At 41.2% G+C, this 480,654-nt stretch overlaps 5 protein-coding genes and 1 long non-coding RNA gene across 18 annotated transcripts; 2 read left to right on the forward strand and 4 right to left on the reverse strand.

The window, feature by feature from the left end:
- Positions 1–16,374: 16,374 nt before the first annotated feature.
- On the reverse strand, positions 16,375–63,820 carry DENND3 (DENN domain containing 3). The gene is made up of 23 exons (XM_076329026.1): positions 63,689–63,820; positions 58,439–58,712; positions 57,563–57,678; positions 56,925–57,064; positions 50,336–50,447; positions 48,604–48,723; positions 46,906–47,124; positions 45,363–45,484; positions 38,567–38,722; positions 35,695–35,791; positions 31,228–31,331; positions 30,704–30,885; positions 29,554–30,075; positions 28,615–28,877; positions 27,889–28,059; positions 26,827–26,956; positions 26,254–26,361; positions 25,320–25,459; positions 23,912–24,072; positions 22,135–22,268; positions 20,982–21,097; positions 20,714–20,851; positions 16,375–17,922 (listed from the first exon to the last, which is right to left on the reverse strand). Exons 1-23 carry the CDS (start codon positions 63,770–63,772, stop codon positions 17,722–17,724), a joined length of 3,810 nt encoding a protein of 1,269 aa, XP_076185141.1. The 5' UTR covers positions 63,773–63,820; the 3' UTR covers positions 16,375–17,721.
- A 90,851-nt stretch (positions 63,821–154,671) lies between these two features.
- Positions 154,672–381,009, forward strand: PTK2 (protein tyrosine kinase 2). Of its 13 annotated transcripts, XM_076329028.1 has the most exons (37): positions 154,707–154,773; positions 169,164–169,222; positions 195,340–195,366; positions 226,732–226,781; positions 241,887–242,113; positions 256,476–256,642; positions 265,347–265,434; positions 282,537–282,616; positions 284,171–284,233; positions 288,816–288,870; positions 293,294–293,434; positions 294,158–294,235; positions 295,247–295,354; positions 296,615–296,732; positions 304,628–304,658; positions 307,163–307,215; positions 316,224–316,307; positions 317,531–317,548; positions 321,464–321,520; positions 322,939–322,959; positions 324,032–324,129; positions 327,732–327,816; positions 336,077–336,177; positions 337,461–337,576; positions 339,149–339,249; positions 340,522–340,611; positions 341,979–342,183; positions 349,109–349,220; positions 352,095–352,181; positions 353,387–353,524; positions 356,713–356,844; positions 366,038–366,100; positions 373,122–373,161; positions 373,905–374,011; positions 378,073–378,228; positions 378,711–378,791; positions 379,744–381,009. In XM_076329028.1, the coding sequence occupies exons 5-37, from the start codon at positions 241,919–241,921 to the stop codon at positions 379,954–379,956; spliced, it is 3,282 nt and encodes a 1,093-aa protein (XP_076185143.1). In that variant the 5' UTR covers positions 154,707–154,773; positions 169,164–169,222; positions 195,340–195,366; positions 226,732–226,781; positions 241,887–241,918; the 3' UTR covers positions 379,957–381,009. The 13 variants fall into 13 exon arrangements, with proteins under 13 accessions (XP_076185150.1, XP_076185151.1, XP_076185152.1 ...); XM_076329027.1 differs by lacking the exon at positions 226,732–226,781; XM_076329035.1 differs by lacking the exons at positions 169,164–169,222; positions 226,732–226,781 and having other exon boundaries at positions 154,672–154,773.
- A 1,345-nt stretch (positions 381,010–382,354) lies between these two features.
- Positions 382,355–383,899, reverse strand: RPLP1 (ribosomal protein lateral stalk subunit P1). Its single transcript, XM_076329041.1, has 4 exons — positions 383,722–383,899; positions 383,532–383,606; positions 382,989–383,106; positions 382,355–382,475 (listed from the first exon to the last, which is right to left on the reverse strand). The coding sequence occupies exons 1-4, from the start codon at positions 383,791–383,793 to the stop codon at positions 382,396–382,398; spliced, it is 345 nt and encodes a 114-aa protein (XP_076185156.1). The 5' UTR covers positions 383,794–383,899; the 3' UTR covers positions 382,355–382,395.
- Positions 383,900–402,157: 18,258 nt separating this feature from the next.
- Positions 402,158–457,966, forward strand: AGO2 (argonaute RISC catalytic component 2). The gene is made up of 19 exons (XM_076329042.1): positions 402,158–402,267; positions 422,392–422,587; positions 426,546–426,666; positions 432,626–432,807; positions 434,145–434,281; positions 434,417–434,551; positions 437,172–437,259; positions 438,333–438,480; positions 438,682–438,801; positions 439,151–439,273; positions 441,659–441,792; positions 444,685–444,869; positions 446,809–446,968; positions 449,309–449,399; positions 450,585–450,779; positions 451,956–452,090; positions 453,519–453,620; positions 454,448–454,647; positions 454,994–457,966. Exons 1-19 carry the CDS (start codon positions 402,237–402,239, stop codon positions 455,100–455,102), a joined length of 2,592 nt encoding a protein of 863 aa, XP_076185157.1. The 5' UTR covers positions 402,158–402,236; the 3' UTR covers positions 455,103–457,966.
- Positions 415,846–417,838, reverse strand: LOC143157315 (uncharacterized). Its single transcript, XR_012994757.1, has 2 exons — positions 417,680–417,838; positions 415,846–416,321 (listed from the first exon to the last, which is right to left on the reverse strand). It is a non-coding gene; the product is annotated as an uncharacterized LOC143157315 (long non-coding RNA).
- Positions 457,967–473,430: 15,464 nt separating the features above from the next.
- CHRAC1 (chromatin accessibility complex subunit 1) lies at positions 473,431–476,383 on the reverse strand. The gene is made up of 3 exons (XM_076329043.1): positions 476,243–476,383; positions 475,464–475,590; positions 473,431–474,488 (listed from the first exon to the last, which is right to left on the reverse strand). Exons 1-3 carry the CDS (start codon positions 476,375–476,377, stop codon positions 474,349–474,351), a joined length of 402 nt encoding a protein of 133 aa, XP_076185158.1. The 5' UTR covers positions 476,378–476,383; the 3' UTR covers positions 473,431–474,348.
- Positions 476,384–480,654: the final 4,271 nt, after the last annotated feature.

Genomic DNA, 480,654 nt, shown 5'->3' on the forward strand with positions numbered 1-480,654 from the left:
ATAAGCATCGTTTTTTGTTTGTCGGTATTACTGTATAGTCAAATTCATCCCGCGTGCTCCATCTCTTTGGACCTTCACTGCAGTAGGCTTAAGGTTTAGTTTCATTCTGTGTTGCTCTATACTGTAAACAATTTTAAGATACTCTGCTGCAGTCCTTCTGGTGACGTGTAACACCTCGGACATGAGACACCGTTAGCGCTCAGATTCGCGAGTGCTGTAGCTGGTAAGCTGCACATCTAGAAATACTTCACATGAGAGCAGAGAAGCTCAAACTTTAACCGCTCGGAAAGGCGTAGCGTGGATTTTGCACTGTTGGGTTATTGCAAGAGTCCGGTCAGATCTGCACTGTTCATGGATGGCAATTTCAGACTCCAGAAGCAATAATTTCTTAGGAATGTTTCTCTTCCTGCTGGTTAGATGACTTTCATAGAGATTTATTACCTAAATAGCCTTTTAATAACATGAATCTGGTCGTTTGCTAGTGCTGGCAGTAAGCAGTTATGGAAAGATGTGGGTTGTTCATCATCAGAAGGGAGGAAGCCAGTAAATCCAACGGAGGTTAGTGCTCCTTGAAACTCACAATGTCCTTTTCCCCTTTCACTTGGAGCCTTTTTCTGGACTATGAAATATTCCCGGCTCGGTGGGCTGAAAAGGAGGCAGCTGCGAATTTAGCCTCCCGGTTTTCTTGCCAGTGCCGATGCTGGCATGTGGACCCCATGATGAAACAGGCTTGCTTGAGGTTTTCCACGGAGGCATGGAAGCGAGGGCTGAGCCTTTCTCATTTCTCTGCCATCTGATCTGAATCCCCCCCAGCACTTGGAATGACAGCGGCAACAACAGTGATTATTGCCAGGTACCTCATTAAAACCTCAGTTCCATCATTAGAAACGCATCCGCCTGCCCTCGGTTTGTGATGAGCATGGCCTTCCTCCGACGTCCACCATTAAAGGCAGGATTGTCATGGCTACCAGCAGGGTCTTGTGGCCGTGCACGTTGAGGTCACATTTACGAGTAAAGGCGGAGAAAGTCACAGCTTGTTCCTGGGAGAGCTCCCTCCGCGTCTGGGCAGGAGGGGATTTCAGGGGGGCCTTCCTTCCCGGAGGCGCGTCGCAGGGGTCAGCTTTCGTTTTCGGCAGTTGCTCACGTTTTCAGTAATTTTGCGTAGACACGTAGCCGGGTTGCGTGACACTCCGTTGTTCAGTCCCTGCGACGAATTGTAGTTCAGTCACTGAGAGTTGGGGTTTTTTAGGTGCGCGTGCGTGCGTGTGTGTGTGTGTATCTGTGTGTATATACATTTATATACACGCTGCTCGGGCCAAAATATCTTTGGTGGTTGTGTGCTCGTTGTCACTGTACTCAACAATGTTTTCAACTGAGTTCTTCCAGGTTTCCCTCGTCCTAGTCCGATGCGAGACGAGCTCAGCTATAAATATGTATCCTATCTATTTAAATGAATAAGTAAACTCTTGCATGATATTCCAAGCACATGTAGCAGCTTCGGCATCTGAAGTATCTATTGTGAAAGAGAAGTTGGGTTTTTTTGCAGCTGTTTTGTCCTTGTTTCCTTTTAATAGGCCAAATAAATGTAACGAACACCAAATGTTGCACAGAAATGTTATTAATGACTGTGTAGAAGAAATACCAAATTTTATTTTTCTTTGCAGAAACTTTATGGTTACAGCGAGTTCTCTAGCTGTTATTCTTCCTTAAACGACAAAGCTGAACGTTTGTAAAGTGCATCGAAAACGGTCATTTTTAAAAAGCGGAGCTACCCAAAGTTTTCTGTTTCTCATGTTGCATCCAGAACAAGCCATCGGCAAAGGCGAGCTGCAGAAGCTCACAGATCAACTGGTGTTTTGTTTTTGAGGCTCAGCAGCCCATACAATTAGGAAATGGTGTTAGATAATAAGAAAAAGATTCACCTGCCTTTTCATAATGTCACACTAGCATCTGCCAGGGCAGCAAGGTCTGCTCATTAACATGTTCCAGTTTTTCCCTTAATTTAAATTAAGATCACCTCCTGGAAAACCTGTTTTGTTTGGTTGCTCAACCCAAGCAGCCCTGCGGCTCACCTGTCTCTCCACCTCACCTTCCCTCGCCCCGGGGAGTGCTGGGGACGGTGAGGGGTGACCAGGAGGGAACAAATACTTCCCCCGCCCAGAAGAGAGCATCTGCTAAAATTAAAAGGCTTTCGACGCCCTTGTGACCTGCTAAAGCTGCGGTGAAAACCCAGGCCACGGCTCAATTTGACATGCTCTGATGCATTTTTTTTTTTTTTTCCTTAAATTTTGAAGTTGGGGGTGAAGCTGTAGGAGCGTTTAGCCAAACTAGGCATCACCTTCTTTAGTCTGCACCTATTCAGTCCTCGGTGATAGCCAAGTTGTAGTGAATAGCCCCAAAAACCAGACAGACTTTTCTCTCAACAAATTGGCAGTTCCCCATATTAAATTTTTTTTTTTCTGATGTAACATGAACACTAAGCCCTTTTGGTAGCCAAATGACCAGCGTGTTTTAAATGCCTCATATTACTAGAAAGCTGCATATAGGCATCTCATAGCGGAAAAAAAAGAAAAAAGAAAAAAAAAAGAGAATATTTAGTTCCTTTGTGAACTGGCCATATGACAACTACTTTTTTATCAACTTATTAAGTTGGGGCACTATAATAGCTCTTGCTGAGTTTAGCAATGTTTATAAGCATGTGTTAAACACATAATGTTAAGTTTTATGAGGAAAAAGGGATAAAGAAAAGTAATGTCACAGATGAATGTTTGAGTGCATAGATGGCATAATGTATGTATGTTTTTTATTTCTACACTGTTGAGCTAATTTTCTGTTTTAAGGTTAAAAAAAAAAAGAGAGATTTGTTGCATGAGAACTGTTTTATTGTGTTCTGCACTTTCTGTTCTTTTTGTATAATCTTGATTTTTTTTTCATTTATGCATAGAAAAGAAAAATCAGTTTAGAAATCCTCTACTCCACAAGACGTTGTGTTCCAATCTGTTGTTCTGAAGTTCGATCTTAATAAACATTTCAGTAAGAGTTGGTGGCTCGCGTTCCTGTGTCGTTTGTAGGGAACGCAAGTAGAGGCACGCGTCCTTTCTGTGATGCACCACCTGCAGGGCCGGCAGCGATGCAGGCTCCCTGCTCCAGGCCGAACACTGCTGCTGCTTCTCCTTGTCCCTACGCTGTACAAGGCAAATAATATTCACTTATTTCCCAAGGCTTAATTAATATTTCTAAAAAGGCTACTACCAAACATCAGCTGACACAAAAAAAAGTGTTACAGTTGGCAAACACTTGATAAACTCACCTGACGCTTGCAGGGTTCAGGTGTAACAAAGGAGGGAGCACAGATGAAGGCGCAAACCAGTGACGCCTGGGAGGGGTGTATGTCCCTGACTACAGGCTCTACTCTGTCGCATTCCCAGGAGGGGACAAGGGGTGGTGGCTGTCACCTGCTAAGCCAGCAAAATCCGTCATCCCTCATGCCATCACCGAGAGCGCTACCAGGGCTGAGGGGCTGTATGTAGGGTCTTCCCTTCAAGTGGGTAGCAGGCGGCTCTGGCTCTTGCCATCGCAGCAGGGAGGGTCTCGTCCCTCCTTTGCCAGCACATCGGGCTTTTCCCGCTCCTCTGCCTTACCGTGGTGTGGGATCCCTCTGCATGGGAGGGTCTGGGAGTGTTTCAGGAGGAAATAAGCATAACCATAAGCAGCTTCCAAAGACACCAGTTCACATCCAAACTGATTAACCACTTGGGCCATTGTGAGTGACAAGTAGAGGGGAAAGCCGGAGGGACCTCTGTATCACATTACAAATACCAGCTGACAGGGTTAAACTTGCAGTGTGAGGAACTTGGTTGTCCTGCTTTGCTTTCCAGCAGTTTACTTGGTGGGTTTGATCTGTGGCTTCTCCTGAAGGCACTTCTTCAGAAGCAGTATCAGCAGCTCAGAGAAGTCGATGCCCACACAGCCTTTGGTTCATTTTTGACTAAACGCAGCTCAGCTGCGCTCTTTTCTCACTCGACCTGAAGTTAAGGAAGAGATGAAAACATAAAATGCAATAAATCTTGACTTTTGGCCTGGGCTATGAACTTGCTTTTCCACCAGCACCAAGGGGAAAGCATGGACCCTGCCTCGCTTGGGAAGGAGCTGCTCCAAATACCTACAGAAGATCCAGAGGAGGGCTGTGCTGGTTTTGGCTGGGATAGAGTTAATTTTCTTCATAGTAGCTAGTAGAGGGCTACTATGAAGTATGGGGGAGTGAGCAAGTGGCTGTGTGGTACTTAGTTGCCGGCTGGGGTTAAACTATGACAAGGGCAAGAGCCTCCCCTCCTTGCCCCACTTCGCTCAGCAGAGCCCTGGGCGCTCATCCTCACTGTGGGGGACTCCACCTGGCAGAGCCCAAAGTGAAGTGGGGATCAAGTGGCAGGGACTGTCCTACATCCCTGTCCTCTCCTGGCACAATTAAAAGTGAAGAGGCCAAAGGGATGCGAAAGAAGCAAAGAAATAAACCCGAACCTCCCTGGGCTGGGTCTTGCAAGGCAAGACACTGAGCCCCTCTCTGTCCATGCGTCTCCTATCAGCCCTATCCCCTGTGCCAAGAGAGGGGGAGGATGGGGCAGCCCTCTTCATCCTTTCCAGTGCTGTGGCAGGATGAGGCCGGGGGAGAGCGGCAGGAAGCAGAAACCTCTCGGGTGGTATTGTTCCTGCGGGGTGATCCCCAGTGAGGAGGAGAGGCAAGAAAGTGCATTGCTCAGCTCAGGAGACCTGACTCATCCCCTGGCCCTGGGAGTGGGATGCTGGGATCCCCAGCCAGGAACACTGGGTCCCACCTCAGGGTGGGAGCGGGGCATTGGGTCTGGGCTGGCCAGAGCTTGCCAAGGAAGGGGTGAGGACAGAGGAGCTGCGTCACTCCCTGAGCTATTGTTCGACTTAAATGCAGCTGTTACAAAATAGCTCGCAGTGGCCTTGGAGGGGCTGGGAACAGCTCAGAGAGGAGCCTGCTCCAGCCCTGCCCCTGTTTTCCAGTCTGGACCGAGAGTGGAACAGCCAGCAAACCAGTATGTTTCCCCCAGCCCCAGTCTGCCCCAGTGAGGTCAGTCCCTGCATCCTTCAGGCTTTGCAGTAGCTGGGGTGGCATCTCTCCCATCCTGGGGGGGTGGGTGGCATATCGTCCCCATGTCCATCATCAGCCCTCAGCGCTGGAAGGGGAGGTAATGCCGCCTGCTGCCAAGAGCTATCGTTAGGTATTTACAGAGGAAAACCAATGGCTGCTTGTCACCACCTCTGCGTGGCTGCTGCTGCTGGATGCAGGCTCTGCTGAGCAGCCCCAACCCAGCTGTGCCCTGCAGGATCAGGCCCTATTGTGCACGCTGCGTGGTTGTCCCCACACAGGCACCAGGCAGAGCTGAAACCTCATGCACTCCCAGACCCCCCACTACCGCCCACTCCCCAGCAGCGCCAGCCTTGCTGCATGACACACCCGTGAGCACAGAGCTCACTGGGGACATGGGATGTGCCTGTGGGGTGTCACCATCTTCCAGGCGGTGACACTACAGAAATACACACCCTCGAGTTGGGGTTCCATGCGGTGGGCAGCCCTTCCCACCCTGAAAAGGGGCAGGGGGCAGCCACCCACCAAGGAACCAGCCCCAGAGAGCCACAGCGATAAAAAGGGAGTTGCAGCAGGACATTGGCCCAAATCCTGGGGCCAAGGGTGGTGGGCAGCTGTCACTCCAGCTCCCGGCCCCAAGCAGGCAGCGTTTGCCTCCTTTTCTGGGCCTGGGAGGCTGCACTGGTGCCAAGTGGCATTTGTGCAGCATCCTCCCTGTCCTGACACCTGGCGTGGCACAAAGGCCACCCACCCGCTGCCAAGAGCGGGGGACCTGTGCCAAGGCACTGGGGTAAAGCACAATGGAAGGGGAAGCCAGACACCGGGGGGAATCCTGCAGCTTAAATCCTACCTCATCCTTGGCCCCCAAACAGCAGCTGACCCCATTGCAGCTGGGACCCACATCAATGCCATGCAGTGAACAACAGCCCCCGCTATGGGGCGTGCTGCGTCCCTGGGCAGTCATGGGGAGTGGGCTGGGAACGTGGCAGCTGAAATGGGTACAGAAAGCAGAGGTAAGTAATTCATGGCAGAGGGGTGAGGATGGGTTTTTGTGTCATTCGCTCTAAAAGACTGACAGCGAAAGGCAGGATTCAGTCGGTGCTGCTGGAGAAAAGGGCCTAGTCCTACAAATAGACCCACAGCAGGCCATGAATGCAGGCTGGAAGGCAGAGGAAAGGGCTGTTTCCTACCTCACTGCATGGCCCCGTCAAGGAGATCACAGCCAGCACAAGACAGCCTGAATTTCCAAGTGGCTCTCGTCTCTGCAGATGGGTTATTTCTAGAAGCAAACACTGCCATCCCTTGGTTTGAATCAGAGAATCATAGAGTATCTCAAGTTGGAAGGGACCCATAAGGATCATCAAGTCCAACTCCCTACTCCTTGCAGGACTGCCTAAAACTAAACCATGTGACTAAGAGCGTCGCCCGATGCTCCCTGAACTCTGACAGGCTTGGTGCCGTGACCGCTTCCCTGGGGAGCCTGTTCCAGTGACTGATCACCCTCTCGGTGAAGAACTTTTTCCTAATGTCCAGTCTGAACTTCCCCTGACGCAGCTTCATTCCATCTCTTCGTGTCCTATCACTGGTCACCAGAGAGAGGAGATCAGCACCTCCCCCTCCGCTGCCCACCTTGAGGAAGCTGTAGACTGCGATGAGGTCACCCCTCAGCCTTCTCTTCTCCAAGCTGAACAGACCAAGTGACCTCAGCCGCTCCTCCTAAGTCTTGCCCTCGAGACCTTTCACCATCTTGGTCGCCCTCCTCTGGACACACTCTAGCAGTTTGATGTCCTTCTTATATTGAGGTGCCAAAAACTGCACACAGTACTCAAGGTGGGGCCGCACCAGTGCCATGTAGCGTGGGACAATCACCTCCCTCGACCAGCTAGCTACGCTGTGCTTGATGCACCCCAGGACACGGTTGGCCCTTTTGGCTGCCAGGGCGCACTGTTGACTCATATTCAACTCACCATTAACCCAGACCCCCAGATCTCTTTCCACGGGGCTGCTCGCTGTAGTCCTCCCATGTCACCTGTCCTTGCTTTCAATGTCCATACACCTCCCTTTTCCACCTAAGTTCTAGAAGAAGATCCTTGCTCAGTCAAGCCGGCCTTCTGCCCCGCTTGCTTGACTTCCGACACTTTGGAATTGCCTGCTCCTGTACTCTCTAAGAGATGGCTCTTAAAAAGTGACCAGCATTCACGGACCCCAGTACCTTCAAAAGCAGATTCCCAGGAGACCTTACTAACTAGCTCCTTCAGCAGCCTGAAGGCTGCTCTCCCCATATCCAGGGTTGAAGTTTTGCTGGCAGGTTTTTCTCCTGTCACCAGTGATTTGAAACTCATCTACTTTGTGGTCCCTGTGACCGAGACAGCCACCAATCACCACTTCACCCACGAGTCCCTCTCTGTTTACAAACAACAAATCTAGGAGGGCACTTTTCCCAGTCGACTCCCTTAGTACCTGCACCAAGAAGTTATCTTCAATGTGCTTCAGAAATTTCCTGGACCTGTGTCTGCTGTGTGATATTCCCAGTTGACGTCTGGGAAGTTAAAATCACCCATAAGGACAAGGGCAGTTGATCTAGAGATATCCCTTAATTCCTTGTAGAATAATTCATCGGTGTCGTCATCCTGGCTGGCTGGGAGGTCTCACACCTGGCTGAGTAGACTCCCACAACACCATCCCCTTTATTTGTTTTCCCTTCATCCTTACCCAGAGGCTCTCAACCATGTCGTCGCCAACTGCAAGCACCACACAATCCAACCCCTCCCTTACATACAGCGCCACCCCCCTGCCTCGCCTGCCATGCCTATCCCTCCTGAAGAGCCTAGAACCGTCCATCATGGCACGCCAGTCCCAGGACTCATCCCACCTGGTTTTGCTTATGCCAATGATGTCGTAGCTCTGGGACTGGGCCAAAGCTTCTAGCTCCTCTTGTTTATTCCTCATGCTGCACGCATTAGTACAGGGATATTTCAAATGTACTCCAGTGTACTCAGCACATCGTGGAGCAGACTGAAGGACCTCGCTAGCACACCATCCCTCAAACCCCCAGGCTTATCTCTAGCGAGCCTGGTTTTATCCCTTTCCCCCTTCAAATCTAGTTTAAAGCTCTTTCCATGAGCCCTGCTAACTCCTGTGCAAAGATCCTTTTCCCCCTTTGAGACAGGGATACCCCCTCTGTTGCCAGCAGGCCTGGTGTCGTGTAGACCAACCCATGATCAAAAACCCCAAAATTCTGCTGGTGACACCAGTCACGGAGCCAGGTATTGATCTGCTGGGTCTTCCTGTTTCTTCCCTCATCATTCCCTGCAACTGGAAGGATAGAGGGGAACACTAGTTGTGCTCCTGATCCCTTAACCGGTCATCCCAAGGCCCTGAAGTCTCTCTTAATCACCCTTGGACTTCTTGTTGCAACTTCATCACTGCCTACCTGAAAAATCAATAATGGATAATAACCCGAGGGCTGTACCAGGATAGGAAGCTTTCTCTTCCCATCTTTAACCCAGGCCCCAGGGAGGCAGCAGACTTCCCTAAGAAGTGGGTCCGGTCGGCATATTGGGCCTTCTGTTCCCTGCAGAAGAGTCTCTTATGACAATGACCCGACTTTTTTTATGAAGCGGTTTTGATGCAGGGCATGGGCTGACTTAACCTCAGCGACACCTCCAAACTAGATGAACCATCATCCTTGTTATTGTTCAGTTCCACTTGCAGAGCCTCGTACCTACTACACAAGGGCACCTGTGCAGGTGGGGGAGTCACAGAAGAGACGCGCCTGCTGCACCAGGCAGGAACCTGTCACCATTGCCGCCTATCCCTTAAGTCACCACGTTCTGCCAGGTGGGGAGAGGACAGGGAATTCTCCACGTCATGTGCCGTGTCTGCCTGTTGGGCCTGTCCCAGGGAAGGTGGGACAGGTGCACCCAGGGAGAGGAACTCCTCCGCTTAGTGACAGAGCTCTGGGAGGAGGTGAGTAGGTTGAGGAGTATCGGGGGGGGGGGGGGGAGAGAGAGAGAGAGAGAGGAGATGCGCCTGCTGTGCCAGGTCCTATCGCTGGTCACCAGAGAGAGAAGATCAGCACCTCCCCCTCCGCTGCCCACCTTGAGGAAGCTGTAGACTGCGATGAGGTCACCCCTCAGCCTTCTCTTCTCCAAGCTGAACAGACCAAGTGACCTCAGCCGCTCCTCCTAAGTCTTGCCCTCGAGACCTTTCACCATCTTGGTCGCCCTCCTCTGGACACACTCTAGTAGTCTGATGTCCTTCTTATATTGAGGTGCCAAAAACTGCACACAGTACTCAAGGTGGGGCCGCACCAGTGCCATGTAGCATGGGACAATCACCTCCCTCGACCAGCTAGCTACGCTGTGCTTGATGCACCCCAGGACACGGTTGGCCCTTTTGGCTGCCAGGGCGCACTGTTGACTCATATTCAACTCACCATTAACCCAGACCCCCAGATATCTATCTCCCTCTCTCCCCCTCTCTCTCCCCCCCCCCCCCCCCCAATACTCCTCAACCTACTCACCTCCTCCCAGAGCTCTGTTACTAAGCGGAGGAGTTCCTCTCCCTGGGTGCACCTCCCACAGGTGTGCTCACTGCTGCCGTCCGGTACTGGCGTAAACTCTGCGCAAACTGCCGTGCCACGCCCTTGCTGATGTGCCACGCCCTGTTTGCCCACCCTGTTGGCGTGGTTCCTGGTCACTAGCACTCCCTAAGGGCTTCTTTTTTAGGTGCGGGGGCTTGACCGCCGTTGCTTCTGGCTCCGCCCAGGTCTCCTCAGCCGCTGTGGCAGGGCGCTGCGGGCTGCCGGCGGGTCTCTCCGCGCCCCTGAGGTTCCCCCGGTTCGGGAAACCGGGGAAAATCAACAGCAAAAAGAAGTTGAACAAACATTAACGTTGAACTTCAGTTGGCTTCCAAGAAATGGGCAACACTTCAGAGAGGCAGAGGAGAAGGGGATGGTGGCACAGCTGGACTAGGGGAGGACCGGGCCAGAGACTCACGTGGAGGCTGACTAAACCCAACAGCAGCTCAGCGTTAGGGTAAGAGAGGGATCGAGCGTGCTCAGATCGGTCACTTACTGCGTCTCTTCTCCTGCAGGGGACATCTTCGCCACCGAGGCGAAGGGCTCCGGAGCGGAGAGTCGCGCCGGAGGACCCTTCCTAAAGCGGCAAAACCGCGGCAAAAACCGCGAAGGCAAAAGCGCAGGGGGTGAGAGGGTGCCCCAGCCCCGCCCCCCTTCCCCCCGAGCCGGAGGAGGGAGCTCCTGACGAGCGGCAGCTCTGACTCAGCGTGGGCGGGGACAGGAGGGACGGCGGCAGTTTAAAACCCAGTGTACCCACCATTTCAGCGAAGTCACTGAGGTGAAGGGCTCTGGAGCGGAGGGTCGCGCCGGGGGACCCTTCCTAAAGCGGCAAAACTCACGAAGGCAAAAGCGCAGGGAGCGAGAGGGAGCCCCAGCTCCCCCCGCCCGGGCCGGAGGAGGGAGCTCCTGACGAGCGGCAGCTCTGACTCAGCGTGGGCGGGGACAGGAGGGACGGCGGCCAAACCCCCTCACATACAAGAGCAGCCCCCAGTGGAGCGCGAGCGACCCGGAGCGCGGCGCGGCAGTTGGCGCGGCAGCTCGCGCAGGGAAAGCGAGCGGGCGGGCAGGAAGTAGTCCCCCTCCTGGCTCTAGAGGCCAACTCAACTAGTAGTCGCCCTCCCAGAAGAGGACCCAGCTATGGTTTCCACTCGGCCGAAAGCCATTGCCAGAAGGAATGTGGCGACCCAGACAGAGCCCTCACACAAGCATACAGCTGTCCAGGTCTCTGGCTGCAGGGAGTGCCTGAGCCTGTCACTTGTACTGGAGGGCAGCAGAGACAACACCTGTGTGCGGTGTGACCAGGTGGATGATCTGCTCGGCCTGGTGGCAGAGCTGAAGGAGGAAGTGGAAAGGTTAAGGAGTATCAGGGAGTGTGAGAGGCAGATAGATTGGTGGAGCCACACCCTACCATCCCTGAGGCAAAGGCAGCAGATGGAGGCTCCACAAGAAGCAGAGGATCCCCTGCCCTCTTGCCACCAGGCAGAAGGAGGAGACCTAAGTGACAGGGGGGAATGGAAACAGGTCCCTGCTCAGGGTGCCAGACAAACCCCTGTCTGACCTCCCTCACCTTCCCAGTTGCCCTTACACAACAGATATGAGGCCCTGGAACTTGAGGACCAGGCAAATGAGGGTGTAGATGAAGGTCCATCCAGGGGATTGCCTAGGGTGAGGCAGTCAGCCCCACACATTATGACTGCCTCTGCTAAGAAAAAAAAGGAGGGTAATTGTTGTAGGCGATTCCCTTCTGAGCGGAACAGAGGGCCCAATATGCCGACTGGACCCATCCCACAGGGAAGTCTGCTGCCTCCCTGGGGCCCGGGTCAGAGACATTACTAGAAAGCTCCCTGGTCTGGTACAGCCTTCTGATTACTACCCGCTATTGGTTATACAGGCTGGCAGTGATGAGGTTGCAGAGAGAAGTCCTGCAGTGATCAAAAGGGACTTCAGGGCACTGGTGCAATTGGTTGAAGGATCAGGAGCACAGGTAGTGTTTTCTTCAATCCCTACAGTGGCAGGGAAGAATACTGAAAGGAGCAGGAAAACACACCTGACCAACATGCGGCTCAGGGGCTGGTGCCATTGGAGGAATTTTGGCTTTTTTGATCATGGGGAGGTTTACGTGGCTCCGGGCCTGCTAGCGACAGATGGAGTTCAGCTGTCTCACAGGGGGAAAAGGATTCTTGCTCATGAATTAGCGGGGCTCATTGAGAGGGCTTTAAACTAGGTTCGAAGGGGGAAGGGGATAAAACCAGGCTCACTAGAGATGAGCCTAGGGGTGGCATGCCAATGCCAGGGGCGAAATCGATAGCCCAGCTCAAGTGCATCTACACCAGTGCACGCAGCATGGGTGGCAAACAGGAGGAGCTGGAAGCCATTGTACAGCGGGAGAGATATGACTTAGTCACCATCACAGAAACATGGTGGGGTGACTCATGATTGGAGTGCTGCAATGGATGGCTATAAACTCTTCAGAAGGGACAGGAGAGGAAGGAGAGGCGGTGGGGTGGCTCTGTATGTTAGGGAGTGTTTCGATTGTCTAGAGCTCAACGATTGTGATGATGATACGGTTGAGTGTCTATGGGTAAGGATGAGGGGGAAGGCCAACGAGGCAGATATCCTGCTGGGAGTCTGTTATAGACCACCCAACCAGGATGAAGGGGTGGATGAAGCATTCTACAAGTGGCTGGCAGAAGTCTCACAATCGCTAGCCCTTGTTCTCGTGGGGGACTTCAGCTTCCCAGGCGTCTGCTGGAAGTACAACATGGCAGAGAGGAAACAGTCTAGGAGGTTCCTGGAGTGTGTGGAAGACAACTTCCTGACACAGCTGGTAAGTGAGCCTACCAGGGGAGGTGCCTCGCTCGACCTGCTGTTTACAAACAGAGAAGGACTGGTGGGAGATGGGGTGGTCGGAGGCCGTCTTGGGCTTAGCGACCATGAAATGATAGAATTCTCGATTCTTGGTGAAGTAAAGAGGGGGGCCAGCAAAACCACAGCCATGGACTTCCGGAGGGCAGAGTTTGGCCTGTTCAGGACGCTGGTTGAGAGAGTCCCTTAGGAGACAGTCCTGAAGGGCAAAGGGGTCCAGGAAGGCTGGACGTTCTTCAAGAAGGAAGTCTTAAAGGTGTAGGAGCAGGCTGTCCCCATACGCCATAAGAAGAACGGGCGGGGAAGACGACCAGCCTGGCTGAACAGGGAGCTCTTGCTGGGACTCAGGAAAAAAAGGAGAGTTTACCACTTGTGGAAGAAGGGGCAGGCGACTCAAGAAGAGTACAGGGATCTCGTTAGGTCATGCAGAGAGGAAATGAGAAAGGCAAAAGCCCAGCTAGAATGCAATCTGGCCACTGTCATTAGAGACAACAAAAAATGTTTTTACAAATATATTAATGACAAGAAGAGAGCCAAGGAGAATCTCCATCCTTTATTGGATGCGGGGGGGAACATTGCCACCGAGGATGAGGAAAAGGCTGAGGTACTCAATGCCTTCTTTGCCTCAGTCTTTAACAGGCAGACCAGTTATCCCCAGGGTATTCAGCCCCCTGAGCTGGAAGACAGGGACGGCGAGCAGGATGAACCCCCCGTAATCCAAGAGGAAGCAGTCAATGACCTGCTACGCCACCTGGACGCTCACAAGTCTATGGGGCCGGATGGGATCCACCCGAGAGTGCTGAGGGAGCTGGTGGAGGAGCTCGCCAAGCCACTCTCCATCATTTATCAGCAGTCCTGGTTAACGGGGGAGGTCCCAGATGACTGGAGGCTTGCCAATGTGACGTCCATCTACAAGAAGGGCCGGAAGGAGGATCCGGGGAACTACAGGCCTGTCAGCCTGCCCTCGGTGCCGGGGAAGATGATGGAGCGGTTCATCTTGAGGGCGCTCACAAGGCATGTGCGGGACAACCAGGGGATCAGGCCCAGCCAGCACAGGTTCATGAGAGGCAGGTCCTGCTTGACCAACCTGATCTCCTCCTACGACCAGGTGACCCACCTAGTGGATGAGGGAAAGGCTGTGGATGTGGTCTACCTGGACTTCAGTAAAGCCTTTGACACTGTCTCCCACAGCATTCTCCTAGAGAAGCTGGCGGCTCACAGCTTAGACAGGTGTACTCTGCGCTGGGTAAAAAACTGGCTGGATGGCCGGGCCCAGAGAGTTGTGGTGAATGGAGTTACATCCAGTTGGCAGCTGGTCATGAGTGGTGTTCCCCAGGGCTCAGTTTTGGGGCCGGTCTTGTTCAATATCTTTATCAATGATCTGGATGAGGGGATGGAGTGCACCCTCAGTAAATTTGCAGACGACACCAAGTTGGGCGGGAGTGTTGATCTGGATCAGTAGGAAGGCTCTGCAGAGGGACCTGGACAGGCTGGATCAATGGGCTGAGGCCAACTGTATGAGGTTCAACAAGGCCAAGTGCCAGGTCCTGCACTTCGGCCACAACAACCCCATGCAGCGCTACAGGCTTGGGGAAGAGTGGCTGGAAAGCTGCCTGGTGGAAAAGGACCTGGGGGTGTTGGTCGACAGTCGGCTGAACATGAGCCGGCAGTGTGCCCAGGCGGCCAAGAAGGCCAATGGCATCCTGGCCTGTATCAGAAATAGTGTGGCTAGCAGGAGTAGGGAAGTGATCGTGCCCCTGTACTCGGCACTGGTGAGGCCGCACCTCGAATACTGTGTTCAGTTTTGGGCCCCTCACTACAAGAAGGACGTCGAGGTGCTGGAGCGTGTCCAGAGAAGGGCAACAAAGGTGGTGAGGGGTCTGGAGAACAAGTCTTCTGAGGAGCGGCTGAGGGAACTGGGGTTGTTTAGCCTGGAGAAAAGGAGGCTCAGGGGAGACCTCATCGCTCTCTACAACTACCTGAAAGGAGGTTGTAGCGAGGTGGGTGTCAGTCTCTTCTCCCAAGTAACTAGCGATAGGACGAGAGGAAATGGCCTCAAGTTGCGCCAGGGGAGGTTTAGATTGGACGTGAGGAAAAATGTCTTTACTGAAAGAGTGGTTAAACATTGGACCAGGCTGCCCAGGGAAGTGGTTGAGTCACCATCCCTGGAAGTATTTAAAAGACGTGTAGATGAGGGGCTTAGGGACCTGGTTTAGTGGGCATGGTGGTGTTGGGTTGACGGTTGGACTCGATGATCTTAGAGGTCTCTTCCAACCTTAATGATTCTATGATTCTATGATCTTACTGCTTCGAAGGACTTTGACCCTTTTCTGGGAGGCAATTACTTAGAGACAGGCAGAGAGGAGCCAAAATATCTCTGAGCAAGGGAAAAGAGAACAGACTGGCAGAATGTAGGGGCTCTGTCTGGTCGATCATTGAAGTCATAAATATTTATAAAACTTCTCTTTTCTGTTCAACCTCTAAACACTCTTTTGAGCTTGAGACAATTTCAAGTAGAGCATAAAACTTCCCCACTGTTCATCAGCCTGTTTTGAGCCCTGACAATCTGCTTTTTAACCGAAAAGCTCAACAAATAGTTTACAAAATCCAAGCCGTTCAAGTACTAGTATTTATAGTGTCACAATTTGCAGGAGTCCTTGCTATGGGCCAACACAGCATCATGCTAAGCATTACATGAGCACAACCAGAAGAATGGTTTCTGCCTCAAACAGCTTACCCCAGGGTGAAACAACAGCCGGGCAGAGACACAAATACACAGAAGTCACGAGCCAGTATCAGTCAGCAGGATCAGCGTGGGCTGCGCCCTGGCAACTAGACCTGGCAAGCTCTTAGTAGGCACTGTGGCAAAGAGAAGCTCTGAGGACCACTAGGGATCCGTGGATCCCTTCCCACCACCAAGGGTTCACGGAAGTAACTGAAAATCCACTGAAAACTGAACAAAACCCCACAGCGCTGTTCCTGCAGGTTAGTTTCCACAGCTGTAATGCTGGAGCAAAGCTGAAATGGTAAGTGAACACATACCCGAGCTTTCTTGTCACACCGGATGAAGCAAACCAACATGCCATTGTGCTCCTCAAGTCGCTTGAATTGGTATTGCTGGTCCTTCTGCTCTTGGGGATGGGTTAGTTTTCCTGAAGGATCTTTGTATCTCATGGTTTTGTCTGACGTGGTTAAACTCTTCTCCTATACACTGGTGTTCAACAGCTGGTATTAAAGAAAGCACCATTTTTAAAAAGGAGACATAAATTACATTCCTACTCAATAAATTACTTCGGAGTCTTTTTATCAATAAAAGAATTTACAAGCATGAAAATGGACATTTGCTAGTTTTGTCATCTGACATTTTCACAAGCTGGGTATGAACCAGTTGAGAAGGCAAAACCAGGTTTAAAAAGTCTGGCAGGAATGAAAATCAATAAAGGCAATGACAGGCAGGTGGCAGGTTGGTGTAGCTGGGTTCATCTCTGCAGCAAGTGACATTTCTTTAGCAGCACTTGTGTGTCTCTGTACAGAGAAATCTTTTAATTCAGTAAATAATTCATTTCGCTTGCCACCACCAGCCAGACAGCTGCCAGGGGAGGAAATAAGGAACCTGAAAGTTACAGATGAGGGGCTCAAAGGGGGACACGTTATCAGCAGAACCTGGTTTTAGAAAGGAGAATATGGAAAGAGAAATACCCAGGCAATTACTCTCCGTAGAACACAGGTAGGATGCGAGTCACTGCTAAAAACCATCATTCTTGTAGTGTTATTGAGTTACACAGGAGAAAGAACAAGGTACAAAGAGAGGCCAGAGTATCAATATAGTGTTTAATATTCTTAAATTGAAAAAAAAAAACTAAAAAGGTAAAATTTCAGTTACCATCATATGATAAAACCCTTCATCTGCACGTTGAAAGAGTTATAAATATTACATGGAGTATATTTCCAGTAGTTCACACTTCTATTAGGCCTATGCTGTTTTATATTTATTAAAAAAAGTAGCAGCCCATTTTTTCCTTCTATTTACAATATTGTGAATATTGTATTCCACTTTACTCAGCACTGATACAGATAAAACTATTCTGCATAGATTCATTGTTTTCCTTGTAGATAATTGTCAGCAATGGAAAAAACAATGTACATCAGGAAGTGATTAGGGAACGCTGCTCAAGACAATCCCCTAGACTGCAATCCAATGATGCTTGCTTCAGTAATTAAGGAGTAGTTTGATGACTTTGCAGAACTTAAAAATTAAGCAGGTTCTACATAAAATAACAGCAGTTCCTCTGATTACAGAAACGACAACTGAAGGGAGGAGTGGCAGAGGTTTGTTTGCACAGTAACTGGAAGGTTGCTTCCAAAAGCAAGTATTATATATATGGAAATTAAATAAATTAAGTAAGTGCTTCAGAAGGAAAAAAAAAAAAAATCAGTTTCACAAACTGTTACAAATGCCAAGTGCTGTGCATTGTTTTTAAGGGAAAAACAAGTTTAAAAAGTAAAACAGCCATTAAGAATATCCAAGTATCTTGTTTCACCAGCAGGGAGCTTTCAGTGCTATCAGGGAGAGCCTGTCTGTGTCTACATTTTAAACGATGCAGCACCATCAATATACATACAGGGGTAATGGACAGTCTTCCCAGCTAAATCTAGCTGCTAGTTCAGAAAGATACTCAGCGTTTACAGTAACTCCATAAATCCAACAAAGGCACTTAAGTTTTTTCTTTTCAGTGACCATTTCCAGCTATTATAGGCTGTAAAGACGGTATCAAATCCCACTTTTCAGGCAACCCATGCACTGCCCAAAAAGAGCTCCAGTGGAATTACCGAGCTGGCTTCGGCTCTCTCAACGCAATCTGCACCACGCAGTCTGGTCTATAACCTTGACCCTTCACAACAACACATGTCAAGTTTAAAGCCAGTGACCCCTCTATTCACATTTCCGTTTCTTTATCAAATGTGCAGGAGCAGTATGAGGTGCAAGGAGAGATTCACTTCTACTTCGATTTTCTACAACAATGTAGGGACCAAAATAACTCAATAAATACAAAACAGAAACACTGACAGGTGGTTGAAATATATGGAAAATGCAGGAGTAAACACAGCCTGAGGTCTTCACTTTTTTCCAGCACAGGTAGACGTATTTTGAATAGCTTAACTATTCAGCTTTCCAAATGGCAATCTTCCCTTCTTCCTTTCCAGAGCCACTGAGGACGTATCTGTCCTCTGCTGAGCACAGCGCCTTTACTGTATCTGCATGACCAACCAACTCTTTCTCCACAGTCTTCTTCTCGGCGCTGATCACATAGATCTTTCCTTTGCTTTTGCCTTGCGATCTTCCACTGCTGCCAACCCACATCTGGAGGAAAAACAAAACAAAACCAATCCACAATCATTTTCACTACTTTACATTTCACTCTAGGACACAGTCGAGGAATTTTACATGCCACATTGATACAGTGAGGGTTCTCTCTTGCTAGGCTGGAAAAGGGAAACACTGAAAGTTTCATATATATATATATATATATATATATATATATTTGTTGGAGTTCATGTCTATCTCTCTCTCAGACTCCCTGATCCTCCTCAACCTACTCACCTCCTCCCGGAGCTCTGTCACTAAGCAGAGGAGTTCCTCTCCCTGGGCGCACCTCCCACAGTGTGCTCACTGCTGCCGTCTGGTACTGCTGTAAGAGCAGGGCACACCCTGCAGCCTGACACCTGGGTGGCAGCATGTTCCCACCGGAGCTCTGTCTGGGCAGCTGCGTCAGTTGTGGTGGGTGCAGAGCTTGGAGAGGACATGGCCTTCTGCTGGGTGGATACCATCGCTCCCCGGTCAAGCTGGCAGAGCTTCAGCGCCCTTCCTGCGCACCCTGCCGCACGAACTGTTGCTAGCGCTCCCCAGGGGTTTCCTTTATATGTGTGGGAGCTTGGCCACTGTTGCTCCTGGCCCCACCCAGGTCTTCTCAGCCGCTGTGGCACAAGCTGCAGGCTCCTGGCAGGTCTCTCTGCCCCTCTGAGGTTTCCCCGGTTCAGGAAACCCCCCTGTGCACCATGCTAGGGCGCTCTGCTGCCGATCGTGCCGGCACTGGAGCTGTTCACCTCAGCACCTTGACTTGCCTTTGGTTCCACAGACCCAGTGCAGAGAATAAGACAGGAGGTGTCACTTTACCACTGTATAAACCACAGCATGCCTGTATCTTGAGTGCTGTGTGCACTTCTGCTCTCTGCACTGCAAAAGCAGAGAAAATCCAGGGAAGAGCAGCTAAAACTATCAAGAGAAAGGAACAGCTGCCATATGAGCAAAGATGGAAAAAGCCAGGACTCCTTCGGCTGGAGAGAAGGCAGCTGAGGAGGGATCATGTTAAGGTTTACAAAATCACAAAAGTGCAGATAAGCAGAATGTAGAACCAGTGTTCAACACATCCCACAATTAGAGAAGTAAGGGACACGTGGAAACCAGTGAGAGTTCAGTTTCACTTAGAAGAAAGTACTTCTCTATACATGGCTGGCAGTGAACTTCTGGAACCTGCTGCTACAGTAAACTGTGGCACCAGCAAGTTCAAAATGAAATCAGACCCACAGAGATTGGGTCCGAAAATAGATAATAAAAGACTGAGGCAGAGGTGTACACTTTAGTACCCCTTAACAAGAACCATGGACAGTGAGGGAGCTTAAGGGGAATGGACTGCAGATACAGGCCAGGTCCACAGGCTCTCCCTACGTAGCATTGCTATTGCCACCATTAGACGGAGAATATGGGGTCAGCTGCATCTGGTCTGACCCAGCAGAAAACAGCTGTGGTCTTCTTGTGCATAGTTTTATACAGGCTAAGTACTCACCCTTGTGTATTAGTAATGCTTGCCAGGCAGAAAGCATCCTATTTCAGATAGACACATTATGCGATTGCTTTTGTCTTAGGTTTCTTAAAGACAAACAATGGCTTGTTTTTAATCAAAGCACTTAAAAGCAAGCCTGTGGCAGACAACCCTACCAATGTTGTTAGCCTTTACCAGGCTGCAAGTTCATTCTCAGTAACTGTAATGCTGTGTAGAAGAGGAGTGTGGGTGCTCCAGCTACTACAACAGGCTCCAGACTCCCCCTTGGACAACCAAGGCTGCCAAGCCGTTGGCAGGCTGAAAAGATGGTGCACTGAACACCCAGGTTCAGGGGATGGATCATAGAGGGATATTTTCCAGTTGTTCCTTTTGTATCAATGAGTTGGACTACAATGTTAATTAAGGTGGAGCTGAGTAGTAAGTGGAAGAGGAAAGGAACAAAGTTCTTAAGTAGAACAAAAGGGAGCTTAATGCCTTGGGGTTTCCAAACAATCCTCTAACTCCCTTAAAACAGGGGTTAAATACATCCATCTCTACTTTGGGGACGGATCTCTCAGAAGGTTTTTCCATTTTGGTTCACAAATCTAACCAAGGGCTGAATACACAGAAAGCTTCCCTATTTCATGAGGCACTTCATGAAAAAAGTCATTTTTGAGGAAGGAAGGAGAGAAAATCTGAGAAAAAGATTCAGAAAGTTTCTCTCCCAATAGATATATATCAGCTATTTATTTGCAAATTAACCCTAAACCTGTCCATGTGGTATCACAACTACAATCATTTGCACAGCTACTGATACCATGCAGAAAGAGCAGGTACACAGCCTGAGGCCAATAATGACAGGGATGCAAGATGCTAAGGTAGGAAGCCATTGGCTCCTTTGGTCTCTGTTGAGTTCGGAATGTGGTAACTAAACAAGAAAAAGGTCATCTACAAAAACAGGCCAGCTAATTAGCATTTATTGTCTGTCTATTGATCTTTTCCAAGGCTTAGTTTTAGGAGCCCTGAGATTAAATATCAGGGGACCTAAACTTTCAGTTTCTATGGTTCCCTGAAAAAGTCAATGGCTAATGAAAGTCACCACACATTTAATGACTGATGAGGCTTTTGGCTTGACATGCATTTTGGGGTATACCTGTAACAGCCAGTTGTGTTGGGCAGTCATTAGCTTCTCTGATTTCAAAGAGGAATCAACATTTCAAACCAGTACGTATACAAACACCCAGTAAGGAACCAATGACAGCCCATAAGGGCTACAAACAAACAAACAAACCTTTACTAAGGAATTCCACAACAGGTAAAATAGTCTCTCACCTGATTTTTAACTCTTATCATACAAGTAATATCAGAGCAATCTTGAAGATGAATCTTTTGAGGTGTACTTGTAAAGTCTTTGGTGTTCCAAATATACAGATCACTACTCCCTGAATAAGACGCCCACACTTCGTCTCTCTAAAGCACAGAAAGATATGTTTAACATGAGCACTGCTGACAGGAAGTATATTGCAATAAGTAACTATGGCTTGTAATACCACATAGTCATGCTTTGTTTAAACTCTATTAACAGTTTAAATATAAATACCTCAGGAAAGAGCTGGAAGCAGAGAAAATAGGAACACACATCCTTCAGGTGATGCTCAATTTTCATCTGTAGTCGAAATTCGTAAGTAGACACTGCAAGTATGCAACTTCCGGTACCTTCAATATTAAAGATAAAGGGTTAGTAACAGAAGTGCCTACTTCCTCCATCTCTATAAACCATGGAGAAGAAAGGCAAAATAAAATGGATGCATCTAACAACTGTCTTGTTTCTCAGTCAACAGCGAAATCTTTGAGGTACTTCCTGGTTTTCACAGTATCTGTTTTTTAGATCTGTTCTTTCTCCAAACTCTAGTCGCTATTCTGCAGTGCATACACCTGTTAGTTTAGAGTCCAAAAATGGTGAGAAGAGAGGAAACAAACTCCTTAAAATTAGGACATCTCATACTTAGGTTCTCAAGTACACAATTATTTTCATCTACAGAACTGAGACCAAGTGTCTGTGCTACAAAGTTAACAGGGCTGAATCCTTACCCACCACAGCAACGGCAGCATCGCTACTGCCCACAGCAGGACCAGGAATTTCCCAAGGCTTTAGCTGCTGTTCTGTTAAGATATGTTTGGATCCAGGCTCTTGCGAATGGTAGTACTGAGAATCAGTGCAAAATTCTTGAATTGGTCACCATTTATGAAACAACTTCAAGATGATCTTTTACCCTAGCACAAAGCTTTACTTCATGCATCTAAACTCCTACGGAGGGGATGACATTTCTAGAAGTGGCCAAAATGAAGGTCTGGGGATTACCAAGTCAGACCAATACCATAAAGTCTAGCTGAAATACCAAATGCAATTTGCAACCACTATTGCCCCTCTAAACTTTAAAAGGACTTTCTCAAAGTTCTCCTTCCAGTTTACAGGCATCGCCAGGGGAGGTCAGACAAATACAGTGTAGCTGGAAGTCACATCCTGCAGCAGGGGCAGTACCTCCAGGACTGATCCAAGCTAGCCATCTATATAAGTGTTTTGGAGGCCTTACCTACAGAAGGCTGCTTAAACAGACTAAGTGGAGAAGGGGGGAAAAACATCATGTACACATAAGTCTGAGTTTGAGATTAATGTATTGTTCTGTCTAATAAAACAGTGTATTATGTGAAGATGTAATTTTTTTTTTTAATTATTTGAGGAATGAACTTACAGCACCACAGTTGGTCATTGTGAAGCTTGATAGAAGTGAGATTTTGGCAGGGCAACTGAAAGACATGGTTAACTTTCAGAGTGCTGACGTTCCAAGCAATCACTGTTCCATCTAAACTGCTTGAGTACGCTTCACTGTTGGTACAGATTAAAAAAATAGTAACAATTTTATAGTGTACATTCATGTTCAGAACAGAGTGCATACACAGAAGAGACTTAATTGCAAAATAACCAATTTTACAGTAAGCCAAATTAATGTTCTTCATTTCAGAGACTGGAAGAGTAAAGCACAGTTACTATTTCCAACAGAAAATGGACTGAAGTCCAAAAGCCTTCAAGGTCAGATACCATCATTATTTAATAGTGAACAATGAAGACTGGTTCAATTCATTTAAACAAGGTGGCCAGAGTCTTGAGTGGACAGGAACATGTCCATCCTGTGCCCACCAAGATGCCTAGGGAAGGATCTAAACTTTTTTTCTTCCTCCCTCACTATATTCTAGGTAGCTGGCTCTAGACAGCTGAAAGTGCATTTAAGCAGGCAACAGCTCTGGGTTGCAGCCAGGCATCCACCTTTCAAGCTGCTTATGTCTCCTATTGGAACAAAAGTATTCTAGTACAGACATTTTTTTCTTCTTCTTAAGATTATATTTTACAAACTCTGCAACACTGGAAACACTGCAGGCTAAATTCAGAGCTCAAGTGAGCTAGAGCACACATTACATCATGCATGAGGAGTTAAATACAACAAAAACTTTCCCTATAATTCTCCTGAACATTGTTACCCGTTGGATTTTCTCTCTTTTTCTCTCAAGTTAGGACAAAAATATCTGAAAACTGTTTTTCTTTCCTACCGCACCCGAGAAAACAAATTATACTATCCCTTTTTTTTTTTACCTTTAACATTTGTTGTCTTCAGGTGAGAAAAGCTTTTTCAAAAGGTTCCAACAACACCTAAGCAAAATTCTCCCTGAAACCCAGTTACGCCTGCTGCACCACTGGCAGAGCTATGGCTGATGTCTGGTCTGCCCTGGGAGTTGCCACCCCCATGAGAAGACAGCAGGTTAAGACCTCCAGCCAACACTCTCCCCAATGCTACCAAAAGATCAAAAGCATTTTGCCTGCACAAAACAATAAATGTATTATTTCTTTTACAAACAGGCAGAAAAAAAAAATCCAGAAGCATGCTGTAAACATCTAGTCGATGATGTGCTCAAAGCAAAAATGAAGTGGTCTTTAAACTACATCTGTATTGATTCATCGCTGGATGCTGCCAATTCCTGGCTGCTCTCATCCTTGTCCAAACAAGCATTCCTTTATTCTCTTTGTTCCAAAGTACATAATGCTCTTTCTTTAAAAAGGAAATTCTTAGTTTACCCTATACAATATGGGAGCTACAAAAACGGGCTAAATGAAGGCTTATGTTAGCAGGATAAGCCCCCTGTTTAAAACAATAAATTCTTTCCAACATCTAGGAAAATCAGTCACTGGTTTCCTATATGGGCTCCTTTTCCTTGAGCACAAGTTAACTTTTTGCCTTTGTTTCAGTCAAATAATTAAAAGCACAATACTATATCATTTGGTTCTTTAACTAGTCCCCTGCTCACTGCGGGACAAATTCTCTAGGCTGGTGAATACTGTTCTAGCCACATAAAATGGCTTTCTGTTTAGCCACAGAAAGATTCTCCACATGTCCATGACTCTTCCGGTGGTACAGAGGTCCTTCTCATTTGCTTGTATATGTATTTTTAAGAAGACGACATTGTAATTAAATATACCTGGGTATTCCATTCTTCTTCTCCACAATGATGTCTGTAACATCAGAACGATGATCATTTAGTTGCTTATTACAAGACATACTGTGGGTGTTGATTATATAAATAATGGAGTCTTGAGAACCGATCCACACTTGACTCTGTTCTACCATGATCATACAAGTCTGGGGAGAAAAAGCAGGATTAAATAAAACCTAGAAGAAAAATCACTCTTTAATGTAACGTGGAAAAAGGCTATACTAAGATGCTATGGTTTTCTGGTGATTACAGTAAGACATCAAGACTCGGTGCTCCAGTATTCTATCCTTTGGTCTGCTCTATAAATAATGAGAGAGGACAGATCTCTTTGCTGAGTTTATCCTTCAATAAATAGGATTAATAATGTATCTTGGTAACTGACTCAAAGCTGTGTTTCCTGGCCCAAACAAAGTAAAAGTTACAAAGGGCATCAGGGGAAACCACGTAAATTAGTGTATTGCTCTCTTCTGGATTGGAAGCCGTCCTAACCATCCGATATAAACACACTTCCTACTTCAGTTAGAAGTGGTGTCTAAGAAAATACTGTCTTGTCCTCTACTGTCTCTGGGACGTCCTTCCCCCATTCAGAAGCTCTTCACTTCTCTCCCTGCTGAGTCCCATCAGTTCCAAACTTTCCTCCTCTTTACTTTCTCTTCTTTAGAATAGGTCAGTATCCGACTCTACTGGATTTCCATCTTTCCTTCACCCAGCCCTTCACTATCAGCTTTACCTCTCCCTTTTTGACTCTCTCCCACACTCATCCACAGTGATGTTTCTCAGCTTTCACACAAGTGACCTATCCAATCCTTTTTCCTGCGTGTTCTCTCTACTGCGTGTTTTTCACTCAGTCTGCAGCTCTGGTTCAGCTTCCCCTTTCATCGAGAGAGTTATTCTTTTCAGGTAGTCTGTCACAAGCAACTCTCTTTAACCTGCTGGTTGAGTCATCTTCTTTTAGAGCACTCTCTCTCCTTCAATATCATCCGCCTGGTTTCCTTACACCTTTCCCCAGTTTCCAGTTCTTCAGCACAAGTGACTTTTCATCCATTCTTAGGGCTCGTCTCATCTTCTCTTTATATTGATTCTCTCCATTATTCTTTCTCCTCAACTGTTTCAAACCCACCTTCCTGCCCCACGAAGCCATGCTGTCAGGCCAGCAGGCCCTCCAGACATCCAATCCATCACTTCCCACCAGTTGACTTATTTCGTTATGAATCCATTTTCTCTCCTTTCCGTTTTTCTCAAAAATCTCCATTTCTCCAAGTTAACCGAAGCCCAGACAACTCAAGTGTCTTTCTACAACTTTTGAGGAGCGACAGCGATTCAGGGTCATACAGGTTATAGCAACAAAAGCACCAAGCTAAAGCAGCAATTGTGGTATGTGTGTCAGTCTTACCAGTTTAGAGCGGCCCATTTTGAAACAGTGTTGTTGAATAGACCAGGTAGACGCATCAAAGACCACCACTTTCCCCTCATTTAAAGCACACCATAGTTTCGGATGAGCATTGCCAGGTCTTTCTGAAGGGTCAAGATGCCCTAGAAATGATGCAGAAAAGATGAGAGGGGTAAAAGAAAATAAACCACTTTTGGAGACGTGGGAAAACCATTATTAGGCAGAGCAGCTTTCTAACAAAACTCATCTGTGTTCTGGAACTTACATCGCCAGTTAACGAATGACACAGTTTTCACAATGAATTTGTGCTCGTTCCCATCTATTTGTTGAGCTCACCTTATGGTTTAATCTTACACTTCAAAGTTATTCAGTGCCAAGTATCACACAAAAGCTCATAAGGAAATTGATAATGCTTTCTTCAGGGATGGACTTAAATTACATGCGATGAATAGTACATTACATCACATACTACACAGTGGGAGTTATGGGTATATAGGTCTGGCTGCGATTTCAAGAGGTGGTACGCTATTCCCTGCACTGTCATTCAACCAAACACCCCCATATGACTCTACTGAAAAATAAAAAAATAACAATAAATATTGATCAGTGGTGGAGCATCATTCACCCACCCTGCTCAAGAAATGAAGCAGAAATCTTAACGGGAAATCAGCACATTAACACATAATTGAAGTCTATTATAAGGCGTATACACACAGGAAGACAAATTAAGACTGTGAAAGCTATGCCTTGGAGTATCTTAATATGCGATATTACCATTCTTTTTTAATGATTTTCTGTTTTGGTATTCAACACACAACCAAAGCATGTCAGAATGTGAACAAAATCAGGCAGTCATAATACTAGGTGTTACGAGATAACACGCTTTATGGGCTAATTAAAGCTGGGCTAACATAAAGAAAGCAATACATCACCTTACCTGGCGTATAAAGCAAGACATCTATTGCCTGTGGAAATGTCTCACCAGCTGAGGGGTTGATCTTGTGCTTTAATGTCTCTGAAGTTGTTTTGGGGACCATCATAGGCACTAAAATACATTTTTAAAAGGTCATGAAGTGCATACTTAATCCTGAAATAGATCTATAATTCTTATGAAATAATAATTCTGCACCATTTATTCACATTTCTCACTTTTCTTTCCCTCTAGCCTTAGCTGACTAGGAGAGCCCAAACACCATTTGTACGAATTCTGGTAGCAGAAGCATGCATACAACACCCAAGCAGTCTAAACAACCAAAACAAAACCACAGCCGCCAACATGGAGACAGACATGCCAACTAAGGTTCTGATGCACAGAAGCAAAAAAAAAAAAAAACCAACCCTAAGCTTTCTATTAATACTATTTAATAAACTACATCTGTGAAAATGCAATCAGACTAACATCTTTTTATATTTCTACAGATAATCAGTTTGAAAACCGGAATATAAACAGAAAGAGCTGAGACAGATGATGCAACAACAGCAGGCTTTGTAGCATTGCTATGTGACTGACCTTCATTTTTCATCCTGTCAAAATAAGACAGTTTAGAGGCTGCATATATGGTTTTGGGGGACTGCAAGGCACCAACCACAGCATCCATCAGGAGAACGTTTGTCAGTGCTTGCTGAATATACTGAGGATCCTAAAGACAAAAGTCTTACTGTAGTTTATCTATTGCTCATTATTCTTACAAGTCTCCATGTTCAACAATCACAACGCATGTCATGCTTAGCACATGCACTAGCCAGTTGCTGCCCTGCAGCGTAATTCATACTACTTGCAGTCAAACCCCACTCCCACATCACATGTTCCACTCCCAAGCAAGGTCGTGGAGCCAGGAGCCAGCATTAATTCATTACGCTGAAAGAAGTATTTCAGATCTGGCACGATCTTGATATAGGATGTGCAAACGAAACCAAATGAATGGCACTGATGGAAAACATACAGCAGACACAGGATTGATACCCATTTTCAGGCTGGATCTTTCTTCACGGCAGGAAAGTACACATTATGCTTCACCTTGGCTAAAATTATTCAAATTCTTCCTGAAGAACCACCAAGCTACGTTTTCACTATCAAATTCAGCAGTCATGAAGAATAATGTGGTTTAAATGGAAACCCTGCTTGTATGATCCTTTTTCTCAAGGTTTCTGTGGCAGAAGAATATATCTTGCTCTATTCATTGAAAGGATCTATAGCCACCAGGGTTCCAGCATGGCAAAACTCTACGCGCTGTATTTTGAAGCAAGGTAGGGAAAATTTTCTGTTAGTTAGGATCACTGTTCTCATACGTTGTGAACTTAAGAAATTATTTCACAGAACTAGTGAATAAATTAAAAGTTCCATGCCAACGGATGAGAAAAAATATCCTATATTTTTAAAAGTAATCTTTTTTTCTTTTTTGTATTATTCCAGATGTATTATATTTAGAAGTAACAATAAAAATAAAAGTTTATTACTTAGCTATTGTTTGCTGAAACCTAGAAATTCTAAGATTGATGCATGAATTATTTAGAACAGAGACAGAAAGCACATACTTCATACTTATTTGCTTAGAAATTCCCATATTTATACCTTGTGATCATCCGCCATTTTCTTTCCAGCCCACATTTCTTTCACTATCAGGTACCAGAGATCACACTCAGTTTTAAGGTTAGCTTCAAAGACTTCTTTTTTAGATAATGTTTTAATCCTCAGAGTAGGTATTCTCAAAAGAAGGAAAGCTACAGTTGTGCTCTTAACATCCTGGAAATGTAGGGAAACAAAGAAAGCAAGGAAGATACACCATGCAATCACAGATAAGGTGCAGTACTCATTCTACAGGGCAACTTTCTCTATTTGTAACTACAGCTAATGATTTCAATTGTCCATACACACCATTAAGCACAGATGGTTTTACGAAAACGTAAGTTTCAAACAACATCATACAGACTTCACTACACAGTGGATACAAGCTGGCTCCCTGACACCACAGTCAAATAAGCACACTTAATGGTCATGTTATTAAACTTCTCTAGCTCTACATCCCATGTGCTGTGCTTTGCACCCTTCTGTACATCTAGAGGTTATGACCTCTAGATTTTTATTCTATGTCATCCTAGCACCTAGCAAACCGTACTATGTCAGCCCTGAAATTCTTGGTCCAAAGACCCAGAATTTTATCTAATCACTTATAAATTACTGACTTCAGAGGTGTTTCCTACACTCCTTACTGAAACTTTGAGAGACAGATCTCTGCAGAATAGAACATGCCCTATATCTTTAGGCATGCAAGAGAACAAGAAGTTACTTGATGCTCACCTCTATATCCCTGAAAGCAGCAATCTGGACATAGCCAGGACATCCTCCTTCAGTCAAAAGGAACAAGCGCTTTTGGGTCAGAGCTATTTTTCCTACACCATAGTTAGTTTTAACTGAGCAAGATAACTTGTAGACACATTCATTTTTATCTAGATGCTCTATTACTGTTGGTGGCAGATTCACCTCTTGAGCTTCTGCTTCAGTTTCTTTCCAGTAGTTGTAGAAATCTCTGAATGTTTCAGGATCAATTTGTTTCTGATGTCCTAAAAAATTTTTAAAACTTATTTACTGTGAGAAATGATTATACAGATTTGCAAAGAAAGATATGTTTTTAGAAATCGTATTTAGAAATCAATCACAAGATTCAGATCTCATTCAAGAGAGAAGAAAGTTCTCCCAAATATAAAAGTAACCTCTCCTTTTGCTATGATGACCATCCAACAGGAATTTAAGTGTAGCTGCTTGAATTTTGGATTTTCTTAGTTTATTTTTAACAGACTGCCACCTTGCCATGTTACCTAGTGGTTTTACAACACAGAGGTATTTTCCATTAGCAACTAGGACAGTCTCATATTCACTTTACTCATAATCTAAGCCAAAGCAGAACTGTATACCATCAGATCACAAAACTACCTCACCTACACAACCTGAAAAACTGTAAATTGTGTGCCCAAATGTAAGTAGATTCCTTGTCGTTATTGTGGATGCAAGTATAGACTTTCTCGTATACATTAACTCTATTCTCCATAATTATCCTAATTAAATAAAATTGTCCATAAAGCTCACATACCATGAGTTTTTAGAGGCCCAGAAAATGTTGAATAATAATTAAAAAGAAAAACAACTGGAGACAAAGATTTTATTATGGTTCATAAAAGAAACAGTTTGAAATTGTCATTGCACCAATGTAGATGGTCACTAAAAATGTATCATACTCACCTACTGTTAGGGCATCAAATAACCGATGTATAGTGTCTATATCTTTGACAATCCCAGATTCCTGGATTCGCTTCACAAAATCATCCAGTTGCATGTGTGTTTTTGGCAATTCAAAGTTTTTTACATGGTCATCTATTTTCATAACTTCTCTTTGTTTTTCCATCATTCGACTTATCAGCCTCTTCAGCTCAGGTTTGCGGTCTGCTTGAGAACGCTCAGAAGGAGGCATGGTTTCCACTATTTTTCTTACAAGATCAGTAGGGAAAATTCTTAAGTCTGTTTTATCTAAGTTCTGAAAGTCAGAAAGTGCATTTAGCAGTTTCCCTTGCATCAAGCTAATAAGCCCCCGGAGGTAGAAGTACCTTGCCAGCAATGCTGAGTTATCAGGTGGTAAGGTATTTATAGCTTTGCTGAGATGGTTGAAGAAGTCTGTATAGTAGGAATGAACACACTGGAACATCAGAGGAAAGTGAATTTCTGGGATTTTGAATGTACTAACTGATTTGGAGGGCATTTTCACAGCTAAAGACAAAACCAAAAAAAAGTACATTGATTAGCGTAAGCAGTGAGTAAAAGTGCGAGTATCTTCACAACCAGCCATACTACAAACAACAAAAAGAATCCCCATCACAGTAACAAGTAATTACATCGCATGAAATTCAAGTAAGATTACAGTTGTGCTAGGGACACAAATATATTTCTATGTCCATTGTCCTTATTATCAGAGTATTCCCTAATCTGATAATATCAATTCTGGGAAGGGGGAAGAGAGTAAAAAAAACCACCACCCATGCAGCTTTTGTAGGACTTGCTTTGTTAAAACAGTGATAAGCCTAAGCCTATGTTTAAAGGTAGTGGAGAACTGGACATAAGGTGGGCGAGGACTGAACACGGTTACTGACTCAGGAAACAACTGTACAATATCAATCCCACTGTGACCAATCAGTCTTTTGTGGTACAGCAAAACTTACAGCAGGCTACAAACTGATTTAACATGCAAGGAGAAGCACAGACAGGTCTCAGCTCTAAATGACCCAGCTCACCATTTCTTTCCACCATCTGACACTGTTTCTGTGAAAATTATTCAGTGATATCACCCATAAAGACAACAGAAAAGACACTGTATTTGTTCAACACATTCTTCACTTACCAACGCCTGTTTCTAGTCTTCGAAGTGAGGAATTTCTGGTAGGGCACTCTGGCAGCGTGATATCTTGCAGATTAGGCATACTGATTACCATACGCCTACTAATCATGTACTGTGGATTAAATCGTTTAGAAGCCATTTTCTCCATAGTCATTCTTCTTGGGGCATGAAACATCAAGTTCAACCTGAGGGGGGAAAAAAAAAAAAAAAAAAAAAAAAATATATATATATATATGAAAAACCTAGTTTTAAAATTCAGTATACACACACACTGAATTACTACTTGATGCTATTTTTTTCTGTGTAATAGTATTAAATTACAATTATAGTACCAATTTACAATTTCAACAGCCATGGCTGGACATGTTCATATCACCCTTTTACAGTAATCTTAATAAAATGGCCTATCAATTAGTCATAATCTTATTCATAGATGACCTGATCTCCTACCAATAGAGTCAAATGGACTTTTACCACTGATATCAACAAAAGATTTAAAACCAGAATAAGAAATGAGAAAACTTTACCTATCCTCTTCAGACTGGGTACTCAACTCAAGTCGAGCAAAGGCATCCATCTTTCTGTTCAGACGAGCTTTAAGAAAAGAGTGAAACATGTAGGTCTCTAAAACCTGAGAGACACAAACTGGTTAACTGTGGATCATTTACAAATTACATTTTTATTAGCATGTTTTGCTCATTTTTATTACCATTACATATGCAAAGCTGAGCACTTCCAATTTAGCAATCACAAAACCAAAACTATTTGAAAGCTTCAACAACAGAAAACTAACTCCGTTTCCATTCACCTTCTGTACTTTCATGGTATTTGCTTAGTGGCAAACAGTAATCTCAGACCACCCTCCAAAAGATGAAACCAAACAAAAAAAGAAAAATACTGAGCAAAACAGAGTTTTAGCTACTGAAGTTTAAGAGTAACTAAATGCTGATAATATTGTCTATGGTTTGGAATAAGAAGTTTGTGGCACTCTAAATTAACATTATGTCATCAAACTGAAAAGACAAGTGAGTCATCTTTTCTCCTGCTAACCCCCAAAATTGCTCCCTGCTCAGGTAATTATCGTGGTGTGATCCAGAAATAATTTCTAAAAGGTCAAGTTGCTACTTTTAGGATAGAGGACACCATAAAAAATGCTAAGTGTGAATTAAAAGAAGTGGAAAGCTACCATCTCCCACCATTGCAAATTAAAACAAGATGAAAGCTAGGATTTGACGCAATACAACATGTGTACCACATAAATGTTAGTTCTAGCACAGGGCGCTTAGTATTGTTTGAAATAAACAATTCAGAAAACTAATCCGCTCAGAAAATCAAACACAAACTTCATTCAGGAGACAATATTGTTGTAACCAGGAATCCTGTCTTTATGTTTATACAACCTCCACCCTTTACAAACTTACTAACAGAAAGACAGCTGTATCTTTGAATGTAACTATGAAGAATTACTTTGATTAACAATATATCCCAGAGGCTTGCCTAAAGTACCCTTGTTAGCCCTGGACTTTATCACAGGACAAAAAAACACCCCAAAAAACCCCACTGATCAGATATCAGTGTATTTTTATGATGTTTTTAAAAAGCACTTGAGAAAGATTCATAAGTAACCTAGGTACTCTGAAATGAATGGAAACGTTTCACCAACAAATAGGTCATTCTTATTCACGATGCCTCTTATCAATCCATTTGCAACGTATCCTGTAAAATGGCATCTACAAAAGCATTAAGATTTCTGCTTTTAAGTATTTCTCCAGTAGATGGCGTATTTTGTTGGGAATTGTATGTACAGGAGACTACAAGCTGCAAGAACTGAAAAGGTCCTTTCTAATGGTTTTTGGAGTTCTTAATATAATTCTAGATACCGCTAGTAACTACTCCGTATTGTGTTATCTTCTAAGATTTACTTGAAAGCAAATGTGCCACTATGTTATTTTGTATTTAAGTGAGTCAACTGCTCAAAGTTCTTCTTAAATGTGCACTTTAAATTTTAAATGAATTTTAAATTTCAACTCATAAAATTGCCACTATTTCATTTATAGCATTAGAAACTGCTACTGAAAATATTTTAGTTATTTCTATTCATTTGAAATCCTGGTCAGAACGTTTCCGGTTAATTTCTCTCCTGATGACGTATTAATAGGTTCTTTTTAATTTTTTCTTTTTGTTTGTTTGTTTTTAAGAACATTTGCTAGTATTGCAAGCTTTATCCAACAAACATTATTTCCTATTTAAGATTCATCAGTTGGCTATCTTTGAATTGCCAGATATTCTGCCAAGTTTGGCAACTACTGCTTAAGTAAAATGAGATACTTTTCTGATCATTTCCTTCACACACTGACATCTCCTTTAAACGGATGTTCAGAAACTTTTCTTATCGTATCTTTGAAGTAGGAAACAAAACAGGAAGCAAAAAAGGTGTTGATGTTAATGAAGAGATCTTTTTGCCAGGTGTAAAACAGTTACTCCAGAGAGCCTACTGCCAAATTCTAGCAGCAAGGTAAACCTCTGTAACTTTCATATGCACCCATGGAACATAACTAAAAGCAAATGTAAAATGGCAGATGCACTTTCTTATATTCCTTGTTAAACCTTTGCTTTGACCCACAGGTTTGTTAAACAAGCTATAGTATCACCAAAAAACATGAAGACACAACTCAATAATATTTTACTTTTGAGAAGCTTAAATAACAGCACGTCTTACAGTAGGTAAGAGTAAGATGCTACTTAATAAAGTATCTGTTAAAAACTACTATGTAAATTGCATCAAAGGGTGCAAGAAGCTGAGAAAGATGTCTTGCATGACTTCAGAAATCAGGTATTGACCATAGAATCATTTAGGTTAGAAAAGACCCTTAAGAACATAGAGTTATGTAAACATAACACTGCGATAAGGTCTCCCCTGAGCCTCCTTTTCTCCAGGCTAAACAACCCCAGTTCCCTCAGCCGCTCCTCAGAAGACTTGTTCTCCAGACCCTTCACCAGCTTCGTTGCCCTTCTCTGGACACGCTCCAGCACCTCAACATCCTTCTTGTAGTGAGGGGCCCAAAACTGAACACAGTATTTGAGGTGCGGCCTCACCAGTGCCGAGTACGGGGGCACAATCACTTCCCTACTCCTGCTGGCCACACTATTTCTGATACAGGCCAGGATGCCATTGGCCTTCTTGTCCACCTGGGCACACTGCCAGCTCATGTTCAGCCGGCTGTTGACCAACACCCCCAGGTCCTTTTCCGACAGGCAGCTTTCCAGCCACTCTTCCCCAAGCCTGTAGCGCTGCATGGGGTTGTTGTGGCCAAAGTGCAGGACCCGGCACTTGGCCTTGTTGAATCTCATACAATTGGCCTCAGCCCATTGATCCAGCCTGTCCAGATCCCTCCCAGTTCAGGATAACAGTCTTCCAAATAATTATTTTTTCATTTAACAAAGGCAAACTTTTTATTTGGTTAATAATAATGAACTTAAAAAAAAAAAAATCACAAGAGTTTATAACTTTGGATTTTGGCTTGCTCTGTCAAGACCGAATTCTCCTAGAACACTGTACGTGACTAGACAGAAACCCTTAAAACATGTAAATTCTGTTTTTCACATACACAACAGTTTAGCTTAATTATTTGAAGGCAAATATTAATGTAATCAGGTGCAAACAGTTTAATGTAAAATAACAGTCTCAACTGCAAGGATGAAACTCTCAACATTCCTGCTTCTGGGCAAAGTACCCTAACATTGCAAGATACTCTCACAGGAACCTTCATACTTAGTCTCTCTCTCTCTCCCTGCTCCTTTCCTTCTGTTCCCCCTTCCTTTCTCCTTCCTTCACACCCTAAGGATCTCCAACCTTTGATGGTCAGTAACAGTCCTACACCAAGGGCACGGAGAACTGCTCTAAATCCTACAGCCTGGTGACCAAGACACTCTCCTTTTAATGAGGAAATTAAACCCACCCCATTTCCTTAGGATATACAAAGCCATTACATAAAAGGTAGACTCATGCACCAGTACTGTCTATACTCCAGAGGAAAACAGACCTACATCCTTCATAAAAACCTGGTTCACTGTATACACTGCGTGAAAATCGAGTCATTTTGAATCTTCAGCAGACCAAGCTTACGCTAATGGAAGAATCAAGCTGATCAGGGCAGGTGCAAAAGGGACTCAGGGCTTGTATGGAACAGCTTCACACCCCTACAGGGTTTTAAACTCAGATAAGTATCTAATAAACTGAGTTAGCAGAAGGGCTAAGAAAAACTAATTGGGGATTTCAGGTTGTCCTTTAGCCTCCAGCACTATTGGGCCTGGCCCGAGGCTATGCACTATTTGAGTATTACTTCATAGGCTTCACCAGCACATAACAGTAAGCTACGGTTATACTACCTGGTAAAGCACGTCAGCTAAATCAACCTGTGTCCTGTATGCCCTGTCACACTGCAAGGCTCTAAGGACACCAGTGCCACTCATGCTCAGAGTCAGCAGCATGCATTCACTGTGACACACTGTGGGAAACAGGCACATGGCCTGAAGCCAAGCAGGCATCGTCAACTCCCGTGCCCTGTTGCTCAGGCTGCAGAAAAAGCAGGTACTTCAATTTGTGTGATTTGAGCTCCCTTCTGCTGTGCTCACAGTCTTGCTGAAAACTCATGTCTACGTATGGGCTTTGGCCCAAACAGTTTGGACAGGTGCCTGTGCTTAAAATACAGTTTAGATGTAGCTTTACTGACCATCTGCCATAGGTTAATCTCACCCCTGAGGAATTACATTTAATTTGCACTGGAATTAGATAGTACCTTGCTCTCCAAAATGCTGTCTACTATTTTATCTGTTTATAGTAAATAAAATAAATTTGGTAAAGCACTCTGTGGAAGTTGGTGGTTCAACACCACCACACAGACCAAACTGTGACCATTCTACTAATTTTTGGCATTAATCCTAAAATACAGATTAATAACAGAGAATCACAACATATTTAACACTGAATTTACCTTTTTGTAAAACGGCTGGTCTCCGATTGCCCTTGTTTTCAGAAATTCTTCACTGTTAAACACTCTATGTTCGTAATTTAGATGGTCTTTTACCTCCCTGGAGACAAAAATAAATAAATAGATAAATATGCTTGGAGATTTGTAAGCAAGTTGCACTTTTGCAGTAGCAGCAGCCCACTGGTACTACTAGAAATACACTGCAGCATCAGAAGGAAAAATAGAAATATGCTGCAGTATCAGAAGGCAAACTCAGTTTTAATGAACAAGTCTGAGTTACTGAATCATAGAAAAAGAATGCAAACTCATTTATAAGTGAGACAGGCTACCTGCTGACACTACCATTTCAAATCAGCAAACTCACTTAGAGTCTGTGGGATCAATTTTAGTAACACACAGAGCAGAATCTACATATTTAAGTCATGACTTAGGCTCCAATCCTGGAATTACATTTACATTCAGTTCCTGAATCACATACAACCCATCTGGAGCACTGAAAAGACAAGTGTACCTAACCGCATAGGCAATTTGAAAGATGTGATCTGACCTTGCACTGTCCCATTACAGTGCACCTGTAACATGCACGTGAAATAGTACAGATTATGTAATTTTTTGCTGCACTCTCAAACTCTGCTCACAAAGCCAGCAATAACTGGAAATTGTGTTAAACTAAAGAGACAGAACTATTGAAATAAAAGAGAAAGCGAGATAAAGAACCGATGCATATTTTAGTATATACATGGTGACAGCAGACAGCAGAGGCCCTATACTATCCCTGGAAAACCAGGCGTCAGTAGTAACTTCTGTGTCCTAAAGGTGAGCCAGAATAAATTGTTTCAGGAGCAGAAAGTGGGAGTTTTTCAGAAAAAGGCTGTTCTCTGAACTGAAGTCTGAGAGTAAGAAAAGATAGTTATTTAAGCTAGATATGTGCAAGTGGCTAAAGTCAGGGCTCCTTTTATTATTACATCTTATTTCATCTAGTTATGCTGGGTATTGAGGAATAAGAAATTCCCATTAAAACATGTGAACAAAGAAAATTTGGTGAGCTAAAATTTGAATGTAAGCACAAAAGGGGAATCTCATACCCATGCATAGACCTGACAGAAGGCCTATACATCGCTTGTCTTTCATAAATCAGTGATAAAAGCCCATTACCAGTTCATCAAGCCATATGGGTTCAGAAAAAAGATAGTTAGTAAAAGTATATAGTTCTATATAATTCTACATAATTTAGCATTGTTTGCTTTAAACATGGAACCTCCACGCGCACAAAAATACTACAGTGCTTCACTGAAGACAGTAGCAACTGGCAGCACAATTGTATCAGAGATTTACTTTCCTTCACTCCTGGACGTTGGTAGATATATAGCATTAGAAGATAGAAGAAACAAGGCTGAAAAAAAAGAACAAAGAAAGAAAGTTTGAAGGAAAGGAGAAAGAAAACAAGAAAAGAATCAACCCCTCTGCAAAATATATTATCTCTTAGAGAGCAAAGCATCTGTTCATTTTTTCTAGCCAAGCGTTTAGCGTGTTAAAGAGTTCAAGCTGTCAGCAGCAAAATGCATTTCTCCTCATCTTTATCTGGAACATATTGCTGCCAAACACTGAAATCCACCAAATCCCACAGTGGTAGCACATCAGGTTGTAAATGCATTTCATTTTCCTTATCCAGCTGTGCTAGCTGTAAAGTCTGTTCTATCATCCATACCCAGCAGCTATTGTCCCCCTGGAGGGCCCAGCCACTTGTACGCACACTCCCCAAGCTGATCCAACGAAAGAGAGCAGGTTAACAGAGACCTGGTATTGGGACGATATAAATTAACCCAGCACCTTCTGACTGAAAGTGTTAGGGAGCATTCATGTGAGCAATCTGGTAGCTGATCCAAAGGGGAGCACCATCTCCAGCAAGAGGCAGCAAGAAATAGCTGGGGATGCTTATCCGCACAGCTACTTGCAGACCTCTGTCCATATAATCAGATTCTTTAGAAATACCAGGTAGGCGGTTTCATTTTCATGGTCAAGTATGTGAGTACCTATGTAGAAAGAAATGAAGCATATGCAAACCAGCCATCCATTTGCTGCAGTTTTTAGTACAACTCACCTACCACACTTCTATTCCCTCCACAAACACAAGGAAATAATAGCAGGATTTACAACCAGATAAAGCAACTGTGGGTATCAACACATTAGATTAGGTTAAGAAATAAGGAAAATTAGCATAGCTGGACCTTTTTCTAGGGGCGGGGGGGGGGAACAAAAAAACAAACCTACTCCACATCATTATTAAAATGTCACTCCTGAACCACCCCAAATACCCAGAAGTTCTTGTGCCAACTCGGTCCTTAGGCTGAAACAGTTCCTCTTCCTCCTTCATTCTCTTGTGGTTGCAGTCTCCAGATATCTCACCCCTTCTCAGAATTTGTAGTTAGCCAAAACACACCCAAGTGTTCTGAACTCCCGATCCTGCTTTCAGCTCTTCTACCCTGTCCCAGTTGAAATTCATTTTTCCTCTAACAGGAGTGACTAAGAGTGTTTCCAGTTACAAATTAATATCCCTACTGGGCCTTAAGCTTTTCTTAATTATGAAAGGTGAGGACTGCACTTCTCTTCCTGTAATCTTCATACAAGAGACATACAGGTTCAAGATTAGAACAGTTTTATCTAAGAAGTCCTGGCAATGTGTATGTACCTGAATACATTAATTATTGATATTCCAGCAGGCTAGCAGGACCTCCTTCTCACATTCCCTCACAAAACTTAAGAGATTTACAAAATATCTATAAAGTAAGACAAAATAAATAATATTTTCAGTGACAGTGAAGTGTCTTAACCAGTACCATATGCTCTTACAATAAAAAACACTATATCCACTCACCTGAAGATATTAACAATTAACTGCAAAGTTGTTTGCTGAACTTCCATATTCAGTTTCTGTTGCCAAGCCCTTCTACGCATTTGGAGTTCACTAAGATCTGTGCTGGCTCGGAGATGGCAGAGCTCTAGATCATAATGCAGCTGAAGACTCTCCACTCTACACAGAGAAGAAAATTATCAAGTTAAAACCTAACACCAATGATTTTTTTCATACCTTTTAAAGAAAAGGTCATTTAGGCCTCACGCATCTTACAGCTAGAGAAAGTGCAAGATTGATTTGTAAGTGTTGACAAGCTAACAAGATTCCTGGAAATCCTACTAGTACATGTAAATCACAGTGCACTGTCATGGTTTAATCTCAGTCGGCAACTAAGCACCACGCAGCCGCTCGCTCACTCCCCCCCACCTGGTGGGATGGGGGAGAGAATTGGAAGAGCACAAGTGAGAAAAATTCGTGGGTTGAGATAAAAACAGTTTAATAATTGAAATAAAATGATAATAATAATAATAGTAATATGATAATAATAATAATACACAAAGCAAGTGATGGCACAGTACAATTGCTCACCACCCACTGACCGATGCCCAGCCAGTCCCTGAGCAGCGGCCCCCCTGGCCAGCTTTCCCCAGTTTATGTACTGAGCATGACGTCACATGGTATGGAATGTCCCTTTGGTCAGTTTGGCTGTGCCCCCTCCCAGCTTCTTGTGCACCTCCAGCCTTCTCAGTCGGTAGAGCATGGAAAACTAAAAAGTCCTTGGCTAGTGTAAGCATTACCTAGCAACAACTAAACCATCGGTGCGTTATCAACTTTGTTCTCATCCTAAATCCAAAACACTGTACCAGCTACTAGAAAGGAAATTAACTCTATCCCTGCCGAATATCCACCCCTTATTCTATACCATCTGCGTCATGCTCAAGTCTCATATTTTCCAGTACATTTTCATTAATCACCACCCCCCCCTTTTTTTTTTTTAATATATATATATATACACACACACACACAGATATCATTCCCTTCGTCTGTGGGCCATCCCTCTAAAACATTCGGTGAGTTCATTTAGTCCATGACTTCGGGCTCCATCTGTCGTAATAATCTTCCAGGGCAGGAAAAATGGAGATGGTATGTGGTGTTGGATTGTTTCATGTTGAAGTCAGTTCTGGTACCATCATCACTGTGCTTTGCTTGGTTTCACTGAAGTTATTCTTCATTAGTCTGGGTGATTCTTATTGTAATAACATTAGTATGGCATATAATATTATTAGTATGGTTAGTATATCTGTGTATTATTAGTATAACTATTATAACTATAATTAGTACTTAACATCACATAATTCAGATCATTGGCTATTCTCACCCAAAATCAAATCCCCTTGAGGTACACATCGGACTTCCCCATCCTTCCGCATTATCCACCAAGTGCACCCGGGTCCTTGAGCAAAAGCAATCCCACAGATGGGTCTGCCTCTGCCTGAGGCAGGAATAACCCAGACTGTCTTCCCCAGCATATTTTTTATGTGCACTACAGGGACTTTATTCCCATCTACAGTACGTAAAAGTTCTGACTGGGCAGGGCCTGCTCGATTGGCAGATCCCCTCGTGTTGACTAACCAGGTGGCCTTTGCTAAATGTGTATCCCAATGTTTGAACGTCCCACCACCCATTGCTCTCAGTGTAGTCTTTAACAGTCCATTGTATCGTTCAATTTTCCCAGAGGCTGGTGCATGATAGGGGATGTGATACACCCACTCAATGCCGTGCTCTTTGGCCCAGGTGTCTATGAGGTTGTTTCGGAAATGAGTCCCGTTGTCTGACTCAATTCTTTCTGGGGTGCCATGTCGCCATAGGACTTGCTTTTCAAGGCCCAGGATAGTGTTCCGGGCAGTGGCATGGGGCACGGGATATGTTTCCAGCCATCCGGTGGTTGCCTCCACCACTGTAAGCACGTGGCGCTTGCCTTGGTGGGTTTGTGGGAGTGTGATATAATCGATCTGCCAGGCCTCCCCATATTTATATTTCAGCCATCGTCCTCCATACCACAGAGGCTTTAACCGCTTGGCTTGCTTGATTGCAGCACATGTTTTGCATTCATGGACAACTTGTGCAATAGTGTCCATGGTCAAGTCCACCCCTCGATCACGAGCCCGTTGTGTGATCAGTGCGACCCACTTACTCCACGTAGCATCAGTTGCATGATGTGTACAGGGGACCCTCCCTCTGAACATCCAGCCCAGCACCGGCAGTCGGGGTGCCAGGAGGAGCTGTGCTTCACTACCAACCACTTCCAAAGCAGCTTGAACCCCTTCATATGCTGCCTATATCTCTTTTTCAGTTGGAGTATAGCGGGCCTCGGATCCTCTGTATTCCCGACTCCAAAACCCTAGGGGTCAACCTCGAGTCTCCTCAGGTGCTTTCTGCCAGAGGCTCCAGGTAGGGCCATTCTCCCCTGCGGTGTAGAGCACATTTTTTACATCTTGCCCTGCCCAGACTGGCCCCAGGGCTACTGCATGAACTATCTCCTGTTTAAGTTGGTCAAAAGCTTGTCGTTGCTCAGGGCCCCATTTGAAATCGTTCTTCTTCCGGGTCACTTGATAGAGAGGGTTTACAATCAGACTGTAATTTGGAACGTGTATTCTCCAAAAACCCACGACACCTAAGAAAGCTTGTGTTTCCTTTTTGCTAGTTGGTGGAGACATGGCTGTTACTTTGTTGATCACATCCATTGGGATCTGACGACGACCGTCTTGCCATTTTATTCCTAAAAATTGGATCTCCTGTGCAGGTCCCTTGACCTTACTTTGTTTTATGGCAAAACCGGCCTTCAGCAGGATTTGGACTATTTCCTTCCCTTTTTCAAAAACTTCTCCTGCTGTGTTGCCCCACACGATGATATCATCAATGTATTGCAGGTGTTCTGGAGCTCCACCCTGTTCTAGTGCTGTCTGGATCAGTCCATGGCAAATGGTAGGGCTGTGTTTCCACCCCTGGGGCAGTCGGTTCCAGGTGTACTGAACGCCCCTCCAAGTGAAAGCAAATTGTGGCCTGCACTCTGCTGCCAAAGGGACTGAGAAAAACGCATTAGCAATATCAATTGTGGCATACCACTTGGCTGCCTTTGATTCCAATTCGTATTGAAGTTCTAGCATGTCTGGCACAGCAGCACTCAGCGGCGGCGTGACTTCATTTAGGCCACGATAGTCTACTGTTAGTCTCCCCTCTCCATTAGACTTCCGCACTGGCCATATGGGACTGTTAAAGGGTGAGAGAGTCTTGCTGATCACTCCTTGGCTCTCCAGTTGACGAATCAGCTCATGAATGGGAATCAAGGAGTCTCGGTTGGTGCGATATTGCCGCCGGTGCACCGTGGTGGTAGCGATTGGCACTTGTTGGTCTTTGACCTTCAGCAACCCCACAACAGAGGGGTCCTCCGAGAGACCAGGCAAGGTGGACAGCTGTTTAATTTCCTCCATCTCCAAGGCAGCTATACCAAAAGCCCACCGGTACCCTTTTGGGTCCTTGAAATACCCTCTCCTGAGGCAGTCTATGCCAAGGATGCACGGAGCATCTGGGCCAGTCACAATGGGGTGCTTCTGCCACCCATTCCCAGTTAGACTCACTTCGGCTTCCAATACAGTTAGCTGTTGGGATCCCCCCGTCACCCCAGAAATACAGATGGGTTCTGCCCCTATATAGCTTGATGGCATTAGGGTACACTGTGCACCGGTGTCCACTAGAGCCTTATACTCCTGTGGGTCTGATGTGCCAGGCCACCAAATCCACACAGTCCAGTAAACCCGGTTGTCCCTTTCCTCCCCCTGGCTGGAGGCAGGGCCCCTCTAATCCTCATCACAGTACTCATTTCTCATTTCTTGTATGTACGAGTCAGAAGTTTCTTCATTAAGATCAAGAGTAAGATCAGCCCTTCTACTCTCTCTGGGGAACTGCCCGCTGGAAAGTGGAGCAGCAATTTTCCTGGAAGAACCTCTTTCTGTGATTGTTTTCCCTTGCAATCCACGTACCCGTGCCCCTAGGGCTGCAGTAGGTTTCCCATCCCACTTCCTCATGTCCTCTCCATGGTCACGCAGATAAAACCATAGGGTGCCCCATGGTGTGTACCCTTTATATTCTCTCTCTTGAGCAAAAGAACGCTTACTTCTAATAGCCGAGATACTGGTCCGTACAGGTGAGGAGTAGGACCTATCCTCTCTAAGTTGCTGGATCTCCCGGGACAGTTTTTCGGACAGTTTCTCCACAGCCGAGACGAGGGAGGAAGAAAGACTTTCCTCATATTGCCAGAGTTGACCAGCCAATTCATGCACTGTTTGTTCCTCTCCATCTTTCCAGGTCATCACTGCCAATGAATTGGCATATGACAATGGTGAGCTCCTTATAAACTTCTGCCACATGGGTCGTGTGCACTTGACTTCGTCTGGATCTTTGGATAGTTGTTCATTGTTCAGGTCATCATAAATCACCTCCAGCACAGCTAATTCTCTCAGAAACTGGATACCCTTCTCCATGGTGGCCCACTTGCTTGGGCGACATATGACATCTTCCTTAAAGGGATACCTTTCCTTCACGCTTGACAAGAGTCGCCTCCAAAGGCTGAGGATTCGTGTCCCTTTGTCAATGCCCCCTTCCCTAGAAAGGGATCCCAGCTGCTTGGCTTCCCTACCCTCTAATTCCAGGCTACTGGCCCCATTATCCCAGCATCGGAGCAGCCAGGTGACAATATGCTCACCTGGACGACAGCTGAAATCTTTTCGTGTATCTCACAGCTCACTCAGGGATAGAGATTGGGTGGTCACTGCCTCGTTTATGAGTTCTTCCTCTTCCTCCTCCCCGATCAGCGGCCGGCTCTCCTCCTCCCGTTCTCGTGATGGCCCTTCTCTAGTGTCATCTGTCTCGTACACTTCTTCCTCCAGCCCCCTTTTAGAAGAAGCTTCTTCCTCCCTTACTAAACGAGCCGACTTCTGCTTCCAAAATTTCTTCTTGTGTACAGGGGCAACTGATACCGGCACAGGCTGGTTCTTTGGTTCAGCCACAGGGCGTGTCGCTGGGGTCGGAGGGGCCGCAGGGCCTGTCGCCCGGGTCTGAGTAGCTGCAGTGCGTGCCGTTTTACTGTCAGAGCCAGAGACCTTCTCTTCCCTTTGAGGGTACTGAATGGTGTTGAACAGGGCTCGGTAGGCATGGGCCAGGCCCCAGCACGTTGCAATGATCTGCATCTCTCTGGAGTTGCCAGGGTGACAGCACACTTTTTCCAAATATTCTACTAACTCTTCAGGATTCTGCACTTGCTCAGGGGTGAAGTTCCAAAACACTGGGGGTGCCCATTGGCCTAGGTACTTGCCCATCTTGTCCCACACACCCTGCCACTCATAACTATCTAGCCTTGGGGCAGATCTCTGGATGATATTCTTAAATTGCTTACCAACTTTAGACAAAACCAAAACAATATTCCCAAGAAGTATTAATAAAAGTATCTTAACTACCCAAAGATGTTCAAAATACTGAAAAGTTACTGTAATGAAGGAGGAAACATCATAGAAGAAGGTAGTGACACTGCCATTCTGTATTTCCTCCGAAAAAAACCTCTCAGAAAAGTTACTGCAATTGCTAGTTGTCTCCACGAAATGGTCTCCGTGGTACAGTAACGGCTTCATTGCGAAGTTTACATACCACACTAACATCAAGGTCAATGTTCTAAAAACAAACCTCACAAGCGAGACATCACTATTCACTGCAGACCACAGCAAACTGCAAAACCCAACACCAATCTTTAACATGTACAGCAGGAAAAAGAGCACGATGCAGATTATACAAATCAATATCGAGAACAGAGAAACCAACATTGTGACCCTCAACTATTAACAGATATAAGTTCTTTAATACACTCTGGTTAATCTGTTATTATCTCAAACCCTTCGTGCCCCACATTGGGCGCCAAAAAGGACTGTCGTGGTTTAATCTCAGTCGGCAACTAAGCACCACGCAGCCGCTCGCTCACTCCCCCCCACCTGGTGGGATGGGGGAGAGAACTGGAAGAGCACAAGTGAGAAAAATTCGTGGGTTGAGATAAAAACAGTTTAATAATTGAAATAAAATGATAATAATAATAATAGTAATATGATAATAATAATAATAATAATAATACACAAAGCAAGTGATGGCACAGTACAATTGCTCACCACCCACTGACCGATGCCCAGCCAGTCCCTGAGCAGCGGCACCCCTGGCCAGCTTTCCCCAGTTTATGTACTGAGCATGACGTCGCATGGTATGGAATGTCCCTTTGGTCAGTTTGGCTGTGCCCCCTCCCAGCTTCTTGTGCACCTCCAGCCTTCTCAGTCGGTAGAGCATGGAAAACTAAAAAGTCCTTGGCTAGTGTAAGCATTACCTAGCAACAACTAAACCATCGGTGCGTTATCAACTTTGTTCTCATCCTAAATCCAAAACACTGTACCAGCTACTAGAAAGGAAATTAACTCTATCCCTGCCGAAACCAGGACATGCACTCAGTCTTCTGTGTAAAGAACAGTAAAGTTCAGAGAATAATCAGTATCAGTAATAAGAAGGAACAAGCATTCAGGTATTGCAAAATAATATGGTTATGATTACGACTGCTTAAAGTTACTTGTTTATTAATTAATTGAAATTTTCTATTTGCCCTTATCAAATACAGTGTTTTTATATGAATGAAATAATATAATAATTAATAATACAAAATAAAAAACTTAGAAAGAGGATCTAGCATGATTTATGCACTAAGATAAACACAACTTCAAAATCTTTTCACCTTTTTATGAAAGTTTCTGCTGCTTGTGCTGGAACATCTGGAATTTCAGGTTCCTCTTCAGCCATTTTTGAATGTGTAATATCTCCATTATCTATATTAATTAGAATTAAGTCTTCAGTTTCCTTTTAACAAAAGAAAATAGAATGACTGTAAATATACTTATATTGTAAAAAACATTTACTTCTCCTTTATTTACTCCTCAGACAATGAATATTTTCAGCAAAAAGGTAAACCAGAAAAGGACTTTCTTCCCCAACTAGAAGATCATATGTATAACTAAACAATTACTTTCAAGAAAAAAAAAAGTCATTAAATTCATAGATATTAATCTCAGTATATAAACATTTGGTAACCTAATATGTGCTTCATGTAGTATTAAATTAATACTGGATCTCTAAGCCCATCCTTGAAAAGGTATACATTATGAAGATATGTATAAAACCATATATATGTACACAAAGATGCTCCCGGAAAGCTTTCTCTGTTCAGCATTTACTCCTGTACTTACCCTGTGGGATGACAGGGAGAGGGAGGGTTTATGTATTAGTCTCAAACACAGAAACACATGCCAATGCACGAAAAGTCACATGGAGGTAAAGCCCATGCTGATCTCTCAGTTTGCAATTTTAATAACCTTAAAGATGAGACTGCAACACAGCTATATATAAGCAAACATAAAATCTTTCAAATTATATCAGTGTTCTCTAATCCGTACTTATTTCTGATAGTGACACCATCTTACTGCTAACTAAAATAAATATTTATCTGCTTCATTTTAACTTAATTCTTTGTTCATTTTGGACTTGCCTAGATGGACCAGTTTCACTTTGGCTTATAATTAGATGCATTCATCTAATATAAATTTACACAATTTTTCTGTGTTCAGTTTTGAACACTCACAGACACCCTATGTGACACCCTCAAAAAGGTATATTCACATTAGCCCTCCACTATGAAGCTGAGTTTTTCTTAAATCTTTTTGGGTAACCAAGATTAATGTTACCCACTGAAAGAGGCTTAGTCAAATAAGATTCTGAAGAAAGAAGATAAAAAAACCCTCAGAAAAATTGTGAGGTTATATTCTTTACGTTGCTTTTTCTTTCTTATTTTATTAAATACTTAACTCCACTATGGGGAACAGCAGCATCATTAGAGTATTTTCAAGTGCATGCTCAATTCTTAACCCAGATGCCTGGAAAAGGCACCTAATTCATCCCACACAACTCTGAGCGAAAAATAACCTCACTGATCTGAAGGGAAACTTATTTATACTATATAAACAACATGTAAGTACAATTTTTCTCCAAATGAAACTTGAACTCCAAAAATCATATTATCCTGCAAAGAAGAGAAATGTAAGGGATACAACAATAAGTTTTCTCCAATAAGCCAGTGGTCACATCAGTATGGTTCCATTACTTTTAATTTCTTCATTTCTCACACACCTAAATAACAAAAGCCAGTTTCTAGATGCATCTGAAAGAAGTAAGGGGACAAATGCAGTGAAAGTGTACAGCAAGAGTGGTAATTGTCTAAAACATACCGTGCTAACTTCTTCAAAATGATCAATATGACATCCCATAAGAAAAGATGTTGGGGCCATTACGAAATCCAGCATTTGACGAGACAGAATAGGCACAAAAGTGTGTTGCCACTGAAGAGGATGAAGGTACAACATAAAGCATTCAGCAACAAGTGTCAACAGAGCCCAATCAGAAGAGAATAAAACTATTCTCTGCTCAGTCAAAATACAGGTCATAATCTGGAAAAAACAAAAATGCTAAATGTTTACAAAGAGTTATATCTAGAACATACTAGCTAAGCACAAATATTTCATCTGCTTGCAAAACTTGGCCTCACAAGTTCTGTTTTCTAATAGCTACCTTACATATTTATAAATTGAAATAATGTCCACTTAAGGATTCTTACAAAATTAAGAAGAGAGGAAAACAGAAAAGGAAAGAAAATGTAATTGACACTGAAAGTCAATGAGAGTTTTGCCACCAATGTCAGCAAGGCTAGGATTTAGCTGGAATTACTCAGAAGACCTGTTGCCTTTCTCAGTATTAGGCTGTAGAAAGTACCCAGATGAAGAATATAAGCAAACCTGTCTTTGATGATGGACACAAAGACTATCTAGGTTTTAGACATCTCAGCCAAACATCTGTTCAAGACTCTAGCTAGTCGCATTCCTTATAGTGCCACTGGAGAGCAGTGCTTTCACAGAGCAATTCAGGAAGCTATCTGGAGACGTCCACCTTTTTCCACTGATAGAAAGGGACCCAATGGCATCTAAGCACCAAACTCGGATGCCTCAAGTTAAGTGGGATGAATTCAAACCAAGACGACTAATGGCACACATGGGACATCTCGCAGAGGGGCTAACACATAAAACTCCATGTTCAAGATGCACCAGTTGCAGAGGACCATTCAGGATTTAGAATAGAATAGACTATTTCAGTCGGAAGTTTTATTCATAACATGCACATGTGGGCAGAAGCCCACATGGGTGGAAGAATGGGCATATCCAAAAAAAATAAGCCAGTATTGCCTACTTTCAGGACTGAGGAGGTTTACAAGCATCCCTGGAAAGAGGCCTCTAATCTGCTCTTTTTAGAGGAAGTGGCACCAATAATACTGATGACCTTGAGCAACCTAATTTAACTTCACAAGTGGCCTTTGAGCAGGGGGTTGGATCAGGAAACCTACAAAGGATGCTCCAAACCAAAATTATTGTACAATTCTATGAAGAACTGAAAAAATTATTTGCAAATAGCTTTTTGTATTTTCTTGTTTTTCTACACCATTTACACTTTATTTATATGAGTGCCAACTGTTACCAATTCACCCTGCAGGTCCCTTTCTTGGGATTTGTCCCTTTCTTACACATGAAAAAGGTTCTTATGAATCTTGTAGAAATGCATGTAATGAGAATTCAAAATAAAATCTGTCAAATCAGCATTTCTATTTTAAAATATACTCTTAAGAAATTTAGCACCTATTGCTAAACCATAGGAGAAAGAAATCCAATATGACTTAATCTAATCTGGTCTATAAATAACAAAATATTGTAATAAGTATATTTTATTGTGCCATATCTCTAATATGCAGAACTAACACTATTCTGAATTCCTGGCTTTATAATGTTTTTGGGGTAACTAAACATCCTGATTTCTTTTTAAACCACCACTTACCAGTACTGTCAATCTCTAATACATTTTAAAGTATCAGTTAGTTTTACCTGCAGCACCTGTTGTGGCTTGAAACACAGCAACGGAAGATGAAGATCCAAATCAATAATTGGACTGTCCGGATCCTCTTGTGAAGGAATTATTATTTGAAGTGGTTTCATATTAAATACCTGTAATAACAGATGTTTTCCATTTACTTCTTAATGAAAATGTTCCCACAACACATTTAATTTGGGATTTTAGTTCCAACTACAAAATATTAACATTGAGAGCAAGAAGACAGATATTTGCATACTGCAGAAAACTGAAATAGAGAGGGAAATATTAAAAGACATAATAATTAGCTTGAAAGATTAACATGGACTTTGTCTCCTTTCATTCTCATAGGTTGTTTAGCCAATAAAACTTTAAAAAAAATATATACATTCTTTTAACAGAATTAAACTTGCTTTGTTATAAGCATAATGAAATAATGGAATTTATATTTGTAGCCACAACTGGGAAATCAAAAGTATTGATAAAATTCATACAGGAAATAGAAAAAATATGAACAAAAGAACTGAGCATAGGTGCTCACATTAAGAAGACAGAAAAGCCAAAATGAATGAGCTCTATCAGTCTTACAAATACTCCAGCTCAAATCTCTGGGGGCCAAATCCTGCACGTGCTCCATATCTCAGCACTTAGCAGCTGGTTCAGCCAATCATTCAGACAATTTTCCAGCTATGCTATTTTTTCCTCCACTCCTAACCCCTCATCCCAGGGTCAAGGAAAGCAGCTCATGAGAAGTCCATGGCTGAAGCACTGCTTCCCTAGAAGCCATCTCAGTAGACAAAAGAGAGTGTGCTGAAATCACTGACCCAGCTAACTTACAGCTTGACTTGGGAAGGGTTGTAAAGAAGAAAATACAGCCCACACATCTCAGCTTCTACACTGAATGCAAATGTTTACGTGAGTTTCTCTTCTCAGCTAGGTCTTACCCAGGCAGCAGCCAATCCAGAACATTTAATCCACTCACCAGAATATTTAATCCACTACACACGGTTCTGCTTCCCCAGAGTCATTCAGACACAAGAAAAGAACAAGTCCAGAGCTGTACGCGTTGTTCCAGCAACTTATTTCTTTGGCCTCTTTTCTCTCACAGGGACTGCACTACTTCTCAGTCACACCACTGCACGTCCACCCATCACACAATCAAGATGACAGCCATGAGTATCCACATCAGACAGGATGTCTCGATATCAGACACAAGATAGGGAACTCCCACACTTTGGTTGAGTGGCAGTTACATGATTTACTGGAGTTTATACATGTGTATTCAATGAGATGGCAATGGCATACTGTTCAGGCAAAAGGTAAGCTTCCGTTCTTACACAGCAGTTACAGACTGGAGCTTCCAACCACTTCTACTAGAGATTATGTGGGCTGCCCCTCTAGAAAGCAAAAACTAGATTATGCTGTCTCCAGACCTACCCAGGCATCATCTCAGACAGTAAATAGTTGGCATGAGCCAAATCCTTCCCAGAAGAGTATTAAAAATTAAACAGCATGACCAACTGGTATGCCAGCGCTCAGGCCTGCACCCTAGTCACACCATTATTTCATGTACTAATAATGCATAGCCTTATTTTCAAAGCACAGGTGTTGACATCAGCTTCATATCGGCAAGTAAAGTCTCTGACCTGACAGTGAAGAATTTCCCCCAATTTATAGAAAACAACATCTTAGTGCTTTATAAGACATAATGTTAAAGTAATTATGAAATTCAGCATCAGTAATTACCAAGTGGAGTGGTCCTGGTGGCGGGCTGGGTATTAAAAATAATTTTGCTGCAAATTCTTTTATATGCTCCTCAACATCTAAATCCTTGAAAGGTCGCAGTTGCACTAGTAAGCTGAAATTAAATTACAGAAAATTACGTATAAATAGTAACATGCAAACAGAAAAAAAAAAAAAAGCCTTTTTGCTGATAAACTAGAACTAAAAACTAAATAAATATATTAGGAGCAATGAAGCTATTATTCCAGCTAATTAATTTCTAATTTATCAGCTACTTTAGCGGTTCCATTTAATTTTAATGATGCTGCTGTGTCAGAAGCAGGTTTTTACTTCCATGCATAACATAGTACTGCATCATATATATCAGAGGATGCAGATGGCACACTGGGTCTCATGATGACAAAGAAAACCTAGAGGTGAGACACAGCTGAAGGAAGTGTCTTACAGAGATGATTGCTTGAGGAACAAAACACCCACAGCTGCAACATAGTGCCATGGTGTTTCTCCCATCCCAAGCATCAGACATCAGCTCTGGGATGGAAAACAGCAGAGGAAGAGAGAGGTTGTAGATATGGGCTTAACTGCAGAGGAATGTGAAGCAAGAGCCATATTTAGCATAAGGCCTAGGCCTGCATGAACACTGCTCTTTGCTGTTGTTCCTACCCATACAAAGAACAAATACAGTTGTGCAAACCTACTGAATGTTTCTATTTTAGAACTGTATTACCCTAGCTGTGTCAAAGCCACAAAGGTCATGCAGTTTATATTATATGCCAGATCAGTTCATGAACATTTAAACATACATGATATTACGACTGCAAACCGTTAAGTCCAACAACATTTCTGAAATGTAACAATTAAGAAGTTAGGTATTTGTAGTCAGAAAGGGCATTTTGTTCAATATAAGATTCACATGCATGTTTATAGCAAAAAAAAAAAAAAAAGGACCCCAAACCTTTACAAAATCAGAAATTTAAACCTGAAAATCTATATATCCGGAAACTAGGAACTTAATATGGTTATATTCTCCCTTGAGGTTTTATTTCAGTTTGCAGTTTTACCGGTTTCCTGCAGAAGAGTACTTGCTCTTCAGGAAGAAAGTGGTCTAGAAAGCAACTGAATAGGTCGAGAGATATATTAGAATCCAGGACATCATATTTGTGTATGGCATTTAGATTCCTGAATAAAAATATTCTGTCATATATTACTGATCTTTTAATTGGATTAATGAGACATTTAAGTTTACTAAATTCACATTTGGAAACTGCCCTGGGCTGAGTGCTAGGCTGTTACACATACTCCCAAAAAGCCCATCAGCTATTTAGGGGTGCAGAGGAGGCAGGGGGAGGGCAATTTAAGAATTATCAAAGAAAACCAGACGGTAGAGTCATCAATTTAAACAAATATGCTGTCACACTCAGTAACACCTTAGATGTGGCCTAACAGCATAGGTAAACCTGCCTTTTGTTTGTTTGTTTGTTAGGGTTTTTTGAGACAAAAAGCACGTATCAACACATCCAGTAAATGTTACAACAGAAACAACCTGACCCCAATGCTGAAAAAGCAGCAGATGTACAGAAAGGACGGTAAGAGCTCCCTAATCAGTACACTGTGCCCATTAATTCAATGTAACAGCAGCTGACAGCTCTGCACTGCAAACGTCCGCTGAAATAAATGAAGTAATCTCTGAAACATTAAAGCAGAGAGCTAAGGAGTTTATGAACCTTCCATTACCTCTATTAACTGTCCACAGACAGATGTTTCAGAAAGCAAGAACATCTAAGAATAGGTCCTTTGTACTGCCTCAATGCTGTGAGCTATTTGCACACTTCCACCTTTTCTCAAGGCAGCTGAAAGGACTGATACACAGGTTGGAAGATTTACTGTTTGAATGGAGCCTATTCATCCATCCAAGACGGGAGTTCATCCAGATGAAGATTACTGCCAGGAATATTTCACTTTTCATGTAGTGTAACAGATTGAGGTAAAACTACCTGTGCAAAGTGCCAAAACCTCTCCATTTAAAACTGAACCGTTTCAAATAATGATGTAGAATAATCCAACAGCCACAGTGTTGTGAAATGGTCTATATGCACATCTGCTTGCTTTGGAGAGAGGCAGACACACTCCATTCAAATTGTTCTGGATTTGGAAGCACTGTATGCAAGTAATACATGAATTAGTTAAAAAATTTAATTACACAGAATATGAAGACCTTTGTTACTATGATGAAAGTTTGCAAGTTCCCCTTGTAGTTCAAAGCACCTACATGGATTTATAGTTTGACATTGCCTTTGTGTCTCAGTTTTCAGTTGTGATTTCTACTATACTCTGCCATTTGAGAAAGTTTAGGAACCCAGGTTTTATCTGGGAATTCTTATGGCAATAAAATACTTTTGAAGACTCTTCTGAATGAAAACAAGTACCACCCCACCTATAAGCAATCACGTACACTGCAGGTCCTGGAGAAAATAAGCTATGCACAGCAGAATTCCAGAGGAAAAGGAAATCTTTTGCTGCCAAAAGGTCCTGAATGGAAGCAGAAGCCCTTTAGATGCTACTTCAACATCAGGCCTTCATTAGCAATAACAAATAGTATTTTTTTCACCAGTTCCCACGAGGAAAGGGCTACACAGTAGAAATAGGTGGTCTGAGGTCCACCTGCAAGTGTTTTCAAATCCCCAGAGCCGCAGAATGATTAATCAGTTGAAGCATCCTGCAAAACACCACTGAAGCATACCAAGAATACAAGTATGCTGTTGAAGGTGTTATTATTTGTTAAGTGTACCAGGCACTACTATTTGAGTACGTTTGGTCAATGAAAACATTTAATTAGATTCTTAACCCACTGGCCACCTGATTACAGCTAAGGCATCCAAGGTGAAAATAACTCCCTTTCTGGTTTACAGGAAAACAATGTCAATGTTTTGTAATGTTACAAAAAGTTGAAACATCCCTAGCTGTACAGCTGCTCAAAATATATCGAGGTCTTTACTGTAATTGCTTATATTCCATTCAGAACAGCCACACATCCCAGCAGCTCTTTCATGCCATATGGAAAAGTTTCAGTAACACACCAAAATAAGGAAAAACGGTACCTCTCCACCCCTTCCTTTCCTCCCACACAAGTATACTCCGGCACAGTAGAATACTTTTTTAAAAAAAAAAAAACAAAAACGGAAGGGCAGACTTTCTGAAATTAACTGTCAAATAGTATCAAGGAAAATATGTGGTGATTATGAGATTTAGGGAAAAAAAAAATCCAGAAGAAAATATCATGGAAACATAACCAGCTGAGTTTCCAGTACCATGGGAAACGCCAGCACCAAATGCAGCTTTGTCACTTGTATTCCCCCTCTCCTGCCAGTTACACACACTTGAATCTTACATCCAGATGCAGCAGCAAAAAGGAGACAGAAGAGCTGTGCAACTGTATGACAAATTTCCCTGTTAAATGACGAGGACAACACAGAGTACTAACCTGGAAAGCTCTTGTCCTGTTGACAACTCCCCTATAATTATTCACATATTTACAAATCACTTAAAGCTTAGATGGTAGGTGTCATGGTTCAACCCCAGCTGGCAAGTAAGCACCACACCCTCCCTCCTACCTATACCTGCTCACCCTCCCCCCGCAGTGGGATGGGGGAAAGAATTGGAAGAGCGAAAGTAAGAAAACTCGTGGGTTGAGATAAGAACAGTTTAATACTTGAAATAATAACAATAACAACAAATTGTAGGGGGGGGGGGGGGAGAGAGGGGAAGAGAGAGAGGGAGAGGGAAGGAGAGAACAAACCCAGGAAGGGGGGAGCCAAAAAACCAAACAAGAAGTGATGTAACCACTCACCACCCGATGCCCAGCCAGTCCCTGAGCAGCAATCACTGCCCCCCCCGCCAGCTTTCCCCAGTTTATGTACTGAGCATGACGTCACATGGTGACATCCCCATGGCCTCAAGTTGCGCCAGGGGAGGTTTAGATTGGACGTGAGGAAAAATGTCTTTACTGAAAGAGTGGTTAAACATTGGACCAGGCTGCCCAGGGAAGTGGTTGAGTCACCATCCCTGGAAATATTTAAAAGACGTGTAGATGAGGCGCTTAGGGACATGGTTTAGTGGGCATGGTGGTGTTGGGTTGACGGTTGGATTCGATGATCTTAGAGGTCTTTTCCAACCTTAATGATTCTATGATTCTATGGTATAGAATGTTCCTTTGGCCAGTTGGGGTCAGCTGTCCTGGCTGTGCCCCCTCCCAGCTTCTTGTGCACCTCCAGCCTTCTCAGTCGGTAGAGCATGGGAAGCTGAAAAGTCCTTGACTAGTGTAAGCACTGCTTAGCAACAACTAAAACATCCGTGTGTTATCAACATTATTTTCATACTAAATCCAAAACACAGCACTATGTCAGCTACTAGGAAGAAAATTAACTCTATCCCAGCTGAAACCAGGACAGTAGGTTACTGACAAATCTGAACTCTCCTTAGAAACCAGTACAGACTCAGCTTAAAGGGAAAAGCCATCCATAGTAGTTAGCTTGGACGCTAATGCTTTAAATAGGTGCAAAAACCTACTATATATGATCAAGGCAGAGATGTTTAATTATAATGTTGAAAATACCCACTCAGGGGCAGAAGTTTGCTTCTCTAGGGAGTTAACTCCACCTGGTTCCTGCCTGTTCTAAACAACTACGAGACCTAGAAGCATTTTAGTAAACTCTAGAATTTTCCATGGTTTTCCTGAACATTTTTCCCACTTCTCCCTTAGTGGGCTATTTAAAAATCTGTTCGCAAATTGACTGCTTCTCCCAGCTCAGAGATGTCTCACTTCAGAGAAGAGATTACTCATTTATGAATATACTATATAAACCACTGATGAACACCATAACTGTAAAGCTGAATCTATACTATTTCCCACCCAGTGGAAAGCTAGCGTGTAGTGAGCTCTCATACAGGCTGAGTTCACAGTATAAAAGCAGCATGAATCCTATTATAAAGACTGGATATAAACAGTAAAGCACCACAGCTCAGATATATAGCTATTAAGAGTTACCTATGCAGATTAGCATTTACTTGAGATTTGAGACTATAAAAAGGCAGCAATGAATCAGCTCCTGCCATACCAACAGCTGATGTAATTGACTTAAACATAAGGAGCGGAAAAAGTGATCTGGGCAGGAAAGGAGAAAGGGAAACAAACATTTCCTTTTTATTTTACTGATTATCTCGATTTCACACTAACCTGTGAATACCTAGTTTCCACCATGTTGAAGTCACTTGTCCACATTAAACCCCTTTACTAATGCTTTGAAAATGACAGCGCAGAGGTAGCATGAACAGCAGTAGCAGTGTGTTTGCTCATACTTAAGGGCTGCCAGCATGACTCATTTCTGGTATCACAGCTTTTTTGGAGGCAACGTCTGAACTGCCCAAGAGGAAAGCACTGCTTTGTTCCTCCAGGGCTCTCTTCATCTAAATCAGGGAAAGCCAGCCCAGTGCTCCAGCCAGATCCAAGCCCACAGCATTAGGAAGAAGAGGTGCACGGGGTGGGGAAATGAGTGCTCAGGTCTCATCCTGGTATAGAGTCAGGTTAGGGGCTAGTGATGCACCTCAGCTAGCACCCAGGAAGCACACCCTTGCTTGTTCATCTGCTCAGCATACTGACTGCCGGCAGAACAAACTGGAAGATTGAAGCTCTGACCTAAAACCCTAACATCTTTCAACTTACATATAAGAAGCAAATACCTGCAAAAGGAAAACACCTGACTTCATATGTGACTCTAGAAAGCTTGACTGGAATTTAGTGGAAAAAAAAAAAAAACTCTTCTACCTTTGGACTACAGGTCTGCAAGTGAAGATTACCCAGTAATGTCCAATATACAGGGACAGGCTCCCTGATGCAAGGAGTTTTTAATCCACTTCAGAATAGAAGCACACAGATTTTAATAATAAAGCAACACACAACCTCAAAATAAGTTAAATTACTAAACAACAAGACAGACCCATGTTCACTTATACTTTAACTCCTCTACATTGTGGAGTATTTGAGTGTTTCTAACCAGCGAAGTACTTTGTATCCTAAGATTTTCTCTCCTAAGTTCTACAACAGCCAAGTAACCACTATACTCCCTCAAGGGACTTGGATTATTTAGTTAAAGAATAAAGTGTCATTAACTGCTTATCAATACATATATTCATGTTCTTATGACATTTATTTGGTGCATTATAAAGAGGTTTTTGTGCTTTCAAAGTGATTTTCACCGGCGTGGCAAAATTACAGTTAACCCTCTTCCAAAAAAAACAAAATCTTTGAGAAATCTGTTCCCTGCAAATTAGTATTTTCTAGACTTACCAAAATCCTCAAAGAAAATGAAGACAACATCATAACTAATTTCCTTGATATTTAGAACTTGTGCTTACTGTCTGGGTAACATTCACATTACATTTCTTCTTTTCCTCTCCCACACATCTCACACTACCATAACTTAAAACTAACGCCAACTTTAGCGTTATGCAGCTATCCTGACCACATCATGCAAATTCATGTATTAAAACCTGCACAGTTATTTCCAGGAGAAAAACACAGGATAGCAAGTCTTACCAAGAGAGACAATCTTTGAGGGCATTAAAATATGGATATCTGGATATAACACAAATAGCGAACGGTACAAAACAGACAGGCATCTTCCCAGTCTGCGCAGATTCCCAGTGGGCCTGCCCGTTCGAGGAAATACAGCCATCCTGCAAGAAAACTACAGATTAATGTGTTTATGTTAATCATGAATTTATGGCTGATATTTTCTTGAGAACCCTAGAGATATGACACCCAATTCCCTCTGAATTTCAAGGGGATTTGGATGCCTATCTCCCTTAAGCTCTTCAGAAAAATGTCAGCCTACAAGACTTAGACATAGGTATTAAAGAGAATTTCAGTGCAAAAGATATCTAGAAAGAACACAGGGTACAATCTTCACCAAACAAAGATGTCCAAGGGACAAAGTCTGCTCCTAAATATTCAAAACTCCTAAATGAAATCCATAACAGTTTTTCCTAAAGCAATGCTGTTCCAATGTGCTTAATTTACAATGGCAATATGAAGTATGCTTTGTTCTGTATTCCTGCTAACATAAAGACATATCTGCTAACTAATTTCATAAATTAAACCTGACATTATTCTCAAAGTGGTTTTTTTTATATCTTCTATTATGTTTTAATAAAAGCATGAGTTAAATAACATACTTGCATAGGCTGGTAGTACTGTGCAACAACACCATATGTTCTGTTACCACAGACATCTGTGAAGACCAGGAAATGAATGTGGTCCTCTTTTGATTCAGAAGCTATATAAAGTCCTCCTGCAATGAAGGCAGAAACCTTTTTTTTAACTACATATTTAACTACAGCTGCTTGAAAAGCCATTCATGACAAATACTGCACATTTCCACTTGATTTCAAGAGAAGTGTCTCATTTTAAGGGATTAAAATGCACATATGCAATCCATTTGATCTAAGAGTTGTTACAAAGGCTGTAAGCTGCACGTTACTGAAGAAGCAAAAATATTATATAATTATTCTGCATTTTAAGTGGCAAAATACAATAGATGAGTTTTGTTCACTTTTTTTTTTTCCGTTCAAGATATTTATAAGGTCTGCAATAATGACATGCATATTAAAATTTCTGCAATTAAACCTGGAGGAAACAGTCACTAATTCAGGTATATCTTAATACCAAATGAAAAGTGAAAGAGTGCTCAGTCATTTGGAGGGGGGTGGGAGGGAGCGGGGATTTAAAAGTGTGTGCGTGTGCGCACTTCACTCAAACCAAGATTTACCAATAAAGGCTAAAGTGACTTTCAGCTTCCCTCTCTTGCAGCTGTTGCAGCTACTATTGCTAATAGATCTGTTTCACACAACATAGCCATACAGAGTAAGGGCACCCCATTCAGGTAACAGCTGCTTTCATCACTGACATGCTCACAAGCAAACACATTTTTTTATACTGTGAAATACAAAGAGATAGAGAAGATGATCATAAAAAAAAAAAAATGGCTGTACTATGGATCAACAAATATATATTAAAACAGTTCTCATTAAGAAGTGCAAACCCTACCGTACCTGGGAAGCATAGCTGTGGCAAACCAATAAGATCAATGTCCTTTGGAACCGTAATATCTTCAGTGTCAGGTGCTTTCTGCTCCCCATTGAGACTCTTGACATTTTCAATCTTCGGTCTCTCTTTTTTCTTTCGGAAAGACCGGCGTTTACTTTTATTCAAGTTATTACCAGCATTAATCACCTGAATATCGTCTCTGCTGATAAACGGAGGCACAAATACAGAAAGAACTTCTGGATCAAGGGGAGGAAGACTTTTGGGTTTTCTCTGAGTAGCCTATAAAAAAAAACCAAACACAAAACCAAAAAATGCAAACAATGCTAAGTTGACGCTCATCCTGATAGGTTTTTTTTAAACCTATTTTTAGCCCTGTTTTCTCTTTACCCCTAAAATTGTGGGTGTAGAATATATTTTTTCTCCTTCCGAAATAATTAATTTTTCCTTCTAATTTCTTGCTTTCCATATATTAATGCAAGGGGAACACTCTGGGCATTTTCAGTAGGCAAAAAATAATTCTTCATCATTCAAAATGCACCATATCAAAATTATGCCTCTGGCATAAGAAAGCTAACAAATATCAAATACAGTATTTCCTCCTTTGAAGCGCTAGGGTATACTTCAGCTATACTTAAAATAAACACTGGTAGTAAGAGAAACCAGGCAACAAATAAATGAAAACAAAGAAAAACAGCTGAACTCCCTAGATAAGTCTTCTTTCAACTTTAGGAAAAGCTATGTTTTTCCTCTACAGAAAAAAAAATAAACACCCACACAAGCTTTCACAAGACAACTTTTAACTTTATAAGGCAATTAAGAAAGTACAATTAAAACCAACAATCACTGTTACGATAAACACAATTTTAAGACACTGTACAACATGAAGCCATGAAAATTTCTCTGTATACTGATGACTAAGTGGAACAGGCATCCCAAGAGCATGTATGAAACTACAGCATTTTTTAGTAGGCAGCTTTGTAAAGTACTACTGCACTGAAAGTCCTTGCTGCCTCGCTATGAAAAACTTGTGGACGAATTGATCAGGAGATTTCCTTGTACTTGGGAGCACTTTTTGTATTCTTGACCATATAGTAGAGACAAGTAGCTGCTTTTTCAATTACTTCACTGCAATTTTAATTCTTCCTGCAAGGTCAAAACAGCAAGTAAAAGCTTTGTTTAGTCAACGGATATTTGGAAACAGGAAAGGCAAGCCTCACTGTGGCTAAAAAGCTGTTTCATTCTCAACTTTTTGCTAACCGATTCAAAGATAGATGAAGCATACATGCTGCTTTTACCTTCAGACATGATGCATCGGTATTACTTGTATTTAAGATACTCCTTGAGAACCAATGTCGGCCTCTCTCAAGTTTTGGAACAGAAAGTCTCGGCTTATTTGTCTTAGTAGATGAGTCCACCAGTAGTCTTCTTCACATTTGAGCATAGGAGAAATGAGAAGGCATACCTACCTCCATGATATATTAGTTACTGTATCTTAAGCTCCACCGTATTCTATAATAGGATACTTGAAAGAAAGTACTTCAATAAAAATAAGAATTGAAAAAACACTCTTTTAATGAACATACAGAGTCTGAACTACAAAGAAATTAAGAGTGGAAAAGATAAAAGTGCAGATAAGTATCCACTGGGATATTCAAAAGATAGTAATGACTTTAAAAAAGCATGTTACAAATTGGGGTACTGAGTGCCATATCCTGCCATGCTAAAAACTTCAAGTGTCATTCTCCTTAGTTGGCAGCTGACATCCATTTCAAGTGAAGAAACTGGAAAAGCAGATAAATCCAACATGATCACTCTCAAAATAACATGCAGCTAAACATTGCAGACGGAAATTAAGAATTAAGGCTCAGCCCTGAGGCTGTTATGCAAGAAAAACACAGACCTACTCAAACACTAACAATGTCGACTTGGCAGATTTGCCCTGCAGAGGTTTTCATACAAAGTTGCTTTGACAGGGCAATCCCTGACTTACATTGAAGGCATCTCTGTGCTACAAAGTGCTGGATGACAGCCAGCGATTTAATAGCCTCACAGTGTAACAGCTTCTAAAATGGCAGGTCCTTGATGTCTTGAACTACAACAGAGGCATTAAACACCTTTCCCACACACACACAGAACAGCACTGTCAGTGCTGCCGCTGACCCAGTGACTCAGTCGTCAGCATTCAAGTCAGCTCATATTAACGTCTACGGCCAAAGTAGTATTTTCTTACCCTTTCAGTTGAGGGATAGCAAATAGGCAGCAACAGAACAATATTCACTTGTTTCTACTATTCTTTGAACATTTCATATTTTCTGCTTCTACTGTCACTTCTTCATTTTGAAATGCTTCTCTTCTGTCACTTTTTACTATCAAATGTTCTTGCATCATACATAGCTTCTTATAAACACTAATGCCTTTTCTTTCCTGTAATTCTGCAAGATTCCAGAAGTCAGGGATTGTATTCCAACCCCATTTACTGATTATGTTCCTGTAACAACGGTACCATATAGGACAGGGATAAGAGACAGACTTTTTACAATGAACATGCTATTTTAGACACAACTGAGAAGTAGCATGTTGAAACCACAGAGCGGAGTGTGATCTCTGCTATTTGGCGTTTCCTTGATCTCATTCTCCTCTTCCCATCACTGAAGAAGTTAATTTCATTTTGAATGTCATGAAAGAACTGGCTTCTTTAAGGAATAACTGGGCAGGGAAAAGTATGAAGCCTTAGAAAAAGGTTGGAAGGGACCTCTGGAGGTTCTAGTGCAACCCTTTGCTCAAAGCAATGATAACTTTGAAGTCAGATCAGGTTGCTCTGGGTCTCATCCAGTCAAGTTTCAGAAATCCCTTAGGAAGGGGATTCTTCCCCCCCTTGTGCTCCAGCCCTCATATAGCTTAGTGTCTTCTGGTCTCACTCCCATTTGTCAGCAGTTCTCCGATATCAAGGTACCCAAATCTGGGACGGTATTCCAGGTGTGACCTCAAGAGTGTTGAGTAATAACAATAATAGTAATTATCCCTTCCCTTCACCTGCAAGCTACGGTCCTGATGATGCAGTTACTTGTCACTGCCACAAGTGCACACTTCTGACTAATGCTCAACTTGATCACACCTCACTTCTTTCGCACAACTTGACACCCAGGGGGACATTACAGAAGAAGGAAAAAATTGGTTTGGTGGTTATGCCCACATTAGCAGGGCCAGAAAGCATAATGCAGGCATTGTAAGAGACAAGATCTGTATCACTGACTGTGGTAGGTAGACACAGAACCCAACGATGGAGCCGATAGGAAGATCTGAGACATCCTGCAGTCAGCTTGCACATCACACTTGCCATATCAAACCCCAGCTTTATAGCTGAAGATAACTTGGGGGAAAGAAGCCTTATCAAAGATGGCTGTATGATCTTCACTATTGTACTTCTCATTCCTACAAAATACACACTTCCAACACTAAAAAAGTCATCTCTAGCTGAAAATAACGGCCTTTGATCTCTTCAAATGAAACCTTACAGTGATAATTATCTTGGCAATAAGGACAATTGATGGATGACAGCCCAAAAACTTCAGTTTCATGAGCTTCAGTGAAAAACTGTATCTTTGTTCCTGGAATCCCCATCGACGACAGGTCATTCATCTAAGACTTTTCTTACTTTGGGAGTGGGTTATATCATGTTCCCGCTGACTTCATTGACTTTATTACTCTGTACTGCAATAAAGTTAAGAATGCACAAACACACTTTCAAGACCAAGATTTGAAGCACTATCAAGATTTTTACCCTGTTATTTCATCTGTAAATATCATCAGAGGTCCACTACTTTCCATTGAAATGTTCTTATTTTCTGTCAATAAGGTCTCTTCTTTCTACATTCACTGAAATTAGACACAAAACATATTCCACCATTTCCTCATGTAGATAGTGCTACAGAAGGAAAAGCAAGTGGAATAAATCTATAAACTTGCCCTAAGACAGTGACTGAAATCTCTGTGGTGTAACAGCTTGCAGGGACGTTACTATAGTTAATATTGATAAGCGTTGGGACTACTTTCCTTTCTGACTCTCCATTTTATACCTTGAGCAAAGAAACAATTCAAAATCTGTAGTGTGATCAGAATGGCTTCTACTTTTTGTAGCCAATTTCTTATTTGTTGTTCTACAGGTTTTTTGGAAGCAGTGAGATCAAACTAAGCAGATTGAAATGAAAAAGAAATTCCCCTTCTTTTGGGTTTACTTCTCACACAGATGCCAAAACAACACATACACACCAATTTCAAAAGTCTGGTGGTGACATTTATGGCACAACTATTTCCCCAATTTGAATGTATACATGAATGAGATCCTGGAATTTGAACCTCTGCTTAGCTGATATCACTTAAGAAGCTGACATCAGCAAAAGCTGTCTCCTGAGCAAGTGAGCAGCAACAAGTTTAACAAAGACTTCTTTATCTAATGCTATCAGAGCGCGCAATCAAATTCAAGTTCAAGCAAGACAACCGAGATCCCTGGGAGCAGCTTGGCTTTTCAGCACATGCTGGCACCACAGCTACTCTCACAGCAGGGCAGCTCATAGGCTTCTAACAAACCACCAGCACATTTTAACAAAGCAAAAATCAGAAGAGGACTTTAATTGTTAATTCACATGTGAAGTGGCTATAGTCATAAACAAATTATAAACCACATATTCAAAGCAGAAACCAACTCATCAACTTCCACCGTATCGGAATTGCTCAGGTTGTGCCAAATTCAGAGCACTAAGCTCACAGGGATTTAGACCTTGTGTTGTCCTAAGGATACAAGTTACCAGGCTTTATTCCCCCATCTTTAGCTTTTATCTCCAACAGAAGATGGGAAATGGGTATCATCCAGCAAAGGATATGCATTGTTCAAGCATTTCGCTGTTCCTGCTTACATAAAGCTGCACTGCATTCTTCATCTAAGCTTAGACCTTTCAAAAAATGTAATTACTTAACACCACTACCAAACTATCCCTACTTTGTTGATGATCGCCTGTCAAAACAAGTTTTCTTTTAAATATTTCAGCTCTATCCAATGATAACAGCAACAAGGCAACCCAATATTTTACTCAAATCTGTACGGGGAAGAGAGGCCCGGCCAGCGAGGAGCTGACCCGGCTCAGACTCCGGTTAGACCTCCGAGCAGAGAACGGCGCTGACAGAAGCTGCCCCACAGACCAGCCGGGGCCCGAGCCCGCCCGCCCCGCGCTCCCTCACTGCACCGAACCCCCTCTCACCTGGAGAAGCGCCCTCACCCGCTCCCTGGGCACGCCGACCAGCAGGCAGATCTCCAGCAGGCCCGAGGGCAGCACGTCCTCCATAGCACAGCGGGACAGGGGCAGCCGGGACAGCGGACTGCGGCGACTCCTTCCCGCAGGGCCGCTCGGCCCCTCCCCGCGGGCCGGACCGGGCTTGGGCGGGTGTGGGGAGGGGAGAGCGCCCGCTCCCTCATACAGGCAGGCGCGCACACAGCAGCCCTCCCCGCCCCTCACGGTAACGCACGCTTTGATTGGCTGCCTCTCCCGTCGCTCTGAGGATCTACGACCAATCAGAAAGGCAGCACGTGTCTGCGGCGGCCCCGCGGGCCGGGCGGGGGCGGGGCGTCGCCCCTCAACGCCCGTTGGAGGGCGGGGCGCGGGGCGCGTGAGCTGAGGGCTGAGGGCGGAGGGCGGAGGCACCGCCCGCCCCACCGTCGTACGGCGGTTGTCGGTTGCTGTTAGTTCCTCCCTACTCACCTCGCCTCGCTGCCCCGCCGGGAGAGCCCCCGGGGAGGACGCTTCCCGACCCAAGGGGGAGCTCGTTTTTCTCCCGGCCAGCCGCGGGCTGATTTCCCGGTGGGGCTGTCGGCCCAGAGGGGCTGAGGTGCCTCAGGGCTGCCCGTCGCCGGCGCGTCAAAGAGGTGGGTGAAGTCACGGCATGGTGCTTTGATAAGTGGTGCCATTCCCTCCTGGTGGCTCCAGGTGACCCAGCAGGGGTATGTGACTGCCCCTAAATATATTATAGTTGTATTTATAATATATAAATATAACAGTTATAAGACTGAGTCTTATATTTATCATGGGTCATAGTTTCAATGAACTGTAAGCACAGAGCTGATTGCAGACTGTGTGGTGCTTTCACCTCTGGCGCAGCAGGGTTCTCAGTGGAGCTGCCTGCACAGCAGAGAAACAACATAGGGGATTCCGGGATTTCTTTTTGAGCTGTTTAATCTAAATAGACAATGAGTCACTCTGTATGTATTGGCTCTGTGTAGATCTTCACTGAGAGAAATGTGTTTCCTCTGGGACCACTGCATAAAGTACCCGAAACTGTAGAGAGCAGTTTCTCTGAAACTGAAGCTATGAGACGTAGTTTCATCACAGCCACAAACTTTTTTTGTGGACTAGTGTTCACGTCTTTTAAATGCAAAAAATCCCAATATAAGTGGCTCCAGGCTTTCAAGCATTTGTTATCAGTCCAGGGTTCAGAACAGACTTCTTCAAAAAGTACAAAGAATGTCAGGAACACGAGGTGTGGTCTTGATGGGGATTTTATTATCTGAATTTTTGTGGTGTTAAAACTCAGGATTATATGGCCTCTGGTGTTCTCAAATAACTTATTTAGAGGAAGTCACAAATGCGGAATATAGGAAACTATGTTTATATAGCACTGACTAAAAGAAGGAAATTCTTGAAAACCTAGAAGTTCAGGGATCACTTCTTCAAAGTGATAGAAGAAGATCATAGGCTCAAAGATTTATGTTAATGAACTTTAAGGTCATAAGAGATTGTTAAAATCATCTTGTTTAGCTTGTGTAGCCCAGGCCACAGAATCAGAGTGATTCCTGTATTAAATGTGTAGCTTCTGGCTGACGCCGTGAGTTCCTGCAATAGGGATTACTAACAATCACTGTTAAAAGTCAGGCATCTTATTTTTAGTTTCACTGTTTAGCTTAGCTTTTTGCCACGGGATCATGTTACCATTTGCCTGCTGTTTGAACAGATTCTTTACTACGAAAAGATTTCTCCTTGCAGAGTTCAAGATTATTAATCTCAATTTATTTTTAAGAGGTTATATAGCTCATACTTTTAAAATTTCTTTCCTAATCAATTGTGTGCATCTTCCCTCAACCTTTTCAAATTTTTCCAATATTCATTTTGAATTATGAACACCAAAAATAAGCTGAATTATATTGCTGAATATACAGTGGTAGGTCACACTGCTGTTTCTAACTGATATCCCCACAGAGAAGGACTGATATATGAATCATTCAAAAAGGGTGTAATGTTTAATTGGTTATCCACTGTAACCCTGTACAGTTTTCTTAGGGTTATTACTTCCAGTGTGACAGTCCTACATCTTACATTCATTGACCTACAAGTATGACCTAGGATTTGACCACATTAAAAGAAAATTACAAATGAACCGAGGCTGTTAAGCAATCCAGATCACCCTGTGGTTAATTAATCTGTATCATGATTAGTTTCTGATTTCTCTGCTATCTGCAATGTTAAATACTGGATGATTCTTGTTTATAATTAATGTAGCCCTCAAAGCAAGGATACAGTGAAGTTATCAAAACAGAACTACAAGATGAAAGGTACTAATGTGAATCTGATAAAATCTCAAGAACTCTGGAAGTAGGAAACCTGCTATATGGGGCCACTGGTAAGAGACAAAATAATTCACATAGAGAAGAATCCCTCTGTGCTACAAAAAGATTCATGTAGTTAAATCAGTTTTTTCCTAAGAAGAATTGTCAGCTGAGGAAGAAATGCTAGCTTCTATTACATGTTTTCTTTTTGTAAGATCACAAATACAGTAAATGTTTGTTAGCTATCTGATGTGGTACTCGGCTGCTTAGAGCTATATGCAGAAAAAAATGCTAATCTTGATATATCCTCAACATGGGTAAGGCTTTATCAGACCTGAGGGCCATATCTGAATAATTAAAGATTCCCTTGACATAGAAATCTAATTCAGCTTCCAAATACAGTGTTTATGTTTTAGCTAGACTGCCTCTGTTAAGAGGAGAAAATAATTTTACAAGTCATGTTTTTCTTTGATGCAATCTTGCTTATAAAATATAACCTACCCAATTAGATGAGAAGCCTTGAGCTGGCTCTAGCTTTAACAAGGCCACCCTCAAAATCCCATACTCATAGGTGATATAATACAGCCTTCCGTGTTCAGCCTTACATTTGAAATACTTCTACCCTCACCTCTTTCAAATTACTGCTGTAAATTAGGAACTGTGAGTGGGATTTGTCTGGCAATCACGCTGTAGACTGCATGGAAATGATTGAGTTGCTCTCCATCAACCCTGAAGGGAGCTCTGAGTGACTTGTTGAGTTGTAGACACCTATACTGCAAACACCTCAGTCTTGAGAGATATGGGCCAGCTGAAGAGTAGAGTCAGGACCTTGAATTTTAGCAGAGCAAACTTCCAGTTGTTTAAGGAATTAGTGAATGGGACCCCCTGGGAAACTGCTCTCAAGGAGCTGAAAAGAGCTGGCAGCTCTTTAAGGACATTATTCTTAGAGTGCAAGAGCTCTCAGTTCCCATGTGTAAGAAATCAAGCAAGGAAGGCATGGGTCAGTAAGGACCTCCTGGTCCAACTAAAGTGTAAGAAGGAAATGCACAAGCAGTGGAACGAGGGACATGTATCCTGAGAAGAATACAGGGATGCTGCCTGGATGTGTAGGGATGGGATCAGGAAAGCTAAAGGCACAGCTGGAGCCAAATTTGTCAAGGCATCCGAAGAATAATAAGGGCTTCTACAGGTATGTTGGCCAAAACCAGAAGATTAAAGAAAGAGTACACACACCCACACACACCCCCCCAGATAAATAAGACAGGAGAACTGGTGAAAACCAATGTGGAGAAGGCTGAGGTACTCAACAATTTTTTTGCCTCAGTTTTCAATGATAATCTCTCTTCCTACATCTCTCCAGCCCCTGAACCTCAAAGCAGGGACTGGGGGAATGAAGTCCCTCCCATCCTAAGTGAATATCGGGTTCAAGACCACCTGAGGAATCTGAACATACATAAGTCCATGGGACCCAACGAGATGCATCCCAGGGTCCTGAGGGAATGGGCTGATGCAGTTGCCAAGCCACTCTCCATCATATTTGAAAAGTCATGGCAGTTAGGTGATGTCCCCAGTCACTGGAGAAAGGGAAACATCATGCCTGTTCTTAAAAGGGAGGACCCTGGGAACTACCAACCAGTCAGCCTCACCACTGTGCCAGGTAAGATCATGGAGCAGATCCTCCTGGAAAACATGTCGAAACCTGTGGAAGACAGGGAGGTGATTAGAGACAGCCACCATGGCTTCACCAAGGGCAAATTGTGCCTAACGAATCTGGTGACCTTCTACGACGGAGTGGCTGCATCAGTGGACAAGGGAAGAACTACAGATGTCATCTACCTGGACTTCTGTAAGGCCTTTGATGTGGTCCCATACAGCATTCTTGCCTCTGAATTGGAGAGATTTGGGTTTGATGGATAGGCTGTTAGGCAGATAAAGAATTGGTTGGATGGTTGCATCCAAAGAGTTGCAGTCAATAGCTCAATGTCCAAATGGAGATCAGTAACAAGCAGTGTCCCTCAGGGGTCCGTACTGGGACCAGTACTATTTAATACCTTCATCAACAACATAGACAGTGGGATTGAGTGCACCCTCAGCAAGTTTGTGAATGACAGACACCAAGCTGAGTGGTGCAGTTGATTCGCTTGAGGGAAGGGGTGCTAACCAGTGAGACTTTGACAGGCTTGAGCAGTGGGCCCATGTGAACCTCATGAAGTTCAGCAAGGCCAAGTGCAAGGTCCTGCACCTAAGTCGGGGCAATCCCCAGTATCAGTATAGACTGGATGATGAATGGATTGAGAGCAGCACCGTAGAGAAGGACTTGGGGGTACTGGTGGATGACAGACTGGACATGAGCCAGCAATGTGCACTCGCAGCCCAGAAGGCCAACCATAACCCGGGCTGCATCCAAAGCAATGTGGCCAGTGGGTCAAGGGAGGTGATTCTCCCCCTCTACTCTGCTCTGGTGAGATCCCACCTGGAGTGCTGCGTCCAGCTCTGGGGTCCCCAGCACAAGAAAGACATGGACCTGTTAGAGCGGGTCCAGAGGACCATGGAAATGGTCAGAGGGCTGGAACACCTCTGCTGTGAAGAAAGGCTGAGAATTGGGGTTGTTCAGCCTAGAGAAGAGAAGGCTCTGGGGAGACCTTATTGCGGCCTTTCAATACTTAAAGGGGGCTTATAAGAAAGATGGAGAGAGACTTTTTACCAAGGCCTGTAGTGACAGGGCAAGGGGCAACGGTTTTAAACTGAAAGAGGGTAGATTTAGATTGAACATAAGGAAGAATTTTTTTACGATGAGAGTGGTGAGGCACTGGAACAGGTTGTCCAGAGAAGTTGTGGATGCCCCATCCCTGGAAACATTTGAGGTCAGGCTGGTTGGAGCTTTGAGCAGGCTGATCTGGTGAAAGATGTCCCTGCCCATGGCACAGGAATTGGACTAGATGACCTTTAAAGGTCTCTTCCAGCACAAACTATTCTATGATTCTATGATTTCTGTGTCTATGCTAAGCAAGATTGCATAGATAAGAAGTCTTTATTCTGTCTGGTAAGAACTGTGTGCTCTAGCCAAAGAGACGGGAAGTACAACATGAAGTATGCAGCTCTAATATGTATCAGACAACTCTTTGCAGTCTAGAAGTCCATGAAAAAACACCACATCTCACGATTTTAAACCCTTTGTCTCTAAAATCAGTTCTTATTAACAAGGTCATCCATAGGGGGAAGGATTTGTTTTGAACAAAACTTAGGGAATCAGGTTGGCGTATTCTCTCCAACTTCAGTATTTCTCATTTTATATTCCTTCTTCCAGAATAATGAAGCAGGAGAATTCCATGAATCTGCAGAGAAAGATCTTTATTGGCAGATATAACATTTATTTCGTTGCAGGACAATACACTTTCTAAATTTACACTGATATTAGCAACCAAGCAACCACTTAGTAACTGGCTATGCAAATTGAATCATGTTTTTCAAACTAGGGCCCTGCAGAGTCTTAAAATTCCTCTCTCAGTGTCTCAGACGTTTATTCCCATTCTTAATAATGTTACAAAAACCTACTATGAGAATTCTTTATTGTCCCAGGTATTGTCCAACTGAGTGCAATGACTTTGACCCCAGTATTATTCTGTAAAAGGTCACCAGGGTCAGCGTAAATGTATCAGAGGGAAAGGAGGACAGTTCAGGGATCTCTGTGTCTATTAACAGTGCCATTTGCATCTTCTTTCTTTTTTTACTTGGCTTGTTTGGTTTGTGCTGCCACCGTTTATGGTACAACAGAATACAATTTTTTTGCAACATTAACTCTCATTTAGCATGCATCTCTTTAATAATACATAGATACATTTCACTGACGTTACAGAAGAATGCTAGCATGAGATCAGTTTTTACTACATATCGCCAGATGGGATTTGTATTCTTCACAGATTGTACCTGCCTGTGTACTGGAGAAGTCAGCTACTGTCTGCTATTTCCTCAGTTCTCAAGCTGTGGAAAGTTACCCCCAATTCAAACTTCTGTAGGGAAACACACCCCTTAAAGCTCAGATCCTTGTGATTTGTCCAAATATGCTGAAAGGCTTTGTCGTGTTTCTCTGCCACCTCTGAATAAAGTAGTGCGAGTACTAAAAACGGGTAGCAGTGAAGTCTGCCATTTCACCCTGAGAATGCTCTTAAAGTACCTGAGCTAGTACCTCTACCCTGCACTACAGTGTGCAGTATAGACATATCCTAGAACCATCGATAGCAGTCTTTTTAACCTGCAAAAATATCAGATTAATTTAATATGCTGTATGCAGAATACTCTTTGGTTTATATTATGGCTGTAATTAATGACCTTAATGTCTGCCATCTCCTTTTAAACATAAAGATAGATCAAGCCACACTGTGAATGAGGGTAGGGAGAGAAGGGTGCCATAACCACACATGCACCTATGTCGTGTGACCTGGTGTTTGAGCCCCACCAGGGAGGGAGAGAGTGCTAATGAGGAGAATAAAGTCTCCTTAGCCCCACTGCCATCCCATAACCCAATAAAAGCTGCTGCAAAGGACTGTAGGATAACCATATGCAAGACTGGGATAAAGACACTGATAAACTACAACAAATTCAGCGGAGAGCTGCCAGGATGCTCAGGGCTGAAGCACTTGTCCTGTGAGGAGAGTCTGAGGCAACAGGGCTAGAGAAGAGATGGCTTCAAGGGAACTCATAGCAGCCCTGGTACATACAGGGACGTCATCAAGAAGACAGAGCCAGGCTCTTTACCAAGGTGTACAACCAGAGGTGGAGAAACAACGATCATAAACTGAAACAGGGGAAGTACTGACTGCATCTAAGGAAAATAGTTTTCATTCTGAGAGTAGCTGAACACTGGAGCAGAGGCCTAGAGATGTGCCATCTCCATCTTCAGAGGTTTTCAAGAAGAGCCATGAGCAAACTGGTCTGACCTGACAGCTGACCCTGCTTTGAGCAGGAGGTTGGACTAGAGATCTCCTGAGGTCCCTTCCGACCTGGATGATTCTGTCATTATCAGGGATTCGGTGTACAAATACAGCAAGAGGGTTAAAAATTTTTATATGAAGGAAACAAAATGTTAGAATTCCAGTTAACCAAGTAGGGAAAATCCTCAGCCAGTTGCACAGTCAATGACCTCTCAATTTAACACAAGTAATTTTTTTGTGATGGGATAACTGACACCCAAGGAAATAACTTTGAGTGTCAATGCAACACTTATTCCTCATCGACTCTATATTTCTGATAAGGAGGCTGGCTGTAGTTTTGTTTTTCTGAGAAAAATATGTTGAAAGTCCTGGGAGGGGGGGAAGAAAAAAAGCTGAGCTTTATCACAGCTCCTGCATCTAGAGAAATGTGGCAACACTAAGCTGTCAGGTCTTGGCAAAGAACCAGACTAATGTGAGTGCTCTGAATATTAGAAACACTTTGCATTGTAGATATTGTGAGGTATTCCTGAGGCTACAGAAGAGCTTATTCCTGAATCTAATCACTCCAGGGTCAGTTTTAGCAGTGTTTTATTTATGTGGGATGCATAACGTCCCTCAAATCTGACTTGCTTAACATGACATTTATTATACTTCCAGTTCTTTACCATCTGGCACAATCTCAGGCAGCCAAAGAGATTTTGATAGTTTTGCAGCTGCTTTTATAGTAGCATTAAGACTTCATCATAACATTTGTCCTTTTACTGCAGTGCTGTAAAAGAAGTGCAGATTCAGAATTACTGAAGTGGTGGGACAAGAGAGAGGTGAGGTCAATTAGTGCACAAAGATAGAAAGTCAGATACAGAAAATAAAATTTCAGGTAGAACAGTTTTTGTGTAATAGCTTCTTGTATGTATCGATGTAAGAAACCTTAAAATACATAAACAATACATAAAAAGATATGATAATTCATAACTAGGAACTTTTTTTTTTTTTAAGTAAAGTAAACTTGGTTTTGTCCCTGGAATCTGAGAATCTCTTGGGATGCTCCGCTGTGTTCAGAAAAGATCTATCAGCAGTTCGTAGCTTGACAAAAACACGATATAGTAAACTTCACCGGTAATTAATGTTAGCTTAGTAAAATGCATATTAAAAGCCAAACACTTTCCCTCTTGAGCTTTTTGTAGCTGTCCCTACATCATTCTCTTTAGGAAAAAACAGCATGTATAAATAAAATTAACTTTGTTATATATAAACCAATCTTCTCTAAGCTTGGGAACTGTTTAAATATGATAAGGTTGTTCATTTTTAAATATTCACTTTACAAAGTTGTTGAAGAAGATTAATTCAGGTTTGGATCCAACCAGAATACCACACAGTTGTATTTTCCATACAAAATAACTAGCTTCCAAGTGACCTCAGTGATAAACTGAGATAAAAAAATGCATCAAGAAGAACTGCAATAAGGCAGCACACAGCAGGTATCCTTCATAGCAGTCTAATGTAAACACAAAAAGAAGAGAATTCATGGGCATTAGCCAGTATGGTTATGTATAACGTGAGACCATTCTAACTTGACAGCAGTTCACGCTGATGCTCCTTGTTCTCTAGCAGGCAGTGCGCAACATTGAGGAACAAGACCTCATGAAAGCTATTTCTAAGCACAAGAGGGACAGAAGGTGCTTGGAAGTGGTGAGCATGGGTTTACCAAGGGCAATCATGCCTTACCAACCTGTGTGCCTTTCCTTGATGACTGACTCTGTAGAGGAGAGGGGAGAAATGGATGTCGTTTACCTTCTCACAAGGCTTTGACGCAGTCTCCATAGCTTCCTTGTAGCCAAGCTGGGAAGAAATGGACTAGATAGGTGGACCACAAGGTGGTTGAAAACTGTCTGGACCATCAGGTTCAAAGGGTTGTGGTGAACAGTTTGAAATCTGACAGCTGGTTATGAGTAGCATTCCTCAGCGTTTGATACTGGGGCTAATAATACTTAGCATCGTCATCATGAACGTGGACCATGGGATGAAAGGCATCCTCAGCAAGCTTGTGGATGCCACTATGGGGGCAGAGGTTGGTATGCTGAGGGACAGAGCTGCCAGAAGAGAAGGCTAAGGAGAGATCTAATTGCAATCTACCTGAAGAGGAGTTACGAAGAAGAGTGACGCAGATTCTCCTCAGAGGTGCACAGTGGGAGGACAAGAGGCAACAGTTCAAAGTTGCAGCAAGGTATATTCTGATTGAATATAAGGAAAAAGGTTTTCACCATAAGGGTGATTAAGCACTTGAGCAGGTTCCCCAGAGAGGCAGCGTAATCTCCTTCTTTAGAGATTTTTAAACTTGGCTGGATGAGGAGCAGGGCAACCGGATCTAACTTTGAAGTTATTGCTGCTTTGAGCAAAGAGTTGGAGTAGAGACCTCCAAAGGTCCCTTCTAAACGTTTGTCTTTGAGTCTATAATTAATTAAGCCCGTATTGTTTTATTTGCATCCAAAGGTCCTTAGAGATTTAAAAGTGCAGCAGACAGAGAACAAAGTTCAACTATTTGCATAGCAAAACATATCGTATACTTTTAGGTGTACTTCTATATCACTATAAAAGGAGTATATCTAAATATTGCCTGACATGTCAAATATAGCAATTAGGCATATGTTGCTGTATCACGTATGACTGAAACTGGACAGAACGTAACTTCCCGTAAATAATTAACTCCCCTTTACTGCTTCAAAATCCCTGATTTGCATGAGGACATCAAGGGGCAACGTCTACCATGAGAGCAGGCATGCTGTGCTGCCACAAGGATTCTGCATAGCTGACTATATAAAGAAAAATTGCAGTAGTACAAACACCACCCAATAGTCTGTTCTTGTTTTCCATGTTGCACTTCTCCTAATATTCAAAAAAAGAATTGCCAAATTTGGGGTTGGAAAACTTAATTGACAGTGTGTCCCCACTGTCTTGTTTTCTATGGTTCTTGTTTATTCCTCCATAATAGCTATTTCAGTTTTCTGTAGGGTACCCGGTTAGTTGAAGAGCAGAGAGAATCTCTCATCTACAAAGGTGAATTATTCATCAAAGGTATTTTAAGAAATCATTTTTAGAGCAATTTAGGCTTTCTTTTCTGGCACAGCTGAATCTAATGCTGTCTTTTCTTATTTCAATTTATCTTTCTTTGGTGTTGGGAGAATTTTTCAGAGTTGATTTACCTCAAATCTTCAAATCTTTTAGTAGGAGAAAACCACCAAAATATAACATTTCAACTTGGTGAAGTAACATAACCTGACATAAATGGAAATGACTGAAAATTATAAAAGTAGGTTCATATTCCACAAAGATTAACCTTATGTCCAATTTTCACGTGTCAGAAAGAGCAAACCATTTAAGACAACCCTGGCCTTCCTAGCACAAGATGATCCTTCTAAAGGCCGGCTATTAGTTTTCTGTGTTTGTAGAGCACACACAACGTCAGGAGCCCAGTTTGGTCAGCTGCCAAGTACTTTTGTAATATGTTACAGGAGTGCTCATGGTGATTGTCAAGAAGGGGAGTTTTTTATTTTATCAAGAGTTGTTGTGAATGCAAAGGCAATTATTGAATTCTGGAGTGGAAAAAGAGCTTGTCATGTGATTTGGGAAAGCTTCCTCTTAAGAGAAGCAGGGACTCAGAAAACACTTCTCATAGCTTCTGTAATCTTGTCACCAAAGCTGTTCACCTACTGAGGGTAAGTTATGTAATACAAAACTATATAGAATTTTCAGAGCTTGTATTAAGTACCTTTGTATGAAAAACTAAAAATATATATAGCCCAAGCTAGAGTTGAAAACAAATTTATTAGTACTTCCACAGAGGACAGTATTTATTTTTAAGTCCTGGCTAAAAGAGACAGACTTCTTTTGAGTTCTTAGGTTATGGAGACCAAAGGCTTAAACAACTATGTTTTCTTACTAGTTTTGTTCTCATCCACGTGTTATGTATTGGCAAGTTCACTTGCTGCATCTTTTCTAAAATTAAGCCTTCAGCCCTCAGTTTCTTCTTCCGGATCAAGCCCACACAACTCATTATTGCATTGCAACCTTGCACTGTAAATGCCTCAGGGTAGGAGGCGTTTCTCTGAGTGTAGTACAGTTATCCTACAGAGCAGGGCACTGATCCAAGGCATGCGGATAACAGCACAACAACAATAACTAATTGCTTTCTGGTATTTCTTTGTTAAAGTTCTCCCATTGTTTTAAAAGAAAGCTGGTTTACATCTTTCAGCAGATTGCATTTTGGCCCCTTCACCAAACATGGCTGAAAGTGACATTAATATAAATTGTGAAATATATCATTCTGCACTGTCCCATATTGCACCAAAAGAGAGGTAATTTTTAAAGCATGCTAGGAATGTGTAGTTTGGCACAACCATGTGAGGCATTCCCTTTCAGGCCTTTCTTCAGGCAGAGCAAGTTGCTCCTGGGTCAAAAAGTTGATCATACACTGATAGAATCCATGTGTCTTTAATGACCAGAGTACATGCTTCTAGTAAAAGCTGGTTCAACAAATTTTGGTGTGTCTTTCCTGTCCTTCCTTGGCTATAATTAAAAGAAAGCAGCATTGTTTAATTAAGAAAGCACATTAGTGGAGTTCATAAATGAATCTATGAACAGATTTTCCTGCCAAGTCTATTCTTTAATTCGTATTTCCCTGGGTTTTTTCCCGGATTTAACAAGATTTTTCATGGAAGCTTTCTTACAGCTATTTGCTGCCAATATATTGCAGCACCAGTAGAGAGCTGACTGACTTGAACAAGATACGATCACCTCTTCATCATGACATGCATGATTAACCCCGCAAATCATGTAATTATGATAAAGATTTCAAAGGAAAGAAGGTAATTTATGTACGTACTGTCCAGAAACATTCAGTCTCTTGATGTGGAGCAAAACCAATCTCAATATGGAATTCTTTAGAGTTACTGCAACAAGACCAATCTGAGTTAACCAGGAAGGCATCAAAGAGGCTATTGATAAAGCAGTGCCAAGAGAAGTGCTACAGGGCACTGTGCTGTGGTATATATTTACAATATGTTATAAAGGCTGCATTTATTTCAAAATTAACATCTTTAAAAAGCAGCAAATTTTGTTTGGGGGAAAGCAACCCTCAAATTGAGTTTCCAAGTGATCTGGACCTATCTAAATCTTGTGAAATAACAACAGTCAAGCCTTCTGTTTTTCAGCTCAGCCAAAAAGCAAACCTTAAACATAAACAGCACAAAAGCTTTGGCACTAAACAGAATCTGTAATTCAGCACTGAGCCAGCTATTGCATCCCCCATACAATATTTTTGTACTCTGATTTATTTTTCCTAACACCTAGATACCCCAGGGGGGCTTGAAACACCATTGATGCTTGATGCCCTACAGACCTATGGCATAGTCTTTTCTCCGAAGAGCTTACAGAACCAACAGCCAAGCAACACGGGCTTGTTTTGTCTTTATTCTCCGAGTACAGATGGTGTTCAATTCTGCTAAGTTAAAATAAGTATCAGAACTTAAATATAACAGCTACATCCTCCAGACAAGTGATTGCATAAATATGCAGAATTTGCAGCCTTGCTTTTGTATTAATTCTAACCGCATCTCACTTATATCATCAGGCAATGTTTTGCCCTTATTATCGTTCACTACCAGTCTCATTTCAGACAGCAAAGCTAGCTCCAGACACATGCTAACTCTATGATAACAAAACATCCATGGCTACCTTTGTAGTCTATGACAGAGCTCTGAAAAGCTGTGCTTACCCCTCCAGCTGCCAGCAAGGAAAAGGGAGAAGGTGTGTGAGATGAAGATTCAGAGGTTGCTGGTGCGTAAGCAACAGCTACTGACTTCTACTTTCCCATTCTGTTCAAGGCAGAAAGAGCAAGCCCAGCTCTTCATGGTTTTCCTATGAGTTTTCTAGCCCAGGTCCCATCCTTCACCTATTAACCCTGTTTCCCATGCCAGGAAGCGCTTAGTCTCAGCGAGGCATCTGTCCTCACTCCTTAGGATGACAGTATTCAGGTTGCCTGCAATGACGGTAACCCTGAACGATCTCTATCTGAAAAACGGGGTTTATAGGTATCCTCTGGTTTCAGTGCTTAACATTTTTTAATGTTGCTCTCACCCTGTAGCTATAGCGCCACCCAAAAGCATCATGGAAATACCCAATGAATCATTTTTTCCTTTTCTCATGTTACAAGACATTTTCTGATTTGCAGCAGGGGAGCATGCAAGGTTTCTATGAAAGAAAAAGGTCAGGAAGGAGGCTGAGGTCATCAGTTTTTTCAGTTACACATAGTTGTCTCTACAGACTGCATGACCCTTACCTTTGGCAATGGAGCTCAAAATGGTTCCTACAGAAGTCATTAGTTCTTGTACTCCAGTGGTACCTAAAGCCATCAGGATCCAGACTCTGCTAAATGCAGTATAAATGCGGTAGTCTTTGCCCTACGGAACATTCGCTTACCACCTTTCCTCACCCTCATTGCATATTCCACCCCCAAGGCAGAATAGAAGCAGTTAATGGTAGCTGTAATGATGACTGCTGTTATGTGAACACTTTCCACTGCAAACTGTGTGGATGCCAATACTGATTTCTCTTCAAACACAGTACTAATTTCATGGCATTCAGCCTCCCTCAGTAGTGGCTAAGTCTGAATTGCAAACTAGGCTCCAGTCTGCACTCTTGCAATCATCTACCCACCCAGTTTTTCTTCCTTTAATTGACAAAGAAAGGTGGTGAAATTCCCATTCCTGGGCAACGTAATCTAATTTCCATGTTAGTCCTGCTTTGAGCAGGGCGTGCTAGAGACCTCCAGAGATCACTTCAAACTTGATTTTTTCTCTGATTCTACATTTTATAAAAGAAGGTGTATTGGGTGTCCATGTCCAGGGGTGTTCTCAGTGAGAAGAGGCCAGGGGCTGCCCATGCATGAAACAGAGCCAGCTCCAGCCAGCTCCAAAATGGACCCACCACAGGACAGAGCTGAAACAATCAGCTACACTGGTGGCACCTCTGGGAAAACATAGTTAAGAAAGGACAAAAAAGCTGCACAGCAGCAGAGAGGCGTGAGAAAAATGTGAGAGAAGCAATGCTGTAGACACCAAGGTCAGTGAAGGAGCGGGGGGAGGTGCTCCAGGTGCCAGAGCACGGATTCCTCAGCAGCCCATGGAGAAGACCATGGTGACGCCGGATGTCCCCCTGCAGCCCATGGAGGACCCCGCTGGAGCACATGGATGTGCCCTGAAGGAAGCTGCAGCCCGTGGAGAGCCCACACCAGAGCAGGCTCCTGGCAGGAGCTGTGGCCCCTGGAGAGGAGCCCATTCAGGAGCAGGTTTTCTGGCAGGACCTGTGGCCCATGGGGACCCATGTTGGAGCAGTCTGTTCCTGAAGGACTGTACCCCGTGAAAAGGACGCACGTTGGAGCAGTTCTTGAAGAACTACAGCCCATGGGAAGGACCCACCCTGGAGGAGTTCGTGAAGGACTGTATCCTGTGGGAGGGACCCCACGCTGAAGCAGGGGAAGAGCATGAGGAGGAAGGAGCAGCAGAATTGAAGTGTTACGGACCGACCACAACCCCTATTCCCCATCCCCCTGCACTGAATGGGGAGGGGGGAGGTAGGAGAGTTGGGAAGGAAGGAGTGAAGTTGAGCCTGCAAAATAGGGAGGAGTGGGGGAAAGGTGGTTTTAGTTTTATCTTTGTTTCTCACCATCCTGCTCTATTTTTAATTGGCAATAAATAAAATTAGTTTTCTCCAAGTGGAGTCTGTTTTGCCTGTGACAGTAATTGATAGGCGATCTCCCTGTCTTTATCTTGACCTGTGAGCTTGTTCATCTTATTCCTCCTCCCATCCTGCTGAGGAGGGGGAGTGAGAGAGCAGCTGGATGGGGGTCTGGCAGCCAGCCAAGGTCAAACCCACCGCAGCAGGTATTGAACTTTGCAAGCAATTGCAGCCATGCCCTGATCACTTTAAGCACATGAACAACACTATAGAATTCATAGTGGGATTTATTCAAGTGCATAAAGGCATCATGATATGCTCTTTAATGATTGTACTAGATCTCAACCACTACTAAATCCCTTGAGCCTGTGCACAGCAGAGTTCAAAATGCATTGCACTCTGCCACTCACAGTATAAAATGCTAACACATAAAAATACGTCTTACATGCTAAAACTGTAAACCTATACCTCTTTATGAAACCATTGAAATGATGCTAACAGATTTCAATGCCAGTATTTTTTGTATACAATGTTGAGGAAAATATGAGTGAAAGAAAATCGTGCAGCAAGCCTTTTCTATTTACAGTTAGACAGGCTACTTAAATAATTTAGTATCACTCAAACCATTTAATAATTTCCTAATTTAATTAGGAAAAAATAAAACTTTCACTTATCAATTTAAGTTCTTTGCTTTCATTGCTGATCTTTTGGGTGAATAAATACAAGCATGATACATAAATGTAATACAGACTATTTCTCAACAGGGTTAAGAAAAACAAGAAAACCCAGTAGTAAGGCAATAGTAGATGATGGCAAACCAGAGTTACTTACTCCAAACTGAAGGACTGACTGGTTTCACACACAAAGGTGAGCAGGAGTCATTGTTATCTCCCTTCCTCCACTGCAGCTATTTTCTTTGTGAGTTTTAATCCTCTGCTCTCACTAGTGTCCACTTTTTTCCGGAAGAAGGAAAAAACGTGCTTCTGGTAGCACTGAGGATGGAAGGAATAAGGAAAGTACAAGCTTGGGAAAGGGCTGCACACACTTACTAGTGAGTACTGCGTAGTGTTTATCCTGCATGTGTTGATAAAACCTGCTTTGAATGTTTCAAAACTGGGCACTTGCAGCTCAAACAAAAGCAAAGCTCAAAAAACTTAGCAGCTGCAGAACAGAGTTACGAGCCCAGATGACAGTTAAGGAATTAGCAATGCCAAATGAAGTATGTCACATTAGATTCGCAACATCAAATCTAGCCACCCCTGCTTGCAACATATACCGGCACTAGCTCACGTAAAGAATAGGAAAAAACAAGAGGTGAGGTGGTAAAAAAAGCTTAAATAGAAACATGACTTTTCCTGGGGAAGAGCGGGAAAATGCTATATTATTATTGATGTATTTAATATGACAGATATGACAGCTGTTTGTGACGCACTGTAGACATGCAAGGTCCTACTGGAAGGAACCTGTCTTTGTAAGTGTGTGCAAACATTCTGGATGCAGACCATGAAACTGTAAACAAAGGTGGAAAGGTCTGCTTTTGACTAGTAGTGGTGTGGGCAAACATAGTATGAGAAAATAGTTGTAGCTCTGTAACCAGAAGTTCCCTGTCTCCCAAGACTATCCCCAAGTAACCAACTCTGTAAAAGGATGTTCCACAAGCATTTGAATTTCTGAGCATTACTGCCACCAATTTTATGTGTTAGCAGACCAGAGCAAGTCTTTCCCCCTAGCCTGTTGTGCTTCAGGCTTGTAGATACTGCTTATACACAGCAATATATAAAGATGATCAGTTGTTTTTGAAAGTGTACCTCTTGCTCGTAACAACTGTGGAGCAATTTACACCAGGATTCACACTGTCAGTGGGATGAAGACCCCACTGAGAACAGAAAGAGCTTTGCGTGGATTTCAGCTTAGGTACTTCAGTTGGTACCCAAAGACCGATGTGATAAACCTCAGCTTAACTGTTCTAATAAGAGTACAGAGACACAAGAATAATAAATACATATAGGAAGTTGCAAATTTCTCAAGAAGCATTTGCACGTCTGCATCTTTCCAGTTACAGTGGAGGGGAAAAAAATCCCATGCTTGATGTCATCTGTGCATTCAGTGCTTAGACTCTCATTGGAATCATTAAGAAGACGCTAAATTATATAGGGGCTTTTTTCACCTGTTTTTCACTGCTAACAACAAGTTACTAAGACTAGCAAGTGACTCTGCCTGAAAGATTAGTCCAAATTTTATAGTTCAGATGAACAAAAAATAACAAGCTGGATTTCCCTTCCCTGCCAGCCCATTCGGGTTGAATAGTACTGGCAGCATTTTCCATGTGATGCATAGTAATGCTGTTATTTGGTTCCTCTAGTTTATAAAAAAAATACTTGTATCTGCACCTCTTTTCACCATGACTCACCTCTGTAAGATCACATGGGAAAAATCAGCGCACTGCTTTCTTCTCTATCAGGCAGTATTGGCTGCCATCATGCCTTGACATTCAGGACCTGAGCTGTCTGCTTCTTTGTTTCACCTTCTGTGCAGAAAAGCCAGGTATAATACCTCCACAGGATTTATTTTTAACCAGCTTATTTACCTTGCTCCATCTGTTCAAAGCGAACAAACATAGTGAACAGGACAGGTAAGAGGCTGGGCTAGATGTACGGAGGTGGTTACCCCTGTTCTATTTTATGTAACTCCTGATCTTCAAATTTAATAAACAAGGACTTCTTTCAAGCTCTGTGCAAGCATTAACTCATAAACATACCCGTGAAGGAACAGGTAAGAAGCAACCATTTCACAAATAAGACAACTCAAAATATGTCAGTTCTGGGGGGAAAAAAAGTGTATTCTTAACTTGGGCTGGACACTTTGAGCTAAAACTGCCATGAGTATGGCAACTGAGGTTTTTAACCTGGGTTAGTAGTAAATTAATACTTAAAAGGGAAACTCGAGGATAAAACTAATCCCCTTCCCTCTATTAAAACCCCAGCTGACATCTTATCTTGGCACAAATGGAGAGCGTACTTTCTTCTTTCATTCTTTCTTTGGAATGTAAGCACATCCTAAGTGGAGGCAAGGAATTTCAGTAGAATTTCAGTAGAATCATGGAGTCATAGAATAGTTTGGGTTGGAGGGACCTCTAAAGGTCATCTAGTCCAACCCCCCTGCCATGGGCAGGGACATCTTCAACTAGATCAGGTTGCTCAGAGCCCCGTCCAACCTGACCTGGAATGTTTCCAGGGATGGGGCATCCACCACCTCTCTGGGCAACCTGGTCCAGTGTTTCACCACCCTCAGCGTAAACAATTTCTTCCTTATATCTAGTCTGTATCTACTCCCCCTTTAGTTTAAAGCCATTCCCCCTTGTCCTGTCGCAACAGGCCCTGCTAAAAAGTTTGCCCCCATCTTTTTTATAAGCCCCCTTGTAGTACCAATAGGCTGCAATAAGGTCTCCCCGGAGCCTTCTCTTCTCCAGGCTGAACAACCCCAACTCTCTCAGCCTTTTTTCACAGCAGAGGTGTTCCAGCCTTCTGACCATTTCCTTGACCCTCCTTCGGACCCACTCCAACAGGTCCATGTCTTTCTTGTGCTGGGGACCCCAGAGCTGGACGCAGCACTCCAGGTGGGGTCTCACCAGAGCAGAGTAGAGGGGGAGAATCACCTCCCTTGACCCACTGGCCACATTGCTTTGGATGCAGCCCGGGTTACGGTTGGCCTTCTGGGCTGCGAGTGCACATTGCTGGCTCATGTCCAGTCTGTCATCCACCAGTACCCCCAAGTCCTTCTCTACGGTGCTGCTCTCAATCCATTCATCATCCAGTCTATACTGATACTGGGGATTGCCCCAACCCAGGTGCAGGACCTTGCACTTGGCCTTGTTAAACCTCATGAAGTTCACACAGGCCCACTTCTCGAGCTTGTCCAGGTCCCTCTGGATGGCATCCCATCCCTCCAGCATGTCGACCACACCATTCAGCTTGGTGTCATCTGCAAACTTGCTGAGGGTGCACTTGATCCCACTGTCTATGTCATTGATGAAGATATTAAACAGTACCGGTCCCAATACAGACCCCTGCGGGATGCCACTCGTCACCAACCTCCATCTGGACATTGAACTGTTGACCACTACGGTCTGGATGTGACCATCTAACCAATTCCTCACCCACCGGACAGTCCACCCATCAAATCCATACCCTCCAGTTTAGAGAGAAGGATGTGGGGGAGTAGCTACTGATTTTGACTGGGTTTATATGTTGAGTTTGAAGTAGCTTAAGAGAAATTTTCAGAAATGCTGTCTCTCTGACTGCGGTTGTATTCAATATAAATGAGGTGTATGGCCATCACAGCTTTGCAGCCAAAGACATCTCTGAGGAAGCTTAGGGGAAAATTACTTGCCCTTTCTCTGAAAAACAGAAGTCAGATAAAATGCTGATGAACTGTGGACTTCCCTTCCCTAGTACTGCTGATAACAGAGGAGAAAAAGCTGTAATTATTTGTTCCTTGCCAGCATGTGTACAGGCTGAAATCAAAGTCCTGTCTTCTCCGAAGGGCCTACTTGGAGTGAACTGTTTCCTACAACTGAGATCAGGGTTTCCCCCACCACAAAGTACTCCTTTTATCTTCCTTTTTATGTGCAGTATCTTCCAGCTGAGAAAACCCCAGCTCCTTTTGTCCACTGCCACTTAACTCTTGGTAGGCCTAGTTCCAGATTCTCTGGAAAAACTGTCTATTTGATTTTCACTGAGACTTAAGAATCCTGTTTTAGGTTTCACAGAGACTTAAAAAGTTTGGACTTGATAAAATACTCCAACACATGTCCACAGCCACAGAGTGAGCTCATGTCTGAGCTAGCCTGAAACGAGAGCTTGGGACTTGTTAAATTAGTTCCCTATGATGTCTACACAGATCATCTAACCCACCACCTCTCTTCAAGAACAAGGAAATACTTCCCAGGTCATAAACTTCCTTTTTGGTATAGGGCAATCAGACTTACAATTGTCTGAAAGAGGAAGAATGCTGTTCTTCTACGGGGCTCCAACTCTGAAGGTCATGAGGAGAAGGCAGGAGTTATTTCAAGTGGTAATGACAGAAAATATTCATTCAAATACATTCAGCATGTCAAGTGGCATTTTAAAAATCCTTTGAGGGCGAGATGGACACAGCTGCAGGCGACTGCTTTTGTCTAGGCAGGAATAGGGCACAGAGGGGTCACATTTGCTCAGGCCTGAATCATCTTGCACAAATCACACTAGAAAGATCTTTCTAAAGGCTTCTTGAAAAAGATCAGATTTGACAACCTCAAATTCAATTCTTAAAACTAGGACAGACTTCTCACAAGTTTGAAAAATAATAATAAATCTTTGCAGTAATTCAAAAGGATAAAAACCAGAGGATCTGTTTTTCAGGAAATACATTTTAGCTGCTGTTGCATGTCACAAATAACTGTAACTTCATACAAAGTCTTTTTCACAGTGGTCCTCCAAGTTGTCTTCACTGCAGACAGCAGACCAAGAGCGTTCAGGGTCAGTGGGCTGTGTCAGGAATTGACTCTGAGGAGCTTTGTGAGATTAAAAGTTGGAGTCCTTTAAAAGTTATTTTCTGTTCCAAGTAATAGTTTCAAAATCAAATTTTATGTGGCACTGAGACATGCTTAAGAGAAATGTTGGGTTTAGATATGACGCTTCCTTCATTATAGTTACCTCACTTGTGCCGAGATAGGCTAACTGCCTTGACAGTAACGTGCTGGCTGTAAGTCTTGCTGTGTATTTTAGTTCTTTTATGCCAACACACAGGTAAGTAGTTCTCTCACCCCCAGTGAAATGTCTTTTACTTCCTGAAATCAACACACTGTACTGAAGTCAGAGCAGCCACAACCAGTATTTTAGCCACTGCAAATTAAAATAAAACCCAATCTGATATGGCGGAGTCTGCAATTGCTAAAAAATCCCTTTGGCAATTTTCATCTTAATGACCTCCTCTGCTCATATCAGAAGGTTATGGCCTAGCGGCTTCCAATTTCTTCGCTCATCGCCTGTCTAAAATCATGCTGCCTTTCTTTAAAATGATTCTAAGACTTTTCCGTAGAATGATTAATTTAACAATACTCTGCTCTTCAATGGTATTTAAACACACTTAGACATGCTCATGAATTAACCTTCATAACCTCCATTACAAATTCATGGGTATCACACTTACTACACAAATTAGTTACTGTTAGATGTTCAAACAATCAATTTCATGCTTTCTCTTATGCTTTGGGCTTATGAAAATATTTACAGAGCTCTCTCATTAGCTTTTCTCAAATCCGTCATTAAATTTTTTTTGCCACAATACAGAAGCCTTGGCAACAGCTTATACCCTGTGCTGGCTGCCTATCACACTGATCAGTATTGCTTCACTGTTGCCTTAAATTCCCCTCTGTGACTGTATTCATCTGTTGTTTTTGTCTTACACCTCAAAAGCAATTTGGGGCAGGATTACCTTTTCATTTCAGATTTTTATTGCTTCAGTCACAATGGGATCATTTTCTGTGACTGAAATTCCAGCATGCAACATGCACAGTAGTGAACAAATGGGGAGACAGATAGGAAAAGGCAAAATGACTTGCCTAAAATATCCTGTGATGGCTAGGAGTCAGGGCACTATCCATCTTTCTGTGTTTGCATCCTTTTTCTCACAGTTGTCATCCTCCTCATTACAGAGGAAGTCCAAGCATTCTAGCAAGGATGAAAAATCAAATTTAAAAAAGGAAGGAAGATTACAATGGGTAAGTCTAGGGAAAGCGAAGAGTTACTCATCCAATTTTCCAAGAGCTTCAAAACTCTAGCAAAGCTCATATAAAACATGTCATAGGCGCTTTTAACCACTAGGAGCCGTATTCAGACCATCTCCCACCTATAACGGACCTGGCAAATTTTAGCATTTAGGTCAAGGGAATAGTTAAGATCGTCTGTCATCCAGGGCTGCCAGATGCTGCAATCACCTACACCTCATTCATCCTTGTGTTTGGGATTGCCTAGCTCCCAAGATACCTGGGAATGCTCGACATGTCCCAGCCTGAGCTGAGACATAAGCTCCATTATAACACCAACTCATAAAGAGGTACCTACCTCCAGTCTAGATTTCCTCACTGTCCCAGTGCAATTCCATCGCACCCAGCACAGACAGCCAGTATTGACAGAGCTGAAGGGAGGGGAAGTGGTTCTACTGAATCTTACACAAAAACTTTCGGCAAAATTTGCAAAGAGAGGGTTGTAGGCCTTTCTGATTCTGGAGGGGTTTGTAGCTATAACTCCTACTTCTCGGGAAGTCACTTCAGCTAAAGGGCCCATTCTCATTAATGACCCATCCCGTTTTCACAAAGCTCTGGACTCCACAAAGGTCTGGAAAGGGGGCAAACGTGGCTTGGCTAGGATTGTTAATTGCTGTGGGTTAATACACTTTTTTGCCTTCAGTTTGCCTGAAAACCTGATGACATTGGGTGTTTGATTGTTTTAAACATTCATTCTTGCAAAGCTTGAAATGTCTCTTTTGGGGGATTTTGCACTCCTGTGATATTCACAATTTCAAAGCTCAGATGTCACAAATGCCTTTAGAAAAGTGTGCTAGGTCAGCTGCAGAAAGACTGGAATCTCTCTATCCACTGCCTGTTTTACCAAACAGGCTTCAAAATATGAAGAGCTTAATGCAAAAAAATCCAGATCTTTGCCACTTTTCTCAATCAAATTCTGTCCAGTCTAACCAGTTTGCACACACACAAGTTTGCAGGACAAATTCACAAGCTTGTACAGAAGTCAAAAGCTCAGAAAATTATTTAGAAAGCAAACCTTTTATTCACTTTTTCATTATCCAAGGAAGTAAATAATAAAGTAAATAATAAATCTGCATTTAAAAATGCATATGCAATTTTTTAGATATTATGGCCGTGTTTTATTATAGCAACTTCCACAGCCTCACTACATTGGCCACCTCCCTAGAAGCTGAAACACATCATCTTATATTTCCCAGCCTACTACAGATGTGAGCGAGGAGCATTAATTAGTTGACACTCTGAGAGGTATTTAACTTCCGTGTGATGCAACAGGATTGCCGTGCTGTGTGGTTCTCATATAAAGAACAAGCACTTAATAGACACCTAAATAATCTACAGATGAAATTTGGTCCCAAGAGGTTTAGGGTTCAACAGGTGTAAGCCAAATGCTGCTTGCTACAATTGCAGGTGTGAGAAGAAGCAGCACTGAAGGCACCTTTAATGAAGTGTGTGGCATCAAAGTGACCAGTGTGTTACGGTTTGGACATAGGTTTGAATCTTGCTTGGCAAAAAAGTTGAAAGTCAGCTGGCTCAGCTGTCAACTGTATCCATTTATACCTGATCATTCAGACTAAAGACTCATAGTTGGCTGGACATGCTGCTAGCTACGTCTCTCTCTTGTGTGCTAGTGTCTACCCTTAACCCTGCTGCCTTTGGCATACCACCAGCCTTCGTGTATTTTACTGAAGTGTAACAGCTGCATAAAACAAACTGGTTCTACATGATTTAACATCTGCAAAGACTACAGAGCCAGAACTTGAGAACTGTTGTGCTGGGCAACAAAACCATGAGAACTGAATAGGTGGGACCAGGCCACAGTGTGTGGCAGCAATGCGATGGATGCACACTAGCCAAAAAATTCTGCGTCTACTTCATGCTCCTCATGCGTCTTCAGGGCTGGACCCCCTTTCCCAGCCTGTCGTGTAACCCTGAGCAAACCATTCTACCTGCCTGCCACACATTTCTCCCCTGTGAAATGAGAATGAGAAGGCTTCCCTCATTCATGGGGATCACTTCCTAACATATGCAAAGTGCTTTGAGAACCTCTGATTAAAGGGGTAAATTTGGATGTTTTATTAAGTAGTACATGAATGATTTCAAATACCAGACTGCTTTTGTGGCATGTGATGTTGACACACTGACAGCCTTTTCTAAAAGGAAGCAGTGTCATGGCTGTGGACTAGGTTTTTTTAAACTAGCTACACAGAGAAGTCTTTCTAGCAACCTGCAAAACTTGCACAAGTAATTTTTGAGCACCAGCACCAGTGAATCCTGGTTTCCTGGAGACTTGTGCCCTGATTGTCTGACTTCCATATCTAAAGAAGCAAAATCACCAATTGAAGCTTTTTCCCCAATAGCAGCACCTAAAAGGTGTCCATCCTACCTGGATTGTCTAATGATGCATGAGTTTCCAGCCTTTACTTTGGCACGTATGCTTACAGGTGCTTTGTTTTCTATCCATCTGCCTATTTTCACAAAGGTGGCATGAACTTCTGTTCAACATTTTGCCCTTCTGTCATATTTGACTGAAAACAGATTTAAACGTTATTAGCAAGAGAAGGAAGGATGGGAGGAAATCCATCAGGTGCCGTGGTTCTGCAAGTCTCCATAGGAAACCAATCAGAAAATAAGCAATTAAACTCCAGCCAGCATCAGAGAAAGATGGGAAGACACAGCTTTCATCAGACAGAAGGAAAATGCTCTGACAATGAAAAATAACAACTGTTTCACTCTCTGTGAAGGTCTCTTTCCAGGCAGCACAGAACATCCAAACTCAGCCTTTTCCCCTGGAATCCAGCTCTGACTGGATTTTTTGCTCAGCTTGCATATGTTGTTGCTGTACTCAGGAAGCACCTAGGTCTTTGTCTGATCTCCATGACAAAAAGCAAGAATAGATAAGTAAATTTGCAAAATCTGCTTTTTATTTCCCTGCTTAGAGAAAATAAATTCTGTTGAGGGGGCACAGAGAGAAGGGCTGACAACTTTCTGGAGGCAGCACGAAACCTCCTTTGACTACATTCCCGGTAGAAGAACATTCATTGTCGTGATGCTAATTATGTCACACACATCTGTACCTTTTTGTGCTTTTCAAGGAGTTAATAGTTGCTGCTGCAGATCCAGCTCTTGGGGAACTAGCCTCCCTACTCTGTAGGGTTAATGTTTGCAAACAAATGCGCAATCATTTGTTTATGCTCAGCTGCATGGACAATGCAGACACAGTTATGTGCAAACAACACCTCGCCTTGTAGGCAGCAAGTCACATGCCTAACATTAAGTGTAAGTCATGTGCAAACTCATCTCTGGCCCTTGTCCAAATCCCTGCTTACCCTCCCATATACAAATACACAACATTAGATGGCACTGAATACCTAAATCGAAACTCTCCTTAGTTTTATTGAAGTAACAGACTGCAGCTCCTTTTGGTCTTTGCCAGCACACAGGTGGGAACAGCCATCTTGGCCCCAAATTACATGCAGAAGGCAGCACACTTAAGCATCTTACTATATTACTACAGCATGTTAAATGACTTCTAACAACAGTTCAGAGACGTCCTAACCAGGCTTGGCAGAGCCTGGCCCCCATGGCCTAGTAGTCATGGGTAGCAGGTGGCCTGAATTTCTCTCATGAACTCAGTATGCCATGTTACTCCATCTGTCACAGGCACCATAAGGTATGTCCACCCTATATATGAAGCCTGCCATGCAGGGTGAATGGCCCAGCTGAGGCTGCTGTCTGTTTGTGAGTTCCTCCAGCCCTCTCATTTCCCTGTCTCCTGGATCACTGAGCAGAGCTGAGCTCAGGGATCAGCTCAACCAGAGGAAGTAGCAGCTGAACAGCAATTAGGAACAGCTCAGTGCCATCCCAGCCCACCCCACCAAGTTCTGACCCTAGGGTCTCCTAAAGACTTTGACCCTTGGCTAAAGGGCAGTGTGGCCTGGGGATAGAGGTTTTACAGTGTGATCAGCAGGTCCAGGTTTAATACATGATGTGAACACAGCTGTAGTAAGCAGGTGGGTGAAGTCTTCAAAGTTATATGTTATAATAACATATTACAATTAAACATATGTAATTATATATATTTAGAACCATTTTAGGATATAGCCTAAAAAAAAGGATAGGTGTGATTCAGTGTGTTTTCCAAACTGTACATACAATTACCAGCACTCTGGGATTCAGGGAGGGAAAGGCCGCTGCATGCCCCACTGATAAAACTGCTTGCTGAGATCTGGCTTTGAAATGTTTTGTGCTTGATAGTCAAAGCGCTGTTTGTGCACAGCCCAAACAGCGCAAGGGGCCAGCACAGCAAACAGCACTTCACCCAGGAAGAATTGCCTCCAGGCTCCCACGGGAGCAGAGATTGCTTGTACCCATCGCTCAGCAGAGCATGAGGGTCTCTGAGTGCCATCCCCTCACTTGACAGGCTTTGAGACGTGGTTTCAGTGGGTACTCACTAATTTAAATATTCTGGCTAGAGGTTGCAGCACTTCAGATATGCTTTTTAACTTCAAAAAAGGCACACCTGACAGTGCAAATTAGTCACAGCTAAGGAAAACCTAAGAAAATGCATTAAAATTAGAGCAAAGACTTGGCTCCCAGGAGAGACTAGTGTTTTCATTAGCTGCAAAATACAGATAAGATTTTGTGACTGTTTCCTATTTACATTTTGAGAGCCAGAGGTGCTGGATATTCCCTTCAACCAGGAGCTCTTGAGTGCTTCACACCCCAGTTGTTTTCCATGATTTCTGCACTAATCACTTCTCTTCTGGAAAATTCAATTCAAGTCCATGTATACCTCTAATGTAGGGAAGCTTCAAGAATCTGACATACATTCTTTTTGCATCAGTCTATTTTTGTATCACTACAAACGTTTTCCTGCTGTGTGGGTCTGCAGTAAAGTCCTTGCTGCGAAACTCTTACCTTCTTCTGAGGTACCATAGAGAAGGAAACCCAAAGGGAAATGTCCCTTTTGCAGGTTGTGGGGAGGCCTTATGAGCCAAGGCACAGCCAAGCCAAAATGCAGATGAGGTCGAAAGGACGCACACAAGTGCCAGACGTGTCCACCTCTCACCGCTCGTGCTGCACGCTGCAGCTGGAGCAGGATATTTTGCCAGGAAGGAAGTCACCTCCTCACCCCGGGTGGGATTTTCCCTAGTATGCAGATGGCTCTGGTGCGATGCGCAAGTCCCACCGCTTCCTAAGCAATTCCTCATCCCCCTCCTGTACCATCAGCAGCTGCTACCTCGCTGCTGAGGCTGCTCTCAGGCTTTACAGGGAAATAGTCACAGCAAAGGGTGCTGGGCGACTGTATCAGCCTTGCCCAGGCAGCAGCATCCCATGGGATGAGCAAGGATCTGGCTACAATAAGGAGATTGTAGAGCCTTTGGTTTATGGTCCAGCTCTAGTACTCTGCCAAGGAAGGATTTCACCGGGTTATGTTCAGGACCAGTAATTAGACTCTGTTTCCAGACATTGCCCAGAGAGGGACTCTGAAGGAGGAAAGGAGGTGGTGGATTTTTTTTTTTTATAAAAGGTAGAAGTTTGTTTTTTGACAGCTGGACTGCATTTGAACAGCCTGGCAAAACCTTACATCAGTTTTAAAGACGCACTTTACTACAAAGTGATTTCTGCTACAAAAACCACACTGGGGAAGTAGACTGTTTTTTATAAAAATATTTCAAATTATGATTCTAGCAGAGGAAACTAGAGAAAAGGCAAGCTCAAAGTTTCACATTGTCTTCCCCATGGAGAATAATCCACTACTGTCTATCACACATGGTGCAGGTGGACAGGAAAGGACGAGGTGAGCTTCTGCTGGACCAGGACACAGGAGTTCAGACTCAGAAGGAAGATGGCACATTCTTTGATGTTATGGTATACAGAGGCAATACTGAGCCAGCAGTAATGTCCCAAAAGCACAAAATACTACAAGATTTTCATAATAAAGACAGCTGATTAGCCATGAAGAAACAATTAGTTTAAAGGACAGATAAATGAAAGTTTGTCCATTTACCTGAGGCCTCATCAACACATTAATCAGGAGGAGAGCAAGGGACGGATCCTAGAGTGAAGGAAACAGACAGTTCCAAAACCAGTTCTATGAAGATAAATCACCACAGAGGAAGAGCTTGAATATTAATTTGTGTGTGTGTGCTCTTTAGGGGCTTGAGACAAATCCCGATTGGGGTGCAATTACCAGATGCAGTGCTGGGGAATTTGCTCCTGAAATTCAGGGCTGAAATCAGAAACTCTGTGGTCATACATACGAGAACCTACAGCTCTCTATATATATGTTTTACACTTTGGAGAGGAGACAAGCAATGTCTGTAATAGCTTTAAGTTGCTTAACCTTTTTAGTGAAGTAGACTGAAAATACGAGGTGAGGGAAATGGGCTGGAGAAGGATGAATGACTCTGGACCAAAGGGTCTGAGTAGGATGACTGAAAGTAAGGATTTGAGCTAGAGATCCTGAAAAGACACTGGAACAGGACAAGACCTGGGAGATTTCCTTCCTCCAGATACGGCTGAGCATGACTATCCTTTCTACTGCAGGTGAGATGGCAGTCTCCTACCTGAGCTGTTGCTGTAAGCATGGTGGCCCATTCCTATTTTGCAAATGTGTTTCTTTCTGCCCACCATGAACAATTCCCTGCCGGCAGCACCCTGCATCACCTCTCACATGGCTTTCAGCCAGGCCCTGGAAGATGCAGCACTTGATGCTTCTGGTTGTGAACTGATGCACGATGTGTGGAAGCACCCTGTATGGGCTGTGCTGAGCTACCCGCCAGACCACCTGCCCCCGCCTACCATCCTTCTCCAGGCAGCACCAGGCCTCTTGCCTCTTGTGCGGTGGCCCTTTGGCATGCGGCCTCTCCCCACTTCCCGCACTGTGGCGGGGGGCGATTTTTTCCTCTCCTCAGGTCCCTTCCCTTCCTCCCTCTGCATGGGCGTTGCTGCCTGTTCGCTGCAGCAGTACTGGATACCAGCACCGTGAGTAAAAGCTGGGAGCCTACCAGCAGAGGAAATGCTTTGAAAATGAGATCTCTTACTTCTGTGCAGAGGAACAGGCTATTTTAGGACCAGATTGTGTCGGAGATATGGGCTGGGATGGGATTACTGCAGCTGCTGAAGGAAATGCTGTTGTATCCAAAGCTTCCCAATAAGCAAGGTGATAGACATCGTGTAAAGAAACCCTCCAGGCTCATTGGTTCCTCTCCTCCCTCTTTGGCATGGCCTCTGGACTCAGAAGCGGTAGGCAGGAGACTCCCCATCCACAGAGACCACCGCTGGTTTACAGCAATGCAAGGGAGCAACCCCACCATTCCCATCTTCCTAGAAGAATAATGATTTCCACACAGGCACCTAATTACAGCAGAAAGAAAGGGTTGTCCAGCACAAAGGAGTGTGGTAACAGACAAAATTCCAGCAGTCCTGGGCACGTTTAGCAACATTGCTAAGAAAAATTCAGTCCTGAGCAGCTCCCAAGGAAATCACACCCCCTCGTCTGCCTGAGATTCACTGATTCCCCCTCCAGCTGCAGCTCCCCAGCCATTTAAATGACCAGATAATTAAACATACTATGAAAGCAGCTACAGTGTGTGTCAAAGCTCTGTTGGGTTTCACCAGAGATGCTTCAGCTGAAACCTTCAGTTCTTAAATTTTCTCGTAAGCAGTCTGTTGGGACTGGCAGGCCACATACATTTGTCATCACCTGTATCTTCAGTACATAGGTCCCATCTGCTGAGGCAGCATCCTCTGGGATGCAGTACCCAAAAGCAATCCCAGAAGCCTGACTTGGCGTATACTTCCCCAAGCTACATCTCCATGCTACAAGCAGGAGAAGCTGCAAGCCACGCTGCAGAGCCCTGCAGACCTTTGTCCGTCATTGTGCTGAACAGTCGCTCTGAGAATTACCTGCAGATTTATTACCCTTCAACGTAACTTGAGAATAACGTTGCTGTCTCTATTCTTACAGAGATTTACAGCTCATTCTGCCTAGAAATGGGTCTTTTTTCTTTTTTAATTGAGTGATACGTCTTTTGGGGAAATATTTTATTTTGTGCTGTATGTTTCAAGGTCTTTGACCGTGTCACTTCCACTTTATTTAGCTACCCTGTCATACCAGCCTTGTGTACTCCCTGTTCCACTATCCATGGCAACCTGCATGGCTCATACATTTATTTTTCCTTTTATGCATCTCCATGATTCTTCCCAAACTGACTCTCGAGACTGGAATGTGGCCCTAAATTAGGACTTATCTACATGGGAGAATTTTCCAGAGATTTTGGGATAACTCCTCTCTGTGGAAAGACTTGCTGCAGCATACATGTGCACAGCTGGGAGTTATAGCAATGAGCTGTCATAGTTCACTGTGCCTTTGTGCCACAATAAATTAGTACAAGCACTAACTCAGAAGAAGTCCTTGGCTATTACTGGAGAAAGGTCAGTTAAGAACTGCATTCACTGTGTGGCCGCATCCAAAAAGCCAACATATATGAGGCTACATAAAGGATGGGATGAAGGGTTATATAATTCAGTTACACAATGTATGTGATTGCTGTCATCAGCAGACTGTCTTCAGTGCTTGTTGCTCTGTTTCAAATATAAATAACAGGACTGGGGAGTTCAGGGACAAGCAGCACTCTTACAGCAATGAACAAAAAAAAAAACAAAAGAAGGATTTGAGCCATTTATCTGGGAAGGATAAGATGTGATAAATCAAATAGTGAACAGTCTAGGACATGTGGATTAAGAATGCCTGTTTTCCCTTTCATATAATAAAAGAGCAAAGTGTCATTCAAAGAGATGAGAAACAGCAAATTACAATTTTACAGCAGCAGCACTTGCTCGACGTAATTACAAACCACGGAGCTCTGGAATTTACTTCAAACCCAAAAGTGAGAAATCTTGATGTACATATACAGTTGCAACACTGAAAGCTAAAAAAACAGAAGGGAGATAAATGCTTCAGTATCTATGATATATATAGGGGATTGATATTACACCATCAGGGAGAAAGAGATATCAGGGCTTGTTTTCACCCTCTACTGATGTCTCCATTACTAAACCCTCTCAGAAACAAGCTATCCCAGCAAATAGCCATGCATCCAACAGGACAGTGATGTCTGTGTTCCTAAGGAACAATATCGGCACTGAAGGCAAAGGAGCTGCCTCTTATTTCCAGAAATGTGTAACATCTGCCTATTGTGCCCTTGCTGATACTTAGCATGGCTGCACACACTAGAGCCACTGTTCAGAAACAACTTTCAAAGATGTCAGTTCAGCCAGTGAAAAATATTATGTCTGAAAGAGCTCAGATTTGGTGAACTTTCATCAGATCTGAATTCCAGCTCTAGTTGCCCTGGAAACACTGGGATGCTGAATACACCTCATCTCAGGGCAGCTTTGTCTGAGGGGTTTGCTCAGCGTCAGGAGCCTTGGCCACTGCAGCACTTGCCGAGACACCGACAAGAGCATCAATTTCACTCAGCAACTGCAGGGTGGGTCAAATTCCTCCTTCCTGGAATTAGTACTGGTTCACATCCAGCCCAGACCTTTTGAGCTCAGTTTTCTTAGTTCAAATGCACATCTGTGCCATATGGCAGCTGCTCCTAGCTTTGAGTTACTCATTCCTCCAGGTGGGTGCAGACACCGTGTCTCTTATTTGCCCTGACAAAGCGGCAGAGGGAGCTCAGGCAGTTCAAACATATCCTAGAAGAAAGTGAACAGTGAATAGACTTCTGGCCACTGTATCACGGTTTGCTACCAAACACACAGCTGTTCTCCAGTTGCATTGCGAGATGGAGCCAGACCGACTATTCTTCTCGGCTCCATTACCAATTTTCCACTGATCTCGGCTGCCTGGCCTCCGTGCTACATGAAGCTGAGAAACTGCAGCGTTTATAGATTTCATTAGGAGGTACATGTGCTCAGTGCCTCTCGGACTGGGACCCTATTTTATTCTGCTCTAAAGGATGACATTTTGTGGCCAAGTTTCTCCCTCAATTCCAAGGTTTTACAAAACTCTAATATGAAGTTATGCAGCCAGGATCTAAATCCCCAGATTACAGGGCATTCTAGGAGTTAATCATTGAATCATTTAGGTTGGAAAAGACCTTTAAGATCATCAAGTCCAACCATGAACCTAGCACTGCCAAGTCCACCACTAAACCATGTCCCTAAGCACCTCATCTACACGTCTTTTAAATACCTCCAGGGATGGTGACTCAACCACTTCCCTGGGCAGCCTGTTCCAATGCTTGACAACCCTTTTGGTGAAGAAATTTTTCCTAATATCCAAGCTAAACCTCCCCTGGCACAACTTGAGGCTGTTTCCTCTTGTCCTATCGCTTGTTACTTGGGAAAAGAGACCAAGACCCACCTCGCTACAACCTCCTTTCAGGTAGTTGTAGAGAGCGATGAGGTCTCCCCTGAGCCTCCTCTTCTCCAGGCTAAACAACGCCAGTTCCCTCAGCCGCTCCTCATACAACTTGTGCTCTAAACCCTTCACCAGCTTCGTTGTTCTTCTTTGGACACGCTCCAGCACCTCCGTGTCTTTCTTGTAGAAAGCAGTAAGTACCTCAGCCTTTTCCTCAGCCTTTGTCACTATGTTTCCCCCCTGCATCCAATAAAGGATGGAGATTCTCCTTAGCCCTCCTTTTGTTGCTAATGTATTTATAGAAACATTTTTTATTGCCTTTTACTGCAGTAGGCAAATTAAGTTCTAGTTGGGCTTTGGCCCGTCTAATTTTCTCCCTGCATAACCTCACAACATCCTTGTAGTCCTCCTGAGTTGCCTGCCCCTTCTTCCAAAGGTCATAAACTCTCTTTTTTTCCTGAGTTCCATCCAAAGCTCTCTGTTCAGCCAGGCTGGTCTTCCCTGCCATCTTGTCTTTTGGCACATGGGGATGGCCTGCTCCTGCACCTTTCAGATTTCCTTCTTGAAGAATGTCCAGCCTTCCTGGACTCCTTTGCCCTTCAGGACTGCCTCCCAAGGGACTCTGCCAACCAGGCCCCTCAACAGGCCAAAGTCTGCCCTCCGGAAGTCCAGGGTAGCAGTTCTGCTGACCCCCCTCCTTACTTCTCTGAGAATCAAAAATCCTATTGTTTTGTGATCGCTATGCCCAAGATGGTTTTGATGCAGAGTGTGAGCTGACTTAACCTTGGTGACACCTCCAAGCTAGATGAACCATCGTCCTCATTATTGTTCGGTTCCACTTGCAGAGCCTCGTACGTATTACGCAAGGGCATCTGGGAAGGTGGGGCAGTCACAGAGGAGACGCGCCTGCTGCGTCAGGCAGGAACTTGTCACCATTGCCCCCTATTCCTTAAGTCACCACGTTCTGCCAGGTGGGGAGAGGATAGGGAGTCCTCCATGTCATGCATCCTGTCTGCATGCTGGGCCTGTCCCAGGGATGGTAGGGTGCGGTTCCAGTAGTCTCTCTCTCTCTCTCTCTCTCTCCCCCCCCCCCCCCCCCCCCGATACTCCTCAACATACTCGCCTCCTCCCGGAGCTCTGTCACTAAGCAGAGAAGTTCCTCTCCCTGGGCACACCTCCCACAGGTGTGCTCACTGCTGCCGTCTGGTACTGGTGTAAGAGCAGGGCACACCCTGCAGCCTGACACCTGGGTGGCAGCATGTTCCCACTGGAGCTCTGTCTGGGTAGCTGTGTCAGTCGTGGTGGATGCAGAGCTTAGAGAGGCCGTGGCTTTCGGCCGGGTGGATACCATTGCTCCCTGGTCGAGGTGGCAGAGTTACAGCGCCCTGCCGCACCACACCCTGTTTGCCCGCCCTGGTCGCTAGCGCTCCCCAGGGGTTCCTTTTATAGGTGTGGATCGTGCCGGCACTGGAGCTGCTCGCCTCGGCGACTGAGGGCTAGTTTCCATTACACCGCAGTTAAATCTCCCGCCGTTGCTCCTGGCCCCGCCCAGGTCTCCTCAGCCGCTGTGGCGCGAGCTGCGGGTTCCTGGCGGGTCTCTGGGCTCCCCCCGAGGTTCCCCCAGTTCAGGAAACGCCCCTGTGCACCGCACTGGAGCGCTCCGCTGCCGATCGCGCCGGCACCGGAGCTACTCGCCGCGGCGACTGAGTGGGAGTGTCTTCCTTGCAGAGCACTAAATAGCTGTGAGAGTTAGCTGAGGAGCGCATGCGAGAACATCATGACTAGGACCCAACCATAACTGATACGTGCTTCTTTTTTAAAAGAAGCAAGTAGTTAATGACTACCACAATTAATTATGATAATTACTGTTCTCTCTGGAGTGCCTTCCACTTACAAATCTCCACAAGCTTTTTCTGCACTGGTTTAATTGATGGCCCTGTTCTGTGAGGTACGTGATATCTGTGACCATGGGCAAGTCACTTAGCAGCCGTTTAACTTCCCCATTAATAGAATGAGTTTAATAAGAACATCCTGTTTCACTGGCAGGAAGATACTATTCAAGATTATGGACTGTTCAATTTAGGAGAAGCTGGAGACCGTGTAAGTATCTAAGTAGAGAGACCCATGGAGGAAACAGAGGTGGAGGAAAGCACCAGAGCTAGAAGCTTAACTGTCCTCCACACTTGCTGTCAGACCACACCGGTGGCATACCAGCTTGAGGCAACCCAGCATCAAAGTGGATTTGGAGATTGGCTGTGGGCAAGGTTTCCACAGATATGTTTCTGGTAAATGCATTCAAGCTAAGTAGCCATTAGGACTAAACACAAGCTTTGGTTTAGATTTTTTTTCCTCAAGCTATCCAACCCGAAATGGGCTTCCCAGTTGTTTCCTTAGTAACCAGTCCATATGTCAGGAACATATTTAAGATTATTTTGTTTGAGGTAAACAACTCAAGATCAAAACAGGTTCAAACAGTAGCCCATATGTACCTGATTTAGGGAAGAAAGCCACAGAATTTCCTCCATTTCTATTAATTCTTTCACATACATGGGAGGAAGTGTCTGTGGATTAGAAATCATGAAACTATCAGCTCTGCTGTGGATTTATTGTCTGGGTGGAGAAAGAAGCAATTACAGTTAAGGGAACGGTATGAAAAATAACTGCTTCTGAATACTTCTTTCCAATTTTAATCAGTTAGATATAACAGTGGAAAAGTTAGTGTTTATATTTAATGTCTAAGTTCATAACTCTGCAAATTATAATGTTCTTTTCAGGTAAAAGCATTGATAGGGAGCACATTTCACATTCAGAATGAATGGCTAAGAAGAGTTTCATTTGCAGACAAATATTCATGCCTGATCCTTCATGCCCTTGAATATGCAGGGAGTGGAAACAGCATCACATTACTTCTCTGACTAGGTGGAAATAACACAGCCCTAATGTTGAATCAATTCACAGAATAAACCCTGTGAAGAGCTGCTGAGGAAATCAATATAAGGAAATAGTGAACTGAATATCTATTCTGCAAATAGTCAGAAAAAGAAAAAATAGATTCTGGCTGTCCTGGTTTTGGTATCTGTGAAAAGTCTGGGCCTAAAAGCCAGTTGGGTGCCCAATTCCCATCTAGATTATGGAGAACCAGGTGGGGAGGTTGTGGAGAAAGAAACAAAGGAAAGAAATAAAAATAAAAGAAGAAGGGTGAGGGAGGGAAGCTGGGCGGTTACAGATAAGCAGTAGCATGGATAGGTGAGGGGAGAAGAGGAATCAAATGAAGGAACTGTTCAAAAGAGGAAGGAGTAGAAAGAGGAAGTAGGATGGAGTTAAAGGCAGCAGGTAGAGAAAAAGTTCAATGTTTTTCTTTCTGATACAAGATGGGAGTACCAGAAGGAAGTACCCTGTAAGAGAAAAACTGCCAGATGAAGAGGACAAGACCTCTGAGAAGGTGGAGGGAGAAAGATACCAGAAATAGAGCCAGATGTGACCGTTGGATTTGACGTCCTGTATGGCACAGCCCTTAAATGTCATTCTGCTGCCTTCTCCCTTTTTGACAAATGGCAGATTTCCCTGAAGTGATGCAGTCTTAAAGATGCGAAGAGTTGGAAAATGACCTTGGATAGCTGTGATCTTCTCCGTGATAAAGGAAGGATTCCAGGGACAACACGACCAAAAGAGAAGGACAGGAGGAAGATGGTTGCAAGCGGTGAGAGTACACAGAGGTTATGGGAGGGGAGGGTCAGAAGAGAGAGAAATGTTAAAGATGAGGAAGAAAAAAAGAAAACAGAGTGTAAATAAAGCTTTACGCTGGTGAGAGGAGGGGAGGAATGGGGTGGAGAAGGAGAGAAGGAAGAGATGACTGTTCTAATGTGGATTAGGATGACATCAGAAAAACTGTCTGTGCATTGATGCTGACACAGCAACCAGTTTGCCCAGGCTAGAAATAGATAATTGATACCATCCTTTGGGAGCTGCCATTCATCAAAGCCCTTTAGTATAACCCTAGAAACCACCAGTCTCTCCTTGCCCTTAATTTGTTTTAACGCCCTTTTCCTGCCTCTTCCTGTATTTTTTAGCAACTCCTTGCAACCTTTCTTTATCCTCAGCACTTTAAGCAAGTGACAAGCTGCTGGTAACCTTGTTTGCAATTTGCAGTTCATTAGAAGTTCAGTTGGAGGCAAGGGTAGCACTTGTGTGCGGGGTGAATTGTTGAGCAGATGTGTTTGGTCTGAGCCTTGTCTCTGCCAGACACTTATAGGTGCCACCTAATCCTGATCAGTCAGCACTCACTGGGATTTCTTGCTCTGCAGCTTTGGTGTCAGTGGTGGTAACCATCAAAATGGGGAAAACCCCCAAGTATTAGCTGCACAAAAAGCACAAAGTTAAACACGTCACTGAGAAAAACAAGGGGCAGGGTAAGATGAGGCAGGAACAAAACAAGTGAGCATTGAGGATGTACTTACCACACCCATCAGTTGCCACCGAGTTGCAGGTTGCCAGACTGAGTCCCAACTCCCTTGTTTCAGTCACCAAAATGCCACTCAGTGAAGGTGATGATTTTTGGTGCTCACTTCTTCTCTCTGACGTGCAAACTGTTCAATGCCAGGAGGCCTGCAGACCCAGGACTGTGCCCCTCCTGAGATCGTGGACCACAGACCCAATCCTGCAATTGGGCTGGGAAAGAAAAATTGAGGTGGATGAGCAATAAGGTTAAGAGATTTATATTGGGTTCAGAAGAGGACCACGAAAATGATCAGGGGGCTGGAACACCTCTGCTATGAAGAAAGGCTGAGAGAGTTGGGGTTGTTCAGCCTGGAGAAGAGAAGGCTTTGGGGAGACCTTATTGCAGCCTATCAGTACTATAAGGGGGCTTATAAAAAAGATGGGGGCAAACTTTTTAGCAGATCCTGTTGTGACAGGCCAAGGGGGAATGGCTTTAAACCAAAGGGGGGGTAGATACAGACTAGATATAAGGAAGAAATTGTTTACGCTGAGGGTGGTGAAATACTGGACCAGGTTGCCCAGAGAGGTGGTGGATGCCCCATCCCTGGAAACATTCCAGGTCAGGTTGGACGGGGCTCTGAGCAACCTGATGTAGTTGAAGATGTCCCTGCCCACGGCAGGGGGTTTGGACTAGATGACCTTTAGAGGTCCCTTCCAACCCAAACTATTCTATGATTCTATGATTCTATATTTGAAAACACAGGGAGGCCCATCTCCACTGGGTACGGTGCCCTAATTGTATATACAGTGCTCTAATCGTATACACAGTGCAATGCAACTCCAGGCAGACACCTAACCTTCTCAGCCTTTCTAGTTTCCACTGTTGTTCACCAAGCAGCACCTTTAAGCACTGCAAGGAGGCACTGGAGGTGCTGGAGCGTGTCCAGAGAAGGGCAACGAGGCTGGTGAGGGGTCTGGAGAACAAGTCTGATGAGGAGCGGCTGAGGGAACTGGGGTTCTTTAGCCTGGAGAAGAGGAGGCTGAGGGGAGACCTCATCGCTCTCTACAACTCCCTGAAAGGAAGTTGTAGCGAGGTGGGTGTTGGTCTCTTCTCCCAAGTAACTAGCGATAGGACGAGAGGAAATGGCCTCAAGTTGTGCCAGGGGAGGTTTAGATTGGATGTAAGGAAAAATTTCTTTACTGAAAGAGTGGTTAAACATTGGACCAGGCTGCCCAGGGAAGTGGTTGAGTCCCCATCCCTGGAGGTATTTAAAAGATGAGTAGATGAGGCACTTAGGGACATGGTTTAGTGGGTGGTGGTGTTGGGTCGACGGTTGGACTCGATGATCTTAGAGGTCTTTTCCAACCTCAATGATTCTATGCTTCTATGAAAAGGGTGCCAGAAGGAAGAGGGGCAGCTCCCACAAACTCTGAAAGAGATGCAGGATTTGAGCCTGTCACATGGGAAATGTCCTCCAACACAAAACTTCTAGAAAAGCTGTGGCTCAGCAGTACAACTCCTTATCCATAACCTCTGCTCTCACCTGGCAAAGGAGAAAGTTGACCCCCCCAGACCATATAGTCAGAGCCTTTCTGCATTTTGCTTGCCTGTGTCTTCTTCCCCTGTTACAGTATTTCAAGGATCTCCAAGGTGCTTGCCCAGATCTTAGCCAGGATCTCTTCTGATGAACTTTCACAATGTAATTTCTGTTTTACAGTCCAAGACTGGTCCCTTAAGATGGCACTTTCTGAGTGTCCGTGCTCTTGTTCATCTTCGTGCAGGTCCAGAGCTTTATGCTGACACGGGGGCTTCCTGTGCTTATACATAGATCAGTACTGGGGACTGCATCTTTGTACATTGAAATGATAAGATCTGAAATAAAGTTAATAATCTGGGAAGTGACTCTTTTTTCTCCCACTGCTGCTCAGTATGTTCATGCAACAGATGTACCAAACAAACGTAAGCATCTCCTATATTGTCAGCTGTTGAGTGCTTTAGTCTTGTATCTCCACAATTTGCTCTTCTTTTTTCTTTAATCTGCTGGATGGAGGTAATGAAAATTTAAGTACTAGGTGTAAACCCATCTGTCCTGGCAGAGTGGCTGGAGTTGCACAGAGCCGCAGAGCTGATGGGTGGTTCTGCCTGTGGCCAAATGGATTCCATATGTGAGATCATCTGTCATGCAGAGGGCACTGTCATTAGCTCCCTTTCTAAGAAGTCCTTCTGCTGTCCTAGATGAAATACACTGTCACTTACCCCAGCATGTTGACTTGCCATGATGGTGTCAGTATGGAGCGAGCTCTTCTTTGGTAACTTTCAAAATTACAATGCCCCGTTCATTTTTTTGGACTGCAGACAGATAATGTTGCTATTTTATTAATTTTATTATTGACACAACTTTGAGCCTCTGCATGAAGATGATTCCAGTGTCCAGATACCTTTGAGAAACATCACCTTGGATGAGGAGAGTAGTCTGGATTGAAGATATGCCATACCTGTGCTTTTAATTTTAGGCTTACACCATTAACAAAGAGCAACAAGCTGCCACTCTGCGTATCTGTGTAACTGTAACATGCTGGACAATCAATCTATTGCAGCCAACATCTTCATCCTCATTTCTCTTTTTATAAGGAAGGCAGGTTCTCATGCCCAGAGTTCCTCAGAGGATCTTATATGACAGTGGGCAAGGTAGCTGCGGAAAGGGAGAATGTAAACTGCTCTCCATGTCCCCTGGGGGTGGGTCAGGTGTAATGAGTTTAAACTGAAACAGAAGAGTTAACTTAGAGATGACAGAAACCTGTTTGATAGAGGAGAGGACAGTGGATAGGTGCCTAGGAAGACTGTGAAACCTCTAGCACCGGCAGTTTGTCCAATCTGTTTCTCATCTCCCAAGGGCTAGCTCATCTGGATTTTTTTTCAACTCTGCTTTCTGCTGTTATGTAGCAGCAGTTGTTCAGATTCTGAATATTTTTCAAAGCTACCCAATTATTATTAGGTATAATTAACACCAGAATTCTTAGTCCATAAGCCTGCTCTAGATTGGACCCAGTCCTATTCTGTGTTTACAAAATAAAACCTCAATGTGAAGATCATCTCTTTGAAAAGCAAGAAGCAATCCTAGCTCCCAGTCTCTCCCTGTGAAGTAGAGAAATACTTGTAGAATATAGAAAGCGAGGAATATTACTAGAACACATAGCTGTTTGCCGTAACAGTAGCACAACTTAACACTTACAAACTCTCCAAATTCATTAGTGCTGAATTAATTACCTAGCCATATATCTAAACTCAAATATTCAGGAAAGTGATTAATATTACTCAGAAGTACCACTTTATGGATCATTGTCTGTAATCAGGTTGTGGTAGTTCAACGAGATCCACATTTCCTGTGGTTGACAATGGATTATTCACATAGGATGTGCGGCATAATTGAGTTAAGGTTATGGAAGTAAACATACCTTCTGGAATTTGCCCAATCTGAGTCACATAGTTTGGTAAAGGTAAAGTTGCATAATTCAGGGGTATTTTTATGCACTTGCATTAAACAAACACTATGGTCATGCGTTCTGAAGAACAACAACGATGTGATAGGAACAGTCTTGGTTCATACTAGGATCTGGTTAAATAAATTAGAAGTGCAGTGTTTGGGAGGTTTCAGTTATAAAGCTATTTCAAGAAACCCATGAGGATTTCACTAAACTCTGCAGCTGCAATGTGTGCAGGCAAACAGGATGCTGTTCTATCACCAAAGGAATAACAAACAATTCCAAAAGAGGGGGTAATTTAGTTAAATATAGCACTTGAAATAATATACTAAGAATTCACGTCTTTTGTGGTCATTCTACCTTTTTTATGCAGTGGATAGTAGCAAAATCCTCAAACTGCTAATGACTGCAAATGGTGTTCCCGTATGAGAAGAAACGAAAATTTGGCGATAACAGGCCGAAGGACAGCGAGGCAAGCACAGGCTCTAGGAAATAAGATAAAAAGAAAAAAGCACCCGAATGTCTGAGATCATTGCTTTGCCTGCTTCCTAGGCCAGATCCTTAAGGTCTTAAATGCACAGCAATGCTGAGAAAAATGAACAATGCTCTAACCACTGTGAAGGTGTTGATGGTCAGTGCATGAGCTTATTCCCCGATTTAGTGCAGCCCGAGGACCAATCTCTGTTGTCTCTAAGAATCCTTCTCTGACATCAGCCAAAGTAGATGCTTCAGGAAGAGGGTAAGAATTGGACAAAGCAGACTCCCAATCATTTGCAGTTCAGGGACTTCCTGAAAAGGTGGGCTCGGTATATTAATAACCCTCAATCTCTCCCTCTTCCTTGAAAAGGCTGCTGGAAGGGATGCTTTTGAAGCCGCATCAGCTTTTAGTTCCCACAACACACTGTGGCAGGAAGTTCCAAAGTTTAACTACAGGCATGAAGAGTCACTTCCTTCCGTTTGCCTTATGCTTGTCCTCTCCTACTTAAAATTGCTGCTTCCTTATTCTTTTATTGGAAAATGCAATGAAAAATCAATCTCTTCACCTTCTCCATGATGTTCATGGTGTTACAGATTTATCCTGGTCATCTCTTAGATTGAGGAGGTGAACCTATTTAGTTCTTCCTTATGTCGAATAGTTCCATACTCCTATCATCCTTGTTATTCTCATCTGAATCTTTTCAGCTCTATTGTTTCATTCTTAAGTGAGAGGACCAGAGCTGCACACAGGATTCAAGCTAGAAGAGCTTGATTTATACAAGATTTATACAGTTGCGTAACAACATTCTTTGTTTTGTTCTCTGTCCCTTTCCTGATGATTCCTAATATTTGATTTGCTTTATTGACTGCTACTAAATGCTTAGCTGACGTTTTCGTGGAACTAAATTATAGCCCCAAGTTTTCACTCGTGGCTGGTAATGGCCAGCTCAGGGCCACATGTGAGCTGAGGGCTGCTTTTCCCCTTGTGCATCATTTCACTGTCCAGTCACTGAGATTCTCCAATTCTTCACAGTCTATCCTCATCTTTAATACCCAGAGTAGTTTTGTATTGTGACTAAACCTTGTCACTTCACTGTTTACTCCTTTCCAGCTCATGTATGAGTTTGCTGAGCAAACAGCACATATCTCCAGGGGACACCGCCGCTGATCAACTTCTACCACAAGACCTGACCATGAGCTCCCACTCTCTGTTTCCTAGGTTTTTTGTTCATTCCTTTTTTATTCATCCAGGGACCTTCCCATTTACGCCTTGACTTTCCTTAAAAGCCTTTGGTGGGAGATGGTGTCTGCAGCTCTCAGGAAATAAAAGCTGGTTGTATCAACAGGATATCCTTTATCCAAAGGCTTGCTGACACCTTCAGAGAACTCCAGTGGGACCATATAGTGGGACTTCCCTTTAAAAAAGCCATGCTGACTCTTCCACGGCACATCACATTTACCCATGTGTCCACTAATTCAATTTTTTTTTGCTAGTTTCTACAAAGCAGCAGTACAATACCGATCTGCAATGCAGATTGCAGATACAGATCCTGGATTTGTATTTTCCAGACTGCAACTTTCAGGTGCCGGAAGAACAGGAGTTGTGATATTTTTTCCAGAATTTCCTCTTAGTGCTTATTGTTGTTTTCGGTCAGATATACAAGTGAGTGCACGACACTCAGAGAGCAGCATCGTTTCCCATGTCAGGATTCCTCTACCTACCCCAAAATGTTACAAGCAAAATTCCCTGCTGCAGTCAGTCCTCTCCGCGTTGCCAGAACTGCAAGATGAGTACTCGCCTCCCTTCGGTTACATCTCCAGGGGGCAGGAAATGCCTCTTTCTCACCGCGTCCCCTAAAAACCTGAGAGTGGGAGTCCTGCCAAACGAGGGGAGGAAGCACCAGACAAGTTAGTTGCTGCCAGCTGCCAGTTGCAGTCAGTCCCCAAGGGAAAGCGGTTATTTAGCGTGTGCTGAAATGATTCTGTGCGGTGAAACAGGAACACGTTTAGAGCTCCCAGACAGCCAAACCTCCTCCTCCCTTTTAAGAGGGAAGTTCATGCAGGCAACAATCTGGCTTCATCGAATAAGCAAACGTGAATTATTTCCTGATCATTTCAATGATGATTTTTGGTTTTGAGGGTGCAGATTCATCAAGCAATTTATCTGCACTGACTGCCTGGGAAAGCAGAGGACTGGCTAAATCATCTAACCAGTCTCATACCACTGCTCTTCTTGGGGTGGTGGGGTTATGACTTCTTCTTTAAATTTTGGAAAATACTGAAAGCAAAATAAATGATGGAAAAAGAGCAGCTGCTAAACAACTCAAGAAGGGCCTTGTGGTCATTTCCTCAAAAATAAACCACCAAAAGGTAAACAAGCGTGCTTCCCTCTCACGAGGAGTACATTTCATCCCTTTCTAGGTTTTAACAACTTTTGAATGAAGTGAAAAATCAGCACTTTTGAGACTTGCATTGACAGCAGAGATCTTTCTGGAGCCCTGAGCTACCCCAAGGAATGCATTGCTTTGACTCTTCACAGAACCCATTCCCATATATTGCACTGGGCTCACAGCACAAAGCTGACCTCTTGGGAAGCTTTTAGAGGTGTAAAGGTTTTAGCAGACACCGGTAAGAACCAGCTGTCACACTGCAGAATGACTCATGTTACAGAGTGCTGCTGGAAGGAACACAGATGTGCAGGAAGCAAACCTTCGTCAGCCTGAGTAATTCAGGTGAGCACAAGCGCGACACCTGAAGGCACGTACATGCTGGGTGTGATGCATGAGGTTGTGTAACCCAGTGTGTCCTTATATAGATGATCTCAGGGGTCTATATTATGGCTTCCCAGTACTTTGAATGTGAACCACACTGTCCCCTGTCATGAAGAAGAGCTTCCACTTGCCTGCACCAAGGGAAGCATGGCATGCTTGCCTGCCGTGCCTCCTGCCTCTCTCCCAGCAGCCCTGGGATGCTCTCAGATTACCAAGTCAAGAAGTCTCTGGTTTTGTTCAGAAGGTTCCTGTGATCATCCACTGTGAGGGAAGATGGGATCTGTAGGCTGGCAGACCTCAGGATTCACTTTACTTTGCTGCTTATCTCATTCCCTTAGGAAGGGCAGAGGTAGTCTAAATCCCATCTGATTTACCAGGACTTCGGACACCTCATTCCTATTAACTTAAGTAAGGAGTATCCATATCCTGTGGGAAGTTTTGAACACAAATCATGTTTTGATTCAACCCCTTCCCAATACATCAAGTAAAGAAGTGACCATGAAGGGAAAGTAAAGGACTTACTTAGGAAAATCTTAAACAAAACCCCTTATGAAACAAAAAGCCTTATGAATTCAGAAGACTAAGATCCACCTACAACTTCAATTGTAGGTGAATGATGATGAGAATAAGTCATTTCCATGCATTTTTTTGAATAAATGGAAAAGCTATTAAAATAACATGGACCACAGTCTAAGACCAGTACAGGCACAGAATAGCTGCCATGAAAATGCCACAATAAATGGTCATGGAATCTGAAATGTGAGTTGTCAGCAAAATTGCACCTTCATTGAAAACAATGATACAAATCTCCTTTTGCTAATTTATTTGTACTCTACCTCCAGAGAAACAGGAGCAATGCAGTCTTTAGTCTCTTCTAGGCACTCTTCTCAAGCAATTGTCCCAAAGTTAGTATAAAGGTACCAGTTATAAAGTGACACCTAAGAGAAATTTGTGCCTTGCCCATTTGTTCCAGAAGAAGATGCCCATGCAGGACAACTTCCTCCAAAATGTCCTAGAAGACTTTACAGTAGGTGAAAACCTAGGTAGTTTTGATAAGGAGCTTGATAAATGAACGAACTGCTTTTTAAATCATGACTGTCCTACTTAGGAGAATGTTGGATTAATTTGGTTTGCAATTTTAGACTTTTCTACTCCTGTGTTACTCAGTTTATGCTGGACCTGTACAAAGCATACATTGTATGCGCCGGCATATTGACAGCAAAGGAGAAAAGAGAATTTGAAATATAACTGTTATGATGATCTCCTGTGCCCAGCCTGCTCTGTTCTTCCGGATATCTATTGAGATAAATTCCAATATGCAGAACAGTCTCTCCTCTTTGCAGTGCAAAGAGCTGTCCTTGTTCACTCATGCATGGAAATCTACCCTGAAAGCCAGAGGCAGTAAAGGAAGTTCTCATATGGAAAACTCACAGTGTTGTCTTAAGATCCCATCTTCTGTCCAGCTGCAGGGATGATTGCACATCTATGGGAGCAATGCAGAGATGAAAACAAGCAGCCATATGAAAACAAGCAGCAATAGCAGGGGATGGATGGAAAATCCTGGAGCTGCCACTTACATCCCTGTATCATCAAGCTGTGATTCATCTCAGTTACACAGGGTTTGCTGTAGGACAATCTGGAATATACTGAGCTCCACTGACTCTCCTCGCAAACCTTGTGCAGCTCTACACGATGAAGAGTACCTGAACTGCAATCACTCGGTCTTCGTTTGCTTCCAGCTCATGTTTCCTACTTTTTGCCTTTTGCTCAGTTCACAGTGAGGAATGTTCATATAAACACAAATTTGCAGGAAATGCCTAGGGAGTAGCTGCCTGCTATGGAAATGCATGTGGAGGTCGTTTGTGAATATCCACAAAGGAGAGCTAGTTCTGGATTAACTTCTCCAGCCAGAGAAGATAAACTTGACTTGTGATTCATGTGTCCAGTCAAAACTGACAGCACAGTTCAGTTTAACCCATCTGCCATGAGCTGCTAATGGATAATTGATAAGCCATGACTTACTGAAAAAAAATATGTGAGAAATACGAAATAAATGATAATAATAATAACCTGCTCTGTTAGCTCCTGAAGAAGAAAAGCGATTGCATTTGTTGAACAAATTTCAATACATCACTTCTCACACTGGTACTGAAGGGCAGCCATTACAGGATACACAGCTCTGTAGGGGTCTGGGTAACTGTGATTTTATTATACAGTGGAGCCAACCTACCTTTAACCACTGCCAAGAAGGATGTCCGGCTCCCTGAAGCTGTCCCTGACCCCGGAATGCATCCTGCAGCTTCCATTTCACTGCACCGCTATGTCCCTGACCCACACTGTGCCAGTCCAGGGAGCTAAACCAGCACAGAGCCCTCCAGTTTTTATGCCACAGAAGGTTTTTTGCTGATCTAGTTCCCCACACCAGCATGCAGCAGGATCAGCACAATGGACGTAGTGGAAATATGCAGCCTGGTGAGCCTGACCATCCTTTCCAACAAGAGCTACCTATTAATTAGGATCAAAAATATGATAAAATCTCATTCTCAGCCTCCTAATACTACCATGCCATGCAGAGAACAACAGTGGATGCCAGGGAAGAAGCAAAGGGCTGTAAGGGGAAGAAACACGCAGTCATGAATTACCGTGAGAATTAATTTCTGCCATAAAATATGGCTTATAATATGAAACGTCTGAGAACCATCTCATAACCTTGTCCTCTAGCAGTTAATTTTAAAAGTATTAGTTATGGCTTAGCATCACCTGAAAGTATGCGAATGCCTCGCAGCACAGACTGGCAGGCAGGGCTGCAGACCTGGGGAACTTGCAATCTAATTAACGCTTGACAGCACGAGAGCCACCGTTGATAAAAGAGAAGTGGAAGGGCATCAGGTGAAGCTCTTGACTGCAACAAGTACCAGCATGTGGCTTAGTCACGGGCACAATGTAGTGGTTTGCTAGACAGGGAGGAGGGAGAGCCTCCAATGTCTGGCAGTGAAGGGACGAGGTGAATACCTGGCCGATGCTGTTTCAAAGTTTTCTGGAAGTTTTTCCTATTGATTTGCCCCATGGAGATGTGTGGGGAAAGAGCAGTTGTTAGGGAGGAATCTGAAGGAAAAGGGGCTGCAGCGCTCTTCCCACTCTCAGCGTGGCCTTGCACTGCTGCAGGCATTGATGCAGAAAGCAAGCGTACCAAATTAGTGTGCAGAAGTAGGGGGTGACAGGGACACATCTGCTGCCTGAAAAACTGACCTGGAGGAACCGGGAGGGATGTGAGCAGCTAGATACATGAGCATGTATCATATCGATTAGTGAACAGGCTCCTATAACTGTCAGAGTTACACGCGGTGTCAATACAAGTTACAGAGAGGCACTTCAATAAGAGAAAAACAAATTAAAAAAAAGACCTTTCTGTTCTTTAGAAGCATTGGCAGAAGTAGGTTATTTCTAAATCGCTGCCCACACTGAGTCATATTGTTCACATAAATTAGCTTGGCCTGAAACAGAAAGCTCGGAAGCTGCCAACAGCAAAGCCAGCCACGGGTATGAGCTCATGAGAGGTTGCCAGTCCCGCGGAGTTAGGCTGGTCCCATCACGGATGGGAAAGGTCTAAAGAAAAGCCGGGGTGTTGGAAGAAGGTGCGTTGGGTGACCTGCTTCCATCAGACACGGTGCTGAGCCAGGGGCTTTGCATGGTGATAAAGAACAGCTCTGGGGGAGCAACGCGGCCTAAACATATATATAACAGACATCATGCATCCTTTAAATGCTGCATCTCCCTCCATGGCCTGCTGGATCAATGGTGTTAGTCTGCTCCAAGTGGTACAGCAGGAGACCACTCAATGCAAATACACTTTTACATTCAAGTCATCCCACAAAATAGGAGGCTTGCTGTCATTTTCAGAGATGACACTGAAATTCCATTAGACTCCCTAACCCATGCTCAAAGAGAAACTATTCAGGTTTCTCCTGTCTACCATTAGGGATTAGTGTTAGGAATAATCATTGTTTCACACTTGCATCTCTCCGCTCATACAGCATTCCCAAGGTTTATGTGTTTTTCATAGTCACCCCGTCTATGTTCATCCATTTTGGCTCTTAAATAAGCTGTTATGTACTGACATCCTCTAAACTGAACACAGAAGTGTTTACTGGACTGAAAAAGACATCACCAGATGGCTCCAATATCAGCCTAGAAGGATTTCTGTTCTTCAACAGGCACTAAATGTGCCTGAAAAATCAGCAGGCTGTAGAGTGTCTGCATAGTCAAATCACCTCTAAGAGGCTTTGTAATTGCGTTCAGTTCTGCCGTGCTGGAAAATGAGGATAATAAGCTCAATGTATTACACTTAAACTGGGGCAAGACTTCATATATAGTGGTAATAAGAAACACAGGCTGAGGTTTTAAAGGCAGCTAGTAGGGCTCAGCACTTTGCTCAGTGGAAAAGGAGATACCAAGCTACCTTAGTTCACTTGAGAGTCATGGCCATGAGCTCCTGAGTTTCCAGAAGTCCCCAGTGATGGGGGATCACCTATTTCAGATGGTGTGAAAGGGCTCAGTTCTGAGAAGTCAAGTCTTATGCTCTCTCTAAAAATCAGGCTCACGTAGTGATCTTAGGGTGAGAATCTAACAAACTACACATACAAAATCTGTAGGCATTTTTTGGACATTCAGATCAAAAATTGTTATTTTATTAGTCACTATCTTTAAGGCTACAATATTCTTTCTGATACTGAAGCTTTACTAATCATTAAGGTATTTAGTTTTGTCTTGCTTTGCCTCACTTTCATTTCTAGCATTCATTTTCTGGCTCTGTGCACATGAATTACGCTGAGGAGTTTCCTAACAGTTGGCCATACTATCTACTGACAAGTCTTGAACACATTTCCATGAACATCTTCTCTGTGTATCAAGTTCTTTTCAACAAAACCTAAAAAAGACCTGGCCTTCTACTGTCTTTTGTCTTTTTTTACTGCACTGGGGACGGTGCGCTGGGTGGATGAGTCACTAGTTGATAAGTCAGTGAGTAGGTAAGTCACAACCCAAACTCCACTGGGTTTCACTTTAACGGACTACTTTCTCTTTATGCCGTAGGCTGGCAAACACTTTTTCTAGCTACTATGCCAGTTCAAGCAATCCCAACATCTCCTCGTGCTGCCCTCTCAGTTGTGCCACTACAACTTTCCATGGGCTGCCCAATAAATCCTGCAGGGATCGATCTGGATAATAATAACCTGACCAAACATCACTCCCCTTTTTTCTTAAAGCCCTTTTAACCCTTGTTGAGTCTGCTTAGCTCAGCACTACCACTAAAAAATTGCATGCCAGACTGCACCAAAAGCAAAAGGGAATAAATTTGAAAGTTGGTTTCAAGTTACTTTGTGAGTCAACCAGCTGCAACATTGTATGGAAATTCAGCGCAAAGTCTAATGTACACATTTAGCATCAAGCTCAGATCAGAGAATGTGCAGCCCCACAAACTCTCACTCTGTAGCTGTAGCCATGTTCCAGGCACTAAACAACCTATTTTTACGTATCAGAGCAAAGACTCACAAACCTTCAGCAAAATTGGTCCCACCATGGATTCAAAAGCCCAGTGAGGGGTGCTGAAGACCTTCTGCAGTCCCTGGGGAGAGAAAGGCATTTTGTACAGACAACATGATACCACAAACACCGACCGGGGGTTGGATGGAATGAGCCAACAGGAAACACAAAGCACATGGCTGCACCAGAACATCTCTCCTCTGTGCTCATGGGCTGCAAAATGGGCCCCTTCTGTCAGCCTGGCTTTCAAAGCCGCCTTCTGGGGCTCAGCACTGTGGGGAGGAGCGCAGTATGCACTAAACCCATCCTTAGCTGGTTTGTCACCCTAAGTGCCCTCTCTGGTCTTCGGTTAGGGACATTCAGAGGAATTTTGAAGAAGACTTTTCAGGTCAGACAATGACACAATTCACAAAATGTAGGGTTGGGATTCAATTGGCTATCTAGGTACTAGATACCTAGTGCCATATGAGATATTCTGTGTCACCCAAGACCTCTATACAGGGCTGGCAGATGTGACACTGAACATACAGGAGACCCACACATTCTGCAATGGCAGCCAGCATCACTCTTGTCACCTTTGTTAAGGCAACTAAATGTCACCCAAGAAGTCTACATCTGAACTAATGGTCTGGGTACTCATCATGGTTAGAAGTCGTCTAATCATCGGCATTAAGTGTAGGGTGTCATTCACCCAAACAAATGCAGGTGTCTTCTTCAGGAGATTAATTACACCCTGTGTTCAACTGACTGGTGCCTCTTACCCTACTGATTACAAAGGTGACCTGAGTGAGTTCTCAGGATCCACGCTGTAGATCCACCTATAGTCAAATGAATCCCATGCCCAGGAGTTTTCAGGATGTGGTAGCTGCTTAGGCAGGGTTGGCTGGACTGCAGCTGTACCAGGATCATTTCTTTAACCAAGAAGAATTTGTTGGCTTGATCTTTTGGACCTTTCAGGTCACAGACTATCACCAGCTGTGAAGGCAATAAAAATGGATGTTTCTTGTAATGGTTTTCAGAGTACTTGACAAAGATCACTAAAAAGACAGTGCCTTGTTCTAAAATAGTTGATTGAACTGGTTTGCAAGTTACTGCACCCAGTCTAGGACACTCTGAGGACTTTGCTCCTTGGATGTCAATGGAGAGGGTCATCTTGGGCCTTTATGACTGTTGGTGGCTGTTACCTGACTGCTGCCAGCCCAGTCCCCTCAAAAAAACTATGATGTGGGGCACAGGAGGTCAGGGTTCCTTCTCACAACCCTGTCTGTGAGCTTCAACAAAGCCTGCAGAAAAAGAGCCTGTGGTGCAGGAGCGACTTCTGACTCATGTCAGTCAAACTTTGGCAGTGGTTCTCTCTGTGGTTTTCACACCTCCGTATATACTCATTTTCTTATCTGTACCATGTAAAACACTACAGGATCTCCCAACGCTCAGAAACTATCTTTCCATCACAATTACCTGGAGTTGCACTCCCACCACTAGCTCTCACCTGAAAGGTTTCCAGCCACTCAGCTTTCTGTTGCCCAACACTTCCTTGAAGCTAGTTGGACATTTCTGTATAAACCAGACTATAAGTCCCTGCCCAGAACAAGTTGACTGTTATTACACAGCCTGCATCGTTCATTTGCTTAGCTCATTCAAGACAAATCAAATAACTGGGTACTGCCTCATGCTGCCTGCAACTTAAATTAGAAAGAATAGACCACAAGAACAACTGCAGCGGTAGGAGAAGTGACTATAAATAAAGAAAGGAAAAATGTTTCTCTTAGAAACCTTTGTTCCACAGAGGGAAATTGTAAAAGTAGTCCAGGATATTTTTGTTGCTGCTTTTTAATTTGAAATTTCATCTCTGGAAGCATTTACAGACGTAGAGTGTTGTGCAATGTTTTTGCTGCAGCATGGTGATTGCTAAGATTAGCACAGTAACAGATCTTTTCAGAGTAAATTGCATATAATTAATAGGAAGCAGGAGGAAAAAGGAATAATTGTACTTTAATCTAAATGCAAGTTCAGTTCACCCAGAAGGTGGAACCGGCACTAAGGCCATGCTAAAGTGGGGCCCTCTCCGTTCCTTTCAGCTGGGTAATGAACAACAATTATGTGCCCATATTGCAAATTCTCATTTCCAATTTGAGATGAGTTTTACCAAAGTGCAGGGATGTTCAGATCTGGAATTTGTTTCACGTCCGTCCTAGCAACGTTGGAGATCATCGCTTTGTGCTTCTGGTTTGTCTCCCATCCAGTGTCAAAACACGTTACAGACATTAAAACAGTATTTCCTTGTGAAAGAGCTATATAAAACCTATGCAACACAACGTAGTTACATTTTGGCCTCTAAGGCAGGACTTCATAGGTAATCTAAACACGGCTTCAGTTCACCATTTCTGAAGTGAGGCCTCAGTGTCCTGTGGAAGGAAGGAGCAATTCCTCTCCAGGTGGATGCACAGAGATTAAGCACCAGGACAAAAGCTCCTACATTCCAGACAGGGTTTCTATGTGTTACGAACCCTGTGACACCTCAGAAGACGGGATCCCACGTCTCATTCCAACATGAGTAATTACAGCCTTCTCCACAAATACTTTTGGAGCTCATGGTCAATAGGGAACCTGTGCTGAAGCCACATGGCACGTTGCGTGATGAGCTCCCATCTCCCATCCACTGAAGCGACCAAATTTCCCAGCAGGTCATTCTGTGCAGCAATAAGGACAAGTCCACACACCTGCTTCACTCAAATCGTTTCTCAGCTCCTCACTTCCCCACACAGACATTCCTCCCTGAAGACATTAAAGCATCACAATATTGCCAGATGCACAGCTCAGTAAAAGTAGTGAAATAAATCATTGCAGCCAAGGTTTCACTTAGCTGCTGTTATTAATCATTAGCAATAGCTATTGCTAATTAATGTCATTACACATCATGACTATTAATCATAATCTGCTGATGCATGACATATTGTCTCTCATAGATAAGAAAGAGGAAAAAAGCAAGCAAGCAATAACCAAACTTGAAAATTATGATGGGCAGCATCTGCGAATTCACATCACAAACTTCATGCTAAAAGTAAGCCAATGTCCCTGCCTCGGTGGCTGCATCTCAACTGTGTTTAAGCAATGCCACTTGTCACAAAACCACACACCACCAAACTGGGCATACAGCTTTAAAATATTATTTAGTATATGACATCTTTTGATGATACAAGCTCTTAACCATGTGGGAATGAGATTTCAATTAAACTAATTGTCTCTTCCATAGCGCTACACTGCCCCCCCCCCAAAGCAAGAACACCCCCATGCTGCTATCTTTACATCAAAGTCTTTCAAAAAGAGTTAAACTGTTCAGTTCAAATACAAGCTGTTAGGCTGTATGCAAAAATCACCAAGAAAATGCCCATGACCTTTGTTAGGTAGAAGGTGAGATTAGCTGACCCTAAAGATCCTTTGGTCCATGAAGTCTACAAAATGCTACGGTGCAGCAAATTATTTGACATCAGAAGTGCTGGGTCATTAGGATTTGTTTGTCGTTAGGATTGAAACCCTCATTAATCACTTTTATTTTCCTCATAAGGAAGGAAAGGGAGATTTCCTTCATTTTATATTTTAATCTCAAGTGGAAATTTAAATGCAGGTGTCTGAAGGTGCAATGCAAGAGTAGAATCAATTCTGTAGCTCACAAAATTGATTTGCCCCAGACCTGAATTTGTAATATATCCCCTTAAGCAGGCAGTTGGGACCTGCAAGCACTCCAGTACGCCTGCTTTCCCCACGGCACAGGAGAGAGCTCACATACAGCTTTCGGCTACCTGCCTTCATACTGATGAATGTGGACATTGCCTGCTCATAAATGAAATCTCTAAGCAGGAGGTTATTGGCAGTGGTTTAAACAGAAATTCACTGCAATAGTAATCTCACAAAGACACGGTGCAAAGAACAGGACATATCTGCTGGCTTTGGGTCCGCAGACTCAGGGGTAATGGGGTGCCAAGGACACTTGTATGGAGGAGAAGGTGTCAGTCCTCTGAACAAAAGTATTTCTGCCGCGCGTTCAGATGGCCACATCTCCATCTGCTATGGGAGAAGGGGCTGTTGGTCACAGTGGTGAGCTCATTAAAATGAGATCAATAGAGATTTAATCTAATGCTGCGGATTATTCGAAGTGGAATGCTCAATTAAGTGCGGAGAAAAAAAATGTGACACATCAAATGGATTGCCAGCTGATTCCCCTGCTTTATTTGGAATTTAGCCCAATATCAAGGAGGGCTGATAAGCTAAGGCAGAACTGTGAAAAACAGCTGATGCTGGGGGCTAGCGGTCAGCAAACACAAGTTAAATGTGCCACATGATTACTCAAAAATTTTGCAGCAAGCTCCACAGGTACGTAGCGATTGGACAGGATTATATACCTGCCAATTTCCACTTCTATTCACACCAGTGGCTCTAAGAATATTTGAAAGCTGCTAAGGTGAGGATTTGCATAAATAGGATTTACCATGGCTTTTGGAAAATTGGAAGAGTTAAGTGCGATGAGTGCTACAAAACTTGCCTTTTCTTTGCAGTTCTTCTGTAATCCTGGCCATTTCTCCCTCCCTCCTCCTCCACCCCCAAACTCGAAACCGCGGTTGCCTCCCCAGCTCCCTCACCTCTCCAAGCAGCGGCCACACACAGGGACAAAGAGGATTCTGTTTTGAATGAAACATTTTATTCTCGAAGCATGAAAATGCAGTACCAGGCAGTAAGCCAAGAAGCAAGAAAAGAGAAACATATTCATTAATTAAAACAAGCATTGCTTGCTTTGAACTAATAAAATCGTGTTAAAAAAATTGGAGCGATGAGTTCTCAGCCTCTTGAAGAGAAGAACATGCTCCAGCCCTACCAGAGGCAGCAGGACAGCAAGCGCCTGCCTTGCTGCAGGAGAGGAGAGGCAGCGCGAGATGCATTCCCCAAACTTGCTAATTGGCAGGCGCAGGGCCCCGTGCTGCTTGCAGAGAGAAGAATTAATCTTAACATGAACAACTATGTGGCCTGTTGGCACAATATCACAGCGGGTCTTTTTTTCCCAGCAAGTAGCATTTAATCTTTGCCCAGACATTTCAAGGCAGAGCTGCCTTATTTCTCCCATTATGGCAGGACACCTTCCCATGCCATTCCCTAAAGTCAGAATTTTTGGGAGCCCAGCAGGATGATGTCCAGCCAATCACGACCTCCCTCACGTGTCTTCTTCTTCTCTTCCTCTGAGAGCCTCACCATCCCTAAAGCTTACGATTGCCTCTAAGAAGTTTATCAATTTGCCATCCTGAATATTTCACCCGAGCTCCCACACTCTGCCTCCCTCTTCGTGACCAGAGAGGTTAAAAACATCCCGAGGCTGCACATTGTTAACGGTGTATGAAGCAATGCTGCCTCTGAGGCTCTGCGTCCTGGGCTGAGAAAGGCCAAGCACAGAGTTATCTTCTGCTGCCTGTTACCACTTACCCATGTCCCTGTTTCTTTGCTATTTATCACTATCCTTATCGCTATTTATCACTATTATTATCATCTCTATTTATCTGTGGTCCAGGGTACGCAGCAGGAGTCTTCCTCCCGCTCCCTCCGTGCTGTTCAACACGCTAAAGAGGGGGTATGTTTTATACAGTGGTTCAAGATGCGCTGTGGAGGGTGGGAAACCATGAGCCAAAGAAGTTAAAAGACCGAGCGGCACCTATGGCTATAGATTTCTCAAAACAACTGACTTTGGTATGTTTTGTTGCAATTACCCACCAAGTGGGAACAGTGGTTTTGCAGGGCCCCCAGCAGCAATCCCTCTGCTGTCTGTTCTGCTTCTGCAAAGTTTTTCCAAGGCTTTTTGCAAAGCTTTTTGAACTCAGAGGGACAAGAGCCGCACTGTCACTGGGGGGGTTGCATTACCCCATCTGGCCCCAAACTGGGGCAAATGCCTGAAGTATTTATAGCCTCTCCTGTCATTGCCCTCAGGAGCCTCCCAGCTGATTCCACAGACAACAAACTGTATTGTCCTGTGCTTATAATGCAGAAAACTGCTCTGACGGTCATTCCACATCCAGGCCTCCATAGAAAACTGGCAGAACAGCAGAAAAAAAGAGCTGCTCTAGGATGAAACAGCGAGATTTGATGGAAATTTCCTCCAAGGTCTTCTCACATGTTTATACGGAGGGAGAGCATCCTGCAGGACATACTGTGGGATGTGGAGTACAGCATCCTGGCTTGTGCCAGCACTGCCTATGTCTGTGGGACCTGCTGAGCCTCGAAGAGAGCCAGCAGGGACCGTGCATCTACCAGAAGAGCCTCCTGGCTCCCCAACGGAGGCAAAACATCTCCCTGCCAATGCTTCTGGTGTCAGCACATTGTCAATAGCTTGTAAAGTCTGGACTAAAAGCTCCAAAGAAGAGTGTCATTTGAAATGCAAAAAACTCCTACATCGTGGAGTCTAAGCTCCTTGACCCCACGACCAACACGCTCCGGAGGCCAGCAGGTGTGATACTTTCTGTAGCGTGAATAGACGTGCAAAGGGAGTTTGGCAGGAACTACCAGGAGGTGCAAAGCAGAAACATTTGAGGGATTCGCTATTTTAGTGATGGTGAGTACAAAACCCAGAAGTGCTTTAATTTTGTACAAATACAGCAGTTAAATACAAAGCAAACAGCACTCACTGGAGAAAAGGGTAAATGATGAGGAAAAAAACCAAAACATGATTTATATATAGCATAGATCTGTATTCTTGGTGTTTTTACAGTCATAAATTCTACAAGACTTTCTATAATGTTCTGGCAATGTTTTGTCTCGGGGTTATTTTAGGGCTATTAGAAGAGACAGAGCATGCCCAACTTCAGTGAAATCTGAAGCCGAAGATGTAGAGTTGCTGGTGCAATTCCACCCCGACCACGCCGTCACCTTGCGGCGGCCAAAGAGAAACGGCACCAGCCCCAACGCCTGCGTGCAGTCTGTCAAGTGCCAGGATCGATATCTTCATGAAGAAATACTCTTGTGACTGAACACTCCTGTCGAGCAGCTGAGCTGCAGCTAATGCTTCCGCTTGCTGTGTCCTTGCTACAGCCAGCATCAGGAGAAGCTTTAGAAGATGAAGATAAATGCCCAGGCCAGACGTTTTCAAGGAGAAGAGTAAGAAGCAGAATTCAATCCAGAATTGGTGCAGAATCTGGCATGTCTGTGCAGCCCTGAGCACCCTGTGTTGTCCCTAGTCATGCAATTCTTTGAAAACAAGCAACTTTTTGCAGTTGTTTGCTGGCACTCCAAGAAAAACAATGCCCCCTTCAATTCTTTCTTTCTGGACTTTTTATTGAAACCAGGCAGTCAAAAAAATGCAGTTCTATTGGAAACAGGACATGAGGACAGTTTTCGCCTGTGTGGCAATTTTCTCCTTGCGATCCGCTCCCAGCAACAGCCTATTCTTCTCCAGGACTTGAACAATAAAGGTCTCAAACAAAGGCGGGTCACACAGCTGGAGAAAGGATGCTCGAGGTCAGGGCTCCTTCCTTAACCTCTGGTAAGGTCAGTAAGACGGGTTGTGCCGGTCCCGCTTTCCTGGGTGAGGCTCGCCACAGCCTGTGAGAGCTGCTTCGCCAAGCCCAGGAAGTGAAGGAAATACAAGGTCTCCTGCAAGATGGGGTTCACAGTGCTCTTAGACCTTTGGGGTTCAGCCCCTTGTGCTGCAGAGAGGCTGTCTCCACCAAGGTCCATGCCAATCCTGGGCTGAGGGGCTCCCTCCATCGCTCTAATCTGACTCCCTGACTTAAAAGGGTAACTTTGTCAGCTGCAGTCATTTTTAAGCCACAATTTTAGACTTCTGGCTGTGGTTTTTTTTAACAACATTTTCTAAGCTCACTCCATCCATTTAGGAAAACGCACACATACAGAAATACACTAATATGTATTTTGCATGCAGCTCTGTACCACTTAATAACATCCTTTTTTTTTTTTTTCCTCTCCTTTGGACTCCATGCCCGTCTGTAACACAGAAAACCCATTTGTCTACCTCACTGGATACTGAGTGGATAAATACATTAAATACTTTGAAGCACATTGGCCTGGTTTTTTCCTAGCCAGGGCATCAACATATCTGCACCACAGCTAGACTCAGGAAAACCAGTGAACCATGTAAACCGCAACACCGTGGAGAGATTAAACTGAGCTAATGCTCAGTTCATACAAAACACGTGGTTATTCAACATTCAGGATGGAAAAGAAATTGATGACAGAGCCAGGTAAAATTGGCACAATCCAGTGTATTTGTGTAGTTAAACTCCTATTTTCACTGGCAAGGCAAGACACAAATGGCAAGGACTATCTTTGCGCTCTCTGTTTTTATTCCCTCCCTGCCACTCAGTGCCAAAATGCCTTTTTTTATTGGAAATTTTGTCTCGTCTGTCCCAGAGGCAGTGCTTGGTGCTTTCCTGCTGCCTCCTCTAGCTGCTCTGGAGCCTTTCTGCCTCCATTTCACAGGCACAAACATTTTCATAAAATAGTAGCGAGCAAAACCCCAAACGAGCCACCACAAGCAGGGATACCTTCTGCTGTTAACTTGTATGCATGAAGTTTCCCTTCTGCAAACCTTGCCACCCAAGGCCGATTCGCTCTGACCGCAGCTTCCTGTCCTGTGTGCTTTGCGTACGCCGTCAGCAGTGATACGCATTCGCGAAGCCAAGAGAGACGCTTTCCCTTGGACTAAGTTTGAATTAATTATAGAAGATCTTTTCTTTTAATTCCAGCACAGGCCTTACTGTACAATTGACATGGTAGGTCTCTGACTGACTTGCAGATCTAATTTGCTCTGAGCATTAAATCATAGAAATGTTTGGGTTGGAAGGGACCTTCAAAGATCACCCAGTTCAACCCCCCCTGCCACGGGCAGGGACATCTTTCACTAGATCAGGTTGCTCAAAGCCCTGTCCAACTTGACCTTGAACACTATGAAAGTTCAAACACTTCCAAATCAAAAGATATCTCTCTTCCCTGTGAGTGATGTAAACACAGGCTGAAAACTAAGGGATCCAGCTGTTCCTTGTGCTTCTCACATCATCACCAGCAGTAAAACCCCTGAAGTCGATACTCTGCAAACAGCCAGCCTCGTGGCCCAGCCAGCAGCCGAGAGCCTGGCAATATTTGCTTGTAGGGTGAAACACGCTTTTGCTCAGTAAAGCCACCAGACCTAGCACAAGACCAGACACACCGAGCGAGAAGATGCACTCTTAGGTAGCCACTGTTCTGTCTACACCAGCACTTTAAGGCACTAATGGCAGAAACGTGATATAGAAGAAAAGGTGTGAATTTACGAACTTAAACTTTCAGGAGTGTTATTTCAGTCCCTGGAATCTTACGTGGTGGGAGTTTGGCAAGAGCCGAAGGCATTTCTCTTTGCAAAGAGCATTGCAAGGCATTTCTCTTTGCCCCCACATTTACAGTGGAGCTCCCACTTTCTTTTTCTTACCACGTTCTTTTTAACCCCCTTTTGCATGTCTCCAGCCCTTGCAAGAAAAACTGCCCTCGCACTCGCACCACGCAGCGTCTGGCTGTTGACACCCAAACACTATTAGCAGCTTATCCATGGTGCAGCCTTGCTTGAAGGTTTGTCAAGGACGTTTCCAGATCTAAGACCTGTTATTGGTAAAATTGTCATATTGGACTCATGCGGCAACACGCATCTTCCCCAATGGCAACTTATTAATGAATTTGTCTTTTTGCTCTTGAGTTGTTGGGTTTGTTGAGATAAAATACACAGTGTTTTCACTTCCCTGTGCATGTTCTTTTACAACCAATTTGTTGTAACGTAAGAGGGTTTGTTTAGGGGTTGAGAGAGATTTGGCTACTTCGATTCTGTCATTTTGTAAGATCACGTTGTTCAGAAGTGCATTGGAGAAGATTCTTGTGGATTCATTTGGCATCAGCTTACTCTGAAACCTGGATGTTGATGACCTACAGAGGAGTTTTTGGCCAAGGGAATGGCCCTGCATTAGGCATCACTTTAGGCATGGGTCTCTATGCCATTATTTGTAGATAAAACCCTGGTTGCTTTCAGCTTGCGCTCAAAGGGAGTCATGTCAGATAACAGAAGTCCAAAATGGTAGAAAAATTAAGGATTTTAAGACTTTAATATGAGAAGAATTTGTACCCCTGTCTCCATGTGTGCAAGCATGCAGGTATGTTTTTATGTCTAGTGGAAAATCCCCCAGTGATGGTAGTAATAAAGACTCCTTCATGCTGATACACCAAGAAATGTCAGTGCATTTGTCATTAAAAAGAGCATCTCTGGAGCATCATCCTGCAGTTCAGGCTAGGAGGGATATGGAGATGCCCACATCTTTGCCCCTGGCAAAGAGGCAGCTTGGGCTCCTCACCTGCAGCACTATTTGATATATATATCCATTTTGTGGCAGCAGAAGCCACCTACAAGCGCAGGAGTGCCTCCATCCCAGCTTGGGATTCCCTCCTGTCCTCTTACACTTGTATGCAGCTGGAGACCAAATCATATGTATCCCATTCCCAGTGAATTGCTACCACAAAACCATCTTTATTTTTCTTCCACTATGTTTGCAAGTGGGGTGTTTTGGTTCTTTCCTAATTCAGAATATTTAACATATTTTTACTCTGGTGACAGAAAGGAGTTAGTTAGCTATTGCTGTTACGTCAAAGAGAAAGTCAGCACCTGGCGGTTTTAGCCCACGTCAGTACGTACTGGTAACTTGACTGTGTGAGGAATGGAAGAGAAATACCGAGTCATTGAGCAAAAAAATCACCCTTGCCTGCAAGGATGGCTTCCCCAATGCCCCTTTTTGATTGCGATAGCCCCAAAGCAGGTGGCAGCTGAGAGGGCAAGCACAGGGCTTAATTTCTTTTTACAAAAGGGAATGTAAAATCTAGTCACTTATGCTGGTTGGGGGCCGTCTGGTACTGTTAAATTTTTTAATAACCTTCTCGGCTGGAGCCAGCTTCCCCTTTGATGTGGTGCTGGTTTCATTAGTCCTCGTTCAAGGTGAATACCTGATTAGCTATGGGGAGCTGAAGGGTTTTTTCTTTCCCTTTTTCTTTTGACTCTCATAATACCACAGACAAAAAGCACTCGTGCCCTTCCCATGTTAGAAATATAACAAGCCGTGTTAGGCCGGAATAAGTGAGTTTGGGTATGTTTGGCAGTTCAAATGAACTAATTCACACAGCTACAGCCCAGCTTTTTGTGCGAGCTATTTCCATGCTGCACTTCCTGGTGTTTTCCGTCTTTTGGGGCTCTTCTCTCAAATCCAGGGCAGCTGCAGAATGGCTTATAACAAATATTTCACTACCCCTCACTGCAGTGGCTCTTCTGCATGATGACCATGAGGGATTTGTGAGCACATGAGGCTCTTACTGTGGGTCTGATTTCTACACCTGTAGAAATAGAGCTATGCAGATGGATGAGTTTCAGCAAGATCAAGGCTCTTTCTTCCAGTTTTCTGCTGAAATAGACCTATCGACCCACTTGGAAATGGTCCTTCTGAAACGCTAGATAGATCCTAAATGTCTTTTTATCCCTTCTTTCCCTGGGAGAGCCCTGTAATAAGAGACGGGTTATCCAGTATTATATGTGAGATCAAGAAAAGGGCTGCAATTTTGGGGAAAAAAGATAAGAAAACTTTGGTTACCTGAGAACTCCTAAGAAATAAATTCATCTGACCACTTGCAAAAACTTCACAGATTTTTCTTTTTGATTTCCTTCATGATTTCGAAGACAGAAGACACAGTAGTAAGTACTCAGAAGGCTTCCCAGAGATGCTACAATCTGTTGACTGAATTTCAGGCCAGTTTAGACATCACTCCTGCTCCCTTTCCAGAGCCCATCAATGTGTCATTCTTGGATAAGTTCAATTATTGGTGCAAAGGGAAAGAAACTACTTTCTCCCACTTCGGAATAATAATACAATCATAACAGCAAGCACTTAAAAAGCCGTACTCCACAGGAGATGCCAGTGCGCTCTGTAAAAGATTGTTTTACAGTCAGGGCAATGGAGACATGGGAAGGTAGTGACTTGCCTGTTGCCATTCAGTAGAGCTGAGATGAGGATACGGGTCCCCTGAGGGGGGTGTAGTGGCGTAGCTAATGTCAGCTTCGCATAAAACCTCCAGCCTTTTCCACAATATTTCTGATTTTGAACTTACTTTTTTGCATTCTCCTAGCTGTCTCCTCCCATCTTCCTCCCCTGTCACTCAGTCGGTAAGTAGTTTCTTCAACTTACGTCCCCACGAAGAACAAGACATTTATTCCCGCTTCATGCCGTATGTTGGGGTAGATCTAAACGTGCTCCACTTTGTCCTCAGGTGTCTGGGGGACTTTGGCAGAATTGGCCATTTTTTCGCCTCCTGCCAGGATGCTTCTGTGCTTCCCAGGCAGAGCAGGAATGCAAGGACCACACAGCTGCCAGGGCCGGTCAACATGTGGTCCCCATCTATCTAGAAAGCAGCAATCAGGAAACAACAGGAACCAAAGCAATGCTCTCTCTGCCCAACATCCTCATTACATCTTTTCTCTTTCCCTCATAGCATGACAGGAGTCCAGGACTCAAAATTCCCATCTACTGGCTCCAGCCTGGGTTTTGATAGATCATGAGGCTCAGTACAAAAGCAGAGAGCCTTTGAATAATGTTCCCCAAGCGTATCTTGCTGTAACCAGTCTCTCCTGGCACCCCACCGAGTCTGCCGCCTGTGAAAGACAATGCTGCGTCATTCCAGAAAGCTGCATGGAACACTGAATAGACTTTGTATAATAAAATATCACCAGTGTCCTTACCAGCTTCTTGCAGATTCAGAGTTTTTTTAAAGGCAGGAAGAACAACCGTCTCACTTCCCGAGAGCACACAGCACAGTCTCCTCCTCTAGCCCTGTTTTCAGCCCAGGAAAATTCTAATTCACCACGCTGTGCAGAACGGTGCTGCATGTTAATCCAAAGCTATCAAGAGATGAAGAGTCCATCACTATGGCTGTCATCACACTGGCTATCGTGTTCCCGTGTTTAATGAAACTCTTATTTCTCATTTCAATTCGTGCAGCTTTAACCTCCCAGCAGCACTGGCTGCTGTCATGCCTCTCTGCCCAAGATTAAAGAGCCTCCAGTTACCTGGTGCTTCCCCCACAAAGTGCGTAAGCACAGATACCAAGTCATCCCTTGGTCTTCTTTTGGACAAACTAAACAGACGGAGCTCCTAAATCTGGCTATGAAGCATTTTCAGTGGGCCTCAGGCTCTCTCTAGCTTCTCCCTCCTACCAACACCAGCTCAGCCCAGTCTTCAACATTTTCTAAATCTGAACATGCAAACTGGACGCAGCGTTTCAGCCACCAAAGGCAAAAGCTCACCCCTGCACTGCCCTCCAGTATGCCCTGGCAGCGTGGCTGCTGTCATCTCTAACTTTGCACCTGTCCGCTTTAAGGTAGATTTTATTTGTCCCAATCAGCTTATTAAGTCATTTATCTCATACTGTGTGACATTCTCCCTTTTTAGCGGGATGGGTTTTTAATCAAAATTGCCCCCTCACATCACTGTGAAATCAAGGTGGTTGGTCAGCTGGTAAAAGCCTCTTATAGAAAGCCTAACTTTCATTCTTTCATATTCTGCTTCAGTACTGAGAAATTATCCCTTTTGCACTACCCAATATATTCATTACTGCATCGGTCCATCCTCTGCCTCTATTGAAATGGAGTCCCAGCCATATGTTCCTAAGATACCGTCAGCTTCCAACGCACAGACCAATCTGTCAGAATGAAATCTGAAATACTGTTATCTCGTGTTGGGTGTAATATCTTTTGGGCTAGAAAATGATCACACATCATTTGAGAAACTTCAAGGAGATTTATTTCTGGTTATATGAGACTTCCAGCATACATCTTTGTGATTGAAATCTCCCATTACCAGGTATTTCTTTCCATTTATTACAGATAAAAGCTCCAGGAGCAACTCACCTCTTAATGTGAACCCATGGTCTGTAATCCCCTTTACAGGCACATGCACGCTCACCCCTCACTACACTCCCTAACTTCATTTGTTAGAGCTTTAATATTTCTATATTTAACAGCTAAACGGGTCACGGTCTCCTTCCCACTCAGCCTTTTCTCTTGGGCACACACTACTGTTCATACACAGGTTGTAGTCAGCAGTTTTAATGCTCCAGTCATGTCAGTCAGCCTCCTCTCACGCCATTTTGGTAATTATATCAAATTTCTTTTAATTAACAAGCATTTGCAATTACTGTCATTGCCCACATTCCTCAGAAACATGAAGAATGAAGGCGGACAGTGTTTGTACAGCCACCGAATTTCAAGCCCTGATAACAGAAATTAGACAATTTGCTTGGGCACATGGTCTGCCGCGATGGATAAAACAAATCTGCCAGCCACATTTTGGTAGATGCTTTTAGGCAAATAACTGCCCCTGCCCTGCTACGCCGGGCAGCATGATTGAGGAATGCTATTAAGCATTGTCAGTCAGTCATCTGGGGAATAATAAATAAAATTCATAGACTAGGATAAAGGTAGAGAGCTGCAGGGGACTCTATAGCATCTGCAGAAGACGTTCAAAGTCAACCTTACAGCGTCCTGCTGGGAGGAAGGCCCTTTGCCTTTGTTTGGACCTTAGCAGGAAAGGATGTTTATAGGTTGTGTCTTTTAAAGTACACCATGACTGAGTCAGAGGGTGTGTTTACATTTGGTTGTTGGGTGTTTTTAATATCAGCACAAAGTCGAAAGAATAAATTACTATAACGGGAAAATAAGGTGTGGTGGGTTGACCCTGGCTGGATGCCAGGTGCCCACCAAAGCTGCTCTATCACTGCCCTCCTCAGCTAGACAGGGGAGAGAAAATATAACGAAAGGCTCGTGGGCCGAGATAAGGACAGGGAGAGATCACTCACCAATTACCGTCATGGGCAAAACAGGCTCGACTTGGGGAAATTAGTTTAATTTATTACCAATCAAATCAGAGTAGGGCAATGAGAAAGAAAAACTAAATCTTAAAACACCTTCCCCCCACCCCTCCCTTCTTCCCAGGCTCAACTTCACTCCCAAATTCTTTACCTCCTCCCCTCCAACAGGGAATGCGGGTTGTGGTCAGTTCATCACAATTTGTCTCTGCCGCTCCTTCCTCCTCAGGGGAGGACTCCTCACACTCTTCCCCTGCTCCAACGTGGGGTCCCTCCCACGGGAGACAGTCCTCCACGAAATTCTCCAACGTGGGTCCTTCCCACAGGCTGCAGTTCTTCACGAACTGCTCCAGCGCGGGTCCTTTCCACGGGGTGCAGTCCTTCAGGAACAGACTGCTCCAGCGTGGGTCCCCCACGGGGTCACAAGTCCTGCCAGAAAACCTGCTCCAGCGTGGGCTCCTCTCTCCATGGGTCCACAGGTCCTGCCAGGAGCCTGCTCCAGCACGGGCTCTCCACGGGGTCACAGCCTCCTTTGGGCATCCACCTGCTCTGGCGTGGGGTCCTCCATGGGCTGCAGGTGGATATCTGCTCCACCGTGGACCTCCATGGGCTGCAGGGGGACAGCCTGCCTCACCACGGTCTTCACCACGGGCTGCAGGGGAATCTCTGCTCTGGCGCCTGGAGCACCTCCTCCCCCTCCTTCTTCACTAACCTTGGTGTCTGCAGAGTTGTTTCTCTCACATATTCTCACTCCTCTCTCCAGCTGCTGTTCCGCAGCAGTTTTTCCCCCTTCTTAAATATGTTATCCCAGAGGCGCTACCACCATCGCTGACTGGCTCGGCCTTGGCCCGTGGCGGGTCTGTCTTGGAGCCAGCTGGCATTGGCTCTATCGGACATAGGGGAAGCTTCTAGCAGCTTCTCACAGAAGCCACCCCTGTAACCCCTGCACTACCAAAACCTTGCCATGCAAACCCAATACATAAGGTAATGTCACTTTTTACTGATGTGACAAATTTTAGTGCGGCAAAGCTAATGGGTAACAGGGCAAGTCTGTCTCAATATACCTGGTGCAGTGCATCTGCAGTGGTATCTGCTCACAAAGCTGAGCACTGGCAGGTCCACGGGATTTAGAGACAGAAAGACACACATGGTGGTACAAAACACCACCTTACTGACAGCAGCTTTTTGGTCCAGGCATATGTAAACAGGCCAGGGAGGAGGTGTAGCAGTAACTACAGTTAGGAGTAGGAGGCAACCATTCCTGAAATAATCAAACTGTCCTCAAAGTCTCCGAAAACACTCTTCATACCCAGAGCAAGAAGAAAATGGGACCAATTCAAACCAGCACTGCACTGGGTACTGAGATTCCTCTCCCTGGTGGGGAGCGGTTCCCCCTTGGCAGAGCAAAACATCTTAGAGACCCTCAACCAGCCCAGGAAGAGTTAAAATCTCACTGCAGTTATTTAGCCCAGACCTAAAGAAAATAAATTCTTTCATATCAAGCCGTGAAACTCAGCACAATCAGATGCTGACAGGGACACAGAACGCTCTCCAACCATCACAACACGGTGTTATTCTAGAGTAGATGTTTCCAGGACATCCTGGACTGTGGAGACTGACTAACTCCCCAGAGCAAACCTCAATGCAAGCAGGAAGAACATCTCCATTTTTCCCAACCAGCTGCTAAGAGCCTGGGCCCAGCTCAAGAGAAATTGGTCTCAACTCAGCGAAGAGGCCTACACATGTGTGAAACCCAAATGCACGGGCAGCAGAAACAGGTAAAAGCTTTGGAGGTGAGATCTTTAAACAAGCTGTCCCAGTGTTTTCATCGGGAGGGGCTTATGTTCTGTTCAAAATTATTTCCTTCCGTTACATTTGTTTTATTCTGTATTTTTATACACCGCTGATATGGTGGAGACCTGCCAAAATTGGATGTTAAAATGCCAGAAGAAGGAGAGGCTCTGCTGGAGCCTTTCTGAGTCAGTAGGAGCCAGGAAGCAGGGAAGCCACAGGCACTTCTGTTCGTGCACAAGTTCCAGCCCCAAACTGCTGGCTCCGGAAGCTGGATTTTAGCTAATCATCTGAATTAAACCCATAATGGTCCGTCACAGCTTGTAAGCAGGTGCACTTTTACCAAGGATACTAATTGCCCTGGAAATAACGCTGAGAGCACTGCAGCCCAAAAGCCCAAGAGAGTCCAAATCCCTATGATGTGAGGCACTAACACTCAGTATTAATTTCACACAGAAGACCTTTTTTTGTTTGTTTTTAACATGAATACTGTCCTTGGCATCCTGTAAGACATGCTGCATTCCTGTGGGGATAAATGGAGGTTTGTTGCAGCTTTGACTAGTCTCTTGTCAGATACACAACATCTAATTCACTATGGTATTTCTACTTGTCCCACTCTGGTTGGACATACATACTCCCACCATTACACTACTACTTTTAGCTGGGAGGGTTCATATCTTCTTTGATTGCTTTGTCTCCTGTAAAGCAAAGGAAAAAGGGATGGTCTTGGAGACCAGTGTGTGGCTCAACCCCAAGGTCAAGGCAACATATCTCAAGGGACCTTTCCATTTCTACAGAATGATATAGTGGCGTTTGCTCACAAGTAGCACCCAGTCTCTCTCCCTGGGTGCTCCTCTCATCCCAACCTGCAACGGCCAAATTCAACTCACCTGTAAGTGTCTACATCTGGATTCATTTTATGATTTGCTCTTTTGATCAGTGGAGAGAAGGATGCAGGTTCATGAAGGATGCGGTTCATCTCATCTTAAATTCGGTGTCTGAACCAGCTCGGGTGAACTGCCCCCAGGATGACTCTTTGCCCTCATCAGTGAAAAGGGGAGTCCAGATGCCTGGATGGGGCCGTTCTCATTGTAGGGGCCCGCTTTTAGGTTAGGTCTGAGGAAAAATGTAGAGACCTTCTGCCCTCCAACTATCCTTGCTGAGCTGGGAAAGAAAGAATCTCAGACACAGTGTATAAAACATTTCCCTTCCCACAGCCTTTTCCTCTCTTGTCATTGAGAAGATGACATTTATATTTGCATAGCATTTAGCACAAGGGACCCCCACTCTCATTTCATCCTTGGGCGCTGCTATAGTAAAAATAATAAACAGTTGAATGTGGCGATGGGGTTTGGGAATGATGCCAGCTAACATTTAAAGGACGGGCACGGTTATTTCTTGATGAATAACAGCATTTACAGAAGGCCTTTCACCCCGAGGTGCTTCACAAATTATAAACATACATCACCACATCACAGATCGGGCAAAACAGCCAACTTCAAAGTTTCGGCTGGGAAAATCCCGCACACAGCCCACTGCAGGGAGCGATTCACCTGCCAGATACCAAAAGGCAAGGCAGTCCTACGCACAAGGGAGGGTTTGCTGCTAGACTCAAGGCATGTCCAAGCTGCAAAGCAGACCGTAGGATCAGCTTTCTCCTCTCTGGAAATTATTTGGATGGTCTTGGAGTGTCTGCGTTTAAACAATGTTACTCCCCCACTGCCAAAGTTGAAACCATCTATGTTTTATTGTGTTTCAACATGTTTGCAAGGTCCATGTGATTGTTCACCTTTATTTCCTCTCCAAATAAGTGTTCCTCTCCATTTCCTTCACACACGCTCTTGCCAGCCACCCCTTCCTCGCAACCAGCAGTCCTGCAACACCACACCAGTGCAAAGACCCAAGGGAGAAACTAAAAAGATGTATGTCTGTGTGAAAATGACAGCTAAAGAAACCTTAAAGACAATGATTCAGGAGTTTTAGCTGAGAGTGTGTCAGGAAAATTCAGCTGCCGGGATTTGCTTTTACACCTTCTGAAAACCTCGGAGAGTCAAAGAGCCTGAAATTGAGCGTGGAGGCGAGGAGCATGCCCTGAAGGTGGGTCTGGAAGGACTTCCAGCCACCTGCCCTGAGTCTGCAGCCACCTTCCCTCTAACAGCAAATGTGGGACTGAAACAGGACCATGCTGTACGCAAGCTGCATCGTGGACATTTCTCAGCGTCACTGACCACCCGGGCATTTTTCCATCCATCTTCAGGAGCCTAGATAGGGATCGACAAATCGAACCTAGTGCTCCCATTAAGTGACACTTTTGCAGAGGAATCGTAGGATACAAAGCATAAAAACTGTGTAAAAAGCTAATGGTCCAGAGAGAAACTAACTGGCACCCTTTAATTCGCATTCACCAGTTTATACTGGGACTTTCTGCTTTCTACGGTGCTCCCTGCCTGTCCCAGTGAAGATCAAGAGGCTTCGGTGCTGGTGGTGAGCACAGAGGCTTTACAACCCGGATTTTTCTCCTGTGATAGGTAGCGCAATGCAGGTTCATTCATTCTCGGCTGGAGTAGACTGAATCAGCAGATAGACGGGACAGTAGAAGGACACCATTACACTCAGAAGTGAGCAGGGAATAATAAATTGAAGTATTTGGATGTAATTGTCCAAAGGAAAATGCAGATTGTGCAAAAAGAAAAGCTTCTCAACAGTGTAATTTATAAGGCTACAAAATAATGACACAAGCGAAATATGGGAAACCCCAAATTAGAGACATCTGAGCATCTAGAAACCATCTGAACACTTTCTTCCTCTCCCTAATTTCCCCAGTGCTCTGATTGCACAGTTAGTTCTGCAAGGCCAGGTTTGTTTTCAGAGTGATTAACGATTAGTAGCAGCAACAATTTTTTTCAATCCCTTCTGCAGATCAAGGGAGGAAAAAAATGCAGCTCAGACAGAATTTCTGCCTCATGCTTCCTGCTCACGGCAGGGCCAAACTCTCTGAACAGCAAAGGCAGCTACAGGTGGTTGCAGTGAGAGTATTACCAGGAGAGGATTTGCTCCATCCCATAACTGACCCACCCACTCATCCTTTCAGAGCTGAAGTTCCTTTTCTTTTATTTATACTAATGAACTCCACCCCAAATAGTTTGCTGCATGATAAGAACTCAGATAATCTAGTAACTACCTCGCATCAGGTGCCTGCCCCTCTTGTAATGAGATTTGCATGTCGTCGGGCACGCAATCCTGCAATTCAGAGCCTTCCCTAATTGCATTCTCGTGCATATTAGCGTGAATTAAAGCCTGGTTGCAGAGATCTCGCCTTCCTACTTTGTTCCTGCAATGGTTTTTGTTCTGGCTGTTGCTGCTGAATAATCCCTGCTTGGCAATCAAACTGAACCTGAAAGTGTTATTGGACTTCACAGCAAATGAGTCCATTTTAGGCAGCAGATAATGTTTCCAGTGGAACAGCATTGCCCTTGATGAGTTAACCTCCCTCTGCTCCAGTGTTTCCTGTTTTCTCATTGTCCTTTAAGCTTTATACTTAAGTTATTTATAAGCTTTACATCGGAATTTATGTACAGTAAGAAACGTTGAAATTATAAATAATCTAATCCTAATAAATGTATAGACATAAATAGGTATGGAAGACTGAAAAGGTGTCATTACAGTTTGTCCTTTTAAATAGATAGCGTAGAAGACATTATTATGCATTCTTATGCCAAGAAGTGAGACCATATCATGCCTAGACATTATCTCATTAACATCCTGCTCATTCCCAAATCTAAATCCAGATTACAATTGTTTAATTTTGTGTGTATATATAATTTGTGGGTTGTCTACCTTTTGGAGATGTCAAGAGATCCAAGGCCACTGCAGATATGTGAATTTCCATTCCCGCAGAAGACTAGCATATTCCACGGGTCCCTTCTCTGAGTTCAAAAGGTGTCTTTGAAAAGGACAACTCTTTGAATTACCCTCTTTGCATCCAAGGAAATGACTAAATTTGTACCGACCGTACCACTTAAAGGCAACTAAAGATATGTACCATGACCTAAACCCTATTCCATTCATCTCTAGCAGGGCAAATACATTAGGAGCATATCATGTAAGATGCTGCTATAGCTGGAAAAAAGAAAGACAGTCTGATCGACCTTGTTCCCTGATAAAAATCACACCAAACACTCTGGGAGAAGAGGATAAACATCCTGCCTCAAAGTTTCATTCTGCCCATGTTGCCCTCCAAGTGCTTGAGAAACCAGAGAGGTGCTGCACTTTGTTGACAGCCGAACGGAAGGCTGAGGTTACCTCCAACACGCCAGAAATTTTTTTAAACACCTTCAGCTTACAAATCCTTTATGGAATTATAAACAAGAGAGTCTTTGGTTACAAAGGGGTGGCATTAGTCCTGGGAAAACAGTCTCTCCTCCAGGACATCGCTCAGCGGATCGTATAACCGGCTTCCGAAGAGCGAGCCTGAAACACCAGCACCGTCTGCAGCAGCTTTTCACCTTGCCAAGAGCAAGGCTGCAGGGGAGGGCAGGGGGCAAAGACAGCACCGTACTGGTGCGCCCACCTTGCTACTGATACCCAAACAAGCCAGTTTAATGCTGTTCTGAGTCTCCCTGCGCTACACTGCTATGTAGTGGGGCAGGTATCTCCCATTACCCCATTTTTTAATGCAGCTCGGGGAAAGCTTGCATTGGATTACAAGTTTGGCTGATGAGGGAATTGATGTCAGGCTTCTGTAAGAAATGTGCCTTGTAACAGTACAGCATGTTGATGAAGTAACTAAAACAATACAAAACCACTGTAAAACACATTAAATGGATTAAGAATTGGCTAAGTTCAGGTCTCAAATATAATTATAACCAGAGAAATTTTCTTTGAGTGGGTGTGTGTTTGGAGAGATCCCATAGGGACTGGTTCTTGGCTCTATGCTATTGTATTTTATCAACAACTTAGGAAAAAACCCTTTAAATCATTATCAACAAATTTTTCAGATTAAAAAGGCTGGGAAAATGGTAAAAAGAAGGATTACAGGTCACCGATACAAATGAGTAATTGGTAATCTGACGGTAAGCAAGAACAACCAAGTTAAGTCACAAGATCGAAGAAAGAAGATACTTGCCTGGTGGGGGCTGAAGCAGTTCTACACTGGAAAGCCATGACCAAAAAGGGGTTGCAAGTCATAGTGAGTAATCAACTGTCCATGAACCGACCCAATCTGTATATGTGTAAGCAGAGGAAATCCAGGGAGAAGAGGAGGATTATGTTGTCTGAGTATTCCCCATCTCCTGAAACTGCTGCTGACGCATTGTGCCCTGCTCTTGCGTCCACAAAGCAAGCGGGAGGTTGAAAAGCTGGAGACAATTCAAGAAAGAGACACAAGAATGTACACAAGTCTGAGAAAGATGACTTGCAGGGAGAGATTTAAAGAGCTTAGTCTATTTAGCTAGTCAAAAGAAAGCTAAGGGGTGGCTGGACACTGATCCAAGAACCTCCAGAGAGAAAGCCAATACCAGAAGTTGTCTTCAGTCTAGCCAACAGAAATGTCCCATGCCACCAGACTTGGTCCGAGTTCCCATACCACGTGCACGCCTTGGCCATGTCCTGCCACCATAGGTGGGGAACACACCAACCTTTCTCTCAAAGAGAAATCCAGGTGCCTGGTCCAACCAAGAGCTACGGCGTGCTCTGACAGGTCCTCCTATCTAGTCAAACCAGGGACTGGGAGCCTGTTGTGCACCAGATTTTGAGTGCAAATGTGGCCAAAGAATTTGGGTCCGGGATCCTCCAGCTCTGTTTTCATTCTGTGGTTTTTGTCTCTGTTCTGATCCCGGTGCCAAAGAAATGTTGCATTGTTTGAGAGATTTGAATCTGGTGGCATAGCCTGTCTCAGAACAAGCACTTTCAAAGCTCTCATCTAATCTCTGAAGAGAGAAGCTAAACCAAGAGACAAAGATAGCAGGCTCAAGCAAGAAAACTGCTCTGCCTTTTTCCCCCAAATGAAGGAAGGATTATGCATTGACCAGTTTGAGCAAGAGAAAAATGGAAAGGCTGGAGAGCAGCAACACTTTGGAACACTCTACATGAGAAAGACATTAAGAATAACAGTCATTTACTGGGCCCGTATCTCAGCAGCATTTATTTCCATCATCCTACCTGCCCCTTTTGGAGACCTCTTATCCCGTCACTGCAAAGGCCAGTAGCCAAACGTGACAGTCAGTTAAACAAAGGTCAGAAAGGGGTGGCTAACATCAGACTGACTCCATCTGGCTGCAGATACTGCCTTGAGTGCAGTCCCTCCCTTTTCATGTGTGTGGGTTTTCTTCTTCAGCTCTACTGGGAGATGGCTGGAAGCACAAAGAGGGGAAAAATAACCGGTGAATATGTAACAGGAACAATTTGTTCTTGGATTTAGAGCTGTCTATGGACAATATGTAAGCCAGTGTTTTGAGTGAAATATTTGACTAATGATCCCTACAAGGAGCATGGAATAATTAATGCCTGGAAGTGCTATACAGGGATATGGGGAAGTTGGAAGTGGGTGTAACAGAGTCAGATCATGGCAGTATTTGAGAAAAGCCCACACCGTTGGAGGTAGCTTTTCAGGGGGGAACAAGCTGTGAAGAAAGTACGGGATGAAGAACAACCTGGATTCTTTAGCACACTTTTAAAGTACATTGTAAGAATGTGTTAAAAACAATCTTCCTGCATTTTGCAAGCAATCACAATGCTAGCTGCATATTTTTAATTGCAGCAAATTATTGACTTGCACAAGCTTTACAAAACATTGCTGAAACTCAGGCCATTATACTTAAGAATAATTGCATGAACTACTTAAATATTCAAACACTGATGAATAAACAAGTATTGTTCTGTATTAAGTTCTCAACAAATTGTTGCTTCTTCTGGTTGAACCTTGTGTTCATTGTAAAGACTACTTTCTTATGCCACTTCTAAAAGCTTATGTGCAAGTGCAAGTGCAACATATAATTCGAGGTCCTTTTAGTTAATTGCCCACACAGCTGAATTCTACACAACTGCTAAATTCCAAAAAGGCAAAATTGGAGCTGTTTGTTTATTTTCTCTTCAGTGGGAACTAAGCTTTCTCCTAATCAGTGACTGCAGCTGAAATGAATTCATCATCACAATAGTAAAACAAGAAGTGCATTCATTTAACAGCACGTTAAACTGTGCATGCATTTTAGCCCCTTTGCAATGTGGTTGCTATGGCATTTGTGGGTGGTGGTGAAGATGACAGGAGATTCTTAACATAAATGCCAAACCACGCTCTAATATATGTCATACTGACCTGCTATTAATTCAGTGGCTGCTCTCTTATCATAAAAAAAAGATCAGCTCAACTTTCACTTCAAGAATGGATGTGAAATTCAAAACAGCAGTGGCTATAAGAGTGTAAATCACATGACAGAAACTTTAAAGGTTGGGGTTTCTGTGTTGCTGGGGCTTTCTGAAACCATAGAAGGATAATAAGGAAATGGGAATAAGCTGACAGTCGCACTAAAAAGTTGGGCTGTGCACCTGCCCATGGACTTAGTTCTAGCAATTTCATCTTGCCATAAAATGTAATGATTGTCAGGAACATATATTAACTTAAATATGAGGTTTTAATTCCCCCCAAGTTTTTTCTAGGTGGATGTGAAACTTGTAGCAGAGCTGGGTATTTCTTTGGTCCCATGCTCTTTATTTACAAAGATTTTGGAAGTTTGATTTCCTTAATCTTGAGAAGAATCAAATAATGAAAAATCTCTTTCATGGTCCTTTTCCTTGGGACTGTGCTTATCATCTTTGTGCCAGGGTCCGGGGCTTCTTTTTCAGCTGCATGGAAGCCGTTCTCCATCCACGTGTCCTGCACATGCCTTTGGGCAGGGACAGATAACTGTTTTGTGTAATTGCCGCTATTGTTTCAATTATCTGTGTCTTTAACGAAGATTACTGGCTACTTACAGTTATATTAACTCTAACAGGGCTCTAAGACAGTCTTGTGAAATAAAACATAATTATATAGGAAGCAGAAGGTATGGATTTGTGTTTTCTACTCCAGATTAGCAACCCCATGAGCATCCTGTCTGGACCATACCAGTGGCTGGTGGCTTCTTGCTCATAGGAAGGTGACACCCTTCCTGCAGGCACACATTTCTGAAACCGCGCTGGAGGCTGGGTATCAACGAGCATTTAGAGTATGCTGGCGCTGGACTTTTCCCAGGAGAGCAGCCTGCCTTAAACCTGAGCTTCTCTGATGGTTGTGACAGGCTGTCGTATGGTGAGAAAGGTGCCGACTAAGACATTGCCTGCTGCTTGCACTGGCAAGTAAAATACTGCCAGAAATAAAGTTCAGGAGAGGATGCGAAACCAGCTTCTAGGTGCCAAGGCTTGTCCTCTCGTCTTTCCCTGCATTGTTTTCTGCCCTGCAGATCCTGACCAAGGTCACAGCCAGCGATATGCCCATTTCCGTCAGCCCCCAACCATAGAGCAAGCCTGAGCAGTAAATACTAGGACTATTCACGAGAGCATGCAAGCTCTCTGCACAGAGGCAGCCAGCGTTTCTCTTGTTCTCGAGCATTTCAGCTCATCTGGCATTTTTCGTTCAGGAGCATTAACCTACAGTCCAATATAATTATGTACTATATGCTCTTAAATTTTTAATTAGTTACTTGCACTCGAGAGCAAATGGTCTCTTTTTTCCCTTGATATACACACGTAACTCCTCTCAGTGTTAATGGGATTTACATGGGTTTATCAAGTGATAATAAAAGCCTAAACGTCAGCTTCTGCTAACATTTACTATGTAATTTCCTGCTCTCTCAACAGACAGGGAGTATAACTACGCACTATTAAGTGCAACATAACAAGGAGAAAAAACATTTAAGGTTAATGCTCGGCTTTACCCATGTCATTGTTGGAAATCTGTTACATACGCGGTTCTTTTTGAAGTGTTATGACAAATCACACAGAATCATAGAATCATAGAATCATAGAATCATTGAGGTTGGAAAAGACCTCTAAGATCATCGAGTCCAACCGTCAACCCAACACCACCATGCCCACTAAACCATGTCCCTAAGCGCCTCATCTACACGTCTTTTAAATACCTCCAGGGATGGGGACTCCACCACTTCCCTGGGCAGCCTGTTCCAATGTTTCACCACTCTTTCAGTAAAGAAATTTTTCCTTACATCCAATCTAAACCTCCCCTGCCGCAACTTGAGGCCATTTCCTCTCGTCCTATCGCTAGTTATTTGGGAGAAGAGACCGACACCCACCTCGCTACAACCTCCTTTCAGGTAGTTGTAGAGAGCAATGAGGTCTCCCCTCAGCCTCCTTTTTTCCAGGCTGAACAACCCCAGTTCCCTCAGCCGCTCCTCATAAGACTTGTTCTCCAGAATGAAGCAAATCAAAGGGAAAACTTAAGTTAAAAGTCATGAATAGGTCTCTTCTCCCCTGCAAAAGGGCACGCCTGTACTTTGAAACATCTGGGTGAGCAGAAGTCTTTGTAGGAGTCTGCGTGTTGGAGGTTGCAGCAGCAGAAGGGGAGGGTCCGTGCAGCACCTTGCTCTTGCTCTGAGGGCAATATATGAAGAAGATAACACCAGCTGGGCTGATTTAATCTATTCTTATGTGCCTCCAGTCTCCCGTCGGGCAGGCATGAAATAACAAGTCCTTCAATGCTACCTCGGCATTCCTTGGGGCTGGAAACAAGGTTTAGCCCCAAAGGGTGGGACTCATCTCTCCCACCTTCAGCTGTCTGCAGCATAGGTGCCTCCCGTAGCCTTCTTGTCCCTACAGTGCCTACATCTTTCCCCCAAATACTAAGGAATAAAACTAGCACACCTGAAGTTTGGTGACAGCAATTCCACCTGAACTGTGCATGAATGGCCCTGGCTTCTCCATGATTTCTAGCTACAAAGCTGTGGCCTGTTTCTTCCCTTGGAAGTGCCCTGGTCTTTAATGATGAGAAGAAACTGCTACGAACGGGTGTGCGCAAGGCTTGTCTCACCCGGGCTCTGTCCAGGCAGCTTTAGGGTAGAAAGGGCTACATTATAAACTGGATTATTGAGTCACAGCCATTTCTGCAGTTGTTCAAAACAAACCATTTTAAAATCTCTTCATAATGCCAGGTTTTTTTAATGCTTTGAGGGCTGTATTTTGCATTAAGAACTAACTTTCTGTGAAGGCTTCTCATGCAACACACAGAAACACACAGCCTGGATACATTTTATAGGCAGTTTCAGTGTAGGGTCTCACTATTGTTCTTCCAGCCATTTCTTAACGTGCCACAGCAGAGGTGACTTGTAAAGAGGAAGCTGAATGGGAAGGGAATATGGAAACACAAGCAATTTTAGTAACTGCTAATACAAATTCTAGCCACAAGCTTAACCACCTCCCAGAGAAAATCAGATTAGCGTTAGCAATAACACTGTGCAGATCTGTTTATTGGAAAAGTCAAAAAGGAAAACCTCCGTAGAGGGTGACTGCTCCAGGCTGAACTTCTGTTGGACAGATGCTGAAAACTGATCTCCCCTAGCACCCTACAGCCAGAAGGAGTGACACGCACTTACTGTGCCACCGTAACACGGCTTGATGGAATAGCCATGCAGTTCACTGCCTTTTATCTAGTGACTGAAATAAAACCGGAGAGAGGGTTGGGTTTTTTAAACTTTCATATTGGAAAACTTGCCTGTTCTAAGGGGAATGTCTTGCAGGCTCAGCTGCAGGCAAATACGGCCAGAAGCATCCCACACACATACCAACACATACATAGGGAGCCATACACAATATGCAAACACCCTGAAATCCCAAATAAATATCTTGAAAATCAGCTGTGCTCCAGGGGAAGCAAGGGGCCTGCCCACACACAGAATTAAGAAGTTAATTAGTGTTTAAATATTTCGTTGCAAGCTTTGGCACTATTAGTGCTTCAATGAGTATAAAACTAGCAAGAACAAGTGACTATGGGGGGGAAGAATGACTCTGTTTTTCAGTATGCTAAGATAAATGATAAACAAAAGTCATGCAGGTAAACTGTGCATGTTTTTTGTTACAGCTTTAATACGGCATGATTGGGAACTGAGGGAAATACTTTTATTTAAAAGTGTATTCATTTTGATCTAGCAGTGACCTTTTAATATGTTCAGGTCCCTGCAGGGGAGATGAAGCTACTTGTGGTCTTCTGTAAGAAAGGATGAAGAAAAAAGGCACTTCAAGATCACATAAAATCAAGGATCAGCCATGGGGAAATATGTTTTCACTCTCTTAAGTATTTTACCAGACTTGATGATCTATTCATTCTGATACGTTCCCCTGTATGACCTCAAGGTGGGATGGGTTTTGCTGGGTCTGCCAAGAAGACCCATCTGTCACCTATAGTTAGAGAAGAATGGAGTATCTCTACTATAGCTGGCAGTGGACAGATGAAATACCGCTTACCCATTCCTGGAGTCATTTTTATATTTACCCATCTGGGACGGAAGCTATGATTTTGTTTTGTTATCTCTTTTGAGTGCCACCAGCAGGTAGCTAATCTAGTGCTGGGGGAATCAAAGATGTCTAAGACCTTGCTGAAGTTTTTACTCTCCCCTTACTGTTACTGTACAACTGCAATGGGAGAAGATGGATGGTGGAAAAGAGTACAGATTTATACTTTACTCGCCACACCTTGGGCTTTTGGATTCTCCTTTTTTGAGAATAGAATAGAACAGAACAGAATAGAACAGAACAGAATAGAATATTTCAGTTGGAAGGGACCTACAATGATTATCTAGTCCAACTGCCTGACCACTTCAGGGCTGTCCAAAAGTTAAAGCATATACTAAGGGCATTGTCCAAAGTTTTTTAGCTCATTGTTTTTTAATTTACCTATAGGCCAAGTTTGCACATTGCCCCTAATGGCACAGCAATTTCACTGCAGATGTTGAAGCTATAAATTTCTCTTTTCAGGCCTCTAGGGGCTTAGTTATAAGATAGGTGCTTCTGCTTCCAGAAACATGACTAGCATGTCAAAATGGAAAGATCCTTGAATGCTAAATTTAAAAAAAGCACGAGCAGTAAAAGGGTTTTCAGGCTGAAGTATTCCGATCAGAATATGTGCTTACCAAGCTAAGAGTCTAGCAAATAGTTTTACATAGGACCAAAGCTTTATGGAAACATGCATCAAGGATGGAGAGGAAAAACATCACTACTTCAATGCTTACTTATTGCTGCCTGCATTACAATTGTGACAGTCTAACATTTTACAGTTCGCTTCTCTTAACAGCTGATAAATGGTTTGGGTTTTTGTGCGATTCTTTGTCTAGAGAAGTTCACTCGCATCAACAAGAATAAGATCAATGTTCCCCGAGCACAGCTGCAGCAAGGCAGCTGGCTGCCGTCAGTACACATTAAACTCACCTCTCAAAGTTCTCTTCCAGCTTTGCCACCAACTCATTTTTCTGACCTTGAGCAGGATGTTTTATCTGTTGAGGTACCACCTGGCACGCCTGCAGATGGGAATCCTTCTTACCTTTCAGAGACCGCTATCAATTTAGGTAAACCCATATCTATAATGTGCTTTGAGCTCTTCAGATGAAACATCGCAGAAGTGCAGGTATTACTGAAACACACAGGAAGAAGCCGTGGATAAAACAGTCTTTCTGGAAATGACTCTCATGGTCTCGATTGCCTGTATGCAGTATTTGTCCTCGGCTCGTTCTGGACACAGAGGTCTGAATGTGTTTTTTCTTTTAGACATGAAGAGGTGAATCAGCAATATTCCTTTATTTTATTAGAAACTGGTGCTTCTCTTTAACTCTGAGTAAGAGGAAAAGTAAATAAATGGAAGTAAATCTCAAGGTTTTTTTCCTCCCTTCTGGCTTCTACAACTGATACGCATGTTTGTGTGCATTTATCTTACAACTTTTAACTATATTTAAGAAAACTGTATAATGGTTGAGAACCCCAACATGTTTTTTTAAGCCAGACAAGCTCCACAGTCCCGTTCCCAACCCAGCCCCTCAAGCATCTTTACTGATACGGTTGTAGTAGGATGGGGCTGGAGTGAAAAGCAAGGAATGACAATACTTTAATTGAGCATTGCTGTTGAGGACTCAGCATCTTAAAACCCCGGCCCAAAGGACTCTCTTTCATCAGGGAAACTGCAAGCTTGAGAATACTAAGGATGCTAAATATATCTGCCACAGTGAATGATCCCTGGCCCCTATGCAAGGAAGTGCAAAGTAGTGATGTGCTTTGCCCCATCACTGGCAGTGTTCAAGATCAGGCTGGTCAGGGCTTTGAGCAACCTAATCTAGTGGGAGATGTCCCTGCCCATGGCAGGCGGGTTGGACTAGATGAGCTTTAAAGGTCCCTTCCAACCCAAGCCATTCTATGATTCTATGATTCTATGATGTGCATGGTTTTCAGGGCTAAACCCTCTCTAGAGCAGACTGATGCATCTACTTGGGGCTCCTGGGGCTCTTCCCTGTTGCCATAAGCCCTAACTGAATTTTTTTTGAGGGTGTAAAGCCTTTTAGTAGGGTGGTGGAGGACTGTATAGGTCAAAGGGAGATAAATCTATAGAACTGCTTGTACGATCCCCTGGGAGTGGTCTTTTAAGTGAACAAACCCAAACACCACAGCTAGTTTTTATTTCAGAGGGAAGTATCTGAGTGACTCCCAAAGACAGCTGGGACTGAACTGATGTTTTCGCATTGCGGATGCTCAAGGGAGAGGACTCAAAAGGGAACTGGGAACTAAGTTACTTAAGAGGGTGGAGACACAGGGAATTGGCTGCTGCCTGTGGATACAGAACAGGAGAAAAGAAGGGAAGGGAAAGAAAAGAACTGTTTAACCTAAGGTACAACCTGGGGAAAAAGGCAAACACATGACATCACAGACAAATGTATGGTGGAGACTGAAAGAAGGTTTCTCACTCGTGACTAGTTTACTACACACCCTTGAGTAGGACTGGGAAGTTACCTGTTTTGTGGTTGAATGTGACCAACTCAGGATCAGGCTCATGCCATGAGGCGGTTGGTGATAGCAGGGCACCGCACTGCTCATGAGCTTCCTTTCAGTCCCAACCTTGCTCATTGCAGGATGGGCCCAATCTATGTGTTGCCTTACTCTTCTCAGGATAGGTCCCCAGGCCTGAGTATTTCTTTTCATAGAAATAATAATGAATGTTAAATAGTAGCATTTATTTTAAAATAAACAATAAATATGAATAAAAGCATAAGTTAAAGGGCTTGCACCTCAGTTGGGATGAATAGGGGCAGTTCTGCTCACTTCTGTGGCCACATTATGGCAACGAAGGATTTGGTGCAAATAAAATTAATCGCCAAAAAAGGACTTGATCTTCTTTTGGACTAGGAGTATCATCAGCTCCTTCCTTAGTCTGCTTTTCCAAAATACTGCTGAACAAGAGACAAAAAAGGCTGAATGACTGCAAAGCTGCAAGTATTTGGCCAGTTTAACAGTAGTAGAAGCTATTCTCCTATAGTAATCTCTTCCTCTGTGGGCTCACTTCGGTTTATTTTAGCTCATGAATGAATGTATCAAGTATGTCTCTTGACATTCAAGACAAATACTTTAATTTAGAGCGAGAAGGCCAAATAATGAAGGATTGTTGATCTATGTACCTAAAAATAAACATCACCAAGCCCATATTTAAGGACATCAAATATTCCACAGGTGACTTTCGAGTAATTTTAATACTTGACACTGCAGCTGCAGTGTAAGAAAGACAATGGAAGCCTAATGGACTCTAAACCAGCCCTCATTTATTGTGGTCAATAGTCTAGTATTTGTATTATTTTTACTGAGGGGACATTGTTCAGCACAGTAGCTTAAAAATAACACTCCTATTGCTATTGAATTTGTCCTTTTTAATTTTTGCTTCCTGTGGAGTACTTCTCAGGCAGAGACTGACTAAAGTGGTGCAGGGACTGGATCTATCCACGTAAAAACTAGGGCTGCGAACTCTCTCATAATTTCCACTAGATGTAAATAAAACCGCTCCAACTCTTCACCAGCCCTAGAGAAAGGGTGTTCTCTCCACTGCAGAGAAATTACACATAAACTTGGCATTCCAGAAGCTCTATTGCCAAACTTCATGTAATATTTTATCTAAACTTAACATTTCTATCTTTTCCACATGCACAGTGACTCTGCTTTCAAACAGTTCAGTGGTTAAATCTCTCAGGTACCATATTAAAGCAAGCCTCGTAAGATAGTAATTCTGTGCACAAAACATTGGAAGTTAGCTTTTTTGTAATAGGGTATATTCAAAGAAAGTTAAATAATTGATTTGAAACTTTTCAACTCACAGAGAAATCCAACTGTAAGACTGAACACATGCATCTGAGATCAAAATAGCAACAACTGTAAAATGAGTAACTAATTTTATTAAAAGATCAAGTTTTATAAAAGAGGAGTACTAATTTATACCATGATCCAGTGGTACTTAAAAGACACTAGCATGTTGTACTGCATTATGGTTAAAAAAGTTAGCTGCAATTTGCCTTCAACAAAACAAAAACTTTGGAAGTAATTTAAAAAATCTGTAAGGTCGGTCTCAGCTTTATAACATGGCTAAGTAAAACTGTGCATGGCTTGGCAAACTGCAAATGGAACCAGAAGCTAGGTTCTCTGAAGGGATTTTCAGTAAATTATTTCTCTTTTCCTATCTATAAATTTCAGAAATCTTTAGAAATCTATTTAGTGTCTAACTAGCCATCTTAAAACATGCTAAATTCAGAACTTCTCTAAAACCTAGTGTTGTTTTCATTTAGAGCTAATAACAGCACAGTGAAATCTTACTTTCTGCACTAGATACCCTATGCATTTTTCCCCTCCCGGTAGCACGCTATAATCATGTGCACATGCATGTAAGAACATTATAGCGATGTGCACATTATATGCACACACAAACCATATTACATTATGGCAGTTGGTATAATCTGGTCCTTAACAAAGACAATTGCTTTTCAATGTACTAGAAAGCTTCTAATTATTCTGGAATTCTCACTTCTGAAACATTATAAAGATTAACAGAGACTAACACTCTTTAAAGGATACAGATAACCATATAAAACTAAAGCCTACAAGTGGTCTCTTGCTATAGGAAGGGTAGGAGAGGTATACGTGCTAAGGAGCCCAGGTGCTAATATCTGGAAGAAACACTGCAAACAGCATACGGCTCTTCGTTTCCCTACCCAAGAATTTCAACTGGCGGCTCTGCAGCTGCTTCCGAGTTTCTGAGCTAGCCGCTGTAATACCTTGATATCCTCAAGGAGCTTTTTTTCCTTACTAAATCATAACAATGACAAAATATATAACTATTCCCAAAATACCATGTTTCCCAGAATATTTACATAGGATTTCAAGGTGAACTTAAGGAAAACAATATTCTCTGCGGATATTAAGATTTTTCTTGGCACCTGGTTAGAAGCGATGGACTTTATTTCTATTCTTGACATCAACATCTGTGAGTTTCTGTTTTCAGACAAATTGCAGGGCTCCTCTCCTTACAGCAAAGGGAACCAATATGTACTTCTACAGACAGCAATTTGCTTTTTAAGTATGAAATCTCTCAAATGTCTTAATGGTCTTTTTTATTACATATTTTATTACATATTTATTACTTATTTTTATTACATTTTGTTTGCATTAATCCGATTTAAATCATAGTGAAAGACAGCATTGGGATAACTATCAGGAGCTTGAAAAATCTCTACACTTGTTGCACCTGCTTGGTAAATAAACAAAGCAGCTCAGACTGTAACTAGCTTAACATAAAAAGATTTAAAAAAAAAGTCTGATGCAGGAGCTGATCTAGCAACATCAAAACAAAAACAAAACAGTAAGGAAATCTGCTTCTCCGTTACGCACATCTCCAGTCCTTCACTGAAACTGTAGGAGTTTTTTTCCTAAAATACAGATAAGAGGGTTGGGAAAGCAACAACTGTATGAAGAAAGAGAAAAAACCTTGGCTTACACACTTTGTCTTCAATGTTCTTTTCTGAACCTCTCCTAATTGTAACTCCCGTTATCTTCCCATAGCTATCAAATTACTACGCCTATTTTACAGACTAGAACTGGAGGCATCAAAACACTAAACGACATTAAATCCCACGTGAAGTTCGCAGCAGAAAAAAAGACCTAACGCTGCACTGCTTCTTCTAACTTGCAAATTCTTTGACAGTTAAATATCCTGTATATGTATTATGCAGATAAGTAATACTCTTACAAAGTTAATATTGTGATGTGCAAAAAATGCCGGTCTAAATAAATAATAAGGAATAATCCACATCTGATTTACAAGGCTCTTTCCCTTCCTGCATACCAAAGCAGCCAGGTAACTTTCTAGAGAGGCAGACATCCATAAGAAAGAAATGTCTGACTCTTCTAGAAAGAGAAATCCATAATTTGGTACACTCCTCTTTTGCTGTTCCTGAAGCCTTTGTTCAAAGTGATACTTCTGTTATAAAGCTAAATAGTCATACTTTTCAAACTGGTTCAATAAAAAATAAAACTATTAGAGTTTTTTCTTTTTGGGGGGAGAATAACATTTTCAAGAACAAATTCTGATGAAAAGCTGTGTTACAGATGATTCAGCTGCTGTCAATTCACTTTTCTATAGCTAATAGTGACTTTGATGCAAGAACGTTAGATTGCCACAAAGAACAAAAATCTTTGTGCCAACTGAAATGCATCCGGCTGTAATCTTTCTGTTATAGCAATTGTTTTCAGAATAAAGGAACCCAAGAGAAATATTTGCATTTTTCAGTACTTGCTACATGAAACTGAAATGGCAGACAACATGAGGATATATAAGAATATAATTGTTAAGGAATGTGGTCTATTCTTCAGAGGTTATTGTAAAGTATGAACTCACTCCGACATGTGCCGCAATCAACTCATTTAGTCCTGCAAAGCAAAACACACTGATTTAAGTCAAACCACAGGTCTTCTCTCTTACCCTTTTTTTTTGTGTGTGCAATATTCTTCCTGCAAAGTAAATAAACTCATGTGGTACTGAGGTAGTCAGATACAAAGGCACTTCACAGAACACCTCCAGAAGACACAAAGTTGTTATGCATGTACTGAGAAAACCAGTAGGCAGAACTGCATGTGTAACAGAGAAAAGACAACAAAACAAAAAATCTCTCTTTTTCTATACTGCAAATGCATACACACCAATGAATGTCAGCCACTGTACTGAAGGGATGAAGAACAGGATATCCACGAGTTCGACAATCCTGCAAAGAAAGTATTTTCCAGTGCATCACTGCCTTCTAAACATATCTGCTATGATAATTAGCTCCATATTTTATCCATTGCAGAGGCTCTTTTCAAAAACTTTGTGCAAGAGTCCTGTCTCTGCAGAATCCTAACTGAGAATAAATTATCAATTGTTAATTAGGCAACTGAAGAGCAAGGACCTGAACTCAAGAAAATTACAATCCTCTTTTATTCCATTTTTATTCCAGCTTTCAAAGCAGCACAGGATGAACAAATTAGAGGAATGACAGAAACCTTCTACCTCCTGGATGACTTAAATTTATGAGGTCACTCATTCAGTGGTTCCCAAGGAATGACTTCATGGAGGCAGCAGGGACTCTCTATGCAGCCATTGTAAAATGAATTCACAGAGGTCAGCAATATCTTGCCTATAACTTAAAGTAACTCTTTTTAACAAGAGGAAAGTGTAATGCAAGGGGATTGCCTCTGAAACAGGATACAGGATAGGAAGATTCACCCCACCCCAGAAGTAAGTGCTAGAGCATGTCCTTGTCATCATGTCCCACAGTGCAACACAGCTATCAAAGCCAATGACACCTGGTCCAATGGAGCGATTAGAGCCCCTATCCCCAACTCTTTTGTTAGAGAAGAGAAAAAGAGTAAATTTCCAGGGCCACAACTTTAGGAAAGATGAGGAGAACCCTATAACTCAGAGGAAAGCATATGGAACAAGTACTAGTCCTGTATCCCACTCCTAAAATCTAAATCAAAGTAGTATCAAAGTCTTCATGATTCTGGGACAGATCCCAAGATGAATGGTCACATTGTCTCATCAAAACTCCTTCCACCTAGAATTAAAAATTAGGTTGATAACAAATTTGGATACTACAGTTGAATAAACAGAGACTGGAAAATAAAGAAAACATTAGTAGAATCAACATTCACATACATTCAAAATCATTCACTGAATATGAGACTGGTCAGCAATGACCATCAATACCCACAGAAAATAGACTCCCTACTTAATGTGTTTGGTTCTGTGTTTGAAAGTAAATCTACAGAAAATTATTCTCTGATGTCTAAAATGCCATTTAAAGTGGCTGAAAGGATTGCAGAAAGGAGATTTTGTTTGCCATTTGCTCAGATGTTGAAAAAAATGTGGAAGAAAAAAAGACAAGTTTTCCTAAATGTGGTCATTGTAACCTTTTAGACGATAGGCGTTCAGAACATTAGTTAATCTTATCATAAACAGATAAAGCTTAACACAGTCATAAAATAAAAAAGTTAAAATATTCCTCACCAATCATCCCTGCCCTCCTTGCTAGCGGGACTGATGTCCCATGGGCCCAGCGGAGATCAGGAGGATTAGATCTATACATTCACATCTGACTGCTGTAAGTGTGTTGAAATTTGCATTAAGTACAAGAACTCCTTTGATCAAAACATCGCATACATTTTACACATCAAGGGGCTCTACAGAAAAAGTGTACGCTTACCAAAGTGGCTGAAGGGATTTTTGGGAGGGATTTGACGGAGAACAGGGTGATGACACTACTGCCACACTTCCTGCAAAAAGCTGACTTGATCTGATTAATGACAAAGAACCGGAACTGTGTAAGGACAAAATTAAAAAAAAAAAAATTAGTTTTTTCAGTACCAGTTTGACTAAATGAAAATATAAGGATCATGGGTTGGCTCAGAACTGGAAGAGGCAAAAGGCTGTATCTTTACTGGGAAAGCCACCAAGTGCACTCTTGGAACGTAAGCACTGCGGCTCCAACCCCGGCTTGTCCCACAAGCTAGCCCCGCTGATAGCGCGTACCCCTGAATACCCTCCTGCTCTCTCGAGCCTTTCTGAGAAAAGTGTGCAATACAGCTCAAGGCATCAAAACGGTAGAAAACTGCAGAAGATAAGTCAACGAATCCAAGTGTTTCTAAGTGTCCGTAAGAACTCCATCCCTTTATGCTGCTTGGTCTCAACAGAATGCAGTTTTAAAATGTCAGGTTTGGTTTGGCTCAGCTATAAGTTTGGCTGAGGTTTGGTTGGCAAAAAAAAAAAAGAAAAGAAAAGAAAAGAAATAAAAAAGGTTGGTTTCTATCATGGAAGCCAAAATAAAATGAGAAGAAAAGAATCTCTGATGGAAAGAACAGCCCTTTGGGATAGATCGTGAATTTTACTTCCCATGCCATCACACTAGGGCTTCGTTGAGAGTCTCCTGACTCTCTTGTGCTTTCGTACTGACCGGACACAGAATGAGTCTCTCCTCTTTCCTTTTAATTTCCATTTCTTACTTGGAACCAGTCTAACTAAGCCAACGTGGGACCTTTCCTTTCTTTCTAGAAATCAAAGCTACCAGTCAGGACAGAGACTTTGTTTGATTTTCTAGAAAGATAAATAAACTTCTTGATCCCATGCTTCCACCCAGTCACCATGCTGAAAGGCCAGGTAAGGTGGTCTACGTTACCGTTAGGGTAGCAACGCTGCAAACACACATCAGAAAATGAAGAAGCAGTACTGGGAGGGTTCCCTTGCTGCCATGTTTGTTTTTAGCCAGCTATATCCAGGCAAAAATTGTCTTGTTTTTGTTTTCAGGTTTTTTTTTTGTTTCCCACTGGGAAATCTAGGAGGTTATTACCCTGCTTCTAATTAACACATTAACATTTGCTTTGGAAGTTTTAGTTAATAACAGCAACTCATCAAGTGGGTCCCCCAGCTGCTAATTAGTTTTTTCCACACCAAATTTTCTACCTGAAATTTCCTTCCTGATCCTGTGTAATTTTGCCGATTTCCCTTGGAACTTTTCTTAAGAATTTGTGTTTTGGGTTTTTTTTTAATAAATTAGAAAAACCTCCACTGGTGACTTTCTATTCAGCTTCTACTCTAGACGCTGCCCAGAAATGCTAATATAATAGTTTGCCTTCTTTTTTTTTTTTAAATCCAGAGAGAAGCAGATATGTGCACATTAACATTATTAACATTTTGGTGCCTTTAATTGTTCAAGTCTGTACCTTCTAACCATGAGGCTGCACATACCACTGTGCCCCTAATTGCTGTAACACTCATCCTCCATCCGTGTGGCATTATTCACTGTTAAATGTGGGACCTGATCCCTCAAGGTAAACCAGGCCGCTCACCCTACTGATTAAATATGAAAACTCCCACGTGAGAAAACGTTGCAGCATAAGGTTTGCAGCAGATTGTAACTCTGATAAGATGGGCGTTGTCATTTCATTTCTATCTACTTCTAAAATAGGTATTTACTATATACTTCTCTTTCAACAGTGTCAGAGTACATACAGATATGTATATGCATACATATCCTTATGTATGCAGTTGAAGACTTCTTCATCAGGGGTTGATTTAAATGATTTAAAAAAAAAATTCCTCTTACGATGAAGAATGTTACTGTGTATTTTGTGAAACATTTAACATCTTGCCGTCTTCTCCTTTTTTCCAAATCCTCCTGCATTTCATTGTCACAGCTTGAAATAGCCCTGCAGCTCAGAGCTACCTGTCTCTCACAAGCCTGATCACTCTGGTTGCTTTAATGAATATTTACCATCCTGCAGAAAAGCTGAAGATGCCTGACTGCAGCTGTGCTCCAAAACACTGGAAAGAACTCATTCTCTTCAGAGCCATTACCCCCAGCTTCATCACTTAATAAAAGGAAAGACAATACACGCTACACTATAATGAAGTTTCCTACCTTTTTGTTTATACCAATGCAGCGCAGGTTTAATAACCACTGTAAATTAAATGAGATAATGGCATGGACTGGACAAATAATACCATTAGTATTAAACCGGATGTCTTACCTCAATGTTAATCAGTCAATAATAAATTATAGGGGATAGTCTTTTTTCCACCTACCAACAACCTCTATGTAGACAGAGCAGGCAAGAAAATTATTTTACTTTTCTGCGCTAGTTCGCAAGAATCAGAAGAAAACAAGAATCTTAGAAGACAAAGGCGCAAGTCACAACTTATAAAAGTTTAGCTATGTAAAGATTTAGGCTAATTACCTAGGCTCTCCTGTAGTCAATTGAGAAAAATGGGGGTAATCAGAGAGCGATTCATTGTATTCTCAATAGGTAGGATGGATGAGCTTCTGGAAGTGCCTTTCTCATAGGCAATTAGTTTGGATGAGACACTGAAGTTGGAGGGGAAAAAAACCCAACACCTAGAGACAGAGCAGAGATTTGAATCTGGAGGCTTTATAGTCACTACAGGAGCCATGACTATCATCCTACTCGTGTCTCATGAGTTTCTGCTGAAACTATCATTTTGGATAACCATGTAACTTTTCATTGGACGTCAACACAGCTCCCCTCTCCCAGCTGAGAGCTTGAATCACCAGCTTTTATGGAACTTCCTCTACGTTTGACTCAAAATTGCATTCTGTAACGTGAGAAAGATTTCCCAGCAAGTGTTTTATCACAATCAGTATGTTGCTGAAGGCTTCTGTTTTTACAAGCATTTTGCTGATGAAAGAAAGCAACAAGAAACCAACAAAAGAATTCTCACCAGTACCTGAAACAGAGACTTTTCAGGAATTGCTACAAACCATCAATTTGATGTATTATTTTGGGCTTGCCTTCATCCCATTAAAACCAATGGGAAAGCTCCCAAGGACTTCAGACAGCATACTTCTTTTCCATATGAAAAAGTGTAACTATTAAAAGATTGAGCAGAAATACAAGAATCAGATTCACGGTTCTACCATTGCTCCGGCTTTACTCTGTCTCCTCCATAAATCACCCACATATCTCTCAATAGTTTTTCCACCTGTAAAATGGAGAGAATTGGCACACTGATGTTGCCCAGAGAACTTGCAGAGGAGAAAGTTATAAAACCACAGGAAGAGTCATTATTTATTAAAGCAAGGACATTTGAAAAGATATCTAAATGAAGAATGTTTATTAAACGTGTATATAAAATCAATAGGATATACTATGCATGACAGAAGGTAGGTATTGCTACTATCTTGTATGCGTAGGATATAGCCCTGGAGAAGAGCCATTTGCTTTTAGGCCTGTTCATCCAGTGAGTAAGTATTTGAGTTGCCAAATTCACACGTCTCAGCTTTCCAGTGTAAAAAACGGGTATAACTATCTTCTTCACAAGTTTGCTCAGAGGCTAGAACACTTTGACATCTTTGGACAAAGGCTGAGACAAAGGAGAAGTGATTAATAATCAGGATCAAATGCTTGGAAGGGTCATTTAGTGCAATTCCCTGCTATTGCTAACAACCACATCATAAAAATTTATGAAGCTCCATTTTCCCTTTCATTTTCCCTTTCCAGTATTTATACAACCCCTTCCCTGTATATTAATCAGAAAATATACTCCTGTTTTATTCACGCATTTCCTTCCATTTTTACTATCCCAGTCCTCAAGAGCATTCAATTTTTCCCGTGTATTACTGTGAACATCCCCTTTATTGATGTCTCCCAACTTTCTGTCATCAGTCATTTTAATTAGCACATTTCTACCTTTTCTGGCAAGAGCATCAATAGTCATCCCAAGACCAATAATTATAAAATAACTGAAATCATTCTTCCTTCCTTCCTTCCTTCCTTCATTTCTGCATAGTGGTCCAGCTTCAGTAGAAAGGGTAGAGCGTATTTGCTATCCTGTCCAGCCTACAGCCTGCTCGTTAAAGGACTCTCCCAGGAGACTGACAGATTCAGTTATGAATCTCTTGGGCTAAGGAAGTCACTGAGTCTCCCATTTTGTTAGTAACTACTCTAATGGTCAAGCATTTCTATAAAAGATGGCTAGGAATGCTGTACTGCTGTTTAAAAGAGTTTCTAGGACTTATTTTTATATGGTCCTCAATGCATTTGTATCATATTCAGAGCTTACCTGATGGATTGGCTCCTGTAGGCGCTTGGAACATTTTAGGTGGGATTCACATGAAAAACTGTATTTACAATCTAGGTACCTACTTGTTTAGCATGTCTCCCTCGAGTTTCCTTGTACTGCCTGGAAAACTAATAAACGTAGGGGAGTTTTAAGAGTGCGACTTGTCTTACCCTAAAGTAAACTACCCATGTTTGATCAGATAAATCACATCCCACATGCCATTGACTATATTGACTAGTTCTCCATCAGCTATAAAGGCAGCCCAGCGAGCTAGCTTAGCTGCAGATACGCTTAAACCAAAGCAAAATGCGTCCTACTTCCAGTTTCCAGACACACTGGCAACTGCCAGAGGTGGGAGGTTTGGGATCTGCTCAAGCTCAGGCTGCCTGGGGCACGCAGAAGAACAAAAACTGAGTTCGACTGCCACTAGAGGTAAGCGATGGATTAATAGGGACTTTTAAAATTACTATTTCAGACTTAGGTTATTAAATATACTCAATGACTGACAAGCATGCAGACACTGTGGTCATATATAAGTAACCATGCAAGTATTTCCTTGAAAGAGAATATCCCAGTCTTGAAACAAGAGAACAATTGTGCCAACCGCTGCCACCGTGGAAATGAGGCAAGGCCAGAGGTCCCAGAAAAGGCCACAAAGCGAGTTCGTCTGAGGCGTTTTCACGCCTCCAAGCAACCGGGACGCCCGGTCACAGATGAACAGGGCGACACCGAGGACGCAAGCTTGAGCGTCGAGAGCCGCTTCTGAGAAGTGGAGTGAGGACAAGGGGTTAAACTTCCCCTCTTCCCGAGCTAACCTCCCCTTTCCACCGGCCCTTCAGGATCTGCGTTGCCTCGGGGAAGGAGGGCGGGAAGAGCCCCTGAGGCCGGCAAAGGGACGGGATGCGCCCCGCCGCCATCGCCGCGGCCGCCCCGACAGGCTTCGAGGCGGCGGCGGGGACTAACGGGCTCGCGCCACCTGAGGCCCGCGCGCCGCGCCTGCGCAGGCGGGGCGGGGCGGCTCGGCTCCCCCCCCCCCCCCCCCCCGGTTTGAGGGGCGGCAGCCTGACCCCCCCTCCATCCCCCGCAGCCATGTTAGTGTGGGGAGCGAACCGGGCGGGGAGGGAGGGAGAGGGCAGCCGCGCATCCCATGGTGCAGCGCGCCGGGAGGGCGGGGGAGCGGCCTGGAGTGGCCGGGGCGGGTAGGCAGGCAGGCAGGCAGCTGCCCGCGCCGCCGCGGAGACCCACCTAGAGTGGGGCGGCAGGCGGGCGGCCTCAGCAGCCGGCGCCGGCGGGACAACTCCGCCGCTTCTCTTTGCCTCGCCCCAGCTCGCCGCGGCCCCTCCGCCCGCCGGGGGCCGGCCGGCCGGCCGGAGGCGGCTGCCCGCAGCGCGGTGAGTGCTGGCGGCAGGGGCTGCCGGAGGAGGAGGGGACGGAAGGGGAGAGGGGGACAGGCGGGGTGAGGCGCACAGGCGGGGTGAGGCGCAGCGGCCCCAACGGCCCTAACTTACATAAGGGGGAGAGGGGGGCGGTGGAAGGAGGTGGGGGAGCAGCGGCTTCTCCTTCCGTGTGTTGCCCCCCCCCGTACCCAACCCCCCGGCTCGGGGTGCGACGGCGGCCCCGTCTCCGCAGGGGAAGAGCCGCCCGTTTCTTCTGTATCCCTCGGGAGGGGCTGCCATGGACACCGGGGAGGGGGCATAGGAGACACCCCCCACCACCACCACGGGGTATGCGTGCTGTGCATACGTACATGCACACACCAACCGCACGCCGTGGGTGCCCGCGGCCGGGGAAGCCTCCCGCGGCTAAGGGCACCCCGCGGCCGGGGAAGCCTCCCGCGGCTGAGGGCACCCCGCGGTCGGGGTGCGAGCGAAGGGCTCCGGCCGGCCGAGAGGGAAGGCGGGTAGGGGTGGGTGGGCTGGGGGTCCGGGCAGAGCCGCTTCGCTCTCCCGCGGCGCCTGCGAGGGAGCTTCGTTGGGCGGTGTTGGGGGGACGGGCAGGATGGGAAGGGAGCGGGAGAAGAGGAGGCTGCGGGGAGAGGTCATCTGGTGCACCGCCTGCCCTTCCACCCCTTCCCGGGGCGAAGCCGGCCGCCCCCTCCACCCCGCCCGCCCGGGAGGCTCGGCCCGCGGCCGGCCCTCCCTGCTCCCCGGGGCCGGGGCGGCCGCACCGGTCCGGTCCCACCGGATGTGGCGGGAGGCGGCTCGGTGCTGGCGGCTCGGCGGCGGCGGGGCCGCGGCTCGGCGAGGCGGAGCGGAGCGGGACGGTCCGTAAAGTAAACAAAGGGAAAGGAGAGGGAGGAGGAGGTGTCCCCTCGCTGCCCGGAGCCGGGCTGCCTGGCTTGCCCCTGCCTCTCTCTAGGCGTGCTGGTAAATCTGTGGTTGCCTCTTAGGGCCTGGGTAGGAGCGCAGGGGAAGTGGTTGAGGTTTCTTCTTTTTGTGCGTGTTGGGGTTTTTGGGGGTTTGGTTTCGGGTTTTCTTTTTGGGTTTTTTTTTTTTTGGTTTGTTCTGTTACTGTGCTCGCTAGAGAGTGGTGGTGTTTGATCCAAAGAGAAGCAGGGACAGCTCTTTGGTCACATACGCATTTAAACGCGGAGATAGCCCCCTAAATGTGTAGCGGGGAAGGGGGAGCAAGCGTTCTTCAGCGTGGCTTTTGACTGACCCGGCTGGTGCCACAGAAGTTGGATTAGATAGAGGAGCCTTTGCACTTCTTGAAGAAATTTGATATTTTTTTTTTTCGGTTGTAAACCCGATTTTGGAGTATATTAAGAATTGTACTTCTGCAGCTGTAACAGTATCTTTTTCCTTAAATCCCTGGGACTAATTTTGAAGCATATGCTGCATATTGCCAATTTTCACATCCATTCTCTTTCCAAACCTCCTTTACTCAGATGATGCTTTTTTGGAACAAGGGGTAGTCTTTCTCTTTGATTTTCCTTTCTTTTTTTTTTTTCCTGGCTGAAAGACTGTTCACTGTATTGTTTCTGTGTTAAATAAGACCGACTGCGAGTCAACTAAGTGCTCTGAAAGCAGAGCGTATCCTGTAGGCCCTAGCACTCTTGCAGCGTCAGCCTGCAGCTCAGTTTTTGGCAGTTTGACTAGGATAATAGCAGCGCTGTAGTAAATGCGTTGCACAAAAAGTTCACTTGAAAGGAGAAACACTTACATTAAATACTTCAATATGAATCCCTAAATGTTAGCTTAAAAGTGAAGTGGTACTGCAATGTCCCTTAAAAATTCAGATGCCTTTGGTTGTTTAATATCCCCCCCCCCCCCGATTAATTGGAAAAGTCCCACATTCCTCAAAGCTAATCTGCCTTTATCATCTCTGATTCTGTTAAACCTGGGTAAGATCAAGAGCATAACTGGATTGGGGCCAGAAAATATTAAATGTTACATAGTTATTTGGAATAGCTTGTTATCTTACTGATGTTGTCCATGTCCAAAATTCCACCACTTCCTTTCTCCACCCGGCTCCTTTTTTGTTACCTCTGAAATCAGGCTGTGGGATTTGTGGGAACACCTTTGCCTGTATGGTGTGATTTATGGATGGGGGCCACAGCCTTTGGATTTCTTAAAGCGAGGTTTACGGCTGAGATTCTGTAAAGAATGTGGATGTGTGCCTTTGAGATCAGAGCCCATGCAGTAAGTTTAATGGACCTAAAATCTGGGTTACTGTTAACAAAACAGACAAAAAACCCCCCAAAAGAGGGAGGAGACACTAGTTGCTGGGAAACATTTTTCTCTCGCAGGACTGTAAACTCTACAGGCTATTCAGCAAGAGAAAACCAGTTCTGAAATTAATTTGTCTTTTGTGCTATTACATCTTCAATACAATTTTTGTAGAACATGGCTTGGACTGATGTTTGTGTTGGTTGACCTTTTATTTTGTGGGAAGGTTAAAATGTACACATAAAAGGATGATAGCATAGTACTTATTTGTCAAAAGCTCTAAGCTTTATTTGGCCTCAGCCTTAGGTATTATTAAAAGTACTAAGCATGTATAGTTGACATAGCAATCAACTAGTAGCGTATTGGAGTACTTAATCCAGAAATGAATATTTTTAGAATAGCACTTGTCTTGAATATGTAATTTGCTGAAATAGCTTTAGAAATTGTTTCAACTTGTAGATATCTAGTGATGTAACTTTGCTTCAAAGTATGTTACATGTTGTTAAAAGGGCTTTTTTTTTTTTTTTTAATACAATGGTTTACCACATGGTGATTAATAGTTGAATGGGGGAATCTTGGTTTTGTAAATTCCACCAAGCTAATAGATATTTGGGGGGATGATAGGAAGAGAGAAAAGCAGGAGTGCTTTTCGGAGATTAAGCAGTAAACCAGGTGGCTTTGATGGTTTAGAAAATTGTCTTCTATTTTTTAATGCATCTATAAATGTGTGGTGGGTTTTTTTCAGTAAGAGAGTAACTCAAGAAAGAAGTTATTTCTTGCCATTTGTATAACAAAATGATTGGTTTTTTTCTTGCCCTGGTAGGCATTGCTGTGTGTAGCAGTATGGTCTTTCATATGATATAATGTTCATAGTAACAATACAGGCTATTCCCATTCCTTTTATATCTCTTAGGATTTGTGGAAAAGTCTTTTTCACTATGACAGAGAGCTTTCTGTGTTCTCAAAGTACAGTTTTGAAGTACATTGTGTTGCTGGTTGTTCTTAAATATATGTATGTGTATTCATCTACAGGTTTTTGACAGCTGCCTGCATTGGTGTTTAAACAATAGTCATGTTTTGCAGAATATTGGTAACTATAAGTAGGTTGTAGTTCTGCTGTAAAATCTATATATTCAAATCTTGTATGTTTTTAGTCTTGCATAATTTTTTGTCTTAAATTGAACATTTGTAGCTTTCATTTGATGTAGATTATTGCATGAAGTGCCTCTGTACTCTCACGTTCTGGATAAATTTCAATAAATTGGTGGAAGGTATTTAAAAAGGACACTCTTATGCTGGAATTCATACTCCAGATCTTTTTTCTTGTGTTACAACTACCAGTCTGGGATGCTAGCAGTGAAAACATGGGTTTTATTTACTTCTTACCATTAAGCTTTTGAGTCCTTATTTGAGAGAGCTGTCAATGAAAACTCAAGTGTGTGACTGATATTTAGCTCCATCAGATGTGGTTTCCAGACTAAATCTGTTTTTCCTTTCATTTCATGTTAGTGTAAGTCTAAAGGTTCAAGTACATTGCTGAGTAACATGAAAACATGGACATATTGACTTAATTTCTTGAAAAGGTTTTAATTAGAGGCCAGGATTTTAAAAACTGCAACAAACAAATCCTTACTGTATCACTTTGAGCTCTTGTATGGAATGATAGCAGAAATGATTTAGGAACACTCTAAAACTAATTTTGAATGTACTTGTTTAGCACCTGAACTACAGTGATCCTCGTCTCCCTGAATGGTAACTTCTACAGGATAGTTATTTTGTCCTAAAAGCTGTCTTTTAAAATTTTTTTAAGTGTTTGAAAAAACCCTAGAACTTAATGCAGATTAATGCAAGATTCAAGTTTGTAAATTGTTAGCAATTTCAAGCGAGTCTCTTGATTCCTAAGATGGCCACTTAGGAACCTCAGCAGTCTGGTGTGTTCTACCACAGTGTTCAATGAATGTGGTTTATTGTGTTTGTTAGAAAGACACGAAGTTGAAAGAATGGGAAATTAAACGGAAAATGTGATATCCAGATAGATAGCTGGTTTTAAATAGTCTTTTTAGTGTAGGAGAGGAAGAACTTCTGTGGAGATGATCAAGTAGATCTTTTTAAAAGCTCTCGTTTTTCATGTCCTGCTCTTCGTATTCAGGCAGTGGTTGATGGCTAATCAGATGAACTGTTGAAGAAAGTGGCTAATTAGGCACTGAACAACTTAACCTGCAGGTTTTGTGTTGTAGACTTAAATTTTATTTTCCCTATCCCGCTCCTTTGTAACTTTGTGTTCTTTCTACCAAGTAAGCTTCCTGAGGTAGGAGTTTGTTGCTTGCTCAGCATTTAGTGTTCCTGACACTGGGATGCAAGTCTTGCAATTGGGGGGACTTTGCGTGTTAGGTCTTCATGAATAGAAAATGATTAAAAAAAACCCTCAACCACCCCCCCCCACCCCCCCCCAAACAGCCAAAAGCACAGAAAACTTCAGATGGCTTGATCTGATTTTCTCTGTTTGTATTAAAGCAGACACAAGAGAGGCAGTTGTGATTACCCAGGTGTGTTGTGCTGAAAGGTGTATGAACTACTAAAATTTGCAAAGGAATGTTTTGAAAGCTATGTCAGGGGGATGTGTTGTTGGAGGGAGCTGACACAGGGAATCATGTATATGGAAGAAATAGTTTCAGAGATGGCAGGAGAACCACAGAAACTGAATGCTCTCTGGCTCTGACAATACTTGAAATCCGGAGATGCAGATCACTGGTGGTGTCAGTGGTTCGTGGATTAAGAAGAAATTGGAGAATAGTTTCTGAAATCTGGTTTACAAGGTTTGAATGCAATTTCTGTCAAGTAAAAATCAGAATGGAAAAGCTGAAGGCAACAGGCTTTGTTAGAGAACATCTGATGATTTGCTTGCATCAGTGTTAATTATGGGTACATCTGAATTTTCTTCAGATCTGCAGCAATCCATGGCTGAACTGGTGAAACTCTCCTGTATTGGATTTCTTTTGTCCCCTATGACTTGAAGACTTTTCCCCCCCCCCTCTAATTCTCTGCATTGGTCCTCTGCCCTTTTTTTATCATGTTCAGCGCAGAAAGGGCTTATAGAAAAAGTTTAAGTAGTTTTTGTTAGCTTCCTATTGCACTGAAGTATTACTTCTTTTTTTCTCCTGGGAAAGGGGAGCTGACAAGCACTCAACTTGGTTTTATTTTGCTGCAGGGTTCCAACTTCATACAGTGTAATACAGGTCAGTTTAGAGCTTAATCCTTAAGACTAATCTTGACCCTTTCCCTGCCCGTGGAACTGTAATTTAACTCATTTTAAGACCCTGAACTAATTTCCTTCCTTTTGACCAAGAGTGTATAAGCAAAACGCATGCATCAGTTGTCCTGGAGACAGTAATGGGAGATCACGTATTCTTTGCCACTGCTATCATTCTAGGTATGTTGATGAACAATAGATCTAGAAGCATTTAGACAGTGTATATGTTAGAGTCCTTAAATGAGGTACTTCTCATTGCCTTTGCAGAGGTTGTGGTGATAGAGAAGAAGCTGTTCTCACTGTTTGGGACAGTAAGAAAGAGGTCAGAGGGCTCTATTGACTGCTAACTACTGCTGCTTCCTGCTGCCATGCTTGGGGTTTTTCATTGTTTACCCACACATGAAAATGTGCAATTCCTGCTTTTGTTTTATTTCATTTTGGGGGAGGGGAGAGGGAGCAGACCATCTGAGGCTATAAAGTATCTTTGGAAGGCAGAGATAATTTTTCCTTTAGTCCCATTAAAGTTCCTGGGAAGGATACGAAGCAGCAGCTGACTTTTTTTTTTTGAATATGGGAAGGAGGAGCTGCTACTCTTTCCTGTTTTCTTGCTGCTAGGATAGCAAATAATTTGGTTGCAAGGGGGTAGCAGAAGTCTAGTTTAGCAGAAGCTCAAAATGAGCTAAATGATATATTTTGAAGGTCTGACTGCACCTCTTTAACCAGGTACCTAGCTTTTTTCCCAAGCCTTTCTTAAGTTGCAAGGAGTGTTTACTGATATAATCCGTGGGATGTACAATAGCCAGTAGGGTCTCGGGTCCATCTACATTTGATACTTAATTTCCTAGCATTGCCTTCAAGATTACTGCTACTGAAGATGCTAGAAAGAGACTTATAAATCCCAATGGCTGAGTTACACCCAGTGGTGGGGATTTATATCAGTCAATACCTGTTTCATCCTGTCTGTTGTAGGTTTTATGTTCAGTGTGAATGCTGAGGCAAGTTTGTCCTCAGTAATACTCTGTAGTATTGAGATTCAGAAATTCTATCATCTTTAAAAGAGAATTGCCTTTTACTGATTTTTAGGCAATCTTTTAAATTCTTTTTCTATGAAAGATAGTGTAAAAGCATAAAATCTACTGCCATTTTCTTACTTTTACATAGGTATCTGTTCTTGATTTCGTTTTTTGGACTAGGCAGTTGTAATCTTTCTGTCCTTTGAGGGAAAAATTGTCTTATGTTCTGGTTTAGAATATTGGAATTTTTATTGCCCACTTTTCTCAAGTAAAAGTTAATACAGAAAGGAGAAAAATAAAATTAGCGTTTAAAAGAGTACAGTTCCTTTTTATTTTTGGTTAATTAACCAAGCTGTTTCCCAACTTTTTTTTCCCTGCTGTTTCTAATACACTTTTCTTCAAGCAGAAATTCCTTTTGCTGGTGGCTGAATGCTCTTGTGGTTCTTTTATACCTGCTTATACCTCAGGTTTTAGCAGTCTCCTCCTTCATTCCCTTTGCTCCTTTACTGATGCTCTTCTGTAGTGGAAGCTGTTTAAAGGCAGGGTAACTTCTTCATAATTGATTTTACAGTCTAGGCAGTAGCACACAAAAGTAACGTGTAACAGGTACCTTTATAGTTCAGTTGCTTGAACTCACTCTTTGTGAAGAGTTAAACTTCATACTAATTTAATTTTGTATTAGTCCTTGTTGCCCTTTCTTTACGCTTTCCCCCATCAAGTTCCAGAACTTGATGGAAGTGTTCTTGTATTTTTGCCAATGCCTAAGACCTCACGTGCCTGATACCACTTTTTTTGTTAACCACCGGTGGAAAGAGATGGGAAACGTTGCTACAACCACAGTATTGGAAGTCAGGAGGCAAGAATTTTATTTCTACCTCTTTTGTGGCTTATTTTTTTTCCTTTTGATGGCTAAACTAATTTACCTGCGGTGCTGTTGTTTATTCCCCTTTAAAATAAGGACAGTGCTTTGCTTAGGCTTCATCCACTGGCATATAAACACACGGCAATTCTGAAGTCCTTTTCGTAGAGGGGTTTGAAGTACGCCTCACAAGGAAAAGTAGAAACCATGATGTTGGATCAAAGTTGTTCATTTAAAGTGCCATCTTAGTGCTTGGAATGAACCTTGGCATGGCGATTGCAATTAATTCACGTTTCTCAGTGTACTTGTTAACCTTTCATGATGCTTGACTCAGAACTGCATTTGCTAAATAAAATGCACTTGCAATTTATCTTATGAGTAGGAACAAAAGCTGGTTGATAATATGTATATATAAATGCACATCGCTCTGAGATGAGCCACAGGTTGGAGGGTTTTAATCTCTAAACTCCATTTTTAATTGTATTGAAGATTGTTTAATTTTGTTATATTTTTAACTAGTTTTCTATTGCCAGCCTTCACCCAGGAAACCTTGACACACTGCTGACATGTAAGGGTCTCTTCCTTGCAATGAAGCTCCCTGCAAACATTATAAATTACGGTTTCTGTTCTTGCTCTTGCGTTAACAGCACCATTATGAGAGTTCTGTTAATTAACGGCTAAAGAAGTAATTCTGAATTTTTATCAGCTCTCATTTTCTATTTCAGGCTTAAGTACTATATCCTAGAGGCTTCTAGATTCCAGTTGGTTTATTAATTATCTTGTCTTTTTCACTTTAGTTTGTATAACTCAGAAAGCTGGCTGTTTTCTGTACTTGTTCTGGTGCCTCTCAACTCCACAGTTTCTTCCTACTCCGTATTTAGTGCATTTTGAATTTTGTTGTTCAAGTGTCTGCTCAAAACATACTTTTCAAGTTCTACAAGAGCTGAGTAAGCAGTGATGTGCAGGTTATTGATTGATTGGTGCTCAGTTTGTGATTAACCTTTTTCTGCTGGTGCAGAAAAAAAAATGCTCTACTGTGGTGTAGCAAGGGGGTAAATAATTGGGGTAATCATTCCGCTGAATTCGGTACTGGTAGGATTTAGTTAGAATGCTATTTTCAGTTTTGGGCACTGTACATTGAGAAAGGGTTTTGCTCTCTTTTGGGTGCTTTCAGTAGCAGATCAGACAGCTGAAGAATATGACACACAAGAATTGAACAAATTAGGATGTTAACTTTTTGTCTCCCTGTAGTCTTAAGTTATTCACGTGCATTAGGCAACTACAAGGAGGAAGAAGATAAAGATTTATGGGTGCCAAAACAAGGAAGAGTTAACTTAAATAATAGGACTGAAGACTTGGGTTGCCTACTTGTGGAGGAAGACTTCTAATGCTAAGAATAACAAACCATTGGATTAGATTAGGGATCTTGTCACTGACAGCCTCTAAGAACAAATTAGACATTTCAGAAAGGAAATGCTATTTATCCCTACCTGAGGAGTGGCAGATTGACAAGATGACCTCTTGAGTCCCATCCAGCACTGATTTTAGTGATGCTGACAGGTAAAGAATGTGGGGTTATTATTTTCAGGTTTACGCTGATAGTCAAAAGGTAGTTGACAGTAACCCCAGCAACTGATAGTTTTCTCTGAGCTCTTGTAAACAAGTCCTCTCTGTTATCTTGTTAGCTATTGCCTGAGACTGCAGCTTTGATGTAAATCTGTTGCAGGCAAAGCATCTTGTATTTTCTTTGTGGAATGCTGTTCTCAGTTATGGCTGTAAAGGTCATGGAAAGAGGACCCTTTCCATAAATGAAACTGTCATGCTCTTCTATAGATGCAGATGTTACCTAGATGTGGCTTGAAAAACAGAACTGTAAACTGGTTACTGATATTAGAACAATTAGCTCAGTTGCCATTTTGTTGTACACTTATAAATTTAATGGAAGAAAATATGCAAGACTTCTAAACTGTGCAAGCAAGTTAATAAAGTGGCCTTGGAGGATGACTTTTCTTATTCCTTTTGGTATTGCCCTTTAATTAATGACTGCATTTTATTACATATTAATAAACTGAGCTTTGCTTTCAGAATAATAGGAAGTCCTGGTGGATCTGTATTTTCATTTTATGTCTATCTTTCTTTAATATGATAGCTTATATTTTGATGTTGCACCAGTAGGCTTCCTCTTAATTGTAACTCAAATTAATCTACTTTAAAGCAAGTCAAAATGTTTCTCAGCATTTTGGCATGAGACTGGGAAACAGAATTAAGTAAACTTTAGTGAAAATGTGTATGGAGACAAATTAAAACGTGGTCTGTATGCCCTTCTGTACTCAGTACAGCCTCTGCTGGAAACTAGTATTAATGATGCACCCTGCATTTGAGATGTTCCTTACGAAAGAATAAACTCATTGATCAGATAGCTTTTTAAACATTATATTAAAATTTAGAGGCAGAAGCTGCTGGAATTAACGTTTTAGTGCTACATCTGGGCTTTCAGGGAGCCTCTAAACTAAAAGATGGAGCTAAGTGTACATTTGTGCAATGTGTATTAACTCTTGTAAGCTGTTTGCTATGGTCTGGGGAACTAAAAGTAATTTTAAAAGAAATCTGTCGTGTGAAGGCAAGGGGAAGCCTCTTGCTCATCATTTGTATTGAATTCTTTTTAATCAGTTACAAAAGCACCTAGCCAGACTAGATACTAAATCTTCATTATCAGGATAATCTAATAATTTCAGATTTACGTGGATTTCTTGTTTAGCATTACCTTTGTAAATTGCGTGGTTTTGGCTAGGGGGGATCTCCTCCAAGGAGGAGGACAGCATTGTTATTACCTGCCTTAGTGCATATGTACATAAATCGTGTTGGACATTTTAGTTAATCAATGGTTATCAGGAAAAAACAATCAATTTCCGGAAGTGAATAATACTCCTTTTATTTTGCCCTTGTATTTTGATGGTACAGTTTAAGGATTGAAGTTTATAAGAGAAATAGGGGGGGGGGGAAAAGTAGATGGCATGTACTTCTCTTGTAGGAATATTCTGGCTCTGTCTCTTCTTGAATGCTTTGTGAATATTAGGTTGAGTTTATTACTTGTATTTCTCGGGTTGTGGACGGGAACAAAAATAACATAGTCAGAGCCCCTGTAAAACTTAGTCAAGGAACGGAGTCAAAAGAAGGAGCGGGATATAACACCAAATACGCTTCTTTTCCATCTTCTGCCTAGAGTTTGCGTCAATATTTCATTTTTATAAGAAATCAAGCTTTAGTTCTCTGGATTTCATTCCCTTGTTGGTGAAAATTTGTTACCTACATGAAATTAGTAAACAACCAAGTGGATTTCTTTAGGAGATTAGCCACCTTTAGAAGAAGAAGGTGTGCAGCATAGACGATTAATTCTCTGATGGGGATTTAAATTGAAAGTTTAGTTGTGTCGTAGGCTACAAAGCCCCTGCTTATTCAGCCTTAGTAGAAGGGGGAGAATTTCTTTGTGCGATAGCAGTACTGCTTGTCTCATACTGTTTCGGTGCTTTCAACAGCTAGTTTTATGCCTTACTCTATTTTCATCAAAAGAGGAAAGGGAGTTCTTAGACAGGAGCGTGTATCATTGGCTTCATTTTACAACTGAATCAGCTTTTTCTTCTCTTAAAGGCAAACAAAACCTTTAAACTCTTTCATAATCTGAGAAGAGTATTGAACACAGCAGCTTCCCTTCCTAGGAAACAAATTTTGGAGTTCTGTAATGTATTTATCTATGTGGCTTTTGGGAGATAAATCAGGATTGCATTGAAATTCTTTCTTTCAAAAGTCTTTGTTACTTCTGTTGAAACAGGTATTGAACTATAGTATTCTCAAGTGGGAGTAGGAACATTGGTCATGTTATAGCAAGCAAGAGATCGTAGAGTGCAAGTACGGGAAGGGTGGGGACTGCAGCAAGTTGTGAAAATAAATGTACATAAAGCATACTTGCTTTAATACCTTACTCTTGAAGTTGATAGAAGTGGTAAAATAAGGCAAGACCTTGTGCGTTGCTGAGTCAAGATCAGTTTTGGAAAGGCGAAATGGAAGTAGTGAGTCTTGACAAAGGACTTGAAGCATAGTCAAAGTGAAATGGGGACGGGGAAACTGTGGTGCCTGTGTGCATATAATGTAAGTACTTAATGCACAGCTGTCACTTGAAATATGATAGTTTTTTGGACTGAGTCTGCATTACAGCAGTTTTAAGTGTTATGCCGAACTTGTGTTCTATGTTGTTAAATCTTTGTCTTTATAGCTGATTTTGTATGATGGCCCTTATGAATAGGAGGTGATAGTAAGTATGGTCTCCTTTATTTTCTGGTGTTTTTAATATGAGACAGAAGTGAGATCTTACTGAAGTTTGCCCTTCTTCCCCCAGTTCAGTTATAACAATCTGGTTAAAAGTTTCTGTAGAACTACTGGTGGTGAGGCTGATGGTGACCATATGGACATGTTTTGTGGTGACGTGCTTAGGATCTATGTTTGGGTCCAATGAGTCTGTTCCAAATTCTGCTTTATGGACTGCGTTCTTCTGGTGTCCAAGCCACTGAGCAATGTTAAGATCAAGTTAGTGCTTGTACACCAATTGTTCCAAAACGCTAAGGGTTTCAAGACTACTAAATCTTCACAGCATTGTATCCATGCAAATAGTGCCTTTGAGTCAGTCTAGAATTCAGTAACTGCCTTGACTATTCTGGGACTCTTCCTGAAGACCGTAGGTCATTTGTTAGTAGACTGTACTCAGGGCTGTGTTGTACTATTCTTTGCATAGGTTTCTTCTTGGTGCTGCTGCTGAAAGTGCTCCAGGCAGGTCCATTACCCTCATTGCTCAGCGTAGAGAAGCTGTGTATATACAGTTGTTTATGCAAGATATAGGAGAGTATCTAAAAACCTATAGGTACTGTATAACTAGCAGTAACAATAACATCGCAGGTAACTTAGTTATTATTATGTCTTATCTCTGCTAAAGAAAATATTACTTATGTCCAGAAATTGCTGTTACTGTTCTTTCCCTGCACTGGCAGAGCTCTTGAAGTCTTTCCTGCCTACTGTGATCTTTTGTGGAGTTTTCCTGTGACTTACTGTAGTGCCAAAGGGACATCATTAGAGACCAGATCTGATCATGTTAAATGCTTTATAAGGATAAAAATGTTGCATCGTGTCAAATTGTTTATTTGCTTTGCACATTACCTCCCCTGGTGTGACTTGAGGCCATTTCCTCTTGTCCTATTACTTGTTACTTGGGAGAAGAGACCAAGACCCACCTCGCTACAACCTCCTTTCAGGTGGTTGTAGAGAGTGATAAGGTCTCCCCCAGCCTCCTTTTCTCCAGGCTAAACAACCCCTGTTGGGTTAGCGACCTGCTACGCCACTTAGACACACAAGTCTATGGGGCCGGATGGGATCCACCCAAGGGTACGGAGGGAGCTGGCGGAAGTGCTCACCGAGCCGCTTTCCATCCTTTACCAACAGTCCTGGCTAACCGGGGAGGTCCCAGTTGACTGGAGGTTAGCAAACGTGATGCCCATCTACAAGAAGGGCTGGAAGGAGGATCCAGGGAACTACAGGCCTGTCAGCCTGACCTCGGTGCCAAGGTGGGTGTCGGTCTCTTCTCCCAAGTAACGAGCGATAGGACAAGAGGAAATGGCCTCAAGTTGTGCCAGGGGAAGGTTTAGATTGGATATTAGGAAAAATCTCTTCACCGAAAGGGTTGTCAAGTATTGGAACAGTCTGCCCCAGGGAAGTGGTTGAGTTACTGTCCCTGGAGGTATTTAAAAGATGTGTAGATGTGGTGCTTAGGGACATGGTTTAGTGGTGGACTTGGCAGTTCTAGGTTAATGGTTGGACTCAATGATCTTAAAGGTCTTTTCCAACCTAAATGATTCTATGATAAATTTAAGTATTTTGGTTTTCTTAATTTTTCAGTTACTGTAGCTTAGATGAACGCTTAAAATAGGATTTGAGTGTTCTGGTTTTTTATTAAAAAAAAAAAATCTCTGCACTGTTTCTTTTAACTTTTTTGTGTTACTTTATTTTATCTCATCAGATTCTCTTCTCTCGTGGAAATCTTCTGGTGGCCTTTGTGTGTGGGGAAAAGCTTAAGTAGCGAAGGTGAATAACGGTTCAGAAACAGTTCTTAAAAATTGATTCCCAAGTGCTTAATATGTAAGCTTAGGCTTTCTACTGGTACTGCCTTTGTCCCTGTAGTATATATTTGTTCAAGAGGCAAAAGAGCAAAAACAACTAGCAAAATAGCTAAACCAACTCTGTAGATTACTCAACTCTGGAGTTCTTTCGGTTCGATCATTTCCTTTAAGGAAAAAAAATACAGCTCTTTCTGGACAGTGTATTACGTTTGTGTTGAGCTGTATCTGTATGTATTTGTTACTTCAGCTAAAAACTGGCTTGGCTGTCCTATGATGCACATACCCTGAGGAAATAAATGCTTTTCACTAGTTCCTCCCCCACACTTTTTTTTCCAGAGAAGCACTTTTTCTCATTCTAGATCTGGATGCTGCTAATGTTTTGAATCGCTCATCAGGGTTTTCAATACTCACTGAATTGTTGTTTCCATTAAATGTATGTTAGCTATATGAAAGGTTCACTTCAGAAGAATCCTTCTTTAACCCTCCTCCTTCTTCAAAATACCAAAACCACACAACTTGTGAAATTTTTAGTTTACTTTCATGGGACCTACAGGATTTCTGGCAACTTGCTTTGTAAGGTATCTATTTTGATTTCAAATGTAAGCCCCTGCTTCTACTTCTACAAACTTCTTTTGTGGTTTTTTTTTTCTTAAGGACTTCCAGCTAAATAATCTGCACTTGTAAAGCAGGATATATGCTGCAGCTAATTCATTTGGAAGATTATCTTGTCTTCATAATATCAGTTATTTGCTTTTAAGCTTGTTGGATATTTGCCTACTTCAATGTTAGGTCAAGAAAATAACCTGATCAATTCTAAATGTTTATTTCAGATTTCATGTTTCATCCTGTATTGAGCACCTGCTGCTGAGAGCTGGAAAGTCTACTTAAGGTATGTGGAATAGCTAATGATTTCACTTTCACACAGGGTTTTATTCTGGGTAAGATGGTTCAAGTTGAGATTTTTTTTTTTGTTCTTTCGTTGTAATTATTGTTGAAAATCCTGATTTTTAAACAGTGGACGTTAAAACAGAATTTCTTCGTTTGTCTTTTTCCCTGAGCCTCCTAGAACTGGCCTTTCTCTGACATCCCATTTATGGCCCTTCCGTTCAGCCTGAGGGGGTACAGAGGTGGGTAGGCCTGTGCAGCAAGTAATCTATTGTGTATGGGAGGAATTTGTAACGTGTTTTTTTTTTCAGCTACCAAAACTACTTAGCTGGAAATTCTGACCAGACTGATGTGCTGGCTTTGGAGCAAAATATTAATGATTCTCTATTTTCATGTTCTGCTTTTTTGTAAAAATTTGTCTTAAGCAAAGACTGTAGGGGCATTTGGCTTAATCTTAAGTAGTTTTGCTATAAGCAGGAGTAGAGAAGTTGGGTAACCACAGTATTCTTTGTGTTACAGGAATCTTATTTCTGGTTCCTATTTTTTTGATTCATTGTGACACCTCCCCCCACTCCAGTATACTTGGTATTTCTGACTTCTGCTTTTATTGGTGCTGACATACATGGATGTTTGGAATATTCTTACATATGAGTGTGGCTAGAATAACTTGTTGGATATATATTTTTTTTTTCTTTTCTGGTTTGGTGTGTTTATTATTTGTTTTTCTTTCTACAGTCTTCTCTGCGGTTGGTGGTTTGGGAGCCTGTATTACTTTTTTTTCCTAAGGCTTTGGCAGGTACCAAAATTCATCGCCTGCCACTTCAAGAGCACTTTTGCATCGAACTTGCTGATGTGGAGAGCCTTATTTAAAACTTTTATATCACCTGTTTTAGATTACATTAATGTTCTCCTTGCTTGGGCTGTAATGCACTTGAAAACAAAGGAGGTGTGGCTGCTAGCATTTCACATGGACTAGGCCCCTAATGGGATTTCAGACTGTTATCTTGCAGTTCAGCTTCAGAGTATTGCCCCTCCAGGATGTCTCCGTATTTTCACCTTCAGGGAACAGCAGAGGGTCTCTCTGCGCTTCCTGACTATCTACATTTGCAAGGATAGATGTCTTTATTCTTCAGGAGCTTTTTTGCTTAACTTCTGACTTCATGAGTGGTCTGGATATTAGTCAGCCTTTTTTAAACTTCAATTTTCAAGTTTATGGTGACTAATTGCTTCTCCTTTTCAATTTCTCCCTTCCCTTTTCTGGTGTGGGATAATGTTTGTATTATGCAATTAGTTTTTTCCAAGGAATTCCACCTACTTTCACCACTCCAAGGAATAAGTTGAATGGTTTAAGAAATAGTAGTCTTCAGTTTTGTCACCTAAACTGGAAAAAAAAAAGGTACTTCAGTTTGAACAAAAAGCACTAGTACTGGTATCTTTATCAATTAAGACTAAAATTTGTTGTGTTGTGTATCATGTTAAATCTGAATTATGATTCGGATGGAAAAGTAGGCATTTTTAAAATATTTTTTGAACATCTAAAACTAATAGTGTGACAAATCCAGAAAACAAGGGGAGGGGGGCAAACCGGGCCCCCCCTCTTCAGTTTATTATATATAAAGGCCTGCAAATCAGACCTGTGACTTCAGGGGTTTTTTTATGCTTCCTTTCATTTTGTTTGACCTTTTAAAAGGAATGGCTATGACTGTTGTGATGTCATAGGCAAAAAAGCACACTTGTATGTTTTGTGAACTGAAGCCATTTGTTCTTTGGAACACATGGTTTGTAAAAGGCTGAAGTGAGTCATATCCTGCTAAAACCATGACAACTAAGTATTTATTAGTTTGTTAGGTAAATATCTTGCAGTACCTTCCTAGATAAGACTTCATAGAAAACCAGCCCTGTGAATAACAAGACTGTGAAATATAATGGCAAGTAAGAAGAAGAAACAGTGAAAGATCTTAAATGTAAATTGCAGGTACTTCTGACTTGTCAGGTTTACATTGAACTATGTGTATTTTTTCTGGCTGGGGATTTGGTAGGAGGAAGAGCTCAGTGGTACTTACTCTTTGAAATTGGTATTATATATGCAAATACTGGAATGACAGTTCCAGTGGAAAGGACAGAAAAATGTACTGAATCTCTTGCTTACCCAGGTGCTTTATAAACTGTTATTGTAAGTCTTACATTCATATTGCAAAAATTTAAGCTCTTGTGTATCACGGTAGGCCTTTCGTTACACGATCACATACTTCGTTCCACAGAACGACTACCTTCTTTGGTACCAAAAATACACTTGTCTATTCACTGCACTCTTCAAGCCCTTCTCTTACAGGATGGATTTTTTCCTGTTAAGTTTGCCATGGTAGTACTGGCTTTACCCATTCATCTTATGATATTATTAGTATCTGTATTGCTTGGAGTCACAGAATTTAGGATAAAAGGTTTCAATTTTAGGTCCCTGCTCAGACATGCCATTTTTTGTTGTAACACTTAAAATTTGCACTCAAAGCAGATCTCCCACTGATTTGAATAGCACCTGAAAGTACTTGACAATTCTGTATTTAACCCCCCAGGTATCAAGGCATGTGCCCATGAAAGAGAAAAGCATGGTGATTGCGGGAAAACTTGACTAAATGACTCTGCTAACATGATCCAGAAAGCCTGAATGCATAGATGACACTTAATTGCTTCAGCTCATAAAGTATTCTTTGTCTTCTTCCTGATGGTAGTTATTTACTCTGATTATTTATTAGGGAATGCAGAAGACATGTATCAATAGGAAGGGATTATGAGTTTCTGTAAACAGTTAGTTTATAATACAGTTTATAATAAACAGTTCTGTTTAGCTTTATAATTCTGACTTACTCCCCAGGCCAGTCTTTATGCACTGAATTGGTGCAGGGGTTCTGTAGGTAAAAGTACATGTAATTGTATGGGTATTTATTGTGTGTGTGTTGTCAAAGATGTTGGACAGCCATTGACAGTAGGTGGTGCTAGCACTTCCACCTAAGCAGCAGCTTCCAAAAGATGTTCTCCTGATTGTATCCCTACTGCAAGTGACATCAGATGCTTTCCAACTTTATGGTTTTATTTCAGTTGAAATTAAACTAGTATTTGATGAGCAACCTTGTTGTATCCAGCATAGCACTCGTTTAAAAACAGTTTGGCAGATCGATAAATTAATGTTCCTTTTTTATCTCTTACAGCAAGAAATGCTTCCCTAATGAAATCTTAAAGATCCATGTTTTCTGTATATTTTGGATGTTATACGTGTAATCTTGTTTTAATACATTCAGGGCTTTTCCCTTCCTGATACAAAAGTCTGTTTAGAAAGATTTCAGTTTGCACTTAAAACTGTAAAGAATAACCACTCTATTCTCAAGTGTCAAGATAATCAATGTATATTGCTTCTTGCCAATAACACCTATGTGCTTATAGCTCCTCCTGGCTTCTGAAAGTGGAATTTTGCTGGGCTTGCTGCCTGGTTTATTATTCTGGACTTTTGGGGCATTGGAGAAAGATTTACTTTTCCTCCAAGGTTATAGTAAACCAACTTCTTCCACGCACGCTGCGTTCACAAGTGTCTGTGAGTTCACCAGTGGTTCAGTGCAGAACATGCTCTTCTCTCTGGCTGGGTTCTTGCTGTGGAGGGCTCTGTGCTCCATCTGTATTGGCAGGCATCACCAGAGTTTTAAAAGCAATGAACTTGAATGTAATGAATACAAACTGTGCCATGTGGTGCTTAATGCCTTCCTGAACTCTCTGTCCTGGCCTTTGCTCAGCATAGTTGTTGTTCCTCAGCCTGTCCCCAGAGCAACAGTTGTCTTTTACATAAAACTAAGCGGGCTGGGGAAGATAAATTTCAGTGCTCGTGATATTCTCCTTAGTTGTCTCATCCCTCAGTGGAGTTTAATAAAACCTCAGCCTGTCTGGATTATCTCGGAATATGTTACTGAGGTAGAATGAAGTAGGGTTTTAGTCTTCCCTCTGGAGGTGCCAAAGGTCTTCTGTATACCAAAACAAATTATTTGTTTTGGTTGCTAGCCCTTCTGGTAAATGTGAGTAGGGAAATACAAAACAGAAAACAAAGTTTGACTCTGTAAATAGTACTCCTTTATAATACAACTTGGATGGATCTGTAGTAGTACATTCTGATGATGCCAGGCGTAGCCATGTAATGCTACTGCTGCTACCTTCCAGACTGTTTAAATTGCAGGTTTGTGACCATTATTTCAGCTTGGAAACGTTGAGACCTTCTTACAGAGTAGATTCTTCTCCTCATTGTGGGGCAACTAATTTTTTTTTTTCTTCATCGCAGCCCTGCAAACACATACCTGTTCAAATTTGTGTAACCATGTTGACATGTTCAAATCAGTAATAGTAGTTCTTGTATAGGCATGCTTGACTTCAGATATATGGTTTTCTTAACTATTATGGTGGTAGGCTTATTTATAGTTGTAATGAAGGTGGATGCAACCCATTTTATTAGTCTAAAAAGCAAAACTAATTCTGTTTCACTGTGGCTATTCTGCTCCATCCCACTAGTGTATTTATCACTTCTCTAAAAATAGATTTAGAGCTTTTGGGAGGGTTAGAGCTTAGAGCAGGGTTATATTTGCAGTAAAGTTCGCTGTAACTCTTTTCTATGAGAACACTTCACTTGCTCGCTGGTCATGTATAATTGTCCTTTGATCCTGTGTTTTGGTTAATGGGGTAAGGTCCGTACTGCCTGTTATTTGCTGTAGAAAATACACAAGACTGTTTAACACTGGCCTGGGAAAGTTTCTAAAAGCAACCGGTTATTCTGAACCATTCACCAGGACCATTCTTATACAAAATAATCAACGATAATGTGCATCTCACTGCTAGGTGGTAGACTTAAAATTTCCAGTATGTCCAAATTTCAGACACTTAGTGGATCAACTCCATATCAGCCTTGCACCTTAAAGTGTGTTACCTTCCTGCTCGTACAAAGAAAATTTGAAGAGAATTTTCTGAGAGCATCAAAAAGACAAATTCAAACCTAGACCATAACCTTTTCAAGGCTTGAAAAGTTCAGTTCTCACCTGTGAACTGAGTTAGGCTTGCCAGGCTTCCTGTTATCCTTTGTGATAGTGTTTGTTATTGGTGTAGCATCTTGAGTTGTAGTTGTAGACCAGGTTGTAATGAGTGTCCTTATAAGAAAAAGAAAATCGGTGGATACAAAAGTACTGACAAGTCATAAAATACTGTGGAAAAAATATTGGCCAGCTTGATAGGCAGCAGGAGCAGCAAGTGACAACCCAGGGGTTGCCAAGGTTGGTTTGTATGCGCTGTAGTAAAGGAAAGATCTGGGTTATTTCCTGGCAGACATTCATGGAGAACTTCCTCTGAAGAGAAGCAGTCTCGAGTGCATTTCCTGAAACGTGTTTTAATTAGCAGTGCCTGAGACGCAGGGAATTTCACTCCTCAGGAAATTCGGGGCTTATAAATACTCTGCTGTGCTCAAAACGGGACCTGATATTCTAGCTTAACCCTTAACAGCATTGTATAAAGTAAAAAGATTACTTGTTTCCCTTATGTTTGGCACCCCTTGTTCACAAGTCCCAACATAATATTAGTTTTTTATTTATTTTCCCCTTCTCTCGGTAGTCTCAATAGTTCTTGTTCACTTTTGATTCACTAAAACTTCCACATTTTCTGTGGTATTACTGTCTTGCTAGTAATCTCATTTTGTATATGCATGGTTGATTATTCTTACCTAGTTGTAAAGCTGGTGGAAAATCATGCGATAGTGTTAGAAGCCTTTGATGTGATGTCTTTCCTTCTCATGTATTTATAAGACACATTACCAGTTACATGTGAACAGGCAGTATAAATCCTTTCAAATCGGCCTGACTCCCCTTTATGTCTAGATGCTTGCAGATAATTTGGTTTGCTTGTTCTCTTATTTCTTTGGGACCTTGAGTTGCGTAAGTCTTCCTAATGCATCATAATTCTTTAGATGCCAATTTCTTTTGAAACTCATTGCTTTGAATTTGTTTGCTAAGCTTGTAGTTGAGTAGAATATATTTATAAAAAGCTTTCTCCTGTTTAGTGAGCTTGTGCTGCTAACCGTCTCTGTTTAAAATGTTCCAACTCAGCAACAGAGTTTTTAGCCGTGGATTTGTGGACCAAAAGTGTTGACTGTTTTGGAAATAATGCTGTGTTTTCATGTGCTTGAATTTCATTAAGTCCCTTTACAGTAGCAGGAATTGGCAGAAATAGTGGTTTATTTTTGATTATATTGTGTACTGTTCACACATACTGCTATCTTGGGTATAGAGTAGATGGCTATCAGAAGTGATGAGATTTCTTTTGTTTCTTTCTTACTGGTAAGTATGAGTCAGTACTTTTTTTCTGTGGCAAGAAGTAAAGCAGGCAACTTGAATTCCCTGGGCAAGATTCTGGACAAATGCAGCTTGGGCAGTTTTTCCTTATTAAGGAGGATGAAGAGGACGTGAAAAGGCAATGAGAGTCTATAACTGCACTCATAAAGGAATGCATTAAATGAGATATAATGCTCTGTGCCAAGGGTGGGCCTTGATTGCCTAGCAGAAGTTATTAATAGCTGTTCCAGGTACCACTGAAATACTGCCCTTTAACAACATGTGGAAGGTATATTGTAACACAGTCCACTCCCAGCTGTATTGTGGAAGGTGCAGTCTTTAAATTGCTAACCAAGATTCCCATTAAAAAAAGAAAAAGGTCATTTCTTATTTTAGTAAAATAGTATTTAGAGTATGGAAAGGAAAAGGGCGCTTAAAAAGTCATGGTTGTCAACAGGACTCCAAGTTTGGCATTCCAGGTTATATTTGTATGTATTGTTAGCAGGTGGTTGTGTTGTCATTTCCCTCTTTCAGGATCAGTCTACTCGGTTTAACTTTCAGGATAGGACAATAAAAGCTTGGCAGAATCATAGTAGGTGTTAAAGCCCAAAGGAATTGGGGCAGCTATGATCATGGAGTCCTTCCTTTCAGCCCGTTCCTTTACTGTAAATGATCTCTACAAGAGCAATGTCCAAAAGGAATGGTAGGCTTTTTCTAATAGTATAATACTCAATGTATTCTAACTTTCTCCTGTTTCTGGAAGTCTTTTCGTGGTGTTTTGCTAGTAGTAATATTCCTGGGAGTCTGAACCGTATTGTGTCATAGCTATTTTAAGCAGAACAATTCAGGTTGTACTCCTCTGCCTTTCCTGTATGCTAACTCTTACAAATCACCTTACATATAAATTTGAGTCGGACTTTTTTTATGGTGAATAATTTACCTTAGAAGCCTCTGCATAATAATTTTTGTTTTTGAAAAACAAACAGGATGTTAACTTCCACCTCCTTTTTTGCATGGTGTTAGGGGCTTTGATACCTATCCTTTGATGCCTTAAAAAAATATCCTGAGCACAGGATATATTTGTATCCAGCCTGAGTCCTTGTGCTTCTAGCTCTATGCTAAATCCTAAACAGATGTGACCCTATTTGAGGCCCATTTTCTCCAGGAGATCTTGTATGCATGTAAGTAGTCAATGAAGAATAGGACATCTGGTGGTGGTGCTGGTATCTGGGCTTCAGTTCAGAGGTTTCCTCTTCCGAAGGTTTGAAGAGAAGCCAAGCCAAAGCTACCTGGAAGATTTGCTTGGGGTGTGTGTGTATGTGTGTATAAACATATGTATGTGGCCTGAAACTTTCACCAGTTACTCTTCTACTTCTTGAAGGAAAAGGTTATGAGTTAGAGCTCTATACTAAATCCAGAGTTCAAGTGACATAGGAATTCCTGAATCCTGATACTAATAACATAAATGAGACATAACATAAATGCAGCTCTCCCCCTGGAAAAGAGAAAGAATGACATAAGGAAAACAGTATGTTACATTGCTTAATATATTGATGGGCTCTGTATCCATAGTGATGACAGCAGAAAAACCTGCATAGAATGCCGCTACCGTTACCGCAATAACTATATACAAGCAGTATGACTAATATGGGTCAGAAGATGCTGTTTTAGCTTTTCTAACTAAAACTCCCACTTGAAGGTGTCATCATACAAAGAAAATTTGTGATGGCTATATTTGGGGAGCATCACACATTTAAAAATTAGCTGAAATGCACAAATACAGAGTTAATTAGTCTTTTAGCATCTAATGCTTTTCTAATGCAAGATGTGCATCCCCTAATTCTTAGTGGGCAAAGTGTGGAAGTACTAAGGTGGGGAGGGAGGGTTGCAATCAGTCAGAAGGCTCATCTGTTTTTAAGTACAAGACTAAGTAATCCTTCTTCATTCAAGTTCCTCACCTGGTTTGTATTTTTAAAGAGAATACTTAATCCCTAAATTTGCATCTGAACTGTAAAATACTTTTGTCAGGAAAAAATAATTTCTGTGTTATTTGGGTGAGTTGGGTGGAGTTTACTTTAAATTTGTTACTTTTAACATGAACTTCTTTTTTCCGCTTTCTTCAAAATAATTTTTCAAGATAAACTAGTGGGAACCTGTGAACGTTTGAAAAGCAGTTTGTAGGAAAGGCCCAAAGCTTGGTCTCAGGTCTAGAATTTTTGCTCTCATAGAAGTTATAGTTAGTTATAGAAGATTATAGAAACTGAACCAAAGACTTGCTTTTGGGGATGGTAGAACTACTGTTTTTCTCAGTCCTCTTCAGTGGCAGCAATGCAGAATTTCTGCAAATTCGCACGTGTCAGTTAATACTGGTTTTCATCTTTGCAGCATCCATGTTTTCTGTATAGCTGGTCTGATGACTAATTGAGGTCATACGCAGTCTGTTCAGGAAATCCTGGTAACTTTGCATTTCCTTATTTTTACTGTTCTCTCGTATCGTTAAAATTTCCTAAAATGTGTTTTGAAGCAAGGACATGTCTTGATTTGTTTGCGATATCTCGAATTTCTGAAGAATGCAGAAATTTGAAGGAGGGAAGCAGTTAGGGATCTGAGCAGCCCAAGGACAAGAAACCTCTCCAAGCCTACTTAATTCCCTGTGATAGAAAGAGAAATATGCGGAAAAAATTTGGTTTTGGCTTATGCAAATAATGGCACGTGCCATTTGTGGCTTAAATGGGGTGGTTATTCCCAAATTTTTGTTAAAAGCAGGGGATACTAAAAAAATTGTGTTGAAATATTCATAGTATATAATTGCTGAGGCTGTTGGTAGTGCACATTGGTATTTATTTCACTTTATGGTTTATAATATATACACTTTGTAGATAACTTCTGTTACATTTTTAACTCCTAGACTGACTGCAAATTAAATATTGATTTGTGCATTGCTTGTTTTCAAGCTTCAAGGCACTTCTGAGTTGTGGTTAATTGATCTCCAACTCCACATTTTAACACACAGAGGTGGTTCTGAAAGCAAGGCATCTGAATTGCAAATTACTGTTTTACACATGCAGTTCACATATTTAACCGATTTCATGAACTTGAGACTAGCCTGTTTTGCTGTGCAAGTTACTCTTTGAAATGCTGGTAAATATGAAGGGAAAATAAGGATAGAACAAAACAAGAAATAAGCTACTGTTAACAAGTTTTCTAATGTGAAAGTAACATTATTTGCATGTAAAATATTTAGAAATTGTACTCTTATCATTCACACTGTCCATCTCACGGCATTCAGTTTCCCAAAAACCCAAAAGTCAGACCTCAGTTTTCTGGAGCCTTCAGTCACAAATGTCAGTATTTAGCCAGTAATCAGTGCTGTAATCCAGTCCATGAATGTTCCCAACATAGGTTTCTGCTGGCTTATTCTCACAACTTACACATGTGAATTAAGTACATTTCATCATCTGTCATGGTTTTCTTGAATGAGAGAATTTTGTCCCTAAAAATAAATTTTTGTGGCTGTTGTATGAGGCCATATGAGTTATTTTTAATATTTTATGATACTTAAAAGCATTTGGATGTGTGTTCGTTTGGTTCTTAATCAATGTTACAATTGATTGCCTTTCATTTGAATAACATACTCATCTTTAAAGAGTGTTGGGCTGGAGGTCCACCAGGTCTCTAGTCTTGGTCATAATGTAAAATTTAAAAGCCCACCAGGAACTCTGTTTCACAGAGGGCAGCTGTTGAGTTCAGCAGTTGAAAAGAGTTGCTTACTACCAGAAGTCTTGTCTCTGACGGATGGTGATGAGCTGATAAAAGTTAACATAACACAGTGAGATTGTCTTAACTCTTGAGCAGGTAGAGTGAGGTTTCCTTGTTTGTTGTCTTTGAGATGTCATTGAAAAAGCTGATGTCAAGAGGGAGAGCCATGTTGGCCTTAAGACACCAGATGATGTAGGTTGGCTCCATCAACCAGCAGTTTATAAGGAGACAAGGTGTCCGTTAATGATTTGCATGGGAAGGAGTGCAAGTCATTGGAACCATTTTGTGACAAAACTACTGTATTTGCTTACCCCAACTGCAAAAGCAATGTATTACATATTTGCATTTTGAATGGCTTTAGTTTTAGGGTTTGGGATGGAGGCTGAGGAGACAATGGGGAGTTGAGTCCTGCGGAGACTAAATCTTGGAAGCCTAAATAGTGATAAAGTCCTTAGTTTCTCAGTCCAGCTTGGTATTTTTGTACTTTGGGGAAGAAATGGAGGACTTGGAACTTTACATTCTCTTAGTATTAACTTCTTAAAAAGCCAAACAAGATAGTATTTTTCTTCAAACTTTTCAGAAATAGAATATCTGGATGTAGGACAGGTCAGAAAGGTAAAAATTAGGTGTTCTTGCATTCACGTTAGCGCTTTGGAAAGAGGCCTCAGGATGAGTCGTGGCAAGTCACTGCTGTCTGCCCAGCCTCAAAACTGCACTTCGTGATTTTTGGAACAGTGTCTAATCTGTAGACTTTAAATTTTAGAGCTGTATGTAATTGCCAAATCTGTTGACATTGTCTAATGTCTACAGACAGATGTGAAGATGTCTTCATTAGAAAAGTCTATGTGGGAAAAACCTGAAATCTTTCTTTTTCGGTATTGCTTTTTCTGAGGTGATCTAAATAAGTTTAAGTTAGTATATTGTAATTGTACATCATTGGGATAAGCCTTTTTGTATATGTTGTCTGTAAGAGGTAGTTTGGACCAGATGATGCCCTTCTTCACTGCATAGAAACCCCCTTGGACAGGATGAAACCATTGGAAGTCACCATGCTTGACATCACGCTTCCCCTCTCTCTACGGTCATGTTCTTAATGACAGTATTGTCTGTTACCTTGCTTTCCTAAATAATTAGACTTGTACTGCATACCAACTCTGTTATATTCTCTCCCATGCTTTTTGGCCATAAGCTGCTTCCTACCAAATTGAGCACAGAGGCAGAAGCTTCAAAACACAGGCTGCCGACATCAGTGTGCACGCGTGGTGTCCCCCAAACTGGTACACTTGGAACTTCGAACCATCCAGAGCACTATGATGCTTCTTGCCAGCTGGTAGCAAGGAGGTGGGGTTGGGGCTTGAGGGTTAGCCAGAATGGCTGTCAGGAGGCAGGTAATGGCAGGTCGGATAAGTTTCATGAAAGATTTGCTAGTGTACAGGTGCATTGGGATGAAGGGGCCACGCTGATGGCTGTTTTGCTTTCTCCTTGCTCGAGGGTGTTCTGAACACTCTGATGGTGTTGATGATGGGAAGTAATGCTTTACTAATCTATTTAGAAAAGTTTCTTGATTTTTTTTTTTAATTTTTAAATTTGGTATTTCAAAACAATGTATTTAAATATTTCAAGAAGGTAAAATTGTGTTGGAAGTGTGTAGGGCGGTCTTGTGATCTTGGATAGCCTATTAAGCACCATGCTGTGCCATTCATTTGCATCTTGGTCTTGCTTTTTAAATTCGGAAGCTTTCTGGCACTGCTTTCAGTTTTTCTTTGCACTGTAAAAACGAAGTGATCTTTACAGCTGCTGAGGCAAAAATAAGTTTAAAAACTTAAAAAAAACCATCCAATTAGGGTATGGGATTCATATGGTCAAATGGGATAGCAGGAGGAACAGTTGCCCAGTTTGCCCCAAATTCTTCTAGAAGATTTCTGTGGTTTTTCTCTTCTCTATAGAAAGAGACGCACTCCATAGGTTTCCTTCTGGCCTCGTGACTTTTGTCACCGCTCTGCGATTCAGGAGTTGGGAGAAAGGAGATAAATGGACTTACTTAAATTTCATTCATGTGGCAGCAAGGTTAACATCCCTGTCATTAGGCTGAAAATAATTCTGGCGTTCTTTGAGCTTCCTGTGGTTTGCTCTGAGCTTTCAGCATCCTGTTACTAAGAACTTGTGCATTTCTTCTCATGTGGGGCTGCAGCAGACAAATACAAAGTAGAAATTATTTCAGCTCCAATTCTGTGACATGTTGTTAGCATATGCAGCCCGGAATTCCTTTGTACTGTCACAAATGCTTAATTTGCAGAATGGCGAAATAAATATTAACTGTATCAGAGTTGACACTTGGAATAAGTACACACTACAGTTCTTTAATTTGATCTCTTTCTGCATATCAGCAGAAGATGTATATGTTCAGAAGTTCCTGAAATACCGGCATCCTCGTGCAGTAGCTGGATGATTTTGTGCCAGAATTACTTTAATGTTTTCAAGCTAATATCAGTTCACATCCACTCTGAGCCTGTTTAGATCTTGAAACAGCTTGCACTGAAAATGAGTCTCCTTGTAATAATTATTGGAAATTTGAATAAGGTTTTTAATTTGGACCTTAAGCCATTTTCTTTCTCTTTTATAAACTTGAACTCGAATGACTTTTTGAGGGTGAGTTTTAGGATGCCTTCACCAGCAATTCGGAGAGGGAAGATTGGGGAAAAGAGATCTTGATGAACTCAATGTTGTTTCAATATGTGATTAATTTAAATTTTTTAATAAGCATTGCATATGTATTCTGCACATTATGGGAGATGGATGGTATTGTTACAATGTATTCTAAATAACTTAGTGTGCTAGGGGTATCTGACGCTTCATTACATGATAATTTGAAAACTAGATCATAGAGCAATTAAAAAATGTTCATCTTCTTAATGTTACCGAGGTTGAAAGTGCGTGAAACAACTGTCAGTTCTGTTCTTCATAATCATTGTGACCAAGTTTAATTCTTTGTTCTTACTCTTGTGGAATTCGGTGGCATCTGACTTTGTCTAAGTTGGATCAGGAGCAGAGAAAGCTGGATAGTTTTTTTGCTGGTCGGTCTTTATTCCATGTCCAATGAATGACCAGAAAAGGAAAAGCTTTTTAGAGAATAGTCCTCAAATAATTTATCCTTGTTTGAAATAACAAAAGAGGTGAGCTGCCGTTGGTTTTTCAGGCACGCAGAGTGCTGGGGTAATGAATAAACGACAGTATCAGTGAGGAATTGAAAAAGTTTAACACTGTTTTTTCTTGGTTTAGGCTTTATTATTCCTGTTGCCATAATTTCCTACAGGTTACATTGTGGTACAAAATATTTACGTTTTACTGCCTTCCAGCACTCATTGCTGAGGCAAAAGCAGACATTTCTTCTGTACGCTTCTTTGTGGCCTTCAGTTCTTATCTTTATGCAGACAATATTTGTTCGCTGAGTCCAACCTACACAGGGCTGTACCAAATATGCTTATATAATTGGGATCTTTGTGGTCCTTTTTTTAAAATACTTTATTTCTGCCAATGCATGTTACAGCGAACTTGCTTGCTGATAAGGAATCATTATACATCAACAGTGTATGTATTCACCACCAGTATCGCATTTTATATATCAACAAAGCAAGTTCAAGTAAGATATAATTGTATAAGTGTATACATTATATGATCCCTTTGCATAAATGGAAAAAGCTGTTACTGGAATATTTGACTGTATACTTTTGAAGTGAAACAGCACTGTTTTTTAACATCAGCAGAAATAGTAAATTTCAGACTTTTTTTTAATAGTAGATGCATTTTTTATTGGGAACAATTTTTTCCTAGGAAGTCATGTCTAGATACAAAATTATGGTAGACTTAAAATCCATTTAAAATAGACCCGCAGTACTTTGTAGTACTTAAATACTTACCAATATAAGGCAAGTCAGAGTTACTAAGGGACTTAGTGATTTTTAGCTAAGAAAGAAATGAGCATGTTTTGTGAACAGCACTCCCATCAGGATTCCTTTCCCTGCTGCTGCCCTTAGAATTGGTCTGTTAATTATTTGTGAGGAAAATCGGTTTGACAGCCCTGAAGGCAGAAGTGTTCACTTCACAGTACAAATAGTGCTGTCACGCTGTAGCCTTGGTGCTGGGATGACAAGAGCTGCTTCTTGGAGAACCAGCTCCAGTCTCGCCCCAGGATTGTTTGAGTACCTCCAGCTCTGGGGCTGCCAGCAGGGCTGACTAGTAGATGTGTCTCCTGTAACGTGTTAACTTATAGCTTCAAACCATTCTGTGTGGACCTCCAAACATTCTTATACGGCAGCTTTCTATCATTGTCTTTCGATATTTCTATGGATAACCTAATTAGTTTAAATTGAACCTTCATAAATTTTGGGTAGGGTTGTAAGCTGCTTGTTATCTCATCTGAGACAGCAGGGACCTGGACCTAGAACTCATTCTGTTCTGACACGTGCATTTATCCAACCTGGTTTTGGCCAGGAACCTATGCAGCAGATGTAGAGTGTATATAAATCGAGAGTTGCCTTTTCTGTCCTTGTTCTTCCTCCCTAGTGTCTGTGGAGTTTGTCAGTATTGTATGAAATAATATTTTATGAGGTTTTACTTTAAAAATTGCAGTCGTGGCTTGTGTAGGAGGCGCAACTTGGGTTAGCTGCAGGGGAGATAACTGCAGTGTTAACTAAAAAATCAGAGCTCTTAGTCTGTAGACTCAATACTGTGTCTATAGAGTTTACAGCATATCTAATGTTTATCTGCCACCTAAGATGTAATGAATCTTAAATCTTTCTGCAAGTATTTCTGGTGGTCTTAATCTGTTTCATGCCAGAGGCAGAGAGAAATAATGCATTCAATTTTGTCAAATTAAGTTTTTACTGTGCATTAAATTGATTAAATAGAGCAGCAGATTAAGGCGAAAAATACTGTCTTAAATTGCAATTCAGGACTGATAGAATCTTAATGATGCCAAGCTGAAGTTTTTTCAGTGGGTTTGTGGGTATGAGAATCCATTAATCATATGTGCTAGATTTCGTGTGTTGCTGTATTAGAAACAAACTATTTGACTTGCTCACTTTGCTGATTGATATGAGTACTGGCCGTGTTTGGAAGTCGCAGCAAACAGAATATGGAGGTTGCACGCGTGTTGTGTTCTGTCAAGCCAACTGGGTGTCTTGTTTGATCATGTTCTTGCAGAGAACAGGTGTGTTGGGGGTTTTCCTTTTACACGAATGACAGTGTCTTTTGAGAGTTGCTCTCCGACGGCTACACGACAGAACCAATTAGGAGAAGAAAGCCTGTCTCATGTTGTGTACTGAAATTTTTCTGTCTGCAGTCTTGTTCCCCCACTACCCTCTTTTTGTCCTTTGTAATCTAGTTTTCATCAGTCATCTCTTCTGGTTTCTTTGTCCTGGTGTGTCTGTGTTTTCCTTTTGCTGTTTTTTCTGCCTGTGGTTCCTCCCCACCTCACTTGTCGTCTTTTTTGCTGTCTTAATTCATCCTTCATTTCGTATCCATCTGGAAAACTGTATAAAAGGGGACAGAAGCAGAGGAGAAGCTAGGGAAAAGATTTTTCTGTATTTCTGCTGGTGCATCTGCCTTGTGTGGAGGGGGAGGGAGGAGGGAACTGACCTAACACAAATACTGCTATCATGAAACATAGCAAGAAAAATTAATTATGTCAGTTTAGACGAATGCATAATAAATAGCTCTATAATGACTCTTTTGCCCTTTCCTGATTTGTTGTCTTTATTTCTGTTGCCCCTAAATTCCTATTTCGGACCCTGAGGTAGGCTCTGTGTCTTTTTGGCTTAAAAATAATTATGTATGGTTGTGTAACGATAGAAATAATAATGTTTGTTATTATCTCCTTGCTAATTCTCATTGCCCCGTGTCTGCTCTGTTCTTTGACAAATAATTTATTCAGTCTAGATGGTTCTTGAAACAACATTCCTTTGTGACCTAGGTTTTGGAAAGCTTTTCTGACTTCTTCCAAAAAAAAAAACCCAAACCCAAAAAAACAACCAAACAAAACCAACCCACCAGAATTACACTTTGCAGCATGTTGTGCCTCTAAACACAACAGTAGTTGGAAGCGTTTGTAATCTGTGTCCCTAGTAAGAGGCGTAAGACTTGCTGAAACAACAAGATTACATTAAAGGAGTCTTCCCTGTGCCTGCTGGTGGTGTATTTATTGGAAGTGTGTCTGGCACACTGAGCATGCTGTCCTCAGTTCTCTGTTATGTCATACATCGTCAAGATCCAAAACTGTCATGTCTCACTGGAGAACTGATTTCAGACTCTGTAGCTCTTGCTGCAAATGCCCTAAGCCATATGCTTGTGGAAATGCCCGTTTGCTGTAAAGGGATGTTATGCTTCACTTTGAGAACAAACTCTAACTGCAGCAAAATTTTCTCCATCCATAGTATCACTATTAGACTAAGAAAACACCAGTATTCTTGTTAAAAATAGATTTCATCTTGTTTATTGGGGCAGATTTCTGTACAGAACAAAACTTCTGCAGCTGCTGTCAAGCTCGCTTTGAATGCCTTGTAGTAATCCCATTGAGATCAACAAAACGTTTTATTTTTTAGGCACTAAGTAAGTTAGTCTTTTCATGCATGCAAGTGTTAACTAGTAACAGTCCTTTCTTAGGTAAGTACAATGTATGTGCAAAGATGATAATCTTCTGTTAAACTTTTTGTCAAAAACTACTTTGTGTGTGTTCTTTACTGGAAAGCTGTCCTTTAAATTTTTTTCCTTCTCCCTCCCTCCCTCTGTGCTGGTTGCATTGATTACCTTCAGCCTTCTTTCACTTGTCTTGAATGTTCTGTAACTTCAAATGAAAAAACTTAAAACTTTAATTCCAGCTTCTGAAAAACTGCTGTAACAATGGAATCCATGTGTGGTCCATAACCATGGAAACAGCATAATTTTACAGTGGTGGAACATGAAGGGAATGACTCTCCCAACTTTCTAAGAATTGTCTTAAAAAAACAAAAAACAAAAAACAAAAACACAACCCCAAAAACTTGCAAAATACTGTTTTAGTATTCCGAAAAGAAACTGAGTGGTTTTTTGTTGCATTGTTAGTCTGTTACTCTAAATCTAAATCCTTTTGAAAACAAAACCCCCTTAAAAAAACAAAAAACAAACCCACCGAAGAAAGCAGTCTTCTCTTACATTGTGTTCTGGGATCTGTAGCTCCATTTGAGTTATTTCTTAGTATTTTGCCTGAAGTACTTTCTCCTAACTCTCTCCTGTTCTCGGTTGTGTCCTTGGTGTTCATTTCTGTACCTGGAAAAATGTTTCTTTTATATTTTGAAACATCTGCATGCTCTTGCTGAGTTCCTGTCATAACTAGAGTGCAAAACAGCTTTACTGGCATGCAGTGCTAATTTGTATTTGAGTACAGGAACGATAAAAACCTGTCACCTTTTGAAAACGTGGGTGACTTGTGGTGGCACACTGCACGTCATGAGTCTGTCATGGAAGATGACAAGGGAAATTCAATGATAGCAAGCAATGTCAAGACAATGTGGTTTTTTTTGGGGAAAAAAGAATAATCCACTAAACCTATCGCTTTTAAAAACAAGCATTCTGTAGTATCAATGGGGGGGTAGCTAGACGTGTATAGAGTGCATGTCTACAGCTTTCCCTAAGCGTGCCTGAGGGCCTGAATTGTTAGGTTCATAACATGTCACAGTATTTCCATCAGGAAATCCACCATGTGATTACATAGAATCATAGAATCATTAAGGTTGGAAAAGACCTCTAAGATCATCAAGTCCAACCGTCAACCCAACACCACCATGTCCACTAAACCATGTCCCTAAGCAATCACACGATCGCTACATGATCACAGGTCATAGTGCTGGGGATATTCCTGATAGATCTGAACCATTGCTAGCGTACAGGTGTCCCTCCTTAAACATCTTAAGGTGTTTTAAAGTTTCCTGGGCTTGTTCAGTTAAACATGTGTCCTTTTGCTATAAGCCATTAAAGGATAAGAACATTCCTATAATGTAGCTGACGTATTCTTAAAACTGCACTTCTGACTGAGTAGGTATTCTTACAGGTCATGTCTAAAGCTCGTGACTGTCCTACATCTTCACAGAGCCATGACAGGGAGTTTAAGAACACAAGAGATGCTGCTGGATGAAACCAGTGATCCCCCAGCCCAGCAGCGTGCCTCGGTGGCAGCAGAAGGTGTTATTTAAATACAGTTTGCACGCCTGGCCCTGTATTTCCTCAGCATCCCCATTGCGTCAGGGATGCCAGCTGGTACCTCCCTGACTAGGCCTTGTCATCTTTCCTTGTCAACCCGTTGTGAATCTGACAACTGCCTTTGAACTTGCTGATGGTACGTGCCTCCACACCCTTCTCTGGCAGGAACTTCAGGAAGCCCACTGCCAGCTGTGAAGAGAGGCACTTTTGCTGGTTTGAAGCTGATCTCCAGTAGTTTCCTCAAATGCCTCCTACTACTCATACTGGCAGGATCTGGCAAACAGTGGTGCTGCATTGATCTGCTTTTCCTTTTTCTTTTCTCTTCCTCCCCCCCTGGCTTGTAAGCTGTGGTCGTATTCACTGTGAGCCTCATGTCCTCCCAGCTGAGGGATCCCAGATTTTGTAGTCTGGCCTTACGTGGCAGCTGCTCCATCCCTTGATCACTTCAGCTGTCCTGCTCTAGACATTCTCTAACTCTACTATGTATTCCTTCTTGTGCAGAGACCAGAACTGAACACAAAATGTGGGTGCTTTATTATTTTGTACCGTAACGTGTTTAAGTACCATGTTTTCAGTACCCTTCCAAATGATACACAATGTTTTATTGCCTTTTTTTGGTCAGCTACTGCACTTTGAGCTGATGATTTCAGAGAAAACAGTGACTCAGCCTTCCTCCCGCAGTTGGAACTGGAGAAAGTGCAAGTGTTAAGTGGTTAAGGAGGTATTGCTCAGAATACTTTTTTCCCCCCAGATGCATTACATCATGTCTATCTACGTCAAAGTGTATCTGCTGTCTTTTAGCAACTTGCTTCATATTGTGAGATCCTTCTGAATTTTTTTCCCATTGGCATGGCTTTTGTCTACCCATAAGAGCTTAATATCACCTGCAGACTTGAAGATTTCACTTACCCATTTTGTGATGCTGAATAAAACCAATTCTTGGGGACCTTACTCCCAACTCTTCTCTATCCATACCTCTCTTCCCCATAGGCAAAACATTTATATAGAACGTGTAGATATTGAGAATAAATTCTGTATCTGAGTTGCTCAGATACTGCATGTTCTGTAACGCACTGTAATGAGATTGATCCCACCTGCCCTGAGTAATGATTGAGTAATTTCTTTTGCTGCTCTTAACCTCCTTGAATGTAGCTTCCACCAGAACTTTTTCATTTAATATCTTACTGTTCAGTATGCCTGGTCTAAAATTTGGCTACTGGTGGCTGGATAGATAACTTTGTGGACATGCTCAGTGATGCGGTGTAAATGAATTTAAAGTTTCTAGGTGCATGCTCTTTTAGTTCAGGGCAGAGTTCAGCTGAGATGAAGGAAAATACATGTGGATTACTCTCAGCATCTTAATCAGAATTTGGATTTTTTTTTTCAATTTCAAAACCTAGTATTTAAGAACTGTAAGCAGAGTGATTTAGGATTTCCCCTCTCTCAGTGGGAGAGGGGAAATTGTGATTGGAAACTGTTGAAAGACTTCTTGTAGATGCTATAAACGAAGGAGACTAAACATTGCTTTTGTTTTTAAATCACGGTGGGTGGGAAGCAGAAGGCAGGTATAACAAGATTTGGGGCAGTGAGAAGAATGCAATAGTTAATTAGCTACTGATTTGTCAATTTGTTGTCAGTTATGGAAGCAAATATAAACTGAACATGTTCCTGAGGTACAGGACAAGTTAGCTGACCCTTGTATTGCTGTAATAACATTATGCTCATGCATGTTTAAAGCTATTTGAGGTATGTCAGATAAGGTGGTGATCACACTGTAAATGTGCCTAGTACATATTTTGTCAACCAAACATATAATCTGGGGGGGGGGAGTTAGTGTTCTGTGTGGTACTTCAGTTGGTGCTCTAATTTTTCCTTGCCTTAATTTTGTGTTTCTTTTGTGTTTCAGAGGCAGCAGCTTGCATTAAAACTGGTAACTGGTTAAACAAAACTTCTCAAAAATATAACATAGGCTGTGCACGTTTCCTGAGGAGGGCCTCATAGTGGTTCATTCTTGGCTGTTTGCTAGTTAACCTTTTCAACAGACATAAATGAAAGCATTAAATCGTTACTGCTGATATTCGCAGTTCAAGCAAAGATTTAAACAAAGATAATAAAGGACTACAGTGCAACATGGATCTCCTATGAAGTAGGGTTGTAAACAAAAGATGTGTGGCTTTGTACACTGACTTTCTTCTGCTCTGGCCAAAGCACAAAAAAAATGCTGGCCAGTTTTGTGGATGGAGATGTCTGTCCTATAATCGTCCTGCCCCACCTCTCCTTATGGTAACAGATAAAAATTTACAGTAAATGGTGGATATTTGGCTGCTGCTGTGCCTAAGGCAAATGCAATAAATACGTCAATAGGGGAAAAAACTCTAAGTAAGCAAATGGTATTTTTAGTGCTGTTATGATTGACTTACGAATATTGCGTCAGGTATTGGTGTTTGCAAATCGGGGAAGCTACTAAAAGCAAAAATAGTTTGAGCATCCAAAGACTTGTAAGGATGATCAAAGGTTTAGAAAAATGGGCCTTTATAGGAAGCCACTTCTGGCTCTTATTCTACATGGCTAATAAAAGATTTGATTGAGTCACTCTTTAAAATCGCCCTAAGATTACCTTAATGGGAAATGATATAGTAAAGGGCTGTTAACATTCAGCTCTGCAGACTGCTAAATTAGAAATAGGTTAGATTTAGGTTAGAAATAAAAGATGCACCTTTAGTGATGAAGGAAAAAAATACATATATGGAACAATCTAACTGGTGGCTTATGTAATCTTTTAATCATATTGTAAAACTTTTTAACAGCTTTTTCTGTAGCAGATGTGCTGGCAGAATGAATTCATCGTATCTCCGAGGTCTTTGCTCGATAGATTGGATAATCATGGATAAATCCTTGAGTTTCTCAACAAATGTAATTTTACAAAGCAGTTTTTTTGAAAGGTGACTTGTGTTTTCTGCTTAATTATTTGCTCTTTAAAAAAAGGAAAAGTATTTTGACATAGATAATGAGATCTCAATTTCATTAAAGACTAGAGGAACATCCAGCCACCCTTTTAGCCTGCCAGAGAATAATAGGAAGGGAGGCTTCCAGGCTGTTGAATCCAGCCTCTAAGACAACATCCTTCAGCATCAGTCATGCAAAGGCTAAAAGCTGAATACATGCCTGTGTTCCTAAATGATTTTGGTACTGCTAGATAAATAGGAAAATTGCATCTTATGTTGAGTCTGTGATATTCCTCGTTCAGTTGGAAGGATTGTTGTCGAATGACATGTGCTACTCAGCTTCCTGGAGACTGTGGTCTGTGGTTCCTCGTGTGCTCTGCGAGCTTTTACTCTTCACTGGAATGAGAGGATTGGTTCATGAACTGGATATCTGAATTCATTTCAAGGGAATACTGTTAGGTTAGAGGCAGTCCATTCCCGCTACAGGAGAACAGGATTAAATTTCTTGTGGTCTGCTGCTTACCACAGCTCTGGAAAGAGATCAGTGCTGCAGATGGGATGAGAGTCTGAGCCTCTATAGTTGTCCATGGAGCCATATTCTCATTTTACCTTGAGGTAGGAACATGAAGCTCACAAAATATTCCTGTTTTTGATGATTAGATGTTACTCTTGGAAAGAAGATGTTAAAGTTGCGGCTCCATTTCAAAGAAAACATTTGAAGAAAATCTGCAATGCAAAATGCATAGTTTCATAAAAACAAATCTAGTGTTAGAGATATCCAGTAGTCAAGGCATCCATAAATCATAGAAAAAAACTATTTGTGATGGGATCCACAAAGCCTATTTGAGGGACTATACTGCCCAAAACCATCTTGGTGGGTATAGAAGTAATAGTAGTAGTCTTTAAAATATAGTCCTTTTTTTTGTGTGTGTGTTCTTCAGTGAATTCATGTAGGTAATTGATTTACTTGGCAAGTTTTTTTTGGCTAAGGAACTTTCTTATTTTGTAGCACCTCTAATGTCATTACAGCTTCTTTCTTGTTCTGTTATTGTCATCTGTGTATGGTATTACAGAAACCTTGTTGGAAAGGACCTCTTGAGGCCATCTGCTCCATCCTCCCAATATCTATTTAGAATAAAAATAGTTTTCCTGGAGAGCTGGTTAATCTTTACAAAGTATGTAAAAGTTTGTAAAGAATATGGTCCAAAAATTATTTTTCTTTATGCCTATTCAAACTGACAGTTTGTTCCCTACCTAGTAGCATGGTAAGACGTGCAAGAATATAAATGGAGAACATGACTGATTCCTTCAAAGTATCAGCAGGAGTAGAAGCGCGTGAAATCTGATTAATTTTTAATTGCACTTTGAAGAACTACTTTGGAGCGGATAGGAAGTGTAAGGTTGGTTCCTGTTGTACAGCTGTAAATGTGGTTTGTGGGACAGCATTCACATGCATTCAGGAAATGAGTTGTAGGAGAAAAGTCAGTCCAGACCTCCATTGTGTGAGGGAATGCTTACCAACAGGACAGCTCCCCCAGATGCTCTCAAGTCTCTCCTTACAGTCACAAACCAGATTAGGAGCCTAACTCTTCTTTTTTCCCTTCAAATCTCAGCATTGAATGACTTTCTCCTATATAGAGATCTGAATGCTATAGTGTGCTTCAAGAAGGGAAAGCTTTTGCACAGTAAAGAAGGAGAGTTTGTAAATGTGATCTGAAATTAGTAGCTATCTCAATGCATAGTCTCAGTTTACTTCTCAGTGAATGAAGTTTTTAAAATGTTGCCAGAATCCACTAATCTTTTTTCAGTGTTAGATGTTAAATGAAAACCGTATTTGGATAATAAAGCTAAGAAGTTTCAAGCCAGAAAAGATTAGAGAGCACTGGAGAGGCAGGGTAAACCCAAGGGTAAGAAATACCATCAAAGTTCCTGATGTGACTCTGCAGCTAATAAAAATACATGAAGGTAATGAACATTCGCTTACTGTTGTGGTGTCTGAATACACAAACATACACACAAAAAGGTGGAATTGTTACTTTTATCTTTGGAATTGTGACAGCGTTTGCTTAATTTTATGCTATTATGAGTTGATCTTTCTGTAGTGGCTGGTGTTTGCTGGACTGATTAAGATGCATTAGCCTATAGAGGCTTAATGGAAATCTTTGAAAAATATGATACAAGTAACTTGCTAAGTGCATCTGTACAATTTTGAGTAGACTGCTATGACCTTCAGGCTTCAATTTCTTTTGTCCTACTTGTTTTTAAATCTAGTGTGTGTCCATTAATCATAGAAAACAGTCTCTCTTACACTAAATTGTATTAGAAGAACATGTACTTGCAGGAAGCTGTTCAGTATACTTGTCCCAGAGGTGTCGCATCTCCTCACTTAATGCACTTATGGAACTGATTTGCAGTGGAACATGGAAGTAAGAAATCATTACAGTGCTTGACTTAAATATAGTAATGTTGCTCATCTTGTAGGTACCCCATTTGGCTAGGACCTAGTGCAGTAATGGGATCTATGTCAATGCTGGTGCCTGTGCAGGGAGAGATCCCAGTGGAAACAGCAGCTCAGGTGTTAAGGACAAACACTAGAATATGATCAAGACTGTCTTAAGTTAAAAATACGCGTGTGTCTTCGCTGCAGAACTTTCCCTGGAGGTGTTTGAAATTGCATGGCTAGGTTCCTGGAATGTAAATTAACGTTTTCTGCCTATCTGTGTGTGTATGATAACGTATTTTTCTGGTAGTTATGTTTACTGCTATTTTCTTGAAATCTGTTGTGTAGGCACACTTAACCAAATAGTCTGCTTCAAGAGTAATAAATGCTGTGATAAAACTTTTCCAGTACATCAAGTTTTAGAAGAAAATTTTAATGCAGCTTGTAATTTTTTCTAGTAACTTAAAATTAAAGAACATTGAAAAATATTAAGTAGAAATGGAACTTCGATATTAGCTTCCATCACTGTAGAAAAAATAAAATCAAGTGTTGTATTTTCTGCTCTGCAATTTTTTTTTTTTACTCAGGTGACTACAATTGTTTGTATTGTATAGTCTAATGACAAGCAGGAATTTTTTTGCAACTTTATAAAAAAAAGTGCATGGGAACTCTCAAACATCTGTAAACAAACAAAAAGATGCAATATTTCTCTTGATTTATTTGACTTTCCAAGTTAATTGTCACTGCAACTTGTTTTTCTGCTGGAAGAAAGCTCCATTCCACATGCACTGATCTGGATTCTGTGCAGAAGCTGTTGCAGGAGGCAACTTGAGGCTTTTCCTTCCTGCAGTTTATGCAGCTTCTTCCTGTCTGGTTTTCTCCTGTCTCAAGGCATTTCTTATTACGTAAGCTGTTTTTTCTCATAAGCAGACAGCATGATGATCATCTTTTAAATGTACCTTAATAACTTTTTAAACTTTGTATGTTCTGCCAGAACAAAGCATGCAGTGTTTTCTCTGCTGGGGTGTCCTATTGCTATTTTCATTTTGCATTTAAAGCGTGTGTTAAATTTATTCTGCTGTTTCATTGTCTCCTCAGAGTACCACAGTTCAATTTTGAATTTTTTTAGTAGGCTGCCTTTAAATTTCAGGTGTAATTCTCTTTGGTATTCAAGTTTTATCAAGCTTTGAAGCCACAAACATGGATTATAATTGAACGCAAGCATGATGTTAAAAATCTGTTGGTGAGAGCGGGGCTAATATTTATTAAGCCTTGTTATTTCTTCTAATAGGTAGCAAAGCAGTGGCCATCTGCCCTGATCATCTATGAATCTGTTCTGGCTACACCTATGGTTAAAGTTCAGTTTCCATGTGGATTTTGTACCCAAAATGACAATTTTATTACTCAAGACTGCTGTCTCCTCTTAACCAAATAACCGTGCAGACCTTTTTCTTAGGTTCAGTTCAGTTTCTTACTCATTTGTTTTACTAGTTCCCCTTTCTCATCCCCCCCATAGTTGTATTTATTTCAGCTTTTGTTAACCCCTTGATGTGTCTCCCCAGTCCTTGTCCTTACAGACTTTGAGTAATTCTTTCTTTCTAGTTCTTTGTGGGTTCTAGTTTCTGTTCTGTACTCTGATCGGCACCTCAAAGTTCCAGTTACGATCGTGTGTGCTGAGATGACAAGTAGATGTAAGAAAAGCAGGCAGAAGGAATATAGTGAGTTATAGTTTACATAATTACCTATTTAAGAAAATTTAATGTATATGCATTTATACCCATCTTTCTTTAGGGTATAATTTTTAATATGACCTATTTAGACTCTGAGACAGTGGTTCTTGTAAAGTTGATTGCAGCTCAAGACAGCCTTGGCAATTACTATAAAAATATCCAGCAACTGTGTCTCGTGCCTCAGTGACAAAAATCAGTCTCCTTTCTTTTAAAATTACTTCTTGTGTTCCATATGTATCCATTTGTAAGCTTGGCTACCTTTTCTCTAAAGGTTTAAGAATAAAGAAAACATACAATAATGTCCTCTTCATATGCAAACTTACCCTGACATTTTCAGCTCTGAAATTATGTAGGTGATAATGGTGAAATCCTGATGTAACACTTAATTTGTGCGTAGTGACCTGTATTCTGCTGTAGTAATTACACTTATTGCCTAACAGTATAATCTTTGTCCTTTGGTTAGGTGGGCAAAAAGTAATCTTGTTAATGAACAGGGTGAGACAAGGAAAATGCTTTTGATTTGCATGTGGCTTGCCTAGCAGCTAGCAAATTGCTTCAGATAGTGTGCTTTATTAAACAAGTACAGCCTTGCAGAAAAATGATTAGGCCAATGCAATTTTAGAGCTATTTTTCCTTCTGTTTCTAAATGTATTTCTTTATTGTTACAGATATTTCAAGACTTCCCTTGCCAGCAGGTAAGTTCTCTTCTTTCATTTATGTCTTGATGTGACAGCAGGCAGCTTTTAAGGGCGTGCTTGCAATATAGTCATGCTTTTATATAATCAGAATATCGGTTCTTATTGGCACTGTCATGGTACTTAGTCATGTGGGGATCTGAGGTCAAAACAAAACCTGTTGAGGTACAGATTTTTTTTTACATTTGAATAATGTATTTTGACAGGGGGAGGAGGTAACTGAGATATATGCAGTTGTTAAATATGTGTGTGATATAGTTAATGCTTAAAACAACTCAACCCAGTGTTGTGATACAGCTGTCAGAAGAACAGATTAGCGGCAGCCACAAATAGTATTAGTGGTGAATCAGAGGGACAATGTGCAAGGAAACGTGGGTGGGTGGTTTATGGGTGGAAGGAATCTCCCTAGGTGCTACTAGGGAAGGTGACAGACACGTTCACTTGCCTGGGGTCACAGGTGGCTTGTGCCAGCGCTGGAAATATCCCTCTGCTCTGTTGGACCCTGTGTCTCCTATCAGCGGTGTTTAAAAACCGGGGGGGGGGGGGGGGAACAAAACAACAAAAACCAACAAAAAAACCCAACCCACCAAAAAAAACAAACCCCGAAAGACTTGATTTTTAAAAATAGCATTTTTTTGTCTATTGTTTGATACATTTGGCCTTTAACCAAGTAATTAAGTTTTACAAATTCACTTGGGCTGTGGGCTCAAGTTGTGCTGTAGAGCTCAGAATGATGGTGTCTTCTCTTCTCCAGCATTTTGTCCATCTATTCACCGTTTGTAATGTGGATTCTAGAATCATAACTGTAGTGCGCTTTTACGCCTGGTTGAGCAAGTTTGGGATGAGATGTTTGTTATCAGGCCTGCTGCCTTTTGTACTTAGTCTACATTGGTGACTTTGCTTATGTATAAATTTTTTTTCTTATTATTGAGATGTGCTTCATATCTGTCCACAAAATATCTTTTTACAAATGAGTATCTAAAGTATAACAGTACTTGGTCAATATGAAGCTGCTCCGGGGGTAGTTGGTCTTTCCTGTTTGAATCAAATGGCAATTTCAATTAAAAGCTTGATAGCTGATATGTTGTAGTCTTTCCACAAGAACTTTATAGAGTGGCTGTTCTGAGAAAAAATCATGTTTGCTTGAAGCAGTGAAGAGAACTCTAAATGTGGAAAAAGTTGTTTGTTTTTCTTTTAAGGAAGGCATCTTAAAAATGATTTTGAGTGCTGAGAGAGGTTGTCAGGAAGGCAAGTACTTGTGGAGAATATTGGAAAAATAAATGTCTGGTCTTTAGTCAGGCTGACAGGAAGATACGGGGTGTCGTGTTTTTTCTGCAGCTTCTAAAACAAGGATGTCTGATGAAACTTCTTCAGAGTTTCCATTTGGGACTTGAAGAGTTTGTCTGATACTGTGAATCTGAGTCACAATGAGATTATTCTTTTCAATTTGGGTATGTGTGTGTGGGTGTCCTAATTGTACTTTTTAGCTGTGTCATTGAAGTACTGATAGAGGGCAAAAATTTGCCCAGGATTTTGAAATGGTAACCTTTTTCCACGGTAAGGCAAGAGGCCTTGATAGAGGGTAGAAAAGCTATCCACCATGGCTTGCCTATAGCAGGGATTTGACAGTACTCACTGATAAGCGAACTAAGGAAACCTGTTTTAAAAAACATGCTTAAAATATTGTCAAAAGAGAAGGGTGTGTCAAATGGAGTCCCCCAGAGGTCTGACTTGTCCCGTCGGAATTACAGCATTTTCATTAATGACCATGATGACGGACTTCATGTGCCCATGCAACCTACCAGTAACACCAATATAGAAAGAGTTAGGAGCGATTGGATGATGGGATTAAAATTCAGAAGAAACTTGACAAACTGGAGAAATAGCCAGGATAAAAGATATAATGCATTTGAATAAAGATGAGGTTCTACCTTCCGGTGGGAAGCTTTAATCATCAGAACTCGTATTTGCAATAAATAACGGTATTTTCTTATTTCAAGTTTTGAAGAACTTTTTTTTTCTTTCCTGGGTGCCACTTTTAGCAATGAGCAATAGATGCCACTAGAAATGCTCTCACTTTTGCCACCTGGTTTTAGTACTCCAAATTTGCATCATAATACGGTGGGGGTTTTTGCAATGTTTGAACACTCTGCAGTAGGGAGGAGACTACTTAAAATGGTCTTTATTGTAGTGTCTTGTTTAATGAATTTACATGTAATATAACCTCATAGGGGTATACCAAGGTCAGCCAGAACACTGCCTTTTCGCTTTCATTTTGTAGAAAAAATCTTCATGTAAAGGAGGATTGTTTGTGTGCTGCTGAATGCATTAGTTCATTAGGTTGTTAGTTAAATCATTACTCGAGAGTTATCCTACATTAATCTGTATCACTGCTTTGAAGTCTATGGGTAACTCGGTTTTTTACTACCTTGTAATTGAGGCCATGGATATGAGCATAGAGAATTTTTGGAATGTGAACCAGTAGGGGCTTGGAGGGCAACTTGCTAAAATATTATAATTTCAAAGCTGGATAGAGAACACAGTACTACTGTCTATATGTGAAGCTATCTTGGAACATGAGTATGTTCACAGTATGCCTGGAGGAATGAAAGACTAGTTTCCTTTGGTATATGCAGTTAAACTTTGTCTGTTGGTACTGTTGGGATTAAAAACAATCCCTGCTGGATGTTGTTGCCCTCTGAATTTAAAACAGGTATAGCATCTGTGTGATGTAGGTGACTTTTGTTTAGACTTGGTCCTTTGTTCTTGCTCCTGTAGTGCAGGTAAGTATTCATTACCAGAATCAAGAAATAATAAAAAAGCAAAAAGCTATACCAAAGAACTATACCAGATAGGTAGAGGAGAATAAAGAGAAGTGAAAGAAATGAGCATATACTGGGGTTTTGGTTAAAAATGGAACAAAACATTCTCCCAGAATGGAATCTTAGACATTTGTTCCTTTTTTTTGTATCAAAAAATTAATAGGAAAGGAGCATCTTTTGTGTAGCTTAATTCCAGATATGCAGTATATTTGAAGTCTGATGTTTTGGGGTGCATTTTTTGGATGTATAGCATACAAATTAAGTAAGCACCGTCTACACACAGTCATTGTTATCTTGAAATATCAAATTATTTTAGAACTAGCTTTAGTTCCAAGTGCTCATTTAGGACAAAATAAAAAAGTTGTTACACAACTTCAGCTCAACCTAAGGAAGTTGTTCTTTCTGAATTAAAACCATGTCCTCATTCAGTCTTTCGTTAGTGTGTATGGCCTTGCTTCTTACATAAGGCCTGCTAGTTATCCGTTTAATTAAACCAGATTAATCTCCTGGCACCTTCCACAGAAGCGCACTGCCTCAAAACAACCTGCTGCTGCTTTTTTCTCTTATCCACCGGATACAAGGTGGGGTGTTTAATGCTTTGCTATGTAATTAGATCTTCCTTATCCTAAATCTACACCTGCCTGTGTGATGAACTTAAATATAGCAACTTGAAATGCAACATAGCTTTTCAGCCTAGAATTAAAACAAACAAACAACGGCATGGATACTTTCTATAATATTAAGAGATAGAAAATTAAAAATCAGTTGAGGAATTGCCAAAGTTGCAGTAGCAAGAACTGACAGAACTGAGGATATGCAGAATTCTTAAAATAAATGTTCACATGTATTACAGGGGGTAATAAATTATGCAGTGATTAGTCATGCAGCTGAGAACAAACTCAATAACATGAGCAGAGAACTGTTGTTAATGTCTCTGCCCTTCCCCCCTTTAAGGGGGGAAAAAAGTAACCAACTGTGTAATCAAAAGTAAAAAAGGACAAAATAGTGGCTTTTTGATTTGTCACTTCGATTTTAAATAAGAACTACATAGAAGCTGCATTAAGATTGTAAACAGTTCATCTCATGTAAGAACGCCTGACATGGTGCTTAAGGGATTACACAAGGAAACCTGCGCTGTCTTTTTCACTAAAAGTAGTATTTTCAGTAATCCCTCTGAAAATCAGGAATTTTTTTTCCTAGAAATATTTGCAAATTTTATTAAGAATTCTGATTTTATCCAACTGTAAACTTCATGTTCATATGTGTGTAATGGTTTTGGTTGTATTTTCTTTATTTGCACTTAAATTATGAGGTACTCTTACAAATGAATGAGTATGGAACTGAAAACTTCTCAGTTTATGAAATGTTAATGCTATCAAGTTAGAATAGCTGTCTGCATGCCCCTTATGGTTCAGAAGATGTGAGAAGGTTTTTCTTCTTTTGATGCCAATATGCCTTATAGTTTTAATTCTCTTCACTGTCAGTGAGGAATGTACTATTTCTAGACTTCCAAATACCGTATCGCAAAACTTCTGTTACTTCTGGATGAGATTATTGCTGACAAAACTTAAATGTCACTTTGAGGAAGTCTCCCTTGCTATTTGTGTGTTAAATCTTCCTGTTTTAAATTCAGTTGAGTAGTTTTAATACTCTAATTATCTGTACCTCATAACATGCATTTTCCCATTGTTAGATACCTTTGATACTTGGAAGAGCAATGTATTTATGCTTTGTGAGCTATCGCTGTTAGGTATCTGGGTTTTTTTGCATTGAACACTTTGGGGAGGCGGGGAGATGACAATTAAGCAGCAGTTCAGCACATTCCTCTATCGTTTCCTGTCTGTAGTTCTGGCTCCCAAGGTTTTGGGGACATACACTCTGCTGTGAGGATTGTTCTTGCTTACTCCTATGCAGCCACCTTGAAGTGGAAGAATTACAGTAGTCAAGGGTGTATCATATACGAATTGTATCACTTGAATATATAGTATGTAAGATTTTTTTCTTCTTTGTTCTAATTCATTACTGTTTTAGAACAGTTTGGAAATTTTATCTGCTTCCTGAGAAATTAATATTACAAATGATGTCTTTAGAATAGGAATTTTGATGTTTGGAGGGATAAGGATACTCTTCCTAGGGAAGATTGTTCAACGTCTTTCTGCAAGTGACAGAAAAAGGTGTGGGTGAGAACCAGTGCTGCTCCACTCTGGAGAACTTGAAATATCCTGATTCCAGTTATGCAGTTCAGCTTTGAATTAAGTCATCTTCACGCTTTCTGCATTCTTTTAGCTAGTGTTTGGAAAGTTTGTTTTAGAAATGCTAAGATTGTATATATTCTCTCACTGAGGATGATGGACAAGAAACTTGAGCTTCAGTGTCATACGGGCACCTGTTGACACTCCTCACTCAAAGACACACCAGGTTTTCCAGGAGGGGGTTTGTTACTCTTCCATTTGAGAGGAGGGTAATTTATATCTCGCATAGTTCGGGGTGCAGGGAAGGGGGATTGTCCAATGCATTATTTTAAACATACCAAGAGTTGGCATTCTTTAAAAAAAAAAAAAAAAAAAAGAAAAAAAAGCGCAAGCCTTTGACAGAACTTTTGGACAAAATATAAAAGAAGAAAACCCTGAAAATTCTTTGGGTGTGTATTTTTTTTTGGGGGGGGGGGGGACATCTAGGATGGAAGCTATTGAATTTGACCGATTATTGTCAGTAGTAATATCAGAGGAATTGCAGGAGGACTCAGAACTCTGTATTACATGCTGTCAAAAAATAAATCACTTGTGGTAATATTTTGCTTAGAACAGGATGCTTATTTGCTATGAGAAGATGTTTACCTGTTTTGGAGTCGAAGAATTACAGACTGTGAAAATGGGTATTTGTGGGTTCTGTGCCACTAAATTTTGTCTTTCATTGTGTTGAAACAAAATGGGTGTCTAGTAACTGGCAGTTCAAGTTCAGCTGAGGCAGTTCATAAGTGTTCTCCTGTAACCAAAGTGAAGAAAGTTCATTCCACACTGTACACCCATGTGTATGTTTTTGCTGGCAAACTGGCTGGCAATGGTAACGCAGGAAAAGCTGAAGGGGCATCGATGAGGGTTATTCAAGTGGCGTAGTTGATCTAGATCTAAAGTAGAATTTTGTCTGGACTCCACCAAGGTTACAGAAATGTGACATTTCTCATGTTTCTGCAGGAGAAACTGTAATTCTTTGCCTCCGGGAGTAGCTATCTAATGAATGCTGTTGCACTTTTCACAAGTGGGGATTGCTGCTGGCTTGCAGTGGAGCGGTGGAGCTGATGCACTCATTTCAATGGGTACCTTTGTAAAGACCTGACCGAGTGTCCCTGTTCTAGCTCAATATAGCAAACCCTGCTGGAATGAGACATCCTGATAGTAACGGAGTATGCAAAACCTCTTGTCTGTTTTATACTTACTGTGTGCAAACAGTGAACTAATTTCCAGTGCTGTAGTTAAGCATCAGCTGGAGAGAGTTGCTTTTATGTTCCAAGACTGGCTGTACTTGCTTTAAGAAGTGTGCACCTGCTCAGTTACCAAGGGACATTGTGTGGTTGCAAATTTTAGAAGGATTTTTTAAGCTTATTTGGTAAGGGGTTAGGAACTTACAGGATTTTTTTTTTTAGGGTGGGTTTTTTTTAGTTTATAAAAGTTTTTGTGATAGGCAAGGTAGGGGTGGATATCTGCTAAGAAGACTGGAGATTTCATCTATCTTCTTTTACAGGAAGGGGAAAAAAAAAAATCCAAGAGCAGAGCCAGCCTCAGGGCATCAGGATATTGTGAATGAGAGATTCTGTTGCTGCTTTACAATACAAAACCTTCAGTGGCAGCCACTGAAAGGGTCTTGTTCTGGTGCAGAATTACTTAAGGAAAACACAAAACTTTGAAGACATGAATAATTATGGTACATAAGCATGCGTTCTTTACTCTGTCCTGTGAGCAATATCCTGCTTATGCCCATGATGCAGTCACTCTTTTTATAAGACTACTCCACAGAAAGTACAGTTTCTGCTAATTTCTGTAACCCCTTCAACTCTTGCAGTTCTTTCAACTTAGGTGCATAATACACTTAATAGCTTTCTGTGCGAGTTTCTGTTCAATCCACACACCACATTGGTCTCCTATTCAGTTATATTTGCATCCCATATTGTAGTGTCCTACAGTGGAAGCAACCTAAATGGGCAATAACTGACTGAGCCTTGGTAAGTTTTTCAAGATATACCTCTGTTGTTGGGTTGTTTGTTTGTTTGTTTTCTCCCTGTTGATAAAACACAAAGGTATTGGAAAGGAAAGCTTTTACCATTCCTCCATTTTGTCAAGAAGTTAATACTTCTACGATAGGTTTTGATGAGACCTGAAGCTTTCTTGGGTGAGTGTGTTGGAGGTGCTTGCTATAGTATCAGAGTATGTTAGTACCTAAGGTTTTCATAGCAGCAACAATGAAGTAAAGGAAGGGTGGGGATGACAGTGTTACTGAAGGAAAGATTCTGAAAATCACGTGGGATCCTGTGTAGTTGGTTTATATAAAATGTTAGTTGTTAGAGTGTGGTTTTTGTTCTGCAAGACCTGGGTTGGGAGTGGCTTTGGATCTTCTCCCAAAATACACATAATCTTGTTTGAAGTGGAACTTCATGGGCTACAGTGAACCAAGAGGAAAAACATTGCATGGCTGAACTTTTATCAACTACTTTGTTATAAGTTACGCCTAAAATGACCATAAATAAAAAATTATATGAGCTTTCCTTCGGTCTATTGTTACATCCTTGACAGCTTTTCATGTATAGCTCCACTGTTCTGCTTGTGTAGTTAGCTAATAACTTTTTATTTGTGCAGGTGTTTTTTTCTCAGCAGAAGACTGGAAAAAGGAAATTGTAAGAAAAATTGTAGATACTGTACCTATAACTCCTTCCCCCTTTTTTTTTTATTTTCAGAAGGTGAAGAACATATTTAAGAAAATAACAAACAGCTTATGATAGCTGTGATGTTTCCTGCAGGCCTTTCCCCTGTTGGGTGAGAGTTGGGGATCAATAATTTGAATATGAAAAACAGCAGAAGTTATTTTGTCCAGCATAAAGCTGATGTTCTTCAGGTTGTCATATGGAAGGGTCAAACTTTAAAAAAAAAAAAAAAAAAAAAAAAATCTGGTCTTGTAGCAAGCACATTTTTACTCAGGACTTTATTCTGTTGGTGGGATGGAATTACGCTTGAGATAGATGCGAAACTTCTTAAGAAATTCTTAAGAAATTGTTTAACTCTGGCACAAAGATGTTTTCCAGATTATATCTTCATTCACTAATTATCCCTTTAAAAAGATCTTTAAAACTAAAGTTTCTAGTTAGTCTCTGTTCAGATTACTTGCTGGCATAGTTTCACGTGGTTTGATTTTTATATTTATTTTATTTTCACAGCAATGTGTGATAACTCTTTCTGTGAAAGGCTTAATACAGAGGAATATTAGAATCGTATTTCCAGGATTAATAAACTTTATCTTGTGATTCAGATTTACCTGCTTTTTTGATTAAATCTTAAAGGCTGGATAGGCCAGGCTGTAAGCACACATGGTTGTGGTGGTTTTTCTGCTTATTCTGCAGACACTTTACAAAAAGCTCCAGCAAAATGGTTCTGTGCCTTAGTGGAGCAAACTTCCATGGACTCAAAGAGCAGCTGAACTGCTAATGAAAACTTAGAATACAACTAAGGCTTTTAGTCTCCGTAACACATTATTGATTAGCATTGAAATTGCTGCTGACTATTCCCTGGTCAACTATGCATCCTCCAAGAGGAGGAGTAAAAGGTGTTATTGAAACTTGAGGCCTTATGACAGAGAAAGGTGGGGAGCCAAATGATACAGTGAGATGTTAGAGGTAGTTTTGATCGTTGAGGTTCTGGAAACATCAGCAACTGAATTATTGAGATTTTTGTATAGAACTTCTTAAAGAGGGTTTTAAATAGAAATTTGAAGGACAGTGATCAGGCTTTGTTTAATGACCTGCGTCCTTCAAAAGTTGAGGGCGGGGAAAGGAAGTCTGTCCTTCTACCCCAAGGCAGAATTGACTAGACTTAAGTCATTCCTTGAAGATACTTAACGTATTAAGATGGCAGTTTGACAGCTCCTTCTGCAATTTAAAAATTCTTACTATGCTTTGATTTCAGGGTACTTGAACTTCTCTACCACCAGTTTAAGTTTACTACACTTTGTTCTCCATGTCTTGGTGGTAGGGTAAGGCTTATAGTCTTCCCGTTTATGCATTCACTGATTTTTGTCTCAGTCTCTTGTTCTCTCAAAAGCTTTAATACTGTGTCCTCGTCAAAATGCATCAAATGGGATTGTGGAGACCAATACCACAAGTTTTTTGGAAGTGGTGCTCGACAACTCAGTACCACACAAGAGATGAGCTCTTGGCCCTGTCAGATGCTGTTACGTGCCAACAGTGTTGTTCCTGTGATGCTTGGTAATGTAGGTCATTCAGGCTGCTATCAGAAAGGGTTTGTTTTAATGTTCTGTCTACCACTGCACATCATTGGATATTTATTTAATATCTCTTCTCCTGGATTGGAAGAAGGGCTGTGCCCAAAAAGTCAGCTGTATCAGTTGGTCTTGTAGATTTTGGTCTTGCCTAGTTTAATTTTTATAGGAACATTCTTGAATGTGACTTCAGCTTCATCAAAACGCTGCCTTTCGTACTTAAGTTGTCCTCAAGTCAACGGATGAAGTTTAGTACACTTAACATTCAGTTGAATTTGGAGCTACAGAGAAGAGATTGTATTTGTTTGCTCGTAAATTTATGTATCATAAAAGGATGCAGACCGGGGATATTTGCCATCTTTGAAATACTGAGTGTTGTTTCATCTAGTTTCACAGCTGGTTAGCTAAACTGACTTGAGCTTGATTTGTTGGTGAGCTCCTGGAAGCCTATTTAAAACTGAGCAACATGTGCTTGTGTTTTCTGAGCACTTTGATACCACTCTGCAGGCATTTTCGTAGGTAAACATAACTTGTTCAACAGAACTGTGTTGACAACAGGCTGTCTTGTGTAACTGGAGGAACAAATGAGGCTATTTAAGGTGGTGGATTTTGCATCAAATAAAAGGTTTTGTGTTACCTGAAGATGACCTTTGATTCCCCATAGTGGAGCATAAAATGACTGCCTGAGGAACTGCTCCTTGCAAGTTTATTGCTGTTCTCATGAAGCAGTGATATAGGTGAAAGCTCTTGTAAAGTGAATGTCCCTTCTTGGTATAAAATTGGCAGGGGAATTGATCAAAGTGACTAGGAGTTCAATTTTCTGTGGTTTAGAGGCTCAGCTACACCTGGACTCTACTAGAGGTTCTCCTAAACAAAACATCGAACTCTATTTGTTGGCATTTCTCATGCAACAATTTTGAATCAAAATTATGCTAATTGGAGAAGGAAAGGGGGATTTGTCTATTTAACAATATTTTGTTGTTTTTTAAATACACTAGTCTTTGCTTGATAGGTTAGGCACAGAATTTGCTTGTTTAATAGAGCAGCCTTAATGTTTGTATTATAAAACTTTAAAAAGATGTTATGTAAAAATTAATTTTTAATTTTCTCTTTTCTTAGACTTGAAGGGTGTCAACAGTGACTTGTTGATTTGTTCTGTAACACTGGAACTTTAAAGTTAGATAGCTATTTGCCTTAGCCTGTGTGTGTGTGTTTATACATAGGGGATTTATGCTGTGCTCATCCTTCACTAAGAAATACGTTAACTGTTCCACTGGTGTGTTTTTAAATATAAGTAGAATAATGTTTTTATTATTAGAATTACTGTGAGCTCATGGATTATTTTTTATTTATTTTTTAATTGCATTTAATGGTTTGGAAGTCTGAGGAATTGCTAATGTTATATTTGTGTTTTATGTAACACTGGGAGTCTTTGAAAATTACATGCTTTCTTCTGAGGTGCAGTGACACATAAACAAGGTACAACTCTTAGTTGTAAACATCTTTTTAGCACAAAGATTTTTGGTAAGCTCTTGTTCTAACTTTGTGTTTAGCATATGGAGGAGAAGCAGGACAAGGGAGACATGTCCAGACTACACCATTTCTGCTAAATTAATTGGACCCTCTGTGGCTGCACAGCTTTCTTACTTTCTTTGTGTAACTGGTTATTAGATAGATGAGGGAGAAAGCAGCCCAGCTATGAACAGACACGGAAGAGACTTGCTGACCCATAAGCAACTTCATTTTCCTATAGCCCTCTTAGAAGATGTGACTAATTATTTCTAGGTTACCCTTGAATTAATGAAGAGGGGTTTTAAGAAGCATCTGTAAGGTCAACTGATCCACTCATGGATCCCTTCCACAGAACAAAAGTAATCCTCGCAGAATGCGTTTCCTTTAAACAGCATCAAAGGGGTGGGGTCCTCCCCCTTCAGATACCTTCTACTATGTTTATCTCATAAATAGAAGGTTTTCCCCATAAATAGAGGAAGCTTTATAAGGTCAGGAAAGGCTCTGGTGACCATTCTGGGATAGCTTTGTCTCACTCCTCCTCCTGTCACCCCTCCTCTTTCTCCCCATCTGAGAAGGTTGAAGAGAAGCAGTGCAAACTGATGAGCACAGCAAGCCTGTCACAGAGCAAAATTATCAGACTTTATTTTGCAGTAAAACAAGGAGCAGGATGTGTAGGGTTCGCTTTTTCTTCTCTTAGTTTTCCAGGTCTCCATGGAGCAGACTTTTGCTTGAAGGACTGGAATTGTGAAGGAACTTCTCAAAGATGTCTTGAGGATAGCAACAGTTCTGTTGTTTGGTGGCTTTTGTGTGGTGGTTTTGTTGTTTCGTGTTTGTTTTTTTTTTTTTGTAAATAGCCTAGAACATGAAGAGGCAGAAGATTGGAATCAGTGCCCTAAAGAAGGAGTAATTTTAAACCATTCTCAGCTTTCATGGCGCTGACTTACACTTCTCTACCATAAGCCTTCAAAAAGTAAACGGAAGGAAGTGGGAGAATATGAGCTGGTTAGTCCACGCACAAGAAAATCTGCTACAGCTTTCATACCTGAAAATTAATACAACCCGTACGGTTTTAAAAAATGGCTAGTCTTTATTTATGAAATAATAAAAATAAAGTTAACTTAGTGGTCCTTCTAACATCTGTTGTCTTAACAGCATGGGCTAGGAGGCTGCATGCTGTCTTCTCTGCTGCTCAACATCAGAGGAACCTTTGGGAAGGGGAAGTACGGGGAAACTTCATTAACACTATATTCCTCCTGCTCTCTCCCAACATCCTGCTCTGTTTCCCTTCCCCACCTCACTACTACCACTGGGTTGAGAGTTGAAAATAAAAGCAGTGAATTCTGTCAACTACTATTTTAAAATATAGTTCAGAGGATAGTAAAGCTAATTAGGTGACTGTGGCCCAGAAGGTGAGAAAGTGTTGCTTTAAAACTCTGCATGTTTCAGGAATACCCTAGATGTATTCTACTAAAGCTCACCAAATGGAGGAAGATAACAATAAATTCAGTATTGAATTGAATTTATGCTGGAAGAACGCCTTAAGCAGAGATCCAAAGCAGTTTATATTCTAGAATGAGTTTATGTTGGGCTACTGGCATCTTCTTCTGGTCAGTTGAAGCACTGTAGTGTGAATCTTGCAGTGTATTTTCTCTTCTCTTCCTGGCTATCAGCTGCCCCAGGTTGAAGCTAGGAAGTATGAGCTTCAGTCTGTTGTACTCGTTCAAATCTCAAGCATTCTCTGAGCAAGAAATCTCAAGGCAGGTGCCGCTGGAAGTTCAAAATTAAGACTAAATTCACAAATCCAAATTTTTCATTTGTTTGATGGGAACATCACAAAAGAAAAGAGCACTTAGCTTTACAGGCAATGGATGTTACTAGTAGTTTGCTTTGCTTTTTTTTTTAACTGATTCTCTAAGGTTTATTTCCTAAGCCCTTGCTACCTTTTTCCTTCAGGAGAAAAATGGCCTCATCTAATCTAGAGCATGGAATTGGAGTTTTTCCATATTGCAGAGAGTCGAATGAATTCATGGGGACGATGTTGCTTCTCAGTTGTGCTGAATTATTTCTGTCGGAGGACTGGGCTTGGATTTTGACACTCAAAGTAAAATGGCATTTGTCTTTCAGTTTTATCTGTCAGAATGGTCATAGTTAAATAAGAAAGAATATCTCTGGTGGCAGTATAATGATGATTGAACTTCTCAGTCTTCAGAGATCCTTTGAGTTCATGAAACCGGTCATCCTTGTTCTCTTTCGTGCCCTTTGGCAAAGGGTGTTCAGGAGAAGACTGTATGCTAGGGAAGATGTGGGTGGAGGGGCAAGGGGTTACTAGTGGACAAGGATGGTAGATGTAGAGACCAGGTAATCCAGGGTAGATTTCCAAGACAGCCTTCGCAAACTTGAGTTTAGTGTAAGGTAGACTTCAGGAGCCATAACTGCAAATTTGATGTCACGGCAGTGCACCATTTTTCAATAGTTCCTGTGAACAAAGGAGATGATGTTTGTTTGACTCTGGCTAAAGGGGAACTTAGGGCAGATAATCTTTTCCACTCTTTAACTATTATGCGCATGCACACAAAATAATTACAGTAATTAAAAAAAACATAAGGAACAAGCTTGAGAGAACGAAGATTAATGAAGATTACAGTGCAGTTTCAATGTTTGGAGAGCATCTTTGCAGAATTCTGGATACAAACATGGAAAAGCAAATGAATTAGGATGCAGAAGATGTCACATGAGCAATAAACATGTCTTAATTTTTAGAACAGTCATCAGGCACTCCCAGCTTTACAGGCTGTTCTGCAATTGTCTCAGTAAAAAGCATTTGTGGCTTTACAAAAAAAAAAAAAAATCCTTCACTTTTCCTGAGGGCAAACTTGGTTTGGGAGCTCTCATTTTTTATTAGCAAAATGAATGCAATTGAAGAAATGTTCTTCTTCCATCTCTTACATCAATATGCAGATGTTAAAATAAATGCGCTTGTTCTTCAGCATCTAGTAACTACTAGAGGGATAAACAGTAGCCCATGAAGTGGCTAAGACTAGAAATGATCAAGTCCAAAATAATAATAATGATTATGTGATTGCTATGCTCTAGGTTGTAGCTCTTCATTTTTGTCTTAACAAGCAAATAGGCTGTTCTCTCCTCTCTGTTGGAAGGACATCTCTGTTGCTGGTATGTTCATCTGGTAGCTGAGATGTTGCAGAAGAGGAACTGAAAAATCTTTATTCTGCTGTCAAATGCTGCTTTGATACAGATCTGTCTGCTTTCTTCACAAAGTTTCTGAATACTGAGTTTAGTTTGGTTTCTCAGGGCAATGAAACTCAGGCAAGTGTTCTCTGTTTGGCTCTGTCCTGTTCCCCTTCCCAACAGTGCTTGAACTTGCCAGCCAGTTTGATCAAAATTTGATGAATAGAGATATTAACTGATGTGAAAATAATTGGTTGAATAGTGGAGAGATCCTAATGATGCCATTCACTGAGGGAGAAACTGTAGTTAGCTCTCTGCTGATTAGATATCTGAGACACCCCACAGGAGCCCAGTCGCTAGACATAACCCTAGAGAAAGCCAAGCTTTGCCAGTTCATCTGATAGGCATTTTAGATCTTTTTTTTTGTTGCTGTTTGGATAAGCTTGAGTGGAAAAAATTATACAACCTTTTATGTGCCTTCCAGTTGTACAAAACTGTTGTTTAACCCTCTGTTCCACAAGGCTTTGTGATTTTTGCAGTCGACTTCACTAGGAGACAGGATCAGCCCTGCAGGCAAAATTAAAACAAAAACTAAATGCCTTGATATAATTCAAAAGCTTCTGACTCCCTTCCCCCCCCCCCCCCCCCCCGGCTTTCGGAAAGCTGATGCTGATATTCAGTAGTCTTTAAAACCAGGCTGAAATTGAGCAAACAAAGTTATAGTCACAGTAGAAAAGTCTTGACTTGAATTTCCTTGGAGGCAAAATGCCATTTCTTAGCTGAGGACCTTGGCCTGTATGTTGTTATTGGGGTAGTCTGAGCTTTTTCTGGTTAGAATGTGTATTTTGGGAAAATGTCCAGTGCTTCTACATATTCTTAGTATAAACTGATGCATTCATTTTAAAAAAATTTTTTTAGTATTTTCTTTGATAGCTGTTAGCGTCATTGCTTATACGGTGAGTACTATGCAGATACTATCAGTGTATGTCAGCATATGCATCTTACACAACAAGAACGGACGTTCCTGTTCCATGGTCCTAATTTCTGATAGATGTTCCTTACCTCAGTAAATGTTACAATCTGATTGGCATTACTTAAAACACATTATTTTACATAAATGGTACTCAGATACCTACTTGGTGAGCAGTATTTATAAAATGTTGCAAGTACTTGGTATTAAGTATACTGGAATATATTTAACTTTTCCAGGTTGGTTGGTTGGTTTGTTTTTTTACTTTGTGCCTTGTCTTCTGCTCTATCCCTGCTCCCCTTTCTCCCCGCCCCCTCCCCCCAACTGAAAGTTTGGAGTTTCTGACTTTCTCCAGAACACAAATGTTATGCTTTTGGCTTTTTTTGTGTAGAAAAACTGATCATGTTATTTGAAAGAAGAGAATGAGCATATGCCTACTGGTTACTTCTTACAATAACAAATAGAAATTAAGTAATTTAAAAAAAAAAAAATCTTGGCATCAAGGAAGCACTTGGCTTATTTTGAAAAACATGTACTCAGAGTGTAAAATACTGGGTAACTTCTAAAAGTGAATAAAAAAAGTCATGCTATGTAGTACTTTGTTTTCACCTTCATTTTATAGCCTAATATTACAACAAGATGGTATGTCCTTGAGGAGAATGATTGTAATACTCATATCGTGAATAAGGATAGCTGTAACGAGCAGACAGTATCTCTTGACACTTGGATTGATAATCTGTATTAGTCTCATCTGTTAAAAGTATAAAGAAAAATGCGAGTCCACACATTCTGTTTATTAAAATTCTCCTTGGTAATGCACTTACCAGTTGATATTTAAAGGGTTTTGTTTTAATGAATAAACTTAATTCAGGCCCTACCATTGTTACATCTTGAATTTTTTTTTAGTTAGTTTTCTGCAAAACACTTTATGGAAGAAACACAGGCTTTTTATATTTTACACCCTAAAGCACAGACCAAAACAACTTAGGGAAAACTAAAGAAGTATCTGCAGCTTTCTGTTTCGAAACAAAACAAGACTGACTTGCTCAAGGTCATCACGGAAGCCCGTAGCAGAGCTGGATGCGTAAAAGCAGCTTTCCTGTGCCGCGAGCTGAAGCTTGAACCAGAAAGGCACCTATCCTGTGTCTGTGCATCTTCTGTAGACGCACAAATACATTAATTTGTGTTCTAAATATTACTGTAACATGTTTTGCTTTATTATTGAAGGTAAATATAACTGACCTTATTGCTGGAAGTATTTGGCTGTCCGTGTAGCACTTATGGGCTTTGAAAACTTTATGGTGGGGGGGAGGAAGGCGTCCAGGCATGTCTTCAGTTCCCTTTGGCTTTCTTCAGCCCCAGAAAGAGCTTTGTGCCTGAGCAGTGATGCAGAACATCTGATGGGCCTGGTTGTGGCCTAATCTCTCTCTTTTTTTTTTAATGAATATTTTTTCTCCTTTAAATATAGAAGAAAGTAATATTTAAAAAAAGGCAGCAACTGTATTTATCAAGAGTTTTGACATACACCGCTGTAGTTCTGTATAGCCAGTGTATTGAGAAATAAAGATGGCAGTATTACAGTAAAGAATGGTAATTAAACATATGCTGTGGACGAGTGCGTGCTGCTACAAGTAGGCAGATAGGTTAAGTTGAAGGCTGCTAGCTTTAGATTAATTCCCTTTTGGTTATAGTCTCGGATAAGCCTTATGCCTTACTGCTGAGGGCTGTGAGTGAGAAAAGATTACCATGGAATATATAAAGAACTTTAATGATCTGTGTGTGAGTCTTGTTCCTGTTGATTTTTAATACATACTTTAGCTGAATCAGTTGTTTATAATTTTTGTGAAATGTTTTACTAGGAGTAAAATGAGTATTTTTATTTCTGTATACATATGCTGCCTGAATGTGTGTTTATAAACATATGCTTTTACAATGTTTATACTCGCATTTTTAAAAGAAAAAAATTGTTGTAAGTCGTTTTGATGTTATATGCTGCAAAGTTAAGAAGAAACAAATGCCATGCAGCATGTGGTGTGTACGTTTGTGGTGACCTTTGCCTTTTGCCTGGAAGTATATAAAGAAGCCTTGGTTTTAGGGGAGGGCTAGACGTGCTACCGAGTAATTAGTGGCATGGGCTGTGATACTTGCTCTTTATTTAAGGCAAAGGAACACTACCAGGGTCGATGATCTTGTAGTTGCCAAGTCAAGCAGGTGGTGGTGTAGGGTTTATGGAAGTTTTTGTGCGCTTTTAGGGTGTCGGGTTCTTTTTTCAGTACAGCCGTGTGCAAGCATAGGAACAAAATACGTAAAAGCGGTGCCAAAATTTGAGTGCTTGGTGGGAAGGTGTGGTTTGCCGGAGCAGCCGCGGGCCCTCGGCCCCGGCCGGGCATTGTGCGGGGCTCCATTGTGCCGAGCGGGGGCAGGCGCTGGGCGCCCGGGGCCGGGGGAGACGCCGAGGGCGTGAGTCTGAAACAACAGCGACAAAAAATGGTCGGGGGAAGCACATCTCCAGACACGACCCGGGTCAGGCTTGATTTGCAGCTTAGTCGCTTTCAGAAGCGGCTGTCAGTTTGGTAAACAGGAGGCTGCCGGGTGAATTGAATGGAAGGGGGAGATTAGCATATTAATGTGGCGCTTGCTAATCGCCTTCCCTCCTTCCTCCCCGCCTCCCTCCCTCCTGAATGAAGGCAGGAGTGCGGGCACCCACGCTCACTCCGCTGCCTGCTTTCGCCCTCCTCGGCAGCTCACCCCCGGGAAAGGATGGTCCGGGCTTTCAGTCGCCGAGGCGTGAGGCGATGAAGCAGCGGCGCGGCCTCCCGCCCTCGCTGCTGCCGCCGCCGCCGGAGCGCGCTGCCCCGGGCGCGCTGCGGGGCGCCGCTCCCGCCGCTCCCGCCGCCAGGTGAAGTCGGCCGCAGCACGCCCGGGGAAGGTTAGCGGTTCTTCTCCTTGCTTGTGTATCGAGTACGTTCAAGCGGCTCCCAGCTTCCCCCCCCCCCCCCCCCCCCCCCCCCCGCCCCGCAGGACCACATACTGCTGGAGCACTGAATTGGGACATTGTATGCCGAAGCCTGGCTTGAATCTCTGTACGGTCGTGTGTATGTGGTTGCTGGAAGTGGCAGGCCAGCAGGCCCCGCAGCGAGCAGGTGCTATCTATATGGAGAAAAGCGGCTGTAGCCCATTCCCGATATGCTGGGCTAAAGGTACACATACCTTTTTTTTTTTAATATTTATTTCCCTCTCCCCCTGTTAATTTAATGTTTTACCACCTGTGGGGTCTATAGGTTTTTTCCTATCAAAGAAAAAAGCAAAGATAGAAAAATATTCTTATTCTGGTCATGCACTTGTAATGCGAAGCAGTCCACAGGATCTTTTTTCACCTGACAGCTGTAATGCTTTTTTTCCTTTGCTTTTCAGAATTATTTAAAAGAGCACTTGAGCTGCTTGGTTTTTACTTCCACTGCTGTGAGGATGTGAGGGCTTTGTGTTTGATCTTTGTATGTTTGAAACCACTGTGTGTGTAATTCTGCTTTCACTTACCTTTTGGAAGAAGTAGTTTTTAAGTGGCTGATCGTAGGTAGCGTTTACAGTGGAAGACTAACATCTTTTTACTTGATGTCTGAGAAGTTGCCACCCCTATTCACCCCCCCAAAAGAGACAATAACTAGCCACAAAGCATGCATTTATTACAATGAGAGGGTTTGACTTGAAATTGAGGCTTAACAATAATTAGATGGAAATGTGAAACTCATTCACAGGATTATCTTAACTTGCATCCCAAGGCATTTATAACATTATAAATATCCCAAAGAAATTTACCCTATTGTAATCTAGAAGGTATTTGTGTGTTGGTGGTGTGGGTGGGAGTGTGTATATGAAGATACAGTACAGGGATAAAGCTCAAAATTCTGTTAGTAGCCAAAGAATCAAATCTTCCTTAGATGGAAAACAACTGTAAAAGGTTGAGTGTTTCTGACTGTAAGCATAACTTTCCTCGAGTTCACTTTCATTTCAGTGTGCTTTCTTTTTTGGAAGAGAAACTGGCAGTGAAGTATTGCGTCACCATAATCTTGGATCACAGACAGAGGCAGTTACTTCAGAAGTTCAGGGGAAATGTATCTGAACTAAGGAGGTGGTAGGCATAGTTGATGGTGAGTTGTCTTGGAAAAAATAAGAGTAAATGTATTTCGAATTTTTGTTGTCTCGTTATTTGGAGGAGACATGAAGGAGCATTTAACACTGTCTTTGTCTTGCATGCTTTCTGTACCTTGCTGAACTGTTCGGGCTAAAGTAGCATTTGCCACACGTTGACATTATAGTAGCACATATAGTAGAAATAACTTAAAAAGAAGAAATCGCAGAACTTGGGACACCACATCCTGGTAATGTCTCGTGAAGTTCAGAATCTGTCAGCTCACTGGGGAATAATAGTTAATAAAACAGTGAGTAACAGTTGCTGGAGACAAAGCTAAAAAAGCTGTGCTTTGCTTTTAGTAAAACTTGTTTACCAGAAAGGGGTAATAGTGATGCCTACTCCTGTGTCTTAAATGGGATAACAAAAGTATTAGATGAAATTGGGATTCATCTCCTTGGACTATTCTGAGGATCAGAATGAAGGCACTTCCCAGAGAGTAACTTTCAAAAGTAGAGAAGAAAAATCTTTTCAAAGAAAAAGCAAGTTGTTACTCTGTTGTTAAGGCTGGTTAGTATCAGGGATATCAGTTTTATTCCTCCTGCTCCAGCACCAGAGGATGACTACAGCAGGGCTAGCTGCTTCTTGCAGAAGATGGCTGCATTGGGCCATGATAAAAGGTATCGATTCCCCCCCACCCACTCCAGTGACTAAAATGAATGAAAAACGATCCCTCCCTCTTCCCCTGGTTGCCTGTGAAATGTTCTCAGAACATGACTTCAGGAGAGATTGCTTATCCAGCCTCCTCTGCCCTGAAATGGAGAACAGCCATGTAATCTCTTTTTGTTCCTGTTGGGGGGAGAAGGGGGACACCAGGAGTTGCGTAAGAGGACAAAGACACCAGCATCTTCGAGGCTGCCAATTGTGGTGATTTCTAGAAAAAGCTACATCTCAGCCTCCAAAAAAAAAAAATAGGACAGATGAGAAATAGCTTGTGCTATATTTGTCGTTGAATGGTGGCCATTCCTTAGTTGATGAATACTCCGTATACTGTTCACCAGCTTAACCTTAGGGAAATGAAACGGATCTGGCCTACTTTGATAAGAGCTGTGAGATATCTACAGTCAAAGAAAGGTAATATATTAATGTGAGAAACACTTAATTTCGTTAGCTTTATTCTGGCCCTTTGGCTTTTCTGTTAAAGCTTCAGGTTACCTGCAGCAAAAATTGATAAGACTTCAAAAGTATTTTATAATGTCTTAAAATGTGATCTTGATGTATATGTTTTATTATCCATAACTTCTTTCTAAATGGTCCGTTCTCTATTTGAATGCGACAAATTAAGCTTCCAGTGTGTTATGTGTGATCTCATGGCAAATGTTCGTTCTTTGAAAATGCTTTGAAATATTTCAGTGAGTCTGTGTTCATATAGAGTGTGCTTCTACTTTTTCTTTTAGTGTTCTTAAATCTAAAATCTTCAGTCGTCTTAGTGATGCTGTGTGCTGACCTAATTGTAACCAATTCGTGTGCTTCGTCTGTAGGACTGCATCAAAGAATAAGATAATATTTGCCTTTTTTATAAAGTATTCATGTAATCTATATTGCCAGGTTTTGACTTCTCTTTAGGCTGAAGTCAGATCTAAGTATTGTTACTGAATTCAGTAATTTAGTTTGGATCTGTGTACTCCAGATTTGAGATTATTTTGATTGGCAAACAAAGAGAAAGTGTGTGTTTTGTTTACTGGCATATTTCTTCTCAGAAAGCAAGTCTGTATTACTCTACTTTAGCAGTGATAGGAGTAAGATATTTTTGGCTGCCCCCCCTGCCCCTTCGCTTATTAAGTAATTTGAGACTAAAAATCTTTGGTCTTGTGGAACAAATAGCCTCAAGCTCGGTTACAACTTGGGGGGACGCTGAAGTGGGTGTCTTGGTCCCTGAGAAGGCTGTACTTGTTTTCCAGCTAAGTACTGGAAAATACCACTAAGTGCCGGTATCATACAGGGATGTTTTCTTTCTGACTGTAACAGTAGACTAGAAAGTAGTCATGGATCATTAAAAACTTTTCACTAACATCTCTGATCTTTGGTAGGATTATTAATGGTATAATGTATTGTACTTCGGTTTAGATACTTTTGCTAGTGACCTTTTTTCCTGAGTTTCATGTGGCATGCCATTTTAAGCTTACAAAATAACTCAGTGAAATAAATGTAAATGTAACAGTTAAGGATAGTTGGATAGCTCTGCTGTTTAGCTGTAAATTATCCACCCCAAGAAGGAGGAAGTTTCTTGAATATCTTCCATGTGAAGAGCTCTGTTTAATAATTTATGAACAATAAATTGACGTGATGTTGTTAAGTGTATGTCATGTGAGTAGTTACTGAAGGGTGATTACAGTTCTTGAATTCAACTGTTCAGACTAACATGAAAAGGTCTATACTGTCTTAAGATAATCAAGCCCAACTCAGTCAAAAACCTTGTCTTGATTTAAAAAAAAAAAAAAAAATTAAGCTAGCTATGTTCTGAAATGTATTTAATCAACTGGGAAGGAATTTTACTCTATTTATTGCATTCTGTTAATGTTGCAGTATTTTTTTAAAGGGATAAGCAATTCCAAGTTAAATGCTGTTTGGTTTTTTTTTCCTGATGAACCTGGCTGTTTCAGGAGGTGTGTTGGGATGGAACCTGCTGGTGATCTGTTGAGTATAAGCAAGATAGTTGGATACATAAGAGAAAAGTTCAGTGCTGTTTCTCCTTCATCTCCATTTCATAAGTCTCTACTGTTTTGCTAACAGAAAAATATTTGGGTGATAATCTTCAGTCCAACAGACCCTTAGATTTTTAGGTGATAGGTAATCACTAAAAGGTTCCCTTCAGTGTTACAGTACAGCATGCGGTAGCATCGGTATTCTTCAAAATGTATAGGATGTATGCAGCTATGAGAGTACTGATGCATTTCCATTAGGGTGATTTGTTTCTTATTCAAAGACTACTGGAAGAGAAGATGGAGCTTGAGATATTTTTACGAAAAAGGAAAGTGATAGTTTTAAGCGCTGGGGGAGCATTTGGTGTTCCCTGTGTAATGGAGATGTATGATCTTATCAATTGTAGCACCTAGTAATGAACCAGTGAACAACGTGGAATGAAATTCTGAGCTGCCTGGGAAAAATGAAAACTGATGCAAGGAAAATGAAATGTTTTGAATATCCGTTTGAAGACGTATCAGAAAAAGGCTGAAGAGCAAAGTCTGGAAGCCAGCATTTAAGAGAATGGTGCATTGATTGAAACAATGCATTTTTGCTGAAAAGTCAAACAGGATTTTGTGGCCTTAGTAGCTTTCTTATTCAGTTTATATTTGAAATTTTTTATCACAAGTCACATTGTGTGTGTGTGTATTTTCTATAAGGGCACACACATATACACACACGCGCGTGCATGCACACACACTCAGCATCATTTTCCTTACCCAGTTTGGCAACAGTTGCAGTATTTCAAAATTAGCATCCTTAGATACTGAAGATGATCATCTACTTGTCTTTGCATTTTTAGCAAATGCAATTCATTGGGCAACTGATCTTCATGCACAGCTTTGATTGGAAGGACTATTGTAATAAAATAAGCTTTTCTGACTGGTGTTACATTTGTAAGAAATATATCACCTTGTTGCAATCCTTCCACTTGCTGAAGTGTTGATTAAACGGAATAGTTGCAAATTCATGTCTTGTAAAAATTTCAGTGTGTCATGTAGCTTTCCTTAATTAGTAGTCTGAAAAAACCCCTCACTAGTATCCTTAAATTCATGACCTGATATGGATTTGTTCATGGTAATTGTATTAAAAACGGGAGACTTCTTAAATTAATATACACTATAATATTACAGTAGGCAAGCCTGTACAAGCTACTGAGTTCTATAAACTAGCACAGCAAACAAAAGACAGACATAAGGAAATGTCTTTGTAAATGTTACATTAAAACAAGCTTAAGTACAGCACATCATAGATGTATTTGATTATAGCAGATATAAAAATACTGTAGCATTCATAAAGATTTCATCATCTTGCAAAATAAATGACATCACTGCAATATCTGCATGTTGAGAATTAACGATGCCAATTTTTTTCTGACAGGTTGTAAAGGACGGGGATTGCTGAGGTTATGGAGTTAACTGGTGGTTGCTTTAGGTTGCACCTAAAGCACTTAGGTGACGCTTTATTTACTGGCATACAGGAAGAGGGTTGGATTTTCCTCTTCTGATACTGAATGTAGCTTAGCAAAGATGTTACGAAAAGTATTTCTGGGTGGAATTCAATCCTGTTGAGTCATTTCATTGAAAATAATCTTTAAACAAACTCAATTTTTTTCATTTGGTAACTGAGGTTTGTTTCCTTGCCAGAAGAGAGATTGCTTATTACTTCTCCCAGGCACTGTCGCTGCTTTCCGAAATAGCGTTTCCCCTGCCAGTGATTTCAGATCCATAAAACTAAGCACTAGGGGTTTGGTTTGTCTTTTTTTTTTTAATTTAAATTGTACTTGCTCTGCAAATTTAAGTATTGTCCCTTGCTCTGCTGAGGAAACTTCTAAGGAAAACCAGCTCTTTCTGTGGCCTAGGTCTCCTCATCTTGAGTAAGTACAGGAAGAAAATCAGTGTGTGACCTTCAATTCTGCCATTACTTGGTACAACTGCTCACAGCAACTGAAAACACTTCAGTAAAGAGCTGTAGAGGGTATCATCAACAGATAAAGAGCATAATAAACTGCATTTTGAGACTGAAAGCTAAACTTTGACTTCAATTTGACGTGCTGTAGAACTAAAAGTCTCTTTTCGTCAGAGGAAATTGAGTAGTCTTAGCTTTGCCTCTGCATCCAGTGTTTGATGGTTCAGCATATGTTAGCTGAATGGGCCCTCAGGGATGTGACTGTTTCCTTTCAGAATTGGAAGTGGTACGGGTACAGTAATTTTAAACATGTCCAAAACAGTGACGAAAGCTTTTGCTTCTCAACCTTGTAGAAGATGCAGATCATCTTCACTGTCGTGTTCCTTATAGTCTGTGACACCCTGGGGTTGTCTGACTAATGATTAAAGAATGGTAGTGCGTTCCTTTCATTGCATGCTTTTTTCTAATTCCTATAAGCATTTGGCCTAAGCCGATTCTACTTAAAATTTTCACTAAAACCAGACTTTTCTTCATTTAAACGATACTACTTCTTGATGAAGCTAGACTAATTACTTTATTGCCAGTATTTGGTCATGGATTCCCATACTGGTTGAGTTTTCTCCTTTAGTAAGTGTATAAAGGTTATTGTAGCAAAGAACCTTTTTCATCACAAGTAGTTGCAGGGTGAGTAATGGTCTGCAGTCCTGTTAAACCTTTATTTCTAGGGAGGAGGATGGGAAGGAACTGGATGTATTCCTGAAGCTTCTCAGCTGGCTTCTGAAGATAAGGGGCAATAAGATTTAAGCTCTTCTCATAGGCTTTCTGCTACTACATTTGCAACCTAGCAATGATCTGTTGTCCTTGCTGTTGTGGGGAGATACTAGTAGGAATCGTATTCCTGAAATCCTGGTGTGTTCAACTCAAAGGGGGTTTTGTCCAGTCTGTAACGTGATGGTTGGTCAAGATAAACTGAAGAATTGCAACAAAGATACTTTAGAGTAGAGCAGCCTTTTCAATTCGATCATAACGGCTGATTCCCATACAACTTGCGTTGCCAGTCGACTTGGAACAACAGCTTTTTGTTCATTCAGGTGTTTGATTGCAATGGTCTTGAATCATACTGGCAGCATTAAAAGGCTGAATCAAAAGGTCTCTGATTTATAGTTGTATATTGCTATACCTGTCAAAATGGAAGCATACGTGTGCTGTAGATATCCATCCCAACCCTTTACCAGAGGGTAAAGGTACTGCTCAGATGGCAGGGAATTGGGTGAAGAATAGACACAACGGTGTTGGCAGTGCAGTGCTAATTAGTGTGCCGCTTTTATCATGCGAGTGGCAAAGAAATCGATGATTTGCACCCTAACCTGTTCAGCTGTTCTGAGCACAGTGCCCTCAGGCACAGAGGTGGGATGGGCAGATAGCAGTGGTGCCTGTTAGTTCAATATGTTAATGTTTTATCAACTAAGTGTAGGTTTTAGCACAAGGTAGGCTTTTCTGTATGTGTTTCTAAATCTATGCTTTCTAATATTAAGGTTTTTTTGCTCTAGTTACAATGGGAGGACTTAATACCGGGGGTGTTCTTATACAGAGGTAGGAGAATGTCATTGCACTGTTCCTGTTCTGCCCTTGCAATGAGGGATTTACACCTTCGCACTTTTGCTACTAAGTTCCTTCAGCCACGTTGCTTTTACTTTTATTTATATATATATATACACACACTATTTTATAGAGTATATAATATAAAATATGTAATATTTTTTATATATATTACATATAAACTAAATACATGGATACAAGGCATAATCAGTGCTGGGATAGGAATATGTCCATTACTTGTTCTTTTTTCCAAAGTCATTTTGGGAGTTATATAGGTTCTGGTTTGATCTGATATTGAACAAACTTTTTGCTGGTTTTGGGTGCACTGATCTAGTTTTATGAAACAAGCTCTGTGAACTGCATTGGCCGGTAGTGTTGGACGTCATGTTTGAAGTACCACGTTTGCACATCTAAACATAATTTAAATATGTTTTGTCAGTTTGGAGGTGCAGTAAGAATTCATTTGGAATATTGCTCTTAACCTGTCACATCTCACTTCTTTTCAGAACTCTGGATGTGATATGTTTGTGCAGTTTAAGTACGCTATCCCCTAATGATGGAAAACAAGGTATTACAGTAGGAACAGAAGCACGTGCTATGGCTGTGGCTACCTAATAATTTCCGTGGTAAACCCTCCTTCAGGTCGTTTTCTGAACTCGGAATTATCAAAGCTCTTATTGTTTGTGCTGAAATTAAACTCTGGAATCTCTTTGCTCCAAAATCGCTCATTTCTCAAGTTTGAAGGGAGAGTAGTTATGCTGTTTCTGTGTCTGGTCTGTTCTGCAAGGGAGCAGTGACCATTAGAGATATGAGTGGGGATGAGCTGGTGATAAGAATTATCTGAAATTGGGAACAAGCACATCCTGTGATACACCTGGATGCACAAAAAGGTCATGTTCATTATTCCTGTTTCATACTGTAGGGCAAGTTACTTGGTTTGGCCAGAAGTGCAACTGAACTGCACCTTCTGTCTTGTGGGAAGCAGTGGGCCAGACTGCATGTCGGATCAGTGGTGCTGCTGTTCCTTCTTCTGAGCAGTGTTATACTGGGCCCCTTCTAGAAAAAATTTTCTACAAGACAGGAAAGGGGAGAAGTAATGTATATTTTAATGTTTCTGTAAATACAGTGCAGTTAATTAGAATGTTTTACTCTTAATACTACTTTTTTGGTTTTACTGTCTCTGATTTTTTTTTTTTACTCCAAGATTTCATCTAACTACATTTCTGTTGTTGTTCCTCTACTCTAGTTGACAACCACGTTGCTCACTGAAAATAACGTACTGAGAAGGACTACTATATAGGAGAAACTATTTTCTAACTGTTAACATTTCATTTTTATGCTTCCTGGTTAGATGCTAAGTAGAAAATAGTTTTAGTTGCTAAACATTGACTGGAAAGTTAGCAATAGATACTGTGGTGCAGAGCAATGATGAAAATAGCTGTAAGCATCTGCTCAGTACTTCTTGCAGGGCATTAGTTCAACAATTTAAAGAAAAGTGTAACAGGTTCCTTAAAGAAGAGTGAGGAAAGAGAAAAGTATAGTTAAGCGCTTCAGTAATGCTGTCAATAGACACCATTGCTTAAGTAATGACTGTCATATTTTGGCAGAAGCCAGTGAAGATCACAACCTGTACCTCTTCCTTTTCAAGTCATGCACACCCTTACATTGTTCACCTTATCACACTGGTGATACCCACCAGCCCATTTCTACTTAAAAGAAATTACTGAAGTAGAGAAGCGCTTTTCTGAAACATTCATAGTTTAGCAATTAAAGACAAAGCAAAAATGATGAGTTATGTGCCAATCACCGACCCAGTGTGAGGTTCTTTAAAATCAGATGTCTGCTTATTGAGCTGATAGAAATGAATTTGAGGTCTTGTTGCACAGAAAGTTTACAGTAATTCAAATACGTTATTTAAAAAAAAAAAAACCACCACTAATGTTTATCCAGCATAGAAGAGCAATGGCAGACACTCGCTACTGTTTAATCTAGGTTTATCTCCAATTTGTTTTTTTATATTAAAATCACAGTCAAGTCAAAGTAAAATAAACCAGGGTGGGAGGGTTTGGGCTTAAGAATTTCAGGAACAAGTAAAATTCATCAAAAAGGGGGAAAACCCCTCATATTGGAAACTACATATTTGAAACTGGTTATAAGATGGGATCACACTTGGGTACGTATTTATGAGTACAGAGGTGCCCAAAATATTAGCTTCAGGATTTTTACATTCAAGTATCTCAAGTTACTGTACTCACTTGTGTAGCTGTGATGGCTTGTGCATCTTCAGGAAAATGAGAAATTAAGCCAGCTTTGAAACTGGCACTCGCATCTCTTCTGTCTTTCTTCAGTATGATACTAGGCAATTCAGAGAAGTTCAGTATGAGCATACTGTATTTGGAGATATAAAAACAAGAGGGCAGACTGGAGGTAGACAACCAAACCTCAGCTTAAAATAGGTTTACTTGTCTGTTAAGTGTGCTTGCCTGTAGTGCGTGTTTGTGGATCTACACAAGCTGTTGATATGCTGTAATGATTTATTTTAATGCTTTTTTAAAGAATCAGTCACTGATGCCTTAAGCCAGTCAGTACTGCTCAGTGATAGGAACATAAACAAGAAGTTGAGTAAAATTCAGTTCTTTTGAATAACACTATGTTTGGGGGAGTGGGAGCCATTCCCTTTCGCTAGTGTGGATGGTACCTGGACAGAGGATGTGACAATTATCGTGAATTTTAGTTTTGTTTCTGTCTCCGTGGCATATGTGATGCTTCAGCCCAGGAATAATCATATGAAGTAGGAGTTCATCTATAACTTCTTGTAACTTACTGCCATAAAATTCTTGGAGGCAATATTTTTCCTTCTTTTTATTAGACTTCTTGCTCTTTATATCCAGTCTACATTCAGATTATTAATATTGCTCAAGTTCTGTTGGAAATGGAAAAAAAAAAATACTGTCTTGTTCCTTTCCTCCAATGGGAAAAATACTTCTCGGAGCAGGCAGTAGATGAGCTGTAAGCTATTACCCTTCTGTTCTTGCAAGGACAATCAACCTACTGTAATGCAATAAAGTTGCTCATAAAATGTGTCCTTTGTGACCAACTGTGCAGTTTTTTACGGGTTTGTAGGGCCAGGTCCTTTCAGGTGTTGAATGCTTCCTCCTTCCTTATCTGTGTGCACGTCCATATTTCAGTGCTTATCACCTGAACAGGAATATACTTGTTATGTTCAAATCCGCTGTTCTCCTGGAAATCCATAGGTATGGCCATTGATTTGCAAAATTAAGGCCACGCTGAAGAAGGGTGGATGCTGAGCACTTTAGGTTGTTGATTTGTTAATGATGGCATATGTTTTCTTTGACATTGGTGGTACAGTGTAATTTGGCACTGGATTTTCAGATGGACTATTATTTCTGGCTTTGATTACTACCTGCCTTCTCACTCCTTTCAGGCCACAGAGATGCTGTTTGTTCTATCGCTGTGAACTGTTTTGTTTAGCATGTAAGAGTAGATTATATAAATGTTATAACAACTTGATTTATAAGTTCATAGTTTTCTGTCAAAACATGATGTTCTTAGGAATATTTCTAAAGTAATTTGTTATATCTGTCTCTAATCTTAATTTTGTTGCATTAAAACAAACAAGGAATTTAAGCCTCTCCTGCAAGTTGTCCTGGAAGAACTGACAAACTCTTTCCAAAATAATTTCTTTGTAAATACCTTGTATTTGTATATACCTTTGTTAAATGCCTCAAAGCAAAATAAAGCAACGAGGTAAATCTGTAAGTTTAAAATGGAATACATGCTGTGCAGCGACATATAATCTTTTTAAATTAAATTCTAGCAGAACAAATCCAGTTGTAAAAGTATGTCTTGCATCTGGAAAATGAGGAATAAAATATTTGGTCTTTTTTCTGGACACTTATCTGGTTGATAAAAGCCACAACTCTAACTTCAAATTTTTTTTTTATGTGAAGTATTTTGCAGGTGACAGAAAATGAAACAGTTGAAGGCAGACACACCAGTGCAGTAGTTTTTTGTTTTTGGTTTTTGTTCTTGGGGTTTTTTTGTTGTTTGTTTGGGGTTTTTTGTTTTTGTTTTTTTGGGTTTTTGGTTTTGGTTTTTTTTTTTTTTTTAAAAAGGTTTTCTCAAGTCCTCACTTTTAAATACTGTTAAAATAACTGAATTGGTATGTGCAAGGAAAGATGGGTAAGTGATGTTTTTAACAAATAACCTAGTGCATCATAAATGTGAAGTAAAGAGAAACTGAAACTAGTTTTTGTGTAGTTTTGGCATCAGTTGTCTTCGTCTCTGAAATGTTTGATCTGCAAGTTTCTTTTGATTAATTAAAAAAAATGAAGACTCTTCAATTGTCTAGTTTAAAAAATATCGATCTCAGGTTGGGGATGAGGAAAGTCTCCCACAGTTCGAGTTGACCACAGAAACCTCAGTGAAGAAATCTTGAAAGGAATGCAGCTTTCTGATCTTTAGCAAGAGCTTGGTAGGGGATAGTTAAAATAAGTGAGTAAATAGGGGAAGGCTGTGCTGCCACTTTTGCAGTGAAGAAACAGGCCAGTATCTGTTTCTGAAGGGTTTTTTCTTACACCCAACACCCTTCTTGTGTGTATCTCGCTTTTGCTATGAAGTATAGCAGCAAAACAGTCTATGCAGCACAGGTTCTTGCTGTGAAAAATATATTTTTCACAAGAAGAGTGGAACAGGGATCTTTTAAGTCTGTTTATTAACTGACATCTTAAATGAGGAGTTAGTGTTGTACGTTCATGAAACAGAATTTGCTCTTAAAACTTTCTAAATATCTTTCACTTACTGTAAGACTACATGGCTTGGGGGTGTTTTAGGGGTTTGGGTTTTTTGTTGTTGTCTTTTTGGTTGTTGTTTTTTTTTTTTTTTACCTGAAGGGGTAGAGTAAATCACAATGTCTCATCAAGTATGCTGTGCTGTATTCCCAGTTATATTAGCGAAACATTCTTCTATTCACTCTTTAAAATGGGTAAACTAATTTCCTTCTGGAGTGTGAAAATAATCTGCAGCTTATTTCTTTGGAGCAAATCTCATTAACTCTTAATGTCTCAAATTTTATGGTTGCGTAGAAGGAATGTTGGCACTACATCTACCGAAGCCTGGCAGCAGAGCAGTATGTACGCTGTGTCCCACAAGGACAGTTCCTCGTTGTCCAGATGGAACAAAAATGTTCACAAAGCCTGACAAGCTCTGCTGCTTGCTCTTTGCTTCTCTGATCGCCTCTTTTTGGTGTCCATCATTCTTCTGAGTGGCGTTGTCTTTAACAGAAGAATATAGCTGCATTTTAAATTAGTTTTTCGTCTTTGAATGCCTGTTATCTATGAAACTCACTTCATTTGCTCAGTGAAATATTCTGCGGCTGATTGAAATGTAATGGAATTGTGTTTCAGACAAATGCTGAGCATCTTTAAACCATACTTTCCCAATATTTTGTAAATGTCAAATAATTAGAGGTTATGTATGCTTAGGCTGCCATTGGCTGTGCCAGGCATATTTCAAATTAACCTTTTTCCTTTACGCTTCATTGTAGTTTCTTGTTCTATCATGTCTTCAAATGGTCTCTGGCCAAAAACTTGCTTTTAACAGGTAATGTGGTGCTTGTACCACCTCTTTAGGTTCTGATCCCTGGCTGAAGATCTGTAGATGGTGCCATGATAATTAACTATCAGATGCTTTGTTGATTTTGGTGCAAATTACAGGTGCTCATCACAGCCTGCCTTGTATCAGATGCAAACAAGCTTTACTTGTCTGTCCTGTTCCCCAGGAATTTCATCAACTTCTGCTCGTGTCCAAATTATTGGAATTAAGGAATTAAGGGTTTCATTGGTAAGAATGTATCAAGTGATAAAACCTGCTCTAGTACCAGAACTACTGTCTAATCTGTTAGTAAACACTCTGCTCCTAAACAAAGGGAAACTATAATTGTTTTGAGTAAACTAGGTAATTAGACTCTTTTTTTTTTTTTTCCCTTTCAGACTGTGCCTTCAAGGGCTTCAGCTCATGCACTATCTAATCTGAACCCAAGGTCAGGAGATGCCTCAAATGTTAATAATTATAATAGTAAAAGTTTCTAGAGAGATAAAGTTCTCGTACACTTCACAAGTATAACTTCTGTACCTTGTCCTTCCTTTGCATACATCTTGTAGTACCATTAAAGTTGCATGTTGTAAAGCATATAATCAGATTGATTATTTTTATTTTTAGGAAGATAGTTGTATCTCAGAAGAACACTGCATGGTATAGCAGCCATAATTGTTTACAAACATTTAAAACTGGGAAATTGCTACAAGATAAATTGCTTCTGTTGCTCCGCTGTTAGGAAGTATAAGAATAATCTTAAATTAATGATAAGCAATTAATGTATGTCTGATGTCTTATATTAGTCTATTATATACAATCTTTTTACATCTGTTATAGAAGCAAAACTTTTGAGTTCAGCAAAGCCATTAATGTAAAAACTTTATTTTTCATAATTACGATGTAACAAATAAGTCCTCTGCAGTTTCTGTTCTTTTTTTATTTAGTATGCAGGGTAGGGAGCAGGGATTATATATGACTGTCAGTAACTTAAAGAACTGTTCATCTTTATTATTAAGGAGCTGTACATAGGAGCTTTGTAGGTCAGCAAGGTGCCTGTGTGGTGAGGTAGGTGAGGCACTGGAAGGCGAGTGTCATTTCAAAGAGGAAGCTGGACTCCGGTTTTTGAACCTGCTGCTGAACACCATAAAAGTTCAGTCACTCTGCCTTGAAGGTGTTACTTGTTTTTCTCAGCAGCGCCTCCCTACTCTGTCTTGACACCCCCCCACCCCCCCCCCCCCCCCCCTTCTGTCCACTCTGATACTTTCTGGATATTTCTCTGTGCCATTTCAATATCTTACTGTTAAAGATTCTTGGTCTCTTTTTCAAATCTGCCTGTTTAGTTTGTGAAACTTATCTGTGTAGCAGCTAATAGTTGATAAATGGCTTTAAAGGAAGAGGAAAAAAGTAAGGTTGAAGTTGAAAACGACACTCGAATTTTTAATATTGGTATTTTAACCAAATTATCTTTGCCTTCTTCAATCATTACAGTAGAAGAGTTCTTCCTCTCCTCCCAGTGCTCTGTTCCCCCCTTGCCCAGGTATTGAAAATCAGTAAATGCTATTTAATGTTTTAGTGTTGGAGGCTCAGAGCTGTCAGATTTGGACTGCAAATTATTCGTGCAGCTGTACTGGAAGAAGCAATTTCACCAAAACAAAACTCAATCATTTCTCCAACCCTTTTGTGAGTGCAGAGGAAGATGGTTTCTATCTCCCATTGATGTATTTATATTCCCCCCCCCCCCCCCCCCCCCAAGATGTAGTCCAAGAAGAGCAGTGAGCTGACATACCAGTTTGCAGCTGCCAAAAATGGGAAGCCGCCTCCTCCCTACTACTGGCCATGTGCTTTTGCTGTTTACTTTGTGCTGGCTCCAGAGCTTTTTAGAGCTTTTCTGAGCCACTTCACCTCATTTAAATGTCCTCCTCCCAAAAAAAACCCAAACAAAACAAAACCAAACCCCCACCAAAAACAGAAGAAAGAAGCCTGGATTGATTTCTTCTGTCTTAAACAGTTTTTGAGCTGCTTTTACTTATTAAGAAGCAGCAGGAGGCCACAGAAGGGAAGCAAGGGCTGCACAGTCAGGAAGAGTGGATGAGGAAACACTTGGCAGGGAGGGAAGGGGTAGCAAGGTCTGCAGCTTTGGCAGCAGCAAGGACAAATTGGTTATATTAAGTTGGTTCAGCAGCCTGTGGTGGCAACTTACTTCCCTTTGAAAAATTAACTCAAACCTCTGTATAAATAGATTCTTCAGAAATAATCATGTATCAATTCTATAGCTTCTTACAGAGGCAGGTCTGAGAAACCAGACTTAAATTACTTTAATGATATTTGAACATTAAACTATACATGAGAACTTGAACTGTGCAAGAAAATATTTAACACTTCTGAAAAAAACCTCTGAAAATATTGCATGAGTGGTGGGCCATCTTTAATTTTGGTTTTTTTTTTTAGACATACTTATATGAACCCTTATAAGGATCAGAATATACAATGTAGACTTTTCTGATGCATTCACAGATGTGCTTTTTTCTAGGACTGTTTAATTTTCTGATTTGTTCTACACAAGAAAATCGTCAAAATGTTATTTGACATCTCTTAGTTTTCTGACTTGATGTCAGTCTTTTCCAAGCCTGGAAATCATCATCTTGCACTAGCAACTATTGACTTGATAAATGTAGTCTATAAAACATAAGGTATGAGAAAGCTCACAAAGGTGGTATATCTGTATTTTCATCTGAACTTTCTGGAAGCACTAAGGGTCATATTTCAGCTTTAACAGTAGAAGCGAAAGGTTAAGCTTTTATGGATGTTCTTAATGTAAAAAACTGTATCACATCAGTGGTCCACTCTCTTTGACAGCATCTCCTATTTGTGACTTTCAGGAGACCACGTGAGCATGGCTGTTGTCTGCAGTCCATCCTTGTGTTTCTTCAGCATCCACTGCATTAGAGATTTTTAGAGAATCTTTTAATACCCAGTCATGTGCCTGTTTTGTCCATACCTTTCTGAATTTGCTGCTACCATCTGCCTCCACAGTGTGCTGTCTGCTATCTCCTGTTTAGAAAAGATCTTTTGACTGAAATTAATGAGGGGATTAGTTTAGGGTTCAGTTTATCCATCATCATGGATTTTGTAAATATTGATCAAGTTCTCGGCTGGAGTCCCAGCTTTTTTAGGTTCCCCTCGCATGGCTGCTGCTCTGCCCCTTAATCATTTTTGTTGCATTTCTCTGGACTTTCTGGACAGTACTCAAGATGTGGTGGAAATTCCATTGGCTTTTCTGCTCTGCTGCACCTTGGGGTTAAAATAGAATAAACTTAATCCATAGTTTTCTGCTGGCAAGGGATTGTATGATGCTGAAGATACTAGACACCCACCCCTTGCCTTTAGTAAGCACTGACAGAACCTCTTCCAAGTTACAAAGATCCCAAAGACCCAATTTCAGGCTAAAATTAATAATGCGATGAAATACTGTATTCTTCGGTTGGAATACTTAATAATATTTTATCCCTTTGTGTCATTTCTCCTGAAGCTAGCTACTGTACCAGTTTGCATAGGAGGTTTGAGTGACAGTAGGTACCTCTAACCTGTGAAATACTGCTGCATGGAAAAAAATGAATTGTTTGTAGCGTGGAGGATGTATCATCACAACAATATTCTGGTTTTATGCAGAAATGTATGTTTTTCCGTACATATTAAAGCGCACACACTCATTGTTGAAAGAGATTGTTTTCCTATTTTCTCTATAGCCACTATGAACTACTTATTTGAAAATAAATTTAAACATATTAAGAGCACAGATTGCAAATAAAAGCTTTGCTTCCTGAAGCTCATGTACAAAGGCGTTTTAATTACTGGATCCTCTTGTAAGAGATTGTGTTTCAGGCCAAGTACAGCTCAGCATTTAAAAAAACTGCACATGTTTAAGTAGCCCCCCAAACGAATATTTCTGTATGTTCTAATAGGGACTGAAGGAAGTTTGGATTGATAGCTCAGTGTGTATGGTTGGCTTACGGAGGTGTCTTGTTTGTGTAACACCAACTTAATTTATTACCTCCTGCTGTTTCTGCAAATGGTCAGGTTGTTGTACACAAATTGCATATTTCATCACTGTGATGTGGTGGGGAATTGATTTATTGTTTCCAGAGAAATAATTGAATGGAATAAAAATGCACTATAAAGTAACAGTTTCATCTTTGAGTCTTCTTAATGCCTACCCATGATCAAGTATATTATAAAAAGATGCAATAAATTCTTGTGGAGGTAGTGAAACCTGCTTACTTGATTTCTTCAGGCTTTCCCTACCTTCTTGACCATGAAGATGTTACAGCAGTCATCCCATGTGTCCTTTGATACCCTCGCATGATGAGGGACAGCACACGCTGGTCATTTTGGACCTAAGTGAGTGCTGATAGATCTGTCATTATGATTGTGCTCATTAGCTAGCTGATGGGCTGTCAAAGAATGTGTGAAGACTAAATTTTACTACTGATTTTTTTTTTTTCAAAATTTGCAGCAATTTAATTGCCTTATATTTCTGACCCCATTCCAAGTTGTTTGAAATTAGATAACTGTCAGTAACTAATAAATAGCTGGATTTGTTCAGGTGGGATGAGATGGGCTAGATGAAATACCACAATTACTTTAATGGAAGAGGCTGAAGCTTGTTATGGCAAAAACTGTGTTGTATTTATTGCCCGTGCATTGAAAAAAAGCATGATATAGTTTTGACCCAGGATAACCCCTATCATGGGAGGGCGGAGCGGAAAGGAAAACAGTGCCACACATACCATGATTGAGTGTTCTAGAGATGTTCCTGCATGATTTCTTGCATAATTTGAAGTGACAGAAATGATGAAGCTTAATTGTAACAGAACTTGCCTTGCTGTAGGGAATTGAACGCAGCTCTTCCGGGTTCCAATTAATTTTTCTACCACAGACCAATATCTTATCCTTTAAAGGTTTCTCTTTCAGAGAACTTTGAAGGAAGACCTAAGGTAAATGTATTTCAGGTGGTTGATACCTAGTTTAAGAATGGCTTTTTTCCCTTGTTTAAAAACTTAAGGAAATGGTGACTCAGTTGGAAATAGAATGTTCTAATTGCAGCTGTTACGGTTTGACTCTGAAGTCTTAACCGTTTTGATGGCTTGTGTCTCATGCAAAGCTAAATCTTTGCCTGATCTGACATGCATATTGGAGATGGTTATAGAAGAAAAAAACAAATATTTTTTCTAAAATCAGTTGTTTGGTAAGCATTTTTCTGTCTTGTCCCCATTTGCTGAATGTTGAGGGAAAATACCCTTTCTGAACCCACTTTATATCCTTACCAGGTTACCCAAGTGACAGCTTTCCCTTAAAATTGTGAATTCCTTATTTCTCAGTGCGATGCAAATGCTGACCCTCAGAACCTCTAGTATATTAAACATGCTGCTTTTCTCTAATTAATCTAAACTCAAGGAAGGTTCAGTAGCCCTGTGTTAGTAGATTGGAGGTAAAAGGCTGAAAACTGCCTTTGGTGAGGGCCAAGGGTGTTTTCTTGGATGATACCGGTCTTCAGAGCTTTTCAGTGTTGATGGTTCTTTTCAAAGACTTAATGGAGCATTCACTGGAAAAACTCACAAAAGTCAGTAGCATAAACTTCATCAGTATTAAAAAGAACAAAGACAGTGAATGCCCCTCCCGGTAGATGTGCAATGCACAGGACAGAAGTCCCTAGTTTTGTGGGGAGAGCGTGGGGACAGGGACTATGTCCAAGGGAGAATTCCAGCTGCAGTGAGATAGTGAGTGAAAGGGCAGAGGTCCTGGGTTTAGATTCAACCTTACACAGCATGTCAAGAGGATCCACCTAGGATGAAAGCACTGGTAGAGAATCCATAAATCTTATTCTGCCACAAAGCAATATGGAATCATTGGTATTGACTCCAGAAGTCTGGAGAGGGCCCTGATGTACTGTTTTGAGTGGATTGTTTTAAATTGCCTTTTTAAGGCTATATCAAGTTGGGGTTTTTAATAACAAAAATCTTGAATACATATCAAGTAATATATACAAGATAGTGTATATCTGTCTGCTCCTAGCTTGACTTCACCAGAGTACTGAGACTTTTTAGTCACCATAGTAGAGGCTTGGACTTGTGCCTGTTTCATGATCATGTCAGTACATGAATCCTGGAGGCCACCAACTGATTTCTTATCAGGCATTATGCCTTTGACTTGACTGTTAAATCAAATGCCAAATTTGAGAAGTTATTGCCTCTGTTCTTTGACTAATTAAGCTAATTCTGCTTACTCTTCTGTCTTTGGGTGCAGTAGATGGAGGCTTTAGGAGAAACAAATGTCTAGCTAAAGAGTGATGCGGCTGGTGTTCAGGTCCTCAAACACAGCATAGAGTCTTGAGCTCTTGAGGAGCCAAAAGCTTTGATTCCTAGGGGGATCCAAGGGAATATCGCAACTTACACTGCTCTTCAGGATCTTATGTGAGGATGCAGGGAGACACATGTTACATGCCCAGTTCCAACAACCGCAGCTATGAAAATAACTGATTTTTTTGTTTGTTTGTTTTGTATGTGTGTGGAGATACACAGAAGCATCGTCTCAAAAAGCTTGTAATTAGGAGAATTATTATGGTCAGCCTACATTGAACTTCCATTCAGTCACTTGAATAAGAATCACTTTGTTCTTCCTTTCTACCTGTATACCAGAGGCTGTAATTACTGGCTTTGGAAAACACTTGAGCCAGAACAGGCTTAAGTAAAACTTTTTACAGGTCATTGATTTTTGTAATGGGCTGTTGTCATGCAGTCACAACAGTGGCTGTTGTCAAGCTCTGTTCCTCTTGAGCACTTAAGTGTCTTTTCTCTGATGTGTGCTTCTGGTTTTCATGAAAAACAGGGATAACACAAACACAGTTAAAACTGTATTAAAAAGATCAAAATTTAAAAGCCTGTAAAGTTTAACGTTTTGAAATACAGGGCTGGGATGATATAATCATTCAGTAATGTAAAACTAGGAAAGACAGGTTTAAAGTCAAATGGTAGCCAAACCCAAATGTGTTAAGGTATTCTGGCTATGCACTATCACAGCTTACTTTCCGTAACTGCCTCTAGTTCAGACATTTCTAGTTCTTAATTTCTGAGGAGCACACTTGCTATATCACCAATTCTAATTTATTTTTTTTCTTTTTGTATTGTAGAAAGACAGTATACACTCAGTGCTTCTATTTACTTCTAAACCTGTTTAGAAGAAGACCTTGTGCTATGTAGGGCCTCCATAGAGCAATATTTCAGTAAGTGGTATTAAAAAATTACTTGAATTTGTACAGCTTACTTCACCCTCTTGTTTTGATGTTCATAGGTAGGGCTGCTGCCAACCAGTGGTACAACTTCAGAATAGAATTTTAACCTTTTTTTAGAAATACGAAATTTTTACTTGCTCACTTCTGTGGTGACATCTTTAAGAAAACTGCATCACTATAGTTTTCTACAACTTGCTAGAGAAATTCAAAAGATCAGCAACAGAAGATGCAAGGGGAGATTAGTGTTTACTTGGATTTCAGTGGTACCAGGGGACCACAGTGAAGGTTCAGAGTGCTATTGAGAAATGAAGTAAGTATCTAGCTGGATAGCATTTCTAATTAAAGCATATACAGACATTGATTTTCTTGTATTCCCAACACAACTGATGTTTCCTCATTATTGAATTTTTTAATATTAAAAACAGAAATTGGTGCCAACTCCAAAGGGAATTGCCAGTGGCGCAGATTATGCAATGTTACGATAAAATTGGGTTAAACTGAGTGTTTAAGGTATGTCAGGACTTAATGCTGTGGGATTCTTAGTGAGAGGGATGGGTACCATTTTGAATGTCGCAGGATGGACAGAGTGCAAGACATCTTGGTAAATTTGAATTGCTGCTTGACAGTACAAATAGTTCAGCCGGTTGTCAGTATTCTTTGAAACTTTTCCCTATCTTTTCATCCCAAGGTGCAGTGCTACTACAGTAAAAGGCTACTGCTTCTGTAGCACTTAGTGACTTAAAAGTCCTTAAAACAGCCTGCATCAGTAGCAGCTGTACATGGAATATGCTCGTTTCAATTAGTTAGGCGATATGTATATTTATTGATTGTTTTTTTTTTTCTGGGATATGCTTGCTTTCTGTTTAACAGGCCGAAGGTTGTCATAGAATCATAGAATGGTTTGGGTTGGAAGGGACCTTTAAAGGTCATCTAGTCCAACCCCCCTGTGACGAGCAGGGACATCTTCAACTAGATCAGGTTGCTCAGAGCCCCGTATTGCTTTGTGGTTCACGCTCTCTCTGAATTCTTCCTTCACACTCCCCTGAATGTTTAATCTCCTAAAACATGGGTATAATTGAAATAAATTTTCCTGTGTTGGCAACTTGCATTGCTAAACTTGTTTTGACTTTGGTCTCTATTACCTTCTCATGTTGATTTTCTAGTATATTTCTAAAATACTTAATTCTGCAAAGAAAGAAAAGCTATACGTTTCTGCTTTGAACTGTATTGAGACATAAAGTTAGTAACTGTTTAGCCAATATTCTCCAGGGGAAAAAAGGTGTTCAGAGGAATTGCTGGTACCAGACCATTCTTCCATTTCATATCGATACAGTGAAATATTTGGTGTGTCAATTTAGACTAAAATAGATATTAACAACTCATTTTTTAAATTGTTTTAATGTGGCTGGCCAGGCCGCTTTATACTTTGACCTGGGGGCCTTCATAAATGCTTTTGACTGCAATTAATGTACTTAAAAATATATCTATATCTGGAGGAGAGGGGAGAGAGCAGTGACCAGGGAGGGGATCAGAGAGGAGGCAGCAAGAGAAATAAATGCATTCTTGGATGTAGCTGTAGCAAGTATTACCAAGAAGAGTGAGTATAGCTGAAAGTTGTCAAAGGTGGAACAAAGGATTACTGCTTTTTTTTTTTTTGCTTTTGAACATCGGTATTAGCTGAAAGAATGAGAACAAGAAAAATAAACTCGGTAGGAAATAGAGAATTTTCAGTGTGACTTACAGAATTAGCTGAAATTATTGACTGTTTCTGAAGGCAAAAGTGATATTAATAAGAAAAAAATACCCTTTCTCCTCTCTTTCTATGTTTGTCCCTAATTTGAAATCACAAACCTAATGGTTTTCTCCAAGTTTCGTCCTTAAATCTTCATCCTTAAATATGTAACAAGATGTTAACATCATGTAAAAGCAAAAAAAAAAAAAAGTTGTTGCACACCTAGCGTGCTTGCTGCTTCTTTCCTGTGGCATGTATGTGTTCTGGGGCTGCTGCTTTCACCACTTTGCTTTTTCCACCATTCCATTCTGTCTGGTCTTCTGGGAATGGGACTGTTGCTGTAACTGGACACTCCCAAGTGTGCAGCTATGCCACATGATCATCAACATGTAGTTGAATACACTGTGACTGTTTTCTTAGAAGAAACATGTCTTAAGTGCTGCTAAGAAGGATTTTAGCGAGACATGCGCTTTATGTCCAACACCAAGCATTGGGACTGGATTTTATGATAAAGATTGTGTGTGTGTGTGTGTATCAGGAGATGGCATACCAAAAGTCAGCAATGTGCTGACTCTTAACACAGACTCCTGAAAGTACAAGTTTTGTCATGGGGAACATAGCTAAAATTGTACTTAACATCCTTACTTTCTGTGAGGTTGAGATAGACAAATTAATATTTGCAAGGTGAGTTACAGTAGGATTTAATACAAACTGTAAAAATTGATTGAGCTTGACATTCATGAGATGTTTACTGTTTGATGCGAGATGCATTATGGATAATTCTAAGGAATTTAGAATGTGGAAGAAATTATTAATCACCAAATCACAAAATCGCTGAGGTTGGAAGGGACCTGTGGAGATAGTTTTGTCCAACCCCCTTGCTCAGAGCAGAGTCAGCTACAGCAGGTTGGTCAGGGTCATGTCCAATTGTGTTTTGAATATCTCTATGGATGGAGATTCCACAACCTCTATGGGCAACCTGTTGCAGTGTTCGCCCACCCATGTAGTGCAAAAGCTTTCTCTTATATTTAAATGGGAATTCCTGTTTGTCACTTTGTGCCCACTGCCTTGTGTCCTCACAGGGCACCGCTGGGAAGAGTCTGGCTCCATCTTCACTCCTCCCCGACAGATACTTATACACATTTGTAAGATTCCCCTGAGCCTTCCCTTCTGCAGGCCAAACTGTCCCAGCTCTCTCAGCCTCTCCTCATGTGACAGATGCTCAAGTCCCTGAATTTTCTTTGTGGCCCTTTGTTGGACTCTCTCCATTATGTCCATGTCTCTCTTGCATTAGGAAGCCCAGCACTGGGCCCAGCGCTCCCGATGTCCCTCACCAGTGCTGAGTAAAGGGAAGGATCACTTCCCTCGACCTGCTGGCAGTGCTCTGCCTAACACAGCCCAGGAGGCTGGTGGCCTTCTTTTGCTGTAAGGGCACGTTGCTGGCTCATGGTTGGCTTGCTGTCCACCAAGTCCTCCAGGTCCTTCTCTGCAAAGCTGCTTTCTAGCCAGTCACTCTAATAAAGCCGTATTGTTTATTGAGGATGCACGTAACCTGAAAGCTTTTATTTCTTTCAATAACGTCAATATTTTAAAGTATTTTAAGTCTTGTAGAATTTTTACACCAGGACCAGAGAAAGACATGAACTCTGAATTTTTATTGTATTTTTAATAGAGTCTTATATTTTTAAGTAGATTTATATAGAATTTTTTATAGGTTTGAATTGAGATGGACCAAGTTACTTTGTGGAATTGCAACCTAGAAGGGACATTTTTTCATAGATGTCAATGCCTTCAATCCTGAGATAGGGATCAGAATATGGAGGTTAGACAACACTTTAAAACTTCATCATACCTACAAAGTCAGGAAAGTCACAGTGTGAATAATTACAGCTTGGTTCCTTGTCACATGGACTCAGTAACACTGTTGTTGGCCATCTGCCAATGCCAGTATGAGGAACAGTTTTGTGCTTGGTTTTTTTTTAATATATTATCAAATTGCTAATGTTGAAGACATTATTTACATTGAAAAGATTTCCCTTATAAGACTACTTTAACTTTTCTATCAGTTTACTAATCAATTTCTAGTTAATTGATTTATGATTTTTTGACTCATTAGTGGAAGTGATTTAGTTTCTAAGTACTTGGAGCTGGTAGTGAAATATGTCTTTGAACTTTGATTGTTTGTACCACTAAAAGTCATAATACTGACTTTGTTTCTGAGGTAGTTAACAAATATGGGGAATATGCAGTGCTCATAAGATGTGTCAGCAGGAGTCACGTTAAGCAGCAAATGACTTGCAAACAGAATTCTAGAAGGATTCAATTAGTTATCTCATTATTTTGTGTGTTTTTGAGAAAATAAATCAACTTTTATTATATATTCCTAATATACTACTACCTAGTAGTAGTATATTAGTTACCTTAGGTAACTGCTACCTAAGTAATGAAAATGACAGATATTCAAAACCAAATTCTATAAAGACAGAAAGGAGCATGAAAAAGGCCAACAGTGCTTTCTTGTAATTTACTTGAGAAGCTGTGAAGTGCTGTGTTGTTCGATTTTTGGTTTGGGTTTTTTTGAAAAGCTTTCTCTTCTAATCTCATTTAACTGTCTCCCATATATTTTTCTAAACCTCAGGTACTCCTCCACAGGTAGAGCAAATCATCTGAATGATAACACGCGTCATGGTTTGGTAACAACTGTAATATCTTAGCAGAGCCGCTAAATATCAGCAGGCCAGGTTTGGCTTACTCTGCTCCCCAAAGCTTAGAATAAGTCTTTACAGTACTGAGAAATGTGTTTTTTTTGTAAAGTGTGAGCATTTGGAGACCAATAGTCTTTGCTCTCGGAAGCTCAAAGGGATAGCTGGCATGCAACTTCGTGCACAAACAAGTTTGAGTAGACTTGATTTTAGACCATTAGTCTTCAGGGACATCTTTCACTAGATCAGGTTGCTTGAAGTCCTGTCCAACCTGACCTTGAACACTTCTGGTGATGGGCCATCTAAAACTTCTCTGGGCAACCTGTTCCAGTGTCTTGCCATCTTTATCATAAAAAATTTCTTCCTTATATCTAGCCTGAATCTACCCTCTTTTAGTTGGCTGTAGCTTGTTTCTGCTCCATAATAGCATACTACTTGTCTGTTTAATACCAAGAGGACTAAAGCTGCTGTTTTAAACTGAGATCTGTAATGGCAGGATTACAAACCAATCTGTTTTTAATTTAGAAGAACCCAAGTAAGCATCCTAGTGTTGTAATCTTGACTTTCTTTGTATCTTAAAAAAACCAAGCAGATCTTGTGTAAAAAAAAAAAAAAAAAAAAAAAAAAAAAGTTGTCTAACTACCCTTGCATCAAGAGCAGCATGTTTTACAAAGTTTTGTCCTGGGGCAGAGTTTTACAGTCACATTATAAACTCAAACCCAAGGCCTGGTAGTAGTGGGAATGTTAATAGGTCCATAACCAGAGATACAGCATGTGTTTCTATAACTTGAGCTATCAAATTTATTGCTCTTTTGGTACCTTATAAAGTAAACATTGGGATTTTGTAAAGAAGTTGTAACGAACCCAAAGAGGATCAAATTTCGAAGGAAAACTGCTTTTCTAATTTTGCGTAGGAGGTTGTTATACCTTTAGAAACTTCTGACCTGTAAAACCTTGTGAAAACTGACAATAGCCTGTACCTCGTATGGGCAGTCCAATGTTTGATTCCACACGTTCCTTTCAATGTGATGAATATGAAAAATTTGTAATAATGTTTTGCCCGAAATTACGCTGCCTAAGAGCACTCCTGTGTGTAAGAACTGATGTCTTTCATTGCTCTTGTTTGCTGCTCCCAAGAGATGCAGATTGTCTGTATTAAGTCTGTGGTCAGACATCTTCTAAATGCTTGTTTCTACATTTTCCTGTAGCTTTTCTCCCTGCTCTTTTTCTGCCAGATAAAATCTGGTGAATATGTATGTTAAAATTATATGCAAATTAATATTAAAGCATGTTTTCTTTTAGTTCTCCTTTACTAAAAAATTACTCATCTCGCTTTGGTTTGCAGGAAAATTTGCTGCCATTTGTGTGCGTAAGCTTGAAATAAAGCTTAGCGTTTTTAATAATGCCTTTGAGGTAGAGTAGGTTGTTCTGAAAGAGGCAGAACATAATGCAGAAGGATTAAAAGTGGCGCACGTCTGAGCCTGAAAACCGCCATTTCATTCCTAGCAGTTGCACTATTGAAGGGCTTCGTCTATGCAAATTGTCCTAATGAAACTGCCCACCCTGCGGACATTGGGAGTTTCATGATGGCTATTTTAACCTTACAGGAGAGGAGCCCTGCAGTTGGGAGCACGTACGGTCATGTCGTCTTGGTATTAGTCTGCCACAGGGGAGATTTTTATACCTGCTTCAGCTTTCAAGTCAAGGTTTATATGAAAACAGCTCACAAGCTCCTTTGATGAGGATAAGTCGAGTAACGTTGTGGAGGGGTTCCTGGCATTTTTCTGATCTGTATCTGTTAGTGTAGGGTGGATAAGAGGAAAGGTTTTAACGTGGGCATAAGGTTGGCTTAATACATTTGTATTGATTGCCAGACAAGAGAACAATAAAGCAAGGTACAAAAGCTATAATGGTTTCTTGAGTTTTCAGACAGAGGCAACAGGGTTATGAAACTAAGCTAGCGCTTGGCGGGTGGGGGAAGTCCCTCAAGGGTCAGGTACTGGCAGAATGTTTGGGAGAAGTGTCTCCTTGGCCTGCTCTTACCATCTTCCCTGAGGGCAGGACATTAGAGGCCTTTTGTCTGACCCAGTACTGCCAATTTTAAGTTCTTAAAGTTCTGTTAGATGAATGCAATTCGACCATTTATTCAAGAGGCAAAGACATACTGCACAGATGGGCTGTTTGTTTCCTCTTTATCTTGTGGGTCTGAATTAGGTAGATGCTTAAGACCCTTGTGTTAGACTTCAAGTCCTGTTTTAGCCTCTAGCAAATGTTGTTATCTACAGCCTGAAGATTTCAAGCCTTGATATTGCTGGTGCTGGATTCCTGTTAGCTGAGCTCACTGTGTGGTTTGACATTACTGGTGAACTGGTGTAATGGCTAGCTGCTGCTGGAGGGGAGATGGTCTCCCCTCCTGCCCCTGACCACCGCCTGCTTCAGCTTCTCTTCCTCTGTGCTTGTCTAACATCTATGGTGAGCTACTTCAGGCAGCTGTGGTGTAAAACTAAGCCAACCCTAAAAACCAAATCACTCCGCAGCCACCCCCCCCCCCCCCCCCCCAGTTTCCTGAACTGGTTGTCAGGGAGGTCAGCAGAGCACCGTGGCTGGTGACAGGTTGGTGGCTGAAGCTCTCTTGAGGGGCAGCCAGGCGTTACGGGAGCTCAGCTGGAAGCGTGGGTCTCTTCTGCCTTGCAGTGAAGTAAACTAAGGCTGAGGAGTTCAGTAGCAGTACTGAAGCAGTTTCACTCTCTTCCAGCCCCCTTTCGCAGGCCAGCTTTACTACCAGAAAGGCGTTCAGAGTACTATGCCGAAAAGGTCAAGTTTATTTTATTTTTATCATCTTCAGTTTTCCAAAACTGCCTCCCCACTGGCTGCTCGCTGGGAGGAGGAGGTACAGAAATCTCAGTGCACTTGTCTAAGCCCTGGAGCAAAGCCCTGCAGTTCTTTGCCTCTTTCCAGCCAGCAGGCTGGAATGATGCTTGAGACTGTGTCAGGCGAGGGAGGAGGTATTACAGTTTGCTCTTTTTTTCTTGTACTGCATTGATTTCTCAGACACCATCTGCTTGTGGCTGACTAATTTGCAGCAGTAGCCAAGAGGCATTTTTTTTCTTCCTAATTTGAGATGCAGACTCATACCATGGTCCATGCCTTTTGCCACCAGACTTGGAAATCACTTGGAAACCGGGCTAGTCGATGATAAAACTTAGCCACTTATTTAGTAGTTGATGAGAGGAGGGACAGTGGTGTTCTTAATGGTTCCTCAGTGAGTAATGAATTTAGCTCTGGATGGTTTTGAGTCACATTGGTTCCCAAAATAGCACAAAACAAGTGATGTGACAATGCCTTAGCATTAAACAGGAGAGCCTGGTGTTAGTGTGCGGCGGCTTAGTGGAAGGCCTCCAGTTCAGTGACTGGGCTGTCAGGGTTTCCCTATGCTGATCTTTAGGGGCTTATTGTAGGAGCAGACTTGGGAGATTTTAGGAATGGGAACTCCTGTTAAAACTGGAAGGTGCTATTCAGTCTTGAAGGCTTTGGCGGGGGCCTGTTAGTTAAGTCACTGAGAAACTAAAGGAAGAAGTCTTGCCAAAGATACCACTTGTTCAAATTCAGATCGCTTGCTCCAAGGGGCTTGCAGTTACTCTGGTAGTCATCTGGGTAGGTTTTTTATGTTTGTAGATGGTATAACTATCTTAGGAGGGGACTTAAAAAATGGCAACTAAATGTCTGTTAAAAATGAGTCTTTATGTATTTCCAGTAAATGCTTTGTATGAATCAGTGTAAGATTCAGGTATAACTAAAATTAATTTATTTTTTGTTTCCCTTTTCTAGAATATGACAGATACCTAGCATCTAGCAAAACCATGGCAGCAGCTTACCTTGATCCAAACTTGAATCATACACCAAGTTCAAGTACAAAGACGCACCTCAGTACTGGGATGGAGCGTTCCCCAGGGGCCATGGAACGAGTCTTAAAGGTTTTTCACTACTTTGAAAATAGCAGCGAACCTACAACGTGGGCCAGCATTATCCGGCATGGAGATGCTACTGATGTCAGAGTAAGTCTGGTTTTAGCATTCTCATTACATCTTTAGGTTAAGTGTTAACTTCATGCTCAAAAAATGGGAGGTAAAAGTCTGGAAGCAAACGCACGCAGAAGTTTTGCTGTTTATTTTAAAAGAATCTTTACCTGTTGTATATTGTGGGTAACTTCAGAAAAAGCTTTAAGTGGTACCAACTTTCCTTGAGAACAAAAAAAACTGATGTATGATTGTGTCTTATCTTAAAGAAATGAGAACTCTTCCCATTTTTGCAGAATAGAAACTTGAAATTTAGAACAGTGGTTATCAGTCTAGATACCACTACTGAGGTATGTCAGTTGACTTACTCCGCTTTATACTCCCTAACAGCCTGTGTGACATCTCGTGGCAGGATGGCAGGGATGAGAGCTGGGATGAAAGTGACATTAAATGACACTTCATGTTTAAAAAAAAAAAATTTTTTTACATGTTTAAATGTAAGAGTGTATATTTACATGTTTAAAATGTTTAAATGTAATGTGTACATGACTTTTTTAAAAAAAAAAAAAAAAGTCTTGTTTGGAAACTCATTCCCCCACACTGTGGGGAGATTGATCTGAAGAGTCCTTCCTCCCCCCAGTAAGACGCTTTGTTCCCCTTCGCCCTGGTAGGCACCTGCTGCTTGTATTTGTACAGTGTTGTCCTTCAGTTAGTCTATGCAAAAAAACCAAAGGTTGGGATTTTTTTAAGAATAACTTTAAGTATCTGTAATCTTAGAGGTATGTGGAAATGTTATGTTTGCATAAAAAAAGTGTTTATTCTGAAGCATACGTTCTCTCTAATGCTGAGACCTTTACTTACCATTTGCTCTTTCAATTTTTGAGGTGTTGCGATATTTAAACTGAAATGAATCTCAGTTTAACATGTCAAATGCTTTTAAAACTTTGTGGTTTGCTTGTTTTTTAATTATCCTCCAAGAGCAGAATCTTGCGTGGTGGTAGGTGGTGTGCGGGGTTGTTTTATTCTGTGAGGTTCTTACTGTAGAAGCAGGTTCCCATCTGCTCATTGCTTCCAGCATTTGTATTCTTTGCACGATACTTCAAATTCCACTACAAAGACGTGATTCCAATCTGCTGAAGGGAGAGAGTTGTCAGAGTTAAGGAGACCTGTTGTGTCCTTCTGCCCACTGTTAAGTTTCCTTTGTGCAAGAGAAAACTAAGTAAAAAAGACTAAAGAGTTTTGAATGTTTTCTCTTCCTTTCCTACTGTTTATTTTCTAGCAGGGCTGCGTATGAGAAGACCTAACAGCATTCCTAAGTGGAGTAGATCTTGTGACAGTGATCACAGACCTGTGAAATTCAAGGATTTTCATTGGTGATGATCAGAAAGTCTGTCTCTTGTCAATTTAATAAACTCATACCTGTGTTTAGGGATAACTTGGTGAGTCGACAGATTAGAGGTACAACAATGGGAATCATTATCATCAATAGCATACACTTATTTTACATGGAATAGGGTTTTTTGGGTGCCACTTGAAACATCTTTGCTCCCTGGCTTAAGTATAGTGCTTTGATATAGATATATATATATCTATCTAATGTGATTGATTAATTTCATAAAGTGTATTACTTGGTACAAGGGGAAAAAAAAACCCAACCATGTCTCAGTATGTTTTTTACCTTGCAAGCCTCTGTTGTGGACAAATGTCTAGGGTTCTTTATATCGTACTTGAAATCGAGGTTATCTTTCCAAAGAAGTATGTAGAAACTTGAAAAACAAAAGCAGAGATTACATCTCTGGTGTCTCCAGCTCAGAAATACCTGTGGTTATGGGCTTTAAGGATTCAAAATTTACAGTCCCTGTAAGAAATTCAGTGCTGAGTTCAATTTGCAGAGTTACATATCCTTGTTTTAAGCAAAAAATGTGTCATTTTTTGTAAAAGCAGGATCAAAAGAACAGGCAAGTAGCAGTTACTTGAGGCTTGCCTTAATTTTTAGTTTCCTTATATGCACATTTAATTGGATGGTTTTTTGTAAAAGTAATGGGATTTTTATATTGTTCTCCTTTCTTAATAAAGAAGAATATGATGGGTTGCTGTTAAACTTTGTTCTTTTAACAAATGTCGTTCTCTCTCAATTTTGTTACACTAGGACAATGACTGTTGAATGTGCAGGTACTCCGTAGTAAAGATCTAGCACTGATGTATTACCATGTCCTGACATTTATTTTAGAAACAGTAAACTGTTGTTGGAGTACAAGCCTACATTCCATTGGAATGACTGCTGTTTGACCAAGACGAATAATTTAAGATTAAAATAGCTTTTAAGGTTTTTATGCCTTAGTTTAAATGCGTTCCCCCCCCCCCCCCCCCCTTTGTGGAGGAGACAGTCTGCAATAGAACTTCCATTTCTTCTGAATTACAAACTGAGGAGACTGGTGCTGGGTTTGGCCTTTGGCTTGTTTCCAAGGAGCTCTTTAAGAATATTCAGAGGTGGATGTCTTTGAGACAGCTCTGCAATTAAAAGGAAAAGAAAAAAAGGTTTTTCAAGACTACTCTCTGGTTAGCACAGCTTTTGGGATGATAGCCGAGGAACCTTTCCAGTATTCAAAGGAAATCAAACTTGGTCTGAAATCTCCAGAAGAGCCAATTAAACGTATTTCTTCTGGTAAAGTGGAGGACTTTGTGGAATGTACTAATACCAAGGGAAAGTAAGGGTGGAATTTTGTTTTCTGATCCGTGATTTCTAAATCTTGTGTTGCTAACAAAGTCAAGTTTGCCATTGTCAATGGAAAGACAGTCAAAGAAGTGAGGAAAGGCCCTTTTCCCTTTAAAAAAAAGTAAGATTTAGCCTGGAGAAAAGGAGGCTGAGGGGAGACCTCATCGCTCTCTACAACTACCTGAAAGGAGGTTGTAGCGAGGTGGGTGTCGGTCTCTTCTCCCAAGTAACTAGCGATAGGACGAGAGGAAATGGCCTCAAGTTGTGCCAGGGGAGGTTTAGATTGGATGTGAGGAAAAATTTCTTTACTGAAAGAGTGGTGAGACATTGGAACAGGCTGCCCAGGGAAGTGGTTGAGTCACCATCCCTGGAAGTATTTAAAAGACGTGTAGATGAGGCACTTAGGGACATGGTTTAGTGGACATGGTGGTGTTGGGTTGACGGTTGGACTCGATGATCTTAGAGGTCTTTTCCAACCTCAATGATTCTATGATTTTATTCTATGATTCTAAGATCTTTTATGACTTCCTAAGAGTGGAAACAGTGCTTTAGCTGTATACACAAATCCTTGATCATGAGGGGAAACCCTTTTCATGAAAAAACTCATGTTGTTAAGCTCAGATGAGCTTAACTTAGTGTTCTGTGGGAGTCTCTTAAGTGGCTAGACTAAAGGTACAATTTCCTTGCTATTTGACTTGAAATATCTTTAACCATGACAACAGTGTGGCTATACGTAGGCTTTACTTTAAGGAGAACTTATGGCTGTGGACCTCTGTTTATTCTGGATGGATTTAGTCCCTCAGAGACAGCTGTTTCCTTTTGAAGGATGAGTCTGTATTCTGCAAGGGATTCAAGGGCAGCTTTTCAATTCTTGGAAATGCTTTCTTGGATTTCAAAGAACTGGCATGCTCCCTTTACCCCTTTTTTCCTTGGTGTAATACGAAAGACATGCTTCGCTTCCCCCCCCCCCCCCCCCGAAAAAAAAAAAGACTTTTATGAATGTGCAAACAGTGCTCTCCTACTGCGAAATGTGTATATAGCCATGCATTTGCCAGAGAAAGAAAGGTTGTTTATCTTCCCTATTTATCTTGGTATGTCTTCATTTGGATGTGTTGTCTACGTGCATATCCACAGAGAGGGATTTCCAGGGCTTTGGGGTTGGAGAGGATGCAGGGCATGCTCTGCCCTGCGTGGCATGCAAGTAGGTGGGTGTTGCTGAGATGGAATGTCTTTGGTCTGAAGTGCGCCCTGGAAGTAAACACTGCCACTGCACCTTGATCAGCAGTTACAAGTAAATTACCTTTCTGTTTTCAAAAGCTGTGGTTGAAGCAGAATTGTAACAACTATATTTGACGGAGAAATGAATGCACTGCATTTAACAGACTGAGGGGGTAGGGAAGGGTTGAGTTTTTTAGAAAACAGACATTTGGAAACCTTGTGTGAGCCCTTACAGATGGCTTTTGGTGAAGTGTAGTTCTGCTCCATGGTCTACGTTCCCACCCCAGGGTGCCCAGCTTGCATCCACTACACTTCTTTTAAACTTCTAGCCCTTAAAGTTTATCCTTGATTCTTGAATAGTAGTATTGAGAAGTAAAGATGGCATTATTTATGTGTAAATAACAACCAGAAATCTCAAACCAGACTATTGCCAGACATGCATCGCACCTTGATTCTTATACAGGTTTGTTTTATAGAATCATAGAATAGTTTGGATTGGAAGGGACCTCTAAAGGTCACCTAGTCCAACCCCCCTGCCATGGGCAGGGACATCTTCAACTAGATCAGGTTGCTCAGAGCCCCGTCCAACCTGACCTTGAATGTTTCCAGGGATGGGGCATCTACCACCTCTCTGGGCAACCTGGTCCAGTGTTTCACCACCCTCAGCGTAAAAAATTTCTTCCTTCTATCTAGTGTAAATCGACCCCCCTTTAGTTTAAAGCTATTCCCCCTTGTCCTGTCGTAACAGGCCCTGCTAAAAAGTTTCCTGCCATCTTTTTTATAAGCCCCCTTGAAGTACTGATAGGCTGCAATAAGGTCTCCCCAAAGCCTTCTCTCCTCCAGGCTGAACAACCCCAACTCTCTCGGCCTTTCTTCATAGGAGAGGTGTTCCATCCCCCTGATCATTTTCGTGGCCCTCTTCTGGACCTGCTCCAACAGGTCAGTGTCTTTCTTATGCTGAGGGCTCCAGAGCTGGACACAGTACTCCAGGTGGGGTCTCCCCAGAGCAGAGCAGAGGGGCAGAATCCCCTCCCTCGACCTGCTGGCCACGCTTCTTTGGATGCAGCCCAGGTTACGATTGGCTTTCTGGGCTGCGAGCGCACATTGCTGGCTCATGTCCAGCTTTTCATCCACCAGTCCCTCCAAGTCCTTCTCGGCAGGGCTGCTCTCAATCCCTTCATCCCCCAGCCTGTACTGATAGCAGGGGTTGCTCCTACCCAGGTGCAGGACCTTGCACTTGGCCTTGTTAAACCTCATGAGGTTTCTTCCAATTTTGTAAGGCTAGCTGACTAAAACATAAACTGGATAGAGATAGCATTAAAACTTTTAGCTGTCAGCTTTGTCCTTATTTCTGGAGCTAGAGAAGCATGGTTAGAAGTCTTTGACAAATAAAGATACAGTTTCCAGCGCGCTCTTAGCCTGTTCATCGTTCAGGTATCTTTTTCTCCCTTTTTTATGCAGTAACACCCCGAAATGTTGGCTTCTTTAATGTTGACAGAATAAGAACTCAAAAAGCTGAAGAAAAAAAGAACATCATTAGCTAAGGATAAGGATATATCTAACTTAATGGACTCAAAGTTTGAAGTCAAGGGGCATGCCTTGGCTGTGTCCTATCCCTACATCAGGGAAAAAGACCAGAGCAAATTGGTCAGCTTCCCTACCCACCTGCAGAATCTTATTTTTCACAGGTAGAATGCTGGGTGCAGGGTTGGAAGACTGTGTATTCCAGCCAGTTCCCTAATTTGAGATTTTTAGAAGGAGAAGGGCTGAAGCACATTTAGCCAACATCACTAAAGCAGTTTATTAAACTGCATTACTGTGTTAGCATTTGTTGCTTGCTCTGTTCCTGTTCGACTCTCCCATATCCAAATTTTATCTTCCCAAACCATTGGCAATTTGCACGTCTTAGCCCATCCTACAGTGTCTGTATTTCATTCTGTTTTGGCTAGCCGTTCTTGCAGTATTTTCATTCCTTCCAGGTTTGTCTATGTTAGGCTCTTGAGTTTTTGCAGCTATTTCTGTGCTATGGATGGTTGCTGTATTTTACGCAGTATTAGAGGAGACCTGAGTATTTGATTGGAGATCCAGTTTGTGGTAGAGGAATGGAAAGGGTCTCTAGTGCAAAAGTCTACAATTCAAATGATATCCTAGTTAGACAAGTATTTCTTCTGGTAGCAGAGCCAGCTTCCTTCTCACTGTTTGTTTTCTCATGCTGCCACCTTAGTTGTGCTGGCATAGGTGTTGTGACTGTTTGGCAAACTCGGTCCAAGTTAGAATGAATGATTGTTGTAGTGTTGTTTTTAATCCAGATCAGTTCCGCAGTCTTGTTAGCTGCATTGTCTTGCAGACTGACACAATTGAGAAAACTGAAGGAAGAAAGGAAATGCCTGCTTATGCTGGCACTGCTCAGGTCTGCAGTGTTACTGCACCACCAGGGAATAGGCTATTAAAGCCTTATGTATGAGCATCCCTCATCATGCACTGCAGCATTCCTGGTTTCCAAACGCTTCTCAAGGATATTGCCTATCTTGGAAAAGGGCCAAGAGGGTTGTCAGTCTAACACTCAGTCACTGAGAAGACTAGCTCCTAGCCACAATTCCACCCATTCAGCTTCATCTCTGTCCTCTAAGTCCCCCCTTTTTCAAACCTGCCTTATTTTGACCCGACATCTGGACGAAAGGTAGAGGATGCTGGCTAGTCCAGAGCAGAGCTGGTATACACGATATTGATTCTGATAGACTACCAGGTAGCCAGAAGTTGAACACACTGCTTTCCAACTGCTGAATGGGCCAGATATGCTTCATTGCTTCTTGGTTCCTCCTAAACCAAGCAGGTAGCTTGAAGAGTTATAGGGGATTGGGCATGTGGTAGAGCTGTTCTAATGTATCTACTGCTATCTGTAAAGGAGAATGCAAATGTATTTTACAGGAATCTTTTTTATCTGCTGGTTTTCTCTTTTAAAATAGATTCTTATGATAATATAGTACAGGGGTAACAGGTTGGTCACACAAAGTTCCTTCACATTCAGCGGAAGGAGCCTGTGAACACTAGCAGGACTCAAAACAATGCCAGGTGAGTATTTTTGGTGTTATAGAAATCTGCTGTATACAGCAGTGGTTACATATCCAAATCTAATTTCTACATGTATACAGTAATATATGTGCTTTGAAGCAGTGGAACTTCCTGATGTATAGAAGCAGACTGGAGTGCACTAATTTCTAACATCAATTAGGTACGTGTAGAAATGTATAAAATCATTCCTGATCTAATAAAAGAGCTAGAAAATAGGTACCATTTACCTTTTTTCCCCTTCCTTTTCTCCGCTGCATGCCTACATGCATTGTAACAGATGACAAGGCATAGTTGTATTGTTAGTTAACATGTGCCTCCCTTCTGCGAACTTGAAAAAAGCACCAAGAACTCAAAACTACGGACCTGCAAATATAAGCAGTATAAAAAAGAAGGTAGACAGTACTGTGATATTCAGACTAATTATAACAGGCAAAACCACCCTTGGTCTTTAGAATGCCTGTTTTACTTGTGCAAAATACTCATATATACTCATATACTTGGTATCCTTGGGTGAGAGACACATGCAAAATAACATTTTAAGAACAATATAAATAACCCTTCAACATTTTTCTGAAAACACCTAGATCTATAGGTGGCTTCAAGTCATAGAATGATAGAATATCTCAAGTTGGAAGGGACCCATAAGGATCATTGAGTCCAACTCCCTGCTCCTCACAGGACTACCTAAAACTAAAACATATGACTAAGAGCATTGTCCAGACGCTCGCTAAACTCTGACAGGCTTGGTGCCATGACCACTTCCCTGGGGAGCCTGTTTCAGTGACTGACCACCCTCTCGGTGAAGAACCTTTTCCTAATGTCCAGTCTGAACTTCCCCTGACGCAGCTTCATTCCATTTCCTCGTGTTCTATCGCTGGTCACCAGAGAGAGGAGATCAGCACCTCCGCCTCAAGTCAAGAGCACATCCTGCATTAGAGTTTAGCCATACAGGACTGGATCCAAGGAAGCTCCTAAACTTTGCAAGTGCAACTGAGGATAGGGGATAGTGAGTTCTATATGTTAAGCTTCTGGAAAACTAAACTTATTGTCAACATTTAAAGTACTGTTATGTTTATTTAGGAAGCTATACCAGTGTGCAGTAGGATCAGAAGAGTGCCGATTCAGCTGAAGAGACTGGAAAGCACAGCTGTACTGGCTCTGTGCTTGTCAGTGCTGTCGGTGTGTGCTCGGAGGTTCCCTGTGGATGTCGGGAGGCACTTTGGATGACTGATGTGTGTATGGCTTAAGTTTGAGAGATGCTGAGGCACTTATGTGGGCTCTGCATGGTGAAATGGCTTGGTGCATGGCTCGCATGGTGAAAAAATCCTAGGCAGCAGAATAACGTGTTTTCAGGCTATAGTTTCAATATATACTCATTGCTGAGCTTCTACAGCAGAGTTCTTGTTCAGCTGGATCAGTTCCCCAGTCTAGTTTATCAGGTGATGTACAAACGTGTTTGCTGGATCAGTGCAGGAGAGAGAAAGTAGCACAATAATGAGAAAAAGGGATGTGGGCTTTGCTTTTTGAATGTCAAACATAGTGTCATTGGAGGACAACCTGCATTTTGGCATTGTGAGGGCATTCTAGAGTTTTCCTTTATGGACGTTGTAAATTAATTTGCATCAGAGCTTTGTAGTTTACTTTCATCCAGCTTTTTATTTAAGCTCCCCATATAAACCTCTCATCAGGAGTTATAATACTTGATATATGAATAGCATTTGACATATTTGAAGCGCTTCACAAATACTAACACTGTGTCCCTATGTCAGAGGTGCTATTTAAAGACTTCTAGCGCAAGACACTTTCTCCTTCCTACTAAATAGGGAAATTAGGTTTGTAGTCACACTGGGAGTATATTATTCCAACTTCAATTTATTCATAGTAGCACATCAGCTTTGTTAATTTACAAGCAAGCAATTCATTTTCACTCATTTACGAAGCACAAGGTACTGTTGATACATACTGGAGAGCCTAGGGTATCCTGCACCTTTTGGCCTTTCTCTGGTCTGTCTGGATTTTTCAACAGCCTCCTTAAACACTGTATTGTAAATTCTATTTTTGGACACATTCTCCTAATTTAGGACAAATATTAATCTATTTTTCAAATTAGCTGTGTTGAATATCTGTGGGTTCTTTAGACAAATGAGTAAAAATGAGTGCTATCCAGTTTTCTAGCTATTGCAAAAGCTTTTTTTTTTTCTTCCCTCTGGGTTAAAGGGAGGGAAAGGTGACCTATCACTTACCTATTATTGATAGGAAATTCCTCTAAGGGCTTCCCAGTCTCTTTTGCTCAGCTGTACTAGCCTATTTTATGTTTGGGATGTAAATGTTAGCGCTGGAAACCTAATTAAAGTCAATGTGATTACAGTAAACAGCATTCAACTGGCATATGATTGTGTGACTTCCTTACAGTTGTAGGGTGTTTGTGAGAATGACAATAGAGACGTGAAAACTCCTCATAGAAATTTATATTCATGTAAATACCTTGGGTATCACCCAAAGTGAAATCTCGTTCTGGAGTAGGTTTCTGCTGGAGTCAAGCTTTCCTGTGAGTATTTCTAGCTGTATTAATTTGAGGTCATAAGTTTGTAATCAGGGTTGAAACTGGTGTTCCTTACCTGTTTTTTCCACTCAAGAATGCATCTGAGGAGCTTCCTGAGCTAAAAGGCTGGTTGTAGTCAGGTCTGGAGAGATTTCGGATGTCTTTTGGCTGTGCTTTCAGTTGAAAGATTGTCATGACGTATCTCAGCAGGATGTCTTAGTCACTATTATGCAGTGGTTAAGCAGTTAAATCGTTTGTCTGGAAACTTCTGATTAAGCATTCTGATCACTACCACGAAGAACATCAGGCGTGCTTCTGGCAAGGCTCCTCACGTTGCAACCATGAACGACAGAAGCTGTCACCCATCCTGAAGTGATGGCGGTGGCTTTGTTTGACACTCCAAGCGTCTCCACTTGGTCTGTGGAGGCTGTCCAGAACCCAGGGAGACTCTATGCGTTGTTTACTACCCGATCGGAGTTAAATACACTGACCCGATTATGGCTGTGGTGCCAGTGCAAGTCTTGGAGATTAATCTTGTACTGTTTGGAAATAGCAGCCAGATAAAACAAATGCTGTCCTGCTGCATGGGAACTTACTATACTGTTTATATGCTGCGCTTCCTCTGGTGAGAGTTCATGTTGCTGAATGAACCGCACTGTTGTGGTGCTGGTTTATGTTGATTGAAGGTGTGGCTCTAAATGTTTTAAAATTAAATTTCTCTGGTTTATTAATAAAAAAGTAAATAAGCAAATAGATGTATTGCTTGAGAGGCTTCCCCTGCAGACCAGCCATTTTGAGTGTCTTGATGACCACATTTACTTATTTCTCCATTTTTTTTATTCTGGCCATGGTTTTTTAGCATCTGGAATGAGCTCTGTGGCATTCCTAAACAAAAAAGAAGAGAAGCCACTTAATGTGTTTGTTTCGCATAAAGCACCACTTCATCCTTTCTAGGCATACATAAGTTTTTAGAATGTATTTTCAAACGCTTGCACTTGACCTCCTTTGCACCAATGCTGCTATCTCCTTGATGTTTATGTTTAGTTGACTTTATCTTGAGTTGCAGTATGTACTAATTGTTGCTAATTATTTTCTTGGGTGATACCAACTACCTGGCCAGAAGGGATGGGGTACCCTTAGAATCATAGAACCATTAAGGTTGGAAAAGACCTCTAAGATCATTGAGGTCAACCATTGACCCAACACCACCATGCCCACTAAACCATGTCCCTAAGCGCCTCATCTACACGTCTTTTAAATACCTCCAGGGATGGGGACTCAACCAGTTCCCCGGGCAGCCTGTTCCAATGTTTAACCACTCTTTCAGTAAAGAAATTTTTCCTCACGTCCAATCTAAACCTCCCCTGGCACAACTTGAGGCCATTTCCTCTTGTCCTATCGCTAGTTACTTGGGAGAAGAGACCGACCCCCACCTTGCTACAACCTCCTTTCAGGTAGTTGTAGAGAGCGATGAGGTCTCCCCTCAGCCTCCTTTTCTGCAGGCTAAACAACCCCAGTTCCCTCAGCCGCTCCTCAGAAGACTTGTTCTCCAGACCCCTCACCAGCCTCGTTGCCCTTCTCTGGACATGCTCTAACACCTCAATGTCTTTCTTGTAGTGAGGGGCCCAAAACTGAACACAATATTCGAGGTGCGGCCTCACCAGTGCCGAGTACAGGGGCACGATCACTTCCCTACTCCTGCTGGCCACACTAGTTCTGATACAGGCCAGGATGCCATTGGCCTTCTTGGCTGCCTGGGCACACTGCCGGCTCATGTTCAGCCGACTGTCAACCAGCACCCCCAGGTCCTTTTCTGACAGGCAGCTTTCCAGCCACTCTTCCCCAAGCCTGTAGCGCTGCATGGGGATATATATAGTTTACTATACCTTCTTTACTTTTGATACTGTGATAGGTTTAGAATTGATTGATGATATAAAAATGTTAGAGGCTTAAAAATCTCACTTGCTTTTGTTGGGAATGAAGACATCTGACTTCTTCAGTCCTTTTGAAATCGCAACCTGAAAATTAGAGAGGTTCCGAGATGTCTGGCTTGATTCTTTCCTGAGTAAATACTAATGGTTTCAGCTGAGCCTTATGCATCAGTATTCTTGGTGGTTCATCGTCATAGATAATTTTGCTGTAATTTTTTTCCTTTCCAAAGCCATTTCTTATCACAGCAGGCATAACTATTGTTTAAGAACACATACCCCCATTTTCATTATCAACTGACATCGTCGGAGACAGGAGAAGGGGTGGATTTCCAAAAACAAACACTGCATGTTATGTACTCTGTGCAGGGTGCAGAAAGAGATGAAAATGAATGAATCTCTTCTGTTTGCATGCATATAGAAAAGCTGGCAGTGTTCCCTTTAGAGGAGAGCACGCCTGCCAAAATGGTAGGCTTTACTAACTAAGCAGAGATTGTCTTTTGGGTGAAGAAGAGGTTAAATGTGCTTCTGTCACTTCTGAGAGTACTTGGTGGTTGTTATCTGTTTTCCGGGATATAGGCAACTGTTCTCCTTTGCAGTATTTGATGCAAAGACCCTTAAATACAGGCAAGAAACAAACTTAACCAGTTTTTATATGCTGTGCTCAATACATTTAATTCAGCTCTAAAACCGTTCGCTGACCTGGTAATAGATCTTTGGAACTTGCTGGGGAAGGTTGCAAAAAGTTAACTGCTTTAAGAGGAGACAGGATGAGTAACTGGAAGAGTTTCATTGAAGGTTGATGAATGACAGAAACAATGCTTGGCTCAGGAAATCCACTCGGATAAAAATAGTCAGAGGCTGGGAGAGCAGTTAGAGGAAGTGTTGTATGTGCTTGCCTGGTGTCGCCTCTTCCCCCGGCATCCATCTGTGGCCACTGTGGTTCTTCCTTCAGTTGTTTTACCAATGTGCCTGCAGGGAGGTTACTCTCGTTTGCATCAGACGTTTGTCCCAGCAACTTGGGCACCTTCTGGCTGCCAGGACCCAGCTGTTGTTGGTTATTCTGTACGGTGCTGCCTGCTGGTAGTGCCACTTGAAAACTTAGATTTGCCAGTGTGTTTTGAAGTCTCCCTCCCACATGATACAGTCCTCTGTGAGCATCTTGCATGCTTTGCTGTTTGTGTCCACCTTCCTTCAAGTGTAGAGCTTGTCATCCACTTAGTAGTGGATGTCCAGCTCCTGGGTGTGGAAGAAGACAAGGATGTTGGAAGGCCCTACTGGTGCCGAAGCAAATGATGCTTCTGAGGGTGCTCATACTGCTGTTGGAGACAGGGTGCTGGGCTTGATGGAATCTCTTCTGACTCAGACTCCATGAACTTACTAAACACGGCTTGTGTTTCCTTCTTGTAGGCTTGAAAGAATTTTTTTTCTTTTTTACATTTCACTATGCACTGTGTTGCTTCTGGAAGATTATTTAACAGTTGCAGTTCGATAAGATGTGTGAGCTGATCTAACAGCTCACTATCACCTCACCAAAAGCATGATTCCACTCCTACACGTGTCATCTTCCCCCTCTATTCAGATTTAGTGCTTAACTCTGTTTTTGCAGTTAGTTTTCTGCTTGCTTAATTTGCAGAGTCAGGGTCTTAAACAATTTCTTTAGGATACAAAATAATAAATTTTAGGAAACAATGTCATCCTGTAAAAAAAAAAAAACAAAAACTTTTGCCTGACTCACTCCAGTAGCCCACCTCTGGCTCCTGTAGAACTTACTGTTGGCTATGTGCTGATATTTTCTGAAATTCTGGGCAAGAATCAGTGGCTTGTGCATCTGCCTGTGTATCTGCGTGTGTATATACGTGCGTGTGTGTGTGTATGTATGTATATATGTGTGTATACACACACTCACACGCGAGCATTTTTAGTAGCAAATTTTCAAACCATTACAGGGTCAGAAGCAAAGGACTGTGAATTCCTGAAAGAAGTGTCTGGGAGCAGTGATAGCCCATGCTCCTGCTGAGCTCTAAACCCTGTACTGGCAGGGATCTGCCGCCTTGCAGAGAGACAAGCCTTATCTTCTACCGGGTTGTGAGGCAGCAACTCTGATCTCCTGCTGACTTGCTGATCTAGATAAGAGCAGGACAGCCTGGCACGCTGCACCTGAAAGTCTGCTAATCCACTATCTACTAACACATTTGAATTTTGGTTACCGCGTTAGACCTTAGAAAGGTCTAACGTGGAAGGGAAACGGCAATCTGTTACGATTTTTTTGAAAGGTTCATTTCTCAGGCAAAAGATCCTCAAACTATGAAATTCAACTCAGGACAAATGAGTAGGATGTTTGTTTTGTTTGAGAACCTTCCCAAATAATAATCTCTTGCCTCATTTTATAAGGGATCTGTGCTGAATCTCAGGAGAAAATGAGTGGGGGGGAAGAGGGGGAGGGAAACCAAGGGGTTGTGACGTGACCTACCAAATCCTGGCTGTTGGGGCACTAAATAGGCTGAAAGTCTTAAGATGATTTTCCAACTGTAGACGAAGAGTGACTTTTAAAGGCTGGTGGTGGGTTTTTTTGAACAAATGCATCTTGCTTTCATCCACAAATCTGCTTTTTATATTTTGGCTTTTATGTTATTCTGTTTTACATATCAGAATTAAGCCACTATTTCTCTAAGTTGCATGGAAATGTATTTACTGATGTTTTGTGAAGCCATGCTGGTAAAACTTCAGAAATTGTAAATGTTTGTCTGAAACAGCTTACAGTTGAACATATTTAGTATTCTTAATAAAGGCAATATCTGATTTACTGCTTAGTATTTTGTATAGGGTATGACGTTGTTACATTTTAAAGCCTTACTGTAGAATTTTTAGAAAATATATATTGTTTTTTACGGCTTGTAAGGAGTGTATGTTTCTCTGTTTTAGGGCATAATTCAGAAGATTGTGGACAGTCACAAAGTGAAAAATGTGGCCTGCTATGGGTTACGGCTCAGTCATCTGCAGTCTGAGGAGGTTCACTGGCTACACCTGGACATGGGGGTGTCCAATGTGAGAGAGAAATTTGAACTAGCCCACCCTCCAGAAGAATGGAAGTAAGAGTGTAAATCTGTTCAGTGTCAACATCGAGTCATATAAGTCTTTTTGCCTTGTCATTAAAACCAACTCTGTAATTTGCTTTATTAAGGAAGATCCTCTTGTGGTGGAATAGAGGTGATGGAACAGGAAAAAAACCCCACAACTTTTCACATCAGAGAGCTGTAAGCAGTGAAGAACGCTTTTTGTTGTTGTAAGGGGTTTCCTGCAAACTGAGGAGGACAGATAAGTGTAACCTGGGATTTAGAGGAGGCATAATGTAGGAGCAGAAATCTGCTAGTCATTTGTCCTCAAAAACCTGCAAAACTTGTGATATATCTAGTGAACCAGCCCCATCTCAGGTTTTGTCATCCTTAAAAGTTTTAGGACAGGAATCCTATTCCTATTTGTGGTATAAGCACACCACTGAAAATTTAAAAGGATAAATCTTGTTATTTAAATGAAAACAACAAAATACTGTTATTATCTGGTTGTATTTAGATACAGACTAAATAGGAGAAATGTACTTTTGGAAAGAATGAAATGCAGTGAAAAGATCAGTGTATCCCTCTGCAGTTGTAAAACTTTTCAGTTATAAAACTATTTATTGGATAATGAATTGAGGCCCAGAGCAGTGAGTGCCATCTTGCCTTTCTTCTAACTGGGATCTTCAGTTATTCCAGGAGCAATGAACAATAGAAAGGTAACTGCAGAACTTGTTTGTTGTGGGTTTTTTTTTCATAGCCTAGGTACATTTGCTGAGGTATTTTCATGATACCAGTTAGTTGGTCAAAAGAAGTGGTATGACCTATGCTCTGTTGAAGGTTGAGTTTTCTTCAGCTTTTTAGCAGACTAAGCTGATGGTGCATGCTCAGGAGAGGATGTAGGCTGGAGGGGAAGAAGGGAAAGATTGTCCACTTTCCTGGTAGAAAGACGAGGAAACTGAAATTTATCTGCAGAAAGACACAATAATCTACTAGAGAAGATGGGGAGCTCAGAGTTTTAAAATACTATTAGACTAAGTGTAGTACTAATCTCCTGTGGGAACACCAAAAAGTAGATTACTATGGTTACTAGTTCATTGCAGGGGTTTTGTGCAGGTTTTTCTGTGTTTTATGTTCATAACGACAATTTGTACAAAAGTTGCTAGTTATTTTAAAGGCTTACACATATCTTCTGCAGAATTATTGTAAATAGTCTAGACTTAATTTCTTGCAAATGGAGTTATATACTAGCAGATGTCACAGTGGGCAATCTTCAGTTTATAAATTTTCTTTAGGGGCCTGATTTTAACAAATGCAACAAATTCAAACAAATTAGGAATGTTTAAAACTTAGGTTTCAGAAATGTTGCACATTCTCTTCTGTGCATGTTATGTTTTATTGTTTCTGGGATGTGCATCAATATTTTTCCTTTCATACCTTACAAGAAATTTTTCATTGATAATACTGTAAAATCACAGCGTAGGAAGTAAGGGATTCCTGAGTCCTTTCCATGATAATAGTGCTGCGTCTAAGATGTGAATAATTTATGTTTGTTACATAGCGTACAAGTGTCAGTACCAATTTTACTAGGCGGTGCAACTCGCATTGTACACATTGCAGAACAAAGTTAATCACTTTTAAAAGCAAAGTCAGATGATTGTTTTGAAGTCTGTGGAAAGGAATTATATAATATACTCATGAAAGAGCTATGGCAAGATGTAAATTATTCAATACCTTTCCAGAGTGTCATTTAATGTTTTATCGAATACGTGCAGCCTGACATACCTTTTAAATCCATGGAGATTTGCTGTGCGTAATCAAAACGCTGCTGTCATATTTGTAATACCATAACACAGAGTGTTTAAGATTATATGACGGTACTTGTAAAAATAGTTAGATTAGAAAAGGGAGAGAAGTCTTGGAATGGTTCTTGAATTAAAAGCTTCCTGTAGTGTTAATAAACCAGTAACTGACTCTCGTGTGATTTTTTTTTTTATCATTAAATTAAAAGGGCTGTATATTCAGTGTTGAGAAATTAGATCTCAAACGTTCTCCTGGACTAGTCCAGATACTGGAAGTTACAGTGATTGTCAGTAGGTTGTATGCAAAAGTTAACAGAATAAAATCCGTCTCCCATCTGTGCAGCTTTTGTTTGGTGCTCTGCTGTTTATAATCCCGCAGAGGATGGGCTAGTGAAGGGAAGAGACAGAGATATGATTTTGCTTCAGGTGACATAGTTGTAATTAGAGCTTAGGAAGAGTAAATAATAGTGGGCTTTAGGGCAAGAAGGTCACCCAAAATTCTGTCACTTCAAATTTTCTTCCCTCTTCCTATGGCAAACAGTTCAGGTGCAGGAGCACACACAGTGTAGCTTTGCCAAACTGACAGTGGATAACCTCAATTGTGTCGCAAGAGACAAACAGGAAATCACTGCTTACTGGAAGTCTTTTTTTCCCCACCCTCATGTTTGCTTTTATATACTACTTTGACCACCTTCTTGCTGTAAAAAGGGTTTGTATTTTGCATGATAGCAAAGGTTTGAACTCTGTGGTGGGTTTTTTTGTTTGCTTGTTTGTTTTAAATAAAAATCAGTAAAGACCTAATACTTCATTTTTTCCTACAAAGAAGAAAGATTGGCAATAAAAGTCAGACAGAAGCCTTTTATTGACTGTGCCTGCATCTTCACTGTACGTTTACGTTAGGAATGTTTGTGCTAGTTAACTGTATCAAACCAAATATCCTTTCTCCATTTTATTTTATTCTCTGGCAATGAAGATAATTCCATCCAGCATCAGAAAATTCCGAATGCATCTAAGTCATGGTGCCAAAAATGATCAGTTATAATTATTGGAACTGCTTGCTTATTTGTTTGTGGTAGTTTGTTCAGGAAATAAGTATTCTGGAGTTTGCTGTGTTTTATGTCACACTGGGTAATACTGTCTTATTTCTTTGAGTTATGCAAGATTTAGCACTACAGAAGCATTGTGTAATTTGAGTGTAATTCCATGCAATTGCTTTAGAATAACTGTAGTGTTCCAAATGTAGTCTGGGAGTTTTGTTCATTACTGAACTCCAATAACACTGCTGCTGTTAGGTTTATCTTACAGTAGCATAAATTGTTAATTCTTCCTTAAGCATTTGCTTGTATGAAGGCCTGTGTACCTGTGCATGCAGATGATCCCAGATGACAAGTGAAATAAAAACAAACAAAATCCCAGGGCTTTATTATGGGAAGGCAATAAAGACTGGAGTGGATTTGTCTGCTTCAGGTTTCCTCTTAGTGTTTACGCTAGCAAGGCAGACCGGGGCATGCGTTAAACTCACTTTTTAATGAAGAAATTAATCTTCACTTGTAGTAGTATATTTTAATGATAGGGTGTTTCCAGGGGCATGAGAGTGAAAGATTAAAGAGCCTTCCTCTCTTAACCTTTATCTTCACCCTGTACAGCTAGGTGAACTAGGGTTAGCAGGATGTGGGACTCTTAAATCATAGCATCGACCCTGGTCATTTTTGATAATATCGAGCCTTCAACAGCACTCACAGTAGCTATCCTTTCTGTCTCTAAAAATGCTGTGTGTCAAAGCACTGTTCCCTTTGCTGGTCTTTTTTGTCCTGCAAGGGGAGAATCAAGAGGTTTGAGTAACAAATTGTTCCTCACAGGGTAGACATCTTCTAGTTCTATACTTAAGGTTTGTAGGTAAAGTAGGGCCTTGTAACAGGCAACATTCATGCTTTGGCTCTAACAGGTAGAAGATGCCCCAATGCTTAGCAAGTCCTGTACTATAAGTTTTGATAGCTGCAGTACAAATGCCTTGGCACTGACACAAAGGCCAGACCACCTGCAGAATGATGTAATGAGTTGACTAAGTTGATCTAAAAGCTTTTGTACCTCTCCTCTCCACAGTCTGTCTCATCCCCTCTCTTGCTTCCAGTTATCCAGTCCTTTCCCTTTTCTTCTATGCACCTTAATGCTTGTCTAATCCTTCAGCGAGCTGATTCAGTTCATTAAACTCACACAAGGCTCCTCCTTTGTCTGCCCTTTTTGTTCCCCTCTTCTCCTTTCTGGTTACTTTTCCGCTGATGTGAACTGAATTAGAACTTGCTGGAAGCAACCTATGTTCTTGGGACTGGTGAGATTATTTCTTTCAGTGCCACAAAATATTAAGAGTTGGATCATCCTTTCTTTTTTGGCTCCAACTGCCCAGGTAGTGCTTGTTACTCAAAGGGAAGCTCCTAGAACTGCTCAGTAGTGTATGCTGTGCTGTGGACAGGTCACTTCACCATACAACTTGCTAATTCTGTTGATGCCCACCTTTCTGCAGGTCTGAGTGGAGGCCCGTAATGTGTGTCAGTGTGTGCATGGAAGCATCTATACCACAGTATAGTCTTCTGGTTTTATCAAACATAAGGGAAGTGATCATCAGCTGGTGTACTTGCTGAAAAAGCAGACCTCGTTTGTGAGAAAGGGACTTGTCATCCTCATCAGTTGGCTGTGTTTCAAAGACAGTAGATTTAGAGGATATTGAAAATCAAGCCCATCCTTGAGTTGGCCTTTGGAAGTCAGCTTCTTCATTCCCATAGGTGTAGTCAGAGATTAGGTTTATAAGTAGGTAATGAAGGTCACTCTCGGTGACTGTCCCAGCCAAGCTCTTTTGCCTTACTTGATTTTCTCATGAGATCCTGTTGCAAAAAGCAGTACTTCTCGTGGATCCTCAGTTAAGAAGACAAGTTCCTGTAAAGGAGAAAGATTGCTTTTCATATGTTTTTTTTTAATCCCAGAGAGTAAAGGTGTTCTACATCCTGGTCTAGATCAGAGTGACTGAGACAATATGTATGCTGCTGAAGGTTTGAGATCAGTTCCACATACATTTCTTCAGGCCTGAATGGTCTCTGATTGTTGGCTTGTAGGATGACTGGAAAACAGAAAGAGGTGGTGTGGAGCGGCTACCAGTATCTAGGCAATATTTGTTCTTAGTACATTGGGAGGCCAAATAAAGGATTCTTTTCATTTGTATAGTGTGAAAAATCAACCCCATCTTCAGTATCTATTATGAAATAAGATGTCTGAAACACATGCATTGAATCATAACACTTCCCGGATTTAGAAGGTCAGGTGCTTGATACCCCTGTGGTGGGTTGACCTTGGCTGGCTGCCAGATGCCCACCCAGCACCCCTCACTCCCTCACCTCAACAGGACAGAGGGAGAAAATAGGATGAGAAAAATTGCGTGTCAAGAATAAAGACAGATCACTTACCAAGTATGGTCACAGGCAAAACAGACTCAAATTCAGGAAAACTGATTTGATTTACTGCCAATTAAAATAGATTCAGGTAGTGAGAAACAAAGACAAACATTAAAACACCTTCCTAACATCCCCTTTTACCCTGTCCACCTTCACTCCCTAATCCCTCCCCCCGAGGGGCACAGGGGGTGGGGATGGGGGTTGTGGTCAGTCCATCACAGCCCCTCTCAGCTGCTCCTCCCTCCTCACACCTCTCCCTGCTCCAGCGCGGGCCCTTCCCCGGGCTGCAGCCCTTCAGGGACAACCTGCTCCTGCCTGGGCTCTCCATGGCCGCGGCTCCTGCAGGAAATATCCCCCTGCTGCGGCCTGGGGCCCTCCCCGGGCTGCAGGGTGGGTCTCTGCTCCAGCAGGGTCTCTCCAGGGCCGCAGGGGATCCCTGCTCCCGGCCTGCAGCACCTCCCGCCCTCCTCCTCCTCCTCCTCCGGCCTCGGGGTCCCTCTGCTGCTGCTCCCTCCTTGGCTTCCTCCTCCTCTGCCTGTGCCGCCTTTTGCCCTTTCTGGCACCTCTTTTCCCCCAGGCTCCCCCAACTTGGCTGAGGGGCTCAGCCGTGTCCTGCGGTGGGGCCCTTGGAGCCGGCTGGAACGGGCTGTGTCCAGCATGGGGCAGCCCTGGCCTCTCCTCACAGAGGCCACCCTGCAGCCTCCGCTGCCAGTGCGTGGGCACCCTATACAACTCCTTAGGGCAGGTACGCTTACAAACTTATTCTTCTTTGCTTTGAAATAATTGAAAATACCTTGTCCATACCTTGTCCCCCAGAAGCGCTGTGTGCTGGTATTGTGTCTTGTACACAAACCAAGTATGTAGAATTCTGTTCTGGCAAAGCTGTAGCTTTGCCCAAGAAAGTGGCCTGTGTTAGTTTGGAAGATCCTGAATTTTCCTTAGTTGACTTCACTGATTTATAAATTCTCTTTGCCATGCTAATACCCTTGAGTTGCATGTTAGCCTTCACTATGTATTTGCCAGTCCCTCACAAAGATTAATCAGAACAATAATAAAAAGGTGCCATATTTTGTATTAACATTCAGCGATCTGACAAAGTGCAGCTCCAATGGGAAAGGATGAAATTATGTTTTAATTAACCGGGAGATACTGCAATATGAATAACCAGTTACCCAGTCAGTCAGCTATCAGGTCAGTCAACTTTTCTTTGCTCAAAGGTTGGATCTTCACTTTTGAATATTCTTCCTGCTTACTGTTTCATGCAGTGAGGCTTGGAAGGTGATATGGAAACTTGCTGCCATGGAGAGGAATTCGGATCGAAACGGATAAAGGATGAGGAGAGAATAGCAGGAGAAAGTGCACCTGGGAAACGATGAGAAATCAATAAGGACAGTTTTCAGAGAACAGTGTTGGTTTTAATCTTAAAACATAGAAAGACAACTAAAATGCATGGGATTATAGAGCCAAAAAAAATGCAAGCAAGTAGGTTTTTTACACAGATTTGCTTTGTTCCATATCAGTCTCTGCAGTGGTGTTCAACGGTAGATTTGAGGGGATATGGCAGAAGCAGGCAATAGGGGAGGCTTTGCTTTTCTGCTTCTGGACACTGTTCGCGCTGCTTTCTCTCCCTAGCACTTACCAATGCCTGCAGGTACAATTTGGCTTATACCTAAAATTTTAGTGAGTAACTAGATACCTCCTATGTATCATGAAATGTAAACACTGATCAGCAATACAAGGTGATTCTGTGTGCCTTCTCAATTAGAGTAATTTTTGAGAGTTTGTCTTAACTGTGACTTTGAATCTTTTTTTTGTTTATACCTGTCTGTGTCGTCGTATCAGAGAATGGTTTGGGTTGGGAAGGACTTTTAAGGATCATCTAGTCCAAACCCCCTGCCGTGAGCAAGGACATCTTTCACTAGACCAGGTTGCTCGAAGCCCCATCCAGCCTGACCTTGAGCACTTCCAGGGATGTGGCATCCACAACTTCTCTGGGCAACCTGTTTCAGAGTCTCACCACCCTCATCGTAAAAAAATTTCTTCCTTGTGTCCAGTCTAAACCTACACTCTTTCAGGTGTCCTCCGCCTCTCTTCTATATCCTACAGTCTGAAGACTCTTCAGTTTAGGAGCATGTTTTCTTTGCACAAGAAGACTGAGCATGCATTTTCCTTTATGAAATAAACCTGCCATACTATGAAAAAACTTAATTCTAAGTATTCCTAGTTTGTATACAGTGTGTATGCGTGTGTTTACAGTTTCTAAATGTTTTCCTTATTTTAGTGATTTCTAATGGGACAATGATTTCAAAGTAAAGAAGAATACTGGAACTTCTGTTTTCAGTGGAATCATAAGTGGCAGTAACTCCTAGTAACTTTTTATCAATTCACCGTATAAATCTTGATTACAGGCAGCCAAATCACTTGCTGAAAAGAAGTTCTTGTCCTGCTGAAACCAACAGATTGAAATGTTGCAATATTTGCTCTTACCATCATGAGTAGATGGTTAAATATACTTATTTTGGGGAAGGGCTGTGAAGAGTTTTATACTTAGGATATGCTGTATTGGCACACCCAAAGGGATGAGGACATTTATTATCAGAATTTCACTGCAGGAGTGTGTTAGAGGAGGAAGCATGCAGTGTGTGTCAAAAATCATGGGCTGTAACTGCAGGACAAACAATAACGCTACATTTAGGGATTGGAAGAAGTTCAGCATTTGAGAAGGGATACACATTTGGTATATGTCATGGATCAAGGCTAATTCTGAATCTCCTTTGCTCCGTGGTGTACTATTAACTTGAAAAACGTGACTGTCACGTTGAAAACTGGTTCATTCGGCTTTTGCGTGCATCTTGATGATGAAGAAGGAAGTAGGAAACCTTTTTACGGAGAAATCCCTTCAAAACCTTTGGAACAATTCAGAGGTGAATATTGCAGCACTTGATCAGAGAAGGAGCAGAGTCGTGTTCCTTGAGTAAGCCCTTGTTTTGTTTGTAGGATGTGGCTCCCTGGTGGGTAACACTGGTTACCACTCTTACTTGGAACAGTGGGATCTGTGTTTTAAGTACCATGCTTGTGATAACTAAAGATAAAAGCTGTTGCCAGGGGGTCATGTTGGTGGGTATGGCAGCTCATCTGCTGTCCTCACCTACTTGAAGCCTACCTTCCCATGGATCCGGACCTGATAGCTTATCTGCTCCAGGTCCAGCATTGTCTTGATGCTTCAGTCCTCACTGAAGCTTTGAGAAGGCAGCAGGGTTTTATGTTTGCTTCTATTACAAAGGTCCTTTGTAAACATCTTTATGAAATGTCAGGTATTGCATTCCAGTTTAGTTCTCTGAGTAGTCAAAAGAGGAAATTTCCCCTTAGTTTTCTGAGTTTGTTTCGATTTTTATCCTTATTTTTAAGAATGTTTGAAGACGTCTTTTATTTGTGAGGCAATCTCAATTATTATTTTTGTCTCACCAGTTTAATTCTCTTTTTCTTGCTTTTCAGATATGAATTGAGAATTCGATATTTGCCAAAAGGATTTCTAAACCAGTTCACTGAGGACAAACCAACTCTAAATTTTTTCTATCAGCAGGTATGTTCAGTTCTACTACATTTTCTTTTGCTGGCATCAATTTGGAAAATTCTGCCTTTGTTTATGCGGATAACATATTACTGCAGAAACAGAAATTGGTAAAATTTAAGGTTGCGATTATAAAGCAGAAGGGGCACGAAGCCCATGGCATCTTTCTCCTTGAGAAATGATGAGGAATATTTTCCAAAGACAAGGTAATTCTGCAGTTGTCGTCTTAACTCAGATAAAATTTACTGTTGTTCAGCTGGCTTCTTACAGTTATTTCACACTTTATTAGATTGCCGCATTTCTTTACTTTTGCAAGTGCAAATAACTGGGCAATTTCACTACAACCATGGAACGTTTTTTCCACTCATTATTAGGTTATTTTCTTGATTTGAGTATCTCTTACTGATTAGTAAAACTGAATAATAGTGAAAGTTTCTATAAATTAAGCACCTAAATCTTCATTTTGTTCACTTAAATAATTTTAATCTGCTTTTAGACTGGCAAGCTCAAAGTAAAACTTCTTGGGATTATCTTTTAGAGGAGTCTGGACTAGAATGGTTATAGTATTCCCTAACTTCAAAAATCCATGCATCTGTGAAAATTCAAACCTGAAGTTACTTATTTGCTACGTTAGGTGGGTCTTTCCCAGTGTCTGGATGGTATGATGTCTATATTCATATACTGAAATACTGTTAGTGCTTAACAAACAGTTTGTGTTGCTAATGGTGACAAGTTTGTGAACCAGATATGTTTTTATGTCATAGTTTTAAGCAATACTTTACACTGCTATATGGAGGATTAGTTTTAATCTAGATTATTTAAAGGAGTCATTTTATGTAGTGTTGTCATGATAGAGATGGAATGAGGTAGGAAAGAGGGGCAGGGGGAGAGGGCTTGTTAAGTCAGCTGAAACGGCAGAGCTCAAGAGCTACACCATCAAAGCTCTGGAGTTTTGTTTTGAAATAGGAATTTTTTTTTTGTATTTTTACCTGATGCGTTTTGTTCTGTCAAAGGAACAACAATATGAAGTGCTGATAATGTTACTCAAACCACAGGCTCCTATCAAGGAAAACTATTCCCATGGACTACTGTTCTTTTTGTTGTGTCTCTGCCACATTCAAAAATATCCTGATCTTAGGTTGGTTGCTTGGGGCATACCATAATTCTTGAGCAACATCCCCTAAAATTAGGATATAACTGGAGCTGGTCCAAAGCGTGGCACTATTCTGCCCTTGTGAACAGACACGTTTGCAGATGAGGAACCAGGAAACAGTAATTCTGATTAAATTTTCTTTTTATTTTCTAAAAAGATGAAAACATAATCCTCCCCTGTGTCCAGTACTTCAACTGAAAGCAGAATATAGAATTAACATGCTCATACTAATTTCTTAAATGTCTTCTATCCTTTATTGTACACACACACATTCCTGCCTTAGGTAAATGCCTTTTAATTTTTTTTAACGTGTGATGAAATTATTGTATTGATGTATGATGGCGTTGACTTCTGAGAAGACAATTCTAGTGCAGTGCTTATCTGGACTTAGCATTCTGGTTTAACTAATCTGTGTGATATGCTTGTTTCAGCCTAAAAATGTCTGGATTTTGGCAACATTTTAGTACTGCCAGGGGTTCTTCTAGAAACAAGAAAATCGTGTTCCTTTTTACTTTAGCAGCAAGTGACTTTCGTCATACTGGCTTTAAACATAGGAGATTTGTGTTTTCCATGATGCAAAAGTGGGTGATGAGCTCCAAAATAATTTCCTGAACTCCAGCATTTACCTATCCAAGAGCTGGAAAGCCTGCAGTGTCCTCTCATTTGTGCCTCAGAGAACTATTTCTTTCAAGCAAGGAATTTAAAATGCCAGAGGAATATTTTTTAGCATTTTCTGAGAAACACGGTTTTACTAAATTTGTGGAAATCATTAGAAACAGATACAAATGGCTCAGAATAGCAGGAAGGCTTATGAAGGTCAGCAGGAGCTGCAAAGATGACAGCTGCGTGTATCTGACAATGCCCTGAATCCTAGTTCTGTCATAAAATGAAAATCAGAGGTTCTTGTCTCCTTCCTCTGCGCACCATACCATTGTTTTTTCTCTTCCCCTTTCTTGTCCACCTTATCGTAAGGCATTTCTAAATCCAGTTCTTCAAAAGTCACTGTTCTTTGTTCTGGGGTGCTGCAAGGTATTTGGGTCTCCATTGTCATGGAAATCAGGTGCACAACTCTTCAGAGCTGTCATTCTCTGTCCATGATTCTGTTTTACTCCATAAGTCTCATTTGGTCTCTTGAATAAATTGGGACAATTTCTTTTATCTGGTAAAGTGTTAAGGCAACCCCACTGACTTACAAAAAGAAGGCAGGAAAAGAATTTGAGCAATAACGCTCAAAAACGCATCATAAAACTAGACCTAAAACACAGGGGGATGTGTAAAAACAAGGAAAGATGATTTTTCACATTCTGTTCCTCTCTCATTGTCATTCCCACAACATTTTAACCTCCTGTCTTGCTAACCACAGCTCACCCTTCACAATCAGACACATCATGTCATCAGACACATGTTGTATATAGGCAAGAACAACAGAATGTACATAAATCCTACATGCATACATAGATATCTTGAGCTTTCTGCACAGAAATAACTTAGAATGAACGTAGGACCCAATTACAGAATTTTAAAAAATCCAACGGAATAACACTTCTGTAATCAAATTGGCATTTGTTGTTGTAAAAGTCAAATACATTGCTGTCTCATGTGTTATAAATGAGAAAAAAAGATTTTGAGGACCAGATGCTGCCCGTGACTAAATTTTTCTTTTCAAGATGAGGCTGAGAACCTATTACTAACTTGATAACATCTAAACACATGTTGTCTGACTTATTAAAAATGTACAACATCAAATTAAAAAGTTCATGGAGAAGGAAAAGAAATACGGTGACCTCTGTCACCCATGAATTGTCCATGGATTTTAAAAAATGTAGTTGTTTTCTTGAATTTGAGTTACAGAGCAGCAGTATTGTTGAAAAAGAAGCTGAAAGTTTGAGTAAGTGACTGAATCCTCAAGTGACCTTCATCTTCCAGAAAAGCACAGAACATTTGTAAAGATAACGAAATGTTACCTTAATTGCTGTCAACAGACACAGTTTATTCATACAGTTAACCCAAACCACAATTACCAGGCTGTTAAACTGAAAACTGGCACACGTTTGTAACTTCACATGCATGACTACTCCCATTCACTTCAATGAGTGCATTGCCCTGTATAAATTGGTGGAAGCATTTAAGTCTTCTCAGCTTGGACTTAATATGTGAAAAATTCCACACACACACACACACACCCCCGTCTTAATTTTGACTATTTTAAGGATGCTGTGACCTTTCTTTGGTTTGGATATTCTTTATTTTCAAGAAGAAGTCAAGAACCTGTGACCAGAGCTGTTTGTAGCTCGACGTACAGCCGTTTGTAATCAGTGGCGGTCATTCTGCCATCTGCAGTGGGCGTAAGCTGTTCTAATTGGAAGTATAAAAGCAGGGCACTTAACGAGACTTTTCATAAGAGTGCCTCTGGTTTGCAGTCTGTACAGCACAGGATTAAAATTTGTGTGTGTGAGGGAGGGGAACCATGCAACTTGTTTGTAACATCAGAATTAGTCATACTAATATTGATAACCATGCAGTTTGTCGAAGCATCTGTGTTTCAGGCTGTGCTTCAGCTTTGAGACTTGAGATGGGGGAGAGGCTCATGCTTAGGCCGTTCCTCTTGACTGGAGGAGTTCTGTGTTCAAGATGTCATTTTACATCCCAGTTGAGAGCTCTGATCAGCAGCCTAATGCTAGAATTGTGTCTTTTTTTTTTTCTTACTGGCCTGTTTGGAAGGTGTCAAATATAGTGGATGACAGGTCTTCAGAGGTGTCTTCTTTTTTCAGGAAGCAGAACATTTAGGTGGTGATGTTGCACTCACTGTATTATTATTCCTCTGGGCCCAACTGCTTACAATTTCAGCTGAATTAGGCAAATTGGATCCCATCCAGTGTTGTTTGAATTGTGAGGTTAAAGTATTAAACAATCAGGAAACACGAGATTTATGGTTGTCTGCACAGTTGGCAGATGCTCGCTGCATGGGTTTTATGTGCCAGCCTCCAGTTGTGTCTTGTTGTATTGTATACCCAAATCTGAACCAAAGTGAACTCTAACCCCACCCCCAAAACCTTGAACATGAAGTACACAAGATTGCTGAGTAAAAATACCGTGAGTTAATTTTTATCAGTAAGTAACCTTTTTTTTGTTCAGTGGACTGTTTTGTAAATCTCAAAAGAATAAAGATATCTATCTTTCGCATGAATTTTTACCATTTGTCAAGAAAACTTCAGAGGAAACAAGCATAAGGGTACAAAAGGAGAATTAAAAATTGGAGTTTTTTGAGTAACGAAAATTAGATTTCACATTTTTCCTGTACTTTTTGGGAGCATTCCCAGTTGCTTTAAATAAGTGTTGGTGAAATTCACCACAAGTGTCTTCCTTTCCCTCTATTCCAGCGACATGGCTGTTGGGAGGTAGAAATAAAGGGGACAGGCTTCTCTCTCTTCCCTTAATAGCTGAGTGATGAAGGAAAGCCATATCTCACATCAAGATAGAATACAGCTTTTAAAAACATTCATATAATGAGAATCAGACGTAAGCTACTTGAATTGCCTTCCTTTTATTGTGGGACAAGAGCCTGCACACATTTATCCTTGAATAACGTGTTAGCCCCCAGTAATTGGAGATGGTTTATCCCTTGATGAAAAGGGAAAAAGCATCTGTATGAGAGTGGGGGGGGGGAGAACCAGCTCTTAGGCATCAGCTGTTCCATTGTTGCTGTCCTTGTGCTTCAAACAGAAGACTTTTAAAGAAACTTTTGGGGTTTTTTTAGATCCTGAAGAACAAGAAAAGGTCATGTTTATCGGCGTAGAATTTTTCTCTATGCTGCCTCATTTAGCCTGCAGTGTGGAGCTGCCCAGGAGGTGTACATGTATATAATAAAGGAGACCGCAGGACTGGACCACGTTTTGGTTTTGCTTTTTAAAATGAGCCAAAGTTTGTGTAATGCACAAGAGAAGGAATTGCAAGCAGAGAGAGGATGATCTCAAAGTTGGGGCGGGTGAATGATGTTCTGCAAAAATCGAGCTGAATTCTGTGCCACAGGCATTCTGTGTTTCACCAGACAAGTACAATGCAGGTTCATTTTCATACGAGAACTGTTTTTTAAAAAGAAAAGAGGAAAAAAGTAATACTTGTTTTCTTCTAAAAAAAGAAGAAAGAAAATCCTCTAAAGAAAGAGGAGGCAAAGTTTCTTGTGGCAAATGGCACTTTTTTGCTCTGTCTCTGTAGTGTCTGTGAAGACAATATTGACACTTAAAATGTTTTTCCTTAAATGAAAATTCTCTTTTATATTGTGGCAGATAAATGCATCATACAAATTAAATTATTTTTATAACGCTGTCCCCCACCATGTAGGAAATCTCAGGTCCAGGCAATTACTGTAATAACTTAATGATTAAAGTTTTATAAGGCTTAGGTGCATGAGATATAATTTGAAGCGCAGTCTGGGAATTAGACTCTTTAACCTAATTAAATAACAACATCTCTTACAGCCTAATAAAAATAGGAGACCTAAAGCAAATGACTTTGACAGGAGAAGCTTTGAGGAAAATCAAGGACATAGGGAGAAAAGCTGGCATTGTTTGTGATACTGGCAGCCTGTTTAAAACAAAAAATTAAAAAAAAAAAAAGATCTTTTCAGGCAGAGTTAATGGTTGACACATAAACTGTGCCCTGAAGGGAAGTGGTAATAAATGTAAGAATTGCTTTAAAAGATACTTAATTTTTTTTTTTTTTAAATGATAAAAATATAAATCAAACTGAACATCACCTGCCTGCTCCTTACAGCCTGTAAAAGCAATTATAAGTGAGATATCCTTTACAGGGGTCAGTTTCTTGAAATTGCTGAAATGCACAATTCCTCATAAAGTACTCATTTTTTAACTATAAAAGTTGATTTACACTCTCAAAACTATGCTGACATTCTTGTTGTAGATCTTGCTGTTTGTATCGTTGTGTAGCTACTTCGGTATCTCCCAACTGTTCTGTGTCAAATGTCTGCTTTCTGTTAGCAGGGCTGTATGATAGGAATGTAAAACATACTGGTACTCCTAAATACCTCTTAAATAGTCAGCCAAGCTCAGTCCAGAGAAAAATGGCTGCTTTGATTTAAAATTTCCGCCTGTCAACCAGAGTGGTGAAAACAGCGCTTGTGGGCTTTCTTGAAGTCATATGTGAATTACTCTTAATTCAAGATGATAAATTTAAAATGCTCAGGACAGGTTTCCATGTATTGATGTGTGGATATGACTTTGTTAGTAATCTTGAACAAAATATTATTCTGATTACTGTATTAGGTTGTATAGAACATGCATCAGACAAAAAAAAAAAGTTGACTCACGTTGATGCTTGGACTCATTTGTTCTGGAAAAGCAAAATTCTGTGTTGGAGAGAAGTTTAAAATTAGCTGTTAGCAAGGCATGCTTAGTAGGTTGAGTACTATATGGCTCCCAAGAGCATAGTCCTACTTTATCGAGATCTGAGAGGCAGCGGTATATATTGCGGTGACATCTGGAGATCAGCCCACTTGGACAGAAGGGATCATTTTTAGCCATTCTGTCCCTAACAATGCCTCGTCAGAAGTTGATTTCCCCCCCACCCCATCTCTTAATGCCCTTATTATTAACAGAGGAGCTTCCAAAATTAGTTAGAGATGTCAAAGTTCACCTCTAGATAATACAGAGACTATGACCTTGGAAGACGAAGAGGAGGAGCAGCTGAGGGCAGATGGCAAATGAATGTTATCCTGATACTGAATCAGTGCTTTTAACTCCACTAGAAAAGGCCAAAGCCTTAATTTTCCCTAATGTAGACTTATCTTCTATAATAAGTCTAATATTATCAGATGGGTAAATAGGGGTGGAAACACATGTGTTTCCCTCCTGTGCATATTTTTAAAACTACCATTATGATCGTTAAGGTGGCTCCTAAAAATACTGATTGCATTAGAAGCACGCTTTGGGCTTTTGTGCATATGGTACTTCATTCAGAGCAGATGAGGCACAAATCTTTGAGGGTTAATTTTGCATAAGATTTCTGAAGCTGTAGTAATGCGGGTTGGGACCCTACTCTTTCAAGCTGATTATTCTGATTCTGTAGTGAAGAAAAATCAGTGTCCTACAGGAATCTGCTGTTGGTAAATGAGGGTAGACTCCACTGTGAAAAGCTGGAGGAGCCATCTCCTTTTGCAGTTTGATTACAGATATAAGTAGTTTTATAGGGCAACTGTTCCGCATTCAGTTAATGATGTATCTGTCCCAGGGTACGCTACAGCATTTCTGTGATGCATTTAACACTACAAGACAGATTACAGAATATTTGAGATAATTATGTCTGATAGGGTACCACAGAAGAGCTGTGTCATGGATTGTGGTGGACTTGCATGTAGTACCTGCTGCAAGTGTGGAACAGAATGCAGTCTGAACAGGAGTACTCTGAACACGGAGCAACTTTGTTCATTTTGAATGTGAAATTGTGGGGAAAACAAATGTGGTATGTTTCAGTCATTGTCTTGGTCACATAAGTAGTTGTTGAAGATCAGCTTTTATGACAGATACATTCAGGTATTCTGGACTTTGATGTTACAGAAGCTGGAATTTAAGAGTTGGTAAATCACGGGAAAAATTTCACTGGAATTTCATAGGACCAATGTCACCAGAAGTGTTGTGTGTTAGTGTAAAAAAAAGATCCTGATGAGCAGTTTCTGTGGTGGCTGAGAGTGAGCTATTACATATGAAAAACAAACACCAAAATACCTTCAGGTATTAGAAACTTGAATGATTAAAAGCAGGTGCTGGAACACACCTGAGCTGTTAAAAAGGAGAATAAATAAATAATTATTGCAGATACAGGAAGGTTAAGAGGAAGGTTGTGTTTGTTAATATAAATGCCACTAACTAAGCACAAGTACCTAATTTCCGAATATAAAAAACACCAGCTAAAAATACCTGGATAGTACAAATGGATAAGGGGAAAATGGTGTAATGTGAATCTCTGTATTCCATGCTTTGTTAAGCTATTATAATTACGATTCTTATGCTACTTAACTAAATGGAGTACAGAAGACATTTTGTTTCTTTGTTTTCTTATCTAAATATCTTAGGTGTTGTGGTGGTGATTTTTTTTGGTTATGCACTTAACTCTTTAGGGGGTACTTAATCACTGAAGTGCTGTTTAAATGCAGTTTTCAAAGCAATGTCAATTTGAAAAAAAATAAAAAAGGACTAAGTTGTGTAAGTAGGTCATAGACATTGAAAGTAAAGCAAGAGAAATAGATTGCTTATTTTTAAACTGTCCTCCTGAAAAATTAGAGATTATCCCGTGGGAAATTTCTTGGTAACATTAAATGAGCTGGGAAAGCCAGTGTAGTGGCTAATTATTGGTTTCGCCCTTTTTGAGACACCATTTGATAGTACTGTTGCTAAAGAATTTCCACGGTAGTTACGCTTGAAAAGAAAACTCAATAGAAAGTTTGATAATTTTTTAAAATAATTTCTAAGGATATAAACAAAATTAAACCTAAAATATATTTTTAAGACACAGCAAGTAGGTTTTTTTAAATCCCTAAACTCCTGGTAAACATTCGATACGAAGTTCAGAATGATTTTACTCTTGTTCTTAATAAAGAAATTTAAATCCAGCATGGTGTTTTTGTGAACTGCACTGGAAAGATGACTTGTCAGCCTGGGTGAACATTTTTCTGAAATACTGCAGCTGCATAAAAAAATTGTGTGCAGAAAAATGAAGCAGATGGCTTTTGAAAGTAGCAGCTGGTATATAAAATACGAGGCCTGTGATAGATTTCTTCTTAAATCATGTGTGCTAGCATAGGGCTATTCTCTAATTTCTCCATCTTCACAAACATGGGCTTTCCTCTGTCTTCAGTTTTTATTTTAAATTGTACCAGCTGGAATTTGCTAGCCATTTATATAGCTAGGAAAGTGCCCATTATTTCCTAGTAAATTTTGAGAAGTTAGAAGTTACACCATCAGTTATTTGCCCATTCAAGTAAAAAAACCAAATATTTTAAAAGTCTGACATTAGAAATGAAACTGGGCTTTTGTTTACATGCCTGTCTTCCTTGTGGAAAAAGCTTATTAGTTTATGGTTCAGTGTTTACCTCCTTTCTTTTCTTGTGATTTAAGAGCATCTTTGAACTTTTAATGCTTAAAAGACTAGAGACATAAGAGATATTTTTTTTGTTCTGGCTAACCAGTGAAGAATAGTGATGAAAAAAATATTTTAAAATATTGGTGAGAACAGAAGGTAAATAAACAAAAGCTAATTCTTGCTGAATATCAGGACATCAATATGTCAAGAAATACATTGTGGCATGGGATTATGTTGAACTTCAAAATTCTTGTTTATTATAAATACTACTGCCCTTTCTAAGCATGTATTCATTGAACACAGGTGGTCTCTGTTGGGGTGTGTGTGGCAGTTTTGTTTCACTTTTTATTTTATCAGGACATGTAAAAGACTTCTTTTTTCTACCTCCGAGAGGTGCATGTATGCTTGGCATTCATGTTTTCCACATATTGCATCCTTCCTTGTAGCAGACTGTTCGTAGTTGTTGTGACCAAGAAGTTAACTACAAATGTGAAGTGTAGGTCACACTTTGATTCTTATTCGCCAGCCTGTGAACGAGCAAATGCAAGTACAGTTACTTCTTCTAACACTGACATTGTAGTAGTACTCATCCGGAAGCCTGAAGTAGTTTGCATTTCCATTATACCATGTTTAATGGAACTTAAATAGACTAATCCTTTCCCCCTCCAAAGCGTACACCTGCTTGATTGTAAATCTGATTTAAACTTGTTAGAACATTTACAGAAAACAATCCGAGGGAAAAGGTGCTTGAAATCAACACCTCAGTTTGCAGCAAGAAATTATTTTTGTCTCTATCCTCCTTTAAACTGTTTTCCAATAGATTTTTCTCTGCAAGTTCAGATAAGCACATTCTGCTAGAATGCAAAATGGGTAAGTAAGTGGAAGAAAGTGTGTTGCAAGCAACATGAACCTAAGTGATTCACTTAAGACATAATATTTTGGGGGTTTGATTGTTACCAAATAAAAAGTGTGTAGGCTTTTAGCAATATAACACTTGACTTCATAATCCTGGTGTAAATCTAAGTGTTTGCATTGTTAAACTTTATGCATTTTTATTGCTAAAACATTGTGACCGTGAAGTATTTGAGATGATTACAGGCTTCACGTAGTCTTATGACTGCCAGAGCATCTGGTCTCTAGTATGTGGTGTAACTGAAGTAATGCCACACAGGTTTAGCAGGAGTACTTTAAAGGCTTTGTTGGGTTGGTGGAAATCAGTAAGGGTTGCTGCTTTGCTGTTTCTCGTTTGGCCAGTTGTTTTTTTTGGGGTGGCTTTTTCAAAACCAGGTTTCTGTGACAATTCTATAAAATTAGTGTTGTCTTACAAACTAGGTAAAATCAAGTTATATTAAATAGCATCCTACAGTTTTTTCTGATTTAGCCTTTGGAGAGATCCCATTCTGAACAACTAAAATGGGGAGCAGAACAACGGCAGTGGTACTTGATCTGCTTGAAGAGTGTATATATCTTGATGATGTACTCTTCAGCCTTCCTCCAGGCATTGCATAGTGTTAACTGAACTTCCAAGCCATAAGTAAAGGTCTGCGCGTACCACCGAGGAGGGCAGTTCTGCAGGTGTAACATGAGCTCACAGGTAACAGTATCTCCAAAACCCACAGATCAGGAAGAAATTTTTTACGCTGAGGGTGGTGAAACACTGGCACAGGTTGTCCAGAGAGGTGGTGGATGCCCCATCCCTGGAAACGTTCAAGGTCAGGTTGGACGGGGCTCTGAGCAACCTGATCTAGTTGAAGATGTCCCTGCCCACGGCAGGGGGGGTTGGACTAGATGACCTTTAAAGGTCCCTTCCAACCCAAACTATTCCATGATTCTATGAATTCATAGTAAACAGAAAAAACTGGTAGAATTCTTTAAATTTGTCGGTTTCATTTTTGTTTCTTTGTATGTATATAGGCTCTATGCTCTTAAAGATAGGGCCTTTTTTCTCTTAGACAAAAAATATTCTCATTTCTCTCATTTAACTATATTAACAACAATAACAATAAAAGTAATAATTGAGCAAACACAAAAGACTTTCTAGGAAGACTATTCAATTGCCCTGTGGCAGTGCACTTAATTACCATTAAATTATCTTTTGCGTCTCTTCCATTTAATATTTGTTCAGGCTTTTTCCTTAGGAGGTTATGCAGCTCATGCTGAACCTCCTGCAAAATTCTTATCTAATCTTTGCACGAGCATTAGTTCATGCATTGATCTAATGCCATCTCAAAGAGAATAGTCAAGTAAAATTAAAGGTGATAAGAGACGTTCTCATTAGTATTCTGGGAGTAGAAATTGAATCTGCTTTCTTTTTCCCCCCCCCTTAGACTTACTGAAATTTAAAGAAGAATGTGTGCAGACAGGTTTCTGAAAAAAAAGCAAGATAAAATTAATTCCTTCTATCAATTTATTACCTTTGCCATCCATAATAGGACACTGCTCAATCTAATTAGACCACAAGATTATGACCATATGCTTCCTGAAGCTTATAATCTCTTTGTATACCTTCTAAAGTTTAAACACAAAAATAAATAGGTGTATATAACGTATATGCAGTGCTTTATGATAATCAAGTGCAGCTATTAATTTTGATGAGAGGATGTCATGACTGATTTTGTGAACACTGCTATTAGTCACTTGTAGACACTGAAGGAGGGTATTTTTTTCTATGTTTTCATCTCATTTCTTAGGTGGATAAAGGCATTTTTATCCCACTCTTCAGGTTGAATAATGTAGTGAATTTGAAAGACTTGAAACTCCATGTTGCTGTACTGAGGAACTTCAGAAACAACACTCCCACACACGCACACCCCCACACAATAAATCAGCAAGGGAGAGTCTCTGTTGGCTGAAATGTGAGGTGGAAGGAATATATGTAGTTTACTCCACCTTTATGAAATACCTATGTCCATCTCTTCTGGACTGGGATGTGCAAAAAAAAACCCCTTTTTTCTGCTTGTCACACTAACAAAATTATGCACTCAAGTAGGCAACTGTCTGCTTGCAGCATTTTGGTGAAAATGTCTCACTTTTGTCTTACAAATAAGCTGAGAATTTTCACAATACTTTTTTTTTTTTTCCTTCCAAATTGTTGGGATTGGGAGAGTTTTTGAAATTTTCTTAGTCAAGTTCTGGTGCATGTAGTTGCAGAGTAAAACTGGGAAAACATGAGTGGAATTTGTGAAAGCTCACAAGCCGGAGGGCAAGAGGAAAGAAACTCCAAACTTTAAATGTTTGGGTAATGTTGCGTATTTATTTATGGAATAGTAGTTACTTGAGGCTAGCAGCATTTTAAAATATGTTTGCATGAAACTGAAGATGTTCTTAAGCTGTTTAGTTTAACAAATTAAGTACTTCAGTACTGGGATCTACAAGGCAATGAGCTCTGAAAATAAATGAATGCAAATTTGATCATGATATACTAGTAGCCTCAAATTAGCATAGTTTCTGCAATGGAAAGTTTTATATGTCAGGATTGAAAAAACTTTACTACAGTCAGTTCTTGTCGGTGTCTGAACGCCTCAAGGAATAGGTGGATAACAGCTCTGAAATTTCCTGGTGATGTAAAATTATTGAAATGGTTTTAAAAATTGAATGTGTAGTTTAAAAAAAAAATTACTTTAAGTGAACTAGCCAATGGATATTTGATTCGGGTAGACGTAAGGCAGGCTAGCTAATGGATTTCGTGAACAGGTATGTTAGCTTTTTAGGTGAAATAACTTGGCCTACACATGAAGGTGAATTCTCAGAAAAAGGGTAGGAGAATGAAGTGAAAACTTGTAAAGTATGATTCAAGTTCATTAAACCTTCAGTATGGATGATATAAACAAGAAGTAAATTGATTGTAGTTTCTTTTAACTTGATACATTTCTGGAATACGGGCATCTGTATAAGAACTGAACTCACGTAGAATTTGCATTTTCAGTTTGTTTCTTACTTTTCAAATATCCTCATGTAGACTTGGGGACAGAGAGTACTGTTCTGTTGTTTGCCATGATGGGTACTGCAGAGGTCATTTATGGTAGTAACCTGGGAGCCTGAAAATTACATTCCTGATTTAAATGCTCTGAGGTTGGGTCTGACAGTTTTAACGCAGGACAGGTTTCATATCCTTACTGATGAATAGAAGTTCTAATTTAATTTTCTGTTTAACTTATTACGTTGTGCCATTTATGAAGGCATCTAGATGGTAGTTCTGTTTTAAAGTTAAACAAAACCTTGGTTATAGAAGATTTTCTCTTAGAGAAATACTGTACCATTACTAACAGGTGCAGTTCTGCAGTAGAATGAAGAGTAATTGTAAATGGATGCTAGTTGACATAAGATACTACTCAAAATCTCTGCATTTTTTGTCTTGTTTCCAGAAGTGCCCTTTCCAGGGAAACTTCTTCCCATTTTGACATTTGATGATACTGAGCAGTACAGGCTGGTCAGAAATGCCCAAACTTCTGGATTTCCAAATTTCTTGAAAATGCCTCCAGGCGTTGTAATGACTTTGAGTATGTCGTGGTTTCGGCAGGGATAGAGTTAATTTCCTTCCTAGTAGCTGGTACAGTGCTGTGTTTTGGATTTAGGATAAGAACAAAGTTGATAACGCACCGATGGTTTAGTTGTTGCTAGGTAATGCTTACACTAGTCAAGGACTTTTTAGTTTCCCATGCTCTACTGACTGAGAAGGCTGGAGGTGCACAAGAAGCTGGGAGGGGGCACAGCCAAACTGGCCAAAGGAACATTCCACACCATGCGACGTCATGCTCAGTACCTAAACTGGGGGAAAGCTGGCCGGGGGGGCCGCTGCTCGGGGACTGTCTGGGCATCGGTCGGCAGGTGGTGAGCAATTGTACTGTGTATCACTTGCTTTGTGTATTATTATTATTATCGTAGTAGTAGTAGTAGTAGTAGTATCATCATATTATTATTATCATTTTATTTCAATTATTAAACTGTTTTTATCTCAACCCATGAGTTTTTCTCACTTGTGCTCTTCCAATTCTCTCCCCCATCCCACCGGGTGGGGGGAGTGAGCGAGCAGCTGTGTGGTGCTCAGTTGCTGACTGAGGTTAAACCATGACAGAGTACAAGAGAGATCAAGCTTCTGCAGAGAGTCCAGTGAAAGGCCACAAAGATGATGAAAGGTCTGGAGCATCCCTCCTATGAGGAAAGGCTGAGAGAGCTGGGACTGTTCAGCCTAGAGAAGAGAAAGCTTGGGGGGACCTTATCAATGTGTATAAATATCTGAAGGGAGGGAGCAAAGAGGACAGAGCCAGGCTCTTTTCAGTGGTGCCCAGTGACAGGACCAGAGGCAGTGGGCACAAACTGAAACATAGGAGGTTCCCTCTGAACATCAGGAAAAATTTTTTTACTGTGAGGGTGACCAGGCACTGACACGGGTTGCCCAGGGAAGTTGTGGAGTCTCCACCCTTGGAGGTACTCCAAAGCCATCTGGACACGGTCCTGGGCAACCAGCTCTAGGTGGCCCTGCTTGAGCAGAGGGGTTGGCCCAGATGACCTCCAGAGGTTCCTTCTCTGTGTGATTCTGGGTAATTCAGATGGGAAAACTCTTCAGTCACTTCATAACATTAGGCAGTGTTTTATACCTGATGCTGAAGAACAGGACCTTAAATTCCCCCTGCAGAAAATATTTCTGCAATGCCTTCTTTGCCTAGTCTTTCAGATGAACTGAATGTATCTGCCATATCTCATAAATAAATAGATAACATGATATGTACTGTAGATACGCATAATATGTGTGGTCATGTAACTGACAGTTCTCTCTAATTTATACATGGTTGTTTGTAAATGATTTCATAAATTAGAAGATGTTTCATCCATTAGAGCAATGACTGTTTGCTTGGCTAGCACATAGGGACCTTCATGGTTTTGAATGAAAATACAGAATCAAAACATCTTGACTTCCTGGAAGATGCATCTCTCTCTCAGTTTATATCAGTTACAGCCATTGTAATTACCAGATATATAGGGTCTGTGGTTTTGGGGAGCTTTTTTTTAACCTTTAATCAGATAAATCTTTGTCACTGTTACCAGAAAAACTCAAATAGAATGCTGTTTCACATGAGAAGTTTTTTAATTGTAAGCATAATAAAGAAAAAGATAATTGTTAATTCTACATATTTAAATTTGTGTATTACTGCCATGGGAATACAGAATGACTATTTCCATATGTGTATACAAATTGCAAACTACATGATGCTGAAGGACAATTATTTCTTCTCCTGTCTCTCTCCTTAGTATTTGTAGGAGTTGAATTGAGAAGAGTTAAAAGCTTATTGTTTTGTCATGTTGAGTACCTGGATGAGTCCAAATGCAAGAAGCTTCCTCCTGATGTTGCAGCTATTGTCATAATTCACATTCTCACTCTTTCACAGTTTATCGTATTTCTTCTCTCGCATCTTTCAGTAACAAATTAAAATTTTTCATGCACTTCATAACTAGGAAGGTCTCATGTATTTGTTGCTTTGTAGTCTAGGGCTGGATCCAGCTGTCATTGGCGGTGAGGGAATGCTGTGGTACAGGCTTATGTGTTACTGGGAGGATGCTGACTGGAGAGGACCTCCAGCTGTTGAATCTGCTGCTGTACTTCCTTATCTTTTAAATTGTGTATTTCATAGCAGTAGCAGTTTGAAATAGTTTTTTCTTAAAACTTGTCATCACTCAAGAAAACATTTTGTGAAGTGTATTTCTTTCATAATGTGTAATCTTATCTTTGAGTCGTGGAGTTTTGTGATATTTCAGGACTTTCTGCAACTTCAGGATCTTAGGCTTTAGGATCTCAATAGCAAGTTTATGATTTCATAAGATAGAGGATAACATGAGCCATTAAAGAAAAGTTGTACTTTGGTAGAGATACGTTAGTGGTAAAAAACGGCTGTTGCACAGAAGACAGGATTTGCAGAGTTAAGTTCTTCAGCACTAGTTCTGTTCTCCCGTATTGTCTTTTTTTGGTAATAACTGTACAAATTACTTACTCTGATATGGTGAAAGTGTTACCTAAAAAGTAGGCTTGCTGCCTACATCGATGTTAGTAAATAAAACAAGTCCAGGACACGTGATGAAGCTTTGACCCACCGTAGTCCATCTTGTTGAATACTTAGCATGCTCTGCGGTACAGCTTTTGCATATGCCACTTTACCACTCTTCTAGACTGTGCCCAAGCACCGCTGGGGCTTGTTGCATGCCAGCAGTGGTCCAAATACGCTGTTTTGGCCCAACCGTCCTCTTCGGGGGGGATGACCATTTGGCCGTAGCATTTGGCCTCAAGGTCAGAGCACACTCCTTGGCCTGTTTTATTTCCTATTGTAGGTGGTAACCATCTAGTTACACTCTTGTTTCTTCTTCTTGCTACTTCAAACATTATTTTAAGTCAGCGTGTAGTACGATTTTCACATACTATTCTCTTTACTTACTGCTATTTTTATTTTCATAGTAATGCATGGACTTTTGTCTGGTTTATGTGCATGATTAGATGCACCTACAAAATTAAAAACTGTTGACCAAGATGGTTCAAGAATACAGCATACATTCACATATCTTGAATGCAGGTGCGACCATCTGCTCAGCCTCCTGTGAAGATTTTGATTATATTTAATAAAACATAGGTAATATTGATGTAGATAAGGAAATTTTTTTTGCCAAGTTCATTGCAGTTGAAATGGGTTTCTTACAAAAGTGGAGCTCGTTTGTGGAGAATATGAACATACCTTCTTTTCTCTCTTCATACACTGAAAATAGTCATTCCAAAAAACTAAACTTAAGACGTATTTATTCTGTAGTTATTTGGGCAGTATTTTAGTCTGTATCGGCACTGAACTGATCTTTCTGTGATGCGTACCTACTTCTTTTGCTGTAGGTGAAAAATGACTATATGTTAGAAATAGCAGATCAAGTGGACCAGGAAATTGCTTTGAAACTAGGTTGCCTTGAAATCCGGTAAGCTGATAATTTCATTTATTATTCAACATGTTTCTGACAGAATATATACATTAATTTTGAAATTGCTTATAGTTCATTGATTTCTGACCAGTATAGCTGAATAAAACATTGTAAGACTTTTTTGCCATGAAGTAGTTTGAAGAAAAACTGAGTAGACTGTATTGTAACCAATTTCTACTGATTTTTAAATTAACATTAGTTTTAAAGTTTTAATTAATTACATCTTGATACTGCCTTTTGGGTGAATTCTTCGTCTGAATAATTCAAAGGCCTCTAGAGTACAGCGAAGTATACTTAAAAAAACTAATGCATCTGTGGTGTTATTTAGCAAATAGTCTAGTCATTGTGCATATATAAATCCTTCAGCTAAAGAATGTAATTAAAGATAAATGCTACTACCTTCCCTCTCTGCATTTACTCAATTTTTAATGTGCTATTTTCAAATGATTAAATCTTAAGGATTCTTTTGGGTGGTTTTGGTGTTCTTGTCAAATGAATAGACAGCTGGAAAATAAAGATAAATTTATCAGATTAAGAGATCCTTGAGAGAGCTCCCAGCACAGCTTTTGAAATGCATGTTTTGGTTTTTGCTAATTTATGGAGAATTTCCAGCCTGAAACATTTGCTTTAGTTACGCTATTGTCTCGCACAGGGAGATTAGGGAAGAAGTAAAATTGATAAGAAATTAATGGCAAATGTAAACTAGTTAGCAGAGAATAAAAGTGTCCTTTGAACAGTACTTTCCAAAATAAAACAAAATTTAGGCTTATGAAATTGCCTAGGTATCGTAGGAGAACCTGATGTCTTTGCTGCAAGTTTTGCCAGTAGCCCCAGAGAAAAGAATTCTTTGTGTAACTGCAAACTCCTTACACACTTAGGAAATTGTTGGTGCCTTATTTCAAAACATGTAATGAGTGTAATAATCCATGATTATTTTGTCAGTCAGGTCCTGCTTTGCATGGTTCTCATGCTGTGGCTCTTCAGAGCATTTTCATGAGATATTTCTAGTACTAAGACTGTCTTACCGTAAGCATTACTAGTCCACTTTCTCAGTGAAAACAATGATCCCAGCCCTCTCCCAACAACAGCTACTCGTTCGTGATTTATTTATCAATTTATTTTTTTATGTGAACATGTCTGGATTGAAACGTTTTCATCTGCTTCCTCTGGTTCTCCCTGTTGCATGCACAGACACGAGTGCTGTTACAAAGGAGGGAGATACTGTTGGAGGTAGAAAGGAGCTGCTGAAGGGCAGGTTAGATAACTTCTTTGGTAGCAATGTAGTTAAGCTGGTTTAAAGTGGTCCTAAAATGCAGTACTGCTATAGTCCTGTGTAATGCTCCATACATAACGTTCCATACATGAAATTATTTTGTAAAATAAAAATCTGATCTATTGGGGTAGGAGAATAATGTACTAATATTTATATTTGAATTCATTCTGCCATGTTTTCTAATGGTAAGTCTCTGAAAGATTTGACTACATTGATGTTGTAGTTTTAGGCTGGATCATCCAATAATTGTCACTTTCAAATATTTTTCCTGACTTCAGGAGATCCTACGGAGAGATGAGAGGCAATGCATTAGAAAAGAAGTCCAACTATGAAGTGTTAGAGTAAGTATTGTGTTCTAGCTTGAGGTTTGAACTGTTTCTTAATCAGGAACATAAAATTTGGTTCAATAACCGAACGTTTCTGTTGTAATTTTTTATTCCACGAAGTTTGTTGAGATCTTTGAGTGCTTTAATATAAGAAACGGATGATGAAACCTATCAAGGTATAAGAAGTAGGAAGAGCACCTTTAACTCTGGTCCAGGGAAACAGGGATGCAGGTGTTCAGACTTGATCATGAGGCTTATTATGATTTTTTGCAATTTTGCTAATGTTTATGGGTTCATCAAGTCTAGTTCTAAGGTGATTTTGTTTCTAAATGGTTTTCTGTGCATAGTTGCGTTCTTCAGTTGTGACTCATCTGTGGTAAAGTTTGAGTTACTTGAAAATGTTTGCGTTATTGTTTTTTCTTCTGTTTGCTCAGTATGTGGATTTCCTGAATTGTGACCTTGCAATTAGCAAGTTTATTATTTATCTATGTATCACAAATTTTAAGAAGACTGAGAAGCATCATTATACTGAAAGTATTTTGGTTACTTAATCGTGTTGTACAGTAGATGGCTTCAGTCCAAACAATCCAAAGTCCTTTAGAAGCTTCAGGGCTTGAAAGCTGGTTTTATTTGTATTAATTTAGTGAAACAATGTTTCATACATACGTACACCAATGACCTGCTCTTCACTACTGATTATCTTTGTGAAAAGGTGCTGTACAGTTTAACATAAAATTGGGATAAAAGGTTGGCGTAGAGTGAAGTCTGTTTTTTATTTTATTTTTAATAAAACACGTGTGCTAACTTTTAGAGATGTGAAATTAGAGAATTTGGAGGTGGAAGATGAAATTTTTCATCACAATAAGTTCACAAGGATTTTTGAGGAAACTATATGATTTTAATAGGTAAAGATAACTTTAATGAATTGCCTGCTTATTTATATAGTGCCTGCTATTTATATAGTGCTCTTCTATATGTGCAGAATTTGTAAAGCTTTGGTTTTGTCTGAATTACGCTTTTTTTGAAGGACTTTAGTTTTCTGTCAGTAGCCACTAGTAGAAATATCCTGGTTGAGGAAATGCATAACAAAATGAGAAAGGACTAATAAAGATGAACAGGATGAGCAGATAGACAGGGCTAAAAGGTGACACAAAAAAGATTTGAAAGTACTGTGACCTGGAGCAATTCAGATCCCATGTCATCCTCTTTGGGAAAAGGGAGCTTTTGAGTTACAGTGGTTGCAGTTTACATATGTTCCAGCAAGAACTTGAGAAAGGTATTTTTAAGTCAGCAACTCATAAGCTACAAACGTCAGTAATTAGGTTAACAACATTGGAAACAATGAGACAAAGGAAACAAGGGTCAAAACAGATGACACATAGTATTAATTAATAATTGTAACAGGTGAGAGTTCCTGGAGGACTCAGTATGGGGCTGCTTCCAGTTTAACAGTGACTTGTTTCTTTCAGTGCATGTTTTTTCCAAGCAGTAACTGTTTTGGTAGGAAATAACTTAATTGCTGCTGTGAAAGACAAAGTGAAGCAAAACCCTGATACGCAAAATCCAACAGCTTAATGCCATGCAAAATTGGAAATGTAGATTTTTTTTTTTTTTTTTTGAGAAGCAAAATGTGTTTTGTATGGGATTTAGCTGGGAGATATGAAGGATAAAAGCACCTTAAAGTGGCTATAGATAATTATAAGCTAGTAAGAGTCTGCAAGAAGTGCCAGCGATCCCCAAAATGTACTCATTCAATCTTACCACCTTCATAGCCTATAAAGGTTTATCTACACAAGTAATATTTATTTCTTAAGTGAGGCTTTTTGTTTGTTTTGGGGGGGGGGTTGCTAGTTTTAGTACATCATGAGGCACGTAACCAGCTGAGTGCAATTTTTAAATGGCACTTTTTTGCATTTGGTGTGATTGCTTCTTGCCTGTCTTTGTCAGATGTCTATTTGATGTATATTCGTCTTTGATCAGATTTTTCATACAAGAGCAAATCTGGATGGGAAATGGTAGATAGAATCAAACTGTTAAGTAGCCTTTAATAGTTGGGCCTTCATGTAATGAAAGAAGAATTTTTTCATAATAAATGTGAAGCCTGTTAGCATGGAACAGGGATAATTACAAGTACAAAAATGGGAGCTATATGAAGGAACAGCTGCAGCTACAATTTTGTAAAAAGCATGTTAAAGTCTATTATGTTAATCTAACATTACTTTTTTGTTGTAACTTCAATTGAGATGAAAAACAGAAATAAAGATATATGTTGCCTAAAGCTGCTTATCATTATATGACAAGTGGTATCATCTATCTGTAGTTGGTATTTTATTAATCCTGTTGAAGTTTATACATAAAAAAAATAAATTTACATTTAAGCCCACAAGAAGATGGAGTAGATGAGGTTAAATACAAAGCCTAGCAGAACTGTATGAACCAGGATCTCGCTACTAATTATCTCTTACTGGCAATCAGAAAACAGATGTCTGAGTTCTTCATCTGGAGGACTGAGTTGGTGTGTATCCCAAGTTGGCCGTTTTACCCCCCCGCAGTGCAGCTGAGGAGGGAAGGGAAGGAGTTTGTAGGGTTGTGTGTTTAAAACTGTTTGTATGTTCCAATTTCCAATGCTTATTCTCTTATTTATAGGTACCCAGAGTTTGTTATTGACCATGGCATTAAATCTGTATGCTTCTTATGTTAAATTCTCCTCCAGTAAATAAATTTGCTGTCTCAGTTAAACGCAGGATATGCTTTATTAACAAATTTTATTAAGAGTTGTGTTTTGTTGTACTCTGCATAAGAATTTCTTCTGAATTTGTTACATACAGACCTGTACAAAAGGCTACTCTACAACTCTTAATAACAAATTGAATCAGATTGTCGCAGCCACGTGCTGCAGTACTGTTAAAATGAGTATTACTGGAGTGATGTAGGGTGCTTCATTTTTGAAAACACCATTTCTCTCTCAAATGCTTAATGCTAAACTAATATATTCCTTGTCAAAATGTCTTTGCATGTTATTTAGATGGTAATAGTGTGTTAGATTTATTTAACTGTGTGGGATGATAAACTGCATATAATTTGCATTTGAGTAGAAATGTATGAAAGGAATTAACATTTATGAAAGTTTTATAATCTTTCAGCTTACTGTCATTGCACAGATGCCAGTGTTCGCTGCTGCACATGAATGTTCTGCTCCTCTTAGTTGAGGGTCTTTTTAGTATGTTTTGTGAAATTGTATACTGCTTGTCTTTAGAGAGCTTTAAAAATACCCTGTTTTATTATTTTGAGTAAGCTTTTCATATTAACTTTAATGTTGGCTTTCTTCTTGCGCCATTAGGTAGCAGTAAATATGTACTATGTATCTCAGGCTCACTAACAGCTTTTCTTTTCTTTGCCAAATGTAAGAATTCCAGATGTATTTCTGTTTATGTTCAAAGCATGCAGTCATGGAAAGCTTTCTTTCATACTTATTTCAGAAGCAGATAAGGGTGTTCGTTTAAAAGAGATTGTAACCTCTTAAATTTAAAGGAAAAAGATCAGTAGCGCCTTCGAGAGGCAAGGATATAAGTCCTGTTCCTATTTACATTTTTCTTTTAGTTTTTCCTTTTCCATGTAAATTTGCTGCTAATACTATACAACTAGTTCACAGTTGTTCAACATTTGATATACTTGGTTGTATAATGGTCTCCTTCTGCACTAACTTATCTCTGGCAACTTCTCAGGCATCTTTCTTGAAGCTAATGTTTCGTTGTAGTGATACATACACACATCAGACATAAGCTAGGTGCAGCACATCTGAGCCACAAAAATATTTAATCCTTATGGCTCTGGGTTTCAAACTAGGGCTGCAGCCCTATTTCTAAGTGTGAAAGTGAGCTTGATGTAATTCAGTTTGCAAAATCTGAGCTCTGACAGATTTAGGATCTTGATTTACAGATTCAAAAAGTGAGATTGCTCACAATAAAAAGCTGGGAATTTTCATGTTAAATGCTCAATATGGGGGAAAAGTGACCGTAGAAATTAAAAAAAACTTTAATTATAGTGCTGCACAGGGTAAAACAGTAGTGGAACAGCAGTCAACATGCTTACTGAGGTGGTATTATGAGAAGTCCTTTATATTGTATCCCCTGTTCAATTCTATTAGATGTTTATTAGAATTTGCCATTTTCATGTTGTTCCCTTCTCACCTGACTATGTGCTTTAAGAATATTTTTTCAATATTCTTTAAATTATTAAAACATGTACAAAGAACAGTTTTTATTCTCAAAAATTCTCTGTGCCCAAGCCAACATTTCAAATAATACACTTTCCACACCAGGTACCTGTTGTAAATGCGATATCCTTTTGAGTTTAAACTAGAAGATACTGCTATCCCACACTTGCTGTGGAGTGGCTGTGGTTAGCATTTTAATGGTAGTGTGTTTGTTACTCTGAGATTGTCAAGGACCTCACTATGAAAATCATTTACTATATTGCATGTGGTAGTTAGAAAACTAAACAAAACAAAACCAAACCCAAAACACCACCCTGAAAAAGAGCAGTATAATATTGAGCAATGTTTTTTATATTAATGCTGTGTGTATTTTTGTTTCAGGAAAGATGTTGGTTTAAGACGTTTTTTTCCGAAGAGTTTACTAGATTCAGTGAAGGTAATTATAGTTCCAGCCAATTGTATACTCCTTAAAAAAAAAAAAAAAGTCAGAAATCTGAAAATTGCATTATCATTTTCACCGTATAGTTGTAAAGGAATTCCTGTGCAGTTGTTCTGTCTTGGTGAAAAAATATGAAAGCTGTCTTATCAAATTGGTAGGATATAAATCCCCATAGCACAGGTGTGCAACTGGCAGAACTAAGATAGTAGTGATTTACGTGGCCTTGCTGAGCTACTGTGAGAGGTGCACCTCTACTTCTCAAACTTTGTGGCCAAAAGTTCAGAATGAGTCCTCAGATCTTCTAGTATCAAATAACTTTTTTTTTTTCCCCCTTAAAAGAGAAATGAGAAAGAGGAAGGGGACATGTAAGAAAACAGCGTATTTTTAGTGGCAGCTCAATAAACCAAATTCTGCCTTCCTTGCTCAAGACTCTATCAGACTCATTCAAGGAAGATTTCCAGTAATTTCCCCTTACGTTAATCCTAGTTAAGAGTATAAACGTTAGTCGAATCTCGCTTCCATTGAAGTCCATATGTTCTCAGAGTAAAAAAATGCAAATTTTTCTCAACATGTTTTGAAAAGGGGGATTAAGAATGGTAACCAAGTATTTTTACAGCTATAGCCCTCTTGATATGAATGTTTTGGTAAAATATCTCTTACCATTCATATGTGAAAGTATAAATCATAAATTGGTATTTTAGAGCTGGTTTTGGTAAGCAGTGGTGATGGTTTTACAGAAATAATAGAATTCAACTTCAGATTTAGAAAGTTTCTACATTGTGATTTAGGTGGATAAACAGAAAATGTCTGTCATGAAGAGGTTTTGTTTCAAAAGACTTTTGAAAATCAGAAGCTAATGAAGTCAAGTGGATTTAAGTAATCCCTCTGCATTTTAATTTAAGCAATTATCTGAAACTCTATTCTCTGCTAAAGGGAGAAATTGTGGTGAAAGGCTCCAGACGTAAAAGAATGAATAACTATCTCAAAAATGATATTACCGAGCCAGAAAACTGACCAACAAAGAAAACTGCTCTTTAGAAATCATGAAATGGAGAGAATAGCAGAAAGAAGTAGCAAGAATTGCCAGAAGGTGAAGCTGAGTAGAACCTTACAAAGACATGAAAAAAATGTTGGACATACGAAGAGGAAAAACAAGGGAAGGAAAAATGGGTCTGCTTTTTAATGAAAATGAAATCCCTATTAAAAATAATCTAGGAGTGATTCAAATGATTAAATAACTTTCACTTTGTGAAAACCAGTGATTTTGAACTGGCAGGCAAAGGAGGGCACCTGATGGCCATGAAGTATAAAATTAATTATTTCTCTCTGTTAGTGAGGTAGAGCTTAGAGTGTAGTGCAGTGGTAATCAAATTTGTTGATGTTAAACATTTAGGAGATGCCAGCTATACAGAGAATATCGCTCCATATATAGGAAGACCAGAAGGCTGGAAAAATGAAAATAAAAATATTTAATGGTGCAAAGTATGAGGTGATATACAGGGGTTTAAAACCAGAAAGTTCAGCTTTATTTGGGGAGGTCATTAAATAAATTTTTAAACAGTCAGGAGTTTAAAGACATCTATATATTAGCTGATCACAGAGTGTCTGTAAGACACAATGTTGTAAAGGAAAGCAAGTTCTGTCCCAGGGGGTGTCTAGGGAGGTTTCTCCAGGAGGAAACATTAAAGTCATTGGACAATGCACTATATCTCATATATGCTGCAAATAGTTCTGTCTAGCCATGTTCAAGAAAGAATAAGTCAGCCTAATTCAAGTACAGAGGAAAACTTAGTGAGTCAACAGGCCTTCCATTCTCATTACTTCACTAGAGAAGAATAAGAAACCTTCCTATGTTTAGCTTAGTAAATTAGTAAATGGCGCCTCTTAAGATGCCATGACTGCTAAGCCATGCTCTCTGTATGTAGGTATATCAAGTACGCAAACACCACGGGGGGAAAAATCTACTTATACTAAACCAACAGTTGGGGGGCGGGGAGGATGCGGGGAAATGGATGTAAGCCAGATTGTGTTTAGTTTGCAAATTAGGAGTCTTACTCGTCACTCCAGAGCATGTCTTGAGCAAAAGTGGAGAAAAAAAAATGTTCTTAGGAAAACATTTTAAGAGCAAATTTTCAGTGCATTTCCCTTGAAGTTGTCATTTACAGATATTTCTCATAAATGGCTCTCTTCTGTTATGGAAGAGGTGTGTTATTTCTAACTGACTTTCTATGTTTACACCATATTAATGATCTCAAAGTTAAAGTGAAGAGTCAGTCTTCTTTGTAGACTTAGAGCCAGATAACATATGCCATGATGCATGGAAGTCAAGATGTTGCTGAAACAGGCCAGAAGAACAAACCATGGGCAGAACAAAGTATCTTTCAACAACTGAGTGGCTGAAATACTTGGGACAACTTGAGCTAGCAGATTTTTTTCTTTTTGTAGTGTCTTGCTCCTGGTATTTGCCGGGTGTTCAGTTAAGGCTAAGGTTTTCATTTCCCTTAACGTCGATTTTCTCTGTAACAGGGAAGATAACAGAAAAGTCCAGTAAAGTTATGTCTGAGTCCTAACAAAGCCTGAGGCAGCTCTGGGTGCAGTAGGGAGGTCTCCTGACTGCCAGATGCTTTCTTTATCCTACCCAAGTATCTGCAGCCTGTTAGAGTAATGATCCACCTGATAGTTGGCAAAAGGTTCTGCTGAAGTGATGCAGTAATTTGAAATTACAACAAAATGGCAGATTTCTTTGTTAGCTTTGTAACATAAAGTTCAAGTGCTGAGCTGAGGGTTTTTTCAACCCATATATGTGTCGTTGCAAAACTGATCATCAGATGATGATATATGTGAATATGCAACACCCTTGGATCACTGCTATTAGAGTAACTTTTTTCTGAACACGCCTTTTAAAAAATTCTGGCTATTTAGAGTTCTGAATGTTCTTTAAAGGCTTACTAAAAATGAATGCCTAATCTGACTGGAAGTGCTAACGATGAAAGGAAGTTTATATTTGTGTAGGGCCTGGAGCTGTTAACAGGCAACGTGAAAAAATGAAGAGTTTTAATGCTGTTACAATAGGACATTCAGATGTGTTTTGGTAGAGCAACAACGGTAATTCCTGTCTTAACCTTGACATATTGCAAAAATAAGCATGGTTTTGCCTTCTATCTTTGTTGTTAGTTGGAAGATATATTAGAAATGGGTGTTACTAAGGTTTTTTTAAACCCATTCAGTCACTTCAGACACGGGTCAAGCTTTGGCAAAGGGAAAAAGAATAGATGTGTTTGTGGTTTTGACATTTTGGCACTATGTGATGTAAAGGGTGGGTCACCTGGCCCTACACTACTTACAGAGCATACCTGTACTCTTAGGTCTTTTCCAACCTAAATGATTCTATGATTCTTATGATTAAGACAGATGAGGAGAAGGCACTGAACTTTTGTCTAGATGAATTCTCGGGTTTAGAAACATCTGTTTTTATTCAGGATTCTTGATTGCTTGTTTGGTTTTGGGGCATGTTAAAGAGATTGCTTCTCAGATTCTGTTTTTATTTTCATATGAGTGGCAGCTTTCCCAGGGATTATACATTATATACAGGCAGATACTTCACTTTTCATAAGTCTTAGTTTAGTTATCCTTTCTTTTTTTTTTTTTTTTTACATGCAGTTGTTTGAAAGCCTGCTTGTATCCTCTACGTGCTTTCTTTTTCAGGATATGTAATTAGGTGTCTTGCTCTGTCCCACTGTTCCAGATGTTGGGAGGATGATTTGTGCTGTTCTTCCTACGTGGTTATTTCTACCCTGAAAACAGTTAATAAAATGATATGCGATATAGTTAAAATAGTTTAGTTTAAATGTTTGTTTTACTTTTTACATTAATTTTAAATTTACTAGTTAAATTTTATCTTTTTATGTGGAAGTTATTTTGCATATTATCAGACTTTAAGAATCCACTCTATTATGGATAGTCTAAGATATTGTGCGCAGAGATTAAGATGCAGCTACAGCTGGGTTGTTACTACCAGGTAAGAGAATGGAGATTTAAGTTTAAAACCTAGTATGAAGGTGTAGGTTGCTTTGTTTTTGTATTGGTACACAGTGAAGTTGGGAGAAATGAGGAATCTAGAAAAAATAGATCCTGCAAAGGTTAACGTGTTGTCTTTTATTATAATTTATTCAAAACATTATTAATTAGATATTCCCTCTATAATATATAGCAGAAATAATTTTGTTCCCAAGCAGAAGTTAGAAGGCAGAATACTTACATTTTGAATACTTTATATTTTAAAGCTGCTTTTTTTTCTTGAGAATTGTCTGCATCTCATTGATAAAGAAACTGTTAGTGATACTAAGTGACTGAAACTCTTAAAATGCACCGTCACTGATTAGATTTAAAATAATTGATCTTTAAACGTTTTAATACACAGGCAAAAACACTACGAAAATTAATCCAACAAACATTTCGACAATTTGCCAACCTCAATAGAGAAGAAAGTATTTTGAAATTCTTTGAGATCCTCTCTCCAGTGTACAGATTTGACAAGGAATGCTTCAAGTGTGCTCTTGGCGTAAGTAAAGGAATGCGACGGTCACCGGAATACATGCTGTAGTTATGAGTCTAATTGGTTTTGCTTGGTTCTGCAACTAATTGCTTGCTTAGTTCCTGTTTTGATGTAGAGATGATTGGATTTCATTAACAACAAAATATATTTATTGATTTTATTTAGAACTTTCTCAGTTGACTGTTAAAAAAGCACCGTTCATTGGTAGGGTAAGAATCGTACATTATTAAATATTTTTATTGGTACCTCGTTTGTGAAAGGCAAGCAATTTTTAAGCTGGTTTCGTGAGGAAATGAGACTTCTCAGCTTTTTCTGTTTGTAAGTTTTCCTCTAATGCCTTTTAATCCCTACCAATTTCAAACAAATTTTGAGAAAGGGCCTTAAGTCTGCAAGCTTTGTGAGAATAGACACTCAAGTAGAAATCAGAACATGAACATCAATATCCATGAGAAGAGGAAATAGAAGAAACACAGTTCTCGTGTAGATCTGAGATAAAACACATGGAAACGCATTTTGAGTAGCAGGGATCCCCTGCTACTCAACCAGTCATGAGGAGTTTTGCTACTTATAGAATTACTTGATTTTAATATATTTTAAATTGTTTGAAGAGTTTAAAAGCTTCTAGAGATTAATTACTAAAAACTGTAATTGTAACATTGGAGGATAGTGTTCCATAGCAAGGTCTTGTCTTACTATTGAAATTTTGCCCTTTCTCCTTCGATTCTGAAGTCAAGCTGGATTATTTCAGTGGAACTGGCAATTGGCCCAGAAGAAGGAATCAGTTACCTTACAGACAAGGGTGCAAATGTAAGTCTAATTCTGTTTTCTTTTCTCAGTTACTATCTTAACAACCATGACCTGTTGTGAACTGCACTTCACACAAAGGGGAATGACAAGTCTAATCTTTGAGTTAAACACAGAAGAGGTGGGAGATTCAGTATATACAGCTGTTCTTCAGATATTAACTCATGACTTGGGATTGGAGAAAATGCAGTTGGGTTAAGTAGAGAGACAGTGTCAGCCTTAGCACTGAATTTGTTGGCTTTTGAACCCAGTGAAGTGCTCACATGCAGAATTTGAAGCATTTGTAGTGACTTTTTAACAATGAAACATGCAAATAATTCCAAATTAGTCTCCTCTTTCTTAGGAATGTGTAAATGAAGAGCTTGTTTAATCAATGTTTAGCATTTGTGCAGTCATGGCTGGCTTATTTGCTTTACTTCATGCCCTTAATAGCCTTTTCATTACCTGATATTGTGTTACAGTATTTCCTGTACACCTCTGTGGTGCAAGGAAGTTATGTTCAGACAGGTGGTTCCAGCAAAATGTTTGGGACCTTTACAGTCATGACTTGAGATTGAGCCCATGTCCAACTTCTATTGAAATTAATTCAAAGGTAGTGAAAAGGTTTGGAGATCAGGAATAGGTAGCCAGCTAAGAACATACCTTTTACAGCAGCCTGGAGGTATGTTAAGTATGCTGTGAGTGCAGGTTCCATGTGGTTAACGGGTTCAGTTTTCTGTCTTGACCCCCAAGGGGTTGTTTCCCCTATGTACTTTAGTGTGTGCCTGGAGTTACTCAACAGTGACCTCTGTAGGCAAACTTGGTGCTTGGTTTCATTTCGCAAATAATGTGGCTATTTGTATATGTTGTTAGCCAAAGCCTAACAAAACTGTAGAAAAAAACAGGCAAACAGATTTCTAGAAGTGTAATTTGGAGATCAAAGTCTACATGTGCTTTTGCAACAGCAGGAATAGAGGCAAAGAATTTTGCTGTAATTTTGAAATTTTCCCCGCTTTTTCCATTGCCTTTCTGCAGCCAACTCATCTAGCAGACTTTAATCAAGTGCAAACTATTCAGTATTCAAACAGTGAAGACAAGGACAGAAAAGGGATGTTGCAACTGAAGATAGCAGGTGCACCTGAGGTATGATATTGACAGTTGTGATAAACTTACTAGCTTTGGTTTTCCTGGGAAGAGGTTGGAGATTAGTATACTCTTAATGAAGATATTCTGTATATTGTACTTTTGTTCTGGTCTGTAACTTAATTCTGGATTTTTCCACTGTTAGCGTAATTATGATATACTAAAAGTATATTTCACTTTTGTACATGCATGTTTAAGCTGGGGACTGCCTATGTGTGTATGTGTACTGTATCTGTATGAGCAAGAAACTCTCTTGCTCCTCCTGTAGTTACAGCCAGTGCATTATTATTTTAACATTTTGCGTTCCGGGCATTCTGCAGTTGTTTGATTTTTCTTGTTCTTTAAGGGGAAAGGGAAGTTGAGTGTGAACAGTCGTCATTATACTAGTCAGATATTTTTGTTTTTAAAATAGATTTAGAGCTCATTACGTCCTAGGTTTTGCATCTGGTGCTTGTAGACTTTGATATTTGTAAAAGAAGCTTAATTTAAAAATACTAGCCCTTAAGTGCAACTTAATAGTAGCCTGCATATGTATATGATGCTACATCCTAAAGAGCAAACTGAGCAATTTTACTTTTATGAAAAGGGGAAGTATGAAAGAGGGAAAATTTGTTCCCTCATATTACATGGAGGCAGAGCCGGAAGAGAAATCAAATCTTTTCCTTGGTCCAGTGCGCTGGAAAACAGTCACTGTGGTAGAGGAGGATCAAGGGCAAGTTGGCAAATCTACAGAGGATGATGAATGTTGGCCGTATTAAAATTAATAGCTTGTCTGTTTATCTCTCATCTCTTTTTCCACTGTCTGTCTTTTATTTTTTAATCTTTTTTTGAAATTGGGAAGGTTACTTTTTAGGGCAAAGAACAAATTGCTGCAAAAGGGTGGAAAAAAGATACCACCTGTAAGAATTTTAAGGAATAAGCAGCTTCTTCAGAATTGTCATAATTATAGCTGTAAAAGTCATCGCAGTTGTAATGAACAGTGGTTGACTGAAAGTTTAGCTGGCAAGCCACTTAATAAGCCCAGGTTAATATTACATTTGTGTGGAAGGTTTTACCAGCTGTGCTTTCTGAACCTCACATTTTAAATTTGCTACATAAAAGGTAAGGCGAGAATCTGATAGTTCTTTGCTCACCCACATGTTCCTGTTTACTGTTTGCAAGTGTGTGTAAAGTTCTGATGCAATGACACAGCTGTTCTACTCAGTGCTTGCAACTACAATAATACCTCTTTGTTGGTGCCTTGTTTTTTTCCTTCTTTAGCCTTTGACAGTGACAGCACCATCCTTAACCATTGCAGAGAATATGGCTGACTTGATAGACGGATATTGCCGACTGGTGAATGGAGCTACGCAATCTTTTATTATCAGGCCACAGAAAGGTAAGGAGATGTTTCATTCTGGTAGTTGCTATACTCATATCTACTGGTAGGTTGTTTTGCGTTTGAATAGAAGACACAAGGTATCAGCAAAAACCTCACTTGGAGGCTCTTGTCTTTCAGGGAGGAACCATGAGATATTTTTCTTATGAGAAACACTGATAGTAAATGTCAATCCATCAAAAATTACTTAGTAGATGATAATTTAGACTAGTTTTCAGTAATCACTGCTTTACACTATTCTAAACTTCACTAGCAGATGTAAATAAATTGTAATTAAAGGCACTCCTAAGAAGGATGTGTTATTTTGAAATGCGATTCCCTAATATACAAATAGAAATTCAGGGAGGTTGGTTTGAATGCATTTGAGTAAGGTTCTGACTAGTGATGATTTTTTAAAATTTCTGCCTTCCTCCTAGATACTCAAAACATCTCTGTTTAAAAAATAGAAACTTGGAGAGAAGTCTCATGAGCTTTCCTCATAAGGTAGAACTAAAGCAGAGATGCATTTTGTAGTGTTGGTCAGTTGTTTTTGTAGCAGCCCACAAGCTGGAAGCAGCGAGACCAGTGTGCAGGTACACCTACCTTTAAAGAGAGAATTTTAATTAAAACTCATTAGAATTTTTTCTAATTTCAGCCAGCTTTAATTATTGAAAAACATCCAAGCGAAGCTGCTTAAGAATGGAAATTTCTGTCCTCCTGTAATAATCTTTACTTGTGGAAATTCATCCGACTTTTTTGGTTTCTAAAACAATGAATAAACTATTTCTTTTTCCTTATTTGTAATACAAGAAAGTATACAAACTATCCCAGAAGCTCTCCAATCGGAAGCCAAGTCCCTTTTAGCCACATTTTTGCTTTTTTGTGCCACTGGTTTTCCCTGGTTTGTAGCTGTTCAAATGAGGTAACGCTATTAGCACAGTTCAGGTCTTTCCCAGGTCCATATTACACCATCCTGCCTGTGCATGGCAGAAAAAAAGCAACACCTGAAACTTGGTCACTCAGTAAGGAAGAAATGTGATTGTAGGGTGTTAGATGTTTTGACAGCGCTTAGTAATTGTTCAAATTTAAGAATAATTTGCAAGTTTGTTTGTTATTTCTGACCTGTGTGACTAACGTTAGCTCCAACACAAGCAGCTTTGTTAGAATTTGCATTGTCATGCAACCTCATCTCCATACAAAGGAAAATCTTCCCTCAACACAAATTCAGCTCTTCTAGCCAACTTAGTGTGCAACTCAGTGATGATAAACCATTGGCACCAAAATTTGACACCAAAAGGATAAGCTAACATCAGTGATAATGCTAGTTTATTGTTCTAAAAAGAAAACAGGCATCGCAAACCAAGATTTTAATTTCTAGTCTATACCTGTGAGCGATTGTCTTCCATACCTCCTCTTTTCTGAAAAATTGTATTTTGGGGTTTGTTACAATCCTTATTATTCACTCCCAAAACTTTCCTTCTAATACCCAGTGGATTGGCTGTTTTTCAGCCTGAACTACAGTAGCCAAAGTTGAGGTTTAAAACTTTTTCATATCTTAACACATTACCTCTCCCCACCTCTCAGTCATACTAAGTTGATGGATAGCTCTGACACTGTCCTTTGCTTTCTCTTTAGAGGCACACACGTAGAGTATGTCCGATTCTTGCCACTTCAGCACTGGTGGTATTTCAGAAATTGGGTCCATTCAGTCTGCATTGCCAGTGCTATTATAGGCTTGCTCCTCTGCTATTAGAATGGCTTTCCTTTTCTTACGTATACATAAATGCTCTTAACTCCACAGAATACCACTGACTGATGATTTCCAATTCTGTCATTCATAACAGCAACCGCAGGCAGTCAAGGCCTTCATCAAGTCTTAGCTCTGTTCATCCAGCGTGCAAGCTCCCAGTGCTGTGCATTATGGCATTGATTGTGCTCCAGTCACGTGTGTTTCCATTTCTCAGCCAAACCCTGCTCTGCTGCCCTCTATGCTGTTCTTGCCCAAGTAAGGGAGCAGCTCCCAGTCAAAATCTCTCCAGGATTTACCACGTCCGCTTCAATACTTACTTGTTTCATGATGCATACAAACAACTGCCATCTAAGATTAGCAGGGCACATGGGTCCTGACTTAACTGCTGCTGTAGGTGGCAGTAAAAATTGACCCACTCTGTTTGCACTTTTTCTTCCTAATTCTTGTCTCCCTCTCACCTGACGTTCTTATCATTCAACTGTTACATCTTCTAGACTCACTAAGCTCTGTTAAGGGCAGGATCTCTGATTTTTCTACGTGTTGTACAGTACTAGGCACAGCCATGCCTTGCACTGTGGTTTGCTGGTAGGCATGAATGCAAAATAAATCAATGCATTTAATGGAGTGTGTTTATTTGTGTGATATTCTTATTGGTGTATTTTGACACAGAGCAAATGAGCAGTGATTGAGTTAAAGGAACGTTATATAGCACTTTGGGAACACTCCTTTTTATGCAAACATTAAGAGAATCCCTCCAGTTAAAATAAATTGTGGTGTTCTTTTGTCTGAGGTTTCTTTTTTTGAAGTTGATAGCAATACTCAACATGTTAATTAAACATTTCATAGGAGAGCTGTCCCCACCTCCTGGAGCCAGGAGTTATAGGAGTGGTAGAAGGCACTTGGGCGTACGTGCCAAGGTTTTGGTAGCGGCGGGGCTACAAGGGTGGCTGCTGTGGGAACAGACCAGGGGCTGCCCTGCGCTGCTCACAGCTGCCTCCACACCATTCTACCCTGTGCCTCTGTGACACACACGCACACTTATAATTATCATTAAAAAACACATTCGTTACACATTCTTTACGACCTTCACTTACATCGACAAAAATTCCCAACATCAAAATCTAAAGTATCATCATCACAAAAGCAAAAAAAACCCCACAACCCCACAACAGTATGTACACAATAAAACTCCTCTCCTTGTCCCATCACCACTTTATGACAACAAATTCCCAACACCAGCATCCACGCTCCCCACAATTATTGCATTCCCTGGTATTCTCCAGTCTATGACTTTTGGCTGCTACCTCTTTCAATTACTATTGCTGCCTTGAACTCCTGAAGCCCCATGTTGGGCACCAAAAAGGTGGGTTAGTCCTGGCCAGCAGCCAGCCTCAGCTGCTTGCTCACTCCCCCTCCTCAGCAGGACAGAGGGAGAAAATAGGATAAAAAAGCTCACGGGTTGAGGTAAAGGCAGGGAGATCACTTACCAGTTACTGTTACAGGCAAAGGAGACTCAACCTGGGGAAAATGAATTTGATTTATTGCCAATTAAAGTAGACTTGGTTGGTGAGAAACAAAAACACCTTCCCCCCCACCCCAGACTTTTCCCCAGTCCCACCTTCACCCCTTCACTCCCGACTCCTCTCCCCACGAGGGGCGCAGGGGGTGGGGATGGGGGTTGTGGTCAGTCCCTCACAGCCCCTCTCGGCGGCTCCTCCCTACTCACACCTCTCCCTGCTCCAGCGCGGGCCCTTCCCTGGGCTGCAGCCCTTCAGGGACAACCTGCTCCCGCCTGGGCTCTCCACGGCCGCGGCTCCTGCAGGAAATATCCCCCTGCTGCGGCCTGGGGCCCTCCCCGGGCTGCAGGGTGGGTCTCTGCTCCAGCGGGGTCTCTCCAGGGCTGCAGGGGATCCCTGCTCCGGGCCTGCAGCACCTCCCGCCCTCCTCCTCCTCCTCCGGCCTCGGGGTCCCTCTGCTGCTGCTCCCTCCTTGGCTTCCTCCTCCTCTGCCTGTGCCACCTTTTGCCCTTTCTGGCACCTCTTTTCCCCGAGGCGCCCCCAACTTGGCTGAGGGGCTCAGCCATGTCCTGCGGTGGGGCCCTTGGAGCCGGCTGGGACCGGCTGTGTCCAGCATGGGGCAGCCCTGGCCTCTCCTCACAGAGGCCACCCTGCAGCCCCCACTGGCAACACGTGGTCACAGACACCCCAATACAATCATGCATATCCCATTTTTTTAACTGACTATAGACTTGGGCAAAATGTTGTGGGTTTCAACTTGTGAAAAACAACATATGCTTTTACTGGGATGGTGTTAGTAATGAATTTTGACTTCAGACCTACGAGGGTACTAATGAATGTTTCATATTTTATTTGGGATATAATCTGTAAATGGATGAGCACCAACTTGGGAAACACTGCCTGAAGTGAGCAGTTTGTATCCAGAGGGCATGTAGGCGTCTATAAGATCAGCTTTGATACGCCATTTCAACAGAAGCTCCATGCAGATGGATTTTTCTTGAATTTTCTCTAGTGAAAGGGGAGGCGTCTCTAATACTACTTGATAGTAGGTTTTTACTTCTGTCTGCTTTTTTTTTTCATATGCTTACTTTTCCAGTTTCCCCTGTCCATATCTGGCCCTCCACTTGACGCATATCTCGAGCAGCCGAAAGGGGGCTGTTGTCCATGTAGCCGGTCAATGCATACGTCAGATTGTGGCTTAAGAGCGGTGCCATGTGCTCCTTCCTTCTCCCCAGGGCTGAGCGTGCATTGTCCACCTCTCCCACCCCCATTAACCCAGAGGACAAGGGCCCAGTTCTGTTCGGTGCATGACAGTGCGTTGCTCTGCTGCTAATGAGAACAAAATCAGTCATGCCTCATGGAATTTGGCAAAAGACAGTAAAAAGGAGGATGATCAGAAATAACAGGGTGCATGCTGTCTGTTTTTCCAACCAATCTGGAAACAAACATTCATTTAACTTGGGTTAGAGTCTCTGCTTTTCTCTGTCCATCCCCATCATTTCCTTTCACCGTTTTCCAGCCATCTGCAATTCCTTGCACCTTGTCACACTTTACTTGTTAACTATATCATACTACTACTCCTTCACTGACTACGTAATACCACTTCTATTGGCATTGTCTTTATCTCACAAAATGTGTAGAATGGGTTTACTATTGAGGTGGAATCAGGATTTTGTTGTGAAAGAGGTGTTTTATTAGGATCCTTGCTTTATATTTCGCACCGACGGAGAGCTGTTCAGTTAAGTGAAGTAGGGACTTGCAGGAACAGAATGAGAATCTCATGGTCAAGGAAATTTAATACTGCATTGGAAAGTTAGATTCTGTCTTTATCTCTCTTAGATCCTTTTTGATAGGTAGCAATTGACTTCAGCTTACGCTAGCAGTTGCCTCCTGTGGTGTTTCTCACTTTCTTAAGAGGTTGGGGTCTGCATTTGCAGGAAAGAGAAACAATCTGATCTGCAGCTGAGGTCAGTACTCTGAACATATGAAGGATTGTGGCCCTGCAAGTGTTATGAAATCATTCACTGATGTTTCTGAAGTCCCCAAATATGATACTGATGTGCTCCACACAAAAAAAGAAAACCCTAGAGGAAATGAAAAGTTCTATCTTTAGAATACAGTTTGAATAGTGTGCAGTTAATATGTGATGGAGCTACATATTAAACAGGAAGGAAAATTATTTTGAATAGCTGCTCATTAATTGTGTACCAGTTATCTTGATTTAAAGGTATCGAATAATGAAGTTAACTTTGTATTTTAAAAAAGTTCTTTTAACACAGAGGTTTGTATGTTTGTATCATTTCCTAAGTGTTTAAAACCAACAGACTACAAGTATGTTTTACCAGTAACACACGTGATTCATCAGCAACATCTAAACCGTTAAATCCGTTGCCAAATGTAGGAGTGGTGTTGGAATAACTTAACAGTAGCGTCATAACTTGATATAAACTAGAACATGGGATGCTTTCACAAATAATGATGACAACTGGTGTAGATATCAGGTATAATGTCAGGTTCTTGAGTCTCCTTCACAACCCTAGGGAGGCCCACACAGTAGCGGGCAGGACTCTTCTGTCTGTTTCTCTAAGCTTGATGTCTTTTGCCCAGTTCCATCCAGTGTGAATCCTCTAGTGCCCATTGCAGTATCTCTTTTTTGGGTACCTCCCCCCCAGCCTTTTTATTGCCAGGCTGTCACCTTCAAGCATCTGAGCTGATACTTGTCACTCCACACTACCTTTCAGGATCTTTGCCTTTCCTTTCCTTTCCCAAAAGGTATCATTTACCGTAACATCACAATACCTTTATCTCCCACCTCATGCTTCTTGTATAATCTTGCTGTCCTTCCTCCACCCTCCAGTCTCAGGTGGTTGCTCTAGTCACTTTGCCGAGCTGCTCTAGGTCATCTCCCAAACCACAGCTCTTTGTTTCCCTTCTTTCCTACGTCTTCCTTTTCAACACCCCTCATCAGACCCTGAGGTGCAGCTCTCTTACCCTTTCTGCACTTAAGGTGGTGGGCCCGCTTGCTCTTCAGCACCTTTAAGTACACTTGAGCCTGTCTCTTTTTATTCCTGTGTCCAAACCCACTGGGAAAGATCTGACTTTGTATCCCTGGGCTTGATTTAGAGCATTTGCAGCCCAAGTCCAGTGCTGGAGTCTCCTCACTGGAGGAATTTAGCTTTGAGTCTGTGTAAGAGCTCTGCTGAGCATGCCTGTACTGCAGTGGGTTTTTCCCCCCCAAAAAAACCTGATAGCTTGACTAAAATGAGGCAGGCTTTCATTGAGATGGTGAAAGGAAGCATCCTGATACAACACCCATCTCATAGCAAATTGCAGTGCATCCCTGCTCAAAACTGTAGAGGCTTGGGCAATTTCTAAAGGGGTCTTTTGTTTCTCTTAACGTTAAAAGGTCTGATCAGTCCCCTAAAAGCCAGCCAGCCAGCCCGTGGCAGAAATTTAGCATGGAAAAAGTAGACCTGATTGGTGAAAGTACAGCAAAATTGTAGGAAACAGAAATGGATCTCTGTGAACTTAACAGGCCATGCTGTTAGCATCATTTATGACTTAAATATTGTTTCAAATAAACTTAGAAACAGACCTAGGTTGGTGAGCTAAACTATGTTGTTCTACCTTTAGACAGCAAAAAAAATTGTAAGAAAATACTGTAATTTGCCCTGTTGAGCATGGCGTCTGGGTATTGGGCATTTCTCTACTCAGTCCCGTAATACACAAAGGCAAAACTGTAGTTTTCTTTTGTAAGGCCTGGAAATTTAAGATAATTTAACATAGGATGAGAACAAACTAGAATTTCTATGATTTTTGTGTAATCAGTATGTATTGCCATTTTCTAAAAGTGTGGCTCTTCCATTTTCTTTCAGGTCCCTTTATCAGTACTACAGTGATTTAGAGAGTGATACCCAGTTTAATTGCCCACTTTCTCTCCTTCCCTTCATACTTTGACCTACTGTAAATCATTGGTGTTTTACTAAAGGATTAGTAACTTCCCCATCATCCTTCCCCACATGGATACCAACTGTCTTATCAAATCCAATAGGGAAAAAACCCCTTGATTATGTACATCCGAGCTTTTATTACACAATACCATTATCAAAGAAAGACTGTCAAGGATTTGAAAATAGTTTACAAAAAGCTAGCTTCATGTCTGGCTACTAAGTATTACTACTGTATAATCTCAACCAAATGTGAGATCAGTGCGATATGTAACGTGCTTTGATGATTTATTTCAGTTGTCTTGCTTGGAAATCCAAGTTGGCTTCAATTGTTTTATTTATATGTTAGCACTTAGCACATCTTGGAGATAAAAGCCTTTCTTACTAGAGAGATGAGATACTGTCATACTTTCTGCAGGTGATTTACCGGAGTTATTTCTTAAGAATAAAAAAGAACTTTTATATTCTGTATATGTTGTTCCAGCAGATAAGAGTTTGCTAGAAGGTCTATATCACTGGTTAGAAGGACTTGTGTTGATATGCTGCTCTTTAATATATGTATAGAACAGTCTTTTGAATCAGCGTAAGTTTCCCCGAGGGATTGTGATGATTATTGTTTCAGATACGTATGTATTGCACATTGAGAGAGGTTATTTGGAAACTTGAAAAAATTTTAATCCTGTTTTCTTCTTGTTTACACAGAAGGAGAAAGAGCTTTACCATCAATACCAAAGTAAGTTTTATGCTTTCTTTTCTTACATATTAAAAAAAAATATTTTGAAAAATAGTTTTGCTTACGTGGTGCTTTCGGACTTTCTATACGTGCTTAATTTTTATTGTTGCTTTTGGATTCTAGGACAAATAGCAGGCGGATGTTTGGGACCATGGGGCATAAATGACTGACAGCAGCGTTAAACTATAAAGATACCAGAAATAAAATCTGAGAAAAAAAGTGCATAATGCATCGATCATATTTGACAGTAACAAAAGGAGGATGTTTTGGAAAAGGCTTGACTGGGATTCAGGCTATTTATTTTGAGTCCATGAGTAAATTTAATTATAGGAGTGATGCTAAACAGTTTTTGACTTGTGGTTTCAATCTGTGAGTCAGTCTATGCTCTTGTTTTTCCTATTTATTCCCTTTTCTGCTTATGTGAAATACAGAAAATATTTTTTTTCTCCTATCATAAATCTGTCATATCACCTTTTGTTAATAAAATTTTTGTAATGGGGCAAGTCTAAGTTGGGATCTCTAGGTTCAGTGTAATAAAGAATATAATTTACATAGCAAGTACTTTTTAATTATTTTTTTAAATATAGTAATGTAGAAAAATTCTCCTGTAGTAATTAAGGATTTGTAGAAAATGCTAATCTATGTCAGGCAAATAGAGTTGCATTTTTTTCTCTGGCTAGTTTTATGATGATATTATGTCCAAGGTATGCTGAGACATGCTATCTGCATCTAATAATTTTTACATAAAGTATGCTAGGATACCTCTTTGCATTTTTTTCCTTCCCAAGCTTTAAGGTAATTAAGAAAAGATTTCTAATTTAGCTCAGTTTGAACTAAGAATACTTCTTATGTTGTTGGAGTTGGTAGTCCATAACGCAGTGGAAGGCAAGCCTATTAATTCTTCCTGCTGATTCTCTACATTCCTGGCGTCAGTGGCTAGGTCTCCATCCTATCTGGCAAGTTGTGATGGTTCTCTCCCCTTTCCATGTGCAGTTTCTTATTGTGGTCTCCTAAAGTTCAGTCCTTTAACCAAGCCACAGGTTTTTTTTGCTTGTTTGTAATCTGGCTGCTTTCTCTTTTTTTTTGCTTGTTTGTAATCTGGCTGCTTTCTCAATAGCCACATTCAGACCCGGTTTAAAGCCACGTCTCATCCAATTGTTCTCCTTGAACCTTATCAGGCAGTATCACCAGTTTCCAGTAGCAGGAGATAATTGTTGAAAGACGAAATGAAATTTAGCAGTTTATAGTGACTTACCTCTTCCTTTTTGCTTTGGGACACAGGGACTGTGCCTACTTTGACCCAGCCACCTCATTCCATTTCTTCCTTGATTCCTGGAAGGAGTCCAGAATTATTATTATTACTTTTTTAACTTTTGGGTGGAGCATGGAACACAATTTGTTCCTGAATCTGCAAGAAACTAGCCACTTAGATACTAGTGGTTGCTCTTCCTTCACAGGTCCTGCTGCAGTCCTCACTAGCCAGGTAGCTTTCTCATGGTGCAGAAAGAGAGGAGTTAAAATGCAGGGAGGAAAAGGAAATGAAAGTCAAGGCTGGAAGCAGTAAAATTGGTAAACTTAGTGTGCGCTCATATGGAAGAGGAAAATTTGGTTTTACTTAAATAGATACAACTGAGAAACACAAAATAACTTTTGAATTACATAAATTTTAACCTTTTTTTTATTTGTAGGGATTTCTGGAATAAAATAAGGTTTGAAGGAAAAGCTTCTTCCCATTTTTGGGACAGTTTACCAAAACTGAATTTGTACGCTTGAGTCTGTTTAAACAAGGGCACCACATATGCTCTTAGCCTGACAGCAGAGGAACGGGCTTTTGTCAAATATATAAAACTATTAGCTGACACCATCTTGCATCTGGAAAGATTTGCCCTTGCCAGATGAAATTCTAGATTTGTGAAACCATGAAGTGCAGTACTCTTGCTGTCTTACCATTAAAATTGTGTTCATGTATGTACATGAAAAAAAATTTAGAAGAATTCATTGGAATTTCTGTTACTAATGAACATTTATAGCTAACTACATTTAAATTTAATTGTTTTTCTTAATTTACTTGACATGTAAATCAATTTAAAATTGTTGTACAGGGTGAGTCATCTTACAGACAAAAACTCATTTCATACTTTATTTCCAGTAAATAACACAGAAAGTAGAAGCGCCATCAAATTATGTACATTGACAAAGTTTAGATGTGCACGGCTTGATCTTAAAAGTTTGTAAAACTTAGGTTTCGTTATTTCCTTGAAATTTGCTCTGTTGTCGTGAATCAGTATGCTAATTAATGGTAACACATTCTCTCCGCTCTTACTCCCCCAGATGGGGTTTGAAATGGTAGATTCCTTTCTGACTTCTCTCCCCTTCAAAATCTGTCACTGTGGGAAATGGATTGGCCCTGCTAATTACAGTAGGTGCCCTGTTAGGATGAATTCCCAGTGTATGTGACCGTGAAGAATGTACAGCATTCAGCGATTCCAACCTCTGTTTTACAGGCTCGCCAACAATGAGAAGCAAGGAGTAAGGTCACACACGGTCTCTGTGTCAGGTAAGGCTCATTAAAAAAAAAAAAAGCGAGTTTATTTATAAAGCTAAGATGTTTAGGCAGATTTTTCACTCAGTTAGCTCACTTCTTGCTACATGGCTATTGACTTTCCCAAGACCGTAGCTGTGCTGCCTTTGTAGTGCAGTTTCTAAAGAGAAACTTTTTGCAGCTATCCTATGTAGTGTCGCTTGCAAGAACAGCCATATCTGTGCAGTAATGTAGGGCCAGAATACTTCAAAGAAAGGCTGCTTGTCAATATTTTCACTTAGATTTGTAATGAAGTAGAATGTCGTGGGCTAGAACTTAAATTACCTGAGTATGTGTTAATTATGAAGGAGCAGCTTTGAAAAGTTAGGCAATTAAATATTAATCATCACTTTTCAGAAAGAAGAAACTTAATAGCTATTTTTTGTAGCTGCTGTTTAGATGAAAGCACTTAATTTTTTGCTATTGAAAATCACAAGTTAATTGAAGGATGAGCATGTGAGGTAATACATGTTGTTTCTATAGCTTATAGGCTTCTAAGATTTCTGTTAGTTACTGTGGGTTTTTTTAAGTTTTTATACTTGAGAGAGAACATTTTTCTTTTTCAGAATCTTAAATCCTTTTGAGGGATTGATTCAGTGTCTTAGTAGAATATACATTTCTAAATCCTTATACATAATATTTATTAAAGAGATTTTCAATGCCAAAGTGTACTAATATTATGATATGTTCCTATAGATTTCTAGTATTTGGCCACGAACTTCAGGAACTAATACTGTGACCCAGTGGAGTGTCCACCCCTGACTTATAGGGAGGCTACAGCCCCACTTTAACATTTATGTGAGCGCTTAGTGGCACATATTCAAAAACCCGACATATTTCATATGAGAAGGAGGAAAGATACGTAGGTGTTTAATTAAATTTCCTACTTTTCAGATTTCTTTCCACACCCTTAACCTTTTTTTAAAGATATTTGAGATTCACCCCTTGGCATTAGGAAGCCCAAGTAAACAGACCTTGTGTAAGAAAATAGATGAGAAGATCTGGAATTAAAACATGTATCAAGCTGCAGAGGTGTAATGGAACTTCATCAGTTACTGTTACCTCTCAGAGTCAAATAGCAGCTCTTCTTCCTTCAGTACCTATCAAGCTTGGTAGATAAGGTGGATAAGCATGAAGCATGGTCAACTTGTTCTCTCTTGATTCTTACTTGTGTGGCTCATTTTAGCTGTTAGAAAAAGTTGAAATTTCTTAAGTGATTAGTGCTGTGCTTTTTAATCACTCCACTCATGCAAAAAAAGCTGATCTTCAGGACAAAACAGTCACACTCCCCTGCCACCTCAAATTTTCACCCTTTCAGTTTTTCTGAGAGTACCGATATACTTTTTACTATTAAAAGCGGTGATAAATGCTTACTTCGTGATCCTTTATTGCTGTCACTTTGACTTTGCAAATTTAGGTACCCTTTGCTTGATGCATTTTATCTGAAGTAGTGTTGTGTCTCAGAGCACAAACTTGCTTCTTCTCTACTATTTTAAAGTAGTGTTTTGATATTAATGGTGAATTTAGTTGTAATACCACATAACTCTGGAGTTTAGGGCATCGCATAAAGGTGAATGATGGGCAAATGAGAGCTTTGCTGTAGCACCGCAGAAGAAACAAGAAGTAGCAGCGCTGGAGATGAGCTGGTTGTTCCAACTGAACATCAAAGAAACTGTAAGGCACAAAGCTGGCTCCTGATGCCATAAGCAAAACAATCAAATAAAACCAGCAAACGTCCCTCCCTTTCTTTCCAATACCGAAATCGAAACCAATTAGGTATTTTTCTTGTATTGTGGTTATCTTTCCACAATGAAATCATTGTGCTTGTTTCTTGTTTTTTATAGCATGTTACAAACCACTGGAAACACTGACATAATACCGGAATGATTCAAGTCATCGCATTTATTATTCATTCTCAAGGGTTCTTTTTAATAAGGGTACATAGAACACCGACATACTTTTTTTCGTTGTTGGTTTGGTTTTTTTGCCCCAAAATTATTTGAAATGCATCGAGTGTGGCATGGATGTCAGTATATTAAATCTAAACAACAGACAGGTTGTTGAGATGAAGTTGCGTGATAAGGGTTTTTCCTCGGGAGGTGCTTTCTGTAAGAATCTTGAGTCCCCAAAGGAATCATCTTGTTATAAATGAAGTAATACTTCATGTAGATGTGAAGAAGTGTCACTCCTGTTGTCACATGTAACTGATCCATTGGTATGGAACAACGGAGACAACAGATGTACATAATGTTCAGTTAACCCAAGAGTTACAGGTCAGCAGAGTCTGACAGCTGACAGCATCCAGTGCAAAGCCAGCTGTGGGTGATGCTATCTTGGTTTGCAGAATAAGAGCTTTTCTCTGGTGACATTTAAATGACTTAGAGCTAAAGGCTTCAAATAAGACAAGCTTTTATAACTTACTGACAGCTGTAACGTCCGTCATGCCTTTGATGGTTTGAATCATAAATTAACTCTGCTGTTTGTTTTCAGTGAGATTGCTACCCTTTGTTTAAACCTCTTCCAATGCTAAAGCTGAATAGCAAAAATCTGAGACATGTTCGGCAGGAAAATTAAGCAGTAAGACATATTTATAGTATTAATACCCTTAGTTCTAAAGGAAAGTTGCACACTGAGTTCCCCACCGCACTTTGGGGAAATCAGCAATAGCCAAAAAACAGTGTGGAACACGATTTGGTGGTCTAAAAGTTCAGGTATTTGTCTGCAGTTTTGTAGGTTTAAAAATGAGCCTGTTAATGAAAGACGCCTTGTCTTTCTTTTTGAAGTATTTATTAACAAACCTTGAAATATTTCTGGTCTAGTGAAATGAAAACTTGTTCTTTCCAAGTGTTTCGATATTCCAAAGCATACAAAGGTAGAAGGTTTTTAAATACTTTTTTTTTTTTTTTTTTTTTTTGCTCTAAATAAAGGCCTTTTCAAACTAGTGAAGGGTGAAGTTGCTTTCAGGAATCCAAAGCATCAGATTGCTGGACCTGGGAGCCAAGAAGTGTTCTCTTACGGCTGTGTGTCACTGAACCAGGTTTCACCACACACCTCTTAACTGCATGCTTCTGTTTCTGTTTCTTCTGGTATTATTTGTCTGCCTTGCTGCTTCAAATTATATGTTCCTTGCAGTGGGCACTGTCTTTCACTGTGTGCACAAGTAAAATGCCTGCCAGATTCCCCCCATTTTTTAAAGCGTAGTAATAATTTCATCCCTCAAATTTTACGCTTGCATAGGATTATAAATAAATACAAATAAGAAACCAAATTAAATGAGTTGGATTTCAGATTTCTTTGGTATACATCTGATGTTTTGGTTTAAGTTACTGTGATTCACCAGAAGCAATGAGTGTTTTAGCTAATAGATAGGTAGTTCCATCTTTTACCTCCTCCTTCTACTTCTGGCCTTGCACAAAAAAAGAATTCTTTGTACTTAGCCAAGAGTGTACACTCAGGAAACAGTAAGGCTAAACCATTTGCTGTGTGCAAATAGTATATCAAATTTGTAAGAAGCAGCATACCAGTTTACTGTAATTTCATTGACTAGATTTCCTCCTGTTTTGCTTGGAATCACCTTATTAAAATGCTCTACTCTAGCCTACAGGAACTTATTTTGGCCAGCAGTTTGTTTTGATATAGCAAACATTAGCCTTAGTAAGGTGATGCACGTATTTCCTGATACACATATTTCCAAAAATAATAATTTACCTACTCAATTATATATTATAAAAAGTTCTTCATAAAATTAAATCAATAACGCCTTAGTTTACTTGCTCCCTTTTTACATAAATTCTTTCTGACACAGAGTTCTTTGGTTTCTCCTGCCCCATCCTCGCTTATATAAATATGACTAGGAAGAATAAATACGCTTTTCCATCCTTTGGCTAATCGTTGTGCCTCCTTTGCGCTAGAGAATTCTGTGGACATAAATTTTTTTAATGGTAGTTCAAACGTTACTTTACATGCAGTGCTACAGTATATGACATTTCAGGCCCACTTGTTTCAGTGAGTATTGAACAAGTCTTGGCAGTGTTAGGTTCTTGGCAGTGTTAGGCTTACGGTTAGACTCGATCTTAAGGGTCTTTTCCAACCTAAATGATTCTAAGCAGTCACTCTTGGCATTTGGATAGTCAGGTACTGCTGAATAAAATAATGTGTTTGTGGGGAGGGAGCTGTAACTGGAAGGATGACAGTAAGGAAGAAGATGAGTCGTTCTGCAGGAGCCAGCACAAGGCACGTGCCTGAAGGGGGTTTTTAGGGCCTGCCACAGGGTTGGTCTTGGTTCACAGTGGGTGCTGGTTTTGCAGCTTTAGTATGTGCTTATTTGGTGAAGGAAATTGAAAGGTGTTTAAACATATGATCGCTGTTTCAGATGTTAAGGCAGGCTATTTAAGCCATCTAAGTAACAGACTCCAGGACACATGCCTTTAATAGGGAAATAGGTATCTTAAAGAGAAATTTGTATGTCATCTTGTTCCCTAGCTGGCGTGGCTGTTGTTACTAACTCAAGTAGCATTTTAAAGTCAAAAGGGGTGTAGCTGTAAGTGCATGGTAATATGATGGCATAAGTTTCTAATAATGCTGGTGTGCCATTGCCTCTCTGTAGAGGAAAAAAAGCAAATTTGTTTGCTTGTAGTGACTCTGTAAGAAATGATAACTGCATCCTGTGGTTTAGATATATCAAGTAACATGGCCTGTGAAGGAGAAATCCAATCTCTTGGAGAGAGCTTCCTTACAGAACTGAAGGATTTTTAGCATCCTGAAAGAGGGGCTTCTCAGCAAGTTTCCAGGTTCTGCCTTAGAATCACAGATTTACAGTATAATATCATTTCAGTTAAATCACATACTGTGGTTAACTCCTGGTTATGGCAGTGAAGTGGCACGAGAGTTCTTCTCTAAGGTGCTATTATGAGCAGATCCTGTTTGAATTAGTTGCCAATTTAGTCATACCATTTAGCTGAAATCTCAATGTGAATGAAAAAATTTCTCTTTTGAAGGAGATAAGCATGATTGATGTGAGATTTTAGCATGCAGAAAAAAATTATATGGTATAGTTCATCTGTGAGAGAGACTTCCAGTAGGTTACCTAGAACAAACTGAAATATAACAGGAGCCAAATGTCAAAACACAACAAACAGGAGAGAAAAAAATAATAAATATATTCACCTGATTTCAGTATTACAACACTTTAAAATGTTCTTAATGAAGGAGATGTTGACATATGAAGGGACCTGAATGTACGGGTGAATGATGCAGGCTAATCACAAGCAAAGCTGTGAGGAAGGATGGAAGGACAAATACAATTTTGTTGAATCCCTTGTGCTTGCAAAGCACAGTGCATGCTCTGTTTCTTGATTCCTGTGCTCAAAATGAAGGTCTGCCCTGTGCTCAACTCTGAAAGAGTTTCTTGTGTAGGACTTGCATTTCCTAGTTCCATTTGAATTAGTTGGTAGGGGAAAAAGGTGTTCTTTGCTTGAGGTTGTAAAGTTGGGGTTTTTTCATGTTCATTTTATCAAGTCACTCCAAAAAGACAATGCTGAAAAGCGTAAGTAAATTTTTAAGATGAAAAATTGTATCTTGAGTGCTTATGACGGTGTCTGCTAGCTCAGTTATGTCGTAGTCTACAGCTCACTTCTTCTGAAAAGAAAGACTAACAGTCTTAGCATAAATTACATAGTTACACATTCAAATTATTAAGTAATTGGAGGAATATAAAGGCTCTGTACAACTGTAGCTCTGCCATATCGTCACAGGACTGGGAGACATTCAAGCCTAAGATTTACTGCAGATTAGTTTTACAAACCTTGAGCAAGTAATTAGTCTCCACGTTCACAAAGGGAGTTACTTGCTTCTTAGCTCACCCAGCTATTCCGCTGATTAGTAAGATAATATAGTTAAAAATACCTGTAATGCTAATAAATAACAATATTTCAAATTCCCATCACAGTTGAATAGACTGGTGGTGTTATCTTTTTGTATTTTAGACTGACTAAAATGCTTGTTTTCATGGATAAGACGACCAGAATGAACTGTGGTGACAGTCCAAACAGATTTCTTCCGTATCAGTGCCTAGGAAGTTACTGCATTGATTTCATCAGTGTGTGTTGTTGGTTCAAGAGTTCTTACCCTCCTACGCTCCTCCTTTTGTGATCCATTCGTGTGATTTGAGCAGATGCTTTTGCTTTGCTAGTAATAACACTGTAGTATGACTAAAGAAATGTTCCGTGCAGTATTAGGTTTGGGTTTTTGTTGTTTATGTATAAACACACTTGATGTGACAACTGCATAGTGCTCGTTTTGTTTCAAAAGCTTGAAAACAAATAGGTTTATTCCTTCTACAGATTTTTTTCAGGGTTTTTCCTCAAACTGGTTCAGGAATGTACGACTAAAATAGAATGGGACATTATCAGTTTCAGCCTTCCAATACTGGTTATCTACTCATACAGTTCTAACGAGGAGCTCCAGTAGTAACTGCCCTCTAGCCTGGTCGCTTCCTTTCTAACATAGTCTGTTGCATAGCAAGTGATTTGTTCTTTTTTTTAACACAATAATTTTAGTGAATATTTAGTATTGAGAAGAGGAACTAAATAAAAAAAAGAAGTCCAGTGCAGTTTTCAGCAGCATTTCTGAGCTTTACGGGCTTTTAGGTAGACGCCAGTGATATCCCGGCTGGAAGCCGGTGTGGAATGGTGGAAATCCTTCTAAGTAGTACTCATTTCAAGCAGGTACTCTCTAAGCTCCTGAGAAAGTGTTGGAACTTCTTTTTTTCTTTTTTTTTAACTTAGAATCAACTCTACCTAAATAAACTTCCTTTTGTAGCTAGACTTGAGGGTATGGTAAGTTTTAAGACAAAGCAGTCTTCCATTTAGTCTGGCAGAATAGTTGGAACAAACTTTAGACAGTAAATTGTAAAGGCAAAGTTTGAAATGCAGAAGACGAGTTGGACTGAGTATCACAGGGCATCAGGACATGTACAATGATGAACTGAAACCACCTTTGTCATTTCAATGTGCCCTTCATATGAAATAGGTTAGTCAGGTTTCAGACAGCTTCTGCTACCCATGTATCGACATAAGATTGAAGAGCATTTCAGCATTTCAAGCTTAAATTAGCTTTGTGGCCTGAGCAGACAGGTCAAGAGTTGAAACATCTCTTCCCTTTTAGATAGCTTGCATTGCTTCCAGTGACTCTATACCTGTTCTTCTGTTTCAGTAGGGAGTATTGGATTCCTTTATTCTCATTCCAATACCTTTTTCAGTAGTCTTTTAAAATAGCTGTAGTATTTTTTTCTTTTCTTTCATACTGTGTCTAAAGCTTTTTATGACTGTTACCTCAGATTTGTGTTAGAATGATAGCACTGAAAATTGTGCTATGTGATGTTAGGAAGATAAATCCCTAGGATTGTGGTAATGTGGTATACACAGAAATACTGATACACTAACTTATTCAATAATTTTGCCCTCTCCTTGCACCTCTTTTACTTTTTAGCATTGAATCTGATTAATGTTCTGTCATTTTCAATGATAAGTACATTTTCACAACTGATGAATGATTTCTGTTTGTTTAATCACCCCAGCAGTTTTTATAATGGTACTTTTTTGTTGTTTAGGATACAATGATAAATCTCACCCACTTGCTTTAACTTTGGATTAAAATTGCCATCTTAGCAAAGAATGGGTTGTACATAGTAGCGCGTTACCCATTAGATTTGCATGCATGAAATTCAACATGCACCCTCCAGACTGGACAGTGATTGAACACACTTAATACACCTTTAAAAAAATTCTGCACCTTATCCCTCAAAATCTGGCCACTAAAAACTGCACAACTGTGTATAAGATGGTGCTTTTTTGTAAGTATAGCTGCTTTAATGGTTCTTAGGTTTCCAGAATCTATGAAAAATGTGAGGTTATTTTTATTAAAAGGTAATTCTCCTTTTCCACCCTCCCTCCACTCCTCCCACCATTGACTGGTATGCTGTGCCAGTATGCTGCTTCTGTGGTACTGGGCTTCTCTTTTAACACCTGTACCTCCGGCCTGTATAACTCAAGGTGGCTGGACCTCACTCTTGAGTTTTGACTGTGAAGGACTACCAGCAACAAGATGCGGGTTTTTAGTCGGTTGGCTTTTTAAACCACCTCTCACATTTCCTGAGATAGAGGAGAGAGGGAAAAGAGGAAAACAGAGAGGAGCGAACAGATGACAAGAGAAATGAAAGGAGCAGCTATCCTCAGGTTCTTAGTGTCGTCTTGTGTCCTTTCTCACCTCATTAAATCAGTTGTGGCTTCTGTGTATTTTTTCCTACTCAAAAGTCTCTCTCCTCCTAAGCGCTTTGCTAATTAAATGTCCCCTACGAAAGGGAACAGTACCGTGGGGCGTCCACCCAGAGATCTTTGGAAAGGTAGAATATCAGTTGGCAAGACAGGTCTGCACTGGGGATAAAACTCCAGTGGCAGATTTCAGATCGTAAAATATGTCAGTGTTGTATTTCAGTGGGACAGAGAAAGTGTGTTTTTCCTTGTTCTATGTAACCCTGCTGTGTGAAATACTTGTTTTGTGTTAAGTTCTTTTAAGGGTCCAGAAAGTCAATACGTCCATGTTTAAGTCTGGTGACTGCCACTTAAATCAGAATTTAGCTATAGCACAGTCTGGTAGAATTTAGATGGGGAGCTTGTAAAAGTGGGTTATGCTTCTGGGATAGACAATGTTTTTTGTGTTGTCAATGGATGGTATATATAGTTGGCAAAAGCTGACTTTTTAATAGATTCTAGTCTCACTTTTAAAAATTGAAATAACTTTGCTGTAGAAGCAAATGCTTTAGAGTTTCGACAACATTTGTATATCCATTTGCGTATACAGAATTGTAATGTAAACCTTTACTTTTATGTTCATTCATTGTAGATGTTCTCTCCAGTCTCTTTTTCTTTTATTTCCAAATAATTTGTTTCTGTTTTTCTCTTTCCTTTTCTTGCCTCTTTGTAAAGGAGTCAATCACTGTCAGCATAAAGTAAAGAAAGCTAGACGCTTTCTCCCTTTCGTCTTCTGTTCCCATGAGCCGCCGCCTAAGGGTACTGCACTGCTCTTTGTATAGGCTGCCTTATTAACCCAAAAGCTGAATATACTAACGCAGTATAACGCAATATACTTTTTTTTACTACTTTAGCCTCAGGTAAACAGAGTTCCAAGAATAATTTCATTAAATTTCTGCTACAACTTTCCTCCTATTGAATTGGATTTTCATGCAGTGTCACAAACTTGCTGGTCCCCGTTTTTATGGGGGATTTAGTTTTAAGCATCATATTCTACAATGACAAACAAATTAATAATTTCATTTGTATAGCTATGCAGCCCCTGTATACCCATGGGGTATTTGGTTAATATATTTTTACTTCATTCTTGGACCCCTGATACAGCATGCCTATGAATGAAATAGAATAGCAATAATAAGCATCAGCTAAGATGCTAAGATCATTTTGAATTAAATATTGAATACAGTGATGCTTTTGGCTGCATACTGGTTCAGCATTTGGTCTGGACCAGTTTGGCTTTGTTAGGGGTAAGAAGAATTGGAGTAATAGGTGCATTACTTTTACACCATTAATGCTCATTTTCCTTTTATTTATAAATAATGTCTAAAGTGCATCAGCTTGTGCTGTGGGTATCGGTGTGGAATAGGGCCGCTACCATAAATGCGGAATGTGGTGCTCATGAACAGCTTCCCAGTAGAGTTGCTCCCTCTGCCACTCGTTTAAATTTCAGCTCTGTATAACTGCAATATGCTCTGTATAATTAATAGTTAGATGGGTTCTATTTCTTATGTCTTAGTGATAGCACAGGAGTGCATTTCCTTTGAAAGAGTGAACACCAGCTCTAGTTATCCAAAGTCGTAAGTGTGTGTGAAAAGTCAAATGGAACTGACTCATCTGGCTGTAGGAGATCTGTTTTGTAGTGAAGTATTGACTTAAACCAGAAATTGGCATTTCTTAACAATGCATTAAAATAGTTCCACTCCAAAATTTAATTTTTGTGTAAATTTGTGTTTGAAAGTCATTAACTCTGTTTCATCATACAAGCTTCTTAGAACATACCTTTGTCCCTTGGGTGTTAGGCGAGAAGTCTTAAATTCTGCTACTTTTCTGGTTTCTCTTGAGTCAGGTATATAATATAACTGCAGTCTGAATACTTTTGGATTACTCATGAATTTAATAGTATATTTTCCCCTCCCCCTTCTCTGTCCCTTCTCTCTCCCCCTCTGTTTTTCTCTTTCCTTGCATGCCACCTGGATCTGCAGATGAAATTAGTGGGGACGGTAATACGTTTTCTAGTCTGTGTGTTACTAACGTGCAATATGCAACTCTTATATCCATATACCACTTAATACACATTTCAGTAATAAATTTTATACAGATTTAAGTATTAAAAAGCAGTCTGCTTTGGACATTAGCCAATAAATATTGTACTTTACAGGCTGTGCAACTAACACTTTCTGCTAAACTGGAATTGAAAAAGGAAAAACGATTTCAAACACCCAGGGATGTGGTATTGCATGCGTTTGCAATGGGAGTTCTGGCATGATGCAAAGAAGGTTTATAGGTTTGCAAGAGTGTCCATTCAGTTTGATTGAAATGGTTGTATAACAGAATTTTTTTGGTCAGTGGGCGAGATCAATGGATGTAACACGTGAGAAATGAGTCTACTAAGTGATGCTTTAAAGGCATGGTTGCATCAGAGTGCTTTGTGGTCCGCTACTGCTCCTTGCATAAAAAGAAGCTGTACAAGATAGATTAATGTAGATTGAATACATGAAATATTAATCAGGTTTCAGCTACTCAAACTGCTAATTTTAAAGACAGATTTTAATGTTTTTCTTCAAAACTTTGAAACTTATTATAAAATATTAAACTTCTCCAGACTTTATAAGTCTTTTTTTCTAGAAAATATTGATTTGCTATCCTCTGAAAACAAGTTGGGTTTTGTTTTTGTTTTTTTAAAGAGATTTTTAGCTATTTTTCTAAAGGATTCCATCTGATGTTGAGAAAAAGTCAAACTGTTACTACTGATAGTGTATGTATCTTTATTCTTATAAGTGGGAGGTACTAAAAGGGCATTAAAAAGCAGTATGTAAAGGAAGGCGATAAGAAGAAATAGAGATAACGTCTTCTGGCCTTCCTCTCAGTAAAATGTAAAGGGGGTGTATAACTTCTCATCTCCTTTCTCTCCTTCAGATATAAATCAAAGATAATACTACACCAATTTTCTTTCTTAAACATTAAAAACTCAAAGGACATTTTTTCCATCATAAATTCAGAAATTGTATTTCAGATACTAACCCTATATAGCTTTTTATTGGTGCTTATCTTCTTTTATAAATTATGGGCTCTGATAAATGGGAAAAAATAATGAAAAGGGAAATTTCAAACAGGTGATTAAGATAATGGATTAGCTATTATGGATTTAATATCCTAGGATGTTTTTTCCTGCTGTTTAATAAATGCATTCAGATTTAGTAAAGCTCAAATAGGCTCATCCACCTGTACCACCAACACTGTATCTTCATCCAAAAATGACCTATTCGTTTTTCCATCTAGAAGAATCTGGGGTTGACCAACAGGTGAAAAGGTTCAGTGCTGGTTTTAAAATGTGCGAGAGAGCAGCAGTAATGAGCCCTATTTTTAAATCTTAGCATTTTTAGACTTATCAAGGGCCTCGAAGATAGAACATCTCCTGGAATCACTGCTTTGTTGTGAGTGTTTAGCTCTTGAGACTGCTATAGCACATCCTTCTTCGTAAAGCAACCTGGAGAGCCTTGCCCAGCTGAGTTTTGCTTTAGACTCCGCATGGGTTCTGGAATATCTCTTAGCAGGCATAGTCATAGTTCTAAAACTATGGTTTTAGAACTTGGTAATAGTCTCATACTATAGGACTCTAATTGTGGGGTAAAGGCTGCATGTGAGAGAGGTCAGTTATCTTTGTTGCAGAAACTTTGAGCACATTACTGTTAATGCCTTGATTGAATTTTCTTCTAATTCCCAGAAACAGTGCCAGACATGTATAGGAATTATTTTCTGAATTCTTGTTATATATTCCTCTCCAGAGTGTTAAATGTGTAACACAAATATTTGTTTAGTTAATTGCATACATTTAATTTATTTGGATTGGCTACTAAAGACCCTTTAGTTTCAGGATGGTTTTAGGCAATGTATCAAAACCATGTAAAGTGCTCTGTGGTGTTCTGATAATGCTTTTATTGTGAATTAACTTCATTAATTTAAGATAGAGAGATGAACAAGCCAAGCCATTTATCACATTTTGTAAGCACTGTTCCATAATTAAGTGTGACAAATGTTTTGTTTTTTTAAAGACCAGTGTGGCACCAGTTCTAGTTTTCAAACTTTTTAAGTTGTTCTCAACTATGTTTATAATATCTTTCATTCAGTCCATTTTTTTTTACATAGATTAAGAACTTTCTGGTATCCTCAAATATTAGCTTGTAACAATAGTTGATCTATATCACACTTAACAAAAGTTAAAAACATCTTACCGCAATACTATAAGGAAGCAGAGTGATTTATCCCCATCACATTGGTGTTGCACTAATGATTTCTTTCAAATGGATGCTTATTTTTTAGATCAAACGGGGGCTTATTTTCTACAAAAAAAATTAGTTTATAATGTAGGGAGGAAAAAACATACCAAGAAAGAGATTAGTGCCTCTGGAGTATGCTGCCTGTTTAGAATTGTGCACTGTCTTTATAATTAATTGAATTTTCATTAGGTGACTCTGTTTTGCTGTGTCCTAAATAGCAATTGCCTAGCAAAAATTTAAATGGCATACAATTCCCTGATTCTGTTTTTACAAGACATGGTATGTTCCTACAGGAGTTTAAAAGAAAAATAGCTTGAATTTTATTTAAGTAGTACGAAGTTAGGATCATAAAACTACATTTACTCACTGAAGTGTGTTGAACTTCAAAGGTTATAGGCAACCTTTAGTTTCCTAATTGTTGAATAATCAGTTTGTATGAAAATTAAGCCTCTTGTTTATGTATGTGTATAACATTTATGAGCCTTGCTCTGGTTTCAGAGTTGGCTTAAGCTGGTTGAACTGAGGGCTGCTGCCAAAAGGAATCATCCCATCCTTCTTTCCAGTCTCACTGTGGCTTTGTCCCATTCACCGTTCAGAAACCATACCTCTAGAAATGGTGCCAGGGAGTTGTAGGGATATGCGTATGCTCCAGGGCAGATGGGGAAAAAGGGGGAGTAAATCATGCCTTTCTGAGGTGGTCCAGTATATGATCACCTGAAACCAACCATGAAAACTGCATACTGGATTTGAAATCATTCAATTTTGAGAACCTATCTATGCATTTAAAGTTGGTGAGTAGAATTTAACAGCCTTGCAGTGAAAAATTATCTCACTGTTGTGGACTGGTTTTGTAACCCCTGGAGGAATTTATCTGACCTTTAGGAAATGACCTACGCACACTGGAAGTTCTTTAGAGCAAGAGAAGGACCTTCTGATATGACTTGACACCATTTAAAGCATTTTGAGAACAAATGATGTAAAAGTCGTAAGTTCTAAACAGAGGAAGAAGTACACTATCATTTTTCAGAAAATTTTGAGAACTGGTTGTTTGCAAACGTTGTCCATGAGAGGAAAATTGAGACTAATGCAAGAGAAATGGGTGTAAGGCGAGAGTGTGACTTAAAAGATTGTTATGCTCTAGAAGACTATGGAAAATAACTCACCTTGCCATACTAACAGTAGGTAGATGCTGCCCTGGAACATCTTTACTGTCTGTTCTGCCTGTTTGACATAAAAAACTAGCAAACTATTATTCACACTTTATTGAAGGTAAAGTAAGCTAATCCATTAATAATTTTTTCTCTTTACTGCAGTGGAATTTGCTGTTAAAAAGATTTTCTTTTTAAGTCAACAGTTTAGATGGGTTTCAATTACAGAACGTGAACTTTTTTGAATACAAATGAATCTTCCTTTTATTCGTTGTTCAATGCATCTATGTGACGTAGTATAATTGGCACTGAGGTCATTATCATACCATAAATTATGCATGAGCAAGTTTTATTCATGCTATTGTAAATGCGTCCCAGCAATGTTGAAGTTGGGGGTTGTGACATATCAGCCTTGATAAATTGGAGATACTGTTCTGGAGAATTGTTTTCATCTGCTTTTCCCGAAACTCTTCAATTCCTCCCTTTACAGAGACAGATGACTATGCAGAGATTATAGATGAAGAAGATACTTACACAATGCCATCAAGTAAGTATGGTAGTTAACTTGGGAACTTTTCTATCTGAAAGCTTTGGTTTAGCAGGGACTGAATCTTATATTTCAGCCCTAAGGAATATGTTTGCAAATAAAATATTCTTTATGTTGTTTTGAGAACTCATAGATTCAGTGTTTTCAAGTTCAGGTTTTGAAGCAAATAGACCAAATTCTGTTTTGCTGCTGTCAGTGACTTCACAGTGAAATTCCTTTTATGTCTCAAAATGTAGATTTTTTGATTGTGATGCTGAACACAGCACTTAAAGAAAGAATGGATAAGATTTCTGTGATAAGAGCAAACAATTTGGAAAGCTTCTGTGTATTGCTGTCTAACTGTATCTCACCCTTGCTCTATGACAGACTTGCTGCTCTCGAATTCCGTGATAGAGGAAAGTCATCTGTACCACATGCAATTGTGTTAAAGATGAAAAACATTAGGAACAAAAATAAAAATTCAAAGTTCTTCTGAGTCTTCATCTTTGAATTCAAAAAAATGTTGCATTAGCTACCACAAGGATTTTGTCTTACGGCATATTTGAATTATAATATAATCTTAAACTGTCAAGGCTACCTAATTTAATGTGAAAGTTTAGTATTCTGATTTTAAAACTTGTGTCTGCGAAATTACAGTTGTGTTTTGGCAACCAAGGATTTCTCTAGAAGTAGACAATCCGTTGATATGCAGACCTGCAAAAACATCGGGTTTGGTTCATGTAAGAAGGGAGGATGGTCCTAAGCTGGTACCATGTTCTGCTGAAGAACCATGAAGGATTTCTAGTTTACCATGTGGCAGGAATGTTTCATGATCACTTCAGTCTTTAAAACATAGTTTCCACTACTGTGGAAAATATTTAAAAACCAAGAATATATGTTTTGAAAAACATATATATTTGAACGTAAATATTTGAAAAGCAAGAATATATGTTTTCCAGAAATAAACAGTGTTTTGAATGTCTTGCAGTAAGTCACTACATGATTCTACTAAGTTAATTGCAGGATCAAAAAGTACTATGATAAATTATATCCTTTATTTTTTGTTAACATGTTAACATTGTGTGGTGTCCCCCCCGCCCCGAGTCTTTTCATTTAAATTCTCATGGAAGTAATTACTTGTGGGCCCAGCCCTGGATGATGCTGAACGCTTAAGTATGCCTTCAATTCAAATGGGCAGTTGAAGTGAAATTCATTAAGTGCTTTGCTGGGTTGAAGTGGACTCAAGTGTTCAGCTCTCAAAGGACTGAGTCAGTAAAAATCACAAGAACAGACCTGTGACTTCTGCTAATGTAAACTTAAAATTGCATCAGTATCTTTCTTCATTTTTTAAAACAATGTTAAAAAATGTTTGTCCTTGTCTTGATTTTAAGAAGCTATATCTAAGTAAGCATTTGATTTTTCTCTTAATTGCACTGCAGAAAGCTATGGAATAGATGAAGGTAACAGGAGACCCTTTACCCATCCCTGTATGCTTGCAATTTGGAATGATGTGGAATTTTTAAGTTTACTATTCACTTTCATTTAATAAACATTATTTATTTATTTATTTATAGTTAAACCAGTTAGCTTTGGGATTTTAAAGAGGAAAATGCAGTACTTAAAAAAAGAAATGAAAAGGCATTTATCACTTTGTTATCCAGCTCTAGATGACATTATTTCTGTAGTGTTAATGAAGTCAAAATCATCACTCATGAAGTCCTAAGCTGGTTGATTTTTTTTTTTTTCTCTGAATAATCTCTCTGAATAGAGGTGAAAACATATACTGTACATGCTTTTCTGCTATTCCTGAAATATTTTTCCATGTCTGCTAGAAATTAAATTGCAAATGAAGTAATTCAATTGCAATTGATTAAATGTTTTGCTGAAGTACTGAACCATTTTTATCAGTAATATTCTCAGTCTGTTAAACAGCCAACTTAACAAAATTGCTTAAGTCCACAAAACATATCAATTTTACTTCAATTACACACTATTGATAGAGGTGTAGTCCACTGAAAATTCTGCTCTTTAATTTTATCTTTATTTGCCATGCTCTTGTTTCTGTATTTTTTCTTGCAGTTACCTCTTTAAAAATTCTCCAGGCTTATTTGATGGTTCCAAAATCTAAAATACCGCATAGTGGAGTTCTCTTAAACATATAAAGGGATGTGTGCTAAGGCTGTATTTAATATCATAGGTATTGCCCTAGGCTATTTGTATTCTTTGTCTTTTACTAGCTATAATTAAGAAGGATTCGATTAAGTCTATTGCATTGAAATAAACAGTGCATAGTAGTTAATTTAGCAAATTAGATTTCACAATTCCTTTTTCATTGCTTTGATTCAAACATTTGTTTAAGAGGTTTCCACTGTGTGTATACAGCATTTGTATAGGTTGGTGTGCAGCAAAAGTTAATCTTAGCTATTCATATGTGAGACATTTGAGTGACTTACTTTGAGTTTCGTATCTTGTGGATTATTTCTTTGCCCTTCATCAGAAATTTGATATTTTAAGTGCATTATATTCTTATAGCCAGAGATTATGAAATTCAAAGGGAGAGAATTGAACTGGGGCGCTGCATTGGTGAAGGACAGTTTGGAGATGTACACCAAGGAGTTTACATGAGTCCGGTAAGCCTCACTTCTGAAATAAAAAAAAACAAACAATAAAACCTTTCTAGTTAAAAAATAAAATAATAAATCAATGTATTCCTCAGATGCCTTGGTCTGAGTCTTCCAGAACAAATGAAAATTGACTTTGTAATTTATTTTTCAGAATAATCAGCATGTAGAGAATATTTCCCATGTTTCAGATAAGAAGAAAACTAGCTCCAGAGTAGTTTCTCTGCTCCTATATCCCCATTTTTTTATAGATTGGGAAAGGAATCAAAAAAGCCAAGTAAAGTAAATTATTCAGGACTGTACCAAAGCCACTGGCTGAGTCGGAATTAGAAGTCGTTGCTTTCAACCCCAGCCATACGCTTTCTTCTTTATTTTGAGTGTGTCCAAGCATGGTAAGCACACGTCCCTTTGGCCATACTCCCCTATTGAGCATTCAGTGCTTTAGAACCTTTTCCAAAGTTTAAAACAGTATTTATGGGTGTTCAGCCTGATCTGGGGTTAGGTTCAGCGTTCAGTGCAGAAGCTGCCAACTGTGTCAGGATAAACTAGTCTAAATACAGAGAAATTTTAGTCTGTTATGCTGGAAGGGCAGTAGCCTACAACAGAGGGACAATAATGTTAAACAAATGTGTCTGTTTCTCCAGTGAGCGTCTCACTGTATCTCTCACAAAGAAGCTTGTATGTTAATAAAGTTACTACTTTTTCCTAAAAGAGAAGAGACAAAAAACTTGGGCAGTGCTCCAGCAAAACCCCAGTGCACAAGAGTCACCTCAGTGAAACCAGTGAGGTTGGTGGGACTGGCGTAATTTAGGCCGGTGCTTATGTGTTTTTCTAGACTGCAACCACAAAGATTAGGATTGCAATTTAAATGGATGAAAAATTAAGTTTGTGGAAAAAAGCAAGAGAAAGCTGGAAAATTATTTCATTTCAACCAATTTCAAGCTAATAATAAACTAATTGTGCAAGTGCAAAATGAAGATTTATTTCTCATTTGAAGAAATTAAGTGTCTGGATTTTCAATAGATGAGGTAATTCATGTGGACAACAATCTAGTTCTAACTTCAGAAACAGTCTTTCCCAGAAACAGCTGGTTAGCATCTTGGGCTCGGTGGGTTAAATAAATAAATCTTTAATGCAATATTTAAGTAAATAAATAAGGATATATGTTATATATTTCAGACAAGTTTGAAGTCTGTTCCAATACCTGAATTTAGAGAAGCAGTTCTGATATATTTTGCGTTAAGGGAGATCCTTATTTTTCATTTAATCCTGTCCAAGTTAACAGGACTACTTGAGGAGTAGTGTTTCACTGAACTTGGGGCACAGTGGATAAATCTAGTGCTCTGTAAAACCAATTAAAGACCCCTTTTCTTAGGGTCTATTGTTCTGAAAATGCTGTCTCTCTCCATTCTTTTTCTTGAATTGGAAAACAGATTTTATTCAGTCATCCTGTGTCTAGTGTAAGTTTTTTAAATGGCAACCTGCTGATTACTTTTATTAATAAAATTTTACTACATTTAAGACACTTGAATATGTGAAGGGAAAACAGAAAGGTATTATCATTAAATTTTAATGTACTAGTCACAGAGTGTGTGACTTTTGGAAGAAATCTTACAATAGATAAAAGATTAGTTACAATAACATCATAGCGTTTCCATCCTTGTATATATTCAGCTCATGTGCAAAAACGTAGGGGAGATTTCTGGCCTCTTGTTCTGCTAGCTCAAAATCTCATTTATCCCTGTTCATTGCACTTGTAAAGTTCTTATTCTAGTGACTGTGCAGCATCCACCTCTTCTTGAATGCTGCTTACTAATAGGTATTCCTGAAATATCACAACCAGCCTGTATTTATAGGATACTGAATGGAAAATGTATATATACATGTAGGATCCTATTGCTCAGACGTAAGCAATTCAAATAAGATTGTCTTTAAAGGCTGATTTACTGTGGGATTAATGCAAAAGTGTCGTTTAAAATAGTGTTTGCTGCTCAGTGCACAAACTGTTGCCAGTCTGATATATCCTCACTGTTTTGTCTCCTTATTCAAAAACAGAAGATCAGCAAAACCCTGATATCGGGCTTTTTCCTGTATTTATTTTGCACGATGTCTGGAGTCTTTGCTGGTTGCAGACACTGAAACTCTTCCTTTTGATGCTAATGTTGGTTATGAGATGTTTCAAAAACTCTCTCTGTAACACCAGGACAGGGATTGGTCTGGCTGGCCTCCAGAGGTCTCATCCAGTGCCAATTACTGAATCCTGATTTCAGAAGGGAATAAAATAATCTTAATTTACCACCAGTTTTTCAGTCAGTTTATGGGCATGTTTATGAATGAGAGAAGGCTTTAATCAATATTTTCCTGCAAAGTCAACTTGAAGAGCTATATTGTGAGTAACTTAGAAAGTAGACATTTAAGCCTGAAAAATATAAATATTATTCTAATTCTGATAATGGTTGTCTGTAAAAATAGATTTAAAATAGAGCAAGCGTGAGCAGACACAGAACATAACTCTGTGAATCTTCAGCTCTCACTGGCCTTAAAAAGTAGGTGAGGGCATACATCAACCCTGTAGCCTTTTGGGAAAAGGTTCATTTGTAATCTTCCCGTTAAACAATGCACAATTCCCAATTTCCCAGTTGGAAGGAAGGCACACTAGTCCTTGAGCAGGCCTGTACCTAATGTAGAAGCTTAATTTTAAAACACTTCAGCTGCTTTCAACCCATTAAGAACTTGTATGAGTGACATCATCTGAGCAATGCATGTTCCTGTGGGGATACACTGTGTTGTAAAAATACCATTTTCTAAGTAAGTTGTGGCATTTTTGAATACTAGTGAAGCTCAAACACCTAAAGCTTCTTTTTGGGAGAAAAACGCTTGCAGCTTCACTGTGCTGTCTAACTTATGGAAAGGGTATTTGTAAAACATACCAAAGCAAGAAAAGATGAAAGATGCTGCCTGAACCAAGAGGCCTCCTTTGGGCTGTCTCAGTGCTTCTCATTTTTCAGTATTCAGAGGATAAGCAATCAGATGGTAAAAATCTGTTTCTAATTTTGAATACGTGTTCAGTTTAACTCAGTTTTAAGCCCTTGATAGAGCAGATTGTGAAGCTAATATGTAAAATCTTTGTTTTACTTTCCTTTGCAGTTTGAGTTCAAAATTATAGCCAGTCTTTGCTCTGCAAGAGCCACAAAAAGTTCTTTATTTGGCTTTCCAGGTTGCTTGCTTGCATAAGCCAAGTGTGGGTTTTAGGCATATATTTACTTGTTTCCTCTGCTTTTTCTAAATACTGTCAAGAGTTTACCATCTGCAATAACGCAAAAAGTTTAAAGTACTATTCAGTTAAACTTACTATCTTTTGTCATAGTTTTTGTACAATTTAGTATAGTTTAAAACAGATTAAGTATTTCCTAGGTGCATTAGAGGTAAATGTTGTACACTAGGTGTCTTGATTATAATAATATTTTAACAGTGAAGCTTTCAAAATGTAATTTCTTAACTAAAGATATTTTAGTTAATAGTAATTTTCTCTAAAGCTGTTTTGCTAGAATTTTAAAGCACTTAGCTTTTGGTGGGCTGTATTTCAATTATTTCTCAATAATGTCTTTCAGGAAAATCCAGCTATGGCTGTTGCAATCAAAACATGTAAAAACTGCACCTCAGACAGCGTTAGAGAAAAATTCTTACAAGAAGCCTGTGAGTATTAAAATACTTCTTTTGGGGTAGCTTCTGTAACTGGTCCTTGCAAAGACTGCAGCCGTCTGTGCGAGAAACTTCTGATACTAATGTAAATCTTTTATTAATATATAGCATGACCTTGTCTTCTCCTGCAATATGTGCCAGGAAGACTGCTTTACATCCTTGCATTGCCCATGTATGTGATTATATGTGGGTTCTTTGATTTTCTAAATTGAACAGTGATGTCTGACTCCTGTAAGGCTTCAGAACCAGTTTTGGAATATTAGAGATCTGATCCTCTGTTTCCTTCTTTCTCCTTAATGAATTAAAAAACCCAGCACTTTTTTCAGTGTGTTACTTTAGACGGTCAGGTGGTTGTCTTTGTTAACAAAGTTGCTAAAAATGTTATGTCTAAGAGAGATCTGTTTTGAAAATTCAGAATTAAAAATTATGATAGAATAAACCATTGCCCACAAATATTGCCTTCCCCAAACGGTACATTTCCTACATGGAGGAAGGCTTTTTGTTGAGGTGAATACTGACAGAAAACTTCTATAAGAATGTTGTAGTTACTGATTTCTCTACTGTTTGGTTTTGTAAGCAAATTAAGATATGAGACTTAGACCTTAATTTTTGCCTATTATCCTCTGCTATTGTATATCTATAAATCTCGTAAAGGTATTGTATTATATGAACAAATTATTTCGTTATGGCCAGATGTTACAGTATTCTTTTATTCACTATTCCTTTGTTCAGGGATTTTTTTCTAATTGTTCAGAAAATCTGTGCTTATAGTTAATGGCTTCTTATTTTTGGATGTCAGATTTTTCTGAAATTACTGTAATTTTTTCCATTACATTTCTAGCTGTTGGAAAAGTAAATACCATTGCTTACAGTAATAACTTAGCAGTCAAAGGTAGGCTGCTGTCTCTTAACAATGTAGAAAATAATTGCTCATTGAATGCTCCTTATTATGCTTTGAGCTTGACAGATTAGGAAATGCCAACGTAGTAGACAGATAAATAGTGCTTTTCAATTTTGATTTAATAGTTTTGCCACTTCTTCCTTTTTTTTATTCTAATTCCAATCTGTTACCTTTCTCTTGTTTGCATTGAGATTGTAAACTCTCTCAGAAGATGCCACCTCCTGGTTTTTAAGAGCACTCTTCAAAAGGCCCAAATCCAACATCCAGAGAGGCAGTGTTGGTTATTTCACTGAATTTTATTACTTAATATTTCAATATTAGGAATATTAAAATATTTTGGGGTTTTAGTTGTTTGCTTGTGGTGGAGTTTTCAGTGCTGGAAAGATTTAATACTGATTCTTGCAAAGAGGAACACCTCAGTATAAAAAGTAGATGAAAGAAAATGTTTTTACAAGCAGCACCTGTCTCTTCATTCCTGTCTTTGTGTAGCAGTCCATTACTATTAGTGCATTTGTATATGCTAAAATACAAACCACCCAGTTTGGGGAGATTTTTATTGATCTTCCACTGGCTTTGGTAAACTTCTCCTTTCTGCAAGTAGATTATTCCTCTTACCTCTAGAAGCTGGATGGCAAAATGATGTAATAACTCTACTACCTTTCTGAATTTGTGAGTTTGTCAGCTAACATTGATTCAGTTAGTTTCTGGGAAGTACTTTCCAACAATGCAGTATTTTATGTTTAAAACTGGCAAGACCATATGATATAAACCTATTTGTGTTAATTGCCTTTCCATTGCTTTGATAATTAAAACTGTATTCCTGCTTCATTTTTACATCAGTGATGCAACATTTCCATGTTATAAAACATTGTAAATTGCATTGAGTTCGACTAGCACAAGAGAACCCTAAAGCTAAATAATTGGGGTTTGTTTGGAATATACTCTTTATTTACCGAGATTTTAATATTAACATGGGGTTCAGATAAACTAGTTTAGCAATGCGTACTTTTTCGAGTTGTCAGAAATAGCTTCCGTCTCTGAAATTCCGTTTACTTCAAAAGAAAAGAGGGAAATTGAATGATTTAGGAATCTAGCTTCAATTCTATGTAGTATTTTAGCAGTTGTTATTGCCCGTTTGACATTTCACCACATTATTTATTCTATTTATTAATGTGTTAAGCTATGTCATTGGTAGCATTAATATTTTAAATAATATGTTATCTTAAGTTTGTCCATATAAGTTTCTTTGCAGGAAAATACGTTATTGAACTGCTGTAACAATAGGTCTTACAAACAGCATTGTCCAAGGATTTTTCTTGGGGTTTCTGGTGTTGCAAGATGTGTTGGTTATATGGCTGCTGTGTACCAGTGTACAGAAGTAGAATTCAGAGCTCATCAGAATAGGAATCCAAAAACACCTCCTGGTTTTCACTTGTGATTAATTAAAAGTCAAAAGATAGCAGTTTTTATTCTTCCCTAACTTTAGGCAAACTGAAGCAGACTTTCCAGTTTGGTAAATACCATGTATTTCTGTTGACACTACAAACTGTAAATGTACAAGAGATACTACTTTAAGATTAAATTAAGGATATTTGTCAAGATTAAATTAAGGATGTTTGTCATGCATATGTTAGAAGAGAAAATCTTAAATCAGAGGACTGATGTTTCATTTAACCTACCAAATACACCTCCCCAAAACATTAGTAAGCATTGAGTCAGTTGCTGAGGCGAGCAGCTCCGGTGCTGGCATGATCTGCAGCGGAGCACTCCAGCACGGTGTCCAGGGGGGTTTCCTGAACCGGGGCGATGCCAGTGTCACTGAGAGAGCCGCCAGGAGCCAGCAGCTGTCGCGAGTGTGGCTGATGAGGCTTGGGTGGGGCCAGGAGAAACGGCGGGAGATTGAAACGCGGTGTAACCACCACTAACAGTCACTTGCCAAGGCGATCAGCTCTGTGCCGACGTGTTCCACAGTGGAGCAGAGGATCGCGGTGTACAGGGGGGTTTCCTGAACTGGGGCAACACCAGGGTTGCAGAGGGAGCTGCCAGGAGCTGGCAGCTGTCGCGAGAGCGTCTGATGAGGCTTGGGCAGGGCCAGGAGCAACCTTGGCCAACCCCCACATCTGTAAAAGGCAGCCCTAGGGAGTGCTAATGACCAGGGCGGGCAAACAGGGCGTGGCACAGCAGTTTGCTTGGAAGGGCGCACAGGGAGGGTGGCCTCTGGAAAATGGGCTATTTTCTTCTGGGAGCCAGACGGAGACAGCCTCCTGTTGAAACAAAATGGTTTCCACCCACCACAACAACAAAGCTGTGACTGAAACCCAGGCGGAAGTGATAAAACCTCCCTGTGTGGACACCTACACCCAGACTGACCCCCCAAGAACCGAAAGAGCTGCCCAGACCCAAAGTTGCATGGAACTCCAGAACCTGGAAGTCCCCTAGGGTCCAAAGACGGAGGTGGATGTCATGGGTGCAAGCGTGCCCAGCTGGAGGAACTCTTCAAGCAAATGGCTATGTTACGAGCGGAGCTTAACAGGCAGCGCAGTATCCTGGTATCTGAGCGAGAGATCGATGCATGGTGGTGTGCACTGTCACAAGCTGAGCAGCAGCCCTGCCTTCAGACTTTGTAATGGGAAGGTAAACCTGCTTCCAACCCTGAGGTGACAGACTCAACAAACTCACAAGTCAAAGGAGACTGGACTCTCATCTCTGCTTGGGGCAGGAGGAGGAATCTTCCCGTTCCCCCTGAAGTGCCCCTGTGTAACAGGTATGATGCCCTGGGGCTGGAGAATGAAGAGAGAGTGAGTAACAGGCAAAACCCCGGAAAGGCCAACCATGGGCCAACCACCCACCCGCATTAGAAGCGGTACCACCAGGAAAGTATGGAGAGTATTAGTAATTGTAGACTCCTTGCTGAGAGGCACCAAAGCACCCATTTGTCGCCCAGTGTTGTGGTTTAACCTCAGCCGGCAACTAAGTACCACACAGCCGCTCGCTCACTCCCCCCCAGTGGGATGGGGGAGAGAATCGGAAGGGTAAAAGTGAGAAAACTCGTGGATTGAGATAAAGGCAGTTTAATAGGCAAAGCAAAAGCTGCGCACGCAAGCAAAGCAAAACAAGGAATTCATTCACTCCTTCCCATCGGCAGGCAGGTGTTCAGCCATCTCCAGGAAAGCAGGGCTCCATCACTTGTAATGGTTACTTGGGAAGACAAGTGCCATCACTCCGAACGTCCCCCCCCTTCCTTCTTCTTCCCCCAGCTTTATATGCTGAGCATGATGTCATATGGTGTGGAATATCCCTTTGGCCAGTTTGGGTCAGCTATCCTGGCTGTGCCCCCTCCCAGCTTCTTGTTGCACCTGTAGCCTTCTCAGTCAGTAGAGCATGGGAAGCTGAAAAGTCCTTGACTAGTGTAAGCGTTACCTAGCAACAACTAAATCATCAGTGTGTTATCAACTTTGTTCTCCTCCTAAATCCAAAACACAGCACTATACCAGCTACTAGGAAGGAAATTAACTCTATCCCTGCTGAAACCAGGACACCCAGACAATATCTCTAGAGAAATTTGCTCACATCCGTGAGACTGACAAGCCTGGTAAAGCCTGTGGACTATCGCCTGTTCATACTATTCCAAGTAGGGTCGAACGATGATGCAACGAGGCAACTCAGAAATACCAAAAGAGACTTTATGGCCCTCGGAACAATGTTAAAGAGATCAGGAGCACAGGTGGTGTTCTCCTCTATCCTCCCAGTCGGAGAAGGGGGTTCGAGAAAAAGGAGACAAATTGAACAGGTGAATGACTGGCTGCGTAGCTGGTGCTGTGTGCAAGGTCTCAGCTTCTACGATCTTGGGCATACCTTTGAGAAACTGGGCCTGTTGACAGCTGACGGGGCTCAACTGACCCAGTGGGGCAGGAGTGTCCTGCATGAAAAGCTGGTTGGACTTATAAATAGAGCTTTAAACTAGATTTAGCAAGGGAAGGGGATGGTGTTCTAAGCACTTGAGAAGAGCCAGGGTCTGCTGAGGCATTAGGAAGCAACAGGGAAATACCTGTGAATTGCGTCAAGGGAATTAGGGTAAGCGCCTCTAAAAGGGGGATGTGGCCGATAATCCAGCTGAAGTGCCTCTATACCAGTGCACACAGCATGGGAAACAAACAGGAGGAGCTGGTAGCTGCTGCCCAGATGGAAAACTACAACCTGATTGTTCTCAGAGAAACTTGGTGGGATGAATCACACAATTGGAGTGCTGTGATGGATGGCTATAAACTATTCAGAAGGGACAGGCAAGGAAGGAGAGGTGGGGGAGTTGCCCTCTATGCCAAAAACATCTTTGAAGAGCAGCAATGTGCAGGTTGAGAGCTCATGGGTGAAAATTGGAGACCATGCCAGCAAAGGAAACTTTGTGGTTGGTGTCTACTACAGGCCCACCCGATCAAGAAGAGGTTGATGAAGAGTTCTTTCTTCAACTGCAGGAAGCATCACGCTTGCAGGCCCTGATCCTGATGGGGGCCTTCAGCCACCTGGACATCTGCTGGAAAAGTGGCACAACGAACTGCAGGCAGTCCAGGAAACTACTGGAGTGCATTGAGGACAACTTCCTAGTACAGGTGATGGAGAGCCCAACCAGAGGAGAGGTACTGCTGGACCTGTTGCTCACTAATGCAGAAGAACTTAGCAGAGAAGTCAAGATTGGAGGTACCCTGGGCTGCAGTGATCATGCCATGGTGGAATTCTCAATCTTGAGGGGTACAGGATGGGTAAAAATAGAGTTAGGACCCTAAACCTCAGAAAGGCAAACTTTCGGCTGTTTAGGGCAGTAGTGTGTGGGATCCCTTGGGAAACTGCCATCAGAGGCAAAGGAGCGAACAAGAGCTGGGAGATATTTAAAGACATTTTTCTTAGAGTGCAAGAGCTCTCAATCCTGATGTGCAAGAAGTCGAGCAGGGGAGGCAGGACGCCAGCTTGGCTAAGTCAAGACCTCTTGGCCAAACAAACACAAAACCAAAATGGATAGGCAGTGGAGGCAGGGAGGTACATCCTGGGGAGATTATAGGGGTATGGCCTGAGAGTGCAGGGAGAGGATCAGGAAAGCCAAGGCACAGCTGGAGCTGAATTTGGCTCAGGATGTGAAAAATAACAAGAAGGATTTCTTCAGGTACATAGGGCAAAAAAGGAAGATGGAAGAAACCATACCCTCCCTGGCTGCAACCGACATGGAGAAGGCTGAGGTACTCAATAGCCTTTCGCCTCGGTCTTCACCAACAAGTGCTCTACCCATGCTCCCTGGTTCACAGAATCCAAAGGCAGGGACTGGGAGAATGAAGTACTGCCCACCATAGGATAAGATCAGTTTTGAGACCATCTAAGGAACCTGAATGTGCACAAGTCCATGGGACCCGATGAGTTACACCTGAGGGTCCTGAGGGAAGTGGCTGGTGAAGTTGCTATGCACTATCCATCATATTTGAAATGTCATGGCAGTCCCGTGAAGTTCCCACTGACTGGAAAAGGGGAAACATAACCGCCATTTTTAAAAAGGGAAAAAAGGAAGACCCAGGGAACTACAGGCCAGTCAGTCTCACCTCTGTGCCTGGGAAGATCATGGAGCAGATCCTCCTGGAAACTATGCTAAGGCATATGGAAAACAGAGGCGATTGGTGACAGCCAGCATGGCTTCACTAAGGGCAAATCGTGCCTGACAAATTTGGTGGCTTTCTATGACAGTTACAACATTGGTGGATAAGGGAAGAGCGACTGACGTCATCTACCTGGACTTGGGCAAAGCATTTGATACTGTCCTGCACAACATCTTTGTCTCTAAAATAGAGAGAGACGGATTTGACAGTGGACCACTAGGTGGATAAGGAATTGGCTGGATGGTCACACTCAAAGAGTTGTAGTCAATGGCTCAATGTCTGGGTGGAGACCAGTGACGGAGTGGTGTCCCTCAGGGGTCCGTATTGGGACTATAGAATCATTCAGGTTGGAAAAGACCCTTAAGATCATTGTGTCCAACCATAAACGTAACACTGCCAAGTCCACCACTAAGCCATGTCCCTAAGCGCCATGTCTACACATCTTTCAAATACGTCTAGGGATGCTGACAACCACTTCCTTGGGCAGCCTGTTCCAATGCTTGACAACCCTTTCGGTGAAAAATTTTTCCTAATGTCCAGTCTAAACCTCCCCTGGCGCAACTTGAGGCCGTTTACTCTCATCCTATCACTTGTTACCTGGGAAAAGAGACTGACAGTCGCCTGAGGTGATTCTCCCTCTCTACTTGGCTCTCGTGAGACCCCACCTGGAGTACTGTGTTCAGCTCTGGGGCCCCCAGCATAAGAAAGACATGGACCTGCTCGAGCAGGTCGAGAGGAGGGCCATGAAGATGATCTGATCGGGGGCTGGAGCACCTCCCCTATGAGGACAGGCTGAGAGAGTTGGGGTTGTTCAGCCTGGAGAAGAGGGCACCGGGGAGACCTTTTAGCCACCTTCCAGTACTTAAAGGGGGCTTGCAGGAAAGATGAGGAGGGACTTGTTATCAGGGAGTGTAGTGATAGGATGAGGGCTAAATTTTTAAACTGAAATAGGGTAGATTTAGGTTAGATATTAGGAAGAAATTCTTCACTATGATGATGGTGAGGCACTGGAACGGATTGCCCAGAGAAGTTGTGGATGCCCCATCCCTGGAAGTGTTTAAGGCCAGGTTGGACGGGGCTTTGAGCGAGCTGGTCTAGTAGAAGGTGTCCCTGCCCATGGCAGGGGGTTGGAACTAGATGATCTTTAAGGTCCTTTCCAACCCAAGCCATTCTATGATTTGTATGTCTTACTGCATAAAATATATTATGAATGCACTGCTGAGACTGAAAAGTTAATTAAGTCCATGGAAAATAAAATGAGATGTGAATGTAATCATTAAATGAGTTTTTTGTCTATGTCATAAACTGACACACATTTTTTCCAGACATTGAATTACATGTACTGTTTTTTTCTTCCTCCTCTTCCAGCAGAAAGGCACAGGTTAATTGGTCGTGCACTGGACCGATAGGTCATTATGTTAACTTACGTTATGCTCAGCCAGGGCAGAAGAGCCAGAGAGTTTGACTTGACTTGCACCTTCCATAACAGTTCACTTTTTGTTAGTGGAGAATAGTACCACTAAAGCAAGCAGTGTTTCTTACTGCCCACCGAACATTAAATGACCGGACATTATTGCTTGCAAGCAGTTGTTTCAAGTCCTGCAGGACTGCGATTATATTTTCTGGTCATAGAGTAAATGCTTTTTAACCGACTCTTTTATTTTTATTTAAAAAAAAGGTTTTATGTAACACACCAACTTGTTTCTTTTCCTTTTAGTAACAATGCGTCAGTTTGATCATCCTCACATTGTGAAGCTCATTGGAGTTATTACAGAAAACCCAGTTTGGATAATCATGGAACTCTGTACACTTGGAGAGGTATGAAAAATCCTCATGCAACTTTGGTCTTCTCTCTTAGCTCACAGATACCTTTACAAAAGACTGAGAAAATCACTTCTCGGTACTAACGCAAAGGCACTCTCCTCAAACGTTATATCATACTTGTTTGTAGAATTATGGACTCAGAAACAGGAGTGGCAGAATTTGACCTAACTCCTCCACTGAGAGAACTGCATCAGCTCATACCAAAATGATTTAGTCATAGTTTTCAGAGAACTTCAATTGTTGTTCCAGAGTGAGAGCATGACCTGTGTCAAGATGATGATAATGCAATATCATTTAAACAGCATTTGCAAACATACCTTCTAGAAGTGAAATTATATGGTACATCTTTTATTCTTCTGCGTTTTCCCTTGGAACGCTGAATTTCTTAGGGTTTTTTTCTGTACAGTCTCTGCAGCAGAGACCCTAGATAAGATGACTTTCCTCATTATTATGTCTTTTAGATGAATGGTTTAAACAAAACTAGATCTCAGTTTTTATAGTCGATTTGTTTTCTTCAAGCTACGTGTTTCTGAAAATGTGAGCTGAAGTGATATTTCATACTGCATTGTAAGACAGTCATTGTAACTATCAAACTGCAATATGTTGTCCAAGAAAAAAAAAAGGCAGAAAAACCTATAGCGGAGAAGTAATTTTCTGTCAAAAAAGGACAGATTTCCTTTCCAGTGCCCAGATCACTTTTCCAAGTCTTGTTTTAACTTATAAGGAGAATCTAGTGCCACCTTCCTTTAGGTCCTAACTGCTTTATACTAGGAATATAGCTTATAAAAATTCTGCATCAATACTGGCTACTCTGAGCTAAATCCAGTTGTTTTAGCACACATAGATTAAAATTAATGCTTCCAAAACAATACTGATCTAATTGGTGTTGGGATTGGCCATGTACTGTTTTGTTCTGAGATTACTTAGGCCAAAAACGTGTGCAGTTCTCAAGGGAAGAATGCGTAAAAAGTCCAGGAGCGCTTTTCCTCTGGAACAGCAGCAGCGTATGCTCTCAGTCTTCAAAAGGAGCCTGAAAGCAATGCACAGTTTGTTTGTTTGTTTGTTTGGCTAAGTTTTCCTGTAGAAAAAACTGCTTGAATTTAACCCAGAGTCAAATTTCTTCATGGCAAGTGATTTTCTTTTCTCATCCAGTCTTAAGGGGAAAGCATGCCCATTGATTCTCATGTAAACTTTACAATTTGAGATATGCCTTGTTCACATTTGGTTTTTTTTTTGTCCTAACTTCTTTCCTTTTTTTTACTTCTTCGTGCTAAAAGTTGAGATCTTTTTTGCAAGTAAGAAAATACAGCTTGGATCTGGCCTCTCTGATACTCTACGCTTACCAGCTTAGCACAGCACTTGCCTACTTAGAGAGCAAAAGATTTGTACATAGGTAAGATTTTATACATATATATGTGTACGTGTGTATTTTTATATGTAACTACTTGACATTTTAGGGAATACAAGGTGTCCTAATTTACCAGATTTTTGACTGGCAGTATTCTGGCTATTAGATACACTTGCTCAAGTGAAGACAAAACGCTTACAACACATAGTTGGATTCTTTGAAGCCTTCCTTTTGTGTTTCTTTTTCTTGACTTATGATGAATGCATAGCAGCAATACTTTGAAACTCCTAAAATCCACTTACCTGTTTTATGTCCGTCTCCTTATTAGTATGTCATTTTTTCAGATGCTGCCACCAAAATTACACCCTTTTCAAGAGTGACACCTGCTGGCTCACTCCGAGATTGACTCGGAGATGGTGCCAGATTTTAATCAGAATAGATTCCAGCTGAGTTGTTGCTTTGTGGTTACAATATTTTTTAAAGCTGTAATCTTCCAAATACAGAAAAGCAAAACAAGGGGCAGACGGCTTCTTAAGTAAAGAACAGGGAAAACAAAATATTTATAAAATACAAGTACTGCCTTAACCAGAAAGTGAACCTAAATTTCCTTTTAGGTGTGTTTTGAATTTCATTTCCTTGAATTTGAACATGAGCTTTCCAGGGAGAAGAGACTGGCTTTAGCCTCTTATTGTATGCAGTTAAAAGTTCACAGCACTTGTCAATGTTGTGAAAATGAAAATGTACCATTTCATTTTGAACTTGAGCATTTTATTTGTGTTTAAATACTTATGTTCAAATTCTATATATGTGTTGTATATATTGTACATACAAACACATGTATATGTAAGTATTCGGTATGTGTGTATATATAGATATGTATATAAAAATGTAAATAACAGACCCTTATGATTGTTACAGCTACTTGAATTTTGGCCAAGTAGCTGTTTATTTTTAACTCTAGCAATAAAATTTCGAAACACGATTTATTCATACTGTACTGAAATGGGAGAAAGTAGCACCGCTCGGTTTGCTGTACTTACTTCACTGCTCAAAGCTAAATCTGTCAATACTTAGTCAAGCCTGCCGAAATCCAGAATCAGCAGACACATTAGGAGGGTTGTTTCACCTGGGAAACTGCAAGAGAAAAATGCCCAAGTCTTTTCATAATCCCTGTGGCATCACTAAAAACTGAGCACCTTATCAGGAAGCCTCTTACAGGACTGAGATCTTAAACCAATTCCTTACCTTTGCAGAGTCAGGAGGCAGATTTTCTTCTTTCCATCAATTCTAATTGCCAAAAATTGTTAGCCTGTGATATTTAAATAGATGAAGAATAAAACTTTCTCTTCTGATGTTGACATTGATGGTTATACTTTCGGATGACAGCTATTACTCATAAGGATCAAACGTACTCAGCATTTCTGCAAGCTTCTCAGAATCAGTAGACAAAACGTAGTCGTCTTTTTCTGTACATGCACACCCAAACCATGACTGGAAAAATAATTCAGTCCTCTCAAAGGCATTTGATACTTATGGGTTTTAATAATTTTTTTCAAATGATATTTCACCACTTTAATTTTTAAAATGACTACAAATAATGTCTCCTCTGTTTGGCAGGGATATTGCTGCTAGAAATGTGCTGGTATCTGCCACTGACTGCGTGAAATTAGGTGACTTCGGTTTATCCCGATACATGGAAGACAGTACTTACTATAAAGGTAAGTTGACACTCTGGATCCTTGCAGGCCGGTTAGAACACAGTTGCTTCTCACAGTACTGAGTTTGTTGTCAAAAGGAATTAACCAGATTTTCTTGGTCCAGCTGTTGTATTTGTACAAAAAGGCAAGCTATTCAACAATATAATTGATGGCGGTAAATTCCTGTATGTACACTTACAAAGAAGAAGTCTGATTTAAGTTGCAAAAAGTAGGAAATTCACGTGTAGGTAAAATTCTGCTTTTTAGGACAGGCTTATAATGCTTTCTTCGCTATTTTTAGAAGATTATCCACATTTGAGGCTTTTTGAGATAATATTCATATTCATGGCATAATATAGGTAGCCTACAATGAGTTCAAGGTTACCTACAGATAAATTTTGAGTTTGTTCTGTCATTGTATGCTGCATACTTCAGATGCCACTGGACTGTGGAGGTTCAGTGCAAAAAAGTCTTGGAAGCCTACTTTTCCCCCCATTTTGGATGGAATACTGACCTTAAGTGGCTTCAGCAGCTGTGAGATGTCCTGCAGTGCCTGATAGGTGGGAAATACAGCAGGAGAATAGAGATTACATGTAGGGTACCAAACAGTAGCATTTTAAATCTGGTGTATATTATGAAACCATGTATTCATAAATCTAATCTTCAATGTATTTCTAGTTCCAGTCATATATTTTAACATATCCTTTATCTGTCCCCTTACACTCCATTATGTTTCCTCATTTCATTTGTCTCGTATCACTGTGAGCTACATGCTGTTGTTTTAATTGCTGAGAGGAGAAAGGGAATACTTTTGACGTGATCATTTCTTGTTGTGCTTTTGGGGTTTGTTGTTGGGGGCTTTACTGGGAGGTTTGGGGGATTATTTTGGGTTTTGTTGGTTCTTTTTCCTGTTTTATGTAAGGCCAAACAACCTACCCTTTTTTTATGAATCATTTAAAAACACCTACTCCCTTGCTGAGGTTTTGTGACAGTTTCAGATTCGGTGCCAGCACCTCCTTAACTGCAATAGCTGCATCTTGAAATAAGAATTAACTTGAAACTTAAAGGAGCTCAATCAGTCTGAATATTTAGGCAAAGTGCTGCTCTTCTCTCTAGATAGAGGACTACCAGCAGAACTGGTCAGACAGTGCAGAAATCCCTTGTACAAAATTTGATAGTTGAAGTGCTTCACTGGAGATGGGTTTTGCCTATGAATTATTTCACTGAGAACAAAAGCTGTGTTTGAGCTCAGTAGTAGGAATAAAAGCCTACCTTTTCTTGCCTTCCCTGTAGCTTCCAAAGGAAAATTACCTATCAAATGGATGGCTCCAGAGTCAATCAACTTCCGACGGTTTACCTCAGCTAGCGATGTGTGGATGTTTGGTAAGTGAATACCAAATGGTGGGGTTTCTTAAGTGTTCTGTCGGAGAAGTTCGATGTTTCATTTTAACTACTGTCAATGAAAATTTTCCAGATATTTGGCACTGTTTTTTACTGTACTTTCTGAAAATACATTTTCTTCCAGCACATTTTCCATCTCTGTATTTTTGTTTCCTTTTTCTACTCAGTAAGCCTAAAGTTTCATATGCCTTTTCGCCTCTAGTAAGAAGCTGACAGAAGTGAAGGTACAAGGAAATTAGGTTATAATCATAACGGAGATGATTTTTTTTTTTACTGTTGTTTTTCCCTCTTATTTCTTTTTGTTATACCGTTATTTTCTGTTTCTATTTTATATTTTCACTTTTCTTCTATGGTGATATGCCTGCTTCCTTGCTTAATGCATAGATCAGCCTACATGATGTCCTGCTTCCAGATCTTTAATGCTAAATTCCCACTTACTTTGTCTTTCATAGCTCCTGCTAGCTTACAAAATATGACCAGAAGCTGAGTAAAAATAAGGGTAAATGGGAATATCCTGAAGCCTTGATCTTTTTTCCTAAATATGCAAGTTTTTATGTGAATCTGATCACCTGTGCTCAAACTGGTTCAAACAGCAGGTCTGGACAGACGGAACAAAGATAGGCTGTGTAAAGGAGCAAAGATGCTGAGACTTGAAATAAGAGCAGGACAGACAAGTAAGGGTTCACCCTCTTTACAAAATAAAATTTGAATGTTTTTAAGTGAAGGGTATGTGAATTTTAGCAGGTTTATAATAGTTTGAAGAAAACTGTAGTACAGTCAGAGTTAGAAAAATGAAGTCTATGGAACATTCTGGCCAATCCTAAACTGACAGACCATTTTTCCCTTTCTGCTTTTAACATAGTTTCAACAGAAACTGTTTTATTACATAGTTTCAGCACAAAAAATTTGGATCAATGCCAGTGTTAAAACACCCTCAAAGTGAAAATGCGCTCTACATGTCGAAACAAGCCAGTTGGAACTAGTCAAAGGGAAAAGCAAACACAGCTCATTCTACCTCATAATAAAGTAGATTTGAATATGAGCAACCATTCTGATTTACAATAGGTAAAAGGTAGCCAAACGTGAAGCCAGGCTGCCGTGAGCCAGCTGTGGGTCATGCTTCCTCATAAATAATTCAGGTTGATACTGCGTGCGTAATCCTACTGCACATCACTCCTCTCTGCTGCCAGCCGGTAAGTCAAAACTGATTCCCAAGCTATACATTTCAGAAGAAATTGCGTTCTCAGAAGAAATTGTGTTTGGCTGTACAAAATTGGGGTTTGTTACTTTTTTAACAGGTTTTGTTGTTTGCTGACACTGGGGAAAATTTTTTTGTGTGTGTTTCTTAGGTGTGTGTATGTGGGAGATCCTAATGCATGGGGTAAAGCCCTTCCAGGGAGTGAAGAACAATGATGTGATTGGGCGAATTGAGAACGGTGAGCGGCTCCCAATGCCTCCAAACTGCCCTCCTACCCTCTACAGCCTTATGACCAAGTGCTGGGCATACGACCCTAGTAGACGACCCAGGTTTACTGAACTTAAAGCACAACTCAGGTAGGGTTATACTTCTGAAAGGTCATTTCCTTGTTCAGAAATACTTATTTTCACTGTATCTTCTGTTACAGTATTTTCTTTCCATGGAAAATGCAAGACATAGGCTGTTAAGTTTTATCTTCAGAAGGCCAGGTTGTTGGTACTGTTTTGGAAATCTGGACCTTATCTGTTGGAGAAAATTAGACTAGGCAATAAATTCAAATAACTGGAAATATGACTCACCTTTCTCTCCCAAGAAAACCTCCAGATTTTACTAGCAATTTGTTTATAATTTTAGCTATATATGCTACAATCCTTGGGGAGGGAGGTAGAAAGAATTTCGAGTGATTACTTAATCAAACATGCAGTGTACAGTTTGGGGGTAGAAATGTATCTTTCCTAAATAAATGACCCATCAGGTGAGTGCTGTTGAAAGTTATTTTCATAACATAAGCAGCACACTAGTTGCCCTGTGGCAGCTGCGTCTGTGCAACTGCGGAGCCTGCAATAAATGCAGCGTCATTAACTAGAAATGCCTTTGTCCTTTGTAAACCAGGATATAGACTACCTTATGTTTATCTTGGAATAAATGTGAGCACACGCTTTTGAGACGAGTCTAAATTCACACCCTAGTTTATTCTGCAATAATTTATTCCAGTGTCCATATGTCCATTTCACCAGCCACAATATGGGAGGGATATTTAAACTTTGAAACATCACTGAGATGTTGTATAGACAAATTTGATATTTGTGACCACCTTTAGGTTTTTTGAGTGCTCGGTATCTATTTTGCCTAAGTCAATATAAGCTTCAAATAATATGTAGGTATTGGCAGCAAACTTTTTAGCAGGGCCTGTTGCGACAGGACAAGGGGGAATGGCTTTAAACTGAAGGGGGGTAGATTTAGACTAGATATAAGGAAGGGTGGTGAAACACTGGCACAGGTTGCCCAGAGAGGTGGTAGATGCCTCATCCCTGGAAACATTCCAGGTCAGGTTGGACGGGGCTCTGAGCAACCTGATGTAGTTGAAGATGTCCCTGCCCACGGCAGGGGGGTTGGACTAGGTGACCTTTAAAGGTCCCTTCCAACCCAAACTGTTCTATGGTTCTATGATTGTACACTGTAAATCCACTCTTGGATTTGTTGTAATTCATTGCCAAATTCTTCAGTTTTATCTTACGTCTTGTTTCAAAGTTGTGCTTTGTGGCATGTTTTGTTTTCATAATATCATTTTGTGCTGTCACTGGATGTTCATGGTTCAAGATAATTCATAGGTGGTTAAAAAAAGGGACAATTATGATGCTGTTTCAGAGTTGCTGTATGGATAACTTAGCTACCTTTAAGTTTTTTCCTACTTCTTAAAATGTCATACGGTTCCACCATCTGTTACTCTGGGAGCTCCTGTGTAGACTAATAATTTACATAGCTAGAGGAAGACGTAGCCCTTTTCACAAAAAACTTATGCTGTGGACTGTGTGGAGTTAACTGCAAAGGAAGGAATGGTAAAGCTTGGTAGGGATTGCAAGGAAAAGATATGACACGGTTGCGTGATTTGGGTAATAGGTGGAAATTGGCAGTTCACTTGCTTTTTCTTTTTTTTGGCTCTGGAAGAATAGGATTCTTTTAAATTTGCAGTCAGATTGTACTGATAACTTACAGCTGACTGGCACAGAGGAGAATGAAGCCCTAAAAAAATGTGACTAGGAAGATGGCTATGGTGTGTAAACCCAGGCAGGGAGAGTATCTCACCAGCAAGGGGAGAGGATGAGTAAATCCAGAGTAAAAGTAATTGTGTTGGGGGGTGAAATAAATGTAGGCTGTAGTCAGAGAGAGAGTGACGGCAGCAACACTTACAATGGCATGAGTCTGGAGGGGGAGAGGGGGGGAAAAGTGAAAGACATGGAATGGTATTGCCAGACAAACAGGATAGACCGGTGCCCAAGAGCCTGGATCTCCTCAGAAATGCACAGCCAAAGGGCGAGAACCAACACTCATGACATGCAGCAAGGCAAATTCTCATTAGTTACAAATCAAAATGTTTCCCAGTACGCGTGGGTAAGCTCTGAAACAGGTCCCCCAGAAAGGCTCTGGAATTTCCATGCTGGGAGACTTTCAAACATTAACTGGAAAAGGCTCCGAGCAACCTGACCTCGCTGTGCATGGAGCCCAGCTTTACCAGGAGATTGGACTCAAGACCTCCAGGAGTCCCTTCCAACCTAAATGATTCTCTGATTCTAGATGAAAAATGCACCGAGGGGGGTGGTTTTTTGCTCCTCTAGTCATGCTAGGAGATTTGAAGCATTGTTTAGAGGACAAGCTCTCTCCTGGGGCCGCAGCAACCCTAAAATCCAGTTTTTACTCTCTTCTCACCAAAGCAGAGAGTTTTCTCCAAACTGGTGACCTTTATCTCCTGGAAGTTAGGCAGCACAGTCGTCCTTAGGGCTTCTTTGTGTGGCTCACAGACAGAGTCAGCCTCTTGTTGGAGAGGTTGCCAATTCCCTTATGATGAGGCGATCTTAGGCAGCTAGGAAAGATTGTGTTTCAAAACTCAAATTCCCATGAACTTGCAAAAACAAGCCATCTCCCTGGTGGCCTTTTCTGTGTGGTGTTGCTGCTGCTCGTTCTGGATCCTATCCAGGGTAGTCTTTTCAAGCTGGGAGCAGACTAGTTGTTTGCTTGAAGCCAATGATACAGCACCGCAACATTCCTCTCTCTTTTAATGAGAAAAAGTCCATGGCTTTGGGAAAAAAACTCTTTTCTGCATCTGAAATAGCACTGATGGGAGCATAAACATTTAATGTGTTCTCTGTTATTTGATGCTTTTCCCATTTCATAGTAACATCTGCTTTGCACAAACTTTATTTTCAGCTGCTTGTGCAACGCAAAGATGCTGATTTCTGTAGAATTTATATAGAGTTATTAGGGTAGTAATAAGGCTTGATATTTTATAACATTTGATCTGGCTATCTGGTGGATAGGGATGAGTTAGTCTTCACAGCAAACACAGAAACAAATGGAGGGATTGTGGATTTCCAAATTTAATTCCTCCTTGCATCCTAGGTCCCTTTTTCAATTTTGGGGGGTGGTAAGTCAGGAAAGTGAGGTGCTACCCTGCTACTCCTGCGATTCTGTCACTGACTGGGCCAGAATTAGAATCTGGTATTTAATCAGGAAGCATGTGTTGCCTTGCTGATTTTGTGTAGAAGAGATTTTCAGTCTTGCACTACATAGTAAATAATATGAGGCCCTTTGCAAAATGTTTATTGTACCCAAATCATGCAATATCACTTTCTCAGCATTTCTCCTCAGAATGACTCCTAGCCACTTAATGGAACTGTACACTTACTATACTATATTTGTACACTCACTATAACCATAGACTCATACATGCTTGTATTATTTAATTTATACTTACGTTCAATATGCTGCAGGTGTGTATTGCTAACGTAGCACCAGTATACTCACAGGCTTTCTTATAAGTCAGCTCCCAGGATTTGTGCCTGTGAGTTGTGGTGCCTTGAGTGTCCCTTTGGTTGGTAATTCCATTAAAACTGGGGGTTTTTGCATTGGAGGTTAAGTTGGATTTTAATTTTGAGCTTTCAAACTAATGTAATTGCATGACATTTTCATTGAATTAACTTCATATAAAGTACCTATTGCTAACGCTTTGTCTCTACTAAAAATAGCAAAATAAAGAGCAGTTGTATCACTGCTGCGGTAAGAGTGCGAGTCTGGCCCTCTGTTGGTCACTGATGAAGCAGCACAGGTTTTAACAGAGTGGATGACCCCACTAGCATCCCAGCGCTGCAGGTCACATGTTAAATACAGCTCTAAAAAGAATGAAGAAAGAAAGAAAGAGAGAGAGAGAGAGAGAGAAAGAAAGAAAAAGAAAGAAAGAAAGAAAAGACTTACTCATGCTTTTAAAGTCTGTTTTTATTACAACAGTAAGAGAATTAACTGATGAGAACTGGACTTGAGCCTTCTTGTGTCTGCATTTGATGTGGGTATTGGGATGTTGCTTGTAAATAGAAGAAACAAAACTGGTAAGAGCGAGGGTAGTTTGAGTCCTCTCCTTTCATGGCATCCTGCCAAAAAAATATTTTGGCACATACCTGAGATACATGATGGAGGTTGCAAAATGCTTTGTTAGCCTTTTGCTCTTTGACAGTGACCATTAGGAATAATCTCTATATGAAAGTGCTTTTAAATTAGGACAGTATGGGAAAATTGTTCATCTGCATCCAGCTTTGCATTTCTGATGGCCAGAGACCGCAGAGAGGGGAAAAAAAGAAGCTTCTTGTTCAGGGTCAGCACTTACTGTTGGTTCCCGCACCACCATAGCAGCAAACGCTGGTATTGCTGTGCCTTTTGAAATGTGAAGATACATTTTAGTATTGCAGATAATCCTACACTGAAGCTCCCAGTAAAAGTTTCCTTTTGAATGTCACAGGCCAATTTCGGAAAAAGATTCTTTGTAAATTAAATAAGTTTATCAATTATGCCAACATTTAATAGTTGAGATTTTTCATCAGACTTAACCTAGCCAAGAAGATGAGTTAAGTTTGTACTACCTCAAGATTTGCTAGGGAAATCATATGAATAGAAATACTTCTCTGCTTGCTCCTCTTTTCTGCTAAAAATATGTGCAGTTTGGGAAAATATGCCTAGATCTGACTTTCCTGACCCTCTGCAAATTCTAATAAACTGTTCAAAGTACTTAAGCAGCTGCACTGAGAAAAGGTCAAAAATATCTCTTGGCACGCTTTTCCTCTGTCTATGGATTGGTCTTCCCTTTGTAAAAACAAAGACGTTTCTGTGAGTCATTTATATTCTTTGTGCTTTTTCGAGTAATGCTTCTCTGAGGCATTTCTATTTTATATTCTTGTCAGCAGTACTCAAGGGCATCCAAGTACAAATCCTGCTGCATCTGATCAGCCCTTTGACCAGGCTACTTACTGGGTTGCTGGGGAAAGGACCTCCTGATGACACAGGCGATGAAAGAGCAGGGTGGATGAATTAGAGTTGTAAGGCAAAAAGCTGAGCCTATGTTATGAAAAACAAGTCATTTCAGTAGAAATTTGTCATTTCCAGCAATATGATTGAAGTTAATGGTATTGTATTGAGTACAGTGACACCACAGATAAAATGGCTTTGATAGCAAGGCAGATGGGTTTTGGTGTTTCATTCCTTTTGATGGAAAAACAGGACTGGGCTGTGACAAATTATATCCATGGCCCCAAATTGTCAATAAGCCATCTCTAAATTTAGTGAGTTGCTTTTAGCCAACTCCTGTTCCATTCTTTTGCTCAGATTAGAGCAACTGCTGTATCAACGGCTTTGTTAAAAATCTGTATTTTGTTCATGCAATGTCTGGGTGGATTTTTCTTGTGTTGTTTTGTTGTGTTTTTTTTTAAATCTTGAGGTATTTCTTGAAAGACCATAATCACGGTTCGCGGCTATGGATGCATGTTGGCTGATTTCTTGTGCTACATAAAAATGCATGCTGAATATCTGAAGTGTGACCTAGCTTTAAAGCGGTGGTTTTTTGCTAGTTCTTCATGGGTTCAAGTAGGAAATATTTCATTTTCCTTATTCTGATGGAAGAGAGAGGTAAAATAGAAAGATTTTCTCTTTTTAGTTCCCTTCGTTGGGCTGTAGCCGTGTTTCCGTGGTAGTTATATCAGGATGACTTTTGCAAATAACTTGTCTGATTTTGGTTTTGTTCCACGTTCTTGTGTTACTTCAGCAATGATGGATTGAAATTGCAGCAATACTTACAAACTTGGTTTAGCTGCAGTGAGACAAGATGACTTCTCTGCTTTTTAGAAGTGGCATAGATTTTTTTTTTGGCTGAGTAAGGAAAAGCAGAGTTCTCGTCTCCATCCAAGCAGGAATTTATTCTTGAAATAAGCAGTAAAGTTCCAAGATTAGAATAGATTGCTGTAGTTGATCTCATCCCCTGCATGAGTAATTCTGGGTGGTTATTTAGCAGGCTGAACGGGAGATGATAAACTCAGAACCTAGCTTTGTTTCTCGAAACTCTTGAGTGATAAAGAAGCAGGAATAGCTCCTTTGCAGGATTATCTTTATACTGGGGATATCGATGTGTAAATAATCTGCCCTACTCACATCTCAAGAATATCCGTGTAGCGTGCAGCTCCAAGGAATTTGCAGCTCCCTATTTCAAAGCTTCATTCTGAGTATTTTTCAAATGGCAAATATCCAACATTAATAATCCACATAGCAGAACTGGGAGGAGGCTGCTGTGGGGGCAGCAGTATCATGTTGAACTTCAAACAGTCTTTTTAATAGTCAGAACAGTGGTAAGTAGCGAACTAGTTTTACTACTGTCGTGTACTTTGTTGAAAATGTAGCCTTTTGACCTGAATGTTTAGAAGCTGAGTGAATACTATCAGATATTTCTGTTTTGCTAAATTTGTTTGCTGAATGTGTTCCTGGTTAGGCTAAAATGTAAGAGCTGAAGACATAGTATTTAAAATGTTTGACTGCTTTGTTTAAAAAAGAAAAAAAATCCCAGTGATCTGAAGCTCTGTTGAGTTTCAGTAAAGAATATTTACAGTTTGTTTTGAACCTTTGCAGCAGTTCAGTAGAATATTTTCTTGTCAAAAATAAGTTTTCATGCAATTAAGTGCTTGATTTATTGTCTTTGAGGATTTCTCTGTGTAACTACACATCAAAAGAACAAAAAAATTTTTGTACAAGATCAACCGCAGCTTTCTAAAAACTTGCTGCTGCTTCTGTTGTTAAAAGCACGCTGGTAATCCTACAGAAATATTTCTGCCTGATACTGATTTTTCAGAAACCTAACCAATATAAGTACTTTGTCAAATAGTATTCATTAGTCTGAAAAATGTGGGAGCTCTGAGGAGACGTTTGTTAGACATTGAACTGGAGTTTTACTTAAATACAATATCTTTTTCTTAGTACAATACTGGAGGAAGAGAAGCTGCAGCAAGAAGAACGAATGAGAATGGAATCCAGGCGACAAGTCACAGTATCCTGGGACTCAGGAGGATCAGATGAAGCTCCTCCCAAGGTAGCTAAGACTGCAAATTATGTGTGTTTAAAAAACAAACAAAACCCCCCTTTTTATTCCATTTATTTCTTCAAAGCCTCCTTTGACAGGTTTGTTCAAACAACGGCATTCTGGCCAATTTTGTCATCATCTGCTAATACTTGCCTGAAATGACCTGGCTCTACTTGAACTGTTATTAGAACTGATCCATGCTGTAATATCACCCTAATGATTTTCTGTTTCTTGTTGTTTAACTTGTAAAAGACTACCATAGTTGCCACAAAATTGTTTCCTGGCCTTTTCTTTATTCTTCTTTCTTCTAGCACTCCTATGAAACGTTAGGTAGTGAGCTTTCAGACCACCATGAAGTTTATTTATAACACATCAGTGAGAAGATAGAAACCAATTCATTGCATTTTCCTTATTCTGAAAAAAAAATTAGGGGTTTGCTTCCAAGGACCTTATGTGTTTTAGTTTACACTTAATTTTGTTTCATTACATGTCTGTCCTGTTTGGATGTCGCTGATGTGTTCTGCAGCTGTGGTAGTCTAACCTCACCAGTTGCTGAGCACTCTCTTCTCTCAGTAACTTGTCTGCTTCTCATCAGAGTTATTTTGCGCTTTGAAGGATTGAGCCTGTATTTTGAAGAATTCCATTTTGTGCAATCACCACTGTAATGTGGAATATTATCTGCGTTCTGATCAGTTTGGGATGAATTCCTATAGCTGTATATGCAAGCTCTGGTGCTGATAATGATTTCAGCAGTACTCGTGTGGCACCTTCTGCTGCACGCATCCCCCAACAGTCATAGGAGGGCAACTTATTTTTATTTTATTTAGTTTCCCCGTACCCTGGTTGTTGCCTGATAGATTTCTGAGCTTGATTCTGCATTTTGATAGCTTTATGGCAACCAAGAAATATGGGCAGTGGAATTGTTGCTTTCATTTCAGAGTTAAAAACAGCAAACAATCCATCAACCTGTTTAGTCATCTGAGATTAACTAGCGGGATTTGGTGTATATATAAACAGATAATGTTCCAAGTTACAGAAGCAAATAAACAACATAAATTGGAACAATATGCTACTTAATTGTTAACAACCATTTTTGAAGAATTTGTTTAGTCTTGAGGCTTTGGGGCTAATCCGAATAGAATAGATACCTTTTACTAATGTAATATATGAGCTACACTGTATTAGAAATTATCATCGTTAGAGCTTTGGGTGTGATGTATGAACTGAAACACTTGACAAAAGATGTGTTAAGATTGAAATTAATTCAACCACTGCATATCTTTTTTGAGGGGGACAGTATGTCCTCACTGTATATGCGATGCAGTTGTTGGTTAGGTTTTTTTATACAGTCTTTTTGTGTAAAATATGGATGTGCATACTAATGACATTTGAACAAGTTGAATTTCATAGATACGGGGGTTTAAGTATCTCTTGTTACCTAGTTTTCTAATGATGACAACTGATTTTTTTTCTTCCAACAATTCATTATGCAAGTTTCAGGTCTTTATAGGGCTTAAACTCCATTTTATTTATAGCCTTAAACTTCTACACGTTCTCAAATAATTCACAGATATCACAATTTGGACTATGAGATTACTTGTATCTCACGGTGATTTCAGTTAGAAACGTAAGACAAAAAAAGATCCTGGTACAGAATGATAATGACATTTCTCATAAAGTGATGATAAGATTCTGCAATCTCAAAGTAATGTGGTGGTCGCCTTTAACTGCCAGAAGGACTGAAGGAGCTCATTTGCAGAATGATGAGGTTTGGGGTTTTTTTCCCTTTTGGGTTATTTTTTCTCCTCCTGAAACACCCAGCAGCACTGTTCCTCATCAAATAAAAACCCAAATATACCTTTGGAGGTTAATATCAAACAAAATAACAGGACATTTCTGCTTGGAAGATAAAAGTATGTTGTTCTGAGCAACATTTTCCAACATTACTTCTTTCAGTAGTGTGAAATTTCTATACCTATTCTGGCAAAAGGATGATCTGTTCAATGTGTGCAGAAAACCAGGCTCCTTTTCATGCAGTTTTTTGTGGTAGCACTGTCCGGATTTCTGGTGACTTTTCTCATGTATTCCTGTGATTATACATCTCGTTTGTTTACGTGTAAAGTATTGCCCTTCTCCTGAAGGGGTAAAGCAAGGTAGTCAGATAAAGACTATTGAGAGCTGTTCTTTAGCTGTCCTTTCTGATAGGAGCTAGTTCTGTCTTGTTTTTTCTTGGCTGGGAATGGGTTGCAAAACAAAGCATGGATAATGAAGCGACCATGGAGTTCAGAATATGATCAAAAGCACCTTCCATGTTGAGGCAGTTAATTACACAGACGTTAATTATCAAAACTAACTTCAGTCCTCAGAATAACACATGGAAATATTCATGCTAAACAAACCAGTTTGATTTGTGTTCTGACTGAAGCAAAAGGATTTACTTTTGGGAGCAGTCACAAAAGCAACAAATTAATAGCAAAACTTTATGTACTGCCGATTGTGAACTTAGAAACAGTGCTATATTTGCACATGGAAACTTGATTTAAGAATTATGTTCTTAGCTGATGTCTTCTCTAGAGTTAAACAGCACAGAGCAGGTCATTTAGTGCAAGCAATTAAATATGCACAAAGAATTCACAGAGCAAGCATTATTTATTGACATACCAAGCACACAATTCAGCTGCTTCCATTTCCAAGCAACAGTGGAGGAAAACTTAATTTTAATTGTTTAAAAAAATGTTAGTTGTTTTAGAATATTTATTTCAGGGGGTTTTTTTAGCTTGCTTTTGTGGTGCACCACCTGTAAATGTTTGTCTCACCCAAGAGTAATTTTCTGATCATAGTTTTCTGTTTCTAAAGACTCTAAAACTTCCTTTACATTTACAGCCCAGTAGGCCTGGTTACCCCAGTCCGAGATCCAGTGAAGGGTTTTATCCAAGTCCACAGCATATGGTACAGCCAAATCATTACCAGGTATTACATTTAACACTGTGCATGTATTTTTTCAAATGTGGGGTTTATAACTCAGTTGCAGCTGGTGGGATTGATTCACTTCTTACGCAGGTTATTTGCATTCTGTTCTGTTAAATGGTTTTTGTTTTACATCAGAACAAACCCCGAACTCAACCTGGTAGGTTTACTCCAGATGGCAAATGCTTCCATATCTGATACGGTGCTCAGATTCCTAAAACTACAATGAAACACATCATTTTCGTATTTATTGAAGGAATGTGGTATTCATGTTAACATTCGTGCTAAGCTATAAAATTACTTGCCTTATAAAATGGCACTAACTGGTGGACTTTCCTTGGGCTTATTGATACTCTGCTCCCTGATGATTCTCTGAAACAGTTTTATTTTCTGTTGGCTGATAGCCACCTTTAGATCTACCACATCGTATCCTCACAGGTTTTGCTTTTCTTCCTAATGGTGCTGAAGAAATTTAAAACAAAAGTTTGTCATGAAAGTACTTTAAGCATTCTTGGGTTTGTTCAAAGCTACAGCCGTATACAGCAGTCTCGGTCGAGACTTTTTTTTTTTTTCCATGGAGAGGGGGAGGTTTTCATTGTTTTAATGAGTACTTCAGACTCATTTTCCTGTGGAGAAGTTTTCAGGCTGCGCAGCTAAGCACACTAATTACATGCTGTCACTCAAGACTTAAGTTTGTAACATACACTATGGGGGTACATTTTTATATGGCTCTGTAGAGTGATGTGTGCAGGCTCCTATTAACTTGAATATGAGCTGTGCATGTGTAGCTCTTACAGATGTATCAATAGGTTTATTTTTGTTCATCAGAGGACTTTGATCTTCTTGGGTGCAGAGGTTAAAACATACTTTCTAATGCTGCTGTTTTGATAAGCATCCTCAAATAGTTATAGTTCTCCTCAAAAGTTACAGTTATATTTCTATATATTTATATATAGTTATAGTTATCCTAAAGTAATTATGTTATGATACGCATCCTCAAAGACTTAAAAAAGAGGGTTTGTGTCATATTTTGGCTTGGCTTCCTTCTTCTGATGTTGCTTCCCCTCCTCCTCCCTCTCAGTGACTGCTTGAATTTAGTCATTTCTGTGCTCTCATATTTGCTCCCTTGCAGGGGGGAAGCTATTAATTATGGGGAAGCATAGGTCTTAATATAACTCTTTTTTCCTTTTTTCTCCCCACCCCCCAAGGTGTCTGGCTACCCTGGTTCTCATGGGATACCAGCCATGGCAGGCAGCATTTATCCTGGGCAGGCTTCTCTCTTGGATCAAGCAGATTCCTGGAATCATCGGCCTCAGGAAATATCAGTGTGGCAACCAAACATGGAGGTATCGTGAACTGACACATCTGTTGTTGCACTCTGTACAGTAAATACACTTTTTTATTATTTAGGTACATCTGGAGATTATTGTAGGAAAATTGTTTCTCTGGTATTTTTTAAATTGCCTTACCGCAGTGGGATGGGAGTAATGACTGAATTCTGTTATTTTTGAAACAAATCCTCCTATGTGAGGTTGGGAATAAAGTGTACTCTTTACACAAATTCTTGATGAAGTTATTACTACTTACTATCTTAACTAAGTGAGCGATAGCAAATATTTTGTGTTTGTTAAAAGAAGGCTTTACTGAAACTTAGTGCTGTTAAAAGAGATGGGAACATTCATGTAAAAAACTGTAGTATCATTACCGTTTAAAAATACCTCTTGTGGGAGATGTCCAGCATAGCTAAAGTATTTGAGGCTTCTCCGTAACTTATCCAGAACAAAAAATGAACTGATCTATGATCAGCATAAGAAGGACACAGACCTGTTGGAGCGGGTCCAGAGGAGGGTCACAAAAATGATCAGGGGGCTGGAACACCTCTGCTATGAAGAAAGGCTGAGAGAGTTGGGGTTGTTCAGCCTAGAGAAGAGAAGGCTCCGGGGAGACCTTAATGCAGCCTATTAGTACTTAAAGGGGGCTTCTAAAAAGAGGGCGGCAGACTTTTTAGCAGGGCCTGTTGCGACAGGACAAGGGGGAATGGCTTTAAACTGAAGGGGGGTAGATTTAGACTAGGTATAAGAAAGAAATCTTTCATGCTGAGGGTGGTGAAACACTGGCACAGGTTGCCCAGAGAGGTGGTGGATGCCCCATCCCTGGAAACATTCCAGGTCAGGTTGGACAGGGCTCTGAGCAACCTGATCTAGTTGAAGATGTCCCTGCCCACGGCAGGGGGGTTGGACTAGATGACCTTTAGAGGTCCCTTCCAACCCAAACTATTCTATGATTCTGTGATCCGATGAAAACTGTTCTTGAGTTGTATTCTTGTTAGGTGCTTTTCAACCTGTCATGATTGCACAGAGCTGCTGCAAGGAACATCAAATTAATTCCCCCTCTAACCTTCCATCATTTTTTTCCTGTTCTCCTCCAATATTTTGTACTTTTTTCATTCCGTTTTATCCTTCCACAAAGACTCACTTCGTGCAGCTTCTGTCTTACATCCATTTCCTCTCTAACCAATGCTCTATTCCCTGTGCCTCTGATAAACCTCAGTTATCACTTAAATGTTTACTTGTTAAATACAGGTGAGCAGATAGGTGTCTCAGTCTCAGTCAGACGGCAGTCTTGCTGCCGTGCTGTTGTTGTTAACACTGTATATAGTTGAGGGTTGTAGTGCCAAGTAGTTCAACATCCCTGTAGGTTATTGACTGTAGAAACAACTTAGTCTAACTATGTCGTGCTTGAATAAAGTGTTGGTGGAAGCATATAGAATCATAGAATGGTTTGGGTTGGAAGGGACCTTAAAGATCATCTAGTTCCAACCCCCTTGCCGTGGGCAGGGACACCTTCCACTAGACCAGGTTGCTCAAAGCCCCGTCCAACCTGGTCTCGAACACTTCCAGGGATGGGGCATCCACAACTTCTCTGGGCAACCTGTTCCAGTGCCTCACCACCCTCACAGTGAAGAATTTCTTCCTTGTATCTAATCTAAATCTACCCTCTTTCAGTTTAAAGCCATTACCCCTTGTGTTATCAGTACCTGCCCTTGTAAAAAGTCCCTCTCCAGCTTTCTTGTAGGCCCCCTTCAGGTACTGGAAGGCTGCTATAAAGTCTCCCCGGAGCCTTGTCTTCTCCAGGCTGAAGAACCCCAACTCTCTCAGCCTGTCTTCACAGCAGAGGTGTTCCAGCCCTCTCATGGCCTTCATGGCCCTCCTCTGGACTCGCTCCAACAGGTCCGTGTCCTTCTTATGTTGGGGGCCCCAAAGCTGAACGCAGTACTCCAGATGTGGTCTCAGCAGAGCGGAGTAGAGGGAGAGAATCACCTCCCTCGACCTGCTGGTCACGCTTCTTTTGATGCAGCCCAGGATACAGTTGGCTTTCTGGGCTGCAAGCGCACATTGCCGGGTCACACTGAGTTTCTCATCAACCAACACCCCCAAGTCCCTCTCCTCAGGGCTGCTCTCAATCCATTCTCCTCCCAGCCTATATTTGTGCTTGGGATTGCCCCGACCCATGTGGAGGACCTTGCACTTGGCCTTGTTGAACTTCATGAGGTTCGCACAGGCCCACCTGTCAAGGTCCCTTCCCTCCAGTGTGTCGACCGCACCACACAGCTTGGTGTCGTCAGCAAACTTGCTGAGGGTGCACTCAATCCCACTGTCCATGTCACCAACAAAGATGTTAAACAGCACCAGTCCCACTACCGACCCCTGAGGAACGCCACTTACCACTGGTCTCCACTTGGACATTGAGCTGTTGACTGCAACTCTTTGAGTGTGACCATCTGGCCAATTCTTTATCCATCAAGTGGTCCATCTGTCAAATCCATGTCTCTCCAATTTAGAGACAAGGATACGAATGCTTCGCATGTGTTCGTAATAATAAGTTACAGCCAAAGTTTTCACAAAAGCTTTGGAAGTTGGTTACCTAAAAACAATCTCAGTGAAGTTTGCTACCAAACTCCCCTTGGCTTCTTTAAGAATACTAATTTATACACTACTTGCTAATGATTTCCAGACAGCATTGGGATATGTTATATTCAGTATTGTAAGCTTAAGACATGCATAAAAACTTATTCAAAAATCATTAAAAATGTTTTTGTGACATGCTTTGCAAGTGTCAGCTAAAACTGAAAAGCATATTTGTTTTGGGTAAAAAATGTATCTTGTGGCTTTTAACAACCGGATAGTTACATTATTGCTCAAGGCCAAGAAAAAGGAATTAATAAATCCGTTTTTGTTGTCCAACTTAAATGAAGTGCAATATATGAAGTGACAACGTTGCTGAAAAACAGACCAGAATTTTTCAAATCTTTTTGGTTCCAGTGATTAGGAGCAAGGCAGATAAAATGTCTGTAGTTGGAAACAGTTTCTTCTGATGGTCTGCTTCAGTTTATAAGGAGTTGAAGGAACTCTGCTTGACTGCTGTTGTGCATTTGGGCTTTAAAAAAATCTGTTCTTTTATAATCTATAAGTTCTTGCAGCTGTTTATACAAATTTTAAGTTGTGAGACTGAATAAACTTACTCTGTTTTGTAGGATTCGGGCACTTTGGACATACGAGGAATGGGCCAGGTTCTACCCACACATCTCATGGAGGAAAGATTGATACGACAACAACAAGAGATGGAAGAAGATCAGCGCTGGCTTGAAAAAGAGGAACGATTCCTGGTAATACTTCGTTTCATAGTGCTTCTTAATTCATTCTGATCTTTCTTTTTTTATTGCAGCTTGCTAAAACTGATCACTGCTGTAAAATGAGAGCATTTACTGAACTTAAGAGTTGCTACCAAAATGTAGGTTTGGAAACAGTTTTTAAATTAAGTGTTCAGCTAGTGAGTGAGTCCTGTATTATAAATACCTCGAACAGCTGGGCTTTTTAGTCAGTCTCACTTTATCCAGTTGAGTATTTATATGTGGGAAGTTGTGGGTATAATTCTGTGCCAATCTGGAGATTGCCTGTTTGTTCTTAAGGAGATAGATCTGTGCGTACTCTACCCCTAAAAAAGTGATAATCATCGGCCATCTAACAACCCTGACTGTAGTAAGAGTTGTAAGCTGTCTTACACTGGAGGAATAATGAGACACATTAGTGGGAAGAAATAATTTGAGAGAACTTTGTGAGGTGGGGAAAAAGCTCTGAACATCACCAGGAGGAGAAAGAAGAGATGCATTGGTAATGGGATCTTCTGTTGCTGTTTCTCTGCAGTTCCATGTTTTCTTCTTGTCAGTGCCACTGGTGTATGTTTTTTATTTCAACTCTGGCTTCCCAGTTGTCAAAAGCCAAGTTCTGTGTTAAAGTTCTCCTACTGGAGACTGATGGCTACAGGTACAGCAGAAGATGGTAGTAGCATATTACTCTGTATAGGCTCATGCTGGGGAGCCTATAGGTATGTGAGCCTCATTTGACAGGTGGATAATTTACAGTGGTGTGGTATGGGTTGTGACAAACAGTCGCATGTTTGGTATTAAGCGTATTTCAAGGAGTGTTTCAGTTTGGAAGCCTTCTATGTTGTACGTAGTTACAAAACATGCCTGTATAAATGCAGGTGCCATAGGTTTGTTACAGGAGGTGAGTTTGAATAAATACGTTCTCTGTTTAAAGCAGATGATGATAATGGTCTATGGTTTCTGTAAGTGTTCTCTGCACTGTCTGGAGCTGGTCTCCAGGAAAATCTTAGTTGTACAGATGAATTATTTTTATTTTAGACACCAAAGTTGCTGGTCGTGATTGTCTCACAGAACTTGAAACAGTCTTTTAGGGATCTTGAAGCCAGGACATTGAGTTCCTTTAAAATGAGAATTTATGCTTTATTCTACAGGAAGCCAGTGGGCGGGAATGGAGAACAGATCTTGTACATAGACAATGTTACCAAGACCTTATTCCTTGCCAATTGAATTGTCTTAGTCTCTCAGGGGTTTAGTTAATGTATGGTATTCAGAACTGTTCAGAACAGCTGATGGCTGTGAAGACAACCAAGGTAGGATAAATCTCTACTAGCTCTTGAGAGCTACTGATAGATGCCCCCATGTCCAGTACATGTTCTAGCCAAGATCCAGGTTGCACCAGAGTTAAGATGTTACTTTTGATTAAAGGATGTTGAAGCTTGCTTTTGGCTGGTTTCCTTGTAAGTGCACTTGGGAATTTGCGGTTTGCCATTGGACGACCGTAAAGAAACCACTGTACCCAGATTGCTTTGTACAATTCATTACAAGCTGAAGAGAGGGAGGGGAAGGGAAAATTTCTTCCCTAATTTAGGCATTAGCTTTTCCAGTCTTGAGTGGCACCAGTTGCTTGTGACTTTCACAAGCCCAGGAGGTCAACTTGATCCCATTGTTGGTTAAAACTTTCAAGATGGTCAAGAACTTTTTGAGGAATTAATATGCTTACTGAGAATGAGGCTTTGTGATTTCAGGTGGCAGTAGATTGTGTGGGAACTTTCTGCAGAAAACTTTCTGACCTTTCTGAACTTTCTGGCTTTTTCTGCAGAATAGATGATAATTATTTGTAGTGTTTTTTATTCTGTTTTGATTCAGCCTCTGGACCATTAGAATGTTTACCGTCCCCCAGATTGCTGCTTGAGGAGGGACTTGCTGATTTTTCTTTTGATCTGTAATACAGTCTTAGCATATGTTTGGAAAGAAATTACTGTGTTTTCATTATGTGTTAGTTTTTATTGCAACACCCTACTGAAAGGAGAACTAGCACTGATGAACTTGTGAGCAGCTATACAGCTCTGCAGCTTTGCCAGAGCTGGATTTGGTTGATGTAAAACCTCAGAAGGTTAAAAAGGCAAAAAGCAGCGAAAGTTTGAGTGGAAGTAAGCATGAATTTAAATGGCCAAAATGAGGAACTGGAATCCATAAGAGACTTCAGTTCTTTTTCTTCCCACATAAACATTTTGACTATACAGACTTTGGGGTGTATACTTGAATGCCTGTTACAGATTTATACACTGTGTCAAAAGCTAAACAAGCTAATGATAGCCACAGGGTGTATTTGAACCCATAGCAGGATGTATGTCAGAGGAATCTTCAGTTTATAGATGGACCTTTCTTGGAAAAGGAATGTGGTTTAGCCCTGAAGAAATCAAGATGGTAGAAAAGTCACTGTGGGGAGTCACTTTTGGAGGCCTTGCAGATCTCCTGAAGGATATCCGCAATTCATACGCGAGAGTCCAAACACAGGTCCAGTGTAGAAATAATTCATATATTACATGCACACACTTCTTGCCCCGTGTCCTTTAGTGAGTGACTAGTGACATTTCTTCTCTTGGGAGAAGGGCCTTCCCTAATTTCACTCCAGGTGATTTAGAGGGGAGAAGCAACTTAATTTTTTCAAAATTGATGCTATGTCTCTCACTTGCTTTGAGACGCCTTTCTGCACTAAACTTCAGATTTTGATAAAATTGTTTTGCTGAAGCGTGGCTCTCCCTTGCCTGCTAGAGGCAGGTTTCAGAAGAATATTTTTCCTTTTGAGCACAGAGAACAATAGAGAGAGTAGAGCCAGATCTTAATTTTTAACTTATGTAGCTAAACAGGGTAGCGTTCTCAGTTAAAACTGGCTACTTTCAAAAGCTGCTTTATTTACACAGTCTTCAGGCTCCTACAGTTTATCTCACTTCTACTATTGAGAATTGGACTCACAGGGGAGTAACTGCAAATCATTTAATGTAAGACACTGCAAGGAGAAGAAAAATCCTCAGTGGGGTTTCTGTTAGTACAATTTTTGTTTCCCCAGAGTAACACCAACTTGCTCATGACTTGAAATCTATTGCTGCTTCTACAGGGAAAAAATACAACTCAAAGCATGTTAATACAAGTATGAACAGCACCAATGCTGTGTTTGCTAGAAGAGACACCTCAGATGAAGAATTAAATTGCAATGGCATTGAAAGGGAAATTTGCCAGGCTTTGAAGAGATTGTTATCTGTGTAAGCGGTTTGCCTGAAACTGGTCCTTTGAGAACATGTGACTAGTCAATACTTGAAAGGAGATAGAAATTTTGTTTGCAAGCTGCAGCTTTAACAGAATCCAGAATTCTGAATTCTGCTGAAAAAAGAGAAAGCAAACAGATCTCTTCATGGGAAGCTCCTGAATGAAAATAAATCTGTTGTGTAAAAACTGAAGAGTAAAGAAGTGTTGAATTTTAAATTGTACTGAAAATATCCATTGGGAAGTGAGAAGAGAACTGGGGGGAGGGGGGGAACGACGACACACTTTTTTTCCAGGACTGACGCTCCCTCCCACCCCCTGATAGGGAGGGGATGTTGCACACTAGTCTGGTAGCTTTAATGGACACTGATTAAACTTGTGGGCTTTCATGCTTATGATAAAATTGCTTTGGATATCAGCATCTCCAGGAACGAGGACAGAAATATCTGAATTATTTTTGAGGAAGCTGAAGCAAAGACAAAGCATTACTGCACTTAAAGCTTGATAGAGGTAACTAACTATAGAAGATAGTGTCTGTCCAGGACATATGCAGGTGGAGGGGTGAGATGGCTGCAGTACAAACATGTTACATCAAACAAGTGGATGTCTGTTTGGCCTTCTATGTAAGGAAACTTACTGTTAGGTATTTTTAGGTGCTGCAGTCCTGAGGACTGACTTTTTCATTCATCATTTATATCCTGTGATGTTTAGACCTCAGCAGACAAGCAGAATCACAAGAAATTAATTAAGTTCTCATTCTACACTTTCTCCTGAGGTTTTTTTATCATATGGGTATTTCCACCCCAAAAAATAAAATTGATGAAGATTAATCAAGATTTTACTTGCACATAGTGCATAGCATATAGAATCCAAACAAACACCCTCTATCCCCAAAAGCAGTGCTCCATAATTGCGAATGGCCTCTCTGCTGCTGGCACTTGCAGCTCACTGTAACTAAAAGATTTGGCCCATTACCCTGCAGTCTGGCATGCATGCTGCGATACTTGCACTTACGTCCAGCATGCTGGCTTTCCTTTACAGTATTTGCGCACACAGAAAATCAGCCCATAAGGATCAAATTACTCCATTAGGGCCACAGCATGTGTACGTTAATCTTCCAGCCCTGACTTCTTGTGTGTAGAATTAATTTAAAAGCAAATCAATTAATTCATTGAGTTAAAATCACTTTTAAAGGCCCCCTGAGGATGCTTTTATTTGTTTTGACAGTAGTTTGGAACTGCCAAAAACTATCCTGATATTTAATTTTTTTTAATTGGTTCTAGGAGAGAGTATACTTTCTGTATTTTAATATGGAGTTTGACCTAAAAGGAGAATCGCCTGTAACCCCAGATAGGAAACCAATGGTGGTGGCGATGCCATGAGAGAGCCTACTGAACTGGTAGCTAGTTAGTTTGCTTCACAGAAGTTGTGGGAAAGAAACCGTGTCGTTCTGTGTCTTTTCAAGGTGACCTTTTAAGTTCAGCAGTATGGTGAAGTTAGTGATTTTTATGCTGTAACTTTTGGCACTGTTGCTGACTATCTCTGAATGTTTTGCAGAATGCTTTTCTTCTTTTGGGCCTGTTTAATTACCTGCTTCCTCATTTATATTTAGTTTCCAGTTTGAACCTTTCTTTGTGGCTGTATTGATGTTATGTGGCATTGTTTTTAATTATATAAAATAAAGATATATATGTGCATGCCTTTTAGTAACTCCTCAGCAGACAGAGCAGTGTTGTGCTAAGAAATTTATAGTCCTTTTCTGTGATAGGTTAAGAAGAAATAACTCACATAGTTTCCTTATCATGTTTGGTTTTGTTTTTTTCTGAAATTCCCACATAGTTGTGGTTTTGTCCTATTTTGACACTGAGAACTGCAATTCAAATATAATTGATGTGAACTGTTGCTAAAATAAGATTTTAATTTTTAGCCTGAGAAAATCCCACCAAGACATTACCATTTGGCATGTCCTGAGAATGTCAAGACTTACATGTTCTTTTATTAGTGAGTAACCAGAAATACTGGAAATAAAGTAGATTATGTTCCAGTTTGTCAACATATGCATCCTGTCTGAAAAGTCCTCTTGACGTTTCCAAAGATTTCAGATAGTAGACTATTTATTAGGAAAAAATCCATTTACTTTTGAAGGATTTTGATTTTCTGCAAGATTTTAATAACATACAGTTCCTCCCTTAAATATGTATCTGTAGTGAATATAATAGTAAGTAGAAAAGGCTTTGCTTAAACTTGCATTTTAGTTTAGTACAGTTGGCACTTTCACACACAAAAAAAAATTCAGAGCACTACGGTTTGTATGCTTGAGAAGTCCCACCATACTATGAGTATGAAACACATTTGAAAATGATTTGTCATCATGGTCACTGTTTAGCTTCAACGCTTGAAAAACATACTCACAAGCGCCAACTGTTTCAGGTAAAAGCAGAAATCCTACGTCTCCAATATCCCAAAGGCTTCATTTTCTGAAACAGTCTTACACTGTTAAGAGAGTGTTAAGCAGGGCCTTTGTAGACATACACTCTTACTAGCTACGTTCAACTTGGGGGCTTCACAATCAAGTGGATGTCTTGAGGGTTTTCCCCCCTCCAACTCATCTCCCTGTTGTATATACACCCTCAATACAGTTGTGCTCCAACAAGTGCCAGAAATGTTCTCCATAAACGCACGCACGCTGAACACACCTCAGCACCCACCACCCAGTTTCCAGCCCCTTTAGCTGCCTCTTGGAAAGGATCATTTCTGTCCAGCCAAGAAGCTCTGTATATCTAATGGTACGCCCAGTACCAGGACAGGAGAATCATTCAGAGGAGTCTTTGCGGTTTTGGAAGGGCTGCCATGGAGGTATAGGGCCATAGCAGGGACTGGAAAGATGGAAGGGTGTGCTTTGGGACTGTAAAATGGTGTGTAAAGTACAGAACAGGTCAGTTCTGGTGTGAGGCTTATTTTTGACCTAGAGAATGTTGCATTAAACACATCTGAAGGACCTCGGTATTAAAAATTGAGCAATGCATTTCTATGTAATGCCAGCACGAGGGGCTAAAATTAAAGCTTTTATCGCTGTAGAAGCATAAGAGTTGCTGCTAAATAATATTTAAAAATACAATGGGAGTTTGATCTTAGATATCACATTTCCTGTAAAATAGTTTGTCTTTTGGAATTTCCACAGCTATACAAATGAATAAATCAGAATATCATTTACTAAAATGGGAGTTGTTAAAATCTATTAGAACACAATCAAGTTGCTACAAATATATTTGGGCCTCCTCTTAGTCATTGGGCACAAAAGTGTGTTGAATATTTCTCTGTTGTTCCTTGTGTTCCTAACTATCCAAGTTTTGATGGGGCAGAGGGAAAAGAAAATGTCGGAGAAGTTGAAAGGGCTTGCGTTTATGTACCACTAAAGATATTCAGGCCTTATTTCTAAGATATTTCTAAATATGCAGGTTGCTGAGATGCAGGTGGGTTGTGTAGCTGTACAAACTGCTTGTGGACCCTCTGGTTTGCCATTACCCATTGGCACTTGGTATCTTCGTTTTCAGATCAGGTTCTTGATGAACCTGAGATGCCTGGGCAACATCGTTGCCTTCCACAGCTTTGCTTGCATGGGGGTGGTCAACAGGCCTCGGTATTTTTGTTGGCAATGTGTGAAGCAAGTGTTTGTCAAGTTAATAATACTCATTTTAGTAATATTTTATGTGTATTTACAACCTTTCTGTGAAACGATTCTTAGACTGTAGCTAGGTGGTTGTATACTGGTCGCATACGTAATGTCCTGAAGTCCACTCGTATGCTGCACGTTTGCTGCTGGTGGTGACTTGGGTAATTGAATTGTTGCTGTGATATGAAGTTGTATAATTGCACGTTTGGAGAGTTTAGATGCTGAAAGCGAGGACCTTGTTAGTAAGACAAGGAGGGGAGGAGATGGATATTATGTCTGTTAATTTATCTTTTTTCTTACAATACTAGGAAAAAATCTGTTATGTTGACTAGTGTGTATTTTTGTGCTTCTGAATCTTTTAAAATGCTCAATATTTCATTACCTTTGGCATCTGTTTAGTGTGCATTTCTGGAGTAATAAATTGTTAAAAGTGCAAAGAGCATTAAAGACCCGTGTGATAAAGTAGTCTTTGATTATTTCCAAAGACTTTGGGCACTTCCTTGGCTAGAAACGAACATGAAGCAAAGGCAAACTGTGAACATCAGTGTAATAGAAATGTAGATAGTCATATGTGTAGATAAACAAGGATAGCTGTTTGCTTTAGCTTAAAAATATAATGAGAATCACGACTTACTTTAGATATCTAATGATGTATCTAACATACCCATATCAAATGAGACTTTAATCAGAAAAAATTCCTTCATCATAATAGAGGAAATAAACTGGAGATTCATCAATGGTAGGTTTCATCATAAAATTTGTCACAAATTCCTGGAGAAACATTGGGAAATTACTTGCTTGTGTCTGCTTCAGTTCTTCATGTTTAAGATGGGGTTAAATATTTCCCTGTCTAGTATGATTTGTCTATTTTTAATCTGCAAGTTCTTTCAGGCAGCGACTGTCTCTGGCTGTGCCTCAGTGTGCGGAAGACTGAATGAAAATCCAAAGTATAAGCCTTTCTGACAGACTGCCAGCACAATTGGAGTATTTTTAATGATAAAAGATCAATATTAGTGTATCTTTGCAAGTTCCGTTTGCCCTGCTGGCTTTTTAGGGTCATTTAGCAGGATCTGCAAGTTGGAATTATTCTTTAGTGCTTTTAGAAAGAAAGAAGGAAAGGGATCTGAAGTAGCTTTAAACAAGAAGTGAGTATATTTGTCCCCCAAAACTGACCCTGAAGAACATGGGCTCAGTTTAGTTATGGTCAATATTCACATGCCTGCATTTCTCTGAACAAAAAATTTTCATTCTTATTCTGTGTGTGTCCATTTTACGTATATATCCATACAGACATATGAAATAAGTTGCATTTACACTGATGCAGATATGCACTTTATCCATTTTCTGAAGAGAATGAACTCTGAGTCTCATAGGATAGTGAACTGAAGAGTCAAATAAATCCTCTTTCTTTGTTGTTCTGTGCCAGAATTAGCGGACTAGAAAAGCACTCTCATTTTGCTGAACTTGTATCTTCAGATTAGCGTTAACCTTTGTTTCACATCAGCTCTTCCTTTGTCTTTCCCTGTACTTAATGTTGTCCCCGAAGAATAAGTATAATGTACCTAGATTTGCTGGGGAGATGAGAAAAATGACTGGTTTCTATGCGAAAAAAAAATGGGCCAGTCTTATTTTTACTTTTTAAAACAATCAAGCCCCAAGTTCCTGTATCTCGCTTAAAACGTATAAAATAGAAATTCATTTGTTTGTCGCTTGTATCAGGAGAATGGTGCATCTGGATGTCTTTATTAGCTTTCTGTATCCAGACGCAGTGTTTAAAGAGCTCCAGTAATTGGCCCCATTTGCAGGCTTGGAGAGGGAGCCAAGTACATATAAGCCGTCCTCAGGCAGGAAGCAGGAATTAATGCACAGCGTTTCTCATCCCGTGGTTGCAATTTTGCTGTTGGGAAGCAAACAATTTTTTTTAAAAACCCAACTTTTGCTGCCTTTGAGAAAACTAAAATGCAGGTTTTCCAATGTTGTGTTAGGGAAACGGTACTATCAATAGTTATAACAAGCATTTTTACACGTGCGCTGAGAATGGGTGGTTGAGAAGCAGTCGAGAAGGCTGCCAGGAGTTTCAGTAGCTGCAGTTGTGCTAGTCGCAGCAGCGGGGGTGTATAGACTGGAATGAAATGACATCTGTATTTGTCAGTGTAAATTTTTAATAGTATTTTCCTGTCTTTATAATGATTTTAAGCCTAGGTTGCATGAATCGGTAAGCAGAGTACAGAATGAATTTTTTAATTTTTGTTTTAGAAACCCGATGTGCGGCTCTCCAGAAGCAGCATCGACCGAGAGGATGGAGGTCTCCAGGGCCCAGTAAGTATGTGTGGGATCTTTTCATATCCCAACTCTTTCTCCGGTTTCCTGGTAGAACATGCTGTATGCTGTCTTGATTAAGGGAGATGATTTAAAGTTTTTACTAAACGTTTCCACTATTACTACATGGTTCTACAACTTCCCAAGAGGCTCAGCTTCCGTGGGAACAGCAGCCGTGGCAAACTTGTTCATGCAGCAGTTTGGGGGATTTGGGGTTTGGTTTTTTTTCCCCCCTTGAATCTGCTGTTGTAACAAATACTAAAATGTTTCCACAAATATGTTGCAATAATTTTTTTAATGTTCATGTGCCGTATAATTGGCCCTTTTATTTAAAAATGCGGATAGTTTTCTTAAAGTTCTGTCAACAGGAAGCAGGATTAAAATAACTTTTGCAGTTGTTTAAATATCTGAAGGGTTTTCTTACAAAGAATGTAAATGTTACTGTTGTATTATCCAGAAATCTGTTTGGGGTAAATGATCTGCTATGAAACTAATGGAATAAACCCCATAGCCATTCATTTAGTGCCAGACAACAGCTGCAGCTGTGGTATTCTTTCTTACTGGCTTAACTCCTGTCTGTTTAACTAAAAATGTCTCCAATTGTTTAATTGCCATTGGAATCTCTGAATCGTACTGATCGAAAGGAGGGGTTAGGCTAGGGACTGTTAATGATGGAAACCTGATGCTTCATCTGCTGCTTGTCCCCAGGGATCACCTTTAAAATACTTAAGTTAATATTTTAAATTCACTTTCCTAGTTCGTTTGGGATGCGATTGTAAAGTCCTAGTTTGGCTTCAGTATTTCTTCACTACCTAAGAATTTAGGGGACTCTTCCTGCATTTGCAGCCAAAGTACAATCATGAATGAGTATATTAATGACACACTGCAGCGTGGTCTCCAGAGACATTCGGGTCTGGAAGCTGCTAAGATTTTTTTCCGTGAAATTGGAGAAGACTATTAGTTACTGTTATGTCTGTGCTGTTGTTGCATCTTTATATAAGAGCAAGTAAAGTATCACTGCATTTTGTGCTACTCGTGAAGATGCTTTGAGATAACCTGGAGATTTTGAAGTCATGTCAGAGGTTTGATTCAGGTGGCTGTTAGTGGCAATGGGTTTAAAGTACAGCTTCTTGCAGCCAGCTGTTTTCTCTGACTGCTGCTTGATTTCAGCATGACTGCCTGGTGTTAGAATAAAAAATACAACACCCAGATCCCAAACTGCTTGTAGGGGAAGTCCTGTGTTCCCAAATGAGATAGTACAATTTCACACCCCATTTGAAAGAGTGTGAAGAAAACACTTAGTGATCCTTGACAAAATGAGTTTTAAAAGAGACTCTAATTTGTGGTAACTGCATTTCTAGTTCCAGAATTTGATTTTGCATTTTTATAGTTCTTAATACATTCAGAACGTAACTCTGACTGACTTCATTTGCAGTGGGAAATGTCTAATGCTTCCGTGAGTCAATCTTAATTTCTCATCTAGAGGATGAGAAATAGGCAGTAGTCATTTCTAGGAGAACTACGATTAAATCTTGTCCAGTGTAACACAGAGATTTCTGTGTCAGTGGTGAGGACAGAATCCAGTTCACTGTGGTGTCATTTACATCTTCCTCACAAAGTGGCTTTTTATTTGAGTAGTCGTTGTGGTAGTTGGAATGGGAGCAGAAAGCACAGCAGCTCTGATTCCTGCTCAGAGCAGCAGCATCTGCGCAGTTCAGGGACACTGGGAGAGAGAAGGAGTAATACATGATCCTGTTCTTTGATGTGGTGGTACAAATGAAAAGTTATCACATGCATTTTAGTAGTTCCGAACTGATAAGCACGTGGCTGTATAACTTTGGGCACATTCTTTTGACATACACTTTTAATAAGCAATTTTCTGGAAGTCAAAATGCAAGAACTGCTTTAGTGGAACTTTACTCTCCTTCCTCTCTTCCCCCCTTTCTTTTTGCCCAGGGTTATCAGATTTGAAATAGTTAGGTTAACAACACAAATCAAAGTTAATGACATGACTGATGGTGCTGGCAGAAAGCAGATGTTTTTTCTAACTACAGAGGGCAGCCGTATGACAGTGTGTGAGATGATCGGCCAGTGGGTTTCAGAGGTTTGTGGTGACAGCAGAAGAGTTTCAGGGCTTTGGATCTTTGATTTCTACTCCTGGTTCCTGAAAGTGGAATCTGATTTTTTTTTTTTTTTTTTCCAAAAATGGAGTAGGCAGGGTGAATATGCTCCTTTATTTCTAGCCATCACATTTCTGCTCTAAAGTATTAAGTTGATAGAATATCATCTATGAAACTTGGAAGAACTTCAGATTTCTCCCTATGCAATACACTTTTATGCGACCTTACTTTCTGGAAGTTGTGCTTCTTGACACAGTTTTCCATAGCAAACTGATAGAAATGAGCTTGAAGTAGAGTTAGTGTGGGAATTTTCATTTCATACAGTTAAAATTTGAAAAATTTTTGAGCAGCTGAAAGCAGGCCTCCTGAAGTGCTAGGCAACCTTAGCCATAGGAGCCATTGTCAGATCCGTCTGTAATTTTAAAACCATAACATGAATTTCTAAAAATGCCAGGCGGAAGCTTTGAATAAATGCTGAACTACAATCGTGAGTATCCTTCGAGTTTGTTAATGAGTTGGTTGCAAGGCATGAGCTTCTCGGTTCAGTTTGGAGGATCTCCTGCAGACTTTCTGCGTGCTGTTGGGCAAGCTGCTTGGTATCATCACCATCGTCTAGCACTGAAATGAGGTGATGGTGGAGTTAGAAGCTAAGGAATAGCAAGTGTACTGCTATTGTCCCTGTTACCTGGGTGTTTTTCTGAAGACAGAGAATGTGAGACATTCAAAAACAGTTGCTTAAAAGGTCAGAAAAGAAAGTTAATGAATTAACATTCTTAGATGGTGATTTATGATAGCATTATCCAGAGCTGAAGGTGAATTGAAGCAAATACTGTGTTTTCATACCATTAAAAGTGAATCCTAAGCAGTCTGAATGTCATCTTCAAAGTGTTGAAAAAGCAGCTTCCTGAGGTCTAACGCAAAGAAGTATTCTGACTTTGCAGAAAGTGGTCTTTATTTTATAAATAAATGCCTTTTTGAGATGTTTCAGTACTAGACCTATTAAATTCTAACTGCCTTCAGTGTTTTACTAATGGAAACTCCTTCATTTGGATATGCTTGCATAAAATGTGATTCTGTTGGGATTGTAATGCTTTTTATGACACGACAACTGCAAGTTTTGTGTAAAGTATTAATTTGGCTGTGACCAAACAGATTTTCATCTTTCATAGAACGATAGAGTATCTCAAGTTGAAAGGGACCCATAAGTATCATCGAGTCCAACTCCCTACTCCTTGCAGGACTGCCTAAAACTAAACCATGTGACTAAGAGCGTCGCCCGATGCTCCCTGAACTCTGACAGGCTTGGTGCCGTGACCACTTCCCTGGGGAGCCTGTTCCAGTGACTGACCACCCTCTCGGTGAAGAACTTTTTCCTAATGTCCAGTCTGAACTTCCCCTGACGCAGCTTCATTCCATCTCCTCGTGTCCTATCACTGGTCACCAGAGAGAGGAGATCAGCACCTCCCCCTCCGCTGCCCCCCTTGAGGAAGCTGTAGACTGCGATGAGGTCACCCCTCAGCCTTCTCTTCTCCAAGCTGAACAGACCAAGTGACCTCAGCCGCTCCTCCTAAGTCTTGCCCTCGAGACCTTTCACCATCTTGGTCGCCCTCCTCTGGACACACTCTAGTAGTTTGATGTCCTTCTTATATTGAGGTGCCAAAAACTGCACACAGTACTCAAGGTGGGGCTGCACCAGTGACGTGTAGCATGGGACAATCACCTCCCTTGACCGGCTAGCTACGCTGTGCTTGATGCACCCCAGGACACGGTTGGCCCTTTTGGCTGCCAGGGCGCACTGTTGACTCATATTCAACTCACCATTAACCCAGACCCCCAGATCTCTTTCCACGGGGCTGCTCGCTGTAGTCCTCCCATGTCACCTGTCCTTGCTTTCAATGTCCATACACCTCCCTTTTCCACCTAAGTTCTAGAAGAAGATCCTTGCTCAGTCAAGCCGGCCTTCTGCCCCGCTTGCTTGACTTCCGACACTTTGGAATTGCCTGCTCTTTAAGATGGCTCTTAAAAAGTGACCAGCATTCACGGACCCCAGTACCTTCAAAAGCAGATTCCCAGGAGACCTTACTAACTAGCTCCTTCAGCAGCCTGAAGGCTGCTCTCCCCATATCCAGGGTTGAAGTTTTGCTGGCAGGTTTTTCTCCTGTCGCCAGCGATTTGAAACTCATCTACTTTGTGGTCACTGTGACCGAGACAGCCACCAAACACCACTTCGCCCACGAGTCCCTCTCTGTTTACAAACAACAAATCTAGGAGGGCACTTTTCCCAGTCGACTCCCTTAGTACCTGCACCAAGAAGTTATCTTCAATGTGCTTCAGAAATTTCCTGGACCTGCGTCTGCTGTGTGATATTCCCAGTTGACGTCTGGGAAGTTAAAATCACCCATAAGGACAAGGGCAGTTGATCTAGAGATATCCCTTAATTCCTTGTAGAATAATTCATCGGTGTCGTCATCCTGGCTGGCTGGGAGGTCTCACACCTGGCTGAGTAGACTCCCACGACACCATCCCCTTTATTTGTTTTCCCTTCATCCTTACCCAGAGGCTCTCAACCATGTCGTCGCCAACTGCAAGCACCACACAATCCAACCCCTCCCTTACATACAGCGCCACCCCCCTGCCTCGCCTGCCATGCCTATCCCTCCTGAAGAGCCTAGAACCGTCCATCACAGCACGCCAGTCCCAGGACTCATCCCACCTGGTTTCGCTTATGCCAATGATGTCATAGCTCTGGGACCGGGCCAAAGCTTCTAGCTCCTCTTGTTTATTCCTCATGCTGCATGCATTAGTACAGGGATATTTCAAATGTACTCCAGTGTACTCAGCACATCGTGGAGCAGACTGAAGGACCTCGCTAGCACACCATCCCTCAAACCCCCAGGCTTATCTCTAGCGAGCCTGGTTTTATCCCTTTCCCCCTTCAAATCTAGTTTAAAGCTCTTTCCATGAGCCCTGCTAACTCCTGTGCAAAGATCCTTTTCCCCCTTTGAGACAGGGATACCCCGTCTGTCGCCAGCAGGCCTGGTGTCGTGTAGACCAACCCATGATCAAAAACCCCAAAATTCTGCTGGTGACACCAGTCACGGAGCCAGGTATTGATCTGCTGGGTCTTCCTGTTTCTTCCCTCATCATTCCCTGCAACTGGAAGGATAGAGGGGAACACTAGTTGTGCTCCTGATCCCTTAACCGGTCATCCCAAGGCCCTGAAGTCTCTCTTAATCACCCTTGGACTTCTTGTTGCAACTTCATCACTGCCTACCTGAAAAATCAATAATGGATAATAACCCGAGGGCTGTACCAGGATAGGAAGCTTTCTCTTCCCATCTTTAACCCAGGTCCCAGGGAGGCAGCAGACTTCCCTAAGAAGTGGGTCCGGTCGGCATATTGGGCCTTCTGTTCCCTGCAGAAGAGTCTCCTATGACAGTGACCCGTCGTCTTTTCTTTATGGAAGTGGTGTTGATGCAGGGCATGGGCCGACTTAACCTTGGCGACACCTCCAAGCTAGATGAACCATCATCCTCATTATTGTTCAGTTCCACTTGCAGAGCCTCGTACCTATTATGCAAGGGCATCTGTGAAGGTGGAGGAGTCACAGAGGAGACGCGCCTGCTGCGCCAGGCAGGAACTTGTCGCCATTGCCCCCTATCCCTTAAGTCACCACGTTCTGCCAGGTGGGGAGAGGATAGGGAGTCCTCCATGTCATGCATCCTGTCTGCCTGACAGGTCTGTCCCAGGGATGATAGGGTGCGGTTCCAGGAGTCTATCTCTCTCTCGCTCTCCCTGATCCTCCTCAACCTACTCACCTCCTCCCGGAGCTCTGTCACTAAGCAGAGGAGTTCCTCTCCCTGGGCGCACCTCCCACAGGTGTGCTCACTGCTGCCGTCTGGTACTGGTGTAAGAGCAGGGCACACCCTGCAGCCTGACACCTGGGTGGCAGCGTGTTCCCACTGGAGCTCTGTCTGGGCAGCTGCGTCAGTCATGGTGGGTGCAGAGCTTAGAGAGGCCGTGGCTTTCTGCCGGGTGGATACCATTGCTCCCTGGTCGAGCCGGCAGTTACAGTGCCCTTCCTGCACGCCTTTCCAGCACACCCTGTCGCATGAACTGCCACATGACACCCTGTTTGCCCACCCTGGTTGCTAGCGCTCCCCAGGGATTTCTTTTATACCTGTGGGGGCTTGGCTGCTGTTGCTCCTGGCACCAGGTCTCCTCAGCCGCTGTGGCGCGAGCTGCGGGCTCCTGGTGGGTTTCTTGATTCCCCTGAGGTTTCCCCAGTTCAGGAAATCCCCCTGTGCACTGCGCTAGAGCGCTCCGCTGACGATTGTGCCAGCACCGGAGCTGCTCACCTCAGCGACTGAGGTTGGCATGAAGGTTGTATGAATATAATTACCAAGGAAAGTCACTTCAATCTATTATTAAATACTTCCAGATGAATAAGCAAATTGACCTTGACTAAGAGCTTTGCAACAAAACCAAAAAGTAAACCAGCTTAGAAATCTGTTCCCATTATGGAAACCATTCAGTAGTGCAGAAATACCTTAGTCTTCTAATAGTTGCACGGCCATTTCTTCACCACCGTGACTTCTACAGTTTGATCTCTGAATACAGACTAAAAATGATTGTGAATATACCACCACATTTTATTAATAATGAAGGATAAACTGTAATGTAGATGCCAAGGCTGTTGAGCGATACAAAATAAATGAAAATTCTTTTCTTACTGCATAAGATACCTGTAGTTAGGAGCTTAGCTAGTGATGGTGAATAGGGGTGTATTTTTAACTGTTGGGAAATGTGCTGAGAACTGGCTACTCTCAGCGTTTGAGATTGTGCTGATGAAAGTTGAGAGCACTGTAATAACTAGTCTAAATGTATATTTTATTTTATAGGCTGGTAACCAGCACATATATCAGCCTGTGGGTAAACCAGGTAAGCAGTAAATTCATATACTGTCATCTTGAATCCTTGATTACAAGTCTTCTAGCAGCAGTAGTGAACAAAGGGTTTTGCCCATACAAGGGGTGGATTCAATGCCAGATAACTACACGTAGGTGTTTCGGTGCACTATGTGTTTAAATTCCCCGTGCAGTCCCCAGAGAAGTAGTCAGCAAAGCCAAGAAAGTGTTTCATCAACAGGCAGGAAGTGTCTATAGAGGAAGCTGAGTCACGGTGTAGGACTTCACCGTATGTGGAGTTCAGACATGTAAAACAGAAGTAGACACCTAAATTTAGGTTTCTCAAAGTGAATCACACCCAGGATTTCTGCCATGAAGTAGTCCAGTTTTCCCAGACACACGCAGCATGTGTGGCACTCGGCTGTGGTACGAAGGGGTGAGTGCCTCTCAGGTCTGTCTGGGGTAGTTGTACTGAGATGAGTAGCAGTTGCCCCACAAAGGGATTTTCGAAGTATCTTACTGAAACAGCCACGTTCTCATAATAGCAGGAAAACTTGATGATTTCCACAACCTTTTCTGTCTGCAGTTCTTCTGTAGAAATACAGATTAAAGTGTAGCTCCTACAAACAGTAGATTTACTGTAAGACATGTTAAGATGTACATCTCCTCTGCTGGTACAGTAAAGCACGTGTAGCCTTTGTAGTGTTGACAGACCAAAATTATGCAGGTACATCTGATGTGTTGGTCCTCTAAAATGCAAATTGTTTTGTTAACCAGATCATGCAGCTCCACCAAAGAAACCTCCCCGCCCTGGAGCCCCCAGCCATTTGGGCAGCCTTGCAAGCCTGAACAGCCCTGTGGACAGCTACAACGAAGGCGTGAAGGTACATTGCTCAGTGTCACATGAAATACGCTTCAGAAAATGAAACGTTACCGCTCTGAGGTAGTTTGCTGTTCCTGCAGTAGAGACAGTGGAAAGCAAAAGCGACTAAACATCCCAAGCAAATGTTGTCATGGGGCAAACATGCACTGGCAGCTCTCCAGGGAAGTGGGGCGTTAACTGGTAGGCTCATATCCTCCATTACTGTGATTCAGCATGTTCCTCACCTAGAACCTTTCCCAGGTGAGCTTATTTCTAGTTTGAAGACCATATGAGATCTCCCGTATGGACTCAGCCTCCCTGCTCAGCAGCTTTGTTAGGCAGGAAGGAGCACACCCAGGGTTCCCAGTTAGTCAGGTAGTACCAAAGTCTCCTGTCCTCGGTCACAGAGAAGTGAGTCATGTCTGAACTGTGGTGCTCCAAAAAGCTCTTGCTGCAGCACCAAGACTCCTAAAACCCTGCTAGCTCTGAGGAACAAGGGGAGAGGGGAAATGGGCTGTCTGACCTGTGATCGAGATACTTTCTAATGTGTTGTTTCATCTCCAGTAAATAGGCAATAAAGCCAAAAATGAAACTTTACGGTTTTCTAGCAGAGAGAAGCTGCAGGGTGCTGTGAAACAGTGTCCTCTCCCCTGATGTAGTTGGTGTCAATGGAACTGCTCTGTAGTATGTCAGTTTTAAAATCATGCCTCTAGGTGTTGTTCCCTTCCTTTGGGACTCCTTTACCTTTCTAATCTTCAGGAAACAGAAACCTGAGTGACCTCAGGGCTTCCCAAGGGGAACCAGTGGAGCTTTTTCTGATGCTAGCGGTTTCCAGCAGCTAGATAGAAGAGCGGTTGGGAATTCTCCATCAGTAATACTTGAACAGAAATGCAGCTGATCTATACACATCACCGTTTTATTATTTCACAACCTTTGCAGCTAGACAAATACCCCTCCACAAAGGTTGTTGGTCAGACGGCAGTATTACTGACCAGAGCGTTAAAGCAGGATCACTCCTGCTGCTGCTCCCATTCTGTCAGTTGATGCCATCGGTAGCACCCAGGGAGGTGACGTATTTGTGCTCCATCTATTTCCCAAGAGGAGAAGGATGGGGTCTGCATTAGAGCACAGGCTTCTGCAAATACACTGGGGCAATCCCTACTGTAATACAACAGCTAGTGCTAATAGTACAGCTCCTCACGGAGGGAGAACGTCCTGCTACTCTAAGCCCTGCCAAGCCTGTAGTAAAGAATGGGAATCCATGTTGTGGTAGACACAGCTATTGTGATAAGCGACATTTCTTTTAGGTGGTTTAAGAAAATACAGAAAAAATCGAGTTCACCTGACCCTGAAATTCAAAATTTGCCATGAAAGCAGTATGTTAAGCACAAATGGATCTCAGCCACTGCCTGCCTGTCTCACTCTTGGTCTCTTGTTCTGAGATTATTGGAATGTTTAAGAATCAGCGTAAATAGACAGCAGTGGTGGATTTGAGCGGGATTATTTATTATAAACTGATGCCAGTGCTTTTGGAGCTGCCAAGCCTCAGAAAATGTCAAAAAGCAGTAACAGATGTGTTAGTAAACTTGGCTTCTCTAAAATTTCATTTCTAAATGCTGATACTGGAACGTGAAAAATGTTTTCTGAAATACATCCTTTTGACAGCAAACCAACCTGAGCAAAGTCATCAGTAATAACAAGTGAACAAGATTCGTGTACTAAATAGCTTCTTCAGTAGAAAAGAAGGGCTGATTTTGTTTTTTCTGTCAAGAGTTTCTTGAAATTGGATTGGTTTATGCTTCTTCAAGAAAACATCCCATCATTTTTTAAGAGCGTATAGCTTTGTTAATGTCTGCAGTCCTAAACTGAAGATGCTTCTGGGGTTCATTTCAGACTCCCTTTTCTGTACACCCATTTTAGACTCCCATTTCAGTCTCCCTTTTCTGCAGAATGCAAATTGAAATAAGAGGATTTGAACTGCTTGCCCTCAGGAGCCTTTAGGGCATGCACCAGGAAATACATGGGTTTGTGTTACTTGCTGAGGCAAAGTCAGCCAGTCCACACAAAGAAATTCCTGACGTCATAGTCTGCAGAGCAATGGTGTTGATGTTGGGTATAAACAAAAAAACCCTGAGTGTTAAGAAACGCAGATGTCCGTACTTTTGAAATGTTAGGGCCTGGCTGTAGGAATTAAGTGGGTTGGGTATAATCCATCTAAAATGGGTTCTTGGTAGTTCTTAATGACGACTGCAATTAGTCATCGCAAACAGGAGCTGCACGGTTAGATAACTGTGTATTTCCTATCATGACTTTGCTAAAGGAAAAAAAAAGTTTCCGAAAGACAAATACAACATTTGCTTAAATCTATTGATTGTTTGTGTAAAGGGACCAGGGTTGCACAGGACACGTTGTTTCCCACCGTTGCAGAGGCCCTCTACTCCATTCACCACTTTGCTGCTCGCCAGACTGGCTTGCTCCTGTCAAGCTTTGCATGATCTCTTCCCCATGTGTTTAGTAAAAAGTAAGCATGGGTGCATGGCAAATACTTCCACTTCCTACGCGGGTGCACAGCAGGTCGTCAGCACACGGTGCTTCCATAACAGATGGACCAAGAGCTAACATGAGTGACTGCCGATACTGTTGAGGATGCATTTTTGTTGCAGGCTTTTTAACTGGTCTCTTATTGCTACACATGTTTTGGTTTTGGTTTGGTTTTTTTCCTGCTGAGTTTTATTAATATTGTTTTTCTTTTTTCCCTTCTTTTGGTAAATTTCTTTAACCTTCCCCCACATTCTGCTCAACCATAGCCATGGAGGGTAAGCAGTGCGTGAGCGTGTGTGTACGTGCCCTATTCCAAAATGTCTTTGCATGCGACTTTGCCAGATGACTGTTTAACTTCTCAGTTGCTGAAACCAATTAGAATCACAGCTTTTCACTGGTGATTGAGGCAATGACAATGTTCTTTTTCCTAAGGTATTTTCTGATCAATACACTAGATTGAATCTCTGTAATAGTTGTCAGTACCCACTTGGTGAAACGCAAAAAAATGGAATCACCATGCGCTAAATCCTGCACTCCTTCCTTAGGCAAAGTTTCATCCAAGTATTTTATAGTTTCATCGGGGTAGTATCTCAGGTGCTTCCAGTGAAACATCTCTGTAGCTAGGACCAGTTGTAAGAACCAGTAGTAACCCAGTGTGGTGGGCTGAAACGCCATGAGCCATCTCAGATCACCAGGGTGGACAGCCGCTGCGCAACCAGTAGGAAATAAGCAATTTTTTAACCTTCTGCTCCCACTGAGTGGTTGCTTGCGCATCCCGTAGCAGTGAAGAGCTGCGGGGAACTGGGATGCTTGTAGTTTTACAGTTCAGGAGCAGAGATACTGGGGATCTTACAGAGGAAGTTTTCAAAGGTTGTTTCTTTTCTGACCCAGGATTATTTCGGTCTGTCTTGGGATTTAACTCTGGACAGATCTGACTCAGTGGAAGTTTTGCTTGAGTAAGGACTACAGGATTTTTATCCTATTGTTTTTTTTCTGATCTATTGGAAACAAACTGTATGAAAACATTTGGTGTTTCCCACCTGTACTGGTGACACCATTTTTGTTCATCTGCTGTGAATTTTCACTAACAAAACAATAATATTCTCTCTTTACCGTATCAGTATGTTAACTGTGTATTCTGACATTGTTTTGGAGCACAAAACAACTTTCTGGAACGAGGGACCTGAAACCTGTTGCCTTAGCAGTGGAACTTGTCCATCAGTAGTGAACCACTTAGACATGTCAAGTACTCTGTACTCCTCGTTCCTCAAATTATTTTCTTCTCTGTTGTGGGAAGTACTGGAAGCTCTTCAGGGAAATCCTGGTAAAAATTCCCCAGTGTCATTTCACAGATCAGGTTCAGTCAGAAGAACTAAAGGAAACTTCCTTCAGATCCAGGAGCGAGCATGCTCAGTCAGGACAGGGGACCCAGCGGGACCGGGTGGGGGGCTGTTGCAAATATGAGACCTTCCTGGCGGTTGGGAAGTTGCTGAGCCCCATCTGCTGGGCACAGGAGGTTAAACAACCCCTCTCTGCTTCCAGATTCAGCCGCAGGAAATCAGCCCTCCTCCTACGGCCAACCTGGACCGCTCCAATGACAAAGTCTACGAGAATGTAACTGGGCTGGTGAAAGCGGTCATAGAAATGTCCAGTAAAATACAGCCAGCTCCACCAGAGGAGTATGTACCCATGGTGAAGGTATGGAGGCGATTCCTAAAATCAGTGTTTTAGTTATCTCCTGAATGAGGTCTTCAAGTGGTGCAGGAGAAACTTTCTGGAACATTGGAATCAGAAAAGCTTTTTGTGTGTGCAGGGGGGGGTAACTTGTGGTCAGAGTGCTGGAGCATTGGATACTGTTAACAGTATTGTGGGAAACGGTGCTTTTATTCCCCAGCTTGCCTGTGCTTATCCAGGGGCAGCGAGTTGTGCACTATCTTCTCTACATTTCACTTTTTAAAAAGACCTTTTTTTTTTAATTAACCCTTTGGCATTTTGTTTTGATGGTGAAACATGGAATTGCAAGTGGGGTTTTCAAAGTCCCTCAGCCCTGTTCTAACTCCCTTCTTACCCAGATGAGGGATTAAGTGTATCGGTTGCTTCCTGCACTCCGGCTACAAGTCTCTCATCCATTCACTGCAAGTTGTTAAACTTTATTTTCTGAATTTATTTTTTTTTCTTAGGAGGTTGGTTTGGCATTAAGAACCTTACTGGCAACAGTAGATGAGACCCTCCCTGTGCTTCCTGCAAGCACCCACAGAGAGGTACGTAGAGCTCCCCTCACCTGATGCTCAGTCTATTATGTTTCAAGTTAGCCCCAGCCAGGACAGCTATCTGGACATGATTTGGCTCACTAAGCAGTGTGAACTCTTGGGTTATAATTCTTCATGAAATTAATTTTATTAGAATCTGATTGCTGTGTTGACGTAGGCTTGTATTGACTTAAGTGAAGACACTCGAACTGGATGTAATTGAAGAGCATACGATGCGCACATGTGAAGTTGACATAAAAACTGTTAGCAGTGCTTACACGGCACTTCTTAGTGCAAGTTTAATCCTTCATTAAACTACAGCTCGCACGCAAAGTCATTAAACAGGTAATTGAGCATAGCTTGGTGCAGCTGGAAGGTTTTGATGAGATGTCCCGTAATAACCTAGTTCTGGATGAGAAGTGACTGAGATCTTTCAGTGAAGTTCATGAGTAAAACTGTTTTCCTCCAAAACCTTGAATGAGTGCGATAATGAGAAAGCCAGAGAATGGTTCTTTAAGTGCCATCTTGGAGAATCATCCTGACTTTAGCTATGTTAAGTAACCTGTATCCGGCTTCTCGACCCGTTTTATTTTTTACTGCTTTAGAGCTACTTTAATAATAGTAATAAAAAGGGTGATGATAATAGGGACCTGGAAACCTAGAAAAAGGTGTGAATTCTTAGACCTGGGTTAAAATGCATTACCAGTGATTTGGGTCTCGGTGCTGTTTACATGTGGGCGGCTCAGCAGCTGACAAGGCTGCTCTTGATCTCCACACAGCGTAGAGTGGCAGGTGCCAAAATTCCATCAGCTCCACGTGGGGTCCACAGAAACGGCCCCAACCTCAATCAGAAATCTCAGGCAGGGGCTGCTGAGGGTGGCTAGTGCCGTTGCTCTGTAGTATCGCTGTCACGAGCGCAATGCTTCTAACGACTTACAGAGTTGACTGAATCTTCTTGTTCCAGATTGAGATGGCACAGAAGCTGCTGAACTCGGACTTGGCCGAGCTCATTAACAAGATGAAACTGGCACAGCAGTATGTCATGACCAGCCTGCAGCAGGAGTACAAAAAGCAAATGCTGACGGCTGCTCACGCTCTGGCTGTGGATGCCAAAAACTTGCTGGATGTTATTGATCAAGCCAGACTGAAAATGATCAGTCAGTCCAGACCACACTAAGTACTGAGGGAAGAGCTTCATCAGCCTAAGAATTCTGCTTGCGAAAGGATGTTATTTCACCTTCCACCAGCAGTGAGGATTAACCCAGTGTAGTCCTGGCTTTCCAGCGCCTCTTGCTTCAGCAGACCTGACTGACAGCTGTTGGTTCTCTCTCATTACAAAAGCTTAACCAAGTTTTTATCATAAAGCCAAGCTGGTCTGGGATTCAGAAAGTGGCATTATCACACAATGAAGTTTGTACAGAAGTCCTCGGGAAATCACGGCTATGGAGCGCGCTTTGGTTTTATACCATCGCATGGGACACGCTTAGCCTAGAGCTGCCACAGGGTTACAGTCTCAGAGCCAGAACTGTCCGAGCAGCAGATCAGAGAAAGATATTGTGAAGTGAAGAATTCGGGGAAACCTCAGGGCTGAGAATTCTTGCCCACAGTATATGAACTATCCAGACTGGAATTTTTTTATTAGAACACTTACGTCGCAATATGCTAATCACGATTTACAGAGAAAGAATAAAAAGCTATATTTTCAAGACTTCAGTCATTTCAAGACAAAACTAAAGCCCTCTTCATCTTCCTGCCTTTTACTTTTATGTGAATGTGTGAAGCATTTGTTTGGAACTAGCTGTAGAACACAACTGAAAACTCTCATCTTTTCCACCAGAATAACGTGCCAGTTCTTTTGTAGCAATGTTGTTTTCCTTGGAAGCAAAAATGCTGCTTTGTACCAGAGCAATTCAGAGCTGCATTTAGAGGAGTTCTGTAACCATTCATGTCCCCCATTTTTTTATATAATTTATAAAGACAGATTAAAGCCATGTTGAATATTTTAAACCCACTGTAGTTAACTAACCCATCCTTTTGTCTGTCTTGCCTGGGAGGAGTTACGGTAGAGCAGTGTAATTAGATTTTCCTTGGTTTTCCAGTTATGCCATCTGTTCTGTTAAAATAAAAAACACACTCCCTTTTTGCTGTTGAGGGATATAAATTATTCTCAGGAAGAATATAATGAACTGTACAGTTACTTTGACCTATTAAAAAGGTGTTACCGGTGAAATTCTGGGTATATTCTTTTGTGTGTGCATGTACTGCAGAGGAAACCACTGTGAGTTTTCTCTGCTTGGAGTTTTTCCCCCTACCCTAATCCACAAGCTTTTAAGAATTCACTTATGCAGGACTTACGGAGCAACAGTAAGCATCCAAGGAGGAAATCCAAGATTTAAGTAGTCTTCCCCCCCCCGCAACTGTGGGGCACAGGAACAAGTCAGTGTTATCATCTCTGTTAAGTGACTTGTAATTACTTGGTGTCACTCCTTACATTCCTTTAGACTTTTAAAATCAGTTTTCCTAGGGGAAGGTTTCTTTAAGAAGGGGTGGGGGAATGTAGCAGTTGAATGGTTTGCAGGAGCTATTTTGGAAGCTCAGTGGAGAGCTCTCAGCAGCAGGGGGTTGCACAGACTACGTTCCTCCATGGGTGCCAGCATCTTTCAAAAAACAAATGAGCTGCAGAGTTGCAAGAAGATGGGACAGTGCAGAGTGCATCCATTGTTGGTCTAGATGTGGAACAACCCCTCCTACACAACCTCAGAGTCCTTCTTACGCACCAGAACATTTTGCTAATGCATAATTTTCATTTAATATTTTAGAATACACATTAGAAAGACAGCCCTTGCCTTGCTCAGTTGCTCTGGAAAAGTCCTGTTCAGAAGTCATTTTAGAAATACATACTTTTACAATCTTCCACACCCACCCTTCAAAGCAGTTTCCAGAGATGCTCCTTAACTTTTTTCTGGAAAGGCAAAAAAATTTACACACCTTACAAACCTAAGCTTGGTGCCTAGCACTGCAAGACTCAATCTGCTTTTAAATTATACCTACTCGTGAATAAACAGTATCCCAGCTTTAGCCTCCAACAAGGGCCTTCCGCTGGGAATTTCTGCCTTTTTCCCCACTCTTCAGCTCAACAACTGTCCTCCACTGTGAAATGCACACACAATCCCTGCTGTGCCACGGCCTTTAGCTGCCCCTGAACAGGTTAACTCACCTGGTACTGGAAACTGCACTGTTGCTAAAGCGCTAACTGGACACACTGCAGCACAAGCAGCTCCTGCCTGCAGTACCAAGCAAGTCACAGCGCTTCTGCTAACCGTGACCGCATCCTGTACCTGCCAAGCTGTTACCGCAGCCCATGTGCACTGTGATTCCACCTTTGTCCATACACTATGAATACAATTAGGAGCCTTAACTGTTGCTGTGCTACGCCTATGGCGAGTATGAAGAATCAACAAGGAAAGCTGTAAAACCCTAGATTAACACGCGATGACGGCAGTTGTGGTACCTGCAGGTAACCTGGCCACCCTTCATCCGCTCCCCTTCACATGCATCCATATTAGAGACAAGAGTACATTTAAATGTTCTTTATTACAGGCAGGTACAAAACTCATTAGTCAAAAAGACCGAAGCCCATGTCATCATCGGATTCCTCCGATTCTTCTTTCTTTTCCTCTTCTTTCTTCTCCTCAGCTAGAAAAGGAGAAAGGAAATCAGGATTTTTCCACTTTATCAGCTCATAAAAGTCACATGCCACAAGAGACTTCATGTACAATGACTGTAATGTGAAGAAGCAAGACCTGAGCAATCCTAACAAGCTAACAACCCAAGGAGAATAGTACTTCCACTACTAGGGAAGTGGTTTTGTGCCTTGAAAATTAATTCCTATCAAATCTGAAAAACTCTAGAAAGCAGGCACTCTCCCCCCTCTAGCCATCACGAGGAGATCCTGATGATAGACAGGAAGATCAGCCTTAATTCTGAGGTAACTAATCCTGTACACTGACTGGAAGTGCAACTCCAGCCTTTCAAAAGGTGAAGGTCTGTTTTGCTCTAGAACACCCTAGCACATACTACAAAGCACAAACCACGTTAAAACTGCAAGAGAAAGAGCCTGGCTGGCTCTCAGGCTGGTAACAGGTAGGTTTTTAATCAAGCATTTCTTCCAGCTGGAGATCACTACATTGGACACAGAAGCCCACTCACCAGGGGCAGCACCACCCGCAGGCGCAGCACCACCAGCAGGAGCAGCTGCAGCTGGAGCACCACCACCACCAGCTCCTACGTTACAGATGAGGCTGCCGATGTCGATATTGGCTAGAGCCTAAGGAGAACAAGCAGCAGTAAAACCTCGTTAACACAGGGCGCGCGAGGCAGCTTTCCTTCAGTCTGGTACGCCTGCTAAGTCACGCCATGAGTGCAGTGATGAAACCGCAGCATGACGAACCAGCAGCCTGCTTCACTCCCACCGGCGGAGTCCCCGTAATTCAGTGCCTCTTACGTTTGTTAAACGTAGCATTTCGAAGCTAAACGCGTAGGGGTCTACTGCCCAAGTCAGCACCGCCGGGGAGCCGCCGTCGTTTGGTTGTGAGCTGCACGCAGAAGCCCCCACACCGAGAGGGTGAGGTCCCCACACGCCTCCCGCCGCCCCCGCCTTGCCTCACTCCCCCCGAGATGCCCAAGGCACACCCGGCTCCGGCCAGCCCACGGCTCGCCCGCCAGCCCGGCCCGGCGCTCCCTCTCGCCCACCTTCGCGAAGAGGCCCGGCCAGAACGGCTCCACGTTCACTCCGGCCGCCTTGATCAGCGCGTTGATCTTGTCCTCCTGCAACGACAGCGGCGCTCAGCAGCCAGCCCGGCCCCGCCGCCTCCCGCCCCGCCGCCGGCCATGCCGCGGCTCGCCGCCATCTTGTGCCGGCGGGGCCGGGGCCCGCACTCACCGTGACGGTGACCTCGTCGTCGTGCAGGATGAGGGCGGAGTAGATGCAGGCGAGCTCAGAGACGGAGGCCATGGTGGGGGCGCGGTGCCAGTCGCCGGGGTGGGACGGCCTTAGCTTCAGCTGAAGGACACAGCACCTTGGGCCGCCGGGGAGGGAAAGGGGCGCGTGCCTACGAGGGAGCTTTATAACGGCGCCCTGAGCCAATCGCACACCCGGCGAACTGAGACGCAACAGAGTCGTCAGCGCCGCTGCCCAACCCGTGGCCAGCAGGGCAGCCCTGACCAATGCCGTCGGGGAAGTGCTGCGCCAATCGCAGCGTAGCGGGGGATGACGGGAGCGTCGGCAGGGCTCGGATGGGCGTAGCAGCGCCACAGCGGTCGTGGCGCGGCCCGGCCCAGGCCGGGCAGCCTCGTGCGGCCCCCGGGGGGCGCTGAGCCTCCCCGCCTGCCTCCTGCCCGCCTTCTCCGGCCCCGCTGCTGCCTCCCGCCCGCCGGGGCCGCCGCGGGCGCGGAGCCGGGTCCTGCCTGTGTCCCGGCGCTGAGCGGCTCCGCCCGGCCCGTGGGAAAGGTCCGCCCCTTCCCGCGCGGGCAGGCGCACTGCCGGCTTCTCCGCGGCCCTCCGCGCTCCGGAGCGGCGCTGCAGGAGTCCTCCACGTTAAAGATGTTGTCTCCTCGTGGAGGTCCTTTTTTCTCCCCTTCTTGTCAGAAAAAAAATCGTCTCAAGATGTGTCGTTATTATACACTAGAAAGGGAGCAGGGACTGTGAACGACCAAGAAAACACAGTACGGAACGCTCATCGGAGCCGACGCCGTTGACTTAATGATTGACCAAGAGGTTTAACGCATGGAGGGGAGTGGCTGGGACCTGCTTTTACTGTGCGCCGGGCAGCGTCCCCAGACCTTCGATGGAGACGCAAACTAACACCACTTAGGTTGGAAAACAGAATTGCCAGTTTTTGTTAATGTTCTGCGAAAAAAGGTCAATATGTACCGTGTTCTGGATTTAATCAGTGCTGTTATTTAGGGTGTCATCGCTGTCAAATGCACAATGTTCTGTAACGTTCATATGTAAAAAAAATGAAAAAAAAGAGGGGCAGAATGAGCCATTTGTGAAAACTTCACGCTTCCCGACTTCTACAGACCTTTGTAACCTTATGAGCCTTAGCAAATTCCTGCATTTCACTCCGAAAGAATAATTAGATTATGAAAAATAAATGTTCTCTGATTTTTCTGTGTTCTTGACAGATGCGCATTTGATGGGCATCACTCAGGTGTTTCAGCTGAGTCAAATGCAGCTGAATCAGTCAGGACTGCATAGTTTTATTTTAAATGGTGAACTGGCAAGGCGAGCATGTTTTTCATTCCTTCAGAAAGATGGGAGGTTGGTTTGAAAATACTTTGTCAAAAGGAGCATGAGGAAATAGTTATTTTGAGTGAGAGGTGGGTACTTAACTGAATCAAAATATCTTCCCCAGCAAAACCGAGTTTTATTTTCTATTTATGTGCAATCAACCAACTTCCAGACAAGAGTGAAGTTACTTAAACAGCATTTTTTCAGAATGTTGTTGATACGAGCTGCTCCAGAGCCGCCTGGTCTGCAGCGGAGCAGCAGATCTCGGCGCACAGGGGGGTTTCCTGAGGCAAGGAAACACCAGGGCAGCGGAGAGACCTGCAAGGAGTCGGCAACTCCCACAAGAGATGCTGAGGAGGCCTGACAGAGCTTTAAACTAGACTTGAGGGGGGAGGGGGATAATATCAGGCTCGCCTGTGACAGACAAGCCTTGGGACGACATGCCAAGGTTAGAGGGATGGGGTGCTGGCGAGGGCCCTCAGCCTGTTGCTCTGAGACTTGCTGGGTACACTGGAGCACACTTGAAGTCTTACAGAGATGAGCCAGGGGCTCCTGAGGTAATAGGATCCAACAGGGGAACACTAGCGGAATACCTCAAAGGAATTAAGGGGTGTTCCTCTAAGGTGACATGGCCGACAGCCCAGCTGAAGTCCCTCTACACCAATGCATGCAGCATGCGCAACAAATGGGAGGAGTTGGAAGCTACCATGCTGCTAGAAAGCTATGACCTAGTTGCCATTACTGAAACTTGGTGGGACAGGGAGGTGATTCAAGACAGCCAGCACGGCTTCACCAAGGGCAAGTCCTGCCTGACTAACCTAGAGGCCTTCTATGATGGAGTGACTACAGCAGTGGACAAGGGAAGGGCTACAGATGTCGTCTATCTGGACCTCTGTAAGGCCTTTGACACGGTTCCCCACGACATCCTTCTCTCTAAACTGGAGAGGTATGGATTTGATGGGTGGTCTGTCTGGTGGATAAGGAATTGGCTGGACAGTCACATCCAAAGGGTAGTGGTCAACGGCTCCATGTCCAGCTGGAGATTGGTGACAAGTGGTATCCCACAGGGGTCCGTACTGGGACTGGTACTGTTTAATAACTTCATCAGTGACATAGTGGGATCGAGTGCACCCTCAGCAAATTTGCACATGACACCTGTCACGACCCAGACTGGGTACCTCAGGGGGTCGCAGTAGTTTCATGATTCCCTTGGGCTAAATTGAGGTGAAACGACACCAGACGATGGATCAAACGTTTTATTTACGGTAGAAGCAACCTGAACTTGGAAAGCGTAATGGCAGGTGGCGTGGGTTCTATTGAGACATTCATAAGGAAAAAAAAATGAAAGGAAAAGGAAAAAAGAGGGAGAGAGAGATCACCACCCTTGGATCCCGCCATGACGACTGCGGATGTGTCGATCCTCTGGCGGTGGGCGCCCACGTGGCTCCTTGCAGTGGCGCCTTTTATAGTCTAGTTCCCGCCTCTCGGCAGCGCCAGTCATGCCCCTCGGGGAGTTATGTAACTCCTGATCTCCCGCGAAGGCGCCACCGGGGGAGTGGTCGCGAGAGGGTCTTTTGGGTGGTCATGAGCCCCTTCCTCAAATGAACTCTGTATGACCTCGGGCCATAGATGGCGCGTTGTCCTGCCAGGCCTATCAGAACAGGGAACTGCGCACCCTCCGGCACGCCCTCCGCCTCGTGTGCCTCTCACCTGCGGCCCACCGTTGCAGTGCAGACCGCAACCTGGTTTGCCACAATGTTTGAGACATTAACTCTTTCAGTCTCTCACACTACCCCGTTGCTCAAACATTGTTCGTATAATCTTCATCCAGGGTGGTGATTTTCACGTAACGGATAGAGAAGATAAAAGTCGTGAAATCATACACCTTACAATGGCAAGGCCAATCATCAAAAACAAGAATCCACAGCCCAACGTCATAGCAATATTTAAAAGCCATTTTCCCCAACCTGTAAGTCCCAGTGAATTCAGGAGGGAGTTGAACCAAGATCCAGGGCTCCAGCCATTAAACCAGTCTTTCGACTCCATTGCTTGGAAAAGCTCTCCGGTCTGCTCCGACACCTCTCTCATCTTCTTTTGCGCTTCTTCTATGGTGGTAGTTGCATTAGGTATGGTGAGGCAGCATTCTCCATTGGTGAGATTTAACATTCCACATACCCCCTGCCCTTTTAACAAGAACATATCTAAGGCTAATCTGTTTTGCAAAGTCATTTTAGACACCTGTTGAATCTGTACATTCATTTCCCCAAAGGCCTGATTGGTCCAATTGCTTAGGACATGTACCTGCCAGGTCAGATTTTCTGAGACAAATTGGTGTCTTTTAAGGGTCACATATGGGGTAAATATATTTTCTAACATCAGAGAAGTTGTCATGCCCCAGGTATAACAATTGGGTACTCGGATTCCATGCACTGCCCACTCGGGTCATGCCTGGGACCCATCACTTTCCCGGCACCTTCTGTTTTGATGAGGCACTGAGAAATTGAATGCCCTAGGAGGACACCTTGTAGGAACTCCTATTCCACACTGTAATCCGGAATGCAGTCTCACATTAAGATGGGAATATCATTTTCCACTCGAGCATCCCCAAACTGTGCCCCATGGGGACGCGTACCTGGCAGTAGAGCAAGTGTCCACCCTGCTGCTCCCTCCCCCACCGTTCGCATATGTGGGATCATGGGAGAAGGGAATTCCGCAAGTTGCTAAGGATGTATTTGTACTGGTTTTGTTCATTACTCGCTCACATAGATCTCATCTTTGTTGTCGGAAACCGTATGTTGGGTATCCCCAACATCTACACATACCCCGAATGAACATTCTCAGCTCTGGGCTATACCGGGTTTCCAGTGGGTCACCAGCCCCCATAGTACAATTTATCATTTGGGTACAATTAAATAATGGGGACTTGGTCTTATTCTTAATCTTCAAGCCAACTTCACCTAGATCATCTGGATCCCCCTGTTCTTTGCCCAAAACATGTCTCCAAGACCAGGCCCAGTGGTGCCAACTATGATTCCGGGCACTTGTGTTCCCTTTTTGGCCCAGAATATCAATATACCACGATGGGTTCCATGGTATCTTATATTCAAAATAGCCATCGGTGAGGGGAGGCTTTCCCCACACTATTTTCGTACAGGTCTGGTTAAATATCTGAGTTTCATTTCTATATTCATTGCAAGTTTGATTCCACAATTCTTCCCAGGAAAAATTGGTTGGAAGTTGATACCTGGTCCCCAAATGATCAACCACTGTGTTGTTTTCTGTTGTTAGGCGATAGCTGTCTAAGTGAAAGCTACTGTTTAAATCAATCATTGCAAATTTAAATCCCCCTTCTGTCAAGCCAGGGAGGGTAATACATACTCCTTGGTCCGTGTGATTCCAAATACATACAAACCCCTGTATCAACTCCCAAGCCAAATCGGGGGTACCACCCCGTCATCCCAGTATCCCAACAGTGATAAAAAGAAAACAGGTTTTCCCATCCATCTTTCTCAAAATAGTCACCAAATCATTTCCAGTAAAATCAAGCCAGTAACACAAACATCAACAACCCTGCAATTGTGAACGTAGATCCCGCGATGGTTCGTTCACAACCTGCAACATATACATATATAGAGATATGCCAAACACAGTATAACCAAGGAGACAAAATCACGTGGCTGTAAAGGTTTCTGTGACGATCTGCAAATACATAGAACAAGAACAAAGCAGGTTCAAAAGGACAGCACAATCCATCTAGTATTAATTCGATGATCCCTTCCGTGGGTGTCGGTGGCTACCCAGGCATAGAGGTTAAGTGGAGTTTTCAGAGTTAAGTGTACTTCTACCGTTGGTAAGTCTACCAAAACAGGTTGTCCTGGGTAGTGCAGTGGCTCTACCGAGTCCTTTGTTTCCCTCTTCCCTGGGAGCAGGGAGGGGAGTTTGGGTAAAAATGTGGTGAGCCTGGGACATCTATTTACCCCCCCAGCGACTGTTCACTTTCGCTACGGCGTCGGGGAGTCGTGCAGGCCACCCGGAATTGTGGGGGCTAAGTACACGTTTCAGCAATCCGTTTGTCCTTTCCACTGTCCCATTAGCTTGAGGATAGTAGGGGGTGTGAAATATCCATTGTATCCCCTCGCCTTTTGCCCATTCCTGAACCACCCCGCCAGTAAAGTGGCTACTGTTACCTGATTGGATCGACTGGGGTTTAGGTAGATAACTAAACCATAGCTTCAACCCCTTCACTGCGTTATCCCCAGTTGCTCTCGCAATGGCCTCAGCCTGGGTAAGTCCCGATACCACTTCCACCCCGACAAGAACATACTGCTTCCCCTCTGACTTTTTAAAAGGCCCTATGTAATCAACTTGCCAAGTCTCCCAGAAGCCCTTCCCATCCTGTAAGTGGAGAGGGGGTTCTTGCAAGGGGTGCCTCTCTAATCTGGTACTGCACTGATTACAAGCAGAAATGATCATGTTACACAGTTCCTGAGTAACAGGCCAACCTCTGCCACCGGCTTCTTTGAAAAGGTCTTTAACCCCCGAATGACCACGTTTCACATGTAACCACTCTAACACATATTCCCACTTTTCTTCTTCAGCTTCTGCAGCCGTTGTAGCTAAACGAGTTAGTGAATCTACCTGGTTATTCCAAACGTGGGCTGGGTGATTCCCCCTTTGGTGTGCAGCTACCCATCCCACCAAGAAAGTCCTCTGTTTAGCGGCATTTAAGATTTCCTCCCTTAAGATTTTTCCCTTTGCCACATGGGTACCCGGTTAAATTCCCACCGATTTTGTTCCCAGAAAGGGAGCCACTCAGTACAGCCTTTAAATACAGCTTATGAATCCGTATAAATAAATGGTGGTTCTTTGCTCTCAGCCTCTCTTTTTATCACACGCCAAACTGCTATCAACTCCCCTACCTGAGCACTTCCCTCCCCCTCCGTTACAGTTCACTCCCCCGAATCAACATGTAAGGCTACTGCCCGGTATTTCCATACCTTTCCTTCTCTTTTTGAAGATGCATCAGTAAACCACACATTCTTCAAGTGAGGTTCGAACAGGGGAGCTGGTTTTATGAGGGAGTGGGGTTCTCCTGGTCAGATTGGTTATCGGGTGACTCTTGCATCTGAAGTACCTTAGGTGCTCCTTTTTCTATCTTATGTGCATGACAATAGTGATCCAGTTGTGCATACCACTGTCTGACTGTTTCCCGCTGTGCAACCCCTGTGGGGGGGTGGGGTCCCAGCCAATACTGGTTTCAGGACCTTAAAGGGCCCTCTCAAAATAATTGATTGTTGCCTTATGATTTTCTCAGCTTCCTGCAGGGCTAGATTAACTATAAAAAGGCCCTTTTCCCAAACTGAATATCGTTTTTCTGCATCTTTGAAACTGTGTGAATAAAACCCAATGGGACGAGTCGGACCCTCAGGTCCACGTTGCCACATGTGTATTGATAGCCCGTGAATGGCAAAACCCCATTCGATATGGAGGGGATCAGTCGGATGTATCGGCCCTAAGGCCTGATATACCCCAGCCTCAAAAATCAGTAGCTTTAAGGCTTCCTCATGGTTGGGGGTCCAATCCCAAGAGGCCCTTTTACGTGTCAGATCATATGGGGGTTGGGCTATGACGGAAAAATCTGGAATGTGTTTCCTCCAAAATACCAACAGGCCTAAGGCATGTTGGAGTTCCCTTTTGTTTCTGGGCATTCCCACTTGTTCAAGGGTAGTCAAGGTTTCAGGGGGAATACACACTGTCCCACCCCTCCACCAGATACCTCAGAACTTTACCTCCGAGGATGGGAGCTGTACCTTCTCTGTCGGGATCTGGAGTTCTGTACTCTCCAGGTGAGTGATTATTTTCATCTGGGTCTGTCCCACTACGTTGGTATCAGGGCCACCAATCAATATATCATCAATATATTGGTATATCCTAATTCCCTTCTCAGGGGTAACCCGGGCAATCTCCTGTGGCAGTACGTAGTGGGTGATGGTCGGTGAGTGGCAGTATCCCCAAGGAAGACGTGTAAAAGTAAACTGCACCCCTTCCCAGGTAAAAGCAAAACGATCTCTATCTGCTTCCTGCAAGGGAACCACAAAAAACATGTCTTTCACATCAATAGTTGCCAAGATCTGGTGGGCTCTGTCCTGTATAGTTGCAATCAGCTCGGCCATGTTAGGCACCGCAGCTGTTAAGGGACCTGTATTGGCATTCAGGCGCCGATAATCAATTGTTAATCGCCACTTTCCGTTTGGTTTATGGACTGGCCACACAGGGAAGTTATAAGGTGAGTGAGTTGGGATAATTTACCCCCTGTTCCCGCAACTCAGTTATTACAGGGTAATTATGGTATTATTACAGGGTAATAATGCCTTGCCCCTAACGGCAAGGCATAGGGTTTCACATTGACTATCTTTGAAGGAGGAAGTGCAGGCACCGACTGTAACAGTCTCACCAAGGCTGCAGGGAGTCCAAACTTTCATTCCCTTCCCTTTGAGTCTACCCACACTCTCCCCTTTAAGAAGTCCAATCCTAGAATGTTTGCGGGCAATGAGCCTAGTATCATTGTGACTTCAACAGGGGATGGATCTCCTGGCAGCCAGCACCTGACTCGGGCGGTTGGCTGTGACTTAGAATTTCCAAAACCATCTGTGACCCAAATTTGTTTTTTGTCAGCAACTATTCCTTGATGGTTAGCAACATCCGTCCGGAGAGCTGTCACCTGGGCTCCTGTGTCTACCAAAAAGGTGACTGGAGTCTTGAAGGGGCATAGGGGAAAGGTAATGAACAAGTCCCCTTTGTCACTTTCTGTGAGCCTTCTTAAATAGATCCACCGGCCGTCCCCCAGCTCTCTGACTGGGGATGGTGGAGGGGGTTTCCCGACTCGGGGACGCTCAAATCAATCAACTCAGTTCCGGGTTCCTGGGATAGGAGAGGAAGATCCTTGGGGTCTGAGAGAGATGGGGTTCCCTTTATTTTGTCCCAGCTTTTCATCAAACTTTCCAGGTTGGGATTGGGCAAACCGTTCATCACCTCCCTGGGAATCCTTTTTGAAATGCCCTCTGCCCATAGTATATATCTTCTATTATCAGGGGGTCACGTTGGCCTCGCCGGAGTGTGTCGAGAATTGCGTGAGGGTGTAGCTTTTATTCCTCCATTCCCTTCCACCCTTCTAAGGTCCACCTTGGATTTTGTCTCTCCCAGACCGGTAAATCCCATTCGTCTCCTGTAATTAATCAATTCCTGTGCTACTTCTCCCCATGTCATCTCTGGGGGACCTCCCCTTCTCTGGGGTCGGGGTGCTCTCAACCGATCTTGTAGTTGCACCGCATATAATTTCAAGGCATCAGGTAGTCCCCTTATAAGAGGGTGCAACCTGTCAGGGTCTGCCACATATTGCATGGGAGAGGGCTGTTGTGGAAGCAGTAATCGGTCACGCATCAACTGGAGACACGCAGTTTTCTGTACACTCTCTAAAATGTGACCTGCCGTAGGCATTTTAATTGAGAAGGGGTCTCCCCTTTCCATAGGATCCAGTCCACCTGCCCAGTATGCTACCCTTTGGATCAGGGACCAAGGCTATCGTCATTTGTGGTTATAAAAACCCTCGGTCCCCAATACCCTCTTGCCTCGTCCTCACTCAGCAAGATATGGTCACCCCCAGTAAGAGATACTCTCCATACATATTCAGTTTCCATTTCTCGGGGTCCCCGGGAATATTTTCCTGAATTTTAGCCAAATCAGTAGGGGAATAAGGAACGATGCGGGTAATAACTTGTTGGACTCCCCCTTGACCACCATCTACAGTCTCGGTCTTAATTACAAGTTCAATTATAGCTTCCTCCCTTCCAATGGAAAATATTTCTCTTACATGTTCTAGATCTTTATGAGGGTATAACAATTTTGATTCTTTTCCCTCATCAGAATCTGCACCTGTATTTTCTACACCGATTTGGGAGCGGGTTTCATCTAATTGCTCCTGTAATATTCTCTTCCGCTCCAGAGCCTCCGGTATGTAGCCTTTGGTTGGTCACCTGCTCAGCAGCAAGCTGATCGGAGACACTTTTTGTCTCATTTTCTAGTTGTTCCTGCAGAGCCTTCACTAGATCTTGAAGGGATTTTATTCCCTCCTCTTCTGCTTGTTGGACCATGTGTTTATCCCGTTGTGCTGCCACCAGGGCAGCTCCCAAAACCACACATACCAACACTTTCCCCTTTCCTTGCTTCAACCTTTGCTCCTTAGCTAAAGTGGAGATTCTGTTCGCTACCGCTTGCAGATCATGCCAACTACTATGAGCCCAAGTCATACCAGGTGGAGAAGGTCGGGCATTATAGCCCTCTAATCTCTCCAGGAGAGGGGTACAATCTACAATCAGACCTCCCAGGGAGGCCATAATGAGCCTACAATTATAGGGATCAGGTCCCTTATTAGCCCTCTGAGGACTGTCTCCCCTGGTGTATGACTCCTCTCAGAGAGGGGCTGCGGTAAAGGCCTGGTCCCAGCGATCGCTTTAGCACCAACAAGGGAATCCCGTCCGTGATGCCAATAAAATGTCACAACCCAGACTGGGTACCTCAGGGGGTCGCAGTAGTTTCATGATTCCCTGGGCTAAATTGAGGTGAAACGACACCAGACGATGGATCAAACGTTTTATTTATGGTAGAAGCAACCTGAACTTGGAAAGCGTAATGGCAGGTGGCGTGGGTTCTATTGAGACATTCATAAGGAAAAAAAAAGGAAGGAGAGGAAAAGGAAAAAAGAGGGAGAGAGAGATCACCACCCTTGGATCCCGCCATGACGACTGCGGATGTGTCGATCCTCTGGCGGTGGGCGCCCACGTGGCTCCTTGCAGTGGCGCCTTTTATAGTCTAGTTCCCGCCTCTCGGCAGCGCCAGTCATGCCCCTCGGGGAGTTATGTAACTCCTGATCTCCCGCGAAGGCGCCACCGGGGGAGTGGTCGCGAGAGGGTCTTTTGGGTGGTCATGAGCCCCTTCCTCAAATGAACTCTGTATGACCTCGGGCCATAGATGGCGCGTTGTCCTGCCAGGCCTATCAGAACAGGGAACTGCGCACCCTCCGGCACGCCCTCCGCCTCGTGTGCCTCTCACCTGCGGCCCACCATTGCAGTGCAGACCGCAACCTGGTTTGCCACAATGTTTGAGACATTAACTCTTTCAGTCTCTCACACCACCAAGCTGAGTGGTGTGGTCGATACGCCTGAAGGATGGGATGCCATGCAGAGGGACCTGGACAAGCTCGAGAAGTGGACACGTGTGAACCTCATGAGGTTCAACAAGGCCAAGTGCAAGGTCCTGCACCTGGGTAGGAGCAACCCCTGCTATCAGTACAGGCTGGGGGATGAAGGGATTGAGAGCAGCCCTGCCGAGAAGGACTTGGGGGTACTGGTGGATGAAAAGCTGGACATGAGCCAGCAATGTGCGCTCGCAGCCCAGAAGGCCAATTGTATCCTGGGCTGCATCCAAAGAAGCGTGGCCAGCAGGTCGAGGGAGGTGATTCTGCCCCTCTGCTCTGCTCTGGGGAGACCCCACCTGGAGTACTGCGTCCAGCTCTGGAGCCCTCAGCATAAGACACAGACCTGTTGGAGCAGGTCCAGAAGAGGGCCACAAAAATGATCAGGGGGCTGGAACACCTCTGCTATGAAGAAAGGCTGAGAGAGTTGGGGTTGTTCAGCCTGGAGAAGAGAAGGCTCCGGGGAGACCTTATTGCAGCCTATCAGTACTTCAAGGGGGCTTATAAAAAAGATGGCGGCAAACTTTTTAGTAGGGCCTGTAGTGATAGGACAAGGGGGAATGGCTTTAAACTAAAAGAAGGTAGATTCAGGCTAGGTATAAGGAAGAAATTTTTTATGCTGAGGGTGGTGAAACACTGGCACAGGTTGCCCAGAGAGGTGGTGGATGCCCCATCCCTGGAAACATTCCAGGTCAGGTTGGACGGGGCTCTGAGCAACCTGATGTAGTTGAAGATGTCCCTGCCCACGGCAGGGGGGTTGGACTAGATGACCTTTAGAGGTCCCTTCCAACCCAAACTTTTCTATGATTCTATGATAAATAAGTCAAACTTTCAAAAATAAGCTTGAGTAAAATAATTCAAGGATTTGCAAAAAGCCTGAAAGCTTAGAATCCTAAAATGAACATTTTCCATTACCAGCAAAGTGTATCCAACAGCCTACTATTGTAATGCTCCTTCATAAAAATCTGAGGATTTATTAGACCATTACACGTGAAAACTGAGGTAGGTAAGAGGGACTTGACCTCTTGTATCCATCCCTTCCTCATGATCAGAAACAACTCAAAGTTTCACTAAATGAAGATTTGACACTACTTACTGCTGGAGGTGTTGCAGCACTCAACTTGTGGGTGCTTAACCCTATTACTGGGGTCACCAGCTCTGAATTTAAGCATTTACTCAAACCTCCTATACAAGGCACAGGGCAAATGTCTACATTTTTAGTACCTAACTCAAAGTAGCAAATAAATGCATCCTTCCATTAGGATGTAATACTCTGGAACTTCTGTCATTGTTAGGTGCTTGAGGATGGGATTTCACAAATTACTTGCATGAACCTGCCTTGTCTGTCCCTCACTCCAGCGTTGCCATGGCCTCCCATGTAAAAGCACTCAGATCTGTGCTGACGGGTCCATGAGACGATCTGACTGAAAACTAGCAACATGGAAAGAAAAGATTCCTTTTCAATCAAATGAACTTGCCAATGATGGTGGCCTGAGAAATGAGTAACGTAAATGTGCAAACAACAAAATTATAGGCTTAATAGAGACCAGGCATAATTTGCTTATGAAGGAAGTTCATATATAATATATAACTATGTTCCAAATATCAGGAAGCAGAAACTGGAGTTTGTTCAAGGGCATCAGGTTCTCAGAGTAACTCCTACTATAGCACCTCCGGAAATGTACAGCTTGTCAACAGGCTAAAAAACCTGCAGGAGACCCCAGCTATTCAAATAAGAAAGATTCCCTCCTAAGCGGATCCCACACCAGATTACATTTATATATGTGAGGAAGGAACTGAAGATTAGACCAGCCCACATAAAGAGCTGCTCAGATAGCTTTTACTTTATGTCTGCCATCTCCCTGGGGCATGGGGAGGGTGGTTGTGTGAACCCTCACAAGAGCCTAAAAACAGGAGAAAATTCACTGGCTCAGGTAATTGAAATTGTGTGAGCAGAAATTTTCCTTCCATGTCTAGAGAGCTGACTCTTCAGTCTAGAATGCTGATCCTCTCCTGCCTTTCTAATCACGTCTTTTGTTTTTCTTACTGATTTCCTCTTTATAACAGCAGTCTTTTGCTGAACAATCCCCCTTATTCCTTCAGCTTTCATCATACTTTAATTTCCACTCTACTGCTTATGACATCTTGATTTTTACTTATTGTAAGACTTGCTTTTGAACTATTCCTCCAGTGTATTGTGGCTCCTCAAAACATAAAGTTTTAAGGAGCAGCTTTTAAGTACTGCCAGCCAAGAAACCCAACAATGTTAGATTCAGCATCTGAAACGTCTGCTCCACTGAAAACATCCTGCGTTAAACAGAAAGTAACTTATTTTGCAGGATTTAAATAGTGGCTATATATCATTGCTCTCTTCAGACAGTAGAGGAACTCTAGTTTCACTGAACTTGCAGGTTCTCTGTATTCCAGCGATTCTTGTTGCAATGCTCAGCATGTTCAGTGCTGTTGTACTGAAATTGAATACATTTGGGGACAGTATGCAAGCATTCCTATTGCTTGTGGCTATGAAGAAAACTGAATGATGGGAGCCACCTTTTCCTATTCTGCTTTAGCGGTGAAAGTAGGAATGGAAATTTGTGTGGGCCCTAACAGAGGGAAGAGAAACACTGATAACGGTTCTGATGTAACAGTCCTTAAGCTAAAAATGATTAAAAATGCTGATGCATTCTTAAAAAATAAAATATGAAGACCTAGAATTTAAATGTGACATTCACATAAGCTTAGGCTTTGGTTGGTAAAGATGTTAATTAAATGAGATTTGCCTACATTCTTGCTTCATGGCTGTCTTGCTGCATCTATTGAGTGACACTTGATAAGGCTCCTCTGTAGGGGCTCAGAATAAAGTTATGATGAAAACAAATCACTATGTAATAAGCTGAAAATCAGTTTTTCTGCTTCCCAAAGCTTTCTGAAGCCTAGCTCTCCAGTCAGGATTGCTGGTTAATAAAGCTCGATTCCGAGGCAGACCAAGGGGTAAGGTCTAGAAATTTGCAGTGGTATGTGCTTTTCACCTCTGATCCTGTAACTGTCTGTACAATCTATTTAACACATCGCCATCCTTTTGGAGCAGAACAGTCTTCATTCTAAATGGATCTATAGCAAATAGATGGGGGCTTTAAAAAAAAAAAAAGTGCACATGCTTCTGTGTATTCTACAATTCCAGGGCAGCAAGTAACTTCCGGGGTGATGAGTTACTGGGATTTGGTCCAGAAAACCAATGTTCTGGTTTAGGATGATAATAAAACTGTGTTGCTAGCAAGCTGCTATAGGATAGCACAGGAGTGTCTTAATGATAAACAAAACAAGTAACTTGGGTATGAAACGTCCCTGAGGTGGATGTTTTACACTTAGAGGATGGTAAAGAGCAGTGGCAGAGATTTGGCTGGATATGCTTGTGCATTACTTACAGCCAAGAAAGGAAAACATCAGCAAGGTGCGGATGAACTGAGGTGATTCTTCCTTTCTTAGGACAGCCTTGTCCCAGCTCTCAAGGCTTCACTTTTTCAGTGACCAATAACTGACCATAAGTGAGTTATTGATGGTTTGGGGGCCTTTGCCTTCTGCCTGCACCCACAGTTTCAGGGGCCTTGCTGTTATCCCACACTTAAACATCACAGCATGAGACACCGGGTATCAAGTTCCAGTTCACAGAGTAAGCTCTCACACAAGTCGGTAACAGCTCTAACAAACCGGGATTGGGGCCTTCTGGAGTTAGGATAAGGCCTATGGCCTGTTAGTAGCAGGACAATAGTATTTTCACCAGACATTGGGTACGGAATTGCTTATATAGTTCTGCTGTATTAGCATGCGTATGTTTGGGTTCAAAACAACTAGTATTAAAGCCTGCATAGTGATTGTTCTGTGGTTCTAGAAAACTGCATCGTATTGTGACTCGATACTAAGGAAGCAAGAACAAATAGGGTAGGCAAAATAGCAGTCGTATCTGTGACTTGAAGACAACATTTCAAAACATGAAACAACACATGAGTTAAAAACGTAGCCAGGTATAAGACCAGCAGGTAGGAAAGTCATTTGCACGCCCAAAAAGGAGAAAAGATATGACTGCTTGACAGAAAAAAAAAGCAACATTCCCTCAGCCTCTAAATGGGCTTTGTCTCACCCAGAATCACTTACATCTTCTGTATAGACACCATAGTCTCCTAAAAGCAATCACTGTATGACAGTGAGAGGACTTAAAAGTAGATAAGCCAATTTAGGTTGTCTTTCTTACTACAGTCCACCTTAATCTCTATTCAGTTCCCTTTCTTTCTCTAGTAGTTATTTTTTTTCTTGTTTAAACTGTTCAAATGGCCTAAATTGTTCATTGGTCCTGGGAGGATCCTAATTTGGCTATACAAGCCTGTATCTCCTGATTTTAGCAATTAGCCACACTAATGAACTTCAGGTTGTTGATCATCATCAACAGGGTAGGAAGGCTCTACAGAGGATCTGGACAGGCTGGATTGATGGGCTGAGGCCTATTGTATGAGGTTCAACAAGGCCAATTGTATGAGGTTCAGTGCCGGGTCCGGCACTTGGGTCACAACCCCATGCAACGCTACAGGCTTGGGGAAGAGTGGCTGGAAAGCTGCCTGTTGGAAAAGGACCTGGGGGTGCTGGTTGACAGCCGGCTGAACATGAGCCGGCAGTGTGCCCAGGCAGCCAAGAAGGCCAATGGTATCCTGGCCTGTATCAGAAATAGTGTGGCTAGCAGGAGTAGGGAAGTGATCGTGCCCCTGTACTCGGCCCTGGTGAGGCCACACCTCGAATACTGTGTTCAGTTTTGGGCCCCTCACTACAAGAAGGACATTGAGGTGCTGGAGCGTGTCCAGAGAAGGGCAACGAAGCTGGTGAAGGGTCTGGAGAACAAGTCTTCTGAGGAGCGGCTGAGGGAACTGGGGTTGTTTAGCCTGGAGAAAAGGAGGCTGAGGGGAGACCTCATCGCTCTCTACAACTCCCTGAAAGGAGGTTGTAGCGAGGTGGGGGTCGGTCTCTTCTCCCATGTAGCAACAGGACAAGAGCAAATGGCCTCAAGTTGTGCCAGGGGAGGTTTAGATCGGATATTAGGAAAAATTTCTTTACTGAAAGAGTGGTGAAACATTGGACCAGGCTGCCCAGGGAAGTGGTTGAGTCACCATCCCTGGAGGTATTTAAAAGACATGTAGATGAGGTGCTTAGGGACATGGTTTAGTGGTGGACTTGGCAGTGTTAGGATAATGGTTGGACTCGATGATCTTAAGGGTCTTTTCCAACCTAAATGATTCATGCCAACACCTTCACCCAAAGGCAACAGCTTAAAGTCTTTCTGTCTCTCAAGGTAGGGAAGGTGTTGGTAGATAATCAGGTTGCCCTGATTTGTTTGAGTCACTGTTTATGTACTGTTAACCAGGACAGTCATCCCCTCCTGCAACTGTTTTCCACTGTTTTTTGCAGTTGCGCCTACTGTGCCATACTGAGTCAGGTGGGGTTTTTTTGGAATTTAACAAAGCAACTGTAGACCATTAAGTTGTTTTCTCCAAGTTTGTTCATGAACAGTCTCAGGTACAGTATTTGCTTCCCTTATCTTCTTTTTGGAAACTACTTTTCTCCCTAGCTGGGTTTTTGGTTTGGTTTTTTTTTTTCCCCCTGATAACTAGGTTATTACAACAAAGAACAAAACTCTGTTACCACTTAAAACTGAAATAATCAGCATACCTAACATCTCCCCAATAGGTGGTGCTGCATCTTTTTCATAGTGTTTAATTGTTGTATTGTTTGCCCTGATCACCTAGAAAGTTAAGTCTTTCTTGAGTTAACTGAAGTTAGTAATCTAATAATAATAATAAATACTTTGGGGTTTGGTGGGGTTTTTTTATAAATAAGTATTGCAATTCATTTGGCAAAAGAAATCAAGTGTGGCTTTGTAGCTTAGTAATTAGGACAAGTCATCTGGTTGTGGAGAGACAAAAATCAGGTTTTGGTCCCTCTGCCATGGATTAATTGTGATTAAATCAGTAACTGTAAAATAATAAACAGTCTCTGGGGAGGGGATCAGAACCCTTGAAGTCTTTGCAACCACGTGAACACATTAGATCATAGAGTTGTGGTCTTTTTCACTTTTGTTCTGATCTCACTCATTTTATATTCTTAGACAAAGCAGAACACAGAATATGTGAGAAGTCTAATGTGCGCACTCCAGGATGACATCTTAAAAGTTAGGCCAGTTGAGAGCTGGAAAATGTAAGCTTAAATCCCCTCAGAGTCAAGAATAAAATTTACATTTTTCTGCTCTGAGTAAAATTTTTTGCCACTGTGTCATTGTTATCAATGACTAAAAGACATTTATAAACTGTGGGGTTTTTAAATTAATTTAGTTTAAAAAGGGAAGGGTTGTTACTTAGTGAGATCAATGTATGTTTTCTCATCAAAAGAAAAGCCATACCGTTTGTCACTACCCTATTTGTATATATTTACCCCAGATTGCCACTGCTGATACAAATGATTTTTAAAAGCTGTTCCTAAATACCATTTTTGCTTCCAAAATGATCAGAACATGCTCAGTTTTTCCAAAACTAATAATTCATTCCTTGAGAGGTATCAGTTCTGGGAAATCCAGCAGTTACGATAGGTATTATGTCCAACAGTCACTCAACTTTTTCTTTAAAGAAATACAATTTTAAGCGTTCAAGCAGTTCTTCTTATACTACTATATAATTGTTAATATACCATATAAAGAGCATGTGTAAAATAATGCTTTTATAGAGCTTTCAAACCACTCTTTCAAACCAAACCTTTTCAAAAACTGAGAGGTTTTTTGGGCGAAATTGCCCGGTAAGACATAATTAGGTTTCACTGTGCTCCAAAACATCAATTGTTAGTGACACAAAGCATTAGAAATAAAGCAAGTGATATGGTCCAAAATGAGCGTGCGTCCTGTTACTTCAAGAACAGAGGTAGAAGATAGCTGTAACTCTCCTCAGTAACACAGAAATGCTGCTGGAAGTGTGCAGCAGCATGAAAATAGCCTGCAGGAACAACAGGACTTCTACATGAGAACAGTGCTTAAATAAAACTATTTATTATTTAACTGATTGTGTAAGTCTGCAGTCTGCTGTATACACGGCAATAAGCCGTTTTGCTTATAAAGTGTTAAAGCCACAAAAATCAGCTTTAGATCAATACGAGCATATTGCACTCTAGGATGTTCCAGGTATTAACTGCTGTTTTCAGGATCTCTATTTTCCAGGGAATTTCTGAAATCCTTGGTAAAAAGGAGCCGTGGTTCATCTTGGTGGGTGACTCCAGGGCTTAGAAAGGCTCCTGCTACAAATGGTTCGTGTCTGGTTAGCCACATTGGCAGGCTGTAAGCAGAGCAAAGCACAACGTGCGTGGGTACCGACGGCAGGGCTGGGGAAGAGCTGTTCAGATCCAGTTGATGAAATTCGTGCGGGGGAGGAGAAGGAGGCGGCAGAAGGGCGGTCAGCTCCAACTGGCGGACTGGAGGCGGTGGGCGCGCGGCTCGGCCCGGGCCCACCGCGCGGCCGGGCTGCGGGGAGCGGGGCCCCTCGGGCGGGCGGGCCGGCCGCCCTGCTTACGGCCCGCCGCGGGCAGGAGGGCGGAGGAGCCGGCCGCAGGCGGAGCGCCCCTTCCCCGTGACCCCGCGGCTCCTCCCTTCTCCCCACCCACCTCCCCGCTCCTCAGTGCTGCCGAGTAACCTGGTTTCCCGGCGTCGGCCCGGCCCTCCTCCCTCTTTTCTTTTCTTTCCCCCCCCCTTTTTCTTTTCCTCCCCCCTCCCCTTCCTTCTCCTCCCCCTTCCCCCGACAGCGTAGCCGGGGCTCGGGCTCGCTCCCTCCCCTCGAGCTGCTGCCGCGGTAGGGACCTGGAGAGAGGCGCCGCCTCCGCCGCCGCACACGGAGACATGTACCCGGGAGCCACCTCCGCCGGACCCGGTGAGGCTTCGGCCGGTTTTGTTTCCCTCCTCCGGGCTTCCCCCGAGCCGCCGGAACGACTTTCTCTTTCTCGGGGCGGCGGGGTTTGAGCGCGGCGGCCGTGCGGGTGGTGTGTGTGAGGGGGGTGACCGTTGGCGCACGAGGCGGTCTGTCAGGGCGGGAGGCGGCACGAGCCCCCTTCTGCGGCCAACTCTGCCCCCCACCCCCAGGCGCCGCGAGGCGGGGGGGCGCGAGGCGCCAACGGCCGGCGGCGAGGCGTTGGGGGGGGACCCTGCGGGAGCGCGTCCCTCTCTCTCCCCCCTCCCCCCCCCCAGCTCGGGCCTGGCTGGAGTCGCCGAGGCCGCGGCCGGCCGCGCTCGCAAGGGAAGGAGGGGTCAGGCCGCTGCCGCCACCTCGGGGAGGGCGGCGAGCGAGCCTGCGTGTCCGGAGGCCCCTTTTAGGGGAGGGTCGCCTTCCCCTGCCCTCCTCTCCCCTCCCTCTGCCGCGGCGGGAGGCTGGCTGCGGCCTGAGGCGGGGGGGGGGGGGGGGCGAGGCGAGCCCCGAGGCGGCGGGGAAGGAGGGGCGGGCGGGCGCGGGGGGGCGAGGCGAGGGGGCTGCTCCCCTCTCCCGGGCGAGAGGTCCTCTCACGGGGCTCTCGTAGCCGCTGAGGTGGCTGCTGGGGCGGTGGGAGACGGCAGAGAGCCCCCCTCCGCCCCCAGCCCCGCTCCCCTCCCTGGCCCGGCCCGCCGCCGCTCCGTACCCGGGTGTCCCCTCGGTTGTGTGCTACGTGCTGCCTTCCCCAGGCCAGTGCTTGGCTGTTCCTGCCAGCTCAGCCTCCTGCTGGCAGCGCGGTGTGGACTGGGGTCTCCATTTCCTCCCTCCCAGATCCTCGTAGCGGCTGCATCCTCCTGGGCTAGCCTGGGATACCCGTCTCGCCGTGCACAGAAGTTCAGGCTGCCGTGGCTGTGTTTTGCTGTCAGCGTATTTGTCAATGACTGCGCTGCGCTAGTTTGTGTTGTTTAGATGTAGGTAAACCGTATCCAGGTGTTGGTTAGGGCCGGAAGAGGTTATCGGCTTCATTAGATGTCTTCAGGTTCCATCGTGTAATGAAATCTGGGAGCAAAGGAAGGATGAATGTGGAGAGAGAAGAAAGGTTACCAACTCGCTCAGGGACGTTTAATATTATTTAGGGGAAAGATAGGTTAATACTGTGGGAGTTTGCGCAGTTAATATGGGATAGTGTTTTTTCTTTTTAGTGTTAGGCTGTTTATGTGGTGAGAATTCTTTTCTTATGTAGAAACTATGGTGTTTGGGTGACTGGTACCTAGTTTTCTTCTAGAAAAGTTTCAAAATAAGTGGAACTTTATTTTGTATTATTGTTCTCAAGAGTTCTGCATAAAAACTTCTCCCTTAGAGGGATAATCTAGCAAAGAATAGTGAAGTATAGGACCTGTAGCTAGGATGTCTTTTACTGCTTCTCTTACAAATGCTTCTGCTGTAAGAGCATTCATATCTTAGGATCCAGTTAGGTGCTGGCTCCTTTTTTCCTCTGATTTGATTCTTTTGAAGGGACAAGAATCAAGAAAGACAATCAGGATGATTGTTTTCCTCTTAGAATACAGCTCCTCTGTTTTCATTTCATTGCTTTTCTTTCTACAGTGCATGAAGACTTTTACTAGACACACCAGGAAGATAGGTCTCTGTGTGTATCCAGACTGACATTCAAGATTTTGCTTTCATGTATAACATCATTTGCACATTTCAGTACCAATAACTGTGAATAACTATTGATGTAGTCATTTGGTGGCTTCTAGTGTCAGGTTCTCTTGCTCAGGTATAGGTATACTTTCAGTTTACAGGTATTCATGGTGTTCAAATTGTGCTGTTGTTGCTAAGGCTGTTTTGTTCACCTCCTATTAATATATCTGTTTCAAAGTTATACGTTAGGAGCTAAATCATTGAAAATATTGCCAGTGTATGGGCTGAGGGTAATTTTACATGTGGGAGTCTCTTCTATCTTCCTTTATTTGCTCTTCATCTGATCCTGCCGCTCTCCCTTTCACTCAGAATGATGTTACTTCCCTGGCACCAGCGTTGGTGGCTGCTGTTTACCATCAGGGACCTACGTTCAGTGTGTAAGGGTATTTTCCCCTCACCAGGACAACCCTCTCTTCACCTCGGGCTCTTCATAGAACAAACACTGTACTTTTACTGAGTCCTAGGTTGCTACATGTTGCTGCTGCGTGTCTCAGGCTCCTGCTATTCTGCTTCCTCCAGCCAAGCTCGTCGTCTGTCTTGTTTACTTCCTAGTTTATCTCTGTGGCTCAGCCCTTTCCCCCTGCGCGCAGCTGGGCAGTGATGGTGTCTGTTCTGAGGTATGAGCTGCGAGTTGTCCTCCACATCGTGAGGCGCTCTGTTTCCTTCCTGTGAAATCATCCACAGAGAGCCTTACAGTGGCTTCTAGCAGTCCAAACAGCTTCCTGCTCCACACGAAATCATAAGGCAGGGCATTTGAGTAGAGGTTTTTAAGAGAGCGTGGCTGTACTGTGAACCAGTCTAGAAATGGGGACTGTCAGCAGGATGCTTAGTTGCCTTGTGTAAGGCTACGTGTGGCCTGCGAGCCACCAGTGAAAGTCCCCTTCCATACATTAATCTGATACCTATAAAATGAATGTACGCTGAAATCCTGTTCCAGGGAGCGAGCAAGAATTGTGGTTTACAACCATTCACTGAGCCACAGCTGCCGTGAATGCACAAGAACTCCAGCCTCTACATGTCTGTCAGCACATCCTTGACACCGTTTAAATGCTCCATTCATATCTTCTGTGACTTAGATCTTGCCGCTGTTTGCTTCTCCAAATGTTGCTGATGCATACAAGCTACTTTGCTCTTCCAGCTCCCGTCGCCAAACTGGACACCGCAGCCAACCCTGTTCTGAGGGTGCCTGTGGTGCTGGCCGCCTGCCAATGTAATCGCTCAATTTGCCACAGGGTTTGCTATTTTAATCTTAATTCTTTTTCTGGAAACAGTATAAAGCAAGTTAGGAGGCCATATCTGACTAATTTAAAAAAATTGCTGCTGAACGTGGAAACTTTGTTCAAACATGCTGTTACATCGGGAGTAAGATGTTTTTTATACGAGAGGGGGGCATCATGAAATCACTGTTTCCATGGTTAGGAAACCTATGATCCCTGGTCCTTTTTCCCAAATACACTACAAAATGCAGTGTAACTTTTTCAAGCATGCTATTGTCATGGCCAGTATATTTTCCTAAGGAAGAAAAAGGCTGCATATTATTATGTTGCTTCAGCTAGCTGTATAGTCTTAAGGTGGCTTAAAGATGAGGGAGTCATTTGATGGAAAGATAATTGATGTTGTCATACGTGTGAACCAAACTTTCTCCTTTCCTTAGTGAACTGAAGTATACGATTTGCTATATGAAAAGTGAAACTTTTTTCAGCAGTGATTCTCTTGCTGACTATGCAGTAACATGGGATTTTGTACGCTTATTTTTCCTTTGTCTTGAAATTTTTCACTTTTGCAGAATCGTCGTGTACTCATGTATACTTAGTGGTGCGTTGTAATGTATACAGAAAGAGTGCAGAGGAACAGCCAAACCTTCCTGACTTCCAGGAAAGTACCGCTTTCACAATTTGTATACCCTCTCCTGCACTGCTATCACCACCAGTCTTCCTCTATTTCACAGAAGGGTGGTAAAGTAAGTTAAATGCTTTAACTCTGTAAGAGAAAATATGTCTTAGATTATCATACAATAGTCTGTTCTTCTACCCACTTTGAACAGTACAGGAGGGAAAGATTTTTCCATTTCAGAAAACAGCCCTTCTAAATACTTTTGGCCTTCCAGAAACTGCAGGGATCAAGTTGATGAACGCGGTAAACTTTGCAAACATACACAGTTCTCACTAATTAGGAACTTCACATGCGAAATGAAAGTCCTGTTTGTGTCAACTAAGCATGTGCTGACAATAGCTTTACAAAACTTGTAAGACTTGTCAAAATTTTGTTGTGTATTGTCTCTCTTATTTCAAGTTTTAGCGGAATACTTGGTCATATTTTTAGTGACAGAATTTCTAATACTCCAATGCTACCAGAAAATACTACTAAATTTGAAAATTAAGAAAAGTCAACCTCCAGTATCTTGTTTTCGGTAAGTTATGAACTAAAAAAAAATAGCTGATGGAAAATATTATGTAGTTTTAACTGTAGTGGCTGTGGGTAGGGATCTGTTCCATGCATTGTCCAATTAATTTGCTTTAGTATCATCCATCCTTTCTGATGTACACACAGAGCAGCCCCCTAGAATGTAAACTATCTCATCCTATTGACTAGGGAAGTGCTGCACTTTCCAACTCGGTGCAAGGGGGGGTTTGTTTTCTTTTTCCATTTATTGTAATACCCAAGGTTGAACTTAAACTTATTTCCTTATCTGTTTCATGCTATCAAAATTGGGAAAAATAAAAGACAGACCTGAATAGCATCATCCCCAGATAGACTGGACTTGCGTAGCGTCTCAAGTCTTACACCAGAGTTGTAATTTGTTAGTACACAGTTCTCTTTGGTAGCCATTACTAAGAAGTAGTGCTTCGAAGAGACTTTTTAGTACTGTCCAGGAAGTTTGTTTTAATCCTCAGACTGAGATGATGCCCGTATTTTTGTATACTTGTGACTTTTAATAGGTGGTGTCTTTCAGTGTGTTTAGTGAGCACCATAGGTTAGTGCAATTCATTGTAACTTCTCCATTTTAATTTGTTTTGCTTTTACTGTTCTCTTTTCAGAGTAAACAGTGCTTTTAAATAAAAAGTTTTAGTAAGCATTATTTAATCTGTTTCTGTAGGCTTTCTTTGCATTTTGTATTAAGGAAAAATATTTCTCCTAAATATCTTTCCTTATAGCCTTGCTGCAGCTGTGAAGCCATGTGATACCTGGTGAAAGGAAAGTTTTGGTTTTTTTAAACTGTATGACTTCACAAAACTGGACACAGCCAAGGTAGAAGCAAACCACTGATTTAGATAGGAAAGTACTGTTGATAATGACATAATCAAGTCAGTCCAAAGCTCGCTTTAATGTTTTTCTTTCTTGTTGCCATCAGTGTTGTATTTTGAATTCTGTTCTCATTGAGCTGTCCACAGTGCTGCCAAATTTTGTTTGTATTTGGGTTGTGAAACTGATTTTTTTTTTTTAATCACAGATGTGGTGCTAGTAGTTCATTCTCTCCTATTGTAATTTGTTTGTCCTCTTCTAGTTTTTGCCAGTGCTGCTCAGTTGTGTTTTGTCTTTGTAGGTTTTAGTCTCCATTCAACCTTCATTAAACAGGCAACTGAAAAATAAAACTCTTCGTTGCTGAAAGTAGATTTATAAGCTGTTCCTGTGTCAGCCTGTAGTTCTACATTCATCTTAAACTAGCCTAATCTAGTCCTGCTGCAGAAAGAAATGGTCATGCAGGTGTTAGTGTGGGAGGCTGCCTTTTGTGCTGTTGGGCAGACTGATCCCAACTGAAAACAAGCCCCTTTCATTCTTTGCCTTCATGCCCCCTCCTAGTTAGTTTTAGCTGCTTTGCTTCTCTGCAGGAACACTCACGACAATGCAAGTTTTGGGATCATAGGGCAGACTGAACAGCTGCGTGAAGGCAGGACTTCTCTTTCGGTGCTAGTTCTGTCTTACACCAGCTTAAGTTGTATGTGAGCTTATTACGGCCTGAAGTGAAGTTGTTAAGGCCTGGGTGCCAGAGTTAATATATGCCATGATAGCTCCGCAGTTGTGAAAGTCTCTATCTTTGAGAGAAGTGTTAAAATATTTAACTTCTCAGAGATACAGAATAACTACATACATCTGCACTGTTTTGGGCTCCACATGTCTTTCTTAACAGCTCTTCTGGCAACATCCTGTTTGCATTCCCTTGGACAAGTTGCTTTATAATCATGGAGAATATGCTTAATGTTAACTCTTTCACCTGTGTGAAGAGTTAAATCACATAACACATAATTCCATAAATATATATAAGTTTGAAGACCGTGTGTTTAAACAGTATGTGAATTTTATGTCTTACTATGTCACTTCCAACCTGTATTGGGGTGTGACTGAAACAAGGGGGCTGCAGAGCAAAAATTAAGTCTTTAGTCTCTTGAGGAATAAACTAATCTCAGCATGTCATCTTGAGGAGCTTGAAAATATACTTTTGAAACTATGTTGGTTTTACAGCGCAGATTTGCGTATAGGGAATCAAGTTGATGATTTTGTATGTAGTCTAGAAAAAAAAATAATGTAACTCTTCTGGCCAGACGAGGAGCTGACTTGGCAGACAGTGTTAGATACCGTGGGTGGCTGTTTGAGCTGCTAATGTCACAGATTGGAGCTTTAGAACTTTCTGTCTTAGTGGTGCTTTTTTTGTGTTCTTAGTTCAGTCATGAAATGTATGTTAGAGATTATTAATGTGAGAAAATAATTTTATTTAAATTTAAATTTAGTAGTAGGAAGTGTGTGTGGATGTACTAATTTGGATTTATTTTAAATAAGCCAATTTTAGAAGAATTCCCAAGAGGGGAGGTTTCACTGGCTTAGCTAGATCAATCTGAAAATTGTTTGAAGTTAAACTTGTCATGTAGATGAATAAGGCTTTAAAACATAATTATTACTGGGGCCTCGTTATGTACCTTCTGAAACTTGTTTAGCAAGTGTTTACTATTAAAGGACAGGCGTCTGTTCATGCAGAGAGTAAATTCCTATCTAAATGTTGCTGTGTTCTTGGCTTCGCTTATCCTTTGATAATGAACTTACTTCATTGTCCTTTCATACAACGTGGGGTTTGCAGTGAATGCTCCCTTTCTACTGTTTTTTTTAATTAATCCCTCTGTTGGTTGTGCTCTCTTGCCCCATCATACTCCTCCATCGTTTCTGAAATCTTCATTTGCTCCCACGTGGAGGACAAGTCTGAGGACTTCAGGAGAGCGGGGGTTTTCTTGTTTGTGCTTTTTAACTGCCGGTGAAATGTAAGGTTTCTCAAACAATAGTACTTGTCAACTTCAGCTCTTCTGGCTTGAATATTTCTGTTGAGAAAGCTAATGAGAGACATAGGTTTAAAAAGGAAACCCCCAAAACCACCAACCCTCCAAACCACAAAACAAAAATAAAATAGAGAAGAAACCCAAGTTCAGGTAGAAATGACAATACAGAAGAATGAATGTCTCGGTGAACCAGTACGTTTCTTTTTGGGAAGAGCTTCGGTGTTTAATGAGGGAATACTTGGGAATAATTTGTATGGATTCAGAATATTTGCATGAGGGTGTGTTGTTTAAAAAGTGAAAGCTTCATTAAGAAGGAGGAAACTTCCCACCGGGGCAAGGAAGTGAAGCTTTATTGTTTGAGTCTTGTTATGTGATTAGAATACAGTAGTGGTATTTTTTTCTAATTGTTTCTGACTTGCAAATCCCCTGTAATGTAAAATTTCTATGGAGGTATAGGCCTCTGCAGGAAACTTGTATGTGCTTTTTTTTTTTAACTTAACCTTTCACAGAATCCTTAAAATAATGCACAGACCAAAAATGGAAATTTACAGGACTAGGTGCCACATGGAGTAACGTTTTAATAGTGACACTGCAGGAGAAAATTAATTATTTCCAGAGGAAAAAAAAATCTGTGGGGATTTGGATCTCCCTATAGTAAGATGCTGTTATTTGCAGTCTCCTCCCATGTTGTTGCCGTCATGACTGGGGTGGCACAGTGCCACAGTTGAGTTTTGGTTTGTATCAACTTAAGCAACTTAAGTTCTCCTATTACAAGAAGCAGGTGGAGGGGAAAAAAACCCCAAGATGTAATAGGAAAAAAAGGTTCTCATAGGGGAGTTTTGCTGAAAGCCTACACTCTTGTCATATCTCAGTTATTCCATTATTATGAACCTGCATTTCACCCCTCTTTTCAGCGATGCTGAAAACCACAGCCCTATCACTTGAAACCGCATTAGATACTGTTGGATCTCTTGTGTGTTAAAGATGCTCCTACAGCTGCTTTCACTATCTAAAATGATAAAATAAAGCATAACCTCAGCTCTTAACTGTGAATTTTCTATTTTGAAACTAAGCCACGAGAGTGCTCATGTTTTTGTAGATTAATCCAGTGTGGGTATGGGGAAAGATTTCTTTTTTCAAAGAAAGCATGACTGCTTCTGAGTTATAGCTCAACAGTTGAGTTTTGTAAATTAAAAAATATTTTAGGTGTGAAGACAACTTAAAATTTTTAGACTTTACACAAAAATACTGCTAGCCAAAGTCTGTGGGGATATGAATGTGCTTGCAAAGATACTGTGCAAAATACAGCCATCCTAGCTTATTTCTTTAATAAGCTGAGGACAAATTATTTCTGTGTTTCATTAAATTGTATACAATGTGAACACCAGAGGGAATGGGGATTTGGGGCCTCTGTGGCACCAGTTTCCAGCTGGTGAGGCACAGCACACTAGAAAGACATGCCAGTGGCAACAGAGTAAAGCCCAAGCCGTTAGAACTTGTTAAGCTTGGCGGAGCTTGTGTGCATGTGAACACTGATGTCTCTAATAATATAGAAGGCCAGAGGAGAGGCATGGGATGTAATGGCAAGGGATCTGGAAGGAGAAGGAAGGAAAGGGAAAGGTGTTGGTAGAAAGGTTAGGGGAGCAACATTATGCTGAGAACTACAACTCTGGTTCAGGTGACTTAATCTGTCCAGTGTCTGCTCGTGAGCTACAATAGAGAGACCAGTTCTTACTATTTCTAAGGGGGGGGGAAAAATCTATGACATACTGGGATCTTGAGTTATAGAGGTAATGGAGCATCATAGTGAGGTATACAGTACTGATGGTGTTATTTGATGGCAGTTTGTGTGTGCAAAAGGTGTTGAAGTACATAACGCGGGGGGTTTGGGGCTAAGTACCCCTCTCTGAGCTCAGTTCTGTGCCTGGCACTAGCTGGAGTGATTCTGTGCTCTCCTCAGGACTGAATGCAAGTTCTTGTTCGTCTGATATTCACACCAAGTAGTTTGATGGAGACCAGTCTGTGCATTGAAGTAAATATTGCTGGAAGAGTCAGTACTGATGGATAAAGAAGTCTGTCCTGGTTTTGGACACAGTTTACCAGCCTACCAGTGACTTTAAAAAAAAAAAAAAAGGGTGGGTTATGTTATTTCATACGTACCTATACAGTCAGCTAATATAGAAGGAGGGGGAGCCACATTTCTTTCCTAACCTAAATGCAATATTTCAGCAAACAGGGGGTAAAGGAAGGGTAACGTGGGATGAAGAATACAGATTTTCTGGTCTTGCCTTCTATAGGAAAGAAGCATCATGAAGGGAGGAATAGATGCTAGTGGGTGTTTTTATTCCCCCCATAGAAGATGTGTGTATTCACTACATAGGCCTTTTGGAGTGGCAAAGAACAGGGATTGTATTGCATGGAGGCATTGCTCTTTACGAATGCAGAAAATACTATTACAGTCTTTATTTTAAATTGTTAGAAAAGGCATCTGGAATTAGTTCAGCATAATTTTCTAAAGTATAGGAAAGTGAATGAATCATTATGGTCAAGTGTGATAAATAGCACTAAGAATGTTCTCCATTTCCCCCTTCATCGAGTAGAGGTTTACCTGAAGATGGAGTTATTTTGTAGTTTGAATTCACATTTAACTTTAAACTGGGTTGCTGACTTGTGGGTAAGCCATAAGCATCCTCTCCATTGTTTGGATGAGGCTCACTATTTGGATGACTTAATTCAACGTTGCGGTTTGTAATTAAAAGCATTTCTCTGCATCCCTTAAGAAGCATTTCAGTAGTACTTTGTACAATTTTGCATATAGGGATCGGTTAAGCCACCTGGATTATTAACAGTAAGGATAGATGTTTTAAGCTCTGTATGCTCCTTGTGTGCTCTGATGGTGCTCTTCTGCCACTTGCCCCACTTGCAGATGGCCAGTAGAGTGGTGAGAACCAGCTTGTTAGTATTTGAAAATTTGGAGGATAACTTTGAAGGTCTAGGCTGAAAGGAGAATGTGGGAAGAAAAAGAAAGTACTAACACTTGGTGTCTTTTGCTAGTTGACATTGTCCAGAAGAAGCTAGAAAGAACTATTCTTAGTTTCTTGCCTGCTGCTTTCTGCTGGAGCATTGATCTCTTCCTCTTTGGTTCTCTGGCATTTTGTTCTTGTAGTCTTTCATGTATTCTTATTTGAAATGTGGTCATAACTTACAAAGCAAGCTGGATTGATGTCTTGTTTCTCCCTTTCATCTCTGACTGCAACACCCGCTCACACTATTGGTGTCTGGGAGTGATTCTGGTCTCTGGATCATATCACTTCTGGCACTATGAAGAGATCACACTCTGTCTTATGGGGGTCAAAAAGTAACCAGGATAACCAAGGGAGCTATAGATCTGTAACTGATTATTTATTCCAGACAAAATAATTGTAGAATGGTTTGGGTTGGAAGGGACCTTTAAAGATCATCTAGTCCGACCCGCCTGCCGTGGGCAGGGACATCTTTCACTAGATAAAAGGGTTGACTTGAGAATTAACACTGTTTGAATTCTTTTGCAGTAAGTGACAATTATTCCATAAAAATCATGTCTAGATTAGGTCTATTGAACATAATGCGATTACAGGTTTGAAGGCAATGCTGTTTATCTAACACTTTGACTCCTTGTTAAGGTTTTTAACTTCATACTACAACGCTAAGGAATTAGAAGCAATCTGGCAGAGTGGGATCCCTAAACTTTTCAATAGTCATACGTCGGACTTAAAATATGGCCAAATATGAGGACAGGTCCTTCATTTTTGCTCATCAGTATTGAAGCAGCCATAGCTCTGATAGCCCACCTTGGCATATGCAATGTGCTGTGGTTAGAAAGTATGTTAGCTGCTCACTGAGAGACCAGAAGAATCTTTAGAGAGGGGCTCCATCAAAAATGATGTGAATCCTTGACAGGATCCAGGCACAGTTTATATATGGTCAGAGTGAGAAAAGAAATAACAGAACAGTAACGCATGCAGAGAAAATGAGGAATGCAAGAAGATAGTTGAGCTAAGTATCTTTAAGGGTTGGCTTCCACATGTAAATGGAGACACGTGGTGGCCTGGAGTGAGCAGGTGCTTGAGAAAAGTACAGGAACAGACTGGATGCAATGGGGAACGGGGACACCCCATCCCTGAACAATCTAACTCTGGATAGCATTTGAGGGGCCGTTCCAGGAAAATAATGATTTGCCAGGTGTGGGGTGATACATGGCTGTCCTGGTTTTGGCAGGGACAGAGTTAATTTCTTTCCTAGTAGCTGGTACAGTGCTGTGTTTTGGATTTAGGATGAGAACAAAGTTGATAAGGCACCGATGGTTTAGTTGTTGCTAGGTAGTGCTTACACTAGTCAAGGACTTTTCAGCTTCCCATGCTCTGCTGACTGAGAAGGCTGGAGGTGCACAAGAAGCTGGGAGGGGGCACAGCCAGAACTGGCCAAAGAAACATTCCATACCAAGTGACGTCATGCTCAGTACATAAACTGGGGAAAGCTGGCCGGGGGGGCCGCTGCTCTGGGACTGTCTGGGCATCGGTCGGCAGGTGGTGAGCAATTGCACTGTGCATCACTTGCTTTGTGTATTATTGTTATTGTTACTATTTTATTATTATTGCTATTATTATTTTATTTCAATTATTAAACCCCGCAAATTTCATGGGTTTTTATCTCAACCCACGAGTTTTTCTCACTTCTACTCTTCCAATTCTCTCTCCCATCCCACCAGGGGCGGGGGGGAGGAGTGAGTGAATGGCTGTGTGGTACTCAGTTGCCGACTGAGGTTAAGCCACACGATGGCTAGGAAACTCATCACAAATGCAAGGCAGATATTCAGAGGGGGAAGGCACTCTGGTGCATGAAGACGGTAAAAATCCAGCCTTCAGACATAGGAGAGGTAAACAAGGAATAAGTGAGCTTGAGCTTTAGGGAAGGAAATTGAGATCTGCAGATTCAGTGATCCCAAAGGATGGATACAAGTGGCAACTTAAATCCACATTTTGGAGCGTGTATAGAGCTAGAGTTGCAACCTGTTTCAAAGCAGAAATGTGGCTCTGGACAAGTAAGAGTTGTACAGCATTGTTAACAGCGCTATGTCTTTACTTTGCTACTAAGTAAAAGGACATGCAACTTCAGAAGTTGAATTTGATGTGTCCAATGACCACTTTGGGTGCTGTACAACTTACTGGATGTTACTTGATTTATAGGGCAATACGGATTTTACACTGAATTTATTCCTTATAGTGGACATAGGTAAGGTTTATAGGCTTGCCTCCTCCCCACCCACCTTTTTTTCCTGAGGACACCTTTAGTAATCTGTTAGCCCTCCACCCAGTTGCGTAATTGTCCTAATTGGCATAGCTAAGACAGCAAGTGGTTAAAGGAGTTGTTCTAAGTAGTCTTAGATATACTTTATTTGCATAAAAAGGTAAGAAGAACTGTTTTTCCCTTTTACTCTTTACCTGTTTCCATACCTCCAGATGCTTATCAGGTTATTTGCCATGCTGGGCTCTACAAAGCACTTTTTCTAGAAGATGCATTATTAGCAGAAAGCCTCATGAAATCTTCTGGCAACCGCATCTTGGTAAAGAACCTTCAGTAGCTGATATTTAAGATAGTGCTGTAACAGATACTAGATTTAAATGAACTTCTGATCACATCATCTTTTCTTCTGCTTCCCTCCAGCACTTTCCTCATGGTTTGTTGAATTCTTGGGGATAACAGATAAGTCCGTTACCTTTATTTGTTGTGCATCATCTAATCCAACAATGCTATAGCTTGTCTGGAGAACTTTTAGTTTCCGTACTTTAAAACATGCTTAATGAGCAGCAGAGACAGACGTACAAGTTTCATATAGATTCTTCTACCCCTGTAATATCAAGGGACTATGAGCTGCAGCTTTGAGTTTTCCTTATCTCATAGAAAACACTGCCAGCCTTTTTCCTATCTTTCTCTAACGGTTCTTAACAGAAAGCCAGTGTGAAAGTTAAACTTCTCTATATAACCCAGACTGTAAGAAAACTTGAAGACAGCCTAAAGCTTTTTTTCAGCTGGGTCCTAACAAGAAAAGGCTGAACTCCCTGTATTCCTTTTCTTGCTCTGGCTATATATATATATGTAAATAAAATACATAAAAACTCTGTGCAGATCCTGTCAAGGATTTGTATTGGATGTTTTCCACGTTCTTTCTGAATTCCCTCTATTACTGGTATTTGAATAACTGTTTGTGGAAATGCTGTTTCCCCTGCTATGGGGCATCCCCTTTCCAAGTCTCCCATTCTCCCACTTCAAACTGCACTCACAAAAGGGGGCACTACTCGCTTGCAAGCCTAGTGACAGGCCACCAAGGTGGCTAGGGGAAGGAGCACATGACATACCAGGAGAGGCTGAGAGAATCAGGTTTGTTCAACCATAAGAAGAGAAGGCTAAAGGTTGATCTTCTGACTGTCTACAACTACCTACAGGGAAGCTATGGAGAAAACAGAGCCAGACTTGTGGCAGGTGCATCAGAACAGGACAGGAGGCAATGGACAGAAGCTGGAACACAGGAAACTCCAGCTGAGTATAAGGCAAGTTTATTTTACCACAGGGGTGATCAAACTCTGGAACAAGTTGTAAGAGGTGATGTAGAAACTCCATCCTTGAAGATATTCAAAACTTGACTGGACAAGTCAACTCCCTTCCAACCTACATTATTCTACGTTCATGATACTTGGCACCTCTACAGCAGCTGCTGGAAAAGCCTTTTCAAGCAGATGTGTCTGTTCTTTGCCAGTCTTGGTTCTTTTTAACCTGATCATGATGAACATGTTTGTCGCTTTTTTTTGTTTCCTGCAGTTCTGGAGGCAAAACAGCTGATCACTGGTTGAGGACAAGTTATTAAACCCCTTTTTTCTCAAGGAGTGATGCCTCCTCTCTGTGTCTGTGATGGAATCAGTAACTGACGTGGAGGCAGCAACAAATATGTGCAATGGTTGTATAGTCCGTGCTGTCTGCAAGGCTGGGGTTGGCAAGCAAGGTAGATCAAATCAAGTGCTGTAGGAGAATTGAATTACATATTAAATTAAAATTCTGTATACTAGCATGAAATTTGGCCTTCTTTTATTAAATACTTGGGTATCAAGTAATTAGTGTATCTAAAATACTTTGAAAAGTGCATCTTTTCATGTGCAGCAATATCTGAAAACACCCGTAATGATGATCCGGAAGGGCTGCCCTGTTGTCTGATGTTAGAAACCTTAACTGAAAGTGAAGCTTCCAAATAAGGCTTCCTTCCTTCACCTTAGTTTCATTCAGAGACTATATTTTTAGAAAAATGGTTTTAGAGAGACTTCCTATCGACAAATGTAGGTTGCATTAGCCCAATGCTAAAACATGCTTTGAGTTGTGAAAACATCACCTGATTATTAAATATGCGTTAGGACTTGCCACACAAGGAAACTTATTGATATAATTATACTAGTATAATTATGCTCAGACGATTTCCTGTGTCGACAGGCCCTTGGATGCAACTAGTTTGGCCCCTTATTTAGTAACTCATTAGGCCTCTGACTGCATATTAAAATTGCATAATTCTTTGCTAAAAACACTTCAGTGTGCAAGTTTAGTGCTGACTGGCAGCACTGGGTGCTGAGCAGACCAGCAGTTAAGCTTTAAAAAATGATGAAGAATGAAGGACAAAAGAAATTAATGCTCTAAGTCTGGGAAATGGTTCTAAATTAAACGGTCCTGAAATATCATCATTGCACAATTGCATGGATTTCGGAGTAGACGAGCTGAGCCATGCTCATTCAAAAGTGTGGCTCATTCACACCTTTATATACTAGGAGTGTCTTGGCCAGCTGACTCCTTGAGTCACTCTTTTATCTCTAGTTTTGATCCACAATAACGTGCTGGAGTAAGAGCACAGACACAGACAGCCTTGCGTTTGCAGTCGTGTTTTCAATTTGCAAAACACTGTTTTTGTACTAAAGCAGCATTTCTGGGATTGCGCAGAGTTCCTCTACCACCACCTTTCCCCTACCACTCTTTTTACAGAGTAATTTTGCTTGACTATTAATTTTATTTCAGAAAACTGCCATGAGACTGTTATTTTTCTAATATCTGTCTTCTTCCAGATTTCTTTTTTTCAGTAGAAATTCCACTTCTTAAAATTGATAACTGTGAATGCTGAGTTTATGTAAATTGGATAAATTATAATAGGAAGTCTGGGTTTTTTGTGATAAAAATAAGCCTAAAGACAGTATACTGGCACCTCATTATTCAATACCCAGCTTACCTTACTTCACACCTTTAAAACGGGGCTCTTGACGGTCTCAATCATCATAGCAAGGCTGAGAAGTTCTCATTATTCATATTATCTAGCAAATGAGTGAGGAGCTTCTGATACTTACCACACGGATGCTCCAGTTGATTTCATCTTTCTTCCAATTCAGTCTTCCCTTGACAGCACTTTAAAAGTAGAATCCAGGTATGCATGTAGGTTTTCCAACGCTTTGAAATAGTGTCTCTCTAAAAGAATCATCTGTGTTCATGAAGGAGTCTCTGAAAAACAGAAATGGAGCAAGTAATGCGCGTTGGGGTATGAATTTTGGCAGGTTTCCTCGGGCAGGGTGTCACCTTGAGCTCCAGTGGTATCCTGTGTAATGCACCTCACCACGTTGCAAAACCTCCCAGTAGGAACCTTTGTGCTAAGAAAAGCCTTCTCTTGTCGGTACGGTTTCTGTCATGTTTAAAAGTGAGGGAGTGATGGGAATTATGCAGGAGTGCTTGAATAAGGAGTTGGGGCAATTGAATCACTTTGAATGTGTAGCAACTGTGTTTTACGATTGAAACTCATGGGTTTTTTTCTTCGATAGAAAAGAATAATAAAGCTCTATCCTTTCCTGTCAGCACCGAATTCACTGTTTTGTGACTCCGTACACTTCACAGCTGGTTGCTGTAATACATTTTACACAAGGTAGTTTGATTTTTGCATTCTTAATTTGAGGCAGTAGTCCAAAAAGTGAATTCAGATCAGCAGTTGTAATACTTAGGTTTTTTCCCTTGAAGTTCAGTTCACATCCCTCAGTCCTACAGCCAACACATACGTATCTATTTTATGTGGCAAAAATACAGGTTGACTGCTTATCGGGTCAATGCTGCTGTTTAATAAACAGTACTTATCTCCTTGAAGCAACACCCTGCCCTGAATAAGTTTGCCTAGGGAGTTGAGCCAGAAATAGCTTGCCTTTTTTTTTTTAATTGGCTTGTAAAAAAAAAAAAAAATCATTGAAAAAGATGTTTAAAATGAAAATACAGGTAGGTAGTAGTCCTGCTTTCTGAACAGCATGGTTCTTTTTTGTTGGGTTTTTTTTTTTTCCTCTGTCAGATGTGCAGATTGTAAAACTCTGCGATCACATCTTTCCCCAGGAGTCTGTGCTTCTCCCAGTGTTTCATGTTATTCTCAAAACTGAATATATGCCCTTACTTTTATTTACTGTTTGTCACTAAAACGCCACTGGAGGAATGTAATGACGTAGTTGAGCAACATGTGATTATGTTGATCCCTGAACACTTAGATATGGCTTTGTTACGCCCCTGTGAGAAGTAGTAAACAATCCCATTTTAATACAGCGGGAGGAGGATGTATTACTTAATTACAAAATTACTTAATTTTGTGGCTTAAATAGCTTGGGGGGGGGGGTTCCCCTCCATGATGCTAGTCTTTGTACTTCCAACTCTTGTAAACTTTTTTTTTCGTATTCCTGAAAACTAGCCGTCACGTACCAAATCTGGCACAGAAGAAGGAAGGGCAGGGGAACTGGGATGTGGCAGTAGATACAGAAACGTTAGGAGGCATAAAAATAGACAGCAAAGAAAAGGGGAATGCTTAATATTGATGAGATAATGGTTGACCAGCCAATAGTGGTAAGGCTGGAATGCACAGTGTAGTTAACAAGAAATGGAAATGTTAAAATACAAATGCCGGGGGCCTGGGCAGAAAATTAAAGTATTTTTGAATGGGTGGTGCTATGGGGTTCATATGGAACAACGCAAAAAAATCATAGAATAACGTTAATGACTAGGACGTGATTTTCAAATGGGAATGTTCTGTTACAAAAGATGGAAATAAAAATAAGTGCTTTAGTGCAGTGATGAGCTATGAAGCATTAAGCAACAGAATGGCTGAAATCATAGGTGGAAGCCAGATTTCTTTGGGAAAAGATGGTAAGTGAGATTCTGATGGAGTAGAGGTAGATGCTTGCTGCAGCTCCTCCTGATCTGATTTGGAGATGGATAATAGAAACCTTTGCAAGTATAAATATTTGTGGGAGTATTTTTTATGTTACTTTCCAGCTGTAGTGATAATGCTATGAATAACTTTGTTAATTGTCATATCTACAATAGAGGGTTCTTTCCGATTAATGAGACAGAAACTTTGTGAATTTGTCATAACAAGCAAGGGGATATGGTGGCTGCGGGGGCCACCTGAGTGAGTGAATCACCTTCAGAAAAATACTTGAAGTAAGCAGAGGTCCTGTAAGTGTTGGGAGAAGATGACAAATCCATACTTTAGAAGTCAAGATGTGCAGGAATTTAAAAAAAAGAACAAAAACAAACAAAAAAAACCCCAAACAAAAACCTGCCAAAGGTTGGGCGGAATTAGTCGACTTAAGTGTTTCAACGTGCCTTCAGGGATGTAAATAGGAAAGGTCAGAGGGGCAGATGGGCTGCTTGCAGTGAGGACTGGGTTGTAGGTAAGTGTCTAGAGCTATTGTGTGAAAACTAAGATACTTTGCTTCATTTCTCAGTACAGGTGCTGACACTGCAAAGGCAAGATGGATAAATAGTAAGAATAATACTCAAATGAGAATTGCTATATTTCCATTGAAAGCAAAACTGAAGGAGTTGGTGTACTTAAATTAGGGAGACAGAATAATCTTTTATCACAGAAACCTGAAGTTTTAGGTCATGGAAATGCAAGTCTTCAGCAACAAACATCTTTAACATATTGATCAAGTTAGTGTTAGAGAATCACAGACTTTAATGGCAATGTTTGCAAAAGGGAGGAAAAAAAGCAAATTGAACTGCCATAACATCACATCAAAAGGGTGTATGCCTCAGAATATGTTCGGAAGACAAGATCTGAAACAAACTTCCCAAACGTAAAACAAATGAGAAAACCCAAGATTTTTTAAAATAAATAAATAAAATAACTAACAAAAAAATGTATCGTGTTCCCAATGTCAAACCAAACTATCTGGATTCTGATGAAATATCTGGTATGTGGGAAAACTGGTGCTGAAAGTCAGGTTAGAACAGTAAAAATAAGTAAGGACATGCTGATGAGTGGGGAAAGTGGCCATGGGAAGTGTTGAAGGGTAAAGTGGGGAAATGATGCTACTAAGGTTGGGAATGGTTTTGTTTATTATTTCATTAATGATCTTATGCATAAATGTTAGGAATAAGTACATCACACTTCATCACGGGGCATAGGAGGCATTGTCAGAAAAGGAGGACCTGAGCATCATGCAAAAAGCAGTAGGGTAATAGATATGGGTTAAATAATCTATATATTAAAGATCATGTAGCTGGGAGTTACTAGTGAACTGGGAGATGATCAGTCATAAACAACCGAGACAAGCATGCATGTACTGACTGGTCACTGGATGGCCTAGAGCTTCTGTTATAAGGCAGTGGTACAACAGGCAAATGCGGTTTAGGGCTCATAAACCTGACGTTTCCAATTGAGAGATGAAAGCATCAGTGCGGTTGTGCTGGACCCTATGGGACCTCGTGTAGAATAACACTTGGTCTTGTTCAGGAAAGGTGAGCTGAAAATGCATTAGCTTGAAAAATGACTGGAAGGATGAGAATGAAGCCTGGTTTATGAGAAGAGACTAATAGAAGTAGTGTATCCTAGAATTAAGAATTAAATGGGAATTTGGTTTAAATCTAAAAATACAATAAGGAGTACTTTAATCTGAAGGTTAGTGAGTATAACCGGACAATGAATAAATAAAAATGGAAGGATGTTTCTGAGCATTAGAGCATCACCGTACTGGAACAGCTTTCCAGTAGGGAAAACGAGGGTGGGAAAGTGGTGACTGATCTGTTAATGAAGCAATGTGTATTGTTTCTGGTGCTAGCAGAGGAGTGAATTTGATAGTCCCAGGAAACCACACCTGGATTCTTACATAAGTAATGAGAAGCCTCCTGGGTTATTTCACATGTGAAGATTTTGCTGCAAGTTGTTACTGCTCTAAACCATGGAAAACCTGAGTACTGATGCTGCAGGAGTCTTGAATACTCAAGTTGGTACCTTACACACTTCTCTCTGGATTTTTAATGGAATTTCCTAGATTGAAACAACCACCAGCAGCTATTATGCTTCTGCTTCATGTTGTCTGATCTACGGCTGGCGTTTGAGCTCAAAAATACAGTACAGCAGCAGCAGACCATTTGCTCTGTTTGCTTTTTGTTTAAAGGAAGCAGTAGGATATAGTTTAATTCTAATACATAGCGTTTTCCAGAGAGCTGCAACATGTAGGAACAGCTCCTATGCTGTATTCCCCTTTTCGGCAAGCTGCGCGGTATGGTCATTAAGCAAAATGTATATGGGTGAAATGCATGCACTGTATTCGCTTTAGATGCATGCAACTCATCCAAATGTGATCACAAAGGTGGTTTAAGTGGTAGAAACTCCATTTTATAGGTGTTTGCTCAAATAAATGTGGTTAGGTGATTTGCTTCAATGTCTGTTTTGAAACGGAGGTTCTTCCCTGCAATGAAGATCTGGTTCTCACTTTCCCAGCAGTGCCCACTTGGCCTCTCAAATTCCCACCCAGCTGACTTGTAGTATAGGAAAATGCAACTGATTTTAAGATTTTATTCAGTAATCAGGGCTAGGAAATACAGCAAATGGTGAACCAGCATGGGAAGAAGACAGTCAGAATTCATGGACTCCTGATAGCGGGGGGTGGGGTTTTTTCAGTTTTTAGATTGTTTAAAAAAAGTTACCAGTTTAAATATGCTGTGCTTCCTTGGTCAAATAGCCTGTAAATTTGTTTAACTGTCAATTTGATAGAGCTGATGGCTAATTTGTGCTCTCTCTTTCTTTCAGTGCTTGCACCTCCTCCACCGTTGCCACCACCAATACAGGGATATGCCTTTAAACCCCCTCCTCGACCAGATTTTGGCACTTCTGGGAGAACAATCAAATTGCAGGCCAACTTCTTTGAAATGGACATTCCTAAAATAGATATCTACCATTACGAATTGGATATAAAGCCAGAAAAATGCCCTAGAAGAGTTAACAGGTAATACTGTGCTTTGCTTTTCCTCAGTTTATTTACATTCTTTTTTTCCTTTGAAAATGCTGGAGCTGTGTGACGGCTTGGAGGATGTGTCTGTCTTTAGTCATTGTTTGTACTGATAGCTTCCAACTTTGCATATCCATCAATAGGCATTTTTTTTTTCTCCAAGTCTTGCTGTACCAATCCAAGATTTCAGTGCTAATTGTCCCTTATTTTGATTGAACTTGTCAGCATCTTAAGATGCTGCTGATCAAAGCCACTGGTGACAGATGGATAAACTGTATTAACTCTAGTGGAGCTAGGTCAGTATAAACCAACTTGATAAATATGATTCTTAGTATTGCTTGGTTAAATGTTGGAGTGCGATTGGCTGACAAGTCCTTCAGCAGGGAGTTGGTGTTACCAGCTTGTTTTCCCACTTTCCCCTACTGACAAGGGGAGGCAAAACCCATTTGTTTGTGCTGCTGCAAGAGGATCGTGGAGGGACTAAATTAGGTAAGAAATTATCCTTCATCACTAGATTCTATATAAGGGAAAGATATGCTCCTGAACCAGATAGCAAGGTGAAAATATGGATCAGTTGGCCAAGGAAACAAGCAATTAAGTCTTGCATTTTGCATATGTGCCCTATTAGTCACAGTGTGGCAACCTCATTGACTTGAAAAAGAGTGGTGTTGCCAGAAGTGAAACTTGAGAACAAGACTTGGCACTAACTGGAAACCACAAGTGTTATCATCGTAACTACCTACATCTTGACTGTAGAGGATTGGAATGGCATGTTTATATATTCAAGAGCAAAACCTTTCCTTACTAAAAAAGGTCACATGGGTGGAATATGCAGTCATGACCATGAACAAACTGCGGAGTCAAAAAAGCCACCTGAAAGCCGAAGTTTTCTTAACGTGAATTAATAAACTGGAGTGCATTATCCATTGTTATACTAAAGAGTCGATAATGATAGCATTTTCATAAAGCAGCATCACTACGCTTTGCTATCCTGTTTTTTTTCCTGTGGTGATCTATTATAAATTTAATTTTTAAGCTAGTCGAGAATTGAATTTCTCTTTAAAAGCAAACACCGTTGTAAGTGTATTAAGCTGAACTCTCTTCTTGCCCAAGGGCAACCCTGCTGATTTCACTGAGATACTCTTACTGCATTGGAGCACTGAAAAAAAATTTCAGCAGTCACTTTTTTCATAGTGGGAGCTGTGAGAGCTTTGCTTTCATTAACCAATATCCCTGCCACCAGCTCCGACCCCGACAACTGGTATGCTGCCAACTGATGCAGATTGCCATGCCTCTGTAGCTCCTCTGGGAGCTGAGTGCTGCACAGCTCCTGTATGTTGTAGTTCTGTGTGATAACCTCTGTTACAGTCCAGCATGTGGGTGCTTGCTCATCAATGGCAGAGAGCATAATTATTGAATAATAAAGCAATTTTTCTCACTGAGAAGGCAGATTATATTCAGTAGCAAGTTCGTTCTCCACTGGCAGCTTCCGACCTGCTCTGCTTTGTCAGGTTAGTCACTCCCTCTGTTGTGGTAACAGGAGCAAGTATGAATCTACATAGATGAAATGCCTTTTGCAGTAAACAAGGATGTCATAAATGCATTCGACAGTGGTATGGTGCATGTTTCTCAGTGCAGTGTGGGAAGTATACAAATTGGATTCACTTAATGAAGTGTATGTTTTATTTCTTTTGAGTGCTTATTCCTACATGCGTTATCCTGTAGATGTACATGCGCTCACCCATGCCTGGGTTTTTGAGCTGTGACCTTTCAGTCCTACATGTATACCTATATTTTTGTGTGTACTTATATATATGTATATATATAGGATTATGCAGGATGCACATGTAGTCCAATTCTAAATGATAGGTTTTTTTTCAGCTGGCTTACACATTTCTAGTATTTTGGTTATATAATCAGATGTGTATTTATAGTAAATAGTTTTTATCATTACTTTATATGTTGTAACCTCTAGAAAGGGTAGAGGGAGATTTTATTTTCATGTATGCTACTCCCTCATCTGTCCCAGCTTCGTTCTTCAGTTTTATTCTAGGACTTACTGTGGCTTGGACCATGACCCTGCAGACCCACTGCAGGGATGTGTACAGTGTACATGCAAGTTCCATGCTGGTGAGACGTGGGCTGGAGCAGGACTGGAAAACACACAGCTGAGCCAACGTGCTGCTGTGCCAAGTTAATGCAGTCTGGCTACATGTCGCAGAAAGCCCAGATCTATTTGGATAGTTAGATAGGGAGAGTGGGCAATGTGAGTTTGGTTCTGCGGTGTGGATGCACTCAGTTTATTTCATGAGGACAGCTAGGACTCGTACAAGGTTCAAGATGAACTCTGCTTGCAGTTGCTGGCCCCAGGTTCTTGGTGTGCTTGCATGATCTTGGTAGAATACTAGTCCCAAAGGGCTGAAGTTAGTGAATTGGTAAATAACTCTTCTTTTAAATTCATGTGGAGAAAATAACTTACTTCTCATTAAGATGTCTCCACCCACAGCTGCAAAGCACCATCGCTAAATGTGGTTTGAAGCTTGAAAACCTTAATTAAGTGGAAGTGTTCATTTTTATATAAAGTAGTTCACAATCGGAAGAACTTGCTCAGTAAGAGAATGGGTTTTCCATTGCTCATTGAGTCTTTAACTCAAGGTTGAAAAATACCTCCTTCCTCCCACCCTCCAAATTACGTACTTGTTCAGTCAGACATTGCAGACCTGAAGCAGAAATTACTGGTCAAGTTTTATTCATACTTCTCAGGAGGTCAGGCAAGTTTCTTTCAATGGTCACATCTTGTCTTAAAGCCTTGGGACACAGCAAAGAAACTGTTAATTAAAACAGTCTTCATTCTTTTCTTGAATGAATTCAGAGTTTCATCTCAGAATTTTGCATTGCTGTAGTATCTAACTGCATGCTGGCTGGGTTAATTGCCTTTCCAAGTCAAGGTGTATGAAATAGTCATCTGCGGTCTCTCTGAGCTGCTAGTTGACAACGGTACTGAAGAAAGAGCATGCTGTGGTTTCCTTTCTGTGTCAGTTTAACTTCTTAATGCCCTTTTGCCCCAAGCTGTACGTTAAGGATCTTGTAGGCAGCGTATTGCAGACCACTGATGGATTTCAGATTTTACAGCCTTGTGATACAGATAGCCTGAAGGATGTCTCTTTGGGACATTGGGACCAAAGAAAGACCTTTGACATCAAAGGGTGTTGTTATTCCAACAGACCTCTCATCAGCTGGTAAATTGCTTTGTATGACCAGTGTGTAAACACTGTGGTTTGACAAGAACTTTGTGAGTAGTTACCTCATTCATACAAATGTGCAACCTAATTCCAGCTATGCTTAAATGAATATGTATTTTTAATATGCATGGGTCCCATTACATGTGCTTATCCAGTTTTGTTGGATGGATCCCAGTTTTGTTTCATACATGAAAAAATTACATTTGAAAGTAATATTTCTGTGAGATGCAAAAAGTTTGCATATCGCTGTCATCATAGAACTATTGTCCTTACTAAGGCTGTAAGCTTGGATAGTGATTTTTTTTTTTTTTTTGGAAAGCTGCTCAGGCTACTGAGCTGTTGGTCCATGGTCCTCGCAGAAAGGGCTGTTAGGACAGGGGAGCAGAAGCCCCAGGAGAATACCAAGCACCGCTCATTTTGAGCTTGAGAGAGCATGAGCCTTTCGCTTTACCACTTTCAGTAGATCACAGAAAAGAGGAAGGAAAGTTTCAGTCTGAAAAACCTAAAAATAGCTGCTTTAAGAAAACAGTTTAGTCTGTGAAAAGGTTGCTTTAATTCAGATCAGTCAAACAAATCTTGCCTTTAATACCCAACAGTGGACAACCCTTTCATTTACCTAATGCCTCTATTCATAAATATTAGTGTTAGTGTTCATTTGCTACTTAACATCAAAAGTAAAAAGTTGAACTAACGTAATCTTTTTGTATTTTCAGAGAAATAGTGGAGCATATGGTTCAGCACTTTAAAACCCAGATTTTTGGGGATCGCAAACCAGTGTTTGATGGAAGAAAAAACCTTTATACAGCTATGCCGCTTCCCATTGGGAGAGATAAAGTAAGTTTTAAATAGAAAAGTTTCTAATTGGAGATTTTAATGTAATATTTTCAGAGCCTTTCTAATAACTGATAGGAACTGATTTTATATTACTGGAGCAGATGTCTCCTTCTGTTGCCACTTTGCTCAGGGTGTGGTTTGTCAGGATAGAAGTGTGAGCTTGTTGCCATCAAAATGGGTCACTCCCCTTTCCATATCCCTTCTTTCCTCCCTCTCTTTCTCCCCACTCGCATGGTTTCTGCTGTTTTGGTGAGCTGGATCAACTGCCCAAGACAGTGGACAAGCTCCATACTGGCACTAGGGAGAAAGTGAAAGCATAGTTGAGTTTGGGAGAGGGGAGCGGAAGCACCCCTCTGGGCAGCAGCAAGCTGTTGTGCCAGCTCGTTAATCTCATCAAAGATTCTCACTGTCCACTAGCTAGAAGGAACTCCTCCAACCCTCTGTTGGCGGTATGGAACCTCTTCCCTAATCCTTTACAATGTGAGAGCCAAATTAATTTAAACTGCACAGGTTAAGACCTGCTAGCTTAGCCCTTCATGCAATTGAAAAGGACTTGCATGTTCTGTTTGCCAGCTCTGTATGTGGGGCAGTGACCTCTTTGGTCACTCCGGTTGTAGCTGCGAAGTGTACCCACCTCTGTGCCCATTGACTGGTGAAGCAGAAGGGACTGTGTTGGAACATGCTAACACAAAAACCCTATAAAGTAACAGCCTACACTTCTGTGGTCTAATATCAGATTGAATTTTCTGTGGCCTTTTTTATTTAGATGATGAACACTTGAGGATACAGTCATTCTCATTACTCACTTATACTATGGTAGATCCCGAAGGCCATTGTACCCTTCTGCTGTGGGTGCAAGGTGAGGCATGCACAGTTACAGCGGAAGACTGTCCGATCCCGTAGAAGTTGATTACAACCTAACTAGACAAAAGTAAAATATAAGGGGGAAAGGGAAATACAGAGAAATGTGAAAACTTGCTTATATGATAAAACTGGGAACAGAGCTTAGGTCTTCCTAAATTGAGTAGCAGTGTGCTACAAAATAGTTCATGCTGTCCTTCGCTGTCTCATATTGTATGCCTGTGCAGTGCTTGACATAGTTAATAGTTCTACCTGAATCAAGCTCTTAATCTCATGTGTGTAATTTTTGTTTCCCCCAAATGTATTTAAGTGAATGTCATGCAGTAAAGGTCAGTCTCTACTCCAGTCTTAATTATTTTTTCATTAACTGCTAAGCTAATGTCTAGGAAACTATAAAGGAATCATTTAAAAGTATTAGAGATTTCTTTTTCACTTTCACATATAGTATTCCAGTTCCTACAGATTTGACATGCAAGATTGCAAAGTATTTGCTAAAGGTGGAATGATACTTGATGAGTGTCTCCTAGGGGTTTAAACAAGTCCTCTGGATGCACGCAGAGTTACCTTATAACTATACTATGTTCCAAGCTGTGGATGACTGACAATATATTTTATGACAAATATGAAGTTCTGCATTTAATAAGTGAAGGTAAATGAAAAATGGTTTGTCTGTGGAGGATAAACAAACTGGGATCAAATTAATACTTGAATCTAATGAGACTTTGTGGGATGCAAGTTGACCTTACTCTGATTGGGTCATGAGATGACCTCCTCCTTCTATTCAGTCAGCAGCCATTCAGACACAAGAAGGAACAGGACTCGATTCTTGAGGCTTTAGATTTTAAAGACCACGTATACTAAATCATACATGGTAAAAATGAAGTCTAGTGACAGTGTGTCAGCAGGAAATGCTTTTGATGCCCAATGCCTTCGTGTCTGTGCAAACAAATGTTGTAACCTACACCTGGGAAAAGGCTGGCTTTAGTGATTTTGTTAACCATTTTGGGTGGGACAGAATTATCTAGCCGGAGCGATGATCATTTGCAAAAGGCAGTCACTGAGGAGAGTGTTCTTAATGGAGATTAGTACAAGATGGTTCAGATAGTTCCATCTGTGGCTCACGCTTAGGCTCGCTTTTAATAAATTCATTTTTTTTTTTTTCCCTATTTCCCACGGGATATAGGACTTTGTCGGTTGTTCTGTCATACATATATTAGTATTATTACCCTGGAGGAAAGAGTTAATAGAGATAAATCTTCAGCTGGTTTAAATCAGATGTGGGGAAATTTAGCTTAATGAGGGAAATTTTTTACATGGCACTAAATTGGTTTAAGCATGGTTTAAACCAGTATAAAGCTTGTAGGCATTAGGACTTTTCTCTAGCAAAATTAGATTAGGTTTCTTTGGGGGTTTTTTTGGCTGTTCTGTACATAATAAATGTAGCAAGTTTACTGCACATCTGATCATGTTTGGGACCATATTGAAAAGATTCATGAACATACAATGATTAATAGATGATCCTTAATCTAAGTAGAAGAAGCCCTTGATTTACTTGCAGTGTGCATCGGTAGTGGAAGAACTGATGCTAAACAGAAGGCTGACACCAAATTGCCAACATTTTTTTCCCTCCTGTTGCTTTTTAACTTAATTAGTGCACTCTGTCCTCATCTCTTGTGGGTGGTGATTGTTCTGGGGCTGGATTTTTTTTTGTCCTTGCTGACAACCCTGCTGCTTTTATAACTTTTTCTATTATAGAAATACTTTTATGCTTGGCCTTCATTGTTATCGTACCTATTTTCATTCCTTCCTTATCGTACCTTATTTTCACTCTTTAATTCCTTCATTTCTTTAGACCTTTCAGAACGAATATGTAATTATTAACAGAATATTTTCTTAGTTTTTACTTGTACACATCATGAAGAAAGAAGTGTATAGGACACTGTCAAGGTATGAAGATATTAATAGTCTCCTCTTTCCTCATAGGTTCTAACAGCAAGCCCAGGTCACCTCTAACTGTGGCTTTGTACTCAACTGCTGCGTTACTTGTGTATTTCCCTAAAATGTCCTTCTACGATTAAGAGCTAGAAATAAATTTTAACTGAACTTGAAAGTTTTCTCACCTAGCAAGATTCAAGAACAACTGATATATCTTAACATAGATCTTAAGCAGTCTTTAATTAGAAAAACAGCGATTATGAGTGACCCAAGCTGCAGTTTGATACAGAAATCCTGCTGCTATTCCCTTTTTCAGAAGGAAAGTGTTAATCCTGTCTATGGCCACAATCTTACTCCTCTTGACTTTGTCTATTTGAAGCACTGCTAATGCCATGATAGAAGCAGACCTCTTTCTTACATCCATAGCTTGAGATTTCCAAACAAGTCCATGGGAGGTGGGCACCCAAATACTTGATTGGAAACTGCGCATTTGTTTTCCTCTCAATCGCTGGGAAGGAAAAGCTCTTAGATTAATATAGAAAAGGTACATTGTATGCTGAAAACATGATAAAATAATCACGTAGTGATGCATATATTTTATAGAGAAAAAGGAATACTAAGAATTCCTCAGAAAACATGGAGAATAAGTTTTATTATTTTTAAACAGTGATATATGCTGATTTGCATGAGTCAGTCAGACTACACTGGCTACAAGACCTATTCTTTTTAAGAACGGCTTTCAAATTTTTCACAGGCTTAATGATTTTTCACATCCTTACAGTAACAACCCTTTCATTTAGTTTCTTTAGCTGCAAAATTATGTCAACTGTGTTGCAATTTAGCAGTGGGTCTAGCAGGTAGTAGGTTAGTGACTGAGATTGTAAATTTTTTATTTGGGGATAGATTACACCTGGTGAAACTGTAGGAAATGAAACATTAAATTCGGCTTTAGAGTTTATTCCTAATAGTAAATTACATGGTAAAATTCCCATTTAAAGCTACTTTGTCTTGAAATTTTTCTTATTTTGCTTACTCAGTCAAACATGAGCGGTTCATTTGGCCTTAAAAATATAGAGTGGGATAAATAAAGTATTACTGAGAGATTTAAATTCTGATTTGCAGTGCCTAAAAGTATATGTGATCTTGTGGATGTGGATTAAGGACACATTTTTTGGTCCTTATGTATTTTTATGATTTTTTTTAAACAAACTCTTCAGTAGCATGTAATTCAGGTGAGATATTAAGGAAGAAAACCTGGAAAGCTGGATTTAAACCTTACTTATTCGAACAGTGACTCTAATTCAACTGTTTTGATGTAGGGTTAGACCCAACAGCAAAAGCTGTTTGGGCCAAATTCAGTGGTGTGAATTCACTGTCACAGCTATGCTAAATGTAATAGGTATTTGCAGTCTAGCAATTGGAATAGAAATTCTTCAATCCTGGGTCTTTTATTTCTACCAGGGACACAGATACTGCAACACAAGTACTCCTGTTCTTCATCTCTTTCTATTTCATCATGGTGAAGGAGCTCTGTAAATTGAAACCAGGAGGGGGAAAAAAGTAAAATGAAATCTTTTTTTACATTAAGGGTACCAAAGTTGTTAATAATCAGATGAGTTGTGTATTAACAGTATTGGGAACAATAAGAAATTACAAAACTTGATTTGGAGGAGAAGTTTAAAGGAAAATGCCATTCAGGTGCAACAGATGTCTTCCATCATCTGTAAATGAGATGTAAGCTGAAGACCTTTTGATGGCTTGGTGGAAAAAAAGGCTTCGTAGAAAGCTTCCAACCTGTGTCAGCTGAAAACCTGTATCTTTATTTGCGCAGCTTTTCAGCAGAATTAACCTTCTGGGCCAGATTCAGACCAGCGACCCTTCAATTACAGACTCCAGTTCCTGTTGCTTTCCCACGGCCATACAGCTCCTTTCTCTGCTCGAGTCTCCTAGTGAATGATGTTTGTACTAGAGGAGAGATGCGTCTGTAATATTAATTTTGACTGCCTTCTATAAATTGTCTACTCGTTTTTTTGGCGTATGGGAAGGCTTATTATTTGTGTTTTATCTTTCCTTCCTATTTTTTGACTGAAGAAGCTAACTGCCACAAAAGACCAGATGATTGCATATATTAGCTCACTGTTACCCATGTATTATTTTTGCTAGCCCACTAATTACAGTTTGTCTGTTAAGTGGATGCCTTTTATATTTAAATTGTAAGCTCCCTAGGACAGGAAAATGCAATGTTTTTGTTTATATCCAGCACAAAGGGTACTCTGATCTTGTTACTTCTTGTAGTCACTCCCAGAACTGCTAATCATTTCAGACAAGCCTTAATTTTTGTCAGTTTAAGAACTTCTGTGCTCAGGCTTTCTTTGTTTTAATAAAGAGGAGAAATCAGCATTACAAGTTAATTACAAGTAATTGGCTAAAGTAATTTACCATAATGTAGTTTGCCAGTGGTTTTTTAGAAAAAAAATTCAAAGTAGGGCATAACATGTCAAAGGAGTGCCCCTGTGTCCTGCCTGATAGCATCACTAGTACTTGGGGGTCATTGTTTATTCTTTCTTTGGTATTTAAAAATAAGAGGTTTTGGGGTTGGTGGGTTTTGTGGGTTTTTTGTTTTGTTTGTGGGGTGGTGGTGTTTGTTTTTTTTTCCTTTGAAAGCTCCTTGTGGATCTTGTTTTCTCTCATTTGATCTATGTCTACAGTAATAGTATATAAAGCGCTCTGGCGCTCTAGAGAGCGAATACCAGAAATTCATGAATCTTGGCAGGTAGTGACAGACTACTTTTTATTTTAGGCACGCAGGAGATGACGTGAGTGGTGATGCATTAGTATGCGTTAGGTATCTGAAATCAGGTTATTGGATCTTCACGGAGACCTCCCTGTTGATACTCAAGCACTTCCAAACTATAATGTTGCCTCAAAGAGGGAGATAGATGCCAGTTGGGAAGCATGCCAGCTTTCTGAAATACACCTTTGGAAAGATCTAGCTGTAAAAAGAGGCTGTACCTAATGTATGATGTTTCTTCATCATTGCTTTTTGTCTCTTCCCATGCTTTATAGTGCTGTTCAGAGGAATCCATCGTCTCTTCCAAGCCCCTTCCATTTTCCCCTTTAAATGGAAAGAATCATCTTGGTTTGTTGTTTGGCATTGTTGCAGGTGGAGCTGGAGGTCACGCTGCCAGGAGAAGGAAAGGACAGAATATTTAAGGTGGCTATAAAGTGGATGTCCTGTGTGAGTTTGCAGGCTTTACATGATGCTCTTTCTGGTCGGCTGCCAAGTGTCCCGTTTGAAACCATCCAGGCACTGGATGTAGTGATGAGGCACTTGCCTTCCATGAGGTGAGGGAAAGACCTTGACGTTGTTTAGGAGGTTGCATTGTTATTTGAATTGTTTCAGTGGCTTTTTGGGTAGGATGTGCTTTCATAGCTCAACCAAAATAATAGCTATCTAGCAGATGGCATGCTCAGGCAAGAGGCAATACGGTGCTTTTCTGCTCATCGGGTGGAATTAGTAGCCTCCAGCCTGGACGCAAGTCCCTTTCCCTACTGGTCTTCAGACTTGCTCCATGTTTGCGTGCTCTCAGGTCAGGGGTGCCCTGCCACGTCACTTTTACCCCGTTTCTCTGTAGCCTCAGAGAAGGAAGCCCTTCCAGAGTGGAAAGTAGTTGGAGGTTGGTAGACATGTAAGGGTGGTTTTAAAACTTGTTACCCTGTTCCTATGTGTCCTTGGGCAGATGTTTATTGCCAATTTTGTATAAAGGAGACTGTGCTAGGGGGACATTAATGTCACCCAGTATAGCTGTTTTTATAGAAAAGCGAAACTTGAAAATTATTTTGTTTTTTCCAAGCAAGTGGGATCTACAGCATTTGTAGTCAAACCCAAGAAATACTGGGTTTAATTCTGTTGCCATGAAACAAGTCATTTAAGACCACTGTTGAAATTACATTCAATTGGAAAATAAAGAACAAAGCTTAGTAGGGCTGAACTTTCCCATTTTGAAGGGCTAAACAGGGAAAATGAGTTAAATTTATGTAAATATCTTTAAATAGCCTTATATTACATTGACTTTATCCTCACATTAAGGATAAAAAAAAAAAAAAATCACTTTAGTCAGGTTTTGCAACACAGAAAACAACTGAGACTAGTTAGTCACACATCTTTATTCAGAGAAACATATTAGTGCTGGATTGTTTGATATTAAGTGTGCAGTACTGAATTACCAAGATGAAAGATGCATCAAAAATATTTGTTAGATCAGTTGTTCACCCACGCAAAGTTTCCATGGATTTCAGAGGAAGCTATGCACAAGTAAGGGGAGAGATTATTACATTGTTGTTTTAATAGCAGAGATGTTTAATTATTTTCTTACTGAAGCGTAGCTGAATTTTTAAGAGTACAAAAGATTATTAATGCTTTTTGTTTGAATTAGTAGGTATATTAACGAGTATACTGAAAATAAATTTAAACAAACACGAGTAGTAGCCAGTTTCTTACTGTAACTAGCTGGATTTTGAGAGGTGTAACCTGAGTCCTGACAGGAATCTCAGCTACTGGTAATTTGAAACACTTGACACTTCTGTGCTTTTGTGAATAGGAATTTGCATGAGTTATGGCTTTATTGCAATTTTTTATTTTGCTTTAGTTTTATGATCTGAATTTATTTTCTTTATTGCAGATATACTCCTGTGGGGCGATCTTTTTTTACAGCATCAGAAGGGTGCTCAAATCCATTGGGTGGTGGCAGAGAAGTTTGGTTTGGCTTCCATCAATCAGTCAGACCTTCGTTATGGAAAATGATGTTAAATATTGATGGTAGGTCCTATAAAAATCTTCTCTTGTTCCTTCTTTCTCTTTCAGTGGAAAGGCAAAAGTTTTGTTCCGTTCGTTGGATTTCTTAAAAATTTGCTCAGTATTGTTGTAATATAACATTAACGTTTTTGTCTACAGTATCTGCAACTGCATTTTACAAAGCACAGCCAGTTATCGAGTTTGTATGTGAAGTTTTGGACTTCAAAAGTATTGACGAACAACAAAAACCTCTGACAGATTCCCAAAGGGTAAAGTTTACCAAAGAAATAAAAGGTAATGATTAAATTATATTAAACTGCTTTATTCTGTCTGATGTGTTGCCACTACACGTTCAAAATATTTTCTATAGCAGTTGCCTTATTGGGAGACAGATTACCACAACGAACAGTGCACATACAGTTTTTGAGCAAAACTAAGAGGCAAGAATCATTTTACTACTTACATATATTTCAAGACTTTCAGAAGTCTTCTGATCAATTTTGTGTTTCAGTCTACTTGTCCTTTTTCTTACTACGTTGGTTAATCTCTGTAGCTTCACAGAGTCACTTTGTGAATATAAGCAAAGTTGGGTCAGTTCAGGTAAGTATGTGGCTTCAGATTTGATGAATCACTACTATAAAAAGCAAAGCGAGTTTTGGGGTGTTTTTTGTTTTGAACGAGCCACATATAGAGCTCAGGTATGCACATAAGTAAACTATCACATATTCAAGAATCTGTAGTAATTATATATGCGTGTGCATTTTGTCTGTGGCAAATATAGGGTAGTTTAATTAGCTTTGCCTTTAATGAAAGTGCTTTAGCGAAACCATGAAGGTGATATGTTTTACTCTGTGATGGGATGAACTAAAACTTTGTAGCAGATGGATGGTAATTTATTTTAGTGAGATTAGTTACTGGCTTGTGACTTACGCAAGCTTCTCCTCGTTTAAGTGTAAGTGTTCTTGACATACCTTCTTTTTTTTTTTGTGCCTCACCACCACCCAGTCACTCGATCAAGTGGCATGTCGAAGTTACTGGTGCGTGTTGGCATCTGAGAGCATCTCAGTGTAGAGGTACTACTGAGATCTTTTCAGCATATAGAGCAGCATCCCTTATTATGTCAGTCTCCTTAAAAACAATTTATCTTCCCAAATGAATATTCCTTTATTGTATTTAGAAGTTATATTTACTGTAGTGTTTTACTCTAAAGTACACCTGTCTTTCGAGTAAATATGAGTTAACAGTTAGAAATACAAAACTTTCACATTCTTCACTTTTGAAACATATTGGTAGTGCCAGTCCCAGTTCCATGACAAAGATACTCCAGTTCCTAATCCATTAATTTCAAAATGTTTACAAAGACTGGGATTTCACGGTGGGGTGTGGTTTTTGTTTTGTTTTTTTTAAATTACCTGATCTTAAATTTTTCTCATTACTGGTGTCAAGATTTTCATATTCCAGATTTTACTAATAATTTAGCAATGTGTTTTTGCATATTTAGATATATTTCATACATATACTCTCCTGGAAGTAAATTACAGTTATTTTAATATGTAATAACTGAATCAAAGAGTAGGAGGAAGGAATCTTACTGTTTGTGTTCACTGAAGGTTTTTCCTTCATGATATGCTTGATAGAAAGAAAGGAAGTTAAAAAAGAAAAACAAACTCCGTAAATCTGTCATGCAGCTTCCCTGTTTCCACAAAATCATCTTTGCCCAGCTAGATGTTAGAAAGAAAAGTATAAATAAATCCTGAGTTTGTACTGGTTGTAAGTGTTTTGAAAAAATAATCAGGCGCTGAATTGCCATCTGCTTTTGTCATTTTTTCCATGAGGGTTTTCATTCTTCAGGTAGAAGTCATCTCAAATTTGCAGCAAAGCTAGTTGTAAATTGAGGTAACAGTTTATCTTTTAATGAAAATACTGTGATACAGATTTTGGAGGAATTCATGAAAACTTGATATTTATTGAAGGTTTCATAATAGATGGCACTTTGAGCTATAACAAATTACATGGAAAGATTAGTATGTTATTTGGCAAGTTATTAGTGCCCTTGACAGATAGGGGAAATATATGTACTGTTACTCAGCAGCAGCCTGAGTTTATACACACGTGCAGATATATAAGGAATTTCTATCTACAGCCCCCTCTTTCCTATTCCCACACATTCAACTTCCTATCTCTAATAGCCCACCTACATCTGTTTCTGCCTAAGCATGAAAGTAATACAAATGAAAACGCTGCATTCAAGCTTATATTTGTGCACGGTGGTAAATTAGAAACAATTCTATATGGGTAGCTGTGTTGTGCTGGTTTGGAGTGGATAATTTATTCTTCTAGAAGTTTTTGGCTTTCAGGTGGGCTTGGCTTTTGTGCCAGTGGGGTTTGCAACAGATGTTTGTCTTCACGAAGAATAAAGCCCCGTGGCCTCATTCCCGTGGGCTCCTACAGGCTGTATGAGTATTTTCCCAGCCCCCTGATTCATTAGTTTGGGGTTGGTTGCAATAGTTGGAGGTCTCACAGACACCGTATGTTTAGACATAAAGTATAAACAAGCTTTTTGTTTCAAGGAGGTTGCGTGCCCTTTCTGTCCTTCCACCATCCTGGACTTCCTTAGAGGTACAGAATTGGAATTTACAGAATGCGCTCAGCTTCGTCTGTGAACTCTTGGGGCTTTGGGGTTTCGTCTTGTCTCTAAAATTCTTTGTTGAACTTTGGCTGAAGCTCAGGGGTTTTGAATTTTAAGACACTGAATTGTTATTTTTTATTTCTGTCTGGGATACCCTTTGGTGCTCTGAGAATGTGCTAAATAGCGAATAGCTTTACTGCACAGTTTAAGTGGTCTTGTGTAGCAATTCAGGGGGCTGACACCTTGATTTTGAAGAAACAGTGATACGTGTTTTCCAATTTTTAGGTCTAAAGGTGGAGATAACACACTGTGGACAAATGAAAAGAAAGTACAGAGTGTGCAATGTCACCAGACGACCAGCAAGTCACCAAACGTAAAGTATTTTGCTTCTTTTTAAGCGTATGTTTTATCTCAGGCTGGAAAAGTATCTTGCCTGCACTGACATAGGAAAAGTTGTCTTGAAAAATGATACTTTCTTTGATCAATATATTTAAAATACACCTCAAAGTATTTTCCCAATTTTGCTGTTCTCTTTGTTCTATTTTTATTCTGTAACGAGTGTCACGGCATTTGAACCGATCACTTTGTTTTAAGTCTGTGGTGGTGTGGATTTTTTGGGTTTGGTGGGTTTTTTTTTTTCATTTATGGATTTCTTCAACGTTGGAAGAACAGGGTGCCCTATTGGTAGCACGATGTTTCCCAGAACTGTTGAGTAGAAAAGGAGTGCCAATTGGGATCAGCTTTCTAACCTTGCTTATTGCCAATCTATTTTTCTTCTGGAAAAAATGTTTATTTTTAATCACTAACCAGAGTTTTGCAGATAACTTGAATATGGAGGTATTTATTCCCATTTTTAAGAAAGTAGTATAAGGACCAAAACTGATACCAGCTTTTTACAAGAAGATAACTGATCAATATCTAAATCTGGTATTTAATTGTTTGGGCTTTGTTTCATGCCCTTTCAGTGATGTATTATATTAATGAAAAGACAATATTTGTGCCACCTTGATGTAAGTATGTGCCAATGTGTGTGCATTTCTAACGTACAGAAAGAGCGAAATGCATTTCTGAAGCAATAATTGGTTTTGCAACTCTCATAGTAGGCTTGCTATTTTCTGTGCATGGCATATCGTAAAATGTAGTACTGTGAGTATCCCAAATGAGCAGAAAACGTTAGTCTTTGTCTCTAAGGCACCCGCTCTCAGGAAACTTAATTTGTAGCTTCAGGTATCAAGAATGTTAGAGAAGTAGCCTTCTGTGGTACTATTAGAAGACACACGGTAGTGGCAATGATGGAATCTTAATTATAGAAGTACACTTGCATCATTTCAGCAAGATAGATTTAATCTCCAGTAAGCTTAACTTGTCCCAGGAAGTGTGTTGAGCAAGTCTGGGAAAGTATTCTACATGAAGTAATGGCTCATTTTCATACTTGATTTCCAATAGATTCCCACTTCAGCAGGAGAATGGACAAACAGTTGAATGCACTGTAGCTCAGTATTTTAAGGACAGGCACAAATTAGTTTTACGCTATCCTCACCTTCCATGTTTACAAGTTGGACAGGAGCAGAAACACACATACCTTCCTCTTGAGGCAAGTAAACTTTTAAATACTACTGTATTCTGGGAATGGGGGAAGGCGGGCAGAGGAAAAAAGGCTCAAATGTTGACAAACTGTTTTTTGAGTAGCCAACTTTAGAAATTGTGTGGTGCAGCAATGGGGAAAAAAACCCCAACCAAACCAAAAAACAGTTGCATTGTGTTTTTTAACTTCCTTTGTGTGGGGATATTTTAGGTGTGCAACATAGTGGCAGGACAAAGATGCATAAAGAAACTCACTGACAATCAAACTTCCACTATGATTCGAGCAACTGCCAGATCAGCACCTGACCGTCAAGAAGAGATTAGCAAATTGGTGAGTGTTCTGTTGAAGTTGTGTAGTAATGGACTTAATTTTTCTCTTACTATTAGCAGATACTAAATAGTTTGTGCACTACACGCAGGTTATGAACTTGTTTTCATAAGACTTTCTCCATTAATCAGAGAAATACATTCTCACAGAAGGTTTTCAAGTGTTCTTTTGGTGCTTTATTTCAAATTTTGAGGCATCCATGTAACCAAGTGGAATTAAGAGAGGCTCTGAATGCTTGGCATCACCCGTATATAAGGGGTATGTGCCCAAACACAGGTTATCTCAGAAGAGTTTTAGATCTCATTAAAACCTTCTTTTTCTGCAAGAAATACCTAATTCCTTTTAATTTCAGATGCGGAGTGCGAGTTTTAATACCGACCCTTATGTTCGTGAATTTGGAATAATGGTCAAAGATGAAATGACAGATGTGACCGGTAGAGTCTTACAGCCCCCTTCAATCCTCTATGGAGGCAGGGTATGTTGAACAGATACTGTACGATCTGTGATAGCTTCGATGACTAGCTGTGATAACTTCTATAATATGGTTGCTTTAAATGAATGATGTTGGGTGTAATGGGATAAAGTCATCATAGGTGTAATGTTTAGAACTTAAATATAATTTTTGAAAGTCCTTAAATGTAATGGGCATGTTGTGTGTGATGATGCTCTGTCCCTCAATCGCATCTTTATTTCTGAAAGTAAAGTGTCGTGGTTTAACCTCAGTCGGCAACTGAGCACCACACAGCTGCTTGCTCACTCCCCCCCCCCCCCCCCCCCCGGTGGGATGGGGGAGAGAATTGGAAGAGCACAAGTGAGAAAAACTCGTGGGTTGAGATAAAAACAGTTTAATAATTGAAATAAAATGATAATAATAATAATATTATGATAATAATAATAATAATACACAAAGCAAGTGATGCACAGTGCAATTGCTCACCACCCACTGACCGATGCCCAGACAGTCCCCGAGCAGCGGCCCCCCCGGCCAGCTTTCCCCAGTTTATGTACTGAGCATGACGTCACATGGTATGGAATGTCCCTTTGGCCAGTTTGGCTGTGCCCCCTCCCAGCTTCTTGTGCACCTCCAGCCTTCTCAGTCAGCAGAGCATGGGAAGCTGAAAAGTCCTTGACTAGTGTAAGCATTACCTAGCAACAACTAAAACATCGGTGTGTTATCAACTTTGTTCTCATCCTAAATGCAAAACAAAACACAGCACTGTACCAGCTCCTAGGAAGGAAATTAACTCTATCCCTGCCGAAACCAGGACATAAAGCTAGGGTGAAAATGCACTTATATAAACTTAAGAGAAAAATGTGTGCAAGCTGTGTTTTTTTTTTTTCCACACACTGTTTTATTGCGTGTTGCAAGAAGAAACCTGCAAGTAGTGGTTCAAATCGGTGTGTATGGAGAACAACAGAGGCAATTTCAGTTATTTCTGTTCTTTTTTGCCTCCCCTAACTCTGAAATCTTTCTGAACTTCTGGTTGGTTTTGAGTGTTCTGGGTGGAGCGGCTGTGTTTAGGACAACTATCTTAAGGTATTATCTCTATCAGCATATTTTTCTCTAGAGCCATCTCTTCCTGTTGGAGTATTTACTCACAGGTTTTTTCTTTACAGTGGCTTTTCAGATGGCCTTTCTGACATCTTCTTACTGTGGTGTCTTTCAAAAAAAGCTTGAGAAACAGCTTTTTTATCAACTATATAACGTGTCTTGTTTTTATGCAAGACGGAAGCTTTGATAGCTGGGATAACTTAATTTGTGAAGGCTTCTGATGAACCTCTTCTAGATCATGCATTGCCAACTGAAGATAGTTCTGTCCCTATGCACAAATCAGACTGCTACCTCTATAAACCCGCAATGGGAGAGGATCTTGCATTTTCTACCTAAAGCTCTTCAGACAAAATCAGGCAGATTAGCTCAAACCTTCCTTCACTGACAGGTTAAGATAACCCAGCTGTCTTTGCCTGATCCTGATTAGGGAGAGTGCTCTCATGAACTATTCTGGCACCAGGGGAACAGAGGGAACAAGAGCTTAAATGGCACATGAATGATGGAAAGTCGGAGCGGGAGAGGTACTGCCTTCAGCAGACACAACTTTTTGCAAAATGAATTACCAAACTTGTGTCCTGAAAAATTCCCATAAATTTTAGCTGCTGCTGCTAAATGAGAAGGCAGACATCATGGTAACTTGTCTAAAACATCTACAGGATACTAATACTTATTAAGGTAATTAACATCACCAGAATTACTTTAGTGATCTTCTTATATCCCTTGTCCTCTAGATAATCTATCACAGTAATGTCTGCTTGATGGGAGGAAAAAAGTATTGCGCAGGTCAAAGTTGAATAACTGATCATCTTTTGTCAGCTTGTTCACATTTTTTCTAGAGTTGTGTCAGTGACATCGAACCACTATTTGCCTCTACTTAGTGATGTGTAAAATATTGATAATACTTAAATTAAATTGCTCTTGGAAAGTTCACTGAGCAGTTGTAAAGTTGCTGTAGAAATGTACGTTCTTGTTAACTTTACATACCAAGCATGAATCTGACTTACTGTTCATATGTAATTTCTATCTGCTGCTGATTTATATAACCAAAGGAAACCATCAACAATAAAAATGGAACAATATGAGCGTTATTTTTATGAGCTTTATTTTTCACCAGGCTAGCAAGCTGTCTTGCTACAGTGATAAAATGATCTTTATAAGATAGGATAGATGTTTGAACAGTGGAGAGAAAGACCTGAGAATATAAATAGCCTGCTAGTTGGAGGGAAGTAGAATCATAACTGATTTTTGTTAGCATGAATCAATTTTTGCATTAGTGTTTTGGGGGTGTTTTTGTTTTTCCACTTCCAGAATAAAGCAATTGCTACACCAGTTCAAGGAGTCTGGGACATGAGGAATAAACAGTTTCACACTGGAATTGAAATAAAAGTTTGGGCAATTGCATGCTTTGCTCCCCAGCGCCAATGCACTGAAGTTCATCTTAAGTAAGTGTGTTTCATAAGATGGTGATTTTATTTTTTATTATGTATGGAAATATCATTTCACTTATTTGTTTAGAATATATATTTTGTTAAATTGTTTAACGTATGGCAATACATCTTTAACAGCGCTTTCGATGTTCTGTGTTTTGCATGATGCCAATATGATTTCAACGCTAGCATCATGAAATCCTCCAAATCAGGCATTCCAAAAGCAATTTATACTATATGGCAGGTTTCTGACCAGTGAGGCCTTAGGACAGAGTTTGATGACTGAAATGATGTAATGATGGGTGTTTATCACTAAGTGTTTGTCAAGAATGAAAGCTAACATGTATGTCGTCTTAGGTTCTTTTCCTGGTTATATGGAATAGATTTATTTGTGCAGAATTTATTTAAAAGGAAAGTTTTAAAAAGCAATCCAACTTTTTGTCTAAAACTTTCTACCCTCTAGAGTTACCGTAATGTGCAAGTTGCTGTATTCGCAAGATGAGTAGGACTAGTTGTTTTGTTGACTTTGAGCATTTGAATCTTTAGATGGAACATGATTGTTAAAAGACTATTGTTAAAAGTGATATCTACCATTCTTAGATCAAGGAAAGTGTGCATGCCTGTGTAGATGGATTGTCTTAATTTCTTCGTTTGCACACAGTTGCTTTCCCTTCATGCATGGGCTAGTGCAGCTCTTACAGCTGCCCTTGCAGTTGACTCAGCTGCTATTTGTAAGGTGAACGCAAGACAGTGATTGTTTATAACAACGGTATTGCCATAACAGTGTTCCTTTAGATGATTTGCCAAATAGCTTGGGAATTTTTCCCTAACAAGTGGTGAGCAAACAGTGGTAATCTTACACAATGGGAAGAAAAGTAAAAGGTAAGGCTAGGGACTTGTTCTCTCCGGGTACATGGCAGGAACTAAGCTGCCAGAAAATTTTCCCTTCCACACTGTTGCTTCTGGTGGAAATGCTGTGTAGGAGAAGTTTTGAGAGATAGGCAGAAGTCTTCAACATAATGAGCCAAAATAAAATTATTTGATGGCTTAGATGGAGTTTGTCCTTACCATGAAAGGACATTCCTTCATACTAGGAATATGGCTGCATCCAATTGCATCTTGTTGCTTCTCGTTACATCTTGTTGAGCAAGTTGGGACTCGGCTGCTGTAGATCCATCAGAGTAAACACCTTCAAAATCCCTAAAAGTCTTCAAAATCATCCTGCTTTACCTCTCAGGAACAGGGAGAGAACCTTTCCTCTTGGACACCATACTTACAGATGAACTTCCAAAGGCTCAAAACCTGTGCTGTTTTAGACTTGCACGTTCTGCCACTGACTCTGCTTATAGTGGTGAGTGCCTGTTTTGCCAGGGAAGATGCTTAATGTGCCTGTTTTCTGCAAGAAGCCACAAGCTGCAGGGCTGAAGCTCACAGACTGTTACGATTCATGAAAGTTAACAATGGGTTTGGAAGAAACTAAATCTTCACACCCTCTCAGTGGGTAAGACCGTATTATCTGGCACCCTTTGGTGAAGATGAGCAACTTTAGACACCTATGGGGTCATCTACTCCAAAACAATAAAAGGGGCTTTGTCAGCATTTATGTCAGTTAAGCATTGCTACCTGGGATCATGCGTTTGCTATGCTGGTCATTAAGCCAAGTGCCAAAGAAGGACATCTCTGGCTGTGTCTGCACTAGTGTTTTAGTTTGGATCAGGAGTGCATATTTGAAGTGATGCTCCTGATGGTCACCAATTGCCATACCATGTTCTGCATCAAGGAGCAGCCTGAGTGTACAATGTGGATTTTTTTTTTTGATAAAACTGGACTAGAAGATGTTCTTCAGCCACTAATGGACATTCAGCCCACTGCACCAGACTACAGCCACTCTGACGAAAAATCCCAGAAACACATGTAGTGTGGACGTTGGTCCCTCGGCACCAAGTACTCCGCTCTACAGGTCTGCACTGTGACACCTCACTACTTGTTCATCTTGCCTTTGTTTTATTGGGATGGGACTTATATACTACTCATGCACCACTGACTGCAGGCATCTAACCTGGAGAAGCCATGACTTTGAAGATGCTTTCCAGACTGAGTATACTTTTATAGAGCCCTAGACTCCTACACTGAAGTGCTTTTGATTTGTCTTGCTTACAACAGGCGCAGTGTCTTCTTGGTGTCCCTTCAAAAGGAAAGATAGGCAAACGCTACCATGTCAACAAGAGCCAGGAGAAGGAGGCAGGCTGCAATGCAGCATACCCTGCTAGCAGGGGGCCTGAAGCAGTCTTCACCGATAAAAGCCTCTGACAAAATTAGGTTGCCTCTGTTTCCAACCAATTCCATCAAAGGGTGACTTATATTTGCACCATCCTTGGAGAAGGTTTGTCTTCACCTCCCAGGATACACCTTTTCTCTGATTATCTAGCAAGGTTTTCTTGTGCATAATTCTTGATGTTAGATCAATTCGCCGAGACACAATTGCTGGTAACTTCTGTTGGTTGTTTTCCTCGCCCAGAAAAAGAAGGAGCTCCGTCCATTCTGTAGTGGTAGTACCACACGGAAGTATGGTAGAACAGGCTATCCAAAATATCATCGTTGCAGTGTTTTTGCAAAAAGTAGCTTATATTATATCTCCCATAGAAAGATCAAATAAGGTGGAATTTGCTTTGGAAATGAAGTTTTTATTAATGGTGTTATTTATACAGTGTATTTCCTCATCTTCCCCGTCTTTCCTTCAGTGACTACATAGGCACAGTCAATTAAAGGTGCACTTGGGGTAAATTCCCAGGTTTTTGGACAGTGCAACTCTGCAAGTTTAACAGGATTGTTCCATTAAAAATAAGAACAAAAATCAAGATGGATTTTGCTACCTGAGAATCTAATGTATTTATTTACATCCATTAGGTCCTTTACAGAACAACTGAGGAAGATTTCCAGAGATGCAGGAATGCCAATCCAGGGGCAGCCGTGCTTCTGTAAATATGCGCAGGGAGCTGACAGTGTGGAGCCTATGTTCAGACATCTCAAGAACACTTATACTGGGCTGCAGCTTGTTGTAGTAATTTTGCCAGGAAAAACGCCAGTCTATGGTCAGTAAGTGCAAATCATGAGCGCGTGTGTTTCAGTCACAATTTCATGTAATTTTTGTGAAGTATCTGAATGACAGAAGTTTAATTCTGGTTTAACTATATGAATTCCATTTAGGGAATGGGCTCTAAAGTAATTACTATTCTTGTGCTGCATGATGTTTTATGTTAAGACCTTAATTCTTTTCAGCATTTTTGTCTATGCTTTTAATTTGCTTTTCCACGTTCTTCCTGTTGGTTGCATTTGAGAGGCAGTTTGTGAGTGAGAAAGCTAAACCAGGGCTTTTGTGAAATTGATATGCAGTGGATTAAAACATACTATAATTTGCATGCTAAAAATTCCAAGTGATTGAAGAAGTAATGACCTCAAGAACCGTGTAGCTTTTAGAACATCTTTTAGAGCATCTTTGCTTACTCATGCCATCACCCTTTGGCAAAAAAAGTTGAGTGAAGGAGAAGATTTCTGCCAATTGATTTTTCCTACTCTTTCAGATTTTTAACTCTTGGGTTGCAAGGACACAAATGCACGGAAGGTGAAAACTCGGCAACTTAAACTGTTTTTTGGAAACAAATTGACGATTGGTGCATTTTACATAGCACGTATACATAAGTTTTAATATGTTTTAGATAAACCATGCATTTTGGTTTTAACTAGCTCTTCCTATAGGCAAGACTGCTTGTTTTCCTATCCTGCCTTCCTTTTTTCACTTACCTTGCCTAATTGGAGCACTATCCACTATTTTTCTCCCTTAGCTTCATGGACTCTCTCTTCTCTAATGGCTCAGATCTACCAAGCAGCTGTAGATTTGTTTTATCCCATCCCTCACCAATTTAATATAGCAGAAAATAATTTCCTAACTTTCTTTTTCCAAGATCATTTCATATAAGCTAAAAAACATTAAAAAAGGAACCTTAATGAAATAGTACCTTTTTCTCCCTTGAATTCAGCCTTGCAAAGGAAGTGGCTCATCTCTTATTTGTTCAATAGAGATTCAGTGCAAAATGACATTTTCACTTTCCCTGCTTGGCATTAAAAGGGGACTCTTTCCTCTACTTCACCACTGAGAGGATGTGGTACCACTCTCATCTCCTTTCCTTGTCATTATCTTTAATTATAGTTCTTTCTGCCCTCTCTAATCATCTCTCTCTATTTTCTCCCTGCGCTTTTCCATACTCTTGCACTTCCTATACTCACAGTCTTGTCTTTTCTCCTCTTCTCACCCTGCTCCTCAAAAAGCCCCTTTCCCTCTCCTGTTGCCAAAGGGTGGTTGCATCTTCTCTGAGCCTGTCTTGGAGCCTAAATTTCTTCTTTTCCTGAGTGGAAGACTATGGCTCTCTTAAAACCTTTTTGTCTCAATTTTATTGTTAACAATAGGATTTGTTTTAACCTTTTGAATAGTACAGTTCTTGAATTTCTTTTGGAGTTTTTATGGGCCATCCTTTGCTAAACTGGCCACTTTTTATGCAAGTGATAAACTTGCAGTGCTGAACTGATAAACTGGTTGGCTGAATATTACTCAGCACGTTACTACTAAGTTTGCGTTACTAGTCCAGTGTTTAATAATGAAACAAATGCTCATCGTCCTAATATTGTCCGCATTGCCTACTTCAGTAGCCAGAGGTTCTTCCATGCTGATGATAAAACACTATAATTCTAAAATTACAATTAATGTAACTTAAAAAAAATTCTTAGTTAAAATAAGCCACTGGTGCCCTTAGTTATATTTAGGACCCAGTTACTGCGCTGTCAGCAGGTGGAGCAGTACAGAACTGGGAGGAGATTTATTGGAGGCTGGGTTTGGGGATTAGGTTTCTTGTTTCTTTAAGCCTAATGACCACTTTGCTAAAACTCTAGGTGTAGTTAATTGTCACTGAATTAATGTCTCCTACATTGTTTGATTTGCAATATGCAAATATTTTTTGTTTTTTCTTCGTTTTGCAGCGGAGGTGAAGCGTGTTGGTGACACTGTGCTGGGAATGGCTACGCAGTGCGTTCAGATGAAAAATGTGCAAAGAACAACCCCGCAAACTCTGTCTAACCTTTGCTTAAAAATAAATGTCAAATTAGGAGGCGTAAATAATATTTTACTGCCACAGGGAAGGTAAGCCATCTTTCAAAGAGGAACAGGGTATTGTATTGTAAAGAGAACATGCATCATATTAAGATAACTGGGTGCTTTTATCTGTAGTCATAACACTATAGTTTAAGTGACTATTCAGATGAACTATCTTTTGGTTTCTAATAAATAGTCCTGCAAAAGTTAGGTTACGAAGACTGGAGAGGAGTTCTTGTTCCAGTTGAAATTTATAATAAAAACATTGTTATTGCAATCTGACCATTGAAGTATACAACTCTCATTTGAATGAAAAATTTACAATATTTTATTTGCCTTGAGTTTTCAGAAACAAATAGCGACCATCTTGAATAGCAGTGCCTTTTCCTTTATAGTTTAATTGTGGCCAAGATTCTTCATTTTGTTGTATGTCTTAACTTACATAGATTTAAAAAAAAAAAAAACAAAAATCGGGAGCAGAAAACTCCTTAATTGGTTTCCAGGTCCAGTTTACCTTGTGATTTCTTATTAGTATTACATTGGTAAGTTTTATTTATACTGTGACTATATTCTGTGAAGCTGCTTTGATACTATTGAATTCCATATCTGACATGTCACTGAAGTCCTGCATGTAGTTGAGTGGGAGTGAAATAAGTATCTTCTTATTTGTAAAAAAGGAGGGACCCTGCTGTTAAAGACTAAATTTGGTTTGGGTATCATCTTAAAACAAATGTTCTTAAATTGAAACTTTTCATCAGTTTTATTGAAAAATCAGTGACAAGAAATTCTAATGGAAGAATGAACAAAGTACAGCTTGTTTTGCCTACCTCTGCAGGATAGAGAAAGCTAGTATAAAGATATATAAAGTTACTTTAATCAAAATGAACAACCAGGTTTCTCCCTCAGTAAAAAGGTGGCGTTTTTACAATCATTGCATTTCAAGTTGTAGAGAGAGCTCAAGGAAAAACCTGCTACATCGTTCTTGGGAGCCTGTTTCAAAGTCAACATTCTGTTTTGCACAGATAAGCAAATTTTCACTTCGACGTATTTAGGCTAGTCAGAAGGCAGCTGCTGAAAAATAATCCAACAACAAGTACTTAGGGGAAAAAGGAACACATTATCAGAAGAGATATATATTTTGTGTATCTTGTTAAATTCTGTTTATTGAACTAAATATACTCAGCCTGGGTAATGTGCTTGTTGGAGACTTCTATTAAAGCAACTAAAAATCATCATATTACAGAGCATGCATTTGAAAAAGGCCCAGTGGGGGTTTTTTTGTTGGTTTTTGAGTTTGGTTTTGTTTTTCAAAAAGGAGTTAAAGATACTGCTGTGGAAACAAAACGGAAACACACACACTGTATAAGTAGTTTTATGCTGGATTCATAAACATAAGGTCTCTGTTAAGTGGCATGTGTTGACAACAATGTGGCCAGAAAGTGGAATTCTGCTCATTATACCAATAAACTATGCATTCATGAAAATGGAGTTAAGTAAAGGGGGGGGGGGGGGGGGGGAAGGCACAACTACACACAACACCTAGGCATTCTGGAAAAGTGCAGGTTTTGGGTATTTAAAACAGAACTCTCTAATTATTATTTTCTGTTGGCTGAGGGGACGGGAATAGAACAGCTTTTTATTTGTATAATTGCATTGTGAGTTACATTGTTATAATTACCTTCAAATTCCTTTTTAGAGAAGGTCTGAAAACAGCTGAATCTATCTACATAACTGTTCCCCCCCACACCCACATACACACGAAAAAATTCTGGTGGCCTAAGATTTCCTGTTTAAAATTGTTTTATTAAGGAATAGAGTTGAAGCTTAAAACTTCCAGTGTTGTGTTTTGGTGTTCCACTCTTGATGCAGTGGATTAATATCTTAACTTAAAGGTTTGTTTAAAACTTTGAAGCATAATTTTTTAAAAATCTACTTTTAAAATAATACCTATGATATCCACAATTTTTGTACTTCCTTACCAATGCTATTTTTTTGTTCAGAAACAAAATCATAGCATCTGTATACGTGCACAGTCCTTTAATTTTCTCAGATGCTATTTGATGCTAAGGAATCAACTTTTATCCTTTTCTATGGTCTAATTAATAAAGGCTGCAATTCTCCAAGTTAAAAAAAAAAAAAGGATTTTTTAACTCATTTTTTAATGAAAAGTAACAATTAGCTACGCTTTAAAAATATGCCTAAGTATTTAGTACGAGAACCCTAATCAGGACTTCTAATTACTGTCATAGTACAAGTGACCAACTCTGATCAAGTGCAAATTGTTGACTAATTCACTGCAAGAGTATAGAGTGCTATTTACTTGAGTTACAATGTGCTTTATTAAGCATAAGCCTTGCTGCTTTTACAAATTTGCTTTCTCTTTATCAGACCACCAGTATTTCAACAGCCTGTCATATTCCTTGGTGCAGATGTAACTCATCCGCCGGCTGGAGATGGAAAAAAGCCTTCCATTGCTGCAGTGAGTAAATTGTGTAATGATCTTTAACCCCTGCTCTCTCCTGCTGCTCTGCTCTAATGCATTTTATTACTTTCAGTTCTTTTGTGGTCCCTTTCTTCTGATTGCCTGATTATAGTCTTATAAATTATTTTTCTGCAGGAATCTAATGAAACTTTGGAGAGCTTGCTCTGATACTAATTACTGAAATGTGTGTATTAGCTTGTAAAATGCCTGAGCTGCTAATGCACAGAGGAGCTTTTCTATTAGCTGATATTTATCAGCAACCTGTAATAAGCTGATGCATGTTTAAATCTGCTTTTTCAGCAGTTTAAAAATGTTAAGAATTTATCTATTACTGATAGGGAACTAGGCTGGCTCAGTTGTGGTTTTTGGGGATTCAAGCTTCCTGACAACACAAAATGTGCAGTAATATCTTGGAAATGTACTCCTACTATTCAATACAGGGAAAGGCCTTTGACTTGCTTTATGTCAAACACCTGTAATGGCTGCTCTGGCTCATTTAATCATTAAGATCTTTGGTGACAGTATATGCAGTATCTTAGCCTGTGGTGCTAAACAAACAAATACCTGTTTTAAAAAGTTACACACACGTGTCCAGGGAAAACTGGGTGGAGATGTGCTTAGTCGTGATTTTTGACATAGGGAATTTGGATTTTTTTGTTTGTCTTCTTATTTTTAATATTTTAAGTCCCATGCTACTTCTACAATATATGAATTTTGATGTTTCATAAACAGAAAAATCCCTTCCCTTGGCGAGCGGTGTCTGTTTGGTGTGGGTATTTCTGTGGTGCCTCACCATTTCAGTTTTATGGATTCATCCACAGTGTCCCAGAAAAGCACTTGGTCTTCAGGAGTTCAAATTCCTATGCTGCAGTCCTAACTAAATCAATGGTTTCATGGTATCAGTGTTTCAAATTGTATTTGTTTTTTTTAACTGTATGTAGGTGCAAATGGGAAATTAGTCTTTTAGATTTAAAATGAGTGTTCCGTTTCAGCAGGGTATGTTACCACAGGTAGACTAACCTCAAAGCTCTCTCCAAGCACATCATGATTTTGACTACATCTTTGCTCGGTCAACCCCTTAGTTTACAAGATACTCTTAAAAAGATAGTGCAGTTATCTTCATGAAATACCTTTATTAAAGTGCTTTTAAGTTTGGTTTGATATAAGCATTTTTTTCAACAGGTTGTAGGAAGCATGGATGCTCATCCTAATCGATACTGTGCCACTGTTCGGGTCCAGCAGCACCGCCAAGAAATCATTCAAGATTTGGCTGCCATGGTCAGGGAGCTGCTTATTCAGTTCTACAAATCAACCAGATTTAAACCAACTCGTATAATCTTCTACAGAGATGGCGTTTCTGAGGGGCAGTTTCAACAGGTTTTGTTTGTTGTTTTTTTTGAGATTTTGATTATGTAGTTGTCTGGTAGTAATGTAGTTTTATGTAGCTGGAGTTATGAAAAGAAGTATACCCTCAATAAATCTTCCCTCAATAAATTTGTTGGATTCTAACCAAGCAGAGCAGGGAAAGTGTTTTTATATTTTTCATGAGCTTTTTTAAAAATATTTTTCCCCTTTAAAATACTTCCCTCTGCAAAATTATAAATGATAAAGTGTAGTTTTAGCACTCAAGTTGTCTTCAACATCTCTGACCTATTCAAGATAGATTAGTCAAACTGTATCCCGTAGAACTTGGACAGTAAAGAAAAACTAAGTGTAAGTTAATTTTCCTACTTTTTTCAAAAGGATTAATAAATGCTGTATTTTCACACTGTCACTTTTAATTAATTCCCGATAAAATTCAACAAATACTTTCTTGTATTATTTTGTTTTCCTAAAATATGGTAGTTGTAAGCAATATTTTTCTATATATTTTAAAGATATTTACATACACTTTCCAGTATTTTTATATGTGAATTAAAAGATACAGAATTCAGTCAACTTCTCAAAATCCAAGGGGAAGAGGGAGCAAAGGTCACTTAGTAAACTTGAATTAATAGAATAATCTTTGTATGAACTTTTGGTATTTTTTGTTCCCATTTATCACTGTTTTTCACTGAATTTTTAATTTATAATTAACCCAAATCAGTGCTTTTTGTTTTATTGCACTTCCCCCTCTCTCAGTTTTTATTGATGCCTGTAGTCCTGCATGAGAGTTCACAAAGCTGGGAAGGAGCATGCAGTTGAGCAATTCTGGATTTTATCCCTTGTACTAGTCTGAAAAATAATAATTAGGCCGTTGTCTATTCAACAGCCTAATTAAATGTTCATTTGTATTTGGCAGTTAAAGAGATTTTGACATACAGCTTATTAGTCCAAGCCTCGTGCTTGGAGCTGAACAAATATGGAACCAGCTCTCGCCTGGCTCGGGAAACTGGTGATCTAATTTGTTCTCATTAAGTGAAGAATTTAAGGTTTGGTCCTGCATGCTTTCACATCTCATTACTCGGAGTGACAATGCAAGAAGGAACATGATAAATAAGAGTAATCTGTAGATAAGTAAGAGTAATCTGTAAGATAGTTATTTTTCATCATACATCTTTATATTTGATGCAGGTTCTCCATCATGAATTACTGGCTATCAGAGAAGCATGCATTAAACTAGAAAAGGATTACCAGCCTGGAATTACATTTATAGTTGTGCAGAAAAGGCATCACACCAGACTCTTCTGTACAGATAAAAACGAACGGGTATGTTCTAATTGTGACCGGCAAGTATCTAGCAGGCAGCCAAGTTACCTATTACTGCTTATTTAAGCAGTAAGAGACTTGTTTGAAGAACTGCATAATATAGTGGGTGAGATCTTTCTGCCTGGAAAGGAAAACCTTCGTTTTCTGTCCCATATAATAAACTGGCAAGAAGCTTTTATGAAACGTCAGCAGGATGTGCCTTTCAACAAGTCTCTTCATCCTTTTTTAAGTTCATCAAAGTTTTCAGGTTTCTTTTCAGGGTTTTTTTTTTCCTGTCTCAAGATCCTCAAGGGTTGAGATTGATCTGAGTAGTATAGGGTTTATAATGTAGATGTCTACATCTGGAACAGTTACCTCAGGCACTCTGTAAATGGAGATCTGTTTAGTATTCCCAACGTACTTTAAGGCACATTTCATCTGATTCTAGCGCTAGTGAGTTCACTGGTTTGGTTGCCATTGACTATAGAGTGACTCTTGGGTTGCCAGCTGGGATGTAGACACCTGCACAGTAGACACTGAAATCGTTAGGTAAGGTGAAACCTACACTTCGAGAATACTTTCTTTTCCATTAATGCTACCTTTAAGGTATCTTGCGTGTCTAATGTCTTAAACACGTGGATTTCGGTTTGGGCATATCAAGTGTCACAACACATTATTTGTAGTACTGAACATCTCAAATTGTTTTATGAGTGTTTCACAGTTGTTGTTGCATCTGTGTGAAGTATATGTAGAAATAGTTGCTTCCACCTTTCTGGGTGGAGAGGAGACTCCTCAAGTCTAGGATGGAGTCATTGCTGTAAATGGAGAGTTACTAATGGCAAACCTCTGTTCACAGATAGGGTTTTTCATGTTCTTTTTCCTTCTGTCAGGCTTCTCCGTGTGAACATTTGAAGCCCACTAGGCTTCAAGGCAATAATTAATAACTTTTAATGCTGACATGAAGGTCATTTTTATACTGATAACATGCTATGATTACAGTTAAATTGTTTTAAAGTAAAGAGTATTTTTAAGTTCTGCTTTGATGTAAAGTGTTTTTGAGGGAAGAAGAGGCCTGTCTTACAACTATGGATTGTCCTCTGCCAGTTATAAACAAGAAGTTACAGAGGAATAACCTGTCCTGGAATGGGAAGGTGAAAAGAATTTGACAAATCAGTTGCAGGAAATTCTTTTTACATTAATCGGAAAAGCTAATCTTTGTAGGTAGCTTCTCAGGAGATTTTGCAGCTCGTCTTTTTTTTTTTTTTTTTTCCTCTGTAGTAGAGACACTCCAGGTTTTCAGTTGAAGAAAAAAAATTCAGTTTTGCTCATTCTTTCTTGACTTTTTGCTTTTTACAGATTTTTTTTCCTTGTGTTTTTTTCCTTACTGTACAGCTGAAAAGAAAAAACTTTGTGTGTGCCTTACTACATCTGCATTTTCTGTTCACACAGGTTGGAAAAAGTGGAAACATTCCAGCTGGTACCACAGTGGACACAAAAATCACCCATCCATCAGAGTTTGACTTTTACCTCTGTAGTCATGCTGGTATTCAGGTACAGCATTTTGTGTGGGATGGTAACTTTCAAAGCTAACACTGGCTGTTGGTATTTCCTGTGTTCTTTACACAGGAGACAAGTGGTACAACTTCCATCTGTGTATTTCAGCTTTTCATCTGTGCCATCCATAGTGCTCTTCTGTCATTGTCAAAATCTGAAAGAAATAATGAAACTAAATAGATATGCAGCACACCCTGTGCATTTAGTTTATTGTGCTTCTCTCCTGTCTGTGTGCTGCTTTGGATGGTAGCGAGGTATTTGTACTATTTTACAGAGCTGCCTCTTGCATCAAATCCTCTTGAAATGTGCATCCAGTTCCTAGGAAACAACTAATACTTTTAGATAGCACTGTTGTAGTTTCACATTTTCTTGTGATTTCTTCTTCCCAGTCAGAAACTTTTAATCAACAACAGTACTGAAAGTCAACATCTGATATTGTCTAAAAAAGTGTATTCAATAGGGACACAAGTTAAGACTACTGTTAGCTATTAATGTTTTGCCTAAAGCTACTCTATATGATGGCTTTTTGTCAGATCTAAGTTTCACAAGATGAAAGTGCATTTCGGGAAGATCATTTAATTTCAGTAACAGGGATGAAATTCTAGAAAATAGGCAATCCTATCAAAAAATGCAAAGGGATTAGTTATATGGGGAGCAAGGAGGAAGGTTGTTTGCCTTTTTAAAGGAAAAATGTGCTGAAGTGTATGGAATTGCTCACATGTGATCTTTGAGGAAGCAGCCAGTTATACTGCAGTTCACCTGCAGAGGTGGAAATCTAAAGAAATGTTTTTGAAATGCTGACATCCTGTGTGATCTATCTTCAGGGAACAAGCAGACCTTCTCATTACCATGTCCTCTGGGATGACAATCGTTTCTCTTCAGATGAACTGCAGATTCTTACCTACCAGCTGTGTCATACGTATGTACGCTGTACTCGTTCTGTTTCCATCCCTGCACCAGCATATTACGCGCACCTGGTTGCCTTCAGAGCCAGGTATCATCTGGTGGATAAAGAACACGATAGGTGAGTTGCATAGTTTTGAATTATTACAGAATTTGAAAGGAAGCAGGAAGAAAGTGGGCTTGTTAATTCTGGGGTCAGTAGTATCGTCAGCAGTTTGGGGGTAAATCTGGTCTTACCACTGAATTATATTTCGGAAAAAAGTAGATGTTCCTGTATGCTTCTGTGCTTCTTTTCTGTTTCAGAACTTCAGTGGTGTTTTAAGGGTAATTAACTTTTGACAGTTCTGTTCAGAAGCAATTAATGATATGAAAACATTATATGCAAGGAGAGGCAGATTAAATAGGGTTTCTCTCCCCCCTCCTCTTTTTTTTTTTCCCCCCCCCCCCCTACCTCCCTTCTCTTTCAGTGCTGAAGGAAGCCACACTTCCGGTCAGAGTAATGGCAGAGATCATCAAGCACTTGCTAAAGCAGTTCAAGTTCATCAGGACACGTTGCGCACTATGTACTTTGCTTGACATGTTTTAATGTTTAGCGACTCAGTACAATACAGAGTTGGATTCACATGAGACCAGCTGCACTTAGACCAACAGTTGCCCAAGCTACAGTGACAGCCAGCAATGAGTGATGCATCTTAATTTTTTTTTTTCCCATTTGCAAGAAAGCCTTCCGTCCAGAATTTCAGACTTGATTATGAACTGCATTCTTGTACCAACCCCACTATTGTTGGAAATGTGGTTTGCCAAAAATCTCTATACCAAATCTCTGCTTGGTATAAAACAGACCCCTATTTTATAATTAAATCAAAAGCTGTGATCTCAGGGCTTAGGGAAAAAAAGAAACACAACAAAACAAAACAACAACTCAACCCACAGAACTCCTCATTCAGTTTGCTATTCATTGAATTGCTTTTAATAATTTGGAAAGATCTAATTCATACTGAAGTTTGATGGGCTAAAATGCTGTGAATTAGCTTTTAATACAAAGGAAAGCAAAGCATTTTTTGACTATTTATGAAGCCTTGATTATTCTAGATGCATTTACAAAATTTTTATTTTCAAAAGAAGAGAGTGACAAAATTCTGGTTTTCAACTGTCTTATAAAGATTATTCTCTGTGTCTAAGGGCAGATGTATTTTCTGACGCTTGTTCTTGAATGTTTTTTATTGTGCTGCATTTGAAAATGTTTTTCATAGACTAAAGAAGAATTTTAAAAAAGAATGAACTTGTACCTGAGCTTTTAATAGGTCCAGTTAGATTGGCAAAAGAAAATGTGCCATTTAAAAAAAAAAAAAAATTTGTAAAGAATTTTTTTTTTAAAATCATACTGACAGCTAACTTTAGAATTTCTCATATAGGACTGTGACACTTACTTTCCAAAGTCTCTAAAGAATACGGGTCTGTGGTGATAAATACAGTACAATCCTTTTTCACTGTTGTTTGAGTTAATGTAAATTTTATATATGTTTCACAGTATTAATGTGATAGACTAGATGATGTTATTTATTTTTATTTACTAAGGAGTGCTCATTATACTTCTGTTGACATATCAAGAATGCTTTGGATTTAGAAATTAAAACCTTATCGTGGGGACGTTACTTTTCAAATGCAAAAATATGCAATTGACTTTGATGTGAGAGTTCAGAGATACATACAGTGTATATTGTATAGCTTGTAATTTGTAGAAAGGCTTTTTAAGCATGCACACAACATAGCAGGTTTTACCTGTGCAGTTCAGAGACGCACACGAGGCCAACATTCTACATTCATTCAAGCACAAAACAATTGTATTTTATTTATATGTTGAATATTGGTGAAGCAGGAGCTCTAGTAGAGGAGAGTGGCTCACTGTTTGTAGTTTAGACAAAAGTCAGAGAATCTATGCAGTAAAGATAAATCTTAAGAAACTGAAGTTTACTTATGAAGGGAGGTGAAACTCTCTTCATTATGCATAAGGTCAATAGTAAATGTGAGAGTTTTGCCATTCTCTTAGAAGAAGCATTAATTAAAACTGATAATTATTAGACAAACGCTTCCGTTAGTTTGCACACTGGGTTCATAAAAAAACCGTAATACATATGTAAACCATTGCACTAATTATGATGCCACAAGCAGGTTTAGAAGAGAATGGAAAAAGCCTAGGAAACGTGTTTATGCTGACTTGATTTTGTTTATTTTTCATAGGATAACTGAAATAACATGCTAAGAGGCAGGTTTTTAAAATGTAATTCTCTTCCACTGATTCATTTTGCTTCATCTTTTCCATTTTCTCTTAGCAGATGCTCAGTCACTGTTTTGAATACATTTACCTCTAGCCACTGAGACGGGCGAGTAGCTTTAACCAATACAGAGCTCTGTGCCATATACCGGATAGACTATAACCAGTTGCTGTCGAATAAGCTAGAAAATGCCCAACCTTTGCTGCATAAAGAGTTTTAGGTACATAACTTTGTGCAAGTTCTGATCTTCACCTTGTAGTAGTGTCTAGGTTGTCAGTGGTGTTCAGGTGAAATAACAATGTAAAATCTATTAATAGATTAATTGTATTATTCTAATTTGGTAATTAGGCTGCTGGGTCAGATTTTCTTCTTGGTCATAGTTATGTAAATCCAGATTTTAGATTATGCTGGTATAACAGAAAGCAAATTCCAGGTCGTATTGTCTGTCTTTCTGTGTTTCAGCCAGGTTGTACATACCTCCCCTAAAGTACTGCTAAACTGGAAAACCTTTCCATGGTGGGTGTGTTGCACTTCTCCGTGCGTTTGCTTGAGAGGTTTCAGATTTCAGTGAAGATTTTAATTTGGCAGAGTTTTATATGAGAATTATTTTTTTATATGAATTATTATTAACAAATAGGAAAAAGATCAACCATTTTAAGATGCCATTTAGTTTATTTGCTCTTCGTTATGCAGAGACCTCGTGGATGTGAAATCCATCCTCCTCTTTCCTCTTTGCGCAGATCTGGAATAAAAGACTTTATACAAGTGGTCAGATGGGGTGAGGCGGGCAGCAGCTGTCTTGACCTCAAATCTTCTGAAGCAGACTGTGGGACTTCACTGCATCCTAGCTGGGATGTATTCTTTGGGCTGGAATAGTCATTGCAGCTCCGTTTTGTGAGAAAAGGAGTATTAGGCAGACGCTTAATCTGAGAGTAGCTGTTGTCTGTGTATCCTCTTGGAATGAAGAGAAATTTTGTGTAGCTTTCCTTCCCTGAGTATGAAGAACTTGGGATGGTTATATGCATTTCAGGCTAGGGACATTTTTATCTTTTACAGATCTTTCTAAGCCTCTAATACTGCTAATTCTTTACAGCTTGATTTCTCCCTCCTTTCCTCTCCCCTCCCCCCCCCAAGTGGTGAATTAATGAATAATTTAAAGCATTTTTAAAAAAAAAAAAAAAAAAAAAAGAAATTTATTAAGTATATACTTTGAAAAGTACAGCGTGCTGTAAGTCCAACAGCTATCTTTCTGGGAATATTTTTAATATAAATTACGTATTCAAAAATGTCTCCTGTCAAAAAAACCCACCACGAACACCTAAAACCCTACTGTTTTGGTTTGTTTTTTTTTCCCCCTTACCTCCCATGTGTCTTGTAAGAACAGCAATATCTCAGGTAAACACAAAGCTCAAGATGTCTCTCTCTCACACACATTCCTGCTGTTGAAGTCACAGTTGAGGTTGACAGTTATAACCACTAAGTCACTATGCAGCTCAGGTCAGCAATAACCAAATGTGCGTTACCCTCTGGCAGTTGGAGTTTTCTTTTTCAACCCCGGCAAAGGAATTGCGTGACTCCTGTTGCAAAAGAGCGCTGGGCAGGACCTCATCCCTTGCATTCCTCTTGCTCTCCGTTATGTTCCTGGCAATGACCAAGAACACACCAGTGCAGGTGATCCTGGTGCTTAGCAGTCTGAAAACTGGTAGTAATTGCACCCTGGTGACAAAAATGTTATTCCCATTGCAGGCATGAGCGGTGTGATGGACAAACTGACCACTGCCAGTACTGCAGTATTTCTTTTGTTTTAAGAGCATGCTTGAGAGATGAACGGATATTAATGAGTTGCCTGCTATGGATTAGTTTTCTTTGAGGATTTATGGAAATGGTAACACTATGGAAACAAAAATATTCAAAGACTGAAGCAGGTTGTAGAATCTCTGTCCTCAGAGAGGCTCAAACTTGGCTGGACGGGTCCCCGCGCAGTCTCGGCTCGCTGGACCTGCTTTGGGCAGGGGGCTGGACCAGACGTCTCCAGAGAGCCCTTCTGAAGTACGTGGTTCTATAGCAACCCCCCCAAAAAACAGCAGCAGCAAGTGCGAAATGCTCCTGTTGGGAGGCGAGAAATAACATTGACAAAGATAAAATACTTAAGTACTAAGTTGGGGTTTTCTTGTTGTTTTTGTTTTTTTTAAATGTAGGAGATATAATGCAATAATTAGGTTGACTTAGTTTGGGAAATTTCTGCTCCAGTGAATGACTATTATAACATGTCCACTCCACCTCTTCTAGCGCCCAGGAAACAGGGTTGAGTCAATCCTTAAGAGGAATTGTCCTGTTGTGAAATGGTGGAAGTAGGTGGATTTGTCTCTGCCTTATATGAGTTTGACATTCAAGATAGCCCTATGCAATTTTAACTCTTTTAGTTTGTATATATGCACTGATGTACAGAGTAAGATCACGTGTTTTTATTAGAACTCCTTATTTTGGCTTGGTTTGGGTTAGAATATTTCAGCAACCATATTTGGCTTGCTGAATTACAATCAATGATCTTCCATGTTACAGAAGCTTTGGCATATTAATTTCCTTGTTTCTAGATCTGTCAGGTTTTGGGTGAGTTGTTAGGGAAAGGTGTTGTGTCTTAATCTGCTGGAGCCAGCATGGAAAGGAAACTTTTATGCTTAAAACAAGAAATCCATAATAAATATTTTTTATGTTCATCCAGGCCTCCAGGCAATGTTCCCTGATTTGTAAAAGCAAAAAGGTAGCAAAGGTTTAGCTTTAATTCTGACTCTATCAATAACTCCTGCAGCCTTTGTCCATTTTTAACATGTCGTGTTCAGATGTTAGTAGATCACTTTTATAGCTAAGACGAGAGAATATTTCCACAAGGATTTTAAATTTAAACTTTTGAAGGGTGGGTGTGGGGGGTTAGGTTTTTGTGTGCCCAGGTTACTTTCTGAAAAGATTGACGTTTCTAATCGAGTTAAGATGCTTCTGAAGCTTTTATCTGAAGTCTTATGTGTACGTGCACAAAGGCTTTCCGTTAAATCGAAGACTGATCTGGAGGGCTTTGCGCATTGCTGCCGATGCTGTTTTCTTTACCGCACCAGTAGGTTCCTCAAATACAGTGGTCACGTGCGTCCCGCCTGTAGAAAACCCAATCTTTCTCATGCCAACGAATCTCTAAAATTTAACTGAGAGCAAGGATAGCAGGAAGGTCTGTGTTAACACCCCCCTCAGCCAAATTTAGTGGATTGCTCTAGGCTTTTTAGTGTACAAGCAGATTGTTTCTTTTTGAGGAAGAACGTTGATATTTTGAGGTGAGAACAGGTTGGTTCTGCAGGTCACGTTTATTCAAAAGTACGAGTACTAGAAAGGCAGGACTGGGACCTTTGGAGATTTAGATGGACATACTTGCCTCTTGACATAATCCAGTAAGCATCTCTGGTGGCATAGATAACCCATGAGGGACTTTTTTTTTAAGATACCCTTTACACATTAAATAAAGGAATGTAAAAAAAGTTCTCAGTATTTTTCATACTTTATACCAGTGTAATAAAATCACATCTTTTCCTATTTTTTTTAATACTCCTCTCCTACAGTAGCATCTCTTTTTGTGTATTTGTCCTGCCACTCTGGCTTTCTCAATTTCTAATGCAGGACAGTACGTATTTTTTTTTTTTAATATTACATTTGGTAACATGCTTCTTGATGCGTACATGCAGTCTTTTCTAAGGAAAACTTCAAGTAGAAGGTAATTGCACTGATTATTTTTTTTAAACTCCCTTTTTACTGTAAGGCTTCTTTTTTGCATCTGCTGTAGCTGTTTGAAAATACTGTAAATAGGGCTATGTATAGCAAATACTGAAATGCTGTGGATACCATTCCTTCTTGTTCTTATATTTTTCGGAATACTGCCATATTTTACTGTATTGCGTTATGAGCTTTGGTCTTAAACGTTGTTATACTTTCTGTTTGCATTATGGTATGAATCCAAGGGCACAGTTGCTTTATTTACAGTGGAAATATTTAGGGTTTGCCTGTATTTATAAAATATTTCTTCCTTCTCTCCTCTATGCACATTTTCCCCCACACCGTAAAGATGCAAAGCCAGTTTTTAAGCTACCAACGTGCTTGTTGTCTGTGCAATGTTCAAGTGCCGATCTTGGTATCACTGTTTGATGACTAACGGCATTAATGTAACGTCCAGACTATCAACTGTAGCTGTCACGTGTTTTCCTTGCTTCTTAGCATCTGATTCTTGTGTCATATGAAGAAGAACCGGTCTGTGTGGCAGAATTAGTGGAATAATAGGGATTTGGGATCCAAGTTACAATGTCTTGCTCTCTATCCCTCTGTGGGTGTGAGATTGTCGAGTGCAGTGGATGTTTTAGTGCTCTGAACTAAGAAATAGTGTTGCCTCTCTGATTGCCCACGTGAGAAAGCCATCAATCTCCTATCCATCAGTAATTGCCTTTTGCTTCCATAACCCTCGAGGACAGGAGAGACCCAAACTCCAGCCCCATTGTCCAGTGTTAGGATGTGAAACAGCAAGTTTTGCCTCCTGTTTCTGAGGGTTAATGACTGGAAAGATGCGTTTCTCTGAGATGGTTTTAATCCAAAGAATATGGGGGGGGGGTTGTGTGTGTGTGTGTGCGTGCTTGGTGTGGCACGTAATCCATTTTATCTTATTTAGTGTTTCAGATGCTTTTTCTGTGTTGGTTCTTTGCCTGAAGTGTTAATATGAATGTAACGGCTTGGCCAAATCACTACAAAAGGTGGTTTTGTAATACTCTTTAGCTAGCAAGCAGATGCAGTTAAAGGCTACCTCCTGTATTCCTCCACAGATGAATTAATTTTCAAAGTGAACCTACTACTAAGCAGCCAAAATGCTCCTAAATGAACCATATTTTTACTGTTTTGTTTCTTGCTGGAGAACTAGTGGTGCCATACTGTGATCTTGAAGGGCTGCTTGCTGCTCCTTCTGTCTTCCTAAGGCATAGATGTGGCTTGTGTTTGGTGCGAGGTATTAAGAAGGTATCAGAAATGATGAGGCAGATCGCACATCTAGCACGTTCACTTTTGTGCGGGGTTACTTGATAGCAGCGACTCCCTCTACAACCTGTCCCTTCACTCGCTGAATTTGTATACTGTTGTTTCCAAATGAAAAATGTTTTCGTACTTTAGCTATTGGCCGAAAAATGTCATGCTTTCACTGAAAAGGACATGAAGGTGCTTGAAATGTATTTTGAATCTGAGGCAAAAATTATGTATTGGAATTTTTTTTTAACATATTTTTTAGTTAAGTTGACGTGAGACTGTAACGGTGACAATACTATATTCCCTGCTCAGATCATTATAAACTTCAAAATGGGGGGGGGAAAAAACAAACCCAAAACAAAACACCAAAACCAACCCCAAACTTGAGTATGTTCATATTGTGAGTATCTAGTGTCAGTTATGTGCAAAGCCTTGGCCGTAACTCAACCTTGGAATAAGTGCACGCGGACTAAAGGTGCTTTAAATGACCTGAAATGAAACTGTAGAAAACTGTGTTAATACATCATATTTTGTTTACAATGAATCCAAACAAGCTTCCTCATTTTATAAATTAACCACTCTGCTGACAGAAATACTACCTGTTTAAGCACAATGCGCTGGTGTGGTTTCATAGCAGTGTTACAGTTTTTTTGTGTTTGGGTTTCTTTTTTTTAATTTTTTATTTAAAAGTAACTGGGCTTTATGCTATGGATGTTGGCATCTTGGAAGCAAATTTGCTGGGATTATATGCTACCTGCAATTTCATTATCTTAATCTTTGGGTGTAGACACTAACGAAGCTTATTGATGGCAGGGAGGGTTGCTGAAGTTCTGACTTTCTGGAAGCCAATTCTTGTTGAGCAATGGTGAGTGACTGAATAACTAAGCTCACTAATAACTGAACGGGGTAAAATCCTGAAAATTTCGGTCAGTTCTCAGTTATAATTTAACAAAGCTCCCCCCCAAAAGCATGAAGTGTAGGGTTTTGCTCCAGGGTAAATGGCTACTTTGCAGAAGATATTTCACTACATCTTGTATTACGGATCCATAGACACTATTGACGTTGCTGTGGCCTGGAAGGGGTTTCACTGTGCAGGCGTGCTGAACGTGCTTCTCCGTGAGCATATCCTTGTAAAATGACAAGAGTAACGTCGTGCGCTTTCGAGGCTAGGTCTGCAAACCCAAAGGAGCATCGGGAAGTTTAAGCGAGGAAAGAGCCCTGTGCTAGGTGCTCGTCATGCCTATATTGAAGAGAAATGCCACTGCGCTATGCTGGCTACCCCATCCCTCTTGGAACTGAGATAAGGAGGCGAGGGGAAACATTTTCTTGCAAAACTGCTAATTAAGCCTTTGTTAAGGTGGCAGTTAAATAATACTCTCTTGGTTTTCCTTCTGGCTTCCCTGCGAGGGGCCCCTGAGTGCGGCCAGAGCTGTGGCACAGCCCCTCGCGGATCCCCCACCCTGCACACATCCGTTGGCCCCTTCCCTGAAAGGGGAGTATTGGTAGGCAGTTTCCTCAAGCTGACTTCTGGTTTCAGCCCTCCATATCAGAGGGCTTTGGACCTGGTTGGAGCAAGGACAGGGGCGTTTGCTGAATTTGGAGGTGTGAGAGGTTGGTGCGAGTTAGTCTTGTGAGTTTTGCATGTGGCAGTGCTAAGAAAGCAGACCCCTGGCACAAGATGAAGGCTGGCTACTCCTTCCCATCTAAATATCCTCAAAAAAGTAATTGCTTTGAATTTGCCCATGCACCGCCTCAACGGATGCATCTTAAAACTACCTGTGGCTACTCTTCAACCAACCAACCTACCTACCTTGTTTTGAAGAGCCTAGTGTTTGCATTACAAATCTGTATTAAAGGGCATATTCATTTCTGCATGGTTCTTAATGAGTGCACAGATTTTAGTGGTTCCCCCCCCCCCCCCCCCCCAACTTTTGGATGTGCTGTTGTACCAGGCTGCTTTAGTTTTGTTATTTACACACACACACGCACTCCCTCTTGTTTAAGCACAAGTAAAATACCTGCTGGAATAACTGCTGTCTAATCATCAGCAGGGATTATGGATATGACTAACATGGGAGCAAGCCTAGGAATTGTCCCTGAAATAGAAATTTAAACTTTTCTGGCTACTTTATGGTGGTTTGAGTGTGCTCAGCAAGCACGAATTGTGAAAAGGTCAGCAAGCAAGCTTGGGAGTTTCTAATCCCCTGGCTGGTGCTCTTTGTGTTTGCTTTGTTAGGTTAGATTTCCTGTCGCTGAAAAAAAAAAAATACATTTAGTGTGGACTCTATTCTGTATTTGTCAGCTTTTCCTGTTTTTTAAATCCATGAATAGAGGAAGCTTCACTCGTGCCAGTATACATAAAATTGCACATTTTTGCTTGCCGTGTACTTGACTCGAAGCAGATCTGGTCTGTGCTTTATGGGCACCCCAAAATCTCAGCCCCTTGATCACGTGCTGTGGGTAGGATCAAACCTATCGTGTATCGACATAGCACACAAAGAATTCTGTTTTTAGGTTTCACCAAATTCTGCATCAGCTCCGAGATGCTCAGATCCCACTGTTCTGTGCTATAAAAAAATAAGGTGTATTGACCCTAATTTTGTTGTTCCTGACATGTTTTCTCACTGAACTTAACAAGACTGAGCCCTTAAATTGCTCATCTCATTTCCAAGTGACAACTTTGTAATTTTATTTCAAAGTAAATAACGTCTCTAATTGCCAAGACCAACTTGAATCTTTACTTGATCTTCGGTTGTCTGTCAATGTTGGATCCCCAGGATGTCTCCCACCAAGAGATTGTTGCATTTTTCCAATTCTTTGTTACCTGGTTTTGGGTAGTAGAAATAATTTGAGTACATGGCGGGGGAAGGGTTAGATGTTACGTGCTTTTCCTTAAGGAAGTTTACTTAAGGAATAATTACGAGTAGACCATTTGGGAAAGCAAGGCATTTGTTCGGGGGGGGAAAGAAGAGGGGGAAAAAGAAAAGCCCAGCCTAAATCAAAAACATTAAGGAGTAAGTTTCAGAATTATGTATCTTGGAAAATCACATTTTAAATTAGGTGCAATGAGGAAGTATATCTGGCAAAGTTATGTGCTGTCCTGAAGAGTGTTGCCATTTGTTTTCTGTAATTTGTTGATACAGCCTAGTAGATTTGATATATCTCTGTGTGTGTGTGTATCCGTATGTGTGGATGTGCACACACACACGTATGTTAGTGAAAGGAAAGCGGGACTGTTTACAGACCGTTTCTAAAAGATATAAAGGCAGTATTTTGCTAGAAATAATAAGCACAATTTCACTGGCTTCCACAGTACTTCATTAGTTTGTACAATCACAAACCCCTCAAAATTTAGGGCAGTTCATAAGTAAAGATCCAGTCCCAGATTTCTGTGCAGCAAAGTGGTTAACTTGATCTCGGGAGGGTGAGATGGAAAACAGAATGTATTGATTATTATTTTATTATTAATTTTTTTCCCTTAATTTTGGTACATCGCAGATTTAACTGACATCTGTTAGGGTTTTAATCTCTTGTTTAATAGGTTTTTTTATTATTTTTATAAAATAACTGCAAAAGAACCAAAAATCAATTCAGAAATTTCATATTGTAAATGTTCCCTTGAATCCAAACGTTTTTATGACCATTTAAAGTTTGCTATTTTTTTTAAGAGAGAAGATCTGTTGTTAAGGGCCTCATTTCAAGTGGTACTGAATGTTTGTTGACTAGTTTGTATGTGTGTTGCATCTGTATTAAAATGTCTTGTGCTTGCAATATATAAATGATGTAGTGCTCTTTGGGTAAGAGTAGCACTTGTAATACAAAAAGCAGACACAGGAACACCCTCGAGTGACTCTTAAATGCATCAACAGCATTGTAGAATTCACTACATAGATTGTACGTGTCGCTTTACGTTACTCAGACGATGAGGTTTCACGTAGGTGTGCGTAGTATAAATACATTGTATGTATCTTGATAACGTAGTTTAACATTTGCATGACGCTGTGTGGCGATGCCACTTTAAATTAAGCCTTAACAAAACAAAAAACATTGGTCAGATTTTTCTGAGTATGCAAAAATACTGTTTAATGAGAGTAGGGTGTTCCTATAAAGCTGAACTAGTAGAAAAGGAAGTCGTCTCACCTGGGAAATAAAGGGAAACTCGTAGATCTGTATACTGTGACTGACCTCTTCAGGCACTGGCTGTCCCTGTTGCTCTACAGAAACCGGGCTCTCGGGCGTTTCTCTGGCAGTCTACCGAAAACAGGCTTTCTCAAATCTCAGCTTTTTTGGGTTGGTTGGTTGGTTTCGGTGGTGGTTGAACATATTCTCCTCCCTCCCCCCCGCTAGGAAATCTCCGCGTGAAGGAGGATTGTGATTTAACACTTTTAAATTCACATCGAAAAAAGCTGTTCTTGAGTTCTGTGCTTGCTTCAGATAGTGCCATCGTTTCCACTCCTTACGACTGACATACAATCCTTAAAACATTTTAAATAGAGGCAAATAAAATGTTGGGGGCCCAGCTTTCTTTTTTTTTTTCGATTTGGATCTACCTCATTTAAACAGTTGGGTGCTATTTACTCAAATTGTCGATGAGATTGGCGAAAGCGACCAAACTGCGTGTGACGACTGACCTCTTCGGAGGCGGCATTCCGCGAACCAAAACCTCTGGGTTTATTGTTCAGAGACAACAATATTGTATTTGAGTTTTATTCTTTGTGCCTTTGTGTTTTTTTTCCCAGTGCATAACAATCAAAAGTCATATTCTTAATTAAAAACAGCAAATAGATTTTTAACTGCAAAGTAAAAAAAAAAAAAAAAAAAAGCCGCAAAACATAGTTTTAGCAAATTTTAAGATATTTTTCAGTGCATCAAGTCATAAAATGTACAGTATCACAGCAGAACTAGGCAAAGAGAAATACCCAGTAAAGAATTTTTTGAAATATATAATCCCGACCTTAGATACATACATCTGTGTGTATCTATCCATATATGCATGTATACACACACGTACAGTACACGATTGTGTGTGTGTGCGTGTATGTATATATATATATAAAATGAAGGGGTGCACGTGTGGGGGTAAGGGAATAAAATGTCATTGACTTTTCCACTGTTTTGTATGTAACAGTTTACAACTACGTGTAAGTTTTTCTACTATGTGAACCTTTTTTACTTAAAAAGAATTCCTTTTTGGAAAATTTAAGTTGTGATATGCTATCATTTTTTGAAGTTTAAAAAAAAAAAAAAAAATCGACTTTTTACCAGTACCTAATACAGAGGGGGAATCGTTTCTGTAAGATTGTATTTAGTTTAAATATTAAAGAAAAATCTATATATGGGATTGCAGAAGTGCTGACATTCCATCGTGGCAGGACTTCGAAGCTGTTTCCTAAGGCTTTCTGCTGCAGAGAGACTCGAACAAAAGGAAAACGCCTCTGTTAGATGTTTTTATAAAACTGCTCCATCAGGTCTATACTTAAGCTATATTTTCTAAAGCCTAATCATCCTTTAATATGCTGCATATAAATTATCAGCATGGTTGCACTTTCTCAATAAAATAATGTATGCCCTGCAATTGGCTCATGATAAGGACTTTAGTTTTTTAACAAAACAAATAGTACTTTGGGCAGAAGGTAATATTTATATAGGTACCTCAAGAAAAAAAAAAAAGCCTGAATATGCTGCATTTTGTTCCTTTAACATTTTTCATGTAGCATTTGTTTGCTTTTATTTTTTTTTTTTTTTTTCCGTAGATTACTAGCTACCTGTTTTGCTTTGGGGGACCCTGGTAGCATTTTAGACTGTTGTTTTCTGTTGATCTCGTAGAATGTAGTATCCTTCCTTGGTTTCATGCAGTAGTTCGGGATGGGATTTGCCCTGCATTGTGTACGCAAGGGGGAGGGGGACCATGAGGAAATACGCTTTACATAGACTTCAGGAAAAGGATACTATATTTCTAAAACAGACAATACATGTTCCTAATTCTTAATTTTTTAAATTTTTTTTTTTTTTTTTTTTTGCTCGTACTGCTTTCTTGACTCTTTTCTCAAATACGAGTGCGGAGAGGGGCAGCTTATTAACGGAGGAAAGCCAAACTGACCGAACTTGCCCTGTTGGTCAGTGTTTTTGGGGGTGATGGAGAAGCGGCGGGACATGGGCTCGGCCACGCTGTGCGCCGAATTGCCCAAATGCCGGCTTTGGTAAGAGTCGCACCCCGTGTTGGAGCAGGATCCGTCCTGCTCTCTGGCCGCTTGCTAGTGTGGGTGCGTCGTCTACTTCTTCGTTTCCGAGTCAGTAAAAATCTAAAAATGTGCAGAGATGGGGAATTTCTTTGTTGAGAACTGTTGAAGGAAGCTTCAAAGGCTGTGAAATTGAGCATTTATTGTCATGTTTTTAAGCTTAGGTGGGTCCTTTTCCAAGTTTGTTTTACAGCTTGCAAGGTAAAATAGTTTGCACTACTTTTGCAATAAACTCGTGAAAAGCCTAACAGTTTCTGTTTTGGTTTCTTACTGTATATATACAACTAATACTAAAGATTTAGCATAGTGTTTTTCACCTCAAAACATAAGACTTGTAACAAGCTCAAAATGCTGTAATTCCTGACAAAATAATGATGTGAATGGTATTTTATAAAGTTATTTTGTATGGTGTCAATTTTGTTTTGCCTCATAGTTATGTCAATAAAATAAAATTCCTCATCTTTACAAGTTTCTGTTTGATGTCTTTTTATTTAATTCGGCCATTTTCTGCAGCTTCTTGTGCACTGTGAGACTGTTTTTTCCGTGAGCGCACAGCGCGACGTGTTCACGACCTAAGCAATTTTCCACAGTGAGTAGAGAAGAGTGGTGGGAGGACATCTCGAGAGTGGGGAGCTGCTGAATGCCACTAGACAGAGAAATCCCAGGACACGGGTAAAAAGTCCTTGTGTACTATGCAAATAGCAGTTATATTGCAGCATTGGTGCTGGGTTTTTCTCGCTGCCAAAGGTCAGAATCGAATCTAAAATTATTGATCGCTTAGTCTGTAGCTCAGAAACAGTTGTTAAAAGTCCCAGTGGCAGATTGGAGATGGTACTGGAGCAGAGATCCTTGTGCTATACTGAATTTTGCTCTGTCAGATCGTCGTCCACATTCAAATGTGCTGGTCCAGAGGCTTTTTGTGATGAGACAGGAGATTTCTGTTGCCCGAGAGCCAAAAAGTTGTTCTAGTCCCATCGCCCTCTCTTGCTTTACACCGCTTAGGTGCATTTCAGATGTTTCTGTGGGCACTCGCCTGCTCTGCCCAGATTTCTAGAGGCAATATGCACTGCTTTTGACTGAGCATCTTACGAGTTACAATCCTGAAGTTATTTATGGAAGGTCAGCATTTTGGAAACCACTTGCCTGAAATCCTACCTGTTGTTGCTTTCTGAGTGAATACCTACAGCGATCAATTTTTAAATGGAAGCGAAGCAAGCACTTGGTGTTTTACTATAAAGCATCAAGTGAAGGGGGATAGCAGAAAGAATTGCAAGTATGCTGAGGAGCTCCTGTTGGGAGCCCAACCCTGCAAACACAGATTAGTTATACTCAATAATATGAAATAATGCCGCAGCCGTCTCTTCCATTTCAGGCAGAGCTTTATTTTTTCCCTTGTTTTTGAAATACTACTTTGAATTGGACGTGGTTTTGCTCCCTGTCAAGCTCTTGGGGGAAAACAAATGCTACTTACTGGTTTTGATGGCAACAGGCTTTGGCAGATGGAAAGGCCTTGGAGATGGCCATGGCAAATTTTGGCAGCTCTGAAGTCCCCATCAAGGATTCTGGCTGAATGAATCCAGAAGGGTGTTCAAGTTCTTGTGGCCTCACTAATGGACAGAATATGTTCATCATCCCGCAGGAAACTTCTAAGAGGGATGAAACATGGTAATTTATACTTGGTAACCACAGTTCTTTTGTCATTTTTGCAAGCTTAGGAAGCTTCATCTCCTTTGAGCAGCCTTGGCTGGGGGGGAATAGAAATATGTATATAATAATAGATTCATCCTGGAAAGTGTCCCCTGGCCTGTGTTCCACTGTCTGAAATCCCTGAACACCTTAAACAGGCCAAGATACCCCTAGCGGTACCGCCAGCTTCCTGCCTCGCAGCTGGCTTCCCTGCAGCGCAGGAACATTCAGCAACTGCAAACTTTGAAAACTAAAAAAAAAGGCGAAGTGATGTGTCTCGTAAGCAAAGCTGGCTGCTTTCCACTACAACCCCCTGTTCAGGATGCCTGTAATTTTGTCGAGATGCAGCCGTTCATAATGAAGTTTCCCATACTAGAGATGTATAGACAGGGACTTGATCGCAGCTTTCCAGTACCTGAAGGAAGGTTGCTCTTGGCGTCGTGGACTTCCCTGTTCCTCCTTTGGGTGTAGGAAGAGGCTGTGTCAGCCTAGGCCGTGGTGGTTGAAGTACTCACGGTTTTGATGCATGGTCCGTGAGCGGTAAGCTCCTTGCCTGAAAGGTTGGCAGGAGGAACAAAAGTCCTTCAAAGTCAGCAGGGGCAGTCGTGGCAAAGCAGAGGGATCACAGAGGCCCAAGCTGTGCATCATCTGCTTGAGAGCTTCAACCATGGTGGAGAGCTGGGTGCTGGTGGGGAAGAAAACCCTGAGCTGTAAAGGGAAAAGTCCAAGACAATCACTTTTTCTTGCTTTCCCAGTTGTTTCAGCTCTAGAGTTTGGTGGATGCTACACAAAGCGTCCAGTTACAGAGTAAGACACGGTCTGCACATGTGCTTCGTTTTGTTCGAATGCTCCTCAGTCGCTTTTGGACCAGCCTGAGGAAGTGCATGTTAAATGATCCAGTTTGTAGCTGGAGCTTTGTAATGGCTTGTGAATGTGGCTTTTGATTTACTGCATGGGATAAAGGTGGGCTGTCTGTGGACTGGGATGTGTCACTTGAAATCTTACATGGGTGTCCCACTGTACTGGTTAATCTATTTGCACATCTGATCTCACTTGAAATGTATTTCCTTTAGTGTGTAACCAAGTGTTAATGTGCTGTTTTGGCATTTCTCGTTGCGGAGGGTTGACCTTGGGGCCAGCTGCCCCCCCAGCCACTCTCTTACTCCCCCACCTACACAGGACGGGGAGAGAAAATAAGAGATAAAGCTCATGGGTTGAGGTAAAGGCAGGGAGATCACTTACCAGTTACTGTTACAGGCAAAGGAGACTCAACTTGGGGAAAATGAATTTGATTTATTGCCAATTAAAGTAGACTTGGATGGTGAAACAAAAACACCTTCTCCCCCACCCCAGACTTTTCCCCAGTTCCACCTTCACCCCTTCACTCCCGACTCCTCTCCCCACGAGGGGCACAGGGGGTGGGGATGGGGTTTGTGGTCAGTCCATCACAGCCCCTCTCAGCTGCTCCTCCCTCCTCACACCTCTCCCTGCTCCAGCGCCGGCCCTTCCCCGGGCTGCAGCCCTTCAGGGACAACCTGCTCCCACCTGGGCTCTCCATGGCCGCGGCTCCTGCAGGAAATATCCCCCTGCTGCGGCCTGGGGCCCTCCCCGGGCTGCAGGGTGGGTCTCTGCTCCAGCGGGGTCTCTCCAGGGCCGCAGGGGATCCCTGCTCCGGGCCTGCAGCACCTCCCGCCCTCCTCCTCCTCCGGCCTCGGGGTCCCTCTGCTGCTGCTCCCTCCTTGGCTTCCTCCTCCTCTGCCTGTGCTGCCTTTTGCCCTTTCTGGCACCTCTTTTCCCCCAGGCGCCCCCAGCTTGGCCGAGGGGCTCAGCCCTGTCCTGCGGTGGGGCCCTTGGAGCTGGCTGCTCCCAGTTGTGTCAGCACAGGCACACATGCACTGGATCGTGGTGTCAGTTTTTGTCCTGGACACATTGGCTGATCATGCCGAGATACTCTCCTTCCCAGGCTCATGAGGTACTAGTCTGTAGAGCAGTGACTGATGAATGTGTTGCGTTCCCCCCCCCCCTCCTTTTTTTAGGGTGTCTAAAAGCAGCGTTTCTGTGTTACCTACCAAATGTCAGTGGTAAGAAGCCATTGACAAGCTGAGTGGCAGCTGAACCAAAGTGCCAAAAATCCTGGAATGATCACCTCCTGCAGATTATGAATGGTGGGAGATACTTGGGGCTGGTGGCTATTTTGGCACCTTTCATCAATATTGTCCTTCACAACTTACACCTGGCTCCAGGACTGGCTTAAAAAAAAAAATATCCCTTTTCAGAGGGTTCTGCATAATGGGCACAAACAGAACTGGTGGTGGAAAACACCAGGTCTAAAACTAAGTAGAGCTGTAATTTCTATAAATATGTGTGCCCTAAAACTTACCAGCCCTGATGTCTTTACCTCAAAATACACATGCCCAGCGTAAAGACCTCTTTGCCAGGGCTGTTTGAGGTCATTGCATTCTTGGGTTGTGACCTATGTAACATAACTGTGGGCCAGGTATTGTTTGGCCTTAGCCATAGTACCAGTGAGTTAAACAACAGAGGTGCCAGCGCTGGGATCAGGCTATTCCTCCGTGACTCTTCAACACAACTGGTGTGTTGGCCAGCGGTTTATGGGCCCCCAATGATTTGATTTAGCTTGGTGCCCTCTACCCTGTTTGCGCTACAGAACTACCATGCAATTTTGTGCTAGAGTACAAGTAGTTTTTTTTTTTTCCCCCCCAAAAGCTGGCAAGTACTAGACCCACCAAGTGTTGAGCAATGCCACATGATTCACATATCCTACTGCAGGCAACCCGCCCCCCCCCAACAGACAGCATTCAGCCCCCAGTTTCCCACAGATCTCCATACACTTTTAATAATAATATTTTAAAAAGAAGCAAAACAACCCTTTCAACAATAGTATAGTTCTGCATATCCACTTGGGAATTTCTCTAGGGATAGAGCATCGCTTAGCACTCACTGCAGCGTTCCCAACACAGTACAATTTTGATTTACGGTAACTTTGGGAAAATTTTTTATAGTACAACATACTTTGATCTTTTAAAACAAGAAGAGCATTTCTTGTGTGGCTCAGTAGCTTTACTCCTCTGCCAGTCTCTGATCTTACCTGCCTAACCCCCACTTTTGCTTTCTTAGAATGAATCTGGAGCGTGCCAGATTATGGAGCTGCAAGAGCTTTCTGTCTTGTGTTTTAAGAGCAGTTTAGCGTATTTGTGCCTTCAACCTAAGAGAAGCTGTTAGTATTATCCTGACAGGGAGGACAGTGTTTCCTGGTAACTCTTTACCATGACATCCAAGGGTGTTGCTTGAGACCTCTCCCTTCCTGACTGATGTAGGGTACTTTTTGGAGCGGGAGGTTTTGTCCTTAGCAATGTTCCCATGCTTACCTGGGGCATTCTTCACAGCCGGGGAGAGATCATGGTCACTTCTCTCTCACTCTGACCGTGACACCGTGCAAGCGTTGTCTATCAGCAGAGAGCGCTGGTTAACACAGCTAAGAGTCCCAAGGCAGACTAGATCTAGTTAGCATTGCTGATAGAGACTATTCAAAGCATCACTCAGCCTTTGGTCCCTCCTTTCTTCCTGGAAAGATGAACACTGAGCACGCTAGGTTTGTACATGACCGAAGCTGGAAAGGACTATATAAAGCCTCTGCATCAATTGTCACTTTTCATACAAAACATTTATTTTAAAAAGTTGCGTATAAAGTTCTACACAGGACGGTTACCATTTCTATAGTTAAAAAAAAACAAAAAAAACCAACCCCAAACCAAAACCAAATGAAAAATCCAGCTCTGTCACTCAAATGGTAAAAGGGTTGCTCATTCTCAACAACCCACATTTAACAGACTTCAGTGTGCATTTTGGTAGAACACCGTGGACAAACTGCAGAAGCAGAGTTCATTAAAGAATGTACATATTTACATCATTATCTAACACATGTACTTTTTACCACCACAGCCGCAGAACCACATTAGCCCTTGGAATGGATTTCCTCCTCTACCCTGTTTCTGTGCCGACACGGCTATTTAGGCTGCATTACAGAAGCAGCTGTTTTTACAGAAGACTTTTTTAATGGGCTTGGTCCACTGCTAATGCCCTGGCACTGTTCCGGAAAACTGAGGGAGGGTTTGATCGGTTATTGGCTCCCCAAAGAGGAGAAGGCCGAGGCTAGTAGACACCGTGTAAAACATCTCCCCTCACCTCATCTTCTGCTCTGAGGAGAAACACAAACTGGGGAAGGACTCCCTTCTAGTCAGAAGGCGAAAGAGCTTTTGGACTGAAAGCTGCCCATAAGAAACTTTAAATTTGGATACTGATTGTCTGAAGAAGTAATTTTAAATGATCTGAGCAAGTTCTGCTGTCAGATTCACATTAGCTCTTCTTACCCCACCACGTTTCTGAGGGAAGAATTCCATTCTTCAACAAGTATAAAGTTCAATTTCTAAACTTCTTAAACAAAGCAAAAGCAGATGGCTCAGTATATAAATATATCCAGCATCTGGATTCTCAGTAACAAAAATAACATCCTTTATACAACAGAAAATGGATCAACTATGAAGCAATTCCCCCTTGGTCTTAAGATCCAACATCTTCAACAGTTTCGTCTTCATCCTCTTCCTCCTCCTCTTCATCATCTTCCCCCACTTCTCCATCTCGCTTCTCTTTTTCAAGCATTTTTAGGTATTTGCTAGCTAGGATCTTCTTTGGCAAAATATCTGGAAGGTAGAATTGTTTCTTTTCTAGTCAGTCTGAATACTTATATTGCCTCATTAATACTGTTGCATCTGTACCATAATGAAATGAAGTCGAAAAGAGGATTTGTTAAAAACATTATTATTTAAGGGAATACCCAGAGAAGTCAGTCTGACCTATACAGCTGTAAGAATAAGAGGGAATTACCCACTTATGGTACAAGTAACCAAAGATAAGGAATGTATTTTACGACTGATTACTGGCAACTGTCTTTACTACTGCTCACATACATTATTTATTGGATGTAAAATAGAGTGCTCAATTACTCAACTGCCTTAGACAGATTCAACAAGACAGCTATCCCATTTATGTCCTGTAGAAATGTTTTTTCTGCATTAAGGTAAGATACTTGTTCAGGGTAATAATGATGGAGCCGAGATAAAGCAGAACTGCGTGCTCTGAAAGTACGTCCACAGGGAACCCAGAGAAAGACTGGGCTAGGAATATCTTATTCTTGACCTATATGCTATAGTTAAGTGTTACAACAAAAATCCAAGTATCAGTAAAAAGTGTGTGTACATGCACACGCGTGTGTACATATATATATATATAAAGAGAGAGGAACCATATGATGAATCACTTTAAGAAACAAGACTTACAGATTTAAATGTGTAATTTTGGGGCCACATAACTTCTTACATAAGGATGTGCAGTGATCTTGTTTTATAAGCTGAAAGCTTTCAGATGGAGTTGCTGGAATTTAAGACATGCTTAAGGCAATGTGCTGAGAACTAATTAGCCTTGCATAACTTTGGAGCACCAGAAAAATCCCCATTCACAAAGAAATGTTTTCAGTGATGTAGTTTATGAGTTCCAGTTGAATGTCATACAGGAGATTAATGACCAGTAGGAGAATTGTGCTCTCACAAAACAATTCAGTAAGAGCAAGATTTCGTTTTCCACATTACATACTGGATTTACCATCATGCTATAGATACCTGCAAGGAACTGAAAGGTCTCGCACTCTTCTGCAGTATGAGACAGGTCACTGTAAGTTAGAGCGTTCTTCTCCTTGCCTCTGCCATGTTTGTAGGAGTATGTAGCCAAATACTGAACAAAAAGCTCCTAAAAATTAAAACAAAAGCGAATAGTCAAACTATGAATTCACACATATAGTTGGCAGCAGTTTTCTTTAATCCCTGTTTAAAGACACAAATGCCACATTTAAGTGTACATATACTGCACACTTTGTGGAGAGACCCACTTATTTCAGAAGAGCTTAAGGTCAGGATATAGTTGCATCTCTTTGGAGTACTGACTGCAGGCTTGGGTTCTGGTACGTAACTTAATTTGTGCTGCCCTTCAACACTTTCCACAGCCCAACAAATGACGCTTGAGATCGGAAAGCAGCAGGGTATCATTTCCACACGGGCTAATTTATACTGATTGACAGCAGTGGAAATAAGAACCTCCTGCATTGCTCACAGACTCTGGGAGCTCAGCTGGACGGGACGATGCCCCAAACCCCTTTTGCACAGCGGGAGCCCGAAGCGTGATGCTTCATGGCCGCCGAGTGACAGACACAGGTAGGAAGGGGAGAGAGGTGCGGTAAGAGCCGCTCGCTGGGGACGAGGTCGGCCCGGGGCGCCCCAACAGCGGTGACAGGAGCGACGTGGGAGCCCAGCCCGGAGGCAGCGGTACCTCAGGGAGGCACAGGCCCAGGACGGCGGGGAAGGAGCGGGGTCGGCCGAGAGGGAAGGGAAGAGGGAGCCGGTACCGTGGCTTTGGCGGTGAGGAAGAGCGCGTCCTGGTTGATGCTGGAGACCTCCGGCGAGCTTTTCATGATCACGCGGATACGCGACAGGGGCAGCGACACCAGCCGGTTCTCGCCGCCGCTCAACCTCGCCGCCATCTTTCCCCCCCGACCGGCTGCCGGCCCTTCACCCCCAGCCCGGCGAGAAATTGGCGGCCGCCGCGGCACGGCCCGCTGGGAGCTGTAGTCTCCGGCCGCCGGGGAGGACCCCGCGCGCCGGCGGCGGCTGGCGCCGGCGGGACTACAACTCCCATGAAGCCGCGCGCTCCCCGCCCGGTCGCCGAGCGGCGGGAGGACTACAAGTCCCACAGTGCACCTCGCACCCACCTCCGCCTGCTCCCCCGTTCTCTTCGCGGCGGGGACACCGCGGTTCCCAGGGTGCACCCGGGCGCACTGAGGGGCCGGGCGCGCCTGGCAGTCGCGTCCCTCGGGGTCTCCCCCCGGCCCCGCGGGTGGGGGCGCTGGGCGGGTTTCCGCAGGCCAGTGCCGGCCCCAGCACAGCGGGAGGGGCCTCAGGGCTTCACTTCCTCAGCCCCTCGAGGCGGGCCTTAGCCCCAGGCTAGCACCTGAGTTTTGGGAACTCGTTTTTAATGGCAAATAGGCTCATCCTATATATATTCCAATTACAGGCCAGTGGCTATAAAATTGTTAACTCAAACTGTAATTATAGGCGGCTAAATACCTCTTTTGCTGCTGTAGTACAGCAAAAGGGAATGCCATCCGGTAATCCCGACGCTTGTCAGAGGTATGTTGAGGTGTGGAGGGCACATGTAAACTACTAAGTGATTATGGGGCTGTGTCTTTATTATTAACACATTCCTCATATACAGAGAGTATTTAACCTGTGTGTCTACTGTGTAGGTAACTCGTAAGTCGTAGTTACGGGTGACTTGTGTCAGCCTAGGCCTGCTAAAGTCAATGGGGGGTTTGCTGCTGCTGCTGTTGGCTCCAGAAGTTCGTCTGTGCCTGTTCGAGTGAGAGCTACTGTACTCCACTGGGAGAGTGATTTAGCACTTCCAAAAACGATGATGCGTAGTTTGCATTTCATTAATGGCTTTAATGAAAAGTTTCCAATATGCTTTACAAACAACATGCCTGATGGTTTGTATTGGTAACGAGCCTGCTAAAGCCACTAATTTGATAACTACTTAGCATGAGAGGGAAGAACAGGAGCTTTTCCATTGCATGCAATAATATTCACATAGAATTTAGGGCAGAAGGGGATGTACTCATAAAGAATCATACTAAGTGGAAAATCTAGGGAATTTGTTAACGGCCTAGTACTAGCTTATATAGAATTTGCCCAATACGTGAGGGCATGGCTTTCATACAGATGATAACTGGTTTATTAATGAAAGACAGCACCTTAAGCAGTTGTAAGCACCTTAGTGCAAGGATGGTACAGTGATGCATCCGTCAGCATCAGTTCCAACACTACTGTATTTGGAGACATCTTTTACAGTTAGCTATTACAGACAATCTAAATCTCTTAGACTGCAAAATTCCCTTGAGGTTACAAATTCTGTGAGGCCATTCTGTATAAGTTATACCTGAAGTGAAGCATAATGTCCTGTGATGCTATATGGGTATCTAGCAGGCTCAGCTGCTTCTTTGATCCTTACCATCTTGTGACATCTTGTGGAAACAGTTGACATTACTATGACAGTGAATTTCTTATAAATACTACTGGGGTCTTCAATGATTTCAACACACATATAAACCCCCATCAAACTACCATGATTTCTGAGGGTGTTGAGCTATTTGGGTATGGATTTAGGGTCCCTATAGATCCCATAGGATCTAGGGACCTGCCTGTAGTCATTTTACTCAGCTGTGGACAATGCAGTGTAAGTCCTGGGTAAATCAGGACTCACTCTTTCTTCTCCTCTAGCTCCTATCTCATTATCAGATGTTTCCCTTTTCCCCACGCAGTGCTCCCAGAAAGGCCACATGCTGGACAGCTCTGTCTTCTTCAGTACCACGCTGGGCAGATGAAGGCATCCAACTGACAGAGAACAGGAGCAGGAGCACAGCAAACTTAGAGCATCTCTCCATGTTGCTAACAGAGTTTTGGTTTGCAGGAGTGTCCTGGTTTCGGCAGGGATAGAGTTAATTTCCTTCCTAGTAGCTGGTACAGTGCTGTGTTTTGGATTTAGGATGAGAACAAAGTTGATAAGGCACCGATGTTTTAGTTGTTGCTAGGTAGTGCTTACACTAGTCAAGGACTTTTCAGCTTCCCATGCTCTACCGACTGAGAAGGCTGGAGGTGCACAAGAAGCTGGGAGGGGGCACAGCCAAACTGGCCAAAGGGACATTCCATACCCTGTGATGTCATGCTCAGTACATAAACTGGGGAAAGCTGGCCGGGGGGGCCGCTGCTCAGGGACTGGCTGGGCATCGGTCGGCGGGTGGTGAGCAATTGTACTGTGCATCACTTGCTTTGTGTATTATTATTATTATCATTTTATTTCGATTATTAAACTGTTTTTATCTCAACCCATGAGTTTTTCTCACTTGTGTTCTTCCAATTCTCTCCCCCATCCCACCCTGGGGGGGGGGGGGCGGGGGGAGTGAGTGAGCAGCTGTGTGGTGCTCCGTTGCCGACTGAGGTTAAACCACGACAGTCCTTTTTGGCGCCCAACATGGGGCTCGAAGGGTTTGAGGTAATAACAGATTAACCGGAGTGTGTTGAGGAACTTATATCTGTTAATAGTTGTGGGTCACAATGTTGGTTTCTCTGTTCTCAATATTGATTTGTATAATCTGCACCGTGCTCTTTTTTTTTGCTGTACATGTTAAAGATTGGTGTTGGGTTTTGCAGTTTGCTGTGGTCTGCAGTGAATAGTGATGTCTCACTTGTGAGGTTTGTTTTTAGAACATTGACCTTGACGTTAGTGTGGTATGTAAACTTCGCAATGAAGCCGTTACTGTACCACGGAGACCATTTCGTGGAGACAACTAGCAATTGCAGTGACTTCTCTGAGAGTTTTTTTACGGAGGAAATACAGAATGGCAGGGTCACTACCTTCTTCTATGATGTTTCCTCCTTCATTAAAGTAACTTTTCAATATTTTGAACAGCCTTGGGCAGTTAAGATACTTCTATTGGTACTTCTTGGGAATATTGTTTTGGTTTTGTCTAAAGTTGGTAAGCAATTTAAGAATATCATCCAGAGATCTGCCCCAAGGCTAGATAGTTATGAGTGGCAGGGTGTGTGGGACAAGATGGGCAAATACCTAGGCCAATGGGTACTCCCAGTGTTTTGGAACTTCACCCCTGAGCAAGTGCAGAATCCTGAAAAGTTAGTAGAATATTTGGAAAAAGTATGCTGTCATCCTGGCAACTCCAGACAGATGCAGGTCATTGCAACGTGCTGGGGCCTGGCCCATGCCAACCGAGCCCTGTTCAACACCATTCAGTACCCTCAAAGGGAAGAGAAGGTCTCTGGCTCTGACAGTAAAACGACACGCGCTGCGGCCACTCAGACCCGGGCAACACGCCCTGTGGCTGAACCAAAGAACCAGCCTGTGCCGGTATCAGTCGCCCCTGTACACAAGAAGAAATTTTGGAAGTGGAAGTTGGCTCGTTTAGTAAGGGAGGAAGAAGCTTCTTCCATAAGGGGGCTGGAGGAAGAAATGTACGAGACAGACGACCCTGGAGAAGGGCCATCACGAGAACAGCAGGAGGAGAGCCGGCCACTGATCGGGGAGGAAGAAGAGGAAGAACTCATAAACGAGGCAGTGACCACCCGATCTCTATCCCTGAGTGAGCTGTGAGATACACAAAAAGATTTCAGCCGTCGTCCAGGCGAGCATATTGTCTCCTGGCTGCTCCGATGCTGGGATAATGGAGCCAGTAGCCTAGAATTAGAGGGTAGGGAAGCCAAGCAGCTGGGATCCCTTTCCAGGGAAGGGGGCATTGACAAAGCAATTGGAAAAGGGACACAAGTCCTCAGCCTTTGGAGGCGACTCTTGTCAAGCGTGAAGGAAAGGTATCCCTTTAAGGAAGATGTCATATGTCGCCCAAGCAAGTGGGCCACCATGGAGAGGGGTATCCAGTTTCTGAGAGAATTAGCTGTGCTGGAGGTGATTTATGGTGGTACCAGAACTGACTTCAACATGAAACAATCCAACACCACATACCATCTCCATTTTTCCTGCCCTGAAAGATTATTACAACAGATGGAGCCCGAAGTCATGGACTAAATGAACTCACTGAACGTTTTAGAGGGATGGCCCACAGACTAAGGGAACGATATCTCTGTGTGTGTGTGTGTGTGTATATATATATATATATATAAAAAAAAAAAAGGGGGGTGGTGATTAATGAAAATGTACTGGAAAATATGAGACTTGAGCATGACACAGATGGTATAG

This window comes from Aptenodytes patagonicus, chromosome 2 (assembly GCF_965638725.1).
Source record: "Aptenodytes patagonicus chromosome 2, bAptPat1.pri.cur, whole genome shotgun sequence".
Taxonomy (NCBI): Eukaryota; Metazoa; Chordata; class Aves; order Sphenisciformes; family Spheniscidae; genus Aptenodytes; species Aptenodytes patagonicus.

What these genes read in the sequence shown, in the direction of transcription:
- DENND3 (XM_076329026.1), bottom strand. Translation starts at nt 63,772, where the DNA reads ATGGAGGACGTGCTGCCCTCGGGCCTGCTGGAGATCTGCCTGCTGGTC. An exon ending in AAATGGGCCGCTCTAAACTG is followed by an intron (nt 24,073 to 25,319) that starts GTAAGACTGACA and finishes TTTTCTCCCCAG; the next exon opens with ACTTGTATGATCATGGTAGA. An exon ending in GCTTCCAGCTCTTTCCTGAG is followed by an intron (nt 20,852 to 20,981) that starts GTATTTATATTT and finishes TCTGTGCTTTAG; the next exon opens with AGAGACGAAGTGTGGGCGTC.
- PTK2 (XM_076329035.1), top strand. Translation starts at nt 241,919, where the DNA reads ATGGCAGCAGCTTACCTTGATCCAAACTTGAATCATACACCAAGTTCA. An exon ending in TAAATTTTTTCTATCAGCAG is followed by an intron (nt 265,435 to 282,536) that starts GTATGTTCAGTT and finishes CTTTTGCTGTAG; the next exon opens with GTGAAAAATGACTATATGTT. An exon ending in AAGCTATGGAATAGATGAAG is followed by an intron (nt 322,960 to 324,031) that starts GTAACAGGAGAC and finishes ATATTCTTATAG; the next exon opens with CCAGAGATTATGAAATTCAA.
- RPLP1 (XM_076329041.1), bottom strand. Translation starts at nt 383,793, where the DNA reads ATGGCCTCCGTCTCTGAGCTCGCCTGCATCTACTCCGCCCTCATCCTG. An exon ending in GGCCGGGCCTCTTCGCGAAG is followed by an intron (nt 383,107 to 383,531) that starts GTGGGCGAGAGG and finishes TGTTCTCCTTAG; the next exon opens with GCTCTAGCCAATATCGACAT. An exon ending in TGCGGGTGGTGCTGCCCCTG is followed by an intron (nt 382,476 to 382,988) that starts GTGAGTGGGCTT and finishes CTCCTTTTCTAG; the next exon opens with CTGAGGAGAAGAAAGAAGAG.
- AGO2 (XM_076329042.1), top strand. Translation starts at nt 402,237, where the DNA reads ATGTACCCGGGAGCCACCTCCGCCGGACCCG. An exon ending in AGCCACCTCCGCCGGACCCG is followed by an intron (nt 402,268 to 422,391) that starts GTGAGGCTTCGG and finishes TCTTTCTTTCAG; the next exon opens with TGCTTGCACCTCCTCCACCG. An exon ending in AGGAAAAACGCCAGTCTATG is followed by an intron (nt 444,870 to 446,808) that starts GTCAGTAAGTGC and finishes TTCGTTTTGCAG; the next exon opens with CGGAGGTGAAGCGTGTTGGT.
- CHRAC1 (XM_076329043.1), bottom strand. Translation starts at nt 476,377, where the DNA reads ATGGCGGCGAGGTTGAGCGGCGGCGAGAACCGGCTGGTGTCGCTGCCC. An exon ending in TCCTCACCGCCAAAGCCACG is followed by an intron (nt 475,591 to 476,242) that starts GTACCGGCTCCC and finishes TTTAATTTTTAG; the next exon opens with GAGCTTTTTGTTCAGTATTT. An exon ending in GACCTTTCAGTTCCTTGCAG is followed by an intron (nt 474,489 to 475,463) that starts GTATCTATAGCA and finishes TCTACCTTCCAG; the next exon opens with ATATTTTGCCAAAGAAGATC.